The 564,404-nt window shown below is 47.9% G+C and overlaps 17 protein-coding genes, 3 long non-coding RNA genes and 2 other non-coding genes across 60 annotated transcripts; 10 read left to right on the top strand and 12 right to left on the bottom strand.

The window, feature by feature from the left end:
• Positions 1-9,299: 9,299 nt before the first annotated feature.
• Positions 9,300-19,866, bottom strand: LOC128088928 (uncharacterized). 3 transcript variants are annotated; one of them, XR_008210412.1, is made up of 4 exons: positions 16,207-19,866; positions 13,450-15,669; positions 12,993-13,137; positions 9,300-10,426 (listed from the first exon to the last, which is right to left on the bottom strand). It is a non-coding gene; the product is annotated as an uncharacterized LOC128088928 (long non-coding RNA). The 3 variants fall into 3 exon arrangements; XR_008210413.1 differs by lacking the exons at positions 9,300-10,426; positions 12,993-13,137 and having other exon boundaries at positions 13,314-15,669; positions 16,207-16,327; positions 16,900-19,866; XR_008210411.1 differs by lacking the exons at positions 9,300-10,426; positions 12,993-13,137 and having other exon boundaries at positions 13,314-15,669.
• Positions 19,867-20,721: 855 nt separating this feature from the next.
• TNFAIP8L1 (TNF alpha induced protein 8 like 1) lies at positions 20,722-26,884 on the top strand. The gene is made up of 2 exons (XM_052699844.1): positions 20,722-20,908; positions 25,470-26,884. The coding sequence occupies exons 1-2, from the start codon at positions 20,737-20,739 to the stop codon at positions 26,030-26,032; spliced, it is 735 nt and encodes a 244-aa protein (XP_052555804.1). The 5' UTR covers positions 20,722-20,736; the 3' UTR covers positions 26,033-26,884.
• A 1,760-nt stretch (positions 26,885-28,644) lies between these two features.
• On the bottom strand, positions 28,645-32,898 carry MYDGF (myeloid derived growth factor). Its single transcript, XM_052699754.1, has 6 exons — positions 32,647-32,898; positions 31,857-31,907; positions 31,018-31,079; positions 30,489-30,570; positions 29,877-29,949; positions 28,645-29,506 (listed from the first exon to the last, which is right to left on the bottom strand). The coding sequence occupies exons 1-6, from the start codon at positions 32,881-32,883 to the stop codon at positions 29,427-29,429; spliced, it is 585 nt and encodes a 194-aa protein (XP_052555714.1). The 5' UTR covers positions 32,884-32,898; the 3' UTR covers positions 28,645-29,426.
• Positions 32,899-33,495: 597 nt separating this feature from the next.
• Positions 33,496-39,651, bottom strand: LOC128088872 (procathepsin L-like). 3 transcript variants are annotated; one of them, XM_052699752.1, is made up of 9 exons: positions 38,479-39,651; positions 37,965-38,089; positions 35,473-35,598; positions 35,198-35,320; positions 34,902-35,051; positions 34,443-34,667; positions 34,189-34,357; positions 33,878-33,992; positions 33,496-33,722 (listed from the first exon to the last, which is right to left on the bottom strand). In XM_052699752.1, exons 2-9 carry the CDS (start codon positions 38,016-38,018, stop codon positions 33,623-33,625), a joined length of 1,062 nt encoding a protein of 353 aa, XP_052555712.1. In that variant the 5' UTR covers positions 38,019-38,089; positions 38,479-39,651; the 3' UTR covers positions 33,496-33,622. The 3 variants fall into 3 exon arrangements, 2 of the variants coding, with proteins under 2 accessions (XP_052555712.1, XP_052555713.1); XR_008210405.1 differs by having other exon boundaries at positions 33,612-33,722; positions 33,878-34,045; XM_052699753.1 differs by lacking the exon at positions 38,479-39,651 and having other exon boundaries at positions 37,958-38,074.
• On the bottom strand, positions 39,652-59,496 carry DPP9 (dipeptidyl peptidase 9). Of its 4 annotated transcripts, XM_052699750.1 has the most exons (22): positions 59,269-59,493; positions 57,479-57,566; positions 54,689-54,788; positions 54,538-54,592; positions 51,438-51,550; positions 50,260-50,433; positions 49,893-50,061; positions 49,619-49,732; positions 49,187-49,315; positions 48,628-48,689; positions 48,013-48,113; positions 46,566-46,743; positions 45,616-45,781; positions 45,443-45,522; positions 43,722-43,874; positions 43,129-43,264; positions 42,654-42,799; positions 42,250-42,396; positions 41,934-42,086; positions 41,213-41,355; positions 40,747-40,858; positions 39,652-40,258 (listed from the first exon to the last, which is right to left on the bottom strand). In XM_052699750.1, the coding sequence occupies exons 2-22, from the start codon at positions 57,532-57,534 to the stop codon at positions 40,166-40,168; spliced, it is 2,580 nt and encodes an 859-aa protein (XP_052555710.1). In that variant the 5' UTR covers positions 57,535-57,566; positions 59,269-59,493; the 3' UTR covers positions 39,652-40,165. The 4 variants fall into 4 exon arrangements, with proteins under 4 accessions (XP_052555710.1, XP_052555708.1, XP_052555709.1 ...); XM_052699748.1 differs by having other exon boundaries at positions 54,538-54,788; XM_052699749.1 differs by lacking the exon at positions 59,269-59,493 and adding an exon at positions 55,173-55,276 and having other exon boundaries at positions 54,538-54,788.
• Positions 59,497-59,815: 319 nt separating this feature from the next.
• TRNAG-UCC (transfer RNA glycine (anticodon UCC)) lies at positions 59,816-59,887 on the top strand. Its single transcript has one exon. It is a non-coding gene; the product is annotated as a tRNA-Gly (tRNA).
• A 410-nt stretch (positions 59,888-60,297) lies between these two features.
• Positions 60,298-60,370, bottom strand: TRNAV-CAC (transfer RNA valine (anticodon CAC)). The gene has a single exon. It is a non-coding gene; the product is annotated as a tRNA-Val (tRNA).
• Positions 60,371-94,596: 34,226 nt separating this feature from the next.
• Positions 94,597-99,006, top strand: FEM1A (fem-1 homolog A). Its single transcript, XM_052699925.1, has one exon. It carries the CDS (start codon positions 95,048-95,050, stop codon positions 97,094-97,096), a length of 2,049 nt encoding a protein of 682 aa, XP_052555885.1. The 5' UTR covers positions 94,597-95,047; the 3' UTR covers positions 97,097-99,006.
• A 2,755-nt stretch (positions 99,007-101,761) lies between these two features.
• TICAM1 (TIR domain containing adaptor molecule 1) lies at positions 101,762-105,213 on the bottom strand. 2 transcript variants are annotated; one of them, XM_052699927.1, is made up of 2 exons: positions 105,056-105,213; positions 101,762-104,092 (listed from the first exon to the last, which is right to left on the bottom strand). In XM_052699927.1, the coding sequence occupies exon 2, from the start codon at positions 103,883-103,885 to the stop codon at positions 102,035-102,037; it is 1,851 nt and encodes a 616-aa protein (XP_052555887.1). In that variant the 5' UTR covers positions 103,886-104,092; positions 105,056-105,213; the 3' UTR covers positions 101,762-102,034. The 2 variants fall into 2 exon arrangements, with proteins under 2 accessions (XP_052555887.1, XP_052555886.1); XM_052699926.1 differs by lacking the exon at positions 105,056-105,213 and adding an exon at positions 104,896-105,014.
• Positions 105,214-105,439: 226 nt separating this feature from the next.
• Positions 105,440-110,646, bottom strand: LOC128088965 (perilipin-3-like). 3 transcript variants are annotated; one of them, XM_052699922.1, is made up of 7 exons: positions 110,576-110,646; positions 109,913-110,108; positions 109,226-109,308; positions 107,988-108,918; positions 107,369-107,568; positions 107,051-107,179; positions 105,440-106,965 (listed from the first exon to the last, which is right to left on the bottom strand). In XM_052699922.1, exons 1-7 carry the CDS (start codon positions 110,630-110,632, stop codon positions 106,417-106,419), a joined length of 2,145 nt encoding a protein of 714 aa, XP_052555882.1. In that variant the 5' UTR covers positions 110,633-110,646; the 3' UTR covers positions 105,440-106,416. The 3 variants fall into 3 exon arrangements, with proteins under 3 accessions (XP_052555882.1, XP_052555883.1, XP_052555884.1); XM_052699923.1 differs by having other exon boundaries at positions 105,440-106,962; XM_052699924.1 differs by having other exon boundaries at positions 109,913-110,037; positions 110,576-110,645.
• A 9,136-nt stretch (positions 110,647-119,782) lies between these two features.
• Positions 119,783-133,167, top strand: UHRF1 (ubiquitin like with PHD and ring finger domains 1). 2 transcript variants are annotated; one of them, XM_052699920.1, is made up of 17 exons: positions 119,783-119,873; positions 120,732-120,894; positions 122,769-123,032; positions 123,728-123,891; positions 124,295-124,510; positions 125,334-125,440; positions 125,603-125,789; positions 126,775-126,898; positions 126,979-127,086; positions 127,904-128,008; positions 128,839-128,945; positions 129,489-129,651; positions 129,770-129,907; positions 130,275-130,380; positions 130,498-130,655; positions 130,936-131,034; positions 131,660-133,167. In XM_052699920.1, exons 2-17 carry the CDS (start codon positions 120,742-120,744, stop codon positions 131,804-131,806), a joined length of 2,346 nt encoding a protein of 781 aa, XP_052555880.1. In that variant the 5' UTR covers positions 119,783-119,873; positions 120,732-120,741; the 3' UTR covers positions 131,807-133,167. The 2 variants fall into 2 exon arrangements, with proteins under 2 accessions (XP_052555880.1, XP_052555881.1); XM_052699921.1 differs by lacking the exon at positions 119,783-119,873 and adding an exon at positions 122,056-122,303 and having other exon boundaries at positions 120,773-120,894.
• A 2,312-nt stretch (positions 133,168-135,479) lies between these two features.
• On the top strand, positions 135,480-217,402 carry KDM4B (lysine demethylase 4B). 4 transcript variants are annotated; one of them, XM_052699916.1, is made up of 23 exons: positions 135,480-135,621; positions 143,776-143,938; positions 145,702-145,877; positions 147,121-147,235; positions 148,628-148,821; positions 166,499-166,548; positions 169,324-169,427; positions 173,336-173,473; positions 185,815-186,011; positions 186,512-186,544; positions 190,524-190,693; positions 195,146-195,654; positions 196,763-196,880; positions 199,784-199,962; positions 201,035-201,257; positions 203,819-203,895; positions 204,057-204,112; positions 204,613-204,721; positions 209,826-210,011; positions 210,107-210,271; positions 210,919-211,038; positions 214,148-214,240; positions 215,997-217,402. In XM_052699916.1, the coding sequence occupies exons 2-23, from the start codon at positions 143,798-143,800 to the stop codon at positions 216,180-216,182; spliced, it is 3,339 nt and encodes a 1,112-aa protein (XP_052555876.1). In that variant the 5' UTR covers positions 135,480-135,621; positions 143,776-143,797; the 3' UTR covers positions 216,183-217,402. The 4 variants fall into 4 exon arrangements, with proteins under 4 accessions (XP_052555876.1, XP_052555879.1, XP_052555878.1 ...); XM_052699917.1 differs by having other exon boundaries at positions 135,481-135,621; positions 195,146-195,639; XM_052699919.1 differs by lacking the exon at positions 186,512-186,544.
• A 15,642-nt stretch (positions 217,403-233,044) lies between these two features.
• Positions 233,045-356,413, bottom strand: PTPRS (protein tyrosine phosphatase receptor type S). Of its 15 annotated transcripts, none has more exons than XM_052699901.1 (35): positions 356,372-356,413; positions 321,100-321,262; positions 306,226-306,371; positions 305,152-305,293; positions 298,607-298,795; positions 289,717-289,827; positions 277,576-277,845; positions 274,890-275,471; positions 274,216-274,349; positions 273,905-274,049; positions 267,848-268,153; positions 266,443-266,636; positions 265,986-266,012; positions 264,083-264,200; positions 260,128-260,718; positions 259,345-259,445; positions 258,594-258,847; positions 258,144-258,237; positions 257,703-257,918; positions 256,229-256,386; positions 255,552-255,563; positions 253,726-253,838; positions 251,359-251,406; positions 247,422-247,519; positions 244,941-245,064; positions 242,216-242,391; positions 241,544-241,663; positions 241,264-241,418; positions 239,296-239,581; positions 238,676-238,854; positions 238,285-238,411; positions 238,082-238,207; positions 236,809-236,963; positions 235,895-236,030; positions 233,045-235,368 (listed from the first exon to the last, which is right to left on the bottom strand). In XM_052699901.1, exons 2-35 carry the CDS (start codon positions 321,185-321,187, stop codon positions 235,300-235,302), a joined length of 5,790 nt encoding a protein of 1,929 aa, XP_052555861.1. In that variant the 5' UTR covers positions 321,188-321,262; positions 356,372-356,413; the 3' UTR covers positions 233,045-235,299. The 15 variants fall into 15 exon arrangements, with proteins under 15 accessions (XP_052555861.1, XP_052555860.1, XP_052555862.1 ...); XM_052699900.1 differs by lacking the exon at positions 356,372-356,413 and adding an exon at positions 341,702-341,815; XM_052699902.1 differs by lacking the exon at positions 356,372-356,413 and adding an exon at positions 341,702-341,815 and having other exon boundaries at positions 259,345-259,442.
• Positions 356,414-395,828: 39,415 nt separating this feature from the next.
• On the bottom strand, positions 395,829-396,827 carry LOC128088853 (E3 ubiquitin-protein ligase RNF13-like). Its single transcript, XM_052699718.1, has one exon. The coding sequence runs from the start codon at positions 396,825-396,827 to the stop codon at positions 395,829-395,831; it is 999 nt and encodes a 332-aa protein (XP_052555678.1).
• A 93,884-nt stretch (positions 396,828-490,711) lies between these two features.
• On the top strand, positions 490,712-501,990 carry LOC128088847 (uncharacterized). Its single transcript, XR_008210403.1, has 6 exons — positions 490,712-491,657; positions 494,013-494,982; positions 496,199-496,342; positions 496,428-496,561; positions 497,773-497,967; positions 501,101-501,990. It is a non-coding gene; the product is annotated as an uncharacterized LOC128088847 (long non-coding RNA).
• Positions 501,991-502,622: 632 nt separating this feature from the next.
• TINCR (TINCR ubiquitin domain containing) lies at positions 502,623-516,031 on the bottom strand. Of its 4 annotated transcripts, XM_052699709.1 has the most exons (4): positions 515,715-516,031; positions 513,619-515,459; positions 504,488-506,734; positions 502,623-503,802 (listed from the first exon to the last, which is right to left on the bottom strand). In XM_052699709.1, exons 2-3 carry the CDS (start codon positions 514,092-514,094, stop codon positions 506,731-506,733), a joined length of 480 nt encoding a protein of 159 aa, XP_052555669.1. In that variant the 5' UTR covers positions 514,095-515,459; positions 515,715-516,031; the 3' UTR covers positions 502,623-503,802; positions 504,488-506,730. The 4 variants fall into 4 exon arrangements, 1 of the variants encoding a protein (XP_052555669.1); XR_008210401.1 differs by lacking the exons at positions 513,619-515,459; positions 515,715-516,031 and having other exon boundaries at positions 504,488-504,601; positions 506,295-506,730; XR_008210399.1 differs by lacking the exons at positions 513,619-515,459; positions 515,715-516,031 and having other exon boundaries at positions 504,488-504,584; positions 506,295-506,730.
• Positions 516,032-522,649: 6,618 nt separating this feature from the next.
• On the top strand, positions 522,650-530,556 carry TPM4 (tropomyosin 4). Of its 6 annotated transcripts, none has more exons than XM_052699704.1 (10): positions 522,651-522,945; positions 525,267-525,392; positions 527,632-527,765; positions 528,085-528,202; positions 528,499-528,569; positions 528,812-528,887; positions 529,262-529,324; positions 529,400-529,469; positions 530,143-530,195; positions 530,343-530,556. In XM_052699704.1, exons 1-9 carry the CDS (start codon positions 522,832-522,834, stop codon positions 530,172-530,174), a joined length of 804 nt encoding a protein of 267 aa, XP_052555664.1. In that variant the 5' UTR covers positions 522,651-522,831; the 3' UTR covers positions 530,175-530,195; positions 530,343-530,556. The 6 variants fall into 6 exon arrangements, with proteins under 6 accessions (XP_052555663.1, XP_052555664.1, XP_052555662.1 ...); XM_052699707.1 differs by lacking the exons at positions 530,143-530,195; positions 530,343-530,556 and adding exons at positions 525,478-525,517; positions 529,913-530,134 and having other exon boundaries at positions 522,834-522,945; XM_052699703.1 differs by lacking the exon at positions 530,143-530,195 and having other exon boundaries at positions 522,650-522,945.
• Positions 523,058-525,269, bottom strand: LOC128088846 (uncharacterized). The gene is made up of 2 exons (XR_008210402.1): positions 524,886-525,269; positions 523,058-524,847 (listed from the first exon to the last, which is right to left on the bottom strand). It is a non-coding gene; the product is annotated as an uncharacterized LOC128088846 (long non-coding RNA).
• A 333-nt stretch (positions 530,557-530,889) lies between the features above and the next one.
• RAB8A (RAB8A, member RAS oncogene family) lies at positions 530,890-534,926 on the top strand. The gene is made up of 8 exons (XM_052699708.1): positions 530,890-531,044; positions 531,278-531,338; positions 531,538-531,598; positions 531,880-531,957; positions 532,350-532,439; positions 533,400-533,465; positions 533,675-533,725; positions 534,442-534,926. The coding sequence occupies exons 1-8, from the start codon at positions 530,921-530,923 to the stop codon at positions 534,532-534,534; spliced, it is 624 nt and encodes a 207-aa protein (XP_052555668.1). The 5' UTR covers positions 530,890-530,920; the 3' UTR covers positions 534,535-534,926.
• Positions 534,927-537,203: 2,277 nt separating this feature from the next.
• Positions 537,204-543,725, bottom strand: CIB3 (calcium and integrin binding family member 3). 3 transcript variants are annotated; one of them, XM_052699710.1, is made up of 7 exons: positions 543,234-543,725; positions 542,961-543,095; positions 542,625-542,659; positions 541,308-541,798; positions 540,800-540,947; positions 539,709-539,904; positions 537,204-539,220 (listed from the first exon to the last, which is right to left on the bottom strand). In XM_052699710.1, the coding sequence occupies exons 4-7, from the start codon at positions 541,320-541,322 to the stop codon at positions 539,199-539,201; spliced, it is 381 nt and encodes a 126-aa protein (XP_052555670.1). In that variant the 5' UTR covers positions 541,323-541,798; positions 542,625-542,659; positions 542,961-543,095; positions 543,234-543,725; the 3' UTR covers positions 537,204-539,198. The 3 variants fall into 3 exon arrangements, with proteins under 3 accessions (XP_052555670.1, XP_052555673.1, XP_052555672.1); XM_052699713.1 differs by having other exon boundaries at positions 541,308-541,419; XM_052699712.1 differs by having other exon boundaries at positions 542,961-543,073.
• A 59-nt stretch (positions 543,726-543,784) lies between these two features.
• Positions 543,785-544,909, top strand: FAM32A (family with sequence similarity 32 member A). Its single transcript, XM_052699821.1, has 4 exons — positions 543,785-543,925; positions 544,003-544,141; positions 544,232-544,285; positions 544,407-544,909. The coding sequence occupies exons 1-4, from the start codon at positions 543,849-543,851 to the stop codon at positions 544,473-544,475; spliced, it is 339 nt and encodes a 112-aa protein (XP_052555781.1). The 5' UTR covers positions 543,785-543,848; the 3' UTR covers positions 544,476-544,909.
• Positions 544,910-545,218: 309 nt separating this feature from the next.
• On the top strand, positions 545,219-553,295 carry AP1M1 (adaptor related protein complex 1 subunit mu 1). The gene is made up of 12 exons (XM_052699820.1): positions 545,219-545,350; positions 545,930-546,086; positions 546,317-546,384; positions 546,951-547,081; positions 547,301-547,448; positions 547,866-547,992; positions 548,339-548,481; positions 549,209-549,280; positions 549,534-549,692; positions 550,149-550,274; positions 550,790-550,865; positions 551,438-553,295. Exons 1-12 carry the CDS (start codon positions 545,309-545,311, stop codon positions 551,458-551,460), a joined length of 1,272 nt encoding a protein of 423 aa, XP_052555780.1. The 5' UTR covers positions 545,219-545,308; the 3' UTR covers positions 551,461-553,295.
• Positions 553,296-564,404: the final 11,109 nt, after the last annotated feature.

Raw genomic sequence — 564,404 nt, 5'->3', positions numbered from 1 at the left:
CTAACCCTAACCCTAACCCTAACCCTAACCCTAACCCTAACCCTAACCCTAACCCTAACCCTAACCCTAACCCTAACCCTAACCCTAACCCTAACCCTAACCCTAACCCTAACCCTAACCCTAACCCTAACCCTAACCCTAACCCTAACCCTAACCCTAACCCTAACCCTAACCCTAACCCTAACCCTAACCCTAACCCTAACCCTAACCCTAACCCTAACCCTAACCCTAACCCTAACCCTAACCCTAACCCTAACCCTAACCCTAACCCTAACCCTAACCCTAACCCTAACCCTAACCCTAACCCTAACCCTAACCCTAACCCTAACCCTAACCCTAACCCTAACCCTAACCCTAACCCTAACCCTAACCCTAACCCTAACCCTAACCCTAACCCTAACCCTAACCCTAACCCTAACCCTAACCCTAACCCTAACCCTAACCCTAACCCTAACCCTAACCCTAACCCTAACCCTAACCCTAACCCTAACCCTAACCCTAACCCTAACCCTAACCCTAACCCTAACCCTAACCCTAACCCTAACCCTAACCCTAACCCTAACCCTAACCCTAACCCTAACCCTAACCCTAACCCTAACCCTAACCCTAACCCTAACCCTAACCCTAACCCTAACCCTAACCCTAACCCTAACCCTAACCCTAACCCTAACCCTAACCCTAACCCTAACCCTAACCCTAACCCTAACCCTAACCCTAACCCTAACCCTAACCCTAACCCTAACCCTAACCCTAACCCTAACCCTAACCCTAACCCTAACCCTAACCCTAACCCTAACCCTAACCCTAACCCTAACCCTAACCCTAACCCTAACCCTAACCCTAACCCTAACCCTAACCCTAACCCTAACCCTAACCCTAACCCTAACCCTAACCCTAACCCTAACCCTAACCCTAACCCTAACCCTAACCCTAACCCTAACCCTAACCCTAACCCTAACCCTAACCCTAACCCTAACCCTAACCCTAACCCTAACCCTAACCCTAACCCTAACCCTAACCCTAACCCTAACCCTAACCCTAACCCTAACCCTAACCCTAACCCTAACCCTAACCCTAACCCTAACCCTAACCCTAACCCTAACCCTAACCCTAACCCTAACCCTAACCCTAACCCTAACCCTAACCCTAACCCTAACCCTAACCCTAACCCTAACCCTAACCCTAACCCTAACCCTAACCCTAACCCTAACCCTAACCCTAACCCTAACCCTAACCCTAACCCTAACCCTAACCCTAACCCTAACCCTAACCCTAACCCTAACCCTAACCCTAACCCTAACCCTAACCCTAACCCTAACCCTAACCCTAACCCTAACCCTAACCCTAACCCTAACCCTAACCCTAACCCTAACCCTAACCCTAACCCTAACCCTAACCCTAACCCTAACCCTAACCCTAACCCTAACCCTAACCCTAACCCTAACCCTAACCCTAACCCTAACCCTAACCCTAACCCTAACCCTAACCCTAACCCTAACCCTAACCCTAACCCTAACCCTAACCCTAACCCTAACCCTAACCCTAACCCTAACCCTAACCCTAACCCTAACCCTAACCCTAACCCTAACCCTAACCCTAACCCTAACCCTAACCCTAACCCTAACCCTAACCCTAACCCTAACCCTAACCCTAACCCTAACCCTAACCCTAACCCTAACCCTAACCCTAACCCTAACCCTAACCCTAACCCTAACCCTAACCCTAACCCTAACCCTAACCCTAACCCTAACCCTAACCCTAACCCTAACCCTAACCCTAACCCTAACCCTAACCCTAACCCTAACCCTAACCCTAACCCTAACCCTAACCCTAACCCTAACCCTAACCCTAACCCTAACCCTAACCCTAACCCTAACCCTAACCCTAACCCTAACCCTAACCCTAACCCTAACCCTAACCCTAACCCTAACCCTAACCCTAACCCTAACCCTAACCCTAACCCTAACCCTAACCCTAACCCTAACCCTAACCCTAACCCTAACCCTAACCCTAACCCTAACCCTAACCCTAACCCTAACCCTAACCCTAACCCTAACCCTAACCCTAACCCTAACCCTAACCCTAACCCTAACCCTAACCCTAACCCTAACCCTAACCCTAACCCTAACCCTAACCCTAACCCTAACCCTAACCCTAACCCTAACCCTAACCCTAACCCTAACCCTAACCCTAACCCTAACCCTAACCCTAACCCTAACCCTAACCCTAACCCTAACCCTAACCCTAACCCTAACCCTAACCCTAACCCTAACCCTAACCCTAACCCTAACCCTAACCCTAACCCTAACCCTAACCCTAACCCTAACCCTAACCCTAACCCTAACCCTAACCCTAACCCTAACCCTAACCCTAACCCTAACCCTAACCCTAACCCTAACCCTAACCCTAACCCTAACCCTAACCCTAACCCTAACCCTAACCCTAACCCTAACCCTAACCCTAACCCTAACCCTAACCCTAACCCTAACCCTAACCCTAACCCTAACCCTAACCCTAACCCTAACCCTAACCCTAACCCTAACCCTAACCCTAACCCTAACCCTAACCCTAACCCTAACCCTAACCCTAACCCTAACCCTAACCCTAACCCTAACCCTAACCCTAACCCTAACCCTAACCCTAACCCTAACCCTAACCCTAACCCTAACCCTAACCCTAACCCTAACCCTAACCCTAACCCTAACCCTAACCCTAACCCTAACCCTAACCCTAACCCTAACCCTAACCCTAACCCTAACCCTAACCCTAACCCTAACCCTAACCCTAACCCTAACCCTAACCCTAACCCTAACCCTAACCCTAACCCTAACCCTAACCCTAACCCTAACCCTAACCCTAACCCTAACCCTAACCCTAACCCTAACCCTAACCCTAACCCTAACCCTAACCCTAACCCTAACCCTAACCCTAACCCTAACCCTAACCCTAACCCTAACCCTAACCCTAACCCTAACCCTAACCCTAACCCTAACCCTAACCCTAACCCTAACCCTAACCCTAACCCTAACCCTAACCCTAACCCTAACCCTAACCCTAACCCTAACCCTAACCCTAACCCTAACCCTAACCCTAACCCTAACCCTAACCCTAACCCTAACCCTAACCCTAACCCTAACCCTAACCCTAACCCTAACCCTAACCCTAACCCTAACCCTAACCCTAACCCTAACCCTAACCCTAACCCTAACCCTAACCCTAACCCTAACCCTAACCCTAACCCTAACCCTAACCCTAACCCTAACCCTAACCCTAACCCTAACCCTAACCCTAACCCTAACCCTAACCCTAACCCTAACCCTAACCCTAACCCTAACCCTAACCCTAACCCTAACCCTAACCCTAACCCTAACCCTAACCCTAACCCTAACCCTAACCCTAACCCTAACCCTAACCCTAACCCTAACCCTAACCCTAACCCTAACCCTAACCCTAACCCTAACCCTAACCCTAACCCTAACCCTAACCCTAACCCTAACCCTAACCCTAACCCTAACCCTAACCCTAACCCTAACCCTAACCCTAACCCTAACCCTAACCCTAACCCTAACCCTAACCCTAACCCTAACCCTAACCCTAACCCTAACCCTAACCCTAACCCTAACCCTAACCCTAACCCTAACCCTAACCCTAACCCTAACCCTAACCCTAACCCTAACCCTAACCCTAACCCTAACCCTAACCCTAACCCTAACCCTAACCCTAACCCTAACCCTAACCCTAACCCTAACCCTAACCCTAACCCTAACCCTAACCCTAACCCTAACCCTAACCCTAACCCTAACCCTAACCCTAACCCTAACCCTAACCCTAACCCTAACCCTAACCCTAACCCTAACCCTAACCCTAACCCTAACCCTAACCCTAACCCTAACCCTAACCCTAACCCTAACCCTAACCCTAACCCTAACCCTAACCCTAACCCTAACCCTAACCCTAACCCTAACCCTAACCCTAACCCTAACCCTAACCCTAACCCTAACCCTAACCCTAACCCTAACCCTAACCCTAACCCTAACCCTAACCCTAACCCTAACCCTAACCCTAACCCTAACCCTAACCCTAACCCTAACCCTAACCCTAACCCTAACCCTAACCCTAACCCTAACCCTAACCCTAACCCTAACCCTAACCCTAACCCTAACCCTAACCCTAACGGCTAACGGCTAACGGCTAACGGCTAACGGCTAAAGGCTAAAGGCTAAAGGCTAAAGGCTAACGGCTAAAGGCTAAAGGCTAAAGGCTAAAGGCTAAAGGCTAAAGGCTAAAGGCTAAAGGCTAAAGGCTAAAGGCTAAAGGCTAAAGGCTAACCCTTAGTGTCTAAGTCTAAGCCTAACCCCCAGTGTCTAAGTCTAACCCTTAGTGTCTAAGTCTAAGCCTAACCCCCAGTGTCTAAGTCTAACCCTTAGTGTCTAAGTCTAAGCCTAACCCCAGTGTCTAAGTCTAACCCTTAGTGTCTAAGTCTAAGCCTAACCCCCAGTGTCTAAGTCTAACCCTTAGTGTCTAAGTCTAAGCCTAACCCCCAGTGTCTAAGTCTAACCCTTAGTGTCTAAGTCTAAGCCTAACCCCCAGTGTCTAAGTCTAACCCTTAGTGTCTAAGTCTAAGCCTAACCCCCAGTGTCTAAGTCTAACCCTTAGTGTCTAAGTCTAAGCCTAACCCCCAGTGTCTAAGTCTAACCCTTAGTGTCTAAGTCTAAGCCTAACCCCCAGTGTCTAAGTCTAACCCTTAGTGTCTAAGTCTAAGCCTAACCCCCAGTGTCTAAGTCTAACCCTTAGTGTCTAAGTCTAAGCCTAACCCCCAGTGTCTAAGTCTAACCCTTAGTGTCTAAGTCTAAGCCTAACCCCCAGTGTCTAAGTCTAACCCTTAGTGTCTAAGTCTAAGCCTAACCCCCAGTGTCTAAGTCTAACCCTTAGTGTCTAAGTCTAAGCCTAACCCCCAGTGTCTAAGTCTAACCCTTAGTGTCTAAGTCTAAGCCTAACCCCCAGTGTCTAAGTCTAACCCTTAGTGTCTAAGTCTAAGCCTAACCCCCAGTGTCTAAGTCTAACCCTTAGTGTCTAAGTCTAAGCCTAACCCCCAGTGTCTAAGTCTAACCCTTAGTGTCTAAGTCTAAGCCTAACCCCCCAGTGTCTAAGTCTAACCCTTAGTGTCTAAGTCTAAGCCTAACCCCCAGTGTCTAAGTCTAACCCTTAGTGTCTAAGTCTAAGCCTAACCCCCAGTGTCTAAGTCTAACCCTTAGTGTCTAAGTCTAAGCCTAACCCCCAGTGTCTAAGTCTAACCCTTAGTGTCTAAGTCTAAGCCTAACCCCCCCAGTGTCTAAGTCTAACCCTTAGTGTCTAAGTCTAAGCCTAACCCCCAGTGTCTAAGTCTAACCCTTAGTGTCTAAGTCTAAGCCTAACCCCCAGTGTCTAAGTCTAACCCTTAGTGTCTAAGTCTAAGCCTAACCCCCAGTGTCTAAGTCTAACCCTTAGTGTCTAAGTCTAAGCCTAACCCCCAGTGTCTAAGTCTAACCCTTAGTGTCTAAGTCTAAGCCTAACCCCCAGTGTCTAAGTCTAACCCTTAGTGTCTAAGTCTAAGCCTAACCCCCAGTGTCTAAGTCTAACCCTTAGTGTCTAAGTCTAAGCCTAACCCCCAGTGTCTAAGTCTAACCCTTAGTGTCTAAGTCTAAGCCTAACCCCCAGTGTCTAAGTCTAACCCTTAGTGTCTAAGTCTAAGCCTAACCCCCAGTGTCTAAGTCTAACCCTTAGTGTCTAAGTCTAAGCCTAACCCCCAGTGTCTAAGTCTAACCCTTAGTGTCTAAGTCTAAGCCTAACCCCCAGTGTCTAAGTCTAACCCTTAGTGTCTAAGTCTAAGCCTAACCCCCAGTGTCTAAGTCTAACCCTTAGTGTCTAAGTCTAAGCCTAACCCCCAGTGTCTAAGTCTAACCCTTAGTGTCTAAGTCTAAGCCTAACCCCCAGTGTCTAAGTCTAACCCTTAGTGTCTAAGTCTAAGCCTAACCCCCAGTGTCTAAGTCTAACCCTTAGTGTCTAAGTCTAAGCCTAACCCCCAGTGTCTAAGTCTAACCCTTAGTGTCTAAGTCTAAGCCTAACCCCCAGTGTCTAAGTCTAACCCTTAGTGTCTAAGTCTAAGCCTAACCCCCAGTGTCTAAGTCTAACCCTTAGTGTCTAAGTCTAAGCCTAACCCCCAGTGTCTAAGTCTAACCCTTAGTGTCTAAGTCTAAGCCTAACCCCCAGTGTCTAAGCCTAACCCCCAGTGTCTAAGTCTAAGCCTAACCCCCAGTGTCTAAGTCTAACCCTTAGTGTCTAAGTCTAAGTCTAACCCCCAGTGTCTAAGTCTAAGCCTAACCCCCAGTGTCTAAGTCTAACCCTTAGTGTCTAAGTCTAAGCCTAACCCCCAGTGTCTAAGCCTAACCCCCAGTGTCTAAGTCTAAGCCTAACCCCCAGTGTCTAAGTCTAACCCTTAGTGTCTAAGTCTAAGCCTAACCCCCAGTGTCTAAGTCTAACCCTTAGTGTCTAAGTCTAAGCCTAACCCCCAGTGTCTAAGTCTAACCCTTAGTGTCTAAGTCTAAGCCTAACCCCCAGTGTCTAAGTCTAACCCCCAGTGTCTAAGTCTAAGCCTAACCCCCAGTGTCTAAGTCTAACCCTTAGTGTCTAAGTCTAAGCCTAACCCCCAGTGTCTAAGTCTAACCCTTAGTGTCTAAGTCTAAGCCTAACCCCCAGTGTCTAAGTCTAACCCTTAGTGTCTAAGTCTAAGCCTAACCCCCAGTGTCTAAGTCTAACCCTTAGTGTCTAAGTCTAAGCCTAACCCCCAGTGTCTAAGTCTAACCCTTAGTGTCTAAGTCTAAGCCTAACCCCCAGTGTCTAAGTCTAACCCTTAGTGTCTAAGTCTAAGCCTAACCCCCAGTGTCTAAGTCTAACCCTTAGTGTCTAAGTCTAAGCCTAACCCCCAGTGTCTAAGTCTAACCCTTAGTGTCTAAGTCTAAGCCTAACCCCCAGTGTCTAAGTCTAACCCTTAGTGTCTAAGTCTAAGCCTAACCCCCAGTGTCTAAGTCTAAGCCTAACCCCCAGTGTCTAAGTCTAACCCTTAGTGTCTAAGTCTAAGCCTAACCCCCAGTGTCTAAGTCTAACCCTTAGTGTCTAAGTCTAACGCCCAGTGTCTAAGTCTAACCCCCAGTTTCTAAGTCTAAGTCTAATGCCCAGTGTCTAAGTCTAAGTCTAACCCCCAGTGTCTATGTCTAAGTCTAACCCCCATCTAAGTCTACCACCCTCCACACCTACCTTTGTCACCTACCTTCCAGTGTCCTTCCAGTCGTTGCCGTGACAAAGCAAGACACACAACATACATGCATTGTTTAACTGTTTGTTTATTACAGCACTGTTTCCACAAGGCATGACTCATACAATCATATACATACGCGCTATACCAGCAACTACACATTGAGAAGCAAAACATGTAATGAACATGGATCTCTGATTCCAAGACTTAGTTTATAGGCGCAGCATCCACACATTCTGTACATGGCACAACACAGTTTACAGGCGCAACTTAACACATATTGCATACATGGCACGACGCAATTTACAGGCGCAGCACACGCATACGCAGTACACTTTAAGACATGGTTCACATAGATGTCAGACCAACCAGAGAAAGGGTACAAAGCCTCCACACCCCATTAGTGACACCACACTTGTGAGAATGTTGCATACTGCAACCCACCTCAAAAGCAGTGCAGATCTCAGCCCACCCAAACACATTGCAATTCTCAGAACGGCCACAAAGGGGCGCGAGTCTCAGACTGGCCGGGAAGGAACAAAATCGCCTCCAACGGCCCTTGGTTACGGGGTTGGGTTAGCCCTGCCTAGGAGCAAACAAAGCAAGGCTAGCCCAACCCCGTAACCAAGGCAAAGCTAAAGCCAATATGGCTTACATTAATTGAATGTGAAGCTAAAGCCAATTTGGATGAAGTCAATTGAATGCAAGGCTAAACCCAATTTGGTTGAAGCCAATTGAATGCAAAACCAAAGCCAATTTGGTTCAAGTCAATTGAATGTAAAGCTAAAGCCAATTTGGTTGAAGCCAATTGAATGCACATGCTAAAGCCAATTCGGTTGAGATAAATTGAACGCACATGCTGAAATCAGAGCAACTCTCAAAATAGCCGCAATGGGGCGCGAGTCTCAGACTGGCCGGGAAGGAACAAAATCGCCTCCAACGGCCCTTGGTTACGGGGTTGGGGTAGCCCTGCCTAGGAACAAACAAAGCAAGGCTAGCCCAACCCCGTAACCAAGGCAAAGCTAAAGCCAATATGGCTTACATTAATTGAATGTGAAGCTAAAGCCAATTTGGATGAAGTCAATTGAATGCAAGGCTAAACCCAATTTGGTTGAAGCCAATTGAATGCAAAACCAAAGCCAATTTGGTTCAAGTCAATTGAATGTAAAGCTAAAGCCAATTTGGTTGAAGCCAATTGAATGCACATGCTAAAGCCAATTCGGTTGAGATAAATTGAACGCACATGCTGAAATCAGAGCAACTCTCAAAATAGCCGCAATGGGGCGCGAGTCTCAGACTGGCCGGGAAGGAACAAAATCGCCTCCGACGGCCCTTGGTTACGGGGTTGGGTTAGCCCTGCCTAGGAGCAAACAAAGCAAGGCTAGCCCAACCCCGTAACCAAGGCAAAGCTAAAGCCAATTTGGTTTACATTAATTGAATGTAAAGCTAAAGCCATTTGGTTGAAGCCAATTGAATGCAAGGCTAAAGCCAATTTGGTTGAAGTCAATTGAATGCAAGGCCAAAGCCAATTTGGTTGATGCAAAATGATTGCAAGGCTAAAGCCAATTTGGTTGAGATAAATTGAACGCAGATGCTGAAATCAGAGCAACTCTCAAAATGGCCGCAATGGGGCGCGAGTCTCAGACTGGCCGGGAGGAACAAAATCGCCTCCAACGGCCCTTGGTTACGGGGTTGGGGTAGCCCTGCCTAGGAACAAACAAAGCAAGGCTAGCCCAACCCCGTAACCAAGGCAAAGCTAAAGCCAATTTGGCTTACATTAATTGAATGTAAAGCTAAAGCCAATTTGGATGAAGTCAATCGAATGTAAAGCTAAAGCCAATTTGGTTGAAGCCAATTGAATGCAAGGCTAAAGCCAATTTGGTTGAAGTCAATTGAATGCAAAGCTAAAGTCAATTTGGTTGAAGTCAATTGAATGCAAAGCCAAAGCCAATTTGATTGAAGTCAATTGCATGTAAAGCTAAAGCCAATTTGGTTGATGCAAAATGATTGCAAGGCTAAAGCCAATTTGGTTGAGATAAATTGAACGCAGATGCTGAAATCAGCACAACTCTCAAAATGGCCGCAATGGGGCGCGAGTCTCAGACTGGCCGGGAAGGAACAAAATCGCCTCCGACGGCCCTTGGTTACGGGGTTGGGGTAGCCCTGCCTAGGAACAAACAAAGCAAGGCTAGCCCAACCCCGTAACCAAGGCAAAGCTAAAGCCAATTTGGCTTACATTAATTGAATGTAAAGCTAAAGCCAATTTGGATGAAGTCAATCGAATGTAAAGCTAAAGCCAATTTGGTTGAAGTCAATTGAATGCAAGGCTAAAGCCAATTTGGTTGAAGTCAATTGAATGCAAAGCTAAAGCCAATTTGGTTGATGCAAAATGATTGCAAGGCTAAAGCCAATTTGGTTGAGATAAATTGAACGCAGATGCTGAAATCAGCACAACTCTCAAAATGGCCGCAATGGGGCGCGAGTCTCAGACTGGCCAGGAAGGAACAAAATCGCCTCCAATGGCCCTTGGTTACGGGGTTGGGGTAGCCCTGCCTAGGAACAAACAAAGCAAGGCTAACCCAACCCCGTAACCAAGGCAAAGCTAAAGCCAATATGGCTTACATTAATTGAATGTAAAACTAAAGCCAATTTGGTTGAAGTCAATCGAATGTAAAGCTAAAGCCAATTTGGTTTACATTAATTGAATGTCAAGCTAAAGCCAATTTGGTTGAAGTCAATTGAATGCACATGCTGAAATCAGCACAACTCTCAAAATGGCCACAAAGGGGCAGGAGTCTGAAAATGGCCTGGAAGGAACGCAGATGGCATCAGAAGGAAGCGTTGATTGGCCTGGGAGCAGAAGGGCCCTCAGGAAGGGTGCGGGTGGGTTGGATCGCTGGGCTGAGGCCGATGGGATGAACTGCAATGAGACCGAGCGCCGCATCCCGCACGCTGCCTGCGATGACCTTGGTAGGGGCTTGTGGCAGAGTGACGGGAAGATCATGGAAAGGGAACGGAGCGGGGATTCGGGTAACGGTTGACCGAACCGAGCTGGCAGTGAGTGTGGGAGGCCTGGAAAGCCGATGGCGTCGCAGGGGGGAAGTCATCGACTGGAAGCGTCGAAGGCATCTTCACCTGTAATACAGAGACACGCTTTAGAAGGAGGAACGCCGAGACCCAAACGGTGCTCACCGTCAGCCCACCCCCACAAAATGTGGAAGCCAAACACCGCTCTAAGAAAAGGCTTCAGAGTAAGGTTAGGAGTATTTAACAGGAAAGGTGTTAGGGTTAGGTACATCAGGATTAGGGTTAGAGTGACCGTTAGGGAAGGCCAAGGCAAAGGCAGGAGCAAAAGGCAAGGAGAACAGCTGAGGGAACGCCAAAACAGAGGGCAAAGGGATGGGAAAGACATGGAGAACGCCAAAGGTCGCGTCAGAGGTCAGGCCCAAGAAGAAGGCCGCAGAGAACGCCAGAATGGAGACCAAAGAGATCGACGCAGAAGGCCAAAATGGAGGGCGAGGTCTGTGAGAACGCTGCAGGGAAGGCCGATGCAGAAGGTCAAGGGCAATGGCCAAAGACAATGTGGCACAAAAGGCCAAAACCAAAGGCAAAGAGAATGCTGTAGGAGAAGACAAAACAAGAGGCCAAAGGGAATGGGCAAAGAAGGCCAGGAGCAATGGCCAAAAAGAACATGGAAGGGAACGCCAAAATAGAAGCCAAAGAGAACGCCGCAGGGAACGCCAGAACAGGAGGCCAAAGGAAATGGGGCAAAGAAGGCCGAGGGCAACGGCCAAAGAGAACGCAGCCAGGAACGCCAGAACTGAAGGCCAAAATAATGCTGTAGGGAACGCCAGAACGGGAGGCAAAGTGAACGTGGCAAAGAAGGCCAAGGACAAAGGCCAAGGGAATGTGGCACAGATGGCCAAAGCCGAAGGCCAAAGAAAACACAGTGAAGGTGGCCAAGGGCAAACAGCCAAGAGAATGCCACAGGGAACGCCAAAACAGGAGGGCAAGAGAACGCAGCAGGGAAAGCCAAGGGCAAGGAGAACGCTGCAGTGAAAGGCTGGAGGCGAGGAGAACACAGAAAGAAAAGGACAGGCAGCATCCAGGGCACCGTGAAGTGCAGAAATGAGCTCTGTGAACCCTACCTTGTGCCTCGCTAAGTAATGAGTAAACACCGGTGGGTGAGCATCGCCCTTACCTGCTGGGCAGACAATTACCGGCCAGCAAAGCGGGGTTCCGGGCATCCCAGGAAATGCAGATTCCGGTTCCTTGCTGCTGCCTGAAGAGCCGCGCATCTCCGTGCTGTCCTTACAGCGCTCAGGAGCAATGCAACTCTGCTGCCACCTGTGGGACACAACGCAGTAATGAAGGCGCTGCCCCGCATGTGTGGGGCTGCACCCTGAGCACAATGCTGTAATGATGACACAAGGGTTGTAATTAATTATAATTAACGTTAGGGATAGAATTAATGGTATTGATAGGGTTGAAGTTACAGATGGTCTAACATCAGTATTCTGCACTACAATTAGGGTTATTTGACAAAACATGGGGCATTATTTTTACGGCAGCATTCAGGGTAAGAGACATTTTCAACACTGGGTTAAGGGTTTGGTCTACAGATACGCTGCAGGTTAACAAAGTTATCGTTAGAACTCCCATTCAGCTGTGGGTTTAGGTCGAGGGTAACATTAATGCTGCCTCCCAGCTCACGCTAGAGTGCTAAAGGCAAAGGGAAGCAGGACACCCAGGGCAGGCAAAGGAAAGCAGAACTCCCGTGGAAAGCCAAGGTAAATGCAAAGCAAACAGCCAAGCTAAGGCAAGGGCAAAAGCAAAGAGAGCACCGATGGAAAGCCAAGGGGAGGGCAAAGAGACCGCAGCAGGAAAGGCCAAGGGCAACGGCCAAAAGAACGCAGCACAAAATGCCAAAACAGAAGGCCGAGGGAGCACGGCATGGAATGCCCAGGCAAGGGCTAAGAAAACATGGCAGGAAGTGCCAGAACAGGAGGGCAAGAGAACGCTGCCGGGAACGCCAAAATCAAATGGTGAAGAGAATGTGGCTACAGAAAGCCAAGGGCAATGGCCAAGAGAACATAGCATGGGACACAATAACAGGGGGGCAAGGGAATGCCCAGACAAGGGCAAGGGCCAAGAGAACGTGGAAGGAAATGCCAAGGATGATGGCCAAGAGAACACGGCAAGAAACGCCAAAACAGGAGGGCAGGAGAACGCAGCAGGGAACGCCAAAACTGAATGCTGAAGTGAATATGGCAAAGAAAGCCAAGGGCAACAGCCAAGAGAAACCAGCATGGAACACAAAAACAGGAGGACAAGAGGATGCCCAACCAATGGCAACGGCTAAGAGAACATGGAAGGAAATGCCAGAACAGGAGGGCGAGAGAACGCGGCACGGAACGCCAAAACTGAATGCTGAAGTGAATGCGGCAAAGAAAGGCAAGGGCAGCGGCCAAGAGAACGTGGCATGGAACACAAAAACAGAAGGGCAAGAGAATGGAGTAGGGAACAGCAAGGGCAAAGGGAATGAAAACGCTGCAGTGAAAGGCCGGAGACAAGGAGAACACAGAAAGAAAAGGACAGGCAGCATCCAGGGCACCACGAAGTGCAATGAAGAGCTGTGGGAGCACCGTGCTGTGCCATGCTAGGGAATGGGTAAACACTGGTGGGTGTGCATTGCCCTTACCTGCTGGGCAGACAATTACCAGCCAGCAAAGCAGGGTTCCAGGCATTCCAGGAAATGCAGATTCCGGTTCCTTGCTGCTCCCATAAGAGCCACGCATCTCCATGCAGTCCTTATGGCACTCAGGAGCGCCGCAGCCTGCTGCCACCTGTGGGACACAAAGCAGTAATGAAGGCACTGCCCTGCAGATGTGCCTCTTTCACAAACCTGCACTCCTTTCTCTGATCAACGTGGCTGCGCTCTGCGCACGATTCTGCTTACCGGCAAGCACTGAGCTGGGAACAACAGACAAGGAGAAGGCTGAGGTACCCAACAACATCCATCTTCCATCTTCTCTGATAACTGCTCATTATACACAGCCCTCACCTTTGGTTTGGTAGGTGGGGATTGAGGAAGCAATGCCGGTCCCACAGACCCCTCCCTATCCTACACTGTGATGGGAGATCAGGTTCTGGAGCACCTGAGGACCCGAGCATCCAGGAGTCTTTGGGTCCTGATGAGACGAGTCCCAGAGCTCTGAGGGAATTCAGTGCTGCAGTCACCGAGCCACTCTCAGTGGTATTTGAGAAGTCGAGGCAGTCAGGTGAAGTCCCTGGTGAGCAGAAAAAAGGTGACAGCACAGCTGTTACTGCAGATATAAAGTGTGACCCTGGGAACTGCCAACATGTCAGTCTCACCTCTGTGCTGCAAAAAGTCATGGAGCAGATCCTCCTGGAAGGGACTCTGAAGCACGTTCCAGTGCGTCACCACCCTCTGTGTGAAAAGCTTCCTCCTAATAACCAACCTAAACCTCCCCTGTCTCACATTAAAACCATTCCCCTTGTCCTATCACGATCCACCCTTGTAAACAGCCATTCCCCTTCCTGCTTATACATTCCCTTCAAGTACTGTGAGGCTGCAATGAGGTCCCCCCCAAGCCTTCTCTTCTCCAGGCTGAACAAGCCCACTTCCCTCAACCTTTCCTTGTAGGAGAGCTGCTCCAACCATCTGATCATCTCAGTGCCTTTCTCTGGACCCGCTCCGTGAGCTCCACGTCCTTCCTGTGCTGGGGGCCCCAGGCCTGGATGCAGCGCTGCAGATGGGGCCTCACAAGAGCAGAGCAGATGGGGACGATCACCTCACTCTCCCTGCTGGCCGCTCCTCTTTTAATGCAGCCCAGAACACAGCTGGCCTTCCAGGCTGCAAGCCCGCTCTGCTGGCTGACGTCCAGCTTCTCATCCACCGGGATCCGCAAATCCTTCTCTGTGGGGCTGCTCTCAAGGTGTTCTTTGCTGAGTTTGCACAAACATCTGGGATTGCCCCTTCATCAGTGACATTGACAGTAGGGTGGAGTGCACCCTAATGACACCGAGCTGTGGGGTGCAGTGACATGCCAGAGGGACGGGATGCCATCCAGAGGGACCTCAACAGGCTGAGTAGTGGCACTCAGCAACGCGCCTTCCAGCCCAGAAAGCCAACCGTATGCTGGGCTCCATCCAAAGATGTGCGGTCAGCAGGCGAAGGGAGGTGGTCCTGCCCCTCTGCTCTGTGCTGGGAGGCCTCACCTGGAGGTGCTGTGTGTGGATGTGGATGCCTGCAGTGCAGGACAGACGTGGAGCTGTTAGAGCACGTCCAGAGAATGGCCACAGATATGAACCGAGGGATGGAACGCCTTTCCTATAAAGAGAGAGAGAGCTGGAGCTGTTCAGCCTGGAGAAGTGAAGGTTCCGAGGTGATCTGGGAACAGCCTTTCAATACCTAAAGGAAAGAACAAGAAAAAAATTTAGCTTAGATATAAAGAAAATCTTGTGCAGTGAGGGTGGTGACACAGTGGAACAGGTTACCCAGACACATGATTGTCACCCTGTCCCTTCCAAGGCGAGGCTAGGTCAGGCTCTGAGCAACCTGATCCAGTTGTGGATGTCCTTGTTTGTTGTGGGGGAGTCACACCAGATCACCATAAATGGCACCAAGTACTCCAGTCGGGATGCTCCACATCAGTCACAGAGCCTCTCTGTGCCAGATCCAGCATTCAGCAGACCAGGGGCCACATTTTGCCACACCGCTGGGTCCCAGAGCTGCAGAGCTGCTTAATGTGGGTCAGGGAATGGGAGGAAGAGGGGTGGGAGTTTGGGAAATTAATAGCATCCCTGACAAATGGGATGAGATATCTGGGGAAACCCTGACTGTAGTCATCCAGAAGAGGACAATCCTTTCTTTCTTATTAACACAAAGCCAGATCTGCCATTAAAACAGAAAGAGCTGTAGGACCCTGGGGTGGTCAGCCACAAGGTGCTCTGACAACGATGCCCTGGGATCCATTATCACTGACAAATCCATAAGGGAGATATTGGAGAGAACCGTAAGACAGGAACGGAACACCTGTGGTCAGTATGCTCGAGCAGTGCAGACTGTATTATACTGAGCGAGGATGAAGCAAATGGCCACTGGGGTTCAGGTCCCAGATGATGCACCTCACTCTATGAGCAGCCATGGAGCTTACAGGGATGGGAGCACAGAACCAGTGGAGCGAGTCCATTTTAAGCCTATTCCATCCCCAAGTGAGTCTCCCCACAGTCATCACAAACCTGCCTGTATACAAGCGATGCGCCAACACGGGGCTTGGGATGTTCCATTACCTGCTCTGCAGTTCTCACACCACTGATTAGAGGAGCCCTGGCAATCCTTAAACCCCATCGAGCTACAAAATAAGATCAGAAGAAACACAAAGCATAATTTAATACATGATAATTATGTACAGAACACCCTTAAACAACTCTGCATAGGTGGAATTAATACATGGCACTGTTCGCTACAGCCATGAAACAGGCTGGGATGATGTGGCAGCAAACAAACTATGTCTGGAGCCCCAGGTTGGAGATTATGTGGTGAAAATCATGACGAGGGAACAGGCTCCACCAGAAGGTAGTGGGCTTAAAGAGACTTGCAAACGCAATCTACAAAATGCAGAACCCCTTTATGGAAGTGCTCTGTCAGCCAACCAGCATTATTGGGGATGATTGAAGCATTCCAGAAATGAGAAAGCATTGAAAGAAAGAAGTGTATACCAATCCCTCCATCAGCAACTCAGAAAGGGAAAGAAACTCTTTCTCTCCCTTAGATAAGAACTGAAGGGCATTGTAAGGACACGCACAGCAGATACAGCTGCTTTATGCCATTTCAGAATCCCCTGAGAAGGTGGAGTTCACAGCCCCGCAATAAAGAAGGAATTGCTCACCCCACTCCAAGTGCTTGCTCCACATCCCAAAGGAAGCAGTCTCCAAGCACAGATGATGCCCTTACAGCTGCCAGCTCTTAAACGTGGTCAGGATCCTCTAAAAAATGGGGAGTTCATAACCCTACAACAGAGAGGAAATCAATTGCCCCATTCCAAAGATAAACACTCACCCCACACTCTAAAGGAAGCAATCTCTAGACAGAGACCCTGCCCTTACAGCTACCAGCCCTTAAACATGGTCAGGATCCCCCAAAAAACACAGAGCTCACAACCTCAAAATAACAAAGGAAATATTCACCCCACATACCCAAAGAGGCAGCCTCCAGGAAGAGAAAACATCCTTACAGCTACAAACCTTTAAATGCTGTCAGGATCCCCCAAGAAAGGAGGGATCACAGCCCTGAAATAAAAAAGGAACCACTCATCCCACTCCAAGGGCTCACCCCACACTCCAGAGGAAGCAGTCCCCAGGTAGAGCTACTACCCTTACAGCTGCCAACCCTTAAAAGTGATCAGAATACCCCAAAAAGGGGAGATAATGGCCCTACAGTAGAGAAGGAAACACATCCCACACACCAAAGTAGACAACCTCCAGATACAGATCCTGACCACATTGAAGGGCTGACGGCTATATGGGCAGGATCTAACAAAAAGAGAAGCCCACAGCCTTGAAACACAGAAGGAATCACTCACCACACTCCAAGGGCTCACCCAAGGCTCCCAAGAAGGCAGTCTCCACGAAGAGATGCTGCCTCTGTGGCTGCCAGCCCTTAAATACGATCAGGGAGGGGTGGAGCCAGGCTCAGCCCTATCTGGTCCCATAGGAGAATTGCTTCCACCTGTGCTCGCAGGGCTACACCCCTCAACAGGTGCTTAATCACTGCTTCAGGCTGTGACCTCACAGTTCCCATAAAGGTATGAAGAAAGAAAAATAAATAAATAAAAAGTAATGACTTTTTTGGTAATTGGGTCTGCCTGTCTAGCAATGGGAGGTTTATCAGTGGATGAGCTATGACAGCCCACGTATTTTGATCCCAATCTGTCCTCAGAGACAATTGGTGATGTTTCTAATAGGTAGGGGAGCACAGATTTCAAAACACAGTAAGATGTAGAGAAGCTGTGTGTGCAGCCTGGACAGCAAAGGGTTGAGATTACCGGTGTGAATGGAGCAAGTGCTGTTGACCAAACTGCCAGGGTCAGCTTATGGCTTCCCAGTGAGAAATGTGTGTCACCTGCTCACTTTGCAATTAAAGACCATCGTGAAAATATTTCAGGATTTGGTGTTGTATGGGAACTGCTGAGTCATGGCCTGAACCTCTGATTGATCACCTGAGGCGAGCCGTGAGTCAGCCAGAGGAGCACAGGTGAAGGCAATTCAATTCACCTGTGTTGCCGGAAGGGGTGGAGCCAGGCTGCACCTCTCCTAGACCTATTTAAGAGCTGGCTACGAGTAGGGAAGGGTTTGTTCTGGAGATTGCCCCTACTGGTGATTTGCAGGTGGACTCAGCATAAGGGTAAGCCTTCCAATTATTCTCTTTTGTTATAATAGTTTACTTTGTCTATCTCTCTTTTTTATTTTGTGATTATAACATCCTAATATTCTTTGATTATATGCGTGTCCTCAGTGGGTGAACCTGGTACTTGCCTCTATGTACTGTTACGTTGGGATGTAGTGCTGGAGTATCACTGGGATTGACAGCGGGGGCTGTTGCTGGGGTGACGTTATTGAGATGATGGGTGATGCCGGGGGTATCACTGAGGTGATACACATCAAGGAGTAATGCTGGAGTGATGCTCAGGGTTGATACTGTGGTGAGATTGGGATGATACTGCAGTGATGTGGTGGGGTGACGCTGTGAGGTGATGTTGGTGTGTATCAATGAGGTTAAACATCAAGGAATGATGTATGTTGACGATATATGTTGGAAATGTAATATAGCACCGAGGAAGCAGTCCAGGAGGTTTATAGACTTGTGGAAGATAGCTTCCTTACGCAACTGGTAGGCGGTGCCCTGCTGGACCTGGTCTTTGCTAACAGAGAAATACTGGTGGGAGAAGTGAAGATTAAAGACCATCTTGGGCAGAGTGACCACGGAACTGTAGAATTATCCATTCTTGAGGATGTCGAATGAGTGACCAGCAAAACCATCTTCTTGAACTTCTAGAGGGCAGACTTTGATCTGTTCAGTGTGCTTGTAGCACGGGTCCTTTGGGAGTCGCTTCTCAAGGGTAAAAAGGGCCCAGGAAGCCTGGACGCTCCTCAAGACAGAAATCTTAAAGGCACAGGAACAGGCTGTCTCTGAATGCCGTAGGAGTAGATGACTGGTGTGGATGAGCTGGGAATTACTGTTGAGACTCAAGGAGAAAAAGAGAGCCTACATCCTCTGGAAGAAGGGGCAGGCTACTTGGGGAGATTATAAAGAAGTAGTTAAGGTATGCAGGGAGGAAGTTAAGAAGGCGAAAGCCCAACTTGAACTCAGATTGGCCTCTGCAGTAAAAGACAATAAGAAAATCCTTTTATAAATATATCAACGGCAGAAGAAGAACCAAAGATAATTATCATCCTATACTTGATGCAGCAGGGAATGTGGTCACTGAGGACAAGGAGAGGGCTGAGGGCCTCAATGCCTTCTTTACATCTGCCTTTAATAGCCAGGCTAGTTATCCTCTGGGTTTTTTATGCCCCGATCTGGAAGTTTGGGACGCTGTTCAGAATATGTCCCCAGCGATTCTGGTGGAGATAGTCAGAGAGCTTCTCCTCCGTCTGGACTGTCACAAGTCCATGGGACTGGATGGGCTGCACCATCAGGTGCTGAGGGAGCTGGCGGGGGTGATTGCTGAGCCCCTCTCGGCGATCTATCAGTGCTCCTGGTTAACTGGTGATGTCCCAGAGGATTGGAGGCTTGCTGATGTGACTCCCATCTTCAAGAAGGGCCGTAAGGAGGATCCGGGGAACTATATGCCTGTTAGCCTGACCTTGGTACCAGGGAAGGTTATGGAGCACATCATCTTGGATGAGATTGCACGGCATGTGCGCAGTGTCCAGGAGATCAGGCCTAGTCAGCACGGGTTCATGAAAGGTAGGTCATGCTTGACCATCCTCATCACCTGGCCCCAAACCTGTCTCCAAATCTAGGGCCCAGATGGATCCCTGCTATGACAACAAAAAGCCCAAACGCCCCAAATTCAGACCCTGAGCAGTATGACTCATTGCACCGTGCCTCGATGTAAGCTGCGTGGACCCCCAGACTGCCCCAAAACAGCACAAAAGCCCGCACCCAAAATACAAAGCAAGTACTGTTGTTGACAAAGCAGTACGCATCCATCAGATCCGGCAAACACTACGCACGTGCCAAGTCCGACACAGCGTGCACCATTCCTGGCACGCCTCCACACCGGCCGCCAGTCGGAACACAGCCCTACGCATGCATTTGCATCGACACAACGCTACGCATGCGCCTTTCTTGGCACACCTGTACGCATGCGCTTTTCTCTTCACAGCATTACGCATGCGGTGTTTTCGGCACACCACCATGCGTGCAGTTCCGCACATTTGCCACACGGTGGCAGCAGAGACCGCGGACCACGATAAATTTTATATTTTGGGGAGAAACTGTCCTATTTTGGGGAGTAAAGTGGCCCCTTGGAGTCCCCAAGGCCCCTCAGAACATCTCAGTGCCCCCCAGCACCCCCTAGAGCCCCTCAGTGCCTCCAGTGTTCCACGGTGCCCCAATGAGCCCCCCAGTGCCCCTCAGAGCAATGCAGTGCCCCCCAGAGCCTCCCAGTTCTCTCCAGTTCTCCCCAAGTCCCCCCACTTCTTTCAGAGCCTCTCAGAACCCCCCAGTGCTTCTCAGAGTCCACCAGTGCACATCAGAGCTCCCCAGGGACCCCCAGTGCCCCTCAGAACCCCCCAAGTGCTCTCCAGTGTCCCCCAATGCCCACCAGTACCCCTAAGAGCCCCCCAAGGCACCCCAGTGTCCCCTCAGAGCCCACAATACACCCCAAAGTCCCCCAGTGCCCCCATGCCCCTCAGAGCCCATGACAGCCCCCCCAGTGCAATTCAGAGCTTCCTATTGCTCCCCAGTATCCTCCCAGAGTCACCGAGTGCCTCTCAGAGCCCCCAGGTACCCAACAGTGCCCCTTAGAGCCCTCCAGGGCCCCTCAGAGCGGGCGGTACCACGCTGAGCGCCGGCAGAGGACCCCTCCCCAACCCGACTTGGTCGGAGCACGGCCACTGCGTGTGGGATTTCCCCGCCGTCCGGGAACGGCTTTTCCCGGACAGGAGCTCAGCAGCACCGGAACGACAACAGTGGCTGGAGCTGCCCTCGGGTACCCGACTGCCGGGCTCCAGCCGGGGCGGGTCAGTCCCACAGCGCACCAGGGAAGGGTCACCCGTCCCGGACCTGGGGCCAGCACCGGTGCCGATGACCCCGGGGCGAGAGGGAAGTCCGCCCCCTCGGTACTCCCCTGTCCCCCCTCCTATTGGCAGCTTCGTAGCAAGCCCCGCGTCACCATTGGCCAGCACCGCCGATGGGCACCGCCCCCGCTGCATCCGCGCTCGGCCCCGCTTGGTCCGGAGCAGCCCGGGGACACCGGGCACGGCGGCGTACGGGGTACCGGTACAGCTGTGACCGAGCACGAAGAGGCCCCGGGAAAATAAACACCCCGTCCCACAGGAGGAGCCCCTGTGGCTCTGGTGCAGGTAAGGGCTGTAGGCGCGGGGCTCGCTGTCCCTGTTATCGTTTCGCGGGGGGCTGCATGCCCGAGATTCTACCCGAACCGCGGCTCTGTGCACTGGGGATCGCTGGGAGGTTCTGGGGTTCACCGGCGGCGGCAACGGAGGCAGCTTCCCCTGTCCGGGTGGCTCTGAAAAGCCGGGGAGGGGGGGCGTGGGAGGGGGATGGAACTATGCGCCGAGAGAACTGAGCGGCTCCGGGCTGCCCCGGGGCTATGTGCTGCATAGTGCGGGAAGAAGGGGGTCCCGGAGGTGTCCCAGGGCACGAGTGTGGGTCTGAGGGCCACGGTGAGGCACAGTTTTGTGGGACGTGTTGATGGGGCAGCTGGGTCTTGTGTGGGGCTCTGCCTCGGCTTTCCCTCTGGATAAAATATGGGACAGCGGCAAAGAGAAGAGGGGTTCACTGCAGCGGTTGAAGAAGCATACTTTGGTCTCCATCTTCCTGCATAGTGGGGGGTGTTTGGGTTTGTGCAGCTTGGGGGAGCTGAACCAGGGTCTGAAAAGGGAAGCGGAGAAGCAGCTCCGGGAAGGATGTGATATGCTGTTCCGTGCACAAACAGGGCCATGGTGCCCAACATGGCTCTCACTCCATGGCAGCCCCAACCTGCACGTGTGGGGGACTTGCGGGGCACCACAGCTCCCAGGGGCCTAGAGCCCTCCCCCCTCCCCCCCAGCACCACAGATGGACCCCTGAGGCTGGGAGGATTCCGCCCGGTGTGACATGAAACTGTCCTGACTGCTGCAGAGCACACCAAGAAGTTTTTAGGGTGCTGCAAACATTGTGTTGTGACCCGAAGACCCTCCATCGCTGGAGGAAGGCTGCAGCAGTGGTCCCATTACAGGACTGTCTCCATCAGGATAAAGTCTATCTGCAAAACTTTGCTTAGCTTTGCCCTTGCTGCAGCCTTACAGGGGCAGGAAGTGTGCACTGTGCTGTGCAGCCTCGGCACTGCTGCTTCCCCCTCTGTTTTGCACTTCCCCATCGCTCTCCTGAGCCTCTGTCTCCTCCTGGTGAGGGAGAAAGGAAGTTTCTCTCTCACAAGAGAGAGTGGTCGTTGTCTGCCTGATAAGGGAAGGAGGAAATAGAAGGCGAGATGGATGCTCCAAAATGCTCCCTTCCTCCTCCTCGTGTTGCAGCTGCTGAGCCCCTGGGTATGATGACACCACCAGATCTCCAAGCATGGCATAGAGGTGCTTTCCCCAGGGGCCCCCTCCAGGTGCCAGCAGCTGTTCCCACGCAGCGTCCATGGCCATGTCCCCAGGGAAGGGAGCACTGTGGGAGCCCTCTTCCTTCCCATGCCTGAGACTGGGGCTGGTAGTGGGAGCTCCTCACCCAGCTCCATGCGTGGCCATGTTGGAGCTGCTGGGCACACTGAAGTTCCCAGGTGCCCATTCAGATCTGGGACCAAGTCAGGTGTTTCCCAGCCCTGCAGGCTGCTCGGGGATGCTGGGCTCGTTGCAAAGGAGCTTGTTGCAATGTTCTTGGCTTCTGTCCCATTGGGTGGCAGGGGGCACCAGGATGAACAGTGATGGGTGCATGCAGGGTGCTGCAATGACTCTTCCTGTGGTCTGGCTCTCCCCTTCTCTCAGGCCTTCTGTGCTGCCTTTGGCCCCTTGTCACCAAGGTGATTGTGCCCTGTGTGCACCACTCTGCTGTGCTGCAGGAATGGGCAAGACACTTTTTCCTGCAGGGATTTCAGGTTATAAAAGCTCAAAAACCCCCAAAGGCATTTTGCCATCTTGGGTAGACTCTTCCCCTTTTTTTGCTTCTGCTGAAGATCTGGGCTTGTGCTCCTGACCCCAGCACAGCCACCAGCAGGATGGCATGGGGCTGTGAGCAGTACTGGAGCAGCTCTGAGCACTGCTGTGTTGCTGCTGCACGGCCGAGGGAAAGGGAGTCATGGCCCAGAATTCAACAATGAGTCCCAGAACAGCAGAGCAGGGCCACACAGCAACCAAGTGAGGCACTGCGTAGGGCTCAGGGTTCGTCCCCACAGTGTTCTTTGTCCCCTGCCCTCACTGTGCTCCTGTTCACTCTGTTGGGTCATAAGGTTTCCCCTGTGCTGCAGGGTGCTTCCCCTCTGGCCTCATTCTGCTCTGCACGCATGTTCCTGCAGGGCTGTGTGCACCCATGACAACACACACACAGAGCAGTGACAACCGAAGGTACTGGCTTCCTTCTATGTCACCCAGCATGTGGCTGGGAGGGCTGAGCACTGTGGGGTCAGGCTCTGGTTACACCCCAGCAGCTCTGGCCCTTCTCCTGTGATCTGGCACAGCAGTGAGGTTTAATTAATTAATGTTGGTTGGGCACTTGGTGGTTGGCAGAGGAAAGTGATAGGGGCGGCACTGGGGAGCAGAGCAGCAATGCGGCACAATGCATGCATCTCCCTGAGTGGCAGTGGGGGGGTGTAGCACACACAGCATAGAGAACCAAGGAGATGGCAACCCTGAAATGTTGACTTTTAGCATTGGCCCTAATAGGAGACAGTGGTGCTGCCCTCAGGACTGTGTTGGAGGGAATGGAAGTGTGGTGGGGTGGGCAGGAACATAGCTGGGAGGTGGAGGCGCTCCGAGCTCAAGCCCTCCTTTCTGCACACTTGCTCCACATTGCCCCATGCATTATTGAAGTGTGTTTGCATTTCTGCATCAAATATTCATCCCGCTGCCATGGGAGCTGCTGTGGGGTTGCCAGGAGTGCAGTGGGGTTGTATGGTGAAGTGCTGTGGGCACCTGGTGATTGGCACCTGGATCGACACCAGTGTGGGGTGAGTGTGGGGTGTGAGACTGGGACTCCCCTGACCCCAGTAATGGGGTTTTTGTTCCCTCTGTGGATGAGAATTTCATCCCCCAGACCAGAGGGTCTCCTCCTTCTCCACCCCACCTCTGCACCTCCTGTTCCTGTATCTCCAGGTCTCTTTCTGCTCCTGCAGCTGAGCTGCTTTCAGTGCTTAACCAAAGCCCTGAGCTGAAACAAGGACCTTGCATTTGCCCAGCCTGGCAGGAACTCATTGCAGTGCTTTGGGGTGTGTTGGAGCATCACCTTCACAGGTCCCACAGGATATCTGGATATAGAACCCAGTGCAGATGTTGCAGCCTTCAGCAGAGCCCCATGGCGTGGCCATGCCTTCAAGTCCTGCTGGAGTCTGCAAAGCTCCCAGGAAGCTCGACTTTTCTCAGTTGGGTTCAGATTCCTGGAAAAAAGTCCAAAGAAATGACAGTGGCTGTGTGCAAAGCCACCATTCATTGCCAGGGCGACGCTACACTGTGCTCTTCCAGAGCAGGGCTCAGTGTACAGTAGTGCTGCTCTTTCAGTAGCAGACCCTGGGTTTCAAGGGCGTTTTCATTAAGAAGAAGAAGGAAAAAAAAACGAGCCCAGCATAGGGCTGCAGACTTGAGTGACAGGAAGGAAATTTGGTGGTTTATTTCAGTCTGCAGACTGCTCAGTAGGGCAAAGCAGACTTTTCCGCACACTGATAGTGGTGACAGCCCCTCCACCAACAATGGGACCAGGGGTCAGTGGGACCCTTCCCAGCAGGAAAAAGCCCATAAAATCTCCCATTGGGAGCTGATTGAATCTTTGGGGTGTGGAAGCTTCCCCCGGGATCAATGCAGAAGCAAAGTCCATGATTGCAGTTGAGTGTTTTGGAGGAGTGGGAGCTTCCTATTTTTTCATGATTCCATGGGTGGAGTTTGCTTTTGCTCATTGCCTGTGGTTGCCCAACAAAGAGCTCAGGCGTGGGAATCTCTATTTATACAGGCACTGCTCCTGCTCAGCATCCTGTAGCACTGGGAGCATTCAGGGCACAAAGCCCATTGCCAATGGGGGGGCTCATGGCCTGGGATTGCGGCTGGGGCCATTTGTGAGCCCAAGACATGGGCTCAGCTCTGGCAGCACCGTGTGTATGGGGCAGTTGGCAGTTCTCCTCTCTGTATCTAATTTATTCTCACTCTGGCAGTGTCCTTTAGCTTCAATATTTCTTTTCCCTCCACGATCAAGAGAACCAATGGTGATGTATTTATAGAGCAATCCCTTCCCTGCTCTCCTTTTACCATTCTGACTGTGCTGCATGCAGATAATTGCATAAGCAACCTGCATCTCTCACTCATCCTCGCACTGGAACAGCTGTCACCACACAGAGCTGCACGTGGCTACAATGGGTGACTCAGCCCCACCTGTCTCAACCTACAGGAAATGAGTCAGGTTGTAAGGAAGCAGTAAAGTGATGGGACAGGAGCCCTTTCCTGCAGTGCAGTGCAGTGGCAATCTTGGGAAGTAGAAGAGTGAAGGTCTCATGGGAATTGTACTGCAGTTTTACCCCAGCAACTAGGGAAGAGAGTCAGGAACACCCCATAAGTCATCCCTAAACCAAAGCTGGGGTGTGAGCTCCTCTCCTCTGGCAGCCAGAGCCTCCTGAGGAAGAGCTGCTCCTTGTCTTACCTTTAGTGCGAGGTGTGCGGGGAGGAGAGGATGTAGGGGCAGTTCCAGGATGTGGGCTGAACCATGTGTGCCTCTTTTTCCCCGCAGAGATGGACACCTTCAGCACCAAGAGCTTGGCCTTACAGGCCCAGAAGAAGCTCTTGAGCAAAATGGCTTCCAAGACCATGGCCAATGTCTTCATTGACGACACAAGTAGCGAGATCTTGGACGAGCTTTATCGAGCCACGAAGGAGTACACCCACAATCGCAAAGAGGCCCAGAAGATCATCAAAAACCTCATCAAGATTGTGATGAAGCTGGGCGTGCTGTACCGCAATGGGCAGTTCAGCCCTGAGGAGCTGCTGGTGATAGAGCGCTTCCGCAAGAAGGTGCACACCTTGGCCATGACAGCGGTCAGCTTCCACCAGATAGACTTCACCTTTGACCGCAGGGTCATGTCAAGTGTGCTGACAGAGTGCCGAGACCTCCTGCACCAGGCTGTCAGCAGCCACCTGACGGCCAAGTCACACTCCCGCATCAACCATGTCTTCAACCACTTTGCAGACTACGAGTTCCTCTCAGCCCTCTACGGGCCAGCTGAGCCCTACCGCACCCACCTGAAGAGGATCTGTGAAGGTGTCAATAAGATGCTGGAGGAGGACAACATTTGAAGCCATTGGTGGCAACATGACTCAGCATCCCTTTACCTATGAGCCTGAAGACAGGACATACAGACATTTTGGTGATGACAGGGCTTTGTCTTCTTCTCTGTGATGCTAACTCTCTCATTTTCTACTCTTTATATAAAAGACCGAACCTCCTGACTTTGTCCGTTCCTTGCCCAGGATCTGCAAACCTTGCTCCTGGCTGAGTTCTTTGCAGTGCTCCAGGGCTTCTGGCTCCCTGGGCTCCTGCTATATTCTTGGTTTTCCTTTGCCCATGAAGTGCTCTTAGCTCTGAGTCCAAGGAACTGGCCACAACTGGATTCTCCACTTTGAACTTGACTGTAATCCTTCTATAGAAAACAAACCAAAGACTGGCAGTGTGCAACACCAATCCAAGCAGATGGGCAGCTGCTTGGCGAGGAGGTGTGATACCATTATCATGGCTCTATTTTGGCAAGGTCTCAGCACCTCCATGACACAGTGGGAGCAAGCCATGCTCTAGGTTTACACTGCCCAGCTTAGGAGGGTACTTCTGTGCCTTGCAGGCTGGAAGGGGTTTTGGCCTCCCAAGGGCAAGTCCTGGCAACCAGAAAGATCCCCAATTGCACGGGTGAGCAGTGGTCCCTCAGGGCTGGAAGCACACTGGTGGCCCTGTGTTCTCCTTCATCCTGGGCTCAGCTGGGATCCCCAAACAGCCTCCTGTGGATGGTATCACTGTGATCACTCAGATGCCTTCCATTGTCATTGTCCCAAGTATTTCACACATTTTACATGTCCTTGAGTGAGTTCTAATTGTTTTTTACAAAACTCTGTAGCCCTTATGAGTTATTTAAATAAACTCAACCGGTTTGGCTTGGTGCTCTGTGTGGTTCGTACAAAGCGGTGATGGTCACCAAACAAATGCGATGGGCACTAGCTTGCTAGGTTTATCCTTTGCATGAAGACTGCTCACTGTGCCTGACGCTTCTGCTTTCCCTTTCCCTGGCTTGACAACAAAGATCCTCCTCCTCAAACCGCTGCTCCCTGGCACAGCAGTGCTGCACAGCCAACGCTGAGGTGGTAGGAAAAACCATGGTGCAAAATCAGCACCAAAGGTATGGGGTCCTGCACATGCACCCACATGCTTTCCTGCATCAGTCCCTGTGCTGCACAGCAGGAATAAAAAAAGCACAACCCCAGTGACAAAAGGGAAGGGGCAGCCTTACAGTGCATTGTGCTCTCAGCATAGATGCACCAGCCTTGGCCCATTTCAAACATTGATCTTTGCTTTGAAAATAGACAAGTCACTGCGCAATATCAGCTGGCCTTATCTTGGTGACTTTCTTGTTCCTTGTGCTCTGTGGGATGTCTCCAGTGCTCACAGGTACAACCCAGCCACTCGCATCCACTGCTCCCTTCCTGCTGCCAGCTCAAGGCAGTGCTAAATTTCAGCCTTTAATAGTAACAGAAAGCCTCTACCTCCGTCATTTCATAGGCATGGCTCTAAGTATCGCGGCTAATTTAATTGTGCAAAGCAAGCTCAGGATGTGGAGTAAGGCGCATATACATGCATGAGCATAGGAGAATGCAGCCAAGAGTCACAGAGTTGTTGGCCCTTTTGAGAAGGCAGAGAAGGGTAGGCTTTGGTGTGCAACGTTTGAGAACAGATGTTCCTATCTCCATTGCGCTTTCTGCAACTGTCAGGTATATGCCTAAGAGTATAGCTGGGGCTGCTAACAGCTCTGCACCGCTTGGTGGAGTATCGGTAGATGCAGAGAACACAAAGTGGAATGGAGCTGATGGATGCTGCTGCGCTGGCAGCCAAAAATGCTTCACTGTTCCGTTCTTGATGCGCACATCAGCACCAGCTGCATCATGTTCCTTAACTGTATGAAGCATCTCTGCTCAGAGTAGTCCCTACTGAATCACAGCTGTTTTCTTTGTCCCCAAGGGTTCTTACTCTCCTGTGCGAGAGAGAGGACCAAGCTCAACTCACAAAGTGCCTGGCACCAGCTTTCCCTCACTTTCAAATCCCTAATCTGAATGTTCTTCCCTGCACCCCACAGCAAACACACACCTCATCCTCAAACCCACTTTCCCATCCTGGTGAAGCCATGGAGAGCTCACCCTCTGCTAGCAGAGCCACCTCACAACCTAGATTTCTATCCCAACACTGGCCATCTGAGTCTGGGAAATGAGTCCCTTTGATTCTGTTTTGCTGACTCCCTCCAAGCAGCTGGTTTAAGGGAAAGAGATCACTCCTCAGACCTGCAGGTTATCTGCAACTCCAGGAGCCACCCAATGGAGAAAGAAACGTCCAGGAACACTCTGGAAAACAAAGCCTGTAAAATTCCCAGTGCAAAGTACTCTCAAAGTTGAGGAAACTCCAACAAAACAGAAAAGCTAACAATGACCACAGTTGACACCAGGCACCAGCTCTGGGCAAAGCACCTATCATGACAGCACTGGGTTACAGATTCCTGTGGGCTGCTGGGATACCTCTTGGATGTGCAGAACCCCCATAAACCTGCAGCCACCTCCTGCACGACATCTCAGCAACTGCTGGCTAAGTAAGCGCTGAACTGGATTGCTAGGCATCCAGTTGGAGAACAGGAATCATAGACCAAAGCAAACCCAGGTGAGAAGATGATGCTTTATTTGTATATTTACGCAGGATAGGAATTCCACATTCCCTCGCTGTTAATATTTTAGATAAGAAAAAAAATGCTTCTGTACATAGAAAATAGTCCTGCACTGTTACTGAGACGTGAAAGTGTTGCTTGGATTGATTCCTGGGTTGTGCCAGAATAAGAAACTGCCTTCCCCATGCCAAGTTATCCCAATCTGCAATCTGCACTAGGACAGGAACAGAACATCCTCTCCAATTAAGCCAGTGATGGTTTTCCACAGTAGCACATAAGAAGTCAATTGGCTTTGACCAACCCTACCCCTTCCTTCCCCCTTCTACCCAATTTAATTTGTTTCTTCTGTAAAGCTTCCAGAGAAAGAAACCCTGTTACTACCTTCCAGAGACTCCAGGGTTAACAACTTTCATTTAGGAGTTCTTGCTTAAATCCAGCTGCTGCATTGCTCCTCCTAGCAAGGAAGATAAAGTGCTGTTTTAGAGGGCTGCTTTACCATATTCAGCAGATCACTGAAGTAGAAAGCAGGCAGCAGAATGGCTGGCTCTAGATCAGGATTTTCAGAGGATGTTTCCAGCTGCAAAGCACACTGTTACTCTGACACAAGACAGAACGCATTTTTCTCAACACCTCAACACCCCACTTGTCTTGGACCCTAGCGCACCTCAATATGGAAAACATGAAAGGTTTGGCCAACTGAAATAACTGCCAATAATAAGTAAACTCCATTGTCTGCCATGGTCTCCTGGCCGAAACACCGCCCAACAGCATCTTCAGAGTCACAGCTCATCATGGGGAGTTTTTGCTACAATCACGAGTTTCGACAGTTCAAAACGGAACTTGCCTTCCCTGTGAGACACTACAAAGAGAAAAAACAAGTACAGGATAAACAAATGGTAAGGTATAAATAAAACAGCTCTGCTGGTTCCCTTCCAGGATGATAAAAAGCCAGCAAGTTGGACACTGACGTTCTTTACATGCACAGTACAAGCACACTGTGATAAACCCATTCTTCCCTATGCCAATTAACACTTAAACAGGAAGGGGACCTGCAAAATCTTGCTGCCAACTATGGATCATGAACACTACACTGCTGACTCCATAATGTGCAGTGTCTGCCTCCATGCTGTCATCTATTGGCTTTAAGCTTAACTGCTCATCTCCTGGTAGACAACCAGGCTTGTCTCCCACACCAGGCCCTTTTTCGTGTAGTTTTCGCAGTCACAGACCTGTCGTTTCAGTGATTTCGAATTCTTCCTGTTTTAAGGGGATGTCACTCTGTGCACCCACTGCAGCTTGAGACTGAAACAGGAAGGAAAAAAAGCTTATGCAATTGAGGTCATCTAAGAAGCTAGTGCATCTAAAGCAAATAAACAACAGCACATTTTGAAAACGAACAAACTTGTATTTTAATAATGTGGAGTGAAAGAACTACACCTGCAAAGGAAACCTGAAGGAAAATTCCTGGCTAGGTTTCCATTTCCTTTTAAACCACAAACTAGCAACCTTCAGATGACTGAAAGTCGAAGAGATGGAAGAATGAATTTGCTGAGACAAATCAAGGTGCTCCTTGTCCTGTGCATCCTGGCAGGATGGTGTCTTTTGGAGCCAATGACATTGGCAAAACCAGCAGATAACCCACAGCATACAAGGAGCAGAAATTAAATAGTGCTGGAGGGTCTTTCTGCAGACACTCGGTCCTGACTGCCACCACTCTCTAATTAAGGGCATGTTGGAGTATATTTTACTGGACAGATGTCTCATGAAAGTTTTCAATGTTCAACCCATGTTTTACAGCAGCTTCCCACATGCCTATATCAGAGTCATCAGCTTGGACTTACATAAGCCATGGCGTATTCTATCTTGGCTCCTTTCACTTCTGATTTAAACTGGGTGAAGAAGAGGTAAGACTTCCCTTGGGGCCTAAAATAAGAACACAGCCTTTGGCATCTAAAGCAGGGAAAGGTTATAATGGGAGGTGAGATCATAGGGAAGGGTCAGGCACAGTAGCACTCTGATTCTTGGCTCTCTCTAGGCCACAAGCATTAGAGACCATCCTGCTCTGACTTTCCAGTGAAGGGGCAAATCAGGCAGCTTCTTCTAATCCCTGCTGTTGGTAGAGAGGGTGGAAGTGTAGAGGAGTGGCAGGATACACAGCTCCCTCCCTCCACAGCCATCTCTAGCTCTTTTGCAGCTTCAACTAGTATAGTGAAGAAATCGGGGAAGAAACATCACCTGGCTTGTGAGACCTCCCAGAGTCACAGCAACTCCCAGGAGAGGAAAGCCAGGAAGCACCATCCCTGCTGCCACAGGGAAGAACCCTGGCCAAGCCACCACCTGGCTTGTTGCTTTTCAGGTTAAACCACACACCTCCAGACAGAGCAGGAGAAGAGCAGGTTGTCTTCACTGACTCCAATGTTCATCTGCCATTGCTGCAGAGGGGAAAAGCCCCAACAGTTAATCTTGAGAAACATCTCCCATTTTCCAACTCATCCCCGCCTCCTAGGTGCAGGAGCACCACTGTGAAATTGCAAAACATAATTACAGAACAGCTGTTGATGGCCCCTTCTATTTTGTTTGCACAAAGCAGGAGCCCTGGTCACTCTTTCTCTCTTCCCCACAATTTCATCAGTGCAGTTATAGAAAAGAGTACAAGTCTCATACCATTTTACAATAAAATAAAAGGACCTGGTTCTATGCAGAGTTTCCTAAAAACTAAGGAGTTACTCCTCCAAGGCCCTTCCTACCTACAGGGGCACGAAATGATAACTCTGTTCTCCATTGAAAGCATTTGGCCCCAAGATTCATTAAAACTTACAAATGTCATGGCCTTGTGTGCCACAGCATTGTTGCAACACACAGAGGACGCTTCCATTAAAGAAGCAAACCCAACAACGCTATTTTTGCTAACATATGGTGTCGGAAACGGTGCCACCACCCTCCCTCAGCTCCTGGGCCCTGGAATCAGCTGATCACAAAGGAAACCACTTCCTTCTTGTAGAAAAAGAAGTTTCTTGTCCTGGCCACAACTAAACCTAGGGGACAAAATGATGACTGACCAACTGAGGCTTCTGGCAGAACAGCAGCCTTTTATCTCTGAGGCACATCAGTCCTTCTCAGTTACTACTGCTGTCAGCACTGATAACAACAGAATCCTGTTCTGTGCAGCCAGACTGAGCGCAAAGGAAGAATCCAAATTGCCAACTCACCTCATTCGTTCCTCCCTGAGCAGAGTACGTGAAAGTGCAGGTGTAATCTCCCTAGAGAAAGAGAAGATCAGCAGCCTGGCCATGGAGTGACAAACTGTGTGAATCTACCTGTTCAACATCAGTACTTCACCAACATGAAACATGGGAACACCTGAGAAGGCCATAAGGGGTGTGGGCACAGAGGATCCCCCACTGGTCTGACCCTAGGAAGAGCCCCAATATTGGTGGGGGCTGCAAAGCCCTCATCCAGGAGGTGCTCTGGGGGTCTCAACAGAACCCTGAGGATCTGGGCTAGGGAGTGGGCAGAAAACTGTAGTTCCCATCTCACCAGATCCCCTCAGCACACCTTTCCCTAGAGACTCCTCCTTCCCTTGGAGCCCCTCACTTTCCCTTGAAGCATCTCCTTCCACTGAACTCCCCTCTCGACCCGGCCTAGGGAGTTCTTGGTCACAGGGATCATCCCATCCTAGTGGCGACACGTTTCCTTCAGCTAGTGGCCATTCTTTGGCGCCCCAGACCCCTTTCTCTTTGGAGACCCGATCCCAGTTCCTTCCTTCCTAGAGATCTCATTCCTTTGTAGTCCACCCCCACCTGAAAGCCCCTTTCCCAGGCATCGCTCCCACAGCAACCGGCCCAGATCCCCCACCTCCCACCCCTGTCATCTACCACTCGACCCGCCCTTCCCTGCTGTCAGCCAATCCCCGTGCCAGCAGCAAGGAACGACATGCGTTCCCACCAATCAGCGAGAGACGCGTACACTCTCCTCTCCCCGTCCCTCCTCTCCCCTTACCAGGCTCCGGGAGAAGGAGTGAGCCTCTCCGCCGGGCCTCACGTCGAAATCAGCTGTGCTTGCCTCCTCCGCGGCCCGGACCGCTAAGCATAGCACGGCGGCCGGCACCACCGTGGCCCACAGCCACCGACTGCTCCGACCGCAGGGCGCCGCCATCTTGAAAAGGAAGCCCGCGCTACGGCGGGCGGAAGGGGTCAGTGCGGGCGGCGAGCGGTTAGGGGGCGCCGTGGCGGCCATCTTGTGTGTGGGCAGGGAGCCTGGGCCGGGACGTAGCGGAGTGAGGGCAGGGGCTCTTCACGACTGGGACAAAGAGCCATTAGGATATGGGACAAAGTGACGGCGTCTACGTGGACAGCGCCCCTGGAGCCATCCCGCGGGCTGGCCATTTCAGGGCTGCGTGTTCCCCTTTTTATGGCCTTGTGTTTGCTCTCAGAGAGAGCGAATCCCCACAGTATTTGATAGACACAGAAATAAGCAGCAGAAGGTGAAGGAAGTTAAGGGTTTTTTTTTCATGTGTGCTGCAGGTTTGCTTTGATAAGGAGTTACTTTATAAAGAGCTGGGCTAGGAGGGATAATGTTTGAGTTAGAGAGCTGCAGTTGTGGCCAAAAATCTCAGAGCTCTGGCATTTGAGATTCAGATGGAAGGAAAAGCACCTGAATGGGCTGTAGGCATCCCTGTTCTTTGCAGAGCGGGACAAGATGGTCTTTAGAGGTCCCTTTCAACACAAAACATTCTGTGGTTCTATGAAAGGGGCAGAGAAAGCTCCTTTCACCAACCAAGAAAAGAAAAAAAAAAAAGAACCTGCTACATTAGCCATGCCTTAGCCCCCCTTTGCAGGCACAGAGTGATTAGCTATGCCATTTTTAATTGTTTCTCACACAGACAAAAGCCCCTTCCTGAAGGAAGCATCCCTATCCTCACAGCAAGGCAGGGGAGCAACCCCAGTGAGTGCCATCTTCCTTCCAGTCCAGGATCTCACGGCAGAGGAAAGCTGGCTTGGTTGGCCACCCCACAGTGGTTGTTGGCTCCCTTCAGCAGGCGGATGTAGCCCTGCTCACCCCACACCTCTGACCAGCTGCAGGAGGAGATGGAGAATGAGCGCATCTGCACTCCCATGGCACAGGGAAACGTGTCACATGTCATGGGATGGGGATACTCCTGCTGCATCTTTGACCTCGTAGAGGAGCAGTGGACAGGCTGAAAGTGATGGCAGATCTAAGCTACCTCTACCTATTCTTTAAGATCCAGTAGCTCACATTCTTCTTGCCCTCCTGGCTGGTACCATAGCCCACAGCCAACATCCCATGGTTCACCTTCTGGCTGCAAAACATACTGCTGAAGATGCCTGGAAAGAACAGAACTGAGTTGTCCAGGCTCTGACCCCGGTCAATTCATCTCCTGGAAAAAGGAAGGTGGCTGATCTTATTCCCCTGGGCTGGGTGCCCTGTGGGCTCTGCTAGGGCTTGGCTGCCCAGCCCCATAGCAAGGCACACCTGCCTTAGTCTACCTAACCACACCTCTCCAGGTGCAGGAGTTGATACCTGATTTGTAGAAGTGAAAGAAGAAGCTGCTGGCATCCACTGCCACAGACACAGGGCCCACAGTTGCCACTGCCTGCTCCAGCGCTGTCTCACTGCCCTGGGCCACCAGCCAGACTGTGGAGCAGTTGGCCGCCCTGTCCCCAGGGTTGTATCGGCAGCTAGAGGTGTCCTGAGAGCAGGGAGAAAGCAGTGCCAGGGCTGGGACCCATAAGCACAGCTCTATCCCTGCTTGCCCCCTTCCTGCTGCCCCTTACTGTGGCCTCATAGGGGTAGACGTGTTCGGAGTTCATGCCACCATTGTCACGCACATACTGGAAGGCACGGGTCATGTAGCCACCATGGCAACCGTTGTTGCCCAGCTTCCAGGAGCAGTCGATGAGGTTCTGCTCACTGAGCACTGCCGGCTTCCCCGTCCAATTAAAGACAAGTCCCTCCAGGGCCCCTGTGGCACTGAATGCCCAGCATGATCCACAGTGCCCCTGGGTGAGAGGGAAGTGAGGGGGGGATCACAACATCACTCCAAAACGTGATGGAGGGTGACCCCATAGTGTTGCTTTCCAGCTCCTCATCTGCAAAACTACAAGAAACTGCAACAGCCAAAACTATAGGACTGCTGGGTTTCACAGAATTCCAGCCCTTTGGAGGATGCAGTCTCTAGCTTCTGCTGCTGGCACCCATCCTGTGGCCCTGGACAGAGCCCCCCACGTGCCTACCTGGTTCTTTACGGGTGTCACGTAGCCTCTCACCCTCCAGTCCACTTCTGCTGGGGTCTTCTGAGCTGCCGATGCCTGGAAAGTCAGTGCTGGCTCCTCATGCTGCACTGGGGTGAAGCCATTCAGGAGTTGGTTGAACTCCTCGTCCATCTGTAGGTGCATATGTGTGTGTGCAGGGCCACCTGCACTGCTGCTCCCCATGGGCAGGTTGCACCCCAGGGAGCACCATCACTCCAAGCAGAGTAGGCTGGGGGCACCTAGCCCTCAGATCAAGTCCTTGGAGTAGGTGCAAGTACCAGGTCCCCGTAATGGTTCATGCCCAGGCGGAACGTATGCTGCCCCTGTGACTCTTCCCAGTTGTGCTGCTCTATGCGCCGTAGGTTCTTCTCCCAGACCTCCCTGCGGATGACCTCAGCCTCCTGTCAAGGGGCAGAGCAGCCTGGGGTCAGGAACAGCCCCCAGGAGCAGAGGGGCCTTCCCAGGTATGGACCCTTCTGAAGCTGACCCCAGGCTGTCAGGCTCAAGGGGAGCTGAGCACGGCCAGGTCCTTCTGCAGCTGGTGCAGACATACCCCAGGGTACTCCTTGGCATATAGGCTCTTCCACCCTTCCCAGGCCTCCTCCAGTGCAGGGTCCAGTGCCGTGATGTAGCCCAACAGGGCCAGCAGCAGCCTCAAGGGCACAGTCATGGCTCTGAACTGAAGGGAAAAGCAAAAGGAGGGATGAGGTAGGCCTGGGTAGAGCCCCATGGTTACTCTACAGCCCCTGGATTGGGCAAGATAAATCCTTCCAAGTCTGGATTAAAGATGAGGGGAAAGCAGAGAAAGGCAAGATATACATTTGTTCCTTCAGCTGGATCAACTTTTGTATGGACATGCAGCTGTTTTGACAGGAGCTTTAGAGGGTCTTAGCTGTCTGTCCTTTTCGTGGTATTTAACTGTCCTTTTTAGGAGAGGAATGAATGGCTTCACAAGAAACTGGAGCTCCATCCTGTTCCCTGAGTGGCAGAACAAAGCAAATGCAGACAAAAAGGCAGTGAGAAAAGCAGGTACAGCCGCACCCAGTGCTGCTCCAGGGCCACACTGGACACGTTCCATCTGCCACCATGCAGCAAAAGCCCCTTTACCCACCTGCAAACCTGTCCCCTGACCACATTATAGTGTTTGTCCCCAATTGTGCCTGGTAGCAGCTCAAGCACCACGTCCCCCACCATGGAGGGACTTGCAGGCTGCAGATAGTGGAAGCCGCTGGCTGCAGACACACCATCCCCACTCCTATCTGTCAGCTTGGGTGGCTCTGGAACACCCTAGTTTGTCCACCCTTCCTGTCTTTCTATGCTCCCTACAGTCTCTCCACAATTTTTATTTTCAAAATCCCTTACTCAGGGCTGCTGCATTTCTCTGCTGTCACAGTGCCTCATGCTCCCCACCCCCTTCCTACAGCAGCAGCCACCTCATGCATTCCTTCCTGTTGACTGCACCACTAACACTGAGACTGCATGTTGGCATCTCCAGAGCAACGTTTGCCTAGCGGCCTGAGAGCTGCAGCCAGCCCTGAGAGCAGCACCAGGAACAGGGATAAAGATATCTGCAATGCTTTCTGAAAAAAAAAAAAAAAAAAAAAAAAGGGGGGGGGAAAAATGCACAGACCTTTCCCCAGGTTGTGCCTTTTGTTGGCTCTGCACAACCCTGGCTGAAGCACAGATGCATGAGGGAAGGTCAGAAGGGAAGAAAAAGGACTGGCATGAATGAGGCTGGGGGCCAGGGGGAATGCCTATGGCTCAGCCTCTGCATCCCAGTTCAGAGCAGCTTTGGGACTCGAGGCAAAACACAGAGCCCAACACAGCAAGAGCCACAGCTGCTGGGCTGGGACAATGCTGTTCTCACTTGAAAGCCAAGGGGAAGCTGCAACAGCCTCTGAGCAAGGAGCTTGAGCTAAAACCAGAGAAAATAAGTTTGTTTCTACACAAGGAGGAGGGCAGCACTGCAGTGAGGATTCCATGGGCTTTGGAGCAAAGCACTGCATCTGCCCCAGCTAAGAGGCAATGTGCTGGAAGCAGATGTGTGAATGCTTCTCCAAAAGTCCTCAGTGAGGACACGCCATGATCAGTTTACACTTTGCATTTTGCAGTCTGACTCCCCCAGTCCCCCACCACTGCAGCCATTTGTCTTCCTCACACTGCTGCTGCACAGCCCACGCCTCCTTTGATGGAATCTGATGAAACGTATTTTGTAGCAAACTCAGCCATCCCACAGGCACTGCTCTGCAGAGCAGCAACAGTGAGAGAACAGCACCCAGGACTGTGCCCTGAGCTTCCACTACTGCAGCTTTGAGAGAAAGAGCCATCACCACACCTTTATTCCTCAACACTTTAGGAACAGAGATGCTAAGAAGCTTTCCACTCGACCATCTTTCAGAGTAACAGCATCTAGCTGAGCTACAGAATTAGCTCAAGAAGCAGTTCAAAATGACTTATTTTTGAAACCAAACATCTGTTCTCCACATCCTACACCTAAAAATAAAACTCCACACATTGGAGTTTCATGGGAGAAGTGCCTCCCAACAAACTCAGGCTTAGTACTGAGGAAGAGCGCCTTCTATCCGGCCTCTCCAGCATCCATCACAATGCCCTCCACTTCCTGCAGCCGTTACCACTTGCCCTCACAGGAAGTTAAACTCTGTTCTATTGCAGCTGCAAATCCTCTATCCAAAAGAGCTACTTTGCTGCTTCATACTCCAATTCCCTGTCTCTCAGGACAGCTAGGTGGAAGCCTCCTACACCATCTGTATTTCAATCTTGTTACATATAGAAAAACTTGGGTTTGTAGTGATTTTCCAAGTTAATGCCTCTCAGGATCTCAATACCCAACAGAAGAAAACTTTATGCAGCTTCAGAAGCAAGCTTGGAGGATCAAAGCAGCTGGCAGATAAACTGTTCATCTATAAAAGTTTAAGACATTGCAGACATTTTAAGAATACTTGTTCTTTTGGCACAGGAAGAAAACACTTGAGATTAAGACATAAAATAAGCAAACCCCGCAAAATAAAGCTTCTTACCACGTACCGGCACCCACCCAGCTGTGAAGGGAGTGACTCTTCTCTCTATGAGGAAAAGCATACCCTTCTCTTAAGGAAGCTTCAGAGATGTGCAACTTCCTCCATTACCTCCCCTTCCGCTGCTCCTCAGACCTCAAAGAAACACCAGAAGGTACTAAGCAGGGTGCATGATCGAAGCTAAAGCATGACCAAGAGAGCCAGGTGAATTCCTGGGCAAGAAATATGCTCACAGCCATATTGAGAAAACAAAATCCTCCAGCTGTGAGATGCTTTGCATTTAAAATGAAAGTCTCTAGCTTACATCCTCAGGGCATTTAATAGCAATTTAATTAATGCTCAACTCTAATACAGAAAGAAAAGCAGCAAAGCCAGGTTTTGTAGGCCTTAAGTGCCACAGAAAGCAAGCACGGGCGAGTATTCAGATACTTGCAAAAAGCAGCTCTATGCCCAGCACCCACGCGTGTCCTCCCAGCGTGGGATCGGAGCTGCCAGTGCTTGAAGATGAGCCGCCAGGCTGTTACCTGTGCCACAGAGCAGCTGCAACCCCAAGAAGTCAGAGGAAGCTGGGATGCTGGGTGAGGTTCCTATCTCCACGGCTGAGGCTACTTGCAAGCACGGGAAGCCTCCCTCCAGGTCATGCAGTGCCTGAATGGCAGAGCCAAGAACAGTCCAGGATTGCCTGAATGGCAGAGCCAAGAACAGTCCAGGATTCCCAGCTCTCCACCCTGCAGCATCTTCAATTGCTGGATCGTGCTTCCTTTGAGGAACATCAAGGCTTTAACATTCTGTCCGCTGTCTGACACAGAAACCAAACAAAGCACTTTGCTTTTACCATAAAAGCAGCTTTACCCATTGTAAGCCAGATGGTGCTTCCTCCCAAGCCCTCTCCCACACTCCAAAAAAAATACAAATGCCAACCAGTGCATCTCTTTCCAATATTTTAATGAGTTGCTACATCTTACACTCATAATTATAAAAGAATAAGAATCCATAAAAATATTTTCTTTTCATAATACGCACTTAAAATACTCCAGGGCAAGTCAATGTGGTTCATTTGGGTGTTGCTTTTTTCTTCTCTTTTCATCCCTGGCAGAACCCTTGGCTTGAGGGGCGGGGGGGTACACGCTCCCCTGAGGTGCAATTACTCAATCCCCCCTCCCCAGAATTACAGTTCCTGTAGACCAGGAAAATAAAAACCAAAAGAAAGCATATGCTGAGTAGATGGGTAAGGGGAACAGTCACTGACCTGCAGAGAACTGAAGCACAGCCAATTTCAGTGCACATCTGAAAGCTCAAGGTTTCAGGGAAGGAGAAGGTAGGATCGGGAGGCAGCATAAAGAATGGAGGGAGGAAGGACTTGCATAAATATTATCCATCTTGTGTTGCAAAAAAAAAAACAAAAAAAACCAAAAAAACAAACAAACAAAAAAAACTTATCTCCAGAGAGATGATCTCTGGTTGTAGCCAGCTGCTTCAGCTGCTGTGCTACCTTTTGGCACAACTCTGGTTGTGAGCGGCCATTAGAGAAAGGCATGAGAGGGCATCGTTATCAACCCCAGCCACTTCCTCCATCTGCTCTGCGAAATAAAACTGAGAAATAGAAATGACTAGTGTTGCATGCTTCTGTAGAGCTCTTCACATCCCAGGGCTCCACACTGCTGCAGCAGGGCAAGGACACAGCACCAGCAATCAGCTGCCATTCCTGGCTTAAGGCAGCTTGCTTATTCAGCTCTTCTATTTCCAACACAGGCACCGAGTTCTTGCAGGTAAGAGTGAATGAACTGCAGATGTGCAGTGGAAGGGAAAAGGATGGGGGACAGAGAGAGATGGATGCAAACCTCAGTCTTAGGAGACAGACCACTGTCCATCAATCCCCAGGATAGTGGGAGTAGAAGGAAAAAAAAAAAACCAAACAAACAAACAAACAAAAAAAACAACCCAACACATTAACAGCCAGGCTGGAAGAGAGAAATAGGATGAGCAGCTGAGCAGAGGCAGACCTCCAGCTTGGAAAGTGAAAGAAGGTGGCACTGTCCAAAGGGAAAGTACCTTCCATCCTCCTCCCTTATTATTCAGGGCAAGACACCCCGACATGGGCACGCAGCCATTTGTGCTCTGGGTTAGATGGCTGTCAAGGGAGGTGGTAGTGGCTGGGCACAGGAGGGGTGAAGAGAGCTGTCAGCATCCAGTTTGCAGAGGCATGTGTTCTCAGAGGTATTCTTGTAGAAAGTGCAGCAGCGTGATTTCATAGTGCTCTCCTGACTCAGGGCACCGAATACTGTGTCTTTCATTGGGGTAGATCTGTGCAGAAGCAGAGATGAGACAATTAATCAGGAGTTGCTCATTCAGCATGGACAAGCCTCCCTCACTTTGTGCCCAGTCTCTATCAGGACAAAGGAATGCCAGGAGATGTGTAGAGCACCCAGCCTGCCTCTCACTTCACTGCAGTGATGTGCACTGCCACTCTGCTCAGCAAAGCAGCCACTTCTGCTGTCCACAGCCATGTGAGAAGCCACAGTTCCAGGGGAGAAGGAAAGTTCCAGACTTGAGGGCAGGAGCCCTATTTGCAAATGCTTTTAGACAGAGGCCACATCAGCTAGCAATGCAGTTACAGTGCCACCTCCCGGTCACTCGTTGAAGTCAAACAAGGCATTTACTATCAGCTGTGTTGCAACAAGAGCAACACGTGGAAGCATCCGCATCTACCTTCTCCCGCACTCGAGGCAGGAAGCATAAAACTATCTTGCTAGATTTAACTAACTTTCCCACTTCACTCTTGTTCCCCCTACCTGAAGCTGGTACGGTTTTCCAGCCCGGATTAACTGTGATACCAGGAAGTTTGTGTGAAAAAAGTGCACATTTTCATCCAAAAAACCATGGAGGATCAGCAAACGATTTGGCCTGAAGATGAGATGAGAGAGAATATGAGAATCCAAACAAAAAGCTCTGAAGTGAGTCTGAGCAAAAAGCTGCCATTCAGCAAACTAAAAACTGAACAATGACCAGAATGACCAGGCAGCAGTCAAAAATAATTTAAGGCCACAGACATGATCTTCAGCCCCTTCACCACTGGCAAAGGAGGCTGGATATATGATGCCCCAGCCTGCTGCAAAAAGCAGCAACCAGCCTCATGAGTTAAAATAAAACCACCCCAGAATTCATCCATTCTTTTGGTATTCAGCAGAGGTGCAGCTGATGGCACCACACAGCATCTGGAAGCTGGTTTTTAGCAGATTACAGCCCCGCAGTACTCACTCATTGGGAAGCTTTTCTACATGTAATGCCACAGAGCCAGCCTCATAACCTTGCTGGTTGTTTTCTGGGATATCCATGTACCGCTCAGTATACCCGGTGTCATATGCCATCCAAACTGTGACAGGAGCACCTGCTATAGCAATCTGTCAAACAAATAGGTGGCAGGAAACAACTTCCATTATCAAGTGCTAAAGAGTTCAAGTATTCTCTGCTTCCTTGATGAGGGAAAGGAAAAAAAAAATTCTGGACAATTCTATCACTCAGACCGATTCTTCCACAACAAAACCTATATAAAACCTGGATTCCAACTCATGCTGTTTCTCTTGTAACCAAAGTCAGGCAGACTCTATCCTAACAGTACCTAAAGGCTTCCCTTTTCAAGGAAAACAAGTGAAATAGAACCAGAAACATGCTGAAGACTTGGGAAGGGCTTAGGAATAGTGTATCAATCATCTTATTTGATAGTATGCCAAGTCCTCCATCAGCAGCCACTGGGATGTGACTCTATCCCAGAGACCCCATCCTCTTTATGTCTCAGAAAGTACAACCTGCAAGCAGAATGCAGGGCTGTATGCTAGAGCTACAGGCAGAAAGGACTGAGGGTCATTTTCACCTGGCTTTTTTGTCTGATGTTTCTGATGGACAACTCCAGATACCAAGAGCTACAGAGGCTGAGAAAGCTACGAGTCCCAAGATAATGCTCCACCACGTCTGGACTTACCTTGAAGACATTGGGTTTACAGATGAGACCCATGAGGGAGAGAAAACCCCCATATGACCAGCCATGTATGGCTACTCGACTCAAGTCAATAAACCCGTATTTTTCTGCTACGTAATGTAAACCTTCCACTTGGTCCTCTATCTCCACCTGACCCTAAAGAGCAATAAAATAAAAAAAAGCTGAAGTTAGTGGCTTTATAAGCCTGAAAACTTAAGAAACCAATAAGGCATAAGTAATGCTCATGCAGGCATACGTTCAGCCATTGAAAAAGTAGCCTTTGAAAAAGGAACAGAGATTAATCAAAAAAGTACATTACCATTTGGTTTTTCAGGGCTCCTTCAAATCTGAGTCCTCGTTGGCATGAACCCCTTCCATCAATCACTACCACAGCATAACCTAGGGATGCTAGCGTGTTTAGCCGTAAGTATTTGATTCCTTTAAAGGAATTATTCACCAGCTGCACCTGCAGAAGATAAAGAAGTTTCAGAACCAAGCAGCTGCCTTCCACTATCCTGCTCCGTCTGTTTCACCACACAGGATGGTGAACAGGACAGCAGCCACTAGATGAGCTACCAGAGACAGATGTATCAGTCTAAATGCTTAAAACATCATCTCAGGTTTGAGGCAGAGGTCAGAACAGAGGTTCAGTTTAAGTCCTGACACATGACTGAGCTACACAGAACTCTGCACTGCACAGCAATCAACTATCTGGACTATTACCTGAGGGCCTCCATACACAAAGAGCACTGTGGGATGCTTCTTCCCAGGCTGGACATCATGAGGTTTGTAGACCATTCCATAGAGCTCAACATCTGATTGAGTACGGAAGTGAAAGATCTCAGGTGGGATGTAATCTGGGGGACAACCTGCAGAAGCAAGTTCACACAATAGCAATGCAATAACAAAAGCAGACTCTGTCTTCTACCCAGTCTGAAAAACCTCGTCCTCTTAGCCAGGGCTCTTTAAATACCCAAAGCATAACAAGATTTATCACTGCCTTTCAGAGAAACCTCCCACTCAGATACCGGCCTACATAGATCAGTAGGCCATATATGCAGAGAATGGATCACCCATGAACACATATTCAGCTAAAAATCTTCAAATAAGGCATGCTGTGCTGTAAGTGTAAGACTTGACAGGTTGAGAACAGACATGGGTCAAATAACCTAGCAGTTACACATTGTGCAGGACTTACTGGCTGCCTCCATCATGCTAGCCCAAAACTTGGGTTGCTTATGTAGCGGATCATCATCGGAGCCACTGAGCTTGTAGACATGCACGCAAGGTGGAGTGCTCACACTGCTGTAGTGGCTGATGAACATGTCAAAATTCTACAGGTGGAAGAGGAAGAGTTAGGGGAATTGAGGTCTCATTTCCCACAACCAGCCTCCTCCACACTGTTCTTAGATTAGAGCTCCCACATCTCAAGCAACCAATACAAAAGTCCCCGGTAATCACTGCATGACTCACTACCATTCCCTGTTAGACAGGAGACAAGTGCATCTTGTGTCTAAACAGAATCACAGAATGGCCAGGGTTAGAAGGGACCTCAAGGATCATGAAACTCCAACCACCCCTGCCAAATACAAGGCTACCAACCTCCCCATTTAATACTAGACCAGGCTGCCCATGGCCCCATCCAATATGGCCTTGAACACCTCTAGGGACGAGACATCCACAACCTGCCTAGGCAGCACCTGTTCCAGCACCTCACCACTCTCTCTGTAAAAAACTTCTTTGTATCTTCTGTAAATAACTTCTTGTAAACAACATACAAGAACAACAAACCTGGCTCATAGAACAGCTGTGGGAGAAGCCTGGTATGGTAAGTCGCACAATTTCTCCAGGAGACTCATAGCTAACTACATAGAGATGGTGCTCCAATGGGGTGTCCTTCGTGCCTTGGAAATACACCAGCTTCGTAGCCTCATTGACCCAGATCTATATGAAGAAGAGAGGCCTTGTTGACAGAAGAATGACATCTACTGCTTCTTTTCTCATTCAGTCTGTCCCAAGGCTTAAAAACACTACTAGACTATGAGAGATTACTTACAGCATTAGGGACATACACAGTATCCATTTATATGACAGACTGGAATACACACACGTAGCACTTACGGAGAATCGTATTAATCCAACAAAGTAATAAAAAGAAACCAAAGTGGTGTGTTCTGTTTTTTGCTTTTTTTTTTTTTTTTTTTTTTTTTGAGAAACTCGAAGCATTTGCTTATTAAGGAGCTTAAAAAAAAAAAAAAAAACAACAAACTGAGCTCTCTTTGCTGTTTAAACTGAAAGATTCTATGCTTAACTAGAGTGCCCTCCCACATTATGACTGGCATTTTAAGGGTGTATATGCATCTTTCCCCATCAATTGTGATAATGAATTCCCATCTGTGGAAGGAACAATTTAATAGCCTTAGCAATACCAAACTTCAAGTCACACTAACATAACTTCTTAATGTCCACATACATCAGTTTCTAAAATCCACCTGGATCAGCCAGGAATATAGGCAACAGCTTTTAAATACTGCACTGATCCAGCAACAGAAACTGAACTGTTTCTACCTTACAGTTTCCAAATGCTGAAACTCAAGTGCTCTTTCTAGCTAACATAGTTTGAAGAGAACTGCAGACAGGACAGGGAAGCAATATCCAACCCAATTGGCCAGGAAAACAAGTAGAGAGAGCCCTGCGGAGCAACAAATGCATCAAAATAATTGCTACTAACACAATTTTAGACATAGCACATGCAGGGAAGAGCTGTGAGCAAAATCAACAGCATGTACAGTGAGAATCCACATGGGGAGGGACAGCGGGTTAATTGCAGATTGGAAAAAAAACAAGCAGCAGAAACCAAATGCACAAAGCTGTAGGCTTTTTTTTTTTTTTTTTTTAAAGTATGAAGTGGAAATCTAGATTAATTGGGAATGAACAAACAAGGCCTTCATTGTGACAGAAATCACCTGGGAGCATTAAAGATCAGACTCAGAGTTAATTCCTGAAGCAAAATGGAACAAGGCTCTACAAGATAAAACAGATACACAGTTCCTTCATATTCTGAATTGCTTTATATTCCCCAGCTGCCTTGTTCCTGAAAGGATCAGCTAGAGACCAAGAGTTCATTCTAAGCACCAGGACATATTCCCAGTCCATAAGTACTCATTGAGGTTAAAATGCTTCAGCAAAGACAGTAAGCCCAAGCTTATCCACAAAAATTCTTTGTTAATGTTGAACATCAGACTCACGTCCATTTCTATGGCTTCCCTCACTCATGGGATTGACTTAAAGAGCAATCTGGAGTCTGGTTAAAAACACAATCAATTTAATGTACACTGGACTTCAGCACTTCTGGGGAAAGCACAGGCAGCAATAAATTTTAAAAATAATAATAAAAACACAAAATTAAACTGAAGTAGTTCTAGTTGGTTCCAGGTGTAACAGAGGGCATAAGCCAGGACTGTGGGCAGATAAAGCAGAACTGCAACACTGCAAGAGAAAATAACCACTACCTTTGATCCATGCCTTGCCAGCACCTCCCACTCTCCACCAGTCAGGGCAACCTCCTCTTTGATAGGACACTTGAAATCATCTAGAAGACATGAAAATAAATAATCTTCCCCAAAAGATAAAACAAGCAAAGTGAGCCCACAAAGCTGATGCAATGTCAATGCACAGATCTTACCCTCGCTGTGGACATACGGCTGTACCCAGTCATAGCTGCCTTGCTTTAGGACCACTGTGACTCTGTACAGGTGACAGAAACCTGTTTTGCATTCATTGGCTCGGATAAAACACAGTTCTTCCTCTTCCCCTTCTGGTTGTATGAAAGGATAGAAGATATCATGAACCTGTCACATGAGACAAGAGATCCCTGAGTGATTTCTATTGACAGACCAATGCACAGCCAGCCAAAAGATACACTGATAAATTACTGTGCTATCAAATGAAAGGAGCTGGGCAGGGACAAATATCTCAGACAAACTGCTAGTGATAAAAAGCAATTCTATACTTTCCAATTACCACAGAAAATTTGTGCCTGTGCAGAAGAACGTGTTCTCTGAGCTCTTCATGACTATCAGCAAAGCAGTACCCACCCGTCATGCCTCTGAGCAAGACAACTCAGCTGTGTGTTCCATATGGCAGTTGCTATTCTGACACCTTGGGAATGCCACAGTTTGAACTTCAGGTCCCTTTGCTGCTTCAGCAACAAGGTGCTTATGTTATAAGCTCAAATTTATTTCCTGTCCCGTGTTCATCACTTACCTAAATATATTTAAATTTCACAGATTAGAGTTGCTTGTAACTCAAGAAGACATTTAATCTTCTAATAAATCACCCCTAAAAGAACTGCAGTGTTACATACAAAAGTGTTGGTGTTCTAAGTGCCTGCCTTCACCGAGAATGGTAGCAAGGATTAGGTAGGATTCTCTTATATTTCAGTGCTGAGTGCATGGAAGTCCTTCTCAGAACTTTATCAGACCTCCTGAACTAACACGAAACCTGGCAATACTGAGCAGCAAAGCAGTGTGCTGAAACATGGACTAAGCTGGACACACAGCCAACACAAAAATAGTTAAGTGCAGGGGAGGAAGGGACAAGCCAGTGCCCTCCTCCCAGCACCGAGCTGCTTACGTTTATCCACACATCAGTGATTTCTTCATAGATAACAAACGGTTGAACATTTTCTGGCACAATTTTGGCAAATTCAGCACGCTGCTCCTCACTTTCTGGGACTGGAATAAAGAGCGCTGGAGGCAAAAGGATAAGCTGCAGCCGCTGCTGAGGTCTGTCTAGAAACATAGCCCAAGCACTGGGGAAAGAAGTTGGAGGTAAAGGTCAGTACCACAAAATAGATGTCATTTTATAACACTCAGAACACGTGATCCATTTTCTCCCACTGGCAGAAGGGATTTAAACATCTGAATGCAAAGCTTTCCTCATAATTACTTCTCTTCTAATCTCCTGGAAGTTTTGCCAACAAATATGTTTTGTCAGACATCTCTGGTGTCCCATAGGGGTATCATTCAGACTAGATGTCTGACACACTGGGTAGAGTGTCTATCCCAAGAGACCAGGTAACACGTTTCCAGAATGCAACATTTCCTTGGTCAACCCTTCCATCAAGAAGCACTATTTTCTAGTGAGCTTCTAAGATCAAGAGAAACTAAAGTGATTCATTTGTAGCTTCTCTGTTGTACACTGCACTAGCAAGGAAAGGCACAGACCTAAGACAACAGCCAAGCACAGGGGTTGCTTCAGTCTCAGCCTTGTTCCTCTCCAAGGAGAGTCATTTGAAATGGTGCTGCACTGCAGGCCTCTCAACATGACAGAAGTCAAGCCACTGCTACACAGTATGGCTACCCCAAGGCCTGGAAGTGCATCAAGGGATGTTCCATCATTAACATAGACTTTCAAAAGAGCCAGTTACCCCCTGCACAGTGTCTGCGGATTTCATGAACTGATATATTTAGTACATTTTGACAAGCTCTGGTGCAGAACATAGGAGTCACTAACGTGATTACCTTCTGTAAAACTGTATGAGTTCAGTTTCCAAAGCAGACAGTTATTAATTACAAGTTACAGTGGTCACAGAGTAACTCTTCCCCACTGCACAACATGGAAATTGCCCACATTCCCATGACATATTTGCATTGATCACAAACAGGACCAACAGACAATAAAACTGCTTACAGTACATCCTCATTTTCAACAGGAACAATGTAGTATGGGTGCTGTACATCTTGAACCCAAAAGAATTCCCTAGGATTGCCTACTTGATTGTCATTTAACTTTGTGGTTGTAGCTCTGCATTAAAACCCATAGCTTGTCATCTGAGTCTACATCTGATTATTTCCTACCAGTAGGATGTTAAAACAATGAAGAAACCAAATAGTCTTGTGCCATCTGTGACACTCACAACTTTAAGAACTGGTGAAGACAACATTATAAACCTGGCTTCAATATAACACAATCTATTGTATAGCTACAACACCACACAGTCTTGAAGGTCTGTGAGAGTTTAGCCTGGGAAGCCCCTACCAGCATTAGTCTGGAAGAAAAAGAAAAAAAACTTACGTACTATTTGCCATCTCGAGTCCATCCAGCACGGGCAATGTACTCCACAGTCGGGAATAATGCAGCAAATGGTTGCACCAGCTCCTTGTCTTGAGCACACACGATCTGCAACAAAAGGAAGGCCCAATACCAAATCAGACTAATACCAGGCCTTCTCCTATGGAAGCTCAGAGAAACGGGAGAATAAGCAAGTTGTAACTACTGACTGACCTCATCAAGGGGAAGCAAACCTTTCTACAAAATGGCAAGAATAGAAAGGAAAAGCAAGTTTCAAAGCACCATGGTTTTGGCATCCAGCTACAGAAAGGGTACAACTGTGCAATGAAGTCCAGGATTAGATCCAGTTTTAACCCTGCAAGCTCTGCCCACTGATGTCGTGGTATGTCAGGCTAACTCTGCTTCTCACCTGCCTCCCCTCTCCCAGCTGCTTTTTGAGCAGCATAATACTCTTCAGCCTTTTAAAAGTTTTTCTTTTTCTAGCTACCTACATTCAAGAATTAGGTGCTACAAGAGGAAGAAATGCAAAGCTAATGCTATCACAGATTCTTAAATGGCCTCTTAATTCTAAGCAACTTCAGAAGCAGTCAACTCTTCAGAGCAATAATACACTCTGACTTACCTTACCCTTGCTGTCTGTTTTCAATTCTGCCAGTTTTAATGTAATCTTGGGGTTTTTGCTGCCTGCAAAGGAGTGACAGAATATCAAGATGACAAGCCTGGACACCCCCCAGGATTATACTTGCTAGAGCTTCTGGACAGGAACCAACTCTGGTCCTGCTAAAATGGCTGGAAGTCAATACACAAATAAGAAATTATGAATGCAAACAATACTGCGTTCAAATGAGGCATTTTGGGTATTGGGAAAGTTTGCTTTTGCCTTGCCTAGATAGATGCACACATTCACAGGAGGAAGTGATCACAAAATATATTCCAGAACATGCCATCAGATATATTTCATTTTCTCAGCAACCCTTTCATTTAAGGTTAACTTTAAATCCTGTTCCCTTTTGTAGAAGGGGAGTGGGCTCAGAGACTCAATTAGGCCTCAACATTTAAAACCAGCTTCTACATCCTGGTAAGAATCTACATTAATAATGAGATGCTTATAGCACAAATTCCACTGCTTCAGTTAGCAGGAGTCAAAAGTTGCATTAGCAGCCCCATGGTACTTCACTTACCTGTCCTGGGGTACCGATAGGAATCTGTTTTTCTCTCCTCCAGAGCAGGTGAAGGAACGTGAATTATCTCCACTTCTGACTCATCCACTTCCTCATACAAGATTCGCAGTGTTTTTAAATTCTCTGAACCTAGGAGAAGATAGTAGGCATGCATGCTACAGTGTTTCTAAGTGTTTCTAGCTTGCCTGGAGCACCACTGAAGTCCACACTGGTGCAAAAGTTTTGTACGTGTCCTGTATAATTGCATCTTCTAGTAACGATGAGTAAATACTCCTCTGAGCACAATTATACTCCCTCAGTGTTATGTTCCTTCTGGTGGCCTTCCCAGAAAAAGATCAAACCCGGGCCAAAGGAAAACCATGCTCAAAATATCATTCACAGCAGTGGCCAGCAGTAGTAATAGTGTCAGAATTTGATACACAGAACACTGACCTTCTGTGGAAGATGTGGGACACCACCAATAGCCTGTGAACCGATCAAATTCCTCCTGAATGACAAAGGTGGCTACACCAGCAGACTTAGGGTCATCAAGAACATTGGATAAGCCTGGAAAGGAGAAAAGAAAGAGGACACTTGCATCTTCTTGAAAACAACTGATTCAGAAGAAAAGTGCTTTTGTGAGAAATAAGCCATAAAGACATTACCCCTTTCATCCACAGTTTTTAATCAAAACCTTCTTCTAAATATGGGAAAAAGCACCAGTTACCTTTATGGCAATATGTCATTCGCTTCTCCTCTCCTGTCTCTATATTTGCTACCCACAAATCATTGTTATTAATGAATGAAAAGAAGGCAGGGTCTGCAGGGCAAATCTTGGGATCCATTCGTGGCCCTGTACACTGAGTCTTGATCTCCAGAGGCTTCATTGGAGACACCTACAGCAACAGAAATACAAACATTTGTGTACCAAATCAACAACCAGCTTCACGCTTAAAGACCTACAGCCCACAAAATGAGGGCACAGTCCTGAGAGGACACAAAAGAAACGATCATAACCAAACACATGCACATGTGCAGCTGCTACCAACCAAAACCACTTCAGATGTCATTCATAGCTCTATTAGCAAACTCACCATGAAACCATTCTTGCCTCCATCTCGGCAATGAAAGAGGCTATTGCTGGCCTGGAAAAGGAACAGGCCACTTTCACTGTGGAAATCATAAGATGTTATACCAAAGACACCAAGTCTCTTGCGCTCTCTTAAGAGTTCTTCTTCTCTAGAATACATCCCATGATGAGGGGTTGCCTAGTATTGAAATAAAAGAAAATCCAAGAAAATCTGCAAGGAGAGAAACTTCCGCAGAGCAGAAATGCTTTTGAACTGGCACCAGGTAGTCTCTAAATGCTGAAAATACAATTTACCAGCCCCAGTCAGTAGTTCTTACCATACAGGTTCTTCCACAACTACTGTATTCCAAGCTACAAGTGTGGCCCAGTAGGACTAATCTAACTGCAAGCCCAAAGTTCTCTTTACATAAGAGATGAATCTACAGTTTCTACAGTTGGCACTTCAGTATTAACTAAGGACAGCTGCACTTGTGCTGCTTATGCAAATCAGATGTAACCAATTAACTTAATGACACTTATCTACAGCCTTTCACAAACAGTTTCCATGTCAGATACTGCATACAAAACCTCTTCCAGGGATCTTGAATTACCCTGAAGGGGACTAGCAATCCAAATGGGGTCAAGACAGCTGAATTCTTTTCAAATGGGAAGCTTTCCAGAAAGGAAGACAGACCAATGCCCTGCACCCCCTTGCTCCTTAATGCTTACTGACAAAAGACACAAAGATAGAGGAAAAGGAGATTTTATCTCCCTTTCCAGTTCTCTGGCAACAGAGTAAAGGACAGAAGAAGCTGTTTAATACAGTTTTCCCAGCTTCCTTAAAAGCAGAAAAGACAGTAGGTATTACAACAAGTCTGTTAACAAGTATCTGAAGAGCCCAGACAAGGCACAGAGGAAAGGTGCGCTGTCCTGATAGCTTTTAGTTTGCAATGGATCACATGCTAGTTTACTTCTTTACTAGATCACCCATTTGCTTGCCACATCACCTGCTGTTTCATACTCACTAGCTAGAGCACATACAGGTGCCTATCTCATATTATGAAATAAAGCAATCATCAATACAACGTCCCTACCACTACCGTTCCATGCCGCACAGCATGGTAACACTCTCCATATCAACCCCATAACATCAACCAATTTTCCCAAGAATTATCAACTCAGGGTCTTCACACTTCTGCTTACCTGAAAGTGATCCAGCATCTGTTTCCATGACAAGAGTAATAAGGCCTCCTTCCGTACCTTTTTGGGAATCTCTGAGTAAAGAAGTGAATTTTCCCTGCTACCATATGGCATTCCTATTAAGACGACAAAAGCATCATTCTGTTTAAGATTATTTACTGGACAAAGATGACTCAGATCAGACTGAAACAAAGCCTTTAGTAAGATAACTTTACTGCAGCCTCCCATTACCTAAAGGGGACCTACAGGAAAGAGCAGTTGGGACTCTTTATCAGAGACTGTAGTGATAGGACAAAGGGTAGTAATTTAAAACTAAAAGACAGTATGTTTAGATTAGATACTAGGAAGAAATTCTTCTCTTTGAAGGTGGTGACGTACAGAAACATTTTCCAGAGGAAACTGTGGATGCCTCATCCCTGGAAGTATTCAAGCTCAGGCTGGATGGTTGCTTTGGGCAATCTGGTCTAGCAAAGGTGTCCCTGCTCATGGCTGAGAGGATGGACTAGATCTTCCATTGAATAGTTTCAACTGGAAGGGACCATTACTCTGCAACAGAGAGGTTAGGTGTGTTCAAGGGCTTGTACCAGCTGTCATTCCCAAGCAACTCTCAGCTCAAATACAGAATACTATCTAACTACATCAGCTGTAAACACATATTTCCCCAGGCAACATTTAACACTAACTAACCTTTTCAGAGTTGGTTACTTCAGACTTTCCTCTCTCTGGACTGTTCAACCCACAGCCTAAATCCACTCTAAAAGAGCCATGGCCTGAATGAGAGACTCAACATTATTCTCCACATTTCTCAGCCAAAAAGGACCTAGTCCAGATCAATGCATTAGCCTACAAGAGGGAAAGAAAAAACCTGGAAGCTCTAGAGAGCTTCCGTTCAAATGGAAAACATTATTCAGCCAAGACATCTTGTCATCTTACATAAGCTTTTGATATGGCCAAATCATATAAAGCTATTGGCTTTCATCCAATTTCCAAACCAACCAAGAAAACGTAGAATATCCGTGAAAATGATTTTGGCAGTTTCAGCAGAATCACAGACCATAAACTTGCCCTCTACATTTGCTTAAGTGATGCCCTGGGTCAGAATTTAACGCAGAAAACATGCCCCAATACTGTTTACTCTGTACGTGTTCAGGGAGAATAAAATTTCTAAGCTGTTAACCTAACAGGACAGTTACTTAAAAAATGAAATAGCACCAAGTGCTTAGGAAGTAAAGCAATATGTGAGCATATAATCCTCAGAAATACAGAAACGCCAGAGGGCTGAGTATGTGGTGTTTAATATAAGCAGCATCTGCCGTGAATGAACATAGAAGTATATGGGAACAGCTCAGGACTGATTTAAAATGTCCAAACAGAACAAAGTGCAGATAGGAACTAATTACTATATATAGATATCTGGCAATTATGTGACTGTGACCTGGACTTCATTTCTCTTTACTACATTAGTACTTTATACAACAGCCTCAAGACTACAGTAAAGCAGCATTTACAAGGAAGATACTGCCTTCAACCCCGAAGACATTATACTGTGCTCTCAAGTGAAGAACAGCATTCAACCCCTACATTAAAACTCTTCAAAAGTCTTCATCCAACTCCTTGGCATACAGTCACTAACAGTATCCACACAAAATTTTGGAAATGCTACTCAGCATTGAGACAGTAATAGTAGGACAATGTTAAGCGTGAACGCATAAAATGGGTTCCAAGTATTTAACGCACTGTACACAGCATGCAATTGCTTATTGCATTGCTTATTATGGCAATAAAAAGAATAATCATTTCCACTTCATAAGAAACGCATAAGAAGAGGTAACAATCTTATGTTATGAGTCAACCTGCAGTATGCCCAGCCCATTTTCACGAAACACCGAAAAGACATTGGTGCATCTTCATTACTAGTTCTGGCTCCTGTAATAGTTACAACTGTGCAGAAAACCTGCAGCCAGTAGCTGCTCTCATTGCCATATCATACAACAGAAGAAAATAAAAAATAATGCAAATTAGCCACACATAATGTTAATTCTTTAGTCATCTAAACTGTATCAAAGTCAACTTGGCTTTGAAAAACATTCAGTTTTAAATTAAGTCTCACTATTCAAACTCAACAAGAAAAGCATCTTAATTCAGGAAACTGCCATTTATAGTAGCACTTGTGTAATAAGAACGTACAAAGGACTGTAGCAAATCATCACTGACATACCGGAGCTGCTCAATCAAATCCCGCATTCTACATTGACCCAGAATCAAGTCAAGAAAAAGAAGGAACAACAACAACAAAAAAATAGCAGAGTCACTTTAGGAAAGCAGCCAGCTATATGGAGTTGCGCACTGGGAAATTTCTTCACTGGTCCAGTAAAGATCAGCTCATGCCCCAGAGTGTAACAAACCATTTATAGTCTATAAAGCTTCCCATGTTAGTAATCACAAGATTATCCAGTTACTAAAATCCAGCCACTCTGCCACTAATTACATCATAGTTCCAACTATGAGTGTCCCACTCAGCATAGTATTCTGCTGTCCTTCAATCCTACTGTACAGAAGGAGACTTCTCTACAAATATTAACAACAATTAATTCCTCTCAAAATCTTTTTCCATTCCCTATTCTTCATAGCATCCTACCTATGTGCTGCTTAATAAATCAGGGAGAAAATAAGCTGCTGTTGTGCGCGCCTCCAAAACATAGTATAACTTGTAACATATAGTTACTAATTACTAATGGTGACTTAGAAAGTCAGCCTAGTTAATCTATCAGCTAAATCCCACTTCTAGCTCCGGAAGCACAGGACAGCCCTGAGTTTGAAAAGCATCCCTTCTCTTAACCCATCCCCTGTACTGACCTGAGTTACCAAGCGAACACTGCAGTCATACCTCTTTTACTAGCCTGTGCTTGTCTGAGACTGGAGAGGTCTCTGCTCAGTTCCAGACTTTGCTGTAGATTTGAGTGTGTGTTATTCTTGAGCAGTGTTACCTAATCTCAGTTCCCCTATCTTAAAACAGAAATATTTTCCATCCTTTTCCTGGTCTGTTTAAATTGGAAGCTCTCCCATAATATTTTCACACCCAGTGTCTGGCATGTCAGCTTACCCAGGTAATAAAGACGATGAGAGTGAGGGCTGGACTCTTCAGTTTTCCGGACAAACTGGAAATCATGGGGAGCTTTGTTCACTATCATGCCCGAATACTTCCTGCTGCTGTGAATAATGTCACGCAGCCCATCCCAAGAATGCTTTTGCACCTGGAATTCGGAAGGCACATCCTCCATCTCGACCACTTCAGAGCTGTCTGATAGCGTGTCCACTGCAGTCATTGTCTCTTCCTCAGAACTAGACAAAAAACTGAGGGAAGAGTTGAGGGGGAGAATTAAGTCTTAAAATCAAGCAGCCCATCACCCATTCCATATCAAGTTCTGTAAGCAAAGATATTAAGCCCAAAGGATTTATTACCAGTACTAGTTCTAGAAGTAAGCTGTTAAACATAATCCATGTGGTGGATTCTGGCATAAAAAAAAAAAAATCAGTATGACTCAAAGGAAAACAACCCCAGGAATTTGGACAAAAAGTCATCAAAGCTATGACCTACTGGCATATAAATTTATGGCGTATGGGCATATAAACTTAAATCCTGGAACACTGCACAAGTGGAAGTCCCCTTCCTGCCCTGAAGGAAAGCTGGCACAACACTTTATGACCAACTAAGTTTAAATGCAACAGCTCACTTACCTGAATAGCTACTGCAGCCAGGAACGATGACAAAACAGGAAGAAACAGTGCAATTGACTTTGTTGACCAGAAAGAAGACAGCAGTAAGAGACCCTTGTCATATCCTGCAAAACGTGGTACATGCATTTCCAAGCTCGCAGTTATTGAATGAGAGTCTACAAAAAGCACCTTGATGAGCAACTACAGCAAACATTGATTTGAGGAGATGTGAACTAACTGACTTGCCCACAGTCAACGATGTAATCTACTACAAAGCAGGAATGTGCTTAGGACTAGGGAAACCGGTTTACATCACCTCATTAGAAAAGCTGGATTTCCCTGCACAAGGACATTTTAGTAGTTTTGGGCTGACCAGCCTACATCTGGAAGAATGTTACAGAAAATTTCAGAATAACTTTGGTTTACCAGAAAAAAAAAAAAATAAATAAAAATACTAGGGCTAGAGAATTCTACTCCATGGAAACAGAATTGCTACCTTTGGTTCGGCATCAAGATGGCAAACCAATGACTAGGGATTAAACCAGAAAAGGCCTTGTTCTCTGCAGCCCCAAGACGTACATTTTCAAATCAGGTTCTTCTCAAATACCACTTGTCACTGGGGACAGTCACCTGCATTCTGAGCAGAAAACTGCTTCTGAGATGTAGCTGTCATGTCTGTGTATTAAGCAGGAATTAAACAAATAATCTTGAAGGCCTCAGCCTCAAGATGCACAGCAATTTCTTTCTCAGTGAGTAGAACCAAGGGAAAGGAGAATAGTTATTAATATCAGCACAAGAAAACATTTACTCCTGTCCATTTTTTACCATGAGTATTTTTCAGGAGAACCTTGAGCGTTCCTAGAGAATTCTCCATCAGCTTAAACCACCACCAAGAAAAAGCTCCAGAAACATATCTGTAGGTTCTCCTACAAACAAACAACTAACACCTAAATCCACAGCTTGAACACGAATAAAGAGTATTTTCCAATAAAAGCCAGGCATAAAGCCCAAAGCTGCAAGAGAAAACGTGACGGGATGTTCTAAGATTTCAAGAGTGTCTTATGGCCTCAAGTCTATTGATTGTATTCCGGGTCTCCATTATAGCAACTAAAAATCACATCTTAAGGGGAAAGCACTGTCTATAAAAAAAAACATAACAGAAACACCATTCAGAACTGTTAGCTGAGTACAATTCTCTCAACCCAACTGTACTGCAGGTCAAGTCGGTTGATCAAAACAATCTGGCTTTGGCTCAAGATACTTGACCCCTAGGCTACTTTCTCCTAGCCAGCAACACCTTCTCACTCACTTAACTACTCACAAGGTAAAGTTGCACTTTTAAGGGCTCAAAATAGTCCACTCACTCACTACACAAATGTAATACTGATAACTGCCCCAACCTGAACAGGACTCCCTTCCAAACTACATTTCCATGAATTTAGGATTCACCAGATAAGTGAAAGGCACAACTTTCAGCTTGGTATTATAACCTTGGTGACTTTGACACTAGAACAGAGTAGAGTACTGGGATAAGAGAAGTATTCATCCTCACCCTTGATCTGTAGCCAAAATTACATGAAAGTGTTGGAAAATGACAGCTAAAATGTTATGGAGTCTCATGTAACTTAGGTTCTGACACAATACACAGTAAAAGGAAGAACCATTTGCTCTATCACTATAGTTAGAATAAAATATAACTAGAACTTGGTAGTACCACAAATGCAGTAGAACTAGTATAAGGAGTGACTTAACTAATTGAAGTCAGAAAGTTAATTTGGGGATTAAATTGTTCAAAGAGGATTTTGACCAATACATCAATTTTAACAACCTTATTATTAAACACTCACAAAGCTTCCTCATCAATAAATCTTGTATGTGCTATACAACTCACTAGAGACAGACTCTCCTTCCGAGTCCTCCACAGTCCTTAGATGACTTCACTTCCCAAAGCACTTAGCTATCCTTTGAGTGCCTCCAAGCTCACTCAGTGTGCTTACTCTGCCCAGCCTGGTTAGACACGTCAGACATATATCCACCAAGTTCTTTTTCAGATGAAACACATTAGTCTGAAGACAACAAGCAAGTATAGGAAGACAGCAAGGGACATCAGTATGGGAAAAAATTGTAAAGCTTGGAATTGGAAGCCAGTGAAATAAATCAACCTCCTGAGTCACTTCCTGACCCACAGATCCTGACACAGAGCTCCCCAAGGCAAAAAGACAGGCTTGGGATTTTTCAGAAACCTAATTCACTTGAGAACATGTTTATTGCTATGTTCCACAGAGCATGGGGTGAATAAAGACCCTGGGATTACTTGGGAAACATACCTTCTCCAACTTCCTGCAGTCTCGTTTTCCAGACGAACCCTCTTTATCTTCTGCATTAACTACTCAGCAAGCTAGGCAGGACAGGAAACTAGGAAGGAAGATGAAAATAGCGAATTTCATATAGCTGCAGTTTCCTCTGGTACCTTCCACAGGTCACATATGCAACTGAGCACAGAGGCACAACCAAAACTCTTGGTTTGTGCTTTGCAATCCAAATCTGTTCTACTAACATGCGCTGGATACTAACAACCCAGACAAAACACAGAATTCTTTTTCTCAACAGTGGAAATATATGGCCTATCTCTTCTTACAAAAATTCTTAAAATCTGAGAACCCGCAACAGAAGTTCTTTCTTTCACTCTCCTCTCTGAACCCCAAAATTCAGCATTAAGAATAGAGAAAACACAAGTCTGATCAACATACTCACAAGAGTCAAACAAAGGACACCATAAGGATCCAGACAGAGGGTCAGCAGCTCTGCTGCTGACAACACATCATGGCCCCACACAGGACATAAAAAACCAGATTTGCCTTCCAAGCCAGTGCATTTCCCTTTGCCTCAGCATCAGCCTGATGCCACAGAACAAGCCTGACTTGCCGCACAAACTCATTTTCCAGGAGCATTCAAAGGCACAGTATTCACTATTTCTCCACTGGTACCTTAAAGGACAATGATGTTTGTGTCCTCTTCTGGCTCTGAATCACAGACACACCCCAGACCTGTCACTATCTCCTGCTGAGGCCCTTGGTCTGCCCAGACAGCCATCTCTGCACCTCAACCACACTCACAGAGAATTCAGAGAAACAAAGCGTCACAGAGAAGCCTTGTGCAGGAAAGTTCCTCCTGCAAAGAACAAAGAGAGACTAAAGAGCAGCATCCAGTAACTTCAGGGCAATCTTCAATGCGAGCACAAAGGGCAACATGAGCAGTGCTCAGGAATGCTGAGTAACCTGGTCTGATCTCACAGCTGGCCTTGCTGTGAGCAGGGCTTTGACGAGGGACTTCCTAAGGTCCCTTTTAATCTCAATTATTCTGTGATTTTTATGATTCAGAGACATAGCTCATCCTCACTCCCTCCCCCAGGAACAATGACATCCTCCAATGCAAAACCCAAAGAAAAGAGACGGAACCAAACAGACATGAGGATTTAGAAAACTGAGGGGCCTGCAGGTGTCTTTGGGAAGAGCTAAAGAACCACAGCCTCTCCTTAAGCACTATAAACGCGTCCATATCACAGACGAACATAAGCTTGAGTAGCTTTTCCAAAAACAAAAGCGAGTGAGAGTGGAATAAAGCAGTGGGGACTTCCATGCAGAAGATTCAGCTTTGTTAAAGGCTGCAAGTGACCAGAGACAGGCCAGGGCAGGCAGCCCCACTACACTGCTGCCCTTATTGGAGGGGAAGGCTGCAGCGTTCCCCAGAGCCTGGGAGATCCTTGCTTTTCCCAACTCACGAGCCACCCTCAACCCTCCCGGGCACAGCACACGCTCCAGGGGGAGCCCTAACAACCAGATAACGCACCCCTCCTCCAGCTGCCCAGTCCTGGGGGGCTGCACCCCCCCACATCCCCTCAGAGAGACCTTCCCCACTTCGCCTGGGGCGGCGAGGGAAAGGGCGAGCCCTGTCCTCGGCGTGGTGGCCTCCGGAATCTGTGGGGGTGGACGAGTCACGGGAGACCTATAGAGGCCCGCCCAGCTCCCAGGCCCCTCCGCGCGCCCTGGGCACAGCCCCCCGTCCCGGGGTCGCCCCTCACCCCGTCCCCCCCCCCCCCCCCGCTCTCCTCACTCACCCCAGGACACGGCGACCTCCCCCCTCAACGGGCGGGCAAGGGGGATGGTGGAGGCTCTTCTGCAGGGCGGGGAGGGGGGGAAAACGCGGCAACTCCGTCACTCCCACTCCATGCCGTGGACACCAGGCAGCCCCGGAAGCGGGGTGGGGAGCAGGGAGGAGGAAGGAGGGAGACAGGAGGGGGCAGCGGCCTTCCCCTGCGCGGCCTTTCACCCGGCTCCGGAAGTGAGGCGCGCGCGCGTGCGAAGTGGGTTGGCGGGAGCGCGCGAGGGGCGGTACCAAGAGCGCAGTGCGGGTGGGGGAAGGAGCCGCAGCGTGGGAGGGGGAACTTGCTAGAGAGGGTACGGAGGGAACTGGTGTTAAAAACACACAAAACGAATATCTTTCTCTTCTTAACACCCGAGATAAATCCCGAATGCATCTTTAAGCGCCCTCGTGGGGCAGCGTTGCTACATACTCCATCTCGGTTTTCAACCTCTTCCAGGGAAAAGTGGTTGGGTCCTTGTGATTCTGGTTAGTAGACAAAGCGGGCGCGCATTAATTGTGGTGCGTTGGTGGTATAGTGGTTAGCATAGCTGCCTTCCAAGCAGTTGACCCGGGTTCGATTCCCGGCCAACGCAAGCGCCGTTTTTTTTTCTCTGTCACGGTTCTAAGTTTGTTTCGTTTGTGGGTTTCAGTCAAAACATCATGTAGTGTACGGGGCATTATGATTACTGAAATGCAGGTTTCTGATTTTCCTAGCGTATCTTTAGCCTCTGCTTAACCTTACATAGAGTATTCCAATGATTTTCCGCTTCGCATAGATTTTGAAGCCTCTCCAAAACGTGTGACCTAGCGCAGTTTTCCCCATTTGGGCGCTGGCGGTGGAATGTGTACGTTGCCCTGCTTTGAGAGCGCAGTTCTGTCCTTTCGGCCCCAACTCTCACCGAGAGGAGCTGCGGAGCCTCGAAGAGTTGGGGGGAGGTAAATAAAATCATACGAGGGATAAGGAAAAGAATAAAGAAATAAAAAGGAAGTGAGAAAAAAAAAATGTTTCCGCCCGGGATCGAACCGGGGACCTTTCGCGTGTGAGGCGAACGTGATAACCGCTACACTACGGAAACCCGCTGTGACATTAGTTGTTCAGCAGCGCCTGCTCTGCACAGCACGCGGGTCGGTGGTGTTGGGACATTCCTGTATTCCTTTAGGAAACCCTTTGCCAAGAACCAGCAAATTTTGCGTGGAGTTCTGAGCTATAATGAGTGACGACTGTCTCTTCATTATTGTCTCTAGAGGTCTGGTGGCTGAGGAAGAGGTGGTTTGTCCCACACCACTGCGTATGAGGGCATTCTGCTGGTGTTCCTTTCAGAAAGGTGAAGAGCCCAGCAAGGAGCAGAACGTGCATTCCTCACACAGGGCACAATGCCCACAGCACAACGAGGCCTCGTGCCCAGCTCCTCATGGCACTGCTGGAGGCTTCAGGCCTGCTGCATGCCCTCCTGGCAGCCTGCACCCCTCAGCCCATGCCCGCCCCTCAGCCCTGTGGCTCAGACCGAAGCCAGGTGTGCAGGCTGTATGCAGGCCATGAGGACAAGATGTGCTCTTGGGCCACATGTGAAGAAGTATCAGCTCCTCTCCCTGAGGCAGCTGCCACCAGATGTCGGTATAACAGTGGCAAACGGGGAGTGGGGCTCCCTGCAGTGCTGCTCAGAGTGAATCTTGCCTCAGGACAGAGGCTGGTGGATGACTGGCGGTGGGTTATCTAACATTTTGTGCTACTTCTCCCTTCCTTCCCTGCAAGTAAACTTTCCCTAATGCAAAATATGCTCACTGCCTGTGTCTCTCCAAGACAGTGTGTACTGTCTGTATAATGACACTGGCAATTGCCATGTAGTGAGTCTCTCGTCACTGAGATTTTGGGTATAGTCCCTGGTCCCAATTTTGTGTGGTTCTAGGAATACACCGTATCCTTATTATTATCTTAGAGCAGTGTTAGCAACGCATGTGCTCCTATAGCACTACTTTGTCTTTTTTTTTCATAAATCTTCAGCCCTTGGGATAAGGTGGTAATATGATAATTCATTTTTCTCATTTTATTTTGTTATTTGAAGTGTGTCTTATGCTCTGCTTGCTGCAGAGAAAAAATTAGATGAGATAAATGAACCATAAACCCATAAGAAAGAAAAGAAAAACCTAATGGTTATATTTAATTTTATGTTCTAGTGGCTAATCTCTTGATTTGGAGCCAAAAGGAATAGAGAGAAGGTTGTCACATGTCTTTAAATTCTGACTTGCTGGTGTTTTCTCTAATTTGACTGGCAGTAAGGTTTAGAATATTACATTAAAGTCTATAACAAATCTTGACCCTTGGGACTTGTTTGCTTCACACCACTGTTTAATATCATGGTGTTACACTCTTTTTGCCTGCAACTGGTGGAGCCTGCAGAAGGGGACTCTGGTAGCAACCTTTGCACGGTGTTATCACCTAAGTGTGGTGGGGGAAAATCTTATCAAGATGTAAGGGTAAAGTCCTCTCCCTAGTGCAGAAGAAATGGAATATGCAGTGAACCAAGACCATCAATGAAAAGACTCAAATGCTTCAAGTTTTTTCTTCCGCAGGTCTATCTTTCAATCAAATGATCAGTGGCAAAAGGAGATGAACAGACCAAACAGCCCCAGGGAGGAAGTTTTTGGAAGGTACCTATGAGAGGCAGAAAGCAGAAAAAAAGATATTGCGTGTCTGGTATTAACTCCCAAACCATCTCAAAAAATACTGCAGTCATCCCTCAGTCAGTCAGTGGTGGACCCTGGAACACAGTGTAGATGGGTCCTAGATTGGAATAGCTCCCAGGGATGTTGCTCACTTTGCTTACAAAGGTCAGTCGGTGATTACTGCTCAAAGTTTGCTCAGGAGGGTGAAGTGAACTGGCAACATTTCAGCCTGCCCTCCAGCCCCTGACCCATTCTCTCCTCGAGATTTACAAACCCTGTGGCACAGCTCACATATGAAAGCCACCTATGCCTCACCTCCCCTCCCCAAGGGCAATCTCTAGAGTTTGAAGAAAGACTGTCACATAAATACACAAAAAAAAAAAAAAAAAAGAAAGCAGGGGGTGGCTTGGAGGTGAAGGATGGATATTCTCTACTATTATCACCAGCACCTGCCCTTTCTGAAGAAGGAAACCCTCCCCCAGCTGACCTTTTCACCAGTGTGCTGAACGTGGCTGTACTGTGCTTTGTTTGTCCGACATGCTGCAATGACTGCAGAGTTTCTTTCTCCCCTTTTTCTCCCTCTGCTCTCAAAACAGCCTGCGTGGCTGCTAAAAGAGAGGGGAACTTGGAGCACCATCGAACAGGAGAGCTGATAGTCAGGGCTTGGAGAAAACACTGCCTGCACAATACTCCCCCAATTAGCCATTCATTTGTGCTACCTCTGAAATGGGGAGTGCAGCCCTTGTGCTGGGAGATAAAACAAGAACAGCTTCAATAGGACTGATTTAAATTAGGTCAGGCTAGCTTTTGTGTGGCAGGGACCACACAATAGTAGTCACACGACTGTAGAGGGGAGTAGCATAAAGGAAAAGAGGCCAAGTAAGTGGCACAGATGCTGGGAGTTGGTGGATACTAGGAGATGAGAGGTGGATGTAGGTGAGTGATAGCGAAGGGGGAGACACTACAACCAGCGCATCATGCTAATATATAAAGGGAACACGTAGTCAGCAGGCAAGAGAGAGGTCAAATACTGGCTCTGCAAAAAGAAAATATTAGCTATTTCTGCCACACCAAGGAGCATGTGAGCACAATCGTATGTGTCCTTTGAAAACCAGTTTTTTGTTGTAACTGGTTATAGGGCACAGTGGTGACAGTGATGTTCAGCCACAGCATCCTCCCTGAGCACCAGTGTAAGTCCTGTCCATCAAACAGAGTGTAAGGGGAACACTGGTCTTCTCCAGGGCCTTTTTTTCTAAGAGGCATACTTCTTATACCTCAGGCCCAGACATACTGCTCTTCCTCTGTCAAAAATGAAATGAGATGGTACTTTTTCTGGAGCATGCAGTAAGACAGAGGCATAGGTACAATGGAGCCTCAGAGTCCTGGGCTGCCATCTACAGCAATTTATTTCTCTTATAAGTTCATTGAATGTCCACACCCAACTGGAACACCTGATATGCTTTGAAATCCTACACTCAGTTTTTTAACTGTTGCTGGGTTTGGGGAAAAATCAGCAGCTGCTTCGAGATGATTTTTTAAACCAGGCTCTCAAAGACATCTGAGAGAGATGGTTGACCAGGAGAGTGTGAGCACTGGAGACTAGACCTAGATCTCACTCCAGTATCATTAATATTAACATTGCTGTTATTACAATAGCTATGCAGATGTTCATGTTTATTCAGCAGTGGGAGAAGATGAGGGCAGCATGCTCTCTGTAGCGATAACAGTGTCCTCAGAGCTATCAATAAAAGCCTGATCTTTTCAGGCCAGTCTGAGGAAGCTGTTGTCATGATCTAGATGAGTTTAACCATGTAGGTCCATATGCAAAAGAAGATCAGCTAAGTTTTAGAGCTATCAAGCCCTGTGAGTCTCCCAAGACAGAAACCTCACTTGCTGATTTTTCTGTTGTGACCCAGGTTAGACTAACACAGGTAACACTTCGCTATGCTTGGCCAAGGAAATGCTGATATTAGAAAATACTTGTGTGGAAAAATTGAAAAGTATAATCAGCTGTTTAATGTGGCATTCTTTGGCCTTTCTCAGTCAAAAGAAAGTATTTCTTGGCAGTTGGAAGAAAATGTTGTAAACAAAGACAAAATTTACATAAGCAAAATGTATATTGTGTAACAAAGTCATAATTTTCTTGATAGAATTGCAAGCATTTTAATTTCAACTACTGATAATGAAAAAGAGCCAAAGAACAGACTATGTCTGCCAGTCAGTGCAAAATAGGGAACTCTAGGTTAAATTTTGAATTAGCAGTTATTCCCATTGTTTATTCACCTATTAATGACTTATTTTTAAAAAACAGAGTTGTTGTGTGAGCCATCCTCTGACCCTTAATCTCTTATGCAGTTAACAGGTTGATTTAAGCATACAGCTCCCTGCATGCATACACAGACAGCAAAAGATTCCGTATCCAGAAGCTGATACTGGAAGGATACAGACTGAAAATAAGCTGTCCTTTTTCAACTTTAAGTGTAATTAAACATTGAAATAGCGCCTGTTGCAGGGAGGTGGCCCTGGGGGCATCAAGCCAAAATGAGACATGTTGCTGAAAGGTACATTCACATTCAGCCAGATGGTCAGAGCTTGATGCGTGAAGCACCAAGTGAAATTATCTATCCAGTTTATGTGGGAAGCCAGCCTGGAGCAACTAATTGCTCTCAGTACATAAATATATGGGTGCTAGTTTTCAGTTCCTTACTGCTATGCAATTTGACATATTTTTACCCTTTTGGTTATGAGTACACATCGAAGTCCCACTTTGTTTTTCATTCCGTGTTACTTTAGAAATCCTATCCACACTGAGTGAAGGTGCCCAGACAACAAAAGCAGTTTAACTGGTAGCATCAAAATCTCTTTTAGGTGACTAATTCTGCTATCTTACCCTGCCTCTTTGCTTGCTATCTCTCCATGCGCATTGTGAAATACAGATACAGAAGAGTTTCATGGAAAATTTACAGTTGTGATCCTGTGGGTTTCAAACAAGAGTCCGTAAAAATTCTATATACTCACTGTAACAGTACACACATCCCTATATAAAAATAACTCAGGTCTACACTTTTAGATATGTATAGCTAGAGACCATTATTCTCAAGCAATTGTCATGATCTATCATGTTTGTGAGTAATGATTTTATAATTCATGGCATTACTGAGATGGATTCTGTAACCTGAAATCCTCATCTGACTCATTCAACTCTCCAGAAACCCAAAAGCCACTGCAGCAACAAATATGTTTTCTCAAAGATTGGTTTATTCCCTGAGTATTTATTTGCTATTTTGGGTTGAGGTATTTTTCAAAAATGTGTTTTGTTTATTTCTTCTCCTTTTATCAGCTCCAGCTGAGACAGAAGAGGGTGGGAGGAGGGTTTTGTTTTTCTGGAGATAACAGGAGTCTGTGTCTGTGCAGCCATGGTGACGAGATCCAAGGTGCTTTCTGGCTTCCAAGCAATTTGCTCCCCAACCCTCATTCCCAAGTAAAAGTGGGGCACAGAGAGAGAGGGGAGCTTTTGTTTCTCAAGTACTTCAGCTATTGCTACTAATTAAGCAAATAGCTCTTAGCATCTTTCACCTCCCAAGCTTAAGGAGGGTCTAGCTGGGGTGAGAGAAGAGTCAAGAGTTGCAGCAGCAGCAGCATCCTGCTCTTGCTATATGGCTTTTTTCATCTTTGCTCGCCTGATTGGATGACCTATGGCCAACCCTATGACTAAGATTCCCTGGCTATGGCAGGGAAGAGATGAGAGAGACCAAGCTCAGCACTAGGCCAGATGGAAACTACCATCTTGTTGTTCAAGGTATTATTATCAGTTTAATGCAGTATGTTCCCAGCTTCTCAGACATACTGAGTAGCAGCAGATTGCTCTTTCCTTCTCCAGACTCCCCTGGATGTTATTCTCTTCTCTGTCTGAGATGCCAGCAGCTTCTCCAAGCTCTAACAGCATTACCAAAACCTTCCAAGTACTCCTCTTCATAATGCCCTCCAGTGTTGCCAGGATGTGCTGCAGGAGCCAAATGAACAGTCAAAACTGAGGTATCAAGGAAATGGCCTTTGTACGGGGTAGTGGCACTTTTTTGGACAATAAGAGCAGGATGTGTAAGGGCAGTTAGTGGCAGCTGTGAGAGCTGCAGGAAAGTTATGCAGCCTCTGCCCAGCTTCATGACAGGGAATACACTGCATAAATGTGAGGATTGCCGATATGAAAAGAGGGTGGAGATGTGGAGAGAGAAAGAAGAAGTCAGTTTGGGGAATAGGAGATATCCAATGGCTTGTAGAATTGAGGACCTAGCCATGACTTGTTTCTGCAAGATGCCCAGTCATCAAGGACTGAAGTAGGAATCAAGGTCATGGCTGCACTCTGGTGCCTCTTATCCCATTGAACTTGCTCGGGTATCTTCAGCCCAGGATCTCTCAGGGAGGAATTAAAACCCTCACTCAGTAACACGTGGTCTCCCTCTTGGGCCCCGTCTGCCAGGCAACACTTGAGCAGTTGTTCTCTGCAATGCTGAGCAGAATCTTGTTTACTTTCCTCTTGAGACAGCAAGGTGAGATGTAGAAAAACTGAGCCCAGCTGGAACTTGCACTAGACTCCAGAGTTTGGAATGATGGACCATTTGTCCACCCCAACCTAGGGCACAACAGGATCCATCCACCAAGGCTTTGAGTTGTGTCTCTTGGCAGCATTAAGCATAACAAAAATAGTAAGCGAGACCAGCTCCCCTTTCAGCAGTACCAACCAAGATTGTTGTAGCATGGCTGGTGAAGGGACTTTGCTTATTCCGATACTGAAGCCCAGTATCAAGGATGCTAAGAATGTCATGCATCCGTGCACTAGTGCGTGTTTCCCAGAGACCGTGGTCCCTGAAGTCAGGCTGGTCAGGTCCTGCTCTCTTAGATAGTCAGGTTAGGCAGTCAGTACTCTAACCATGCTAGATGAGCAGAGGGCACGGGCACCACTTTGCCCTTTCCCCTGAGGTTTCCCATCCTTAGAGGCTCCAGTGCAGGATGCTGCCTTTGTCAGCTCAGCAGTAATCAGCCCAGAGGCAGGAAGTGGAAATTTTTTGGTTGCAGTCACTTAGTTTAATTAGAAGCATCAAAAAAGAAAACAGGCCTCAAGTGGGGCAGTGAGAGGCAGATATAAGCAAAGGGTGAGGGAGAGATTTGCCCCTCTGTTTTACGTGTCAGTTAGCAGGTAAGCCTCAGGAAACATTTGGAGAAAAGAAGCAGGAAAGAGGGGCAGAGGCAGCCTCTGAATCTAGGAGTCGTTCACTAGTAACATTCAAAACGCTATCAGGAGATCATTCAGTTCTGAAAAACCTGATCTAAATGTTTGGTTTTTTTTCACAAGAACAGAAATCAGGCTGAGTAGACATTCCATCCTGCTGCCCTAAGGCTCTCCTTCCCTGCCCTACATCTACTCTACTCTGGAAGTGCACTGTTTTAATTCCCTTTCCAAAACCTTGTGAATTAGAAATGTTATCCCTTTCCTAGTGCTCTGTCCCAGTACTTGAGTATCTGCATCATAAAAAAGAATTTTTCTCAGACTAAATCTCCCTTGTTCAACACAGACATGATGCTGTTCAGTGGTAGAATATTAAGGGCTGGAGTCACTACCATAATAATGTATTGATTTCAATGAAGCAGTGCTCAGTGGAGAGGAGTTCATTCAGCCTTACTCCATCCCTCTTGTGCCCTAAGAGAACATTTTGTATTAGAATAAATGCCTCTGTAAGTACCTCTCACTACTGCACTCATTGTGAGCCATTCTGTGTAGACACAATGAAGCAGGCTGGGCAGAGGATCTGGCCTGTGGGAGTGCTTTGGATATGGGACAGCTGTGCACATCTGGTAGGCAGATTGTGGTTGCTCACTGACCAGAACCAGCAGCTACGGTCTTGAATTAGAGAAGATCTATCATTTCATTACTGCCTCTTGCAGTTATTTCTGCCCTACAACATCTACAGAGTGGAATCCTTCATCTTGCTCCCTTTCCTCTGTGGCTACCAGCATCTTTATCCTTTTTTCTAGCTGGGAAAGGAATCTCTTTGACAAGAAGAGGAGTGTAGATGTTAATGAGATGCCATGGATCATCAAGATTTGCATCACTAATTCTCACCAGCCAGACTATCTCACCTCTATGTTTTCTTTTTTTCTATAGGAAACCAGAGAAGAGTGGCTTTTTTTTCATAGACAAAGCAGTACAGAGTGAGCCAAGAAGTCTCAGAGGAACAGATCCCAGATTCCTGAATTCTCCTGCCTGAAAAAATGTTACCTCTTGTTTCTGTCTGTGCCTGTTTTGTGGACACAGATATTCTGTCGTTTTCACATGCATGAGCAACTGTTTTTAAGCAAGCTCCTATCCACAAGCCTTGCATCTTCCTGTAAGCAGGAGGCTTTGTTTGCTAGTGTTAGAGATTTGGCAGAAATAATCACGTTTGGACCACACCTTCACCATTCTCCAGTGAGCTCTGCTCGAAGCTGAGAAGTTGGACAGGGAGCTCAGTCAGCCAGGAGGTGGAGCAGCTTGTCTCCTCAGCACAGTGCTGAGAAGGGAAAGAAAGCCTGGGCCGCTAGCGGAGCTCTTTTTTATGAAAAAGTTCTTCTTTCTGTTTTATGAAGCAGTTGTTGATTTTTTATTTTTTTTATTTTTTTAATAATAAAAAATGACCACCGTGGGTTTGGGAGGAAGTGAAAAGGTCCATAGATCTTGTTTCAGGAGTGGGGCTGGGAAACTTTTCGTTGAGGGCTCTCAAGAAACATCTCACTGTATCTGATCGGAGTAAATTCTGCCAGTCCCCCTAACAGGCTGGAGTTCAGAGATGCCTTCCATTTCCTTTCTTCTGCCTGGGAAAATTGATGTTTTGGGATGGAACTGCAGCCAAGCTGCAACTCATATCACCAGCTGGGAACTGATTCTGATGCAGGTTACACTGGCTTGGATCCTCCAGGAAACAGATATTTCAAGTCTCCCTGCAGCAGCTGCTGGCTGGCAGCTTTGCTTGTTCCCCAACATACAGCCCTGTCCCCCTACTTTTCCCATCGGCAGAAAGTGCTATTCTGTGTAGGGTTACCCTGGAGCTGCTGGCACAACAATTTTGTTTCATTTTTAGCTGAGCACTCAGCATCTGTGCTCTGGTGTGGTCGATGCCTTTTATTTACTTACTTATTTGTTTGTTTGTTTGTTTGTTTGTTTGTTTTCAAGAATGAAAACAGTAGATTAATGAACTGCTTGTGGGTAATGTGCAGGGTTTCTCAGAACAAGTGCTATTAGAGCCCAGTGTCATGTAGGAGGTAAATGGCAGCACATCGTGAATAAAACAGTGGTATAATAGATTTAAGCAGTCCATTTCCCTTTGGAGTGTTACTGATAACATGCCCAAATGCATACAAGATCATTACCTTAATGAATAAGACTGCTCTCTAACAGAGCACATACTGCAGCTCGTCACAAGGGGTTTATTTTCCATCATTTTTGTCCAAAAAAAGCTTTCGGTGTTTGGGTTGGAATGATGTGGAGGGACAGTAGAATAGAGACAGAGAGGAAGGAAAGAGAAGAAGAGGATAGATGTGGATGAGAGTAGAAGAGAAAGAAGTGAAGAAGGAACGTGAAAAATAAATGCACAGCAAGCATGTTATGATTTGGAAGCACCATAAGAGGACTTTGTACATGCACGCAAAAAAGACAATGCTCAGACATTTGAGTTTGCCTATTGGAGGGGACAGGTCTTTCTCTGGAAGCATTATTGTCCTCTGCAAGAAGTGAAATACTACAAAACATAGAGACTTGATGAACCAGTACTCAGTGTTCTCTCTTAGATATGCAATAGCCAGAGATTGCCATTTGCCTCTCGTATTTGCAGTCAGCTCAAGATTAGTATAAATTTGCGATAATTCCACGTACGTTTGTGGATTTCTTAGGACTTAGCCTCTGTGGTAGCTTCTGTAACCTCTGTGGTAGCCTCTGTAGCACCATGAAATCCTAGTTCTCACTGATTGCCAGCAAATTCTGTGCTAGTTAAGAAGCCCTCGGATATTTGTAGATACTCCACAGAGACTCCACAGCATGTGAGAAGCAGAATTTGTCTCTACATCTTTCCTCACACGAGTTTACTCTTCTCCTGGAAAAAGTATGTAGAGCAGCCCTGCCTGAAAAAAATCTGTTGTAAGCACAATGACTACATTGTTTTCTGAATTTGCTTCCGGTTAATATAGTGGGATCTGACTTAGACTGTCTTGCTACATTGTAATATACACTTTTGAGCCAACTGAAGCCTAATTTTCTCTACCTTCTGGAATTTCTCTTCAAAAGAGACACCACGTTCAAATCTGTTATTAAATGATGCTGAATTAACTGTCTGGAATTTACCATACGAGGCGAGTTTCACAGAGGTGTAATTTTGTTAGAGCCTATATGGGAATAGCATGTAACCTGAAGCCGAATAAACAAGAGGAGACTCCTGAAGGACCAGGCTTCCAAAATGATTTACTATTAAGATCCCTCTGAAAGCCTAAAACAACATCTCACAACATGCTTAGGAATATAAACATGGGCTGACTGATACACAGCAGAGGTCGCCCTGTGCCAGAGAACTGGTTCTGGCAGTAACTATAGGGAGATGCATAGGACAGTGCACAAAGAAAGGGCATTTAAAGAACGGGGTTTCTCCAAGCTGCAGTTTTGTAGCTTCCAGCAATCTGTGAGGACTGCCTGGATGTTGCATCCAGATGATTAAGTTTAATCACCATTGATAGATTGAACCTCCATAAACTCACCTAAAACCTTTTGGACATATTTATCCTTTCAGTCTACACAATATCCTGTGACAAATGAGCTTCAAAATTTAATTATGTGCTGTGTAAAAAAGCACTTCTTTTTGTCTGTTTTAAACGTCCTGCCTGCTAATTTCTTTAGGGCACCAACTTCTTGTATTGTGAAAAAACAGCATCCAAAATATCTAAGAGACATAGACTTGTGCGTAGGCAACACTCCGTCTGTGTGCAGAGAGAGAGCCTGGGGAGGGAGAGGATATGGGGCTGCAAGGGAGCTCTGCAGTGCAGGCAGGTCAGCTCCATGTGCAGCTTGCTAGGGGATGGGATTTCTGTCCAGAAAGGTCTTTGTCATACAAGAGTCCTTAAACGCAATTTGGGAAAGGGGTGTTAGATGTGCTGCTGAATATCCCTCCGTTCAGGGCAGGTGCTCCCTGCTTTGGGCTGCTTCTTGCACCTTGCAACTCCCCGGTGCTGCTGGCTGGGTGTTGGGCCCTCTGGGCTGCGGCTCTCCCAAAGCAGCTCTGGCAGGAGCAGGAGTGGTTCCCTTGGAAACCTCTGGATGCCCAGCAACAAGTCTCTGTGGCTGCCATGTGACTAGGTGCATTAATCAGAGGAGTTGTACCAAGCAGGTCAGCTGGGGCCAAAGTCCAGATCGCTCCCCCTTCACTTCATTGCTAATTACAGAACCCTGAGGGCTGCTCTGAGTAGGGAGTGGAAAACAACTCAAAATAATTAAATAAAATGGTGACCTTTCTCACTGTGGCTTCTAAGTTCATCCCAGACTTTCTTTGTGAGAAAAATCTGAAATAAACATAGCGTGCAAATAAAGGAGTTACAGGGTCTCACAAGATGGAAAAGCCCACAGAGAATGAACCTCACAGACACAGTGAGCTACCAGGTCTCTTTTGAAATAAAGCCAACACTTCAAGCGCATTGTTTGAAAGAGAAGTATCTCGGACTGGAGATAGCTTGAGCCTGATTCAGTAACACCTCATGTTCACATCTCAGATCTCTTTGAAAATCAAGTTTCTGAAATCACAGTTGGGCTGAAATTGCTGCCCAAAATTACTAGTGGGGCAGAACAGTAAGGACTTCAGTCCTGTCCTATATGTCTAAAGGAAGAGGCTGTTGCTCTCAGGAAAACAGGCAGTGTCCGGACACTTCTTGGCCCCTATGGAATCACCACAGCAGCAAAAAAGCTGCTGTTCACAGATGGGCACCTGGCAGGTTTGTTCTTCATCATTCCTGGTGGCCCATTTCTTTACCCCATAGAGTCTTTCTCCGTTTTACACAGGAACAGAAGACTCAAAGGCAAAGGCTGGAGGAAAATGAAAGATGTTTTTACAGGCGCAGCTTGGGACCAGGGGATAGCAGCAGTTGGCACACTAAGACTGAACAGAGAGACTTGATGAGTCCTGGTGAGTAAAGGAGGAATTGGGAAAAATAAGGGAAGATTGAAGAGATACAGCAAGGGTAGTAACAGCCATAAGCACCAGTCTCAGTCCCTTACAATGGATTTCCTGCCCAGTAGGATCTCATAGGGCAATAAAGTAGCTATGTCTCTGTATCCTTTTGATATATCTTTTGGAATGATTTAGGCACCCCTCAGCACTGTTCATAAAATGCCATTTCCAATTTCTGCTCCCATCCTTTTCACTTTTCACCAGAATTCTGCTTACTTTGCCCATTTAAAGCCAGAGCAGAGACCTCCAGATTTGGCTCTTGAGTGATAGTCTCTCACAGATTCATGTTCAAGACTGAGCACTGTAACATCTTCTTTTGCCCGTATGCCACTCTAATTTCTTCGTTCTGTGACTAATGCATAGCAAGGTCATTGGGTACTGCTCAGTCTCCATCTGTTACTTCAAGGGGTCTGCATTCCAGTCTGCCAGATTATTTACTGATTCACTCTGAACACAGGTATATTCTGCTCAAAGCCACCTTTTACCTTAGGCAATAACAAAAATGTCAAAAGTGGCTGACCAGGTCCTCAGCTGTGGGCCGGCCAAAGGAGTTGGCCCACAGTTCACTAAAGGCTAGGAAAAAAAGGGAAAAAAAAAAGAAAAAAAGAAAAAAAAGAAAAAAAAGAAGTTGGAAACTGTGAAGTTGGCTGCATTCTAGTCATACTGTAACTTGAGTAGCAACAAATGCCATTTAAAAATGACTTCCTTTCTGTCATCTGCTTTTACATCCAGAACTTAAGACCACAGTATTTGCCCACAGGAGATTTTTTCCATCACTTCATAGCAGGCAGCAATTTCTCAACATCAGATCTGAACGTGACTCTCAAGTGTTATACAAATCAAGCCTTTATACTTGGACCATTTTGATTTCTAGCTAATAGATGTTACAATCAATTTTTTTTTCCATTGTCATAACACATTGTGATAATGTATCTTGTGCACAGGATATACCAGGAAGCAAAGCTTTACCTCAGTGTACTGGCTATTTATGACAATCCAGGGCAACCTTGAAGTCTCTGCAACCTGTGTGTTTGCAATCTAAGAAGTACAACACAAATCCATGTCAGCTGACACTCTCCAGTCAGAGTCAGAAATGTGTGCTTTTGGTATAAGGGCTAGGCAATAAATTTCTTCTCACTGCTGAGTGATTTGTCCTTTGGCACACTCAAAGGAATGACTGTCTGACTGCCTTGCAGTAGGAACACAAAAGAATCAAATGGATTCTAGATACTCAGATCTGAGTTTGCAATTGAGCTCTGCATCTCAGGGAAGAAATGGAGGACTGGTTATTAGTGTAAGCTCTGAAAACAGGATAGTAAAGGCAGACAGGCTAAGGATGAAACCTGGCTAGTCCATTGGGATGGAAAATCAGAGGCTACTTGCAACACAAGCTGAGGGACACTATGGTAAGATGGAAAGGACAGAGCTGTTTTGAGATTGGTCCTGGACAATACTGAGCAACTTACGTTCACAGCACAAAATGTATAGGTCAGATTGAAGCATGAGAGAACACTCGTTGGCTCTCCTGGCAGGTTCTGCCTGTGCATATGCAAAGCATTTATTGCACGGGGATAGCTTGTTAAGATACCTCCCTGCCACTGTCCTATTTCCAAGTGACCAGGCATCTCTACCTTACTGGGCAGACCTGTTGCTGTATGCCACCTCTCCTCTTTACACGCCCTTTACACAAGGAAGAGACTTTTACACTGAAGTGCAGGCAGCTCTCCATGATGTAATCTGCGCAATCTGTGCATTTGCAAGGAAAAGCAGCCTCCCGTTGGCCAAAGCGAAGAGTCCCCGCCTGGGCGCTCCTCCCGCTGCCCAACCCCCCCTCTTCGGTGGCTCATAAAATCCCCGAGGCAGTGGCAGGGCAGCTTTCCCAGTCCCCGAGCTCGCAAAGGTGACCCAGGGACAGGTGAGCTCTGTCAAGGGCGCGCAAAAAGGCTGGGCCGAGGGCGGAGAGGGCTGAGCTAAACCTGGGATGCTACAGGCACTGGGAGGAGACGAGGGGCACTCCGGCAACCTGTGGAGCCGGACCAATCTCTGTCAGCGAGCTGGAGAGCTCCGCCAGAGGCTGGCTCGGCACAGGGATCTTGGCTAGTGATCTGGGGACTACAGTGGGATGAGTGCTCAGGAGAAGGGCAGTCGTGGGATTGGGCTCCTCCGGTCCTTGCCCTGGGGGCAGCTGGGGAAGACTAGCGGGAGGAGCAGGGCTGGACTGCCTGGCGGAGCCGCGCATCAGCACCACGGACAGGGCCTGTGCTGAGGGCTGTGCGCTGCGGGCTCTGGGCGCTGCCCGGCTCAGCTGGTCAGGGTGCGGAGCCACTGGGGCTGGGGTGAGCGCAATCCCGCAGGGACAATAGCAAAGGGGCTCGGGAGGGACAAGCGATGCAGGCTGAGGGCGTCCCCGTCAGCACTTTCCCCCCGCGATGCCCCAGGCTGAGGACCGTGCCTGTTCCTGGACTGGGTGCCATCCGGGCACACCAATGCTCGAGGCCCACCCAAGTGCACCGAGAAGTGGCACGTGGGATGCAGGCTACGGTCTTCAAAGTTGGGATCTGGATGAGAACAGAGAGCTATATGAGAAGGATGGGAAATTGGAATGGGTCAGGACATGCTTTCCTGAGTAGCCTTTCCAGGTAAGACACATAAACAGCTTCAGGTTTGGGGTTGGGAAGGGGCTGAAATAATTCAGGAAGCTGAGAATGACCCTAAGGATATAAATGTAATCTCCATTTTACATTACAGCAGATGTTTTTCATAAAGTGTTTAACCTGCTCACCTTCCCCTCAAAGCAAAACAAAACAAAACAAAACAAAACAACTGAGGTAGAATTAGGGAAAGTTTTTGTTTTTAAATTTTGACAGAATTTAGATTACCTTTTAAACTGCTAAAATATGTAACTCTGGCTTGGTGCAGTAATTGGAACAAAGCTGAAATAAAGCATTTTTTCTTGATTAGTTTTACAAAACCACTGGTGTCATTTAGAAGGTAAAGAAGATACAAATGTTAGAAATAAGTGTGTGAGCACTTTGGAAACAAAGCATTGCATATCATTATGGTCAAACAAAGCATTTATTTTATCTCCATTTTTGGAAACGGAGGCTATTCACTAAATGAGTCCCTTCTCAAAATACTGACACTGCTTTCATAAAGAAATGTAAATATTTTGCTAAATGGTCTCAGTAAGACAAACAATCCAGGCTCAGACTGTTCCTACTCTTTACACCTGTATTTTTCATAAGTTTCTGAGAGGAAAAGCAAACAAGCTGTTCTCTATTTTATGGAAATGTCTATATACTTTTTCTGAAATGAATAGTTGGGAAAAAAGGAAAAACAGCTGAAAAGAATGCTGATAATTCAGCTAAGGCCTTGAGTACACGCATAGCCTTCAGAGATATGCATTGTATGTTTTGAGCAAACCAATGGTGTAAACGCCTATTAAAGTAGAATGGAGAAATATATTTTTCTGTTATGTCAACTTTTTAGCATCTTCTATCAGTGTTGTATCTGCAAAGTGACTCAATTTATGATCTTTCTTTGATGCAACATAATACTGAAGTTGGGTTTTTGTCATGTCCTATTTCTCTTATGGTGTCCATAGAACATCTTTTTCCTTTACAGTTCAGCTGTAAAGTAATGGCAAGAAATCATTTCCTTTCTCTCCTGCCTCAACAGAGGCATGCAAAAAAAAAAAAAAAAAAAAAAAAAACAAAACAAAAAAAAAACCTGAGTAGAAGCCAGAAAATTATATTGCATCTAATACAATTCTTGCTTTTTGAGTTTATCTCTGAAATTCTAGAAAATTGCCTAACTAGTTCTGATATTATGAAAATGTTAGGATAGATGGTATAATATCCTCAAAGTTTACAAAATTTCACACTGTGCAGTGTTTTGCTTAATCAAAGTCACAGTTCAGTTTGTTTAGGTTGCATTTTGTAACCTTTCTTTCCTAGCGATTTTCTGTAGATCTCAAAACAAGTACATTTCATAGAAGGATAAAAACCTGTGTGTTTTGGGGAGATCCTATCACACAGTGGTCATTGAAGAACAAGGAATTCAGGGTGAAATCTGAACTTCATTTTAATTTGTTAAAATATTTAGCAAAATTTGGAATGCAGAAATCAATCTGAAATGACATTATACCACTGTCTGCTAGAAAGGAAACTCTAAGTTTCGCTATAAATAAACACTGTACAGTTGCTTTCAGATTATTATACTTTTTAATTCAGTTTTGCTACAGGCAATGTCCTCCTTCCCCTTTCCTCCTTCCATCAAAAAAGACAATGTGTTCCAGTCTCTGGGATCTATATGCACTGCACAAATATTTGTCTGTGTGTCGCCTGCCACTCCAGTAATGAGCTGCTTTTTCACTGCAGTCATAGCATCTGGTAGGGTTTCAAGCTGTGTGGAGCTGGGAGACTGGGAGGCGCTTGGGAATCTCAGCAGGAAAAATAGAGTGGGTTTCAGATGCAAGATCTGCAACAGCTTTTGTGCTTGGATAAACATTTCTAGGAGCTTCTCTCTTTGTCAGAGATTTGTTCAGCCGCAGACACTTGAACTTGGCATGCAGACCTGGGCACTGTGCCTGCTCCAGACACCTGCACTTACATGCAATTTTACATTCACTCTCTTTCAACCACCTGCATTCATGTGTACTAGGTGTGTGTATGTCAGCGTGCATCATGGTCCACTACTGCATTGCAACACAAGTATGATTCTAATTAAGCTGGTGCTCTCCACTGAACAGTGCGAGACAAGAGCTTGGCTCAACCAAGCATTCAAGCAGACACTTCTCTCGAGCACCCACATCCACCCCAGTTCAGCAAACACTTCAGCAGGACTGAGGTATGCCACGGAGTCAAGACTGAATGAGAGCTTAAGGCAGAACTCTGAGCACAGGATTTTGCTTTTCTGCACACTGAAATCAACTGGGAGATTTATCTGTTAAAACATTAAATTCAGATCCTCCCAAAGCAATCCATTACTAGGGCAGCAAATGAAATACACCACCTAAGGCACTACTCTAAGATCATAATAAGAATCCAAAAGAGGTGATAAGCAAGTGATAGAATTGATGCATGTGTTTTTACAGGCAAGTCTTCCCTTGAAGACTTGTGATTGTTGTGTCTCCTTTAAGTGTGCCATTGTTTAGCTCCTCTTTAATACTGAATGCATTTACAGCTGACTGAGTCCCATTGGGATTTGTAAAATAAGTTTGGCAAAATCCTCACTTGAAAATAAGTAGGAGTGGGATTCCAAATTCATTGGGGAAGTCTAAGAAGTTCATTTGTCTATAGATACTAAAATCATTTACTAAATCTTGTCCTTTAGTAAAACAGATGCTGGGATTTTTATTTATGTAATTAAGCATGCTTTTTTTTTAAGCATGGAGACAATATAAGAATGGAGAATAGTTAATATGATGTTCAATATTGATATTTGTGTTTGAATACCCTAAGGCTTCTCTGGATATCTGGAGCCTTCAGCATTCACTGAGATTAAAAGGAGGTGCCCTCTGAGCAGCTTTGAACCTCCTGGCCACAACTCAGTGCTGACAGATCAGGACTGAGCACACATTATCTTGGTTGCTGTATGATCAGAGAGCATCCAGCCCATGGATTAAAAGAAGCTCAGTTATAGGTTTGACCTTGCAAACGGAAAAAATTCATAACAAAATTAAAAAAAAAAAACGCTACCACACTTTCCATTGACTCAGCAGAGCCTAAAGTGCTCTGGTAGTTTGTTATACTACTTTCATGAATAGGGCCATTCACATTCTACAATCATCACACACACACTGACTCCAGTAGCCCTTATTTGCAGAGGCCACATGGTTCCTGACTTTTGACTGTGAGATGTGGCCCCTTCCTGGTATACAGTGAGTACAGAGATTTTAAGTTTACCCTGTTTATACACAGCTATCTGTAGCAGCACTGAAATGAAGGGTCAATAAGAGGATTTTAGCTCCAGCCACCTCTGAACTTGGAGGGGAGGCTCAAACAAGTGTTGCCATACAAGGTTTGTTAAACTTGTTGATTAACAAGGGGAGAGGCTGTGTGGGGTTTGTTTGTGTGATTGTTTGCATAGTTGCAGCCACGTGGAATTTTGCATTTATTCAAGCCTTACAGATACATCACCATGGTGAGCTGCATGGCTCCATGAGACTGTCATCTCTTTGGGATATGAACATTTTGTTCTATGCTTTTTCTGCACATAACATTGTCTTTAATTTGTGCTTTGTGTTGCTTACAAAGTGCAAAGAATGGGAATTTTGTGGTACAGTCTGTGGCTCTGCATATGAACGTAAGAACAAGCAACACTTTGTGTGTTCCATGCAGCATCAAGCTTCAGTACAGAGGGGAGAATTTTGTCTTTTGTTTTGATTTGGAGACTGACTCAGGAATTCTCATAAAATAAACCTACAGTAACTTATATGGTATTGGGCCCCACTTCAGGAGAATTCAAACGCACTTGCAGAAACTTCAACACATAACTCCTGCAGGAAACAAATAAATGCCTAAAGTTACGTGCCTGGCTGAGCGAAGTATTCAAAGATACTCCTGTTATGTATGCAGAGATCTTTTTATTCTGTGTTACTTAGGCCTGTATAGGCTTCCCAAGTCATGTTCTAGGGAGAACAATGGCAAATCTTTTCAGTAAAACTCATGAAATTATTAATGTTGTAGTCTGCAATTCTGTCCAATCAAATCTGCTATGTCTCTGTGTTGCTGGTACAATGTATCTGGAGAAATCAATGGCACAAAGTGATAGAAAACTTTACGTAGGTGCTTCCCACTCAGTTAAGACATTACTATCTGAAAAACGAAGGGTTCCAAAAAAACCCTAATGCTCTGCAGGCTGCACTCAGATATTGCACAGAATCTAACAGAGGCAGTGCAATTTTCTCCTGAGCAAGAAAAGAAAAGGACAATTCAGATAAACCTCTGAATTCAGGGTGTGCTGTCAGCACGCTGAACGTCTAAAGAGCTTAAGAGTTGTTCATACAGGTTGTTCAGATTTGCTTGGAAATAAGAACTAATTCAATGAAAGAGAAGTTTGGCTGATTTTTGCAAAGCTAATTTTAAACTGATTTGTAAAGTAAAATACACTTCCTCCTTCATCTGTAAAATGAACATTCTGATATTCATTTCACAGGTGTACCTAAAGACCAAATTAAGAGACATCCACAAAGTTCTGGAGATCCAGGAGCAAATGGAACAAGAAAGAAAGGAAAAGGTTATTATCTTGTCAGGCTTGGCCTGAGAGGAACATTATCCATATGTCTTGCCAGACCTACTTATTGTCTTATTTTCTCCTACTTTATCTTTTATCACCTTTCTAATCTGCTCCATCTAATCCAGCCAATGTTTAATTTTAGCACAGCTCTTGCTACTGCTGATGAAGCTGTGTTTGGTAAGAGGGGTATCTGCAGCTTTTATGAAACCTGATAAAGCAGAACACAGGTAGGTAAAACAGTAGGTAACAATTAATGAATACTTAAAAATATGTATTTGCTTATGTATTTGCTTTTTTTTTTTAAAAAAAAAAAAAAAAAGAAAAAAAAAAAAAGAAAATAGATGGTATTGGTATATTCTTCTGCTTGTCTGGGAATGGGTTTGACAGAGCTCCCTTTCCTGCATTTTGACAGAATGGACTCCATTCTGCATAAAGTACATTGATGCATATAATAATACACGTGTGTTTTATTTACTGTGATGTGGATTTGACAAAAAAAAAAAAGTTATATATAAGTGGATGTAATGCATGAAATAAGTTCCTATAATGGGAAGTACTGCATCATTTCAATCATGAAGGATTCTGTGATAAATTCTAGGTGGATTGTGTTTGTCAATTATTGCTTATGATTTGGCTGTACTGACTCAAAGAAAACAATAGAGTTCAGGGGCTTCCAGTCCTTTAGAGGGTTCAACAAGCAAATCACAGCATGCTGGAAATGCTTCTGAATACCAAAGCCCTTTCATTTTCCCTTGTCATCAAACAGCACTTCTCCCCCCTTCTTGCTAATATTGCATTAGGGTATAAACTTTATAATATCCAGAGCTGTTTCCTGGAACAGATACGAGTGGAGCACTTGGTTAGGGACAGCCAGAGGCTGGGAGAGATTATTACCTTCAGGCAGTCTCAGTAGAACTTCCAGGGTTCCTATGGATGCAGCCTAATGCAGGACTTACAATGCTGAACAGACTTTCATTATGGGGCTGGTGATATTGATGTACATCTACACACAGACAGCTCCTAGTTAAAATGCACACCAGTGGCTCCAAAATACAGCAGCTCAGTTGGAGTTCATTAACAGCAAAATTATTCCAAAGGACATTGTCTCTGAGTGGAAATAATTTCATTTTTTTCAGGATTGGTTTATAGTTGCATATAGCCTGGAGATTTTGCTAAGGATGGTGTTTAAAGTGGAGTTAGAGATTGGGCCTTGGTTGTACAGCCATGTTGCAGGCTTTGGTAAGATTAACTCCAAATGTGCATGTGGCACATTTGGCATGTGGGAACCTGCTTTGGCAGGGGGGTTGGACTCGATGATCTCTGGAGGTCCCTTCCAACCCCTACAATTCTGTGATTCTGTGATTCTGTGATCTACCATGGTGAGACTCCCGTTTAAACAGGGTGTCTTAAAATGAATTTATTTTAAAGAGGTGTCTTTAAAGCATGTGTATGCTATAGGAGTCCAGAGCTGGCCATATGTCATAGACTCTGCACTGCTAATGGAGGATCTCCACCCACAACAGTGATGAGTGAGCAAGTGTGCTTTGTTCTGCTCTCAACATCCCTTTTCAGCAGGCACATAAGCAAATGCTCCAGAGCTGTATGGCTTTTAAGACAGCGAGGGGTTGCTGTGGTGGGAAATCTTAGTCCATTTCAATCAGCAGGTATTATATAAACAAAGGAATGACCATTAATAGATACGAATGGACTGCCACGCAGCTTGAGCTTCAACTTTCTCTTACGTATTTGCCAGAGACCTTGGCAAATTTTCCAGAGACCATGGAATACATGAGACAACAGTTGATGATTTAGCAATTCACTGCAAGTAAGCACCTTATTACCAGGTCTAAGAAGGAAAGGAATAAAAAACAACTAGGGAGGTTATTGGTCATCTTAGCTTTGATTTCTTATATGGAGTCTTGCATGAAACATGCTGGAACTCTCACCTTACATATATGTCACTGTTACTCAAGGATAAGTCTGGTGCCTGTTCATTGAAAGCTCAGCTCCAGTTTTAAGATCTACTCACTCTGGAAGTGAAAAACAACAACAACAAAAACACAACAAAAAATTGTACAGCAAAAGGGACAAATTGCTCCTCAACAAAGGCTCCTATCAGCAGCCTGTAAACAATGTGCCAACGGCCAGAAACTGCCTTTCAAAGAGGCTCTGCAGCCTCAGTGTGTACTTTGAAAGCAACTGAGGACATGAGCAACATGATAATTATCTCATGGGTGACATTTTCACTGGCTCTTTGGGAAAAAGGAGAGATGGGTTTGAGATGGCTGTGATCAATACTCATCCTAACATCACCTAAGTGGCATGGTAACATGTGGGAAATAGTCCTGGAAAGCAAAATGAACAAGGAAAGAAGGTAGGGAGGATAGAGATGGTGAAGACAGACGGATTTTAAATCCTCGAAGCTGAAAGAGCAAGCTACAGTGGGAAGCAAAAGGACATAACTTGAGATAATCAGAGCAAACTGGGAATTGGAACAGGCATCAGAAAGTCTGGCAGAGCTCCACGAGCCAAGAAGTGCAGGAATAGGAGTCAGAAGGACTGCAGGATACCTGATGGAGAAGAAGGTAATGGATCCCCCCGGGTGAGAAAGAATTCTATACAAAATGGTGTTCACATGTACTTGCACAGGGAAAATTCCCCAGTAAGTACATCACCATTAATTCCTCTTCCTTTTACCATCACCAACCATCAATGGGCAGCATTGTCCCAGACTTAGTCCATCGTGTCATGACTTTATTAGGTCATAGTTGCACTCAAAGCATAAGGAAGGAGGAACAAAACATTACCAGACAGAGAATAAACTGTTGACATGATGTGCAAACAATTTCAAGCAGATCTGACAGACATAAGTGTCTGCTCTGCATTCTCCAGTATTGCCTTTTAAAGGAGATCTCAATGCAGAAATAATGTTTGTGGGTTTTTTTCCTAGATAAATATTTGTAATAATTCTCTGTCATAGACAAACTGTGCTGAAGACAGAAATCATTGGGTATATTCAGTATAGAGGAATCTCCCAGGGTACCAGTAGAATGAATTAACAATGTATTTCTCCAAGTAGAAGTGATGAGAAGAGCACGGAGCAAAAAGAAGGTAAGGCAGTTAAAAACAACTTGTATTTTTAGATCCCAGGCTCCCACAGAAACCTTTGGAGATGCCGAGCTCTGTACTTGTGAAAAATAGGCCTTTTATTTGCAAACAAAAGCAATGTTTTAGAAGTCCAGCTTGGACTTCTGTTACTTAAAACTGTCTTTCTCTGGACCAATTTGCTGTCCTGATAATTAATGTAGTTAATCGCTGCTTTCTTCTCCCTTATCTGCAGGTTTGCTTGTTTGTTTGCTTTGGTGTGTGTTTGTGTGTTTTTTGTTGTTGTTGTTGTTGTTGTTTGTTGGTTTTGTTTGTTTGTTTGTTTGGTTGGTTGGTAATTTAACACAAGCAGAGACAAGCAGAGAGGAGCAGAGAGAAGAAGATGAAGAAATCTCTTGAAGGATGCTGTAACACTAGTATCTAACTAAAAAGAATTCGGCCATACACATAATCCTCAGGAAAATTCAACTCCACCCTCCCAGCAGACTCTGGTGAGAGCCCTTGAAGTGGTAATTAAAGTCTATTGAGTGGCAACTGCACCTGTTTAGAAAGGCTAGTGTGGGTAAGAGGTGCACAAAGGGAGATGAGCAGCAGAGATGGAGTGTGAGAGGAGCAGCTGGAAGTGGAGAGGGGAAGTGGAAAGAGGAGAAAATGTAATTGTTGGAGAAGTCAATCCAATAAGATGTGCATTGCCTATTCTTCCATTTATTAGCTTTATGCCTGCTCTCCTGCACCCCTTCACACATGCAGCTGAACTGCCCCACTCTCACACCCACTGATGGAAACTCCAGGGGGCTTTCCCCAGTTAGCCAGAGTGCAGGACCAGCTGCTCATCTAGTGTAAATCAACAGAGTTCCACTGAAGTCCTTGTGGATTTACAATCAGCTCATTTACACCAGCTGAAGACCTGTTCCAGTGACACTCATTAACAGTCACTGGGCTCTTCAGACTGGTGACAGCTGGGACATGCTAGTTCTTGTCTGCTGGATTGTCTTTTTCTCTAGAATAGAGCATGTCCCTTTGTGTAAGCTTTGCCACCCAAGTGTAAATCCTATAGCATCTGCAATGAATAAATCAGTGATCTTTCTAGATTCAGCAGATGTGTCTGAGAGCAAGAGTCTAGGCAGAAACTGACTGAAATGGAGGAAATTAGGACAGTGCTTACAGGAGGCCATTCTGTGTGTATTGGTAAGATTGCTATTTTTGCACATGTAGCTCCCAGATGTTCTGATCTGTTATCACACTCAGATGGTCCTAGGTACTATCTGTGAAGCCATGCAAAATGAACTTATTCTGAATACTGCTGGTAATAGTGGATTTTTACATGACCTTGCAGACTACTACTGGTCCAAGGACCACTGGTGTGGAACCACTGTTTTGTCCAGGGATTTCACAGTTCATACCACTCTTGAGGGCCAAAATCCGTGATGTGTAGTGATGTAATGTGGAAGTTCTGCTAGTTTATTGAAAGTCAGCACAGAGCAGCACTGACTTATGTCACCAAATAACTGCATATTGGCTTGCTAATGGCACAAATCAGCAGGTCAGGTAATAATACAACGGAAAAAAGATGAGCACAAAAAGTGGCAGAGAGAAATCCTCCAGTGTTTGAGTAGAAGACTAAGGAAAAGAGGTCATTCTTTAGTAGAGAAATCTGGACTGCCCTAGCAATCAAGGAGCCAAAGACTAGAGCTGCATAGTGATATAGATGCATGGTCCAAGAGATTTGCCATCCTGAAGCCTGTGGACTGATAACAAATCCTAGTTCCTTTGCCATAATCTGAACTTCATATTTGATGCCATTAAACAGGATTTCATCCTGTTTCCCCTACAGGCCATTTCAGATGCAGCTATAAAGACATAGCACATCTACTCTGTATAATTAATCAAAGACTCTGACAATAGAATTATTTCTTACACTCAACCTATGCACACACACTACTGAAGCTTACTCAAGTAATCCCTTTATCCAATCTAAGTCTTTCTGTGTTACTATGCATTTGCAAGGGGCTACATTAATATAAACTATCCCTTTTCACTGCAATTCTATATGTGCCCTAGCAATAACTGCACTAAACTAGAATTTCTGGGGTGAAAGCAACCTGTTGAGCTGAGAAAAATGATTCAGGCAGAATAATTTGACTGGTGTTTGCAAAATTTTCTCTCTTGCTGAACTTGATGGCAAATAGTCCCTTGTGAATAGAAACTTCATTCTGTTCAGGCTGGCTGGGATGGCTGAAATAAGCCACAGGACTTTCTTCCTGACCCCCAATTGCCAGAGCACATACACATCAATGCTGATGCGAAGTTGTTGCATCCGCTTCCTATTAGTGATGTCTCTGTAGCATGTTGTCGTGGTGGCTGTACCAAGAACTGCATCCTTGTGAATGAAGACAAAGAAATGTGTATTCAGCAAAAGCCAACTCCTCTGGCTGTTAAGGGTGAGATTTATAATTAAGTGGAAATATGATCGAACCAACTCACTGAAGCTCAGCTACAGTTAAGAGAGACAGACAGATACATCTGAAGAAGAAAGCAGTCTACCAAGCATAGTCTTAGGGTGGGATTAGTTTTTGCGCCGGCTACAAAGGAAACTTACATAACTCACTTAACACTGAATGGCTAACTGCTAGTTGATTACAGTTATGTGAGAAGAATCATGTGCCAAATCCCTCTCCTAAATTCTAGTCTACAAAAGCATCAGATAGGTGAATATCAAGTGATATACTGTGTTATTTCCATATTTTTGTTCCTGAATACTCGTCTCTCTCTTTTTTTCTTCCTTCCAGCCCTCCTGTTCCTCACCCTTTTTCTTTTTCTGCCTTCCCTCTCACTGCTGAGTAGCCTTTTGACTTTTCCATCAATAAGTCTAAAGAGCATTTGAACGATTCTGTTCCCCCCTTCTCTCCTCCCTCCAGTTGCAAGTCAGGCAAGCACATCGATCAGAGGAGCTCAGGAAATATCTGGTGTTTTGTTGTCAGGATGATAATAACATTGCAGTTGTGAATGGGCTGCTGCAGGTCTGATCATGGACACCTGCAGGGTTTGTTTAATTGCATTTAATGACAAATCCTATACAGAGGAGCATTGCCAGAGGGATTTATTAGCCACCAAAGAGGCAAAGCACAACAGCTCAAAATATAATTTGCACTGAGCATTTTTCCCCTGCCTCTCTTTAAACCACTGTAATAAATAACAAATCGGGTAAAGTGGGAAACACAAGTCTCAGAAAGAGGTGAGGGGCGGAGGAGAGAGACTGAAACCAAAGGAAATAACAGCAATAAGGCCACGCTGTTCTTTCTACCATCCCTGTGGTTGGGTATATAGAAAATACTGTTTGTTTAATTTACAGCCTCTAAGTGCAGCTGGGGATCTCTCTGTGATAAGCCAGGCTCTTCTCAGATAGCTGGAGGCTAAGCTCTTGACTCCCTATTCTTTCTAATCAGGCTTTTTTTCACCATGTTTGGTAGCTAAGTTTAGACCTGATCTATATAAACAATTACAAAGAAACTACAGAGGCTTCTCAGCACTATGGCTTTTACCTACCACAATTACAAGGAGGCATAAGTTTCCATAGTGTTGAAATCTCTGGGACAAACTACAAGTGGCAGGTCCCATTCTGAAAAAATATCACATTGAGAAATATGGCCCTGCAGAGATAGCTTCTCTATCAGAAGTCTAGACAAAAGTCTCACACACCTCTGAGTCTGGACAGAATTTATGTGTTCTACTAAATACTGTGCTTCTAAGCGGGAATGCATACCTGTAAAATCAACAGAGAACCTCATTCCCTTGCTCAAGCCAATTACTTCTCTTGCTTATTATGTGATTGTCTAGTGAAAACTTGTGGCCAATCCCTTTGCCAACCTGGTATATCACTGCTAGGCAGAGCGCAGTTCCAGAACAATTGTAAAGAGTTGTCACTTGAAATGGGGTAGTTGGACTAAATGACTTTTGAATGTTCCTTCCAACCAAACTATTACAGACCAGCCTATTCTACTCTACTCTAATTGCAATCTAAGTTAGCACTTTCCGAACCATTTTCTCTCACACAAGTTCATAAGCGATCTTCACGATTCTCACTCTCTCTTCCAATTACTCTTGGCAGAATACTGAATTGTCCTGGCCAATTTATTTCTAAAAATCGTCTTGCCCCACTGAAGTGTTTTTTGTTTGTTTGTTTGTTTGTTTGTTTGTTTGTTTGTTTTGGGGTATGCTCTGTAGCATGGCAGAGAAGATTTGCTGCCCTTTAGAGAAAATGCTTTACTTTAGGAAATTCAAGCACAGGCCAAAAGAGGCACATAGCAGAGTAAAATTGTAGTCAGAATAAGCAAAGGGTGCATGCTCACCAATGTTCTACTTCATATTCAGATTAAATTTTGCACTTTAAATGATGTGCACCAGGAAGTCTGTGGATAATGGCAATCTCGTTCCAAAAAATATCAGCCAGGAGTGTCCCTTCTGCAGTGTTTAGTCTCTGTTTTAATAGAGGTAGAAATTGGCAGTTGGCAGTCATTACACAAATGTGGTGTAGGGTAACACCTGGACTTCAGATTTATCTGATTTCCTGGACAATAGCAGTATCACTAATACCCTCTGTTAAATAAGACCACCTGGACATCTCCTGGTACCAGCTCAAGCTATTACAAACATGCTTACCACCTAGGCTAGCACAATGGATTGTTATCTCCTGAGCAGCACAAATCCCCAGATTGAAACAAGCCATCTGGAATCTGATTAAGGTGTCCATAGAAAGCACATATGTTTAAAATGGAGAGAGAGGGAGAGAGTGGAAGGGTTGGTCCTTGCTCAGTAGGGCACAATCTCTGTCAGAACCAGCAAATTCTTCATTTGCTGAAAATTCTTTCTCCTTCTATGCAAGAAGCCTTTCACCAAAGCAGCTCTGCAGAGGTGAGGCTGCTGGAGGATACTGTTCTTCGTTTTTCCTTTTTACAACTGCTGACAGAAGTATGTTTAAGAGTCTTAGTTTGGCAACAGGAAGGATACCATCCCTTGTCCGATTCTACTGGCTGAGAGAAGTATGCCCCAATCAGACAATGGTGGTCAAAAGGAATAAAGCAAGATCCTTTCCTTGGATGTGAGCCAGCCTTGTCCTTTCATGCATTATTCATGAAATATAGAAGGTATTAACAGCAAAAGCTGGGAAGTGGGAGCAAAACTAAACCTGGGGTGAAATGAAGATCGCTCTTCAACAAAATCAGAGAAAAGGAAACAGAAAAAAGATTTTATTTTTCTTGCTTAAATCAGTCTCTCAGTAGGATTCCAGGAAACTCAGTGCTATCATTTTCTTACCTTTTTCCTTGCTGCTTGATTCATTTTCTCTAGCATTCCCAAGTATATATTGAATTTACTTATTTTAGTCAGACTAAACTACAACAGAAAGATAGGCAGGCTGACAGAGCACTCCAGGAGAAGTTTATCATAGGTATGAAAGAAAGAGATCCTGCTGAGTTCTGATATCCCTGAAAAAAAAAAACACGACCCAAATTTTTATACGTATATACAGTCTGCTGGGTGAGAAAATGGAGCAAAAAGTCATAGATACAGTCACCAAACTGGATAGAAGATTATAGTGAGGTCTGACATGATCTCACAAAGAACACTATGGTTTTTTTGTTTGTTTGTTTTTGCACCACCTAATATGTCTGGCAGCCATCTCTGAAATGAGACACAAGTGTTGAATGAATGAGAACAAGTGAAGAAGGATAAGAGAAGAAGAAACGAAGGAGGATATCCCTGACAAGGAGGTGCTGCTCTCTGTGGTCTGGCTCTGTGTGGAAGACTAGTGATTTTGTTGTTCTGATTTATAAAAATGACAACAAATCATAGCCTGCCATACAGCACAGATCTTCATCCTTGCTGGTAGGAAGAGATTGTTGACTGGACAGGCTTAGACTCTGAGTGAAGCTACAGGAGGAGTGTCCATGAAGAACCATGCTGTGGGGCCTTGAGTATTGAGTATTTCTCTCCAAGTACAGCAATCACCTGCTTTCGGGTGATTTAAAGCAATTTCACATCAAGATCAACTAACATTATCTTCATACTGTGGATTGAGGAATCTTAAGTGTCTAATTTAATAGAATTCACAATATTTCTGTGGCAGAGTTGGGGTTTGAACCTCAGCAGCTGAGGTCTGCTGAGCACTCAGAGTTTCTGCTTGTTTTGAAGTTCCATCTTGGTGCTTCCAACAGGGTTTCAAAAATCAAAACAAGTAAACTTTCATTACCAGCCAGAGGCTCTATTCTCAGAGATGTTTAAGTGTGAAAATGGAATTCCAGAATCCTGCTGAGGCCAGAGGGGAAAGTAAGTACTGAAATGTCTCTAATAATTTGGTTGGTGGAGCTATATTTTCTTTGTCTGCTCAGCATGGCACACTTGTCGTTGTTATTACCTGAAGGGAGGGTGAGAGAGGACTGAGCCATGCCCTTTTCAGTGGTCCCAAGACAAGAGGCTGAGGGGAAAAAATGACATGCAGGAGATTCTGTCTGAAAGCATCAGGAAGCACTTCTCTGCTTTGAGGGTGACCAAGCCCTAGAGCAGGCAGCCCAGAGAAGTTGAAGAGCCCTCCTCAATTCCTGAAGATACTCAAAAGCCACTGCAAGATGAAGACAGCCACTGACCTCCAAAACAATCTGTTTTGTAGTTTACAAACATATTTTACAGTCCTTGTATCCAGATTCCTTGTGGGTCCTCATCCTTTGTGTCCAATTGATACTGAACAGCTCCTAGGTTCTTTTTCCTATATATTTGTTGATCTGCTGCAACTTTTTATTCTATTTATTTCTGCCTTATTTGTTACCTTGTAAAAGGAAATAGCAATTCTCATCTCTTAGGAAGATGGCTAAGAGTGCTCTGTCTGTCTAGAAGACTGCATGTTCCTCATGGCTTTTGTCCTACCAGGGAGCCACATGCTGCAAAGGAAAATGATAGCATGCGATTGAGGAGGGGACAACTTGTTGAGCCACTCCCAAGGAAACTGATTGTACATTAAAAGCAAATTGAACCTACTTCTTAGGTGCAAATCTGATGCTTTTCTACCTTGCCTCAAAGCTAGTTTTTTCTCCTTTAAATTTGGAAGAGAAAGGGTCCAAATCCCAAGATATTATTATTATCATCTCAGATAATCTGTAAGTAGCAGAGCAATTATTTTCCCAGGAAATTTACTGCTAAAGGAATTTAACAACTGTACAAATTGCTGCCAATTGGTGATGTATGAAAGAAAAGATCATGTTTCATAAGATGAATGACCTACTCTCCCTTTCTTCTACCCTTCTACTGATATATATTAAAGGTACAAGAAATCAGACGGCAGTAGTGCAACCACTAATGCTGAAATTGCTAGGCTGGTGTCTAATGTAAATGGAACTTTGATGATTTAGTGTTACCCAACATATCTCTCCTCCTTGCTCACTTCATGCAGTCTGATAAAAATCCTTCCTTCCAGGTAGCAATGGCCTCATGCCCTGTATAAGCACAGAAAATAATGTCATCACAAGCCTTAATGATGAAGGTAGTTACAGGACAAAGGCCCCTGCAGCAAGTTCAGTATTGGGTCATTGTTCCAGCTAATGTCATGGTGCCATTTCTCACTATTTTTAGAATTGTTCTCTTTGTACAGCAAATTTCTCTTGTAGTTACTTAAAAATACAGCAGATCTTGCCTTCTCTGGACTTAGTAGCAAAAGATTATCTTCCTCTGACTTCTGCAAATTAGACAATCCCCTAAAAGCTGCAGAGATTGATTAAAAAAACTTAAATGTAAAACCTAAATTTAAGCTTAGAAAAAATGAGGATCTCAACCCAGAGTGCTGTTAGCTCTCGGCGTAATGACAGACTAAGTACAAAGACCTTACAGAAAACTGCAGGAATGCAAGTTATCCCTTCACAGTCCTATAAAGTAACTCAGGGATTCAGTAAATCAGCACAAACCTAATTCCCAAGTTGTTTATATGTTAGCACAGATCCAAATTTCTCAACATTTTGAGGAAAGAGATGTTAAACACTGGATGAGGAACATTCCATCCTTTCATGCTAAAACTGTGTTCCATGTCATATAGCCAAGCTCTTTTATTATTATCTACTTTGTATATTATGGTTGCCACAGATATCTTATCAAGAATTGAAACTGATTTTAGTTGCCCTATAAGCACAGAAAATGCAACCTTTAAACTCGGAGTTTAAAGATTTAGAAAGCAAGACAGATAGAGAACAGTTCTCATTCCCATGTTACAGACAGGGAAATAGGACACAGGAAGGTTAAATGACTAGCCCACGGTCAGAAAAAGTTTCTAGCAAAGGTAGGGTCTCAGCCTATTTTTCCAAAGTCTCTGCCCAACATTTTAGTGATCCATTCATTTGTTTGTTTGTTTGTTTTTTGTTTTGTTTTGTTTTTTTAAGTACTGTGCCATTATTTCTGTGAAAAAAAATTATGCAACTCCTTCAGCAGCCAGTACTATATAATTCAACTTGTCTGAAAGGGAATATGAAATGGCAGTTTAAAAAAAAAAAAAAAAAAAAAAAGTAACCCTCCTGCCATACAGTCTAGCAGCCTTGTCAAAATGTCTCATGTTTTATCGTCTTTTACTCTGATTGGTATTTAAGTTCCCTCTGTAGTCTTAGAACACTGGCTGGGGCTTTATCTGCATTACCCTACAAAGTCAAAATCATGGAGTCTCCAGGGCCATGTGGAGGACATATTCTATAGATGAGGGATGTGATACCTTCCAGTCCTTCACTTCAATGCCAGGTGTTCAGAGCCACATGGCATTAGGAGCCTGTGAAGGTTTCCTGTCAGATTCTGTGACAAGGAGGAGTAGTGACTGTTACTCATGAGGATGCAGGAACCAGCCCATGCAACAGACCTGCTCACCCAGATCCTGCTCGCCCAGATCCTGCTCACCCAGATGCACACTGTGTTAGATGGGACGTTATATGCAGATCAATTCTTCAGTGTTGTATCAGTGGGAGCTGCACTTACGATGCCAGTCTGATTCAGGAGACAGTATCCATCTCTGGGTAATGTTTCCAGGCATCCTGGGAAGGACTCTGGTTTGAGATTAATTGTTTTGGTGGTGACTACTGTAAAAGAAGTCAAACAAAACAGGAGAACCAATGTCAAGGGAAATTGATCAGAATGCCTCTGGTTTCTGCCTCTCTCCCAGCCCAATCCTGCCCCAGTGCAGCACATCAGTGCAAGACAAGTTGATGTAACACAGTCACCAACATGTTCTGTGACCTCTCAAACCAGATAATCCACTCACAGCTGGGTCAGGGTGTACATGGCTCATCTATTTCATACCTATGCTTCCGATCTTTACTGAGCATTTTCTTTATTCACGGGAAACAAACAAACAAACAAACAAAAAACAAAAAACAAACCAAACCAAACAAAAAAACAAAAACAAAAACCACAGCACGTTTTAATCAGCTGTAGTTCTGTGTTGTGATGTTTCTAACAGCTCACCCAGGAACTGGAGGAAGGCTCTGATATACATTTGGGAGCTAACAAGCTTACTTATTGTTACAGTGAATTTCATATGCATTGTGAGGAGGGGAAATGAATAGGGAGCTTCAGCTAATAGATACCTCAGATAAAAGTGTGAGTGCATCTGATCACCATAGCAACACAAAGAGATTGCAGGGAGAGAAAGTGTCACACCGCCTGTGTCTGTGCCTTGACCTGCCACAAAAACAGCAGCTTTCACACACAGATGCTCGCCAGCAGGGAGGGATACAGACCTGTGTATACGTCACAGCCAAGCACATACATGTTCTGTTCACATTTTCAGCTGTTCAGTTGCACGTAGTGCAATTGAAGGGGAGGGAGTGTTGATCTGCTGGAGTGGAGAAAGGATCTACAGAGGGACATGGATAGATTGGATCAACGGCCAAGGTAAATTGTATGAGTTTCAATAGGGCCAACTGTCGGGTTCTGCAGTTTGGCCACAACCCCAGGCAACCCGACAGGCTTGGGAAGGAGTGACTGAAAGCTGCCTGGTGGAAAGGGACCTTTGTGTACTGATGGACAGACAGCTGAATACGAGCCAGCAGTGTGCTCATGTGGCCAATAAGGCCAATGGCATCCTAGCTTGTATCAGGAATAGTGTGGTGAGCAGGACCAGGGAAGTCATCCTGCCCCTGTACTCGGAACTGGTGAGGCCTCACTGTGAGTACAGTGTTCAGTTTCGGGCACATCAATCCAGAAATGACATTGAGGTGCTGGAGCAGGTCCAAAGAAGGGTACAAAGCTTGTGAAGGGCTTGGAGAATATGCCCTGGGGCTATTTAGTCTGGGGAAGAAGAGGCTGAGAGGAGATCTTATTGCTCTCTTCCATTACCTGAAAGGTAATTACAGCAAGAGCAAGGCTGGTTTCTTCTAACTGGTGACAGGTGACAAGATGAGGGGAAATGGCCTCAAGCTGCACCAGGGGAGGTTTAGGTTGGATACCAGGAAAAACTTCTTTACAGAAAGGGTTGTTAAGCACTGGAATAGGCTGTCCAGGGAGGTGATTGAGTCACCATCCCTGAATGCGTTTAAAAACCATTTGGATGTGATGCTCAAGGACATGATTTGGCAGAGGGTTGTTAGAGTTAGGGTAGTATGGTTAGGTTGCAGTTGGACTTGCTGATCTTTAAGGTCTTTTCCAACCTGAGCAATTCTATGGTTCTATGATTCTACAGTCAGCTAGTGCATGCACACACACACGAAACCCCATTAAAATGGACCACCTGTGTCCAAACTCATTGCTGACAACTATTTACATAGGCGAACACAATTTTTAGCTTGTGAACACAAGTGTGGATTTGCAGAGGGAACATTAGGATAGTCACACAGCAAATATTCCAGTGCACATAGCCACTTCTCCTGTCCTCACACAGCACTTGCACAGCATGCACATCCAAGGTGCTTGGAAAACTTGGCTTGTTTTCTTTTCAGTGTGAAGCTGCTCTGTCCCCAAGCACACTGCTCATGCAGAGGACACACGCATGCAGCCCAACTTTGTGTGGGAATTCTGTCACAGACACTGGCTTTGGCTGTCAGGAGCACTGAGCACCTGCTGCTCCCAGTGACTTTAACAGCTGCTGAAGTGAAAATTAGGCCCACGCTGTCTGTTATGCAAAAGCAGTTTCTAAGCAACAAAAATTATATTCTGTGTGAAGGCAACATGCATTAGCAGCATAATCCTAGGTAATTCCAGACAAGACCTAAACGGGTGGAAGAATGGATGGACTGAACAATAACAATGATAGACTAAGTAATGGTAATAGAAATAATGAAGCTAATCTTATTTACTGGGAAAGGAGAGGAACGCTATAAATAAAACACAACAGGAGAAACCTGGTACCAATTCCCCATATAAAGATTTGAGCAACTTAAATTTGGCTTGCACCCTAAAAATAGGCTCTAGTAACCCAAGCTTTACTAACCTCAACCAGGGTGTTTATGGCCTTAAATATTTGTGCTTCACTCCGCATCAGCATTTGGGCACAGATAAAGCTGCACGTTGTGTCCTGCGCTCTGAGAGCGCTGGTCTGACAGCGCCGTGCCGCGGGCAGACCTTGCCCGTCCACAGCACTGCCAACCCCAAGCAGTTCATAACGCACAGCCTGACGACGTGCAGCTCTAGCCTTTCAATCACTTCAAGGAACGAAACAGAAATTAAACCCCCAATGAAATTTGTACACGTAAGGTTACGGAAGGGTTTTGGATGCCAAAAGCCTATCGGCTCTACACAGAAACTGAGGCTTCAGGCCGCGCTGGGGCTCTCAGGGTATTCCGGCACAGAGCGACTCTTTTTCTTTTCCCGCCTTTTGACCAACTCAGAGCCAGGCCCACCTCTCCCCAGCCGCTCTGCTTTCCCTGTGAGAGCTGCGGCCCTCACCGCCAGACCCCGTCTAATCCACACTGTGGAAGGGAAACCGCGGCGCTCACTGCAGCCGCCCCGCAACCATCCACCCCCATCACCACCACTTCCCACCCTCCTCCTCCCCCAGAAACCCCTGCGCTGACGGGCGCGGGGTGCGCCGGGTAACGCGGCCTCGGCGCTCCTGGAATCCGCGGGGAAGGGCTGCGTTCTGTACCTTGCTCGGACTGCATTTCACACAGCACCCTGCACGGAGTCTCGGCGCAGGCTGTGGTGGCCCCTTCCCCCTTGCGTGCAGGGAGACGGAGTCCCTACGGGGCAGCCCTCGCGTTGCCTGCCGGGCGCGAGACTACATTTCCCATCATCTCCCTCCATCTCCGTCCCCCGAGCCGTCCGGGCGCCATTTTGTTTCGCGTTCCAACCTAAGATGGCGGCTGGGCGAAGAGAGTGAAGGTTGTCGCCGTCGGGTAAGGGCCGTCTCGCCGAATGTCTCCGCTCCCGTAGGGCTCCTCCTCGCCGGGGGCCGCCCTCGCCTGTTCCCCGTCCCGGGGCCGATTTGGGTCCGCAGAGGCGGAACCGGTCCATGGCCAGGAGGCTGCCGACGCGTTCATCGCGGCCCCCGTCGCCATGGACCTGCGCACGGCCGTGTACAACGCGGCCCGCGATGGGAAGCTAAAGCTGCTACAGAAGCTGCTGGGCAGCCGCAGCCGGGAGGAACTGGAAGCGCTGACAGCAGGGCCTGGTGGAGGTGATGGCTCCGGGGGTGGGAGCACTCCGCTGCTGATCGCTGCCCGCCACGGACACCTAGAGGTGGTGGAGTACCTCCTGGATCACTGTGGGGCCCGCGTGGAAGAGGGTGGATCTGTCAACTTCGATGGTGAAACCATCGAGGGGGCCCCGCCGCTGTGGGCCGCATCTGCTGCCGGGCACCTGGGGGTGGTGCGCAGTCTCTTGGATCATGGTGCCTCAGTGAACCAGACCACGCTAACCAACTCCACGCCACTGAGGGCTGCCTGCTTCGACGGGCACCTGGAGATTGTGCGCTACTTGGTTGGAGAGCGCGGGGCTGACCTGGAGGTAGCGAACCGGCATGGACACACTTGTTTGATGATTTCTTGCTACAAAGGGCACCGGGAGATTGCACGTTACTTGCTGGAGAAAGGGGCTGATGTCAACCGCAGGAGCGTGAAGGGGAACACGGCCCTGCATGACTGTGCAGAGTCAGGCAGCCTGGAGATCCTGCAGCTACTGCTCCGCTCCAAAGCCCGCATGGAGAAAGATGGCTATGGCATGACTCCTCTGCTGGCTGCCAGTGTTACTGGGCATACCAATATTGTAGAATATCTCATCCAGGGAGGGCTGCAGCAGGAGGAAGAGGATGTTGCAGGGAACCAAAACGAGACCTGTGCTTTGGGTGGGAGCCATCAGAGGTGCTGCAGCGCTGGTCGGAAAACTCCTGAGGGCTGCGACAAAGAGCAGCATGAGAGATGTTGTGCATCAGCTTCCAGTCAGGATGACCAGCAGGTTCCTAACGTGTTCTGCACTCGAGAGGCTGCTGTGGAAGCACTGGAGTTGCTAGGTGCCACATTTGTGGATAAGAAACGTGACCTTCTGGGAGCCCACAAGTATTGGCGAAGGGCAATGGAGCTTCGATACGAGGGTGGGCAGTACCTGCCTAAACCTGAACCAAGGCAGCTTGTGCTGGCATACGATTACTCACGAGAAGTAAGTTCGTTGGAGGAGCTAGAAGCCTTGATTACTGATCCAGATGAGATGCGCATGCAGGCACTGCTCATTAGAGAGCGCATCTTGGGTCCTTCGCACCCAGACACTTCCTATTATATCCGCTATCGAGGGGCTGTCTATGCTGACTCAGGCAATTTTGAGCGCTGTATTAACTTGTGGAAGTATGCTCTTGACATGCAGCAAGGCAATCTGGAGCCTCTCAGCCCTATGACAGCCAGTAGTTTCCTTTCCTTTGCTGAGCTTTTCTCTTATGTGCTTCAGGACCGCTCCAAAGGCACTTTAGCTACCCAGCTGGGCTTCTCTGATCTCATGGGAGTACTGAGCAAAGGTGTCCGGGAGGTAGAGAGAGCACTTATGCATGGCAAGGATCCTGTAGTTGACTCGGCACAGTTCACCAAGACACTGGCCATTATTCTCCACCTGGTTTTCCTGCTGGAGAAGGTGGAATGCACCCCAGAGCAGGAGCACCAGAAGCGCCAAACTATCTACCGCCTGCTGAAGTGTAGCCCTCGAGCCAAGAATGGCTTCACCCCTTTGCATATGGCTGTGGACAAAGATACCACGACAGTGGGACGCTACCCAGTGGGCAAGTTCCCATCACTTCATGTTGTTAACTTGCTTCTGGAGTGTGGGGCTGACCCAGACAGCCGTGACTATGACAACAACACCCCGCTGCATGTTGCTGCTCGCAATAACTGCCCACTGATCATGAGTGCACTGATGGAGGCTGGAGCCCATATGGATGCCACCAATGCCTTCAAGCAGACTGCTTACGAGCTGCTGGATGAGAAGCTGCTCTCCAAGAGCATGATGCAGCCCTTCAATTACATCACCCTCCAGTGCCTTGCTGCTCGTGTCCTGGACAAGCACAAGATTCCCTACAAGGGCTTCATCCCTGAGGAGCTGGAAGCCTTCATTGAACTACACTAGAGTGGGAGAGCTGAACTCCCAAGCCTTTCTTGGCACTAACTTCGCCCCCCGGAAGTAGCACAGCCTGAAACTTAAGGCTATCTTTGTCTGGGTGTCAAAGGCCGTTTTGTGTTGATGGGCTGCAAGCTTTGTCCTTACCTGTCACTGGCAAGCTGGCGAGTGCGGGGGTAGGGGAGGAGAAGGATCAAGAGCTCATGGCTATCCTTCATTGCCACCTTCAGGTACTAGTTATCTCCATAGAGCACTGTATCCAGAGAAGGCTGCAGCCCCTGCGTTTTTCCATACGAACCATCTTATCCTGAGGAGGAAGGAAAACGAAGATCCCTGGGACCTGCTGCCTTTCCCATTAGTGCAGAATTAACACAGCATTAAGCTTTGGAACAGCTACATGTCACATATGCACTCTATCCCTTTCCATCCCAAAAATTGAACAGTTAGGAATGCAAGAGGGGAATAAAGTATTTTCCATCTAGTTCTTTCCCTGCCCCCTCCTCAGACTTGATACAGTACTGGTCTGATCGCAAAGTGGCTTATTCTCTGCTGAGGTAGTTGCTTTGCATGACAGTAGGGCTGGGTATGCTGATTATTTTTTTGTTTGTTTTCTTTTTTCCTTGGTTGGCCATGTAGGAAGTGATGTTGAAGATTTCGATGATTGTGCATAAATATGGGTTATTTTTTCTCTTTTAGAGCCAGGCCCTATCTATGCTGCAAGACTACTTCAATCCAAGTAAGATATAGTAAGGTCAGTTCTGGTTACAGTTTCATCAGAAGATATTGATATGAATGGGGAAGAAAACCTGTGACCTCAGAAACAAAATGCTAATTGGAATTCAAGATTTTGCCTTGCCCATTCTGCACACATTAACTCCCTTTCCCAAACGGGGTCCTTCAGCTCCAGAGCTCAGCAGGTGATCACACTGAGCTGTACAGAATGAATATAGCCAAGTTTCAGAGCCCAGCCTATGCACTTTTAACCATCTCTGAGGATGTATTCTGGTAAACCCCTTTAGGATGGGAAGTACTTACAGTGTGAGTGTGGGTAGTGCTTAGGATTTTTTAATTGAGCCAGTGAGTGTAGCATTGTCCGTATGAAAGAAGAAAGAAATGTAAGTTAAGGGCACCTTCTGGGCTTATTGATATCAACCCAGGAGGCTCTGTTAGTATCCCATTTTGAAGACCCGCATGAAGTAGATTGTTAATATCTGTTTTTGGCTTCTGATTCTTTCTGTATATTTACTGAGGGTGGCGGTGCTGCATCAGGAATAGAATTTGAAATCTCATCTGGCTACTGTTAGGCAAGCTCATTTCTCTAATTAGAATCTGCATGCAACTTTTTTTTCCTCTTTAAATTTGTAGTCTTGGGGTAGGTATTTGCCTACATTAGCAGAACCCTTCTTGGTGTAAACACGATGCTGTTCAAGCAGTTTATCTTCTTGCAGGAGGAGGGACTTTGGCGCCCTCTGGCTCCTTTTTTGGTCTGGGCAGAATGGAAAGCACAGTTGAGGGTGAAGCAGCTGCCCCAGCTTTTGAGAAATGTCAAGATTGGGAGTACAGAACCCTGGTAAACAGCCATGTGCTATATGCTTCTGAAGCTTCTCTATGTGTATGTATAAGCCAGCATACTCATAAACCTCAATAATCCAATACTCTCTGCTCCTTAAAGATACTAGAGATCTGCCATTACATTTTTGCAGTGTTAACTATAAGATCTATTTATAAAGTAAGGAGTTCTAACTTTTACTGAGATGTAAAGTTCATATGTAGTTTTGCTGCATTTTTCCCCCCCTCATTTTGGCTGAAACTTTATCTAAAATGCAGGAATGGAATTTGTTAATTTGTGAGCTGATGAGTGCTCTTAACTTTAAATAATAAAACAAAAAAAATGGCTGCTAGGATGTAAGTGCCTTGGACTTCTTGCTGGTAAGCCTCTATTTTCAACTCCTTGTTTCGTAGCAATGGTATGTTTGTGGATATGGTAATTCTGTTTCATTTCATCTGAATTTACTCATGGGAAGAGTTAATCTACACTGCAGATGCAAACATTTCCCCTGAAAAGGGATAACACTGATACTTGAATGACATATCTTTATATACTTTGCTTTGTCTTATGTAAATGAAGTATGAAGGGATTATAATCTTTTGACTCAGATATTACCAGCCTTATACACAGTCAGGACAGGCAGGAAGAGGGATGCAATGTGGCTGTCATCAATTTGTTTTTAAGCTCCAGAGCTATCAGTGGCAGATGAAAAGCAAAACAAAATAATTAAAGTTTCTGGAGCTAGTTTCAAAACAATGATTTGGATTTCAAAAATAGCCTTCCCTGGGCAGGAAAGGAAAAGATGTATAAAATATTTGAAAGTTTTTCTCTTCACTGATCATTCCTCAAAAATAATTTGCAATAGCTTGGTCATTGTTGAGCATTTCTCAGCTTCACAGAGAAACACAGGAGAAAAATCAGAAACACAAACACGTGTGTGTTCTCTTGTGAAAACAAAGAGTGACAAGCTTCCTTTTCATGATGAGGAAGAACAAAGACAGCCCTGAAAATGTGAAGTGAGTGAACTTGTTGCTGCAGTTGAAATAGGGCTTTGCCTGTTATGTGGCAGTCACACCTTTTGAGTCACTTGGAAATCAGTGTACAATAAGCTTAAAAAAAAGCACCCTGCAGAGTATTTTACTGCCTGCTGCCGTGTCTTTCTCTGTTTCTCCACTCCAAGCAAACTTGTTGTGACTGCTTACAAACTGGAGCAGTTTCCAGCTGACCAGCTTTGCAAGGTTTATAAAATTTATAGAAAGCATAATAAATGGAGCAAAATTGATGTCTATGCTTTCTTCAGAGGATTTGGATGCTGCACAACTGCAGTGTGACAATGTTGCAGTAATACAATGCCTATTCTAACAAAGGTGATGTAGAGAAAATAGGATCATCTTTAGAAAGAATGCAACCACCACAAGAATTTCAGCAGGCTCTGTAAAGCATAAATGAGTTAATCCTTTATTATTATGTCAGTGTGAGAAACAGAAGCCAAACTGTTTCAAAGCTGGAAGCCAGCAACTGATGGCAGCTCTTAAGCAGGACAGAGGGGGCTTTGGTTTGTCCAAGTCCCTTTATCTTGCACTAGTCTTAGCCAAGGAGGCCCAGGAGGAGCTAAGCCTTCCTTGAGGTCAAGGAAGGGAGATAGAGAGACATTCTGTGAACAGACTCATGAGTTCTTCTATCACCCTTTGGGCACTCTGCTTGGATAGTACGTGACCAGGATGGCCTGTAGTAGTCCTGCTTGTTGGCTTCCAGACAAGGCTGGCTTCTCTTGATTTGAAACATATCAGGGCAAGTATTCAGAGTGACATGAGCACACAAATATCAGCAGTAATATCAGGAATGGGAGTCACCTGCTGTGTATCAGTTGCACTGGCCCTGAAGGCTGTCTTTAATGAGCACTTGGTAGCTCTCTGGCTCTTCCAAGGGTGAGGAGTAGGTAGGGTGAGCTGCCCTACAGCTTGCACGGACCCTGGAGCAGTGCCAGTAGGCTCTGGAGTTTGCTGCTGTCACTTTGAGTCTGCTTGGCAGAGGAAACAGTTTCTAGACACCTGGTGGCTTTGGTCTGACCTCTGCTGACAGAACAGGCAAATGGCCATGGCAACACCCATCAGGCTGAGCAAGCAGGTTGGCATTGTGCTTCAGATGCCATCCTTGGGCTAAAAGCCTAGTAGAGGTCTGCCTCATAGAGCCATTGCCCAGATCCTGCAGAGTATCTCCCTGTCACTGGCCTTTCTTCACTCTTGTAATGCTCTGCTCAACACTTCTGGTTTTGAGTCAAACTTTTCCCTCAAAGGTGGTAAAATAAATGGAAGGAATAATCTCAGTAGAGCATATTTCTGTGTATAACAGCCAGTCTAGCAGGGCCTAATCCCATCTGTGAACTTTTCAAAACAGATAAAGGAGAACCTACAGCTTCTGCTTTCTCAGACTTTCTCCAAATTTTCCCCCTTTGCATTCTACCTTTGGTTTTTTGGTTTTTGGGGTTTTTTTGGTTTTTTTTTTCCCAAAGTACAGCTTTACTGTAAAGTTCTTATTTAGGCTCATACCTGGTGTATAATCTTGGTCCTTTGAGTTTAACAGAGTTTTCTTAAAAATATTTTTCTTAAACCATGCCTCTAGGGGCATGTGGGAATTCTATCTCACAAACACAAAGCTTGTCTCTTTGCAGTTTCAGGGGAGAACTGAGAATAGTCATCTCCTGATGCCTCAGCCTAGAGGCCCACAGCCTCTCAGAATTTTTTGAAGCAAGTTTCATGAATTTTCCCAGCTCTGATGTGAGGCTGGGGGAAATGGTGCTGCACAGCAGCAGCAAGGGGAGCGTGCCATGTGCACAAAGTAGGCACCGATATGAACAGGCCACACTGCAACCACAAGCAAAGAGGGCAGCCAGAAGAAAATAGTGTGACCTTGCAGTGCAGAGCACCTTCACAGGAGGCCACAGTGACTCCCCAAAGAATTCTCAGAAGATTTTCCCTCAGATTACTGAGGGTCAGCAGCAGATTATGAAACATAATCCAGATGTGCTATCTCCCAGCCCCCTCCACTTAAGAGCTAGACGTACAGAGATATCCTCAGCTGTCCCTTTTCTGATTTTACAGGAAACAACTGGAGAAATGCAAACATAAATTAATTAAAATTTATTTATCAAACCTTTCAGTTAATCCTCAGAAAATCAAGAAAATTGTTTTCTCGGTTAAAGGAAAATAAGCAAATGGATAGTAATCTGAGGAAATGACAACCTCTTTGTAAAAGAAGGCACTTTTCTTCTGTGCTCCAAGAAATAGAGGCTATTAGGCCCCACTGAAATCAGAATAGTCCCTTTTCCAGCAGAATCTCTCTAGTCTAGAGTTTGAAATGAAGAGTGGGTGACTCTAGCTGACTTTTTGCATCTCCAATTAAGCATTCTCCCTGGATTCTTCCCCACTGTCCTGTGGACCTGGTGCAGCAGTTTCCACATGCATTGTGTTGTGGTTCCCAATCTGAACCATTCGAGCATGTTGAATGATGATGGGATGGGCACCTCCTGGATCTGCAGTCCTGTAGTGCTGGCCTGATGGGAGATTAAGTGGTTGGGAAGGAGAGGGACCCAGCTGAGCAGATGTGGGATGACCAGCCTGGAGAAGTGGGTGTGTGGCAGCAGAGACAGACGTTGGAGGATGGCACTGTTGGGATAACTGGAGAGGCAGGAGCTGTTCTAGCAGCTGCTCTAGGCTTGACTGATTCAGCTGCACTACTGATGGAGACATCTGGGGAAGGGAACCAAGGGTCAGAGCACCTAAGTTCTGCAGTGTTTGGCAGTGATCCTGATAAAGCTCTTGTTTCCTTTTCTGCTCTTGGACTTGCTGTATCTGGCACCACATTGCCTTCCTTTCATTGATTTTCTCGGGGGTAAAGGTGTTCTGCACTGTCCTGGCAAACACAGGAGAGTTCTCATCCAAGGCCACCAGCACACTGAGCATGCTGGGAATCTGACTCCGCTCCAATGGATTCTCCTTAGGTACAAAAGGAATGACAGAGTTGTGCTTGGAAGGTCGCTGGATGGACTCCATTAGAGCTGAGTTTGTTTGAAACATACACTGGTGGCACAGAAAGTTCTTGGTCAGCAGAAGGATGAGGAAAGCAGAGTTTTCCATAGCATCCTGAAAGCAAGTCAGGTGGTTGTGTCCTGCAATGAGGAAGTCCTCACAGAATGTGGCACCATTGGGCACCCCCATGTTCTCCAACAGGTCCTTGATGCGACATGCAATATGCTCATCTTCCCAAGCGTGTAGAACAACAAAAGTGAAGAACTTTTTCTTTTCACCACTGGGCTCTGGTGCTAATGCTGCTTTCACAGTTTTTAAAGGAGGAGGGCAAGTTGGAGAGGCGGATGTGTGGAGGGGAGTGGGAAATGGTACGTTGTAAGGAACACTCTGAAGAGGAGGGGGAATGGTTGTAGAGGAATTGGTTTGAGGAGGAAAGGAACAAACTGAAGTGGAAGCAGCTGCGGAGTTGGAAGTGCCTGCTGGAATGTAAGAGTCTTCTATGGGTATGCAAGCAGGACCAGTATTTATTGTCGTTCTTGAATAGGGAAGACTTGTAGATAATTTTTGCTTTTGGTCTCTGTTTTTTTTTGGTACCTGAGGTTCTGCTATCACTGTGCTGGAAATATCATCACTCTCAACAGGTTGGCCCACAGCACCAAGTGTGGGCAGCTGTGTTTCAACAATAGGGAGAGATGGATGACAGGAACTGACCTGCAGTGTCTTCCCCAGATGGGGGACTTGGGGATTTGTGTCCTGAGTGGAATGACTGCTGGGGCTGCCTGTTTCCTGCAGGCTGTGGCTCTGTCTCTCTCCATCAGGCTGTCCAGTATCACTGGTGATCTCTTCACACACCCGACTGGACTCACAGGAAAGAGTTGGCGTGCGAAAAATAGCTGTTGGCGATTGACTGATCAGGAGATTGGTGAAGGAATTGGAGATCCCTGAGGATTGCAAGGTCTGTGGGCCTGAAAAGTCTGAAGTGTTTCTAATCTTCATTGGGGAGCTTTTTGCCATGCTGTTTGGGCTGGTCATACGGACAAATCCTGTGCTCACATCAGATCTCAGTGTCCGAAACTCACTATCTGAATCCACAGTGCTGACAGCTGAGCCACATCTTTCCTGATCTACAACCGGGATGCTATTGAGTGCGTCCCTCTGAGCATCCCTGTTGATATTAAAAATGTCCTCAAAGCTTGGCTCGACGTCAGCACCCTGTGCCATCTCATCAGCTGGTGGCCAAGATGATGGACTGTAGCAGCGTGGATGGAAAAAGCATATTACAGCATTTGGATTCAGGGTTTATTTCCCCGCAGTGCTCTGCATTGCCCTGGTTGTACTTCCTGTACCATGCAAGCAATGCCTTTTTGCAGCTCAGTGATTCGACTCAGAAGTGAGCTATCTCTGTCCTGAAGAGCAGAGCAAATGAACCTATGAGAAGAACATGGGAGAACGTACTTAGAAACGATGGGGCAGAAAGCTCCCAGGCTCTCAGAGCTCTGTTTTTTTTCCCCCCACATTTACTGCTTACAAATATGCCAGCACATGTGACATGCTACACACATAATTCCAACTCTGTTATTAAGCAAAGAGTAAGTTCTTCACATTCTTTTCACATTACAGACAACAGTTTTAAAGTCACTGCTAAATTAATCATGTATTTGGGTAAAGCCACGCACTCATCTCCTCCAGGGCCACTCTTTGCAGTGGCAAACTAGGAAATAAAGCCCTTTCAAGTCCCAGGAAGGCCAAGAATACCCACACATCTGCTCTTGGGCTGCCTCATGTCACTGTGGACATTGGTGCGATCTCCTTCTGTATCTAATCCCTGGTCTCTTCTAAACCGCAGCACTCACCGATGCTGACTGAGCGGGGTTAGATTGAATAGCAGACCTGCAGCTCCACAAAGAGCCTGGTGAACAGCTTTCTGCATGTAAAGGAAACTGGGGTGTTTACAAATAGCTCTCAACTGGGGAAAGTCTAAAATTTAAATTTGTTTTTCTCATTCAGAAAAATTCTCTAATTGCCTAATGAATGAGTTCAAGCTGAACCTGAGGAAGTTGGTGGCACTTTAAACGAAAACCGTTTCAGTGAAACAGTCGATGGGGGGAAGGAAGGAATGAAAGGCCGGGCATCGAAAGAGCAGAGCGGGACCTTTGTAACTCGTTGATACCCTTCCGCCTTGTGACTCAGCGAAATGCCCCAAACGCCCCCAAACCTCTCGTGGTTCTCACCGTGCCTCTTCGGCCGCCGCTCTCCGCCCCGACGCGCAGCGCTTCCGCGGAGCCGCACCACAAGCACCGCTTCCCCGTCACACCCCCCGGCTGTACGGTCCTACCTGCGCTGCTCCCGCCGCCCCGGAGCCCTCGGCTCTGCCGCTAGACCGCCACGCACCCCCTTCCCGCACAAGCAGCACCCTCCAGGGCCAGGCCTGGGGTCGCGGATGAGGCCTGAAGTGAGACGCTCCGCGCTGCCCCGGGCCCGGCGTCGCTGCTGCCCGGGCGGGGCCTCCTGGCACACGAGGAAGCGGAGAAACTCGGAACACCGGGGCGGAGCAGAGCTCGGCCGCAGGGCTGGGGCGGAGCGGCCCCGTGGAGGCAGGACGGGAGCGGCGCTTGCGGAGCCGGGGCAGGAAGCCCAGCCCGAAGCAGCGCCTCCGTCCCACCCCCCCCGCCTCCCTTCCCGCTGCACTCGCCCCGGCAGAGGATGAGCCGTAACGCCTTGTGCTGTCACCCTCTGTTATAGCTCCTGGAGGTATTTAATGCAAGCTGCCAAGAGCACATGCGCTATAAGAATTACATTTTCTTACAGCGAGAGGCTTTCGGCATCGCTCCTCCGAGAGTCAGGGGCCAGAGGTACGATGGGAGAGTGACGTGTGTGCAGAGTGGGGCTGGAACACTGGGAGAGGGTTGCTCCTGGTGCAGCTCTTCCACTGAACGCATTTATTATGCAAGTGATTTGTCTAACACAAGCTTCCAACCTGCTCTAGGTAAAGGAAAAGTTTTATTTTCAAGTCTTTACCATTACTCCAACCCTAGCAGTGGTGCCATACCAATACAAAATAAGTGACACTAGGAACAGTTCCCAAGCAAACACTGCTTTGTAGAAGTGAACAGTACCTACCTCCCTGTTTTGTTTACAGCCACAAAATATTTCACTTGTAGAATTAATTTAAGCACACACAGATAATCACTGAAGTTCTTTTTACAGTCAGGAAAGACAGTCCCACTGCAGATTGACATGCTTACAAGAAAATCCCTCTACAAAAGAGCAAGTTTTTGGCTGATAAAAAGAAGTTACTTCTGAGAAACAGCCTCTCGCCCCCAGCTGAAGTCAGAAAGGAAGCAGTGTCTGTAACACAGTTTTAAAACTCCAGGAGGAAAACACGATCAAAGGTCAAGTGAATAATCCTTAAGATCTCTGCAGCTTGGATGAAGTTATTAACATAATTCAACATTAAAAATAACTCAAGACTTCTCATCCACAGCTTGTCTCAGCAAGAACCACCAGTCAGCTGTGCTGACTTAATTAAAAAGTACAGACCCTCTACCTTCCTTTTTTGGATTAACATGCTTGAAGAAAAAATACATCAAGATCTGAAATCACCCCATCTTGGTCATCAAGCCTTCTTGCAAACTACATCTTACTGTAAGCTCATTCTGGGACAGTGAGAGCAGCAGCATGACTGACTTTGGGTACATGATTAAAAGACTAAGGAACATTCTTACGGGCCTTAGCCAGATGAATTGAGCTTCTCAGGGATCTTCCTTCAGCGCATTAGTTATTATCTCCTCTGCAGCCAACACCTCTTCTGCATCTACCTTCCCTTCTAGCTTCTCTAGCATTCCACATGCTTCCCCCAGATTTGTTGTTGCTCCTTTTGGTTCTTCAGGCCTCTTAGTCACCTTTGATGAAGCAGCCTTTTCTACAGCAAGTGATTTTATATTACTTTTACCTTTTTTCCCCTTTCCGCTATCCCGTGACACTTCAGCTGTTGCCTTGAAGGGACCCACAAGCCAGTTTAGAGGGGTGTTCTGGGTTACATACTCAAACAGGACATCGAGAGACCTTTGGGCTTCAGCCACACAGTTCCGGCTCTTGGTCAGAGTTGTGCTGGAGAGATCCTGAAAAGAATTAGCACTGGCAAAAGAAGTGTGCAGCTTCCTGATATTTTGAGTTGCCTGATGCACAGCTTCTTGGATGTTCCAGGGGAGGCCATGGATGCTGACTTTCAGATTCTCATAAATAGCTTGTAACTGCTGAGTGATGATATGCAGCATAGCTAGAGTCCGTGATTCCATCTGCTGGGAAAGAAATACAGCTCAGCTGCTGTAGCAGATGAGATGCACACCATTCACAAGAGGTCCAATTACATACACCCACATATACCTCCATTCGGGAAGCTGTTTTAACTTGGTGTCCCTTGGGTTGAGTCAGACACCAGCTCACCCACAGCTGATGGAGTTTCTCTTGCCCGTCCAGAAGCTTCTGGCCAACCTCCTTTTTCACAGATTCAATCTGATAGGAAAAATGAGAGGCATAGTTGCATTCAATGTACATACAATCAGCTAAGCAAAAGTGGTTCTGTCAGCACTTCAGATAGGCAGGGACACAGCTAGGTGCAGGATGGAAAAGCACCTACAACCAACTCCTAAAGCAGAAAGGTTACAGAAGGAAAAAAAAAAAAAAAAACCAACATGTTTGTACCAGATTTATTGCCAGCTGTAGTTGTGAGAGTGCATTCTGAGTGCTTTGTTTAACATGCTGCAACTTGTTCAGGGAGAGCTGATAGGCTCGGTGACGGACTTTGCTAGAGAGGGAACCCAGTCGAACAAAGTAATTCTGCTGCTGTTTCTGCTCCTCCACAGAAGCCATACCAAATCCCTCAACAGCAGTGGCAAGTTGACCTGAAGGAAACAAGAACAGAGGTGTAGCTGTGCTAGCTGTAAGGAATGGCAGGGAGTAGTAAAATCCCATACTGGAAAAGTAGAAGACTGAAGTTGCTGTATAAGCAGTAGAGGTTTGCAGATGCTCAGGTATTAAAGGTGAGCTAGTCCCCAAACAGAGTGTTCTCTTCAGATAAACAGGCTTGACAGACAGGTTGAAGCAGGCACCCACGTTTGTCTTGAGGCTGTAGGACAAGGAGTAGCTAGCAAATTCTTGAAGTCTGTCCCACAGCAAGCAGCTAGGCAGCGTTGACAGAAAGCCATCCTGGTGATACATACAGAGCTACGTGTCTATTTAGATGACTCTTTCAGCATCAGATGCTCCCTAGCCATGTGAGAAAGGCTTTGCATTTACAACCGCCAGCTCAGCATTTTCTCACCTAGTTCCTCTTCAGTCATGGGGAGGTAATGATCCACCAGATCTTCTGATACACCCAAGACAGATTCAACACCACCTGCCACTGCTTGTCCCACTGCCTTGGCTTTGCTCGCACTGTTGAGCACCACCGAATTAGTTATCTCCACACCCTCTTGGATGGCTTCTCTGCTCTGCTCAAGGGCTGTATTTATTTTGGTAGCTATGGTGCTGTACACAGCATCCAGAGCTGTACTGACTGTTGAAGCAACCGCTGATTTGGTCTTCTCCATACCATCCTGAACAGCCACTTTTGTTAGATCTACTGCCTCTATCACCTTGTTAGCCACAAGGTTCTTGGCACCCTGGGCAACCTCCACAGCACTGACAATAGTATTTGCTACTGCAGACTTGGTCAGTTCCATGCTGTCCTCCGCAACATGCTTACTGAGATCCACAGCTTCTGTCATCTTGTTACTCACAAGGTCTTTGGTACCCTGGGCAGCTTCCACAGCACTGACAATAGTGGAAGTAACCGCAGACTTAGTCAGTCCCACGCTGTCCTCCACAATGTGTTTAGTGAGGTCTACTGCTTCAGACACCTTGTTAGTGACAAGCTCCCTGGCACCCTGAGCAGCCTCCACAGCACTGACAATCGTATTGGCAACCGCAGACTTGGTCATCCCAATACTGTCATCCACAATGTGCTTAGTGAGGCCTACTGCTTCAGTCACTTTATTAGTTACAAGGTCCTTTGCACCTTGAGCAGCCTCCACAGCGTTGTTAACGCTGTAAGTGACCATTGATCTGGTCAGCTTAACACCATCCCCAACAGCATTTTTAGTGAGATCCATAGCTTCAGTCACTTTATCAGCCACTGCTTCTTTTGCCTCACAGGCAGCATCCATAGCAGATGTCACTTTGGTGGAAACCAGCTGTTTGGTGTCTGAGAATACCTATGACAGGAAAGGAATAAAGATTATTTTTTTCCTGAAGTGGGTTTTCCCTCCCCAAAGTCGCTTTTCCATGTGGATAACTGTGTGCACTCTGCTAGTAGACCAGAGAAACACACTGTTTCACGTTTGTTTCCACATGCTGAAGGCATATCTCCAGCTTTCATCAGCTAGCTATGAGTCCTTTAGCCTATACCAGGGACTGACCTGACAGAGCACTGTTGCCAAATTTTATTTCCCCAAGTTCCTCTGTGCCCATAACAGTTCCATCAAGAGATCAAGCCATGACTCCCCCAGAAAAACCTTTTACCTTATCTGCTGGCTGTTGAAGAAAAGGCAAATTCTCCTCCAGCTGATCCAGTCTTTTACAGGCATATTCATTTGCAAGTGCAACTACACAAAAAAAAAAAAAAAGACAGTACCAGTTTAGACTTCAGTTTTCAGAGAGGTTTTGACCCTACAATGACCAACAAAGAGGGCTCACAAAAGCAAACAAAAATATTGTTTTGGGATGAGATGCATGCAATACCCCTAAGTGACTGGAAGGAGTGGAGCCAGGATCCACGTCGGCCTAGACCTCATTTAAGGCTTGACAGTAGAGGCAAAGGGATCTTGTTGGAGATTTACTGTGTACCTAAGGCCTTCCAAAGGTAAGCCAGCTTTCTTCCTTCATTTCTGTGTCCGCAGCTACTGTGTTTGGGCTTGTCCTCATTTACTGCAGCCAAAGACTTTAACACCCTGCTATTACTGCTATACTTTCCACCCCATTATAACATTACAGGGGAGTCAAGAGGCCAGACTTCACATACTCTAGTAACAATATTACGTCCAGCAAATTCAATGAAATTATTGAGCTGCTGAAAACAAACAAGCAGGGGGCTGAGTGCTACCATTAACTAGAATGTACTCTTAAAAAAAAAAAAAAAGTCACTGAATGAGTCCATGAAACTCCCCTCCCTCTCTACTCCTTCTGTATAGGAAGGGCCCCCTTGCTTACTTTGTGAATCCAGTTGGTTCAGTATGGGTTGTGCGCCACCAACCACACTGCCTACTGCAACTGCAGCCACAGTCTCAGCCACATTGCAGACACCACTGAGGCAAGGATGCATTTCCTTAGTAGAACTGTAGGCAGATGAGACCAGGTTGAATGCAGAATTAAGCAAAGGCAGGTTGGTTATCCGGTTGACAGCACTCTAAAATCATAGAGAAATGTGTGAAGTCAGAGAACCAGCCTCAACCTGGTGTGCGAATATAAGCTATTAAAGATTCTAAGGCAATTCAGTCTATCTCATCTTTTTTTTTTTTTAGGCTCAGAGTTGAAGAGACTTGCCCAAATACAAGTCTTTGTCAGTAGCAAGCCAGGAATAGAAGCTGGAGCTCCAGGCTTGTCATGACTAACTCAAACTTTGTTTCAGCACCATCAAGTTCAAATGTAGAAGTAGGAACTATAACAGCTAATGTTTCAGAATTATTTGCATTACCTGAGCCAGCCATGGAATATTTCCTGGGGCAAGCTGGCTTCTGTATGAGTTTGGACTTAGGCACAGCTTCATTTAGTCATTCTTTCTGCTACCCCCAGCCTGTTTTTGAGATGCTGGCAGAAGTTGCTAACTACTATATGTCAACAGGTAGTTTAACTGCCACATGATAAAGTACCTACCTCTTGTTGCTGTTCCTCAGCCTCCCAATCTTTTTTTGGGATCTGCTTTGATGCCATAGTGAAGTCAACTGCAGCTGAAAGGTTAAAAAAGGGCACAGACATACAATTTAAGATTCTGCCAGTTAACCATAGTCACAGTAATACTTGCGAGAAGTAGAGGGCAACAAAGTTTGGATCCAGAGCAGTCTAGGAACTTCACAGTAGCATTGCTACCAACTTCAGCAATGCTGAAGAATATGAAGATGCTCCAGAGGAGGCTGTGCTCCTGCTGTAGCATTCTGATCATCTACTTAAAAACTTGTTCTGGTCCTGCTGGAGAGCAAAATTCACCTCCTATGATACTAACTCTCAGAAGCATTCTTACTTTGTAATGGGATTTAAGAAGTTCAAGTATAAAAGTGATACAACAGCTTGAATGTGTATTGTCTCACTAGCTTGGGATCAAGGTTGACATCCAGACACACCAGAATAATGACAGATCTAAGATTGCATCTTGCCTCAGTCAGGCATAGCAGAGATTTCAGCATACTTGTTGTTCCTTGCAGTATCTGCTTCCCTGTCTTGCCAGCTAGTGTCTCTCTTCTTAGAAATCCTACAGCCTTTTTCCAGTGGGAATCCCTCAAACCAGAATTCATTACAAACAGGATTCCCAAGCCAAGAACTAGACTTCCTGGCAGACTATCCAAAATGCCTGCCGTCTGATAAGCAGCAGAGACTGCTGTCTCTTTCTTGTCAACACTGATCTGCTTAATTCTTACATTTTGCTGTGGAAACAGGAACAGAAAGTTGGGACAGAAACAGTGAAATGGTCATTCGTTTGCTCAGAACAGATGATGGACAGAGCTTGGGGAGACTTCTCAGTAATCAGTGCCACTGTGTTTGACAGTCTGGCAAGTTATGTATGGAATTAATTGGCACTGTGGTGAGAACAAGGCAGTCAGGGATGCAGAGTACATGCCTATATCAGGAGTTGTCACAAACTGGGACACTCTCCTTTTCCTCTGGAGGGCCAGCTGACATAACACCACATCAAAGGTACAGTTTAAACTTCAGCAGCCTGGGAAAGCTTCTAGAAAAATCGCTCCAAGTAAAAGCAAGGCTTGAATGCAAGTTTCATGCCCAAAGTCCACATGGTTTGCGCAGTGAGTAGTTACTCCTCTCTCAAACAAGTTTGTTTTTTTGAAGCTGAGAGGCACAGCTATTTCAACACCATTACAAACAACTCCTTTGCTGAGTTGCATCACTTCACAACAGTGAGAAACACTCATACTATAGTGCCTCAGTGGCTGGTGTCAGGGTTAGCACACAGAACAAAGTACAGCCAGAAGTAGTGCTCTAGCTGCAAGTGTAAGTCAGGAGTAATTAAATTTAAAAAAAAATACAAGGATTTAGAATCAACCTCTGAAGTACTAAGAGCTCTCCTAAATTATGGAGGCAGCAGTTAGTGACAACCCTCACAGCACAGTCATGTTAGAACATAGTTTGCTGTCCTCCAGAGGAGGAATCAGGGTGTGTTGCAACTCCAGTGCTTGTAGCATGGATGTGTCTTCGTGAGTCATGCAGACAGGGTAGTTTTGTTTTCTCTTTCTGTGCTCTCACCTCCAGAGGTGGGGAGCAGATCTTATGTGCTGCTAGATCACAGGGAAGCGCTGTACTCAGCAGCTCCACGAGTTGTTTCATACTCTCTGTTGGGAGACGTGACTCTAAACTGGGGTAGCTGCAAGCAGAAATCCCACAGTCTCCTCTATCAGCAGGCAGCCTCTCAAGGAAGAAAGCAGAAGCAGCATCACTACTTGCTCTAGTTGCACTAAGCAAACCAATTCTCCCTTAGCAGGACAGCTTTGTCTTACAGATTACTTCATATTGCTACAGCAGAGATACGAGGTCACTGCTGGAGAACATTCTCAGAATAGTTCCAGAAAAAAAACAAAACTTCTCAGTATGTCTCTCTAGTGTGGCATAGTCACATAGCTATTGGTTATTGCCAAATTTGACACAACTTGGAATTCAGCAAAACAAAGGGCTAAGGCACCAAAACCCCAGAGCTGCTGCCTGCCTGTTTTCTTCACCTCAGTCTATCACCACTCTGCAATAGGGTAGCCTGGCACAAAAGTGCTTTCTTGCTGGGGTAGGCAGCTCCCCTCATTTCTGTCTCTGACAACAATCAACATACACACATTAAAAAAAACAAACAAACAAACAAACAAACAAAAAACCCAACAATCCCCAATTTTAAGCTTGCACAGGGCTTTTCTTTTTCTCTGGAAACAAGTTCTGCCCCGGGGAAGCTGTTACATCATCCTGTGGATGGAGAGGTAGGATCTCAATTAGGAATCTTTTCCCCCCTCAGTGTTTCATCTATGGAACACTGATTGAGCCACAGCTAATATGCCTAGTTCAGTAGCTTACCTGGCAGCTCTTTAATGGACATTAACAAATGAGGCTAAATTTAACAATTTGGATATGAGCAGGGAGGACTGTCCAGGGCAGAGGTATTAATCTTTGTTTGAAGCACTTATTTGCATTTTTTTTCAGATTTATCATTAATACCTTAGTTACCATAAATGTGGTTGGCATAATGTGGTCAAGAGAATTTCTGCTGCAGGGGAAATGGCAGTGCCCTCAACCAATCATGGTGTTTGCAAACACTCAGGGTAGAGCAAGATCTGGAAATGGGATTAGAGAATTTAGGCCTTGGAACAGCAAATACAGAGTTGCTGGCAGAAGTACGTATCTGCAACCTTTCTGGAAAGGCTATCACTTTTAGGATGCCTCAAAGGCTAAAACCACTTCTGCAGTGGGAGTCGAGGATTGCTCCCTCCCAGAATCCCATGGGAAAATGAACACCATTGGTGGCCATTACTAAGTACTTCCTTGGGACAGGAAGCATACAAGCTCCTAGAATTTGGAGATAATTAAAACCATTTCTTCTATTCTAAAGAGAAATAGCTTCTGGGCTTCCCAGTATTTTCTGTTCACTGATTATAATGCAAGAACTTCCAGAGCTCTGGACTGCACCTGGAACTTGCAGAGCAAGAAACATGCTTTGCTGACTACTAAACAGGAATTTCAATCTGTCGGTTTCAATAGAACCAACTTTGGTAATGAAGTCTTTCACAGACACAATTTCAGGCAGCCACAACCATATGCAGAATCCTGTCAGTCTTGAGAAACACCACACGGGTTTGCCAAGTACTCCTTCAAGCAGCCAGGCAAGGCTACATGCACAGCTGCAGCCTCTGTCCGCCCATTAGCAAGAAGTTACCTTGTCACTAACCCCTTCGTTAACTCTATTATCATGCCTTCACCGAGTGATCATCAAGGGAAATAGCTATAGGCAGTAGTGTCAACAGGAAGGGCATGCCCACCTGAATCACAGATCAGCAGCAGGCACATCACGCACAGCCATGTACTGCAGACCCCCTGCCCTGCCTCTTCCCTCTAGAGAAAGAAGAGCTTTTGGACCTGCAGCTGCCCCAACACAGCTCAGATCCACAGGGATCTTATCAGAAGCTTCTTCCTAGCCCTAAGATCTTTTTCCTGGCATACCAGGTAAAGCACTGTCACCAAGATGCCACTCTGTCTCTCTAGTAGCCCATCCCAAGGCATCTTTTGTGCCTAGCAATGGGGAAAGTAGCAAACAACACTGGGACTGCAGCTGCCCCTAGGGAAGCTGATAGGGGAGGAACACAACCCAAGCAGGAAAAGGATTTTAGGAATTTAGCCTTAGTGCTCCCCAGAAGCAAGAATCAGCTTGAAGCCCAGCCTCTGCCTTACATCTCTGGGAGGGCTGCAAAGCAAGAGCCAGCCTCAGGAGCCTCACGGTATGGGAATAAGCCAGATGCCCAACCCACAACATCCTCCCCACCAGCCCTCCCTCACTTACCTCGCTTGTGTCCTCGGGTTCAACAACAAAAACAGGGAGCCTCGCCTCGCTTAAATACCCGCGGGCCTGATGAGCAGACCAGATAGCCAATGGACGCACGATACGCGCTGCCCAGGCCAATGGGAAGAAAGAGGCGGGAGGTGTGAGGAGGCTCCTCTGAAGGGTCAGAGCTGAGCCGCCCCCCGGAATAGAGACAAAACTGATGGGGCCTTTTAGGGGACCGCGTTGGAGGGAATCCGTCCCTGCTGTGTTCCCTGCCCGGTAAGGAGCGTTGCAGTAGGACCAGGGGCTGGAGGTGCTGCCATGGGGCCCACCCAGTGCTTGGCCCTCAGCCTGCTGGTGCTGCTCCATGGTGGAGATCACAGAATGTTTGGGATTATAAGGCATCGTCTTCCAATCAAGATGAAACATCATCTAGTCCAATCCCCCTGCTGGAGCAGGGGATCACAGAATCACAGAACTGTAGGGGCTGGACAGGACCTCTAGAGATCGTCAAGTCCAATGCCCCAGCAAAGCTGGCCCCCTACAGCAGACTACACAGGTAGAGATGGCTGAGGTACTTGCACCAAGCATGCTGTCCAGACAGAGATTGAGAGCTATTTCTGCAATCCTTCCAACAAAGAACTGCTGCAGAGCTGTCTGTGCTGTTGGGGATTCACGTCTGGGCCTTGCACACCACCCACAGTGTAGGATCATGCATCGCAGCTCACATTCAGCTGCAGTTTGGGAACAGGAGTTCAGCCCATTTCTCGGGTCACGGCTCAGCCCCTGCCAGCAGGCAGCTCATGCTTGGCTTTTGCCAAAGCTGTGTTAGCAGCCAGCAAGGTGGTTGGCAAGTGCTTGGGATGGCATGCCTTGCTGGCACTAGGCATTGCCCAGAAGTCTCAAAGGAGTAAGACAGACGGTCTGTGGTTCAGCAATTGGTGTTTCCTTTGCAGATCTCCCCTGCAGCATGAGCTGGAACTGCCGAAGATGGCAGGCACTCTTGCCCCCAACCTGCGCCTCGGCACAGCAAATACATAATGAGGAAAGGTGCTGCTTCTCCAGCTGTGATTTTCAAGGTAGAAGTTGTCTTTCATTTTCATACTTGCAGAGTCCCCAGCAATACAGGACTCTGAGCCTGGCTAGAAGAGATATGGGCTCTTTAATATACAATAAATAATGAATGTTTTAGTATTTTGTTTTTCTGTTTGTGTTGCTTCATGTTCAGATCTCAAAAGATGGTTTGAAGCTATTAATTAAACTTGCTGTTGTCTGTTTTCCAGATCTGAGGGGAGGAAACTGAGGCACAGGTAAGAATTATCTGAAGTCTTCTAATATTCAGCTGATTGAGTCACTTTGTTTTTGGCCCATGCAAGCAGGAGACCTTGGGTCTCATTTCTGTGTTGCCTATGGAAGCCATGAAGGAGATGGGGCGCATCAGTGTGTTTTGAAAGCGTGTTGTTAAGCTAACAAAAACACTGACAATTATCACTTTGCAGCTTTGAGGTTAAAAGGAATCCCCCTCCTTACCTGAGTCAGACTTATCACCATCTTATTGCCTGAAGAATTTTGGAGATCTCAATATGGTGGCTTTTATATGTTGTGATCTGCACAGGGGAAGGATGGATGTTCTTATCTGTCCTCAAAGATCTGAGGAAACGTTTTTCTTTCAGGAACCCAGGAATCAAGAAGTTAGTCCTGTGTTTTTGTAAATGTTTGGGCTATATATGGAGGTGGGCTTTGTGTTCAAGTAAGCTAGTCCAGGGGTGTGCAGGGCCTGAGCAGACTTAGGTCTGGTCATGATGGTGAAAGTCCCATAAGCAGACTAAATTGCATTGTTTAAATGGGTAAAACAGCGCTTGCAATCTGCACAACACATCTTCATGTGACTGGTAGCACAGAGGAATGTGTGTAGAAGTGAGAATTCCCATGTTCCTTTGTAAGTGGAAGGTGATTTGCATGAGTTAACACCAGAAATTATAATTAATTAGACAGTGTTTGATATCTGAAGTGTCACTTTGGTGATCCAGGACAAAAATACTAATGCTTGGAGCTGCTGCTCAGTGATAGGCCTGCCAGTACTGTCAGAACTCGGAAATTTTGGAGATTGTAATTTAAAAGCAAAGGTTTGCGTGCTCATTTCTGTGATTCTTGTTATGTATATACACCATATAACTAAAGCAAAGATAAAATCAGTTCAGAAGTTTGATGGGTGTGGGAAGGTGTGGGAGGAAGCAGAGAAACATGCTTGCGGAAAAGAGTCATGCTGGCTGGAGCAAACAAACCCTGTGGCACCAGACAGAGTTATTCTGCAGCCCCTGTGCATGTGCTACAACGTCAAGACATAGTGGAAGTGTGGAGGATTTGAAGGATCAGGCCATTATAATGCTTTCCCTGTGTTAGTCCCCATTCCTCTCCCTTCTCTGTGGTGTGCTCAGCATCATCTCTTTGGGGACCAGAAGACATGCATGACACCCCATCTGCCAGTGCACATCTGCTGCAGTGGAAACAGTCTTGTTCATCTTCACTAATGCCCTTTATTCCATAAGTAATATGCCAAGATGCTGCGGTCACCTTCCCCATGATAGACTCAGGCATGAGAAGAGATGATTCATGGGTGAGGCATGTGTTGCTTTGATTTCTGTTCCTTGCTTAAGTCAAGTAAAGCCCTCAGGCTTCCATCAAACTCCTTCACAAGCTCTGCTCTGTTTAGCTCAGGTGTCCCTCTTTTCAGAGCTGCAGCACAGAGTTGTTTGGAGCCCACTGAAGGGACAAGTCAGCCTGTGGTCTTTGCCATTTGTTTCCTTGCAAGGTCCAAAGGATGGTGTGCCCCATGTATCTCCACTGCCTGGAACCTCTGCTCTCATATTCCTGTCTTCAGGAATATTCTCCACCACTTCCCTTTGATGGGAGTGGGTCCTTTGGGTAGCAGTGCAAAAATAGTTTCAACTGGTAATGACAACTCAAAGCACTTAACCCTTCATACTGCAGCTTCCTGTCTGCTGCAACAGCAGTTGTTGCTCTTCACAGCAGCCTTGTCCAAGACCACGGTGTGAACAAGCATTGGGTATCCTTGTGCTAGTCCTGCAGTTCTGGCTGTTTGGATCTAGAGCAGAGTGATGGAGGCAGGGCTGTGGCAAGAGACTCCTGGTTGGATCTTGTCTTGTTCTACCCAGCTCTTGGTTTTTGCATGATGATCTCTAAAGGCAACGGCCATCAGAGTGCCATGGGTGAAGTACCAAAAGCTTTAGCCTAACTTTTACCTCCCAAACCTGTTCTTCCTAAACCTTCAAAGCACTTTCCTTGTCCAAGGCATGCTGCAGCTCCCTACTGCCAGTTCTGTGTTCTGCAAACCATGAAACATGCTGTTACCATGAAGCTTTTAAGCTCTTAGAGTGTTTAGATCTCTTTTGAGTTTCTTGTAGTTTTCTAGGATGAGACACCCTGCTATTTCTCCCCAAATTCCTTATGTCTTCAGATACTGAACAGAAAGTGCTGTAAAGGCACTGTAAGGCATAGATTATGGATCATAATAACTATGATGGGTAGATTGTCCTGCCCACACAAGGGCAAATCTTGGAGCTGGTATAACCAGCTATCAATTCTTCTTTATCCAACACTTTAAAAATCATGTTTATCAGCTGGTATTCCTTATGTGCATGCCTGTTCAAATATATATTCCTTGTGCATCAAGTTAATGTGACACAGTATTCAAGGAAAGGGTCAGGTCTGGATCTTAAAGTGTTCTTTTTGAACTGCTTCTTCCACTTTTATAGAGGTGTAAGGAATGCTGAAAAAACTCTGAAAGGGGGTATTAAGTGTATGTTGTTAAACTGGAAGTTGTGAGAGGTGTGTGTTCTCCACTCTTCTAAAAATGGGACTTGGATGACTACACATGCATCCAGCTAAGCTATTAAGCAACTCGACTTGAGACTTTAACCCAGAAGGCCCAAACATGAGATATTTTAGATGCGCAACCTGTCCTTATAAGAGTGAAAACTATTCTCCCAATGCACAACCTTTCTTCCTGCTCCCTGCCAGCTCTGAAATATCTAATAACCCCTTCAGATCGTGGAGTTTGCTGCTGCAGTGGGTCAAGGTTAAGACTCCAGTTCATCTCTAGGGGGGAAAATGACTTTCTCGTAAGGCAAAGCCTTTAGATCTGTGAGGAAATGAAGCCTGACTGCTGCAGGTCGTAGGTCATATCCAAGGCTTTTATGCACTGATACATGCCTAACCTTTGGTACTAACCTAATCTAAGCCAATGTCTTTCAACCTGTGATCTGTGGCTTAGCTGTGGGATCCCCAGCAGATCCTAAGGATGAGAGCAGGGGGATAAGGGAGGGATGCATACTGCTCTATTGCAGTATGCATTCACTACAGCAGTCTGCAAATCGGGGGTGTGCTGGGTGCTCCATCCCACAGATTTTGTGTTTTTTAACATGCACATGAGAGATTGGCTCTGTGCCTGCAGGTGCAGGGGGCATAGCAAGGGAAGTTCTGCTTTGCAGTGAGCTCCAGAGCACCTTGTGCTCTCCTTGTCTGGAAGGACCAGATAGTGGCTCTGCAAGGCCCAGGCAGATTGCGGAGCTGCTGAAGCTGCTTCTGTTGGAGCCACCCGCCTGCAGCGACCACACTCCAAGCTGAGCACCTCTTCCCCACCTTATCCAGTTTTCATTCTTTCCTACTTCTTTCCAAGCCGCCTCGTTTTCTCAGAAACCTCTTGGTAATCTCCAGCTTATGGTTTGCTCCACCTGACACCCAGGCTCAGCAAACTTTATCCTTTTTTATTTTGTTCCTTGTTGGAGGATAACTCCCCAGAGCAGCCCCACTCTCGGTACCCAGGCCACATTTCTGAGGGGCCCCATGCTGCAGCACTGCTGCCCACCCCCGGGGGCTCTGCTGCTCACAGCTGAGGGGCTTGGAGCTGCAGGTCCCTGGAAGCCTCTCCCCACCACGATGGTCCCTCAAGCTGCCCTGAAACGTGTGCTACATGGTGGGCACTGGGTGGTGATAGTGTGGCCTGGAGTTATGGCGACTAGAGGGGAATGAAGAGGTGAGACTTTGGCTTTGTGGACCTGTCGGCGGGACAGTCGTGCTCCCAGTTTTATATTACGGGACACTCAGTGCTGCCTGTGCCATGGAATGCTGCGGGGCTGTCTGCTGCGCGGCTCTCCCGACCCCGCGCTCTCCGACCCTTCGCCCCCCCGGCAGTGCCGGTTTCCCGCCCGGACCTCCCTGCAGCTCCGCGCTCCCGGGAGGCAATGGCGGCCCCACCCCTCCCGCTCGTTCCCGCCAGCGGCGACCAATGGGCGGGCGCCCGCCGCGCACGGGGCTTTTCCGCGCCAAACTCCAAAGCCCGGGGAGAGAGCGGGCGGCGGCCGCGGCGCGCAGCGCGGTAGCGGCCTCCAGCACCGCGGAGCTACGCTGGTGAGTCCCGCTGACCCAGGCCTGCCAATAGGGTTGCGGTCACAATGGGGAGGGGACGGCAGCGGCGGGAATTCACCCTCGCGCTATGCCCGTTGCGAGCAGCGGCTCCGTGTTGGTGACAGCTGCTGGGAACTCGCAGCGCCCATCACCGCGGGGCAGGGTGCTGGGGAGCGACTCTGCTCCCGGACGCCGTGCGTAGCGCGGAGCTCTGGGGCTGCGGCCCCTGACCTCGCCATGGGGCTGTGCAGCGGGGGAAGCGCGGGCAGCGGGCCGGGCAGAGGACCGCTGTTGGCCCTCAGAGCTGCCAGCAGCCGCGGGTTGAGGCGGTGGGGGCCGCTGAGGGCTCCGTTATTTTTTTTTTCCGGGAAAGGAACGGCAGCGGCGCCCCCCGAGGGTGGTCGTGGGAAGAACGTTTCCACTGCTGCCCGTGGGGAGCGCCGCCGTTCTTGGCAGTAGGGCCGCGGCAGCCACTTTAAGAACTTAATCCTTCGCGCCCCAACCAGTGCTCCGCTCTAATTTGCATAGTCTCGCGATGTCTAGGGGAGGCCTCCGCGAGAGCTGAGAGAGTGTTTCAATTGTGGCGCGAGATACAATTGGCGCGCGGCGCCCGCCCGCAAGGCGTAGTGAGGCCCGGGTGCGAGCTGGGCCGTTAGGCGCGGCGGGGGAGGAGGCGGGCCTAAGGCACCGGCAGCCAATCCGAGCCGGAACCGGCCGGGCCGGCGGCCAATGGCGCGGGGGCAGCGGGAGGGCGGGCCGGCCGGGGCCGGGCTGGCGGCGGGCTGAGCGCGGCCTCAGTGGTCGGGGGGCTGCCGCGCCGGGCTCCGGCGCCGTCCTGTGACGCCGCGCTGCTCCCGTAAGGGCCGGCGCCATGTGGATCCAGGTGCGCACCATGGACGGGAGGGAGACCCACCGCGTGGACTCGCTCTCCAAGCTCACCAAGGTGGAGGGGCTGCGCCTGCGGATCCATGAGGTGTTCGGCGTCGAGCCGCACCGGCAGCGCCTCTTCTACCGCGGCAAACAGGTACGGAGCGCGGGGCGGCCGCGGGGCCCTCTCGCGGGGGGCGGTAGGGCTGTGCCGCTCTAGGGGCGGTGACATGGTGACCCCGCGCGGCCCCGCGCAGCGTTCTCCGCCCCCGCGGTACGAACGGGCGCGACTCCGGGAGCGCTGCAATGTTGGGAGGGGGTAGAGCCGGGCCAGTCCCGGGCTTTGTGTGCCGCCCCTCCCCTCCTGCGTTCCCTCCGTCCCATTTGGAGTGTGAGGAACCCAGGATATCCGCGGTCGCGGGGGCGGGAACCACTGGCCGCGCCAGGGGGGCTCCCGTGGGGCTGCGGGTCACTGACAGCCGCAGTGTTGCTCGGCGATGCGCGCCGAGGCGACACCAAGCGCTTGGAGCAGGCGCGGTCTGCCACTTCGCTAAGTTTGCTGTGTGCTCCTGCATCCTCTGTTCTGCGTGCGCGTTTGGGCTTTTTGTCAGTTCGTTGCAGACAGAACCGTTTACACTGTGTGGTCCAACCTCCTTCGATCTTCCTCTGCTGTGCCCATCAGCACTTTGGCTTTGGAATCGTTAGAAATGGTTACGTTTGAAGAAGTCAGGAGAAAGCTCGTTAGTTTAAAAAAAAAGTGCACCCGTTGCTGGAGGTGCACGCGCAGCTGCTTCCACCTTCACCAGGAGTGCTTTGCACGCTGTGGTTTGGCATCCTGGTGCGGTTCTCTGCTGCTCTGCACCTGCTGCCACATGGTCTGTGAGCGCAGCGCTGTGCTGCCGCCGTGCTGTCTCTCTTTAGAAGAAGCGGCGCGCTTTTGGTTCATTCTTGTGTATCGCAGTGAGTCTTTGTCTCTCAACCAGATCCAGCCCAGAGCATTTCCTGCATGCTCCGATTTCCAGGGATTGTCCTGTAACCATTCAGTGCCATAAATCAGAATTGAGATATCATACCGATTCCTGTAAAGTGTGAATTTTTGTGGCTTTGCTCTGTTTCCCGCTAATAGAGAACAAAGCTCTTGAATTGCAGCTTCTGGTGGTTTGGGCTGAAGGGGATGATCATTTCCTGTATAATTTTTTAGTCAGACCTTTTATGCAGCGAAGCTTTTGTCTCAGCTTCTGACTGTGCTGTGGCCTCAAGTGCAGTGTTCTTATGGCAGTGAGAGTCCTACCTGCCCTCTGTGCCCCTCTTTTTCTAGGAGCGAGATATTTATTTGACTCCATACAATGCCATACTTGCAAAACAATCCTTAAAATTGTGGAGGGTGTGACACTAAGACATGCCCTGCTACGCTAAGAAGTGGATGGACAGTTCCAAGTTGAAGTGAATCCTTGACTGTGCTTCCAATGGAAAAGCTGGAAGTCTGGAAGAAAGAACGTTCCTTGGTCTGTACTTAATGCTGCATTTCAGAGCGAGGTTCTAGCAATAATCTGGAGCATGCAGAATGTAAGGACTGTTCTGTGTTAATATTTGTATGATGGGATGTGTTTGAATTAAGGAGCTTGCATCAGAGTTCCTAGGTAATGTGGAATAATCTTTAAGTTTTGATAGGAAGTAGTGAATCTGTGGTTCTTTTAAGTTCTTCTCAGAGTTGCATTTCTAAGGAGTGTAGCAGTAACTTTTCCAGAACTCATAGAACACAGCAGTTTAATGTAGGTAAAAGTCCATTGCAGTATGGAAACAGTTTTTTGGTCTGTGGAGCCTGTTGGAGAAAAAGGAATGTTTTAAAATAGAATAACAATGTGTGACTATTGTGCAACTGAAGAACTGCCAGGTCCCCAGTTGTTAGTGGTCTTTGAGAAACGTGGTTGGTTTTGATGCATGAAGACAGTTGCAGCACGATGGATGGTTTTGAATTGGAAAATCTCCATTGAATTCAATAACCAGATGATTTTGATGCTTTCCCTGCAGATGGAGGATGGTCACTCCCTTTTTGATTACAGCGTTGGACTGAATGATATTGTTCAGCTCTTGGTTAGACAAAGCCCAGCAGTGCTTCCTGCTGTGAGTAAGGAGAAGGATTCAGAGCTCTCTGACACAGACTCTGGCTGTGGCTCAGGTCAAAGTGAATCCGACAAAAGCTCTCACAATGGAGAAAGTGTCATGGACCTGGAGGGGCAGCCCAGCACGGCAGCACAGTCTGACTGGGCTGGCCCAGGATTTGGCCTCTATAAGGTGAGTCAGTGAAGAACAGGAGTTGCTTGGAGCTGTGCTTTGGGAGGGAAGGGGTTTTTCTGTGGTTGAGAACTTGGGAAAATCTTTCACGATACAATTGTTTTTTTTTGTTTATATTTTTTGAACTTTGCAACAGCAAAACAAAAAAAAATTCCAATAAACCCACAAACTAATTAAATGCAACATGTTCTGGGTTAAAATAATTATTTTTCATTTTCCCCTTTTAATTAGAATTACAGTATGTGTTTAAAAAAAAGAAAAGAAACACATTACAAGTGCTTGCATTTGTCAAGGCCGAAGCTTCCCTGAATGGACAAAAGGAAATTCTCAACCAGCTGTTCAGAATCATTTTACTTCTGTTTCAGTGTTTTTTATTACAGATCTAGTGTTCTCTTTGTCAGATTATGAGCAAGATGACTCTGAAAGCCTGTTGTAGGTTAATTAATGGTTTGTACTAGATAACAAGGCTTTTTATACGTGCTAGTATATAATGGATTTTTAGTTTGACAGGATCAATCAGAGGAGACCATAGGGGGATGCATGTTGGGAACAGGAAAGTAAAGGAGATCTTAAAGTTAATTGGTTAAAAATCTTGACAGTAGTTAGATAGAGAAGGTTAAATTTTCAAGTAGATTGGAAAATAAATGCTTACTTTGAAAATGACTTTGGTGAGCTGTATACTTTGCTTTATATAGATCAATGACTTGGTTGATGCTCGTGATATGAATATGGGAGCATGGTTTGAAGCCCAGGTTGTAAATGTAACCAGAAGAAAAGCTGCAAGTGAGAGTCGTGCAGTTGCTGATCAGCAGACAACCATTCCTGAAGAAGATGTAATATATCATGTGAAATATGAAGAGTGAGTTTTGTTGACTTCGTGGCTAATAAATTCATTTGGATTGTGATGTCAGTGGGGAATTTGATTGTATTGTAGAGATCCCTGAGGTAAAACAGAACTGGGCTAACACAGTAATTGTATGAGTTAACCACATTAACCGTAAGACAAAACACATGGACTAGAATCACGTTTTTAGAGATATGAAATGCTATTACCCAAGTTTTGAATGGGTTGCAATACTAATTAAGTTAGGCTGCTCTTTTTAGCTGTGACTGCGTAGGAGGAGTTTTTATTCTATCCAATATTCCAGTTTGTGGCTTCAGTTCTTAAATCAACTCGTCTAGGTAAAATATACTGTGAATAAAGTGTGATGATGAATCTTACTTTTTTTCCCTGACCTTCCATGTCTACCTTCTGACTCAAGTTATCCAGAGAATGGAGTTGTGGAACTGAGTTCGAATGATGTACGGTCTCGTGCACGGACTATCTTGAAATGGCATCAGCTAGAAGTAGGACAGGTGGTGATGGTCAACTACAATCCTGATGAACCAACAGAGAGAGGTTTTTGGTATGATGCCGAGATCCTGCAGAAAAGGGAAACAAAACTGATCAGGGAGATAAATGCGAAGATATTACTTGGGTAAGCAATTCAGAACAGAAATGTAGGATAAATGGAACTCTCCAGCTCTACTTAAGCTTTCATGAGGTCTGAGTGACTGCAAAACAAACAAACAAACAAACAATGCAAACGAATCCTGGAAACAAACAAACAAAACCAGCAACAGAAATGCTGAGGAGAGATGGAAAACTGAACTGTCTTTTGGGGTGATTGAGTTAAACTGGAGGAATTGAGCGCTTCAGGGAATCACAGGGCATACTGATCTGTGGATTCGCATACTGCTGGGAGAAAAAGCCCCATATTTGCTAGGAGGTGAAGAATTTTCTGTTTACTGTATTACCTAGTGGTTTAACAAAAACTTCAGGGTAATGTTTTGTGTTACATATGAAAATTTAGCATAAGCCTTCACTTTATAAGGATGATAATCTTCGATTCCTTTCTAACGCGTACATATGAAGAACTCTCAATTTATGTTTCCTATGATAAAAGTACATTTTCAGAGGGTTGCCAGAACATTCCTTCTTCCTCTCACTGTACTTATTTTGATTTTATAAAGGAGTAGAGGATTTCAGTCTGGTTGTTATCAACAAAAAAATATTTCAATGACAATTTCAACTCTACCAGTACCTAAATTTTCAGCGAAGTAAAAGGAGCACACTTCAATTACATGGAAGGATTCCATGGTGATACTGTCATACTACTGTTATAGATCACTTGATGCTACAATGGGTTTTCTTGAGATACAGGACTGATGTCAGATCAGTTTATATTACCGATGTATGTGAGCTGTGAATTCATACTGTATGATACTTTCTGAATTTTGACTTTTATCAACTTATTGTAGGGAGGCTGGTGATTCTTTGAATGACTGCAGAATTAAATTTGTGGATGACATTTATAAAATTGAAGAACCAGGCAGTGTTTGTCCAATTAGTGCCAGACCATTGAAACGTGAGTATTGTATTTTTCTCACACGTACTGTTATCTTATTTTGTGATGTTCTCTTAATAACGTCTGAGCATCAGAATTCTAAAACACGTGCAGCTGTGATTCCTCTGACCATTTGTAATGTATCTTCGCACTTCCTGGAGTGTTGTTTCTTTTTGCTAACAGGACAAAGTGGACCTGTGTGTAAAGCTTGTAAGGACAACCCAAACAAAACCTGCAGGATCTGTGCTTGCCATATCTGTGGGGGTAAACAAGATCCTGATAAACAGCTCATGTGTGATGAGTGTGATATGGCTTTCCACATCTACTGCCTCAACCCTCCCCTTAGTAGTATACCAGATGACGAGGACTGGTAAGTTCTAATAATGCTGTGTGGTATCATTGTTGCCATCTAGACTGAGTAGTGAGTAAGGACTAGGGCTCCCTCTTAGTTGGCGAGTGATTGTGTGAGGTGAAGCGTTGTGCTACTTTTTTGGGTGTTCTGAGTGTGTTGAGCTTTTTATTTTGTTTTTGTTAGGAAACTTCATAGCTTCTCTTGAAAATCAGGTCAGTGAGAGTATTTTTTTTAGGACAGTAAGCCAGTGGCTTTCAAACTTTTTTCCCCTAGTTTTGGGACATACGTTTCCTCAAAGACAAATGGAAGTAACTCATAAAGTAATGCTTCCTATTTATTTCCATGGAAACTACAACAGTTACTAAAAGCACAGCAACACTACTTGATAGAGCAAGTTCTAGGCCACAAAAAACTGTTTCACAACACAGTCACCACCACTAGATGTGCATTTTTGTTCATTTGGCAGGCACTGATAATTATCAATGGATACAGTTTTTTCTGCACAGAGAAATTCAGTTCAAACCCTTTTCTTCATTTGCACTTCCACGTCAGACACCATTTTGTCACGCTGCTCCTCTGCTGTCATCTATCGCATGGCAACAAAATGTAACGGGATATTGGTGGGAAGATTGCACCTCTACTGCCATCCCACCGACATCCACCTCTTCTGCTGTGGGCCAACGTGAAATAAGATAGGAGGTGTTACTTTGGAGCAGCTGTCATGTGGGAAAATATATGGTTTTATTTCATGTATAACATGCTGAAATGGGATGCAATAATTTTTATGACACAGATGATTTCTTGACATGTGCAGTGGTTTAGAAGATGGTGCAAGGCCACTAACACAGCTAACACAGATCCAATTTGTGTATGGGGAGTTGCTTCAGTGTCCTGTCTCTGTTCATATGGGGAAACTGTAACATTATAACTCTATTTTTGAGACTCTTCTCTTTTGAAATTTAAGCTTTGCTGCTTGTTAACTTTTTTTGGTTTATGAGTTCAGGTATTGCCCTGAATGTCGAAATGATGCAAGTGAGGTGGTTCTGGCAGGAGAGAAATTAAAAGAAAGTAAAAAGAAACAAAAGATGGCATCTGCTAATTCATCGTCGCGGAGAGACTGGGGCAAGGTCAGGTTTTATTTTTGAAGAATAGCGTTGGTGTGTGTTTCCTTGTAATTCTTGGCTAACTGGTCTCCCTTTTGAAATAGGGCATGGCATGTGTTGGTCGCACAAAGGAATGTACCATTGTACCCTCTAACCACTATGGACCAATTCCTGGTATTCCAGTTGGCACCATGTGGAAGTTCAGAGTTCAGGTATGAAGCAGAATCCTGGTCTCTTACACTATCAGAAAAGTGGGAATGATCTCACTCTTACATGTAAAACCTGAAATGGTTAATATTAGAAGTATATGTCCCTGGATATGTAAATGCAGAAAGGAAAGAATTCTGGCTTTGTATTGAGTGTTCTACAGCTAATGTTGCATTGTCCAGGCCTTTCAGGTGTGGGTCTTTTTTGATGACTTAAAATCCAGACCAAATGTATGTACTTCCAGTTTTTTGCCCTGGAGGTGTGTGGTATCTCCCCCTTCTTCTGACGTTAAGTCTCTCTCAAAAATCTGGATATATTAAACAGCTTTATTGTCCTCTTACAAACGGTCGAAAGAAAGCTGTGAGCTACTCAGACTTTTTCAAGTAGGTTGTGAATGCTGCCATTGTAAGTCTTCAAAGACTATTACCCTTATGTTGTTGTAGTACCTGTTGTTACTGCATGTTACTGTAAAATTCCTGGGGTTTTCAATAAGCAATCTAGGTTGGAAAAATCAACGTTTCTAAATTCACATAATGAAAAGTATCCTTGTGCACAATTCACTGGAATACTCCATTGCTTCATTTTTGAAAACATTTTTCTTTCTTTTATCTGAACATTTTGGGAGGGTGGTGGTGAAGACAGTTTCTCTCTGGAATATATGCAAAGCAAATGTGAAGTAATACTACTATTTTAGTTCCAAGACAAATAAGTGATCATGTTGCTTGTGGTTTGTTGATAGCAGTTGCCTATCAAACTTATGGATTGTTTTTTTTATTGTGTTTTTTTTTTTTTTTTAAACTTAATCTAATTTTCCTCTTCCAGGTGAGCGAATCTGGTGTTCACAGGCCGCATGTGGCTGGGATCCACGGCAGAAGTAATGATGGTGCTTATTCCTTAGTTCTGGCAGGAGGCTATGAAGATGATATAGTAAGTGGATCTTTATTATTTATGTCTGAGAATCAAACTGACTTGCAGCTATGGTCATAATTACATCCTACATTCTCTCAGATGTTTCTCCATTCCCACGACAGTTATTTAGAATAAAATAGGTGAAGGAAGTCTCCAATCCAGGAAAATCATCTGTATTAAGTTTAACATCTATATGTCAGCTTTTAATCCAGGAGTTCTTAGCTGTATTTTCTGGGTCTCATCAGACTCTGTATGTGCTGCAAGATCTAGAACAAAACCAGGGATAGAAGTGCTACTGCTGAATATATCTGTTTGTTCAGCTAGCCAAATGTAATCCTTATCAGGCTTTCCCAGCCTGTAATGCTCATTCTTACAGTTCATCAGTGTAGTACTACTCCCTGACTCCTTCCCCCCGAATGCCCCTTTGAACCTCTCACGAAACACCTATGAATGCAGAATATATCTCATCTACTGTTTTGAGTCCTAATTCATGCAGCAGTGTAAGTACCAACGCACAAGTTAAATGATCTTTCTTCTAGAACACGCCATGCGCTTCCACACAGGTTCTGTGCAAGTGGTGTGCTACTCTCTTGGCAGAGGCCTCTTTGCACTTTTCAGGTGTGATGACACAGCAGTTGCAACCCTGATTTCTCTTCTGCTTTTCTCAAGAGGGAACTACACTTAAATGGAGGAATTATCTTTCCTTTTTTTTTTTTTTTTTTTGTTTTTTTGTTTTTTTGTTTTTTTTTTTCTAGAATGCAATGTTATAGCTACTTGATTAAAAGACTTTTCCTTCTTGTATTGAATTACTCTTGTGAATATGTTGAAACAATCCATGTGTGTTTCAGGATCACGGGAATTCCTTCACATATACAGGGAGTGGAGGTCGTGATCTTTCTGGAAACAAACGTACAGCAGAACAGTCTTGTGATCAAAAACTCACCAATATGAACAGGTTGGCAACATTTACATTTAATTTCTAACCTAGAAGCTGGCAATCTGTCAACTTGAGTGTTTGTTTGTACTATCTGTAATCAAAAGAAACTGGCTAAGTGCAAAAACTACTTTTGTAGGCTGCAGATCAGCTGTGCAGTGGAAATGTTTTTTAGAGTGTACTGTACAGTTGGACTAGATGATCTTGCAGGTCATTTCCAACCTTGCGATTCTGTGATTCTATAAATGAAATACAATAAAAAACGATAGTCGTCTCACATTCAATATTGGCTCAAACATAAGAACAGAGCAGTAAAATAGCATAAACATGTTTTTGGTAAGCCAAGCTAAGGTTCAGCACAGTGACAGTACACTGCTACTCTTTGTAGTAATAGCACCTGAATGTGTCAGTGCAGTGTTGAGTAAAACAGTGTAGTTGAACTCTGTAGTTGAGCTCTGTAGTAATTGGGTTACATATAAGTTCTGCTTTGCTTTATCTTCCGTTTTTGATTCTGAAGAGTTCTGTCTGGTAAATATGCTAACTTGAATGGACTTTTTCTTACAGAGCTTTGGCTCTAAACTGCAGTGCTCCCATCAATGACAAAAATGGAGCTGAAGCTAAGGACTGGAGAGCTGGAAAGCCAGTCCGAGTGGTGAGGAATGTAAAAGGAGGCAAACACAGCAAATATGCTCCTGTAGAAGGGAACAGATATGATGGCATATATAAGGTAAGTAGGATTTGAATCTACTGATTTAAGAAAAGAGAATTTGCTTATGGCAAATAAGTTTTTATAATGTCTGGTGGACTTGAACGTGGCTTTTTTTTTTTTTTTTTTTTTTTTAAAGGTTGTGAAATACTGGCCTGAGACAGGGAAATCTGGATTTCTAGTGTGGCGTTACTTGCTTAGGAGAGATGATGAAGAACCTGCTCCTTGGACCAAAGAAGGAAAGGACAGGATGAAGAAGCTTGGCCTAACAATGCAGGTGTGCTTCTAGAACATCACTGTGGTTCCCTTGGAGAACTTGATGGATAGCAGGGCTTTTTCTATTATACATTGAGGATAACCTGCTCTGCATTGTGTAAGATTCTAAGAATCAAGAGAGCCCGCTTTAGACTGAGGGGGATTGAAGTGCTTTCGATCTTATGGGTTGTTTTCCTTCTTACATCAGGAGATTAAATGGACAAAACTAATTTTCTTTTAGTGAATTTTTGCATCCTAGCGCTTTGGAAGAACAGTGTTCCATTATTATGCCAGTTGCTCCAGGAATTACCTTTCCAACCTGTAATAGACAGTAAGTCTATGAATTGGCATATTTACATTGGATGCTTTTTGGTTTTGTTTTCCTACAGTATCCTGAGGGGTATTTGGAAGCCGTTGCAAACAAAGATAAAGAAAATAATGGAGATGATGAGTTTGATACTCCAGGGAAAGGAAAGAGGAAAAGAAAATCAGCAGGTTTGTGAAGTAGGCAAGTGGATATAGAAAGCCTTGTAGGTCTTTGTGCATTTTACTAATCTTGTTTGTTTGATTTTGGTTTTGTTTTTTGTTTAAAGTCATTCTGTTTTCTTTCAGGAGCGGAGGAAAAGGTCCTTAACTCTCCTTCAGGGACTCCGAAGAAATCAAAAGTTGAGCCATACAAATTGACGTCTCAGCAGAAATCTCTTATAAGAAATGATGAAGCCAATGAAAAACTGTGGAATGAAGTACTTGACGCTCTTAAAGATGGACCGGTAAATCATGCTTGTCATTCCTGAAATAAAGTGATGGTTAACTTATCCCTAGATATAAACTTCTTGGCTGTGCAAGGAAGTAGCTTCAGATTGTTAGTATTTTTTTTCATTGTGGGCATCCACAGCATAACTTTAAAGCACTGGTTCGTACTCGTATTTAAGACCAATAGGAAGGAGAGGAACTTGCTAATTTTTTTTTTTTTTGTGTGTGTTGAGCTTTGTAGAAAAATTGCTTGTATCTTTCATAATATAATAAATAGTTCAAATGTTTTCTTTACAGAAATTTCTAAATAAAGTTGAAGAGGCTTTCTTGTGTATTTGCTGCCAAGAGGTGGTGTTTCGGCCAGTCACAACTGTATGCCAACATAACGTGTGCAAGGTGAGCAGTTGGTGCAACTCTCCTGTTAAGCAGTTGAGCCAACAAACCTTGAACTGACTCGTTTAGTGATGAGATTTTGTTTTGACTCAATCTTTTAGCAGGATTCAGGTATTTATGTGAAAACTTGTGATTTGATAATAGTTCTTTGGCACATAAAAGTTGATGCTTTAAGGAAAACTCCACTGCTGTATTGCTACTATCAGATTATTTTAAAAGAGGGTAATGAGAGCTTATCTGTGGATTGAGTAATACTGCTCAGTGACACTGGAGTCAACAGTGTTACAAAGCATATGGGTTTTTAGTCTGTTTCTCCTTAGAGGTATGATGTGAACTGTTCTTATGGAAGGTAGAGTAGTCTTTAACATTTCTACCATGCCCTTAAACACTGTGTCCATGACAAATGTGCTCTGAAGAACATGGACTTATTATAATAGTGGTTGCAATGAAGGAAACTTTCTTTCCTATGACAAACCTGGCAGCACTTTGGGGCTTTCTCAGCTCTTGTCAAGTACCTAGGGGGAGTTGGATGTAGAAGGAATCTCAATTTCCAATAGGGGCTGCGTAGAATAAGCGGAACTGCAAGTCTTTCTATTCTTGACCAATTTCTTTATTCATCCTTCACCAGGATTGTTTGGATAGGTCCTTCAAAGCTGATGTGTACAGTTGTCCAGCCTGCCGCTACGACCTTGGCAAAAATTATACCATGCAAGTGAATGAAACACTGCAGACCATTCTAACTCAGCTCTTTCCTGGATATGGCAACGGGCGGTGATTCCGTAAAGCACTTCTAATTTTCTTTTATTCAAACTTATTAATGGATTTTACATGGGCTTAATTTAAGAAAACAAACAAAAAAAGTAGTTGGTGTTCTCCCAGACCCTTAAAAAACAACAACAAAAAAATACCCAACATATTTCTTTAAAAAAACAAACAAACAAACAAACAAACAAAAACCAAAAACCTGAACCTTCCATATGTCCATAGATTTTGGTTTTTTTGTTCTAAATGCTGAACTTTGTACAATTATTTGCCCCTCAAAACTGCCATCCATCAGCACAGTTTATTATATATATATTTTTTTTTAATGGGGATTTACAAAGTGCTTCTGGTAAGGCTGCTGACAATTGTGAAAGTTTTTCTGCTTTTTCTGTCCCTTCTCCCCACCTTTTTATTTTTGTTTTATTCAAAAAAAATGGCTTGGTTGCTAGAACAATCTTCAACATTTGGGATTTGGGCATAAAAGTAGATTTGTGCATCACCCTGGCAGCATTTTGGTGTGTAAGATGGTTCCTGGCTTATGACTTCTGTTTTTCTAACACAAGTGGGTATTTGTTATTTTTTCAATAACTGTTTTTATACATTTGACAAAACTTATCAAAGCCATTTCCTGCTAATTTTGTATGTTCAAACAAACTACTGGCTTATAGTCAAGTAGTTAGAGCAATATGAAGTACTACCTCAGTTGGACTTCTTATTAGGGAACTATTTGTTCAGCCAGATTCTGTTTTCTGTCCTGAAATGCCATTATGGAATATACTAAAGCCATTCTTAAGTGCCTTTTTTCTTTCTTTTTTTTGAAATACTGGGCCCAGAATCACCGTATATATGTATTATCTTTTTTCATAAGCACTGAATTGTTTAAACCTGCCAACCGGATTTTGTTCTTTGAGTAAAATATAACACTGTAGCTGTATATGATTAGCATGGATTTGCAAACTTTCAGGTTTCCTCCTAATGCTAGGTGTGTGATGGTAACGTGAATTTATATATATATATTATTTTTTTCCCACTGTGTTTCTACCTAGAAATGGAGAATAATTAATTTTGGAACTTTGGAAACATTTTGGTTATTGTATATGACACCAGTGAGGCTTGCTTTTGTGAATGGATTGTCTTTTTCTAACATAATCAAAGTTTGCAGTTTAATACCTCAGCAAGACAGAGATGTTTTTAATCACATTTGACTGCAGACAGACTGGAACAAACGTGCCTGGTTTTGTTTTTCTTTACTCTTACAAAATTATAATGTTAATATGTTAGGGGAAAAATGTTTTATAGGCTTTTTGCTGAATTTGTTAATTTTTGTACAATGTGCAAGTTGAAGTTCTCAAAATAAATATCTTTTCAGATGAAGGTGTTGGCTGTTCTCCTTTAACTCTCTGAAACAGGTTTCCAGACCTAATTGCTTGTGCAGGACTTTTGTATTCATCTTTCATTACTCTAAGCCTCTTTTAATTTTTAATACTTACTATTTTTCACTATAGAGAAATAATGGAAAAACTACTTTGATATTCTTGTACTCAAAATATTTCATAGTCAGCACTGGAGAAAAGTATATGGTATATTCAATTAAAATACAAAAAACAAGATTCTGAGCATCTCTTCAACTTTCAGGGGGTTAACTTTTTAGTTAGATTTCCACACTACTATAACCCAAATGTAAAAGATACGTTTTTTTTCCTACTCAAATGTAGCTAAAATAAATGGAAAAAAATATAGGCATTTAAGATGTTGCATAATTTCACAGCTTTGGTTTTCAAACGTTGTTTAGTTGCCCCCTTTAAGTTTATTTTAAGGTTAGTGTTAACACTTAAGCATTTCAGTTTCAGGTCTTTAGTTTCTACTGAAAACATTATTCTACTTTTTAGTCTAAGTTGTGTTGAGAAGAATTGGTGGGTGGGAACAGTTCAGGAAATACGTATATTTAAGTGGGATCTGTTGCAATTGACTCCCCTAGTATATTGTTTCTTATAATTTGGATTTTAAAAAACAGTTTGTTCTTCCATATAAATTTCAATTGTACTGTTCTGAGTTTTTGTTTATATAACATCAATTAGGATAATTCTACTGCAAATTAGATGCTTTGTAACTTCGGCTTGCAGATCTCAAAACAGAGCTCCACTAGCAAAATTACTGTGCTATAAGATGAGATAGTGCGTGGCTGTAAATGAGGTTTGCCCTGGGTTTTTTTGGTTTGGTTTGTTTGTTTTTAGTGTTAGTAGAATGGTGTTTCATTTCCTGTACAGACTTGTGTATACTGGTACTGTGTATATTGGTTATACATATTATAGAGTAAAAATCTAGTATGTGATTTGGTAAAGTAACTGTTTTACAGATAAAGAACCAGAAAGCAAAAAAAGCGGTGTTGAAAGAACAGCATAAGGATCTTTTATTTTGTGAATTCCCATCCTTTCCTAGTAAGTGTATGAAGTCTGTGGTCTGCATGACTTAACTGCATATGAATTAAAAAATGCCTGATACTTCATCGTGGTAGAGGTCTGTGATGCTGTAACTGCTGCCAGTTGGGGCAGAGTTCTGTGCTATGGTGACTGCGGGAGGCAGTCAGTGCTGGGCAGGCTGCAGGCACTCATCCCAACCTGTAGCATCTCTGCAGCAGATGGGCAAAAGTGCGGTTTGGATGGGCTCCTTCCAGTGGCTAAACTTCACTGTGTGGCACTGTGTGGGAAAGTGAAGTGTTGGTAAAGCACAAAGGTGTAAGGAATAAACTAACTGGGAAGAGGTACAGTGTGAGTAGTTACAGTTAAATGCTTTCTGAAAGTCTAGCTTATGTAGGATGGGGAACCTAAAACCTGTTATGGGCTCCTGCTGAGGAGCTGATTTCACTGTCTCCTTTGCCTTCCCCAGGTTTGAGCCCTCTGGGGTTCTGCCTTTCAGCTTAGGTGAAAGGTGTAGAGCATAGCCAGGGCTGTTTCCAAGCACCTCCGTTGTGGCCCAACAGGTGTATGCAGGTGAGTGCCCAGAGTCTTTTATGGCAACGTGGCTACCTTGAAATGCAACGTTCTGTTTTTAACCTCTACTACAGCGGTATTGCCACTGACGACTTCCTCTGACGGGCACCCCAGTGAGGAGCTTGAAAGTAGACTGCACAAGGGCCTGAGCTGGACCTCATGGTAAGACCACCCCAAGGGAACAGCGCTCAGGGCAGAGAACCCGTCACGGCCCGGTTCGCGCCTGAGACAGCGCGGCCCGCCGGGGGGAGGGGGCGGGGGGGCAGCCCCTCCCCGTCCTCCATTGGCGCAGGGCGACCGCAGCGCCCCCCCCTCCCCGCGCGCTGCTGTGCGGCTCCTCACGTACTCGCCGCCCCTCGCCCCGCCGGAGCGCAGGCCAGCGACGTACTGACCGGCAGCCCACTCCGCCTATGGACGGCCACAGTAGACGTCTTTCGCCCAATAGCAGCAGAGGGTGGGACACTGTCTTCCCGTTGCCGCTTCCTATTGGCAGGAAGCCGCTGAGCGACGGGAAAGCCACGGGCTGATCAGCCTGCTGGTGGGCGGGCCGTCCATCGGAGCTCTCCTCCAATCGCTGCTCGCGCTCCCCTTGTTGTTCGCTGCCCGGTAACTCCACGGGCCGTAGGCACCGTCGTTCACCTGCGCGTCGCCCAATCGAGCCGAAGGTGGAGCCGGCTTCACCCAATACGCGTGGCGAGGAGGCGGGCGGCAGGTGCTGGCCCAGAGCGAAGCGCTCTTTTGCCGCCCCCCTTCCGCTCTGCCTGTCGCCGGGCCGCTCGGGCGCTGCGCTGACGGCAGCTGGGGGCCGCCGCCTCCGAGGGGACCGCCCGCGGCTCAGGTACCGCCGCCCGTCGCGCGGGGTCTTCCTCCGCCGCCTTCCTCCGCCGCCTGCGGCTCCGCCTCCGGGGCCGCGGCGCTCGGAGCCCCCTGCGCCTCAGCGCTGCCCCTCGGGGCGCCGCGCTCCGGCCCTCGGCCCTTTCCCTCCGTTCCCGGTCCCTTCCCCGCGAGCGGCCCCTCCCCTGCTCGTCGCGGGCCCGGCTCTGCCTTTCGCTTCCGGACGGCGGCGTGCCGCGCCTCCTCCTCGTCGTCGTCCTCCTCCTCCTCTCGGCCCGGCCCAGCGGGATGCGGCCCTAGGCCTGGCCCACGCCTCCTGGCCCGCTGCTTTGTCCCCGCGGGGCTCAGGCCGCAACCCGGCCCGGCGCTGCCGGTGGCTGCGCGCCGCGATGGCGAGGCGGTGCGTCCGGGGCCCAGCGGGCAGCGGAGACCTGCGGCGCGACGCCCAGTGTTTTATTGTTATCTTTTCAGTAATTCATTTAACTTCTAGAGACTGCCAAATTCTGGGGCCGAAAGCAGGCTTTCCTCCCTTCTCGGTATAAATACGCCCGTGTTCATGCGCGGCCATCCCTGCCGGCATCGCTGAGCTCGGTTCCTCCTCCTTCTCGCGCAGCGACACGAAGCGGCGCGATGGGCCGCTCTGCTGCTGTCACACTGCTGACCTCCCCCGGCCTTTGGTTGCATGGCTGCCGTATGTTTAATTTTCTCTTTAAGAAATAGGTAGAACCTGAGTGAGGTTCTATACTTTTGTGATGTACGCAGTGAAAGGTGAAACCGTTCAGGAAATTATCTGAAGGTGGCAGTGAGGCTTTCCTTCTGCTCTGCCTCTGGTTCTTTAAGATGGGACGGGTGGCTGCGTTGGAGCTGGATATATTGTAGCAAAACTCCTTTAAACTAATTTGTTTTGCAGGGTTAAAGCCCCGCTCAGGTCTACTTTTATGTATGTTCTCTAACTTTTATAGTTTTTTAGGAAAGCTGCAGTAGGGAATGGGTGCTGCTCAGGGACACCAAGTGTTCTTGTGTTTCTGAGACAAAAAATAGTGGGTTTTGGAGTGTGACCAGATAGTCTTTTTGGCTGGGCAACATAAATAACCCATTGTGTTACAGCAAGTTAGACTTTTCCATAGTTACTTTCCTTTAACCAGAAGAAGTGAGTTTTCAGGAACTCTGTCCGTTGGAAACCTAACAATGTTTTCTTTTTTTCTCTTTTCGCACACAGTAAATCACTTCTTTCTTAGGGGCATCTCTATTTTTGAGGTTTATGCCTATTTCCTTGTATTTCTACTGTTCTGTTAGCAGGACTGCAATTACTAGAGCTCTTAGGATTACAGTTTAAAACTTAGTTATCTTTTGGCAATTACATAAAATGACTGCTGGAGTACATGTGGGTAATTGGTTCTGTGACAGTAAGATCCTAGTTCTCCACTTCCCCTGTAATAAATAGAGAAGATTGAGACAGGGAGACACAGAGCCTGAAAGAATCCGTTAATTCCATCTTAGAAACTGTGGGAGTTGCTCCTGTGTGCAGTGTATGTAGGTGGTGCACTTGATTCTTTGCTGCAGAGCAACTGTTTTTGGATGATACACTGAAACTTCCATTGCCAGGAGTGTCTTGTCCAATTCTCAGTAACGAGTTGTTACTTCTTTTTAGTTCCCTGAAAGGAGATAGTTCACCTAACCAGCCTAGTGAGAGCAGCATGGGCATGGTCCTGTGAGCCAGAAGTTTGTTGCAGCAGGAGATTAGAACATGCGGGTGAAGGTGAAGAGTTTTTGTGCAGATCTGCTGTTCCAAGTTTGACATATGTTTAAGTATATTAAGTAGCATGTATTTATACTTAAAGACTTCACATGTGTAAGAAGTTTAATCAGCTTTTGGTGAGAAGTTGATAACAAAAGACTGGGAAAATTGCACTTATTTGCTGTAGACAGTGCTGATTGTTGGTCTCAGGAAGACAATTATCCTAAACTACTCCTCAGTGCTTGAAACTGTTAGAGCAAAACTTACGGAAAACTACTTCCAGTGATACAATTGGCCTTGCCATTTAAAAGACAAAGCAGAAGGATTTGCTTTACAGATTTGCAGACAGTGGGCTTTGTAAATTCTCAAATGTGGGTAAGTTGGAGTCGGTTTTATGTAACAGGAATCAAGAAATTTTATATGGTTTGGGAAAACCAGTTTGTCCGGCCCCACTGGGTGAGCGTGTTGGCTGTATATTTCTTTGTGTGCTTTATCAAGTGATGTATTTTTGTTTTCTTTTGGAGTGCCCAGCTCTAATACAATAAACAGTCTGTTGTCATAGTTAAGTATAGTTAATGTTCAGAATTTACATCTCGTTTTGAAAAACAGGAAAGTTCATGCTTAGAAATAACAGCACTGACTTGCTGCAGGCTTACCTAACATCGCGTAACACATCATGAAAATCTCTTTGCAGTTAGACAAATTAAAAACTTTTATTACCTTTTAATTTCTTCCAGTCAACGTAGAGAACTACATAGTAGAGATTTCTCATTCCTTCTGACACACTTTACGGTATTTTGTGCTGTTGAAATGGATGTGGAGGGCCCGTTACTCTCCGTTCATTGTGCCATATGCAGTGTTACTTGCAATACAGCATCTGTTAACTTCAAAGATGGATGATGGCAGAATATGTCACTGCCAGCAAGGGATTTGCTTTGTGGATTTGGATGCCATCAGCATGCTCCGTGGTTGTGCACGGCGCTGCTTGAAGTGATTGTTTGTCATCTGTGTGGGAATCAAAGGTTGGTTTGTCACTGACGGCGCACTGAAACCTCTGGCTATTGCAGAATATTGGCAATAGTGTTGTCATTGTATGGAGGCTTGGCAATATTAATGTTGTGATGGTATTATCTGTATAAAGTCATTGTGGCATGAGGGTTATTTTTTCCCTTTTCCATGTTTTTCAGTAAATAGATCACTACTTAGCATGTTTTTAGCTTTCCTTTGGACCGAGTATGTCCTTGTCACAGCTTATGGGTATCGTCACTTACTACCATGGCTTAATTATTGAAGTATTTGTGTTTTCATTCAGCGAACTGTTTTGTTTCATACCTTAAGAGCTCCTCCATTGCATCCTTACTGGATGGCTGCTGACACAGGAGAATGCATTTGTGTCCCCTTGTGCTACTTGTGCGTTACTTTGTTATTTTGAATAAGATCTTTAGTCTTTATATGCGTCAACCAGGGCAGAAATGGCTTGCAGTCTTCATTTATTTTTTTTTTATGCTTAGCTTCCTTTCTGTTTCAAAAGAATTTCTTGAAATCCATGGGATTGTTCTGTTGTTTCCTAAACCATTTGGCAAAAATACTGTATTTGAAATCCAGCCTGAGAAGAGGACATTGGAAGTTGGGATGTTCAGGTGCTTTCGTGAGGAGTTCTGATGTTCCTTTACAGTTTCTGATGTGTGTTCAGAGCAGTGGGGAAGGTTTTGGTGGACCTCTGTGGTTTGCTGTTGTGGATAAGCAGTTTGTGTGAATGAAGGTTGCCACATTTATTCCCAGTTCTGTGTTGGCAAAACAAGCAGTGCTGCTTTGGCTATGGTGTGAGTTAAGGTTTGGGACTGCAGCTTTGAGAGGGGAGAACTGAGCTTGAGCTAGGACAGATTGAAGTTGTCAAACACTGCCTTAAAGTACCTTTTTTTCCTCCCAGCTCTGCTCAAATATAGGTTCTAAACTTTCACTCCTTTGAGTCACAATTTTAAAATGGATGTGAAGTGTATGCTTGGAGCCTATTTCTTGTTTTCCCTTCTCTGTGTGAAAATGACCATGTAAGTTACTTACAGTGCAGCTGAGGACGGATGTTCTTGTTGAAGTGCTGCTGCTCAGTGCTGCTTTCCTACTCTGCCTTCTGCTCCATCTCTTCCTGGAGATCAGTTCCTGGTGGTGCAGCTGCTCCTAAGCTCAGAATCTGGGTCAGTGTGTCATACCCACTCCATGCTGAACTTATTGGTACCTTGTGCCAAAAAAAAAAAAAAAGCAACCAAGTTTCCAAGTTTTTGATTTTATGTTGGCAAAATAGCAACATTAATTAGAGCAGTATTCTAAGCAGCTAATTTGTTGAAATTCTGCCTTATCCAGATAAGACATTGAGTGAGCTGCTGAGACATATATGTATGTGCGTGTTTTTTTGTTTTTTTTTTTATTCCCTCAATATCTGGAACTTTTCTTGCCTTGTTTTGGACTGTTTATCTTAGATGGTTTTCTACAAGGCTGCATAATTCCCTGCTCTTTCGTAGCATACTGAGCTGTAGAATTTAATTTCTCAGCTGCTAACAGCAGATTTACTGGTACTACAAGTGTAGCAATGTTTGTTGTCTGCACTGATTAGGTGGAGAGTCAGTAGGTTCAGCGTTCTGTAATAAAAGAGCAGTCTGGCTGCAGAGCACCAATAACCCTCGTTCGTTTTGGGGCATGTACAAACTCCAGCTTATGCAGCTGATAACAACTCTCCTGTTTGTGAATAGGGATTATGTTCTAGGAGGGGAACTTGTTATAACTGTGCCTTCTGAAAAAGTTTTATCACTTAAGTTTTTTTTCTGTAAGTGGTTCAGAGGATTGAAATGTGGTTTTTTTTGTCTCCTGGTGGGACTGTGGTTCAGTGAGGTGGCTTTGCGTTGCTGCCATAGGAGTCCTACCCTTGTAACTATGCTGCATATGCTCCCCGCTCATCACATTTTGTGGCACTGTGGCATTTGGCACAGGAGAAGAACAAACGGCCATTGATGGGGGCTTGGTAGCTATCCAGGTTGGTACTGCTGCGAAACTTCTCCCTTCTAGCCATGCCCAGCCACCTTGTTTGTTCAGTGTAATTCTGATGGTTGTGGTTCTTTTTCCTGCGGCAGACTGTGATGCTGCTGCTAGAGCATTGCCCACTGCAGCACATTTTGAGCTCTCTGTTGGCGCTGGGTTTTTTTTTTTTTTTTTTTTTTTTCCTTCTTTCTGTTCCTGACTGCGGGTAAAACTGCAAATAAACTGAAAGGCATCCATGAAGCAGATGGCATTGGCGCAGGTTCTGCTCAGGAAGGAGCTTGGGTTTCTCTCTCTGGGCCAGACACATCGGCCCGGCTGCGCCAGTGTTTGTGGCAATTCTGCTCCTGCTTTTAAAAATAGCAGAAGCATTCTCAGTGCGACTGCATTTGAGCACAGATTTGGGGATGGCATCTCTACATGTCTCCAGTGCTCACGTCCCACATCTCCAGTGCTCACTTTTCTTCTGTGTTTCCTTGTGGACAGTGCTTTCTTCAGTAACCCACACTCAATTATGGCTGCCCTGAGCTGGGTGCCAGTTGGCCCAGAGGGCTTCCATCAGGGACAGGAGGTGCTGGTTCCTATTTTTATGTTTCTGTAAAAAATTTGTGTAGTAAATTGCTTGTGCACAAATGCATTAGATGTTTCTTTTTCTAAAATATGGACCACAAAGTGTAGCAAAATCCTTTCTGTATGGCAGGATTGGGAATTTCTTCAGGCAGGGCTGCACTGAAGATGAAAGTGATTGGTAGAGGTTGCCCCTCTACTCTGTGCTGGTGAGGCCTCACTTGGAGTGCTGCATCTAGATGTGGAGTTCTTAGTACAGGAGAGATATGGAGCATGTCTGGAAGAGGGCCTCAAAAATGATCTATGGAATGGAACACCTGTCCTGTGAGGTCAGGCTGAGAGAGCTGGGGTTGTTCAGCCTGGAGAAGAGAAGGCTCTGAGGTATCTAAAGGGGAGCTACAGGAAAGAATGGGAGTGACTGTTTAGCAGGGTCTGTGGTGATAGAAGAAGGGGAAGTAGCTTCAAGCTCAAGGAGGGTAGACTTAGGTTAGATACAAGAGAAAAAAAAAATCTTGCACAGCAAGGGTGGTGAGGTGCTAGAATAGATTGCCTAGTGGTGTGGGTGATACCCCATCCCTGGAGGCTTTCAGGGTGGTGCTGGATCAGGCCCTGGGCAACTTGACTGAGCTGTGGCATCCCTGTTCATTGCAGGGGAGTTGGACTAGGTGTCCTTCAGAGGACCCTTCCAACTCTAAGGATTCTATGATTCAAGAGAACAGAGGACAGTGACTTCTGGCAGAAATGTGGTTGTTCCTGGCACTTGAGGTAAGGAGTGAAGGGTTTTGCCCAAAAAGGTTTTAGTTCCAAGCCCTACAGAACTGTAGTGGTCAGGAATCGGACTCTGGAGCCCCTCAAAAGCAGCTCCCTACAGCAGCTGCACAGAAGAGCACCCAGGGGGACCAGAACATCTCCAGGGAAGGAGACCCCAGCTCTCCGTGCCGCGCTCACAGCACAGAAGTTCTTCCTCATGTCCCTATGGAACTCCCCGGGCTCCAGTCTGTGCGCGGCGCTCCTCGTCCTGGCGCTGAGCACCACCGAGCAGAGCCCGGCCCCATCCTCCTGACCCCCGCCCTCCACATATTGATCAGCGCTGATCAGATCCCTCCCAGCCTTCCCTTCCCCACGTGAACAGCCCCAGGGCTCTCAGGCTGTCCCCATCAGGAGGTGTTCCAGGCCCCCACCATCTCTGCAGCCGTTCCCCGTCTGCCTGGAACTGGGCAGCCCAGCTCTGGGTGCCGTGCTCCAGCTGTGCTTCCCCGGAGCAGAGGGGAGGAGAACCTCCCTGCCCTCTGGCTCTGCTCTGTGCAATGTACCACAGGGAACCATTGGCTGCCTTGGCCGCAGGGCGCACTACTGGCTCGTGGTCACCCCATTGCCTGTCAAGACAAATGAGTTCATTTGCCTCTGAAAGGAAGAGTGTTTTACCCTATTAGAATTGTAAAGGAAACCTCGGTGTTTCTGGAGATCTGGGTGCTGCGACTGTGTAGTTTTTGGTAATTGCGGGATGGGCTCTGGAGAAATAGATGTGTTCCGTGCTCACTGATTAAAGCCATGATATGGCAGCCTGTCTCTCTGTTTGCTAACACAGAGAGTACTTTTAGTAGGATCTGGAATACTTCTTCATTAGGTCGAAGTCGATTTAAATTCAACCCCGCTTGTGTTGCTGGCAGCTGATGTTGAGTGTGGCCGCTCTTAGAGGGCGCCCCGCGGTGCCCTCTGCTGGCAGCACCAACGCTGCACCGGATCCACTCCGACGCGGAGCTGCTGCGACTGAACTGCCGTTGAAACTTATTGTTTGCATTCTAAGTTTCTAGGATAGCCTGATAAAAGTCTGTTTTCAAAATGGTGATTTCATCCTGAATTGCTTCGGGTTCTTTTTCCCTGCCAATTTTGAAATAATTGAACAATTTGGCTTTTCATGTTGGAAGGCACTTTGACGTTACACTTTTTTTTTTTTTTTAATGAATTGCCTGGCACTTTTCTTTGTGCAAATGCAAACAACGTGTAATGACACCACCTTTTAAAAAAGATCCTGATGTAATGTTTTATGTAATCTAGCATGGCAAAAAAAACCAAAACAAAACAAAAACAAAAAAAAACCAGAGGAAATACTGGCTAATACATTTCCCAGAGCTGGTGAGTTGTTGTTGTTGTTGTTTTTTTATTTTTGTTGAAACTAAATATAAAATCATTCAGATGGGAAGCTTTGAGGGACAGCTAGTTCCATGTGTGCTGACATATGTTGGAGGTAGGGAGGAGTTTGTTCTTCACTACCGTTCTGGTGAGGCACAGTTTCAGATGATGAATGGAAGGGGCCAATATTAAGTCTCTGAGATATATTTAGGCAGCACTTGAACTCTCAAGTGATACTGGTGTTCCTGTCATATTCCGCAGTTGTTTCCTCTGTGTAGGCTTGGTTACGCAGCTACAAATGCACTCACGTTAGTGCGGCATTCTCCTGTATGGAAGTGAGAAGTCAGCACTGTGAAGGCAGCTGTTTTAGAAATGAGTGCTGTCACATATTTCAGCTTTGAATGCCTTGACAGAAGACAGTAGTGAAATGGGAGAAAACCTTGTGGAGTTTGCTGATACTTCGCTCTTCTTAGAGCCCTGCAAACAAATAGACATTTGGATTTTTGATCAGAAATCCTTCATATCCATGTTAGAGTTTTCTGCTTTTAAATACTTCCTTGGAGAGTGGGAGGAGAGAGAAATCCCAAATATTGCTACCTTTCTATGAAATTCAATAAAGCATGTAGAAAGAAAATAATGATTAATTACTGTTTGTTTTTTTTTTTTCCTTCCTGATTTGTTTTCACTGCTTAGGTGCTGCCACCCTCCTGAAAATATGGGGTCTGAAAACCCAAGTCCACAGAATCCTGGCTGTAAGATTATGACCTTTCGTCCCACCCTTGAGGAGTTTCGGGACTTTGGGAAATACGTTGCATACATTGAATCACAAGGAGCTCACCGAGCAGGGCTTGCCAAGGTGAGTTCACCCCGTTCTGGGAGTTGAAGGCTTTCTGAAGAATGCCTTCCTGAGGCTCTTTTGCCAAAGCACCTGTGCAGTGGTATCACTCAGAAGTAGTGTTCTTTTGTGTAGTCAAGTTTTTTAAAATTTTATTTCCAATCTCTGCATTTTGATTTATCAATAAAATAGAGGCAAAGATGTTATGGTCCTTTCACAAGAGTGAAATAAGCGTGTAGTTAAACTATATGTATTTCTGATCCCCAGTGGGAAAACAAAAACATTCTCAGCCCTTACAGAGATCAGTTAAGGGTACTGCCATGTCCCAAGTCTATTGCTGAAAATAGAGACGATGGTAGCCAAGGTCCTCAAGGAGCTCTGAGGTTTTCAGCTTCCTCAGATTGTTGGGTAAAGCATCAAGTTTTTCAGGTCTGCTTAGGGTTGGATAGGGAATTGGGTCTGAAGTCACATCTATATGCATGGGTGCAGACTTCTTACTCTTAGCTTTTTTATGCCCTAAGCAACTACTTTGTGCTAACTTGAATCTGGACCTGTAAATGTGACATGCAGGTATGTGTTCCCCAAAAGCACCGGAAAACCCTGCAGCTAGCTCTGAAACCTCTTTCCAGCTTTCCTTCCCATCCATGTCTTTACATTGAAGCTGATGAAACATTATGAGAACTCTTCATGTTATACTTTAAAATCCCAGTGCATGACATGAAGCATATGACATGCCGCTTGGGAAAGAAAAACAGCTAACTGTCTAGGATTGTTTCTGTAGTAGTGTCATGTTGCTCTATAGCTGAGAGAGCATTTGTTCTGACAAAGTAGTTGTTAAACTTGGTATTTAGCAGAATCTAATAAAGCACAGCAGAGAAGTAAAGCTTTAGGGTGTGAAATAGTAATGATTTCTTTTAAAATAGGTCAATTACTGTTTTTATTGCAGTCATAAGTAGAGCAAAGTACTGATAAAAGGCTGTCTGTGAAATGTTTCCTTGTCCACTCAAGTGTACTGGCAATTATGTTTCATGGGTTGGCTGAGGTATTTTAATAAAGGTTGTTGGTGAATTGCTGATGTTATAGAGAAATGACTTCCTGTAGGACTAAATCTCAGCATTTCAAGTTATTTTTTCTGTTTAATTTATTGCAGCTACCGTTTAGAGCCGTGTTATAGCAGTAGAGCTCATCATATCCTAAAGGAACCATCGCTACAAAAATCACTAACTTCACATTCTCATAATGTTTTGGGTTCGGGTTGTTTTTTGGGTTTTCTTTTTTTTTTTTTTTTTTTTTTTTTTTTTTTTTTGTCAATTCTTCCACCAAATTAGACTGTGGATACATATATATATTATTTTTTTCATTTCACTTGCACACTGGATGTTCACAGATGTGTCCCTGTAATCCAGAAACACCCACAGGAATAATGGAACAGGATCTAATAGAAGGTATCCCTGCACGTGGCAGGCTTTGGGACTGGGTGGTCTTTAAGGTTCCCTTCCAATCCAAACCTTGCCATGATTCTGTGATACCATTTGTGATTGTGAGCCTTCCTAGTTTAAAAAACAAACAAATAAAGCAAAAACAACATCCTCCCTCTTTAATGTTTCTGATCTTCTAGATGCAGTAGTAATGTAGACCGAGGTGAAAGAATTTGGTTGGTTATTTGAGATGCTGCTGTTATCAGATAACATATAGCAGCAGGATGAAATATCTTCTGTTTAAATTTGTTTAACTCGGTAGAAATTGTTGGCCTGTTTTGAAGATTTTTGTGTTTTTATTTCCAGGTGATTCCTCCCAAGGAGTGGAAGCCCAGAAAAACCTATGATGACATAGATGATATGGTTATCCCAGCTCCCATTCAGCAGGTGGTTACTGGCCAGTCAGGATTATTTACACAGTACAATATACAGAAGAAACCCATGACTGTGGGAGAGTACCGGCGTCTGGCTAACAGTGAGAAGTATGTCAGTGTTAAGTGTGCTTCCTTTGTGAGTGGAAGAGTAGCACAGTAAATCTTTCTTTCCGACAGCAAGCTGGAAAGAAAATACAATCAGCTATATTAAATAGAAAGCATTTTGAAGCAAACAACATTTTCTTGATAATTGACCTCCAGAATTTCAAACCAGTAGATAATTTCATGGCTTTTGGTGTGCATCTTTGATCTTTTTCTCAGAGTTGGTATAGAAAGTTTCTTTGAAGTCAGCATCTGACTAAGGCTGTGCCTGAAGACAATGACTTAAGGCTCTAAGGAGAGCTCCCAGTCTGTTAATTGTTATTCTGGAAAATATGTTTCAGTGCTCAGATACAAATGCGAGTGCGCTTGAGTGTGTGAGTGTCTTCTGAAGAGCCTGGGAATGTTGCAGAACACTTCAGTTAACTGGGAGGAGCTAACCCGTACAAGCTGCGGTTGCATCATTCTTACAGAGTCATTTTCCCAGAGCTCTGGAATATTTCAAGTTTTAACTCAAGCATTACTGACAACATGCAGTCAACTTTGAAATATTGCTAACGCAGCCTATAAGGGTGCTTTACCTGTGTTCAGCAAACTGTAATAACTTCATCTCGCGCGTTGCTAGGATGAGGATTTGATGCTTCATGTAAGTGCTCATCCAGTTTGTCAGTATGCACTAAGAGGTTTTGTAGGAAGATTTAAAAGGCAGTAAATGTGATGAATTTGAATAGAATTAAAAATGTAATACATCTTCAGCAACCTCTCGAGTGTGTGTGCTTTGAATGTGAACTTATTTTTATGGGCAATAGAAGATGAAGAGAGAAGAGGTTTAAAAGCACAAGTTGCAGGACTAGAAACAAAAACACTTGTGTTTTGTGCTTTGCCGTAAACATGCATTGCAAGAACTTTAATCTGATTTACTTTTTTCTTTGCCTTTTTTCTCTTTCTTACTGATTTTTTTACACTCATATAATGTAATTTGTTATATAATAACAGATTTAGATAATTTGCTGATTATTTGTACATTGCTTTGAGATAATGAAATGGAAGATACGATAAAAGCATGTCCAATTTTACTGTGCTGTATATAATCTGCTGCCTAAACTATAGTTTTTTCTGATGCTGACTAGTAGGAGTGTTAGCAGGTGTTCACAGTGCTGAGAAATGCACTCTTCTTGTCAGCCGTTTGTCTGTCTGTAGTGAGAGTGCCGTAGGGCTTCTTGCTTCCTTGCCTCCTCTGTGTTCTTTTCAGATATTGTACGCCACGCCATCAAGATTTTGAAGACTTGGAGCGCAAGTACTGGAAGAATCTCACTTTTGTCTCACCAATTTATGGGGCTGATATCAGTGGCTCTCTGTATGACACAGTAAGTGAGGCTCCTCATTAATGTGTGTTTTTGCTGAACCCATTAGGGAACAGTGATTTAGAATTTGCTTCAAAGGCAATGAACTTAAAGCTGTGCCTGTAGTTATCTTTGGAGTAGAATGGCCTGTTGTCTGGAGTGTTGTCTAACTGCCCACAGTATAAACTCTCTTGGTATAAAAGTGTCTCTCTATTATCATTATGGTTTAGTGTGGATTTAATTGGAAGGAACTTAGATTCTGAAGTCACCACAGCCATAGACCTCAAAGTTACCCAGTATTTGGTGCTGTGATGAGTATCATGTACTTGTACAAGTTTTTGGAGAAGCAGTTTCTTCATGTACAGAATGTATATTGTTTCCTTCAGTTAACTTCAAGTTCCCCTAAACAGAAATTAAATAATTGGATTACCAATGACATCTAAAGAACATTTCCTGTTGTCTGATTACCAATACTGCTGCAAGCATTAAATTGTTGGAATAATGGAAGTCTCTCTGCACTTCTTTTCATCTCCACTTACAGCTGCTTCCTTTCTTCAGTTCTTTCTCTCCTGCCTGTTTTTTTTTGTTTGTTTGTTTGTTTTGTTTTGTTTCTAGTTTGATATAGAAAGTTTAAAGATTGAGCAGTTTGTTTCACTTTCTAGCTGTTAGTCCAGGAAGCAGTACGGAGCTGGGGTTGCTTGCATATGTATCAGCTACTTACCTGCATGTTAAGCACACCAGAGAAGGGACATGAAAGGAGGTGGTTTGCTTTTAGAGATAGTAATAGGCAAATCTGTAGGCAATTGCAAGGTTAAAGATTTTTATCAGTTTTTTTTCTATTCTTTATTGAAGTAGAGAAAACCAATAGCCAGTTTTAGAACCCTTCCTATTATTACTTTTTTTTTTTATTTCTGATAAATACTGATAATTACTAAACCAGCTTCCCTATTCTTTATCTGAAGCACTGAGCTCATGTAGAGGCCTCTGCCTCATAGGCCACATTTCAGTCTAGTTGTTCTGGTCTGCTTATACATACTCATCAGGTGAAGAACATCGGGGTGGAATGCCAATGAGAGAAGCATATTTTACCCTTAGTTTATCTCACATTTATTAGTAGATCAGTTAATGAATGGTAGAGTACCAGAGTGAACGTGCCTCTTCAGAGAACACAGTGAGAAGATAGTAATCAATCCCTTTACCAAAAGTAATAGTAATGCATCCTTTTCGTGATTATTGATGAAAGTTAATAGTAAACCTTCCGGAAAAAGGTAGAATTAAATTAATGCAAGTAAATGGACCTTCAGAATAACACTAGGATATCCACATGTTAAGGCAACAAAAGGAAGCTGTAGGCTGTTGCTGTGCTGTACCAAGTCCTGATGTGCTCTAAAGCAAAACTTTTACTTTGAATTATAGGATGTGGAAGAATGGAATATTGGCAATCTGAACACCCTGTTAGACATGGTGGAACATGAGTGTGGTATTATTATAGAAGGTGTAAACACTCCCTACCTCTACTTTGGGATGTGGAAGACAACGTTTGCTTGGCATACAGAAGACATGGATCTCTACAGTATCAACTACTTGCATTTTGGGGAGCCAAAATCCTGGTAAGTGATATCCTGATAGGTAGTAGCTACATACCATTGTCTTGTTGTACTTGGAGACCATGTGGAGTCCTTTTTTCACACCTAATTCCATCAGGCCTACATAATTTCTCACTTCCCAATTCCCCCCCCCCCCCCCCCCCTCTCTTTCTCTACACTTGAAAACAATTTTATTTTCTTTCTGGTTTGACTTGCTTGGCGACTGAACAGCAGAATTAGGAAGGCTTCTTGATATTATGATTAAAAACAGATTTTAGCATTTGGCACATTTTTGGAAGCTAGTGCACAGGAGAGCAAATGATGATAGGAGTGTGTGGATGCTTTTGAAGTAATTCAGTAGTGTTGTTTTTGCACTGTTATGTTGGTAGGGGATTTCAGTTACTTTAAAAGTTCCATTTTTTAAGTTTATAAATATACTTTCAACTCCAGAGACAAGGTAGGCTGAAGTATTCTTAGAATGGTAAGCATTTTTCAACACTGCTGATGCATAAACTAGTTGGAAATAACTTTCCACAAAAGTAGTTAATAGATAAGGATGAAATTGAGAAGCTAGCAGATTTGGAGTAAGTTAGCAAGATCCAGTATTTTTTTTTTTTTCTAAAACTTCTTATTTAAAAATATAACCAGAGAGACTTAGTTAACCCAGAAGAGCTTTGCTGAAGATCTTGATGTGACTAATAAATATTGACATTTAAGCTCTAATTTGCACACAAATGTCAGTGTGGAACTGCTGTCATTATGCCCTGGCACTGGCAGACAAGACCCTCCCAACTCTCTGTAATATGAGTCCCCAGTGTCACTGTGTATCTCCAGGCTGTTAGTGTCTGCAGGCATATAAAAGCCAACAATGAAGATCCTGTGATAAATGGATATAATATTCTTCTACAGTCTTGAAAAAGGGTGGAAAAAGGGGCTGGGCTTGAAGCATTCAGCTATCAATGTGCCCTTTAAGAATCTTTTCCAACATGTCAGAAAATTTGTTTTGCCAGCATTTGTGATTCTTTGTTCAGGCAATTAGTTGTACAAGGATTTTGCAGAATCACTTATGCTACCTCTGTTAAGCGAGTTGGATTTCAAGAAACTTGGATTTTAAATGAAATGGAGCATGCTTTCATCTTAGATTTTCAATTTTTTTTTAGTATGTCTTCAGAGGCAGTTAGATCAAAATTTGATACTCATCTCCAGTAGGTGGTGCCATGAGCACACAAGAACCACTTTTCTTTGCCCAGACAGTGCAGTGACCATCAGCATGGCGTGCCACTTTGGAGTGTCTGTTTCAGCACACGAGAGTTAACTGCTATGAGAGTTGTACAAGCAGCTGGCCTGAGGTTTGCATGATTATCGTGTCGTCATATCTGCCTCTCCTTCCATGCCTGTGTGTTATGATGTTTGCCTGGCCTGTCTTCTGCTCACTTTTTGTTCCGATCCTGCAATAGAGGGTTCTCTCTTTCAAGAAGCAGAAATAAGAACAGGTTACTTTGAAAAGAAAAGCTTGCTCCAACATGAAACTAATGCCTTTACAGCTTAGTAACAAATAAGCTCTCACACTGTGAGCAAAATTTAGAGAACAGATGCTAAATGAAATGTACACTGAGTATTTGTGGCCTTGAACTAGAACTGTATAAAACTTAGGAACTTCATGTCATAGAATTGAATTGCTCAGGTTGGAAAAGATCTTAAAGATCATCAAGTCCAACCGCAACCCTAACCACAGTACCTTAACTCTAACAACCCACTGCTAAACCATGTCCCTGAGCACTACATCCAAATGGTTTTTAAACACATTCAGGGATGGTGACTCAACCACTTAGGCAACCCTGGACAGCCTATTCCAGTGCTTAACAACCCCTTCTTCCTTTCCCTTTCTTTGTCGTTATTGTTGGTGTTGTTTGTTTGTTTTGAGTAATGTGAATAACATTTGGGCGCCAGCATATTGTGTCTATCATAAGGATGATAAACTTATTGCATGAAGCTGTTCTAAACAGTGGCTTTTCCTTATGTTCTTATATATGTTTATTTTCTTCCTTGTGGAAAATACAGATTGCATGATAGAAAAACAAAGAAACCCTTCAAAAAGGAAATCCTCAAACACCTGCGTGTAGCATGGTGTATATGAAGAGGGTAAGAATAAGAAGAACTAAAAACTGTAGATGGAAAATTGTGTCTGACAAATACCAGATCTTAAAAGTTCTCAGTAGCTTTTATTTCTGTCTAATCCTGTTAAGGAATTTGGGGACATGCTAGGGGAACACCTGATTGCTCCCCTAAGAAGAGTTTCAGTTGTTGAAGAATTCAGCTGCTAATACAAATGGAGAAGACAGATCATACAGTCTACTTGAAAGGAGCTCAGATCTTTCTGGTTAGAAGTCAAAGCAAGAATATGCTCTGGACCTGGTTTAGGAGAAGAAAAAAAAAAAAAAAAAGAAAAAGGTATTTTTACCATGCTTAAAAGGGAATGAAGGGGACCTATGCAGCTGTTCTGTAGTTGTATAGGTCTGTTCTGTAGGTCTTTTTCTGGTAACTAGCTGTGTAAACCTTATGCAGTAGGAAAGAAATGAGGATTTTGAGGTTTGACCATGTTTCCTGTTCAAGTGAGCTTCATATCTACATAACTGTGTCATGCAAAAATAGTTGTATTGTGGCAGGATGCCACTGGTGGTTTGGAAGGCCTTAATCTTGTTCCCTGAAGTGTGAGGAAAGAGTATGCCACTTGCCTAAGTAATTTCTTTCTTCTTCTTCACCCTGACTACTTCTGTTAGTAAGTTCTTAAGCTCTTCTGTGAAGAAGTGTTGGTTTCTGAGGGGTAAATCTGAATACCGCTTTGAGCAGACCTGTAACTTTGCATCCATGCAAGCAAATGCTGATTTTTCTGGATATGATTGCAGTGATCCCAAAGGTCAGGTGGGGGAGCTCTTGGACTTCAGTGACTAAATGCCAGTGGTGCAGCCTGGCTTACCTCAAGGATGGTTGAAATATTCGTTGTTTTTTTTTTTTTTTCCCTGGCACTACCTCGGTAAAAATCTTCCCAGCTTCCTTCATCCGTTTTATAGACTCTTTGATTCTAACATTGATCATCTTAGAAACACCTCAGGGAATAGCAGAAGTGTGGAGAGTTATGGAGTCTACCCGTTTGGGGTTGAGCTCTATAGTAAGAGACAGCATTACTGTTTAGCTGTCAAAGATTTTTGCATATTGGTAGTATTTTACCCCCAAATTGTCTGTTAAAAGCATAACGCTTTCTTCATGTCTCTCATAAATTATCTTAGGCTATTTTAATTTGAGCCATGTAACCAAAACCCTACTTTGCTGAATAGTGAATAGGAATGGTGAGAGGCCATCAGTGCTATTTTGTTATAAATGTAAGGTGTGAAAGGATTTGGGCCATTTGAAAGTGCTTCCCAGATCTCATTTAAGTGAGTTTGGCAAGAAATGATCATGTTTATTTTCTATGGGAGAGGTAGAAGTGACTTTTCAGAGAGGTCTGGATATGGTCAGATCACGAGGAGCCACCCCAGTGGACAAAGATAATCAGAATGAGAAATCACTCTATTTGTAGATCTGAGAAGATAGGTATTGAAGTGTTATTTTGCATGGATCTTTTATTTCTGTCTTTGGAATTCTAGATTATACCTCTTGCAAAACAGAAGCTTTTGGGACTGGAATCAGAATTAAGATAAATGTTTGTTTCAGCAATTGAAGATGGCTTCTTTGTACATTCCAAGAGGCAGCTGCATGGCCATACAATTCCTTGATTAATATCTTTCTTTCACTGCAGAGAAATCCTGCTGCCAGCACTTTCTTGCACTATTCCTTTGCCGTAAACTGAGTGGAACAGACAGTAGCAAAATGAGCTCTAGTGTTGTGTCACTAGGGATGCAGGTTAAAATACTGTTCACTGCTAAGTGAAGCGCTTGAGTAATGAAGGGTCATCCAGTGATGGGGGGAAAGCTGAGGGGGTAATGGAAGAAAGCTTTTTTCCTTCTTCCACTCTCATGAAATGATTCTGTGTTTGTAGATTGCATTGCATTTATATCTTTTGTCTCCTAACAAGAGGAACAAGCACTGTTGTCGTTAACCAGTGTAACTGCTGATGCAGAGTTACCTATCCTGCCTCTTTCTGAAGTTGATCCTCTTCTTTGTTGCACTCCTTCGAGGGTATACGCATCTGGTCTACCAGTGTAGTCACACTGCTGTTGATTTAACTGCAAAATAAGTCAGATTAGATTAAGGAGGTAACCTGGAAGTTGTGGGCAGTGTCCATCAAATGTATCACGAATTTGTTGTGTAACTTCATTTTAAGCTTCTCAGGCAGGGAGCTGCCAGGCTGAGTCTGTTGCTTGCTTGTTCCTCAAATTACAAAGAAATGTTGCTCTCGCATTAGTAGCTCAATTACAACTTTTTCATGGTCTGTTTTCTTCTGTTGTTTTTTTTTTCCACCAGAAGTTTGAATGTATCTCATTTTGCAGCCCTATATTAAACCTCTTGTGGTAGGAGTTTTTGGTGTATCAATTATACATATGATATATAATTACCTTATACATTCATATGCTGAGATCTAAAATTGAGCATATTGTCAAGAGATGCTAACAGAAGACTGATTTTTATAGTGACAGAAGCAACAAAACTGAATGCCAAGTCTTAATACTTCATGTTTATTACAGCATTTTACTGAGGAATGTATGCATCACAACTCTTGGAATTTGAAAAGCATATCTTTAAACACTGAAATACTCTGCCATCATTTCATTTCATCTCAGTAAAATAGTGAGTGTACGTACATGCTCTCTCCTGGTATAAATTATGGTCTTGCATATCATTTATGTGGGTTCTCTTCCTGTGTTATATACAGGTTATTGTTTTACACTCCTGAATTGCTGTAGCAGTAATAATCACATTTGGAGGAACAAAGTGGTCTGATACTGCCAAACCAGCAGAGTAGCTGCTAACTTTACAGAGTGGTGAACAGTGCAAGTTCCATTGCTTAGATACTTTGTGACTAATTTTGCCATATAGCAGCAATGTTAGATATATTTTTGTAAGTATTAATGCAACGTTACTCTGTATAATTTCTTAGAAACTGGGCTCAGCTTTGAAGTTGTACTGTCTTCTCTTCAAACACTCTCCTATTGAAAACAGGTCATGCCTAATCTGTTTGCTATCAGATATCAGACTTCTGCCAGATCAACAGTTTATGAAGATTTAAGGACAAATTACCAAATGAATTTTAAAATAATATGGCAAGATAAAAGCAGTGGTCACGTACAATTGCATTTTAAGGCCCACTTGAAAAGTTCTGTCTTGTAGAAGTATCAACACCATTTGCTTGAAGATCTGTAGAATTACCTAAAAACTTTATTGATTAATTAATTGGTACTTTCTTTCCTCGGGTTCTCTGGAGGACTGTCTGTATGTCCTTCATACAGAAAGGTAGGTCTTTCTGTATGAGCTGAGGAAAACAAGTACATGGGAGGACTAGCTTATAACATCTACACTGAAGTAAATGTGGATTATGTTACTGATGCCACTGTCAGTAGGGAAACATCACATTTTCTGAGAGTGATATAATGGGGAGATTTAAAGCAAAACATGTTTGTTCCCCTGAGAGTGGATAGGAGAGGGACCTTGTTTTTTTTGGCTAACGGCATATCCTAAAGCAGCTGCAAACACGCAAGTGCTGAGGATCTTACTGCTGATTTTATTTTTCATTATTGTCTTAGGAAGCGCTGCAGCTGTCTTAGTCAGAAATCTTGTCGTATCCTCCCCCTGGCATAAAAAAAAAAAAGTTGATCCCTGGAAAACTGTCTTGGGGAAATAAAATGACCCAATACAGTCACAGAGATTAACTCTTCAGGTTTTATCATTCCTCATTTTCAGTTCAGGATACTAGGTCCTTGTCCCCATTTTCCCTGTGTGGTATTCTGCACCATCTCTCTGCTTTAACAGACTCTCACATATGTTGCAGTTTGTTGTGAACTCAGTGTAATCTCATATAGAGCAGCTGGATTGATACTGAGATGTATAGCAGCGGGGGGGAAGGGCATTTGTCCCTTGCATCATTTATTGCCTTCTCACTGTCACATTCCCCCAGGGAGCCATTGCACAAGGCAGCTGCATCACTGAATTGGTAAGATGTGATTAGAAATCTTGATTATTAGGATCTCAGTAACCCTTGCACCCTGGAGATCCTTGAGTTTCTTAAAGGTTGATTAGCTGGAATCACATAGGGACTTTGCCCTTGAGGGAACTCAGGACTCTGAATTTGTTATGCTATGACTTTTCATTTTGCTCCATGCAGAGGATGGATGTATCTCTCTCTATATATAGATATCTGATTTTTATTTTTTTCAAATTTTTTGCAGCGTTCTCCCCCACCCCCTTGATCCCCAAGTTCTGCATCAGCTTTCCATGGGAAGTGTATGAGGCTGCCTTCTTCTGAAGCGTGTGCACATTTCCTGTTTGTGTGTTCCACTCTTGACAGTAGAGATTAATGGGCTTGTTGGGGTGGAGTAGAGGAGAAAGGAAAGGCAGGGGAAGGCCATTTGGCAGTGATGGGTTCCTTGCAGCTCACAAATTTCCTTCCAGCTTCTGCTATCCCATGTAATCTCTTTTACAGCTTTGCAGTTTTGGAGTGAAAAAGAGTAGAATTTATGGCGATGGTTGATTTATAGATTAACAACAACACCATTTACTCTCAGGCAGACTTGGCAATGCGAGACGCTTTTCTACTGGAAAAAAAAAAAAAAAAAAAAAGGATAGAGGAAAGAACAGTGATATTCATTAAAAGAAATAAAATGAAAGTGAGATAAAGTATGACTAGGCAGAGCAGCTTTTCACTCTATCTGTTCTACAATCATGAGGTGGAAGCTGCTTTGGAACTGGATTTCTAGACTGAGAATCCGTGTGCATGTTGATTTGCTCTGAGATTTGTGAAAGGAATGATATATTGAGATGAAGAGTTACATTCCCCTGTGATTCACTGATAAATGAGAGCAGTGCCGTGGCAAGTTATTAATACAGCCTTTCAAGCTTCATATACTGCAGTCATTAGTTAATCAATACAAGCCACACTCTGCTAGTGATTCTTGAACAAGACTTCCTCTGGGCCCGAGAGTACTGTTTGTCCTCCAGGTGGAGCTGTGGCTGAAGGATGATGTAACTCTCATTAAAGCAGGAGTGGTGCATGTTGATAATCTGCTATAAAATTCCAGGAGATTGGTGTGTTGTAGGGATTGGATTGGTTTTAATGTAGTTAAGTCATCAAACCAAACTATATGAAGAATCATGAGCTCTGGCTTGTATTAAGGGGATTATCCTCCAAATCAGATGCTTGCAGTTGGAGTAGTGGAAATTTTTCTTTTTAATAGACTTGGATTTTTGTTGTGTTGTAGATTATTAAAAGGTAATTTTTCCTGATGCAAAGGAGGCACGCTATTCTGGGGTGGTTGGACTTGCATGTTGCCTGTCTTCACCCACTGTTATCTAACTTTGAGGAAAAAATGCCACGAAGGTCAGGCCAGACTATTGGATCAATGGGATCAGTGGTGGAAATTGTCTGAAGAGGGACTGTTGCCCTGTAAGAATGAGTGCACTGACCTCAGCCTCGGGCTGTTTGTATGCATCTGGTACTCCTCCTTTCTCTCAGCTCTGCTATGTTTGTGCTTTTTTTTTTTTTTCCTTCTCCCTCCAACTGAAGTCCTTTGCTCTTTCCATTTGTCATCCTTATTCCTGCCTAAATCTACTGCAGAAGACACATGTTAGTATGTACACTGCCATTTTATTTTTCAATCTGTGCATTTTGTATCTATTTCCGTTGTGTATGTGTTCAATATGCTTGTTGAAATTAAACTCTTAGAGATTGGGGCGGCCCATCTGCCAGTGGTTGTAGTGAAAGTAGCGAAGTAGAGATTCCTCTGATCTGTAATTCGTCTTTATACCCTTTCATAATGATCTTGAAAGGTGACAATACAGATCTGTGATCTCATTCCTATCTTTGCAACAGTGTCTTCAAGTGGGCTCCTGCTCCTCTGATGCAGTGTTCAATGTGTGTGGCTGGTTTCACCAGCACTAATAATTCATTGCAGCTCAGTAGACCCACTCTGCATTGAGAGAAACATGCCTTTGATCCAAGAAGGCATCCACTTTCGCTGAAAGTCATTCTTGTGTTTTGAAAGAGTCTGCTCAAAGCTGAGGCCTGATTTGAAATGAAGATCTGTGGAAGTCTGACAGGATCACAGATTGGTTTTAATAACTGAGCTGTTTGAACAGTGCACTCTGCTGCTGAGACTAGATGGGAGGGATATGTGCTTCCATGCTTCGTGTAACTCTTTCAGCCTGATCTGACTTGAGCTCTGTGGGAGACTGAACTTGCAAATTTTGGCTTGGCACGGCCCTGAAAGTGAGTTGGTTGGGTGAGGAGGAACCAACCATGATGCTGCTTGTCTTTATTCATGTTTTGTTAACACATTGGCGGACATCACCAGGGATTTTTTTCCTTTGCACAGCAGAGAAAACTGATGATGGGTGATGCCACATACAGTACAGGTATAGTTTAAAAGAACAGAAGCCTATAGCAATGACAGCACTTAAATAGTACTCTGCATTTTTGAGGTGCTGTGTGGCTGGTAACTGGTTAATATTCTGAGTAATCTCTGCTGGGGTTCTGGACACTTCTTCTCAAAGAGGACAATCAACGTAGCATGGGGGATCTGGGAGAAGAAATAAAGGAAATTTTATGAAGCGCCACTGATTTTTATCAGACCTTAACTGTAGCACTTCCATTTTGATGCTGGCTAGTGCAAAGGCACTTGCTTCAGCGTGGATGTTGCTGGAGCCTGTGACGGTGTAGTTCGATGAACGAGATGATTTTATCTTTGGAACATTTTTTCCCTCAGAAAGGAAAGTGTGTATGGAGGCATTGCATCTCTGGCACAAGGGGTTTCCCCATCCAAAGATACCTGTTTCTATAGAGCAGATTCTGTTTAGGCTGCTGTAGGAAGTTCCCCATATCCTTTTCCAAAAGCAGTGAACAGCAGCAGGCAGTGCTCAGGAAGGAGGAGGGAGTTCGCAGAGGCTGCTTGGTGCAAGATGAGAACATCTGTGATGTCTCTAGTTACCGTATTTTGTTGTTGTTGTTGTTCCTTGAATTGTGTTGATTCTTTTTATAATGTAAAGTCTTTGAAGAGCATTTTTTGCTTTTCCTTTAGTATTGGATACTGTAGCAATATAAAGAACCAGTAATTAATAATGTGATTACCAGTTTTGAGAAAGAAATCTGATGTGAACAGGTTTTTCAGAACAAAGAACAAAGAATGGCAAGAGGATGCATATATTACAGTCATTCATTACTGTTGAGTTGTACACTAATTATCTTAGCCAAAAGCAATATAAATAAAAGATTTTATCATGTTGTTTCCTAAACACTTTTTCTTAGTAAAACAAGCGCTTCCCACTACCTATTCACCGCATATGGTGGAAAACTATGGGTGTATTTTGTATGTGTGTCACTCCATTGTGATTTGTAAATGTCTGCTCTGGGCCTGCATTTGTTGCAGGAAGACCAGATGGTTGTTCATATGTAAACTCCTCTTTTAAAGTAGTATTTAAGAATTGCATTTTAGTTGTGGAAAAAAACTCTTACAGTTATTGAAATCTAAGTGAGAAAAGTGATATTAGTTAATTGCCTAATGGAAAAAATTCTGTAGCTCAAGTGCCACTCATAACAATTTGTACTGCTTTAAAATCAGAATTTTAAAAATCTACTGCCCAGTGTGTGTTTCTTGAAAATCAGTCTCTAGCCCATGGTGGCCTATATGATTGACACAATTTAGCTTTGACTGTTCCAACAGTTGATCCATAAGGGTTCAGTATGAAGCCCAGACTGACTAGAAATATTCTGCCAAATGCTATTGGACAATAAATTTTAGAGTAATTACACAAATATCAATTTCTTAAGGGAAGGAAGAGGTTTCTCATCTTGCATACTGTTCTGTTAGGAGCAAACCTACTTGTCTTTTTTCTGTATTGTGGTTGACAGCAGAGTTGATAATTAAACAGCAATACTGATGGAGAAGGGATCATATCATGGGAAATATGCTACACAGACCCTTTCTGAGCAGGTTTTGTCCTGATTTTCTTCCTGTGTTGGCTTCCAAAGGGTTGCATTTGAGCAGCTGTCTGCAGAGCTCATTTCTCTCTGAGCTTTAGAAGATGGGCTGATTTGGTGTGCTTGTAATCTTGTTCTGTCATTACCTACTTACTCCTTATTATGGCTTTTCCAGGAGATACTCAGAAGCCTCTGTGTGTTTCTTTCTATGTGTATTTCAATAAAAATGTCATTATTTGGAATCGTTGACACTGCCAGTTAAAGGTACTGAATTCTAGCATCTATTCTCTTGTAAAATGATCCATTAAAGATAAAACTGCAGACACTCAATAAAGGTTTTTTCCTAGGAACAAGAAGCTCTCTGATCAGTACGAGATCTTATCTCTACAACACATGTTTACATTCTTGATGTGAAGGAATCACAAGAGAAGGGGATGGATGAGGGAGCCCAGAGATTTTTTTCTTTCTGAATGGGATTGCAGGAAGTGAAACTGCATGCTTAAAGCAGATTCTCTGCTGGATAACCTCAGATACTGATGAGAAGAAGAAAGGGAGTTGATTGCTGTCTTTTAACAAACTGAGAGGGAGAAAGGGATGACCAGAGGGGGTAGGGAGCTGACAGTGCTGTCTTCCAAAAAACAAGATCACAGAATCAGAAAGGTTGGAAAAGACCTTCAAGATCATCCAGTCCAACCATCCACCCTTCACCAATAGTACTCACTAAACCATGTCCTTCAACACAAACTCCAAACATTCCTTGAACACCTCCAGGGTCGGTGACTCCACTGCCTCCCTGGGCAGACCATTCCGGTGCTTGGACCACTCTTTCAGAAAAGCAGTATTTTGTAACGTCCAGCCTAAATCTCCCCTGGCGCAGCTTGAAGCCGTTCCCTCTGGTTCTATCACCAGTTACACGAGAGAAGAGGCCGACCCCCAGCTCACCACAACCTCCCTTCAGGTAGAGAGCAATAAGGTTTCCTCCGAGCCTCCTCTTCTCCAGGCTGAACAATCCCAGCTCCTTCAGCTGCTCCTTATCAGGCCTGTGCTCCAGACCTCTCATCAGCTTTGTTGCCCTTCTTTGAACCCCTCCAGGGCCTCAATGTCTTTCTTGCAGTGAGAGGCCCAAAACTGGACGCAGTACTCGAGATGCGGCCTCACTAGAGCTGAGTACAGGGGGACAATCACTGCCCTGCTCCTGCTGGCAACACCATTCCCGATGCAAGCCAGGATGCCATTGGCCTTGGACACCCGGGCACACTGCTGGTTCATATTCAGCCGAGCATCAATCAATACCCCCAGGTCCATTTCCTCTATGCAGTGTTCCAACCACACCGCCCCAAGCCTGTAGCGTTGCCTGGGGTTGTTGTGGCCAAAGTGCAGGACCCAGCATTTGGCCTTGTTGAAACTCAACCCAATGGCTTCAGCCCAGCTCTCCAGCCTGTCCAGATCCTTCTCTAAGGCCTTAGTACCCCTAGGCAGATCCACAAGTCCAGCCTTGGCGTCATCAGCAAACTTACTGAGGGTGCGAACGATCCATTCTTGGTGTTAAAAGCCCTATTTTGAGACAGGTTTCAAAACCAACTTAAAGAATAGAGCAGAACAACTTCTAGAGCTTTAGTTTTATACTATTAGGAGATGTTACATTGTAATTGTTGAAACCTTAGGTCTCAGAACTAGTGTTTGGACTGCAAACGAGGGGCTCCCCTGCGTGTAGTAGTGGCTGTTAGTGGCTTCTATTGGGCGATAAGTGTACCTGACAGAGAAAGGGATTTTTAATTTATTCATTGGCTTTGATAGCACTGTTGCAGTTATGGGAGCTAAAGATTTTGAGGACTACAGCTCAGATTATGCATTTATAGACAACTTTCTCTTACAGAGATTGGAATAATAGCTCATCACCACTGGGAGTAGGTTGGCATTTGTATCTTCAAAGGGTCAATATTTTTGGCACAGCTAAATCTGCTTTGAAGACAGATAACTAACTCCATGTGACACACGTTCTTAGGTATTTTAAACATCCTGTTCAGTTTTTCTTTCTTTTCCTTATTTCAGTAATTATTGCATGGTTAAACTGTATGGGCCCTGTTTGGCCAGACCTTGTGCAGACACTGTGAAATTAACTTTCATACCTTCTAATGTGAATCAGAGTGAAATGACATTTTTGAAGCCTTGCAGCTGAATCTCCTGTCCATAGTGCCCAAGTTCTACTAGAAATTAGATGCATGAGGCTTAGTAATCTAGTAGTTGCTTAATTGTTCTGTTTTGGTGGAGGAGGTGCTGGGTATGGAGTGCAAGGTGGGGAAGGAAGGCATTGTAACTAACAAAATCCATGTGTGTGTCACAACTGTAGCAGGTAAAGGTCTCAGAAGCCTTGAGAGACTCTTGACCTAAGGGATGGGATGCTCTGATGCTCTGCCAAAGCTAATGACAGCTCCAGATGAGAACAGTGCCTCCTAAACCTGGGGGGGAGGGTGTGAGTGGGCTGAGGGTTGCCCGAGGCAGAATTTTTAATAGCTTTGAAGACAAAATTGAACATACCCTCCTGCTTGGATGAAGCAGCCTTGAGGTTGGAATCTGAGCTAGTCTGGAAGGTCCCTGAAGATCTGATGCTGTAAATGGTGTCATTGCAGTAGTGAATTCCTCACTGTGTCATCTTTTAATGGCTTCTAAACTTGCATCCTTGCGTCCTGGGATGGTCAGTGTACTCTCTGTATTTACTGACACATTCATGTAATTCTTAACTCGCAAGACATTTGCTTATTTATTTTCACTGTTCCTGGTAATAATTCTAAGCCATTAGAGGGGAAAATTGTATTCAGAAATGCTGTTTCACACTTTATTTGTTTGATGATGTACAGCGATAGAAAATAGCACATTTGCTGGCTTTTATAGTCTGATAATTATCAACATCCATCAAACCATTCCAGGGGAATAAACAAAACACCAAGAAAATTACACTATTAATGACATCCTTTATGGGAAATGGAAAAGATCCTTTGCATTAAGGGTGAAAAGGGGACTGCTCAGTTAAACTTGCTACTTGTTAACAAAAGCAAACTACTGCTGTTTGTAAATCATAGAAACACAAAATGGTTTAGTTTGGAAGGAACCTTTAAGATCATCTATGATTATCTTACACATTTGTACTTTGGGGCATGCACCTTCTAGACTTGTGATCTCAATGTGTGGTAACTACAAGCAGAAGGAGGTTTGAGGGATCCTCAAGAACCCAGAATATTATGTGGAAGTAGAGGTCAGTTTTGCTAGAATTTAAGTTTTGTGAAACAAGTTTGGAAGTTGAGAATTTTTCACGTAGAGCAGCAAAGTTCCATTTTTGAAGAAGTGATATTTAATCTATTTCAGGGGCCTGCTCTTGTTTTAGCAGAAAGTGTAGGAAAAGGTAATTTAGAAGAATCACTGTATTACTTTCAGATTGTTGACTTCAGGGAAGATGATATTTGAGTCACACAGCTATAACAATTTTTTATCTTGAGGCTTTTTTCTGTTCTGTAAATCTTGTGTTCCCTGGCAAAGCAGTAAGACGTTATTCATGTTGTAATCCCACAGACTATAGCATGGCAGTTTTCAGGTAGTTTGGCCCTTTCTTGGTTTGTTTGTGTATGGGAACTGCGGAGTCACGGCCTGAACCTCTGATCACCTGAGGCGAGCCATGAGTCAGCCAGAGGAGCACAGGTGAAGGCAATTCAATTCACCTGTGCTGCCGGAAGGGGTGGAGCCAGGCTGCACCTCTCCTAGACCTATTGAAGAGCTGGCTGCCAGTGGGGAAGGATCTCATCTGGAGATCCCTCCTTCTGGTGTTTTGTGGGGAGCTCAGCATAAGGGTAAGCCTTCCATTTATTCTCTCTTGTTATCATAGTCTACTTCGCCTAACTCTCTTGTTTATTTTGTGATTGTAACATCTTGATATCCATTGATTATGCAGTTTGCAAGCTCAGTTTCTTACAAGTTTGATATGCCTTAAGACAATGGCTGCTTTAGCACTGCTTACGTAGACATAGCTTTACTGGGAGACCTTGCTGAACCAGAAGGGACAGATGCTACGTTTGAAACACTGGCTGAAGGTCAGCATTTTAGGCACAGTTGTGTATTTTGTTGGCAGTTGTTGATGTTTTCTCTGAAGCAGAAGAAGTAGTCTATAAAAAGAGAGTTACTAATAAAAGCTTTTTAAATATTTATGCTGCCACTATCAATTCTCTTTAATTTTATGACTCTTTGGGATGACAGAAAATTCTTGCTTCATCTTTGCTGTGGTTATAAAGATGTGTCTACTGTAGGCTGAAGAAAAGGTAGGTCTGCAGCGTTCTTCGTTCAGTTCCACCTGGGCAGATGGATGTCAGAAAACTGCTTCTGTCAACTGTGATGAAGCATCGGGTAGTTGTCAGTCTGATATTGTCAAGTTGAGATTTTTACAGGATATTACAGTCTATTTTTGGCCTACTGATGCGGGACTCAAAGTGGCATTTTTCTTGTATTTATGTACTTTTCCTACCCTTTCCATGACTTTGTGGAGTGCCTTTATACTACAGCCTTAATGGGGCAGAGAAGGGAAGCAGTTTTACTTGTGATTTTTCTTTTTCCTTCAAGTTTTTGATGGGGTAGCTTTTGGTTTTGGTGTTTATCCAGAGGTAACTTCTCTTAGTATGGGTCTGGGGTACTGAAGGAAAAAGAACACTCCTACTTGCTGAAAAAATCTTGAAGTTTCCTGAATTATGCCTGTAGAAAACGAAGTCATTGGATATAGTGAAGCATAGTCCTCCCAGCTCTCTCTGGAATTAAAATCCTTTACTGATCTAAGCCCCAGCCTGTGGGTGCAGGAAGGTCAGTAACAAAAGGTATTGAATGTCATTGCTTCATCAGTTCCTTCTGTGGAGTACTTTGTCCCTAATAAGTGTCTGGCCACATTTTGTAGTAAGAACACAAGATGCTGCCATGAGAGACAAGAGCCACCCGTTCATGTGTGCTTGCATGCTCAATTACAGTGCTCCTTTGATTGCAGCAGTTTATGATCTTTCCATGTCACCTCCATTGTTATTCCTCCTTGTAATCAGTCACTTTATGTCTTTATCACATAAAGCTCGCTTGCTCGACCTGTGCAGAGCTTGCAGAAGGCTTCTGTTTCTATTCCTGGTTTTAAGTAGCAGTCCGAATTCTCTCTCTATTGCTTATCTTTATGTAAATCAGTCGGATCCGTGAGTGTAACTTAAAATAGAATTTTACTTACTCCTAATTAATTCACTTCTGCATTTAACTTTGTGAATTCCTACAAATAAATTTACAAGAAAGTGTAGACCCTGCTTCCTAAAAGACTTGGTCCAAACAAAAAAAAAGTTAATTTATAAATGTGGAGTCAGCTATTCCCAAGAGGCTGTTCTGTGGTAGGGTGTTCTGATCTGCATATTATTACATATACTCCATTTTTAAAAGCTGGAAATTCCTCCTCTCTCACTGGTTCCTATCTAAGCAAGTCTTTTTTCTCTGACTCTCCATGGACTATTCTCCAAAGCTCAGCTTGGCTTTTTGCAGTCTGCAGTTGCAGATAACACAGTAACCATGTTCCAATATATTAGACTTTTAACATCCTCAAGATTCAATTAATCTTATCTTTACAACTCCCAATTACAGACACTAATTAAGTGAAGGTTGCATTGTAGACGGGGGATATTACATTAATCAGCAGCAGCCTTGTAGCCATAAATTAGTTCTTTCCCAATCCTTCAGCGTTTTTCCCACAAGGACTGGAATGTCTCATTTCCCTGTTTTAAGGGACATTAATTCCACAAAGGAGCTTTGGATCAGGATTAGTTTTATCACGTTTATGTAAGTGATAAATTGTCTTTGTAAAATGAAAGCTCCTAGCTTTGTCCCAGACAAATGAAATTGAATTGTTTGATTATTATACAATTTAAGGCACTGTCAGACTTTGGTCAGAGTATGCTGGGAGCCTGCTGTTGTGTTTATTATTTTATAAGATTAGGTACTACATAGTATTTTCCCTTAGATTTTTTTTAAGCCATCAGTTTAAATCGGCTTAATGTCTAAATCTTAGGGCATCCTATGTAGAATTTCTTTCCATTGTTATCCTTTCTAACCTGCAAGGATCAGATAAGGTAAATTTTGTTAATGTGAAAAAGCAATTTGGGATATGACTTCTATCTGTTTTTCGTTATGTTGTAGATAAACTTTTGACTAAAAAATTGAGAAGCTGAATGAGAAGACTGGCAGCAAGTCCTCTAAACCCATTGTTTTTTCAGAGATCCTATTGGAAGAACAACAATACTCTTTATGTGTTGTTGAGATCAGGCAGTTACCTGCTTACGCTGGCCCATTTTGTGACAATTTTGACAATTTTATTGAAGATAACAAAAATAATTCATTTTTTTATTATTCACATTGTACAAAAGTTATAGTTGGTAATAAATACATCTTTTTCAAAACTCTTGTTATGAAAAAAGGTATGACAGCCACATTTAATTATGTGTAATGTATGTATGTAAACAACAATTTTAAAAATTCTATTGGCATTATTATTTGTGCAGTCTGTTTAAAGATGTTTGGGTGTATATGGTGTTCAGTCACGTCGTGACCTGAGTGAAGCGTAAAATCTTAAGCAGTTGATTTTTCCTTCTGTGAATACCTAGGCAACGTAACTTCAAAGAGTAAAGTAACTAAGATCTTCTGGGGGGAGATCTCAGGAGAATATCTCAATTAGTAATGTGTGACTTTAGGCAGTTGATTGTTTTTCCTGGATTGTATTCAGTACTTTGCACCAGCACAAAACAAACAGAGGAACCTCGTCTCAGTGACATTCTTTTGTGCACTTTTTACTCCTGAACACAGAAAACTGTCTTTTAAAAATGTAGAAACGGTTCCCTGCATTCTTTCATGTATTGTTCCTTTGAAGACCCCACTTCTTCCATTCACCTCTTCTAGAAAATTACCTAACAGTTTAATTCTGTTTGTTTCAAATCAGTCAACACAATCCTGCCAATGCAAAGATCAGCTGCTTTGACTGTTATGGAAAGTATTTACTTTTTGAAGAAAGCCAAAAAAGATTTGCACACTTGTCTTTGAAAAAATATTTATCCTCACTCCCTGTAAATGTCAGTGCACACAGATCCTCCCTCACACTTTTTCAGTCCATCTGAAATTCTTGTCTTTGTCTTTAGCACAGCCTTGTGAATTTCTTTTGCACGCGTCCTTCCTGCAGAAAACAAGACTGCTGTTCCCTATGCTGACTGATTCCTGTTGCGCTGTCAGTTTGTCACCTCTGCTCTGCTTACACCTTATGAAGCTTGAGATGGTGCTTTTTAAAAAGTAGCAGGAAAGCCTCACGCGTTGTGTAACACATTTAAGGGCTTTTCTGAGATACTGACTTTCAGCCTCCTTTTGTACTGACCGATGCCTTCCAGACTTCTAAATTTTTGCTTATGTTTGGAGACATTATTGTAAGAGTGTTGTGCTAAAAGTTATTACTACCTTTGTTTTTAGTTTTTTTTCACTGCTTTTACATTGTGGTGTGATTATTTTTTTTTTTCTTCTCTGTTAACTTTGTCCTAGGTATGCCATACCTCCAGAACATGGCAAGAGATTGGAACGCTTGGCGAAAGGTAAGCTTGGCTTCTTCCTGTGTTAATGCTGTTTGGATAAATACATAGGTATGTGCTTAGTGAAAACCAAACATTCCAGAAGAGAGTCCAACTCTTAATTTTAAAATGGATTTGTAAAGAATTTTAAGATTTATAAAGAATTTATTTTGAACTGACTGCTGTAACTTACTCTTGAAAGAGCTGTTTGATGAACCTACGTTGGTATAATAAACTCTTGAGTCAGAAACCTTGTCACGTCAGAAGTGCTGTGCCCAATTCTTCATAGTGCAACTGTTTTCTCAAAATCTGTCTTCTGACACACCATGGCCCTAACCAAAACTGGTGGCAAAAGCTTGATTTTTCAAAGCATTGAGACCATGCATGGGAAATAGAGTTCATCATGCATCTCTGCAGGAGGTTTGTGGCAGTGTGGTGAGAGCTCTGTTGCTCCAGTTTTGTGGTGTGCAGTCTGTGAAGTATTGGTGATGATTCCATCCCACACCCCCACTGCTGGGAAAAGGTGTGCTAAAAACCATTATGTCTTCCTGTGTTATAAATGTTATTTATGTAGTACTGGTAGATTACTTCAAATCTTATTCAAGCAAATTCAACAGCACTAATGGAGAACAGCTAGTGGAGTTCTTGCCTCCCTCTATGACGACATACAGTGTTGTTGGTGGCATTCCTTTCCAGTGCCATCCTCCATCATCATTTCAACACAATAAAGTCCAACTCAAACAGCAGGGCTAGCTTGGGCTGTTGTAATTTTTGACCTTGCAAGTGCCAGCCTCAGCTGCCCAAAGCCATATGTGCACTTCTTGCCTAAGTACCTGCCAAGGACATTCTGCAAGCAGCAAGCATGGACATCAGCATTCTGTCTTTGTCGCTTCTGGTTTCCAATTGGTAATGATGGCATGGTGGCAACTTCAGGAAAGATGACTGACTGTAGAAATATATATGTATTTATTTGTTGATGTTTTATTTGTGCTTTGTTGTTGTTTTTGTATATTTGCAAATGTTCTAAGCGCTGCCCAGCCAAACAAAAAAAAGTCAGTGTTTTGGGATAATTAAGTCAAAATCTACGTATTCCATCCTCAGTGAGGTGTATTCTGAATGATTTAAATCTGTTGTTGAAGTTAATGCGACAAAAGCAGTGCTGTGGTATGAGAGGCAGGGAGATCTGGAAGGCTGTATTCTGATGCAAAGGAGTAATAATAAAAAGTAGGTTTTCTTAGTGTTGGCATTTCTTGCTAACAGCCTGACGTTCTGGTGATTGTTTTATACTTGTGGAAAAAAGAATAAAATTTTGAAGCACAGCAGTAGTTGGCAGTGTGTAAACCAGACATGTTATTCATGATCTCATCTTTATTTTGAGCTGCTTGTTTTATTTTGCTTAGTACCTTTTGGAAGTTCGGATGAATAATGTCTAAAAACTATGATGAAGCAGCGTTACTGCTTGGGCATCCTCCTCGTCCTATGCATCAGCAGACTGTACTATGAAGATGTTCTCTCTGGAAAGATGAGCATGCAATTAATATAGAAAATGAATAGCTGAGCTGTAAATGGGCTCGCTGAGAGAGTTGTGGAGTCCACGGAGAGAATGTTAATGTGTTGCCGTGTTATTGGTGCTAATCACTTAAAATGTGCTTATTTATTAGTAGCTTTAATGAGAGCCACATAAACTGTGCATTAAAAAAAGGAACTGCAGAGAAGGACAACAAACCAGGCAGCAGACAGTCATCACTTTAATGTAAATGCTTTTAGTGCAAAAATATAGGAAAACCTGGAATCTGGCAATTCTTTTCACTTTCTGAAACCCCTTCCATTATGTCCCATCGATTAGTTTTGTATCCTGAGCTTGCTTGCTTTTTAAATTCTTTCTTTCTCAAAATGACATTGGTTCTTAATCCCATAAACACCATTTGTTAATTGAATCACCTGCTTGGAGTGTAACACATGGTAGCAAACACTGTGTTCTTACAGTCTAGCTGATGCTTTTGGGAAGGAAGTGTTGACATCAGGAGGTTTGGTTTTTACCCCAATGTTAATGTTTTTAATTATTTGTGGTTTGTTTTGACTCGGTGCGAATCTTGTAGCTATAGTCAAACTTGCACTTTGTACTGCTGAGATGCTGAATTAAATCACAGTGTCTCTATATCTGACCTCTGTGGCCAATGAATGAGCATCCCTTCTACTTCACTGTAGTGGTTATGTTTTGTTTTGTTTCTTTCTTTTTGACTCAATATTAACATCTGCATGCTTATTTCTTTCTTTTCTTTAGGCTGGTATGTAGGGCAGATCGTTCTGGAATCGTATGATAACAGTTGTGTTACTTTCCCAGGAATAATATAGCTGCCCTTCAGAGAAGGTATAAAAAGGACTATGGAGTAGATGGTGCATGCTTGTCAATTTTTCCTTGTCTATATTAAGAAAAAGGTTTGTTCAGACTCTAGCCAAAACTGGAGACAGCTAGGTTCAGTTTCTTAATTTGCTAGGGATTTACTGAGATTTTGGCCGAGTTGCGTATTCTCAGATACAACAGATTAGATGCTGACTCTCATTGTGAATGGAATTAACACTTATGTGCCTCAACATTCAAGTCTTTTTCACAAAATTTGTGTGGCGTTTGAAACAAGGAGGCATGTGCGAATTACTGACATCTTTAGCAGTATGCCTTTTGCTATGATCTACGTAAAATATTTAGGCAGGTTTTCATTTTGTCACCTTGTCACTGATTAAATAATGACTTGATATAATATTCCTGAAGTGATAGTCCTCTTTGTAATGTCTCTACAGGATTTTTTCCTGGAAGCTCTCAGGGATGTGATGCTTTCCTCCGTCACAAGATGACCCTCATTTCACCCTCAATCTTGAAGAAGTACGGCATTCCTTTTGACCGGGTATGTACAAAAGAGGCTTTGAGGAAAGTAAAGTTGTGAAGTAAAGCTGGCAAGTTGCTGTGATGCACAAACTATGACACCCCTCTTCTAAGGCAGCAGTTCTCTGCAGCTGGTCAGGAGCTGTTTGATGCATGTCCTATGGCTTGTCAATAGGCAGCATAACTCTCAGGTAGTTGTTCAACACAGTCTTAAGTTTTTTTTTTTCTGGATCTCTTGTGAACCAAAAACTGGAGTTACACATGCAGGTTCTCTGTTGTGAAAGCATTCTATCTACACAGAGCCAGTAAGGATCTGTCCGTCTCTTAAGTCCTCTTATTTGAAATGAGGGGCCATGTTTATTTGGTATGATCATTTTAATGTGCTTATCCTCAAAGGCTTTGGGCAAGAAGTAAATCTCCTCAGTCAAGCATGGATTTTATGCAGATTCAATCAAGCGGTTACTGCTTCTGTATGTTGCCAGCATACAAAGCCCATTGTCCTGCCAGAATGGTTAAGGACACTGTTTGTGGGCATGATACTGTCAGGGTGCAGAAAAAGGAATTGAGTTGGGGGCACTGCAGCTCTAACTCCAGTGGAAGTGTCAAAGAGTACTTGATTTAAACTGATTTCATCCTTCCTCATTTCTCTGGCATCATCAGCTCAAGATTGTGGCCTTTTTTTTTTTTTTCCCCTAAGTAAGAACTCTTAAGCAAGGTTTTGCTAGAGTTAGTCCACCGGTGACAAAGTATACTGCCTATTTGATGGTCCTAGTGATTCTTTGAGAAGTACAAGTTCTGCATTCTTTTATAGCATAAAAACTATGAATTCATTCTATTTACTGCTCCAGAGATTGTTTCATTTTTCCTAGTGGAAGGTTGTGATGAATGAAATTTGAAGTGTGACTGTCTGGTTTGTTGGATGAGCTCACTGTGCAGCAGAGACTTGCAAAAAGCCATGTGTGGTGCTTTGTAGTTCAATATTAGTGGCCACATTTTGCCTGGTTTGCACATGATAGTTGATATCAACTTGTTCTTAGGGATCAACAAACCATTTTTTCTTGTAATTCTATCTGTTAAACCTGAAGTCCAAATGTGAAAACATGGTTATCTGCTACACGTGGTTGAAAATAATCTGACTTTGGGAACTGATTTTTTTTTTTTTTGGTAGGAATTTTAACTTTACAAATTTGAGGAAAGTAGATGAGTAGATTGGAATATGGGTAGCATACATGGGTGCTCCTGTGGAAAGGACTTGATAGAGGAGGCTGGGCATAACCTACAAAGGGATCGCTGCTTGCTTACATATAGATCACTGCTTATTTAAAGATGCTGAAAATAATAATAAAAAATCCCAATCTAGCTCACTAGATATTGTAAGTGAAGTTTGTTGTGCAGCCCCTTATTGGTATCCCATCCTTCTATGAAATGGAAAAGTATAGGAAATGGAAATTAATTTCTGCCTCTTCAGTGCCCAAACATGCTGCTTGAATGGTTGTGGGAAGTCAGAATGTGAAGGAAATTCTTGTGAGTGTTTGAATGCTGTAGGTGGGCATATTTTTCTCTGATGAGAAGACTTATGTTTGCTTTTCCATGTACCTGGAAAGTGGCACTGATTAGTAATTACATATACTGAGTAATTTCTGATCAAAACCAAGCAAGAGGAGCAAAAGAGGTTGTAATAGAGGAAAGCTTTTCTATCGAGCTTATCCCAAGTCAGCTTTACTGAGCTGTTTGGTGATGGGCATGGGATATGAAGTACTTTGATATGGAAGGACTTTCTAATTTGTTGCCTGGTAAAAAGTCTTTTCCCAGTTAGGTAGGCTTCCCACTGTGAATCTTGTGATTTGGGGAGGGAAGGTGTGTAGGTTCATCTCTGGTGCCTCCTTCATACTGAGTATTAAAATGTGTGCTACCTTAATGATAAGGAACTTACTTTGTGTATACAGTTTTTGTTTGTTTCCTTTGTATGTGTTTGGCTTCTGTGATTTTTGTTGGGATGATTTTTTTTTTTTCACCCAAAAAAATGGAGGCCAGTGCATGCGAAGAAAAACAATATTGCTGTCAAAACCGAACTTTTTTAAACAAGGGGTATTGTTAACATCTCACGTAAAGAAATATAATTCCTAATCCTGTTTTACAGAATGTGGGGCACAAATGTGTTTTTTTTTGTATATGTGTTTACATATTCTCTATTTTCTATGGCACTCACTGGAAGGACGTTTTTAAATGTGAAGAGGAGGAGGAGATCTCTTTAGTCAGAGCAATCCATGTCTGAATAACTCCTATCCTGAAAAGTAGGTTTTGAAGGAGGATTGCCATTGTTCAGGAACAGGGAATGTGTGCCACTTTTCTGTAGAAATAGAGATAGGATCCCTTCATCTACATTTCTGGCAGGTTTCAATGAAGTGAATAAGTGCGCATTTATAATCTCTATAATGGTATTTACTTCTCGAAATAAAAAAGCAGATCAATACTGGGGCTTTTTAATAATTAAAAATGTGTATTTCTATAATCTCCTATTGATTTCTCCACTTATTCTGCAAGAGCTTGCATAAGTCAGTAAATTTAGGCCTTTCTCCATGAGTGGCAGTTTGTGCTGGCTTTTCTTCAATAGTTATTACTTTTCTGCATGGCCTATCCATCATCTCGAGTGCTTTCTAATTTATTGTAGGGATAATGTTGACAGCAGTGACATGGAGGACATATGCTGTGGGCTTGAAATGAAGACACCAGGATGTAGATGTTGTGACAGAAACATAATCTTTCCGTTTTCTGAAGTTAGCAATCTACTGCTGTGCAGTGATGTATGGAGGGATGGGAGGGGATGCGCTGCAGGCAGTGCTTCAGCACCCCTCATCTGGAAGCTTTTGTGCTATCAAATCTTGCATTTGTTTTCTCATTTTGTTCTCTGCTGATGTTCGTAGTATGAACAAGGTTGGGCTCAGTCTAGTGGGCCAGTGGTTTAATTCCTGATAACATTTTCTGCTTGGTTCTATTCCTGTGTTTATATGTGAAAGTTCTTTGAAGGCTCAGTAGGCTCCAGACTGGTGAGTTGTGGTTAGTGTCAGTGGGAAATAACCCAGATGTGTTACAAAAGCTTTGTCAGCACTTCCGGTTTAGAAAGACAGGCAAAGGTCAAATTTTGCCATATTTCTGATCTGTTAAAGGGAGGAGATGGTACCCTATGCTTCGGGAAGCTAGCAGGTTAAGCTGGTTACGCTGTTACCAGTTGTTCTTGTGTTGCTTAACAGGGACATTCTTTTCACGTTTTCTCTTTGTAGGTTTTTAAAAGGTGATTTTCTAGAAGTACGGGGAATTGTTCAGCCTCTGATTACAGCTGTAATCTGCAGTTTTCAATCCTTTTTACTTACTTTCATCTTAATTTTACTCAGGAGGACAAATAGCAGGCTAAGATTTTTTAGGTTGTTTGACTTACAAGTGAACAAATGAGAATGATAACCATATAAGTGAGGAAATAAATACAGGAAAAGTAATCATGTATTTCAGTAGGACACTGCAGCACAGAGCACATGTGTAGGTGGGAAATGCAGTCTGTTTGGCCCCACTAGCATGGTGTGGGAGAGTAGGTATGAACAAGGGATGAAGTGGCAGCAAGCAAAAGATTTGTGCATTTTTGGAATGCTGCAGCTTGGGACCCTTTTCATAACTGGGGCCTTTATCTCAAGAGTTAAGATCTTATAGCAGCTTCTGTCCTTTGTACTGTTTTCTTTTGTCCTTTGTCTGTTTTCACTAGTAGAACTACTTCAGTATTTGTACAGTTAAGAAGAAATCGCTATAGGTATAGCCGAGAACTGGCCGTGACTGTTCTGCCTTCTTGCTAAGAGAGATTTAACAAGGAGGATATAGGTGTCTTGAAAGTGCTTTTTCTGCTCATCTGATGTAGGCTGTCCTTTTATTTCTGTTTTTCAGATCACCCAGGAAGCTGGAGAGTTTATGATTACATTTCCTTATGGTTACCATGCTGGCTTCAATCATGGCTTCAACTGTGCTGAGTCAACCAACTTTGCCACATTGCGTTGGATTGACTACGGAAAAATGGCAACCCAAGTAGGTATCTGTTTGGTTGGGGGGTTACTTAAAACCACGAGCTCATAAACTAATGATTGGGTGGGGAACTTCTCCCTTTGAACAAACTGAAAATGTCCTTGTTTTGAAAATGTACTTTCATTGATCCATGTTATTGTTTTATTCCTGTTGATAATTCATGTCATTTTGAGGGCAAACATGTCTTTCTTGAATGCCTTTCTTGAATGCTCAATGTACATAGGCCTTGTGTAGAGGTGGTTTTGAAGCTAGAAGGTTTGGATTGGTTTTCTGAAGCATTAAAACTGCATTTCAGGGTGGATAAGGTAACTGATGTAACTGAATACCGTTCCTAGGGTATACACCTTGCAGGAGAAAGGATAAATTAGAGGCATCTTAAACTTTCATAGGAGTATACTAATAACCATTTTTAAATGGTTATTTAAAAACCATTTAACATTTTTAAATTTCCCTAAAAAAATGCACAGTACAAAAGGTCTCAATGATGTCTGAAGAGGAGAATCATGGTGGAATGACTCCATGTGGCTATTTCATCAGGGCAAATTTCTTGTTTGAATTACTTTTGACAGTTCTGAAGGCAGTGACAGTTTTCCATGACAGCATGCCTACGATGTTCTCTATTTTTTTTTACTAGTAGTGATGGGCCTATATTTCAAACAGATTAATGTGGTTGGCTTTTTATTTTTATTCATTTATTTATTTTTAAGTCTGCTTTAAAGGGGTTTGTTTTGCTGTATTGATGTTTTTGGTACATTAGATGTGGTGCAGTGAGGTATGACTGCTTCATGAGTTTTTAAATTGGGGATCAGTTTTGAGAATCTTCAGGAAATTATAACCTTGGGTAGGAACTTAAAATCACCACAGACGCTCCTTTCCAGAAAGGCAGTCTTAGTTTTCATTCTACAATAACATTTATATCATCTTCTGCACTTATTTTTCTTCCATCAACTCAGCTTGACTCCACAACTTTTATAATACATCTTTTGTTCTGGGCAAATACAACTTTGCTGAAGATGCACTGCAAGTACCTCGGTGCCTCATCCTGTGAAACAATGTAATGCTGCCCTGTTTTCCTTTACTAGGGTTTATATTCTAGAAACAGTAGATGATTACTGAATGTAGTCTTTGCTTTGGGATCCTACGGTTGTTGACTGTGCTTTCTTGATACCTCCATCTTCTTGCTGTAATGTCTTCAGCCACAATTGACCTAAGCTGAAGCTATCTGTGCAGAATTATATTTAGAATGCTGCGTGTTAATCACTGTGAGTGGTTGCTTTGTGACTAATGCCATGCACTGCTTTTTGCTTCTAGATGCTAGTGCTGTTTCTGGCACTGCAGACAGTAAGGAATCTGCTAGAATTGTGGGAGGAAAAAAACCAGTGCTGTTTCCCTAGTTTTCCTTTTTTGTAAGTAAGCATAATTAACCCAGCTAGGAAAGGAAGATGGTTGTTATGCCCATAGGAGCCTTTTTTTTTTTTTTTTTTTTTTAAGCTTTCCCCTTTTTATATTTATGTCCTGCCTCAGCAACTGCCGACAGGCAGTCCTTGACTATAAAATGTCACAGCACTTAGTGTCTGAGAAGCTCATCATACAGAAAGTAACTTCAGCCCTTTTGGTGACTGAAAGGTGAAGTGTCTGTCTTTGTTCTTTTTAGTAATATTCAGCCCATAGTTTCATGGAGTCCACTGTTAACAAAGAAATGCGGCATCTGAACTCCCTCCTTTTCTAAAATAAACACGTAGATTTTATTTCATTTCTGAAACTACGGTAGTTTAAAAGTGTTTTCTGTTATGCATGCTATTGTTAGTGCTGTGAAGTATAAAATACGCATAATCACTGTGCCAGGCAGGTAAAACCTCTGAATTGCTAGCAATGGCAGCCAAAACGATTCTCATAACAGAAAAATCCTCATTCTGAAAAGTCATGCATTTATCTTCTCTGTCCTTTACATGTGTTCAGGTATCTGAATCCATAGTTGGTGTTTGTAATCTTTCCATCAAGGTGTTAGACTGGGCCATGTGGAGTAGCTGTAGACTCTAAGGCCATGTAGAGCGTGAAGAGGGAATCATACATTTGAATTTGTTATGGAGCTACAGTGTTGGTAAGAAAAAACTAGACCTGTAAGAGGCCTCAAATCTGGTTTGGGAAGAAAAAAAAAGAAATAATTTTGCTGTGGCCTTGAATCCCAGGTTTGTCTGTAGCAAATGGTCATGGTTATACACCCCTGAAAATGGGGTTTATCATGGAAATTCGACAGACCTTTAACTACAATAGTGCCAGGAGGCACCACTCTTAATATCGAAAGCAATTTTGGGTTCAGCCATGTGTTTGCAAACAAGTGACATTTGGGAAGTGCAGTTTTAGATTGAGCCTCCATGCTTACATTGTTAAGCAGCGTAGCGTGAAATTACTGAACAAGCAGCATAGAGAGCTCTGAGCAAATCTAGAGAGAGAAAGTTGAAGTGTGGAAGGAGATGCCCAATTTATTTCCATTGCACTTGCTGACACTTGTCTATTCATACATTTCCATTTCATATTACCTAAACCACACACTGCATATGTGTTAATTAACCCTTTGATACTTTACTGTCGGGCTGCAGATGAGGTATGAATGCTTTTGCACTGAAAGGGCTAAAGGTTTATTTAAATCCCATTTTAAGTTAAACAGAGACTTTAATGAAACATCAACTAATTCTGTACACCTGATCTGCCTGCACATTTAAGGAAAAAAAATTGTGAAGAGAGACATCCTGGAGTGTGAGATGTTTGTTTAACTAGTGCAGGTTTCCTAAATCTTGAAAATGACTGTATTGATGTCTGTGTTGTCAGGCTCAATTAGATTACGTTTGCCTACATCCAAACAGATGTTTCTCATCTGCTTATTTTTAAAGTTCTTGGAAACTCTTGACTGGGCAGTACTCTATCTGTAGTGTTACTGCACTGAAACCAGTTGGGTGTAAAATGATTCTTCTTTTTCCCTTGTCCTGCCAGAGCTCGTGAGATTGGTGACAAGGTAAGGTTCAAAATTAGCCAATTGTAATGTTCTCCTGGACTTTATCCTTGGTATTAAATTTGAATTGTTGTTCTCAGAGTTATGAGTAGAATGATATATGTCAGTGGCATAGAGCAAGAGAAAACTCATGTAGGAAAGTAATGGCTTACCTTTGAGAAACATAGGTAGAACCATGCTAATTGCCTGCCAGATTGTTGAAATGTTCTGCTAACTATAGTGGAACCTGGCTTGGCTGTAAAAAATATATGACAATTAGTGAAGTTTAAAGATCATATCCCATTTATTGCTAATGTAAATGTCTCCCATTAGTCCTTAAGGAGCCGTGTGTTGCAGCTTTCCAGTTGAGGTGACCTTAAGACCAGCCAGTTTACCTATTTTATTTAATCTGTGGCTGAATAGCACATCTGTCAGCTGCTTGTCTATGGGTGGGAGAGAGATCTTCAATTAATCTTGTGGTTCCCGTAGGTCATTCTGGAGTGTAGTCACTGGATCTTTGCAAGTATTTAATGGTAATTCATTTCAGAATTCTTTGCTATGTTAAATGGGAAGATCAAACTCTGGCAGGAAACGCTCTTTAGTAGCTAAATATCAGGAGTTGGCTCTAATTTGCATGCTCTGTACTAGACCTTAACATTACTGATTAAATAATACAGCTGAATAGGGATGGTTTTGTATGCTGTATGTTAATGTTTACCTGCATAAGCAGAGACTTAAAAAGTTACTGAGAAATGCTTTCCTTTGTACTCCATAGTTGGAGCTCTTCAGTCATTTGTTCTTCATTGATTTTTGTCATGATTTTTCCTGTTCGATTGTTGAGAAAAGCCTCATTAATGAACGCATGTGAATGATAGTTTCTGTTTCCTGATGTCAGGTTATTTTATTTTTGCTTTACTACATGAGCCTGCAGTTGCTTTCTGCATTGCTGTTTTGGTTCACTTTGTTTCTCTTGGAAACTCTTGGATGCAACCATCAATAGACCAGGAGGGTGGTCTTAGCTGTGTACTGACTGAACAGGCCTTTCAGTGCTGAGTTGTTCAGTAAAGTGTCTTTCTTGAAGTTGAGGTGATCTTGATATTCAAAAAGACCAATGTAAAATTTCAGGATGTAAAATTTTAGAAGAAATTCAAGTGTACCTCACAGGTCAATTTTTCTGTTTCTTTTGCAAACTGGACTAAAAGTAAATGGATGAGAAGGGAACCATTTATTGCACTCTCCTTTATATTAACAGCAGACACTCCTGGGTGATAGCAACAGTGTTACTATGAGTTGACATTTTCATACCTTCATTTTATACTTCAGAGATAGTGCCAGAATTATCTCTCTCAATATAAAATGGGATCATCGTTTTTTGTTAATGAAGCAAGAATGCCATCAGAAAAAAAAAAAAAAAAACCCTTGCAGGTGGTCAGTATCCCAGTCCCCAGGAAGGATGTCTGCTCCACTTTCTGCCTCATCTGGGTGCACTGCCATGGAAATAGTGCGTGTGAGCCACTGTGGTACTTGATTCGGGAGGTAATGATGAACTCTTCAGGACCTGATTGACAACGAAGGGAGTATTTTATACTTTGTGCCAGTAGATGAGTGCAGAAAGGACTTCAGGCAGGTTGGCAGTTCTCTACTCAATGTTTGTCCTCACCCTTATGGAGGTGCTGTCATGGATTTGCTGTAAAAAACAAAAAACAAAAAAAAAACCAAAAAAAACAAAACAAAACAAAAAAAAACAAACAAAAAAACAACAAAAAAAAACAAACCTAAGCCTATTTGTGCTACTCAGCCTGATTTACACTTAGCTTAATTACTGTACAGTATCGAGCACGCTGCTCTTGACTTTTTGAATGCTGCTTGGTAATAACTTTTCTGGCTCATGGTGACTCCAGGACTCTGTGGTGGAAGCTGCCCTGAACCCGTGGGTACTGATACTGCTGGGTTGACACAAGTTCCCGTCCTCTCTGCCTCACTAACCCTGTGATTTATAGTGCAGAGGTGTTTGCGTGCTTTGTGGCTGCGAGTAAACGACTCTGTAAAGAATGTGCATCCTGCAGCTCATTTGCTCAGCTTCCCTGCTGCATGGGAGGCCCTGTTAAAGTCTACAAGCCCCAGTCATTCATGTGTCAGAGCTGGGCTTTTGGGGTCATCTGGCTCTGGGGATAATAGTATTGCAAGGTCATCAGAAATGCCTTTTAAAAGCTGCCTTAGCATTGTGCTTTCCTGTGTGGCTTGTGTTACTCCACAGGAATTGCTTCAAGAGGGCCAAAGAGGGGCTTATATAGGAACAGTTTTATGTTCCACCTAAGAATAAATAACTAGATAGCATATTCCATTTAAGAATTGCAGAAACTATGATATTAGAGATTTGAAAGCAGTGTGAAAGTGTGAAGTAGCTGTGAGTTCACATCACATGTACTCATCAGGTACCTCTTCGTTGTCCTCCTCAGTAATTTCTTTGCTGTACTGAAAGGCAGATGTGGTTAACATTCTTGTCTCTTTGTTCTGAACAGGAAAAACATTTAAAAATGAAACCCCACTTCTTATTATCACGTGCTTAGAGCTGTGAATGGTCTCTCTCTCTCTCTCTTTTTTTTTAAACTCCATTTTGCTCAATTATTTGTCTTTCCTGATAGCTGTGCTGCTCCTCATTTTCTTGCAGCTTGGTTTCCTGCTGGCAGTCAGCAGGTTCTGCTGCTGGGTTGGCTCATAGCTGGGTGTGTTCTAATCTCAGTCATCAGGATTCAGATCTTGCATCTGTTCTCTATCTCACCACTCTCCAACTGCTTTGGAAACACTTACAGGTGGATCTGGATTATTACTGGAAAGAGATAAAAGCGTTTCATTTGGTGTGTGGTTTTCAGAGAGGTCTTAATTGCTGTTTCTTTTAGGATAGATAGACAGCCTCTCTCCTCCTTTATTTATGAACCAACCCTCCCTTGATTCTAATTTGTGTTATTTGAAGATGCAACAAATAAATTCCAGCTTCCTATCCTTTTGAAAAATCTTACAGAAAAAGACTTGTCATTACAAGGGAAAATAATTTCAGTGTGCTGGAAGCAGATTGGGGGTTGTCACGTGAAATAACACTTCATATTCCACCAAGCAAAATTATTCATGTTTTTGTAAACTGCCTAGAAATTTTCCTAGTCATCGTGTACAAAATGGTGGATTTTACTGCTTCATCTGTTGGTTTACAGGCATGTGCTGTATCACAGCATTGGGCTTTCTTTATAAAGGAAGTGACTGGAAAAGCAGTGGTGAAGCGAGAAGATAAAAGGATAACTGTACTCACTTAGCAAGAGTTATCTAGTACATCTGTCACTTCAGAGCTGTAGAACTTTGCTCAGCCATGTCAGCTCATGGTTGCTGCTTCCTTAATGCATGAATAGAGTGCTGACTTGATGAAATGTCATTGCTTTCTGCCAGTGAAAGCCAGTCAGTTGTGGACTTCTTTCACCAACTGCAAGACTTACGATGTGGAAGAAATAATAGCTTGAGATAACCTTAAAATGATATTCACTGTAGACTTTCACCCAGTGGTTATGATTTAGTCTTTGTTTATCCCTTGTACTGAAATGAGTGTCAAAACAGAGGGGAGCTGGTATTTCACTGAATCCTTCTTTTTTAGCATTACTGAGAGCACTGAACCTTTCAGCCTTATCTGTATGACACATCTATTTCTTGAACTAGAATCCTCTTTATTTTGAGTATTTTAGTGGAGTAGGGTAAATCTGGCTCCCTGGCTAATGTCACTTGCCATTCACTCAACTCTTTTGCCCACAACATCTGCATGGAACAAACGTTCTGGCAGTGAATTAAGGAGGCAAACAAGGAAAAAGCATGCCTTGCAGCCAGGGACCAGGGGGAGTCCTTGGAAATCTTTGCCTAATTGTTTTGTTTATGAAACTCTGTGGAAGATTTCCAGTGGGTTTCCTAATGAACTGGTTTGTTGTTGAGACTTAAAGCTATGCTTGTAATTACAGTAGAAGCGGGGGGTCAGGGCTTGTCTTCCTTCCCACAAGCTCTCAACTTCCAACTAGTAAGCACACAAACTGTGAATTTTAAGTTTTTCTACTTCTCAAAGTTTAACTCCTTACTGACTCATGGAATGCCTGTCACCCGTCTTGCAGTTACTAACCTGCAATTATGTGTTCCTTCATTGCTTCTGAAAAGATGGGCATCCATGAGAGCATTGCTGTACAAGGTGTATAATCAATGGATATCAAGATATTATAATCACAAAATAAACAAGACAGGTGAAGTAGACTATGACAGCAAAAGAGGATAAATGGAAGGCTTACCCTTATGCTAGGCTCACCCACAAAACACCAGCAGAGCAGATCTCCAGATGAGATCCTTCCCCCCTGGCAGCCAGCTCTTCAATAGGTCTAGGAGAGGTGCAGCCTGGCTCCACCCCTTCCGGCAGCACAGGTGAATTGAATTGCCTTCACCTGTGCTCCTCTGGCTGACTCACGGCTCGCCTCAGGTGATCAATCAGAGGTTCAGGCCGTGACTCAGCAGTTCCCGTACAGTAAGGTGTGAGTGGAAATGTGAGTTTGGATTGAATGAAAGGAAAGTAAACTGGAGCCCAGACTAGTTTTGTGATGTACTGGGTGAGCGTTAATTAGACATCAGGAAACACATTTGTAATCGGATAGTGAATTGGATAGCTGTTTTAGAGTGTTATACTGGGAGGATTTTGTGTTTTTTCCCAAAGGCTGTAGCTTTATATCTTGTCCTGGCAGTTTATAGAGAGAAGTTCAGAAGTGTTCTCTGTATGTATTTCTGTAGTACACTGTAAGAATTTTCCTAGCTACCTTTTGGATATAACTATCTTTTTTTTTTCTTTTTTTTTTTTTTTTTTTTCCCCAGTAACTTGCTTTTAGACTTCATTGTTATGGAGAAACAGATACTAAAACTTAAAAGCAAGTCTAAAATATTTAACGATGGCATAATAGCTGAAGGAACTTTGGATGTATTGGGTTTTCTTCTGCTTAAATTTCCATTTAGGCAAAGTGGGAGGCTAGTTGGATCTTCAACAACCGCACTGGCAACTAAGTTAATTTGAATGTGAGGTGTTTCTTTTTTCCCATGTGAACCAGATGTGCTGATTTAATTAGATTGTTTTTGTGACTTTCTATGTAAGGAGAAAAGTGTTATTTTACATTAACTCTTTGTATGTCATGGAACAGGTGGGATTCAATTTAGTGTTAATAACTGGGAAGTGAGGGAAGGAATCCTTACAAAAATGCAATTGAAGATTGAGGTTGAATGAAGTTACATTTTCCATAGATCATTTCATTTTATTACTTTAATGAGACAGTTTTTTTATTTGACTGTTACCTTATAGGGATTTATAAGTATTTTTATTTAATTAAAAAAAAAAAGCCTAAAACCAGGTAAGATCATGGTTATGCATTGTGGAGTCACAAATTTCCTACCATCGCTGTGAATTATGTTTGATATCACAAAGTTCTCGGGGAGGTCAGATGTATCACCAGCCTCCAATTTTGAGTAACATAATAAAATAATAAACAGGAGAAGAATGTTGTTTGTCTGCTTTTGAAAAGAGTTTCACGCTTCCATTTCCTGAGAATATTTTTGTACGCTCTTTTTATTTGCAAGTTGCCTTTGTATATTCTTTTCCCATATGGGCAGCAAAATCATTAACTTACAGGAAGAGAGAGCTGGGGCTAGCAAAAGTCTTCAGAAGATGGAACAAATAGGTTCCTGTAAATGTGGGGAATATGGCAACTCCTCTGGTCTTCTTGCTCTCTTGGGTCTTGGACACCCTGCAACTGAAGACAGAGAACTAAACATAAACCTGTGTTGGTGTGTAAGTGAACTCTGTTGTTAGTCTGTCCCTCTGAGAGCCATGGCAATCTGGCTGCCAGGTGGAGAAAGGCAGAGGAGAAATGCAGAGGTTTTTGATTAGATCTCCGAGTTCCTTAAATTTCTCACCTGACAGCTGGGCAGGACAAGCCTTCATATTGCCATTCAGTCACGGTCTGTGCTTTGGGCGACCGTATCACTCCTAAATCTTTCACAGGTCTAAAGCTAGTTGTATTCTGCTGACAAAGGAAGGAAGGAAAGCCTTGGTAGGAATTTCTGGAGAGCCTGAATCGGGGCTTTGTGGTTCAGTTTTTGCTCACAATAAGAAAATGAGATTTCTTTTCTCTCCTTAGAAGTTGTGTAAGTGTGGTTATGTTCATTTTATGTTGTTGCTTCTACAAACGGTAATAATACTGGATATTAAGGTGTTGGAATTTGAGGGTGAAAAATGGAATAGGGAAGATACATTCTGCAGAAAAACAGATAGGGAGAGAGAGAGTGTGGGGAGGAGTTGTGGGTATTGCATATCCTAGGAAACATGCATGGTTGTGGCCACAATTGCATAATCAGAATATTTGAAAGAAATATGACTGCATATATAAGGAAAGAAGGACAGTATGTGGAGATGGCTATCACTGACAGGGAAATACAAGCTTGCTCTTTTTGCCTTGTTCTGTTAGAATAGAGCAGGTAATTAATGGCAGAGCAGTCTTCTTGCTCCTCTCTCCCCATAGTCTCCTTCTTTATCGTCTCCCTGTCCCACCTCTAGCATATGTGTGCACATTCCTTTTTGCAGTTCATTTGCAAGTGTCTGCTGTATTAGCAGGATCTTATTGTGTCTGAAGGGTATAAAAAACATGCCGATCATTCTGGGAATATGAATGTGGACAGAAGTGCAGCAGCTGAGGAAATATAACTGCACTGCCCAAAAGAAGCCCCAGAAGAAAGAGGCTTTCTAAATTATACATGGTTGCTACTGTAAAAGCAATAAAATTAAATTAAATTGAAATGTAAATATATGTCATCTTAGATTTGTGTATGAAGAAAGGAATTTGGCTACAGCAAGCTTCTGGTGTTGCGGTGCACTGAAGATTGCTCCCGCAGCGTCATTTCTCTGGACAGTTCCATGAGTAGCATCTAAATAGTTCTACATGTGGTGCCTGGATAATCTGCATATACTTTACATTGTGCTGAGACTCTTAACTAGTGGTTCTGTGGTGTTGGAGCTGTTCCTGAGACTTTTAGATCGTCGGGATTTGCTCCACTTGATTTGAAGGAGTTGGCATCTGTGTGCTGCAGCATCTTGCTTCCACTGTGGAACCAGAAAGTGGTCTGTTCCTCTTTTGAGTCATTTTTCATACTTAGTAAAGGCAGAAGAGGTTGATTACTGTGCCTCACTGATGCTCTGTGCTGTTGGGTGGTCTTTGTATTCCTCTTTTTAGCAGTACAGAAGTGCTTTTAAAGCATCTTAAGGAAAAGTGATTGAAAATGCGCTCAATACAAATCTCTTAAGCCCACATTGATGGAGGTGCTGGTGAGAAGCTTCTGCTGGGGCAGGAATTTGGAAGATGGGTGCCATCTGTGTTCCTGCCACTCTTTGGCCAAATTGCATTTCCAGCCTTTTTCTCTTACGCTGTTTTTCATTAAATGAATTGAGTTTTCCTTGAAGTGTCTGCCCATAAATAGTCCTTCCTACACAATGCACTCAGGTTGTTATTGCTCTTCAAGTCATAGCAAAGCAGACGGGAACCAAAATGAAAAGTAGGAGCTGGGAGGGGAGTGGGATAGCTGAGACTACAGAAGGAATCTTTCTTCTCTCTCCGTGGTTTCTCAGCTGCAGCCATAAGTCTCTTATTAATGGAAGTGTGAAGAGAAAGAAGAGAGAGAAGTGAGTTTAATTTTATGCCTTTCTGCTAAGAAAAAAGACAATAGTTCTGAAAAGATGTGGAGGAAAAGTGAAACAGCTTTAAGGAAAAAAAAAAAAGTCCTATGAAGTCAGCATAGTTACCTCATTCTCAACTCAAAGTCGAAAGGTAGTTTAGTGCAAGTGCAATGCTTTGAACCTTAGTGCAGAACTAAAAAGGGATCTGACTCTCTTCCCATACAGCAGCAAAGCAGTAGCTGTGGCACCCAAGCAGCCACTGATGTATTGCTGCATCCTTGTCGATCCTGTGCCTTCTTTGCAGTTAGAAGTTTGTAAAGAGCAGATGCTCAGTCAGTCTGGCATTGTGTACTGGGTAAGAATCTCCTTGGATGAAGGACTCGGTTTGTTTATTCTGCACTTCTTCATAGGAAACAGATATCCAAGTAGAAGTGCTTGTGTCTAGTCTCTGTATAGATACGCAATGATGAGAGCATAATTCTAGTGGCTGAATTTAATGAACGTATGTATGCTAGTTGAAATGGAAGTTGCACATTTTCTTTGGCTTAGGTGTATTCAGACTAGATGCAGAATGTTATTTTAGCCTTTTTTATTTCTTACTTACAAATCAACACAGTTTCTCTTACCATTTGTAAAAGCGTGCTCAGTGTGCAAGTAGCTTTCCTTAGTTGCAGAGTTAGAAAGGCAGTGATGGAGAGCAGCCACGGTTCCACTGCAGTGTGGCTGCCTGCTTGCTTTCCATGCTGCACATCTGCATTTTTATTCTTCATTTTGTGTGGGTTCAGTTTCCCAACTAGCAATATTGCCAAGCAATTCTTGGCAGTTTCCTGCATCCAGTGACATTTTTCTTCTGATTCTTTTCCCAATGTCCACCACTCCTCTCTCCTCCCCCCCTTCCTTTTTATTTTTTTTTTTTAAAATGTAGTTTGCTAAGTAGCCAGGTAACTTTTGGTAGCTGGACACACACAGCTTGACCTCGTCCTTATGATCAGACAGTCTTGCATTGTATTCAGCAAAAAGTTTTGTAATAAAATAATTTTTGTTTTTGTAATTTACAGTCCTGTGAAGGATTTATCTGCCACATCTTGGTGTACAGTTATGAAGTTTAACTGTCTTGGACATTAGGTTAGGCTTTAGCTCCCTAAAGGCTTTTACAGTGATGCAGTTGTACTACTAATCTCTTTTCAGCCTGAGAAACTTGAGGTGAGAGACAGGCAAAGAGGGGAATGTAGGCCTGAGATCAAACAGACCTCTGGTCTGTATCAACCACAGTTATTACTTCCTTATGATTGTAACGCTGTAGATGAGTAATACGCTGCGTATCAGGTACCAGAAAGTTCTAACTTGGTTGCTGGTCTTAGAGAAGAAAATTTTGGAGAACTGAATCTTCAGCTGCCCTTGGGACAGTACAGTATCTTGTGCTGTCCCTTTCTGCCAGGGGCAGATGGAGGCAATTTGTGTCATTGAGTCAAAATACCCACTTAGACCGTGATGCAATTCCCAGTTAACCTACTGTAGGCCTTATGACAAAATCTGCTGTCAGTTGACCTCTGGAAAAAGGCAAACTCAGCTGATTAGAAAAATTTCCTCTGGTCTCACATGGTGTTGATGTCTGGAAATCTCTTGCAGTGTACGTGCCGCAAAGACATGGTGAAGATTTCCATGGATGTCTTTGTGAGGGTTCTGCAGCCAGAACGTTACGATTTATGGAAACAAGGAAAAGACATTGCTGTCCTGGACCACATGAAACCCACAGCTCTGACTAGCCCAGAACTAGATGCCTGGAATGAGACGAAGGCAGACTTGAAGGCCAAATTGCTTCGCAGGTAAAAACAAACAAAAAAAATCCTACACAACAAAAAACAGTGACAAAAAAAGTTGTCTGGATACTATGTTTTAGTTGCTAACCCTTTAAACTCTGTAATTCTCAGTTTGGTGGAATAGTTCATACTCATCTCTTTATACTTGCTCTTGTATCTTTTCTTGGATGATGCAGTCCCTCATTGTTCTGTTTCTTCTGAATATTACGGAACCCCTTTATTTTTATTATTATTATTGTTTGAAAGTAGGACACTGTGCCTTGTCAGATCCCATCTTTTATCCTGGAATACAAAAAAATCTATAGTAAGCATTTATAGCTGCACTTATTAGAAAGCAAGAAGAAAAAGCTGTCAATTGCAAAAGGGATTTTATGCATGCCTTTTTCTGCTCCCTTTGATCTTTGTATTAATTTTCTGCAAGTTCATCATGTTTTTCATGTATTACAGCATGCTTGAATTGAAAATTTGGCATGCTAACCTTTTACTGTTGGAATCTTGCTTTATAGGATAGGAGATGAGGAAGAGGACAACAAGCACCGGTATGTTACTTCCCTCATCAACTTCAGTGATTACAGTTTTCTTCCTATCGAGTTTCTTAAAACAGTAACTCCTAAAGTATTTTTCTGGTTCAATTAGTTGTTTCATGTCTGCTTCCTTGAAAGGGCACAGAAGATCTTGGGGTATCAAAATAATCTTCATCTTGTGCTTGTGTAGATTTCTGAGATCTCAATCTCTTTTGTCCTATTGGAGAATCTCAGCTGCCTGTTCTCGTGTTCCATTCTTGAGTCCTGGAAGCAGCTGATGTCCTGAATAAACCAAAGCTAGTGATGTGATATTTTTACCATGATTAACTGATTATAGATAAAGCTGACTGGTCACCAAAGTAAGTAGTTATTAAAAAGTTGCTGCTGCCTTGGAAAGTGGAATTAGACTTGAGTGTGTTAGGAATGAGCTTCCAGTGGGAGAAATTCCTTGTCGTGCTTCCTTGAAGAGTGCTATTTTACAGGGAACTGAATTATCAGAGGGCTTTAATGTACTCAGATGTAAAGTGGGTGCTCCTCCATATGCTCCTTTACACTTTTTTTTTTAAACACCATTCTGTCTGTTACTCAAAATACTTCCTTTGTAATTCTGCTCACATCTACTGTTTTATTGAATTTCTGATGTCAGAGTTGGAAATTTCTGGAAATTTAACTGCTTCATCTAAAAATAATATTCTGCTCATAACTTTCATTCAGTTATAATTTCCTTGAAATTCAGAAATGAAAGCTTTAATTAGTTGTTAGATTTTGGGGGTCATGTCTGATAAGGACTTTGAGTGACATTGAGTTTTAAAATTACAGACCTAATCAATTCAATTATATTGAATGCATTTGAGTTTCATGTTTTTAAAAAAAAAAAAAAAAAAAGGATACAGCAGTAAGAGCGTTCCTCTTTCTCTAGCATTGGTCTTTGTTGTCCTCTGGTTTTGTCTTGCATGGTGATCTGTGCCTTGCCTTTTCTACGTTAAAGAATTGGTCCCTGATTTCATGAATGCTGAAAAGGAAAAGCATGTTGTCCTTTAAAGACATGCTCATAAAATAAAGTAGATATTTTGGCAGATAACTGACCTCAGCAATAGTGCTTCACTTCAGAGGTTATTTTCCTGAAATGTTTTCATTTCTTTTTTCTGTCATGAGTTTCAGGAAAAGCAGGGTGATCTGAGACTCAGCAGGTGTGATGTATGCTCTTTGGGCTATGACTCTCTGAACTCCAGTGTGCCCCTTAATCTTTTTCTTCCACGTCTGTAAATTTGGAGTCTATGGAAATACTTCCTATGGATTTTCAGGGTAGTTTAGAATTATTTACTGTTTGCACACATAACACCCATGTTTATTTTCCCTTTTGAAAACTGTTGCTTAGCAGAGAAGCTCCTCTATTTCAGCCTGAGCTACTGTAAAACATCCAGCCACTTTTTTTAATCTACTCATTGTCCGTAGATTTTTTTCAGTATTATCCTGGAGCAGGTTTCAAGCTGTTGAATCCTGCTTAGTAGAAGTTTCTCTCCTATGCTTACGTCTTGGAAGGACACTTGACTTGAAGACTGACTTTTCTCAGAAGGATGGACTTTGCTGGAAGAATGGGATCCACCTTATCCCAAACATCTTCACAGTTGTACCTACTTAAAATAAGTCACTCTGTGGTCTGTACTTCAAAGAGTACATATGCTGCTTTTTTCTCTCTCTCCTGGAAACTCAAATCTTTTAAACTCTACAAAGAGATATGCTATTTTTATTCTAAGGTCATTCATACCTTGAAAATCTCTACTGTGTTTATTTTATGGCTTCAGCAAGAGAGTGTTTTAGTCTGGCCCACAAAAAGCCCATTTCTGGTATGCAAATTATTTCAGTTACAGAATATCTTCACTGGAAATGCACAGCCTTTAGCTGGTAGTCCTGGAAGCAGTTTCTTTAAATGGCTGTGTTCTTTCTTTCTTTGTTCATTTTTACACAACTACAGAGCCAGAAGAGCACTTTAAAAACATCCTTTTTATCTACTGAGTATGTAAAGGACTGTAACTCAAATTTTGCCTCACGTTCCAACACAATGGCAGTAAAGCCATACACATTTACTTGAAAGAACATTTGATGCTGGATACTACTCCAGTGCTTTTTTTTTTTACCAACTGTGGAAAGTTCCAGCTGTTAAGGTAAAGTTGTACAGGTCTGTCTTCTCTTGCCTTGACTTTCCTCCTCTGTAAAAGGTGCTGTGTACTTTGAATGTCAGTGTAGAGAAAAGCTGATCCTTCTGGGTTCAGTTGTGTGTTCTTGCTGATGAATGTCTTGCAGGTGCGAAGTTAACATCTATACTTGGAGTGCTACCATATGGCTAGAGCCTAGCAATTATAAATTACTGTGCATATGGATCAACTTTCTTTTTTATTAATCGTTCATTTCAGGTTGAATTTTTTCTTCTTTCTTTATGGTTGCCTGATTAAGGACTGTTAACTTTGCAGCACTCCAAATCTAATTAGCAGCTGAGTTTGTGGGGATGTGAAACTAAATTTCAGCTTTTCTAGATATTTAAGCTGATGGATAAGAATGGAGCATGAGGGTGTTTTAATTTGTTACATGGTAATAGATGCAGAGGCCTAGGAACGAGGAAGCCATTTGGAAGATACAGTTTTAAGAAACAAAAAACAACTCTGCTAAGAATGCTGCAAAATTGTAGGTTTCTGAATTAGTCTCTTGAAAAAGAAAGCTTGGTAGGTTTGCGCTCTACTCCGAAGGAGCTATTTGGTGGATATTTTTAAAAGTGTGTACTGACTGACATGGAGTTAACGCTCATGCGAGGCTGTGATTTTGGTACTGTAGCGAAAAAGTGCTGATAATACTGATGTTTTGGTTGCTGCTGAGCAACATTAGCACAGTGTCTGGGCCTTTTCGCTCTGTATCTCTGGCCAGTGAGCAGGCTGGAGTGGGCAAGAGGCTGAGACTGGGACAACGGCCTGCGCAGGCTGGAGGGATGTTCCATGCCGCCTTATGTCATGCTCGGCAGTAAAGGCTGGGGAGGAGGAGCAGCCCGTGGGTTGGGTTTCTAAGGTGGTGTTACTCAGAGGCTGGCTGGGCGCCAATCTGCTAGTGGGAAGCAGTAAGTGATTTCCTTTTCTTTGCTTTCCTCTTCACTTTTTTATTTTTTCATCTTTCTTTCATCCATTAAACTGACTTTGTCTGGACTTGAAAGTTTTCGCTTTTGTTGTGCCTATTTTGTCCTTTTGTCCTCTGTCCTTCTGGACAGGTGCTTGGCTTCTGACATGGCTCCTAAGCAAAATATATTATCCTGACTTCTGACTTTGCATTTTTCTTTGCATTGTGACTATTGCAATCTTTTTGTTTTAGTGACACTGATTGGGCCCTGTTACAATTAGTTTGTTAGTATTAATCTGATCGTGTTATTATGCTTTTTTTTTTTTTTTTTTTTTTTGTCTTCTTCGTAGACCTTGAACCCTGAGAATTATACTGCTGAAAAGTCTCAGTCTATTGATTATTCTACAAGAACTCATTAGATGGTGTTTTGGGAAAGTGTCAGTGGGGGGGTAGTGCTTCACACCTGGAAGATGCTCGTGGGCTTCCAGCGGTTTGCCAAAATGTAGCAAGTAGAGAATGAAAAGAGATGACAGAATGGAGACAGAAAGAAAGATTTGTAACAAGTTCTCATCTATGCTTCAAAGTACCAGCAAAATAGATTTAAAACGAAAACCATTTTAACTACAGCTCGCAAGCTTATATTATCAATGGCGGAAAAAGGTCTTTAAGAAACCAGAACCATTAATGGCTGCTGTGAATGGATCTTAAATGTGTTATGCAAGGTTCATCTGTTTCTTTTCAGATATGTTTTGTCCTGCAGCTATTGTTAGCTACCTTGTGTTTTCTTTCCAAAGAAGATCTTTTTGTTTTGTATTCAGTTTTTTCAGTTGCTGATCATTTTCTATATTGAAGGCTGTTTTTTTTATGTCATGTTGCTCTTCTCTACTTCTAGGTCTCACAGAAAAAGGAGTCAACCCAGAAGACATAAAACAGAGGATCAGAAGTCTCTGGGGGATGTCATGGCTATTGAAACTGCCTTGGAAGATGTGAAAGTGAAAGAGGAACTGAAAAGAGGGCCAGACCTAGAGGAAGAAGACAGAAGCAAAGTGGTTGAGGGAGAAGGTAAGGACTCTGCTCAGCGATGGCAGATTCTCAGTGAAGAACTACTGGGAGCATGCTATTTCTCTAAAACATGTTTGTAAATACCTTGTCAACTGTTGTTTATTTCTGTTGAAATTTCAGTGAAGTCTTACCCAGAATTAAGTCTGTGCTCACTGAAATATGCTATCACTTACAGCAGCAATTGATTTTTCCCTCTCTTTAAGGATTGAAACCAAATAGATTTCTTGGCAGGGATGGCTTAGAAGTCCTGCCAAAACTATTACATTTTTGCAAAAATATGTTTTAGGGATGGAATATTTTAAAGTATTTTATGAAATAGCAAATAAATGCATTTTGTGGCCCCCTCTGGAAAGTAAAATTTTGTTTATTCCCTTCTGCAATTAATTTTTTTTGCCATTTCCACCCTTTTTCCCACTTCTTACAGACTGAGGGTAAGGTGAGCCTTAGGTTGTATGGGATCCACAGCTGCTGCATGCTACGTCTTAGAGCCATCCATGACATCTCCCAGTCCTTTTTGACTTCTTGCATGTAAAATCACAGGTTTCAAGCTGTTGGGGAGAAGGCAAAAAGAAATAGGAGCTGTTGCAGTGGCAGGGCTGTTTTCCATGAATCCATGGCCACATTTGTATGCAACCTTTGGTAAGGCTGCGTTAGTCTTTCCCTGTACATTCAGGTATCTGTAGTGCGCACATATTTCTTATATTGCAGTCCTCCTTTAGGAAACAGAGTCTCTAAGATTCTTTGAGGCTATTTGTTAGAATACACCATGACTTCTGTCACTTGGGGGAAAGTATGACTGAAGGCTTGTTGCAAAAGCAGAGAATTATCTTGCGTGTAACATGTTCCTTGTGTGTGTTTAGTACAAAAGTCTGTCCTTGGAGGCTCTTTTTGATATGTATATTTTCTTCAATGCATGTGGGTAAGTGATTGGTATTTATATGTTGCACTCTCTCGTTGAGGCTTTCAAGCATTTCATAAACATTAATGAATTCGTTTTCATGTGTTGTACATCCATTATTTATTTTGCATTTGAAGAAAACTGATGCCACGCTGCTTGCTGAATCTTGATAATTTTAAAGGATCAGTGGAATTTACTCACAGTGAAAGCTGTGAGTAAAGAATTGGGATGATCTTTCAGTTCTGTGGTCTCTTAGCTAGACAGTGTAGATCTAGGAGGTAAGGAGTTTGAAAATCATTCTCTTGCACAGCAAATGTAGCATAGTGTGAATTGTTAATTTGTGGTACTCCAGCTTGGAAGTGGCAGCAGTGTGTTAAATTGTATGCCCTTAGCTCTTATGCAGGTTTAATAGTTAATGTTTGTAATAAATGACCTGAAAATGCTGATATCCCTTGAGAGATGAGATAAGTGACAAGGACAGATCTGAGATCCGTAGAGTAACAGAGAAACAATAAAAACTCTGTTCTAGTTGAATAGGTTCTAAATCATTCATTTAGGCTACATGTTAACATCTCCTTAACTGTTAGCAAAGGAAGGACAAATTTATTTTCATGACCATTGGAGAAAGCATTGCTGTAAGTAGACTTTATAGCACAATTTCTGAGGAGCAGAGTGTTTGATGTGGCTGTTAGCAAATATACACGTTTCTTAATGCAATATAGCAATTAAATACCACTGAATTCTCTAATTTTCTACATCCTACAGTCTGCATGATATCTCACAGTTTTGTATGGAGAGGAGAATCTTTTTTGATGGCTCTACTCTTCGCAGTTTAGCTTTCTGCTCTCCATCGCTTCCTTCTTCTTATGCTCTGCCATGAAATTGGTTTGATTTCCCACTTATATCAGAAGAGATGGCCTTAAGAAGGAAGAAAAATGAGATTTAGAAGTAGATCTTAATACTTTATGTTTGTTATTTGGACTTGCTGAGTATTAATAAATTTCAAGATTTCTCACCCTGATACATTAACGTGTTTTTTGTCTTTATGACTCAGCTTTATATTCATAATTTATTACAGAGCTATTAGTGCGTTTAGAATTCTTAACAGGTTGTCTTGGGACTTGAAATTAAAAAGGAGAGTTTTTGAGCTCTGCTTATCTCTGTGTGTGCAGTATGAATACAGTCTATGAGTCAGCAGGTGTTATCAGCTGTGCTGTATGCATTAATAGTCCTGCAGATTTGGGCTACAAACCCATATATCTTAAGAGGACATCTTTCTTCCAAATTCACTTGAAAAGAAACAATGAGATGCTACCTGTAAAATAGCTGTGCGTTATTTTCTGGCCTGTTTCATTAAATGACATTTCCATTCTAATGCTTTATAGACTCATTGCACAAAGGTATGGTGTAACCTCTGTAGTAAGCAGTTTGGTTTCCCCATCAACTATCCTTTCCCTCAAAGATATTGGATATCTGAAGCTTCAGTGAAATCAGTGTAGTTATTTCAAGCTATCTACAGACAAGCAAGTTTTTCCACCATATGAAAATCTCATCCTGCTCTTTTTTTCCACATGTATTAGCTCTGCTATTTGCATTTTTCTCCTTCAGTGGAAGACCAGCTGACAGGGACTCTTCTCCTACTGATTCTCCATATTGATTTGTCTGAAGAGATCACTTTACTTTCTTGGAGTATTCATGATAGCCAGAAAGTGCCTTTGAATTTTGTTTCACTTTGTTGTTCTGCTGATTTTATAGATTCACTTGCAAATTAGTTTGTTCATCTTAGTGCAAAAACTTTTAAACAAAGTTCTGCATGACAGCTGCTGTGCAATTACTCATTTAGAAGTCAATAAAGCTGGTGAATGGCATTTGTTCTGTTGTTGGGTAGAGAGTTTGCTGAGTGTATAGGGAGTAAATATGATCTGGTTTTGTACAACTGGGGAAAAATCCAATTTGACTTTCATTGAATGTTGTTGTTTCTCTAAGGAAATTCAATATTCCTTTTATCTGTGATGGAACAAACCAGTTTATCTGAGAGACTGCCAGCACAAGTACTACAATAGCTATTTGGGCTGGACTTGTTTATCTTTTTTCTTTTTTTTTCAGCTGTAAAAATTAGTATAAATAAAGTTGTCAGACCAGATTCTGGGAAATATCCAAGTTCTGGTGCCCACTGGCAGATTTCAGCCAGGAATTTGGCACTTCATCTTACTGTGGAATTATTCACCTTCCACTTTCAAATCCTTCTTCTTGCAAATATCACATTATTGTGTGATGGCTCATCTGTTTACAAGGTTTGGTTGGTTGGCTTTGCTTTATTCCCTAATGGAGGAGACTGAGTAGGTTTGGGCTGGTAAAGCTTTGTTATCAGGATGAATAGGCTTTCTCTGTCTTTTGTTGTCATCAGACCTCATCGTATTAGTGGGGAAATGACCTTTTGCAGTAGAGTTGTCTAGTCATAACATCTGCAATCTCTTATGAAACAAATTGAGCACTTGCATTTGTCTGTGGAGCAGCTATTTGCTCTCCTTTCAATGAATGATAACATTTATTTGTGAAGTGAGGAAGGAGTTGGGTAAAGGGAACATACATCATTGTAAAGGGATGAAGGCAAGCTATGAAGGCATCTCCAGTCCTAACCTAGAAGCACTTACTCAAGAGCCGCTAGGAATTTTAATTACCTCTGTAAAGTTAGGCTGTGTGGATCAGAATTCAACTGTAAAGTAAAACTGTTGAGAGTTTTGTATGTTGAAAAAGGGGATTTATTTTCACAGCCACGTGGGTTCTCATCTGTGGAGACCTTCAGAAGTCTCCTGGTCACGGGCCTGGGTATCCTGCTCTGGGCAGTCCTTGAATGTCCAGTCTTAGACATCTATTACTGCACAAATATGTATATTATAAACCATACATTAAAGTGGAAATGAAAAAAAAAAATGGTGAAAAAAGAAAAATAAGTACTGTTTTAAATGTAGGTTTTATTTTATTTATGGTACCAAAAGTAATTTTTTCCTGTACACCAATGAAAGGTTTTGCATACCTCATTTGGGGATCACCGATACTGAAATACCAAAATAAAAAGGGCTAATATATTATACTGTATGTTTTTTAGCACTCTGTCCAGTTTCTGGGGGCCTAGATGCTTTCCCTTCAGGCAAGTCAAAATGACACGAGTCCTTTATTTCTAAAGTGGGCTTCTTCAAATCAGTGATGTGGTAAGACTGAATGGACCTTCAGTCTGCCTGCTGGAAGGAAAGAATGGTGTTGTAATCACAGAATCACAGAATGGCCAGGGTTGGAAGGGACCTCAAGGATCATGAATCTCCAACCCCCCTGCCACATGCAGGGCCACCAACCTCCCTGTATAATGCTATACCGGGCTGCCCATGGCCCCATCCAATCTGGCCTTGAACACCTCCAGGGATGGGGCATCCACAACCTCTCTGGGCAACCTGTTCTTTAATGTTATATATTAGACCACTTTGAAAGGGGAAAAAACATTAAATGCCCGAACATCTTGATGTATGAAGCTAAATGTTGCCTATTTCTTAAAACAGGTGAAAGCAAAGTAAAGGCTCGTCCTCCGAAAGTAAAAGGTGAGAGGAAGAAGAAGCATCTTTTTCATCAGCACCAGCACCACCTGCAAACATCTCAGCCTCTGCAGCAGCAGCAACAGCTGCCACTGCCACCAGCAGTGCAGCAGCAGGCAGAGGAGGAGGCAGCAGCAGCACGGCCGCCAGTACCCACAGCAGCACCTGCAGCATCCGCAGCAGACAAGAGCTTGCTGACCACCCCTCTCAACGTTGTTCAGCCCTCAGAGGCACCAGTTGAGGAAGATGACTTTAAGCCTCGTCCTATCATTCCCATGCTTTATGTGGTTCCACGGACCAAAAAAGTGGTGTTTGACAAAGAGCACATGTCCTGCCAGCAGGCATTTGAGCAGTTTGCTACTCAGAAGAGTCCTGGTTGGCGGGAGCAGACAGTCTCTTTGGAAATCCCTGTAAAAGAGGAGGAGAGTGCAGAAGCAGAAAATACAGAGATTGCTACAGAGGTCAGTGATTTACAGGTATATGTGACCAAGGAGGTGACTGGATTTGCTGGTTTCAAGCAATTAGATGAGAACCAGACTTGGAGTGACAAGAATCCCAAATTCCACCTGAGCAGAATAGTGCTGTGAATTACACGATCCATGACCTATAATCTATTACAGGCATCTCTTTCCCCTGACAATTTCTTAGCTGGAAACAATTTTCAAAAGAGGAGAAAGGAAAATATTTGCAATTAGCATCAGGTCAGATGAATATTGCAAAGCTCTCCTTTCCTGCATGATGGTGCTGAGAGAGCCAAAGAAATGGCAAAGCACTATTAGAAATTGGGTGGGGAGAGAGAACAAGGGGAAGAAATAAGCCTTTCTGATGTGACAACACACAATGAGAATTCCTTACATATAAGTGTTTCTAAGACATAATGGGTGCAGACTAGAGAGGAAAAGCATTGTCTGAGGTGCTGTGCCTGTGATGGGCTGCCATACCTTCATCTCCGTTCTCCCCAGTGTGGCATAAAATGTACTTGGATTTCATTTTTAATCCTTTAGCACTGCTGCTTGTCTTCATGTGGGTGAAAAAGGAAACAACCAAGAAACACGTGGCACTATTTCTGATACAAAGTAGCTTACATGCCGTGTGTTTGGTGCCTTTCACTGAAGAGGACTGTGAGCTGCTGTGATCAGTATACATGCAGTATTTACAGTGTTTGATGGTGCATAGAACACTGGATACAGTACAATATGAATACATTTGTCATAAAATGCACTGTAATGTTATAATAAAATGTTTCTGGTCATATATGCCCTGTGCATAATTTTCTTAATAGATTTTCCAGCTGCTTTTGGGAGTGACAGACTGCTCATGCGTGGCAAATTTGAAGCTGTTCTGAGCTGATTTTAAGAAAATGCTGAAGTTTCTATTTACCTGACATCTTAAAAAATAACATTGGCTTTACTTACTGCAGTAATTGGCTTGGAAAGCTCTGTTGATTCTAGCCAAAAGGCAATGAAAAGTTGACTGTAAATTCCACATCTCTTTATGACAGTAATTCTGCCTGTTGTCCTCAGCTAACCTTTGCTTGCCAAGATATTCTGGGGCTCCCATCTAACGTGTTCTGGTTTGTTACAGACTGCTGCTTTTTCAAAAATGAAGATGGAGATAAAGAAAAGTCGTCGTCACCCATTAGGCAAACCACCAACCCGCTCCCCCCTGTCAGTGGTTAAACAGGAGACCTCGAGTGACGAGGGTGAGTGCAAAGGCATGAAGAATGCTTGTTTGTCTTGTCTAATATGAAAAACTGCTGCAGTCAGTAAACAAAACTGGACGACCAGAAAATTTTTGTGTTATACTGAATTGGTAGAAAATACAGCATGTTCCCATTTTGATAACCCAGCTAGAGACAAAATACATCTTTGGGAGGTGTCCCTTCTCACCTCCCACCCTTCATTCTGTCAAGAAATATATTTTCCTGGATACAAAATGAAGTATCATTTTGGAAAAAAGGAAATAAGTGTTCACAGAAAATAACCACATAAAAGCTGCCTCTTTGGTACTGCATTACAGTGAGTTCTCTGCATCTCAGGTGGAGATGGAGATCGAGATCAGACGTGCTGTGTATAGGGAAGGTTAATTCTAACTTTTTGGTGGGCTTTTTGAGTTATATGAACGTTGGGATCCAACTTTTTGTACTCTTGCTTCCGTTGTAGCATGTAATTTGTCACTTCTGGATCCCGGCTACATTATAAAGTACTCAGAATATAGAAAACTCCATGGTAAACTTTTTCACACTGGACAGGTACGTGAAGGTGTAGCTGCCAGACCCAGCTTTCAAGGAAATTAAAACTTTATATTCAAAAGGAAATAACAGAATATATTTCACTGAATCACAGAATATGTTTCCTGTTCACTTCCTGTTTTGGAGAGCATACCTGTTGTTTTTAGAGGAGCTTTCTGTTTGGCAATGGTAGGGATTGCACGTGCATCCATCCATGCCCTTTGTAGGGATGATGCATCTGACAGCCTGCATGTGTATAATGTCAAGTGAAATGAAAAAACATTTGAGACTAATTACCTTGTTTTGGTGTGAAGACCTTGCAACAAACTTTTGTGCTGAAGGATTCTCATTAGATGGATTCTTTTCACTGTTTTCACTTGTTGGATGGTGTACGGGGACTTTCCTGGCTGACTCAGGAGCAGCTTTCTTTGAAAGCTGGCATTTCTTGGAGACTGATTTACAGTACTACTGGGCAAAAGAGGATCAAACAGATTCTTCTCTTCCCTGACAGGAAGTAGCAGCAGCGCTCTGCGCTCCTTGCATTTTCTGGACTAAGGTATAAGGGTGATCAGGAGGCTGCAGTGAGGGAAAGTGAGCATATAAATCTAAGGAACACAGTATTCTGCTCTAAGATTCATTTGAGACAAACTGTTAGCTTTTTCTTTCTCTGCGTAACTTGCTTTTGAGACATAGGAGGCATCCTGAATTCTGAGTCTCACCTAGACTCAGTCCTGGGATGAGCAAAGGCGATGATCACATACAACAGTAATGACTGTTCTTTTTTCTCTTGCTCTGTCAGTATGGAATATGATGTTGGTTTCCAGTCAAATTTTATTGATTTAACTGGTACCATAAATCCTTTCTTGTCTCCTTATGTGCTTTGATTAAAATTTGGAGAAACATATGCTTTGCTCGTGTCTCAAAAATTCCTTGAAGGAGCTTGATTTTTTTAAAAAGGTGAGTGTTGAGCTGTGCTTTAAAAGTAAGACATTGAGAGTATCAGTCTGCATACTCAGAGACACTGATCTTTTTAAATCCAGCTGCACCCTACGCAAGATGTAGACTCCTAAGTGTGTTTAGCTGAAGTTACCACTGTATAAACATATCCTTGTTTGTCTTTGAGGTCCAACACAGAAATAAAATGTTGCAAGAAAGCAAGGATGTTTTAGAAAATGATCTTCATTTAAGTGTAACAAAGATAAAACTGTTCATAATTTCAGAGTTGGATTGATTGAGCACAATCCCACATTGTCTGACAACTTTCAGGTTTGTTAGAGGGGGCATTCAAAACAGGCTGTGAACATGACTGTGTTTTCCTGAATGTTCTTCTTTTCCAGTTGGGTAAAAGTTTGAAAATGTTGTAAGGGATGTAGGAGCGGAGAGGAGAGCATTAACTGCCTCTTTCCAGTAAATAATGGTGAAGCAGTGGAGAATGTGGTTTCAGGCACTGAGCTCTGAGGATAAAGCTCCACTGAGATGTTTTTGAGTCCTTCTGATCAAAGATCATCTTTGGGTGCTTTGCAGATTGTTGATGTTTTGAGCAGTTTACATTTAGTCTTGCATTGAACGTTTCTTAAATGCTTATCGTGACTCAGAACTCCTTAGTAATGAGTGGTAAGAAACTTGGATCCTCAAACTGGCACGAATGGATTATGTGGTGGTTTAATTCTAAAATACCAAGGGTTTTGTAAAAACAAAGAATTAGCAAAACTAATTAGCGTGAGCAGTGCCTATCGGAGCTCTCGCAGAAGAAAATGTGGTGATGAATGTAAATTGAAGGCTCAGTGACGTGCACTTGTTGGAATTAGCTGTCAAGTAGTTGCAGAGAGGTAAAATGAATATTTGAACTGTGTGCATCTCGTGGCCAGCATTTGTTTGTAGGAATAGGTATGGGATGCACTTTGTTGAAGGTTGAAACAGACTTGCTGCTGACAGCTGGGAATTGGGAGTTAGCCTAACCAAGCAAGCATGCGTTGCATGCACAGCTGTCTGAACACAGCTCCTAAGTGTAGAAAGTAAAGGGAGATTTCCTTGCACTTGCATCATGTATTTTGAATTTGGCTTCATTAAAGGATGCTGTTGGTTTCCAGGGCTAGAACAGTAGAGAGTGTTCCAGAGGCAATAGATATTGAGAGTTTCTTCTTCCTCATGGATGATTTTATCAGGTCATCAGTCTCTCTGCTCTGTCTGTCCAAACCATAAAGTGAAAATTATATCCATTTAAGGAAGAATCTAAGACGTGTGAAAAAGCAAGAATGAGTTAAATATTCCCATTCAACTTCTTGTGTTGTTGAAATATTAACTCTTTAACTCTACCATGCTATGTTTTGCCTCTACTAAAGACTGTCCATTATTTTGGAATTTCTTCTTTCTAGAAACATTTCCATTTTCTGGGGAGGAAGATATGAGTGACCCAGAGGCTTTGAAATCTTTACTTTCCCTCCAGTGGAAGAATAAAGCACCTAATTTCCCAGCTGAAAGAAAATTCAATGCAGCTGCTGCCCTGAGTGAGCCATATTGTGCTGTCTGTACCCTCTTTTACCCATATAACCAGGTAATTCCTGAAACTGCTCTGCTGGATGGGTTGGTGGTGAGTGCTGAATGGTGGCTGTGAAAGAGTGCAGATCTTCAAAAGAAAGAGGCAAGTCTCTTACAAGTGTGTGCCTCAAAGAAGTGTTTGGATTTGGCTGAGGCAGTGGGTCAGGCCTTCCCCACTATCTCTTCTGGATGCTCTGGCTTTCTCAGCTTTCATTATTTAAATGGCACATACAGAGCTTTGCATTGCAAACCCTGTTTCATGCAGAGAAGCAGTGTCATATTGGGCCTATGAGTGCTCCTGTTTAGATGCGTGCCTGGATTTTTGAATATATGCAAACAAGCAGCAAAACGAAGATTTATTCAGTAAGCATATGGATCATTTTTTTGAAACTACCAATATGCTTTGAGATGTATTATGGCAGAATTTGTCAGGTGAATTAGTTATTTGCCCAGTTGTGCATTGATTTGTTCTTGTGTGCTAATGGAGCCAAAAGGAGTGTGTGTGTGCATTTTGGAGGCCTTTTCTGAGAAAAGCAGGACCCTCCTCAGCCTACAATTGAATATTGAGAATAGAGTATCTATTCAGAATTCCCAAATGTTTTTGTATAAAGGTTGTAAGGAAAGCAGATATAGCTAGAATGTTTTAATCTGTTGTTTTTAACTCTGGTTTGCTGCCAGAAAGCTTGAAGTGTTCTTCTAGGGAAAATCTTGCAGAAAGAAAAGGGAAGAAAAATGCCAAAAGGATGGAGGGTATCATGGGGAGTGGTGGGAGGTCTTGTTTTTACTAATTTCGTTTTCTCCGTAGTGTGTCCAGCTGCAGTTTATGACCTTAGATTTTTACTGAAGGAGAAGGAAGGCTTCTCATTATTCTAATGTTTCTTTGAGTTTTTAAATAAATTGCAAATCCCGGTAGAGGTCTGAAGAAGAGAGAGGAGCAAAATGTGGCGGGTGGAAGAGTGCATGAGAAGATACAGCTTCAGGTTCCTTATCAGTGCTGTGTGGTGTCAGGTGCTTTTTGTAATGGTATTGCTTTGACTTTAAGGTTAAAACTGTGACTAGAGAAGAGTGATGTGATCTTTCTCTTCAAGTCCTTACAGATGGATAAAGAAGCTGTCCCAGTCTCTGTAGGGGAGACCACCTCTTTTGTCCACCTTTCTAAGTGCGGACAGAAGACGAAGCCTCTGATCCCAGAGATGTGCTTTACCTCAAGTGGAGAAAACACAGAGCCCCTTCCTTCAAATTCGTATATTGGGGAAGATGGAACCAGTTCCTTGATATCCTGTGCCAAATGCTGCCTGCAGGTTCATGCTAGTAAGTGTTTCCTTTGCCACCAAAGTGTTTTGGGTACTCTCAAATTTCTTTTTATGCTGTCTGTATTTGTAATCCTTAATGTAGACATGCTTGCTGTTCCTATCACTTCTACTTCTTCATTTTCTTGTACTAGTATTAGTGTATATTTGAGTCCTTCTTGGCAATAAATATTCATAAAATGTAAACAAATAGCTGATTCTTTTATGCTTCACATAAAAAAGCCTTCATTTTGTTATATTTTATTTTTTTACAATAAAGCCAAAATCACACAGCTTATTGTACTGTTTTTGTTTGTTCAAGTAGCAGCCTAAGGTAAGAAAAGGTTGGTTTGGTTGTGTTGATTTGGCTGCATTGTACAGAGGAGTTTCTGAGATATATTTTTATTAGTGTCTTAGTTACTATTTGTAGGAATGACACTTGATTACAAAAAGGAACATATGTCTGTTTGTTTCTCTGCGTTCTGTCTAAAAGAAGAACTGATTAATCCTCGTTGAGTGTACCTTTGCTGTAGATTGTATGACATCCAGTTAACATTTGCACTTGTACTGGATGTGACAATTACTGTTCAGCTGTTTGATCTTGACAGATGGGAAATCCTATTTGCCTTGCATAGTTGGAATTACTTTTGTTGTTCCAACTTAATAGTCCACAGGTCACCACGCAGCTCAGTATGGCTGTCTCTTCTGGAGAACTAAAGCACAGCTGTTGTTTCCATACTGCTGCTGTGATTATGGTCACTCACTTGTGGTTAATAAGAGCAAATGATAAAGAGAGAGTGTGACTGTTTTCTTTTTTCCCCATACAAACTGTGGTCTCTAGTGATCAGACCAGAGATGCTGGATCTTGTGCATCCTATGTCTTCACTAGACTAGTCTATCAAAATGGTTTCTGTGGTCAAACCCTGATTTAGTTAGAGAGTCATGTGGTCAAAGTGATGTTAATCTGCAGTCTCGGACACTGTGTAGAGAAACTGAGCTTTCTGTTTTATCTGTGCCTTGCCCTTGGGAATAGGGCTTAACTTCTGTGCTCTAATCTGATGTGGTTTCAAGTGTCTACTTTGTTTCCATGTCACTGTTTGTACCACCAAACTGTGATATACCTTTGACTGCTGCAGAGAGTCCATCCCATTTGCTTTTATTACAGGATTGCAGTGTTCAGTTGCTGTTAGGTTCATCTGACAGCATGCTGTGAAACTTGGCAGTCTGCTTGCTATTGAGAAGTGCCCTTACCCAACCCAAGCGATAGGTTATGACAACAGCAAGGACACAGAGAAGAAAGCTTTTGCAGAGGTCTTTAGGCTTTTAAGGTGTTGGCAAATCCATGAAAAGGGCACATGTTCTTGTACCTTTGCCATCATTGTTAAGGGAGAATCTGGGATTCAGTAAGCCCTGACTGTTTCTCCCCTCGGATCCTATAGCCCAGCTCTCTGTGGACTTGAAGCAAGAAATAGTGCTATTCTACATCCTGTTGAGCTCCAGCAATATTTCAGTCAAGGGTGTCAGTTTCTCTTGCAGTTCAGTTTCCAGGTTAGTTTTTAAAGATTCATCATCCCTGTCTGTTTTCCAGGATTGAGTTGAATGTGCTTTCTTGGTTTGCCATGTGATAAAGAGAGACTTAATGTAGGGGAGACAGCTGTGGATCTATATTATTGACTTTTTTGACAAACAGTTTGTCTGGTTAAGTGGATAATTTTTATAAATCCAGTTATGGTGGCAGTCTCAGTGCTTTCTGAATAACTTCTTTTAGGTTTTATTCAGTAATTTGAGACTGTCCAGCTGATCTTTTATGTTCATTTCTGTTAGGAGAGCATGAAGATCATGCGTTGAGCTTTGTGTTAGGTAGGATGCTGACCAGCAATTTATAAATATGTTTGGTTTTCTGCTACAGAATAGCATTTCTTTGCAAGATGGTAGAATCATAGATACACTTAAAAAAAAAAAAAAAAAAAAAAAAAAAGTTTGTGTCTTCTGTCGTTATTCAGTAGCAAGCCTCAGCACCTGTTACAGAGTTTTAAGGGCTTTAGAGTCTTTCTTCACTGTGTTTGTTACAATCATTATGGGACTTTCCTGTTTTGGTGCTGCTGAGAAGTACACTGGTGCTTACATAGCACAGTAATAGATGCCCTGTAAAATCAGTTGCTTCTAGTATTTTGTATAACCAGAAATTAGAGGTAGTTTAAATGCTGTTAAATGTGAAATGCACTTGTTTAATTTTGTTGTGGTATTGCTGCTTCTTCTTGCTTAGAAAACCTTTAGCAGAAATGATGTTCTGAATTCAGTGATCTTAACTATTTTGATGTGCAAGTGAAGCCCAGCAGTAGTAATTTTATTGTAATTCCAGTCCTTGCTTAAAGGGTCAAAGTACTCAGGGTTTTCCCCGTGTATTTTTTTTAGCTTAGTGTTTTGTTCTCAGACCTATTGGTCCAAATTCTGTCCGCTCCCTGAGAGTGACTTTCAAATGCTGCTCCCAGTTTCAAATATGTTTGTGAACTGAACAGGCAACAAATTAGTACTACAGAAATAGTAGCAGAACTCTGATGTGTGCAACTCCATTTCTTTCAGGCTGTTATGGAATACGTCCAGATTTGGTGAATGAGAGCTGGTCTTGCTCACGATGCTCAGCCAATGCATGGGCAGCGGTAAGCATCTACTCTTCTGGAGACAGAGTTGATGAGATACTTCCACAGCGATGGGTGGTGGGAGGGTACTTTTTGCCTTTGCATCCCAGGCATAGTTGTTTTTTTCTGAAAGATCTGGCAGACCTTTCCAGTCCTGCTCTGAAGTAGTTTTGTTACTACAGGAATGCTGCCTGTGTAATCTCAGGGGAGGAGCTCTTCAGATGACCACTGATGGGCGGTAAGTAATGTTTTTAAATGGTTTTGTTCTTCCCTTTTTCATCTCATATTTGATACTGTGAGTTTGGGCTTGATGCTCAGTGTATCAGCAAGTTTTGGCATTTGTGGAAGTAACTGCTACTCACTAAATTGGCAGGGTGAACTTTGGTAACTGCTGTCTTACAGGTGGGACCAGATTTTTCAGTAGCAGGGTTATGTGGCCCTGAACACTCTTAAATTTGGTTCCTTCTCAGTGAAAGGTTTGTTTTTTTTTTTTTTTCAGAAAGCAGTTAGTATCATTCACCATCAAACGCCTAAGAAGATTGAGCCCTATTGTTCCAGAGACCTTTACCTTGGCAACAGTGATTAACAGATTAGTTAGTAATATTGCCAAGGCTGCAACCACCATCATAAACATTCCTTGATACTGTAGGTGAAGGAGTCAGAGAAATGTTAACTGCCCCCTGGAGTGTTTACTTCAAATAGTGGTGTACTCTGTTTCCTCTTTACCTCTTTTTCCAGGTGGGTCCATATAATTTGTGCTATTGCTGTCCCTGAGGCCCGTTTTCTCAATGTAATAGAGCGTCATCCTGTGGATATCACTGCTATTCCAGAACAAAGATGGAAACTGGTAGGTGTCTTCTGGTGTTGGTGTTCTCACTCTTTTCCCCAGAAATCATAGAATCATAGAATGGTTTGGGTTGGAAGAGACCTTTAAGATCATCTAGTTCCAATGTCACTGCTATGGGCAGGGACACCTCCCTCTAGACCAGGTTGCTCTAAGTGCCACCCAGCATGGTTTTGAATCCTTCCAGGGAAGGGGCATCCGCAACCTCACTGAGAAGCCTGTTCCAGTGTCTCCCCACCCTCACACTAAAGAATTTCTTCCTGATATCTACTCTAAATCTACCCTCTTCCTGTTTAAAGCTATTTCCCTTATCGCTGCATGCCCTTATAAAAATGCACTAGGGAGCTGTATTATTTGGATGTGTTCTTGAGATGCTAAGTGTCTGATATATAAGCAACCAGTGTGCCTTTAGTCTCTAGGAATGTTCTCTTTACCCTAGATGGAGCCTGGGATATTTACTCACCTCACAGTGGGGGTTAAACAAAGTACTGCATGGCCGGGAGTGGGCTGGGAGATGGTAACTGGAAAGAAGCTGATGTATGCTGACTAGTTCACCTTTAATTTGTTTTAACTTTACTTAAAGTATATCTCTTTGTTCATCAAGAAATGTGTTGTAGAAATCAACAAACGTTTGTGTGTGACCATGACTGTGAGACACCGCAAAGATCTTAGTAGAAGTCCAGCTACAGTTTCTTATCTAGCTGCACATAGTTTCATATGAGGGATTAGTAATGGATGATTCATTAGCTCAGTGCAATTAATCTTTATGTTAGTTAATGCTCCATCTCTATACTGTGTTATTGCAAAATAAATCATGCTTTTGCTGCTTATTTTGTACAGAATTCAGTTGGATAATAGCTGAGTGTGGTATGGGGGAAGGTGATGTTAGCAGTGATACATTGGTTAGCACTGATGTATTTGTTCACTGTGCAGCTATTTAGTGCAGGCAGCCCAGACAGGCCTGGGTGAGAGATTAGGAGGAATCTATCTGCTTCTAGAGTTATTTCTGTTGTGCAAATGGTTTCTGTACACAAATGTGAATGTAAAAAGCATTCATTATTAAAGTAGAGCGATGGAGCAGCATGGTGTGAGAGTGATAAATCTTACAGCACTGGGTCTTTATGGATCATCTGACATTTCCAGCATGCATCCTCTTCATTACCACACTTGTAATGATGAACCAAAAATCCTTTTGCACAAGACTTACTTGTACTGCTTAATGGAGCCTCACAAGAAAATATTGTCTTAATTCTTTAATTCTCCTGTGGCTATCCTACAATCCTACAGAGCCTGGCTCCTATTAGCACAAGTAAAACTTTGCTGCTTCATTCTGCACTGATGGCTGTTCCACCCAAAGCCTCACTGACATGTCTTTATGTCTGAATTAAAGCTTTGTAGTTCTGTTAATTTATTTGGTGTTGTATTCCTTTTACGCTGTAGGTGTTATGATGTAAGAAGGAGACTTTTAACCTAATTACTGATGACGAAAATAATTCTGCTCTGTTGGTCATACTTATGAACGGTATTATGGAATGGATGCGTGCTCTGTCAGTGTCTGTTGAAAATAGGCTATTGGTGTTGCCACCACATTTAATGTGACATTCATAGTTGGATTGGAGCGGACCTCAAAGATCATCAAGTTCCTTTGAGCGTCATTTGCTTTGGAAAAGAAAGCAAATATTCTTGAGCTAAAACTTGAAATCAGTTTAGTGTTATGAAGTAGGTAAAGATTAATAATAATTGAGATGTAAGGGTGGTGGGACTTCTGCCAGCAGTTTATCTAGGAAGCCATACTGAAGCTTGCTGAAAGGCAGTGGTGTTAGATCTGGTCTTGTTGTTAAAGTTGATGTAGTCCTAGATAAAATTAGAGTTGACTTTTCTTGCTGAAAAAGATGGAAGAATATAGAAGAAGTAACATGAAGATTAGTTGAAATGAGTAGATAAGACTTCTATCTGTGATTATTACTATTATTTATTGTTGTTGTTTTCAATACATTAAGATACTGTGAGAGGGCTGATGTGTCAAGGAGTTGCAATGACCTGTTTGAGGAGTATCTCCTGTTGTACAGACTTACACCAGGCCTCCCTTTTGCAGCACAGACTTACCAGTTCATTGATGGGTATTGCATCATTTGAAGAATGCAGTTTGCTTGCTTCCTGATTAATGGTGTATTACAAGCCTGTGTGCATAAATTATTTCTGATGTGGAAATATAGAATAATTAGCTGTCATTCCTCAGTGGAGTAAATGAATTGCAGTGTTCATCAAGCGGGAAACAGCCCATTCCTCACCTCCAGCTATGACCCAGCTCTCTGATGTGCATTCATTCTGAAGATTTTTGTTCTGGGCTTTAGACCTTCTCACATCTTCCCTCCCTCAGAAAACATCTTTAATCTTGCACGTGCTGCTTCCCTGCAGTACTTAGCACTTGTGCTTTTAAGCATCCCATCTCCCACGCTTCCAGATGTTCAACGCTCTTACTCCCTCCACGTCTCCTGCATTTCAGTCTCACTGTAGCTCTCATTTTCCTTTATCCTTTGATCGTATTTGCTCTTGATATTCCATTTGTGAATCTCTCTTCTGTCATGAGAAATTTGTTTGCCGCTCGGGTGTCATTAAAAGCGTGCTAATCCTCTTGTCTTGGAAGAGTCCTGTTTGCATCAATAAGGGGAGGTTCCTGATGCTTGAGGGTTAATACTCCCTGGAGAAGCAGTATTGAGCGCACTGTATATCAGCAGTTGTCCCTGCTGGTGAGAGAATTAGGTATTGACGGTTTAATAATGAGATCTCATTGCTATTGACTTGCTTTCAGTGCTGTGTTCCTGCTGTGCACTTTGCTGTAGTGCTTATCTGGCTTTTGAACATGGTTTACAGAATGATAAAGGCATAGCTTATTAAATAAAACAGAAAAAAAAACAACCCACATTCTGGCAGCAGTAAGGCCCTGACTTTGAATTTCCTGGCTTTTGTTAATGCTAGTAAAGAAGTCCAAATTAATCTTTGTTGTAAACATACTGACTTAATTTAACTCACAGGAAGTGAATTTGACTTCAGATCCTTGTGGGATGGGTCATGGCTGGGGAGCGGCTGGCTGACAAGAAATAAGGAAGAAGGCATCTCCCTTTCTTTTGTGTGTTTTGCTTTGAAGGAAGAAAGAAATATTCTTTGGAGAAGGAATGGCTTTTATTTGCCTTGGCAAAGCTTTGTAGCTCTTACCTGGGTCCCATGTACTATGAGAACGCAAATATAACTCTGAAATTTGGCAGTTCTTTGTTTGCATTTATTATGTAATTTATAGTGCTTTATGGCTCGTCATATTTTGAGGATACGCTCTTCAGTTATCTCAGATCTGGAAGCAGAGTGAATTTGTACGTCTGGGAGCTGTATAGACTGACTGTGTGAGCTCAGGCAGCTTATATTGCATTGCTAATCCTATGGGATGCAGTCATTCATGCGGATCTTACAGCTCAGGTCATGAGTTCCGTGATGATGTGTGCTTTGAACAGTGCATTAACAGGACTGAAGTAAATGAGAGACCATGAAGATGTAACGAGGAAAAGAAAGACCATCAGACACGTCAGTTTAACATCAGACACCGCAGAGAGAGAGAGACTGTGATGCATTGCATCATGTGTGATTATGGGACACTTATATTCCAGTGGATGGATGGTTTAGGATGGAGACAGTCAATCAGACAGTGGGGCAGTGGCTGAGACGAGCCCATGTAGTGTGTTTGGAGATGGTCACCTAGAAATAGGCACTAAAAATTATCACATTACTCTGCTCCTTCTTGTATATGGGAATAGTTTCTCTAATAACTAAATTACTGGGATGTATAGTCAGATTCATGGGTATATGATGTCTCTCAGGATTTTATTTATTTGAAGTACCACAATTCATTCTAACAAGTAAAATGCATGTTTATCTCAGGCGTGGTAATTTCCCTGATTTGCCTCATCTGAGAAGCCTCAGCCAAGGTGAAGAAGCTGTCATCAGTCAGTGACAGCCTCTCTGCTTAAGATCTTAAAAGCTTAAGAGTGGCATTTCCAAATAGTTGCATGGAAATATTACCATCCAAGGGTCTGGGACAACCAAAATCTCATCCGTATTTCTGAGGGAAACAATTTGGTGTTCCTAGGGGGATGAATGAGGAGGTTCATCTTGTTTCCTATTGACATCTAATACTGGCTTTTGGCCCCCAAAAAGCTTTTAAAGCAGTCATGTCTTAAATTGCTTAGCCATTCCCCTTAGGTTCTGTCTTGTTAGATGAGCTTAATGAATAGATCTGCTTTGCAGAAGATATTTTAAAAATACCGAAAGATCTCATACTACTTTCCCTTGCAATTCTGATGTTTGGTACTAGATTTTTATTTTTTCTGTTGTTTGCCATATCTAATTTAACACAACTCCAATAAAACATTTTCAGTTGATATGTTTTTATCAAAACATAGGAACAAAACAAAGCAAAAAAAAAAACAAAAAAAAAAAACCCCGGATAATGTTTTGTTCCATTACAAGAAATGATATTCTGTTAGATCCAGTAGAAGTAACATTCCACTGAATAGAATAGAACAAAGTATTACATAGTTATCCTGTGTTCCATTCTTTCTGAAAACGAAAGCATCACTTTATTGCAGTGTAGCTCTGAAGATTTAGTGCTGCTTGAAATAACTGCTGTTGTGTATATTAAGGGAGATGAGTATTACATTGCAGCCATTCTTAGGTAATACTGATGTGTGTTTGTCTGCCGTGTCCTCCTTTTCAGTCTCAAATTGGGTTTAAGACTCCTCACTGTTAGTATGGTGCTGGAGGACTGAATTAGTGGTAGATGTCATCACATTTGTGGGAACGACGTCAGTTCGTGCTGTAGTTCCTTGGCTTGTAAGTGATTCTAGGCAGGTAGTTGGATGGGCAGCCTCTGGTAGTATCAGACTTGATCCCCCAGCATGAAACATCCCAAGTTTTGGTTGTGGCTTCTTTGTGCATACACTAATGGTGTATACATTTGTGCTATATAACAAATTCTGACCCTGTTGGTCATCAGGGTGGCAGTATGTCGCCTTAAAGCTATTGTTACTGCATGATGCTGATTTGTTGTTCTTCTCAGAAATGCGTGTACTGTCGAAAGCGGATGAAGAAGGTGTCTGGTGCCTGCATCCAGTGCTCCTACGAGCACTGCTCCACTTCCTTCCACGTGACCTGTGCGCATGCTGCTGGCGTGCCCATGGAGCCCGATGACTGGCCCTACGTCGTGTCCATCACTTGCTTCAAACACAAAGCAGCCAACCAGAATGTGAGTTTGCTGGTTGCTTGTTTTTGTTTTCCTGCACCTGTATTTTTAGCACAGCTTTTCCAATTGCATATTTCTTCCTTTCCTCTGCCATACAGATTCAGTTTCGAAGGGAAGTGACTCTTGGACAGACCGTGATCACAAAAAACCGGAATGGACTCTACTACAGGTGTAAAGTGATCGGCATGACGACACAGACTTTCTATGAAGTAAACTTTGATGATGGGTCATACAGTGACAACGTTTACCCAGAAAGCATTATTGTAAGCAGCTAACTATGAAGGCTATTAAGTTATAAATGAATGTACCCTCATGCTGTTCTTCATCTTTGTCCTTCCTCTTCATTTCATTATTCTGTTCCTTTACAAAGATGTGGTTTTTCTGTATGTGTAGGACTTAACAGAAAGCAGTGCTTGTTTTGAGTTGCATACTGTTTGTTTTGTGGTTGAATAATCTCTGGTTTTTCAACTGACAACTGTGATTCATGGGGGAAGCAGATTGTCTGTAAGCGCTTCTGGTTGAAAATAGGAAATATGCTTAATAGAAGGAATGTATAAAAAAGGCTGACTTGTCATCTCATGCTTTTTCTTCCTGATTGAGCCATTGATTCACCACATGAAACATAGCAAGTCAACCCACATGTTTTTGTTGACATTGGCAATTTCATGGTTTGGGATCTGTAATGAGAAATTTTCTAGAACTGAGTACTGTCACCAGAAGGTGCAAGTGTTTTATTTCTCTTTTTTCACAGTTTATTGGTTTGTTTGAGATTAGTTAATCACAAATCTAGTAGCTTTCTCCTGCTTAATTGTAGTATTATGTGGCAACTTCCCTGAGTAGTGACCTCTTCTACTAGTTGTTGAGCTTTGTCTGTTCTGACTGTCTGACCTCTTTGTCTCTATGTCTTCAGAGCAGAGACTGCATTCAACTGGGGCCCCCTCCAGAGGGTGAGATGGTTCAACTGCAGTGGACGGATGGAATCATCTATAAGGCCAAGTTTATTGCAGCCCAGATCAGTCATATTTATCAGGTATGCACAGAGGAGTACTTACATGCTTCATGTCAGTATGTCTGACGGTTGCCCTAATTGCTCCCTAGGTACTTGGATGCTTACTCTGAAGAGAGGTGTTTACTCACGAAGAGGGAATTTGCTTTCTGGAGTTAATACTATTCGTAGTCTAAAGAGACATGTAGTGTTACAGTAAGATCATGATAAAGGTTTTCTGTGACAGAATATGGATGTATGAATAGAAGTATGTCTAGACTGTGCTTTTAAAACATAAGCTTTTCTTACAGTGAGAAAAACACGCAGCTTTTTGTTTAGAGTTGTGCAGGTCTTTCACTCGGATCTAAGAATAAAAAGAGAGTAAGTAAAACAAAAGGATTTGTTAAAGTCAATACAAGATTGTTTGGCATGAAGTAGCTTTCCTCTTGAAAGTAAATGTCTTTGCTCTTTACATGGACAAAGAGGCAACAGGTTGGTCTCCAGAAGGTGCTCCTTTCCTGTGACCCGTAGTAATTGTTTCCTGTCTGAGCTTTCACCATTATCAAGAAGCTTCTACACAGGAACGTGCCCACACCAGAGAGCCTGTGAAGGAAAAGCCATTCACCTCCATTGTGGGGAAAAGAGTTTAACAGCTGGTGGCTCAGCTTTGTTAGTGATAAAACAACTCAGGTCAAAGTGATCTGCTCTCAGTATTCTCTGATGGCTGTCCAATGAGTTGTGCTAATGTAGCTCATGACCTAGAGTTTCCCATGAGTCAGTATTTAAATAATTAAAACTTTGCTTGAGAATTCAAGAAAGAGTAAGAGAAATGATTTATCAGGAGACTATTTGTAGTCATGGGAAGGGACTTTGCAGAGGAGTTGCAGCGTGTAAGAATAATAACCTCATATACTCTCACCACCTCCATTTTTAAGATGAGAAGAATAGCAGGCAGTTTTTGGTCTTTGAGTCTGTTGCACAGACAGAATCTTTGTTTCTAGAAGGTTGTGATAGTGAATAAAAGAAGATTTAACCTGGTACACAGTGTTAGTATTTCAGCAGAAGGTTTTATAAGATGCAGTATGTTCATATGACTGAATCTATTTTAAATGGTACCAAGAAGTTGAAAATAACAGTGATTTGTAAAGGAAGGTGTACTTCCTGCACATTCTTTTGGAAAATACATTCTGGAATTTGCAAAGAATTGTTATTTTAAAGAGGTTGGTGCCCCTGGAGAATTGTAAAAGGCAAAGGAAGTCCCAAATCTTGCATTTGTTTGAAATTGAGTTGGGATTTCTATCCTTTCTGCACAGAGTGTTTCATATCTGTGTGCCAGGAGCACAATAGCCCACCTTGTTAGTTAACAGTCTTTTTTGTGTGCGTAATGGAAGGCAGCTGCTTCAGAGAAGATGTGATCCAGGTGACCCAGGTTATGAATAAGTACAATACGTTGTTCTATGAAGATCTATTTTTATGCATGCTTTCCAGTTTAATCACACTATAGGAAATTGTCATTGATTTCTTGAAAGTAAAATAATTTGAAATAGGCTATTCCACTTTGAGTGCCAGATGACAGAAAAATATGCATGAGGAGCCTGTGTTTTTCAAATCACACAGTTACCTATAAGTAAAGCTCCTCTCTATGGGGAAAACAGCCTGAATAGCTTTCTACATTGGTTTCCTGTGTGCGTATTTTTTTCAACAGTTGCTGTGAATCTCTATTGTCTGTCTTGGAATAGGACTGTATTTAATAACACAGTGACAGTTCTGTCGTGAAATTAGTGTGTTCAGATTAAGACAGCATGGATTAGCTTCGGATTTTAAACTTGTCCTGTCCTATTTTGCAGTGGCTTTGCAATTCGCATCTCTAAGTTTGCATTTTGTGTGCTAAAATTAGATCTGTATATATATATATATATATATATATATATATATATATATGTCTGTTAGTTCAAACAACTTTTAACATACTCTAATGTGTATTCTTAAGAGCATCTTGAGCCATATCAGTAGTTTGGAACTGTAATAAACAAAATGCAGCCATTGTGTGATAGCTGAAGATGTCATTGCCCTGTGCTGCCAGTCCTCCCTTGCTGCTGAAGTTGAGCACGTGCAGTGGAAATGGCAAACAGGAGTCTGCTTGTAGCTAGTTCACTTGTTCCCTAGTGATCTGTAAAACCTGAGAGTAAATGCGAGCGGTAGCATCTTAAACCAGCTCGGCAGAGCTCATCTTTCAAAGATTGTTCTCCTACCTGCTTAGTTATTACTGTTGGGGTGCATTGCTCAGCTAAGGCACCTCAGAAGGCATCACAGATCTAGGGTAGCTAATCAGTTGTAAGATCTGGACAGCGCAGGAGGAGCTCGGAGTGCAGGTGCTCACTTCTTGCTGAACATGCCCAGTCTGAACCTGATGTCCCACATTAACTGCTGTGTGTCTTTCTGCATTATGTAGAGAAGTATAAGCCCTAAGCAAAGAAAGTGAGCATCTCTTAAAAACTTCTAATAATTTTAACAATTTTTTATGCATGTTTCCATGAATAAACGTTGCTGTAACAACTGATTCAAAATTCATGACACAATCAGTGCTTAGTGCATAAGATTTAACATGAGGACTTACCACCACTTCTTGTACCTGACTGATTATTTCTGCTTAATGGAAATGTATTTGAGTAGCTGCCATTGTTTCCTTATGACGTGTAAAAATGCTTTGTTTAAGATGAAAGAAATTCTTATTACCGTATTGGTCTGAATACAGGGCTGCTTTTTATTATAAGTGAAAAGCTGTTCTTTTTTCAGGATTTGAATTTTTAAAAAAATCAGTGGAAATTTCTAGCCCTCGGACTGGGAGGGGATAGCAGGCATGCTGTAGCACAACCATTCTAATCTGCAGGAGCACTGAATGAAACTGCTTGGGCCAGATAAAACGGATGCCTGAGCAGCACTAAAACCTGGATCCTGGGTTCAGACTTATTAAAGCTCATTCTACAGCAAAGCTAGAGAGATGCAGAGCCAAGAACAGTGAATCATCCATGGAGCTGGCTTGCTGATACTTCCCACAAAGGGACCATGCTTGGCATTATCTGGGAGTGAACTGATCATGTATTGTGAATCTAGAAGCCAAACGTTCTTATTTCATTTTCTTTCTACTGTGCAGGTTGAGTTTGAAGATGGCTCCCAACTAATGGTAAAGCGTGGTGATATTTATACCTTGGAGGAGGAGCTTCCAAAGAGAGTGAAGTCTCGCTTGGTGGGTATTGAAGTAAAAGAAACAATGAAGTGGCTGTGGCTTGAAGTATTTGCTCACTTTTTCTTAACATATTGTTTAGACATTAGGTGAACGCATTTTCTGTGGCTGTAAAATTCCCAGTCACTCAAAAAATGTGTAGAGTCACTGAGATCTTTGGTGTGTAAATGCTTGAGAGCATGTGTATGTTTTTATTTCCTTATATGTTCAGACTTGATTCTTGTATTCTCTGGTTAAAAGATTATTTCCTACTATTTTACGTCATGAATTTAGTTATATGGACTGCCGCTTTATCTCAGTGCTGCCTTTCAGCTTGAATTAGATGGATTGGCCTACAGCTAAGTACTTTCTGGGGAATTGACTTAATGACATTGGAGCAAAGCCATTTCTTACCAAACAGGAGAGTTAAAACATGATCATTACAGAGCTCTTGTCTAAAAGATCACCCTGCCTTTAAATGCATGCAACTGAAATATTCGGCCTAGAAAATTTAGGGTTTATTGCTGGATGTTTTCAGATCTCATCCTTCGACCATTATTCAAACAAACACTGAGACCAGATTCGATGCCAATGAAGATATAGCTTTCCTCTTCATTCTAAATGTCTGTCATACTAGCTACTGCATGGCAGGGACAGATCTACAGAGTTAATCTGTGATATGTTTGTGGCCTTCAGTCTCTTAACAAACAAAATGATGGTCCAACCATTGCTTAAGAACACACGAACCACTATACCAAGTTGAACCAGTGATTCTCTGAACCACTAGCAGAAGCACAAACTCACTGTCCAAAAATATCTAGTAACAGTTGTTTATGTGGAAAAAACTCACATTTTATCATGTTTTCCTCAAGTTTGGAGGAAAACTTTGCTTACTCTCAGAAGGGTTTTATCCAAGTAACATTTGTAGAACGCTGTCTGAAGCATCTGTAGGGCTTCTCCATCTTCTTAGAGGCACTTCATCTCCACAAGAGGCCTCATGGCATAAATTTTACAGTTAAGTAATAATTTACCTTGTTACCCTCAGAAGATTTTTGGTGACAAAGACGCATCCTAGAATTGTTTTTCAGGATACAGGATTTGGGAAACAGCATATTCTCTGCAGTGGAGACTATTGGGCTTTATATCAGTCCCAGGGAGAGGAATGTAGGCTCTAAAGTGAACAAAATGTTTCAAGCCTGGCTGAAAGCTCAGATTCTTCTCCTACGCGTTCTGCTCCCAAAGACTTTAGATGAAACTCCTCAGAAGCAATGCTCGTGGTGCTTTTATAGAGAACAGCAGAACAGAGGAACAAAGCAATAGGAGAAACACATCTCTTTTGAGAGCATAAGAGGAGGATGAACAGAAGCAATCATACAGTCATCTTAGCCCCAAGGGCTTTCTTTGGGTCTTTCCTTTCTTTAACAGACATCAGGGAAGCCCGTTTCCTGTGTGCATTCTAGGAGTGAACAATGTGAAGAGACAGAGGAGAATAAGAGCGAACAGCAAACTGTCAAGGCAGGAATCGAAGTAAAAGATACTCTGATAAAGAAGGAAGGCAACTCAAGTGCTTCTCCTTCCAGTTTGGCTTCAGAAGCCCAGCAGTTTTTCTTTCAGCTTTGTGTGTTTTGGAATTCGGTTTTTCTTCAGAAATTCATTGTATCACTCTTTGCTGCCATGTTATGCCTGCTGCCTGGTTAAGCGGGCGCATTCAACAGTTTGTGCATGTCTACCTGTGTTTTCCTCCTGTGCTTCTAATACTGTACTCTCATGTCTCCTGCAGTCCCTCAGCACTGGGGCCCCTCAGGAAGATGTATTTTTGGGAGATGAAATGAGAGCAGCCAAGCGTCCCCGGCTGGGGAATGCAAGGAATCCTGAAGAGTACGGACAAAACCCAGATTACTTGGCCTTTATGGAGAGCCTGTTGCAGACACAGTACCAACCTGGCACTCAGAGCAACATGTTTTAACCAGGATTAATTAAATATGAAGTTAACCCTTTTCAAGCCTGTAGAAAAATAACCAGGAAACTCCGGAATATAAGACCAGCGTTGTGCAATACCCTGCTGTGAACTCCTTTCATCATCTTCTGGTTTGGACTGCAAGAAAATCCTGTCTGGCTGCACGCTACCTCTACTTTGCCAGACCAACAGAACTGGGAGCCTGAGAAACCTTCAGACAGCATTTCACCTGGAGACTTTCCAGCATTTGTACTGATGGAGCTTTGTGATTAGCTCCTTTTTATAAGGCTTGGAAAGAGTTAAGATTTGACTAAGTGACTTTTTAAAATACGTCAAACTCTTTTGTCTTTAAAGGTGCTATTACATTGACTACTGAAGCAGCCTTTGGAATTGTGTTTTCTGTACATAGAAGTCAACTTTGTGAAGTTTTCTATAAATAAGCACTATTAAAAAAAAAAAAAAAAAGCAAACGAAAATAGGAAAACAAAAGTTTCCACAAAACATTTTTTCTAGATTATGGCTTTAAAACAGAAATAAAATCCTCCCCTCTCTCATCCCTCAATGAAATGTGACTAATATTACACTGGGGAGAGAGAAAGCAAGAACAGATGTCCTGGAAAGTTCTGGGTTCCTTTTTGTAAAGAAATACTATCTCATTTGTAATCTGGGGAAGATGGGGAAAGAAATGTTTCATAGCTGGGATGTTTCTTACTGTTAATTCTCTTGAAGAAGTGATAGATGTGAGCATTTCTGCCACGTCAACAGGAAGGGACGTAGTGAAGCAATGACCAGGTTCTGGTCATTCTTGTCATCTTCCTTTCCCATCCTTGCCATCTAAGTTGCTTTCTAGTTTAAAACAAAACAAAACAAAAAAAACAAAACAAAACAAAAAGACAAAAAAAAAAAAATACAAAACATAAAACAAAACCAACAAAGAGCATGGCTTTCAGTTATAATATGCCACTCGGTTTTGGCAAGTGTTCTGTTGCTGCTTCTTGTGTTAGTTCCTCTAAGAGCCATCCCCTTCCCCGCTGCAGACTAGAGCACAAAGGGATTGTTCTAGCTCTCTGGTAGGCATGTCTCCCATAGGAACCTTTTTTCTTTTCTTTGACTCCATTTTTATTTTTCTGAGTTGTGCTCCTTACAGTTGTGAGAATCATTCCATGACAGAAGCCCGGGAGGTGTTTGTATGTTTTTCTTTTATCCTATTAAAGAAGAAATTCCCCAAATGTCTTTGATTGTTGTGACATCCTTTACTTAAGTGAAGACTGAGCCTTTAAGATACTCCTGGGAAGAGGAATGCAAGCCCTTCATTTAATTGGACTCAGTTCACCGAGAATTGAATGCGCATTAAAGGCAAAAACAAATCCTCAGATATTGAGTAGGCAGCTCCCACTTGGACACTTGGAAATCACCTCCAATCGAAGAGCTGTTATGGAACAGTGTTTTGTAAGAGCCTGAACCAAAACCCTGCTGGAGTCACTGGAAAGTCCTCCACTTTCTTTGGAGGAGCTCTATCAGAAGGAAGGATGAATGCAGCCCTGGTGCAAAGCGGGGAAGGGGATGTGGCTTCCAGAATATCTGGGTGAGGGGGGCAGGGGTGCATCGCTGCTCACCTGGATGTCCTGGCCTGGCAGAAGCTGTCCTGAATGCTGCATGGCAGCCTTTTCCACTTAATTTCCTGAAATCACTTGGACAGAAAGAGACTATTCCAATATTCTTTTTCTTTTTTTGTTCTTTTAAGCCCCTTTGCAAGGTGGTCGTTGTTCTGTGGAATGGTTTTTAAGCAGTGCTATAGTTGGATCTTTGAGGGAATAAGTGGGAAGGATTTGTGGACTAGCAGATAGTAGCTGAGCATCTTACAAGACTTGATAGGTATTAAACTGCTCTACTGAAGAGTGGAGACAGTAATTTTTTTTTGGTTTTCTTTTTGGCTTTTTGTTCTCTCTTGAGAGAATTGCAGTTCCCTTTATTTCTTACTGCCTCTGCTGTGGGTTACTTTCTTTGCGTGCACACGTGCGTATTTGTAAGAAGTTTGAAATAGGGTTTTTTATTTTTGAGGTTTCGGTGTTTTCAATGGAAGTCTGGGAATCAAACAGAGACTAATAGAAGTTTTCAACATTGGCAGGATTCTTAAAAGCCTCAGTTGTTACTCCTACGTAGCTGTCTCCTGTCAGTTAGAGCATTGTTTAATAGAAAGCTTGCTTGTATAAAAGAAAAGGAATGTTGCCAGGCCTTGGAGAAATATTTAAAGCAGCTGAGAGAATTTGAACAGCAGAGGAGTTTTTTTAGGAGGGGGAGGGAAAGGGTGGGATGAGATGAGATGAGTGGTTGTGAGTGACAGGGAATTTCCTCTGCATGTAAAGTCCTGACTGAAATAGCATCATTAAACTGTGTTCATATGTAGTACTCTTTTAAATACTATTTATACTGTACAAAACAAATTGTGTTTCCTCACCCCATTCTCAGATGATGAGTTATGTTTAAACGTGAACCTGGATCTGTGGAATGCCCTTCCTCGTTGCAGGGGTTCTTCCTTTTTGTTCATTTTTAAATCTCTTTTTGGTTTAGGAATGACTTGTGCAGATTATCTATAATGACTGTGTTGATGGCCTGTGTGCATCAAACTATTGACAAGGAAATAGAAAACGCACAGTCCTACCCTCTCCTTCCTTCAGTGAAATATATTTGTGTCTACTGATGTGCTATAAAAATGCTGACTTTTTTCTAGATTAAGGATGTGATGTATTTTTCTTTTCTTTTTTTTTTTTTTTTAACCCTCTGCCTCTAGGTTCATAATGAATTAAAGGCTGTTGAGCACTTCAGAATTACAATTGTTGGAGGGTTGAAGTCTCTTCATTTCTAAGTTTAAAGTAGCTTGTACTGCAGGGTAAGAAAGCTCTGCATCTGATTGGGTACCTGAGCCCAGACATGCTAAGACTGTTAAGCAGGAACTTGGTTGTTTTTTTTTTTTTTTTTTCTTCTTTTTTTCCACTTCTGCTCTGTTAATCAGGCAGAAAAACAGGTTTGCACCTCTTCCCAAAATTAGGAACCAAGCTTGCAATGTATTTTTCATTCAAGGTCCAGGATTTGCTCTAGATTGATGTGTCATAAGGACAGTGGTTGCGAAATAGCCAAAAGTTATCCTAATATCCTTTATCTTATATGTCACCAGTTTGCTACTTCGCTTTGGGAGTGTTTCTCATAGCATTCCAGTAGCCTTCCCTTTAGCCCTTAGAAGTCATGCTGACATTGAACCACTTAAAATATGATCCTTCCTTTGAAGAAATTATTTTCCTTTCTGAACCCTAATACTTTTCTCCAAATTCCTCTCAAACTGTTGCAGATGCTGCAGATTACATGAAAGAAAAAGAATCTCCAGTGTTTAATCCTTCATGAGTTAATAGTTTTTTTCTTGAGAAAAATCAGAGCAGTCACGAGTGGGCAGAGGCTGCTGATACAAGTCCATTATAATTTACGTCTGCGCAAAGTTTACCTGTTGAGTTTAAGGTCTTCTATAGTGATGTAATAAGAACAAATACAATTTTAAACATGTCTTCAGTACTTCCAAGTGACTACCTGGATCAGACATCAGAAGACAATGTTCAGAACTTATATCACAGCCTCACAGAGTAGAATAGACACTTCTGTGCAAACATCCCTGAAGTCAATATAGGTTTCTGTTACTAGCTCATACTACTGTACTAAACTATAGATGATGTGGGGTTTTAAGCAGCTGTGCTATGCTCAGAGAGTCTTCAGGAAGATGATGTGAGTGCGACAACTGCAGTAGTGCAGAGCACTGCTTCCTATACTTTCCTCTGTCTATTATTAAATACTGTTTGGGGCTAGGTGGAAAGACTGTAAATGAGCTCAACTCATTGGCCTTTTCTTCTAAACTCTGCAACTTTCCTATCCGTGGAGAAAGGGAGTTTGTATGTATCTTAAACAGCTGAGCTACCTCTCTTACCAAGGCAAGTTTCAGTCCCCCTTTTGCTTTTCCAGTTGTTCCATCTGTGCCAACTCCATCCCTGGGAGGTGCTGCTGTCCTCTCGTCCTGCCCCTGCACAGGATGTTCTACGTTACTGGGTGCTGCACAGTTCCCTCCTGCTTGCCTGTGATTCTGCCCTGCAGAACCATTTCCGAGGACTCAGCTGTTAGCAGACCTGGGTTGTCAAGGTGGGACAAGATGCTGGTATGTGATGCTTTGTCGCACACAAAAGACCGCAACTTTTTCTTACTGCTTTGAGCAAGTCCAGCTTCTTTTGGGCTGCCTAACAGCAGTGTTTCCTCACAATAAATGTGTTCTGAGATATGTAGCATAGGAGCTGATAAAACTCCAGGTCAGTATCACCAACTGTCATGTGCACAGTAAAGTAATTTTGTGATAATTGCTGGCAGCAATAAAAAGGCTGGGATCAACACACTACTGCTTCCTGCTCTGAGGCCGGCAGGGACTTTTGTCATATGGCTGGAGACTGGAAAAGTGGGTGGAGAAGCCATTCGTTTACTTCTTGTCTGGAGGATGAAAGATGATTAGCTTGGTAAGAAAAAATATATATTTTTTTTCTTTCTTGGTAAAGGAGAAGATTAGAAGACTGTAGAAACAGCAAAGTTGATTGTGCTGAGACTGTTATCTTCTGGCTGCTGCTGAGACTGAGGGGACAGCCCTGACTTCCAAAACTGAAGGATTCCATCTGTAACATGATGGAAAGCACAACAATAACAGCAGAGCAGCAAGATCCCAGGCTGCAGCAAATGAGGATTCACTCAAATGCAACAGCAGTGGGCACAGAAATAAGGGAAAGAAGCTGCTTACCTTCGGAAGGCCTCAGGTATGCAAGGACCCCCAGAGAGATCCACTTGCCTCTACTGCCAACCCTTGATTGAGGTCTAGGAAGGGGTGAATCCTGGCTCCATCCCTTCCAGTCACTCAGGGTCACTGCATGCACCTGAGCTCCCCTGGGTTGGCCTTGCCTTCCCACCAGGTGCTCCATCACTGTTTCAAGCCATGACTTAGCAGTTGCACTACACCATCTTTACCACTTCGTCCTTTGCTGTCTCATTGTACAGTCTAGAGTATTTCTTTTAGTTCTGTTGAAGCAATTCTTGCAGACATGTTATTCCCAATCTCCAGTATGGCTTTCCCATTCCTGGCCTTGCTGTTAGTCCATGTGTGGATACTGGGGCTTGCAGGCATTCCCTCTTTGGTGTACTCACTACTTTCTTTTCTGCTTGGCTTTTGTGACCATTTATTTTAGGAAAAGAGCAGATGATGGAAAAACATTGTCGCATGCTACAGACATCTGTGCTTTGGCCAGTTCAGTGGAACTTCTATTTCTTAAGGTTAGTCTGCAGGGATTTTTCTCTGTTTCTCTTCCCTCGCTGTTCATATTAGTTCTTCATCAGTAGTTCTCCTTCAGCTTGAACAAATTGCACCAGTTTAATAAAACTGCTCATTAAACAGGTGCAATTTTCTTCTGGAAGAATGCCCTTATTTCCCTTGTTTTGGTCAGTGTGCTTTATTTGAGTAGTTTTAATGTAAGGTAATCAGGAGCTTTGAATCTGGGAATGCTATTTTAGTTTAAAAACGGTTTGAATTAAACTAACAGAACTTATGTGGTAGCAGGCATCTTCCAACTGAGGGCTGAAAGGAGGGAGATGACAGATCAGCACATTGCTAATGTCTTTTCTCTGGCTTGAGTTTTTTTCAAAGCAAAAGTGAAGACTTTCTTGCAGATCCTTTTGTTGTACTGCAGGAGAAAAATTCTTGTTACTTGTCTCATTTGAGCTTCTTTTCCCTACATCTTATCTAGCTAAGGTGCTCTAATGAGCTTCTAACGCTGTTTTTAAAATAATTTGAACAATTGTATTGTCAGAAGATGTCTTTCAGACCAAACTGCGGTCGGAGGGAGTTGGAAAGTGCAGGTTTGTAGCAGATGAAGTTTTCTTGGGACATGATTATGCTTTGAGGAGAAACTGCATGCAACCTGGCAACTGTCGCTTCCCAGGCAGCTTGCCTTTGTGTCTGTCTCTCTGTGGGGCATGTGCAGAGCTATGGGACCAGTAACACCTGTGACCCGTTATGTCCTTTTCCATTAGCTTAATGTTTCCTGGGTTAGAAGGATAGTGTGTCCCTTGATCTTATCACAGATTAACAAAAAAAACCCTGTACCTGAGTTTAACTCTGTGAAGTTTAAATCACTTCTGCTTCAAAGTGCCTACTAGAGGAGATACCTGCTGGTGCTCCTTTGGGCATTAGTGCCTATGTTGCCAACAAGAAGTTCATGTGAGAAAAGATTGAACAAGCTTCTTGAGACACTAGCAGAAATGCTCAAAATGTGTTCTTGCGGATACCTGAATTCTATCCCCACGTTCAGGTCATCTCTCTGGATTCTCTTCCTATTGAAAACAGTGCTGGCATACACACACACACACCAAAAAAAAAGCCAAAACCAAAAAAAAAAACCTTTGGCAGAGGGCCAAGACTGAAATGAGTTGAAGATGTTGAGCTGGAATTATTTGGCAGCTTTGACAGTAAAAAAAGATAACAACTTGGTTTATATGCACACCAATAGGAAATTATTGGGAGTTATTTATTCTGCAGTAGAAGAGCAAAACAATTAAATGTTTTGTTTCCAAGAGGAGAAACGTAAAGGTCACTCTGCAAATATTGTTTGGAATTATTTAGTAACCACAGCTTAGCCACTTTTCCTGTGATATAAATAAGAATTTGGCTGTGTTTCAGCACAGTTGACTTTGGCTTACCTCTATTTCCTAGTCGTGCCATTTCAGATGCCAGCTGCTAATATCCTCCAGCAAATGAGCTCGTAGTCAAACTGTCTCTGAAAGAGGAGTGATACCCTCCCCTGTGCCCCAGATCATGGTTTAAAAATAAATAAATGGACAGACCCACTGCTCATCTGCTTCATTTAATGGAGCCATCTCCTGAAAACACAGCAAATTTTCTTTGATTAGGATTGAATGGTCAGTAACCCATGATGCAAGCCAAGATGCTGCTGCCATTTAGAATAGCAGAGATTCATTTGCCTGACTAGAAAGATCAAATCTAACTTGATTGTAGGTACAGAAGGGCAGTGGACAATTTTCTACATGGAGAAGCAGCGGGGTGGAGGAAAAAGGCTGTTGTGCCAGTCTGATTTCCTTGTGTCTCCACTTAGAGCTGAGAGGTTTTTTTTCTTTTTGTTATCTTAATAGCTTGGAGCCACAGGAGAATATCTGAGGAAGTGGTGCATCTGATTAATCTGGGATTCTGCTATAATATGGAATTAGTGCTGCAGTCCTGCAGCTGTGTGCCCTGCATTGGGTGATCAGTGTGAGCTTTTTGTCAGTGGGTAGTGAGAAATCTGCTCGAGAACAGCTGTTTCTGTGAGATCCCCCTGCTCAGAGATGGTTCTGTTTTACAGAAACGATTCATCGCAAGATTTTTTTTGACTCCTTATGAGTGTAGAAAATTGGCTGCTTATGAACTGCTGTTATTAATCTCATTTCTGTAACATTCTGAAAAATCAGGAACAGGGTCTGTTTTGTCCAAATCAATTTCTCTGCGATTTTCCTTAGTTACGAGAGATATCCTCATTTTTTTTTTCTGTCTGTTCATGCCCCAAGTGCCTCACAGTACAAATGTACCCTCTGGCCCTTCCTGTAAGTACCTCCAGATGACCTAACATGGTCTTCACAGTGCTCTGCAATGAGCAGTGTCACACTGACCTGCTGCAGTGGCTAAATTTAAGCTCCTTTCTTTTCTTTTTTTTTTTTTTTTTTTAAATTGCCATATGTGTTCCCAATACTTGTGTGATGCTGGGAAGGGAACCCCAATGCCAGTCTTCCCTTGCACTCGGAGGAGCCTGTCTTGATTTTGTATGCTCTTTTTACACTTTTAAAAGATCTATTCTCTGAGCACAAAGACCAAACTTCACATCTGCTTATAGCACTGACAGAACCATGGCAATATTTCACTCTCAGCAGGCAGTTGACTGGAAAAAAAAAAAACCATGCCTCTGACACACTGCTTTTATTCTTATGCTATTTCCATGTGTTCTGTCTGCTGCCTCTGGCCTTGGTCTGAGGAGCATTTTTAACCCTTCTGCTCCTTGCCAAAAGCTCAATGAGAGGGAACGTCCCCTTGGGTTCCTTTAGTTGAGACCACAGTATGCCTGGGCTCCTGCAGCCCCAGTGCAGCACAACTGCAGCCTGTCAGCATCCCCTCACCCCCCCCAATGTGCTTCTATTTACTGCCATAATCAGCGCCTCTGAAAGGCAAGGCTGAACAACTGCTGTTAAATATAATTGTCCCTGTGACAGGTCCACTGTGGTGAGAAAATTCGTGCCTTTCAGAGCTGATGACTCTGCTAAAGAGCAGTGGTAAAACCAGAGCTGAGTTTCTGGCCCAGATGGCCGTGGGTCTGAGGAGTGAAGGCTGCTCCCTGTATCCCATGTGCATTGAGGAGTGTTCGGCGTTAACCCTTCTCTCCATTGCACAGGTGAGGCCTTGGAGGTCGATGGTTCTGCATCGCACAGAGCAGAGCCAGCAGGCAAGGGAGGTCCTCCTTCCCTTTGCTCTGCTCAGAGCTAGGCTGCCCAGTTCCAGGCAGACAGGGAATGGCTGCAGAGATGGTGGGGGCCTGGAGCACCTCCTGATGGGGACAGCCTGAGAGCCCTGGGGCTGTTCACGTGGGGAAGGGAAGGCTGGGAGGGATCTGATCAGCGCTGATCAATATGTGGAGGGCGGGGGTCAGGAGGATGGGGCCGGGCTCTGCTCTGTGGTGCTCAGCGCCAGGACGAGGAGCGCCGCGCACAGACTGGAGCCCGGGGAGTTCCATAGGGACATGAGGAAGAACTTCTGTGCTGTGAGCGCGGCACGGAGAGCTGGGGTCTCCTTCCCTGGAGATGTTCTGGTCCCCCTGGGTGCTCTTCTGTGCAGCTGCTGTAGGGAGCTGCTTCGTGGGGGAGGTGGTTGGACTGAGTCCAGAGGTCCAATCCTGACCCATATGGATTTATGATTCTGAGAACTTCCACAAAGTCCTGATCCTGCCTCAGAGGAACGTCTTTGGCTGTGGCTGGTTTGTTTGCATTGAAGTATTCACTGAGAAACAGTGGGATGTGTCCTCCTCTGTGGACTTTGGCGGAGACTCTTCCCTTGAGCACAGGTATGTGATCCCAAACAACAGTACCAGAGCTAATGGCAAATTGTCAGTAGTGCTAATGCTGCCAGAGCACTAATTATGGCTGAGAAGACACTTTCCTTATAAACCTCTCCTTTGAGCTCCTTATTGCTACCTCAGAAGAGTAGTATGGAATTGTCTTGTGTGATCATGGGTATCAGGTTTATGTAGAAGAGAAACCTGAATGACATTCAGTTTGTTTGCTGTTCTCCTCTTCCAGTTTTTGCCTGGATACAGTTGAGCATAAAAATCCCCTCAGCTGAGAAAGCTTTATAGTTGCACCAAGTTCTCTAAAGCCATTTCTCCTAAAATATTCAGCCTTAGTCACCAGTGAGAGCGCACAGCGTAGCTCTAAGGTTTGTGCAGCTACAAGTGTGCAAAAAGCCTACAGCACAGCACCTGGCACCTGAAGGCTGCCAGTGCAGGGAGCAGTGAACATGGAATGAGCTCCTTGGATGCATAGAGAGCTCTGTGGCAGCAGGGCTGCCTGCTGGGAGATGCTGTATCCTGCTGGAGTTTCCCAGCAGTGGTGGTGGTCCTGCTGCTGCCTCATGGCTCTTCACTCGTCTGAGTCTCGGTTTCTAGATCTGTATGGTAGTGGTTATCATCCTTCCCTTCTGCCATTCATTTTTTAATGTCAGTTCTCAGTAGGGAAAGTTTCTTCATTTTAACAGCATTGCTTTCAATTTAACAGCTCTCTGCTTTCCTGTAGAAAATTGCAAATAGGTTCTCCCAGCTGCTTTCTTCCTACACTGGGTTAATTTCTTTCCATGGGACTTGACTGCAGTGTGTTGAGTGGGGAGAAGGATGCCTGCCATCAGCAGCTTTTGATGCTGGGAGGCACTTTGTTGGGTCTCCAAGCTCCTGGCGATTTCCCTTAGGGCTTCCTCTGATCCAGAGCAAGGAAAAAAATGTAAACCAAGGTGTTGGAATCCAACACAGTATTTTACCTGGTAGTGTTTTTGTGATTTATTAACTCCAGAGTAAATCAGGGAAATGTATGGCATTACATTTTTGTGTTACAGCAGCATCCTGCATGCGAGATTGGCTTAGAGGCTCTCTGATATGGGAACAATAAAACACAGCTACGAAAGGCGTGTGCCCTGGGAGTAGTTTGCAGTCTCTGCCAGGGAGATGCTAGGACACAGTGGAAAAGTATGACGGGTGAAAATAATGTGAACATCTGCTTTCCTGTGTGTATGACAAAGCGCATAATTAGGAGCCTCCTGTATATTTTATTTTAGGCAATGCAAAAGACAAAGAAATAATAAAGCATCCATGAAAACTTGAGGCAGTTTGCTGGTGTTAGTGCGGTGGAGTTCTTAGAGAAGGACTTGAAGTTTCAGGATAAATTTGGGGCAGGAAAGAAAGGTATTACATGGCGTTTCTTCTACTCTTTGCAGCTGCCTCCTTGCAGAGATGTGCACTTGGCAATGGGGTGGAATGAGATTAAGAATGGGTAAACTTATGTGGAATGCTTGCTTTATTTAACATGATTATTTGCTTCCAAATCATATCTACTGTGTTCTGAATGCACTTGGTGCTTCCAGAGTGATGGTTAAGCTCAGACGAAGACAAAACAAAACAGTGAATTTTTTTGGCATCTTAAATATTCTGTGAGTTGGATGCTGTCTCAGATGTTAGGAGCTGAGTTGTGAAACCAGCTTTGGTCCAGATCCAGCATCTCCCCCAAGGAAACATAGATAGAAAAGCACGTGAGTTACCATCGCGGCTGCGTCCTGCTTGCACTGAGATTCTCTGAGAGAGAAATCATTTTAGAAGGGTTAGAAAACCCACAGTAATAGTGAAAGCCATGAACACCCACAGTCCTGCAGGACTCTCCTGAGGCTACAGGGGACGTGGGGAGCTGCTGCCTTCTCCCGTAAGAGAGGGAGTGGAGCAGACAAAAGCCGCCAAGATCTGATAATAAAATCTGTTTGGAACAGCTGTCCGCTGACAAGTATAATAAACTGTATTAATGGTGTCATTATTATTCCCTAATTAAAAGCTAATAACTAAGAGTTAATTGCCTTTAAAAGATGAAGCAGTGCTAAGGCAGGGATTTATCTCTGTTTTTCTTTGCTTGCCTGGCTGTGCTGATATTTTCAAGCTAATTAATTGAATGAAATCTTACTGAAAACTAATAATCTCTCAGTGTCGACTCAACCAATTGAATTAAAAGGTGTTTGCTGTGTGCTGGGCTTAAAGAAACACGTGTGTGCTCTTTCCAGCTCCACACTGTGGGTGATGGCAGCCAGCAGTGCTGAGCGCAGCATGCAGTACTGCTTGATGGGAAATTCTTCCCCAGCTGTGAGGAGGGAAGAGGAGCATTGCAGGGCTGCTCCAGGACTTCGGGTTTTAGAGCCTTTTGCAGCTCCAACAACACCCTGCTGTATGGAACTGCTGAACCACGGCCTGAACCTCTGATTGACCACCTGAGCCCTGAGTTGGCCTGGGAGCACAGGTGAAGGCAATTCACTGTGCTGCCGGAAGGGTGGAGCCTGGCTGCAGCTCCCCAGACCCATTTAAGAGCTGACTGCCGGGGGGGAAGGGTCTCTTCTGGAGATGTGCTCTGCTGGAGTTTCACAAGCTAGCCCAGGATACGGGTAAGCGTCCTATCTTTTCAGCTTTGGTGTAATAACTGCGTAGCCAAGCTCTCTGATATCCCTCATAGCTGTAACAGCTGTACGTTCATTGATTGTACGCCCTGCCCTCATTCCAAAAGGTGCTGCTTCAGCATCCCCTTCCCGACTCCTGGCAGTTACGTGATGCTAATTGAAAAGAACCAAATGTTCTCATTGGAAGTTTCCTGCATCAGTGTTAATCTTCTATGTGGAGTAATTTTATTAAAATTCCCCAAAGAGCAAATTGTAAATTCATTAGAGCCTGTTTTGGTCTGCACTCTCCCTCATTTTGGGTGGGGAAAAGAAAAAAAAAAAAAGAAAAAAAATTAGAAGTCATCTGGTCTTCGTGATAATTAAAAAGAAGATGCTCAAACATAGTTCTTAATTAAACTGTAATGAGATAAGAACTCCATAGACTGCTTTTAGTCTGTTGGAAAGATTCAGAGGTTCCCATTGTAATTATGTGATTTATGATCTTCCACACAGAGCTGTAATTAGGTTTCTTCCCCCCTTTTAAAACTTAAACATTGTTTAGATAAAAAATGATGCAGCATTTTGAATCTGCTTTTCCTGGTGGTATTGTAATTCATTTTGAAATCATTTTAGGATTCAACCTAAAAAGAGTCCTAGGTAATTGTCAGGCAGCCAAGAGGCAGATCGTAAAACACAGCCCTGGAGATTGTGGGATGCAGTGGGGTGACAGCAGGAGGTGGGTCAGACACCTGAGGTCAACACAAAAACATTTCCCATTGCATCCTGAGAAGTGTTAGTGTTTGCAGGCAACACTATGGAGTGACACCAGTCTGCAATGCTGCTGAGACCCATAGTTGGTTTGTTTCTGCCTGGTCTTCTGAGGAAACAAAGCAAGTGCTCAGTGTGCTTCTGCATGAGAGGCTTCACCTGTGCAACAAACATCCAGGGAGATGAATGAGACCTGTAGACCTTTGCTGTTCCCTAAAAGTAATGCTAAACTATCCTTATTAGCTGGAAAAAAAAAGATTAAAATGTTAGACCTGGGGGGCTGTAAGAAAGAAAGGAACGGACTCTTCAGCAAGGTCTGTTGGGATAAGGCAAGGGGAAATGGTTTCAAACTAAGAGAGGAGATTTAGGATGGATATGAGGACTAAGGGTGATGAAACATTGGTACAAGTTGTCCAGAGATGTGAGTCTCCTGCCCCGGGTCAGGCTGGGCAGGACCCCGAGGACCTGATGGAGCTGTGCGTGCCCCTGTTCATTGCAGGGAGTTGGACCAGATGGCCTTTATGGGTCCCTTGCAACTGAAACAAGTCTATATTCAGACCCTGCTTTGTATGGCTGCCACCAAAACTTTGCTTGAGTGTCAGTGCAGGGCTTGGGGCAGGTGCTCTGCTTTCTGTGTGGAAACATGGAGAGTGGAACTCTGCTAGAGGTCTTTCTCTGGTACAAGGAATTTCTCATCGATTGCCTAACACCATGAATCACACTCCAGACAGAGGCTTGATAATGTTAGAGGTCTTTTCTAACTGTAATGATTCTCTGATGCAGAAGCACAGGGGTGTTTTGAGAACCTGGCTTTGCTGAGGCACGTTGGTATAATTGTACCATTGTAAATGGAGTTTGAAAACCATAGTCAAGTTTTGTTCAGAAAGCTCCCTTTGTAGATTGGCAGAAATGAATTAGGTTGCTGTAAGGATCTGAATTAAAAACAAAATCCACATTTCCACTGGGTTGCTTTGTCTGTCCCTCATCGTTGTATTATGGGTTTGGCCAAGGAAAATGGAGGATGTGGTTCTAGGCTGGGTCTGGTGCTGCTGTGAGGGAGAAGCAGCTGAATCCAAACCAGGAGTTCACTGACAGCATTCTGAGTCTGATTGAGGAAATCCTCAGAGAACTTCTCACAGCTCCCCTCTGCCCACCCCCCCACTTTGGAAGTGGTGAACCCTGGAAATGTAGAACCTCAGCACAGAGCCAATGGTGGTTCTGCTGGGGTGTCCTTGGTTTTTCCAGTCAGAAAGAGATGAGAGGAGGGTCTGGCAGAAATGGTCTGAGTCAGTAATGTTCAGCAATTTCCTGAGCAACACCTTACATGCAGCTCAGACAGAATGCTGTGTGTTTGAAGACATTTTTCTAATCATTTGTGTACATTTTTTTTAGAGGGTTTATTATCCTCAGTAAGCCTGGGATAAAATCCTTGTGTAACCTATTAATCTAGGATTGCCATCTGCAAGTACATGTGTGCTTGTGTGTCTGCATCACTGTGTGTGCACACAGATGGATGGAGCGCCCAGCTCTGTTAATCAGGAATCTGTCTCTTTAATGACTGGAAGGGAATCATATGTGTCTGACTTTTAAGAGATAAAGGCGTGATGAGATAGCAACACTAGGGTTTGATCTTTGTACAAATTGCAAAGGGATCCAGAGTTACGGCTCTAGTGTAGAGGTGGATGGGCAGATCAGTAGACAGAATAGAAAAATAGGCAAATTAAACATGGACTGGGATGAATACATTAAATGGCTGTAGAAGGAGCACTGTTGTTAAATGGAAATGCTTCACTCTTGTTCAAACTTCAGCTATCTTCCTGGTTTTGAAACAATTTAATTATCTGCTTTTGCTGCAAACAGTGAATGAGAGTGCAAACATCAGACACAGCTGTGTGTGTGGGGGAGGTTCAAAGCAGGTGCCTTGTTTCAAGTACGTGTGGCCAGTCTGGTGCACCTGGCTGTGCAATCAGTCTTTTGAAGAAGGACTTGTTGCTACTGAGCACAGCCCGGTGCCATCCCCTCTGCCCACCCTGGGGAACATTGAGGACGCCTCCTGCTCTGAGGGATCACAGAGTTGGGAAGGACCCACAAGGGTCTTCGAATCCAACCTCTGCCTCCACACAGCACCACCCAAACCCTATGTCTGAGAGCAACGTCCCTGTGCCCACTGCCTCGGGGAGCATGTTCCATGCTCAGAACCTTCACATCTCAGTGACGGCCTTTGGAGTCCCCTGAGGTCAGGGTGCCAGGTTTGTGCTGATGGCATGCTGGTGGCAGCAGGATGGCTGCAGGTCCTACAGGTGGTGGATTTGCACAGAGCTGCCTCTTCACTGGAGAGCAATGGACTCTGCAGGCTGAGGGGCTGCTCTGCTTTATGAGAGAGTTCTGTGCAGCTGTGGAGGCAGGGAGGGGCAGCGCGTGTCTGTTTGGATGCTGGCTGTGTCACTGAAATAAAAGTGATTGAATTTGTTCTGGTTTCCTTATCAGGAGATTCGGGAACTCTCCCCATATCCCTTTCCCAGTGGATGAGCTAGTTGAGATGATAAGACAATTTTCACAGCGCCTGCTTGGGTATTTACTTTTTCCATTTCAATTCTACATCTGCTCAGTTACCGACTTGAAATTTGCAACCATCTTATTTAGGAGAAGGAATTGATTTCTCATTCTGTTACTGCTTCTCTTGGTATAATTAAAGTGTATTGCAAAATGAAGAATTTCTCCTGGCCTGGGAACTGGTTTGCCTCTTGGGTAATTCTGTAAACCAAGAAAGGCTTTTCGTTTTCCTCTGGAATGTAAATTATGGTTACATCTACTTTAAAGTCTTTGTTGTGCTGCAGGAGACCAAGGGGGCTCTTGGTTTAGGGTTGTGCAGAGGCAGAGGGGCTTTTGCAAATCAGTCCTGTGGTGATCTGCCAGCCAGGCCCATGCAGATGAAGCTTGATGCGATACATGAGGTGGTATTGCCTGGTGAGGAGCAAATGAGAACTTTGGGGGGGGGGTGGGGGTGGGAAAGGATGCCCTTTGCAGCAGTAACAGTGCAGACTTAGAGCCTTGCTGACAGTCCTTTTCTGTAAAAATACAACCTCCGATGATTTATTTCTTCCAGCATGTACCAGCACAACTAATAAACGTGCTGTCAAAGCCACGTGTCAGCTCTTATGTTAAAGTAAAGGAAGAGGGAGACTTTTAAAAAAGGATCTGAGAATCAATAAGAAACAAGGAACTGCCTGGCTGAAAACGGGCGTTCGTGTGCTGTCACGTAGGCTTTAATTAAGCCAACTGACTGCATGCCAGGTCTCAGACTGGCACTGCCTGAATGCAGAGAGCCCTGTGAGGACAAGAGGCCCCACTCCATGTGCTCCTCACAGCATGGCTGGGTGCTGTGGAGCTGTGCTGTGGTGTCCTGCAACCTGTGATGATTTATGCTTAATCACACCATGAGTTTCTCTGCTGCATTTTAAGTTTTGCAAGGCCTCATGTAATGGAAATCAGAAGGCAAAGACCTTAATGGAATTCTTTTCTTCTTTCTAGTGAAATAACGCTCGTGTCTTGATCTGCCAGAAGAGGAGCTGCTGAAGGACTGTGGGCTGTCACCCCTGCTGCAGTCAGCGTTACTGGACTGCTGCAGCTTCTGTGAGCCTGACTCTTGCAAGTCTCATTCTGAGATTTTACATTGGATTTGCTTCTCTATCTGCCCTCCTACTGTATTTATTTTTTTCATTTTGGGGGAGGGAGGAGATTTACTTACTTAGTTCTCAGCTGCTGTTCCAATTCTTTGTCGCTCATTCCCTACGCTCCATGTGGCATTTAGTTCTGTTCAGTGAGGGGTTTGCAACTCAACATGGGGGGTAGTGGCACAGCTCAAAGAAAGGGCAGTAATGAGGGAAACCTCCACCTGTCTCATCCATGCTTCCACTGTGACCTTCAGCTTTGAGAAAGTGAGTGTGATTCTTCCCTGAAAAATACCATCCTGGTCTGGTGGGAGGTGTCCCTGCCCACAGCAGGGGCTGGAAGTGGGCATCCTAAAGGTCCCTTCCCCTCCAAACCGCTCTATGATGATACCCAAACTAATGGTACGCATACGCCTGTGTCACTGCAGCTATTTTGCTAAATGCTTACCAAATGAGGTTGTTTCTTTGCAACAGCACGTTTGACTTGTAACAGTGGTCTGTTTTTAGAAAGAACTCAAGGACAGCAGAAGAAGAGCAACCTGGTACCTGTTTGCATATGCCAACAAAGAAGGATTTTGCAGCTGCTGCATTACACAGAGCAACTGCTTCATTCATTGCCTGCTCCTAATAACAAACAGGTGCAGTCAGCATTTCAGACAATCTTCCTTTAATACAAAGTCAATATATCTACATACACTGTGGTATGAAAACCACTTCATGTTTCAGTTTGAAATAACAGTGTGAAAGCAACAGCACTTTGCTCTCATACAAAGAAAAAAAAAAACCTTCCCCCACCCCACCCCAACTCTTCCAGTAAGATTTTGCTGCAACATACTTAGAAATTTGGGCAACTTTTACACAAATAAGAAGTAAAATCTTGAAGAAGCTTCTTGTTGGTTTTTTTTTTTTTTCTTCAGTTAAAGGCAGGAAATGGACTGTTGTGGGGTTTTCTGGGTAGCACTGGATGGCAATAATTACCCCTTCTAGGAAAAAAAAGCCACAGGCAAGCAGTGTCCTGGGCAGTGCATCTTTTCCAACATGCTGTCCTCTGTGCACTTCTGCAAGGGAATTCCTTGTACCCCTGTTAGATGTATCGTATCTTCACACCAGTGCATGGACAGTTAGGCTCTTACCTCCGTTACACTGCTGATGTTTGAAAGCTGTGTGCTTGCCCATGAGTGCTGCGCCTCTGAAGCTGCTGTATTTTTGTCTTCAGTCCTAAGACACCGGCTTTTTTTTTAATCTCCCAGTTCACCCCTGGCCCTGGTAGGAAGGAGCAGCACGGCCACAGCTGAGGGGGAGGAGGTTGGCACTGCCACCAGGTCTGGGCCTGCCTGCTGATCTCACACACTTCTGAAGACACGTGATATGTCTGAGATTTTAAACAAAACAAACAAAATAATCCAGAAAGGACATTTTGTTCTTACATGAGCAAGTTAAACCTTTTAAATGGTAGAAAAGCAATATGTAGAAGTAGCAATTTGCACTGCATTTTTATATATCACAGCCATTACACGTAACATTTCTACAGTGAAAAAATAGACTGTCTTTGAACATAATATGAACAAATAAGCAATTTTTTTCTTTTAAATTCATTGACTGATATTCTTTGTCTTTAAAAAAAAAAAAAAAGGAAAAAATACACTATTTAAAAAAAAGGTAATGTCACTTGTTACAGTTACATCGATACTTTAAAGAAAGCCACTCACAGTTATGCCATTGAATGCATCTTACTTGATCTTTCCCAGTTATTTCTACAGCTAGGGCTGGTTCGTTGCTGTGCCCATGGGCTTGGTGTGAAGTGGTACGGAGGCAGTCCTGAGGCAATCTCTGCGTTGCTCCCGGAGAGCCACTGCATCCGCAGGTGAAGGTTTGGCAGCAAGAAGCAGTTGGCTATATGAGCTAAGTGTCCTAAGGGTGCTTCTCTGGCTCCTTTCAGAGAGATGCTTTTGGCCTTCTGTGGCAGGAACTGGTGGGGAGGCACAGCTGCTTGCAGCAGAAGTGGGGTTGTGTGCATGTGCAAAGAGAATGGGAAAGGGGCTGCCTTTCTGCCTCGGGTGTCCCACCACTGCCTGCTCAGTGCCTCCCTGGAGCTGGATGTGCTGAAAAGGGAAGCGAATGCAGCCCAGCAGAGCTGCCACCTCTGCCTGTATGCCTGTGGCAAGGGGACGGGGCCGTGCGACGGCCAGGTCTGGGTTTTCCTCTCTCTCTTTCTCTCTAATTTTAAATATCCTAAAAATAAATTTTGGAATTAGAAGAAATGAGGAATGTTCTAAGTAAGTGTTCAAAGTGTGAGCTATAAAACCTCTCGCGTGGCAGGGGCACACAGTGAATGCTGTTTGCAAGGTGCCTGTAAGCCCAGAATCCTCCCACTGTTGATACTGAGGTTATTAAGACTCCAGCTGAAAGAACTCCTGACCCTACATTTGCCTAAGTGTTGAGATATAGTTCCTGAACATTTACAGAACACCTTCAATTCTGCAAGTGACTTCCTTTAAAGACTGCCAACTATATTAGTAAATAAACTGAACTCTAATGATGTAACCGAAGTCGGTTTCCTTCCCTTCTCCAGCGGTAACGTTTTGCAAGGTGTGTTTTAGCTTTTGGATCTCTTTGATGATGTCCATACATCCTCCACAGCGAACACCACTTGAGGTAACAAGAGCAGTTCACCACTTAAAGTAGTCCATCAGCAACCTCCTGAGCTGCCTCTTCACGGTCCAGGCTACAACATGGAGTTCCTGAAGGGGTGTTCCTTTCAATCCTTCCCCCTGCTCCCCAACGCATTGTCTGGATGAAAAGGTACTTCTTCTGATTCAGTTTGTAAGTTCAAGCGCTCCTCCTGGGTCAAAAGAGGCCTTCCAGGACTTAAGTGGTTGACAGAGTCTGCACAACAGATGGCTTTTTATGTTGCATAGTGATCGAAACTTCCCAGATATTCCAAAGCTGCCTGGTAACAGAACTGGTATTCATCCTACAAATGAAAAATAGCAGCAGTGCTTCAGCTTCAGAGGTTACAAGAATTCAGGATACCCACCCTGCTTAGCAGCTGGCATATACCTGGGCAGCAACCACACACAGATGTGTTTATTCTCTGAACTACAGTGAAGGGAAATCCCTTTATTGCTTGTGCATCTTACACATAGCAGCCCTCCTGTCACCAGCCGTCCTGTCCCTGCAGCCAAAGTGGGCTGTGATTAGGGGCAGGTGAGCGTCCCTTAATTCAGAGGTAGGATGAGATGAGAATCAAAGCTGGCAGACTGGGATGAAATCTTCAGGAAATTTTATAAAATAAAGCCTATTGTTGTTTTTTTTTTTTAATTCGATTTTTTTTAAACAGTATAAGTAAAGCCAGGAGTACAGCCTGGGCTTGCTTAGTTAGGGCTCTTCAGTTAAATGTTTGCATGTGATTAGAAAGACAAAAAGCCTCCTCCCCTCAGCTGAGGGATTGCTCTGCAAAGGTCCGCTAAGCTGAGACAGAGGAAGGGTTTCCACCTTACCTCTGTTTGCACCATAGCAGGTCGTTGTGTTCGCAGCATCTTCACTGTCTGGAAAATATCTACAACACCCTCATAACGCATTCTTTCCAGGACGATACTGAGTGTGATGAACACTCCAGTCCTGCCCACCCCAGCACTGAGAGGAAAAAAACAAAACGATATGTTACAGTCACGGTGCAACATATTGACATGTTCCTGTGTCACTGAATGGCTTGGGTTGGAAGGAACCTTAAAGACCACCTGGTTTCAAGCCCCTGTTTGGGCAGGATTGCGAATGCTGAGGTTATGATAGGGTATATAAGGGTGGTAAGGCTGTGTCTTATGAACACAAACATATTAGAAGTGGAAAGCTCAGTCAGTCCTCCAAGAGGACAGCATCGAAGTGTTTGAGAGAGTGACAGAAATAAAACAAGAGCATCAGCTTTGGGTAGCTGTAAACAGCATTCAGTATGAAAATTATAATTAATTATATAAATATATTATTAATATATTTATATTAATATATTATTAATTATATAAATATATATTATTAATATGTAACATTATGCTTTTGGTATTAAATAATTTTCTTTTGCCCGTGGGGAAGAAATTGTAATTCTTGCTATCAGTAAGCCAGACTAGCATTGTTAGATATGGGCTAATACTGGAAATAAAATACTTAAAATTTTTCTGCAATGAAATACTGATTCCCCTGTCCTGCAGAGCATCAGCATTTCATACCTCTCATCTGGTTAGAAAACCCTTGTGAGCGCTGCCCAGCTCTGAAGGGTTGGCAAAAGTGAAATCCTTCACCACCCCAAAAATCTGCCTGCAAAGATGGAGTGGGAAAGGAGGGAGAAATCTGCAGCATTTTAGTTCCTTCTGCTCTTTTGCATCCTCAGATTAATTACATGTTTCTATTCATACATGCCTACCTGCAGTGTACAGAGATGGGGCCATCCTGGCCAAACTGTTCCTTGGTCTTGTGTACCTGTCCAATGAAATCAATAAAACCTTCCCCTGATTTTGGCACTCCTTGTTCTGGCCAGTCAGTGAACTGGAACTGACGAACAGTTCTTGACTGACCGTCCTGGGGAAAAAAACAACAGCAAGTAAAACATGCTGTATTTGTGTTACGAAATACAAAAGGCAACCTTCCCCCCATGCGTCTTACATGTTTTGCTGGTAGTTCATTAGGGGACACAAAAAGTCAAACCAACTTAGTGTTGAAATTAATATATAATGATGAAGCTGCTCATCTTGCACTTGACATTTTTGGAGTTCGCTTGTCAGTGCAGATCTATACTCCTGGCAGGTGTCCTGAAAGCTCCAACCACTGCAAAGACTGCACAGATGGAGTCTTCAGCAAAGGAACATTCAAGGTGAGGTGATGGCCTCTCTATCAATCTTCAGGAAGAGTTGCCATAGTGTCAGAATTACAGCTGACAGGAAGATAAATCTTGTTCTGCCATGACTGACAAAGCATCCTCCTTCTCAACCTTGCAAATAGAATTATCAGGTTCTACAATTCTGACAACCTCAATAGCAGAGGAAGCTGCTTTGAGAGCGAGGGTTACGTTTGCTAAACAAGTCTCAGAAGGCTCTGAAATGTTCCCTCGGAAGAGAAATATGACATTGAATATAAAATTGAGTGAATGTGCCCTCTGAATGTTGTAATGGTAGCTCCTCTTGAAACCAGGAGAGAAGCATACATTTTCTGTAGGACAGAGAATATCCTTCGCAAGCTGTGTTGTTATTAGCTGTTTGAGGAGACAGTATTTTCTGCTTTTGTTTCAAATAAGCTGAAAGCGAAAACACAAACCTGATGTATTTCTGACAGTGACTGACTACTGTGATTAGTGAGCAGAGGTCAGAAAACTACATTCAGTTTTTTAAGTACAATTTATCTGTGGTTGGGTGTTGTGTTTCTCATCACAACTTATCTCTCCTCCACTGATGATAAGCCCAGAAGCATTTACACCTCAGTCTTGTAGGGGCCAAAGCAAACTGCTTTGCTTTCTGTAAGCCATACAGAATCACGGAATTGCTCGGGTTAGAAAAGACCTTCAAGATCTTCAAGTCCAACCTCAACCTAACCATACTATCCCTAACTCCAGTCTCCGCCCGCGTATGTTTGAACCACTCCAGCCTACTCCTTTTCTTACTGTTACCCTTGCAAGCGCAGACTGCACATTGTACAGCACTTACCCTGGCATCGGTGACCTTGAATTCTCGTAGGATGTACTGAGGCATGTTGTATTCAGCCATGGGATCTACTACAAAGTACTGGTACCGAGCAGAGCGCTCTGCTGGCCAGTACTGATGGCACTTTTCCTGTCGGGGAAAAGAAATATCTCTGTTAGCCCTAGTGCTGCACGCTTCTCTTACTTTCTCCTTTAGAGAACACTCACCCGCCCCATCTCGCGAAGCTTAGTCAACATCACAACAATGGTGGAGTTGTTCTCCCATAGCATCCGCCAGAAGTCTTCAGTGGTCTCTGCCAGGGGCCCTTGAGTAGCAATGTATGCCTTCTGTTGTCTGAAATAGAGCACAAACCTGAGTAATGGATCAAGACTTGAACAAAACTTTCGCAGCACACATACAAAGGCTGAAAAACAGGAAAACAGAAGTGCTAGGGCAAGCTGTAGGCTTATAATAAATAATAAATGACAGAATAACAGACCACCAGTGATATGACCTTGTCCATCCCTTAGTCCTTCTGCATCCTCAGAACCACACAGAAAAATCAGACTGCTAAGTTCACACCCTGATAGTGATGGGAGGCAGCAAGGTGCTGTTTACCTGTAGCCATCGATAAAGCTGGCATTGATGTAGTCTGACCCCTCCACTCCTCGGATGGGCTGAAGGCAGACCCGCGTTGTCTCATATGGCATGATGTTGACAAGACGATTCTTGAATTTGTTGCATGGGAGATTGGCACTGATGAACCTGGAGGTGTGGGCTTTGGAGTTGGCGAGGCGCTGAAGGCAAAAGCAGAGTCACAACCATTTACTCAATTCCTGACTGCCCCACATTTGCCTGGGCTGCACGGCAGCCTGTTTACCTTGTCCTCCACATTCCATCATCCTGTTCTACCTTGCAAGCCCTCCATTTCTGGAGGATGGAATGCAACACATTTCTCCCAACAAAACATTTAAAAACCCAGTCTAAGGAGGGAGTAAATTCAGTGTAGGTTCCAAATGACAAGACAAGCCTCCTGCAGCAACAGCTAATTCTCTCTGGGAATTGCAGAGGCAGAAGTCAAAGGCGTAATTACTTCTCTAACATGGAACTGAAGAGTTTCTGTCAACCTTGTAAAAGTTCCCTGCCTGCTGCATGAGTGCCAAGGGGACAAGAGCTCCCATGAGGAGTGTAGAACTTTCCCCAGTCACTGCTGCCCTCATTCAAGCGTCTGCCTTTACCTTAAACTCCAGCTCCATGCCTGTCACGTGCTCTCCAACTTCAATCTGCGCCAGCTTCTGGATGTATGTGTAGAGATTCCTAGCTGGGACTTCTGTGTTGCCGCACGCAACGGCCTCAAGCAAGGCATCGTGTATAAAGCTGTACTGGTCTTCTGTCTGTACCATGTAGTTCCGCTGTGACCGCATGAGGGTAACGTGCCCATAAATGTCCACTGTCTTCTCGTGTTTTATCCTCTCTAGCATGGCATCAATCACAATGAAGCAGCCGGTCCGTCCAACCCCCGCACTGAAAGTAAAGGGAACAAAACTGAGTGATGGAGAATTCTCCCACTGAAGAGAGATTCCGAAAAGAGACCCATGAGTGAGGAGTCTTCCTCTCATACAAACCACAGTAATCATGGGGTAGAAATGGATACAAGGCAGACAGTGAACAGCACACACTCAGTGAATGGGAAGGAACTGAAACCTTGTAAACGCAGCTATTGAAGAACTGAGGCAAAGGAATTCTTAGGAACCAGAACATACCTAAATGTTTTGTCCATCTGTTCTCTGTGGACTCTTGTGTTAAGGGAACCTGCCTAATCAAACTGGCCTTGCTGGTTCTAACACATCCCAATTTACTGTGTTCAGTTAAAAAAACAACAAACTGTTGTGAGGATTTGGGACAGTGCAGGCTAGTAATAATGATACTGAAGTTACAGCTCCTCCAAGACCGTGCAAATACAGAGCTGAACAGGGGCTGTAAAGCTGCACCTTATTACCTTTCCATGCCAACCTGCCCTGCTTCTAATGCCTCTTCATCTGTAACATCTTCATGATGAGCTCTCCTGGCAGTCATAACTATGACTGTGCTAGGAAGGGGGCTTGAACAAAGGGCTAGCACAACCTAAGGGCTTAAAAAGCACATTTAAGCACTAAAATCTTTCAGCAGCTGAGAAACAACTGATGTTGTAATGAGTAACATGCGTCACCTCAATTTCTAAATGTTTTTGTGCACTGAGGTAACATCGAACTTGCATGTAATGGCATTTGTGAATCAGCAGGGCTCTGAGGGTCTACGCACTTCCACTGCTAATAAAGGGTTTTCTTTTACTGTTCGGTGCACTCCTTTTTTCCACAAAGCCCCCTTGATCTCCATTAATTAGACTGCCTAACCTGAACCAAGCAGGTGACAGGAGCTTTGGCAAGAATTTAGCAGCCGATGTCGGAGCTGCTTCCTGCACACTGGGAGCTGACAGCTCTCTATTCATTTTCTGAGAGGTGCACTATAATTGCCATCTGCAAGGTTAGTGATAAGTTGCCCACTTACAAGGACTGTTTAAATAGCGTTCTCTAGGAGAGGCAGGATTAGCTTCCCCAACAGTCTGCACAATTCAGATGTCTTTCCTCAGTGCTGAGTAACCTGCAGGCTTCTCCGCAACCTCCCAAGGAATGCAGGGATTTATCTAAGCTGAGACTGCAAGTGTTCCTCTTTGGCTTGTAAATTGAATTAGGGAACGCTACCTGCCCAGGGGGGCCATCAGTTTGTCATTACCAGAATGGCTGCAGCACTTGAGAAAAAAAAAAGAAAAAGAAAAAGAAAAGGTCTTTCAATCACTGTCAGCCATCCCTCCGACAGCTCAGGCACCTCTGCCTCTCAATTGCCAGTTCAGCAACGCAGAGCAGCTTCTGAGGTTGCACTCGAACTTCTTCATTCCCTGCTGTAACAAGAAACAACCCCTACACACAAAAGCAGTCAGTTCAGCACAAGGTGCTCCTGTTGCTGACAAGATCTGAGTGATACAGTGAAAATTCTTCACCGCATGAAAGGCCAAGTATAGTTGTCAGATGCTGGCTGGGAGCCCTCTTTACAGGACAGCTCTTACCTGCTGGGTACTATACACGTCTCCCAGGCACAAATCAACATCCTGAAATTTCACTTCCCTTTCAGAGAGCCTCAAGCAAGAGTTAAGTGTGGGAAATCAGTACCTGCAGTGCACCACAATTGGACCAGCATCAGGGGGGTTGCAGGTTTTCACTCGTCTCAGGAAGGCCAGGAATGGGGTGGGGTACTCAGGTACACCGTGGTCTGGCCATGCTGTGAACTGGAACTGGCGGACCTCCCGCTTCTCACTGGAGCCGTTCTGCAAAGATAAAGTCCACCAAAAGTCATGAGCAGTAGCAGCACAATGTTGTATCTTGCCCATGCTGGGTAAGGAGGAGAATGTACCCACCTCTTGGAAAGAAACAGGAGCAGGAGAAAGCTCACCTTATGCAGGGAGAATGTTCGAACGCAGAATGTGGCCAATTCAATGGTATCGAGTAATGTCACTTGAATCATCCCATAGGTGTCTGTACCTCGACCTGGCCAGTATTGGTCACACTTTATCTGGAAGACAGAAAGTACTGCTGAATGCTGGAACAGAGTAACTCATTCCAAAGGTGAGTAATATTACAATGAAGCTGGCAAGGTCAGACAGGAGGGAAGGCTCAAGAAAAATCCCCTTCCAGAGTACCACAACAGGGAGACACGTGGCATGAAAAGCTCCTACTGACTAAGCAGAAGCTTCTGACACACCACATCAGTCATGTGGACAATGGACTGGAATGATCCTGAAGATTGGAGTGAACTTACTCGGGCTCATTAAACAAGAGAAGTGAATTTGAAACGTGCCACAAGATTAACTCCAAGGCAGACCTACAAAGTGATGGGACCGAGTTTCCCCTTCTTTTGCAGCTGAAAAGGCTGCAGCTTTCCAGGGTGAAATTCCTTTTACTTTTAAGGAGAGAACCACTGAACTTTCAGTGTGCTGGCAAAGAAGGTAGAGATCCCCCACTAACATCAATGTGGGCTGCAGATCAAGGAGACCTACCCTTCTCCAGCCCAACTGTCCAGCCCCCCAGGATTATGATAACCAGTCATCCCTCTCGTGCATCTTACCCGTGATTTCTCCTCCAGCTTAGTCATCATAACAATAGTAGCTGAACGCTGCTCCCACACCATCCTCCAAAAGTCCCCAAACGTCTCTGGCAGAGGCCCCTGGGTGGCAATGTAGGCATTCTGCTTCCGGTAGCCATCAATATAGTTGGCATTGATGTAATCGCTACCCACAATTCCTGTATTAAATAACCAAAAGCGAGTCAGTGGGTTCTGCAGGACAAGACTGAAAGCACAAGGTGGTCTTCGCAGGTATAATGTCTGAGGGGCTTCCCCTGGAAAAATACCAGAGCCTTCATAGCTGCTGGGACCTCTCTGCAAGTTCTTCCCATCTGGAGTTGGAGATCTGCATTACTTGAAGACAAAACTTCTAGCAGAAGTTGATAAGGAGACCAAAGATCAAACTTCAAAACTATATTCTTCTTATTGGTGTTACTAACAGCAGCAAAAGCACTGGCTTACAGCTCTTGTTGCACTGGTCTCAAACAAGACAAGAGAAGCCCATGTTCTAGAATGCCCAGAGTCCGGGTAGCGAATGCAGCTGGCTGATGCACTGTGCAGTCCATAGTCTATTTCCAGCTACAGCTGGATAAAGTAACGAATAAAACCAGGCTGGATTCAGCCAGTAAAGGCTTTGAAATTACAGGCTTTGACTTGCTTTAAATTGCTTGCTGTCATTTTTATTTTTTCTATTTGCATGAGTTACAGGCTATTGAGTTACAGCTGCCCGCTTGCGTCCTTGTTTGATGGCTCTGCTATGAGTGGCAGAAGGCAGTGCCAGAGTGAAGAGGGTGATTGGGATGTGGCAGGAGAAAGCTGCTCTGAAGTTAAAATGGACACCGGCACACACTCAGGTTCAGCTATAGAGAGCCTCCAAGACTGGCACGGACAATTTGGACTGTTTGGAAAATTGGCCCATTCCTAATTACAGCTGAGCAGTTGGCCGGGCTGGCAGGTTTCTGCCAACCTAAGATTAACTCGGCATAGAATGCTTAACTCGTGTCCCGAGGGGGAGCTCAGGGTGGGAAGCTGTACCAATATGAAATTGGGTTGCTAGTCCTCATCCCTCTGTAGCAATAGGCGCTGCTTCTTCTATTGGCTAGGTATGATCCACTCTGAATTGCCTGCCAGTCCTCAAGGGTACTCAGTAATTTCAGCTGCTGGTGAAAATGGCTTTTGATTAAATTTCTGGAGGGTTCCCCTCCCCCATTACTTCCCAATCTGAAATTTCAGAGGGGAAGATGGCTGTGCAGCAGCAGCAGGAACACGATCAAGGCTGAGCTTTTGGAATTAATCTCCTCTCCAGCCCTCTTGGGTCCACTCTGTAATTTAAAATGGTGGCCATGAGCTTCTGCACTGTTTTGCTGCATGACAGGGTCCAGTTACAGAGAAGTCACTGAATTAAAGCCACTACTTCTCCCTGACCAAGCAGACGGTGACGATCTGCAGCCCTGACAAATCCAGATTTAAAACAAAGGGAAAGCAACAACTAACTCCTCCAACCCCTTTCATCTTCTAGTGCTCAGTATAAGACACAGCCAAGACAAGCCAGAACCTCTCAGGTATTTGGACATTAACACACTGGACACACGCTGCTGTTGGTCCCCACGATGCCTGCAGCCATCCCTGCTCTCTGCTCCCTTGAGGGCAGAGCTCATCCCAGTGTCCTTCAGTTCTACACTCGTGCTCTTCTTTTCAATGACAGGGCAATGTTTTAAAGACTTGGCTTGCCTTGGCTCATGCAATATTAATCTCAGATAAAAAACAAGCTAGCAAAACACAGCCAGCTCCACAATGAGAAATGTTTAACATCTGTAACGGCAGACAAGAACAATCCAGACTGGTTCATTTGATGGCAAATCATGATCTTTTGTAACCTCAAAACCAGCTGAGTCTCCCTGAGATATTCTGGCAGAGGGAGATTATTCTAGGCAATTCCCTTGCCAGGAGGGCTTCTGAATGAACCCCCCCCCATTCACCACAGGGCTGTTTGTACATCTTCTCTGCTCAGATGCTCAGCTCTTGGCAAAGCAGTGGCTGCACACAACAGCACACCCATCTGCATAGCCACACGTGCCCTGAGAAAGATGAATATTATCTCAGCAGCAGTAACCAAAGCAGATCCCCTGCGAAACCCCATCTCCTCTCCACCGAAATCTCCTCTTATCATAGAGTGCATTTGGTCAAGAGCGATATTTAATGTAACTTTTCTAAGTATACCACCACTCACAGAAGATATGGGAAACAACTGATGGCCGACCAGGCTAATACCACATCCTTACTTTCAGTCCTCTGAGGCACTGCAGCAGGAGCTGTGTAACACGTAAGCTCTACATTTCTACAACTCAGCAGCCGCATCTTTGCTGTGCTGCTGACACACACATCTGTGCAATTAGCCCTGTGCCTACTTCCCATTCATCTGCTGTACAGATGCATTCCACATCCACCACCACCCACTGCCCTGCTCTCCATAAAGCACTGTGTGGTCTGTATTCTTCCTGTTAGTCAGAAGCATATCACAGGGATCTCTAAGTAAAGTGAAGGCAGTTTCTTGATAAAGCAGCCTTTGAAATGAGAGACTGCAGCTACAGGGAATATGTCAGTATCAGAACGTAACAAATGTGTGGTGAACACACGCGCCTCCTGCCTGCTGAACTCCGGGGGAGATGCTAAGAGAGCGGAGCCACCAGCCAGGTGGAGCTGCGGAGGAGCAGAGGTCGCTCCCTACCTTCGATGGGCAGCAGGATGACGCGCGAGTGGTCGTAGGCGATCACGTTGGCGTAGCGGTTTTTGGGCTTGTTCACTTCCAGGTTGGAGTGCTCCCAGGTGAACTGCTGGCCAGGGTCAATGGACTGCAGAAATTGGGAAGGAAAACACAGGAGTGAAAGGGGGGAAAGGGAACAAATCATGCTCCGAGTACCTTGCTCCACGTAGGACAGATCGTGGCTCTGTAGATCTAGCTGAGGAATGCAGCATTCACCATTTTCTTCCGTCTAGAGCAGAGCCTTGCTGTGGAACAGCCCCAGCACAGCACACTCCATGCCATGACCCTTTGCCCTGAGCACACGGAGCAGCACCAGAGGAAATTCCTACCCTGGCACAATGCAGCAGTGGCAAAAGCATCGGCACAATTTCAGGTTGCAAAACAGATGCCCTGAATCATAGTTGTGTTCACAGAGTGGTGGCTGCGCTGCATTACTTACAGCCCTGAGCTACTGCTGCTGATAAACGGTGGGCAATTGGGAGAGAACAACAGGGACAATCACAGCAGGATGTATTTATGAAATGATGAAGAAGCTAAATCTGTGTGTGGTTAAACTAAACAGCCATTAAGGGGGCATAAATATACCACTGTCTTAATACCTGGGGAGGAAGACATGCAAGCAAGGATGAGGTTTATAACCATGTATGCAAGTAGGATGTGAAGCACTGGGGAAAAGGCAGCAGGGAATAGCAGCTGCTCCGTGAGAGTGCTACTCCACGAGAGGGCTCAGCGCGTCCCTCAGGGGCTGAAAGCACCAGGAAAGGGGCTGTGAGGGAGCATCACCCCAGGCAGATGGGTAGGAGCTGGGCCTACAGGCCTGAACCAACATAATGTTTCCTAGAGGGGATAAAGGAGTAAACAATGAAACGTGCAGGAGAGAAAAATCCTTTGCCTGTCTGGGTGATTTATGCCAGGTTTTAAGGTGGTGGGTTTTTTTTTGTGTGTTTTTTTTTTTTTTTTTTTTTTAAGGTCCAGCTGTCCCAGATATGGAAATTAGGTTAATTACGTTTACCTCTAAATCCTCAGCCAGAGAATTAAATAAAACAAGGGCTTAATTCCTTCATCATTTTGCAGAGCCCTAGGGGTTTGCTTCAACTGGAGGCTTGGCAGGAGCAGGTTGAACTCTGCTCCCAGCTCTTCATTCCCCCTCTCCCTGCCTGCGCAGGCCCTGCGTGCACCACCTGCACCATCCTGCTCCCAACCCTTTGAGCACAATGAGCTCGGCCTTCACTGTGCCAACTCCCCAGCTCAGCTCCAGAAGCCACAGCAACAGCATGGTACAAAGCCACTCGAGGACAGCATCCCTTCTCACACTGAGCATTTCCAACTAATGGGTATTTATACTCTTGTAATGTGTCTGTTTGCTTTCTATTCCTCTAATCTCGCCTCACATTCATTTCATTAGTGATGTTTGTTTAGCTCTGGCTCTACCACTAGAGGAGGTTGTGCTGGAACAAAGCCAGGGCACTTGGGATATAGCAGGATGCAAATTAGTCTTTGAAGTCTGGATGGAGCCCGTTAACGAGCTGCTCCCCCTGCAGTGGGGTGAAAGACCCCAGCAGAGCTCCTGCACTGCACGGCCCCTCCTGGGTGCAGAGCTGTGACTGTGGGGCTGCTTCGCCCCTACTGCTCTACTGCTGTTTGCAAGGCAGACAGGGCAGAAACATCCCAGAGAAACATCGCAGGAACTTTGTTCAGAACACATCCCCTCACTTGCTGCCTGCACACAGAACCAGGCAGTCTAGACTTGTTATTAGCCTAAAAATAGCCAGGCATTTTGTCTCTTAACAACAACAGGAACCAGTCACACGTTCGATCTACAATGAAAGCAGCTTGCACAGTGCTCACCCAGAAGCACTGGACACTCACATGGGGATTAAGCAGTGCTAATGCAGCCAGAGCAGTGCCAGGAGATGGAAGCACAGAGCTCAGTCCATGCCCCTGGCAACCACTTGAGCTGCATGTCTGGCAGCCACGGCTCTGCTCAGCTGCAGGAGCCCATTTGAGTATCCAAATATTAGCAAGGAGAAAAAAGAGCTCATTGGCTTCACTGGCTGCTGACAATGTCAGCTGTGGAGGAGCCACTGCCTGTCTCCCTAGCTTCTAGAGCCAGGTATCTCATCCCTCTGCTTCATCCTCTGCACATCCAGCAACGTGACAAAGCCATTCTCAAGGACAGCACCCCATCCCACCTGTCTAAAACTTTGGGAAGCACAACATGGCAAGATCTTCCCTCCACGCAAAGGAAAGTCTCGTGGATCAGAAGTCTTCTACCATCTGGAACTGAAACTAGGAAGTGCTTAATTTTAAAAATATAAATAGCTTTTTTATTTCAAGTGACCAGATCCTTAAAGTGAAGCTGGGTATGTTTGAATGATGGCCTCTCTGAATTGCCTGATTTCCTGGCTCTGCAAACCCATGCACAGCACTCACTTTTGCTCATACCTCATACTCTTGGGATAATTTCAGGTTATCATTAGCTTTGAGATGCTCTGTGTGTTCAGCCAGCTCGGAAACAGGGATTGGTGGGTGGCTGAGCATACCTAAAAGACAAGACAGCAGGAAAAGAATCTCATTTAATAGTAACTAAAATTCACAACTGTCACACATTTTATAAGAAAGAAGAAACAAGGAAAGAAAATAAATTACAATGTAAGATCTGCAATGAAAGTAGGGAGGTTAGAAGAGAAGAATTCAGGGCTCGAAATTGTGTCCTTGGAAGTAAAAACAATAAAAAATAAAAATCACGGAAATAATTAAAAAAACAACAGTAAAATGAGTGTTTTCACAATGGCCCCTTTTTCAAATGCGTAAATCAGAGCAAAACAAAAAGTAAAATCTGAAGAGCAGATGTGCGTTAGTGATTCCAATAGTGGACTTAAAATGAGCAAATGCTGCCAGAGGAACCTACGCAGCAAATGGTACAGCACCCGCCATGACTGTAAACAAACTCCAACACAAAAGAAGGGAAGGGGCACAGATCCAGCCAACTGTGACCATGTGGGGCAGGGAAGGGGATGCAGATGGGGGAAGCAAAGGAGGCTTTTCAGGAATTGTCTGTAGCACACCAATGGCTCTGTGGGCTTCTCAGTGAGCTCATGGATGTGGTGGTCTTAACCCTCACTACCGCAAGAACGCAGCCAGCTACGGAAATGCTGAGTGCTGGCTCCTCTTCCTTCTCGTGCACTGCAGAAGACCTTCCAGAGGTCCGTCTGAAGGGTCGGCTGTACAAGCCCCATCAGCAAACTCTGCTGTGAGTTCATTACCTTCTGTGTCAGACAGGCAGAAGATCTTTGTAACCCTCCTTAGTCTGGGGAATGGGAAACAATTCACTGGGGAGACCAATGCTTCACAACCCTAGTTCACCAGCTTCCCTGACAACAGCAGCTGTGCTCATATCGAGACAGAGAACAGAGCTTGTGTCCCTCAAGACCTCCTGGCACTGAGGGCCACACTGCAGCAGGCTGAAGGCAACCAGCCAGGAATGGGGCTGAGCAGCAAAGGCAGAGCTGTGCCTATGGTGCTCCTAGAAGGGCAGCTGGAGCTCTGGAAGGAGCAGGGACCCTTCTCATCTCATGATCTTGAAGAACTATACTACGAATCATGGTGGAAAAGCTCTCCATGCTTTGCTCATCTGCATTGGATCATGTTTTTCCAAAGCCTTCCTGTGCTGCCTGCCGGCTGATCCTGCTACAAATGCAGCCAGTGAGGGCAGCAGCACGCGGAAAGGCCTTGGGCAGTGCCCCTGTGGGAAGGAGTGGAGAAGAGATGGAAGCCAGGGAGAATTTCGAGCCCCGTGGGTGTTGGGTGTGTGACAAAGCAGCGGCAGTGGCAGCAGCATGGTCAGATACTCCAAAATCTCAGCACAGAGATGGCAAAGCAAGCATGACATCCTCAGTTTTACAGTGAGCCCTGGAAGGACGCTGCCTCCCCCAGACCTGGGGGCAGGACACGTCTGCCAGAGTGAGGGTCACAGCCACCACTCCAGCGCTCTTTTCTAAGCTATCTAGATGTCTCTTTTCGGCACAAGGAAGTTTACCCAAAAATGGAAGGGCTGTGTGGGGAGAACAGATCAAAAAACCCACTAGAAAATAACTCCCAAGTCTAGATTGGCTCCATGCTGTTCCACTGGCTAGCAGGCAGAACACACCTCCACCTCACAGAGGATGGGCTCCCAGCACCTCCTGCCCCTTTCACCCAAAGGATTCCCCCTTTGCTTCCCACTAGAGCTGCCACCTGCTCCCCACCAGGTGCAGACTGGAGCCATTCAGAGGAATCCTAGAATGGCTGGGTTGGAAGGGACCTGGTAGAACATCCAGTTCCAACCCATGCTCATTCTGCCCTGTCCTTCTGCATCTGAATGGAAGGGCTGAAGAGGACAGCAAACACACCCAGAGCTGCAGCATTACAGCAAAGCCGAGCCCTGCTCAGAACAACTCACGGCAACTCAGCTGCTGTCTCAGGTCTCTAGTCCAGCCATCAGCACCCAACTGCTTACAAACCCAGGGGCTGCTTGCTGAGGTGTGGTTAGAAACACAGCAGTGTGGATGAAATTCCAAAAAACGGACACTTAACATTAAAAGGAAAAAAAAAGAAGAGCAACCAGAAAGCCTGGTAGAAACATGCAAGCAAGAAAAAAATCCATCAGATGCTCTTTGGCTCTGAAATCACAGAGCTGTAAGCATCATTCCCTCCGAGCACGGGGTCTGCCTGGGAAAGGCCCACTGCACCCATGTGCAGAGAGAAGTCATGTCTCCTCCGAAGGCACTGCACAAGTTTCCTTAAACAACCTTCATGAGATACGGTCAGTGTGCCCAGTGCCTGAAAATCAGCTCTGTCTCTTTGCCAGGGACCGCTGTGTGTCCACCTCCCACCACTGCAACAGCTCTGGCTGAGAGCATGTGGGAGCTTATCTGGTTTTGCTGCTGTTAAGGACAGGAATCTCCTGGTAGGATTGATTTCTGGGGCTCTTAATAATAAAACAAAACTGGAAACCTTTGCAGTAATAAGCACTTCCCTGGCCAGAACACCAAGCACACTGGAATTCCCACAAAGGCTGAGGTGGAGTTTGATATTCAATGAGCCAGGAGCAGCACTTTCCAGCAGTACCAGCCGGTCTCAGCTGAAACTCCTTTGCCTGCTTTAATTAACAACTCCCCTTAGTCAAGAAGGATGTGGCTCCAGGTTTCCCAGCTCAGTGACCCCTGGCAATGGGGGCGGCAGAAGGAGCCCTGGTGTGGGCTGAAAGAACACACAAAGCCTTCATGTGTTCCAGTGAAGGGGCTGAGAGGAGGTGGCAGGTGCACTGAGACAGTACTGGCGGGAGGATTCAAAAGCAACCACAGTGGTGTTTGGATTAAGCTATTCTGAGGACTGTCCCAGCAGACCACCAGCAGCATCTGCAATTCTTCACATTTGCAAGATAAAACCTCCCATCTATCCATTATTTCCCTGCCCAGCTCAAAAAAAAAAAAAAAAAGCCCCTATCACTCAGCAAAGCCAGGATCTTTGCTTCTAATGGGGATGAAGTCTTTCAGAGCTGCTCTCATCTAACATTTCAATCACTTGAATCTCTCTAATCTTATCACAAAAGACTTGATTCTCTGTGCACCAGCCAACTCACCAGCAACGTCACCCTAACATCTGTTCCATGGGTCAGAGCCCGTCTCTTCCCGCACAGCGACTGAGGCTGGATGGCACCGCATGAACCCACGGGCTGCGGAGGGCCCTGGAGAAGCCTCTGGTCTTTGTGCTGCTGGAACAAGTCGCTGCCAAGGAACAGGCACCTGCCACAGATGGGCAAAGGCCCCTTCCCCATCTACACAGAAAGATGCCCACGTGGCTCTTCCCAAAGAGAGGGCATCGTTAGCTGCATCTCATTTCCTCCTTCCCCACGTTATGAAGCAATGAACACAAAACCACAGGCACACACACATACAGGGCTCACATGCTGGTGCACAAAATATCACTTTCTGTCCAGGAATAAGTACGAGGGACACATAGCCAAGCTTCAGAAACGGAACATCATTGACAACGGGGAGAAAAGAGAGCCCTGAAAGACACATTCTTATCCTCAGAGAGACACGGAAGATGGACAGTGTCCCATACTGCTGCTGAGGGCTCTATCCTTTACGCTGCTGCTACTGCCCATGTTGTGCAAAAGGCCTGATATTTGGTACTGTAAAACTGGAAGCGCTGTTCAGACAAACAGATGGCACAGAAAAGGGATGAGATGGGCAGACACTGCAGGAATACAGAGAATTCAGCAAAAATAAAAAGTAACAGGAACGAAACAGAACTGGAAAGGAAAGCGATAGAAGAGGAAAAAATAATTATGGGGAAAAAATGAAACCAACAGGAACGAAAACACACAGGAACTAACTTTCAAAGTCAAACTCAGGGTCACTGAGAGGGCTGCTCAGACCAGAATCTGCAGAAAACAGTAAAAAAAATAAAAATAAATAAAATATACACTTTCTGAAAAATTTCATGCTAAAGCAAAAAAACAAAACAAAACAACATAAATCTAAAGAGGAAAAGAAAGTTATTTTTTGTGCTGATAAGGCAAGGACAGGCTCTTTAAGATTTGTGCTGCTCTGTCCTCTGTCTGAGCTGCTTGTGCCCGCTCCCATCCCCACATCCCCCCTCTGCTACCCCTCTGGGGACAAGATAGAGACCCCTCAACATGGAAACCTGCTGGAGAAGAGCCCACAGCCACCTATAAACCACAACAGACTTCACTCAGATGGCTTTAATTCCAACAGCCCCTACAGAGCCTTCCACCTGAAAACCGCACCACAATCTGCCCATCATCCCCAGCACACTGAGATCAGAATTTCTGTCTGTTCCCTTTTTGCCCAATGGCTATCAGTGTGGGAGGCAGGTGATTACCTCTCCCAGACCCTTTCAAACATTCCATGGCCTTACAAACAGCAGCAGAGGAAATCAGCCAGCTATCTCGAGCTGGACAGCGTTACAAAGAAAAGTTGGCAGTATCCTTTTAAGGCTAGATAGGAGAAAACCTGGCAGCCTTTTTGAGATCTACGGACTTCTAGCTGAGTCCTAACAGCAGCCTTGCATGTCTCTGCTGCCTTTTACAAGCCTCTCAGATCAAGAATTCAGAGGTAAGCATGATCTAACTAGCAAAAGACCCATCCATCTGTTGAGCACATTAACTGAAGCTAGGAAGCGCCTCTTCCTCAGCTGACTGCAGTCCTGCAAGGACAGGGAGAAATATTCAGTAAGGCAAACACAAAAAGCAGCACTCCCACTTGCCTCTTAGCATCCAGGTTAAGCTGGATCTTCTATCTTTGCACTTATCCTAGCATCAGTTTCTACGAGCGCAGCTCTTTCCTCAGTCTCCAATCACCACTTGGAGCACTCACAGGCCAACCTCTTGTCTGCACCCAGCATAAACCACAGAGGCCAGACAAACAGAAACTGCTGCTGAGCTGCAGCTGGAGACTCTCATAAGAAGTGGCTTATACAAACTTACTGTTGTTTATGCAAAGGGCAGCTGGGACAGCAGGATTCTGAAGTTTTCCAAGTTCTCCTGCTGCAGATCCCAAATACCTTCAGACTCTCCTGCAAGAGCACCACTGAGTAAGAGCTGATTTAGGGGTCCAGCTGCAGTTGAACTGCTCTTCATTCAGTCCCTGCATGCTGGATTAAACCTGCTTCCATCCTCTAGCTGAGATTCAATCTTTCCTACACTTGGATAGATACTGACATGCTGCTCCTAACTTTTTAATACAAACGCCTCAGTCCAGCACTGTCCTTGCAGCTCCCTGAGGACCCCTGCTTTCTGAATACCTATTGGCTTGTCAGCCTTGCCCTAAGCAAACTCAGACAATGCTAAGGACAGGACTGGGATGGGGAAACAAAAGCTGCAGAAACATTACTAACAAGCACAAAACAGCAAAACAATACAAACAAACTGAAAACAATAGCCAGCCCCCCCCAAAAGCACAATTCCCTTTCCAAATCCTCAAGCACCAGAAGCAGAGGTCCATACCAGTGCACAGGCACTGCTCGGCATCGCCACACGTGTGTGTACGAGGATGTGCCCGTGCTGGCCTGTGTCAGTGGTGGATTGCAGAAGTGCCATGCAGGCAGCTTAGACATGCATGTGCATGGGGATGTGGGTGCACAGAAAGGAGGGTGCACTGGCCTCTCTGATGGGACATAGCGTAGTCACATGCCAGCTTAGCAGCTGTACACTGAGGAGATGTTGCCTCTCCTGCGCGAAGCAACCAGCTGCCTTTCTCTGTCCTCACAACCCGTGGGGCAGGCCCGGCTCCTAATGGAACCCTTTTGGTGTGTACAAAGCAAGGAACAGTTACAGATCTGGCTGAAGCACACGGCCCTGCCATGCTTCACCTCTGCCACCCCAGGGTTTCCCAGCGCAAGGCTGCATAGCAGTGCTGGTGGGCAGGCAAGCTTGGCATAGCTACACTTGCAGCTGTGTACTTCACCCAGAATGCACCGATTCCTTTAGCTAGGTTGCCATGAAAGCTCTTCTTCCTGCCTCGCGATTGCTAGGTGGAGTCTGCAAGGCTTTCATGGTTTCCCAGAAAAGGTTAATTTCATCAGTCTTGCTTAGCGTAGGCAAGTCTTGAGGCTCCCTGGCTGCATGCTAAGTTAGCACTAGGTCTCAAAGGCAGCACCACTGCAGCATGGCAGGAAGGGGCTGGGGAAAGGGCTCTGCTTCTGCCCTCCCAGTGAGAGAAGTCAGTTTGCAGCTGGTTACCTGGAGTCTGGAAGTTGATGCGCCTCATTTCCACAGGGTCCTTGGGGTGGTGAGGGGTGATTTCAGCATTGTTCAGGAGGCATTTTGTCCGCGGCTCTGAATCTTTCCGTTTGCTTAAAAAAAATAAATTAAAAAGACAAAGCAGCTTAGCTTAGAGGCCTCTTGGTCTTTTCACCTCCCCCAGAAATCAGGGTCAGCTACAGCCATGCCCTGAACAAGGATATAAGTTACACAGAATGCATCAGAAAAGGGGTAAGGTTCGGAATATTTTATCATTGTAGCATTTGATTGGTTTTACAACAGCTCAGCAGTTTACATGCAAGTCTGGAAGTTCCCCCTTCATGCAGCAGAAGTACAAAAAGGCAACAAGGAGCAGCTGAGGTACTGTGAACCCATACCACAGCTCCCCTGCACAGACAAACCTCCACTCAACACTGCAGAGCTCTGCAAGTGGAAACGTTCCAATTCTGGCCAAGCCACTCTCAGCCTGAGAGAACCAGAGCCAACAGAATCATTTGGAAAAGTACAGAATCTCCTGACCATGACCTTGGACATAAAGTACTGCTATTTCTCCGTTGGCTTGTTTAGGAGTTCTTACTGCCTCGCAGACAGAAAAGTCAAGGCAGTGGTTTTCAACCTTTTTTTGATCTACAGAACCCTAAAAATCTGGGTTCAGAACCAGCACAGACACATCCTCTCCCATCACAGCTGTGCCTGCTGAGATCTGTCTCACCTCCTTGCCAGAAGCTGAAGCCCGCTCTGACGTGCCAGCTGAGCTGCACATGAAAGTGCTTCAAAATCTATTCTGCTTAAAACACGCTAGGTTAGCTGAGGCAGTTTAAAAGTCCTTGCTGACCTGGCTCATTCTCCTTGAAAAGAATTTGGAAGCAAAGCCCAGCGCTGATCTGAAGAGTCGATAACCTCTGGCAAGGGAACAGTGACACGCAGCTGGAAGCAGAACTTCTTGAATGAGCAGAGAACATGTACCCACACCTCAGGGCTTGCAAATATTGTCCTAGTCCCTCTCACGAGATGGCTGTAAAGCTCCTCACCTCTCCTGCCCAGGTTGCACAGATGCCTCCCATAATAAGCCCGCAGCAATAATGGTAATTGCTTAGGCAGAGAGGAGCTTGCTCAGTGCACTGTTAGCTGTCTCTTAACATCATTAATAGCTAGAAGAAGTGGCATGAGTCCTGCCAGCACTTAATGGGGCAGCATTTTGGAATTACACCACTTTGTAGTTTAGGAGTAGTTTATTTTTGCTGCAGTTCTGAAACTGCTGTAAAGTAGTTCATTGGCTAAACTCATCCGTTACTTCAATGAAAGCTCTCCCAGCCTTGAAAATGGTTTGAAATAGCCTCATTCTGCAGCTGTAAGCAAACTGTTAGAAGTCCCTGGGTGATGGGACAAGAACTGCTTTTACAAGAGGGTGAGAACAGCTCAGCTGGTGAGATTCTGTTTCTAGTATGCCAGTGGCTCAGAGAAGCCTATATGGACACTCAGACATAAAGAAAACCCACTGACTACAACACAAATGCATGTTTCCCTGCTCCATTAACCCATGGTTTTATGAGTTGCTTACTGTCACTGCTGCTTTGCTTGAGAAAGGCCATTATATTTAGGACCAATAGGCAGAAGAAAGCTGGCATTTCTTTCCCTTTTCTGCCCCAGTTCAAACACGGTCTTTGGTGGGTGTCCTTTAGGAAAGATCTAGCAGTAGAAACAGTACCAACACAGCCCCATCACCAGAGACAGTAAATACTGCCTAACACACAGCCAGCCCACAGAAAAAGAACCTTAGTAAATGGCAAATCTGGTGCTCTTACCTGTCTGGTTTGCTGTCCACGAAAGCAGTGAGTGGAGAAAAGACAAGACAAATGTCCAGATTAGAAAGGAACTGTAGAAGAATTGGGAAACATTCGCTCAGCTCTACCCCTGGTAACACAGGTGGAAGGTGGGACCAGCACTCCCCAGCGCTAATGAACACTAACGAGGCAGTCCCTGCTCCCTGCAGTACTTTGCTGTCTAGCAGCTTCACATAGTCTGGGACATAAAAGATACTCGCATGTGCATAAGCAAATGCACCTCTGCAGATGAAAGGTGGAGCAGGGTTAATTGAGATCTCTCCATAATGGGTAACGTCCCCATGGACACAGCTGTACTGGCTAGAGCTGCCATCCTGCCTCTTTTCTTGATTTATTTTGCTCAGCTTCTGTTTCCTTTCCTGTCCTCTTTTACTGCATGATGTGACCTGTCCTCAAGAGGCTTCTACTCCTGTCTGTGCACGATGAGCTACTCCAAAATCCAAGGAAAAGAGACTTCCAGAGGCTGTTCACTATTTCAGCATTTTTGCCTTAAGAATCCTCCCTGGCGCTGGTGGGAGGATTTGCTCTCCAACTAACAATTTTAGGACCAAGTAGGAAACTGCCTTTAGACTCCAGTCTCCAGTTATTCCTGGAGACATTCAGAATTGTCACAGATCTGGGCAAGAAGCATAACTTACTTTTTGTAGAGCAGAATGGCAATGACAATGCAGATGATGAACACCACGGCCAGGACGGGCCCAATGACCCAGATCAGCCCTTCCTCTCCGTCAATGATTGGCTGTGGGTCAGGGTTGTCCAGCTGGACAGGGTCGGAGAACGGACTAGCAGCAAAAGTCTGGAAGATATGAAAGATTGTGGAACAGAGTTCAGAGAAGGAACAGGGACTGAAAATGACGGGCAAACGTGCAATGTTATAGAAGAGATAACAGAAATAGAGGGAAGGAATTAAAAGGCCACCTCTGCTTCATCTGCATGGAGCTGTGCTCTAGAGAAAATAAGAAGCATGTTCAAGCCCACCAGAGTCCTAGCTAAGGAGCACTGCCTGCTACAACCTTCCCACCCCAAGAAAGATGTGCTCCCATCTTACACAGAAACTACAAAAACCAAAGTGCATAGAGTTGAACTGGCAGGCCTTGGTCTGAGTGAAAAGTCTGGCATAGGACAAGAACAGAAGATTTGGGCTCTGGGTTTTCAAAAACTCTATCAGCTCTCAGCAAGACTACAATTTTGCTTCATATGAGGCAGCTGGTGTGATTGCAGGCTGTTGTGAGTGAGCGTGCAGTACCTCGTTCTAAAGCAGAAACTACCACAAGCTGCAGTAATCCGATTGAGAAATGCATTCACAAGCGTGTCAGCCTAATCCTTTAATATCGAACACACAACTAAATATTTATTTTGAAAAATCCCTCTGAAAACCCTTAATTTCAAATAGCTCCCTGCTACAATTCCATAGGGGGATTTAAAAACAACAAAGTATTCAACTGCTTCCTATTGTGCATGAGGGAGGAGGGCAGGTAAATATTAAAACAGTTATTTTCGTAAAGCCAAACACAACACCACTGAAATCGGCTGCGGTGATGAAGTGATGAAGAGAGCAGATCTAGTTTTCCATTAAAAAAATGCTCCCCTCTCTGTTTGGTGGGGAGCTTAGCAATAACCAGGACATGTGGCATGCTGGTCTCAAAGCAGGACATCTGGGGTCACTGCTCTAAGGAATACAGGGGCAATCGTTAAAAGAAATTATGTTTTGTAAAGCGGTTTGGCCCAGGGATCCCTGAACCGAAGTGTACTGCTGATAGTTCAGTACCCTCCACTCTGACCTCATACCTGGAGCCACAAGTGTAGCAAGTCCTGCCTAAGCAGACTGACAAAATGCAGATGCAGCACACAAGATGCTTGTGTCGTCAGCCTGTCTCCAAGGAACAGCACATTTGCTGGGTGCAGACACAAGCACAAACAGCTCCAATAGTCCACAGCTGGACTGGAAGGCTTTTGCTAAGAAAAAAACCCTCAAGCTCTAACATCTGGTGGAAGTGAGTTACAGAGAATGCCAGGGGGGGAGCTGGCAGCTCACAAGAGCTGCTGCTGTCTCTGGTTGATAATGGGGACAGCATGGCCACAAGCATCTAAAGAGAGCAAGGCAGCACTTACTGCCTCAGGTTCCTGGAGCACTGCCAGGATGAAGATGACGTATCTCTGCCCCGGCTCCAGGGCTCTGTTCTCAAAGTTGTCGTAGTGTTTCATATCGCCCAGGACAAAGTGGTTGGGGAGGGAACGAAAACGGGCAGCAATGTAGGGCTTGGGGAAGTCCAGCTGACGGGAGTGACGCAGGCTGCGGCGTCGGAGCCTGGCAATGTCCTGAACCAGCTGCAGGAAGCAAAGAACACTGTGAGTACTGATGCCTTCAGCACCTTCAGGAAACGGGAAGGGGGGAGCACCAAACCATGGCACTCCAACTCGTCTCATTTTAGCTACTGGGAACACAGGTCACACACCCCAAACCCACTCTTCCAAGGATCTCCAGTCACCGTAACATCCGTTACACTCTTTGCTCTTTCCCTTACGGCTGGCTGCAGTCTCTGCCACACTCACCTCCTCCAGGTCCATCTCTTCAGGGCTGCCCAAGGGGTTCAGGAACTGTCCTCCACGGGACTTCCTCAGAGGCACCACCACAATGTAGTAAGCTCTAAGAGTTGGGAATAATCAGAAGAAATAGGCCTGAATCTCACTCTGGGAGTGACAGGAGAGTGCACACACTGACAGAGGAAAGCCAGGTCTGCCCACTCCTGGTGGCTCAACCCAGTAAACCTCTTATCTTTAATTTATCAAACTTATTTATTGCTGTTTCTGGATTCAGCGACAGCCCCACATAACATGCCTCCCTTTGCATTAGCCCTGGGAAGTGTCTCCATGAGAAAAGATTAAGGCAACGTTTGAACACACAGGGAACACTCCCTCTGTTGCAGTCCTTGTGGGTTTGTGCTATGGACTCCCTGCGACATGAACTGAATACACCAAGTCTGCAGTTTACCAGAAACCTACTGGACAGCCACAGAGCTCTTCACATCAGGGAGAATCACCACCACGTTGCCATCAGCATCAGGTTTGTGGGTCACCTCTGGCTTCCTAGATAACATGTTAGCAGCGGTCCAGGCAGCCACATTCTGCTGCAGGCCACCCATGCTGTTGCCGCGGTTCATGAGAACGAAGTTGTAAAATGTATGGGGCTTCAGGTTGGTGATGAGTTTCTTGGTGGTGCGGCCATCCACATCAACATTCAGCCCATTGTACTGGATCTGCGCAGGGAGAAGAGGCAGCAAAGATGTACCATGAGCAAGGCTGATATTGCCTAGACAACCAGACTCCTTTCCTTTGGTTTGCAGAGAACATGGGCCGCTTGACTGTGCCCTGTTCCAACCAGAGCAACCTGTGCAAACACAGGTACAGCAGCCATTGAGTGGGAAGCTGTCTGTCTCAAGGGCTGTAGTGTCCCTAGGCACAAGGCAGACAGAGCACAAGGCCTTATAACTTCTCTGCGAAGAGACCTTCTTCTCTGAAAATGGGAAGAGTGTGGTAACATGCCTAGAGACAAAGGTTTTGTAACAGAGGTAAGAGTGCAACCCCACAGGCTGATTATCAGCACACCTGCTTGATCTGGAGATTAACCATTATTTGCTCATATCTGAGAACCAGATCCAGAATTTCTGGCTCTTATGATCTGTTCTTCAAATGAACAGACAAGACTGCAGGAAATTGAGAAGGAACACAGTTCTGACTCTTGCTTTTTACTTGCCTTGTATGGAGTGGGAGAGTTGTAATTCTCAGGAAACTCCCAGCTCAAAAGGACAGACGTCTTCGTCACCATCTTCACCTTGAAGTTTTTGGGTAAAACTGCTGAGAGAAAAGTGAGGAAGAAGGGGACAAAGAAGAAAAGGCAGCAGAGGAAAGGAAGAGCAAGAAACAGAAGGAAGACAATGTCAGACACTGGCAAAAGAGTCTGCCAGTCAGGTTCTGGCTGCTGCAGCAGAAATGGAACGGCTTGCTCCCTCCTTCACACTTTGCTTGAGTTTTGCCAAGGTTCACTACCTAATGTTCCCTGACCTCATGCCTAATCCCGGAGAGGGTGAGGGAGGATGCATGGCCCTGCCCCTCACCCTGTCCGTGCTCAGGGCACACTATGGGACCAGGTGGCTGCTGCAGGAACAAGGTGCTGGCTTTCTGAGCATGCTCAGGTGAGGAAACCCATCCCAGGTAACATTTGAGGTTTTCTGATTTTTGTTTTCTTTCGGCTGCTTGCAAAAGCTGAAGAAAATGCTCTTCCCACCTGTATAGCGACTGGCCCCATACTTCAGGTGCCAGTGAAAGAAGGGTGTCCGGACTTAACTTAGAAAAAAGTGGTAAAAGAGACTTACCTGGCACAAGACAGAGAGGAGCTGAGGGACAGAGCATGAAACCAGAGTGCTCTGCATTTACTCGCGAGCCTGGCTGAGCCTAGCTTTACCTCTCCAGCTCTCTGCCTCCTGGCACCAGCCCCGGTTACAAGGAGAGAGAGGGAGGAGAAACCGGTAAGTCCTACCTTGATCCAGCTGGAATGTTCGATACTGGACGGTCGGGCTGTACGGCCCGGGGCCTTTACTGGTGTGAGCACGGATTTTAACATCATAGGCAGTGTTGGGTTTGAGGCCGTTGAGGGTGTACGAGTTCTCTGGGGAGGGGGGCAGGTCTTTTTCCAGTGGGTTGCCGGGAGAACCGGCTTCCCGGTAGGCCACGGTGTATTTGACGATGGCTCCATTCCTCTCGGCCAGCACGGGGGGGAGCCAGCCGAACTGGATCGACATGGAAGTGATGTTGCTCGCCTCGAGGATTTGGGGGTAACCTTTGGGGATATCTTCAGGGGTGGTGAGTTCCTGCACAGCTTCCTCCCCAAAGCCAGCCCGGCTTTTCACGGCCAGCTTGAAAACGTATGTGGCGCCTTTGTGGATGCTGGGAGCGGTGTACTTATCCTCCAGGGCAGAGAACTCCAAAGTAGCCAGCGGGTCGACATCCTTGCGGCCAAACTGGAGCCGGTAGCCCATCACCTGGCCTTCTGCATCCAATGGAGGCTCCCATTTCACCAGAAGAGTATTCTCCTCTGTCTGGTGCACAGACAGGATGGGCTTGCCTGGGACTGGGAGAGAACAGAAACAGCTTAAGCCATGTGTGGGACAGGGTGGCTGGTGAGGTGATGCAGAGACTCTTGAGCTGTAGCACAGGTTCCTCAAATTGATGGCAAGTTCTCACCTTGACCTTGTGTACCTCACTACCCCAGGCTGCTGCTACCCACCCACTTTACAGGTGAATGGTCTCCAGCAAGTTTAGGAGAGGTGATGCGCTGCTGCTGTGATGTTCTTACACATTTCTGGATTTTTGTTCCTTGTCCTTGGGAAGGAAAGGTGAGCCCTGCTGCCCTCTTATCACTGGACCACTTTACCATAGCTGGGAAGAACAAACTCAGGAGTCCTCTTGTCCACAACACCCGAGCAGATTGCATCACAGCACAGGGACAAATGAGTGCAGGAATCCCTTAAACTCCTGTTCTCTCTCTCTTTCTCTCTCTCTCTCTATTAAGCAACACAACTCATGCAGAAAGAGACTGGAACAGATTGGCTCAGGCTGGGAAGGCCAGAGCAGCTGCGGGTGAAGTAATGGAGGATGGGGAAGGAAAGTCTGGGCAGCCTGAGGTCCTGAGCAGCAGGCACGAGGCCAGCTGAAGAAAGTCTGGCAGGCATCTGATCAAACCAGTTGGGTACAGAGAGGCACACAGAGAGTCAAAATATGAGCCCAAAATCTGTGCAAGGTGCAGGGCAGGAAGAGATGCTGCAATTTCTCTCCTCTGGGTGAAGGGAAAAGACATCTGAGCGTTGGTGTTTCTCAGCTAGCTCCCTCCTCACCCTGTCAGTTAGTTTCTCCACGTTTGGGGACTACTGCAGAAACTCAGCAGTGCCTCTGACTAATGAGCCCTGGCTCAGCCTGACAGCAGAGCAAGCCCATCGCCACCGTTAAATGACATGTGTAGGCCCAGAGGTTTCTGAAGCTGGAGAGATCAGAGCATTAATTCCAGCAGCTCACACATCATTTACATTCACTCCACTATTAGAGCTAATTTCCTTCCTCTATGCCTTGGTGTTTCTTCTGATTGAGCAGGAAGGAGAGAGAGAATGGAATATAGGAGTGACCCCGGCCCACTCTGGCAGCACGTGTCTGACTGAGAGTTGGCAGGGTGGAAAGCTGCAGTGCAGCTAACAAAGCGAGCAGTAGGGAGCTGGCAGGGAAGGATGCTGCATGTGGCAGGGATGCTGGCAGTCATTCCAGAGAAACCACTCTGTTGAGTGTACAACTGACATGTGAACAGAGGGATGAGGCGCTGCCTCTGAAACCAATGCTTCGTTCACTTTGAACTGCCACCGGGTGCCTGGGAGCAGCGCTGGGAGACCCTCTGTTGGAAATACCGAAGAAACACATTACAGAGAAAATGCTGCCGTTACTTTTATGCTTCTGTTTTTATCACAAATGTTGCTACAATCATCTGAGCTTGAAAATATTACATTTGAACAGCAAATATTGTTTTGGAGAAAGGTGAGAAGAAAGCAGGGGGAAGTGTTTTATTTTGCAATTGGTTTGGACAGTAAAGGAGAAAATTGGATGTAATACTGTATTTAAATTCAGCCCCTAGCCCTGAATGATAAAAAAGATCTCTCAGAAGCTGCAAAGAAGATAAGAATGTTACAGAATCACTTGGAAGTTTTTTTTTTAATAGCTATTTCAAGTTGGGGGAAATTGAGTTTTGGGTAATAGCTGCTGTGCTGGAGAAAACATCCCTCTGCAACTGATCACCTGCACTACAAACCCTAATGGGGAGACATGGGAGAGGTTGACAAGAGAGTGACAGGAGAGGAAGGGAGGGAGAAAAAAGGCTCCAGAGAGAAAAATGAAGAAGGCAGAGAGCCCAGGAAGAAAGACAAGAGAGAAGAGAACCAGAGAGCGAGAAGACACACGAGCAAAACTGGAGGGGGAAGAAGACAAGAGAAGGAAAAAGCTTCTGGCAGAACACTGATACTACAGAGCATGAGGACAAGAGTCTGGATGCTGGCATCCAAATGTACCCTACTATTTCCTCCCATGTCCTGGAAACCAAGCTTGTTCTCCATCTCTTAGCTGTGCAGGAGAGGCAAGAAGGGAGAGAAAGGCTGAATTCTCATTTTGTCTGAAGACGGAAATATAGCATGGGATCAGCTTGGGACCGAGAAAAAAACAGCACAGAGGGCAGCTGCTGCTCCAGTTTTGCACATTTCAGGCTCCTGAGCCCCTTCTGTCCTGTGCCCTCTGCTGAGGTCTGTGCTGCCCCCAGAGCCTCAGCAGAAGTCTCTAGGTTAATTATGCTGCACTGACCAAAGGCCTTTGACCACTGCAAAAGCAGAGCTCTTCCAGAAATAAGAGATGATGTCAGTTATGAAGCTGCTGGAAGCAGGGTGAAAATAACTGCCCCACAACTAAGAAGAAAATGAACAGGCAGCCAGGGATGAGACTAGACAACGAAAAGAAATGACAAGGGCAGAAAGCCATTACCTGACAGCCCGAGCAAGGGCAAGATGGGGTGACATAAGGTAAGCACAGTCCAACAACCAGGTCAGGCATAACAGTCTTACTCCATTACACAAAACCTTCCCCATGCTGCATAGCAGAGCTCTGTCTGGGAGAGCACCAACCACAGGAAGGCAGACGCTGAGAAGACAGGTGGAACGCATGCCTCTGCTTTCTGCCTGCAGCACAACCGCGTGGAGGAACAAGGAGTACTCTGGTGACCTTTGTCACTCCTTTCAGGCCCTACTGTCATAGCTTTACATTGCATCCTCTGCACTGAAGCTGACAGACTTTGCCATGAAGTATAGGGCAAAGGGGGGAATGAATCTGGGTGGTATGTGCGGAGCGAGCCCAGGTTGCAGAACTGTTTGCAAGAAAAGGTCAATACTGTCATTATTTTCCTCCCTACTGATCACTAGTCACAGGCAACGAGGGCAGGTATGTTCAGGCACGATGCTAAAAGAAGAGAAAGCTGGGCAGCATCTCTGCTGCTTTTCAGCTCTTTGCAAGTAAGCACCGTGACAGCAGGCCTCTGGGTCTCCTGTTCCCCACGGTACGTGTGTGTGCCCACCATCAAAGCTGCAGGGTCTCTCCTGTGTCACCACACAGGTCAGTTCAGGCAAAGATCCTCTTAATTCTGGTGCACTGAAATTTACAGTGCACAAGATTACAAGCAAAGAATTTGTCCACTGTTGTATTTCTGGATGTGGGAACTTCCTGCAGCACTGAAGAGAAAATTCTTTCATTTACTGAGGACTACCTCTGAGGAATGAAGGATTTTCTCACTAGAAATAATTTTTTCTCCAGAGGCAGCATGACATTTGTTGTGAGGAGAGTGAGATGAAAGAAATTTCCTTGCTCCAGGACATTGTGAAACTGGGGCACTGCAATGGATCAAAAAAAAGTCTTACCTGCACCCTTAGTGGTGACCACTTTTGGTTTGCTGCGAGCACCATCTCCCTTCATGGTGTAGGCGGCTACGGTAATGGAATATGCAGTCTCAGGCTGGAGCCCAGCAATGACCATCTCCTGTTTGCAGGATTCCAAAGGAAAATGGTGTAAATATTTATGGACATACACACAGGTAGATCTCTCCTGCTTGTGGGAATCTCAGGTCTTTTCTAACATGCAGAAACATTCCCTGAATCTGAAACCACCAGGCACTCAGGGTTAACCTAGGCAGATGTAGGAACTGCAGGAGGATGAGGGCCACGTTCCTCTGGGGAGCAGCATGCACATCCCAGCTGCAAACAGCCCCTCTGTAAACACAGCATGTTTCTGCAGGCCCTGATTCAATCTGTTCCCTTCCACATCTACCTCTCCCACAACCAGTATCTCAACACAAACTGCTTCAGCCATCAAAACACTGCTGTGCTCTTCAAAGCATTCCTCTTCGCTATGCTGTCTCAGAGGAGGTTTCAGTGGTTTCAAGGAGATTATGTGTTTTTATCCTTCATCCCCTCCCTTCTCTGCTCAGAGATATTCTTATAATGCCTTCATAATATTAAAAGGATTGCTTTAACACAAAGTGCAAGACGACGTTTTTTGCTTGCAGGTTAAGAACTCTACCAAATCCCCAATGCCCTCCTTCCTCCCTCCACTATCAGCCTCACCACACCTGATTCCCAAAAGCTTTTGTTGGAAGATGGGCCTCAAGAACAGCCCTTCCCCATAAAGCACTCAGCTCCTCCAAGGGCTGTGCTGTAACAGAACATCCATGCTAAACCAAACAGGATGGGGGCACTGCAGCAGAGTTTTCTCCATGGCTCTGAGAAGAAGGGAGATGTGAATTCTGTGCATGTTTTGTGACCTTCTTCTCCCTCACCCCTACTGTACCTCAGTGCTTTAAAAATGAAATTATAGGGCAGCACTCGGAAAATTTCTGGTGCTGAAAATATCTGTGTTGCCCTCACAGCTGAGCACGAGGTGGAAAAGCAGCACTTCAAAATAGCAGGACTTCAATCAAGTTTGGAAGCCATTAGCTAGGGAGACAGGTCTGCCTTCTGGGAGTCAAAAAACCCGTCCTGCCTTCACACACATCACTGAGTTCTATTAACATTTTAGGCAAGCAACACAGCCTCTCCATGTGTAATGAGCGCCTTGCTTTTGTAGGGTGCCCAGCAATCTCTGGGAGATACACATATATTCACTGTAGCAGTGTATTATCCTGGGACCCCACTCCTGCAAGGAAATGCTTTTTCCTGCTGCTTTGTAGCAGTTAAGATCACTGAAAACCATTTAGCACTTCAGCAGAAGCAGCAAATGCCAAACAGCCCATATGACTTTATGGTCTACTTGAAAGGCAAAAGAGCCAACAGCAATTCAGGGCTTTGTGTAAACAAGTATTCTATGAATTTTGGCCTTTCCAGGGCACAAAGCATTTGCTGATAACTTGGAAGTTATAGGGCTTTGAATATCCAATGCTTTTCAATCTAACTTTGTTTTTCAGACACAAGGCTGGGTGGTGGCACAGCAGCTCATCTTTAGCGTATGTTTAAGGTCCTCCCAGCCTGTGTCCCACCTGCTTCCCTGTGGAGGAGCAGCAGACTTGTCTTTCCTTCAGAGCTGAAGGGAAAACCCTGCAGTACCACCGCGTGCTGACAAACTACACAATCACACAGGGTTGCAGAGCAGAGCAAACGGGGCGGGCACAATGCACGGGAACACCAACAACAGGCTTTAAAACAGGCACACTGGCACTGCAAAAACAAAGAAAAAAACCAAACAAACAAAAAAAAGAAAAACACCACAACAGGAAGTGGGAGAAGGGGAGGGACAGAACCAGTACAGGAGGATTGTTTTGTTTTTACTTACATATTCGGCAGTGTCATCTGTTTCCCACTGAGCAGAGAACAAGAAAGGTTTTGCATATGAGAATACAAGAGGGGAAAGAAGGGAAAGACAGAGACACAGCATGAGGAAGAAATCCCTGAGCAAGCAGCCACACAAGGTCAGAAGTTACCAGGCCAGCATGAAGAAAGAAGTAGAGTGGGAGAAATTAGTAGATTCCACCGTGGCCTTTGTCTATCTTAAGAAACTTTGCAGACACAGGAGGATGGACGATATTTAGTTCAATGCTGGGAGAGCAGCTCATGCTCTTCCACAACAGCTGTTTTCTGGGACCGCAAATGAATTGCAGGAAGATAACATCTACCTTTGTCACAGAGACGTTTCTTCAGTAATACCCTGCTTGGAATGAGACAAGGTGGCACCCATCCCCTCAGAGCTTCCACAAGAGAAAAAGAGGTTGGAGCAGGATGTGAGCCTTTACCTGGGCATCAGCCAGCATGATATCCTTGATCTGGGGCAGCCCCCGGGCCTCTCCATTCTCCATGCGCACATAGTGGACCTGGTAGCCGCGAATCTGGCCATGCTGGCGGTTCTGGACTGGAGAGCGCCAGAACACCTGGATTGCAGTGGAGTTCAGGACCTCCACCTCCACTTTCCGAGGCGGCGCGCTGGGCACTGCGAGGAAGGGACGGAAGGAACAAGAGTCACTCGAGGATTTCTGCCTGGAGCCCGTAACCTCCATTACGGCGTGCTCCATCTACAGCTCTGAAAGAAGGGGGAGATCTAACATCAACCTGGCTACTCCACTGCCTGCATTTGGCCTTTACTCAGTGAGATGGGGAAGCACTCTAGGGGATCTAATCTGCGCCATCTCAGCCCAGCTATTCCTCCTTTTTCCTCAGTTTGCTCAGCCATATAGCTCCAGGTCAAATTCTGAGGGCAAAGCTAATAATCCAAGGAGCCAGAAAAGCTCTGGCCATGTGACAAGGGATGTTAGGGTGAAGAGGCTGTGGAGGGAGACTTGCCCTTGGAGTTCCCAGTCCTCCCGGGCAGGGCAGGCAGGTCGGTGGTGACAGAAGCTGCGTTGTCTCGGGTCAGGAAACAAAAGATGTCATAGATGGAACATAGGGTCAATTTTTGGAAAAGATAAAACTAAAAAAGAGCAGTGTCTAAGAGCTTGATATGCAAAAAGCCCACAATTTCTAAGTAACACATCCATCCATTTGGATGTGGGCAGATGGTAAAGGAAACAGGACCAACACTGGGGACAAACTTTACTTGATCTTTTCCAGTCCTTTTTCTTTGGGATGGAGAAAGAAAACCTGAGTTTAGATCTGACTATTGCGATTTACTGGGTATTATTACTGATGGGTTTACCTCACTGTCAGAGTTTTCTGCTCTCCCTCCATGCACACATTCACATTTTTCCCAGTTTTATTTTGCTGTATAAATAACAGGGAAGCTCAAATCTTGTCACCTTTTGTGTTTGTGTCAGAAGTCTCCACAGTGGACCACTGAACTGGAATGTAAACTGCCCATCATTAACAGTTTTCTGCAAATTTAATGAAGAGACCCTTCCAGAAAGCCTGAGGAGCAGGTAACAAGGAATGCGTGGGGAAGTCTCACTATTTAAAGTCTCCTCCTTTTCTCTGGCGTCAGTTTCTTACTGCTCGCTTGGAGCACACGGCACGGACGGTGGGGGCCCACAGCCCCGCTTCCCAGAGGGGCAAAGGGGGACAGCCCCCAAAAAGGGGGACAGCACTCCGCTCCTCCAGCCCTCGGGGGGGGAGCAGCGCGGGGCCCACGCAGGCCCTGCTCTCGCATCAGCCACGAGAAGGGATCTGACGCGTGGGAAAGCCGGGACAGAACCAGAGAAGCGCAATTACCGTCTTCATCTGTCCGGACGATAACCGGCGAGCTCTCCGGGCCCGGCCCCACCTCCGTATGAGCCACGACAGTGATGCGATACTCTGTCCACTTCTCCAGGGACTCCAGCAGGATCTGACTGGTGGTTGGGGGGATATCATTCACCTCCTTAAGCTCCGTGTCCTCAGAGTCCAGCGCTCGATAGTAGACGCTGTAGCCGGCCAGGACGCCATTTTGGCTTTCGGCCGGAGGCGGCCGCCAACTTACCAGAATGGCGGTGGATCTGGTGCTGACGCACTTTATGTCTTGAGGGGGGGCAGACGGTTCTACGAGGGGGGAAAATTCAGGAGGGAAAGGGAAGAAGGGGGAAAAAAACAAAAGATGGGAAAGATAAAAAAGAAAAAAAAAAGAAAATGACAACAAAAAAATCTAAAATAAAACGTACAAAAATTTGGTTCAGGAAGACAAAATTAAAAAAGAAGAGAGCTTTTTCTTGTTGTCTTTTTTTTTTTTTTTTTTAATGAAAAGAGAAAAAAAAAAAAGCCAACAGAAGTGAAATGGGGCATCAAAACTGAAATGTGATAAAGCAAAGCACTGAAACAGAAGCGGGCCGGCCACGAGGGTCCTGCTGCTTTGGGTCTGCCACCAAGCCTGCAGGGCCTCGCCCTACACAAGAGCCTTCCTTCCAGCTCCTGCCTTACAGCGGTCTGGCAAATCCTGCCCTGGCTGCCAATCGAAGCCCTTGTTGCCAATTTGCGGTCTCTGAGACCTCAAATTTCCTTGCAGGGATCTGTGAAAAGTAACTAAGAAAAGCAAATCTTTGGCCAGAAGGTGTATGTTTAAGAGACCGTTCATCCAGATGTAAGTTATTAGTTGTGCACAGACTGAAGAAGGAGAAAAGACAGAGTGGTGACGGTCAGGTGCCAAGCAAAGAGCCTGCAGTGTTGGGTGAGGGCAAGTGCTCAGACAGGAGAGCTTAGAAAAAAGTCCTGCAAAGGAGTCTGTCCGGGTATTTAGGTGCCAGCGGGATTTTCAGAAGCAGCAGCATGCCTGGCTCTCATTTCACTCACTGTCCAAATTACTGCAGGACATTTGGGAAGGTCCCAAGAGAACAGCTTTGGAGAGCAAAGTCCCTCACTGCAGCGTTTGCTGAGCTGCCCTATCTGACGGCAGCAAGAGCTGCTCAGCACGCTGCGGGACGCTGCAAGCCCAGGCTGCCACAGCCATGTCCTTAGAGACCAGACTGCAAGCAGGACGGGTTTGTCGGGGCTGCCATGGGCCTGGAGCCTTCTGGACAGAGAAAGTCTGGTATTTCTGTACCCCGGTGCTAACCTGGTCACTCTGGGCTATCTCAGACCAGACTTCTTTCAATCACTAATTGCAATCAATCAGCCCTGGTAAGCAGAATGATCAGTTATGATGGTAAGTCTGCAACTCTCACCTCACTCAGACAATCTGCAACAAATAGGTTTTAATACTCTGCAGATCCTGCTGGAAATGAGGGCGTCCTTATGAGCCCCAGAGCATCACACGAGAGCAGCAGGGGAGTACACAAACGCTGTGTTCTTTCTCATTTCTCTTTTTCAATCAACAGAAAGCTCTTTCACTAAGAAAGTATTTTTTTTCTTTTTTCCAAACATCTCAATCCTGTCCCTGAGTCACCAGCAGATGTTTAGGCCCAGCTTGCTTTAAGGACTCGGCTAAACCAGGTCCCACTTTTCTCACTCTGTGCTGTGAAATCTGCATGCTTTTGCCTCCACTAAACAGAAATAAGAGCTTTGTAAAATGGTAGAGATAGTTCCTTCCACTGCAGCACTGAGCACCTTGGCCGGTAGGATGTTTTGAGTGCTCTTCTCCTACTTTCATGCTTTATTACTATTCTTTGGCAGCATTTAAGTGGAGTGAATGAAGCCCTTGCCTTTAGAAATCACAGCAGATTTTGGGTGGCAGTCCCTGGTAATGGCTAGCCACGCAAAGCAACACAGAACATGTGAAATAAACAAAACTCAAAGTAACAAACTTGAAAATAAAACATAAATCAAGCCAATAATTTAAAACATACAAACAAACAAAAAAAACATCAGAAAGGAAATAATAATAATAAAATAATACTGGTACAAAAGTGACTCTTTCCAGAACATTCCCAGTCTGTTTACCTACCTTCCATGCTTCAACTGCTAACTTATAAGACTTTCTTACGAGAGAACGAGAGAAACTGAGCTACGAGGTCAGACCAAGCTCCTGGTGGGTTTCTGCACATGACTGGCTTTTAGATGCCTCCCGGCCCCACTGCTGGCTGCCTGGCTGAGTTACACTCCCCCTGCCAGCAGAATCCCAGCGATCTGGGTCTCCAATCTGCTCTCTTTTGGTAAGCTACCTGTACAGGAGGCAGAGAGCAGGGTGGCAGATTCCCACTGATGGTTCTCCTTCCCCATTTAGCTCCCTCTGATCTGATGGATGCAGCACCAGCATCTCTAGAATGGAGTTGTACTTCTCTTTCCCACACCCCAGAAACAACTGCAGTCCTTTTAAGGGTATGGAGGAGAAAGACTCAATCATCCAGTGCTGTTTGCTCCTTTTGTATTCCTCATTGGGGGCTGGTGCTTTAAAAGCCACCTTTCCTACTTAGCAGTTGAGACAAAGCCACCACAGCTGAGAAACCCACTGCAGAGAGGGTCTGACCTGACCTACCCTTTCCATCCTGAAACTCATTATGAAAGTCCCAGTAAGCAGAGCTGGAGCTCCAGCTGGTACTTGGGTTCACTGTTTGCACTGCAGCAGCTGCGCATGGCCACGCTTGCTCACTCACCCTGTATGCTCCAGCATGGGGATCTACTGGGAGGCCCAGAAGGGAGAGGCCTCCTTTTGGGGTCGTTTGCTCTTTTTCAGGTGAAGAAGGCAGAGTGGTGGGTGGGGGATGGGGGAGAAGGCCCAGATCCCACCTGGACCTCCTCCCCATCACTCTCATTAACTACAGCACCTGGATGAAAACAGCCACCAAGTGCTGGCTGCCCATACTGGAGACGCATCAGGGGAGTTCATGGCACTGAGTTTCCTTCACAATCCAGACCAACCTGTGTGACCCTGGACACATGCATGCATGCGTGGGGACAGAATTAGTAAAGTGGGAGCAGTGCGCAGGAGGGACAGTACTGCAGCTCAGACTGGAGGCTGCGAGTCCCCCTCTGCAACAAACCCCTTCACTGGAAGGGAGCTGCAGCCCAGGCAGGTATCAGCTCTGTCTGTTGGCTCGTTTTTACCACACAGACAGCTCTTCGGGAACCCTTCCCTGCCCTCCCCAGGGCTCCAGGACGAGGGGCAGTGTGTGCAGATCCACACATGTGTGTGAGCCTGCGGCAACAGGGTGGACTGTATTTGTGAATCCGCTTGAGACCAGCCAGTACTCACCTGCACTGCATCTTTTACATGCTTTAAAGTTGACTGTCCAAGCCACAAGAATGACCCTTACTGACCTTATACAATACAATGTTTTTTAACCCTTTAGGTACCACAGACTTTGTATGCTTTTCTTTTTTCACTTCACATACTGGGAGGAAGGGGAAAGGGAAGGAGAGCAGAGCTAATGGGTAGGGGAAACATCCTTTCTTAGGAAGGAACGGAGGGTAAGAAATCCTCCTTGTTCCTCTACACCTACACATGCAGCGTCACAGCACCCACCCTGCCACCCATATGATGACACGTGCTTTGCACACTGAAATTTATGAGTATGAGCCCTGGACAGTCATGGCTAGGTAGAAGGGGCAAAACTGCTTCCTCCAATCATGAAATTCTGTCATTTTTTTTTTTTTTACAATCTATGTCTCTGGTACTTGAAGAGTTAAAACCCAGCTACTTCAAGAAGAAAAATATACTTTACCTTTAGTTTAATGGATTTTACTTTGGTTATGATGCTCAGGAGGAGCCACCCTGACAGGGAGGTGGAGGGTGTTGTGCAGAAAGGTGTGCAATGCAGGGAGGGCTGCGGCATGCAGGCACGTGCTTGCCAGCTGAGCTAGGAGGGGAAGAGCACTGAAAGCACTGGCAGGCTGCAGGAGAATGAGGGAGGCTTTGCTGCTGCAGAGACAAGATGCCATCGTGGTGTGAAACCTCCCAGCAAGAGACAGGCAGACAGAGAGCGGGGAGCTGGTTTCACTGGGCTGAGAGAGCATGCAGGCAGGCAGGCAGATAGCAGAAGAGAGAAGAGAGAGAAGAGCCATTGAGCGGGCCAAGGAGGAGCTGAACAGAAAAGGAGCTGCAGAGGGAAGACACAAAAGCCTGTCTTGAGCCAGACGGTCTGTGAGCCGAAGGATGTCGCCTGGACCAGGGAGAATTGACTTGTTCCTCCAACAGCCAGCCAGGAAAAAATGTTTCATCGTGTTACAGGACACTGACAGCTCCCAGCTGATGTTCTTAAGAGCGTTAAACTAATGAGACTATCCCTCTGAAAGCTGAGCTACAGAGAAATAAACCAGGCCTCACTCTGGGTAGGTGCCAGGTTAGAAAAAGACCCAAAGCCTTCCTCTTTCCCGGACTCCCTTCCCTTCACCCTTTAGGGAAAAATATTCGGTGTCACTAAGCCCTGCTGACATTGGCACCCCCAGCCCTCCTTCCAGCAGAAAGCACAAATCCAAGACTCTCTTTTCTTCCCATCCCCATGGATCTCAAGCAGGGAAACCCCTTGCAAAACAGAAGCAGAGTGTGGGTAAGGTTGACAATTATTTTCCAGGTTCTTTCAGTTCATTTTCCCCCACCCCATAGCAATGGCCCATTTGGCAGTACCATTCTGAGAACAGAACCACTGAATCTGCAGCCAAGTCAGGAAAGGATTTTCTTTGGATATGTGCAGAGAATACAAAAAAAAAAAAAAAAAAAAAAAAAAAGAAAGAAAAAAGGGAAAAAAGGGGAAGAACATCTGAAGGAAACAAGAAAACAAAATATGTTTGAATGAACTGAGAGAACCCCGTAAGGAATTCTGTCTATGCAGAAAGAGACTCCTCTTTCATCCCACTCCTGGGGGGAGAGAAGGAGAAGGAGAGAGATGGGAAAAAGAAAGAGAGAGACAGCGGGGAGTGACAACTGCAATGGGGAGACAGAGCAGGCGCCCACCAGCAGCCCACTGCTCCCCTTGTTAAGGGTTGAGGGATGGGAGCAGACACTCTCTCCTCACACTGGTGACCAGAGTAATTTCTGAGTTAGTTCTGCTCCCGGCTACTCCAAACTGCAGCGGAGTGATTTAGTAGAAATGAGAGGAGACAGAAAACACAAAGAACAGCTGCCACAGCCACTCATGCAGTGAAAAAACACCTCATTTAAAAGCAAAGATCTGTGAAAAGCCCAGGTTGAAATATTGCCATCCAGGGTTATTGTCCCCAGGGCAACAGCGAAGGGAGACAATCCATTAAACTAAAACCAGCACATTTTGGTTGCATACGCTCTATCCTGATGTCATTAATATCCCCCACAGCCTCCGCACGACTCCTCTCTCCCCTCTGCTGGAGCTCAGCTAGGCTCATTCCCTGCTCCTTAGGACAGCAGGTCTTCCTCCCAGCATCTGCAAGGCTGCTCACAGAGAACAGCATGAAGACTGCTTGCCCAAAAGTTGGTAAAAAAAATTGGACTTTTGATTCATCACCTTCCTTCCTCCTCTTCCTCCTGAGTCCCCCACCGTCTCCCTGCTCCATTGCTTGTGCCCGCCTTCCTGAGGCTGCTGGGTCGTGTCAGGTGGGCAGCCAAGCTGCTGCCCGATGGTGGGCTGCTGTCCTCCCTGAGCATGCTCAGCACCAGGGCCAGCTGAGCCCATCCACAAGATCAAACTACCCTCCACCCATCGCATGGACGCTGCTAACTCACTTCACACTGCCTGCCACGCAGAGCGTGCCCCAGCCCCGTGTGCCGAGCACATCTCTGTGTCTACAAAGTACTGGGTCCCGAAGATGTCCACCGCCCGCCATGGGAACCCCGGGTGGGTGGAAAGCCGTTGCACTGCGAACATCCTCCCCACAGCTCCATACCCCACCATCTCTGGCTCCCTGACTGTCTTCCCCTCAGAGAAGGGTGCGAAAAGGAGAGACACCTACTAGACTGCAAGGTGCGCTCTCTGACCTCCGGGGTGAAGGCCCCCAGGCCCAGAGCCGAGCGGGCAGCCAGTCGGAAGACATACTCAGTGTTGGGCTTCAGGCCTTCCACGGTGAAGGAGGTCGTTGGCTCGAAGTTCCTCGGCACCTGAGATGGGCGAGGGGGGAAGAAAAAAATAAAAACAAACAAAAAAGAGCAGAGGCGAGCCCTGCCCAGACACCTGCCCTGCTCCCCTTTCTCAGCCACCTCGAGGAACGGAGGGCCGGGATGCTCCTCAGGGCCCCAACCCGTAGTGCTGCTCCTCCACACTCACCTCTCTGCCGTGGTCTCCTTCCTTAAAGAGGAGCTCATACTTCACTATGATCTCCTGTCGAGGTGGGCTCCATGACAACATGATGCTTGTCTCTGTCTTGGCTTCTGCTCGGAAGTTCATCGGCTGCCCAGGAACTGGCACAGAGAAGGGCAGCCATGGGGTGGGAAGGGGCAGAGGAGGCAAAATGAGAGACAGGAGGAAGAACGTTAACTTGGCAAACTGGAAGAATTCTTCAAAGCCTGCGTATGAAGAGCATGTCAACAGTAAAATGCCACCTCCATTCAGCTCTGAGAAGGCGGTTTCTTTAACGAATTCAGCTTCACTATTCCCTGGGCAGCAAGAGTTTTCACATGTATTAAAGACATTTATAAAGTGGAAACTTAAGATATCTCACTCTGGAGAATGGATCAGCAAAAATTCTCCCCTGCATAACTGCTTGCCCTTCCCAGTTAAGCAACAGCCTTTCCGAGCAAAGACAGAACAAAAATCACTGCTAGCCCCTTGGGCTACAGTTGCTGGACCAAACCTCCTCCTAGAAAGTTACTCCTGTTTTAACCAAACTGAATTAGTAAATAAAAAGATGCTCTGGTGACACAGCAGTCACAGCTGGATAATGCTATGAACCAACACCTCGCCCTCCTGCATCCCAGAAGGTCAGTTATGCAGGTACTCACCTCCCTGCTGCGTCTTAACCTGGATGGGGTCAGAAAGAGGCCCATCTCCCACAGAGGTGAAGGCCAGGACCCGAACCGTGTAGGTTTCATCCTCAAGGAGGCTGCCCACCGTGGTGAGGAGGCTGTCATCCACATTGTGCTTCTGCCAGTTGCTGACAGGTTGGTCAGGCTCCATAGTGTAATACACACGATAGCCACGGATCTGCCCATTGGGCTCCACTGGTTCCTCCCACTGGATAATCATAGTGGTGCTGCTCAGCATTCGTCCCTGCACATTACGGGGGGCACTGGCAGGAGCTTGTTCCCCAGTGCGAGTGACCACTGACTCACTGGGAGGCCCCTGCCCAATGCTGTTGACTGCAGAGACCCAGATCTCATACTCAGAGTTGGGGCTGAGCCCCCCAATGCTGTAGCGCGTGGTGGTGATGTCCTCTTTGATCTGATATGGTCCATCCTGGCTTTTAGACTTGTATTCAATGACATAGTAGGACACGGGGTCTGGATTTCCAGAGTCCCAGGTGATGGTAATGCTCGTTGCTGTCGTCTCTGTCACCACTGGTGTCCCAGGAGCCTTGGGCAGCGCTGAGAATCAGGAAGAACAGACATTAAAAAAACCCCACAAAAAAGTATGCTGAAATGGTGCCTAATTGGGCTGGTTAGGGCTTAGGAGCCAGAGGCACAGCACCAATCACAGTGCGTCAGTTCAGCCAAGTGCTGCTGAAATATTACGAACCTAGTTATACACTCCATTATTCTTCTTAAGCTGCTACATCAGAAGAGATGTGCTCAGCTAAACATCTGGAATCATTAGTGCAGACTTCAGCTGAACATCCTTCAGCTCACGGGGCAGTAAGGAAAAGCAGTTTTGCATGAGCTCCTTCAGAGCACATAATCAGATCCTCTGAAGCAGCACTAGCTGCCCAGCTCTAGCACTGCTGAATTTCTCCACGTCTAGCATGCTGGTAGCGGGACAGCGAGGACTGCAATATCCAGAACCAGAAAGCTATCAGTATGTGCAGTACTTAATTGCCATCCACAAATGTCTCAATTAGTAAATGTCTGTCTACCTTGTCTCTCAAATAAAGACTAACATGCTGGAGACTGTATGCTAAATACGGGAAACCTTTACCAGCAAGCTTGATGTGTTTTCCTCACTGCATGCTTTAGACCCCTTCCGATCATATCTTCTCTAAACTTGAGGTTCTAAAGCTTTAATTTCTCAGTTCGTCTTCTGACTGGCAAATATTGCAGATGCTTACACACAGGAATGTAAGGGGAACAAAAGGGGTACCAAAATAAAACAACAAAGGGCACAATGTACCAGCATGGCACGATTCCATAGAGGACAGCTAGAAGCAGAAGCAAGGCCTTTTAAATTAACAGCATAAGAGGGAAGTGAAGGAAAATACTCAGGAGAATAAGGAGCACTTTAGTCCAGCCACAAGCATCCTTTAACCAACACGTGAGCTCATAGCACGAGCGTCACGGCAAGACTCACTGGTCCCTACTCACTTCTACGGTGAGCCCTTCCTTAGCCAGATGCAGTGACACAATCAGGACGGTTTCTTGTTAGCCTTCCCATTCTCCAAGTTACTTCTCTTCCTCTCCCCCTCCTCTCCAATTCCTCTCCCACCCCACCACCCCCAGATCCCTGTCAGGCAATGCCATCACTCAGAGCAAACACCAGCTCATACAAGAGCTCTACACTCACCCAACCACGGGGGCATCCCGCTTGGGTTTAAATACTCCCCTGCTGAGGACAGAATAGATTGAAGATTGCACCTGTGCTCCTCCTGGGAATTGCTAGCTGGAAGCTGGGGTTATGTAACCTCTTGCTGAGGCAATAACAACCACTAAGATGCTGGATCTAGGCTCGAGGGCATACGTGTCAGAGAGCCTCAGGGCCTCGGTTGCATCTCTAACCTTGGAAAGGGATGGCATGCAGGCTTCAAGCCACCCACGGCTCCTTGCAATCTGCCCTGCCAGCCCCATACCCAAGCAAGCAGGGTTTTAAACCAATTATCTTCATAACAGACAGCCCAGTGGTCCAAAAGCAAGGAAAGATTTCAAGCCAGCAGCGTCCCATTCACTGGGAATTGGTGCGTGGGATCCCCAAAGATGCATGCACAGATCCCAGCACGTGGCACTCGTGATGCGCAAGTTTATCTTCCTGCTCATGCTCACGTTGACATGTACATACAGGCCTGTACCAAAAAGGACTCACATACATGCAGTCAGGCACCTGCATGCCCATACAGCCACTTTGCTCTGACTCACATGCACACACATTCATGCACAACCACCTTTTTTTCATGCACGATCACGTCCCACATCCATTACGAGCAGATCAGTCACGGGCTCACCTCGTGCAGGCACACAAAGACGCGAGCAGGCACAGCTCCTCTCACATCCCAACGCAGTGCCACGGTGACACAGGCGCCCATGCTCTGGCGAAGGCTCACAGGCACAACACGGATCTACTGGTGCTCACATGCACGACCACGACGCATGCCCACGCTGGCTGTGCACGCATGCCCAGACTCCCCCGAACGACCACGCACCCAGCAGTGCCTCGCACACGGACACACGGACGCAGCAGCTCACTCATTGTGTTCGCGCTCCTGCAGACATGCACAGTCGGGGGACCCACGCACTCGCTCACGCAGGCGTGCTCACACTCCCTTACATTTCACCGTGATCTGAGCAACGGCTTCTATGACTCCCAGACTGGACATGGCCACACACGTGTAGTTGGCGGAATCCTTGACATCCGTGAGCTCCAGGACGTTGCGGCCCACGGGCATGTCGTCTTCGGGCGTCAGGTCCTCCGCTCCTTGCATCCACTTGACGTAGGGCATGGGCGAGCCCACCGCCACGCAGGTGATGTTGACGTTGCCCCCGGGCATGATTTCGTGGCTGACGGGGAGGATGGAGAAGCGAGGGGCCACACGCCGAACTGCGGACGAGACGCACAGAGGTAACAAAAAAACAAAACGAAACGAAACGAAAACCAAAACAAAGGAAAAAAACAAAAAAGAAGAAGAAAGAAAGAAAAAAAGAAGAAAAGGGAGAAAAAGAAAAAAGAGCAAAAGATAATTTAAATATAGACGGTGTTTGTCACTATTCATTTTCTTCCTTCATTTAAAAAAAACAGAAATCAAATAAACTAGAAATCAAAAACCAAAAACCAATAAAATTAAACTTCAAATAAATGTTTACTTCACAAACAATATATAGAATATAGACATAAAAGCGGTATTTCATAGCAACAGGGTTCCATTGATCAAGATTAGACCCATCACAGCACAGATAAATACACAAAAATTTATTAGCAATTTCTCATCTTTACAGGCACAGAGCTGGCGTGGCGAGACGCGGAAATCTCCTCCGCTGGGGACCCCAGCTCCCCGCTCCCCCCGCCGCGGGGTCGGCTCGGCCCCATTGCAGGAGCTCCCCCGCCACCACGGCCCCAGGATGTCCCCAGCCCAGGGGTGGTGGCGGGGAGGGCGGGCGCGGAGGTGGGAACTTCTCAGGATTTCGCCTGGCTCGAAAGGCCAAGTCTTGCAGAGAGCCATGGGATGTAACCGAGACGTGGCACAGCCCCAAATGGGTAAAACGTTTAGCTGGTGGTTGAGTGTGAGAGCCGTCCCCCTGGGGAGAGAACGAGCGTGGAAAAGATGAGAAACTCTAATGAAATTTTTGTGGTTTTCGGGTATAGAAACCCTAACAAAGCCTCTTTAAGATCTGACACGGTTCCATTGATAGATGCAGCTCTCAGAGTCACAAACATCATGCAAAATAGGTAAAAAAGAGACAGAGAAAAAAAGAGAGAAAGAGATAGAAAGAGGAAAATGCAGAGAAATCGAATTTATGGGCGCTAGCAAATGCCCACATGGATACAGGATAGGAAGAGAGCGATAGAGGAAGAAGAAGACAAGGAGGAGAACAGGAGGGGAGGGAGAGAAGAGAGAAAGAGGGAGGGGAGGGGGAAACCCACTTTAATGCTGCATACTTTTCTAGCTGATGTGACCCAATGTGGTGGCTCACATTGTCACATCTCAGCCCTGGCGGAATAATAAATAGAATAGAATTAATAAGAAAAACAAGGTAATGAAAATTTAACGTTGAGAAAACAGTGACATGTTCTGTGCATCTCCTTAGCAGAGAAGTGGATGCAGCTTCCAGACCTGACACGGTAAGAACATGGACGCAGGGGACGGTATGGTTTCCTTGGCTCCATTTTCTGAACTAAGGGCAGCCGAGGCAGTGCTGCTCCTTCGGGGGAAGCAGGAGAAAGGACAAAGTGGTGAAGGAGGTGGGTCAGAGGGGCCCTGGCAGGGAGCCGAGCACAGAGTCCCCATCCCACAAGCAGAGGGAGAAGGGCCCAGATCCCGAGAAGCGGCAGCAGCCCAGGGAGAAAAGGAGCAGGAATGCTTCCAGTTCAGGAGAGAGCCATGCAATGAACAGCCCTCGGGAAGGGGCAGAGAGGGGCAGGAGGAGTGCTGGGGCCTGCAAAATACTGCTATGAAGTTCTGCTCCTCTGAGCAACCTCTCTAAAGTCAGAAACAGCTGCATCCATGCAATAGCAATGCAGAGGACTCAAAGCTAAGCCTGCAATCTCTCTTCCCGAGTTCCAGTGCGTTCAGATGCCCCTGGCTTTTCCAGTATCTACTTCTCAGCCTACTCCCCCCGGCTGCCACTCAGCACTGGAACCCTTTCAGGCAGGAAGGGTGCTGCCAGGTGGGACAGCGGCTGTTTTCCATTTAGTGCAGTTTTGTTAAATGAAAGCCAAATACGGCTCCACGTCCTCCCACAAAAAGACAAGGAGATGTCTTCATAGGAAGGTGTGCTCTCTCCATCATGCCACTGGATTCTTTTCTGCAGTTACTGCTACCCAAGCACCAGAGAGGGGAGGAAGAGAAGACTTCCAGCTTTCAGGCATTAGGAACTTGGATATGTCAGAGGGGAATTCCTGCATGCACGCATTTGCAAAGGGGATGGACAGCATGCCTTCACCTGCAGTGCGGCTGGGGAAGGGATGCGAATGCAGAGAGAGGGACTGAAAACTCACCTGGCACTACCACTAGCAGAAGTCTTTCTGCTTACAGAAAGCTGTAAGGAGAGCACCATGGCGCTGCACAAGCGCAGGCACCAGGACAGGCTCGCAAGAGCAGGCAACGTGCTTCTTGCTCCCCCCTGTCATCCCTACGTGAAAGATTTGTAGCCTTTGACCTGAGGGTACATCCCTGCTACCTGCTCCATCCTTCCTTCCACTGTCTGTTACGGGAGGTATCACATTTCAGAAAATGGAGCCATGTGAAGACCACACCGGTCACAGTCTGAGACAAGATGGAGAGAACTCAAAGAGAAACAAGTGGGGTCAACATGCAGACAGATCTAGGTGGGGATGGCTCTTCTGAGTAAGGGCTGACATGTAACCTTCTGGAGAGGGGAGGCGGGTGGGGAGAGGTGAGGAGAAATGGGGAGACATCCGCCGGACAAGATCCAGCCAGCAAACAGCATCAACAGCAACAAACAACGGCAGGTGGGATGCAAACACCGAGTTGTCATGGAAACAGAACAAGACAATTAATTCAAACCGAGGCTAATCACAAAGAAATAAAACCAAACTAAAAGAGGAAAGGGGGAAAAAAAAAGCAAAACAAAACAAAACAAAAACCAGAATTTAATAACTGAAAATCATCATTTGATGTATGGCAGAGTGTTGAGAATCGGAGTCTGAAAGGGGGCACGCTGCTGTCTGTGTGTTTTTGGCAGGGAAAGGAAGAGCCACTCACAGAACACAAGCTCAGGAGCCCAGCCATGAGCCCACCTCCTCTGCACGTCCACGTGGGAAGTGATTCTCACCACCCTCGCAGCACCCAGGGCTTCAGGTCAGCTCTGTGGGCTTTGGGACAGCCTCACTGCTCGGCTGCTTTAACAGCATTTGTCACACTTAACTAATGGGAAGCAGCCAGGACATCTGGTGCCAGCTGAAGACACCGCACGTTCTGTGAAAAGGCAGAATTTGGATTAGGGTTATTGGCAGACGAATGCAAGAGCAAAAGAGGCAGTAGCATTCCCTGGTTCCAAAAAATCTACACGCTCCTGCGTGTGCACAACTGTACAAACATCCACACATCAGCCTGGGATGTGAAAACAACTCCAGCGCTAGCTGAGGCTGGAGATCTCAGCGAGTCCCTAGGTGCATCCCTGCCAGGGCTCAGGGCTGTGACAACAGCATTTACTCTAACAGGAAATACTTGTAGGGCTTGTCTCTGGACACCAGGAACCATGTTTACTGTTTGATTTAATTGCCATACCACTCTGATGTGACTGCTGACATGAGACTTCTCAAGCTGAGAATCTCTGGGTCAGCGTTTGGGTCAGAGCTTAGGAGGAGAGTGGTGATGGGAAGAAAGCTTGAAGAGCAGTGAGAGACTCAATCGAGAGCAATTTCAGCTCTGGCTCCAGCTGGGTTTCATGCATAGCAGCTGAAAAAGTGATTTATTTTCCATCTAAAAATGCAGAAAAATGAATCTTTCTGCTTTGTCATCCAACAAACTCGAAGGACTGGAAAGCTAAGAGGAAGAGCTGCCCTCTCTGGAATGGAGAAGAAGTGATGGGGCACTCAAGGCTCCACTTTATAGACCACTTCTCTCACACTCCACCAATTTATCACACATCTCATCGCCCTTCCTTTCTAGGGCTGGGCTCCCTCGGTGTCTCTCAGACAGGAACATCCCATTTCTGGAGCACAAAGCAGACTTCTAACCTGGAGACAACAGCATTTCTGAAGGCAGTCTCTGCTACTGTGCAGATAAAAATATCCCAAGTGCCAGTGCAAGGATGGCAGAAGTCACCACCACCACGAGCTTTTCGTCTCTCCCATCAGATGCTGAGGGTGCAGCCAGGCCAAGGCCTACAACTCCTGCTGCTCCCAAGAAGCCCCTCAGCCCTGAGTCTCAGGGATGTTTGGTTTCCATGACAGCTTTGTCAAACCTATTTTACAAAGCCAACATGCAGACACCCGTGCATGCTCCATGTGCATGTGCAGCATCTCCTGATAGACACACACAAGCAGGCACTGACAAACAGACATTTTCAACAGCCAAAAAACTCTCAGGTGCTTTTTTTAAACAAGGATACAGCTCACTGCTGATAGAACCAGACATCACAACTGGAGCTGGACACTTGTGATGCAATTCAAACAGTGCAGGGAAGCGATTTATGAGGCATTGAAAGATTTCTTAACTCCAATTTGTTTTGGTATGGGTATTTGCTGGGTATTTCACACAGGCAAACGTGCCCCCCAAGTCCTGGTTAGTTTTCAGTAGAAACTGAACAGATCCACTGCTTTTCACAGCCTTTAAAGCCAATTGGTTTTGTTGCTGCTCATCGATACAGAGAGGTTAACTCGGGTTGTGTTCTGTGAGTGGCATTTTTGGTGCATTACTCTTTCCCACAAAAAGGTACCAATCAACATCACTTAGGTTCCCTCCCACCATTCCATTAAAAATTGCTGGGGTCCCCAGGTGGGAGATGTTTTGGAAAGGACAGGTTTACAGACCTGGTCGGAAGAGACACTGGGAGATCCAGGGCTGACTTTTGCAACACCAGAAACCATCCTTACAATGCGTTCCCAGGACGCTGCTAGTGAGAGAAACCTGAGGGACACCCACTGGTTCCACTTGTTAAGCCCTTTCCAGATCAGCTCAAGGAGAAAAATGTTGGAGGAGGAGTGAGGTGGGGAAAGGAGAACATCTACACCAGATCCCACCGCTTCAAACCCCGATTCACGTTAAAAAGCAACCAAAAGATAAACACACTTTATATCTTAAAGGAGAAATTAATTGAAAAAAGGAAAGAACAGAAAGTGAAGTGAGTGGTTGAAAGCACCAAACAAAACCAAATGGTATTAAACATTTTGACACTCAGCAAGCTGCTGCTCCAAATGAGGTGAGAAGGCGGACATTATTGGCCATTTTGGTGAGACAGGAGTCATTCCGTCTTGCTCCAAAATGAGGAGGGGCAGGGGAAAGGGTGCCAAAATAATGTGCAGCCTCTACATTATTAGTGAAGCTTAGATTACACCTGTCCTCCCCTCCCAAAAGGTGGTGCATCCCTGCCCCAGGCTGCGCGGCAGCCGCCCTTCCTCTCCCGTTCCAATTCCAAAATCACCGCACGGTGAGACGCTGCGGGGGTTTGGGTTTCTGACCTCCGTCCCTCCAGAGGAAGAGATACTTCCCCGTGCGCCCACCTCCGTCCTGATTTCCTTCATGGTAAATAAAAATGAATAAGTAAACAGGTAGATAAATAAAGAATGAGACCAAGGCTTGGAATTGGTCTGGAGGAAATCCATTACCTTCCCAATCGTTGTTACTTTTCCACTTAAAAACACACATGATTTGAGTGACAGGCTGGCTGAGTATCTCTCGTCTTTTGCAATTCTTTTTTTTTTTCTTTTTTTTTTTTCTGGTGGTTTTTACAGGATTGAATATGAAACAATCAGAACCCAATTGTTTTTCAAGCAGATCCGTAAAACTAAACAGAGGCTTTGCTATGTTATTTTTGTTAATTTGACAAGGTGTAATCTAATTTTTTCCCCTAAAACAAAGAGAACAGCGATGCAAAAGGTGTAAGAGACACAGGCAGGCAGAGATTTCGAGATCAGTACAGCACAGTGTTCCTGCAAAGTGCCCTCTATAGAGATATACATAGATATACATAGATATACATATATATATAGTTTTGATTTGCTTTTTTGGGTGGTGGCTTTTTGTATCTGTTTCCTAATACCCTTGAGAAATCCTTCTGCAGAAACACAGCAGATTTGTCGGTTTGGTTTGGAACTACAGTTTCAGAGCTGAGGACACCCCAAGAAGAGGCAGGGCGCTCCCCCACCCGTGGAAGTGCCAACGAGGCCCAAATCGTCACCAAACAACCCCTCTCTGAACTCCAGAGCCTGGAAACCAGCACTGCAGGGGCAGCTGTTCGCATGGTGGTTCTGCCTCCCTCTTTCCCGTTAAGGAACTAGCTAATGCAAAGCTAGGAAGGGAATCCCATCCCTGTGTTTTAAGACATCAACGACTGTATTGACCTCGTGGACGTCTGTGAAATCCACAGTGCAACTGAAATTATTTCCTTCTGATCTCTAAAAGATACTGAGAGTTAAACAGCTTGGCAGCTGTTCCACTTGTTTATGGAGGGATGGACTGAGGAACCAGCAGCTCTGTTTTAATGGTCAAATTATATGACCTGAACTTAATCCAGGAGAGGACTAAGGGCTACTTTACTCCTTACATTTGTCACATTTTAATAAATTTTGAAGCCGTATTTCCTGAGGTCCTATGCATGCTATTTCTGCATTTTCCATGGCTTTTGTGTTAACTGAATGGAACTAGTTTTGCTCTGATGTGTTTACCCCTGGCCTGGTTTCACCTTCAGCCTCCAAATGAGTTGAGGTTTTCCAGAGGGCCTTGAAAAATACTGGAAATGTTCTCAGAAGGAACTTGGCTGCAAAACTGCTTCTGGGTGCACAAGCCCCATGCTCGACTCCAGCAGCAGCAGAGGCACAGCCCAAGCATTGTGCTGCTTTAAATGCCTGTTGAGCCATTTAAAAACCTCTGTGCAGCGACCAGAATCTCGACAGAGAGGAAAAGGGCCCATCCTTCCAGCACCACAACTGCTGCCTTTTGTAACTCCCGACAGGTCGCTGCTGTGTGAAACAGGGCAACGTTTTGAGTTCTGGTAAATTCAACCACGGCCATTTGCCCGGAACCAGCAGCAGCTCTGCAGAGGTTGCTGAAGCGCAGCCCACAGCGCGGTGCTGTGTTCCTTCCTCCTTCCATCTGTAGTAAGGGAGAGCAGGCAGGGACAGTCCTCGCACGCTGAGCCAAGCAGCTGGCTATTGAAATCAAAGCAGCACAGACGTAAGAGCTTAAAGCTCTCAGTTAGACAGGAGCTACAAACTGTTCCATTTCAAGGGAGCAAAACAGCTGTGGCCATAGACCTTAGACAAGCACTATGGGATCTCTGTGGGGCATGGCCTGGGAGATTCACTGATGCCTGCAGAAAGGCACTGCTGGGTTTCAAGCCTGGTTCCACCCATCAGAGAGCAGTGAGCGCCTCAGCTCTTCTGGACAAGACTCGAAGCCTGTTAAAGTGCCAAAAAGGCTTCCTTGTGCCCCAGCTGAAAGAAGGCCACTGAGCTCTGCCAGCCCTATGGCTGTGCAGGGAGAGAGGGAGAGGCAGCAGGCTCCAAACCCCACCAGCAAGAAAGACACTCGTTACACAGGACTTCCCAATGGGCCGAGCTGCAGGCACAACTCCTCTCCCCCACTTCTGATCTGCTTCTGCAGCTCTCCACGAAGATGCTTCTGCATTTTGAGCTTGGAAATTCCCTGCTAGCAGACTTATTTTGGACTGTGACGCGATCTGATCCGCAATGACACACAGTGAAACCACAGGCCAATACGTTCAAGACCATGCCCCTAAATCCCATCACACCAGGTAACTGCCTGGAGTGGGTTTCGAGTCTCTGCTTCCTTGCCCAGTGCCATTCAAGCCTACAGTGACTGCATTCAATTTAGCTTTAGTTTACTGTTCTTGATGCTATTATTGTTTCTATTCACTCTTAAGGAAGAATTTATCTTAAGACCTTCTCAGACCACAAGTGATTCTAGCAGCAGCAATGCAGTTAGGGCACGTTAGAGATATTTCATAAAAGATAAAATAAACAAATACAAAAATAAATGGTGTATAAATCCCTTTTTCATTGCATCTAAATCCTAAAACTCAAACTCCTATTCATGAAGGAAAATCCTGTGATTAGTGGTGACTAACACCTTTTAGTCCCAGGCAGGAGGGAGGTGGGATGGGAACACCTTATTTCAAACTCTATTCCTTCTCTCTTGCTCTTTTTAAATAGAGCATGTCTTTTTTTCTTTTTCTTTAAATAGAATGCTGGGGCTGGGAGATGTCTTTTGGTTGTTGTTGGCATTAGGCAAAGTTAGAAGAGCCACAGCTGGCTGCTCTAAAAGACATGATCAACAGTGCAGCATTTCGGAGAGGTACCGTGGTACCTATGGGGGAAGGGGAGAGACTTGAAGGGGGGGGGAATACCAGTACTGAGGGTCCGAGCACTGAAATCTCAGTATTTTAAGAAAAAGAGAGAGAAAGACAGAAAGAAAGAGAGAGACAGAGAAAGAGAGAGACAGATACTGTGTCAATACTGCACTGGATTTCTCAAAAATCACACAGCTTTAATACCTGTACACTAGGAAAGCCACTCCTTTGGTAGATTATTGAGTAGTGAGGACTGATGGGTGGAGGGAAATGCATAAACAGGGACAGAAGGGCATTCAATTCTGCACAGGGCAAAAGCACCAAGCACCAGAGGTACAACTAACACACTGCAAAAACCCACCTGTTTACTATCCCATGTGGCTGCCCGCTCAGGATGCACACATGGGAGGCAACAGAAGCTTAATGGGGATAAACAGGGAGATGAGAAGAGGGAAAAGAGGCATTTTCAGCTCGAATGTCACTCGTCAGATTTCTTATTGCTGTTTACAATGTGGAATGCAGCTGCCAGATGTGCCCCTGCAGCATCTTTCGCGTCTACTGCTGCTGCATTTCTCTTTCCACACTCCTCTCCAAAGGAGGGCTCTGCCTTGTCTGGCAGCAGCACTTCGGAGCTCGCTGCGCCGGCTGCTTTTCGAGGTGCCCCAATGCCAGGGGACGAGGAGGGCCAGCGGGGAGGCAGAGCCGTGAGATGCGGGCTGTGAGGGGCAGACGCCTGCGTGCGGTGGGGCACGGAGGGAGCTCCGTCCTCCCGCGGCAGAGCAGCGCCTGCGTGCGGTGCCTTGGCTCTGCACAGCGCGGCTGGGCCGTCCTGCGTCCTCTGCGTGCAGGAACTGGGGGGCAGCCGCCCCCAGCCGAGGCACGCGGCCCGGCCCTGCCCTCGCTCTGCCCTCCGACCATCTTTTCCACTTCCCAGGTCCCTCCCTCCCCTCACGACAAAGGCTCGTCCCCAACAGCAGTGCTTCCACGGACAGGCGTTAGAGCTGTGTGACCCCTTCCTGCTGAGGACTGGGGGTTCGGTTACCACTGGGGGGGCAGGAACACTGGCTTCTCACAATGCGTTTGGAATCAACTACAGCACAGCATAACCAACCAGAACTGAAACGGGAAACCAAGAGAAAGCAAAAAACCCAACGGAACGAACCACTTAGAAAGTAATTGTAAATCCACTTCAAATCAATCAGAATTGTAGAAAAGGAAAAAAAAAAAAAAGACAAACCAAACAAAAAAAACTATACATACTTATATACAGAAAAAAATAATTGGTAATTAATTTAAAAAGTGCATGCAAAGAAGATTGTTACATTCTCCTATCATGCATCAGGCCCAATGTCCAAACGGCAAGGTAACCATGACGACAGAAAGTGCAAGAACTCAGCAACATTACCAAAGGATGCATAGAGGCCCACAATGCAACTCAACTCATCTCCGCAAGACCCGGGAACAGCGGGTCTCGCTCATCTTAAAGATTTCTTGCTTTTTCTCTTTTTTTTTAATTATTTTTTTTAATTTTCATTTTTTTATTTTCTCTTAAGAATGTAAAAATGTGGGTAAAGAAAGTAAAAAAGAAAAAAACCACACCAACCTTCTCGTAGCTCTGAGGGATGTTAAGGGGGTTTGATGCGGAACACAATGACATGAGGAGAAGAGAAAAATAGGGGAAACACAGAGAGAGTAAAAAAAGGCCTTCTCAAGGCTGTCAGCTGCAAATTGATTGTTGTTTTTTTTTCTTTTTTTTTTTTTCTCTTAATCAAAACAAAAGGAAAGGAAAAAAAATGAAGATAGTAACGACCCTCCTTCCTCGCCTTCCTGCCTTCCCCCTCCCATCCAGCCAGGCCACAGCAGGCGAGCTCTGCAGGGCCGGCCCGCCAGCCGTCCTGGCCCAGAAGCGTCCGGGCCGAGGGGCGCCGACCTGCGGAGCCGCCGGGGGGCGGCGGGGGCCGCGGCGGGTCCCTGCAGAGCACTCGGCCCCGGCACAGCCCTGCTGCCCGCGCTCCCCCCGCCCCAACCCGGCTCTGAGTGAGGAAAAGGAAATCGTTAGAAGGAGAAAAGGAAACCCAAAGCGAAACATTTCCTCGCAGTGTTCACTTACAACTCCTATCCCGGGTGCTCTACAGACAAGCGAGCTACGGGAGAAACAAGGCATTGGGAACGCGGGAGTGTTGGAGCCTCTCTTAGAACAAAAATCGGGAAGAAAAAGGCGCGTGAACGTTCCCTCCCACCAACGCATAATCCACTGCGGAAACCTGTTACCTTTCCACGATAATAACAGACAAGAAACAAGAATTAAACAGCATGAGAAGCGCCCGCTGAGCCGCCTGCACCCCGCAGGGAAGGCCTGGCTGCGGCCACGTCTGCGGGAGGGCTCCGAGTGGCCAGAAAGGTGGAGATTTGGGAAGAAACAAATAGCAGAAAATCACCACCTTTTTTGCTTGTTTGTTTTTTGTTACTGTTTGTTTTAGAGAAAGAGCCCCAGCTGTCTGCCCTGGATGAGCATCAGATCCAGCCTGCCCCAGAGTAGGATCAGGAACTGCCCTGAATGAGTATCGGTCCGGATTTGCATCCCAAAAAGCAGCATTTCGGGGCCTGACTGACAGGGCAAATTTCAAAATGCAATTTTCCAGCTGGCCACAAAAGGCTATTTAAAAATGTAGCTTGGAAACGTTAAATTATTAAAAGCCTTCTCTCCATGCGCATGTGATTTAGTGAGCGTGAGACACGAGTGAGAGCGAGACAGAGAGCGAGAAAGGAGCGCCGGAGCACAGCTCTGTGCGGGGCTGCAGAGGGAACGGGGGTGGGGTGGGCGGCGCTTCCTCTGCCATGGGATGGAAATGGGAACAGTTTGCTGGGATGGAATTTTGCTTTTTTTTCCTCCCGATGCTATTTTTCTTTTTTTTTTTTTTTTTAAAGTGAGAAGGACCGGTCCTGCTCTCTCATTATCAAAAGTTTTGCTCTGGAAAGATATTAAACCAAAGCCACACACAAATGTTACAGATGAGAGAGACAAAAATAGAACAAAGAAAGCAGAAAGGCAACAGCCCCTGGGTGGGAGTAGATCGAGGGGGCACTCAGCAGGAGCCGGTCCCATCATCTGTTCCGTGTGACACGGGCAAAGGGATTTGTCACTGATGGCAGAGATGTCTGCTGGCCACTCCAAGCTCTGCAGCTCTGCCTGCGGCAGCGCTCACACCCAAGGCATCAGTGACAAAGTGCTGCTGGTAAAGGGAAAACCTGGAACACAAGCAGGGAGTTGGGGATGTCCCCTCCTGCTGCAACCTGGGAAGGTCCTGGGTGAAAGGGTCTGGCAGGGGAGGGCTGAGGAGGCCCTCCCCTCCTCTCACACCCCTACCAGCAAAACTGAGACCTTCCCGCTTCCAGCCAGCAGAGATTCTTAGTGAGGAAAGGGGATTATGGCCTCTGCAGCCAAAGCTAGGTGCTCCTCTCTGGGCTGATGCTGGCAGATTCTTGGACTGGTCTGGATTGCACTCAGCTTCACAAGGGTGACACAGCCTTGTACCGCTGCTCTGCAGCTCTCGGGTGCCGGCCGGAGCCCCAGCAGCAGGGAGGAACTCAGGGTACACCAGGACAGCCCTGCGAGCTCAGGAGTGCACTGCAGGGATCCGAGCAGAAGCACCAGAGCCTTCCCCGTGCTCAGCACAGGAGCAAATGAGAGCGCTGGGGACAAAGGACGGCCACGGGGAGGGCAATATCTGCCAGCGCTGCGTGCCGACACGCTCCCTACCTCTCACGTAAAGGTTTGCAGGTGAGGAGTAGCGCACTCCCGCGCTGTTGCTGGCGACGCATTCGTACTTCCCCTGGTCCGTCTCCTCGCTGCTTTCGATCTGCAGGCCACCTGGCAGGAGAGAGGGAGACCGCAGCACAGACAGTCATCACCACTTTGTTTTCAGAGGAAGCAGGAGCATCAGTGTTGCTTTCTCCTCCCCTCAGGCAAACGCGCGCCGGAACGCTGCTAGGGGTCTTGGGATGGGAAAGGAAGAGCCCTGCCAGGATCAGCTCCTGCCTGTACTCTGAGCTACAGCTGGACGTGGCCAGCAGGAAGGGAAGCCTCACACCCGCCTCTGGATGAAGTGTCACTCTGTACTGAACTAATTAGCAGAAATACCGACTGTTGTGACTTCTGCAATGCAGACATTCTGCACCAGAACTCATGAAATCAGCTTCAGTAATCCGTATTACTGCGATCGTCAGAAATCTGTCTGAAGACAGTCAGCTTCCCCCTGCTCCATCTGAAGCAGCGACCGCAGGGATGGCGGGATTGTCACCCAACGTCCAGCATCCCTGGAGCACTCTTACCAGTGTTCTGTGCCTCAGTTTGTGACTGAGGAATCTCACAGGAGATAAAGCGTGAAAATCACATTACTGCTAATGAATATTTTCAAATTGCGTGTTAGGCCTATGCTGACTGGACCAAAAGGATTACATTACTTTCTTAAACCTGTAAATTATTGGAGCTGACAAGAACATACCGGGAGCCCAAACTAAATACCCCCGTAAGCAGACATGCATGTATATGCAGCATGTAACTACATGGAAGAAAACTGCCTCATTTACCTCAAAGGGCTTCACTCCTGCAAAACTTCAGTTAGAATACATACAACATAAATAATTCACCGGGCTATCAAATGTTTTATGTATTAGGAGTACATGATTATACTACAGAAATGGGCAGAGCTCACATGAGCCGAGACTCCTAACTCCCATCCCTGGAAAAAGCAATAATAGTAAGAACAATTCCAGATCTAATATTAATGATAGCATCTTCAGTCGGGTGCAGATGCAGCCCCTTCAGAGCGATGTGTCTGCATGGGGAGGACATGGAGCTTGTGCTGTGTGTGCAGGGTGCAGCAGGATGCTGTGCGGGAAGCCGTGAGGCTGCAAGTGCTTCTGACAGCAACGGGATGTGAAAGTGCAGCTCCCACCCAGACCCACTGCGTCTGGTAGATCCCAAAGGCAGGACAGAGAGAATGAAAAAAAACCACAACAGCGCTAAATCGAACTGAAGTCATTTCAAAAGAACCTGAGGGTATTTCAGTGTGAGAGGAGTGAGAAACCAAATGCTGAAGCTGCACACTGAAACATCAGCTGAGCATTTTTCACACTGAACTGAGGCTCGAGTATCATCTGCCTTCTGAAACTTCCACAGAGGCGGAAAGCTGCTCGGGAAGCCTTCCCAGAAACTTCTGTTTGTCTGGACAAATCTGTGATAACTTCAGCTGGTTCCAGGCAAACCTGGCACTCACGAGTGCTGCTCATCGGAGCGTGCGATGGGGTGAACGCAGCGCAGAGCAGGAGCAGCACCGAACTGCAGCACACAGCTGTACTGCAGGGATGAGGACCCAATCCCTCATCCTGACCATCCCAGCTTTGCTGGTGAATGCAGTGTGGAAGTCACCCTGCAGTCAGCTGCCAGGAGCCAACGGAGATGACGTGTGAAAAAATAATTATCTCACACACAGCACCTGATGCTGCTTTTTACCAACAGAGATTTACAGTCTTTTAAACTTGTCAGTGCTAAAGCAAGGTTCCAAAGGTGTGTGCACACTCTTCCTGCTGACTTTCATCGACAGCCGGAGCTCTTTTGGGCCTCCATTAATGACACGGTGCAGAAGCTACTTACCATGGGTATCTCTTCCAGAAAAACCTAAGGGTGAGAGAGTGGAGAGGAGAGGGGAAGACGGCCCTGAAGACAAGGAGATGGGAGCCTGAGCAAAGGACTGGAAAACTTCCACTACAATCAGTGGCTCAGGATCACTTTGCAACAGTTAAGAGAGACTCTAACTATTTACCAAGCTTTGATAACATTTACTGCCCAAGACAATCTTCTGTCCTTTGCAGTCCTGGAGAGATCAGCTCTTAAAACTCTGCCATAAATCTGAGGCAGTACAGCCTGAGACGTTATTAGAATAACAGTACCGGTATTACCGAGTGCACCCAGCAAACAGAAACAGACATCATAACCATATATAAAATAAAGACAGGTATAAAAAAGAAATAAATATCCAGAGGTGAAGCAGGACAAGAGAACGTAACACAACAACAAGAATCTGGATTGAGTACAGGTCAATGAAACAGGAACTGAGTGGAGAGAAGTGTTTGGAGAGTGGGTGAGTGAGTGGTGGGGGGTGTCTTACCTCGGATCGGTGTACCTTCTGCAAAGAAAACAAAGAAAAGAAGTGAAAAGACTGCAAAAGCCCCAACACCTGGATTGCCTGTGGGAAAAGGACCTGAGTCAAGGAAGACAGTTCCCAGTAGGAAACTTCCTGTGCTATCTCAAATTAGAGGGACAGACTGAAGAGGGTTCGGGTACTCAAGGTGGGATGCCCTTTATAAAGCAGTCCAATTCAGCTGGCTGTTTACAGAGCCTCCGTGGCACTTATCTTGGAAGCTCTTTGAGACTGGCTCCATTTTGCTGGTAAGAATGGATAGAAAGTCTTCAAGCTCTCAGCTAACATTACTGTTTGTTATTTGCAGAACGTGTGATGAACCTGCACATCTTCATCACCCTGGGGGAAAGGAGACAGCATTATGTTGGTGTCAGCCAAGTCACAGAAAGGACATCCAGGTACCCTGCATCACATTTAGAGTTGCAGGTCTGATCCCAGCTCTGCCAGCGAATTCCCAGTTCCAAACTTAAGCTTTTGGCACGGATGTGTGAGGAATTCAATGCGTGTCCTTAACAGGACCTTCAGTTATCCTTCAGTGGCTCAGCACAGAGATTGAAGCCAGATGCTCCGCATTAAATAAAGTTGTGCTATTGCTCAGGTGCAGGGGGTGCTCGTGCCACCGTTCTACAATCATCCCAAACCCCAGTGCAGGAGAGGGTATTTTTGGAGAGAAGAGCCCTGCTCTGCTTGTTGTGGTTTTTATTCAAACCCCCTCCAGTTGTCTCCAGTGCCTGACATGAGCGTTCTGTCTGGGCAGGTCTCACAGATGAGAGGAGGTGACTTCATCATGGCTGTGAACCACACCACAGCCCAGGTGGCAGCAAAATCACTGTGCCCCCGTTTGACCTCTGGAGCTCGAAACCATCTTCCTTTGAAAACACGGCAGGTCCTTTTGCTCACAGCGGCATTCAAACTCGTTACACAGCTTATTAAAAAAGGGAGGTTGATTGCTTTGCTTTTTTACCCCAATCCTGAGAACAGAGCAGATTCCGCAATTCCAAATATTGCCTCTTACTTGGGAAAAGCACAAGAGTTTCTCCGTAACGGTAACAACTGCTGTCACTCTGCAGCCAGGGCTCGTACTGAGCACTACTGGACAAATAGCAGCCTGCACACTCTCCTCTCCCCCGGCGAGAATTACGTTCCCCTCTCTAAAGATGGGGAAACCGAGGTTGAGGTGAAGCAATGCGCCCGCGGTGGCAGGGAGCGCTGCGGCAGAGGAGCCCAGGCCTCCCGCGTGTCGGCTGCCTGAGCCACAGCCTCCCTTCAGCGCTCAGCCCTGCTCACCCTTCTTGTGCTGCGGCTCAGTCCTCCGTTTTCAGGATAGAAGGTAAAAATATACAGATACTGATTACAGTTTGTCTTTATTTTTCAAAGGAGATGAGGGGAGAGAGGTATTATAGTGTTAGGATATTAGATTCTAGGTGTACTCAGCTTCTAGTTAAGAGGTTAGGTTATTTGCTAGAGAAAAGTTAGCGTCTAGTTAGGGTTAGGAACTAGCTAAGGTTAATAAAGCAGGCCGGTTAGCTATCAAAGGGACAAAGGTTGGAGAGACAGCGCTTGAAAGAGGTGGGGGAGCAAGAATTTGGGCAGATCTCCACACAGGAGACGGCAGGAAGGTCTGGAAAAGCGAGAGACAAAGCAGCAAAGGGTTATAGATCAACTCAGTGGAAATAAAAACAGCCTCCAATCCTTCTGTCTCAAAACTGGAGTGAAAATCTGCCATCTGTGGCACAAATCTGGAACGAGGCTAATGGGAAGCGGGTTGAGAGGGGAGGAGACCCCAGCAGCACCCACTGCTGTAATGTTTTGTTGGCCTTGCCAGGCTTTGCAACTTCTTGCAAAGGTGCACCACAACGGGCAGGAGAAACGTGATGGAAGTTTGAGCTGTGTCACATCGGAGAGACAGTGGCAGAACCGCCCCGTGTTACCGTAGGCTGGTTGTTCCCTGTTCCACCTAAACATCAGAGCTGTCCCTGGAAACAGGCTGCTGGCAGCTCTTGGGGAGCCAAGCAATGCTGCTTCGATGCTTCCAATTCTGACTCTGGCATTTGGGACACAGAGGTGAGGAGCAAAACACGGTTATGTGTATTAAGATGGCCCACAGCTGGGACAGAGATGACAGAATTTGAACCAAAACGAGATCAGATAACTATCAAGGGAAGAACGGTAGTTCGAATGGTGGCAGGGACACAGATGGTAGATTTTCACTACTGGAGTTTCACATCTAACCAGCTTCATTTTCAATTTAGGGGAGCGGGATGAGGCTAGAAGGGGATCGGGGTAGAATAATAGCACCAGCTTTGGAGGAAAACAAAAGGAGGAAGAGTTCCCATGGATGCAGACCTCCCAGGTGGAAAGTAGGTTATGCAAAATATTCATTTTGCCTTCTGCATCCCCCTAGGAACAGAAAATCTGTTCGTTCAGGAAAAACATTGAGGCTGCACAAGCCCAGACGGCCAGCATAGCATTCAGCAGCAGAGGCAAAAGGCACCCGGCCCTGGGACCAAGATGGTGCCAGGCAGAACTCCATGCGCAGGCGTCTCCCTGGGCAGAGAAGAGGGGATCTGCTCTTCCACCATCCCTTTCTCTAACTCTTCCCACACAGCAAGCTGCCCACGATTCTCTAAGCCTTCAACACAGGGAGAGGAGGAAAGTCACCATTGCCATGGTAATGACAGAAAACACATCCCCACCTTCTGTCAGACCACGTGTGAGAACACGTGTGTGCTGCGCTCCCCTCCCGAGGGCTGGAGAGAGCTTTCTATTCTAAACAAGCAAGCAATCATCAAGGGTCTCCTGCAATTTTAAAACGCCGGATCCTGGGTGACAGCTGCAATTGCTGCATCTCTGATCACAAAAGGGGACGTGGCACAGGAGCTCTGCAGGGCTTCTCAGGGGACAGAGCTGACGTGGACGGGGTGCTTTTCCAACCGCCGGTGACGAACAGCCTCAATTTGGAAATGCTGCATCCTCACCTCTCCCTTCCAAAAAGTCCAATAACTCTGTTAGATGTGAAACTCCAGGACCTCCTGCAGGTGTGAACACAATTATCACAGGTCCAGGGTACAAGCTACTGTGTATTTGGGGAATTCCAGGACAACTGTTGCTAAGTTACAAAAAAGTCTATCCAATGTTAGGAGGTTCATATTTAGCTGTTATCTCTTCATACAGATTTATTAATTAGGATTATTATTATTCTTTTTGTAGCCTGCAATACCCCTGCAGAAATTATTAAGAGGGCAGAAGATCCCTACTGAAAGAGTTAGTAGAAGAAATGCATGGCATGCCTCTCAGAAAGCTGTTACAAAGGAATTAGTTTAAAGGTGAGGGCTACAAATCTCCACATTAGCAGGTTTGGGGATTTCATTTAGCTTTGGTTTTTTGGTTCGTTTTTTGTTTTTTTTTTTTTAATTGAACAAACTTACCAAAGGTCTCTGAATGTAAAAAATAGTGAAAAAAAGACAAAAAAGAAAAAAATTAAGTTTGTTAGAGCCACTTATTTAGAAAGCAGAAGACAACACACAAGACACAAAAGGTTTTAGGGTTCCTCTGATGAAAGAAGCCAACTGCTGAGCGCCTCCCGCTGTCCCCCATAGGTGGCACGGCTGAGCAGAGGACACTGCCTGCTGCTCCTGTGCGCAGGGAGAAACGTCCATTCGTCGTCCACCACCGAGGCCACTTACACTCACAGGCAGCCTGGGTTGCTAAGGTTGAGATCTTGGTGTAAGACTGAGGGAAACAGGCGGCCAGACAGAGCTTTCTCCCATTTTCCTCTGGCGGACAATACAGCCTTTCACTCTGTCTAAACGATCAAACATGAAGACTCCCACTTGCTCGGAAGGAATGTCTGGAGACGGAGGGAGGGCCGATGGCTGGAGGAAAGCTGCGTGGCTAACAGCACCACTACCTGTTCCTCACTTACACTGAACTCAACACAAACGGCACCACGGGACGATGTGAACTGAACGGCTGCAGCCTCGGAGGACCATCTGCATTGACAGTGAAGTACCTGGCTGTTTTAATATAAACAAGAACTAAATCTGGACACGGCTGCCCAATTTTGCAGAGCTCTGTGAGTGACATTTCATCTCTACCTTTTAATGAGCTAATTTGCATGTTTGCCACTAAATCCTGTACCAATACAAATTCAGGCCTTAACGCCCTCCCTAGTTCTTAACACCCTCTGTAATAAAGCGCCACGGATGCCACCCTCTGCAAGGCAGAACCTTCGTGGCTGTCCTGTCCCGTCTTGTCCTGCTGCATGTCCCTGTGCCCATCTCCATCAGGGAGCACTGCACAGCCAAGTCTTCAGAGACAGCACAGCCGCTGGCTTGCGTGCTAAGTCTGTCAGAGATAGAGCTCCCACTCCTCCTCCCTGCGCTCCCTCTCACAGAGGGTTTGTCCAACACCCGTTAGTTGGCTGTAATCGTAATTTCCCAGAGGTTGGATTACAGTGACACTGCTGGCCTGTGTGTGGAAGACACTGAAGCTCATTAGCAGTGTCCTGAAGCATCCAGTGCCCTAACGTGTGCTAGTGCTACACTCTGGGCAGCAAAGCTTGTTTTCTGCAAAGGTAAATGTATTAAATTAAGTCCTGACATCAGCAGCACTCGCATCATCAGCGCTCTGACAGGCAAGACCATGCACATCGCACACTGGTTACAAATGCACACTTGAAATCTCCTTTGCCTTGGTCTGGATGACCCTGATGTTAACGTTCTCCACTTTCACAGGCCTTTGCATTGCAGAACATGTGAGTTTTGGAAAGCCCTACAAGTAGATGAAATAGGACAATAAAGCAGAACCTCGACTTTCAGTCCTCCCGTGTGAACAGCCACCTGCACTCCTTCCACAGAAGCAACAGGTTTCTGCCCCAGAGGACAGCAGGGATGCATCACCAGCTTACTAATTCAAAGAAGCTGTAAATGAGATTAATTTTTCAGCAGGCATCTTCAGATTTACCAGAAAGGTCAAGGGTTCCCTCAGAGGCAAACCAATTCGCTGAAAAAAAAATGCAGCATTCAGGTGGCTTTAAGGAAAGCATCAGATCAAACCCAGTTCAGGAGTATAAAGGCATTCTAGCAAGATGATAAATGTATTAAAAATAATCTGCCTGTGCATTACTCACACTTCAGCTCATGGTCACAGAGCATGATATAATTCTAGTTTACCTCTCATTATTTATGCTGAGTGATTTTTTTTATTTGCATTTGACTCAGCTGTTACAATAAAACAGAGAGGTCAATCTCATCTGGGTTTGTGGGATTCACCAATCCATTCTAATTCTAACAAAGCAGCTTAAATATCTGCTTGTTAGTTTGCTTCACTGAATAAGGAAGCACTGATGCAGGTGTACAAAAGCTACACCGAACTGGAACTACACCGAGCCAAACCGGTGGCTGTGGAATAATGAATTTTTGTGTTTGATTCCTGCTAGGTCCAACAACAAAGAATGTTTTCTCCAGGTGGGGTGAGAGCAGTCGGTCCAAGCAGCACCTGAAGAGGACCACTTCTGTGGGTAGTTTTTGTCAAGAAGTAAAACTTGCACCGCTTGTTTCATAATTGCAGTTATCAGCAAGAAAGCAGGGAGGGTTTTGTGTGGATCTTCTTTTAAACTAAGGAATTACTTTATCAGAAGCATTCATTAATAAATCCACCTGTGCCCTCCTTGCATGTGTGCACATACACACTCACACTGTGAACCAGGATATTTAACAACTACACAAACAGCTCCTGAAACATGGATATTGGGAGATGTCACGTTGACACATAAAAACAACAAACGTAAACAAAAGAAGCAGATGGACAAGCAGATGGGGAAAGACAGAGAACTGACAAGAGCCACGGAGCTGGGGTACATCTGTTCGCAGAGATCCACTCCACTGCACTGCCACTGAGCACTGCTCACTGCTCACAACTGCTCTCCAGCAATGACTGCAGGGATGTGATGCCAGAGAGATCCCGCAAGAGCTGCTCTTCATACCAGCTCTGACAAGCTCCATTTACACCCACAGGATCCTGCTTCCACAGCTGCAGACCTTACACCAGGTGTGCGTGGCCTAGCGTGCTGTCTTGTCCCAGTCATTCTTTCCCCAGCTCTTGCTCTGAGGAGGAAACCCACAGCCCCTATCCAATTTCCCAAACTGCAGTAACATCATTACTGAGGCAAGCAGACTGGTTACAGCATCTCCTGCAGGAGAACCAGCTTCCCTTTCTGCTTTCCCTTGTAACAGGGAAGGGAAGGAAAATGGGGTTGCAGGGGAAAGCGCCCCAATCATTTCCTGGATAAGAATGTGAATCCCAAAAGCGAAGGAAAGCAAATGACCCAACGCACACCTGCAAGGCTGCGTTTATAGGCCCCCTCCTCTGTTTCAGAAACCTCTGGGCATTCCTTTAACAACTGTATCTATATCTTGATTCTCTGACCTCACACAGAGACCTCACCTGATCTCAGCTGCTTTATTCTCCCGTTGCTCGTGCTTGGGTCGACAGGCAGGAAATCTTTAAACCAGGTGATCTCTGGGTCTGGGTTCCCACTGGCTGCACAGAGCATTGTGGCCGTTCGTGTCCGCTCCACCACTTTCAGCTGGGGCCCCATGTCAATGTTTGGGAAGCCGGGAGGCAACTGGTCCTCTGGTGGGAGAGAAAAAGCACAGCGGTTACACACACAGCTGGGACCAGGGCAGCTGGAGGGGCTGTTCAATAGAACACACCAAAAAACGCAGTCAGGCAGAACTGCTGCCCAGTTCTCTGAGCAGTGAGATTCAAGGAAAGGCTACTGCAAATCATCCATGGACGGCCTGCGAAAACATGTCAAGCAGTGAAGTCTACCCTCGTGCACGTTATGTGCGACCATCCTAATGCCCCACAAGAAAAGTTTTACAGTTAAATACAAAATCTGAGTCTAAAAAGCTTTGGGGCATCTCAAAGTCTCTCCAGATCTTGCAGTGCATCCCTCTCCCAGGAAAGCAACTCGCACATACTTGCTCCTACAGCAGAAGCTCTGCATACATATGGCACAGATCCCTGTCTGCAGAGTACAGCACAGACAGCCACATCTGAAAGGAGTAATTCTTCCTTCCCCCCCAATCCCACAATGCAAAACAAACTGCGCAAGAGCAATAATGAAAGCGACTACATGAAAAGGAATGTCAAAAACGCAGTGAAAACGAGGAGGGAAAGGAGAGGAAAATATCATCCAGCTGTAGTTACCAGAGGGGACACACAGAGCAACAGTGAGCCAAGTGCTGTCAGACAAGGTGTGATGTTCAGCTCTATCGGAGTGCTGCTGCCATGCAAGAGGGATGCAGCACCAGGACCGCGCAGCCGGGCTCAGCAGAGCTCCCTGCAGCCTCTCAGCCCTGCCCTCACCTTCACTAATGAGGGGGAGGAGAGCAATCCTAACCAGCGTTGGCTAATTTGTGATAACTAATGTAAAACGTTAGTGCTTCCCCCATAATCTTTGTCACATCTTCGCATGTTTAAAAATGGGCACTGTTTCCTTCTCTGATCATTACTGGAGCGTTATACGCCATCCAGTGTGACTCAGTGCAGAGGGAAATATCTTCTCATAAATCAAAGGAACCTGACCACAAACAAAAACACGTACCACCTCATGACTGCAAAAGTAATACAGGTTTCAAAGCATGGACTGATTTCAGCTGTATAAAGGAGCAGCTATTTCAGTGCATCTGAAATGCCTCAAAACCACGTACTACCTTCAAAACAGAGACGCAAACGCCCTTAACCGGGGACTGATCCAAACCTTTGAGGTCTCATTTCACCGGGCTGTTCTCAGGCTCTGCAACACCCTCCAAACAGCATTTGGTTTTGCAGATCACGTGTGCTGCAAAGGCCCAGCCCCCCCCAGGAGGGAGCTGAGGGCTGGAGAGCTCAGGGAATTGCTTTGCCTTCGCACAGCTTTCAGCCAGGCTTTTAACGTCTTCTCTTCCCTTCTCCCATTTAACCAGGCGGTGGTGTGTTGTTAAGGAGCTGCAGAGCTGCTGCCGCATTGGCTGCAGATGACATCATTATTGATTACTGCTTTTATCCTGCTCCCTGGCGATGCTACTCCACCTGGCTCAGACCCACGCCCGTTAATTTCATGAACCAATTAATACGTGTGCATGTGTGCTGGGGGAGGCCTGGTACAACTACTACTGCCGAGTGTTTCTAATTAAACAAAATGTTAATCTTGCAGCACATTGTGCAGAATTCCTCTGAGTTTAATTAAAACAACTGCGACTAGAGGCGTGATCAGATTTGAGGATCAGATCGACAGAGGAAGCACCACCGAACATCACACACTGCACTGATCCAAGAGCTCAGATTTCCTTCCTGCCAGGAAAGTGAAACTGGCTTCATCCCCTAACAATTGGATTCCCTTTAATAATGCAATTACAGTCTCAACTCAATCCCCACAAGACATGCACACGCACGCCCTGCCACCTCCTCCTCAATCCCCAAACACCAGCCCGGACCTGTTACCAAGTAAATAAACAAGGGATGGTTTGGATTGTGAATTCTCTTTCTAAAAGCAGCCCAGACAACTGCAAGAACAAAAGAGGGAAGATGCAAGCTTGGAGGGCACACCTGGCCTGCTGCTGAATCCCAGGCTAGCTCATGCAGGTGAGTGTTGTCACGCGCTGCACTTGCCATTCTAACAGAGCTCATCCTGCTCTTAGACTGAGAAGTGTAAAGGTTTCTCTTGAGAAAAAGCTGGTGAGTTATCTCAAGGCCGCTGAACAAAGTAGGGTGAGAAGCAGCAGGCGAGGAAAAACTGAGGGAGGCAGGGAGAGGAGAGCACTTCAGCATTCATTTGTATGAAATCCTACTGGAGGCTGTGCTGTGCCGGGAGCCGCGCATGCACTGATGCACACACGGTCCTACAGACAGAGCAAAGGGCACCAACTGCAGCAAAGGAGACACTCGCTGCCTCTCATCCCTCGAGAAGGTGGCAGCTTTGTGTCTAGCTAATCAGTCGTGCTAGAAATGAGGATGATGAAGGAAGATAAAGCGGGTGCTGCTGCTGCTCTTTTTCCCGCAGGGCGCGCAGTTATTTAATAATTTAGAAGAGGAGGAGGGTGTGAGCACGTACAGATGAGCTACGTATTGAATGCAGAAAGCTACAATGAGGGTGTTGTTGAAGAAAAGAGGAATTTCTTGCTTTTCTCTGGAGATACACAGCCCTGCTCACGGATACCGGCTGGTCTCTCATCAGCCCGCCATCCTCACTCCAACGGTGAAGAGCCAAGAGCAGCTCAAATGACACTAATCTTAAGCAGAACCAGGATCAGAATCCAGAACTTGTGAAGCTTAGTCCTGTCTTCTTCATCAACTTTATGAGTATGTTACAAGCATCCCTGTCCCCACCACGCATCCCTGCAGGATGCACCTTGTAAAGTGACGCCCAGTTCCTCCCATCAGGATATACACTGCTGTATACCCTCAGCTAACCACGACCACGCAGCCAAAGACAGATTTGATACATGCCAGGAGTCTCAGCAACGTGCTCTGCTTGTTGATTCCATGCATTCTGATCTGAGAGTTCTGCTATGAAGATAACTAAGTGGGCTCACAGACACTCAGATACGTGAGCTGGCCCCACAACAGTGCAGGTAATACCCGGCCCTCCCTGCCACCAGCGTGCTCCTATGCGCTCCGCTGAATTAAAACTGGCCTGACGTTTTTCATAAGCTACAGAACTAATCTGCTTTCTACTTGGCCCAATCTTCAGGTCGTTACAGGAACAGCCAAGCAAGACCAGTTTGAAGCACATCTGCCAAGACCTTCTTGAGTGGCCAGGTAACACCTCCGAGGCAGCTCTGCCTCAGCACGCGCTCCCGTGGGGCTCAATGCTTTCTGCTGAGCATCCAGAACTCATTTGTGTTTTGTTGACCTAAAGCCAACGATTACAAAAGCCAACCAAACAGCAGAAGTCTTGCTAGAACACTCTACATGCCCACACCAGATGTCCTCTTTGAGTAGGAAATGTGTGACGGAAATTTCAGGGCAGGACTGCTAGAGAAATGAACGCTTCATAAGAAAACAACAGGGAATCTCTAAAAAAAAGGCTGAATGTCCGAACCCAGCAGCCTGACCCACACACCGGTAGTAACTGCCACAGACCTCGCGTGTCTAACAGCCAGCCTCCTCGATTTTCCAGAGTGCAGAAATCCTCGGGAAAGGACAGCATCAGCCAGCACACAGCGAGCTGTCAGGGCGCAGCAGACCTTGCTCCATTGCATTCAACTGGACCGAGCGCTGCTTTTTATGGGATCAATGTACAATTCATGTTGCATTTACTAACGACTCACAAAGGGGAGCCCCCATGGAACTCTATCAGCTTCAATAAAGCAAAGAACCAATCTCTGCCTGCCCCTGCTCCAAATGCAGCTCGCTGCCTCCGCACAGCAGAGGCAATGCAGGCAGAAGGCTGCAGCCCGGTCTCCTGCAGGCAGGGTGAGGCAGGGAGAGAACCTCCATGGCACAAGAATCGCTGCCATGGGCTGCTACAGAAGTGGAGGGAAGATAAAACCTGTGTATAGGAAGCAGTAACAGTAATAATAAAAGTTAAATTATGCACATCTTTCCTGGAGTGAGGAGCTTACAGAAACAATACCAACTGAGAGCTGGGGTGCCTGTGTCAACTAGCTTCCCTTCTGCCTAAGTTATTATGAAAAATGACAGCAGCTGGAGTCAACAATAACTGGAAAATGCTTCCCAAGACCACTTTCCTTCCTTTTCTTTGGGCTCTGCAGGAATCAGGTTTGCAGGCACTACTTCCAGCCTGCTGTGGAAAGAACAGCAAGTTCCAGACTATAGAAACGCAGATCCGAGAAACAAAACAGGAAGGACAAATGAGGCAGCAGAGCTGGAGTGAAGATGTTCTGTGAGCTGAGTGGTGTCCATCACAAGCTTTGCTTCTCAGAGTTCCCAGAGGTTTCCTCTCCTGCAGCTTCCTGCTATTAAGTGAATGCATATGGACTTCTATCATGGTCTGATCCAAGAACAGTCATGTGGATAACCAAAGAAGGGTTTATTCCCCATTCCTTCAATAGCCACATCTAGGAGGGAAGAATGCTTTTTTCCTTTCTGTTTGTGAAACTGTCTGCTCTGGCACTAAGGAAATCCCCTAACTGTTCATACACGTGTATTCCATGAAGTTACACAAATGTATTTCAAGCTGATTACAACAGCACAGCCAACAGGCTGCAGAATGAGTCCAAACCCCATCCTGCAGAGTTTGTAACAGCTGGGGCCCAGGTTTCCATACTCCACAGCATGCCAAGATAACAGCTTCTGCAAATGACAGCTCACATTCATCTCCAAGCTGTGGATCTGCCCCCATCTTTCTGCCAAGCATTCGTTCTGAAAGTGAGAGAAGAGAGGCAGAAAGGAGGAGGTGGCACTGCAAGGAAAGACAGAGAAAAGACAAACAGGAGAGTGGGTGAACGTAGAAGGAGACTGAGAAAAGAGAGGAATAGATGCCAGCATGCTGACTTTGTCATTGTGGAGATTAGTGGATTTGTGCTTGGTCCTTTTAACCTCCCCATCACTTACAAATGAAGACAAAGAGGAGACAATCTGTGCTACGTGAAAGGTAGGGAAAGATGAGGGATGGAATAACTCCAGCAGTGCAGGGAAGGGGAGGGTGTGCTGCAAAAACTGCCTCCCCAGTGCTCTTCAGCAACCTGCAGGTCATTACTGCTCCCCCCTGTTTCCTGGACTGGTACCCTACCTGCTTTTGTAGCCAGTTAACTAAGCTAATGAACAAAGTCCCATTAGGCAAGCGGAACAGCGGTTCCTGTGAAAGCACCACAGCACTGGAGCAAAGCACCGTAATGTTCTGGTGGGATCAGCAAAGTGCATAATTAGGCAGGCAGGGAGATGAGCTCCTGTTCTGTCATCTGCCTCTCTAGCTGACATGTGTATGATGCTGATACCGGAAGGAAGAGCTGCAAAAAGACATGTACGAAGCAGTGCTGTCCCTGGGGGCCATCACTGAGCTCAAGGCATCACTTCCCATACACTGCAGCTTTCTTATGAGTGCTGAAAAACGCAGTGAGAATTCAGAAGATTTGCGAGAGCAGGACTTGGAGGACAACATTGTCTCTCGCCACTGATCACATTACATTCAAGGGGTAGAAATTTTGGTTACGATCACAAGGGCACCTCTCCCAAACCGTCACCACTCCATCTATGAGGAAGTGTGAAGAACAGAGCTTCCAGCTCCCAGCCAGACCGCAGCTAACCACGCTCTGCCATAAAGCACTGTTGCAGCCTCCCCACCACGTACTGCCAGCAGAAGGTTAAATGCCACGCCAGGCAGAGGAGCAACACAAAGATTTCAGTGCACCTACACAAATCTGTCAGGCTTGCCTGGACCACAGGCTTGCATCCTCAAAGGAAGCCAGCAGCTTGCCAACGCAGAGCTTGCCAGGTGAGCAGCAGAAGGGATATTCCTGCTACAAAAGGCTTTGCCATGTGCCCTTTATATCTGATCTTTGTTTATTGCTCTGTGCTTGGATTCTGCACACAAATTTAGCTCCACATTGCCAGGGATGTGCTCACTCTCTGTTCAAACAAAGGGACATCAGATGCTGTTGAAAATACTAAAGTTGCTGAAGAAGAGGCGTTATCTGGTGCTACTCATAAACCTGGGGAGGGAATATTTATTGCAGGGAAGATCATGGAGACGTAGGATAATTCATGTTGCAAGGACCCTCAACACACCTTCCTGACAGAGCTCGTACGTGGTCTGGTAATAGCAAGCACTCTGCTTTTGCTTCTTACATAGCCATTTTATGTAATAAAAATTTAAGTAATAAAAGTAAAAACAGATCTGATAGGTCAAAACAAACCAAAAAAGGACTCTGCGCTCTGGCCAGGCATTTTGTGGCAGTCTTCCCACCCATGAGAAGCAAGAGAGAGTCTGACGGGTACCTTCTCCCGTGACACTGACACAGGCAGGCAGAAATGTTCTTTACCTCGGAGGACAGTGAGCTTGGCATGGACAGTGACTTCCCCATGAGGGTTTTGAGCAACACACTCATAAATGTTCTCATCCCGGGGAGTCCGGAGCGGCTGGATCCTCAGAACAGCACCTGCACTTTCATCAAATTCAATTGTCTGGGGAATAAAAGGAAAGAAACATATACACATAGTAAGCGTCCTTGGCTTGCAAGCAGAAGGTTAAATTCTGCTTCTCAAGGAGGCACCGACACATTTACAAACACATACACCTGGAAACACACATCAGCTGTCCCTCGGTGCCCAGCATACAGCCAGCACGGCCAGCTTCTCTCTGCTGACCTGAAGGAGCCAGGGAACTGCCACACCAAACCCATCCCTGACTTCTGGCACACCAAAACTGCTGTGTGTATCTCAGATGCTCTCACCAGGTGATGGTGTGTGGGGTGGGTTCAGAACACAACTGTGATGAAGCAGGGGGAAATGCGCTGAGAGAAACAGAAAAAGAAAAAAGAATCTTTGCCTCATTCTTCCATCTGCGTAGGCAGCTAACCCCACAAAGCTCTTCTGAGCACACAGCTGCCTGGCAGGACAGGGTCCCACAGCACATTCCATAGGATGACCTCCAAGTTCTTGTTACTCCGGTCATTTCTATCCAAATTATTTCCATCTAAGCAGTGCCAGCAACTGTATTGTTTACTTCAGGCTGTTCCAGAGTTAAAATAATGAGTCATGGATGAAAATGAAAGGTGCATTTGTGGAGCCCAAGAAGTACCAGCTTGTAGCTGGAGTTTCTTAGGGCAGGGAGAAAGCAGCTTCATGTTATATCTGAGGAGGGAAAAACTAAACAACCAACCAACAAAGCAAAAGAAAAAACACCAATAACAAAAAACCCCACAAATTCTGTTGCTTCGGAACAATCTCAGTTGTTAACATGGCCAAGAGCTTGTACTTCATTCTTACTGCTGTTAAAACTCCTCCTCTTCCAAATCTCCCTTTATTATCAGGCCTCAGAACAACCACAGAGGAGCACTAGCTGCTTTCTGTCAGTCCCTGTCTACATACACATTGACTGGAAGGACGTCTCTTACCTCAAACCTCTGGGAGTTCACTTTCTTCCCTTTCTTGTTCCAGGTGACTCGTGGCTTCGGGTCTCCAGTTGCTTGGCATACAAAAGACGCCACCCCTCCCGACACACCAATTTGGTCCACAGGTTTTTTAATGAACACAGGGGGACCTTTTGAAACAAATAAAAACAAGAAGAAAATTCGTAATTGGCGCAAGGACAGACAAACTCCAATAAAGAATGTCTGTAATTAACAGCAGCATTATCGCTGCTGTTCTTGTATGATCCCAGATGAAATCCATCCTCTGGGCCTTCTGGGAAGGAGCAGTACTTCCTTCCATTTTGCCTATGAAGAACCTACATCACAAACCAATTAATGGCCTGATCCTACAACGAGATTTCAGTGGGATGAGTTGCAAAGCCTCTCTTACTTCTGAAGAGCGGACGTTTAAGCCATGTTGCACAAGTGAAGCTGATGCGTGAAGTCCATCTAAGGATCATCAGAAGAAGCTGAGCTGAAAACAGCTTCTACAAACAATGACAGCCAAAAGCTCCTTAACGACCCCTCATAACCAGCTGCCCAGAGGTGCAGCAAGGCCTGAGCCCACACGCTCCGTGCCTGGGGCTGCATTTCAGCCAGCCTGGGCCAAGGGAGGAGCGCCGCTCGTGCTTGCAGCAGCTCTCCCTCTCCCCCACCACTGAGTCCCACCACATCCAACAGTCTGCAGCAGCACTTCTGCAAGGAGGGGGAAGGATGCTGGGACAGGCCTTCCGACCCAGGAAGGTGTCTGGGACCTTCTGATGGGAAGAATACGAGGCCAGAAGTATCTGTGCAGAGCCCGTATTGCCCCTGTCTGTGGGAGATCCCCCTTCCGTACTCTAACCTGTTTCCTGGCACAGCTTTCTCTCATCTAGTTAGTTTAAAATTTATTGAAATATTTCAATCACGAGGCCGCAGCTGTGTTCAAATAAAATCACTCAGATCATAAAGTTGCCGTCTGTTATTCTTGAGAAAAGCAGACCATGTGACTGTGAAATCTGTGTGTTTATATGTAGATACTCAGGGTTCATAAAACAAGATGTAAATGGCCGACTGAGGAACTTACAAAGAGGGCAAAGAGAGCGGCCTGCAGGGCCTTCCAGGGGTTGAAAGACAAAAGGAAGCATTCCCCCTTCCCTGCCTGGTGTGGCCAGGAGTATATAAATAAAAGCCCCCGAGCGAGCTCATGTGATGCAATCAAGCATTTGTTTCCATGCTGGAGATAAATACAGTTTGCTGGAGCTGTTTATGTCCCATCGAATGTACGCAGTGCTGTGCACAAAGCACTGGATGTATAAATACCCAGATCTATATTTAGAGGTCAGAATATATTTGCAATGCTACTGCTAAAGGTTATCAAGCAAATCCCACCGGAGGCACCGGGCATTTGGGAGTTTGTCTTCCACCCAAGAATGGCAAAACCAAACTCTGCTTCAGGCTCCATCTGCCTGAACCCAACTTCCTCCCTCCATTCTATGTTCAGAATCTGATGAGTTTGCAGAGGTCAGATCTGAAGGCACAGCCAAAGTCATCCAGGGCTTAAGAGCACTTTATTGACATAAGCTCACTTCCTAAAACGAAAGCCCCTAACAATCTTTAATGTTACGTATACACTGATATGGGTGCAAGCAGTACGATAAGAGCACAAATAAGGACAAATAAAGTTCTATTTTCATCCTGAAGAAGGTGGAAGTGCTCCAAATGGAGAATGAAGTGGAGCCATAGCTCAGCATTCCTTGTTAGGAGCTCAGTTGACTCCCGGGGTGCTAAAGGTAAGCTGACCTGCTCTTCTGAGACCGCTGCGATGCTGCGCTGCCTATGATAAGCTCGCTCAGAGAGAGTGAGAAACAAAGGAAAAGAAACCAAACACAAATCCCTACCAAAGCATCCATTCGATTTTGCTACTCACTTGGAAAATCAGTGAAAATCGAAGCTAAGTTATTGTTTTTTAAACTGCCCAAATCTCTGAGCTCCAGACTTTGATTCTCGCCTCTCCCCCTGACAGATCAACCGCAGTGCTCTCCACCTATGCATCTCATCACTGCACCACTTGTCACTGCAGCCCACGCCAACCGCAGAACAGCCCTCTCCTCTCTGGAAAAGAGAAAGCCAGGCTACCACAGGCAAGGTGGTGATGATATAAAGCTGAAACAGATTCCTATGTGCTGCGTAGGACTGCTACAGCTCTGCCATTCCAGGTCCGGCCTGCAGTGAAACATGTAGTTAGAATTCCTGCTTCTGCTCTGCAAGCAGCTCTGACAGCCTCCCAAAGCAGGAACAGGGCGTCCCTGCATCCCTGAGCGCTGCCCAAGGCACCGCCACGCAGACAGCTGATGAGACCACCAGCTCACCCTCATGGCAGATGACCTCTGGTTGGCTTTGCTTTCCAAAGCGCAGTCCTGCAGACACAGCGGGTCTCAGAAGGGACATGACACACATCTGGGGACGGGATTTCGTGAATTCTCACGCAGAGTTTGAGGAGAAGCTATGAGATGCTAAAGGTGGGGTCTCTTGTCATCCCTGAGGAGTGCACACAGTGGAATGTGGCACGGCATCAGGCCGCGTGCCTCGCACACCAGGGCAGCTCTCCTCACAGGAGAGGAATCTGCTGCCTCACCTCTCCTTCCTTCATGCCTTCGTTCCACCACCGCAGAACATGTTCTTCAAATGCAGTCATGTAAAAGGAAAACATCTCCTGCTAATGATACACAGACGCCAAAACAGTCTGAGGAACTCTACAGCAAGGAGGGGACATCTCGCCCTTTAAACCTAAACGTCCCTTGGGAACTGCTGCCATGGTGAATTTCAGGTGGTGGATGAGCAGGGGGACAGTCCAGCCAACATACACCCACCTGAAACACCAAGACGGCAAAGGCAGAGGAAGGGAAGGGGAACCTGGAGGTGCTCTGAGCGCTGGGAAAGAGGAAGAAACACAAAGAGGTTGAACATAACTGAGCCAACTACTGCGGGGGAGAAAAAATGGTGCAGTTTGAACCTGCTGACCCTTCTCCCTGCTGGCCTCCAGGCAGGCCTGGCTGCTCCTCCCGTTGCTGGGCTATGGAGGGACAAGGAGGCTGGGGATGCCTTTAGCCCCAGGGACTACGCTATGGGGTGAGAGCAGCTTTCTCCTGGTCCTCCAGTACACTCCAATTAGGAGTCACTGCCTGGAGGGCTGAAGGGAGAACTCACAGCAGCGTGGCTGATGGAACAAAGCGCCGGCAGCAGAGAGGGCTGTGTAAAACCAGCACAGCCACCACCAGCCCTGCAGGAATGCCAGCCCTCAGCCTCCCCAAAAGCAGGACAGCAGGAGACAGGGCACAGTGGGGAAATATTGACTTCCCTGGGTTTTTCTGTGACAAAATTGATTCTCAAAGCACTTCACGTCAGCTTTCCAGATCAATACTCAAACATCCTCCCAACCATCCTGAGCTCAAATGCCTCTGGCGCTGGCTCAGGGAATCTGGGCTGATGTGAGACAGCAAAACTCACCTCAGTGCTCATCACCCCACTGCCACAGCCCCCCACACAGCTTCTGGGAAAGCACCTCAACATCGGATGGCAAATAAAGACAAACCACTCATTCTTTTGTCTGGCCCCAACACACAGAACAGCAGGAGCCTGGCTGAAAGGGTCCCTCGCGCGCAGCAGCAGCAGCAATCCATGGAGAAAAAAGAAAGCCAGTTACAAAACACATATTTTAGACGGTTTTGCTTCCAATTTCAGTGCCCCTGGTGCAGCACTGGTGGACACCCACACACCAGTCCCAATGACCCAAGGCTGTACCCGAGACTGCCAAGGAAAGAAGGCAAAAGCAAAAGCAAAGCCAGTAAACCATTTTCTTTTCGCTACCTGGCTTACCACAGCCCTCCCCAATACACAAGGCCGTGCCATTCTGCCCGCCATTCCCAGTCAATCTGCAGCAACGTGGTGCTGAGCTGCTCGCTGTGAGCATGCCTGCACCACCAAAGATCTGGGGTACATTAGGCAGTGTCATCCTTTATCCCAGCTCAATAATACTCAACAGATCAGAAAACATCATTTCTTTGTGCACGTACGTATACAACATCATACACACACACAAACATCTGTACTTCTGCCTTTTACAAGGGTAAAAGATGAGGTCGTTAGGCCTCTTACAGTCAGTGTCATTTAGCCATTAGCGCCAGCACACCCCGACCTGCTCTCCCAGGCTCCAGATGATTCCCACAGTCAGGATCCAGATCTCCTGCTCTGACGCACATTCGCTGACCTTGGGCTCCCACCCCTCTGGCACCTCCATCTACCACCCGCCGTGCAGTGACAGCCCTCATTCCTCACACCTGCCTGCCTGCGTCCAGACACGGTGAGCAATGTGGAGTGAAGGAGGGTCTCAGCACAGATCTGCTCAGCACTCAGCACCACAGATGGGCCTGCATGCAGCTATAGCCTCTATATACCATAACACAAACAAAATAGCCAGGAAAATTCACTTGCAGCAGAACCCGGAGATCTTCTCCCACGTGCATTTCTTGGTGGGATAAATAAAAAGCAAAAACCAGACAAAAGCTTTGCAACCTCTGAACAACCAGATGACGTCAGCCGACAGGAGGACATCTCACCTTTCTGACTTCAGAGTAGCCAAACCAGCCTCCGGTTCTCAGAAGGAACTCCACGGGGCTTTCTCTGGCACGCAGAGAGTTAAGTTCTCTTCTCCCCCCACCTCTCCTCTGGTTTTGGGGCTGAAACTTTCTGCTGATCTAGTGAAACTCCATCTCCATTCCACAGAACTGCTGACAGGCTCACAATCCGAGCAGGAGGACGAGGAGCTGCCCCACCTGCAGCGCCGGACGGCCCGCTTTCATCTCCCCATCGAACAACCTCTCGGGCCACACGTGAGGTGGGCACAGCTCTGCACCGAGCGGCTGCTCGCTGCTTCAGGAAATGTTGACACACGTGTGCTGCTGCGGTCTGCCTGCATGCGGCAGATGCATGCCCTGCGCCCCAGGGATCAGCATGGGAGCGCTGAGCAGCTGCGGACAGCCGGGGGGACTGAGGAGCAGAGGAACTGTTTGTCACAATGGAGCAAATGAGGAGAGCAGGAGGGAGAAGCAAAGCCACAGACACGTTTGTGGGGGAAAGGAGAGAAGAGATCAACGGGCAGAATGCAAGAGGAATGGCGCAATATGGAGAGAAGGGAGGTGCTCAAAGCAAGGAAGTGAGGATTAGACAGAGGAGACAAACCATGGAGCAGATGAAAACAGGAGAGAGCAGCCAAATTTCAGACAGATGGAGAGTGGGGAGCAAGAATGCGATGTTTGGAAAGGGTACACATTTCACAGCAACAGCATCAGAGCGCGGGGGAGCTTGTGAGAGGGGCAGGGAAGAGAAAGATGGCTCCAGGATTTGCATCTGTCATCACGAGAAGAGCGAGAGCTGCAAATGGGAGCAGGACAGGAGCAGGCCGTGGCGAGGGTCTCTATGGGGAGACTGAGGGAGACTGAAAGCAGGTCCTGGGGAGGTCCTGCAGAGACTCTGGTCCCCTTGAAACCTGAGGTTTTTACTGACAGGTTCTGCTGCTTTTTTCTTTCTTCCCTCAGGGCCATTTCTCAGTGCCTCACAAATAAAATTAAAATTAAGGTTTTCTGACAGAACAAACAAACAGGGAGTGAATTATACTCCATTTCCCTGTCAATAACTTCTCCCCAACCCAGTCGCCTTATCATCATAAAAAGTCCATTAAGCAGTAATTGGGAAGGCAGTAGAATGCGGGGCTGGTCCATGACACAGAAGCATGCTCGCTCCCCAACTGGCCTTTTCTGGGAAGGCAGACAGGATAATTATAGGCTTCAGACAGAGACTTCCTCTTACTGTCAGCAGCTCCTGGCTCCCTTCAGGGAGATGGGACTGGCAAGGTTGGGGAATGGAGGGTAAAAAAAGATAGAGGATGTTTTTTTGGAAGTGAAATACTTCCACCTTGCTACTCCCCTGGTGCTGATCCATCAGAGTCCTTCCCTGACTCAGAAAGTCTGGGCTGCACACAAGGCTTTCCCACTGCCAGAAAAGTGGGAATGTCACTTGAAAAGTTTCCCCTTTCCCTACCCTGAATGCCCACAGAGCAAGGAGGACAGCAGAGAAAGACAGAAACCTGGATGGGATTTAAGAGAAGCAGAAAATAGGTGAAAAAGAGCAAGAACTCATTTCATGCACAACTACATGGGCTGGCCAACACCCAGTGCCCTCCTCTCCACTCCTACCCATGCTGCCAGCTCCCTCCTCTCCCTGCATCCAGGATGAGGCTGCAGACCCCTCACAGCTCCGACCATGCCACGCTGCTCTTGCCAGAAGCCTTACCATTTTGGGGGATTGGTACATCCATACGGCTCCTATTTGCAATGCATTCAGATACAGACCTTTCAGAAGAGGAGGTACAAGCCTGCAGCAGAGGAGGCAGGATGAGTCGGAGGCTACCAAAATCTATTCCTAGTTCTGACACCCAAGGTGAGAAAAAACACATCATCCTGCTGGCTAGAGGAAGGCAGAATCCTTCCTTCTGGTCTATTTAAAATGCTCGTTTTCAAGAATGGGACTGTGCCTTATCGCCTAGGAACAGCAGCTAGTACCAAGTCACCCCATTTCAGCAGGACTTCTTCACACCACATCCACGTGCATGGAAAGGATTCTCTACCTGCTTCCTGCCTGCACTCAGCACAGAGCTGCTTCACTCTCCCTCCCTGGGAGGGCCAAAGAAGCAAGTGGGTGGCAGTGCAGATGGATCTTTGTAGCATCTCTATCCAAGGCTCTTACTCACCCACTGGCACTACAACGCAATGCCAAGAAGAAGGAAGCTTCTCTCAATCAGCAAGAGCAGTGCTGTCATAGGGGATGGCAGCCCTGGGATCACTGCTGAGGGACCAGCAAGCATAGGGGCACACGCAGCCTCAGCAACGTGGCAGGCCTGGGCCCTGGAGGTATGCAAGTGCTTTCAAATCAACTGCAACAACATCACATCCCATATTTGTCCACAGGTCCTATAACAAGGCATAATAACCCAGAGCAGAACAAGAAACCCAAGAAGCTATCCTGGCAACTTAATGAGCGCCCCTTGTCCATCACCATCACGACAGCAATCCCAGACTGTCTGCAATCAGAAGCTTAAGGTGGAGAGCTCTCCCTTGCCCTGCAATGCTGCTAGGACAGCTTCTCCAGCTGTGTCACCGGCATCAGCATCTCGGAAAGCTCGACTCACCCTCACCTCCAGGAGGCAGCCAGGAAGGCCTTGGCTGTCACACAGCTTCTGCTGCTCCGCTTGAATTACCAGAAGAGCCGGAGATATGGGGGATACCAGAACATGACAAACCACCTCCCATAGCACATGCCTGAAAGAAGAGAAAGCTAAATACACAAGGATCCCAAGTCCTTGGGGATCGTGCCAGCTTAATTTAGCCCAGCAGAGGTCCTGATCTGCTGAAAAGTGACAGCAAAATCAGCAGCAATGGGGAAAACACACTGCTGCAAGCTGCTGCATCTCACGGCCTTTCAGGGGAAGTGCAGTGCCAGAAGCCCCAAGGATATGAGCAGAGAGGTCAATTCTGATCCCTGGTTTAGTGATATGACAAAGACTTCTGCAAAACATAAACACAAGGAGAGGCCCCTGGCCTTGCACAGCTTGCCCAGGAGGGCTGAATAATGGTGCCCATCATGATCTGCTGGCTAATACAAGCACCGGGGGATGAAGGCACACCAGATAAATGCAACATTGTCTGATAAAACTCTTCCTCGTGTAAATAAAAGCTATCTCGCTTCCACTTCCTTTCCATAAGCAGTTTATAGTTCCAACATATTAGCTGTCGTTTTGGTAGTATTTTGAAGCATGTATTCCCCAGAAATGTAAGCAGTGTTTCTTTCTTTCAGGCAAGAGAGGAAGTCTCCTCACCTGCAGGAAAAGGACAAAGCGCAATTCCTGGAGCACAGGATTTGGGATGTTTTCAAAAGCTTGTTATCTCATTCCCACCCAGCCTCTGGTAACAGACTTCAGCCCATATTTTCTAAGAAACTTAAAGAAATTATGGACACACAAGCTTGAAACACCTTATTCCACATCTTAACAGCACACTGTGAGCTTGAATCGCTCATCAGTATTGAGCCTGGGATGTGAAGGGAGCTCAAGAATGGGAGATTCTGAAAACAAAACCCAATAAAGCCATGACTAATGGCTGAAACATGTAAGAATCACAAACTTTGGCTCCTACCATGAGTTATTACAATTTCTGTTTCAACCACAAAATAACCCTTCAGATTTGTACACGTCAACACACAGGAAGAAAAAAGGGAGACTCCAACAACAGCGCTGAGAAACAACAACAGCACGGAGCTGATGGATTCCAGGACAGGTCAGCCAGAAAAAAGTGAAAGAGAGAGATGGAAACATGGAAAAGCTGCAACAAGGAACCCTTAAAGTCCTCCGTCAATGACAGTGGTTGAGGAAGGGGAGCTTGTTTCCAGCAGGACACCTCTCTGTCCACATCTGATTCCTGCCAGGAGATGCAAGGAACGGCACCAGGCAGAAAACGCTCAGGGGAAGGCCGTGATTGGAATTACCCACCATTAGCAGCTCACTCACAGAAAGAGGAGCATCACAGCCTTCGCAACGAAGGAAGGACACAGACAGCTCTCAAACCAAGCAGGCTGCATCCTGCAGACAGGAAAAGCAGCCGGAAGGGTGGCGATGTGAGAGGGATCTCCAACAGCAGGATGGCAAAATCCCACACCGGGCCTTTTAGAAACTCACTGCACAAATCCAAAGCAGGTTAAGGATTCCAAAGGATACCCTGCCTAATTTATGAATAAATCCACAAATTCTGTCGGAGGTGAGAGAGGAAGAGGACGCAGTCAAACTAATTTGACTTTATTAATTAAAAAAACCACCAAGTTTCATCACCCCGACACTCTTCAGAGGTCGTATGAGCGTGGAGGGGAGTTATGCTCATTAATTATGTAGAAAATGCAAAACTATCATCCTCTGAATGAGTTTAAAATAAGGAGAAACCCTTTCAGGATGGGGAGAAATTACTCCCCAAGGCAGCTGAAATTTCTCTTGCAACTTCAAAGGCCAATAAATTATTCAAATTGCTCGCGCCACTCCACGCGCTCTCTCTCTCTCTCTCTCCTTCTCAATTTTATGCTCCTGACTCAATTAAGGTTTGGAGGACTTCGGAGAAACTTTGTGGAATGCTGAACCCGTTGCAACTCCTATTTCTTTCTTTCTTTTTTAAAGCTTTACTTTTCCTCTCGGCCTCAAAAGGAAACAGGCATTATTTTATGCGTTCCAGATGAAACAAGCGTGGCGTTGGTTTAAACCCAGCTTATAAGAAAGTGCCAATGCTTTGTGCCTGCAGTAAGTGTGAAGGGACATGCTGAAAATCCTCTGCACAATGGCACTATGAAAACAAGGAGGTCAGTCCATATTCCTTCATGTCAACTGCTTGAATCACTGAGATGTCACCTTTCAGAGTCTTAGCAGTGGATGTTCCAGCATGTTTTTATAATGCCCTTTCCCAGCACGTCTGGGTTAGCAGAGATCTCCTCCCAGCTGCTCCGCTGTGCCCTCGGATGGGGCAGGCGGTGGTTCTGCAACCATTCAGCACTGCTGAACCACAAACCAACGCCGAAACTGAGGACACCAGACAAAACCACGGCAACGGAAGTTCCTGCTCAAGAATACCCAGATGTGCAAAAAGAGGGACGGAGGGTTGAGGAGGTGCAGCCACCGACAGGATGCTCCTGACTGCTTCAGCTCCTCCATGTGCAGCAGATGGCATAAAATCTGACTGCTTTCATGAACCTCAACATCCTCCAGAATTCAAGGCAGCTGCACTGCAGGAGCACCGTAGCTGCCTCAGGTGGGCACTGGGACCAACTGCGCTGCAAAAGAACATCTCTGACTGGGGGGGAGTGCCACGAAGTAAATAAAACTGTTCTTTGGAGACTGTCTTGCAGGCCAATTTGAGCCCAGATTCCATCCCACGCACACCAAAGAACGACATTCCTCTCATTGGGTGTCCTTGAAAAGCGCTCTGCTTTGCCTTCTAAGAATAACACTGAGCTTGCCAGGCCACAGAAAGCTGGGAATACCCTCACAGATTCCCTTCAGTGACCCAGAAGACTCGCATCTAGATGGTCTTGAACAGACATGAGCACACAGACAGCTCCAAACAGCCGATGTGACCCAGTGAGACAGCAAAGCTGCCATCCTTCCTGGCAGCACATGTGAGAAGCGCCTGGGTGAAAAGCACACCCAGAGGGCAAGGCCAGAGAGAAACAGGCACTACCTTCCTGGAGAGGTCTGGTGCAGATGAAAAGCCCTGGCTTTGGCACGCTGGTATGGTGAAGATAGACATTTTCTCCATCACAAACACCTTGCAGATGAGATTTTCACACAACAAACAGATGCTCTTTTCCCCTGCCTGAGCCATCCAATGAAGCTGAGCAGCAAGAACCTCTAGCAGGGAAAGCTCCTTCACCAGGAGACACCCATGGCTGCATCCCAAACAGCCTTGGCTGCTCTGTCCCCAGGTGCACCTTGGCTGAGATTAATGTAATCAGTGTCTGCAGAATGGGGCACAGCTGGGACCCAGGAGGTGACATCCCCCTGCCCCCAAGGAAGCTCTTTCAAAAGATGATTTACTTCCTCTCCTGGTCCTGTAGGAACAAAAACTTCCCAATTTAAGTTACCTAAAAAAAAAAAAAGAATGAAAATGACATCACTCTATCCAGGCAGGCAAGGTTTAATTTAATCAGGCACTTAAACAAGGTGACACAGAAGCTCAATTCGGTGTCCTTGAGTGGGATGACAACTAGTCCAGAACCCTGAGCAACCGCAGGCTGGATCGCAGCTGGCAGACGGAGAAGGCAGCAAAGGAAAGGACACAAGGAGTCCCCTCAGCTACAAAGGAACACAAGCAGCAAGTGGGGCAGGAGAGGGAAGTGGGGTCACTGCATCCCAGGAGGGCACAGCTCAGAGCCCTCTTCCGCAGGAGCAATGCTCAGAGTCCTGCCTGCACCCCTGAGGTGAAAGGGCCATTCTGCAGCAACTGCCCAGCTCCACAGCGGGGCTACAGCGTCACGAATGCAAACACTGCCACAAGTGCTTGCGGGGCAGCTCAGCTTCACCACACTGCGCCACCTTCCATCTCCACGGACAGCACTGCTGCTTCGCCATCAGTCAGGCTTAGGCTGAGATGGAGCAGCTCTCACACAAAGCAGAGGAACATTACCTTCCTGCTGTCGTCATCTCAACGTGCCCATCAAGCCCTAAGACAGAACCTCCTCGATTTTTACAGCCATCTGACATCGACAGCTGCTGTTCTGGACAACAGCAGACAAAGCCATGACTTCCAGAACCCAGGAGATACAACACAGAGGAAAGGAATCACTCCTGTGAGGAAGGGAAGCTGAACACTGAGCACAGCTCTGCACCTCTGCTTGTTGTTCCCAACACAAAGCACAGCCCAAACTGGGCCGTGTGGGCTCCTCTCCATCCCTCTGCACGTGTTCTCTGTCCTCGTGTTCTCTGTCCTCGTGTTCTCTGTCCCCACTACAGCCCCATGTGCAGAGCAGCCCCTGCTGCCATCTGCTGCCAGCTGCACATTGCAGCCCCCACGCACGCGCCCGGCGTGAATTACTGCGCTCTCCAAATTAACGATGGAACAAGGGCAATTAAAAGGGAAGAAAGTCAGGGGAATGCACCATAAAAGAGGCTTTATTCTTTTATTTTGTCAATTGCAATTTAGCTTTAATTATTTATGGTAATACTAGCTTGCTAGTAAGTGTTCTATAACATGATTTATAAAAGGAAGGAAACCTAAGTAATAAGTAACATTTGCTGCTGCATCTGCTATTAAATCTTTGCTGGGGCGGAGAGCACACACACCAGCCCTGTGTATGCAAAGTACCAATTAGCAAAGCACTACTGTAAAACGCAAAGCTTTAATCAATGGGAAAAATCCACTTGAAAACAGCGAGCATGCTGATTTCAGTTATAAAAATTACCACGTTTCTATACAGTAAGTGGCTTTTTATCTGCAATGGAGGAGCACTTACAGGGAGCGCTCGTTCCTGCGGGTGGCACGGGGGTACCTGACTGCCGCCTGGCCGAAGCAGGAGAGCAGCTTGTCCTGCTGCAGCCAGCAAGGCTGGGCTGGCTCTGCCTCCACAGCGCTGCACAGTGCTCACTGCTCACCGCAGAGATCTGAGGACCAGGCAGGGTGCGTGGCCGGGACACAGACACTCCGGTTCTGCTTGTGAGCCAGGAACTGCTCTCCAGCCTGGACCCACAGCCTGACCTCAGCTGTTTGGTTTTCTCTAAGCCTTCCAATGCACAGCCACATCAATCTGTAGCAAAATGGTGACATTGCTCCGTCCAGGCAGGGCCCCCAGAGACAGCAACTCCCAGCTCTACAGCTGCCCTTGGCTGTATGGGAGAAACAATGGAAGCTTCTCAAGTAAGAACAGCATGCAAAAAGCAGTGTGGTTTGGTTTTTTAATTTAAATAGCAGTTTCCTTTAAATAGAACGTTCCAGCCATAGAAAGGTTTCAATCACTGACTGAGATCAATTAGCCCAGGAAGCAAGGGAAATATTTTAATGGCCCTTTGATTGCAGAGGCCACAGCTTCTCCGATGCTGTGCTGAACAGCAGGCAAGTTCAAGCCCCCAGCTTTCCAGCAGGGTGCTGACGGGTACCGTAGGGAGCTATGGGGTGTTGTAGTAGAGTGTTGTGGTGTGCTACAGATGCTACAGTGAGTTATAGGGTGCTGTGGGGTGCTGCAAGCTACTGGGGACTTCCCACTTGCAACAGGAACTTCTACCTCAGTGGGAACACAGCTGGCATCTCCTAGCACTGCCCCAGGGGCTGTGTGACCCCAGCAGCCCCTCAGGATGAACTGGAGCAGGAAATGGGGTCAGCATCGTGGCAAGCGCGACCGAATGGATGCTGGCCAAGAGATTAAGCAAGAGGCAGCGTGACAGAGCCCAGGGCCATCTGATGGGAGAGGCCATTGTCAGAACAGTGACAGCTCCTCATGCAGTCTCTGCAGTTGTGACAGACAAAGCTGTTTGCTGTTTATATTCCTCAGCAGGGAGCAGGGCAGACGAACTGGGATGCTGCCGCCCAGCCTGGCACAGAAGTCAACAGCCCCTCTAAACATCATTGCTCAGAATCCAACGACACTGCAGAACTACAGAGAGAAGCCTGGCTGCTAGCAGCAGGGCCACACAACTGGTGCTGGACCAGCATCAGTCCCTCCTGGGGGTGCATTTCCACCAAAGATGCCCAAAGCAGCCAGACAGCAAACCTCACCCTGCAGGGGATCGGGGCAGAAGATGTTGATTCCTTCCTGGGAAAACCCAGACACCAAGGGCGCACAGCAATGGTTTGGAGAAGCCCTGACTCTGCAGAGTGCCCACTTCCAGCACTGGGAACATAGGGCTTGGAGCACATTTAGGAAGGAAATGCCCAGTTCTCACAAGACAGCACAACAGATGAATCAGAGCTGTGCTCATATCAAGAGGCACTTGCTCACACATGAACTCTCCATCTGCGCCCACATAGCTGCATTGCTTGCTTGGAAAACAGAGGACAAAGCCACGTGCCCAGGAATGTCACAGCAAACAGAGCAGGACTGGGACCTCACAGCCCTGACACGGAGTGTTCACAAAGAGCCTCAACACCCAGCTGGGATCTGGACAAATGCTGCCACCCTCAGCAGGATCCCCACAGCGCGCTGCTCCCAGTGCTGAGGGCAGGCAGCTCCAGATAAAGTCCTGTGGACAGATTAGGAACGGCAGCAGCGCCGTCTCAGGTGCAGAATGACAAAGCTACACACCAGCAAAGTGGCCCTATATCAAACTTACCTGAGTCTGGCTCACCTCCCAGGCATATAAAACGATCAGCACAAAAGGAAATATTATCTTTTTGCACATGTACATTTCTCTGCAAACGAAATGCCTGACTAAAGTAATGGCAAGCACATCTCTGCTCGCCTACTGCAAGAAGAAGAAAGCACTGCTCACCAAAATTTTCCAGCAACAAAAGGTCGAGGATCCCACTCAATCCCCAGTGACCGTGCCCTCTTCACAAACCCTGATAACCAAGTGATTACGGTAAAAGCTGTCAAGGGCTCTGCTGACCAGAGCAGCCCTCTCACCAGCTTCAAGCAGCTTTGCTGGGGAAGAAAAAAAAGTCATAATTCAATCAGCTTGGAAGAGTCTATTCCCCACTGATCCTGAGCGATCAGCCTTCATGTCGACATTACATTGAGTTGCTGAAGATTTTCTTTTTTTTTTCTTCCCCTTTTCGTTTTATCAAGCAAGAATTGAAAGGCAGCAAAGCTAAAAACTGTGTTAGAAGGGAACTGGTTCACTCGGGAGGAGAAACATAATGCTCTTTCTACAGATGCAATTTTGAATCCAGCCCTGGCTGGTAATGTGACAACGGTCACTGGTGTCTGAAGGATGCCTGGAAGGGAAGAGTCAGGGAGGACCATGGGGTGCACTGGGTGGGGATGGGGTTGGAGGAAGGCTCCAGACAGAGCTGCAGGCCGTTCCCTCCCTTTCTCCCTGGCTGTTGGGCAGTCCCAGCATCTGCCCCATACTCAAAGCAGGTGCCAGGGCCTGGCTGCCCTATGGGGTCTCAGGAACAACGGTGCAAAGCTAAAGATGCTGGAAAATTCGCAGGCATTGTCAAGTCCTAAGCAATTCCACGATGCTGAAATGCTGGGGCGATGTTTGCTGGCTCCAAGCCCTACAACCAGCTCTGCTGCCATCCACCATGGGAGGTGAACTACTGGTGAAGGAAAGGGGTGAGGTCATGGCAGAGCACTTACTTTCAGCTACGCAACCGATCAGCAGCACGGACAGGAGGCTCACGAGGGAGAGCAGCGCAGGCATCCCAGGGCTGGGAAGGATCCTCATCCTCTGTGTCGGCCTTCAGCCCCCCCCACGGCTCCGCTCACAGCACTCACAGCGCCCGCCCAGCGGCGTCAGCACCTGCAGGGGAGGAAGAGGAGAGCGTTGAGGAAGAGGAGCAGGGAGAGGAGCGGGGAGGAGCGCGGGGAGGCTGAGGGACCTGCAAGGAGGCACCATCGCCATCGCTGTGCCGGCACGGCCTGCGCTGGTCTTCCTGCCTCAGAGACGACAGCCAATTTCATAGAATCATTCAGGCTGGAAAAGACCCCTCTGGTCCCCAACCCACCCCCATGTCCCCTGATCACAGTGCCCCCCGTCCCTCAGTGCCACATCTCCATGGGCAGCTGTGCAGTGCGTTACACGCTTTGGGAGAATAAATTCTTCCTAACACTGAAACTGACCCCACAACCTCCCTAGGGAGCGATGAGGTCTCCCCCAAAAAGGTTTTGTGCAGGATGAACGCGTGCTGGGGCTCTGCAGGGCTCCCGGCTCAGCCACTGCCCTGCTCCATGCCTCACTCCTCCAGCAGAGCAGTGACACAGTCTGGAGCCGGGCGTCCCACTGATGCTGATGGAGCAAAAGGCACAGAAGCAAATGGCCTCTGAAGACACACAGGAGATGCCATGCTGCCCAATTCTGCTCTGGACGGGATGCAGCCCGGCTGCAGCAGCTCTGGCAGTGGCTCACGCAGAAGGCTCACTGCCGTGGAGGCAGCTCCAGCTTGTCCTGATCCCTTCACAAAGCTGGAATGGCATTAAGGAGGCGGCCCTTAGTGATGCTCCCTGTCCAGTCTGCCAACCCTTCGTGCTTTGCCCCAGAAGGGCTGAAAATACGAGGTGGGAGCCAATGAAAGCTACAGCCACAGCCTCCCGGTGCTCTGCAGCCACTCTGCAGTCAGTACAGAGCTCAGCGAAGGGCCGCGCTCCCACATCTGTACCAAACCCTTCTGGCTCTCCATTACCCCGATTAAAAGTCAAACCCAGGGTTTGTCCACTTTTGGAGCAAAGCCAGGTAGGAGAGATTGTACAGTGATGAAATGCCTTGAAAGGACTAAGGGGACAGCAAGGCTGCTGAAGCTTCCTGATGCACATCAGGGCATGAAACCATCAGGACAGGCAGCATGAAGGGGCATTTTAATCTTTTTCGGTCCCATTAACTCTTCAAGGCTGAACTGTAAAGAACTATAGGAGAAGTGAGGATAAACAAGAAGTTCCCATATGTACCCAGCCCTAAAGAGCAGCTTTGCAGAGAGCAGCTTTGGGTTTGCCCTTTGAGGATTACAAAGCTCTGCTGTGCACTCTGTGCTAGTCTGAGCCATCGTGCTTCAGTGCTGCCTTGTGAAAACAGCAGAAACACTCATACTCTACAAAATAGAAAAATCTGGATTAGACCACTGGGAACCTCTTCACATTTTTGTCTCAGAGGTGATCTGAGAAACAAGCAGAGGCTGCAGCCAGAATTAAGAGGGGCTCACAGGGTCCCAGAGTGCAGAATGATGTGCTGGGGTTCCTTTTGTGGCTGTCAGAGGCAAGCACAGACCAGGGACATTACAAATAGGTGTGACAGCCACTGCTAATTAAATTGGGGATGCAGTATCAATGCCAGCACAACAAGCAGAGCAAACTGCTGTCTGCCTGTTGGCTCTCCCTGCTCCCTGCTCAGTCACACAGCTCCCAGCTCCCATCAGTGAGGCTGCAGAGGGCAGCAATGGGAGCGCACGCCTCCTCCCAGCCCTCAGAGTTCTCTCTATTTCAAAAACACCAGGCCAGCCCAGTCAGCACTGCAGAAATTGTGTTCTTTACCAAAGCAAAGCCCAGCGCATCCCTCCCTGCCCACTGCATCCCACACATGCCACCAAACATCTCCCTGACCCCATCCACTCTCTGCATGTGGCATCAGCGACGCTCACAGCTCAGAGCAGACGCAGTGCTGCACTGCCCCAAGCTGAGTGCCCCAACCACCAGCGATGGAGCTGAACGCCAGCACATCATGCAGACGTCTCTTGAGCCCAGCAGCTCCCCTTCCTGCATTCTGCATGGCTTTTCCTGCCACATAATGGGCTCCGATAGAAAAGGTCTGGTTAAAGGGACATGGCAACAGCTCCAAGATTAGAGAAGGAGATGCCAGAGGGTGACACTTCCGCTCTGGTGCTAATGTGCTTTCCGAGCCCTTGATGGAGACAGAAAGTGCTGGCAGAGATATTAGGACACGTCAACCTCAATCCAGCAACTCATCCTTCAGAGAAGGTACAGCACCGGCTGTCCCCTCAGCCGTGGGATTTTCGGGACGGGGGATGAGTGTCCACCCAGCTGCCCTGCAGGGATTGAGGGGCTGGAACGCTCTTGCTTTCTTTGCAGCACCCCGACAATAGGGAGGATGAAAACAGACTCATTCACTGCACGATTCCCCTACAACGCAGAACACGCAACGTTCAGGTGCCAGCCGCCATGCAACAGGCCTCTGCTGCCCTCCAGACGGGGCTGAGTTTGAGCAGGAATTACTTTGATGAACGCTCACATCACCACGGTTTCATGAACCATCCTCTCCCCTCCTCAGCCTGTGCTCAGCTCAGCTCACCTGAGGTCTGAAGGTTGGACTGCTGCCCCGGCCATTCAGTGCTCCACACTGCGAAGCACAGCAGCATTCTGCTGCCCATTCCTGCCCATGAATTGCAGACTTGCACAGAATTCTCTGGTACAGGATCTCCCACAACAGGAGCGAGTCACCTAACAGACCTCAATCCCCACTAAAGAATGTAATTAAGTGAAGTCATGGCCCCCAGTGGGGTCAGATTCATGTTAGATACGGTCACATTTCAGGGATAAGATTAATTCTTCTGTAACGAGCTCCTGTAAGACATCCATTCTCGCTCACTGCCTGAGCTCCAGCTTTGAGCATGCTAACGTGTGCACACTGTGAGCACTGTGCATGGCCTTGAAGAATACTGCTAAAATAACCAAACGGAGACGTGTTTGCAGGAAGCATCCTCCCTTGAGGCTCCTCCAGCCAGTCCAAAGCATCCAAGGACCCAAGGGTGCGAAGCACAAAGGGGAAAATGCTCAGAAGCACCTATGGCTCTTAAGAGCTTAAGTTCCACTGAGAGTCAAAGGGACTTAAACTAAGCTGCTAAGATGCTTTTGAAGATTTTCCTCCCAGCAACTCCCATTTCAGGGGTGCTGGACACGAGCGTCCTTAAGCTAGTTGGGGGATCCAAGGGGATGGAGGAGGCTTCACTTCTGGAGCAGTGCTGCCTGGGACAGAGCCTATGGGAAACACTGCTTCATCTGTGGGCACGGCTTGCCGTTACGAAGCACTTCCCCACATTACTTCTCCTCAGCCCACATCGAAGCAGCGACTGAAATGTTTGCTGTGCATTTGAAGGCAGTCCAGCAGGGAGGGAGGGCTGTGCCCTCATTGCAGGCTCATAGAATAAAGCGACTTGAAAACACAAGAATGCATTTGGGATTCTTTTGCTTCTGTTTCGCCTGCGTGCAAAAAGGAGAAGTGCCATTTTAAATACATTCTCTGCAAAAACTTCCATGCAGATCCAGCAGATGATGAAACATCTTCATCAGCCATTTCAGTGGCTGCTGTGGGAGAATTACTCCCATTAACCACATCAATCGAGCAAACACCTCGCAGGCACAGGGCTGCGCTCAGGTCTCTGCCTTCCAGCAGCACCGCTTCGTTTGTGCTGAGCATTAACACAGGTCAGTGGGTCACTGCATTTCCTCCTAGCAACCTCTTGAAAGAAAGAAGAAAGACAGAGGAACACTGAGCCCAGCTGCTGGCTGTCACCTCCCTCGAAGAGAGGAGAGAAACCCCCACTCCTCTGTTGCTCCCCAGGAGAGCCCAGCCCTGCAGGGACAGGGATGGTGGAGGCTGGAGCAGCTGGGACCAGCCTGGGACACGCTGTGCTCCGGGTGCTGGCAGCAAGGAGCTGCCCCCCGGCACCGCGTCCCCACGGCCCCACAGTTCTGGCCAGTGCCAGCCTCGCCTCCTGGGGAAATAGAGCGTGAGGGCTTGGCTTCCTCGCAGAGCTTCTGCCACACATCTCCCCTGCAGCCAGCAGTGCTGGCCGGTGCAATCCTATCAAACAGAGAGAGACTGTGGCCCTCGTCGCTCCCCAGCAGCCATGTGGGACGGAGGTGCTGCAGCTCTGCACCTTGCTCAGCCCCGTCAGGGAAGCTGACCCGGGGGCAGATCTCAATAGGGAAATCCTAATGCTTTGCAGCCCCAGCAGCCTGTGAACCATGCTCCTCAGCCCCAAACCGGCTCTGCTCCCAGGGCTCCCTCTGTGTGCTCAGAACAAATCCCCAGCCTGCTTCAAAACAAAGGCCACAGCCTTGGCACACGCAATTAGAGCAGCCAGAGCAGAGCCTTCATGGCTAAGCATGACTGTTTATCATCGTGGAGCTGCTCAGATCTTAAAAACAATATTTACAAGAAAGAAGCAGAGTATTATCTTCCATGGGGAAACAAACACAGATGGAGAAAAAAGAGCTTTGATCGGGACTGTCTCAGTCCTCTGCACTGCTTTTCATCCACAGATCTCCCAGTGCTTTAATATGACAGCATTATCCCTCTTTACGATATGGGAAACCAGAAGAAACTGCACACAAAGACAGCGCTGGGAGCGTGAAGCCACAGTGCCTCTCAGTGCATGCACACACACAAACACACACACACACATGTGCAGACACACACACACGTGTGCAGACACACACACACATGTGCAGACACACACACACGTGTGCAGACACACACACACATGTGCAGACACACACACACATGTGCAGACACACGCACGTGCTCCTCCTTCCTCCTGGCAGCATTTCTGCTCTGTCTGTGCATGCAGATGCCCGGCGCCATCCCAAGCAATGGGCACAAGGTGTTCTGGGGGTCAGCAGTGTGGGTGCCACAGATTTGCTGCTACCTGCCTGCAGGCACAGCGAGAGCGGAGCTGTGGGCATTGCAGGAGGAACAGGAAAACAGACAAGAACTCAACAAAGAGTCCAACAGCAGCCAGTAAGAGCAGGACTGCAACAGCTGCTCTCATGTCTGAGACCAAGTGGGCAAGGGGCACTTTTCCACCCCAGGTCAGGTGGGTTGAGGCTCCACCTCCCCGGGATAGAGATAGAAAAGAGGTGAAAACACAGAAGGAAAGAAAAAACAAAAGCAGATTAATTAGGGACACGGGGTACATTATCAGCACCGGCTGAGGGCGCTGGTGCGGAGCAGGCTGTCGGCAGCACTCACAAGAGCTCGATCTCCGCATCAGAGCCAGCGCCGATCCATCGCCTCCTTTTGTGCTCCCTGCCGCCACTGGCGCCCGGCCCTGGGGATGCACAGGGAAAGTGTGAGGACCCAGGTGCTGCTCCCTGGGCTGCCAGCCCACCTCTCCAGCATTGCTCCTGCACCACCTCCACACTCCAGCCCTGCACCAGCCTACACAGGGGCTCAACTCCATAAAGAGGATTTGCTTTTGAGCCTGCAAGACAGAGGATGAGCAAATCCCATCCCCTGCTCGAACAGGAAACCTGGATCTCAGATCCACCAGTCAAGGGAGATTAAGGAAGGAGAGAAAGAAAAAAGCCATCCATTGCTTGCTGCCGTGATCTCACCTGAATTTAGGAGCTGAGCCCCGCAGCTTGGCCACAGCCTCAAGGTCAGCAGCGGAGCTTCCATGCCCATGCCTGATTTCCCCCTGATGTAATTCTGTCTATCTATCGAGGAGAGCCTTTGACTCTTGTCACATCCCTGCAGAGGGCCTGGCTCCAGTAGGTGCCTGCGGGAGTCCCCTCAATGCTCTGCAGAGCACTGCTAGGCAAGCAGAGCTCCGCTGCAATCCTCATCCCGCACGAGATGCAAAATTAAGAGGCTGCTAAACAAGCAGAAACTGGGAGCAGCAGCAGCAGCATCCTCGGCGTTCTCCAACTCCCACCTACCAGCCCGGTCTCACGCCGCTGGGTTACCTCTATTAAAAGGGATTTTCCTCCCTTTCTTGCCCGCAGCCATCCCACCCGCGGCAGCTGCGTGTCATTGGCCAGGATAAAGCATCCCATCCGCAGCCCGTCTGCACCAGGGATGCATCAGAGGCTGCTTAAAACATTTATAAGCATTCGTAGCCTGGTAGCATCCCTCCTGCAGCAAGCAGTGGGAGCAGAGCTCGCGAGAGGATGCTGGGAATCCCACTGCCACAGCCCAGAGCCTCCAGCCGGCAGCACAGAGCCCGCGTTTCCTTCTCAGTCACCGCAGGGTTTTGTGAGATCTCCTGGGGCTCGTTGTTATCAGTCCATTGCCAGAGATAGCATAAGGGGGATCTGGGAGCTGCGCATCCACACGGACAGCTTCGTAACGCCGAGCCCAGGAGAAGTGGGCATGAATTAAACATGCGATACCATTTACACACGGACGGATGGCCGGCCGGCTGAGCAGGCTTTATAGCAGGCTGGGCACCATTCTGCCCCCAACGGCTTCCAAACGCACGGCTCCAAACCCCCCCACCTCCACTTTCTGTGGTCTCAATCCTCCCTGCACGGCTCATTGATGCTCAGCAGATCTCCGCATCCACTGGGCAGCGGGGCAGCACTGCGCTACGAGCACAGGGAGGAACACGCAGGGCAGAGGGGCTGCAAGGAGCACTGCAGCATCTCCTGCTGCTGTGAGCGCTGAAGTGAGGTGACCCCGGGGTGCCCGCAGGGTTTGGTGTCCCCAGCGATGTGGGCACCAATTAAAGCTTTTAATTATGGAGCTCTCGGACCCTGCTAAGCCCTGTGTGCCTCTCCCTGTGCTCTGCCTGCCAACTCGGCCCGGCCACAGCCTGCTGCTCGGCCTCCCCCACCCCTTCCCACTGCAGCTTCAGCTCGGGCTCTCTCGTTAATCTAATTGTTCTCCTAATGAAGATCTGCAATTCCTCAAACATTAATTACCAACGGCAGCGGCGGCAGCAGCAGCAGCTGTGGAACAAGAGCTCCCTGTTCCTAATAATACACCTCACACTTTTGCCTGCCACAGCTCAATTTAGCCGTGCGTGATTTGGCCGAGGGCAGACAAAGAAGGGCCCGGCAATGGGCTGCATGCTGCCCGCTGAGCACGGGGCTGAGCGCTGCCCCACCGTGCTGCAAATGGGTGAAGGAACCACGGGGAACCCAGCATGGAGCTCTGCCCCCCGTGCAGAAGGGGTTCGGGGCTGCAGGAAGCAGCCGGAGCCAACACTCTGCACAGCCAAAAATACACACAGAGAACAAAACAGAGAGAAAAATACCACTACCACCACGAGAGCTTTCAGTGACAAAAGCAAACAAATAGATTTTGTGAATAAATATTGATTTGACAGGAAGGCAGACAATCGCTCCCAAAGCTCACGCTGGCACTGGGCTCCTTTTGCCCGCAGCCTCCCATCTGAGCAGCACTGCGTGGGGCTGGGGGGGCTGCACCCCAACCACCCCCTCCAAATCGCTGCACATCGGGGACAGAGAGATGAGCACGGGAGCTCTGAGGCTTCGTGCACCCCGACGGGGCTGCGGATGTCCCCATGCGTTGCTGGGGCAGCTCCAACAGCCATGGAATCATGGAATGGCTTGGGTTGGAGGGGACTCTAAAGGCCATGTGCTCCAACCCCCCTGCAACAAGCGGGGCGAAGCACAGCTCTGTCAGGAGCTCAGAGCCCGACCAGGGACGGGGCACCCACCAACCCGTGCCACTGCTTCACCACCTCTGAAGTAAAGAACTTCTCCCCTTTTTCCTTATATCCAGCCCAAGGCTGCATTGGCCCCACGCTCCCCAGGCGGCTCTCTGTGCGTTCCCTCCCAGCCCACGCGCACTGGGAGGGCGGCTGACGCCGATCGCAGCTTTCCTGCTCATTTCTTTTTCAATGAGTGAATTAGCAGGCAGCCAGCCGACTTGAACATCCCCTTATCTCTGCACCAAGCTCGCTGCCGAGGATTTGCATAATTTTAATCTTTCCCACCAATGAGCATGAAAAAATTAGTTTTCCACTATTTTATCTTCTATTTGTGTTCAATAAACAGAGCGGCTTTGCTCCATGTATTTATACTGGGAGCTGGGAGGCAGAAGGGGAGAAAGAAATCCCACACGTCCAGCCCTCGGCCGGGCAGAGAGGGTTAAAGCCAGGGCACAGGCTGGGATGGCTCCAGGACTGCATGCAGGTTGGAGACCGAAGCCCGAAATTCCTCCCACACCCGCAGCTGCGCTCCCAGGAGTCCCTTCCCATCTCCCAGCACAATTAACCAGGCTTCTTCCCCTGATCCAGACCTCTCATTTTCCAGAATCTGCCAGACTCCCCACCATGTAGGCTCTGTATCCCAAGGGCACTGGGAATGAGACGGGGCTGGCGGTGCAGACAGTGAGGTCCCACCTGGACAAAGGTCGTCCTGCCCAGAGCCACGGCACCCACAGAAGGCTTTGGTTCCGCGCTGCTGCGGGGCTCCCAGCACGCAGCCCTCAGCCCCACTGCTCGATTGCACCAAAGGCAAAGACAGGGAAAATGCAGAAAATCACTGCTGTTGAAGCGGAGCTTTGGGTGCTTTTCTGGGATGCATCAAAATCAAACTTGTCCGTATTTAAAATAAAAAGCACTTAGAAGAGAAAGCTGCTGCTCCTGCCCTCTCTTCTGTAGAACCAGAGCAGCTCCTACAGCAGTGTGCAGTGACGGACGGCGGCACACAAAGCCCCAGCTGCGACCTGCTGGGTTACCCACCTGAAATCGGGGCTGCTCTGGAGAGAGGCAACGCAGAGGAAATCTGAGGCTCTCGTGCCCCACGTACCCTCCTGAGCAGGGCAGGGGCACAACGCCACGTTTTGCTTTTCCCTATGGAGCCACACACAGCTCGGTCTCCAGGGGTGCACAAGGAAACCCAGCGATGCAATTACCTTCCCTCCTGTCCTCTACTTATGCTCTAGGAGCCATATAATTTTCCAGACCAGAAACATAATTAAAGAGACGGAGCTGCCTGCAATGAGGCCCTCTCTCCTGCCACCTCTCTTATCTTCTCTAAAAATACCCGGGAGCAGCAGCCCTGTGCCAAGGCCTGGCCCTGCGGGGATGGAACGCACCCCAAGGTGTCGGCAACCCTGCTCAGTGCAGCTGGGGCTGCTGGTGCAAGGGAGGGTTCATTCAGATCTAACTTTCAATGCAGTTTATCTAAGCAATTTTTAAGGCCTTGGGCAAGCTGACTGGCTGAGAATTAGAGGGACTTTGATGATCACCGCTCTTCCAGCAGAACCGTTGTGAGGCAGGATCCAGCTTATTCCAGAGTAAATCCAGCTTTCCAGGAGATGTAAAGACACACAGAGGAGCATCACAGCCCCAAGCTGCTGCCTTTCCCCCAGACAGAAAAAAAAAAAGGGCGCCAGGGTGCAAAGCTCAGCGCTCAGGGCAAAGGAAACCAGGAGCAGCAAAGGGACTGAAGGCTCACATCCCTGCTGTCCATCAAAGGAAAGGCTTCTTCTCCAGCCCACGAAAGCGAGCAGCATCACAGCGGGAGCCCAGATGTGGGCACTGCCCTGCCTACAGCTGCTGCCCCCTGGCACTGTGCTGGGAGCAGCGTGGGGAGAAAGGAGATGGAGCAGCAGCTCAGGAGCAGCCGCAGGGGCCGCTACCAGCCCCGACTGGCTGCAGTTCCACCTCCCAGTACAAAGCTCCTGGCACGGCCCTCTCCCAGAACTGGCAGAAGGAAGGTGAAAAACATTTCTTTTTTAAAATATCCTGAAGGCTCAAAACAGCCTTTTAACTCATCAACTAACAAGTTCAAACAGGACAGCACGCACTGCTTTCCATAGCTTCCAGGGACAGACATTCAGAACAATCATCCTAACAGCCTGAAAAACAGAGGTAAAGGTGCTGGCTCTGTGCCCCGAACCACAGCCCAGCAGCACGGCCAGGCACTGGGCTCCAGCACAGCGCACCGCAGCGCCCTGGGTGGGATTTCACAGAATCACAGCACGGTTCAGTGGGAAGGGATCCCACAGCCCCCCAACCCCACAGCCCAGGCTGCCCGGGGCCCCTCTGTGGGCACCTCCAGGGATGGAGAACCCGCAGCTCTGGGCAGCAGTGCCAGCACGAGTGTGAGCATGTCAGAGCACTGCCCGGAGCCACAGCCTGCACAGCACTGCAAGGAGCTGCTGGGGGAACAAGAAGCCCACGAACCCCACAAGTTTTGCCTTCACTTGCTAACTGTATGAAAATTTGTCTGCTTAGATACAGAGTGCCCTGGCTGCACCTGACTATACACAGCCAGGTAGTGAAAGGAGAATGGGGAATTTAGGCTTTAAACTCAAAGGGGAGACAGACCAGATGTGAGGTGGAAATTCTTCACTCAGTGGGTGCTGAGATCCCGGCACTGCCCAGAGCTGCGGTGCCCCATCCCTGGAGGTGCCCTTGGAGGGATCCTCGGCAGCCTGAGCTGTAGGACATGCAGCCCACAGCAGGGGTGAGGCTGGGGGGTTGTAAGGTCCCTTCCAACCCAACCATTCCATGATTCTAAGACTTCATCATCACTCAGCCCAAGCACAGTCCCCACGTAACCAGGAAGCCACACGGAGATCAACCGCAGCATCCAGAGAGCCTTCAGCAACAACTTCACCAAACACGGCGCTCCCTCAGCTCGGTGAGACAGCTCTGCACATCTCCCCAGTGCTGTTACTGAACCCAGCAGCTGAAAAGCTTCTGGAAGCTCCCCGTTGCTGCTCGATGTGCAGGAGCAATGCTCACTGCAGAGATGCCCTGATGGTGGGAAGCTCCAGTGCAGGATGGAGGGAAGCTCCTCTTCCTTCCTCTTCCGACTCAAATGATTCTATGATCCAGCTTCAGGACTGCTTCAGATGGCCTTCGACACTCCTGGTCAGGATGGACGGGTCCCCTCGAGGGCTCACACCTCATTTCAGCAGCACAGAGCTGTGTGGGAGTCACCACAGGGGCTTCATTGCAGGTCTAGGTGATGGATGGCCCTACAGGGCTGCCCCAGCGCACGGCGCGGTGCGGGGACACAGCAGGGCTCATCCACAGCAATCCGAAGCGAGGAGGGCTCTGATTTCCGTGTTTGTATTTCTGAGTCTGGCCTCCAACAATACAGACGAAGGAAAAAAGGTGTCTGAAGAAGCAGCCTGAAAACGCGTGCGTTTTTGTAAATCCTCCCACTTCCAAGATTGTATCAACAAACCAAAGAGGGAGGAGGAATGAAAAACATGAATAGGAGTTTCACATCGACAAGGTCCCTTTGAACAGCTTTCAAAGAGCTCCACTACCACTTCTCCTATTTGATTTTGCTGTTTTTTTCAGAACATCTACAGCATGTTGCTCCACGTGCCACGGGGCTCCGCCAGCTCAGCTCCCTCCTGAGCTCTGTAAGGCAGAGCCCTGGGCCAGCGCAGGGCTGGGGTCTGAGCCGGGTTTGTTCCAAGGGGCTGCAGGGACGTGGGGCTGTGGGCTGCATGAGGACGCCGACACCCACAGCAGCTCCTGGCTGCTCCCCTTAGGGCACAAGTTGGCTGCCACCAAGGAACCCCAGCACAGAAAGGAGCTGAGCCTTCATTTTGGAAGGCTGCTATAAAGCACAAAGAAAATCTCGAGCGTACGCCAAGTTTTGGCAGCCCTTTGCTGGATGCCATTATGTCCTTCAATCCACATTTGCAGGTACTGACCTGCTCCACGCAGTGCTGCTACGTGTGGGTGAAGCGAGAGCCCCAAACCCCTTGCAGACACAGCACTGCTCCTTGCAACGTGCATCACCAAAGCTAGGAAGTTCTTCATTTATCGACCCAAAACTCAAACCAAGAATTGAATACAACCCCTGCAGCACTGAGGAAACCTCCTGCATGAGGGGGACCCGAGCTCGGTGCAGTAACACACATCTTCCTCTCCATGCTCAGAACTAAAGCCAAGCTCCAGGGGAGGCAGCTGGGGACCCACACCCCACTGCTGGCAATGGTGCCTGCAGTGCCCAGAGGACAGCCGAGTTTCAGATTACGATGGGGAAGAAGAACGGCTTATACATGCACATAAACTGTAAATAAAGGGGAAATAAATCCCGTGGAAATGGTGACAGCAGCCCCCAGACAGATCTTTACAAATTGCCTTTTACAAATAAATAACATTATACCGGGGTTTATGGGCTTCCCTGAGACGGGTGCGGGCAGAGCTGTAAACAGCGCAGCGGCAGCGGCTCGGCGCAGGCAGAACATCAAGGACTGCAGGGCAGCAGCATGGGGGGGAGGGCAGCACGGCCCCCCAAGAGGCTGCAGGGCTGCGATGGCTCACATCAATCCCTGCACCAAAGGTGGGGGCAGCCCCACGGGTCGGACCGGCAAAGCGCCCTGCCCTGCCTGCCCAGTGCCACGCGACAGCAAGGAGGGCAGGGGGCACCAACGCCAGGAGCTCCTGATCCACTGGGAATGGTTAAGAGATTTCTGAAGGAGCTGCTATAGGAAAGGTATTAATTTAAACATCTCGTGGCAGAGAACATAATGCCAGGCAGATTTTCCTCCACTCTTTTGTAATAGCTTAATAGTGCTTGAAACAGTTCCATTGTTAATGCACTTGTTGTGTACTTTTATTAGGGCTTCTTAGACTGCAAAGGGAGGTAAATGCCCCACGCTTCCCTTGCGCCCACCGAAGCACTTCTCAGGAACCATCCCTGCTCCTCCTGATCCCCCCGAGCCGCCCAGCAACACGTCCTGCTGGGACAGCATGGAGACACAGCCGGGCCTCACGCATCTCTCTACGAAACTTCAGTGGCTCCCAAAGGCTGTGCAGCCCAAAGATGCTCCGTCAGCCCCCTGCTCTGCAGTTTGCCCTTGCCCACAGAGCATCCCTGAGGCACTGGAGGAGGAGGAGGCTCGGGCGAAGGCTCTGTGACACACTGCGATCTGATCCTCCTTCTGGGAGGTGTTTCAGCTGCTTGTGTTCACAGTTCAGGGCGGTGGGATCTCCTGTCACAGATCTGCAGAAATGCAGAGCATCGTGAGCACAGCGGTAGCGACGCTGAACTGGGGATGCTGCGCTCATAGGTAAATCCCTGCCTGGGAGGAGAGGAGGAGATAAAAGAAGGAACCGGCTTTGCTGCGCATTGATGGGGTAAAGAGAGGGGAAAAAAAGAAAAAGAAAAAAAAAAGCCAAATCTTGTTTGGGTTAAACTGAAAAGCAGCCTCACCCCAAGAAAACATTAAGAAAAATGTAAAACCAACCCAAGTTACTGATGGAGGGGTTGTTATGCCAAGTTAACTGGCAGTAACAGCCAGTTACTGAAGTTTTGCTACATAAATCTTTAACTATTCATTTTCTGAGAGGAGAGATTGATGCACCTCCTTCCCCACCAGCTCACAGCCACACGACATCCCCCCTCTTGCCTCCTGCTTCATTGCCGGTCACACATGGAACGCAGGGCCACGTTTCTAACGACGCCGTCTATTCTCAGGGAAATGTGTTATTTATCAGCTCCCTGAGCTTCCCTCTCATTCACTCTTTGCTCTGGTCCCAGCAGCCCAGGGGTTCTCGATGGGGAAATTTATGGGGCTTTCTCTGCACTCCCTCTCCCCATCTACCACCGCCTCTCCCTCCTCGCCCGTCAGCATTACAGGCAATCTCATCACTTTTAATTCAATAACTTGCAGTATAATTACTCCGTAATAACACTATTATCTTAACATTTGCTCAGCAGCTGTGATCCCCTTCCAGCGAGGCGAGGAGGGAGAGGGGGATTCTCCAGGGAGTGTGACAGGAGCAGCCGCAGAGCGGGAGCAGGATCCCCACCACCCACCCCAAACGGAGCCCATCTGGAGCAGCGCCACTTCCCTGCCTTCCTCAGCTCTGTCCCACAGGAGAGCAGGGGATGCTGCGCTGGCAGCTCTGCGGACCACTGGACAGGACCCCCTCCTTTGGGGACACAAACAGAACAGAGGGCAGCAGCGCAAGATCCACTGAAATACGTTCTGATGCAGCGCCGGCTGCAAGAGCCGCCCATCACAACCAGAGTACGAGCCAGACGTGCAGGGCGCACGCATTACCCCAGCTACTGCTCACTGCAAAGGGCAGTGTGAATTTCCAATCCAGGAACCCGTCAGAAAGAGGGCATCCTCGATTCCCAAAGCACACTCAGTGATCGAGGAGGAAACTCCTCCAGCCCCACAGCCCAGCACCAAAACAACTCCTGCGGCACACGAGGCCGGAGCAGCCCATCGAGCCCAGCCCCGCGCCGTTCCCAGCAGCTCCAGCTGTGGGCTTTCCGTGCTGTTCAGCCCGCTGCACACACAGGCAGAAGCTCCCACACCAGCGCACGGCACCGAGTCACCAGCTCCAGGCTGATGCTGCGAGGGCAGCTCGTGCCCACCAGGCACTGCAGCACCACTGAGCCAGGACCCACCGCCGCCGAGGGGAAACGCCGCTTGTGTTTGATTCCCCATGGCGTCACACGGAGCTGTAATTCCATCACAGCGACTCAGCAATTAAATAAATCACGGGAGGAACGTGAGGAAGGTTGGTCGTTAGGAGAGCAAAATGGAATTTCCTTCTATTGTATCCTTGCACATTGGTGTGGTTTTTAATACTGCACGGGGAGATCACTCCAGTTCCAAACCTGCTGACATGCCTCCCCTGCCCCATCTCCACACCCCGCGATGACAGACTGCTCCCACGCCAGTGGGTTTTATGGCACTCTATGGGAAGCCTGCACAGCAAACGCAGAGGGACCGGCAGGCACCAGGACCACGCAGCTGCCATCCCACCCTGAGCACCGCCATCACCGATAGCGGCGCACGAACCCCAGTGCTGAACAGGTCTCACAGCATTATGTGCACAGCATTATGTTATTGTAATTACATCTACAATAAAAAAACAAGACAGCTTACGATGCCTCTTTATCCAGCCTCTGTTAACAGCTTTTTACACCTGTTTTGTTGAAATTTAGCAGAAATGACAAACCCACACCCTGTGATGCTCCCAGCGGAGGTGGCTGTGCCACCCAGCAGGCAGTGGCCATGGCTGGGATGTGGCACTGACTGCTGGCTGCTGTAAACCACTGCACACGAAGGAAGTTTGTTAAATGCCCCATAAACTTTAACGCATTACAGAAACACTTTGAACCGGGAATTTTATTTGGCAATCCACAAAACCACTTCTTGACAGGTAAGGAGCAGCAACTGGGCAGCTCCCTCTAGAAATAACAGGCATGCTTTAATTTCTATAGCCCAAAACGGTGGAGTTAGTAAAGGTGGGGTAACGAATTCCTCAAAGCAAGAGCACCCATGTCAAGATCCACACTGGGAGAAGCCGAGACCCAGCAGTGATGGGGGCTTTGGGCTTCAGCCCCTGCTTTGCACCCTGGAGTGATTGAGTCTGGATATCTGCCTTCGCTCCCTGGTTTTGCTGATTTCCCCCCAAAGCAGGAGGGGAAAAATCACCTCCCCAGGGAACTGATATGAGATCCAAGCCACCCACAGCCCACACAGCCCCCATCTGCCCTCTGTCAGAGCTGCACTCCGGATCTGTGACTCTTTCCAAAAGAATCTTTTGTCCAACGAAACTTGCTGAGAAACCTAAAATCTACCAGCTGGCTTAAGCATCATTGGCTTTGCATAAAACCTAAAGCCACTTTTAGCATGTCACTCATCTTCCCTATTAAGCGTAATGGAAGCTGTGTGCTCTGTGCTGAGGGCTAGATTGGCAAATCCTGATGGGGGACAGAGGATGGGGACGGGGGATGGGGACAGGGATGGGGACAGGGATGGGGACAGCCCCACGCACTGCTGCAATTTCCTCCTGTTTTATAGCACACAGTTACTTCAGTGCCGGCACAAGGGAGGAGAAGGGATAGAAATTCATTTTGAATCACAGCTCTACCTGGGGCTAAATCATTCGGATGGCGCGATTTACACATTCCCACCTCTCAGGGCAGTGCATAAAGCACAGCGCAGGCCCATCACTCACTGCAGGATATTGCTCTGGAACATGCTGTCGAGCAGTTTGATGGCACACAAGCAAGGCTCACCGTGAGGAACCGGCTGCACTCAGCAAGCAGCGCTCGCCCCTGTGTGACACCCACCTCCAGCAAGAGAAATGGGCTCCTGGAAATGGACTGCAACCCCGTCCCTTCCAGGAAGGCAGCACTGCTGCCAGCCTACATGGCAGCCATTCATCTCAGCAGCACCCCAACGCTGCTGCCCAGCTCTGAGCCCCAGGCACGGCTCACAGCGATGGCACCGGTGTCGTGCAGCACCCACAGCACCAAACCCACTGACGGTGGAGAAACCGAACCTTCTGAAACCCAAATTGCAAAGGCAGATCCACAGCCAACACTACGGCTACAGGGACACGCAGCAGGATAACGGATCTCCCTAGGCAAACCTTTCCCCTTTCATGTTGAAATAAACTGCCCTTGGGAGGCTCTCAGAATCTGGGATTTTCCCCTCCTGCTCAGGGAGCACAGGGGCAGAGCTTTGCGTCCCCAGCTCCTGCAGGCCATCTGGTGACGGGGGAAGGACAGACGGACGGGGACACACAGCTTCTGCCACGGAGCGCAGGGAGAGGCTGCTGCTTCCTTAAGTAAAGGATAATGCTTTAATTTAAGCTGATCTCTGGGGAGAGGAGAAGGTCACTGGATCCACAGGAAGCAGCAGGGAGCAAACCCACCGACCCCAGCCAGGCAGAGAGGATTCCCAAGGGTCAGGACGTCGGGCACAGAAGATCAGAGCAGATTTGCTGTGGATTTTTCTCATCCCCTGCCCTAAACGCACGGCCCTGCGCTTCCTTACAGCGCAAACCAGTGATATTTCCGAGGGGAAAATGGAGAAACTGCTTTCTTCCAAGCCCTCCCCCTCTCTCAACCTTCTCTTCGCAGCTTCCAGAAACACACCCCTAATCCCCCAGCTCTCCCTCTACCTGCAGCAGGCGCTGAAATCCTACCCGCGCCCTCCCCCAGCCCTAATCCCCCCGCCCCCAGCCCACCCCCAGCCGTCCTGGCACCAGATGGCCATCAAAGAGCCATCAGAAACCAAGGGCCGCGGGCCCTGCAGTCCCCTGGGCAAACGGGGACAAACCCTGAGCTGCACCCCATCCTGCCGGAGGGCTCCAGACCCCCGCTAGGAGCCAGGGACTTAAACCAGGGCTCACCGCGGAAAAAATGGAAGGGATTTTATTTGAAACAAATAAGTCAGAAGCCGAGAAGACATCTGTGCGCCGCCCGCACCACGGCTGGAGCGGCATTAGCGCCGACTTTGCTCGAACACAGCCGCCACAAAGCGCTGCCCGGCGTCCTTCGTGCGCCCGCGGCTCTGATCCCCCCGCCGCCCCGCCAGACCGGCCGGCTGGATCGGCAGCACCGCTAAAGCGAGCCGGCCGCCCTCACACGGCGCCCACCTGCGTGGCTGCGTTCACAGAAGGCGCAGCGCGGAGCCGATCCCCACCCGCACCCCCGCACCTCCTCCAGCGCACCGATTTCCTCCCGTTCTCTTCCGGCTGGCACTTGGGACCACGCTGCCGACGCCACGCCCGTCGGGTCCCGCTGGGTACCTTACAGCTTCAAGCTCCATCCTCCCATCACAGAATCATAGAATCGCAAATCGTAACGCACTTCTGAGCCTTTCCTGAGGGTGAGGGGCAGGCCGGGGCCAGCCGACAGGAGCCCCACCGAAAACCCATCCACCCTGCGCCTGCAGAGCCAGCGTCCTGCAGGAGCACAGCAGCAGCCTGCAGCATCTCAGCGGGGTTCTCCATCAGCTCCTGGCTCCGTGGGCTGAGCACCAAGAGCCCGAGCTCTGAGCTCTGCCCCCGTCTGCTCCCCCCGCCCAGGGGGCTGAGGTCTGGGGGGTCCCACCCATGGCTGCCAGTGTAACACCAGGCGTAGTGCTGCTGTCACTGCATCCCTTTATTTACAGATTTACCTCTGTCATCATAACGGATCCCACACAAATTCCACATACTGATTCTGCAACAATACTGGCTGCTATTACAATAATGATCCCATCTGAATGGCACAGGTACCATTATCAGAAAATCTGTTTGTAACGGAAAATCAACTGCAAAAAGAAGCATTACGCCCAAATGAACTATTTAAGAATTACTGTAAATGGGGGGGAGGGGCGGCCTCCATTCCCGGAGCTGTGATGGGCTGAGCGCTGCTCACGGCAAACAGGGACTGAGCCAAATCCCAGGGTGCCGTCCTGCAGCCTGTGAGCTGGTGCTGAAACCGGGCAGAGCCACCACCTCTGTGCGGGCCTCAGTACGGCTTCACAGCACACGGACAGCAAAGGCCATCATTCAGCACAGGGAGAGACCAAAGCACACGAACCTGTGATGTAAGATGTGTGCAACAATGAAGGTGCTGCACGGTGCAGCTGGCAGAGGTCTGTCCCAGCAGATGTCCAGCCCCGCTCACTCACAGCCGTGACTCCCCCAGGTGCCTCTAACTGAGCCTTCCTACAGCTGACAGCTGATTGCTCCCAGGAACGGTGCTGGAAGGGCCCTCCTCTTTCCAAGAGAGCTTCCAACAGATATTCTCCCACCATCAGCATTTAAACAAAGGACGCCCCACACTTTCCACAGTCCTTACTTTTACCATTTCAGTCTTGGCACCATTAAAGCAGCTCAAACATCACAAGCTGACACTTCATCGTGCCACGGGACGCGCTGTGGTCCCTGTTGGCTCCAAAAGCAAAACCCTGCTGAGAATCCAGCACAGCCGGGGTGCCCAGTCCCTGTAAGAGGGCAGAGCACAGCTGGGGCAGCACCAGGGGATGCAGCACCACCCACCTGCTTAAATCCAAGTCGTTACAACTGCACAGAAGTCAGCACCAAACGAGTCGTGGCTTCACTGCAGCTGCTGGCAGAGCGATGGCAGGCAGCTCCTCGCTGCTGGGCCCTGCAGGACGCACAGCAGGGGTCTGCCCACACCCCTCTGCTGCCAACTCAGCCCTCCTTGGCTGAGAGCTCCCAACCAGCGCTGCTTCAGTGCCTTTGGCTGCCCTGAGACACTTCACAGAAAGGAGTTACGCATGGCTATCCCCATTTTACAGACAAGGAAGCTCTCAGATTGCCGTTTCCCCAAGGCTGTTTTTCTGGCACGCTCCTTAGAGATTAAATCTAGTGAAATAGCTGCGCCGGGAAGAATCTGTACCTACAGGCCAGACTCAGCAGTGAGGGTAAGGAGGGCGTTTGAAGGCTCTGTGATCAAGGCGACGAAACACAATAAAATGCCAGGCCCTGCTTCTGCAGCTCTCGGGGCAATGAAGGATCTCCTCACACCCTCACTGTGACGCTCACTCCGCTGCCGCACAGTGCCGCACACTATAGGTCTGCCCCACGCTCCCACACCTCGGCTCACTGCGGTGCCTCCACTCCCCAGGAGCAGGCAGCTCTCCCAAGCCAAAGGCATCATTGGGTCTCCTCTGCTTCCAACACTTCTGCACCAACACCGCCTGTTTGGCTGTGGGGTTCCATGGATTTTACTCTGAGGGCGGAAGCAAAAGCGGGGCGGTGGTCTGGAGCCATTCCAGCCCCAGAGCCCAGTGCGGGGGACCGCACCGCTGCAGCTACGCACCGGAGAGCGCAAACAAATCGTTGGAGCAGCACACATTTCTCACTTCCTCCTTTCTGGGGTGGAAAAATAAACCAACCACCCAACCTGATAGCATCTGTCTGTCAGTAAACATCAGCATCGTTCGGCACCGGGGCACTGCGGCCTCAAACGCAGAGGGACCCAAACACAGACCCACACGGAGGAACCCGCACGGCCATCTGGGCGCTGAGGGGGCCCACGAGCCCTCTATGAGGGCGGTTCGCAGCTGCCTCCTCCCAGCACAGCAGCCCTGGGCCGGGACCGCTCCGCTGAGCGCTGCTTTTGGGGGCGGGGAGGGAGGGAGCACAGAGACCAGGAATCACAACATTAATGTTTGAAACCGCTCTCCATACTGAGCAGCCATCAGCTTCATCTTCACATTTTTTTCTTTAACTGCGGGAGGGTTTTCCGCCAACGAATAAAATACGCTTCGATTTCATTTCAAACGTTCCCTTTATCGGCTCTGAGTCAGCGCAGCTGCTGCGAACTCCGAGTCGGAGCCCCGACGTCAGCGTTACCTGCGACACAAAACCGCTCTGCCTTCCCCGCAGCGCGGGGTGAAACACGGCCATTTCTCACCGCGCTCCACCCGCACCGCTCCGGCACAAAATGGAGCAGATTTCCCCCGTCTCACGTTTCTGCGGTCGCATTTATGAGTCCGAAGCCGTAAGAAAGGGGCACTGCTCAGCACCAGGCAGAGCCGCTGCTGCGTCACGGAATAACGGCGACTGCAGCGTGGGAAACAAACGCACACGGACACACAGACAAAGATGGAGCGCAGAGGAAGGGGTCCCTGCAGGGCCGCGCACACCGCCACGCTTCGCCCCTCGTTTGGCAGAGCGGAGGAGCCGAGAACGGAGCCGCACGGCGCGCAGCCCGGAGGGACGGAGCGCCTTTCCAAAAAGGCGCCGCAAACCAAAGAATCCCTCCGGGCCTGAACGGGCGCACTTACCGGAGCGGCCGCCGTCCCTCGACGCCTTCGGAGCCATCGGGCGCCGCGACCCCGCGAGCAGCGCGGGCGGAGGGACGGGGAGGAGCCGGGGCGGGGCCGGGGAGCGGAGCGGAGCGGGGCGGGAGGCCCCGGGCGGGGGGACCGCGGGCAGGGGAGCCTTCGGGGGCGGCGGTGCCGGCGGGCCTCGCGGTGCCCCCACCCGCTCGGCGGTTCCGCCCCGCAGCCGTTCTGCGCAGCCCGCGGGGTTCGGGCGGTGCGCGGCTCTGAGCTCCCGGCGCTTTGAGAGGAGCAAAAATTAAAACGGACCCGCCGCGAGTCGCGAGCGCCCGCATCTGTTCTCGTTGGGCTCGGCCGTCTGCAGACAGAAGGGATTCCCGGCCCGGGACGCTGCGGTTCCCATCGGAGGTCGCGCGGCAGCGCTCGGTCCGGTCCGGCCGCGCCGCTCCCATCGCACAGCGCCGTTCTGCGCGCATGGACAAAATGCTCTGTTTGTTTCTTTCTCCAATCATCCCAAAGAGTTGGAACCGAACAAAACCCCCAAACACGAAACTCACAACAACAACAACATTCCTTTCCTTCCCTCCCTCTTTCTTTTTTTTTCTTTCCTCCCCAACCCCCAAACGCTGGTTTGTTGTTTTTTTTTTTTCGTAACGCTGAGATATTCTGATGTTTTTCGACCGCTCGGAGTTGGAAAGCAGCGGTCGTTGGGGAATTCTGGGCTGAGCTGCGGGTTGGGGCACCGCCTGGAGGAGGGGTCGGGGGGCACTGAAGGCCACGTGCATTTGTAGAAGAGGGAAAAAAAAAAAGCCTCAGCGGGGCCCCAGCCGGGCGCACACAGCGCGGGGAGGAGGAACGCGCAGTGCATGGAAGTGAGGATCCAGATTGAAAACAGATGGGATTTCTCTCGCCAACCCGACATCCGAGGCCGCGGGAGGAGGGGTGAAACTTCCCCTCCGGGGCCGGCAGCCAAACGATACGGCCGGGAGGGGCCGAAAAATCCCCGCTCGGTTCAGAATCCCTCCTCGCTGCGTCTGCTGGGGCTCCCTGCACGGCAGCGGGCAGCTCGCAGAGCCGGGTTGTTTTTAATGCTCTGCGAGGTTTGATTTCACCATTCTGCATCTGATTCATCTGTTCCCGCTCGCTGGAGCCCAGCCCAGCCTGGCACTCATTCCCTGCTCCAGGAGAAGTTTTGGGGGCATTCTGTGCCCACGCAGGTCCCTCCGCATACGCACACGAGGGAAACCTGTGTACGTGCCCGTGCCCAGAACCAACCCACAGCAGCACAGCGCCCAAAACTGCGCGAGGAACAGAAGAGAGGCACAGAAATTCCCCGCGCAGCTGCTCAGCGCCCCGAGCCGCCCGGCCTTGAAGGAGCCGCACACAAGCGATGCAACGGCCTCGCAGGGCTCGGCGGTGATTCACCCCGCCTTCGTTTGCGGTCGGTTCGGGCAGCGGCCAGCTGCAGCCCCCCAGAGCCGCCCTGCGAGCAGCGGAGCTGGCAGCAGTGACCCCGCTGACCGGGGGCCGCGTCCACGAGCACACGGTGGGACGGCAAAAGCCTCGAGGTGCGCGGGGCATTGAGCGCAGCCCGGCAGGGACGCGGGGTACAACTCCCCCCTCCCCCCCGGCAAATTTCACAGCTACTTTACAAACCAGAAACAAAAAGTTAATGGCACGGGCTTGACCGCATATTTTCCAGCGGCTCTGGGAGACCAGCTCTCCGCAAGCCGGCTAACACACACTCTTTTCATTCAGAGCTTTAAATACCCAATTGTGTCTGTTTTCAGCACACTCATTTTTAGCATTTTAATGATACGGTCTCCAGCTCTCGCCCTCCTTGGATTGGCCACAGACAAGAGGTTTTGTTTTTGGTTTTTTTTTTTTTCATTTTTTCCTCCCCTCTTTTTAACATCTCACAGAGCGAGAGGAGAAGTGGAAAGGGGTGAGCAAGAGGTCGCACATTTCTCCTAAGCCGTGTTTCTGCAGCAGGCAGGGGGTCCCGCTGGGGACGAAGCCCGAGCAGCCCCCCCTGCCCTCACTGCTGGGCGAGCTGCACAGCCTGGCACGGCACCCACAGCCAGCAGTGCCTGCGGCACAGCGAAGCCTCCCTCACCGCCTCACCCTGCTGGGAGGGTTTGGGGTTTCCCATCGCTTTCTCCTTTTCCCTGTAATCAGAGCTTCCCCGGACACACCCCCCATCCGTGCCCTTGGCTTGCTGCAGCAGTTCAGTTTTTTCCACTGGAAAGCTGCTAATGGGCTGCGACTGCGTCAGAAGCCCAAAGATTCCCTTGGGAACTGCAGGGAGCACGGAGGCACCGCGGGGCCCCAAGGCCCCACGCATCACCACGCACCGCCCTCCATTGGGTGCTCCAAACGCAGCAGCTCAGCAGATTTTTTGGTCTCCTTTCCACCGAGTAATATCGAAATGATATTTATTAAATTTGCTCTCTAAGTCCCTCAATCTGCTCCGTAATACAGTGAATCTGCGAGGTGGTTTCACTGATCCCGCCTCAATGAGACCAGATTAACGCAGATGATCCCGGCTTTGCGGCTCCTCGTCCCGGGGAGGGTCAGAGGTGCTGCAGAAAGGCAGAACCCGCTGGCAGCTGAGCCGAGGAAACACGCGGGCTCCGACGGCGATTTCCGAGGTGAATTCCAGGTGGGGAGGCGGAACTCAGAGCAGCTTCCAAACCAAAAACCCTTCTGGCCGTTCAGGTCCGCTTCTCTCGCTGCGCTCTCCCTCCTAAAAGCTCTGATTGCACCTTCCCCCACCCCGCTCCCCAGCAAGGAGCCCATTAAATCTAAAGTTAGCTCCATAAAGGTTCATCAGATCCATTATCTCTGCATTCAGCCAAATTATGAAAATCATTAAGATAAGGAGGCACGGAGCCTATTAGCTTCCTGGAGAGGACGCTTTACAATTTTTTTCCTTCTGCTTTCACATTTAATTACCTTAAGTTTCACAGTATTTAATTCCATTTATGAAACCTTTAATATGGAAAAACAAAACAACAACAGAACGGGATCGGCTCCCGTTACGCTGGGCACAGAGCAGGGGAATGGAGCAGCCCCACCTCCCCCTGCACGGCGCTCATGGGATGCTCCATGGGTACCAATGCAAGGTCAGCGTGGAGCATTAGCATCTATCCACGTGCATCTGGCCTTCCCAGAGATGCCATTTAGCAATCTTGGCTCCTAATAGAGCAGCACCTGAACCTCCTTATCCTGCAATGGCAAAGAAGCGGAGCGATCTCAGAGCCTGAATCCAACCATCTATAAAAGAAGAGAGCACAGAGCAGAGGCACAGAGCAGGAGGGCTCACTGTGTGCCACCCGTGGAAGGGATGGTGGTCCCAAACCTGCAGTGTGAGGGCTGCAGAGCTGCGCTCCCACACAGAGCAGCTCCAAACCTTCCTGCAGGAGGCTTTGGGGTTTTTGCACTTTGCAGACCTGGGTAAGCAGCATGCAGAACCTTTCCTGCAGCGCCCACAGGGCACAGCATGTGGCTGCTGCTGCCTTCAAAGTGTCACCGTGCATCCAAACGTGGCCCAAGGCTCAACGTCCCACCGCCACCTTCCACAGGAACGAGCCTCAGACTTGGCCTGCGTTTGGCATTTGGTTTTTAAATCAGGAATTGCTCTGGAAAAGTAGCACTAGGAAGAAAAAAACAACTTGCTGAAGAGCTCCGCAGCAGCCTATCCACATCCTTTAATGTAAAAAAGCTGCTGCTAATTTAAAAAACAAACGTTTAAGCATTTGAGCATGTTTATTTAATTTGTCCTTTCTGTGCCAGAAAAGGCCCCGATCCGCCCGCGCTCCCCATCAGCACAGGACCAGCTCAGAGCTGCGGTGCAGCCATCCTTGGGGTGGGGGGGGCAGCTTCTCCCACTCCCCAAAATGAGTGAAGGCCCCTGGGGACAGCTCAGCCCTGAAGCTGACGCCTTAAGATGGACATCTGGAGTCAAAGACACAGCTTGGAATCCAACCTGCTGCTCGCGTGTGGCACAAAGCAGCTCTCCCTGTTCCTCCCTGAGCGATGAGGTTTCAGCTCAGCAGATGCTCTTTCACAGCTCCGCTCACAAAGATGGTGCATGGATGGACAGGGGAACCCCGAGCCCCCCACAAACCCACCTGGAAGGGGCTGCTGCTGCCTCATCACAGCAAGATGCCCGTGGCCAACCTTCCACCCCACACAATTTGACACCAGTGGCTTAAGAATACGGCTGTCCCTCAATTTAAATGCCCGGAACGCCCATCAGTTCTTGGTTTAAGTTTCTCAGTATCGGCCCCACAGCCCCTCCCAGCTGCCTCCCGCCCGACCCCTCACACCCACCCCATCCCCACTCACACCGCCTGCACTCCTCCACCACACTGAGCTCTGGAGGGACTTTCCCTACATTCCTCCTCAGCCCTGCCAGCAGCAAGCTAAATGCAGATCTGCTTTCACACCCACCCACCAGCCGGGCACCCAGCAAAGGTTTGTCAGCAGGAGGAGCTGCGCTCCCCACGTGGGCACGCAAGCGGCCCCATGCACTGTATTTTGCTGGGGAGGAGAAAATTCACCATCTGCAAAAAAACCAACTAACCCAAAACACAGCACAGCAGCTACCACCTCCGTCCTCCCTGATGCTGAACAGGCCCAAGGATGAAGCCAAACACCTCCTGGTTAACCTCTGGAGGGCAAACCCAGAGCAGCCGACAGCCCAGCAGCTGCTCACCCAGGGACAGCGTGCTCTCCTTAGGTTCTCTGATGCCTTCTGAGAAGCTCTTGGACTTAATGTGGGCTTAGTGCTGAGCTCCTAAGGAAGGACGGCTTCATGTGTTCCCGTTTTACACATGAGAAAATCCAAGATGTGATGGAAAACCATGACTGCTACGGCAGGCAGCCCGGCAGGACCCCGTCTTGTTCCCAACTCCAACAGCCATCACCACACGGGGCAGCTCCACCAGCAGCACTTCTGCAAAGCCCTGGAAGCTTCCAAAGGAGCAGTGACACAGGACGGCGGTCCCACAGACAGTGCAGATTTTCAGATCCCCAGACACCCACAGGATCCCAACTCCTGGGGCACAGGGAGGTGCCATGGAGGCTGCAGGCACAGCCCAGCTCACTGCCTGCTTCCCCCAGGGCCAGCAGGAATGGCGATGCTTGCAGCAGGAGCACAGGAGCATGAGCAAACCCGTCATGAGCAAGAACTCAATTCTGCCCATCGTTATCATTGGCTTTAACAAACAGCTTCTGGGGATGGCAGGTACTTTATTAATTTTTCCCCTGTGCAGCATGCAGGATGATTGAAGAAATCACCGGCCTGTTGATTTGTTTGCCTCCCCAGCCCAAAATAACTAGCTATTTATTTTTAAATAGCAGGATGCATCAAATCTTTAAATCAAGGCGACGGATCCAGGAGGACGTGCCACACACACACAAACCATGGCCCCAGAGCCTGGGCAGAAGGCTCAAGCCTTTCCCCCGAGCTGGTGACGAGCCGTGCCCAAGGCTCCCACATGCATTCAGACATAGGAAGCACAAAAGGCATTTCCCCTTTGCCACTGGGGCCCTTCATGGCAGCTGGTGGCCCTGCTGGGCTTGCTGTGGCTGTGGCCAAGCTCTGCTTTGCTTCCAGCTCAGAGAGGGACATTGGTCTCAAAGAAAACATCCAGCTTTAGGCTTTGCAGAACATCCCCAATGTTTGGGGCAGTGAGGATCCACTCCTGTCCATTCTGGTATGCAGGAAGATTCAGGATCCCCATTTTGCCTTCCCACAGGGTTGTTCCAGCAGTGAAAATAAGCTCAGAGCAGCAGATGCATGAGGACCCAGAGCTCATTGGCTGGAACAGTGCTGGTGCTTTCTGCTGCTGTGAGGACAGTGCTGGCCGTGTCCCCTGGGGATGGTTGGGGACATCCAGTCCAGTGACACACAGAATGTCCCCAGTACAGCTCTGCTGAGCAACAACGTCCTGGGGATTCAGGGAAAGAACTTCTCAAGTCACACAACCCCAGAAGAAACCACACAAAGAGCTTTGGTGTCCTCATCCTGTAGGTCCCACAGATGACCTTCCGCCCCAGGGCCCATCCACAGCCACGGGCAGATCCAGGGATGGGGCACCCACAGCTCTGGGCAGTGTTGGGGCCTCACTGCCCTCCGAGTGCAGAATTCTGACCTCAGTCTCCGCTCCAGCCCAGCACCACCCTCACAGAGACCCCAGGAAAGCAGGGAGCAGGCTCTCCCCATGCTTGCTCAGGGAGCCTCTTTGTTTGTTTTTTTCCTTTTATCTTAATTTAGAAATAAAGGAAAAAGGCGGAGAAAGCAACTTTGCCATTCCCCAAGGACCCAGGGCTCTCCATGCCAATCCCCAGAGCAGGGTTAAACAGCATTAAGTCAAACCAGAGCTCTGCAGCAGAAGCACGAAAGCAGAGGAAATAATCTCCTCCTGAACACACAGTGCTTCCCACTCCCCAGAGACGGCAGGAAGGAGCCGGGGGTGCACATCTCCTACCTGTCACGTGCAGTGTAGACACTGCTGGGCGATGCAGAAGCAGGCACTGTGCAGCCCCATGCGCTGGACAGCCCCACTCCCACCCACATCCCCTCACCTTCCAGTGCCATCCGTCAGCTGCCTGCACGGAAGGGTCCCCTGAGCTGAAAGCTGAAGCTCCAGGTTAACAAATCCATTTTGTCGGACACAAAAGCCAATGTGTTTCATTTGTGTTGGCTTTATCTTTATGAGATTACTCAGACATTCAAGACGTGAAATGCCACCGTGTCACTTGGCGACAGCTGAGGGCATGGAGCTGGAAAGGTCAGGAGAAGCTCTCCAGGAGCCACCCCGGCTCTGCACAAAGGGACCCGCTGGGCACAAGGAGGCTGTCAGCCCATGCCCCAGCATCTGCAAGCCCAACTCCAAAGAAACCCTTCAGATCATCCCCACCTCTTTGCTTTTCCATGCAGCCCACCGCTCTGTTCAGGCCAGCGCACCAGAGAGTCGAGCTGCCAGAGGGTGCTGCAGCCCACAGGACGTGCCACAGTCACCCACAGATGTCACCTCCTCCAGGAGGAGATGCAGAGGGACACCTGTGGCCCCACACCTCTTGGCCACACCGCCGCCCTGCGGGGTACAGGAATCAGAATGGAATGCAGCCGTCACTGTGCTGCACCCAGCTCTGCTCCATCCCACCTGGGAGCACAGCAGCAGGGTCATCCTCAGCCACTGAGGGTGCCAAGCTGTGCTTTGGCATTCTGGAAGAAATCAGTTGTCTTGTCAGCACCACACAACAAACCCTTCAGTTGCACGGAGGAAGGAAACTCTGCTGCTGCTCAGCTGCCCTCAGCCCAGCTGTGTGCTGAGCTCCCACAAGGCAGTCAGGGTGCAGAGCTGCAGATGAGCGGTGCCCAAACACCACGCAGATCCCAGCAGTCCAAAGTCATGGAGTCGTTCCTCCCACTGACACGTTTTGCAGCAGGACAGAAACACGCTGCACGTGTGAGGACGTGGACAACAGAGAGCAACAGAGGTGACAGGAAATCCCGAAGCAGAGGATTCAGCTTGTTCTGGGTCAAATGCAGATGAGGAAACGGAGGTGTAGGGAGAGGAAAAGCCCTTCTTTGCAGAAAAAGCAGCACAAGGAGTAAAGTTTGTAGCGAGGGCTGCTGGGGACATGCAGGGCACTGGTTCTGATGCTGCAGGTCAGGAAGGCAGAGCTGCCAGAACCGCTCCAGAACGGGCTCCTTCCCAGCAGCACTCAGAGGCCGACCGGCCAACGGCTCTCCCTGTGGAAGCGGAGCAGCACATCCAGGACCACCACTGCACAGGTGAACGAAATCCATCTCTGGCACTGCAGGGTTCCCCTCGCTTCGGGGAGCAGGCGTGGGGATGGCAGACATCGAGCTCCTCCACCCAACAGCAGCCTTTCCTCAGCGCACAGCCAGTGGGAAGGAAGGAGGCGAGCAGCACTTTGAACGACGCTCCACGGCGGCTGGTGACGCAGCGGCCATCATGCTGTGAGAGGTGCTGGGAGGGGGAGAGAAGCCGCAGCCTCTCTTGGGCACCACACAGTGCTGTCGGCTCCTGCCTGCTGCCTCCTTTGCTCTGCACTCCATGGGAAGGAGGGTAAAAGGCTCCATCTGAGCAGCACGAGCCCTGCTGTGCGTGTGGACATCGCTGTGCCTTTTGCTGCAGATGGGACCAGGAGCAAGCCTGCGAGTGGAGGCAGCCCAGCAGGGCGCAGCCCATCGACGCTGTGCCCAAACGCAGCACGAAGAGCTGTGTTTGAGGGGCCCTCCAGAAATCCCACAGCAGAAAACTCTGCCATGTACCAACAGGACACCAGGTTACATCCCAGTCACTGCTGTGTCGGAGCCCTGCACAGAAACAGCTCCGTGCAACCACCACTGACAGCCCCAGGAAAAGCACATTTGCTTCTTGCCTCATTTATCAGCCAGGCAAGCGATTCTCCATGCACAGACAAGGCAGGAGAGCAGGAACACAGCCCCGAGACACCTTCTCCTAGCTCTAAAAATGTATTCATTATCCTCAGGCGGCTTCTGGCAGGGCGGGGAGATCACTCTCCGATTAGAGATGTTTATCAGTTAGCTATAATGAAGGTGGGACACTGACACTGTGATGAATATTATATTTCGGCAAAATTTAAATGAAAAGATCCATCACTCCGAGCAGAAGATCAGCACTGAGCGGAGCAGCTCCACGACCGAAGCTGTACTGCAGATCTGCATTGCCTTAATTTCTGCGCTGGAAGAGGAGCAGCGGATGAAGAGAAGCGCTCCGTATGTCCGACGCGGGCAGCAAAGCAGCACTGAGGGCGACGCGCGGGCGCTGCGAGCAGCAGCACTGCTGAGCCGTCACTGGAGCGGGGCTGGATGCTGACAGCTGATGCTCAGCACCAATGCCCTCGGAAGCAGGACGCCATTCAGGCTCTTGTGCACAGCACCGCAGGATGTGGAGGGGAAGGGTTACGGAGCGGCTTTTCCCTTAAGCGAAATATTGCTGCTGGCTCAATGGAAGCAGGAGGTTCCTCTCTCCTGGGAGGAAGCTATCAGAAACCACTCTCCCTCCCAGAGCGGCAAGCCCGCCTCTTGCTACCTGTTGCACTTTGCAATCAGGTAAAAGAGCTCAAGAAGACACTAAAAAGCGAGGGAGGATGCAGCAGCGCACAGAACACCAGAAACACTGCGAGCTGCTGCAATCCAGGCACGAAGGCATTACACATCCCCCTGAATCTTAAATACCGAGCATTATGACTGGCATCCTCACAACTGCCACAGCAACCTCAGCACTACAGCTTTTATGGTAATTCGCAGGGAGTTACCCACAAGGCACTGCAGAGATTTTCTTGGCAGCCATCCTAAACTAATTTTTATAGGTTAGTGTACGGTTATACATAAACGTTTAAGAAAAATAAAATGGCGACTCGCGGGGAAGGAGGCGACCGGGGGCTGCAGCACCAGGACAGCAGTGCGGACACTGGGGGAACAGCGCTGTGCCGGCCCGGGAAGGGACCAGGGGACACAAACCCAAGCTAAACACGGCCAAAACCGGGATGCCCGGCCCTCCGCATCGCCTCGCGCCTTCGTCTGAGCACTCTGCACCAGCGCTGCCCTGCATGAGGCTCTGGGTGTGGGGTTGAGGCATCTGGTCCCCATCTTCCCCTGTTCCCAGGCTGACGGACGGAACACGGAGGGGACAGGAGTCCTCCCAGGGGACGACGGTTTGTTGATGGAACCCGCGCCCACCCAGCGGGCCGCCAGAAAACGCCTCTCGTGTGCTTTGCACCAAACGCTCCCCACTGCCGTCCCCGGGAAAAGCTCCCGTGCCACGGGCCCACAAACGGCCACCATTCAGCCCAGGCAGCTCCTGCGGTGGGGACAAAGGACGGCACGGCCCTCCTGTGCGCCCAGGGAAGCGACCGCCTCTCCTGCATGGTGCTCAGAACCGCGTGGCGGCTGCAAAGCCCTGCTCAGCCCCTGCTGCTGTGTGGGTGGAGGCAGAGCCCGGCGGCCGGCAGCGCTGCAAACAAAGGAAAGCAGCGGGAGGGACACCGCGCTCAGGGCCGGGCAGAGGCAGCACCCATCCGCGCTTCATGGAAACGGAGCAAATGCTCGATCATGTCAGAGCTGAAGACCAGTTGGAAAAGAGCCGTTTCCTGTGGGTTTTGCGTTGATGCACACACGTGTTTGCAGGTAGTCAGTCTCTGCTCTCTTCACAAAAGCAAAATGGAGGGAAACACGATCTCCAGGGAGCGATAAATCGAGACTCTGGAGAAGAGAACCTTTCGGGCTTAGAGCATCTGCGGAATTATTAACAACGCTGATTTCAGTATAGGGATGCCATGAAGACAAAAAACAATTGTCAGCTCAAAGGGAGAGATGCTAAGATACGACCAAAGCAGCACAAAGAGACGACGACCTGAATTTTACACAAGGCTGCTGTTTTTCCTGAGACAGATCATCGCGTTGTGCAAGGCATGCTCACACCGGCACACTGTTCTCTGCCAGCTATGTGCGATCCCTGACGGGTGCTCGCAGCGAGCACAGCAGTGGAAGCTGCGGGAGCATTTTGCCTCCAGCTCTGTAGCTGCCGCCCCCCGCAGGGCTGCCCCACCTCACCGCAGCGCACCGGCGCTCGCTGCCTGCAAACAGCACTGGAGCATGCCTGGAGTTGGGACCCAGCATATCTCAACTCATCGCTCAGACAGGATGTGAAAAGCATCACCCTGCAGGAACAGGGCAGCAAGCATTTCAGGGAGCCGATTATTCCCAGAGCATGAGCAGACCAGCTTGCCTGCTGTCCTCTTAAACTGGCACACCGGATAAAACTCGCAGCCCAGAAGTGGGGCACCAGCCATGTTCCTGCACTGGAGCCCGGCAGGCTGCACCACGGCTGTCCCAGCTGCGAAGCAGACGGACGGCAGCACCGCCACCGCCAGGCTCTGTGCTCCATGCAAACACCGATGGGCTCTGAGAGCCACACGGACACAGGGCAGCAGAGCCCCTGAGCCAGGCAGTGCAATCAGAGCCTGCTGCCCGCAGCCACCGCGTCCCTCCTGCGCTGCACATCCCCACCTTTGGGCTCTGCCATCCCGGCTGCTCACACTGCAGCCCACCGGTCTGATGTAAGCCAGCGCCACGTAAAGCAAGAACCTAAAAAACAAGGCTATAAACAAGTGATTCAGCTGCTGCTTCGCAGAACCAGCCCTGCCGGAGCCCCCAGGAGCTGGGCAGGAATGGCCACAGGCTTCCGAACCCAAACCATCCTGCCTGACCGCAGCCCGACCTCCTGTGATTTACGCAGCTGTTAAAGCAATTGAGGTGTTCACATTGTATCGGTCGCCTGGCCCGCTTTAATTTGATCGGTTTTTAAACCTGTTTAGACAAACAATCTGCTTTCTAATCTAGAGCAGCTCTTAATTGTGCAAGTGTTGCCAGGGAACCCGAGCAGGAACATGGACGCTTATTTCTGTGAAGATGTTCCAAGTGCCACAGCCAGAGGGGTAATGATGTTAGGAAGAAGGCAATGCTGAAAACCACATCTCAGGGCAGGGGCTGCAGATGCTCACCATGCCCATACAGCTCCAAAACCTCAAAATGCTGCACACAGCTCATCTCCAAAGCTTTCCCAACCCCAGTGCAGGAGCACAGCGAGTCCCAAACAGCCTAGGGCAGCAGCAGGAAGTCCACGTGGGAGATTGGAGCCAAGAGATCTCCTGGATTAAAAGAGTTTAAAAGAAAACTGTTACATCAGGAGGGCAATGTTCCTTTTCCAGATGCTGGGGCTTTGCTGGACATGGCCATCTGCAAAGAGCTCTGTGTGTAGGACATGCAGCTCCACAAGGGTTTGTGCAGATGGGCAGCAAATAATCTGACAGTGCAGGCTGCAAGTGCAAACCACCAAGCTCAATTAATTACAAAGCCAGGCCAGTGGCAGCCAAGCTGGAAGAAAAGTTCAAGAGAATTATGCTAGAGCAGACCCAGCAGTCATGGGCTTATGAGGTGAAGGACAGGAGAAAAGAAGGAAAAAAAAAAGACAAAAATCAGTCAAGTTACAAAGCAAACCATCAGAAGGAGAGGACAAGAGCAGAAAGGGTCTAAGGAAGACAGCCCTAAAGTGGTCCCAGCTCACTGCACAACGAGCTCTGTGGGATGGAGCTCTGCCACTGCAGGGCTCCCAGTTTTAACCCAGCAGCTGTGAGCAGCGCAGTCGCCAGCAGCAGCGCAGCCCATCCGCACAGCCGCTCCCATGGAAGCTGCAGAGCCCTCAGCTGAGCATCACCTGCAGCACAGAGTTGGGAACATCTGCTCTGTTTGGGCAACCATAGCCAACTTCACTCATTTAGACTGTCCTTTTTTTGGGAGAGTCATGAATAACGCGCATGTTCTCAACAACTGCATAAGAAGAATTTAAAGCTCAAAGTTCAGCAACTGTGGATTAAACTTCTTAGCAGCTTCTTAGCAGCACTCTGTAATGCAGCAGAGTATTTCCACTCATTACCATTAGCTCAGACCCGCCTGCAGTTCATCCCCTCTGCCTACACTCAGAACTTTGTCATCTCTGCAGCACAAGAGGAAGAACTTCCAGCAGGGAGCAGGGAAAGGAGCGCTTTCATTTGGGAGCACAGAGGGTTCTGATGAGTCCCAGCGGCACAGACATGTGGAAAGGGGACAAACACTGCATGCCCACTGCCTCGGGCTGCAGCTCTTCCACGCTGCCGTAATGGTCATTAAGACTTCCTTCATCATCACCTGTTTAATTGGGAACGCCTCGCAGGGCGGCGCTGCGCTGAGCCCTGCAGCCCGGCACCTCAACCCCACCACGGCCCCAGCACTGCAGCAGCACCAAAGGCCTCACGGCAAAGCAGCACATCTCCCCGCTGGCAGGATCCACCCGGCGCAGGCCGCCCTCGAGCTTTTGGGCAGCTGGCAGAGCCTTCCTGCAGGCAGGGTGTGAGGGAGGACAGCCATTGGGGAACCCACCCACAGCACTCTGTGTAGCAGGGTGGGCACCGCCGGGAAGGCGAGCACAGGGTGAAGGCATGGCAGACCCGTACACATCTCCTGGTGGCAACGCCAACACCAGATGATGAGGCAGGGAAGACTGGAGGCCATACTGCCCTCAGCCACAGCCCATCGCCTCCCAGCATCCCCTCCCCACCCTCGGGCACACAGAGCTCCCCGCTGCCCCCACCACGCAGCACCACTTCAGCTGGAAGCTTCTCCTTCTGCATTACTCAAAGTATTTATGACTTTTCCCATTTGAAATATGGGCCCTTACCACCACGCACAGGAAGGAGGAGGAGAGTGCCAGCAAACTCATTAATGGAGAAGTCGGTCTGGCAGGGAGCAATTAACGGCTTCCAATCGCCAGCTCTGCAGGAGGAGGGTGTTTCACAGCTCAGCGCACGGCTCACGCACACAGGGATGAGCGGTGAGGAGGGGAACAGACCCCCATCGCCCCCAAAAAGCACCGGCCAGCCCCACTGCCACGGGGCACCGCCATCAGGCAAGGCGACAACGGGAGCAAAATTGGGAGCAAATCCCAACGGTCGTGCTGCTGCGGACACACAACGCCCAGAGCGGGGCAGGACCCCTTTGTGCTGCCCGGGCTGCCCCGCTGTGCTGCGCACGTTGACCCGCACGCGGCCGGGCAGCACGGCAGCGCGCACAGCAGGCACCGAGCGTGCAATGAAGCCCTGCGAACTGAGCAGAAGTTTTCGTCCCGGAGGGACCACGGAGGCTCTCGTCGTGCTCCCCATCACCCCATGGGGTTCTCCAGCTAGAAAAATCCCAACCGAAAAATGCTTTTCCTCTCACTCTCAGCAAACGCTTCCGCAAACGCTGCCCGGGGAGCGGCCGAGTCCCCCCACCTCCCACACACCGCCCCTCCACCAGCACCGATCCCCGTTATCCCACGATCGCTCCCTCAGCACCACAGCGGATCCTCCCCGCCAGGCGCCCCGCACCGGCCGTTCCCGGAGCGGATTTCAGCGCAACGCCGCTGGGCGGGTGGGAAACGGCCCCGGGCACGGCGCCCGGACCCCCCCGAGCCACGTCCGCGAGGTCCGCCCGCGGCGATCGCATTTCGCGGAAGGGGAAAAGCAGCGGATAACGGCAAAAATAACCAAATGCGACGGCACAGCCGCCCCCGCCGCAGGGGAAGGGACCCACGAGCCGCGGCATCGCCCCGCCGGCACCGCCAGCCCTGAGCTGCGGGCGGTGGGACGCGGCACAGAGGGGAGGCGAGGACAATGGACACCATCAGGGGCGGCGGAGGAACGGAGCTCCGTCCGAAAGGCGGAGGGAGCGCAGAGAGGGGGCGGAGAAGCGGCATGGAGGGGAGCGGAACGCAGCGCCAGGACCGGCGACGGACCCCGCCGGGGAGCGGACGCGCCCCAGGAACCCCCCGCGGTGCCGCCGATCGCTCCCCGCCCGCGGAGCTCCCATCCTACCCACGGTCCCGGGGCTCCGGCGCGCCCCCTCCCATCCCCGTCCCCCACCGCAGCCCCCCCGCCTCTCGGTGCCACCGCCCCCGTCCCCACAACGAGCCCCCGGGGAGCCGCCCGCCCCTCGTCCCCCGTTACGGCACCGCAACGCCCCCCCCCCCCCCGCACGGCACCGCACCGCACCGCACCGCACCGCACCGCATCCCGCGCCGCTCCCCGTACCTGGCGGCGCGGCCGCCCGCTGCCATGCCGGCCGGCGGAGGGGCGCCGAGGGCCGCGGCCGCGCTCCTCCCGCTCGCTCGCCTCCGCCCTCCGCCCGGCGGCTGCGCTGGGGCCGCGGCGCGGGGACACTGCGGCGCGAGCTCCCGCCCGCCGCCGGCCACTCGCACAGGTGATGTCATTCCCCGAGCCGCCGCCGCCTGACGTCACCGCGGGGCGGGGCCCCTCCGGGGGCGCGGGGGGCGACGTCACCGCGGGGGCGAGGCGCGCCGCCGGGGGCGGGGCCGCGCCTTTAAGGGGGCCGCGCGCGCGCGCCGAGCACGTGGTGGTGCGGCCGCGAGGACCGCGCGCGGCGGGGCGGGCCGGAGGGCGGCCCTGCGCACGTGCGGTGACGTCACGGTGGGTCCTGGCCGGGGGCAGCGGCGCGCTGCGGGTCCTGGCTGCGGAACGCGGCTCCCGTCGTGGCGTTTCTCCTCTTTCACGTGTTTCCTTTATTCGGTACGGCGGTGGCGTTCGTTGCGTTTTCCACGTTCAACGCGTTGCTGTTGTTACGCGCCTTATTCGATGCGTTTCTCCTGTTGTATCTGAACCTATTCCCCGGGTTAAATACATTTTATTCAGTATATTTCTTCTATTTTATGTATTTGCCATATTGAATCTGTTTCCAGTATTCAATATTACCCATTTCTGACATCTTGTATTTTCGATACATCCTCCCCTGTAATCCAATTCTCATATTTTGTTTCTCCTGCTTAATACTGCTCCTCTGCTCCTGTTCTTTATGTTTCTCATTTTCGAATGCAAAAAAAAATTACAAAAAAAAAGGGGGGGGGGAGTAAAAAATAGAGCATGTGAGAGCAGCACAGAGGGCAGAGTGGGGGAGCACTGAGCCTGGTGGTGCTGGGGGAAGTGGAAAGGTGCTCTGAGGATGGGAAAATGGGCATAAAGGGGGGGAATAAATAATTAAAAGACGTCAAGAAAAGAAAAGAGGTGGGGGGGGATTAAATAGAGAAGGAAAAAAGGAGGGGAAGGGAAGGAAGCTCCCTTTCTCCCCCCACCCACCCCTATCTGCCCCATCTGTGCTCCTAATGGCTGTTACACGTGTCGCAGTAATTCCCCATTTGTCACGCGATCGCATCCTTTGATCAGGCGTGGGGAGAAATGTGGATATCAATTATTCACCATCCCGTGCTGGTCTTGCTTGGCGGGACGTTGTTAATTTTTATTTATTTAATTATTTTTTAAGGAAGGAATTGATTAATTTGCAATTCAACTCTCAAACATACTTTTAATTAGGATGCTCACGTTTCTGGGTAGGCTGCGTGTTGGAAACGGGAGATATTTGATCACAATCAATGCCTCCGTGTGTACTTTATGACTGAGAGCGGTGTCTGAGCCACCAGCAGGCCGTGCTGCCATTCAGTGGCACCTGGACACTGAGAGGAACCTGATGAGGTTCAACAAGAGAGCGCAGAGCCCTGCGCCTGGGGAGGAACAGCAGCACATCAGGACAGGCTGAGGGCCGATCAAGGAAAGCAGCTCTGCAGAGAAGGACCTGGGATCCCGGTTGCCAGCAGGGTGACCGTGAGCCAGCAGTTTGCCACCGTGACCCAGAAAGCCGACGTCTCGGTTGACCAAGAGCTGTGCCATGGCTGACCAGCAGTTGGCTGAGCCAGCAGGGTGCCCTATGGCCACGAGGGCCAGTGGTTCCTTGGAGCACGCTGCGCAGTGGGCCAGAGAGCGAGGAAGGCGCTCCTCCCTGGGGAGGCACAGCTGGAGCACGGCACCCAGAGCTGGGCTGCCCAGTTCCAGGCAGACAGGGAACGGCTGCAGAGATGGTGGGGGCCTGGAGCACCTCCTGATGGGGACAGCCTGAGAGCCCTGGGGCTGTTCACGTGGGGAAGGGAAGGCTGGGAGGGATCTGATCAGCGCTGATCAATATGTGGAGGGCGGGGGTCAGGAGGATGGGGCCGGGCTCTGCTCTGTGGTGCTCAGCGCCAGGACGAGGGCTTCTCCCCCTTGGTGTTTGAATTCAGTTCTTAAATTGACTCTGGTAAAACAAAACATTAAAGAGCAATGTGACTGTGGCCAGGAGAGACAGCTGCCACATGTTGCTGCCAACAAATACCAATGCTGGGGGGGGGGGGGGACTGAGTCTGCAGCCCTGTGGGGGTGGGCTGGGATGTGCCAGGATAGAAGAGATGAGCAGGGATACACAAGGATGCGCAGGGATGTGACAGTCCTCCAGCAAAACCTCTCCTGTTCACCGGTATGAGGGGCTGCAGGCTGGGACCCCCAGATCCGCATGTCCTACAGAAAGCTGCCAGGGCAGAGGGAGCTGCCTGGGGGCACAGTGGGGGTCGGTGCCCCGCAGGTCAGACCCATCAGCCCCGGAGCCACGCAGGATGCAGCGGACATCGGCTCCTGAAGGGGAACTGATGCTGCCTGGGGACCTCGGCGTGGGCACACACTGAGCACACGAGACTCGCACCGCCTGCTCCTGCAGAACAAGACTTACCTTCGTGTTAGTTCAGTTACAGATCAAATAATCTGAAAAATTCACAAGTGGCTGCGGATACAAATTAACTTAACAAAACATTCTGAAAACATCGCGGTTCGGGGGAGAATACCAATGTGTGCACACTGGTGGGAGAGGAGAGCTGTGTCTGCACGGCGGCCTCACATCAACATTTTCCCCGCGTCGGATTGCACAGAAACAGCGAAAGCTGGATGAAATATAACAACAGTGCGGTCCAAGATGGAGCGATGCCATATGGAAGCCCAGGGAAGCTTTCACTGCTCTTTGCTCCTCTGATGTTTTTCAGCTGTGTCACTGGTACTTTGTTATCAAGAACATTACGGGCTGAATTCTGTCTTTGCAATGAAAAATTACGGGCTGGAACTGGCTTTCGATTGCACCAAAGTCATTGGTGTTGCAGGAAGGTAAAGGACAGAAGCATTTGGCTTGTGGTCGCCATTTCTGCAGAGCAGAAGCTATAAAATGTTGATGAATCCTGTTCACTTCCAAGCTTAAAAATGGCTCTGAGTGCCTCAGCCCGGCTCCGGCTCACACTGTGTGCGAGTGCACCGCTTTGCTTGGGCAGTGCATCCTCCTGTCTGCTGCAGGAGCAACTGTGACACACAGCATGTGGGGGGAAGGCTGCAGCCCTCCTCCTCACCTTGAGTCCAGGAGAGAATTTTTTTTTTTGCTCAGCTGCTCATCCATGCTGGAGTTCACGCTCTGCTCTGTGGGGCCAAACCTGGGTGTTCTGGTGGTTGCTGTCCCCTGTGCTCCCTGTGGTGCAGCGGAGCCCATCCCTGTGTTCTCCCACCCACACTGGAGCTGGGGCCTCCTTATGGAAAAGTCTTTCCAAAGGAAACTGAAAGTGGTGGCAATTCTGCAACCCAAGATATGTCAACGTTGCTGTGTGTCCCATAGGACCTGGCAAGGAAGTGAGCCCTCCAGCACTCAGTGTGTGACCAGGAGCTGCTGTGCTTGGGGCAGGGAGAGCAGCTTTTGTTTGGACTGCATTAAATCATCCAGACTATAAAGTGAGAAACAGTCTACTAAGGCTGAATGAAATGTGCCGTATGGGACTCCAGTGCTCTCAGTGCTGAACAAATGAGGTTTTAATGCTCTGCCTGCCCTCAAGGTGGGAGATCAAAATCCCTTCCTTTCCCTTCCCTTCCCTTCCCTTCCCTTCCCTTCCCTTCCCTTCCCTTCCCTTCCCTTCCCTTCCCTTCCCTTCCCTTCCCTTCCCTTCCCTTCCCTTCCCTTCCCTTCCCTTCCCTTCCCTTCCCTTCCCTTCCCTTCCCTTCCCTTCCCTTCCCTGCAGGGAAGCAGGAGCTTATCTCCCAGACCCCACATCCCTGCAGGCACAGAAGAGGTGAGAGCCCCTTTGCCCACATCTTCTTTCTCACTGAATTTCTCACTCACAGCACCACAGATCCCTCCTAATCTTCACTCCTGCACGGTGGAATGGTGTTTAAATGGGAATTTCTGTCTTTCCTTTGCCTGCCAGAGTGGGTGGGTGGGTGTGCGAGGCGATGGAAGGGTGTTTTCCTTTTGCTTTGCAGCCTCATTGGGCAGCTATATTTAGCCCACTTTCTAATTTTCTGAGCTTAATTAATGAGCTGAAATTTTCACTCCAGCAGCTCGGGAAGCTCAGCCTGGCTGCTGAGCAGGCAGAAGCGGGCGCTGACCTGCGCACAACCTGCAGCAGAGGTGCGTGGCACCCACATCCCCAGCCAGTGCGCATCATCCCGGCTGACGTTGGCACCGACTGCGACGCGGTGCTGTTGGGGTGCGTGACATCACAGCCCATATGCACCCGTTCAGATTTCACTCTGCTTTATCTCTCCCAAACCTTCTCCTGCTGCAGGTACCCCGTGCTGGGTACACGTAGTCCCAGTTCACCACAACACACAGCCCACAGTCCTCTCTCTAATCACATAAAAAGGTTTCAGAGGCTGTAAATCCATCAGGTTTTAAGCCCCTTTTCAGCCCCGGTTGCCACCTGGCCGCTGGCCAAATGGCTTGGCTGATTTTCCTTTGGATGTGCCAGACGCGCTTGGAGCAGCTCAGAATGCACGCTGGCCACTCATCCGCAGTGCACGGGTGACTCTTTAATGTCTAATGAGATGCTCCCCAACTGCAATTGCCCACTGCCCAAAATCCCATGCCCATTGCGGTGTAAGTGCGGATCCTAGCTCGTCGCTGGGGTTGGGACTGGGGCAGGGACATGGAGCAGCTGCTGCGGCTGAAGGCACAGCCCCCCCGCTCCCCCCTGCTCGTGCCCTGGGATTCATTGCTTCTCTTCCAGCTGCGCTTTCCGTGCCACCTCCGGCACCCACAGGGCTGGTGCTGTGCAGCCCAGACCTGCCTGATGAGCTCTGGCAGATGTGTGCCCAGCTGTCCAGATGTGTTAGTGCCAAGCGGGTGCACATCTGCCAGATGTGTCCCCACAGCTCCCAGCTCTGACACCACATTTTGAGCTTGGTCTCCTCCAGGCCCTAACCAGGACTTCAGTCCTCCCCAGTGCCTACATGTTCCTTTACACCGGTGTAAAATAAGCACGGAGGGCTGCTGGGGGCTGAGGGTGGTTGACACAGGACCTGGTGCTTTGGGCTGATGAGGAGCCCCACAGCTGCTGGAGGCAGATTGGCACAGGATGGGGAGGGGGGATTGGGATGGAGGTGGGAGAGGAGCAGTGGGGCTGCGCGGGGAGCAGTGGGTAACGGCACAGGTTTCCCCAGGTCTCTGCATGAGCACTGTGCTCCTCTTACAGACTGCCACCATCTGACAACAGACCCAGCTTCAGATAACATCTCGCTTAAAGCCAGGCAGGTGTGTGGGTTGTCTTCAATGCCAAAGAGGTTTTTGTTTCTGGTGAGAACCTGTTCAACTCCAAACGAGGAGAGGGAGGAAACGGCACCGGAGCAACAACACCGCGCAGCAGGGACGCTCCCAGCTCCCACCGCCCCATTTCCAACCTGTCTGCGATGCTGCACAGTGCTGGGATGGATGGCAGTGGGGGACACCGCACCCCAAACCCCAGTGCTGGGTGGTCCCACTGCCCCACACTGGGATTTGGGCAGCGGCTGAGGCTGCCCGGCTCTGCCATCACACATTTGATGGGCACTGAGGGCACTGCAGGTGCTATAGCAACGGGCGACGGAGATGGGAAGAGGGAGAATAAATAAAATAACAGCATCGGTGGAAAGCGGAGGGATGATACGAGAGGATCCAGCAGTGCTGGAGCCCCAGGAGGATTCTGTGTGTGTGTGTCAAATTTTAAATCTAATTCCCAAAGGGCAGCGATGGGAGAAGCAGCGGCACTCAGACCAGCGCCGTGCATCCCGGGGCCCTCCCTTCCCCTCCCTTCCCCTCCCTTCCCCTCCCTTCCCCTCCCTTCCCCTCCCTTCCCCTCCCTTCCCCTCCCTTCTCTTCCCCTCCCTTCCCCTCCCTTCTCTTCCCCTCCCTCCCCCTCACTTCCCTCTCCTCCCCTCCCTGCCCCTCCCCTCCGCAGCGCTGGGACACGCGGGCGCGGGTTTGGCGCCCTTCATCCCAACGTTTGATTTGGAAATGAAGCTGAGGTCGTTTCTCGCCACTGCTTTGGGATTTGCAGCGCTGTGGGCACGAGGAGAGGAATCCCTGCGACATGCACAGAGGAGGAGAATGGGGTCCCGAAGTGGAGCTGCAGTCCCGAGCTGCAGGACGGACCTTCGCTGGAGGAACGACCTTTGTGTTGGAGCTGCCCACGCGCTGCATCTGATTCTCTGCCTCCCTCCCCGCTCCGCAGCCCTTTCCTCACTGCCACATTTTGGCAGGATTAATTTGAGATAAAGCTACCCTGAGTGACGGCCTTTGCTTTTGTGTTCTCCTTGTCTATTTTCCGCCTCGCTAAACCTAGAAAAACTCCAGAGAAATTCTCAGCTCGCGGCCCTGCTGGGGGCCCGGCTCAGCCGACACTCATCTGCCGCTCCGCGCTCGGCCGCGGGAGGAAAACCTTCTGACAAGGGTTATTTTTATTTCTAATGAAAAGCGAAGCCCGTTGCGCGCAGGTGCAGGGGGACGGATGGTGTCAGAATGATTGAGGGCTGCGGCTCCCAAAAGGAGGTTTGGTTTTTTTCAGGGGGGCTGAGACCCCGAGCCCTGGGCAGGAGTTGTTCACTATTCAGCAGCTTTGCAGGTGATACAGAAGGCAGCAAACCGGAGAATGGATTGGGATGGTTGGGTGGGAAGGAGCGTTAGTGATCATCCGGCTCCAAAATTCTGTGTTTTGCTCCAATTCAGCCTTCAGGCTTTGTTGACCCACCTGCAATGGGCATAAACAGGGGAGAGGGGTGCAACACAGAGCCAGAGAGTGTCCTTAGAATCAAAGTATCTTAGGGTGGTCGGATAGGAAGGGATCTCAAAGGTCACCTGGTTCACAAAATCTTAGAGTCATTATAGCCATGGAATTATAGAATGGTTTGGGTTGGAAGGGTCCTCCAAGATCCTCCAGTTCCAACCTCTGTTCCAACCCTGAGCTGCAGCTCGGGCTGCCCAGGGCCCCATCCACGGCCTTGAGCACCTCCAGGGACGGAGCACCACAGCTCCCTGGTGGCACGGAGCACAGCGTCACCTTGCCGTCCCCGTGACCAGAACCAGCACCAAGATGAGAGCTCAGGTCGTTCACTGAGATCAGTGTGGGGTGGGGGTGGCAGTCGAGGCGGTGCTCCACGGAGCTCAGCCCGGTGCCGGTGGGTTTTGCACCACGCTGGGAGCGGCGCCGTGCATCCAGCACTCAGCCGGCTGCGCCATGCAGCTCCAGCAGCGCCCGTTCCATCTTGCTCTGATCATCAGCCGAGAGCATTCCGCTCCAGAGCTCCGCTGTAATGAAAGGCACCGAACGTGGGGATCTCAATTAACTGCAGCAAACGCTCTAGATCCTGGGAAAATACTTTGCTCAAATTATACTGCAATAATAATATGTACGTCCATTTACTCCTCTGGAGCGGAGCGGGCATGCGCCATGTATCTCAATTTTGCTCCTCTCTCATGTCATTAGCTTGATACGTACATCTCTTTCCTGCCCAATGCACAGAGTCATTCCTAATTCCTGGGCTCCTCGCAGAACAAAATTGAACCCTAATGCTGCGTGGCACTCTGCTCTGTCTGATAAATAAATTACAGCTCTTAATGAATGATACCGCGTCATTATAATTAATAAACAGACAGGGGCACCCAGTCCTTTGGCTGCTAACTCCATATTGCAGCCCCCAGCCCCCTCAGCCCACAGCCCAGGGCTCACAGAGGCACCCGGCTCGGTTTTGCCCATTCCCAACGCACGGCATGGGAGTGCGCCCACGTGGGATGCGCGCAGTTCCGTCCCCCAGCTGAGCACCGCTGCCTTCCCAATCTCTCTCAGCCTGCAGGAGCCTAATAAAACAAGTCCACACGTTACAAAATCAATTTCCTCTCTATTAATTTTGGTCTCTTAAGATTTATCATTGTCTTTCATCACCAGATCAAAAGCAATTGGCAAAGTCTCAAATAACCTTTTAATTCCAAGCTGGGAGCCAAGAGTCAGGATGGGGAGCGACGTCCTATGGGGCAGCGCTGGGGCAGGGTGGGGGAAACCCGAGACCACCATCCCCTCCTGCCCGCCCCGCAGCGCCGCGCTCTGCACTGGAGTTAATTACACTTCTTCCTCTGCCTTCAATCGGAGCCCACACTTTGATATTTATGCTCCCAGTTGTGGACGGCGGCCTTGATTCATTAAGATTTGCATAGTAATTGTTTTCTTCTAATGATCTAGGAGGATGGAACCGTGGGGAGGAGGCGTCCGCATGGTGAGAGGGAGCCCGGTGCTGAGAACATTGCCATGCTGCAGCATCACACAACAGGGCTGAAGTGGGCTGAAACACAACATGGGCTGAGATGGGCAGAAATGGAGCTGACGTGGGCAGCACTGAGACTGAAACTGGGCTCAAATGGGGCCAAAATAGAGCTGCGTTCCCATCTCCCTGCCCCATCCAGGACAGTGGGCAGGTCCGTCCGTCCGTGTCGCTGAGGGAGCTCAGAGTGGTGTCTTCCCTCTGCTTTTCCAGTTAGGTATTTTTCATATTTCATGTTAGGTATTTTTTGTAGGTATTTTTCATGTTTGAGCTGAAATTTTCCATTGGACACACCTGGTTGCAACATATTTCCTGAACTTCACACAAAACTAAGCCTGAAATAATCAAAACTTCCTTTCTGGTGTTTAGCAAGCAAAGTTCCCTGGTTCCTGTGCCTCGAGTTGAGGAAAAAATGACTGTGCAAAGCAACATAAAAGGCAGGAATCATTGCAAAATCACAGCAACGGCTGATAGACTGCAACCCTCGCCCAGCACTGCCCTGTCCCACCTCCTTGGCTGCACAATGCCCACTCACCCTGCCCACAACCTCCTGCTCTTGGTCCTGTCCCATCCCCACTGCAGCACTAATTGGTTTTCCCCCATTAGGAAATCGCTGAGCACATCTCCATCACTGATGTGGGAGAGGAAATACGGAGACAAAAGTAAACCCATCTTTATTATTACCATTGCCATCACCATCACTGTGTCTCCTCTGCACCCCAGCCCTTCTCACATCCCCTCTGGCAGTCAGAGCACAAACCCTTCGAGCTGCTGCCGTCCACACAATTACTTCCCTTCAATCGTAGAAGTGCACAAATAAACATCTATCATCCCCACATAACCTCTCAGGCTGTCAGCTGAAGCACTGCTGCTGTCCCTGCTCTGCTTTACGGCCTGGCCCAGCCCAGCCCCATCCCCACTCTCTGCAGCTCTCGGGGCTGTCACTCAGCCTCAATTTCCCACTCTGGACCTGCGAGAAGGAGACGCTGCACACTGTCAGGATATCATTAACCTTTGCTTTGGATTTCAGTGCTCTGTTCTTGTCAGCTCGGAGCTGTGCAGCCATTTGCTCCCAGGCTGCTCCAGGCTCAGTGCTCACACATCCACAGACCCCGCTGCCGGCTCCCCGCAGCCATGGGAAGGTGGGTTCAGCCCCAGCTGGGGCTGCTCCCCTTGCGGGCAGCACCAGGAGCTCCCTTCAGTCACAGACGACGTGTGATGGAGGCTGGATTCGGCTTCCCGAGGACCCGCAGCCGCTCAGTGGGCAGCAGCCCTTCCCATCCCCTTCCTGTTGTCTCCGCTCCCGCCCTCAGCAGAGCCTCACACCGCGTGCTTTGCAGCATCTGAAGCGATTCCCAGCCGATGTCCTGAGGGACCAAGCAGGGCTGCCTCTGTTTTGAAGGACCCACACCAAAGCCCATCTCCGCTTTGAACCCGCAGTGCGTCATCGCCCGGAATAATTCACCTTGCACATTTGCTTGGGGCAGCGTGGCAGAGCCCCGGGATCGCAGTGCCTGTGGGCTGGGGCCGGTTTGGGATGGGTGCTCAGTGGGGTGCACTGCAGCAGGACACAGCCGGCACGGGGCCGGAGCCGCTGCTGGAGCCAATGTGAGCTTTGCTTCGTGGGTGCACGGATTGATGATCACAGAAATTGATGCTTAACAACTTGGGGGCAAATTTAGAGGGAAAACAACACTATGGCTTTAAGCAAACACCTCACCCATGCTTTGTGCTCCTGGGGAGCAAAGGAGCACGTCATTTCTCCTCCTTCCGTGTCTTCAGAAAGAAAAGCAAACAGGCAGCAGAGCAATGGGAGCTAGCGCACGATGTAGAGACACAGCAGTCCCACCCCACAGGGAAGTAGCAGAGAGCTGGAGATGGGAAAGCAGGGGTGCAGGATGGGCGTTTGTTGATGCAGGAATCCCATCCCACATCAACATTTCCAAACTGCTCAGCTGAGAGACCAAAGAGATGCGGGGTGGGGAGAAGTGCCCGGCCCCCAGCAGGTCTGTGCCCAAAGGCTCGAGGCGAGGACACAGGAGCTCAGAGCCCAGCATGAGGGATGAGCAAACTCACCACGTGGTCAAACCACCGCTTTGGTGGATAAAAGCGCAGCCCCAAAGCTGCACTGAGCGCCTTCTGCCTGCCACTGGGGCCGGGGGAAGAAATAAAAGAGCAACAGAAGCAGAGGAAGAAGAATTCAATATTTCTATTTGTTCTTATCCAAATAAATTGAGATGTATTTGTGGAAGTGTCAGAGAAGCCCGCAGGAATGAAACTATAAAATAACACAGCTGCTTCATGAGTCTATGACAGACAGCACAGATTAATGTACCGGCGTTTTTATGGTCTGTTAACAACTGATATGGGTTTTAAATATATTATCTCCCATTGTATTGTCTGTCATTTTAAAAACTGCTCATGTCTATTGTGTTTGCTTTTAAGAGGTGCTTATGGAACAATCAGGCAGCCGCTTCCCGCTCCCTCCTCTCTTTTCCTTCCGAGATACATCACTGTCTCTCTGTTTCTTTCTCTTCCTGGGATGGATTTTCCCCAGCACTTTCATGGGCCGTTTATCCCAAACCCACCGGAGCCCCCCCGCGTTCCTTCCTCCCAGGAGCTCCCACAGCTCTGCCCCTTCACGCCTGGGATGGGGGCACAGCAGCGGGGCTGCGCTGGGGCCACGGAGGGTTGAGGTTTGGTGGCAGCCCCACGTGTGGTGGCTGAACGACATCTGGGGCTTCTGGCTGAGGGAAGGCAGCAGCGTCCCAGCAAGGGGATGAGGAGCTGAACCCGGGGGGGTGAGGGGTGGTAATGGCTGTGTTTGCGTATGTAATTTTCTCGAAAGGCTCGAATTGCTGTATTCAAAATCACGTTAGATTGCAAGAACAAAGATGCCCCTTTGATGCTCTGTAGCAGCACTGAAGATAATGAAAGGAGAGGAATCTCGATAAGGATGAAAGATCGCTTCCTCCAGCTTCCCCATGCTGGTGAGTGCTTAAAGATGAAGAGAACATGGAAAAAAACAGCACCACAAAAGTAAAACAAAGTAAACACGGACCAGCAGTGCTCTAACAAGATAAAATGACACTGCGGTGAGGAAACCAACAGGACAAAAGGGGGAAGAACTCGGGGTAATGGGGAGAGGAGCAGCGTAGGGATGAGGTGGGACCAGACACATTGGGAGCACCACGAGGACAGAAAACGTGGGGAAGGGGCACAGCCTGCAGCCTCCCAGCCCCTCTGATCCAAGGGGAACTCAGGAACAGAGCGGTGCTGGGACGAAGCCTTTTGGGGGCTGCTCAGCCAGGTGGGAAGGGCGAGGTGCTTGTTGTCTGCAGCTGCCGCCACGATTGCATTTAAACGTGGTGCAGCTGCTGGTGGGGACCAGGGGTAGCTGGGTTCTGTGGGAGCCCTGCCTGGGAGCTGCTGCAGGGCTGATGTGTGCCCACTGCTGGCCTTGGAGCCCCGTGTCCACGGGCTGCAGCCCTGCGCAGGGGCTGGGTGTCTCAGTGTCGCCTCTTTCCCCTGAAGTCCCTGACGCGTGGGGCCTCGCGCTCACCGCGTGCTGAGCTCTGGACCCCCTTTTTGGGCCCAGCTGCACTCAAGCCCTCCTCCCAGCACTGAGCTCCCACGGCTCCGAAGGACGCAGCGTGCAGTCCGCTCTGCAGCTGCCATGGCAACGGTGGGATGCAAAACCTCTGCTTAAAACCCCAAACAAGCAAACCCTCCCTTCCACCAGACCCAGAGCACTCTTCTCAGCCTGCTTTCCCCATTTTTGTCTTCTGGGGCCAGATGAAGACATATTGGGATTTATTTTCCACGCTGGGTGATGGTAGAACCCAGAACAGTTTGGGTTGCAAGGAACCTCAAAGATCAGCCAGTTCTGACCCTGCAGAGCTGGGGCCTGGGGTGAAACATAAAATTTCCCCCTCTTGGGAGGTGGACCCCTGTTGGGAACCACCTGCAAGAGATGACAGAAACCTAGGAGATGCTCATAGAGATTCATAGGGATGAAAAGCACAGAGTGTCCATAGAAATGACACAGTGGGGCACCTCAGCCCATTTCCTATAGGAAACGCATCGGCAGAAATGCCGGAGGATCTGTAAGATTTAATTAAGTGTATCTGAGTACCTTGAAACCTCAGTCAGTGAAGTCAACGCAGAGTTTGCATTTAATGGAAGTGAAAGTAACACAGCACCAAAGAAGCTCTGGGGCCACAGCACTGTGATGAGGGGCAGCTTCACCCATAAGGGATTGCTGCAAAGAACCATCCCAGGCATGGCATGGAATCACAGAATCACTGAAGCTGGAAAAGACCTCTGAGGTCACGAAGTCACCCATTGCCATGAAACGACACGGCCCGGACCCTGCAGCGATGCTCCAGACCCGTCTGCTCTGAAGCCCCCTGTGCTGGAGAGTACACAGAGCCTGGGAGGGAACCAACAGCAGAAAGTGCCTGAACAAGCCCAAACAGATTGGGGACTCAAATCTTGAAAACTGTATGCAGCTTCACGCTTCAAATCACCTTAAGTATTTGCAGCGCACACTCGGATCGCCTTTCTATCATAATTAAATATGTCTGTCCCCGAGCAAAGGGAGGAGAGCTTCGGGGAGTTGTCACCATCCTTAATCTCGGCTGCCATTCCTCAGCGGCGCTGTCAGAGCAGCGGCGAAATGGCTTTTTGGGGAAAGAAGTGCCCGGCGCTGCGGCGTTCTGCTCTGTGCTTAAAGCAAGGGGGGGGGGGGGAAGGGGGGTTGGGAGCGGGGGGGGCGTTTTGTGAGATGGGGGTCCAACAGGCTGAGCGAGCTCATGGGGCGTGAAGGAAGAGGGGAGGGGGCAGGGATGGGGGAAGGAAGGAGCGGCTCTCGCCCCCCGGGGCTCTGGGGCGCTCGGCCCGAAGCACGGGGCCGCACAGCGCTGCCCGGAGCAGAATCCTGCGGTTCATTGATAAAAGCGGGGCCGGCGTTGCGCCGCGTGTTCCACAATGGGAAATCGATGGCAGCCCGACGTTAATTAACAGCGCCTGCAGCCGAGGCACCGCCGCCGTGCCGCTGAGCGGAGCTCCGCAGCGCACAACCGGGACGGGGCGGACCTGCGGACCTCCGGCCCTTTTCCCCCTCCGGCCCTTTTCCCCCTCCGGCCCTTTTCCCCCGCTCCCCTCGCAGCTCCCGTCCCCCCCCCGCCCCGCACTGCGGCTCCGCCCCGCGCTGCTGAAGGTCAGAGCGGCTGCTGCCTTCCGACGGGGCGGCCTCCGGAGAGTAAACAATAATTAACCTTAAATTAAAACTGGTTGTAATCTTTGATTACCCGCCTGGCTGTGCGATGTGCCAAAGCCCATTTTGTTTCTGGTTTCCTTGGAGATACCTCCTGGGCTCCCCACCCCCTCCCAGCTCCGGCTTTTTTAAAGCAGGTTTAAAAACAGCTATTAAGAGAGTTTGTTAATCACCATACCAGGCTGCTAATAGCACTCCGGCCAGCGTTAATCACGGAGAGCTGCGGAGATGCTGCAAATGCTTTCAGTGGATGTCATTCCCCACTCCATCCCCCTCTCCTTTTTAGCAGCAGTTCCTTTTCCACCTGAGGTGGGAGACCCGGGCCTGTGGTGCTGCTTCGCTTTTTGCTTTCCAGGTGCTCCTCTGGTGGTGATACCTCCACAAGGACAGGGATGGGGACAGGCAGCATGGCAGCAGTGTCCCACGTTGGGTTGGGGGCACTGGGGACCCGGGATGAGGCATCCCCAGGGCCGTTGGCGACAGGTGATGGCTGCAGCATCCCATCTCAGTGCTTGCCATATCCAGGGGTGCTGCCAGCTGCATGCACAGCAGCCTTCTCCCCAAAAAAATAAGCAGACGGAAGTGAGGATGGGGATAATGCATTCCAGGGCCGGCTTCATCCCTGGGGCATCCTCTTCCTCCCTGGAGCTCCTCCAGCTCCGTGCTGCTGCAGGTGGGCCAGGTTTGGCCTCCAAGGCTCCAGGCTGTAAATCACCTCAGGGAAGCCACTGCTCAAGCGCTTTGCTGCACAGGGCTGGAGGTCGAGGTGCTGCCGTAGTGCAGAGCTCTGTGGGTCGGGGGTTGTGAGCCAGCAGTGGGGTGGGGGGTTCAGCCCCAGAGCCTCCAGCCTGCCCTGTGCCAACCCTGTTGAGTGGCACTGGCAGAGGGTGGCCGTGTGCTGCTCCTGCTGAAATGACACATAGGGGACAATTCCACCGGTTGGCAATAATTGTTGTCCTAATTACAGCAATGACATTTACTGGAAAGCCACTGCAATCCCATTACCTTCTTATGCTAAATTCTGCGACTTTAAAACTGCCTTCCCTGCCTTCCTCCCCCGGCAGGAGCCCTCTGGATACAGCCTTCTCTACATCCATGACCACACAGCACAGCAGATCATCCTGCAGTGCCCTGCGAGAGCTCCCCCGTTGGCCATGGGGTTTTTCTGGGGGTGTCCCGCTGGGTTTTGCAGATCTCATCCCCTGGTGATGCTGGTGCTGGGACAACCACCAACGCCCTCCAGCCACGTTCCTCTTCTTGCACTGCAAGGAGCCCATTGGGGCACACGCGTCCTCATCCTCCCCCCATAAACAAGGCTCCCATGAATAATTAATTTTTTAGACCCTTAATATTTTATAAATCGCTGTAACGAGGTGACGTTCTGTCTTGCTTCGCTCTGCGTGTGCTGTTAAAGTCAGGAGGCTGTGAACAAGAAACTAATTTAATACGTTGTCCTCTGAAATCTCTTTTAATAAATAAAGCACTGTGATTCCTCCCTGGAGAGCCCTTGGCAAAGGCACTGGGATCAGTGCAGCCCCATTGCCCTCCGCCTGGGTGCAGTTATCCCATTCCATCACCCCGTGCTCCCGCCCGGCGCCCACCGAGGGCTGGAATTCCATCAGGAAATGCTGCAGAGCGGCCCGGCCCTCCCTGCCATGCGGAGAAGTCGAAGACGTTGGCCAACCTCCAGGGGCGAGGAGCAGAAGTGCTGCCTTGAGTTACAGCTCTCCCTTGAAAAAAAAAAGGCCGAAAAAAAATCCTCTCTCTCTCTCCAGGACAACTGCTGGGAGGTGATCATTTTTCTTTGAGAAACTGAGGCTCCCTTGTAAAACTCACGGAGAAATAAGGTCGTTTGTCAGTTCGGATCATCCTCGTCCATACATAAAAACATGGCGAGTGCAGCTTTTGTGAAATCTAAATGGAAAGTAAATAGCAAGCAGGAAGTTCTTGGTGATAAAACCTCCCATTCTGTAGATTTCTGGTACAATATTTATTTTATCCTCTTTATAACTACAAGGGCTGTCTCCGTGTGTTATTAAAGTAATGCATTTGCTTAACCTGCACTTAAATTCCCTCCCAACCTTCCCTGATTGTACATCTCACTGCAACATGTTCCCAGCCTGCTGGTCTCAGCTGGACAATTATATTAACTGCTTCTATTTGCAATTACTATGAATCATAAAGCAAGTCTGAATGGATTGTTTTTCCTTATTGAAAATGTTTAAACTTAATGCATCGCAAATGTCACGGCCGTGGGGCGGCTGCCCCGCGCCATCCGTGCCGGCAGCGGAGCGACGCCATGGAGGTGGGCCCTTCCTCCCCTCTGCCCATCTCCTCCCCTTGAAGAGAAAATGGAGATAAAGAAGGGAGATTTGGGTCGGATCCTTCACCCAGGGGGCGCTGAGGTCCCTGCACTGCCCGCAGCTGTGGGTGCCCCGTCCCAGAGATGCCCACGGCCACGGATGGGACCTGGGCAGGCTGAGCGGGGGGGAGCCGGCTCACAGCAGGGGCTGGAACTGGGTGATCCTTACGTCCCTTCCAACCCAACCGGGGTGGGATCTGTGGTGCTTTCCCCAGGCTTCCCCGTGCTGGTAGGGCACAGCCTTGGAGGTCTCTGAAGCTTTTGGCTGCCTTCGCTCTCTCTTGGCGCAGAGGAGCGCAGTGAGGGGATGATGGATTCTGTTCAGCAGGAGCTGGATTATGTCCCACAAAGCACTCTCATTCCCGCAACTCATCTTGCAGCCTTCAGCTGTACTTCTTTTTGTCAGCCCTGCCAGGACAAAGTCTCCTTGCGCTGTGGCTCTGGTTTGGCCGATGCCCCTGCATTGCTGTGCTCTGACCGACACCAAAACCACCTGAAACCACGGGAAACTGGGAGGAAAAGGGCATTTGTGGTTATGGTGGGCAGCCTTGATGAGGACCGTGCCTGCAGCCAGGCGGGGTTTGCCACTGCCTGTGAGTGACAAGGACTGTGCTGGGATAAGAGGCTCAATTAGAGGAATGCATTTTGACTTGTTAATCGGTGGGTTTAAAATGTTACTGGGGTGGTTTGTGCCGTTCAGCTGAGAGAGCCGACGGGACGCGTGCGGACGGGGCTGACCCACCCAGAAGGACTGGGTTTGGCTTTGCACAGAGCCCGTGTCACCACGTCTGACCTGCGGAGCCCAGCGCACGAGGCGATGAGCCATGCACGGCAAAGCACCGTGCTGCATGAGGGCTGCGCGGGGACTCGGGTGGGACGTGGCCTCGGGTGCCCTCATCTCATGGAGCAGCGCATGGGGAGCCCTGGTTTGGGTGCAGATCTTTGCAAACCCTCTGCAGCTCCATGGTTTGCTTTTCTGCATCGAGGATCTGCATTTGTGACACCGTGAGCCCGAGGTGGAGCCGCGCCAGCACTGAGCGCTGGTGGGCAGAGCGCGGCTGATCTCACTCTGATGCCACAAACTGGGAGGAACTCCAAGGACGTGGGAGAGGTTGGACAGTGGCTCAGGATGAAGCGGGGCTGAATGAAAGCCAAAGCAAATCCAATTTTCCTTCCACCCCTGAGACAGAAACTTGCAGAGTGGAGTTCAGATCCGGCTCTGTGCTGGGGCTCAGCTCTCGCTGCTCCTCATTGTGGTATCATCAAAGTCTCCTTAATGAGATTTGTATCTCCGACACATTCATTTTCAACATGTTGTTAATGCATCCAAAATGGCAACGTTCTACATCCCATAATAGTTGCATTTTTGAAGAATTATATGTGGTTTTTTTTGTTGTTTTTAAATGACTTTTCAAGTTCAGGCAGAACCAGATAACAGTACAGACGGAATCAATAGCACGCAGAACTGATAGAAAATTACCCAGGCTTAATAAACTTCACGCATGGCTTCCTATTGCAGCTGTATATCAAGAAGAAAAACAAATAGAGATGCCGTTTTGGAGAGACAGTGAGGAGAAGTCAGCACTGTTTGAAATAAGATGGTTATTAAAAGGGTTACAGATGATGCAGCTTTTATCTTTTCCGGGTGATTTTGTTTCCCCCACAGCTCTCACGACGCTCCCAATGGTTGCATTTTGGATCTCCATCTCTTCTTTCCCCAGGAAGCCCCAAAAGGGGAGAGGACCGTGCCCACACGGCACAGACTGTGCCCACACGGCTCGGCCCTTCCCCAGATCTGTGGAGGCATCAACGCAGCGCAGTAATTAACAACTAATAATCACAGACCAGTGGCAGAGGAAGAGGCATAAAAAGTGGGACTAATTTTATGACAAGAAACGAGGCTGTAAAACAGGAGCAATTAGACCACAAAGGCAATTAGAGCGTTTTTGAAAGGCTCCGTGACATTTATTTACTTCTTTTCTTTTCTTTTTTCCATGGGAGCTTTTGGGGAGCAGGGGTTTTCCCTCGGGCAGAAGTTGGTTGTTCCCTTCCTTGCAGGCATTGCAGCAGCGCTGTGATGGAGAAATGGGGCTGCGTGGGGGAAACCCCCATGAAGTCCGGTCATTCCGTGGCCTGATTTTTGGCTGCTCCTCTGTGGGGTTGGCCTCGATGATCCCAACTCGGGATATTCTCTGATCCAAAAGCCCTTTGGTGCTGCCTGGGGAGCAGCCCGGCTGTGGGTGCAGAGATGGCAACCAAAGGCTGCAGCAGCCCAGTGCAGGAGCTGCAGTGCTGATGAGGCAGCAGCCGAGGGGCTCGCAGGGCTCACCCTGGGAAGGGCTCACGTGCAGCAGTGCTGAGCTGCACTCCTCTCTCACTAAATACGAGTCTATATATATCTCCATATTCACTTAAAGGATGCGGTTGGAGCCAGCTGACGTGAATATTTATGGCTGCATTCCACGTGCTGTGTGCTAACAGAGCCCCGGGGTGCAGCAGCGTGGTGTCGCTGCCCTTTGGGGGGCCATGAGCCCCTCACCCGGCCTTGGCTGACCTCTGGGGGTTCAGCCGTTTTGTTTGGCCCCGCTTCCCCTCTTCAGCTGCAGCCCAGTGCTGTGCCTCATTCGGCAGCTGCCCGCTCTGCCTGCAGCATCCAGGATGGATGGACTCCGAGGTCCCTCCCAGCCCAACGCACTCGTGGCTCTGGGAAGGAGGGCTCTCCTATTCCACATTCCTCGTTGGAAAATACCAAAAATACCAAAAAGAGCTGAGCAGGGGGGGAGGAAACTGCTCCCCTCCAGTGCCCGAAACAAATGGGTCTGAATCTGTCCTGATTTCTCTGGAAGATTTCCTGGTTCACAACCAGAGGGAGATGAGGGTCTGAAGAGCCCATAACTAGGGCTTATGCTGTTCCCCTTCCCTTTGAATTAGGAACCATCAATAATCACAGTGTATCACCAGGTATTTCTTTTTGTGTCCCGTCCCGCCACCCCCCCCCCCCCCTCCCCCCCCCCCCGTGCCAATTTCTGGCAGTGTGAATCAATTGCCTGCACTCCAAACCCACTCCGTGCTGAGGGCGCCCCACAGCTCCCTGCTGCCTCCCCTGATGGCGGTGGGCGCAGCGGCAGAGGTTTCCCCCTCCCCGTTCCCAACTGAAGGCTCTGGGATCCCACACTGCGCTCTGCTGCTCAGCCGCTCGCTTTGGGCCTCGCTGATAAACTGGGATGCACTGCGTGTAAATATCGTGTTATCCACACTGACGAAGTGAGACAGAGTATCTACAGTGTTACATGGAAATATATGGTGCAAATATATGCTGCTACTTATATATTTACATGTGCTTATATTTGAAGTATCCAGGGTGATGCATGAAAATGTATGTTATTACTTCTGTTTACACATATATATATATGAAGTAATACACCAGGTCTGCAAAGTGATATTGCAGGAAATAAATCCTGGTCTATTCATTTACAAAGGAGAAGGAGCAGCAGACATTGGCTCCGTGCTGAGCAGTTCCCTCCTGCTCTGGGGCAGCACGTGAGGCTCAGCCCTGCGGTGCAGCCCGGCTCCCTTTGGGCGCCGCTTCCCTTCGTCTGTTTTGTCCTCTCTCTTTCTCCAGAAGAAGGGAGAGATGGAAGGAGGGCTTGGAGAGGGGAGCAGAGGGGTGCGGGGTGGATGTGACCCATTTCTGTGCTCACCAAGGCGATGCGCAGCGCTGGGGGCCCGATTGCCTCCTGGATTTGAGGAGAGCTGAACAGGACCCAGATAGCTGACCTGCTTTCCGGCGCCGTGCGGATCTGAACACAAACAGAGGAGTCCCTCTGGGTTTGAGAAACTTCGGCTGAAGTTTTACTACTTGCAGCAAACGTGAGCCTCACCAGGTAGCTTCATTTGGTTCCCTTAATGAAGGCTGCGCAGCGGGGTTAATTCTGCTTTCTGTGTAAAAAGATTAAGTAGTAGTTGGGTAAAACACTTCATCACTGGAGTGATTTTCAGGATGTACTCACTGTGAAGGCACAGATGTAATACCTGCTTTTAAATTCAATTAGCTCTGACTCAGTTGTGTTGCCTGAATACATTACCACAGCTTGAGACACTCGCTGTTATTCTTTAAAGCCAGAAAAAAAAAAAAAGAAAAGAAAAAGCCACAATTTGGAGGTTTCCCTAAGTGTGCCTTCATGCCCTCAATGTGCCACGTGCCGACCGCAGCCGGGGCTTCCCTGCAGCCATTGGGTGCAGCGCCCACATTTCATCGCCTTCCTCCTCTTTTGGGCCCCCTCTCTCTTTGACACCTCAACTTTCCAGGCTTTCCCTCCACTCCATCCACCTCTTTATTGAATTTTTATACGACATCAGAGGGAAAGGCTATTTGAAAACTAAATTAATTAACACTTGTAAAACACTTTGAGATCCGACGATGAAAGGCACAATGGAAATGCAATTTATGTTATAATTATTGAGACAGCCCTGCAAGACAACAAGGCTCCATTTGGTGCAGGACAGTTTATTTTAATTAAACCTGGGGGCACGGCTGCACATTTCCAGGCTGCTCCGCTGGGGACCTCCTGAAAGTGATGTGAAGTGAATAGATCAGCACTGGGCTTGGGGCTGCTGAACTGGCAGAACTGGGCCATGGACATGCAGAGGTTTGCGCTGGAGGTCTCAGCCCTTTTCTCCACCTGACAAGGTGGGGACAGCATTGAACCCTCCTCTTCTTGGGGTGGGAATGGGCAGAGCCATCACAACCTCCCACACTGCAAGGAGTGGAGAAAAAGATCAATTCAGAGCAACTTATGAACTGGGGAGGGAAAAAAAGAGCATTTTTGAGGTCATTCCGACAACCCTGAATGTCTTTTGTCGGCTGCTCCTCGCTGCATCCAGTCGCTGTTTGCCCGTTCCTCTCAGCTGCAGACATCTGTTCGAGTTTTGATGCCGATGGAAGTGCTGTGGTTGCAGCGTTGGCTCAGCCAGGGCAGAAGGGAAGAGAACTGAGAACACACTTTATAGCTGGAAATGTGGAGCACGCAGAAATGACGTGAGCAACCCAAGATCATAGAGAAAACCTTTGGCAGAGGCAGGAGCTGCCGTCAGATCTCCCCTCTTCATCTCAGTGCATTCCTACAGGCTGGTTTGCTCCTCCTGGGCCCAAACCCCACGGGAAGCTCCAGGTTCGTCCCGCGGAGCGGAGATGCTGCCACGCTTTTTGAAATCAGTTCCATCACCGCGTGATCCCCATGCGCTCCTTTCTGCCCAAGGCAGTGGGATCTCTGTCTGTTGAGCCTTGGCTTGAGGAATTCTGATTAAAACTATTTTAATAGCGTGTTATTTTTGAAAGCTGTATGGGCTCTGCACGCTGCATAGCAGATCAGAGCAGGGCAGGGCTCCCCACGGTGAGACAGGGGGCTGCGGGAGGTGAGTAAATCCAGCCAGAAGTGCTGCAGCTCCTAATGAGTCTCCCCGGGTTCTCTGGCTCTGAGAATCCTCCCGCACTAATGACAGAGCGAGAGGCCCCGGTTGCCTTGCTTATCTTAGCAGCAGGCACGTTGGCTCATTGATTTAATGCAGCTTTGCTCCATAGATTCTTTATTTGTAGCCGGGAAGGGTCAACTGGGGCTGCAAAGCCGCCCCTGTGGGAGTGGGGCACAGCCACGTGCAGGGCTGCGGGGTGCGAGGGGCTGCAGGGGGCGGGAGGAGCTGTGAGGGGGTCTGCTCACAACCCGCCCTTCTCTTTGCCTGGGGCTCAGCTTTGGCTCAGGGTTTGATCCCCATCACCTCGGTTGTTCTGTGCTCTCCTTTCCCCCCATCGCTGCCCCCACCATTGCGTTTCCCAGGGCTGGGAGCTCACAGATCACCTCCCCAGCGTAACCTCCAACGTGGATTTGGGGATGTGAGGCCAAACCGCTCTGCGGTCACCCAGGGACAGCCCCATCCCACTGCTGTGACTGGGGGGAGCTGCTGCTGGGGCCATGTGCTGGGAAGCAGCAGCTTTCTCCGCTGTGGAGAATCCAATTAAGCTCTTATTAAATTCATTTGCGTTTTTCTTCCCATCCCTAACATGCTTTTAGAGCCCCAGGCTGAAATTTTCCTACAGGAGCCTCTAATGGGGGTCACTTTAGACCTGGCAGGATGCCCCTTCAAGCAGTCCCTGGGACAGGAGATGTGTCCCCATGGGGATCTGTGTCCCTGTGGGCGTCCATGTGTGAGTGCTAAAGCTGGGGGTCTGTGAGCCCCCCCAGCACACAGACCGCTCCACCCCCACCTCACCGGGGGCTGCACCTGGGAGGGGGTTTGGGTGCAAGCCCAGCCCCAGGGGCAGGGTGTCCAAAGCACCACTAATGGCAGCGTTCGAAGCACGGCTGGAGTTTTGTGGGGAGAAATGTTTGATTTATGGTAGGAATCAATTATGCATAAAAAGTCTGAGCTGGTGGGGCCAAGGCTGTTCCCGTAATGGTTTGTTGCCTGGGGGGGCAGGCAGGGATGGGCCTGGTGACCTCCACGGACTGTGCGGGGATGGTTCAGTGCGCATGGCAAGGCCTAGGAGAGAGATCCTGTGTACGTGTGTATGTAGAATACATTTATATATGCACATAAAATACATCAGCAGTGACAGTGCAGAACACAGCAGCACAAGCCTTGGATTTTCCCACTCAGTTCTGCATGTGGACGTCCATCACTGGACGTGGACCCATCGCTGCCGACATGCGGTGTGGGAGCCCAGGCCAGGTACCTGCGGGTGCCATTTAATCTCAATTTTAAAAATCTAATGATTTTGCATCAGTCTCGTGATTCCTGAGTCCTGCGTAATGATTTCTTTTCTGCTGGGAATCCTCAGCCCTGCACTGGACCTGTCAGCTTCTCAGGTGTATAAAGATTTCTTCCTTAAATGACGAGGAACACATTTCCCTCAATATTTATATTAATTCCACGCCACTATTTCTTTATTTCTGGGCTCCAGAAGCACGAAGGTTTGTGTTTTGCTATCCATGCAAGAAGACTGAGTTGATATATTGGGTGCAAATGAAGAGAAGCACGTGTGGCTGTTCCCTGGGAGGTTTAATTTTACCCATCTGGCTCCATCGTGGCAGCGGATTAAGAAAAAAATTTCAGTGGAGTCGCACTGACATAATTTGACTTTTTGTCCATTTCTTTCTTTACTTTTTTCCCTTAGTTACTGATATTCCCCCAGGTGGGGGGAGGCCTTTCATTCTGTGCTTTTGTGCCTTTTCTATTTTCTGCAGACCCGTGGGCCCAGCTGGGCACCGCTGGCAGCTGAACTCATAGATTTGCTTACAACAAACCCTGCACCGAAATCAAGCTTTGAACCCAAACCCTCAGATCTGCACAGCTGGGACTCACTCCAGCACCGTCCCACGGGAGAAGCACCATGGCTCAGGCACAGCCCTGCACCAGTTTATTTCCTTACTGGGGGTGGCAGGAGGTTTATTTTTTAATTCCACCTTCCTTTCCTGTTTTTTTTTGTTTTTTTTTTTTTTTTTTCTGAAAGCACAAAAGCTCACCATGATTTACCTCTGGTGCATCAGAGCAACGCCTGCAGGCAGCTGCACATCAGCAGTGGGATGAGGGACTGCCTGGAGTGCAGCCACGGAATGGGGCTGCAGTGGGGCTGGGAGTGAGGAGATGGTGGGTGATGGGATGGCAGGCGATGGGTGGTGGGTGACGGGGTGGCGTTGTGATGAGGTGGTGGGGTAACGGGTGATGGAGCGACGGTGCGACGGGGCGCTGGGGTTGGGGTCACTCAGCCCTGTGTTCTTCCCCAGCTCCAGCACCCAGCCAGCACATTTCTAACCAGGTGAAAACCTTCCTTGGAGAAAGTGGGAGGCGTTTCCACATGTCAGGAGCCCCAGGTGGGACCAGATCTGCAACTGCCAGCATCTAATTAACCTTATAATTAACCTTAGAGAGCGGCGATGGAGTTGTTAACGTCCATCCCCCCCTGGGACGTGAATCAGACCTGCAGAGAGGGGCAGAGCTGGGCCTGCTGTTTCCTACTCAGCCCTGTCCGAGCCCAATGGCTTCCTTCACTCATAGAATCATGGCGTTGTTGGGTTGGATCATTTTGGGGCCGTTTTGGGGTCGTTTTGGTGCTCAGGGCCACGTTTTGCTGCCCTCACCCCGCTGTGCGATCAGCCCAGTGCTGGGAGCCTGCCTGAGCCTCCAGCCTGCCATTTAATGTGCATTACGAAATGTTTGTTATAATTAATTATGATAACTCTGAAAACTCTTCACATAAATAGACGGGCCCTTTTCTTCCTAATCTCATTCAATTTAGCTGTCGTTCCATAAATTTCACAGTCATTTTGCAAAACGCTGCAGAGTTTTCCAGTAGGCTTTTTATTCTTGTTATTTATTTATTAATCACCGAATTTTCATTTTTTTCTCTTTAAAAACAAAGCAGTGAACTGAATGGATTCTCAGAACAAAAAGGAATCCTTCCGAGTGACGCTGTGACACTTTGGGACGCGGTCAGAGCTGCTGATCAGTGATCTGCATGCTCTCTTCCAACCTTGGTGGCTCTGTGATGACAAAACCCAGCTGAAGTCACACACCGACCCCCGGCGCATCCCTGCGCTCTGCCCTCTTGCACAGCACTGCTGCTGAGCGCTGAGCGCTGCTGTGCTTCCGAGCAGCTCGAGCCAGAATGGAGACATCTTTCCTCTTTAAGAACCAAGACATAAAATAAATACAACCCAACGTCCTCTGCTTTTTCACCCAGCAAGTGCTGTGCTCCTTCACAGGGCCGTTTGGAGCAGCCCTGGGCCGGCTGGAGCGCTGATGCTCCTCATCCCTCGCCCCGCTGTCCTCGTGCCTCACTGCTCACCATAAATCACCTGCAGTGCAGGAAAGTGGGGGTTAACAAGGCATGACTCTGCCCTCCATCTCCCTGTCCCAGGGCCCAGAAAGTGAGGGATGGCTGCAATTTGGCTGCAGAAGGAAGAAAAAAGGGGGAAAATGGGATGTGGGCGGCAGCTGGGAGGTCGTGGAATCTCAAACCAGGGCTGCTGCATCTCAGCGCAAGCGGAGGGGAGGGGGGAGGGATGTGGCCATGGATGGGTATGTGGCAGGAGGCTGAGCCAAAGTGGGGCAGTCATGGCAGGAAATGGGGCATGGTCTTCCTCGTGTAGTTTCAGTCACTTAGAAAAGCCCTCCTGGCCTGATAGACAAATCTTTTTCAAGCCGCCTAGACACAGAGATCAGATATATGTTCCTACTGCCTTTATTATCAAACGAGCCAGAATTAGTTCAGATTTTACTTGGAATTCAAGAAGAAAATGTTTCCTTCCCGACAATTTTATGTATTTATCCCTTTGGCTAAAGCCTTTGATTCTGAAAAGTGCAATTAGCAGTGGCGGCTGTGCAGTTTGACTTCTAACCACAGAAACTCCCCGTGCAAATGAAAAGCAGAGCTGCAATGAAACGCAACGTTTCCTTTTGCTGTCTGTAATTTATTCCGACCGGCCGACACCTGAGCCAGCATGCGGGCAACGCGCTCAGAACATAACAGTAATGGTGTCCTTGTCATCCGCAGCCCTCCGAGCACCAACAGAAAGCAAGAGCAAGTAGCGCAGAGCGGGGACTCCTGCAATTGCAGCCCTGTTTAAGGAGATGTTTCCTGCACCCCAGAGCTGCAGGTGGGCAGGCTGCTACCTGCTCTGTGTTGCTCCATTTACCGGAGTCCTCATCCTGCCCACTGCTGGGCTGCACAGCAGTTGGAGTGAATGCATGGAGAGGGAAGTGCGTGCACACTGGGAAAGCGATGGGAAAGGTCAGCCAGCGTGATTGAATGCTCCCTCCTGGCCTTACCTCCAGGAATTTATTGAACAACTTCGGAGCCTGCAGCTGTGGTGGGATCTCCCTGCAGGGAATGTCCTCAGGTTGTTCTCTGTCAGTGCTGTCAGCTTTATTTGCAATGTCTACAAATAGGCTGGGGCCGCATCGCAGCCCCTCGTGGTTCTCAGCCAGCGCTGACCCCTCACACCTGCGCTGTGTGCAGCGCTCCCCACACCGAGCTCCCTGTGCTGTCAGCAGCCCCCAGCAGGAGCTGTGGGCGGTGACACAGCACAGCCGGAGGGGGAAACGTGCGCCAATCTGCCGTCTGCACCCGCTGTGCTCACAGCCCGTCCTTGCCCACCTCCTCTCTGCTGCTAACCCAACTCCGACCTTTACCCAGGCACTGCACACCGCAGGCTTGTACATGCACGTGTGCACACATGCTCTCACCCATGCACACACATGAGCACATGCACAGCTCCAGGTGTTGCTGCACCCCGCTGCTCCTCCAGCCCTGCAGCCTGCAGGCAAAGCTGTGCTCCCAGCGGCTGCTAGAGCAGGGAACCCGGATCCTGCTGCTGTAGAAATGGAACGGCGCACGAGGAGACAGAGATAAAAGGAAGGTGGCAAGGAGGGAAACCTGTTGTTCCTTAATTGCACAGGGGGAGGTGGGGGAAGGCAGCTGACACTGCCTGCAGCGCGGTGCACTGAGGCTGGGACTGATCCCTGCCTCCCTCTGCTCCAGCAGTGTCTGGGAGCTGCTTTCAGGCAGTGTCCTTTGGCAGGGAGAAGGAGCAGAAAAATCAGAGCCCTGCATGCATGCGTGGTGCTCTCCTGTGCACGCTGGAGAAAAGGCCTGTAGGCAGAGAAGTCACTGTTAAAAACTGTGCATCCCTTTAGGCTGATGAAAGAGCTAAGGTTGGGTCTGCTGCTTGGGCTGGGGTTTTCCTGCTGCCAGGCTGAGAAACAGAAAACGGGCAAACATTTCGGGTCAAGTTCACATCAGCACCCATCCTCAGTCTTGTCATCTCTACTCAGTAAATACGCAGATCGATCCCCTTTGGTGGGGAACCCCAGGTGCTGTTGAACTATGGATATTTTGTGCTGCTTTGGAAATAAAAAGCACTCGTGAGGTATAAGCTAGCAGTGCCAGTGTTGCTTTGTATGATGCTGCTGTAGGTTAGGTGGGAATAAAGGAGCTGAATTGTTTGCCTTCAGGATGGGAGAGCTTGCAGCAGCAGCGGCTCAGAAGAGGATTTAGGGGTCACGGGTGTATAACTCCCTCATCATGAGCTCCCAGCACAGAGCACTGGGGAAAAGAGAAGTTGATGTGATTCTTGATTGAGCTCAGAAAAAAAGGGAAAAAAGGAAGGGAAATTGAAGCTGAGAAGTGCTCTTGAGGCTGCACAGGGCACAGCAGGACACCATCGCACCAACCCATCCCTACTCCCATGGCAGCCTGAGGGACAGGAGTTGCTCTGAAGGTGGGAGGGGAGCAGAGGGCGCAGGCTTGGGGAGCTCGAGAAGAGGATGGGGAGGTTGGTGTGGGGGAGCCCAGCTGGAAATGGAGCCTCTCCAGCCACCAGGCAGAGCACTGGGAAGATACTTGCTGGGAGCTAAAGGCAACCTTGGAGGAGGACACGCTGCAGGGCAGCAGAGAGCGAGAGACCAGGGATTTACTGGTGCTCAGAGTCTCCAAAATGAGATTTGGTATTGCTACAAACCCAGGGCTCTAATTCAGCTGCTGGAGGAGAAAAATAGCCTCAGAATGAGAGTCTGGGAGGAGCAGAGAGAGAGCTGCAGCAGCCCTCGCTGACCTTAACCCGTAAATCCCCGCTCCTGCCCGCAGGGAGAGGGCTGTCCTGCTCTGCCCTCAAGATGTCCGTAGCCCTCGGAGCGCTGCAGCAAGGCCAGGGCTGTAGCTTAGCCTCAGCCTCACGCCTTCATCCGCAGTCAGGGAGAAGTGTGTGCTCGGAGCACATCTGGCCAGCTGTGGGGCGGCAGTGGGGGCTGCGCCTCCTTCCCAGCCCTGCTCACTGCCAACCCTCCCGCAAATACTTGATCTCATCAGCAGATTTGGGACCAGGAAGGAATTTTCCATATGTCAGTCTGGCAGGAACCACAGAGATTTTTGCTTTCCTCTGTATCATGGAGTGGAAAACATCTGGGCATATCAATTACCCGTGACTGCATGAGGCGTGAGCACTGCGAGTGCCTCGGGCTGCCTGGGAGCTCATGGGGATGTGCAGCCCCACAGGGCTCAGGCGCTCTCACCTGATCCCAGACCGGGGTGCATGAAGCACAACACTTGGACATGGCTGCAGGTGGCTCTCAAGGCCAGAAAGTGGGGAAATGAACCTAAGGACTAAAGGCATTAAGGCCACCTGGGGCTACTGAGCTCTTCCTTAAAACCGTCGTTGACTTCCTATGTCCCACCTGCATTAATCATCTCTGAATACCCTCACCTTGCACCCACACAGCCAGCAGTGCTGTTCAAAGCCCACGATGGGCTGTGCTCCCCTCCAGCATCATTTCTTCCCTGGGCCCTTTGTCTGTAGCCCATCCAGGCCCCAGAGTTTCTTCTGGAGATGCTGTCGCCGTGCTCAGGTGAGCCAGGCTGAATCTTGTGTGCAAACAGGGATGGGTTTGAAGATCTCTGCCAGTCACTGTTGCTATATCTGATGATAAGACATTTGCTGTTACCCCAGCTTGACTCTTAGCCAGTGCTTCTGCTGAATTAGCTGCACTGATCGCCATCCCTCAGCCCAGGGGCCCTTCTCCTCCTGCTCAAACTGCTCTGCGTTGGTCCCAGCGCCGCTCCGTGGGACCAACAAATACACAAAACATGAACTAAAATTTCCAAGTCATCTCTCTGAATCAAATGCAACTGGTTGGAAAATATCAACATGGCTGTTTTGACAGACTGCTCTCTTCTAAGCAGAAGACTTGTCAAAACCAGCCAAATCCCTGCAAACACGTCTTGTTTTCCACTTTTCCAGCAGCTCCCCGTCCAGCTTTCCCCCCATCCTGCCAAGGTCTTCATGCATCTGCTTGAGCGTCATGCTCAAACTTTTCTCCTTCCGTCATCCAAAACGATCCGAAACTTCAGCCTTAAACTTGGACTCATTGGGAGGAACCTCAAAGGGGATCAAAGCCCAGCAGAGCCCCAGGGTCCCTAGCTGAGGGTGGGGATCCCAGCTGCTCCTGGCCGGTGCCTTTCATCCCATGGCTGTGCCCTCCCCTCCGCCTGCCCCTTCCATGCATCCTCCTGCTTTTAATTACGTTGTAGAAAAGTCTCACAACTCAGCGATTCAAGGTGGCATTTGAGAGAAATGATTCCCTTTAGCATAGCTGACAGCTAATTTGTGTAAAGTTTAATTACAGCTAGCATTAATTAACTGGCAGTGTGTTGCGATACTAAAGCACGACCATCTGTTCTTTAAAACGCCTCCCCCGAATTTCAGCCCTAATGGTTTCAGTGCCAGCCAGGTTGCTCCCTTGGACCCGGCGTGACCGCAGCCTTGCAGGAGGGCTGGGAGAAGGGCTGCAAGCCGCTGTTTGCTGCAGCGTGGCAGGGGCACTTGCAGTGATGTTCTGTGCCAGCACAGCCAAACTGCACTGCTGCCCTCCCTTTTGTAAGAGCAAAGCTGGGGACTTTTCCCTGAAGGTGTCACAAACAAGTGCACGTGGTTGTATCCCATCAGGTGGGTTTGCAGCTGCCCCTGGTTTCAGTCTGTTCCTCCCTGTGCAGAGATGTGAATGCCAAAGGGGCAGCCTCAGCATGTAGCCAACAAAAGTCTCTCTGAGTGCACTCTGGGCCATCCTGAGAGCTTGTTTTGGTGCACTCTGCCAGGGCTGCTGTCTGGAGGCACGTTTAGAGCCAGAGCTGAGGGATGCAGAGCTCTGGGCATGCACAGGTTGCAGTGAGCTCCATTGGATGCTCCTGGCTGCAGCAGCACAAAGCCCCTCGGTGAGGCAGGGATGGGGTAAAATGGTGCAGCCAAATGCCCCTGGGTAAATCCTGCGCAAGCCCTGTGCAGCTTTGATCTCCTCATATAAATCCAGATGAAAACAAATACAGACCCAGTGAGAGGCAAGCTCATCCTCCAGGCTTTCAGCCAAGCCTACGGCGTGAGGGCTTTGAACAGAGCTCGGCAGCTGCTGGTGGGAGGAATTCCTTCGGTCATGCTGCAGCTCCCAGCTTGCCTCAGCTGTTGGCTTCAGGGCTGGATGGAGCCTTCCCTCCCAGCGCCCCACAGGGGGAGGTGGTTCAGTCCCTGATCTCAGCACCGTGGCTGGGGTCTGGCCTTCTTTGGACTGTGGGTGCCCCATCCCTGGAGGCACCTTAATCATGGCTGGGCCCTGCACAGCCTGAGCTGGTGGGGACAGCCCATGGCAGGGGTTGGGGCTTGTGGGGCCTTGAGGTCCCTTGCAACCCAACCATGCTGTGGTTCTGCTTTGATGCAGGCTCACGGAGCCTCTCCATTGCCCCTCACAGCATGGCTCAGAGCTGAGGGGCTGCAGGAGGGAGGTGGGCTGGGGGTTCAGTAGGAGCCTGGGGTGTGGGTGGTGGGCTCTCACCGTGTTCTGATGCACACTGCCTGTCTGAGCCTGCTTGAAAGGAACCCATCGGGTGCTCGGGCCAAGGTCGTGCTGCCAACCTCAGTGCAATCCCGGTTTCTTTTCTTCTGCTGCTCCTACCCGGCTCCTTGCACAGTTTGCTGTCAATGACAGCAGCCATGCAGCACGCAGCGCTGACAGACGTGGCCAGACGCAGCGGCCACCCATGTCACAAGCAGACGTGAGGAGGGATGAGCCAACCCAGGTACTGTGCAAAGCCCCGATTGCTACAGGTGGGAATCCTCCACAGGCTCCCAAGTGGGTGTGGGAGTGAGATTCCAGCTCCCAGGAGCTGCCTGCAGCTTCCAATGCTCCACACCACCCTCCTGCATCAGGAGCCCAAATCTCAGTCATCAGGGTTGCCTGCATGCTTTCTGCTCGCTGTGGGAGCAGAGTGACATACTGCCTTCACCTCCCACAGCAGTCACTGCACTCATCCATCTCACTGTGCGATTGCACTGCTGATTCCTGCAGCTGGTGAGAGGCAGCGCAGAGTTCTGCTTTCCCCAAAAAGTCCCTTTCCCAGCTCTACAGACGAGGCCCAGACCTCGCTTTGCATTTCGCATTGGTGCTGGTCGCAGGTGTCCCCTTGGGTGCTTCTCACTTGCAAGGCAGCTGCACCAGCTTGTGCTACTGGGGCTTCGCAGGCACCAGAGACGCCTCCTGGGGGCTGCCCTGCTTGGATCGAGGCTCTGGGTTGAGGTGGGGAATGTCTCCCTCCTCCACCTGCAAAGCGATGAAGGTTGTGGACAGACCTCTGGCAAACAAGGGTGTTAATTAAACAAATGTTTGCTAGTGCATAAGGTGTCTTTATGCAAAACAGCCTGGCAGAAGGTAGTGGTTCTACATGGAGCGCAGCTCGTTATTGCTGTAATGCGCTGCAGGTGGGCAGGCAGCGGCTGGCTCGGTGCAGGGCCAGGCCAGGGCCCTGGCAGCTTTGGGTTCTGCACCACAGAATGGGGCAGCTGGGAGCACCCAGAGCTCAAACGTGTCGGGTTTGCGGTCCTGTGTGTGCCACCGTCTCCAGGGAGGCCTTGAGCTGCTGTGTGTCCTGGTGAAGCACGGAGGCGATGCACCCAGCCCTGTGGGCAGCAATCCTCACCTTGGCCTCTCACAATTAGTTTAATGAAGCAATTTGTGTGATATTGTTGCCCTCTATTGGACCCAGCCTGAACGTCTCAGTGGGTGCTGCCGGGCCCAGGATGCAAGGGGAAGGGCTGGAGGCTTCTCCCCTGCTCTGGGGGGGGTGGAGGGGTGATGCTTCCCTGGGTAATCACACCAGGGCTGCTTGGGGACGGAGCTCCTGCTCAGACCTAACGTGAGCAAAGAGCCAGAGCTAATGCCAGACGGAGGTAATGAGCCTCACCGTGGGCTTCAGTGGAATTTGGATCAGACCATTTGCGTTCTCTGGGGATAAGTCAGCTCTGAGCCATTGCAGCAATGGGCTGGAAATATACCTGGGTTATTCACAGAGAGGTTTTGCAGTGCAAGGAGCTTTGTCTTAACCCCTGGCTGCTATTGCTGTCCTCCCCAGAATAGGATTGGAGCTGGGATGGGGCCGGTGCTGGGAACCAAGGGCTGTGGTGCAAGGGGCTGGGCGCAGCAGCTGCTGGGTGCTGGGGGGTCCCTGGGCTGGTCAAGGCTCGGATGCAGGTATTTTCTGAAGCCTGAAGCAGCCTGCTGCATTGAGGTGCCGGGGGTTGGCCCTGTGGGAATGCCAGCCCAATAGAGGTAAAAGCCCTTTTAGCAGATTGATTTGATATTGTTTTTGAACTCTTTCCCAGTGCGGGGAAGCGATGGCTCACCGCTCGATGACAGCACAGCAGGGATGGCGAGAGGAGGCAGAGCTGGGGCCCGGAGCAGCCCCTCGTCCCCATCCCTTCCTTCTCTGTGTGCACTGTGCTGTGGGGACACGGCCCTGCCAGGGGACGCTGAGGGCTGCGGCACAGCTCAGCAGCCAAAGGAAAGCCCTGTGGAGTTGGGAGAGCTGCGCGAGCCCGAGAGCAAAGGCACCAAAATAAACAGCATCTCCTTGAACACTAAATATACAGAGCTAGAAATGGCTTGCTTTTCTTTCTTTCTTTTAACTGAGAACAAGCAGGGAGAGCTGGAATAGCTGGGAGTGTTATAAATGATGACACGCCTTTGAACTAGCAGCTGGGTGAATGTCTCATCCCACGCTGTCTCCGTTCATGCTCCCCTGTCATCTGCTCGCGAGGGCTAATAGAGATAAAACAATCCGAGGATGGATTTCCAGGCGGAACAGTTCTGCCAGGTGGCTCCTGGAGAGGAGGAAAAGAGAGCAGCCTTCGTGCCAAAACCTGCCTGGTGAAGTCAAGGGAGTGAACTGAGGCCTTGGGAAGGAGGAAATGGTTGGCTTGTGGCTGCAAAGCCATGGGATCCCATCCCAGAGAGGCATGGAAAACCCCAACAAGGACTCTGACAGATTGCTGTGTGGGGCTGCTGTCTGCAGGCTGCCAGGGCTGGGCCACGGCTGCGGAGATGCCGTTTGCTTTGTCTGTCACAAAGGCCTTGTTAAAGTCTTGAATAAATGTTTGCACAGTGATGTTCCTTGGGCACCATGCACCTGCTCTAATTAGACATAATTTATTTTGTGCAGCTCTTATTCCTGCAGTGGAAATCCCAACTACGGTGTGAACTTGGGACTCCTCCCGGAGAGTCTGGGCTTGGATCTGTGCTCCCAGGACAGTGCCCTAAACCACCCTTCGGGTCATGCAGGGAGGCCTTGGGGAGGCTCAGCGAGAAGCTTTGGCTGTAAACCCCTGACCTGCAGAGTCAGGGCTGAATGAAGAGCTTGCTGCTGTTACCTCCCCGGCTGAAGAATTACCAGGACATGGAGGGCTGGGTCTGAGGCCGTGTCCTGACATCCTGCTCACCAGAGCTGAGGTTTTACCCATGTTTAAGCTGCTGCTCATCCAAGCTTTGCTGCGGTGACAGTTACACCAGCTCTGCGCTCAGGGTGGTCTGCATTGATGCACCACTCTCCTGCTTATCTAGGTGAATGCTGTGCTGATGAATGAGGCCAGAGCTACTTATCAAAATCAATCAGGACTCCGGTTAATTAGGGCAGTCAGGGCCGGGTCAGTGTTCTCCCTCTTTCCTCCTGCCTTGTGGCAGAGGGGCACGAGGGTCAGGAGAAAAAAACTTGGCTGAGATCCCAATCCTTAGACTGCTACAGTGGTTTGCACTTAGTCAATAAGCAGGAGTAATAAGGAGATGCTTTGTGGAATGGGTAAACAGGAGTTCTGGATGTGCCCAATTTCTCCAAGCACTTCGGTTCCCTGCCTAGAAAATGAGGGTTTCTTGCACACACTGTGTCTGCTTTGCACTTTTTCGCTCAGATTTCTGAGTTCAATTCATACACACCAGGCTGTGCCACCCACACTTCTCTAAGTCCCTGCTCTCTTCCTTCTGCCTGCGTGAGCTCAGTACTGACAGGACAGCCTCTCCTGTGGGTGCTCTCCTGTGGATGGGGCATGGGCAGCAGATATGCAGCACAGCCTTCCGGGAGCTATTGCTGCACTTCTCCTCTGTGGAGCTGCTGAAGCCTCTCTGGCGCTTTCTCAGTTCCTCCCTTCAGACTCTCAGCCTTCTCTGCAGAGCCATTCCCACCCCCTGATTTCTGGGAGACAAAAAGGCATTTGCCTGAGTCAGCACAGGCAACTTTTTCCTTCCCTTTAGGATCACTGTAACATTCTGCTTTTGGCACTTCCGTGGGAGATGTCTCTGCGCAGGATGCTCCCCAGCCCCTCCAGTGCCCTCTCCTTCCCAGCACTGCTGTGCCTGGTGGGATCTGGCACTGTGGGGACTTCTTACCCCACTGATCTATCATTGCTCAAATTTCTGGAGTAGTGTCTCTGCTGATTTACAGCAGGGAAGAGATTTGTGGAGAAATAATGTTTTTTGGGTCAGGGAAGGAGTCTTGTGCGAGATCACGCCTCATCTCTTTACGGGAGGTGTGGAATCAATCTTTGTGATTAAGCAGGAGCACAGGTAGCTTGAAGCCTCGGAGACTTTGCAGTCTACTCAGGTCTTGGTGCAGATGCAATGGGAAGTGCTGGATCTCTATTTTCCAAGTATGCTTGAAAGCGAAAAAGTACCAAAAAAGCAGAATTGTTCTACTGCAAAATCAGACATGGACCGAAGGTATGATCCCTGCTGGGAACAAGAAAGGAATGGAAGCAGCGCAGCAGAGCTGCATCTTGCTCCTTGTTGGTGCAGCTCAGGGCTGGCATGCGTTTCCCTGAGGATAAGGAGTGTTCCCTGCATGGGTTTGACCTCTGCCCATCCAGACCCAGCAATGTCAGCTGTAAGCATCCATGCTGCAGCATTGCCGTGTGCAAACAGTGATGCGTGAGCTCAGAGCTGCTATAGCAGAAGCGGATTTAGTGAGTCAAGCTACTTTTTTTCCCAAGCGCTGATCCCATTTCCTTGTATTCTTAAGTAGCTTCAATCCATCTTACTGCATCACAGAAACTGTGTTGATTGTTCTACTGTAGTGACTAATAACCAGCCGTACTCTGCAGATTACTCCCGAGAACTGGATTCCTGGCTTAGCTGTACCAGGCTGCTGTGTGCAGAGGCACCTCGGGGTAACCTCACTTGGTACGGCACGTAGGGAACCTTCTGCCAGCAGGAGAGGGGAACACCATGGGGTGTGAGAGAGGCAGAAGGGATGAGATAAGCACAAGAGGAAAGCAGTGAAAGGGTTGGTGAAAGGGAGAAGTGGGCTTTAGAACCTGGGGGTGGGAAAACTTCACTTGGAAAAGCAAGAGGAGTAGAACTGGAGATTGGATGAAAAAGGGAAGGACTGAGTCTGTCTTAGGTCCTGAGAGCTACGAAGAGCCAGCAGCACATCCCTGTATGCTCAGGATGTTTGGGGAAGGGCAACAGAGGAACCTCCTGGGCCCTTAGAGTAGGATGGAGCACGGCTGCTGGAGCCAGCCCCATCCCTGCTGCGGGATGCTGGTGTGCTGGTGGGGCTGTGAGATGGCCCTGTGGTGAAAACGTGGCACATGGAGCTGTGCTGACCTCATAGAAAATGGGTTCTGCAACGCAATGGTGTGGGAAATACAGCCCTAGGAGGGAAGGAAGGCTTCATGCTGCTGCTTTTGGGTAGCAGAGGCTCCTGGCCCATGGGCAAGCGCGTTCTGTCCTTCATGTCCAACTCAGCTGGATTATGGAGATCAAAGGTGAGGCTCTCTGATGCTGCAACACTATTGATGTCAACTGGGTTGTGCAGGGGGGAAGTTGGTGCTCTCTTTTTAATTACAGTAGGTATTAAACTTGAGTGCTCAAGGTTGAAATTCCTACCTTTGGCCTGCACAGGAGCTACGGATCACTCAAATCTCACTTAAACCCTCAAAGTAGTTCTTTAAATGCTGTCAAGGCTTAGTGCTGGCTCTCAGCACGAGGAAAATGTCTACACTGGATGGCTGCGCATGGGGGAGTCAGCCCCCCTAATTGCTCCTGGTAATCTATAGCATCGACGTTCTGCTGGTTAAGTCAATAGTTCCCAGCGCTGGGTCGTCAGCTGCTTCCCTCTGGGTCACAGTCTGGTGACTCTCCCAGCAATATACTGAGCCATGTTTGTGCACGAAAAAGGCCAGCAATAAAACGTGAGGGAAACTGCAAAGACCCCCCTGACAGATGAGATCAGTAAGTCATTCTTTGCGGCTGTGCCGGAACCTGGTTATTGCTTAACAGAGTGTGTGCAGCAGCGCTCGGTTCGTGGGGCTGGGAGCTCCCTGAGAGCAGGAGGGCTCCTGGCAGCTCCTTCAAGCACAGCGTTTGGGTGCTCTCACATGGGTCTCCCATAGGTGCTTCTGCAGAGCAGATATCAGCTCCCCTCCTCCTCGGGCTCCCTGAGGGTCCTTGATGTCTTTGGCTGCTGCCAAGCTGCTCCTGGCTGGATCCAGGAGGCTGCATTCCCCTTCCCCCTCACTCCTCCTCCTTCTGTACTGGATTTGTCTGAACGCCTCCTGCAGGACATGCCTCCCAGCATGGCCATCTTCAAAGCTCATCCCCCCATGTTTTCCCTCTCCTCACTCACAGCCTCATCCACATCCGCACGGTCAACTCAGCCCCAGCAGGACCCAGACCCCTCCTCCTCCTTTTCCCTGTGGTGCTCTCCGTTGTAGTTTATTTTAAACACAGGGATAGTGCTTCCCCTGGAGAAGTTAATAATCCTCATTGAGGCTCCAAGGTCTGCGTGTCCCACCCCGGCAATGAGCTAACCTCACCGTGTTAGCACTGCCATTAATGCTGATGGAGGGCACTGGATCTGACGGCTGTAGGGCTGGAGGTCACGTTTACTGTGGCACACACTTCAGATTTTCAGTGTGATAGGCTTTGATAACATTAAATAGAGTGAACCACTGCTCTCTTACCCAGATCCTGTTCCTTTTTTTCTCTCCTTTTCAAATGAAGGCAATGCAGCATTGCATTGTGAGAAGGATCTATTTTTCTACTGACCCATTTCAGTAAAATTCAACCCATTTAGAACATGTGCCACTTTGAAGATGGAAAAAAATTCATAGATATTAAGGCACTACAATCATCTCATCTCTGCTCATGAATAATCCATCCCAAGAATTCCCCCTCGAGATTCTCTGCAGCCCAGCACACTGCAGCTGGATGGCACCGTGGCTTTGTGAGATCATCCAGAACCGCCTGGCTCAGGGCTGTCATTCCACCTCTCCTCAACCCTGGGATGGGTGCTGGGGGACACAGCAGCCCGGTTTGGCTCTTCTGTGGCCCCAGACAGCTGCACATAGAGGCTCTTCAGCCTGCTCCCTGCCTGCTTGTAGCATCCGTGCTTCTTCAGACCTCGGCTGAGGGAGAAGGAGGGCAGTGAGCGTGCTGAGATGGGAGTGCTGCTGACACCGTTGCTTTTACTCCTTGCCTTTGTGGACATGAGGTCACTGATCTCAGCAGGGTCTATAGGCTCAGGAGAGCATTTGGGTCAGCTTCAGGTGTTTGCCAGTGGATGAAGGCATTTGTGCAGACCAGCAAAGTCATTTCCATCTCTTTAAGAGCTTCTGACAGGAGAGCTACTTCCAGAAGGCAATTCAAAGCACTTAAATGAACTTCCTGTGCTAATCACCCTCTGAAGGAGCACCTCCTTCCCGGATGGACGCAGCTGCCTTTGCTTTCCCAGGCACCTCTGGGGCCTGGTTCAGCTCCCAGGCAGCTGCACACCTTGCACTAGAGGGGACTTGTCTTACGAACTGACTTAAAAATCATTTTTCCCCATTTGTTCCACAAATGAAATGAAGCAGCTCAGTTGGAAGACTTGCAGAAAGTCTTGTTTCCATCAAGTCCTTGGAAACGCTGTCATGTTTCATTCCAGGAGAAATTGATTTGAAGCTTTTTCATTGCAGAAGGAATTCTGAAAGTGTGGTTTTCTCTCCGCTCCCACCTGAAGCTGCCCTGGTTTCCCCAGGCAGGAGCAGTAGATCCAGCTCCAGCTTATCTGTGCAAGTCACCTTTATTCATGGATTTTCCCCAGCCCATACACAGTACGTATAACTTAAAGGAACTCAAGTAATCCAGGGGCTGTTATTTTCCAAAATCACCATGATTTCCATGCAGACATTGTGCTGCTCGGTTCCACAGCATGATTCTTTCCCAACGGTCTTTTAAAAATGTTTTGAGTCTCACTGTGGCCACTGAAAAGGAAAATACTTCAAGGCTGCAGTTATTTGCTGCCCACAGTGGTCGTCCTGGTCACGGTCCTGATAGAGCGATCTGATAACAGACCGCTTCCTGGGCACTGCCATGGCTGCTTTATAGTTGGAGGAGAGGCTTTGATTTGGGTGTTTGGTATTTACACAGCTGTGAAGGTTTGGTGCCTCGGTCACAGTATCTCAGAGCTGTTAACTTCCTTAATTTTAGGCATTTCTTTGAGGGGTTTATTGCCTTCTCTTACATGAGATTAAATGCTAACAGTGGTTGTGTGAGCGTTCCCAGCTCTGCACCCCCCGTGCAGCCTGTGTGCCCACCTGCAGAGGGTCTCAGAGCCACCCAGGGTGCCCCAGGAGCGACTGCTGCTTTCTGCCTCCACGTAGAGCAGAGCTGGAAACCCAGAGCCCATCCAAGAACTACTGCTGTGCCTGGTGTATCTCCAGAGGAGATGATCTCTTTGCATCGTGTTCCTACTTAAATCCAGCAGCCCTTCAGACACCGGGGAACATTTGGATGATGTCTTGGAACAACCTGGCTGGGTTACCTGTACTGTCATGTCAGCCTCTGTGCCAGCAGGCACAAGCGGCCAATTGCACTCAGAAGCATTTCATCCTTTTTCCACCTCTCCAGCTCCACAGAGCACATCCTGTGTGGACACCTCAGCCTCCATTGGCATCACCCCGTCTGAGGAGATGGAGCTCCAAGTGCCCTCAGTATTTCCCATGTGGTTTCTCTGCTGTTGCAGCTCAAGGCTGTGCTCCCCTTTGCAGGGCTGTACTGAGCCACCCAGTGTGTGTGTGTGTGTGTGCTGGGTGATGGGAGGTGCTGGGCTTTGGGACGGGAAGCCACTTCACCTTTACATTTTAGCATCCCGCATTATCATTTCCTCTCTGTACTGTGGTTTGTCAGGCTGGGAAATGGTTCCTGCTGGCTGCAAAACACAAGGGACAGATCTCACCCAGGGTGTTTGGGCAGCACCAAAAAGCAGGATTCGGTGTGTGGTTGTGTATCCATGCACAGATATTTTCTAGAAATTTTCTAGAAATTTCCTAGAAGATGTTAACAAGCCCCCATACCAAAGGTACTTACATCCCAGCTTCTTCCCTGCTGCCCTGGCTTAAGGAGGTTCTGATATTTCCAGCTGTGAATTCATACCTTTTTTGTTGTCGGGACCAGAGGAGGGGAATCAAAACTGCAGTGTTAATTGCTTCCCAATAAAAGCCTGGAGCAAGAGCTTAGGGAAAGCACAAGAAAAGCTTTGCTTGGTTTAATGATAATTTATCCCACTCACAGCTCAGGTGGTGATGTCATACAGTGAATCAAAGCCTTCTCATTCCATTTATGCTTTCATTATCTCCCTCCTCTTCTACACACTCATCTTCATAATCATCTCTGAATGTGTCATCATCATGACCCTGCTCCTCCTCAATTTCTTCAGCCCCATTCTCACTCCTCTGATGCTGCAGGAGCTCTGCTTGCCTGCAGAGGTTCACCTGCTGCTTGCAGAAGGGACAGGTCTTCTTCCTGCTCTGGGTGTCAAACCAGGTGTCAATGCAGAGGTGGTGGTAGGTGTGGGAACAGGGCAGGATCTTCAGGAGATCGCCCTCCTTGAACTCAGACATGCAGATCACGCAGATCTCGTATTGGTCACCCTGCCTGTATGTGTACAGCCTGATCTTGTGAGCATTCCTCCACCAACTTATGCCAACCATAGCTGAGATCGTGGCGACAATGATGTAGAGCAGGTCTCTGAGCTTCGACAAGATGTGAGCGCTCTGCAGCATTTTCTCACCGCTTTGGTGGAGACATAGATTGTATTTGGGTGGTATAAGTCTGACGTACGGCCCTTTCTCACATTGTGAAATCTTTTGTAAGTGAAGGGAGACAGACTCTCCAGTGAAGAGTGAAGGTATTTCAATCTGCTGCTGGATTTCTCTGTCATCAGACATCATGGACATCAGCTCCTCTGAATCCACGTTGTACACAACTGCAGCCTGGTACCCGGCCTGCTGGGCACGAAGGACCTTCTCAGCATAAGGGCAGTCACACCCCTGGATGAGCACAATGTATGCCTCAGAGACCTTCCTTGGTGCTGGTGGATTCAGCGTCGTATGGCAGGCGTTGGCTGGTACTGCCCTTATCAAATGTCCCTCCAGCCCTTCTGCTGGCAGCTGCGGCCCAAAGCACGCGGGCAGGGCTTTATACACGACGCATTCGGAGCTGTCGTTGTAAGCCACGAGCCCAAAGGCTTCTGTAATGGCAACCTCATAGATGAAGGTGGCGACCACAAGGCAAAGAAGTTGGAGACAAAGACTCATGCTGAATGTAGCCGAGCAGCTCTGAACGCAGATTTCCAGGCTGGTGCCAAAGAAGAAATGCAAGGGACAGCCACCGAGGAATTATCCCACCTGGGTGTTACCACTGTGCCGTGACTCAGAGCCACAGTAGGACGGAGATCAGTTTCTGTCCTGGAGGTTTCTGTTGGTTTTCCTTAGGTTTGGAGGTTCCCAGGACACAACTTGCCCCTGTTCTGTTGTCTGCAGCTGCTAAGCAACACTTTCCATCATCCCTGCAGGTCTGTGACATCACCTGGTGACTGTTTGCTATGGCAGGGTCACGTAACATTACTGTCACCCCCTGAAACCAATGTTCCCCTTCTTTTTTTCGTCTTCTTCAATCACGTGGCTTCTTCATCTCCCTCTGGGTACTGATATGGTGCTGGTTTCTCTTTTTGTTGACGAATGGGACTTCCCACGTGCAACGTGCCCACTGCAGACAGAAAGGAGGGCGCCGTGCTGGTGGCCAAAGCAGTTCCTGGGAAACCACCCAGATTGGTCTGGGCTGGAATGAAACGGATGGAGCTTCTAGCCATAAACACATTTAGAATTCTGCTTATGGTGAAAAAGCAGAAAAAGGAATGGAAAGCATGAGGAACGAGTGTTGTTCCTCCTGCAAAGCTCTCATCTTTCAGGCAATTCCCACCTTCAACAGCAACTGCACAGTACCCAGAAGAGCACCAAGCAATAGCTCTCCTGGTTGTCGAAGAAAACTAGGTCTGAATATGCAGTGAACCCAGGTCAGTTCTGAATCACAGGTCCCTAAAAACCTCTACCTTTTAACAAACAACCCTTTTTGTTTAACGATCCACTTGGGAGTAGCCCTGTGGTTCCCGGTGCAGTTGTGCTGGACCTGTAGTTAAAAAATCACTCCACTACTAGGCAACTGATTTGTTACTTGCCCCCTTGGGCTCTGCTTGAGACAGATTTCACTGGGAAAAGAGCTACAGAAAATGTCAGCAGACAGTGTGTGTGTGTGCCAGAGACTCCCAGCAGCTGTGATTTTAAATCGATTTTATTTTCCCCTCATCCAAAGAGTTTTACATTCACAGGAAGACATTTTGTTGCATTTAAAAACAAAACAAAGGTTTGGGGAGGAGGGGAGGAGGGTGAAGCCAAGTGCTTCCCAGCACAGTGAGATGAAGAAGAAAATGGAGGAACGCTAGGAAATCTTTTGTGGGTCCATTTTTGGCTTTTGCTGGACCAGAACAGGAGGCACGTGCTGGTGCTCCGACACTTGTGGGACCAGGGAAGGGTCGCCTTTGCATGCTGTGCAGATGATACGCTGTATTTTCTCCAGCTCTGGCTGCGTGCTGTGATCCTCTGGAGGCTGCACCACCATCTCTAGGTGCTGCATCTCTACAGCCAGCAAGGCGTGAGCTGTGTCCCTCAGCAGACCCCTGGAAAACAAGTGTTGGTTTCTCAGTAACTCAAAGCAGCACCCCAAAGGGACATGTGTGTAAAAGGACAGATCCTCCTGCCAGATCCACCCTGCTGGGGAGCAGGATGCCCATATTCCACCCACAGAGCCAGATAAGAAGCAACGTCCCATTTTGCAGAAGGAAGGAGAGGAGGGCCGTAGAAGAGCTGCTGTCAAGGTGGCCTTCAGTGAAGGGGCTGAGGTGGGGATGCCTTGTCCTCCCTGGTTCCCTCCGTGCTGCCCATTCACACTGATGCTGCCTGCCTCCCTTGTCAGGGCCCTGAAGGCTGTGGCTTTTGCTGGCTGAGCTGCGCTTCCCACCCCTGCGTGGGGCTGTGCCAGGCTGTCCCGAAGGCCTTTCCGATCGCATTTGTTACAGCCAGCACTGAACTCTCCATATCCTGTGCTACCCCTATTATATTCATCTGTTAAAGACATTGCAGATGCTCCTGGACATATTCTTGACCCATTTTCTCTGGAGTTCCAGCAATCTACTTTGTCGGAATAATTGCAATTTATTTAAATGTCAACAAGCCACACATGGGAGACAGCAGTTGTGTGCAAGAGCAGAGCAATTACGGGAACAGGGTCCCATTTTACCAATTGAACAAAGATCCAAGCTAGAAGAAAGGAAAAGCTCATTTACCTCTATTAACTCATCGTTCACCCCACCACACCCAAAGTCCCGTTAGATTCCTTCTTTGGGGCTTTCACTTTGTGCAGGAGCAGGGATAACAAACACGGCTCCTTGCCCAGAAAAAAAAGCCTTCTGACTCCAGAGGACTTTGGTGTTGATTTAGAGCCCACATAACTGCCGACAGGATCCACCCCTGTTCCTGCCCAAATATCTCGTGCTGTAGCAGAGATGCCAAAGAGGACAACTGATGTGGACAGACATAATTACAACTCCTAACAAAACATGTAGAACAGGCACCTGGACTGGCATTGGTTTAACTTGGGGAATAAGTCTAAATGCTTTTTATCCTCTGAGGTTTTTTCAGCACGAAAAGAGCAGCCTGGCAGTGTTACGATGTGAATTTGCACATAATCAGACTTCTTGTCCTTTATCTGTATTAGGTGGCGTCTGAGGTCCGCAGGCAGTGGCATTATACCAACAAACAGCAGCAGACTCTCCCTGCCCTGACCAGCCAAAGGCCGGGAGCAGAAAAGGCTGTGGTGGGGTTTAAAGCTTTGCTCAAGATATCTTGGCAAGTATCTCTGGTTCGAGCTCAGTGCCCTTCTTATCAGGGCATGCTGCTTCTTTGGGGTCACGCTGAAGGATTAGAGAGGACCAGGCTCCCGAAGCAAAATACCAGCGATTTGCTGTGAGGGAAGATCTGGGGCCATCTAGTGACCTTCCAGTGAAAACCTCTGTGCTACCAGTGCTCCCAGTTGCTCCTGTCAGGAGGAAATGTGGGACGCGCTCCCTCCCTCGTGCTGACTGAGCAAGTCCCAGCTCTGCAGTGAGTGCTCGAAGGCAGACCTGCGTCCCGTTGCAAAGGATTTTCTTTTTTTTTTTTTTTTTTTTTTTGCTAGGAGCTGATTTAGAAACTGGTGCATGTAACCACCTCCTTTCATCTAGGATCAAAGGAAAGAATGACCCACGTCTTTACAGAATAGGTAGCTGAAGCTGCCAGAGAAACCACCCGAACTGTTGTTAGGTAGATGAGAAACGGAGCAGTGTGTGTGCAGAGGTTTTGTGCCTTGCTCTGTGGGGAATGAGATGGGAGAGGAATGGAGAGCAGGTGTGCGCAGCTCTGCAGGCCTCACCGGTGTGCAGCGCTCCCTGCACGTGTTGGCCACCGTGCGAACCCATGCTCCACCAGGTGTCTCTTCTGGATTTCCCAGGGGTCTGGGCAATCTCTCCTGTGTTATTACCTAGTACAAGCATGATAATCTGGGCCCTAATGCGAACAGAAGATTATAAAGCAGTGATTTGTGGACCTGCTACAAGAATACCCATAATCGGCTAATGCACACAATTAAAAAAGGCAGCTGAGCAAATCTAGGCCATTGCAACTTGTACCCATGTCTGGAAATAGATTCCAGTTCCAGCTGTTTGCTTTGCAATGGAGGGAGACATCTCTATTAGATACTGGTGCTGGCAGTAATGTCTTACCTTCCCTACGTTTGGCAAAATGCCCTGAAAATCTTGGACATAAAGCAAAAACATCCTCTCCATTTAGCAGCTTTTTGTTCTTTTTGAACTATATGCAAACCAGAAGAAAAAAAAAAAAGAAAAAGAGAAAAAAAAAGAGGGGGAATGTAGAGAAGAATGCTTATTCCATCAACCTAAACTTTTTGCTTAAAGTTACCTGATAACTGCAGTAATTGACCCTATGTTGGAATAAATCTGTCTGCAAGCTTTGGATGGAGAGCTTGAGAAGCAGAGGGGAAAAAGGAACCTCAAGTGGAGCAGTCCGGGGCTCTGGCACGTGCTGCTGCGGCTGTTCTGCGGCTGTGGACCGACCTCACAAATCTTCTAGATCCAGAATGGGCAGAGCCAAGGATATGTACTCAATATTTCACTTGTCCTCTCAGTCTCTATTCCTTTATTCCTCCATTTCCAAATTTTTTTAATCCGGCGCTGTGCTCATGTTTCCTGAGAGGCACTGGCTGGAGCCTGAGCTATGGGGAGGGTGGGAAACGGATCTGGTAGGAGCGTGCATGGGGGGCTCGGTGTTCCAGGGGGGAGGCCGGGCAAGCCTTCTTGGGCTAATTCTGCTCCGTGTTGTGTGAGTGGAGGGGGATCAGCGCCACAGCAGTCACTCTGCGCCGGCAGAGCGGGCAGGTCTTACTCCTGGGCTGGGTGCAGTGCCACAGGTCAATGCACTTGCTGTGGTACGCATGGGAGCAGGAGAGCAGCTTCAGTGCCTCGTGGGGCTCGTAGGCCTGCAGGCAGATGGCACATGGGGGGAGCTCGGCGGCCCCCTGGACCCTGCCGGGGGGAGGCACCAGCTGCCCTTCCTTGCTCTGCTCTTTGCTCCGCACCCAGCTCCAGTACTGCCCCACACATCCTGCGAGCAGCTGGGTGCCCGCTAAGATGGCGACCAGGAAGCCGGTGGCCTTGAAGGCGGGCAGGATCAGGCTGTGGTACAGGAGGTCTAGAGAGCAGCGCCTGCAGGTATGGCAGTCGGGGCTGCCCTGCAGCACAGCGGTCCTTTGCTTGGGCTGCCCAGCCTGCCTCTGAGGCCCGGCACCTGCCTCCACAGCGAAGGGCACCTCAGGCCACCCCTCACCCTTCTCATCACCTCGTGCCACGTCCCTGCAGCCCTGTGAGTCTGTGCCGGCCATGTGCCCGCATTGCCCGGCGCGACGAGAGGCCTCAGCCCTGCAGCCATGAGGGCTGTGCGCTGAGGAAGCCGCCCAGGCCCAGCCGGCAGTGGGGCTGCCCGCCATGTTGGCCTCGGCCAGGGACGGCCCAGGACATGTGGTGGGAGCCGGTCCTTCTGGTCCGGAGCTGTTGGCACGGCTGCCCCTGGCCTGCTGGAGGCACAGGAACACAGCAGCCACACAGAGAGGGGGCAGGAATGGGTGCTGCATGTGGGAGGCGCTCAGTGGCGGCGCAGAGCAGTTCTGAGTTCTGGAAGGTTCTCCTCCCGCCCCGCCGTCCCCTCACGGCTCTCTCATTGCAGTGCTGCACTGACGCAGCCGCTCACAGCGGCTCTCTCCATGCTGCTCTCCTTGCAAAGCCACACGATACTGCTGAGGATGCGCACTCTTCCAGCTGCTCCTAATCTCTTTTCTCTTCTGTCCCAGTTTTCTTCACTCACCCCCTCAAAACCTTTTCCCCATGCCACGATGGGACCCGCAGTGCCCACAGAACCTTGAACTCCTCGCGTCCACCCGCCACGTTTTTTTTTGCCCCTCCACGTCTTCCCAGCCGGCATTTCTGTGCAGCCATTCCTGTCACCCCGTCTCTCTGTGCTCTGGGTGCTGCAGGCAGCTGTGCGCCCGCCCCATGGAGCCGGAGCTCCCCGGGGTAATCTGCAAAGTGCGAGTTGTTATTACTCACTACAGCAGAACAATCGGCGCGGGCTCTGTAATGCGGTAAGATGGATTGGAGCTGCTTAAGACCAGAGGAAAATGGAATCGCTGTCTTACAAAAAGAAGTTTAGCTCCTGCAATCCACCGCTGATGAGCGATGAGACCTGAGCAAGAGCCCAGATTTGAAAATGGCTGGATTTGGGGAGTGAGGCAGAATTGTGCAGCAGGAGCCAGAATCAGCCCTGGATCACAGCGTGCCACAGCCACAAGCCAGATCCATCTTGTAAAGGTAACTCTCTCCAAGTACAGCTCTTTTCTTTGTAGCTGTGGTATTGTGCTGCACGTGGAGGCCTTCACCACCTCTACAGCTGTGTGCCAGCCTACAGCCAGCACATCCCCACGTCAGGATTTAGCAGCTGAATTACACAGAGCTCCTTTTGCAAGATCTGTGTGGGTCAGTGCTGCTCAAGTTGCTTTGCTCATCCTTGCTGCTTTGTTATGGAAGAGGAATTGGAAAACCGACATCAGTTGTAAAAGCAGTAAAACAGCTCATTCAGTCTCCAAGAGCCAGCAGAAATGCTGTAGGTATCACAGCTTTTTGTATCACAAAATGGGCTGGGATTTCCTCTCCTGCTGAGATGAGAATGGCCTAAAGAGATCTCTTACTGCAGCAGAGAACTAACTGCTTCAGAAAAGAGATGGGATTTGAAATGAGAAGGTTGGAAAGGAGGAAACAGAGCTGAGGTACAAAGAACGAGGGTGCTAAGAGAGGGGAGGAGCAGGGCCGTGCTTGGCAGCAGTACTTGGGGAGGGATCTGCACTGATTTTCCCTCCTAGAAGCAATCAGCAAGGAAGAATTTCCCCACATCCCTCTTGGCACTGCCAGTGCTGGTGTCAGTGTGCTCTGCTGACACGGGGAATTGCGAATCCTCTGGGAGCAACACGGGTGCTCAGCTGAAGGGGCTCTTCTGTCACTTTTGATTCAATGTTTGCTGAGCCTGGTGTGTTGACAGAGATAAGTTGCTCAGAAATAGAGAACTGTAGCTTTCCTTGTTAGTGGGGGAACAGGAGGATTAGACCTGTGCTGCCTTTATTTCAAATGGAGGAGCTGATCCTTCATGTGGGCTTCGCGTTTCAGTTCCCAGTGTGGGCCCTTCCAGATAGAGAGGGAGATTGTGAGTGGAAAAAGCCATGAACTCCCACCAGTTTTATGGCCATGAAGACCCTGAATTCTTCTCATGTGCTTCTAGGGAATTTCAGCTGTGCAGTAATAAGATCTAGGTTATTACATGTTCCTTATTTCTTCCAATCTCAGTGCAACTCTAGCTTTCCCTCTGCTTTGCCTAAGATGAATAGCAGATCCTCTACTGTTACATTAAGGTGACTTTAAAAATGTAATATACAAGCAATACAAACCTTTGTAGTCTAGGGCATAAAACAGGCTCTAACTGCTTGGGATGAAGGAGACAGTTGACTTAAATCAGCCAGTTACATTAAATACTTTTCTCTGGTAGCTGTCAGGACTGTATGCTTAAGAACATCTGGCAGGGAGGGAGCGAGGCATCTTGGGGCAGTGATCTCTTCCACTGGCACATCTGCATGTGGAAGGAAACATCTGTTTGACCTGGAGGTGTGATGACAAGCCATGACAGTTCTGCCTATTGGCATGCACCTGTCAAAGGAAACTTCTCCCCTGTCCATTCAGCCTGAGATTATGAGCAAGTGCGCACACCATTGTGAAGCAGCTTATACCTCTCAGCCTTTGACTGGGTGCAAGGTATTTTCACTCATTTTAAATTTGAGCAGCTCCTCATTTCTTCTCAGGCTTGCATAGGACTGCATATGATGGGTGCTCTTCCCTAGCTGGGCTGCTTGCAGGGTGCTTGGGACCTGCACCAAGCTGTGAAAACTGTGACACCTCACAAATCACATTGTCCTCACTTTGGTTTTGGATCTGTGAGCAGCTGTTGCATCCTCTTGCAGTAAAGTAGCTCTGACCCAGTGATAGCACGTGATTTCACATACCCTGATTGCCTGTTACCACACCAGGGGATTTGTGTTAGGCTTCAGCTCCCTGTTTGTGGCTGGAGGTGAGGAGGAACTGCAGCCTGAGAGGCTCTGTGGTATCTCAGAGAGTTTCTAGGTTTGCTAAGAGAACATATGCTGACTGCTTTGCTCTTCAGGGTGAGAGGAAAACAAGATTTAGCAAGCTTAGAGAGGAGCAAACAGCCAGGTGTGTTTATGAAGGTGTTATTTTTTTCCTTTTTTTAAGATTCTCTTCAATGCTAAATTATCAAACTTCACAGCAAGTTAATTTTGCTGGTCGTAAGCTCCCAGCAGGACACACTGTGAGCAACTGCACTCCAGATGGGCCCATAGGGTCAAGGCAGAGGTTTTTAGGAGGGAAAACTACCCAGCTCTGCAGAGATGTTGCCAAGGTGAGGCTGGAGGGGGATCTGCCTGCAGCTGGGAAGCAAAGGGGAAGGCTTCTGCTATTGTAGTTTCCCACGTCGTCACTCTCTCATTCAAAGATCCAAGGTGAAGCAAGAGGCAGGCAGGCTTAAACTGACGCCAAAGCATCTGCACAGAGGTGTGCAGAGATTTAACTGTCTTGGTATTCAACTGATTTAGCTGCTGCAGCTTCAGACCATTAATGAGCCCCAGGAGAGGCCACGGTTGCAGCCCTAATGCGGCCACGATGGCTGAGCTCTCACCCGCTGCAACAGGCAGGGGCAAAGCTGAGCTGTGCCCCACTCAGCCCCCTGCTTCTCTTTCTGCTTGTGCTTACAGTGACACCTTTATGCTGGGAGGAGCAGGGCTTCCTAGGAGCTGGTGTGGTTGCAGGCACTGTGTGCTCCTCCTGTCTCCGTTGCTGACCCTGTGTTCCCTCCTCGCGTGCTGCGAGCCAGCATTTGCAATCTGAAAGCATCGCCTTCATTAGCAGAGGTCCATCTCCTCCCCTTTACCATTTCACCCGCTGCTGTTGATTAAGTTTCTCTTTGCAGCTCTTCCAGGAAGCCAGGGGCCTGTTGTTTTGGAGATAGCCTTAATTTGTTTACTTGTGCATATGTTCCATCTTGTACAATGATGCTTCGCAGCTGGTCTCCAGCAGCCTACGGCACTGGAGAAGCAGCAGGTTAAGTTTAAACCAAAGGAAGTCGCTGAATGCTGGCCTGACATGTTAATCCAAGTGCAGGCATCCTGAGATTGATGTGGTAAAGCATGTTGCCATATTGCTTTAGATAGCATCTTTACTTTTATTGCTGGTTTCCAGCACAATACGGGCACAATAACAGTTGGCTTATGCAGAATATCAGTTAAACACAAAGATTTAAAGATTAAAAAATCCCTGCCCTTGGTTTTACTATGCAAATGCTCTCAGGCGGTGAGTCAGGTGTTAGGCTAGAGAGGTTCCTGCTGGATGGGTTTTTCAGTTGTGCTCTCCAGAGCCAGACACCTGCAAAAGCGCCTTGTTTCTAACATGCTGTCTGTCCAAGGTACTCAGGAGCTCACAATCCCGTGAAGCTTGCCCCCTGTGAAAGCATCCCTGGGGTTCCTCTTGTCCGCAGGGCTCCTGTCCTGCGCCTCTTAGAATCATGGTGTGCTCCTGACTCAACAGGGGGACATCAGAATAATGGTACAACAAAGGGATTCAGCCCCTACTTTGGGTTTTGGGAGATGGAGAATGGCAGATCCTTCCTGGCCTACAACATGCAGAATGCGGCCCTATCAGGGAAAGAAGTCATTTGGATATTTTACTGCTACTGTAAAGCTGTTGCTTCTTTCCCCTGCCTGCCTTCTAGAAAAAAATATGGAAACCTGGTTTAATTTGCCAGCTTGCAAATGGCTCCTGAATAACACAGTTGTCTTTGGCTCAGCCGATCAAAGGGCTCTGCCCATGAGAACGACACTTTGCAGCCTCAGATTAGTTTTGTTTTGGAAGTATTGGATGTGCTTTTGTTGGTTTTAAATGATTCTCCTTCCAGATTGAGGCTGAGCCAGACAAGCGAATGCATACAGTCAATATTTTGCAGAACTGATAGAAAATTAGCCAGGTTTAATAAATGTCATGCATGGCTTCCTATTGTAGCTGTATATCAAAGGAAAATAAATATATTGACTGGATTTGCTTACAATAGCATCTATAAGTCACTGTGTGCAATAAGGCAATTGCTCAAGTGCTTGTGTGAGGCCACGCTGATTAGGATAGAGGGATCATGTTCAGGACACACGGGTCCTGTTCTTGCTGCTTTGCTGCATGACCTTGAAACTGGGGTCAAATTTCCAGGTGTGCCACTGACGTTCTTTTGCCTCCTTCCTTCTGCAGCTTTATTTGAAACGCTGGGGGTTAATTCCTTCACAGCTCCACGTTCTGCTCACCTCCCCTCGTACCTGGTGAAGCTGGTGGGACCTGTTGGTACTTTGTTCCACTGACACAGCTCGTAATGGTATCCTTAGGTTTACTGTTTCATGGTGGCTTTATTTCTTGGTGGGCTCCCTTGCAGTCTGGGGATGCTGCTGCTCATCTCCCTTCTAGGGCTGCTAGAGATTATGGCTGATAAGTGCTCTGAGACCCACGGCAGCAATGCAGCAGAGAGGTAGGAGTATCAGGATTCAAATCCCAGGTGAACTGTTTTCATCTGGAGCTGACCATTAATTTTAGAAATTGCAACTGTTTGTCCCTTGCAAATTTTCTCTTGTGATATTTCCTGTAATATTTGCCTCCCTGCAGTAAATGAACTGAAGGCATACGGAGCATCCAAATTCACTTTCATCCATCTTCATTTGGCTGTAATGGACAGTGGCCACACAACTGTCCTTTGGAAATTGCTAATGCGAGACCGTGGCTGCTGCTCCCTTGCTGCTCCACCTATTGGCAGAGGAGAAACAGTCGTACATAACTGGGCACGGTTTGAGGACGTCGCGCTTGGTCCTGCACGCAGCTGCCTGTACGGGCGTCCGGCACACGGGGCTGGCGGCAGAGCACAGCAGGCAGCGCTGCTGGCAGAGCCAGGCGGCATCGCGGCACCGAGGGGCGCAGCAGCCCGCAGGGCATTGCTCTGCGACTGCTCGGCCCCGCAGCTCTGCCGCCGTCCCTTTGGGTCTGTGCCTTCTGCCCGAGAGCAGTACAGATTTTCCTAATGGTTTGCACAGTGCCCTGCTGAGAGCAGACCCATGGCTGGTGCGAGGCAGCACAGCCTCAAGCTCTGGTGGAGCAAAAAGAGATGTGCTGGAGGATCCTGCTGCCGCTACTTCACGTATTGAGCTGTAGCTGTTTCTGCAGCTCGTTGAATGGAAATGGCCCTTCCTTCCTGGTAATGAGGTGAAAGCTGGAACAGTTTTCTAGCCATGTATCTGCAAAAGGAAAATAAGTGGGGAGGATGAGCAAGTCGTGAGTGGGTGTTACTGATGGGGATGTTCAGCGTATAACATAATTTATTGCTTAAGTAACCTTGAAACAGCATTCGTGGCAATGGAGCTGCTACATTGGCACTGCGGTGGGCAGAGAAGGAAAGCAGCTCTGCTAGTGGGATGCAGCTAAGCGTGCACCTGCCATCATTCATCATCCAGTTAACCCTGCGGCCAGACTTCACTTCAAAATCCGTATTTCCTTCCCCCTTCCCTCCCTCTCCACACCTGCGTGCCACCACCAGCCATCAGTGTCCCTGCTCTGCAGGGAAGGAGCTGCTGAGTGCCTGCAATGTTCTCGCGAGCGGCTGCCGCTGCTGATGTGTGCACAGAGAGCGTGGTCAGGCAGGGGAGTGCATGGAGCAGAAAGTTCCCCTGCTGACAGACACGAGGGGAGAGCGCTGTAGCTGGTATAAGAAATGCGTGAACCACAGATGTGTACATATGTGTGAGCGATGGCAGGCAGAGCACCATCAGAGCCGACGGGAGCGTGGGTACATGGGTGTGCATCAGGGACAGTGCGCCATCCACGTGTGTGAGAGTTGGGCAGAGCCAACAGGGAGGGTCGTGCCTGGATGAGTGCAGCCTGCCGCAGGGTAGCTTTGACGTGGGAGGGCAGTGCATCAGACCCCTGGGAGCCATGGGCAGGTGAGCAGTGAGGGCAAGGGACACGGCTGCTGCTGCAAAAAGAGCTGCTTGCAGATCCGCGTCTTACTCTGCAGGAACGAGTGTGGGTTTTGATTTTTCTTTTTCCTTTTCCGTTGTTTTGTTTTTGGTTTTTTTTAATTTCTTTTCTGACTCTGCAATTCCCAGCTGCAGGAATGCTGATGGGCAGATGAAAGGTTTGCTGCTGGGGATTCTCCAGCTCAGCTTCACAGACCCAACGCGTGTCTGAGCTGCTGTGCCCTGTCTGCAAAACTCATCCCCTGTCTTGTCTTGCTAGATGTTTTCTCCAGTTGCTGCTGTAGTATTCAAGATCATAACAAAGCCTCTGTTACATTGGAATTTCCCTTCTCTCTTTAATAAAGATCAAGGGGAAAGTTATGTCCCTGCATGTAGGATAATAAGCATCAAAAATTTACTGTATGTCTGAACAGAGTGTGAAAGTCAGCCATTGTCTTTCTTTTTCTACAAGACATGTGCAAACCAATTGTGCCAAAAGAAGGGCATTTATCTGGGAGGAAAAGGGGTGATGCAGTCTGCAGGAGCTCTGCTTGGCAGTTCCTCATTTGTGCTCCAGGAGAAAATGCCAGATTTAACTCTATTGATAAGACAGAGTTTTCTTGTTGTTTTCTGCAGTTTTCCATTGAAATCCCTTCCATTTGGGGAAATAGTTTTGTTGCCACCTGGACAATAGAGAGTGTCCTTTTCGGTGGCATTGTGTTTTATTTTAGCTAATTAGACAGCAAACCCTTTTGTTGTACACATTACAAAACACTGAGATCTGTTTAACACCACTGGAGCTTTTATTACTTTTTGAAATCCCCATGGAAGAGGAAAGATCGGTTCCACGCAGCTCAACTGTGAGCGGTCACAGCGCCGTGCGCGCCAGGAAGCACGCACAGATCGAATCTGCGTGTGGTTGTCAGGAAACAAAACATGCTCAATATCTGTTTCAGACACAATTTTGACTTTTAGCAAAGCTTTGCAGAAAACTTTGCAGCAAGGAAATAAAAATGACTCCTGCAATTTAGCAACAGGTAGGCAGAATGTATAAAAACCCATGGAAATACCCTACAGGCATCTCGAGGGACCGTCCCACAGAACCAGGAACCACGGAGGTTGGAGGGACCTGTGGAGATCCTCCAGTCAACTGCCACTAAAGCAGATCCCCAGGTCTCACAGGAAGGCGTCCAGGCAGATTTCTCTGATGCAAGTTCATCTCTAGTGAAGGGAGGAACGGGATGCGATCCCACAGTCTGAGATCCCAAGGGCTGCTGATGTCATCTGCAGGCAGATCAGTGGGGCTCAGCGTGGTGTCTGACTGCTGTGGGCACAGCCGGAGCTGCAGGCAGCAGCTCAAGCGAGCAGCTTTCATCTCCTGGGTGGTCCTCGCCCGCAGCCCTGCGCTCCTCCTTTTCACCTTTTCTCAAACTCATCTTTTGCTGATGCCATTGTTTAATCCAGGCGGGGATCTGCTCCATTTTCCATGCTCCAAGGTAATTTTGGCAAGGCTGCTCTGTTCTCGCATGCCAGTTAAAAACAGTTGCAGGCAGGTTTTTTTCCATGGGGTATTTGCAATCCTCTGAGGTTTGTGTGCAGTAAATCCCCACGCCTGTCTTTTTTTTTTCTGGATGAGACCAGCGGTGTAAAATCTCTGCCCTTCCTCAGCGTGGAAGCAGCTGACAAACAGCTCCAGTGCTAATTCCCTCCAGATGGGACCAAGACAGCTCTTTCCTCATGCAGAGCTCTGCAATTGCAGTGGGCCCATCTCTGGCTCTCTGGCCCTAGCAGAGATCCTCTCACTGGGATATTTCTGGCTGCACAGACGCTCCCAGGCTCAGCAGCCCACAGCAAGTACTGCTGCCATGAAGGTGTGTCCACATCACATCACTGTGCTGCAGCGAGGCAATCCTGGACATGTCCAGAGCAACAAACCTGGTATCTTCTCATGGTCTCCACTTCTCCTCTCTTTGTAGAGCCCATCATCAGAGTCACACGTCCCCACTTTGCCCCTTTTTGACTCTCTGCCTTTGGCCAGAGGCAGAAATTGCCATGGGCAGAGTGCAGCTCTGCCAGAGTGAGGAGCACTCCCGGCCAGCCCTGTCCTCTGCAGCAGTGAAGGAGAGCGTGTGCAGTGCAGAGGCGCTGACAGAGGGATGCTGCAATGGGAACGTCACACCAGCTTAGGACAGAATACCCTGCCTTGTGGCTGTGACAGAACTGGCATGTAAGGCAGGACATGGCTGTGCTAATGTATAGAAAAGGGAATTATTTACTGAGGCTTCAGGACACAAACAGATGCTGCTGTTTGATGATGTGGGACAGAAGGGACTGAGTCACCGAACACAGCCCCTGCAGCCATGGGGTTTCGGCCTTACAATCCTCTTTCAAAAACAGTGCTCTGTTCTACACCACTTTGGCTTTTGGTCCCATTTATTGTTATGGGGATCCTGGTGCAGACCCTTAGGCACTCAGGCTGCTCTCTGAGGCAGGGATGTGCCCTATGTTTATTCCTATTTTCACCACCCTCAGCTCCCTCACCGATAGAAGTGAACAGGGGTAGCTGCTCTGAACCCAACCTTCACATCCCTGGGCTGCATGAACCTTTCAGGATATGCTTTTCAGGATCCCCTCAGCATCCTGAGCTGGGGCTGATCAGCCTGGGGAAGAGAAGGCTCCAGGAAGACCATGATTCTGTGCCCCTGCATCCAAAAATCCCTGCCCTGCATCACAGGTGCCCAGAGCAACAAGTGCCACCTGGCCTCAGAGCCTTTCAGGCTGTCCCTGAGCATCTGGTCTCCTTGCTCTCACTTCTGTGCCATGGAAAACCTCTTCTTCAAAGAGAGGAGAACAAGGATGCAGCCAGCAGCTGGCAAACCCCCAAAATATGCTGGTACATTAAACCTGCCCAGCTGCGCGCGTTCCCCAGCTGTTTTGTTTGCCCGAAGACATCACAGCGCAGGGTCGAGCCGCCTGCTGTGGGTGGACTGGAAGGAGGATCCAGCAGGCAGAGAAAAACAGCATCAGAATCAGAGCCTGAAGAATTCTTTTTTTCTCCCCCACCTCCCGGGCACCGCGGGCTGCTGCCCCTCCTCTCTGTGCAGCTGAGTTGTGCCAGCTGAATTCAGCTGCCATGGGACTGTCAGCACGAGTTGGGTCTCTGCTTGTGTGGGTCTTTTCAGGTTGTGAGAAAAGCAGGTCAGCATGTGAGCCTTTCAGGCAAGCTGTTCTGCGCAGTTCTCTAGCAAAGAGATTTCCCTTTATTAGAGGAAGTTACTGAAGTGTCCAGAACTACAAAGCGTGGATTTAAAAGCATCTGTGAGTTTTGGAATTGAGATTAAGTCCTTCTGCTTTAGGGCACACGCTAAACTCTAAAGGAAAGGACAAGATAGAAATTTTACTTTGAGTGGATTAGACTGTAACTTCCAGAAAGGCTTTTGATTTGATAGGTGGGTCTTTGCATCTTTGCCTGCAGCAGCAGTTACTGAGGACTAAATGAGATGGACTGACCAGGGACGTCTCCAGCATCCACCCTCTGCTGCTCACATGAGAAGTGTGTTGGGAGGAAAGGGCTTGTGTTGGTTTGTTTATTGGTGATGCTGTGTAGGATCCAGTTATGGACGCAGGACGCAGTGGGGATCTTTTTGAGGTCCATTTTCATGAGGTGTGGACCCCCTCTCCCTCCTCCCTCTCTCCTGCTGCTTGGCTGCAGGTACCCAGGGCAGATCTCAGAGCAGCCTGCCTGCCTCTGCCAGCGTGACGGAGAAAACCTGGTGCTGCATTGCCACAGCACGAGGTGCCTGGGCATCAGGGAGGACCAGTGTGCAGAGCTGTAGTCAGTGTGGGAGACTCTCCCTGCTCCGAGTTCAGCTGCTCCTGCAGCCCTGTGCTGCAGAAGGACAGAACATGGCATGATCTCAAGGCACTTCAGCAATTCTCATTATCCTGGTGCGAGGCCCATGGGCCGGCTTTCAGAGCAGCATTTGGCTCACTTTCAGGCCAAAAATTCAGTCTTCTGTTGATGCTTTCTTTCAGCTGAAGGAAGAAGGAGGTTGAGTTTTGCTTGGTTTGTCCCTGGCAAAAAGAGAAAGCACCCACGCACTCCATGTGCTTTGCAGGCTGATCCAAAGCCCAGCGGATACGTTCCCTTTGACTTCAGTGCAGCTTGAATTTCAGCCTGCAGTACAAATGATATCACCATTAAACCAGATAGTTTGCGCTGCTGCCGGCTCAGAGCTGCCATGACCACACGGTACTGGTGGTTTCTGTGATCTAACCGCTTCCGTCCCCAGAAGATGCTGTGTTTGGTGAGCTGTGCCTTCTGCCCAGACATGGGAGAAGAGGCGCACACAGACTCAGCCTTCGGGCTCCTCCCGGGCTGCTGAAATGCGTCCTGGATGCAGAGCAACGCAGAGGCACCCGCGCAAACTTGCCCCTTGCACTATGCAGTTGTCCTCAGGCAGTGCGGAAGGTGAATTTTTCTCTACCAACAATTGTTGGAGATGTTTCCTCTCCCTTCAAACCTGAGTTGCAAGTTGGTCGCACCAGTGAATGACAAAACGAAGCAGATCAGTTGTGGGCAAGGAACCCACTTCTTGCAACGGTGCTCCAGACGGGCCGATGGCGTTAAGTAACGTAGGAAGGATTTTCTGAAAGGCAGCAGGAAGGACAGCAGCTGCTTTGGCGTTCTTGGCTTTGCAGCTCAGTTTTCTGCAGGTTTGTTGTTGCAGTTTGTCCCAGCAGTTCCCCAGGCGCGCTGAATTCCTGCAGGCTGGATCCTCCTGCAGTGAAGCAGTGTTATTTTGGCAGCGCCATTTGCTGGGAGCTGAGCTGCAGCTGGCAGACGGTCGGTGTGTGCCGCCCGTGCAGCACTCAGCGGAGCCGAGTGGAGCCGAGGGGCTCCGTGCTGGTTTCCATTCCTGGCAGTGGGCGTTTGCTGCTGATCCCTGCCTCCAGCCACTCTGTTGCTCACTTTCAGCAGAGACGTTCTGGATCTGCGCTGCTTGCCGTGCTGCCGTGGCACCTGCCTGCATGGGCTGCAAAGACGGGCCTTCTTTAACGAGCTTTCTTTAACGAGGCTTCCCTGCCTTGTGCTGGCCCATCACTGTCCAAGAGGCTGTAATGCCTCATCAGTTTCCTCCTGCCTCAGTTTCCCCTCCCTTGGGCTAATTAGATAAAAGCTACTCAAATAAAGCCCTCCTATTGACTTTGCCAGGGTGCTTTGAGAATTAATTAACAGTCAGTGGAATGTACTGAGATCATCGGATGAAAGCGGCTATAGATATGCAAAGCAGCGTCATTATGCAAAGATAAAATTTAGAACCTTTGCACAAATAAGTGTTAAAATGAATGTATGGCAGTGTGTGCCTGGCTGTGCTCAGCTGCCAGGCCTGAGTGTTCCTTCACCTGATGATCCCCAGAGAAAGGGAGAAAATGAGATTTATGGGAGAAGTGTGAAAACACAGAGGAGAGGTCTTAAAATCAGATTAAGAATAAAAAAAAAAAGAGAAGCTCTGAAAGCAAGAACTTTTCCCTCTTATCTCTTGGAGGTCTTTAAAGTCCTGTGTGCACACTGAGCTGCAGTGCAAGGAAACGCCAGAATCCAGTTCCAAACACTGTTTATTTATTTGCTTCATTGCAGGAAAAAAAAGGATCATGAAAAAAAAGTTGATTCCAGGTATAATTTAAAAAAGAAAAATGTCTGAGAAGGGACACACTCCATCAACTAATTAAAGATGTAACAGACGTGCAATATTCCCAATTAACTACAAAAGTGTGCTTCCACTTCTAATTGCTGACAGTTTCTTTTGGTGCCTCTGTGCAGATTAATTGTCTTCAATGGGTAGCTGGTTAGCTTGATAATGTAATGTCTGAAGTGGAGGTGGTAATTACTTTGATTATGGTTTTTTTTTCCAAATGGCAGCTGGAGGTTCGGCCTGGGGTGCGCAGAATCAAGGGCAGCTGAAAAAGGGAGCGAGAGAGGAAAGAAGGGAAATTTCTTTCAGGGTTTGAATCCTAAGGTGTCAGAGCCCCCCGGCAGGGTCCCCAGCCCGGGAGGAAGCGGGGAGCCGCCGTGGGCACCGGCTGGGAACGGCGGGGGCTCCGAAGGTTTGGACCGCCGGCCCCGCAGCCCCCGCAGCGCCAAACGGCTCCGCACCACTGCCACGTTCCGCTGTGCTGAGGAGCAGCGGGAAGTGCGGGCAGCGAGGGGTGACTGCGGGACCCCCCGCAGAAGGGGGCGTCCTGGGGACCGACGGGAGGACGGTGTCCAGGGGAGGGCGGCCGGCTGCCAGGCGGAGCTGCAGGAGCAGCGCTCGCCGTGCTGCCACGCAGCCCTGTGTGATGGATGGCGCGGCTCAGCGGCTGCAGATGTTCGCTCTTCCTCGTCCCGGAGCCCCGCAGGCCGCTGGCAGCCGCTGAGCAGCGGGGCGGTGGGGCCGTCGCAGCCGTTTCCCTCCCGGCGTCGCTCCTGTCGGCTGTGCCACTCTTCAGATTTTTTCTCTGGCGTGGGAAAGACCCAGGGCTGGAGGCTGAGCCTGCAATTCAAACCCCAGCTTCCATCTCCTTCTCTGTTCTTGGCAGCTGAGAGCTCTGCTCAGTGGAGCCGAGGGATTCCCAAGCTTTTATCCTCTGCTATCTGTCAGCTCTTTGGAATGAGATGAAGTCACCTCCTTCCTCCTCCTGCCCGGTGCTGCCATTCTCAACAACCCACTGCAGCCACCCTCCCTGGGCTCATCCTGCCAGAAAGCGTTCCCTGACCTTCCCTCCCTGCTGTTCTCTGCCCCCTCCTCTTTGCTTTCTCTTTTCTTCCCAGCATGTATGTGAGGAGCTGAGCTGTTTCCAGGAGTAGCATGTGTAGAACTGGATAAGGAACAGGATCCACTGGCCCGCAACAGAGCTTGGCTGAAGCCTGTGCCAAGGCTGTCGTGGTTAGAGAGATGCTCGGGGGGCAGTGGGGCAGAACTTGGGCTGGTCCTCAAGGCACCGCGGAGCTGCCAGCCCTCCCGCTCCATCCCCACGCACTCCCTCATTCCTGCTCTACCTCTGCTTCCCCTCTGCCTCTCCTGTCTCTGCTCCCTGCTTCACCCTTGGCCAGACCTACAGGCCTGCCAAGGTGCCATCCTGCAGGTTGGAGGACAGTGAGAACATGAAGGTCTCCCAGCACAAGGTGGAGGCAGGGATGAGAGGTTCATTTGCTGCAGAAAAATATGGGCAGCAGCGGAAGGGAGTTGGCTTATCCTGAGGTGTGGAAGCTTGGGAGCAATGGCAGCAGGGCCAGCAGGGATGGAGGCACTGCAGTGCTGAGCCCCTCTGGAAGAGACCTGCAGAGGTTTACGCCTCCTGGCAGAGCACTTCTGTCTGCTGCTTTTTAGATAAAGCAATTGGGGAAACTGAGATAAAGCTCTTCTTGCACAGCATTTGGTTTCTCTAGGGCATGTTTTCCTCTGAATTTCCCCTTCTTCCCCCTGTTCTGAGTATTGGGCAGGAAGAGATCCCATCAGGGGCTTGCAGGGATGCTTCTCCCCGGTGCCACATCCCTGCCCTCCCCCCGGGCCCCTCTCATCTCATTGCACTTCTGAACACAGGTTTGGGCTGTGACTTCTGCAGCACTTCGCACCACAGGTCCCAGTGTGAGCACACCCTAATAAGGAGGAGAATGTTTTATGAAGCAAACACTAATGAAATCCTCTATTTCAGCTATGCATCATCACACGGCCCTTTTAATGTCACACTTAGGGGAGATGATTAGATTCTGTGTTTGTTGGTGGTGCTCCTGTATTTTTCGACTCCCTCTGCCTGAAGTGAGTTTCCGTGGTTACCGTGTCTGGGTCTCTGAGCGGTAGAAAAATTAGAATCATTAAAAAAGAAAAAGGAAGAGAAAGCCTATTCAAAATGATCTGAAAGAACTCATTTTGTGAATCGGGCGCTCACAACTTTAGGGTCCAGATCTTCACAGAACGTCTTGCTGGGTGACATCCCTGCTCACCTCGGGGTTGTTTTGCCCAGCACCAAAGCTGTGATGATGCTGCCAGCTCCGGCGAGCGTTTGTGATGCTGGGGCCCTGAACAAAGGTGCTTTTCAATCTCTTTTTTCTTCTTCCTTTCTGCTTAATTGATCTACTTCTTAAGGGAAAGCTATTTCAGAGGAAATTTTGCAAAACTGAAACAAAAATGCAGGAAAACGTGTTTGGAGCACTTCCAGCCTGTCCAGCTGAGCGGGGAGGGCAACGCTCTGCTTCCCTGGCACTGTGGGTTCATCCAGCCCGCTCACTCCCAGCTGCTTCCCTTCCTGCTGCCTCTTCTGTTGCTTTAACCCTTCCAAACTCAGCTGTTCTTGCTCGGAGCCCCGCACAAAACCCCCAGGTTCTGGGGTGAGGTTTGGACCCCGCAGAATGGCTGAAGCCATCCCTGGGATGAAGGGGCTGGGCACAGGGGAAGCTGCCGGCCTGTTTGCCTCCAGATATCATCCCCTGTCCGGGCAGCCCTGGAAGGAGCCGGGAGGAGCTGTGGGCAGTGGGTGCCACTAACCTGGCCCTGCTCACCATGGGAGGGATGGGGTGGGATGGGGTGGGATGGGGTGGGACGCAGCCCCGGGCAGCGGAGGAAGCGCAGCTCCTCCCTTCAGGAGCCCTCGGGGTATTTTCCCCCCATTCTGTTATGTAGCAGAAAATTTTTAAAAAGGCTTTTCTTGAATTATTTTCCACGACATCTGCAGTCGTGAATTGGGCCTATAAAACATTGTGTAGGAGACTGTTCCTCCTTCACTTGATCTCCTTTCATTCCCAAGAACATTTTTCTCATCAAAGCTTGCAGATTTCAGACACGCCATAAGATATTTTTAATCATCTTCTGTCACGAAGTTTCCATGTTAAAGGAGCCTGTGCCATGCAGAGAAAAATCTATTTATTCTCCCTTGTTTAAAATACCCTGGCAGTCATTTTAATTACAATACCTTTTCTCTACCCCTCCTGGGACGTGCAAATGTATTTACACAATTTACAGTGGAAGTGGTTTCCTTCCCCCGTTCCCTCACGCCTTCCCCGTCACCTCCCTCCTTCCCCAATCTGCGTAGCGTGCACAATTTCAAATATCACAACTTGGCAAATAAATATTACAAGATTCAATAAGGCAGAGCTGCATTTACAAGTCTGAGGCTAATTTAATAAATGATGGCAGGAGCTTTAAAACATGTCTCCTATTTAAAGAGCACAACACCGATCTCTGGAAGGAACTGCAAAGTGGGCTAAATCTTTTAAAGGCTTTAAATGAATCCTTTTCGTCTAAAGCTCAGAAAATTAAAATCCTCCGGAGCTCATTTTTGTTCGGCTTCGTCAGAGCCGACGTAAGCCAGGCCCTGTGTGCACCGCCAGCGCCGGGCAGCGCGGGGCCGTGGGCAGCTGCTCTGCAGGAGACGAGGGAGAAGGAAGGAAAATCGGGGTGAAGAAAACGGAAAGCCCGTTTATTCTTAGAGCAGAGAGAGGCTGAAGGTCGCCTTGCTGCTCACGTGGAGCCTGGGTTGGAGGAGCTGCCCTGTGGCTGTGCTCCGGCCGCCGTGGCTTTGGTCCCGGTTTGTGCTGTGAACTGAGCGCAGTCTGAGGGAAGCACAGTGATGTGTGGTCGGTCTGCGTCTTCCATCTCCTCAGTGGCATTTCCAAACCCCGCAAATCTCCATTCCCACCCTTACCTTACCTTCCATCCCTGCAAACTCCCTGCATCCCTCACAGCCCAGAGGACTTGCAGTCCCCCCTCCCTCCCACCCCGCCGTGCAGAAACACAGCTTGAGAAGATTATAGCGGGCCTTCCTGGCTTTAAACTCCATTAAATCTATGCGTCTGGGAGATGGCTTTAGCAGATTGGATTGGATTGGATTACGTCTCTTTGGATCCTTTGCCTGTGGGATATTTCAAAGATCACCTTTAACCACAGCTTGCTCCTCTAGAAGTCTGAATGGTCTGGTTAGGGTCTCAATTTTGGTTGAATCAGAGGCAGCTAGATGTCAGCAGCAGAGAAATAAGTACAGACATCTAACAGACTCTGCAGATGGGGAAATGGAGGCACAAAGCGGCACGACAACCTGGGAGGCGTCCCTTGGGTTGGTGGCAGAGCAAGGAGGGCGGCGCGGGGTCTGCCAGCATGGTGTGGGCGCTCGAGCTCGAGACGCAGCCATGGGAGCCGCTTCTGCTGGGTGCCACCAGATGCTGCAGCACGGGGCTGGGGGAGATGAAGCTGTCCCTGTAGAAATCCCTGCTGGGGAGCCGCTGGCTGCGGGCTGGAGGTGGTTTGTCTGATTATTGCCAACTGCTGTGCAGGCAGGACCTTCCCTGGCAGCCTTACACCAGAGAATGTCATCTTACTGAGCAGATTCATGCAGAGGAGGAGACGGGAGAAGGGACAGCACCACCACCAGCTCAGCTTTGACAATGAATCCTTCTGTGCCTGTGGGAGGGATCATCTGTGTGCCTCAGTTCCCCCATCTCAGTTCCACGTGGCCACGAGGCTGAGGAAAACCTGGAATGGTTCAGCTGCGTGCCTCGAGCCCTACCGTGCCTCTGGGGGGACTGAGGCACGGCGAGGCCTCATCCCGTTCATGCACTGAGTGACCTGAACTGCCACACGGGAAGCTTCAGCTGGAGTTGGGTTTCTAGACACATGCATTAGGAGGAAGTGGAGGACTTCAAATACTCAGCCCAAAGCCCATTTGGGTGATTCTTCAGAAAGTCTTGTGCGTTTTTACAGCTCTTGACCATGTTAGTGTGCCCAAGTACTGACAGCCACAGCTTTTCCCCCTCTTCCTCCTTCAAAGTTGGATTGTCTCCCCTTCCTTTACTGCCAGCAAAGCCCCAAACCACGTCCCTCCGTGCCTGATTTCTAAACCAGCCTCTTTACTCAGCAGGGTGTAATTAAGTCAGAGCTCCAGTTTGAGAGGTTGGAGCTTGGAGGAGGTAGTAGAGTGAAGAAGGACAGAAAATACACATAAATCCTTCCTCTGTGTGCTCTTATCCACAGTGACAGCTACAAAAAAGCCCTTTATGGCTTCAGTCACATCACATCTCAGCATGATGTGTGCCACCATGGGGAGACCCACCAGGCAATAGCTGCAAACGGCAGCTCCTAGGAAATCTGCAGGGTGAGGAGCAAAAAGAAAGGTAGAAAAGCTCCCAAAGACTGTGTGTGTGGCAGATGTGATTCCCTCGAAGAGAGAGGGGAGCAGAGAGAATGCAGCAGCTCCTCCTGGATGCTGTCCTATGGAAATCAGGAGCAAACCCACTGCTGTGTGCCATCCCCATGAACCGAATTTCAGATCTGGAGGGAAATCCCCACCAAACCCCCCAGCTTCCCCCGCAGGGCGCACGCTGTGAGACCACAGTGAGATGGCCCTGCAAGAGCACAGAGCCCGGTTACGGGGCCCCTGAGTTCCTGCTGCTGACCAACAGCTGCTGCTCTGGGGCTGCACCCTCTGCAGCAGTTGAGGGAAGTTTGCAGATGCAGGTGAGTGGCTGTTTGCTGGGCAGCCCCTGGCCAGAGGCGAGGATTGAGCCGTTCGTTTACTCCCCGCTGCATCCGAGCCCATGCTGCTATCACATTCTCGCTCCTCCGCCCGCTGCCCCTGCTGCTGCGGCTCTCTCGCATCTCTAATCTGATTTAGATAAGAGCCCCGCTCAGTGGAATCGGCGCAGGCCACCGCTGTGCCTCGTGAGCTGCTTCACCTGCAGATCCGCTCAGCGATGCATGAGGAGCGCATGGAAGGGCCGGATTCTCCTCTCCTGTGTGCAGGGAGGCAGGTGAGGGAGGCGGGAGCGAGCAGCCCCTACCAGCATTGGAGCTGAGTGCTGGTCCTGGGGACCCCGAGCAGAGAGATTAAAGCCCAGTCAGCCCCTTCTCATCTCCCCGATAGCCACAGCGACCCAGCTGGGCAGCACCACATCTCCCGACCCTCTCCTCTCCACTTCTCCCATGCTCTGTGTGGGCTGTGGATATGTATTTATTGATCTCACATATGTAAAGCTCATCCCTGCCATTCACTCCTGAGTAATAACCAGGGCTTTTTGTTCCCCTGCACAACAGACAGCGCCTCGGCAGCCCCAGGGAGCTGGGGAGATGCTTTAAAAGGTTAATGTCTCTGTTAGATTACAAATCGCTCCAATGCGGTCTGCTGTCACACATGGGAGGTCTGAAATAATCACCTGGATCCTCTATTAACTGATCCTGAACAAGGCACTCTTCCAGCAGTGGGAGATGCCATGGCTGTGCTGCTGCCTCTGGCAGGGAACCAGCGTCCTCCTCACCCAAGCATCTCGGTTGCCCATTTTCCATCACCCAATTAACAGTGCCTGTTTCCCAGTGCTCTTCCCTTTGCTTTCAGACTGGACATTGAGATTTGAGGGGATGTGAGGGCTCTGCCCACATGCTGCCATCACACAGGGACGGGAAACCATGTCAGGCATGCCCACCCCGTGCTGTGCTGTGCTGTGTCTGCTGCCTGCATCCCCAGTGCTGCTGTGTGCCCCGGCCATGACTGTAGGTGGGGAAGTGGGGAAGGGGCTTCTCTCCTGCCTGCCCACTGACTTGCCCCGGGAGCAGGGTGGAAGCTGGGGAATGAAGGCCGAAGGTGAGAGGAGGAGATGGAGATCCCAGCTACAAGCCTCAAAAAATATCACTGGAAGAATTTGAAAGAAAAGAAGCTCAAACTGGACGCAGCTTGTGATTTTGGCTCATCTGGGGGGAGCCGCAGGTCTGTGCTGTACCTCCATGCAGGGGCAGATGCCCTGCTTTGCCACCCCACAGCTCTCCCCGACCCCCCAGCCTGCAGTCACAGAGTGATGGGAGTGGGTTCGTTAACGTTCTGTGTGGTCACATCTTGTGCACTGCGCTCTTGGATGAGTTGAATCCTAATTCATCTGTCTTCAGGGGACAGTGGACAGCTGCTTTAATGAGTTAACAGTAGGGTTTAAAATAATCAGCATCTGTTCTTTGTGCAAGCAGGGGCTCTCCCACCACAGCCCTGCCTTCCAAAAGCAGCCCTGCAGGGGAGGTGCAGCTCAGGGCTGTACGGCGCTGCCTCTGCTCCAGTGCTGCCTCAGCCCTCGTGGGGCGGCCGCTGGGATGCAGTGGGTTTCCCTTGGCAGCTCCTTCCACAGCATCACCTGGAGAAATCCCAGGCCGAGGGCTCTTGCGAGGAGTGGGAATTGTCCTGCAGCGGTGCAGCTTTGGTCTCCCTGAGAGCACCTTACTGGAGATGCACACTGTGGCTTGTTTTCCACTCACATTTCTGACCCTGTGGGCCTCCAAAAACCCACAGGAGACCTCTTCTATTTCCCCAGGCCTGCTCTGCATGTCGTCCTGTTTGAGGGCACAGCGCAGAGCCGCAGTGATTGCAGAGTGGATTTCTCCCTGCACCACAACCACCTCTGCTCTGCATGGATCCCAGCTCTGTCCCATGGCCACACTGCATCCCAGGGACCTTCTTTGAGCCCAGCCCAGCGCTGCCCAGCAGCTGCTTGCACCCAGCTCCTGCCGTCCAACCATTGGTCTTCAAGCAGTTTTCTCAGCCGGCAGCAGCATCCCACGCCACTCATAGCAACACCCCGAGGTGAGAGGAACCCATGGAGATCGCCGAGTCCAACTCCTGGCTGCATACAGGAATGCTCAAACCCTCCCTCTGAGAATGATGTCCAAACGCTTCTTGGACTCCGGCAGCTTGGGGCCATGACCGCTGCCCTGGGAATCCTGCTCCAGGATCTCTGCAGAAGAACTTTGTCCTCTCACCCAGCTGGAATGCCAGGAGCAGCCTGGAGGTGACCACCACGTGCACCTGGGATCCATTCGCTTGGAGCTGAAAGCAAACAAGAGCCAGAGCGAACGGAGCTGGGTCTGGTGCTGCAGGGCGTGGGCTGAGTCCTGGGATGGGGGGTCTGGATGCTGATCCTCACAGCCCGCTGCCTGCCTCGCTCTCTCCCTTATTTATGGGGGTTTTTCCCAGATGCACCCAGCGCTGCGGTCTCTGCACGACACCAAATTAATTAATGTTGGGCAGGCGGAATGCAATTAACTACCCTGGAACACAGCCAAGGAGTGTGTGGGGGGGAAGCATTTCTCACTCTTGTAAGAATCAAACCGGCAGCTTTCCTGGGCAGGACCTCACTGTCCACCTCACTGCAGCTTTGGGGCGGGGGCTCCGACTCGGGCATCCCTCACAAAACACGTCCTCCAGCCGCTTCTGCCGCTCTGTGCTGTTGGCATCCCGTCCCCACGCGTCCCCATTGCTCTGCTTCCTGCATCCCCACACCGGGGAGGAGTGGGAAGGGGGAGGCAGCGCTGGCAGGAGATTGCGCCGCGGTTGGCAAAATCCTGGGCAGAAGTAATCAAGCGAGAGGCCGCGGGAGCATTTCAAGGACCGACTGGCTGCATTTTATTTATTGCTGCCACTCACTGAGAAAATGGACTCGGGAGGAGATTCCTGGGCCGCGGCTGCTGCGCGAGACGGGCAGCTTCTGTTAAATAGAGCATCGCCTGACAGAGCCGTGATTTAGCAGTGGCTATTTAAAGGGGTTTGGAGCAGCCAACACAGAGCATCTGCAGCCGAAATGGGCGGCTTTGGCAGATCGGCTCCTCTGAAAGTCAACTAAAGGAAGGGAAAAAGCCAACACAAATGCTCGTGCAGAAGTGTGCGGGAGCTGGGGAAGTGCAGGGGAGGAACTGCAGGGATAACAGCTGGGGGCCCAACATGGGCTGAACTGCACACAGCCCACGCGGAAAGCTGTCCCATCCCGCTGGTTCTGGCCTTGTCACACACTGCTGGGGCCGCTTCACCCGGGCAGAACCTGCACCCTCCTGCTCCCTTCAGGGGAAGCTCAAAGCCCCAATGGCTTTGAATGATGAATAGGAACATAAATCTGCACAGAGCTGCAGCTCAGCCCTCGTGTTCCCGTCGCAGCAGAGGGGGACCCCCGAGCACCCAAGGCCCCCAGGGCTCGGCCACATCGTGGCTTCACCCGGGGAGCTGAGCTCGGCCTGCCGCCAGAGTGCTTCTTTACGAGCTGTTCTCTCCCTAACACGACACAAGATTAATTACAGCCATAAAAGCATTAGGAGCTTTCTAAATATTTTATGTGAATAAGCACACACAATATGCGGATTTTACTTGTTACATTTTTTGCAAAGGACATTTTGTTTGTAATAACTGGGAAACCTGACGGGTGGATTTATTTTTAGTGCTCCTGTCCGCTCCGAAGGACTCGGAACACAAGGAGGAGACAAGGGCACGAGAACTGCATGGAGAACCAGGAGCAGATAGAGCACCAATGTGGAGGAGATGGAGAAACGCTGATCCCCATCCACGTGGAAGCCCTGCGCAGAGCAGAGCTGAGCAGCGCTCCGTGCCCCACGCGCCGCGCAGCGCAGCACTTGCTGTGGGACCCGTGGTAGGGCTGTGCCAGAGGCGGGTGTTGGGTCAGCGCTCATCTTGTACGAGTTCAGCACAGGTCAGTGCTTTTATTTATTGTAGCACCCAGACACTGCTGGGAACTGGAATCGGAGAATCAGCAAATGGTGAGAGCTGGAAGGGACCTCCAGAGCCATCACTTCCCACTCCCTGCCCTGAAGCAGGGCACCCACAGCTCCATCAGTCTCAGCTCCCATCCCCTGAGCTCGGCTGCCTGCAGGGATGGGCACCACCACCTCTCTGGGCACTCTGCAGTGCCATAAAAATCTGCTTCCTTACACCCGCTCTGTATCTCCCCTCTTCTAGACTGAAGCCACTTCCCCTTGTCCTATCACATGGAGCCTGCTGAAGTCCATCCCCTTCTTTCTTACAGACTCTTCAGGCCCTGGGAGGCCGCTCTCAGCTTGCCTGGAGCCTTTTCTCCTCCATGCCGCACAGCTCCAGCTCTCGGTCCATCCTCATACAGAGGTGTTCCATCCCTCAGATCCCTTTTGCTCACTGTTCCCCTCAGAGATAAGACTGTTAGTGCTTATTTGCTGCCCGCATCTTTCTCTGTGCCCATTCCTGGCTGCAATTCGGGCATCCAGCAATCACAGCAGGCAGTGCTGCTTCTCTCACCCTTCCCCACTCTCTGCAGCGATCACAGCAAGCCATCCAATTTCCCCGTCATCCTGTGGCAGTGCAAGGCTAGAAGCCATTAGCGACTGGGTCTCGATGTACTTCATTCTCGGTTTAAATATTGAAAAGGCTTCAAAACACCTTTTCATTCTCGTGGTTGACCTGAAATGGTATCTGTTGCGCCACGCCGCTGTTATTTTTTGGTGAGCTGTCATGGTTTCTGATTGCGGAGCATGGAGATGCAGCACTCCTGAGCCCTGACACGCAGCAGGACTCGGAGTTTGTGCTGAATATTTCATGCAGACACATGCAGACAGAGGCACCAGTCTGTTTTCAATTCTGATTTTCTCTGCTCCTCTAGGTGCATAAATGATGCATCTTGTTTAAGCTTCCCAGTTTTGGAGGGGGGAAGAGCGCGGCCGGTCGCGTGAGGTTTGTGTGAAGCAGACCTCGTGTTTGCAGCTCTAAGAGCAGCGCGTGGGGGCTGAGGGTGGCAGCAGGCACCCAGTGCAGCACAGCACAGCACAGCACACAGCACAGCACAGCACAGCACACAGCACAGCACACAGCACAGCACACAGCACACAGCACACAGCACACAGCACAGCACACAGCACACAACTCACAGCACACAGCACAGCACACAGCACAGCACACAGCACAGCACAGCACAGCACAGCACAGCACAGCACACAGCACACAGCACACAGCACAGCACACAGCACAGCACAGCACAGCACACAGCACACAACTCACAGCACACAGCTCACAGCAGTGGGGTTTGCTCTGCTCAGGCTGGCTCTGACAAGCATCTGTGACCTCCGAGTAATGAGGTGCCTGTTGCAGCCTCTCAAAGGCTTTATCAGATCGAAGCCAGTGCTGTTTTCATGGTGATTAATCCTCACTGAGCATCTCTGAGGGGAACTCCAATCTCTGCTGGTGCTCACAATGCTGCTGCTCGAGGTGCAGCACTCAGCCCTGCAGCACTGAGCTGCCCTGGGCGGAGGCAGACATGGGGGCTGTGGGGCTCCTCGTCCCGACGTGACCCTGAGCAGCTGAGCGCCGCAGTGAGAGAGGCTGTGCACGTGAATGGGGGATGGACCTGGAACCTTTTTCTTTTCATAATTTCAGTGCTAAAAGCCCTCATTAAGCTTTAATCCCCAACACCAAATCTCGGCCGCTGGACCTGAGTGACCCTGGGCCAGGCTTTGAACTGCTGTCACGAGTGAATTCCAGATGAAACTTGTGTTCTCAGATGGGGAACATTCGGTATTGGAAGCGCCGAGGAACGATTTTGACTCATGAAATAACTCTTTGAATATTAAGATTACTTTGTAAGCAGCCTCGAGCCCAGTTCACAACTGTAGGATGTGTGCTTTCGAGTCAATCGAATCAAAGAGAAATCCGGGCAGGGATGGTTAGAGAATAAACAACAGGTGAGGTGAGGAGGGGAAGGGAAAATAACTGGCTGGCTTTATCCAAAATCCCGAGCAATCGATGCGGCGTCTCCGCGGGCTGCAGGCCACGGCCTGGTGAGATGGAGGAGATAAATCGGACAGAGGATCAATCGAGGGCAAAAGGAAGGAGGACAGACATCACAAATCCAATATTTTTTTAAAAAGAACAACGCACAGTTAAAAGCTTTGGCTTGATGGATTTGGCATTACAATATCAAAGCTTTTGTCAGCACTGGGAAATATTTCACCTCGAGTTGATGCTCTTTGGCAGAAATAGGGGGGAAAAAAAGAAAAAAATCAGCATTTTCTCCCCTTTTGCAGAGAGAAGAAAGCCTGCTCGGGAAGACTGCTTGCATCACAAGGCCAGGCAGCACTCGGCCGGTCCTGGGGGAGCACAGCACGGCCAGAGAGCTGAGCAGAGCGGCAGATAAACGCGCAGCGTCGATGGAACCGGGCGTGAGCGAAGCCCAGGCGCGGAACGGGGGAGGAGCGCTGGATGGCACCGGGCGGCAGAGTAAGAAGGGCAGAACGCCGTGCCGCTCCGCGCCCATCAGCCCACAGCCGCGCGGTTGCCGTGGGGCTGCGGGAGCTCCCGGCTCCCCCGCGCTGTTTTCGGCCTCCGGCTCGCAGGTTTTCCCTCTCGCTGCGAGCGGAGCGGCGCCGCTTTCTGCCGCCCGAGGGGCTGCGCTGCGCTGCCTTCGTTCGCACCTCCGCGCGACGGAGCGGTGCGGCGGCTCAGCCCTGCGTGTAAACAGCGCGCGCCAGCAGGAATCGCTTTTAGACGGGGGGAGGGAAGCGGATTCTCTTCTGAGAACGCATTTGCCAGCGCCTGTCATCCCCGATCAGTGTGCAGGGGGATGGGGATGGGGATGGGACCCCCAGCCCCTGCCGTCGGACCTGTGAGATGACAGAGGCGACCGCAGGAGGACGCGGCGCCGCGGCTGCAGCGGAGCACGCCGTGCTTTTCTGCCGGCTCCCGGCTTGCGGCAGCTTCCCAGAATGCCTTTAAAAGCACAAAAAGTCAAACGCGCTGTTAGCAGCTCGGCTGCTTCAAATAGCACAGAAGGAGATAGGGGAAGAAAATAAACAGACCCAGAGTTTAACAAATATCTTCTGCTCCGAGCCCATCCTGCGTCTGTCGGCAAGGTGAGGACACTTAACAAAAAGGCTTTTAGTTGGCTGGGTGGTAAATTCCAGCCCTGCTCTGGCACAGAATGTGGGAATGGGGCAATAACGCCCCCATCCTGCTCTGTGTGAGCCCCATCATGAGCCCAGAGCCAGACATTAAAATTACAATACAGCTCTCGACTTTTGGTAATTAAAAGCATTTTGAGATGACTCGCTTGATTAAAACGAGATCATCCATTTAAAATGAGAATTCAGAATGAAAATTGCTTTTGTTGCACCGATTATTCTATTTTAAAACTCCTCGCTGTTATCACCCTAATAAAAAGCTGTCACTTCTTCTGTCAAGTAATTCACAACATGAGGCATTTGCATTTCTCCCCGACTGGTGTTTATTTTGGTAATTGCAAATGGATTCTTCTCCCACCCCCCCTCCCGTCCCCTCGGCCCACACAGGGAAGGGCTTTGCAGGGGCAGTGAGCGCTGCCTGCGGCTCCCATGGGCCACGGGGTGCTGCCCTGCCCTGCTGCACTGCCACTCTCTGGGTTCAGAGCAGCTCTCAGCAGAACAGTGGTTCTCTGCCATTCACTGAAGTGCTGGCTGCATGGATTCACACGTGACAAAAAAAGTCGCTTTTGCTGTGAGATGGTGGGCACAGATGTGGCTGCACTGCAGCAAGCGACCCGGGCATGAGGAAGGTGGGATGTAGTTGGATTTCTGCTGTTGGCCTCTGGCTGCTGGGATCAGCTCTCTAAGCAGAGATGGAGCCTTCCCCTTCCCCTTCCCCTTTCCCTTCTCCTTTCCCCTCAGAGCACCGCTCCCCTCCCCCCCATTGCCCCCACCCTCTGCTGAGGGCTGTAAGAGGACTCAAAGACTATGGCTCTCTAAATGGGAAAGGGGGGAAGCAGAGGTAATTGAACAGGAGGATTAATTAGGTGCCAATTAACGGGGGTCAGCATGGCCCAACCTCACCTGGCGTGAGGGCAGGAAGCGGAGCCGTGGCTCCGTGTGTGTCTGTGCGTCTCTCTGTGTCTGTACACCCATGTCTCTGCATTTACTATGTGCAGAGCAGTACGTGTGGGTGCATCATATATAAATAAATACATATGCTGTGTAGCTTTGTGTTTCCCCATTTGAAGACTGTCTCCTGCTCACAGCTCAGGACGGAGCAGCAGCCCCATCTCTGCTGTTTATCTTTCTCCATAGGCAGCTGCTCCCTCTCCAAGCTGACAGCGCCGCTGCACCAGGCTGCATTCCAGGGCTGAGGGCTTTCAATTATCTGCACAAAGCACTTCTGCTCCATCTGGGAGCACAGGGCTGTGAGCAGGCGGACTCACTGCTCTCCCTGCTCTGCTTTTGTGGCGCTTTGTGTTGTGGGTTTTTCTTATTTTTTTCCCTTCTTCCTTTTGGGTAAACTGAAGCCAAGATCTTCAAGGAAATAGACAAACAGCACTGTATTGGAGGGCAGCGAGCCGTTGTCATTCCTTCCCTCTTTTTTGGGGGGCTGGGAATATTACAGCATAACCTTCTTCCTTCTGCTCACCTTTCCCTGTGTCAGAAGCATCCTGCAAAGCTCTTCTCTGAGAAAAGGCCAACATAACGCAGAGCATGAGGCAGCCACCTGCAGCTCCTGAAAGGAGGTTGGGTGAGGGGAGCTCGGCCTCTGCTCCAGGTTAAACGGTTGGACTGGAGGTGATGGCCTGATGGTGTAGCAGGGCATGGGAAAGAGGAGCACATGTTACCCGATGTGCTTTCTTTCATAGAACAAAATCAAGACGTAAGGAGCCAGCGATGGGGATGAAGGTGCACTTAGCAGGCTATGATTAATCTGCAACCTGCTTAATCTGCCCCAGGATAACTGAGAGTTGTCTCTGGATAATTGAGATCAATGGAGTTTCATTAGGGACTGCTTTAATGAGCACCGGGCTTCCAATGCGGAGCGAAGCAGGGGAGGAGCCAGGAGGTGAGGGCAGAGCCGGGAGCAGAGGAAGGATGCTGAGCACCCTTTGGTCTGTGCCCATCAGGCTTTGGGTTCCCTTTATCTAACCTGTGTGAAAAGAGAAAACGCTTCTGGGTTTTGTCCCTGTGTGCCAATGAGGTCAGGGAAAGAAGGTTGTTAATTCCAGAGTTTATTGGAAGAAGCTTTTAGCCATTGGTTTCTGTCCAAAGCCTGGCACCAGAACCAAATATCCAGAATAAGAGACCCCAGAAAGAGAGAAAAGTGTCATTTCACATCAGGGAAACGCCGGGCACTGCTGGGGACCAACAAAGGCCATTTGGCAGCCAAGCAGATTTGCTCTCTCTTCTTGTCCCCAGCAGCCATGGGAACACTGCAGTCTGCCTCCTGGATGGGGCACCTCACACCACCGCCAGCCCAGCCCCCTGCCCACCAGCCTCCCAGTAGTGCTGACCCAAGGGTTCATATCTGAATTCAGGGTCACTCATCCTTGCTGAGCCCAGAAGCCCTTTGCAGGCTGGTTTTCCCAATCTCATCAGGAAAGAACTTTTTTAGTGAAAATTCCCTCACTCCAGAAGATCTGGATTGAAGAAGGAATAACAGATACTGGAGGACATGAGCTGCCAGGCTCAGCGATGGGTGTGGGAACTCCCAGGTTCACAGATTCAATACCAGAGATGCTGTCGTGGCTGCAGGGCGGCCGTGGAGGAGCGCAGGGCTGGCAGCAGGAATTGCTGCCATCAGCAAAGCGGGGAGCAGCCCTGGTTCTGCCCTGTGCCTCGCAGAGGGTGAGAGGCACCTGCAGAAGCCCTTGCTGCAAAGGAAGTCGTTTTTCAGATCTTTGGAGCGGTTTGCAAAGGTTAATGAATAAGGAATCAATTAATGGGTTCCTAGCCTTGCACTTTCTCTTTTCATTTAAAGGGTTCCCTTTTTGAAGATTAGTTTAATGTTAAGAATAATCTGGTTTTGCTGAGAGCTAATTAAATGTAGCACCCTTTCTCCTTGCCCTGCTCTTGCTCCTTCCATCAGCCTGTGCTCGCAGCAGGAGCCGTGCAGGCATTGCCACGGCTGGGATGGGGGCTGGTCCAGCAGACGCGGCTCACCTGGCAGCGACTGCACCACAGACCGCGTCCCACCGCCCCTGAATGCCGGCGCTGCTCTCCCAGTGCCTCCCACATTGCAAGGAATTCCGCTGCGTCCCCCTGGTCAGACCTGCCCTGCTGGCTGCCAGCAGAGCCCGCTGAGCTCACTGGGTTCTTCCACCACCCGCCCACCCGCAGCGCCGGCCTCGACGTCCAACACGGCTCGTGTCAGCACTGTGAGCAACACCGGCCCCGAAGACTCAGAGTTCAACCTGCTGGTAGCATTTAATTGAGGAAATGCTTTTCTCTCCCTCGCCGCACTGGGAGCCCGCGGCACCTGGTCAGTGCGTGCTCCTCATCTGAGATTCCTCTGATTTGTTAAAGCGGCTTCCCCTCGTACCGCAGCCGTGGAACTGAAACACCCGTCAGAGGTTTAAGAGCCTAAACGGGTGTTAATTAGCCCAGCAGGGAAGGCAGGGTTTCAATGAGGTTTATCTTTAAACTACTATTAACTTTGACAATGTAAAGAGATAAATTTGGTACTTAATTCAAGCCTCTCCTAATCAAATAGATTCTGGTTGCTACCCGTATCTAACATGTAAATCATCTGCAACTTCGGGGCGCTCGGCACTGCAGTGATCCTGGTGACCCAGCCCTGCTGCTGCGAAGGGGATCAGAGGGGTGCGAGTGGGGAAGGCAGCGCCCAGCAGCGGGGCTGTGGGAGGGATCCCAACCTGTGTGAGGCGCAGGGAGCTTTCGCTGAGCGTTGTGTTGATCCTAAGGTTGAAAACACGGGGCTCGGCTCTGACAGCGTCCACACAGGTGGGCAGCGGCGCCCGGCCTCTGGGGCAGCGGGCTGGGAGTTTTTAAGGAGAAAAAAACATTTTAAAGTTTCATAGAAAAGAAAAAGAGAAGGAAAAGCAGCTGCCGGACAAACCTTTTCAAAGCCTCCCTTTCTATCCCAAAAATCTGCATAAAGGCCACATCCTTGTCTGGCCAGCAAGAAAATTCTCAGCTTGAGCACTGCAACGGAGGACGAGCCACGTTGCTGAAGCTTATTTCTCTTCTTTTCTTTTTTCTTCTCTTTCCCCACGTGTGTTAATCTAATCGCTTTGCCCAGGAAAGGAGAAAAATAGGCAGATGGGATTTTACATGCAGCAGGGTTTTTTTTCTGGGACTTTCAGATATTTACAGTACCTCATGGAATAATGCAGAACCATGCAGATTATGGACTTAGAAAGCAGTCTGAGCGTGCTGTGCGCACATGGGCGCTGAGGTAGAGCCACTCACACTGAAAAATAGCACACAACAAATTTATCTTTACAACTCTTAAATTATCTTTCAGTTGACACTTATTAACCTCCTGCCAAACTCATTATCTACAGGAATAAAAGCTGAGCTATCAGACAGCAATGGCTCGGAGGGCTGCTGCCCATGCTCAGGGAAATGGAACTGCGGATGGGCAAGCTGAAACAAGGCTTTTTTATCATTTTATCCCCCTCTAAAAAGCCAAATTCGGGGCTTTTCTGAAAGGAGTTCAGGAGCACACAGGTATGACCGGCCGTTCCCATACAGGAGCTGTGAAGTGCAGGCAGAGGGACCGTGCTCTGCTGTGGCTCAGGGTTTGTGCCGGGGATGAGCAGTGCTTCTCCCCCTTCCTGGCTGCTTTGCTTTTGCATTTCCCAGGGCTGCTGTGCGACATCCAGAGATCAGAGCAGAGGGGAGTTTGCTTGCTAACAAGCAGGACGCTTTGGGGCCGGGATTTGCAGCTTTCGGGATGAGGGAATATCTGTTACTGTCTAAATATCTGTTCATCTACCAGTGGCAATGAGCACTTTGGCCAAATCGCAGAGCCTCGAGGACTCAACTCCTGGGCCCGGACCAGCGCTCTCCATCCCGCTCTGACACCTTCCCAGAGACTTTGGGGAAAAAACATCGCCGCTGTTTCAATTCAGCCCCCACTGCGGGCACAGCGAGCATTAATGCCTCTAAAGCCAGAGAGCTGGAGCTATCTGAAGGCAGAAGGGGGTCTGCACACCTCATCCTCTGCAGAGGAAGCATCCCCCGCCCAGCAGCTGCTTGTTGAGCGCTGGCATTTGATGGCTCCAAATTAATCGAATAAACAAGGCACCTCCGTGCGAGGAGCAATTAGAGGCACCGAGCCCTGCTCCTTCCCAGCTGTCTGTGACAGGTTAAAAACCCTTCCCAGCACCAGCACGTCCCCGGCAGCTTTTGGAGGCTGCTCAGTTCGGCTCAGGGCTGACAGCCGGGCCGAGATTTCCCCCGGTAAGGCAGCGGCCAATTAACCTGATGAAAAGGAGGGAGACAGCTGACAGGGCTCCTGCAGGAGCAGGCAGGGCTCCTCAGTGAGGGAGAGGAACGGGCAGAGAGAAGTGGAGAATCTGAAGATCCTGAAAGCCCTGCTTTGTTCAACTTGTCTGCAGGCTCCTTCTCCCCTGATATCCCCACGCAGAGCAGTAAGTGGCACTGCGGCCCTCGGGGTTCTTATCCTCAGTACCCACACAGTGTGTATCCGAGCCGTGAATTCCAGCCCAGCGATCCCATGGTTGTTTGATCCACAGAAAGCATCCCACGGATGTGGGGTCGATTTGCACCAGCGCTGCGCTCACATTTCACCACCATGGACGTGCCTTCAGCAGCGCTGCGGGTGGCGCAGAGCAGAGCGGGCTCAGGCTGTCTGCAGGCAGCAGTGGGAGGAGAGGGGCTGGAGTGGGAGCGTGGGCCAAGGATGGAGGAATGTGCTCTGCTGCATGCAGGGCTGAGAGCTGTGAGCTCCCTGCAGCCCCTCCATGTGCAGGCTGCATTCGGAGCCAACACACAGGACTGCCTGTGTCCCCACGTGCCATCTGGCGTGTGCATGTGAGAGCCGTGCAGCAAATGTGGTTTAGCTGCGAATTGTGAATGTTGTGCATTTTGCATGAGGTCTTTTGACGAGGCGATGTTAGAGGTGGAAGGAAAGAGCCATCCTGCTGCCTCTTCCCTACCTTTTTTCCTTTGTGAGCTAGGAAAACTTGCTGGGAACATCTGCAAAGCCAGAGGAAAATCAAACCCCTCCTCAAGCAGCTCTCAGCTGAGCGGAGCTTTGTGGATTTCCCCTCATTAGGCTCTAAATTACTTCCTTCCTTTTCGCTATTGCTCCTGGATTTGTCTCAAGCCTTGGGGCTGCAGGCAGGCACAGGGCAAATCCTTCAGAGCTCTGCTGGGTTTCAGAGTCCGTGCCAGGCTCTGGTGCTGGCTGAGGAACCACCATCCATTGCAGTCACTGCATGCAGCTCATCGCCTGCCACCTCTCTGGGAGGGGCTTCACCCCTCCTCGGTGCCAACCAGGAGCTGGGAAGCGCCCGGCCCCATCAGCACTGCTCAGGGAGCCCAGCGCCGCTGGGTGGGTGGCACAGGAGGGGTCTCCTTAGGAACGCTTCTGGTCAGGCTGCTGCTCCCTGCTCCGCCTTCCTGGGGAAGAGCCCCTGCACTCAAGCAAGGAAAAGAGCGATCTGCCCTGAGCTGAACTCCCTGCTGGAGACAGAAGAGAGATTGCCGCGTGTTTAATTCATGGTCTCAGGATTCTATTTCTGGTAGCTCCAGCCTCGCTGTACCAGGGGTGCACCTCTCAGGCACCATTTCCCTTCTCCTTTGCGTGCATCTCTGCCTGCAGCGTGTGCCAAGCTGGGGCTGCTGGGCGGCCTCAAGGGGATGCGTGGGGCAGCAGAGGGGCTGCTGGGCCCCCCAGAGACCTGCCAGAATGCTGAGCACCTCTGCGTGTTCACCTCACTGCTGCTCACTGCAGGGCTCTGATTCTCATCCTGAAAGCAGGGAGCTGAGACACAGAGGTATGGAGGTCACACGGGAGCTACATTTAGCTCAGTTCCCCTGAATGTGAGATAAGGCTGGGGATGAGCTTTGGGTCAGGTCCAATCCTGTTTCCAGCCTGAGCCTGAACTCACGTGGGGCTCAGTGTCCCCAAGAAGAAGACACAGCCATCACTGCAACCATTCTGTCCCCATCTGTTCCTCCCCTTTCTGTGCCCACCAGTTCATTCTCTGGACAGAGCGACCTGCTCACAGCCCACAGTTCCAGTAGGCTTTTGCATCACCCATCTCTGACACCACCATCTCTCTGCCTTTTGGTTTCCAAAGAGATTTCCCTTTGGAAAGGGACTTGGGCCAAGGCAAACTGTAAGATATATATTTATATACTTTTTATTTTTTCCTCTCTCTCTCCTGCAAGCTGCTTGAGAGCAAAGTCATTGGCATAGCATAAATAGGGAGCACGCTGGGCGTCTGCCGGCTAAGCTGAATCCCCCTCGCCCCCTGCTGTTTCCAATTTGTAGCCCATATTTTAATTCCCTGTCCCACTGTTCCCTTCCTGCCCTCGTAAAACAGACCATCCTGCCCGAGCAGTGGCTGGCAAAGCAGCTGCCATTTGCAGCTAGATAATGATGAAGATACTTCGGTTCTCATTGGGGTTCCAACCACAGGAGCCTGGTGCTGCTGGCACCAAAGGACAAAGTTGCTTCCCCTGCTTTTATCCTTTTTTTTTTTTTCTTTTCCCCTCTCCTTTAACTGCAGGATTGTTTTTGTTTCTTTATTTCTGTGTGAACCTCAAATGCTGACCTCTTGGGGATGGAAGAAGGGAAGGACTTGCAATGAAGTGGTCCAGAAAGGCTCCTAAAGCATCCCTGCCACACGATAGAGGAGTTGCGGCCAGAGGTGATCCTCATCTCTTTCAATTCCCCAGTGCTCAGTGCATTGGCTTTTATGGATGGAAAGAAATGAAAAGCCAAGGGATCTGGCCAGACGGTTGAACACACAGCAGCAGACAACAGATGAAGACTTTCATAGAATCATAGAATGGCTCGGCTTGGAAGGGACCGTAAAACATCATTTTAATTCCAAGCCCGCTGCCACAGCTGGGCTGCCAGCCTCCAGCTCAAGGAGCTCACGATCCCATCCCACCAGGCCTCGAGAGCCCGCAGGGATGGGGCACCCACAGCTCCCTGGGCAGCAGTGCCAGCGCCTCACCATCCTCGGACTAAAAAACTTCCTAACATCCAACTACATCTCCCTTCTTTTAGCTTAAAGGCATTCCCCTTGTCCTATCACTATCAGACCGTCCCAACAGTCTGCCTCCATTCTGTACGTAACTCCACCTTCTGCAAGGCTGCAATCGGGTCTCTCTGGAGCCTTCTCATGCTGTGCACCCTCAGCTCCCTCCACCTTCCTTCACAGCAGAGGAGCTTTGGGCCTTTGCTCATCCTTGTGGCTCTTCTCTGGAGCCACTCCAAGTGCCCCACATCCTCCTGCACGGGACCCCAGGCTCAGACACAGGACGCACCATTTTCCTGGTTCCTCTCAGCTCCCCAAGGCTGTCCTTCCCACGGACAGACGGACAGGCAGCCATGGAAACTCCCTCATTCTCTTTCTTCATTTGTTGTTCATGAGCTCAAATTCAATAAAGCGGTGGGAGATTTGTTAGGATTAAGGTCAAATAAAAAGTGAAAAGGTGATTGGATTTGTGTTATGATTGATTATAGAAAGTGCAGATATTTATAAACAGCCAACAGGATAACTGTCAAAATGATTCTGTATCAACAAAAAAGTAGAAGATGAGTCAAATGTTTTCAGCGTAGTGGGAACAAGATTAAACCAAATACAATTGATGCAGCAAATAAAGATGCCAATGTTAACAACTGCTATATAATTTCAACTGGTCAATCTCATCTGAATTTATTTATATATATAAAAAGTGCACGTGTAACTCTTTGTTTTAGGATTCTCTGCCAGTTGTAAGCAATGTGAGGGCCGTGGATTAGGCATGCAGTCATCTTGTCTGCCTGTGCAGATCTGATGCACATCACAGAGCCGGAGCAACAAGGAGGCCACGGTGCCACGATGCCGTGGGGACCAGGGAGACCTCCTGCCCTGGGGGCTGCCGTGCTGCACTGGCCCTAGGGATTGCCTGCCCCTCGAGCCACTTCTGTCAAAATGCCTTTGCTTTTAAACGGTTCGTGAAAGTTGCTGGGTAAAGCAGCACTGGGAAAGCCCAGGAAGCACTGAGTCACGCTGCCTCCCGCAGCAACAAGGGGCTGTCCCCAGCCACTGCCACCATGGAGCAATTCTTCCTCTGCCAGCCCCAGAAAATCCCACCCGTGGTGGCAGAGGAGTGGCTGCACAGCATGTGAGCCCGCAGCTCCCAGCACCACCCTGCCTCCCTCCTCCTGGCGGCTCTGATTCTCCTCCATCCATCTGCAGGTGGCTTTCTGTTAGTACAGAGCCGTTAAAATTCAAGGTCAGATTTGATTCTTTATTGATCATTGCCAGGCAAATTAAAGACATCTTTCTTCTCTTCTTGTGTTACAGTGCCAAGAGGCATCCCACTGTTTGCTTTTACGGGCGGCTGCTGCTGCTGCCCCAGAGTCTCCTTGGATGAGAGCTGCTCCAGCCACAGAGGCTTCATGTTTCCTGTTATAGAGAGACGCTCCAGGTTTTACAAATTTTTAAAGAGGTGATTGCAGCTTGGAAGGCTGCTGGTTAAGAGAAGGTCTGAGGCATAGCTGAAGTCCAGACTGACTGCATGCATCCCTACCAGAAAGGGTCGGGGCTGGGTCCACTGCACTACAGCTCCGTCTGGAAAGAGGGTTTTCCTTTCCCAAAGCACCGGGCTTCAGCTGAAGACCTCATCTCTGAGAGTTCTGCGTCCCCTCCGCACGCCCTCGCTGCCCGTCACTGCATCACAGACTCCTGATGCCAAAGTGAGATCAGAAGATAAAGCCTCTGACAAGTCCTTTTCTAAAGCGTCAGGACAGCATCTTCCAAATTGTTTCTGTTTATACTTTGCCAGTGACTCATACGTTGATATTCTGTCCTGTAGGTTACTTTAAAAACAGGAATAATTGCACAGCTAATTATCATTTGAATTATTCATTTTGTCCTCCTCTTCCTTTCTCCTGGAAGAGGGAGATGCATTGTCAGTTGTGGCTGTCTTTGTGCGACGTGATTAGATGCTCTGTGCGCAGTGATGGGAGAGACCTCATCAAAATCTGCTTCCAAAAACAGAAGCAAGATGAGGAATCTCTCAGGTTTCAACAACTTAAAACCTGTCCCCTTCAGACACATAAATGTGCACCTACATATGCACATGAATGCACACAGCTGGATGCTCACACGCACGCAAACACCTTCACTGAGCACAACGCCATCCATCCCCGCCATAAAAATAAACCCTGCTTCTCAGCCGAAGAAGAAAGCAGCCCCTAATGAGACTGTGAGCGTGTGGCACATGTGTTTGTGTGTGTTTTCCTAATTATCTCTTTTCAAATAAGATTAAATATCCTTCAAAGCCGGACATCTTTCCAATAGGTGAATGTTTGAACTCCAGGGCTGACGGTAATATGAAAAATTCTCCCTGTCACAGGCAGACAAACAAATTGCAGAGCTGTTGCTGTCCTTTTCTCGGGAAAAACACTGCAGTGAACATCACCTAATTTTGCCAGAAACCTGGGTGAGGGGAGCCCAGCTCTCTTCTCACTCAAGCTCAGGCAAATTCATGAAAAAGATGCGCGTGGCATGAAGGAGAAGTGAAGGAGATTGCTTGAGGTGACTGGTGTGCGATTCTGCTTGTCTCAGTCTCAAGGTCAGGGCTCTGCTGGATGGCCTCCATAGCGTGGGCTAAGGGCAGAGCTGGTCAGTGGGATGCTCTGCAGAACCTGTGGCTCCAGAGCTGCTCTGACCTCCTCTGCTCTTATCCTGGAGAAGGCAGCGCTGCTGTGAACCACGATGTGTTTGTGCAGGGAACAAAGATCCCCCGTTCACTTCACACCTCCTTTCAAAACGTCACCTGATGATATCCATTAACGTGAACAGGCTTGTTCCTTTATCAAGGATTCCTCAAAAAGATCTCAGCTGCCTGGAAAGCTGTGCGTGCACTTCAGACAAAATGTCTGCACTTCACAGTTTTATTTGTTTAACAGGTCTGATAACAGCTCTGCCTATTGCACCAAGAGCCGCCCCACTCAGGCAACAGTTTGTTCCTTTATCGCGCATCAATCTAAACTGATTCCACTCCAGAGACTCAAGAAGGAGGGTGCACAGTCATGTTATTCTTTTAACCACTTTATGGTGATATCACATCGTCGTTTCACTGTATTTAAATCACCAAAAAAAAGAAAAAAGAAAAAAACAGACAATCTCTGTCTATACCATTATCCTTTGCTGAGACAAAGTCATGAATGTGTCAGGGAAAGCATTTGTCAAAGCCAACAATCCCACAGTTTTATTTCCTTCTTGTCAGAAGGGAACTGGGCCCTTGTTCAGCTCTCTTACAGGAGCCCTGGATGTGCCAGCCTGGATCAAACCATCCCGCCTGCAGCACTGCCGGCTTCCACCGCAGCACACAGCAGCGCTGCGGTACAGCCAGGCCGGGCCCCCGCCCGCCCCGGGGGGACACCAGGACGTTCCTGTAGGCCGACCCCCCCTCGCCCTCCCCGCATTCGGAGCTGCTGCAGCCTTGGAGCTCACGGCCTCCTCGCAGCCCTGCCAGGACACGGCGCTGCGGACGGGGCCTCGCAGGGCAGAGCAGAGCAGAACGGACCGTCCCCACCCCGAGCCCCCGCCACGCGGCCCCGGGCCCCGCCGGCCTCCCAGACCCGAGCGCCGCCCGGCCCCGCACGCAGCTCCTCTGTGGGCGCGGAGGGGTGCCGGGGGTCCCGGGCCGGGCAGCGGGGATGGAGCTGCGACTGGGGAGGGCCCCGTGCGAGGCGGCTGAGAGGGAAACGGGGCGCGGGGACAGCGGGGCGGTGCGAGCGGTGAGCGGACGGCCGAGAGGCGGAAGACAAGAGGAGAGGGACGGGCGGCGTCAGGAGTTCACCGCGCTTGTTCGCGGTTAAACAAGACCTTCCTGTTGCCTCCATTGGCGTTTTGGCATTATGCGCTCGGCAGAATCGTCTCAGCGGGCTCTGCCGGGAGCAGCGCAGACGCTCCGCAGCATCGCCGCCTCCACGGCCCGCAGAGCCGGGACTGACCGAGCCGCGCCTGGGCCGAGGAGGACCGAGGCGCGAAGCCGAAGCAGCCGCAGCACCGCTCAGCCAATCAGCTGCCGCCACCTGTTCACACCCACCAATCCCGTCCCGCCTTACCTCACGGCGGGGTTATAAATCCCAGCGGTGTGAGGCGGTGCTGCTGGGTGGCGGTTTGGGCGGGCTTGGAAGGGTCCTCGAGGGTCGTGAAAGTCCAGCCCCGCCGCCACAGGCAGCGCCACCAACCTCCATTTCTAGTACCAGACCATCCAACCTGGCTTTGAACACTTCCAGGGATGCGCCTGCGCTCCCTCCTGAGCCGGCCGAAGCTGGGGCTGCCGGCTCCCCCAGGCCTCAGCGTTGCCGTCTGTGTGGAGACGCGGAACGGCGCCGAGCCGAGCTTCCATCCCGCGGCCCAGCTGCGCGCCTGTCGGCCCCGCTTTGTCCCGCAGCGCGGGGCTCTCGCTCTCAGATGCACGTTCCGGCTTCTTTGGAGTCTTGCGCAATGTGTGACGCCTGGTGACTTTGACGTATCTTTAGCTGCTGGTGCCTCGGACTGGTTCTAGGAGGAATAATAAAGGTAATCATTAATGTTTGTCAGGTCTAACCCAGCCTCGCGTCCTGTGGGATCTCAGAGCTGTGAGCAGGGCTAATTCTCCTCATTGCCACCACCTGCGTCCCACTCCTGGAGGCAGGGGTTTAAATGTGCCGTGTAAGCCTGCAGATCTTTGGGTAAAAATAGTAAGAAACCTTGAGCTCCTGTGGTGTTTTCCACAGCAAGTGGGAAACTGCTGTCCTAAATAGGTGGCTTGCCTCTAGGCGCATCAGTGGTAAGATGCAGGGTTATGGGTTTCATTCTGCATCCTGTAAAGCGTGGAATCATAGAATGGTTGGAGGGGACTCCCAAGATTATCTAGTTCCAACCCCCTGCAGTGAGCAGGGGCACCTCCCTCTGCACCAGGGTGCTCCAAGTCCCACCAGCTTCGTGCCCGTAAACAAAGACAAACCGTACTGTCTCCTGAAACTACATAGCAGCCACTCAAAAGAAGACACAGCACCTCTCATCATTTCATTTCTTTGTAGACAACGTTTAAAAGCAGAGCACTCACTGCAGGGTGCAGCTGTGGTTGTGCAGCGCTGTGCTGGGGAGGCAGAGGAGGAAGCAGTGCTGTGGGGAGGGAGGGTGGGCGTCCCAAAGTGAAGCCGATGCACAACTTCTGTGTGTTGGTTGGTTTCTCTTTGCCTTGCAGAAAGTCAAAACTACCTTATTTAAAAACATATTTTGAAGTAATTATTTCATTTCTGGGTGACTGAAAGCCTCTCCAGTTTTCTCTTGCCCTGATTTTTATCGTAATTATGAAACTGTCCCATTATCGTATTGTGATGCGGAGCCTTTCAAGTAATGAGGAATTCAAGTGAAGTCTTGATTACCTCCCCTGAGAAGAAAATGTGATGGGGAGGACAGAGGAAGCAGAGGGGGTTAGATACTGACAAGTTTTATAATAATAAAATAGAGGAAAAAAATTAATCGTGGATCCATTAGTGTTAATACAAATGCTTTATGACTCACCTCAATCACTTTACATTATTTAATAACAGAAAGTCATTATTTCCCAGGAAAATTAGGATAAAGCCCATTGAGGAGTTCTGTGTGGTTTTTGTTTTTCAAATGAAAAGTAACTCATTTGAGCTGTGTGGGAGACATTTTAACCCGTCGGTCCCCAGTGTTGTGCTCTGCAGGTGCTGGGAGGGATGAACCTGCTGGGCTGTGGAGGTGGTTGCCCGCTTCAGGTGATGGAGGGCAGGGAGTGGTGGTACTGTGGGGGAGCATCTGGAAATGCTCCCTGGGAGGTCTTGCAGCAGCTACACCCAGCACTTGGCTTTGGTTGTCCCTTGGGTGGGAAGAAGGAGGAGGAGGCTCCGTTGCTGTTACATGCCCTGTTGTGGCTGCCAGATGGTCAGTGTGAGCCGAGGGAGAGCTGGGGGCAAGGAGGGGCAGAGGCTGGCTCTGCAGTCCAGACACCCAGGCACCTCTGCCAGACATGGGCTTCTGCCTCTGAAATTACTCTGCTGTCTTTGAGCTGACATCACATCTGTCTCCTGTACTTCAGTCTTTCTTGCCTTCTCTCTATTTCCTGAGAGTGCTGTACTTGTTAATGTTCCTTCAGAAGTGGCTTTTGATTCTTGCAGTCTGCTTCCAGGCCAGCCTTAGGAAAGGACTGTCTTGTCCTGGAAAGGTGTCCCCAGAAGAAAGCAGGGTGCTTTATTCCTGACCAGGCAAACCACTTCCAACTGTACCACTAAAGGAGTACGAGGAGGCCTTCATCTGAGGCTGACCAGGGGATCCTCTGTTAATTTCCCTGGCGCAGTGTAAGCCAGCATCATTGCTCTGGGAAAACAGAAGGAAACATGCAGGGCCATAAGCAGGGTGTTACTTGCACCCAGGCTGCTTTCCCTCAGCCTGCAGCCCATCTGTACCTCTGGCTGTGTGGTGACACAGTGCAGCTGTGACAAGGCTGAGCCCTGTGGCCTGTTGGTTTCTCCATGGGGGGTGAGTCAGCTCCTGCAAGCAGTCTGCAGAATGTAGAGTGTGAGTTGCAAAGGACTGGAGGTGTCTCCTGACATGAGAAGCAGAGCAGAACAAGGATGCTCTCTACTGATGGAGCTTTCCAGGCTGTGGGAGTTTGTCTGCTCTTAAACTGCTGACTGATGGGAATGTGCTCATGCTTGCTGGAAGGCAGAGCAGATTTTAAACCAGAAGGTTACATGCTACCTGCATGTGACCCCATGCGTTGCAAGGTAAAGGGATTACACGCAGCTTAATCTGGATGTCTGGCTCTGTGAGCAACGAAAAACCAGTGATTCAACAGCTATGAAAGTTCATGCTGAAAGCGTTGCGTTCCTGCTCGTGTTACAGTTCTGCCTTTTGTCAGTGAAAAGGAATGTGGGTGCAGCAGAAGCCAGCCGCAGTGGCGTTGTGCTGCTTGGGAGGACATCCGAGCCACCTTCTGCAAAGGTGCATCTGAAGATGCATCCCTGCTGAAGGGAGCTGGGTGGGTCCCTGGGAGAAGGACTGCTCCAGGGTTCTTGGATAACCCCCTCCTGAGTCTTGGAGGGGGAACTCAGCTGGGTGATGGCAGGGTGAGGTGCTGAGCTGGTGCAGCTGGCAGATGTGATCCAGCACTCCGCTCTTCTGTGCCTCAGTTGTGAGACAAATGTCCTCTTAAGTAGAATGCCATAGGGTATTGAAAAGCACTGCTTCTTGTAAACAGATCCTCTATTTAAACCTGCCTTTCAAATACATTTTATGAAAAGAAAAAAAAAAAAGCCGAAACAGTGTTTGTCTCATATGTAATTATGTGAATGGTGACTTAACAATCCAAACTGACCTTGAATCTGAAGCATTTGTGATGGGTGTCTCTCTGTGCCCTCAGGTGCTGCTGTCATGAGGCACTTCTCGGGACAAAACCCAGAGTTTTCCCCGAAATGGGCAGCATTCTGGACAGCAGGTGAGGGAGGAGCTGCTATTTGCACCTCATTGTGAGGAGCTGAAGGACAGAGGTGGTTTCTGGGGGAGCCCAATTCTGAACCAGGGCTGGGGAAAGTGCTGACTTCTGTTGTGACTCTACCAGTATTTTGAAGGGGAAAAAAGCCAACCCCTTTCTGTCTAGGAAGAGACCAATTGCTTAATCCAGCCCTGGGAAACACTGTGTAACTGTATCAGCAAGGGCTGGGGAAGCGGGGAAAGCTCCTGCCGGATCGAGGGCATCCCGAGGACGCCTTCACTGCTGTTTGTTTACCCGCCTGCTGTAATTGCTTGAGCTATTTGCTACATGAGAAGCAGAGAAAGTGTCAGAGGCAAACAGGACACCCAATTTTCTGCAGAAAGTTAACTTTTCCAATTGCAATTGAGAGCTTGGTTCTTTTGACCTAATTTCCCATTCCAAGGGTTAACTGCTCTCTGTGGTACGGCGGGCCCTCCAGTGAGTGCAGCCAGACAGTGCCATTTAAGTGAATGTTCCTAGCCTACAGAAGTCCTGGAGATAGCTCCATCTTGCTCACAGTAGGTGTTACATTAGCTGCTCAAACCATATTCCAGTAAATTAGAGCTGGGCTGATTTAGACAATCACTGGGTCATTCTTTCCTTCAATTCCCAGTCTCACACAGAGATAACAGCAGCCAGGGGAAAGCAGGGAGGTGGACGAATAGCAGTTTGCTTGCTTATTAGGGGTTAGATGCAGTCTTGAGTCTGTGATTTGCAGAACACAACTGATACCAGCAACAAAAGCCTCAAAGTTAAATGATGCAGTATTTGTTTCAGGTCTAATAAAGACACTTAAACAAACGCCAGGCACTCTCGTCCTCAGGGGCAAGTCGCTGCATTAAAATGCCTTTATAAGCCAGTATGAAAGCTGTGGTGAGTAGGAATTTTGAGGTGAAAGCTGGTCACCACACAGCTGGTCTGTCATACAGAGCCCTGGGCAGGGCGTCAGGCCGCCCAAGCCGTGATGTGGGCTGGATGCCTCAAGACACTTGAGTGTGCGTTCGTATCCTTTATCATAAACCTTTTGGAGCGTGTTTGTACATCGCCTAATGGGAGAGGAATTTTAGATCAGCCTGTGAATGCAGCAGTAAAATACCCTTATTGCAGTAATGGCCTGACCTGATGGCTGGTGAGAGAGCCCTTCTGAGGTCCTTTTGTGTGGTTTGGTGTTCTCTTCAGTCAGAAGCATGTACTATCTGTGTTATTTTGTTCAGGAACTGGGTAAATGGATATCAGGCGTTGTAGCAAGGAGTTGTGCAAGTGTTTGGAGTTCTTTTTTTGGCCCAGTTCAAGCAACCAGTCCAGCAAAATGTTAAGCAAGTGCATAAATAAAATAATCTGCCTCAGTGTCTTTGAGCCAACTGCTTGGAGCTGAGGTGCTACAGTGCAGAATATGGAAGGGGGCTGGTGCTGCTCCCAAGGGCAGCCAGGCTGTGACCTCTCTTTTTCCTCACATTATGCTGTCCTTGGCAATATAGAATGCAGCACAAAGCAGTGAAAAGCAGTGACTGCAGATGTGCAGCATCTTCAAGGGAGTAAGGAGCAGGAGGAAGCAGCAGAAGACAGGAGTCAAAGTGATGTGTCTGTAGTTTAAGGGGGAAAAGTTTGTTTAGCTCCAGAGGATCAGTTGGTGCTTACCTCAATATTTGCAGCTCTGGTGAGAAATACTGTATTTCTGGAGGAGCTTTCTAAGCTTCAGTGTACAGATAGAAAGGGCACCGCACAGGAAGGACTATTTCTCTATGTATTCCCATTGCTCTCTTTTAAAATTCACTATAATGATGTTGCTATGACCCAGGCCCCTCTATCATGTGCTCCAGGTAAGGCAGATTGATGTGTAAGTACCTGAGTTTATTACAGTTGAAAGACCTTTTGAAAACTCAGGGGGAGGGAGAAATTGTGGGATCTAATCTACTGTCCCTGGGGGAGAAAATTAGCCCACAGAGAGTGCTAAATGATACAGTGGCATTTGGATACAGAAGGAAGAGTGCGTCATTTATGAAGTGGGTCAGCTCCATGTGGGGAGAGGACTGAGGCTGAGTGGAATTGGGCAGCAAAGACCCAGTTCTCAGCATGCCACCCTCTCAGGATGGTAGGGAATCTCCTTAAGTCCTGTTGTATTTGTGTAGTCCTGGGCTGCAGCATGCAGTCATCTCTGCTCTGATGCTGGGAGGTACGACCAACCCGAGCACAGGTCTTTGGGACCAGGTGGGAGAAGGGCAATGCGGAGTGTGCGTCAGCAGTCACAGAACCAGATCAGGGATTTGCTGGGAATTATGTGAAAACCCCTCACCTCCCCACAGCCTGCTCCCCGTGTGTTTTCAGGTCTTCAGTGCAAAGACTGAAGACTTCTCCCACTCCGTTACACCAAAAGCATTTGATAGAGGGAGTGTGACCCTCCTCTGCCGCCTGTTCTGGCAGTCAGGAGCAGGTGAACCTAACAGGTCAGCGCGCTGCAGTTCCTAATTACAGCGGTGAAGATGTTTTGCTACAAGGTAGTTGTGAAGTTACAAAGGAGTTGATTCTCGAGTGGTGTTTAAAACTGACCAAGGTGGCTGCGTGGTGTGACTTTGTGCACCAGCAGTTAGCCAGGGCCCAGGCACCAGCCGGGTCATCGCTCCTTTCCCCTTACTGTCCTTGCATGGCAGCTCACGTGCCTGTGAGCTCCTGCTGTTTGAGCTGGTAGCTGTTCCAGTCCAGGGCATCAATGATGAGCTCTGCTTGCATTGCTCCTATGAAATCTAGACCTCCAGCGTGTGTCTGGCCACTGCAGCAATGGCATTTCCCCTGCAGGCAGCATTTCCATGCAGTGACGCTGAGCTCTGCCAGCCCCAGGGAAGCACTGCTAATGGAGGCAGGGACTTCCAGGGGCTGGTGTGGCCACGTGGGGATTCTTGGTGGCACGGCTGCTTTGATCAGGGACCGGACCTTTTAACAGAAGTTGGAAGCACAGATGTAGCCCGAACTGCATAAACTGATAAAAATAGAAGAGCTTCTTAAAATATGGTGTAATTACTGCGAAACTGATTGCCGCAGGAAGCCACTGACAACAGGCACTTAATAAAAGTCACCAAAGGAGTGGACACTTCTACAAATGGCAAAAATATGTAAAAATGTGTTAGCTAATGATGACAAAATTTGCTGCAGGCTTATTAAGCCGTGCCTTTAAGCCAGTCTTTTTCTGGTACAGTCCATAATGGTGCTTAATTTCAGGAGGGAGTGGAGCAGGCAGACAGCGCAACCGGTGCAGTCGGCAGCCACTCCAAGGGCAGCGTCTGAGGGCCTGGTCATTGAGCCATTAGCTGCCTCAGTGTACAGCCCTGCTACCGAGCCTCCCCCCTCTCTAGCACAGAAATCTGTGCACTTTGTGATCAATAAAAGTGGGAGCACAGAGGTGAAACCACAGTTTTCTTCCCCCTTAAGAGGAATACATTTCCCAGATCATTACATTTTTGGTTCATGCACTGAGGGTTTCTCTCCCTGGGAAGTTTTTACAGTAGATTGAATCTGATCATTGAAAAACTCATCTGGAAAACAGGTTAGATGTGAGTCTGAAATGCTTCCCCCCTCCCTCCCTTCCCCTTGCTTCTTCTTCTTTCTTCCCCTTCTTTCTTCTCTGTACCCCCAGGATGCTGAGGCTGATGATAGATTTAGCAGGTTTTAATTATCATTTACTGGCTAGACGTAGTCTCAAGCCTCTCTTTCTGGATTAATCTCCTAAAGATCTAAATCAGGATGTTGGGGAATGAGAAGCTAGCAGTAGCTGAAGAGGAGATGGTGGCAGGCTGAAATCCTACTGTGGCCTTCTCAGTGGAATTTAGGGCCAGCAGCACTATGGGCATCAGCAGAGCAGTCCTGGCAGGAGCAAACCTCTCTTTGCTTGGATTGAGCATGCTGAGCAGCGTTCCTAGCAGCTGTGCACCTCTGCAGGGGTCTGTGCTGAGTTCTGTGCAGGCATGGAGGAGACCATCCTTGCCTAAAAGATGCAATGGAACAAAGGTGAGGCTTTCATGGCCAGGAGCTCGGGACAAAGTGAAGTCTGGCACATCAGCAGGCTGCTGAAAGCTGCTTGCACACAAAGGCATGCCCAGCCAGTACCAGAATGCTCTGAGAGCTCTGGAGGTTAGTTAGAGTTAACAAGTGAAAGCTGCCCTGTCAGTGCCTGCTTTTATTCCCTGCACAGCAAATACTTGTTCTGGTTATAAACGGATCTGTGAAGAATTTATTTCTTCTGCTGTTTCTGGGTTCTGTATTCCCCTGTCTACATTTTTGAGCACAGAGGGGTATCATTCTTGCTTTGTGTTTTGCTGTCCATCTCCTTCCTGTGCTCTTTTTCTTTCCCTCCTACAGCAGAGCCATTTAGGCATCCATAAAACTCCAATAAAATTTTCTCTCCCACATACTTTCACAAGAGCAGAAAAATGTCTGCTTCGCTTCACAGGCATCTTGGTGTGGGGGGATGGACTTTACATTCCAAAAAAAGTGAACAGCAAGTAAAATAAGCACAGGGAGAAAGGGCAGCTTTTGTGGAGTTGATGCACTCCCACCAGCTCACCTTCAGAGCAATTATGCCATGTAAATCTCCTTTTTACAGAAAGATCCAAAGAGAGCCAAAAAAGGGCTGGGCATTTTGTCCCATGTCCTGAACAGTGAAACAGCCTGGCTGCAGACCAGATGCTTGAGCATGGAAACATATTTAAACCACTGAATAAGCAGGGTATAAACAAGGATTTTCAAACTTTGGTGCTTTTAGCAACTCCAGGCAATGAGAATTAGAGTCTACAGTTATTAGGTTCCCATCTGGTGGCTTCTTTATGAAGGAATGATATTTGCATGCTTCCAGCAGAGAAAAGCTGTTTTTAGCTCAGATAAAATGGAACATTTTGTGATGGTATGGGAAATAACAGATGATGCTGATTTTAGCAACTGGGGTTGTAGGTTTCACCAGCTGCCCTTTAAAAAAAAATTAGTTATCTTTAAGTAACAGGAACCAATGTTTTTCCTAGTACTCTTAACACCGTTGGCGTGGAAGACTTCAGTCAGAGGAAATGAAGGCATCTCATGGGCAAAGAAAATAATCCACAGGCAGATTGTCAGGTTCTCTTTTTTGGATACGTTGCACTTTTTTTTTCCTTTTAATTTCAGTAAGATGCAGAGCTGGTGTAGCCATAGGTAACCAAAGTGCAGAAGGACCTCATAATTTTCTTTCTTGTAAGAGCAGTTAGCAGGAAGGATTCGCAGCCACTGCATTGCTGCTGCAGCATTGTTAATATTCCAAAACACACAAGGCAGGAGCAGTGTGGATTAACCTAGGAGGAAGCCGGTGCCTGGCTTGTTTTGAAACATAATTTCCCAACACTGCAAACTGAATGTGATTCGGGAACCAGACACAGCTTTTTAAACCACCCTGTTCTGCTGCTGCCAGCTTAGAGCCTTAAGAACCATAAATACAGCTTGGGCAACAACTGAACCACACCGCTGCTCAGGCACAAATGCTCTCCCACCCAAACAGCTGCTCTGCTGTCGCAGCCAGAGGAAGAGGAAAGCAACGCCCAGCAGAGCTGCAGCAGGAGGCAATGCCCAGGCTGGAACAGCTCTAACATTGCACTGCTCACAACCATCTCAGCTCAGCAACCACAGTGTAATTAAGAATGGGAGGTATGGTGTTTTGCTAAGAGGCAATGAGGAGTATAGCTGTGTTTTAATTTCAGCAACAGACACATCTATCTGAAAGTGTGTGCAGACATCCCATCTGAAGCGCAGCAGCTTTGGTATTGCACTGCACAACTCTGTGAGGGTGGCATTTTCTATAGAAACATGAGCTATTTGCTGCCCTCTGATAGCTGAGTGCTTTAGAAAAAGGTACATCTGTTATTCCCAGAAGTAATAGCTGGTCTGCCTCTGAGTCTCATCAGATAAGATCCCTGGGGTGTTGCTAGGTTCAACTAGGGATGCTGTAATGGCATTTGGGGGAAGGTTTGCCTTTGCCCTACTCTGTGAGAAAGGAATGTGCAGCTCATGGCAGGGTTGAGACTTTTGCTGGTGGCTGTGTTGCCCAAGTGAGCCCATGATTGGGAACTCCCATAGTAGAGCTTTTCTCTTGCTCGTGTCCTTGTGGTAGAACAGCTTTTGCAACAGCGAAGTCCAACTCCTTGCTTGTACCTACATAAGACTATGCCTGTAGGCTGCCAAGATGAGACAGCCCTGACCCTCTTCTCTGCAGCACCTCTGACTTGCTGGCCAAGGTTGCTAAGGGAGAGCTTGGGACTATGGGGCTGCCACTGTCAGGGAGAGGGCCCTACATTCTCTGAGTGCCTGCAGGAGCAGCAGGCCCTGTCCTCCACGCTGCTCCTGTCTCCTCATCTCCCTACCCCGGATCAAACCCTTCTGCCAAGCACTCTAGCCTTGGGCTGGCTCTTTGCTGTAGAACCTGCCTTCTTTCAGGACCCTCCTGGGTAGTGAAGTGCTGTTAGCTTTGCTGGTGGTACCTGGTACCTTGATGGTTGGACTGGATGATCTTGTAGGTCTTTTCCAACCTTGGTGATTCTGTGGTACTGGAAACAAAGTGAGGCTGCAGCACAAGGCTGTGAAAACCCAGCTGCAGCCTGGTAGGGCAGAGTCAGTTCTCTGCAGCATAATATTGAGGGTGGTTTGGTTAAACTCCTTTTCCTGCCTCCTCTAGGATTTCCTGTTTGTGGATAAACACGAGAAGCAACAAGGCTGTTGTTCTGAATGGCCTAGAATTGCTCTTCCCAGAGATAGGAAAACCTTGACAGCGTTCAAGAGCTCAGATGAGTATGTGTGATCTGGACCCTGCGGGTTGCCTCCTTCCAATTCTTGTCAATGGAGAGTCCTGAGACACTGAGCTTATTTCATCTCTATCCACAGCCCAGCAGATCCCACACTTTGCTTGGGGCTGGCTGGGCTGCTCTGCAGATGATCTTGCGATGTTCTGACAGTACAGAGAGCGGTTATTCCAAGTGCTTGCCAATCACCAGACTGCTGCCAGTCTGTGTCAAATGAAGCATCCCAGGCCCTGTCACATTAAATCCAGCAGCTCTTTCATTTGGAGCAGAACAGTGTGTTTATTTGTGTTCCCTCCTCTCCTTTTGGGATGCCACACTCAATCATCTCAGGGGTTTGGTCTGCCTGCAAGCACAGCAAATCTCAGCACCCCTTAAAGGGCCCCTCATCTTGTGGCAAGCAATGCTGCTGAGTTCTTCGCTTGGTGTTAATTTGCAAAGAGTTGGGTATAAATGAGGTGGAAAGCATGAAATATTGTTATTATAGAGAGCATCCTTTCAGATGAGTCCAGTGACCGCTGCTGACATTCACACCAGTTCAAGGGCAAGATGTCTCAGACTGATGAATCACACAGCTGCTGTACCCTGTTCTAAATAGATGCAGGGTAAGTGGCACTTCTGCTTGCACAGCCAAGGCTGTGTAGCACCTCCATTTCCATGCCTTCAAAATGGGAGGGACGAGGGGAAGGGCAGTCTCTGCGAAAGGAAGATGAAGCCAGGTGTCCTGCTGGGACCATATGGAGGGATGGAAATGAGAATGCTGGGTCGTGTGGCTTTGGATGACGACACAGAGTCTGCTTGCTTTGTCCACAAGCATGAGGGCACCGAGCTGAAATTTTCTGAGGCAGTATTGTGTGCTCCCACTGTTTCTCCGAAGCAATCAATGCTCCTGTTTCCTGCAACACCTGTGCAACACCACCAACCAGGAGAGCGTGGCAGCAGTCACCTGGAAAGGCTGTGGTCGTTTGGATCGTGGCTTTTCTGGCTGTGTTCATACTTGGGCAGCGGTGACCTCATGGCTCCAACTGACAATTCATACAGAGGCTGCAGGTGGAAGGCGCAGAGAAAAGTTGGGCAAGAATGGGGAAAAGAAGGGAAAAAGATGATGATCTGTCTGGAAACATGAGTGCAGTAAGAAACTGAGATTCTTCTTTCATCAGTTCAGATTCCCTCTCTCTGCAGGAAAGCTGCGTGAATCAAATCCCTGTGTGAAGACTGGTCAGCTTCTGTTGCCTTCATAGCTTGGGAGAAAAGAGTGTTTATTCATTTATAACGCAGCTACATAAGAGGTGATTCATTTTTGTCATTACTCGGTGTTTAATTTGCCTTCTGCAGGATATGAATTCAGATGTTATGATGGTTTTGCTCCTTTACAAGAATTAAAAGCTCTTCCAATCATTTGACAGAATGAAGTCTGCGAGCCAAATTAACTGAGTTTCCTCATTGCTGTTGTCACTTTGCATGCTGGCTGAGAGCTCTTGAATTCAGCCCTGTTCCTTTACAAAAAACATATTCCTTACCTTTCTTGCAAGGAGCCCCGAGGCTGATTAAAAGTGAGAGAGGTTTTAGCTGTGAACTTTCTTCCACTTGAAGAGTGGCTGTTATCTGCAGCTGCTTCACGAGATAGTTTCTAGTTATTTCATGGTTGTTCTGCAAATTCTTGGGAAGAGTTTTCCAACGGACGCGTGGACGTTCCTTTAAGGAAGAAGTATCCCTACTGTCTTTAAGGACAGCCTTTCAACAGAACCTTACACCAATCCCCATCTGAGACATCACCTCCATACCAGTGTCTCTTTAAGAAATCCTAGTGATAAATCTAGCTTCATTATCCAGCGTAACCAACAGTCAGCCCAGTGACTTCCTTTGCTTTCATTATACGAACAGAGATTGACTCACTGGGTGACTCTGCTTTCAGTTGAAACCACATACAGTAACTGGGAACCCAGGGAGACTCTGCAGTCTCCATGGAGACAGCACACTTACAACTTAATGTGATCAACAGATGCTGCAATAATCTTGAAAGATGGAGAAAATGTTTCAAACCGAGTGTTGTTTATGGTGGTACAGTGGATGTTCAAATTTGCTCTGTTGTGACTGGGCTCTGTATAAACGCACAGCCTTTTGAAAACACACAGATGTGTATTGAGGGAGAAATCTCCCATGGGGATAAAGCAGCTAGTAACTAGGCCACTGCTCTGCTGTTCCAGCACCTGCCCCTGTGGGAAGCCACCTTCACTTCTGTTCCAGCTCATCTGGAAATTGGGGCAGTGCTAGTCATCCAGTTAATAGCCGCAGTATCTTTCATGCTCTGGGGTGGATGGCTGTAATGAGGTGAAACTAGTAGGATTCTGATGAATTCGCCTATAATCTCAGTGAACGGAACAGGAATCTCCCTGTGTGCTGTGTGACCTCATGTGGCTGACGTCAGTACGTCCGCAGCTCATTTGTATTTGTTTAATTCTCCTACAAAACTTCAGACGAGCGATCATTTCCCACTGGGCTTTATAAGCCATTGTAAAGAAACGGCCTGTTTTCCTCCTGCCCCTCTCTGAGACATCAGTGTAGCTCCTGCCACTGTCACACCTGGATCCCTCGCAGCTCCTCCATGGCAGGAGGAAAGGCACACAGGCTGGTCCCGCATCAGAGACACACTTGAAGCGTAGCTGTCAGAAAGGATGGTCTGTTCAGTGCAGCCTAAGTCAGTGGGGTTCCATCCAGCAGTTGGTTTCCAGCTCACTGTACACAAACATGCCAAGAATCAAAACCATGCAGCGCAGCTGTAAGTATCAGCAAGGATTTATTGATCAGGGCCCGTCTCCAAATAATGCCCCTCAAAAAGGGCAGGATATCTGATTCCGTGAAAGGAATTCCTCGATGAAGCCTCACGTGGCCTGGGAGATCAGCCTGGTTGTTTTTTGAAGCCTTGGTTCTCCAAGTAAGACTGAAATTGAATTAGCTGAGAGAGGCAGCCCTGGCCAATCACTCAGGGAAGCTGAAGGGCGGCTTATTGATTTTCATGTTTCAAAAAAAAATTAAATGATATCCCTTTTTGTTATTTAAAATGCTGCTTAAGCAATTTAGTAATGTGATGTTGGAGGCCCGGTTCCAGGCTCCGAATCGGAAGAAGGAGGGGGAGGTATTTCCCTTGACAAGAGAGGTAGGAGGAAGGAAGATTTAGTGTAATTGCCTTCCCTTCCAAATAATTGATGATGCCAGAAGAACGGCTGTATTTTGCCAGCTTCCTCTCCTGCATACCATTTATTAAAGATATAATAATTAATTATGTAAATAGCTAATTTATAATCAACAACACTGGTAGCTAATTGATTTTTTGGATGTGTGAATTTATGATGGAAAAATATCCATGAGGTGATCACGCTGTCCTGCAAGGCTGCAGCAGCCCTGAGCAGTGGGAGAAGTCTGGGCAGTCTGGATTTGTGGTCATTTCATTGGGAAATTTAGCTGTTCTCCAACCCTGGAGTGAAACCAGCGTTTGAGGGATCCCATCTTTCTTTTCCAGAACAACAGTCCTGACTTCAGAGCCAAGAAAGCACCTTCTGGGCACTGCTGTGTCTTCTGGCTGGAAACGAGCTCTGCTCAACTACTGCAGCAGGGGCTGGGGGAGTGCAGGCAGTTCCCAGGCTCTGCAGGGCTCCCTGGATGCTGCGAGATTCCTGTCCCTCGCTGCCCCTCCCCTTCCCTTCGCATTGTTTCAGGCAAATCTTTCAGAAACGGCTCTTAATCAAATGAATGTGCAGCTATAAATAAAATACCTCCTCCTCCCCCTTCTCCCCTCAGAGTTCAAATCTTGAACCTTTGCCCAAACAGGAGAATGGGAAATGCTGTAATGCCAATGGTGGGTGGCTCCTGTTGTGCCCTCATTTCCCAGGACTCCACCCTGTATGGGAAGTGTTTTAAGGGCATCTGGGTGATCTTAGACCTCCATCATGGAGAGAGGTTGGGTGCGAGCTGAGTCTCCTTAAGCTTGTCTAAATGCCCCTGCGGCTGTTTTCACCTTCAGTCCTGCTGGTGTATGCTTTTGCTTGTGGAGGGCAGAACTGCCCTTCCATCCCATTATGGCATGGGGAAAGAGGGCTTTATCCCTGCAGCACTGGAGGGTTTTAGGTTTGGGATCAGTCACACTGAGGTCTCCCGAAGCCACCACTCCCCTTGCTGGCAGGAGGCTCACGCGTCAGGCCCGGCTTCTCTCCTGTGTGCTGCAGGTGATTTGGGAACCTCAGTGGTGTAAATCTGCCCCGCGCTGCCTGAATTTCCCTGACCTTCAACTAAGACCTGATCTTCTCTGTGATGAGTCGACGCTATTAATTGGAAATCCAATTCTGGACAGTTGCCAGCCTAATGCTGAGCCAGCATTGCTTGGCTCTGCAGGCAGGATATAGGACATGCCTTGGTCTATCTATAGCTGGGGAAAGTCAGCTTATTCTACCACCTCATTGCAGGGGAAAAGTGGGGTAAATGTGTCGCAGTTTTACCTCATCTGTTGTGTACCTCAGTCAGTTTTACTTTTTCCTATTACTAGTTTTTTACAAGATGAACCATGTAACTGAACTGCCAAGCAAATGCCATTCTTCACCCAATCCCTGTCACTACACGGGGCATAGTGGCATCAGTCCTGTGCAAGCAAACCATCTCATAAGGTCCCTCCAGAGGTAATGGAGAGCAATCAGTGAGTGCCCTTCCACCCTAAAGACTGGTCTGGCAAAGTTTATTTGCCCCCAGAGGGCAGGCCCCGATGGTTGGTCCTGGGCTGAGGCGCAGTGCAGCTGATCAGCACTGAGATGTGAGAGTGGCTGACAAGGCTGTGCTAAACCAGAGCTGATCAACTCCAATATGATTAATAGTAACTGTTTATGAACTGTGTCAGACCCAAATGTGTATCCAATATTAATTAATCCTCCGAACTGCCCTGGGAAGTAGGGAGGAAAGGAAACATTGTGTCTATTCCTAAAGAAAGGAAGCTGTTGGGAGTAATTAGGCTGTGCTTGGAGCTTGTAGGTTATTTCTGTTTCTCTGTTTGTCTTGGATGCCTGTAGGGAGCTTTGGCGGGCAGAACACAGCTTCCAAGGCTGTGCAGTCCTGAAACCTAGGGAGAGGGCTGCAGGCTTGGGCTGAGCTCTGAGGAGAGACTTGGTTCACAGTGAGACCCTGTTGAATTGTTAAGGAATTCCCTGCTGCTGGGTCTGCCCTCAGGGTGGGGAGATGTCCCTGGTGGGACGTTAGCTGACCCCAGCAGGTGCCCTGTGCCAGCCAGCAACTACAGCAGGACACTGGGTGCATTCAGGGCCATGCAGAAGCAAGAAGGCTGCTCGTATAGGACCAAGCTCTCTGCAAGGCCTAGGCACCTAAGGACAAGAGCTGGGGCTATAGCTTCAGACACTGAAGGCAAGCACAACAGCTGAATGATGGGGGAATCCAGTTCAGTCTGCTCTGTGCCCTGGGGAGCCTGACATGCTATCAGCACAGCCCCAGCAGACCCTCTGCCTCTAAATGCTGTTGCCTTGTGTACAGCCTCTCTGCTTCATTCCAGGTATTGTATTCTCTCCCATTTGCATCGCATCACTGGAAAAGCAGATGAAATTGCAAAATCTGAGCCTTCGTTTTAATTTTAATTAGGCTTTTGATTGCTGCAGTAAAGCCAGTGGAAACCTCTGGTGCAGACATAGCTCTGCACCCTGCGTGCAGGAAGGACATCACATTGTGCACCCTGCCAGCTTCAAGAGTTCCTGGCAAAGACCTTCTGGTCCCTGCAGGTGGGAGCAATAAACTTTTGAGCTGCTTTGGCTAAATATGAACAAGTTCCAGAGCCCCCATTTGTCACTATGTGTAGCCACAGTACATTGATGTGGATGGAAATTGATGTCAAAACAGCAGCACCTTAAACAGCCCAGCTGGATCCGCAGGAATCCCTCCAGGGTCTGGCCCACACTCTGGGCTTTGGGCAGACCCTGTGCTGACTGCAGCAGCGCTGCAATGAATAAACAGAGTGCTTTCCTCTCCATGCCTAGAAATTCAGGGCCTTTCACAAGCACTAAATTTGCATAAAACACTTAAAACTTACATAAATAAGCCCAGGCAGCCAGATCTTGCAGCAGCCGAGTGAAATCATAAAGCTCTGGTTTTAATTAGTCTCTCACCCTTGCTATATCAAACGATCATCGTTGCTCATGTCAAACCAGCACTTATTATGGGATATTTAAAAAAAAGTCTGACTCTCCTGACAGGGCTGAGAACTGTGGAGTCACAGCGGGGCTGGGCTGTAAGGATGCTGCAGCCCCTCCCAAACCCTGCCGTGGGCCTGGTGTCGCCATCAGGTCAGGCTGCCCAGGACCCCATCCATGGCCTTGGGCACCTCAGGGATGGGGCACCAGGGAGTGGTGCCGGGGCCTCACTGCCCTCACACAGAGGTGGAGGGGGGAGATGTGGAGCCTTATGGGCCTGAATGGTTCCTGTGCTGTGCTTTCCCTGGCACAGAGTTTGCCTGGGGCTTTCTAGCACAGCTGGACTGACGCCTCTATTCCTGGACATGAGCTGTGCAGCAGGTCCCGAGCTGGGCCCAGCACGAGGCGCTGCCATGTTCCCCCAGGGGCTGGCAGCCACACAGCATCCACAGGAGGAAGCCTTGGGTTTGTTTCCCTTCGTGCTGCCAGCCGTGCAAGCACAGGTGCTAGATGCAGAGCTGTTGCTAAGGGTTATTAAAGATAAAATTGTTTTGGTGTTTTTTTTTTCTCTCCCTTTGATGGATGCCTTAATGGATCCCTCCAGATGTGATACGGTCAAATTTAAATTTAATCAGTTTTTTTCATCATTGTTTTTTAATTCCTGGGTGATGCATAGCACACTGGTGCTGGGCAGATGCAGGCAGTGCCTGCAATGAGTTTTGCCCTCTGCTTCTGCCCAAATCATTTAAATGATGGGCTGCTGCGCGGTTCTAAAGTTTTCCAGATGAAATTTTGGACATGGAAACTTTTTAGATCGAAGAAACGCCTATAAATCAGTAGAAAATTCATAGAAGGTGCTGGAAAATTTCATTCGGGAAAATCTGCTTGAGCTCATAGACCCAGGAATCCCTAGAAAGCACCAGAAAATTCATACAAATCTTTCGTAGCACAACATCAGAATTTGCTCTAAAACAGGTCAATATCACCAGGCTTTGTGCACCCTGCTGTCAGCTCTGCAGCTGCACTGTGCTCTTCTCTGCTGGGAGGCAAACGGAGCTGCGTCAAGCAGGACCTTCCAGGAATGCAGGTGCCTGGTGTCAGTGACCCCTTTTAAAAGGATTAGCCCTGATTTCTGCTTGCCTCAGTTCTGCTGGATAAAGAGAAGGATGATGTGCTTCTCTTTTTGAGCGATTTCCAGAGGCGTATCGATAATTTAAACAAACAAGTAATTGTTAAAACACTCGTTCTCTGTGCCTTAATGCAAACAGCACCATGAGAGCAACAGCTTATGAGCCCCGCTGGTGGCAGGGACGTGGCGGCGGTTGGCTGCCGTGTGTCACACTGCTGGAGCCGCAATGTCTCCGGAGCTCAGGGGACGTGGGAAGCCACCTGCCTGTGTGCAGTGCGGGGTGGGCAGTGCTGGCACAGTGTTGCACTGGTAGCACGCTCCCTGGCCTCATTGCAGCTCATCCTAATAGAACTTTCAGAGGTGGCACATGAGTGGGATACAGGGATTCATCCCAGGGGCTCTGGCTGGGGTGAGGGCTTCTCGGGAGAAAGAGGGTGAGTTCTGCTATGTGGAAACTCGCCAAGCTGTGCCGTTTTCCCTCACGGAATGTTCTTTGGCCTGTTTCATTTAAATTGCTGTATGAATAGGTGCTGTGGGGAGCAGCTGCCAAGCAGAGGCCAACCCTGGGCGATAGGCTGCTGCGACCCAAGGCCAATCCACTGCGGTGAACCTGACTGCTTCTCACCTCCCTGCAGCCTAGCGGTGGTGCAGAGGCGGGATGAGCAGAGCAGGACTGGATTTGAGTGCAGACTTGGCTCCTACTTGGCTGTCAGTGCAGACACATCCTTAGTGCTTAGGGGAAACAAACCCTTTGGTGTGCGCTCGCCTTCGCGGATCCAGCTGTCTCTGCTTTCTCTCCGCTCGCGAGCAGATGGTGGAGTGAGAGAGGAGATGCCTCAGGTGAGTCGGGCTGGGAGACAAAGTGTGAAGAGACACATCGTTGCGTTGTCAAAATATTGGGATGTCTAGTTAAGCCAGAACAGAAGGGATCACAAAAGCCACCAGCTCCCCTGGTAACAGCACACAGGCCGTGCGTGGGCCGAGAGCTGGGGAGTTCATGAAGGAGGGGTTGGTGAGCGCTGCGGGGATTCTGCACGCCCAAAGGCACCCAGCACTGCACCACCACCACCAGCAGGAGCACTAAATGCCAAAAAGTTCATTTCTCAGGAGATGGCTTGCTCTGAAAGTGGTTGTTGTGTGTGGTTCCTTTGATGGGTGGCAGCAGATAGCACCAATTATAAAATTATTAACAAACGAATGAGTTTCTTTGCTCCAATTAAATGATAACAGCCAAAGCAAAGGGGCAGATTTTTATCATTATCAGATTACAGGCCCGCATTGTGCTGGTAATAAAGCACGCGCTTCCTAATACCTCCACTATGACTCCTCATATTGCTTGGCTATAGAAGAAACAGGGAGACTTTTACAAAAGCAATAGCAATGTTGGAGGTGTCTTTATCACAGGCCGTTCCAGGGAGTGTAACAAAGGGGTGCAGAGTGACTCAGGCTGATGACAGTGAGGATAATAAGACCATCAGCAGCAGGGAGGAGCTCCTGCAGCAGAGCACTGGGCCAGAACATCTCGAGTCTGTTAAAGAGATAAAGCCTTAAGAAGGAGTTTGCTTCCTACAATCAGAGAGGCGGTGTTCTGCAGCCTCTGAAAAGGTGAAAAGAGCCACGAGAGGAGAAAACAGGGAATAGTGAAAGCTCTCTTGGGGGTGAGAGGCGTGTTTCCATCCTGTTCTCTTCCCCCCTTCAACAAAATTTGAGCTGTGGTTACAAACGCGTGGTTCCTTTTTCATGGGCTAAAATCTGACGTTTCAGAGGTGATCGCGTGCCATCAGGTGGCACAGTGCTAACTGAGCTGTCGTGTGATGCACGGAAGGTGGATAATAGCAACCGCATGGGTGGGGAGACAGAACAGGTTTCCTCATCCTGACTCTGAAGCAGTCGTATCGCCGTCAGTTTGGAAGGGGCCTTACAGCCCTCCAGCCTCAGCCCTGCTGTGGGCTGCGTGCCCCACAGCTCACGCTGCCCAGGGCCCCTCCATGGGCGTCTCCAGGGATGGGGCACCCGCAGCTCTGGGTTCCCACATTGCTGGGGCCTCAGCACCCTCTGAGTGAAGAATTTCCTGCTAACATCTCATCTAAAGCCCCCCTCTTTTAGTTTAAAACCGTTCCTCCTTTTCCTAGAAGCCTGAGAGCTGATTTTATTTTCCTCTCTGCAGGGGAGAGACAGCAGTTGAAGGAAGAGTCCTACTCAGTGTTTGACTCTGTGCCTTGCTATGTGCTTGGTTGTTAGGTTGGTAAAATATGTAGAGGATGTGGTTCCCTTCCCGTACCAGCATAAATCAGAAGTCATTCTAGCTGTGTTGATTTACACGAGCTGAAGGTTTGGCTTAACAAAATTATAACAGCATAAAGCTGGTGAGGAGAAAAGGTCAAGCCCACCGTATCTGTCTCAAAGCATAGTGATACCAGCCATGAAATTGTGATCATGACTGATCAGGGAACCTTGTCATTAAGTGATTAATTATTATTTATTACTGTAGCACCAGGGAGCCCTTGCCGCGTTTATGTTAAGCTCTCTTGAACCTGGATCCACTCCAAATTTTCTGAAGTCCCTGAGTTGCAAAGCAGAGCAGCTGATTTCGTGGGAGCGGCTCCCAGGAAAAGCTGCGATGTGTGCAGTGCTCAGTGTGGGTCCTGAGAGGAGCCCAGCAAAGCAAAGCTGGGAAATGACAGTGCTGTGGCAATGGTGAGCTGACCTGAGACGTCTGCTGAACTCAGGGATTGTTCTGCGAGTGTGTGTGTGGCTGCAGGCTTAAGTGCTTCTAATTACCCATCCCTAGTGATCAGATCAAATTATCTCAGAGGGCTAATTTCAATGAATTTTGCTCTCGTTTTCACTGATGTAAATCATAACCCCTCTCCCGTCGGTGGAGCTGAGCTGGATTTACACCCAGCGTAACGGGCTGGAGAGCATCTGCACTGAATTGCTGCCAGTTCTTTTCCAAGTCTGCCTGCGGAGACTCCAGAACCGAGTGACATTGGCTTTCCTAGGCATCAAAGGGCCACTTGAAAGGCTAATTAACGTTATCTCTGTGCCAGATCGGGAAGTAAACGACTGCTGCCTTGTCCTGATGCAGCACCAACATGTGCAGTTTTTACAGCCCCAGCCTGTTGGCTGCTGATTCGGCTTTCATTCGCTGTTATTTACAACCCTGCACACAAAAAGGTCTATTTTATTTATTTGTATGTTTTGCTTCCCAGGAAGATTTTCAGCTGTGAGCTGAGTCAGCAGGATGTCTAGTCAAACTGTGAGCCTCTTTCCCTGTGAGACAGTGAAACCCCAAGATGTTGAGCCTGACGGGAGAGAACTTTGCTTTCAATGTGCCACATCGCTCTGCTTCACCTCCCATCTTCTCCTGCAAGCAGGAAGCAGCCCTCTTGAATGTAATTTCTATTGAAAGCAAATGGTGTCTATGTCTGATTAGTTCTGGCTTGAGGCTGTATCAACAAGCACACTGTTGGTCCTGCATTTGCAGCCTGGAATATTTTAGGGCACTTGAGTCTGACAGATTCATGTTTATTACATTAAACCGTTTTATCATTGACTCGCCAAGGTGTTACTCTCCCAGCTGGAAAGAGGCAGTAAAAAAAAAAAGGCATCTCCACCACTGTCCGAAGCACTGCTGAAAAGGCCAAATCCTGCAGCTCGCACCTGGAGCCTCAGAAGACCTAGTTTTTCTCTTGGTTAAGAGTCTCATTCTGCCTCTGCTGTAGAGAGTGACAAAGCTGTGCAGGAGAAAGGCCAGGCTGTTGTGCTCTGAAATCAGTGGAGTTAGATGGAGATATGAGTGGACAAGTGCAAACCAAACCAGCAGGGCCAGAGGTTCTGCACAGGGCCTCACCCTCAGCTTGTCCTGTAGCTTGTAATGCAGACCGGAGCCCTTCTCCCCCTCTGGGAGCCAGAGCCATTTCACAGCAAAGCCCCTGTCAGCAAATAAGACTCACAAGACAAAGAGAGAGCTGGGAGGCAAAGTGCTTTTGCTGATATTTTTTTCTTTTGCTAAGCCATTTCTCTAACTGCAACTGTGCAAACACAGTAAGTCACCTCTTTCCCCCCAGAAGTCCAGGGCCTCGAGGATTCTGTTCTCATTTCCTCCCTGGGGACCGGGTTTCCATTACACCCAGGCCTTCCAGTTCGCTCTGGCAGCCTACAAAGGTCTTGAAAGGACTGGAAAGCGTCCCCTGCCAGCTCCCCTTGCTCAGGTTGCTGAGTCCTTGGGGAGTCCCGAGGGAATGAGCTGTGGTCTCTTTCAAAACAAAGATATACATTTCAAAACATCCTGTGGAAAGGAAAGTACCATCAGCAACCAGAAAAAGGTTCTGAAGCAATCAGACTGTTCCATTTAAAACCACCCAGAGTCTGGCGGCCTCCTCTGCTATTTTTTTTTTTTTTTTTGTTAGCATCTGAAAGTCTCCAAGGAATTTCCTGATACATTTGCTCTGCTTCACTGCAGGTCTCTGCAGAGTGGCTCTGTGACATGCAGTGTATGGCTTGACTTTGTTATCCTGCCCATCCTGTCACTCTCACAGAATAATCGGAATAATTCTTCACGTTTCCCAGCAGCAGCTTCTGCCTGGGACTCCTGCAGTGTTTCGCGAGCGTAAGGCAGCTGTGCACCATCCCAGCAGGGCGGGGGGTGGAGGAAGGGCAGGAGCTGAAGGTGATCAGAAGTGAGCTTCTGGCCAGGCTTTCCTTGTCAGCAAAGGTGAGAGAAACAAAGTCCCAGAGCAGAGATGCGTCGTGGGGGCGAACGCTGGTATGGGGACGAGAGAGCAAGAGGTCACCTGCAGCTGGGAAGGGCAAACGCTGATGCCTCTTAGAGCAGCTCCGAACGGGGTCCCTGGGAGCTGGGAGGGAGGCTGTCCTCACGTCACAGCTGGAGAGGTGCAGCCAGCAGGCTGGGGAGCACCACGGCTCCTTGCACAGCCCTCCTTGCTGCCTGCAGATTGACTTTCAGTCCAAGGCGCTGCTCACAGTCCAAGTCATTTGCAAATTTAAAGAAGACACAATAAAACAGATGAAAGCCAATCAGGAGCAAACCACCCACCATCAAGATCACTCTCAGTAACCCTTCATTTAGCTAACCTGTTCTTTGAAGAAATTGGCTGCACATCCAAAATGTGTTTGCTCTGTGAACAGATAAGTCTGGTCTCTTCGTGCCTCCTAATCTTTAAGTGTTACACAGAAGACTGAGGAAAGAGGCGATTTCTTAGAGGAGGGGGAAAAGAGAGGAAGGGACTTTTTTTAGCCGCGCTGTGAGGAGAGCCAGTTCCCATCTGTGGGTTTGTTGCATTGTTTCATAAGTAACAGCGCTGGCTTTGCACGGGAGCAGCTCTCAGAAACCATAACGTTTAATGCAGAATGAAATGTGTTCTAGGAGAAAGGTTTTCTTTGCAATTTTTGCGGTCAGTGAAGCAGGACGCATCTCAGAAAGACTTTCTCTCTAATGCCCTCTGATTCTCCAGCAAAGGCATGGTCTGCTTCGTGGTCCATGCACTGAATTCAGGTCTCTACACTATAGACCATTTCTGGGGTATTTTTGTCTTCAAAACCTTTGCTGTTGTGGAATGTAAGCCAGAAAACATAAATTATGTTGTTCTGGGTAAGAGATGTTATTTTTGTTCTTCCTTCTTTGGCATATTTTCTTTTGAAAACAAAACTGATCTGTGCTAATGGAACGTGCTGTTTGTGCACTGCAGGTATTAGAGACTGGAGGTGTTGCTGGGATCCTCTGATTATGCTGATGCGGTGCAACAAGCACGAAGGATATTTGGCATCGTCAGCCCCCTGGTAAAAAGGGAGATGGAAAAGCCACCTCTATTTTCCTCTGCTCTACAAGGTGCTGGGAGACGTTCTGCTGGCCCCTGCAGGGTCGCCTCAGGCCACGGGCTTCTTTGAGGCTCCCTCCCCTGGGCTGCTGGCAGCCCTTCTCACTGAGTTGCAGCCACCCTCATGGACGTGCACATTCCCAGCTGTTCCCTCTAATCCGCCTCTCCTCCCAGCTGTGTCTCAGGGCTCCCTGTGGCAAATACATCTTTAGAGTTGACGTTATGGTGTACAGTGGAAGCTGTGGACGCCCCATCGCTGAGGCCCTGGGCAGCCTGATCTGGTGGGTGGCAACCAACGCATGACAGGGGTTGGGACTGGGTGGTTCAACCCTGCCAGGCCAGGCAATTCTATGATTCTATGATGTCCAATCTCCAGTACAGCAGGAGCACCCATCATAACACTGATTGGTATCTCTGGAATTGCAAATGGGTTCAAATTTCCTCTGCTTTTTGGTGTCACAGCACAAGGGAGGTTTTGGAGAGGTGCTGGCTGCCAGACCCCACGGCTGGGGTGGGCTCTTCTTCTTGGAGCGGGGATTTACATCCCGTGAGGCCCTGTCTGTGCTACTGAGTTTCCATTTCATTATCTGCTTGTAATTGTTTTGTCTTCCCTGATCTTTTGTTCACCTGTGATGAACGTACAATCAGTTTTGCTCTCCTCTGACATGAGTTACATGCCTTTTGAGCCCTGAGTGATTAAACTCTCTTCCTTCTTCGAGTAAATTGGTTCCCATAGAGCTGTCCACCATTGTGACTCCGTTCAGTGTCTGAATTACATCTTCCCAGCTGACAGATGGATTGCTCAAGGGTGCTGTGGTCATTGTGCTGCCCTCAGAAGTTTGTGGATGACTGTAAGCCCAACATAGTCGGCTAGATTTTCTTGTTTTCCAGGACTTCTCTTTTTCTGCTGTAAATATCAGTGACTGATGCCTGGTCTGACTGTTCTCCCACCACTGTAAGGAAATCGGCTGCCTTATCTTAGATTAGTGAGTGGCACATGTGGGCTCCTTCCAGCTGACACTGCTCAGTGCCATCACCGACCTCTCTGCGCTGCAGTCTTCCCAACAGGAGGTGAAGCCAGCTGGACCGTGTTGCACTGCGTGGCAGTTTTATTTTGTACATAAATGCACACAGATTGGTGCAAAACAAAGCCATTGAAGGATGGTGTTTGAGAGATACTGCTGAAAGGAGGAAGACAATGTCTGTAGATGAGGACAGTGCAGTCTCTATCCCAAGTCCCGGGCAGCCTGGCTTTCCCAGCCTTGTAGGTTGACCTCTGCTTCATTGCCCTTTCCTGGATAGTGAAAGCATTTTGGAAGTTGGCTGGTAAATATATTAATTGGCTGCTGTGATAGTTATTGGATGAGAAATCAATAGAAATAACTATTAGTTTGAAATTGAATAATGAAGCAGTGGTAGAAGTAGTGACCCATTTTTAGCAGAAAGAAATATTTTTTTCATTACTTAAAACAAGCTTAAATTAACAACTGTAGATAATGATTCCCTAGAGCTAGATAAGGGTTAAGGATCGTTGCTCTCAGTGATGACAGGCTACTCACTAAATTTGGTGAGTTATGTTTCCAGGCTGAGGTTTATGGCTCAGAAATATTGTCCCCAAGAAAGGGAAACTTGGTTGACTGGCAAGGCAAATGCCTCCAAGCAGACCTGAGGAGTGGCATCCCCACTGCCGCTCTGCTGCGCAAGCGATGTTTGGAAACTTGTGTTACCAGCTGTAAGATCCATCTTGTTTGAAGGAGAAGTGGAAAAGATGAGTGTAAGCTGGAGCTACAGAATCCTGTGACCTCACATTGTGGCACAGGAGCCGAGCTGCTGATGCCAATTAATGGCTTCTGCCCCTCGTTGCAGCTTTGGGAAGAGATGGGGACACACACCTGTGGGTCAGCACAGCGAGGGGTGGCACGAGAACACAAGGGGATGGCTGCAGTGCAGGCAGCTGCAATTGCCCAGACAATTTCATGTAGGGAAACCTCAGCTCAGTTCTTGCATTGCCTTCAGCCCGATGGAACGCGCCTCAGATCAGAGCTCTGCTGCCCGCTGGTTTCCAGTAGGTTTGCTGTTAATGGATCAGACATACACTTAGATTGGAAGTTGGGTTTTGATGGCGTTCTGCCTCACCAGCAGCTTTGCAAGGCCAGATGAGAGTCCGTCTGCAACCAAAGCGTAAAAGCATCCAACAGCTCTGGCAAGGCAGCGGCAGCGCGCTGTCACAAACGACGCCGAGCCCTTCAAGGAGACACTGACTGCAGGCAGTGCCGGGCCGGGTGCCGGAGCCCAGGGCAGGGCGCCTGAAAATCAGTCACGTTTTCATCCAGGTGTCACGGAGGGGAAACTTCTTTCATGTTTCTGCCATATCTGGTGGTGTCTGAGCTTAAAATAAACCTACTAACAGCGCAGCTTCACCTTGGATTGCAGCTCCTCTGTAATCATTTACGCTGCTGAAAGTGGTGTAATTCACATTTCATTTATGCCTATGACACGGTACATGCAGCAGCAGGGGAACGTGGCCTCTTTTCGCTGGAACCTTTAAGGTTTCCAACTCCAAGTGTAATTGGACACTATTACAGTGTTTTATGAACCTTATTTGCCTGCGCTAAGAACAAAAAGTAGTTCTTCAGAGTATTGAAAACCAAGCAATTTGGGTCGTATAAGTTAAACTCGTAGCACGAATTGAAGCACTGATGGTGTGGGGCGCAGGCCGGCTGGCTCCCACCATGGGACTGCTGTGTTTGGATGTTCCTGTGCTTTGCTTGGATGTTCTGTAAGGGAGCCCTGATCCCTGCTGATATTTATCGGGGTCTGTCTAACTGTAAACATATCCACACAGAAGCTGTTAGATATAAACCAAGTCAGGTAAATCCAGTGCAGAGGAGGATATACTGGAGAAACATAGACTAAAGCCTGTCAGATTTATTTTTATTCATGTCTATTTCTACAAACATAAAGCTGTTCTGCCAGACTTTGAAGGAGTCAGAGAAGATTCATGCTGTATTCCCCATACCCTCAGGAGCTGCATGCGAAGCTACACACTGGGTTTTGACAGCAAGGATTGAGCCACGGCCTCAGGTTAAAGCTAAATTATTTGAGCAAGAGAAACAATCCACAGACTGCGGAAAACAGCTTAAAGCCACCCATATCTGAAATATATGAAGCTGGGGCAGGGCGTACTGAGGCCGGTGGTGAGCCTGCCTGCTGCGGCTGCCAGGAGGCCACCAGCTCCATCCTGTGCTGGGATCCGGGAAGAGGAGCTGATCTGGCTGCGTGTCGGAGCAGAGCTCTCCCTTACATCTCAAGGAAACAAGCTGTGCTTGTCCTCCCTGCTTCAGTACATGAACGAGATGTGAATGTTCCAACAGCACACGTTTCCACTCCGTTCTTGGTGTGCGCAGGCAGTTCTGTTTCAGTGGAAGACTGCTGAAGTTGTCCTCTGTCTGTCAGTCTGATGGTGTGGATTTGTTGGTGAGAGATGGAACAACTTCCATCTTAGCAGCATGAAGCAAAACAGTCAGGAGGGGCATCTCCTGACAGCCTGGCTCCTCTCTGTACCTGTGGGACCCGTCTGCAGGCGGTGCTGCTCCGGTTGCAGACATTTGAATGCTGGAGCAGGAATAACAGATCCGCATCGAAGGTCATCCTGCATTACCTGCATCCCCTCTGGCTCCAGGTGCCGCCCTCAGTCCCCATTCCTTCCCCACGTCAGCTGTTGGTAGGGACAGCCCTGAGATGGCTGCAGCAGAGGAGGCACACGTGGTGCTGCGCTGCTCACCGGCCCTTTGTCAACTCCCCCTCGGATCCTTTGGCTAATGCTTTCTTAATTTGCTCATCTGTAAAGTACTTAACATCCATCCACCGAATTATGGTTTAATTGCACGAGCTTTCCTGATAATGCTGTTCACTGACATGAGGCTTAGTGCAAAATGTCGATGTCTTGGTTGCTGGTAATTGCGGTGCTGCTGCTCTGCAGTGGCAGGACGTTGGCGGTGCTGCTGGGCAGGAGGGTTGCAGCAGGGAGCAGTTGGTGTCTGAAATCTGAGCAAACCCAGCAGGGTGCGGTGCTGCTTTGGAGATGGAGAGCCTGAGGCAGGGGACAGCTAAAGCCAATGGCAGGTACTGAGGACACGGACTGTTTGGGATGAGGGCTCAATCCCCAGAGCCCCACATTCTGGTGTTTTGTCTCCCTGATGCTGAGGGGAGGCATCGCTCCGTGGGGAAAGTGCCACTAAGGAAAGCCTGGGGTAGAGATCTGTAGCAAAAACTCGTAATTCAGAGCACTTGTCTGCACCTCTTCCAGGTCAGGCATCTGCAGACACTCAGGAAACCTGCGTCTGTGTCTGTGAGTCTGAACTGGCGTTGTCATGTCTGACACTAATGGAGAGGACGTGTTTCTCCATTAGAAGTTTATTTTTACTGATAGTGATTTCTGCTCTGCTGTCGGCTCCAGCTCCCCCGTGGCTGAGGGAGCACTGGGAGGTTGAAGGCTGTCAGGCCTGGATCAAGGTCAGCAAACCTGCATTTGATTCTAAAGATTTTAATTAACTTTGCACCATGTAGAACCTGGGCACGCTTGAAAAGAAATATAGATAAATTTTACATTTAAATGTTTGAATAGTGCCTATATCTTATGGTGGCTGAAAAAAGCTCTGTTCAAGTGGGCTGTAGGAAGAGGGGAGATTTGCATAGCAGAATAATTGGTTTTGCAAATAAATCTGGTTCTTGAAATTTGTAGATTAGCAATAATATGTCTCCAGATGAGAAGGAAAGGTCGTGGATGAATAAAGCAACAATTAAACTTTCAGGAGATTATTAAACTAAACACAAACCTGGCTAAATGCATATGAGAGAATGTCAATAAAGGACAGGAGTGGCCTGTCAGGACTCGTGAGCCTCCAGGATATTAATGTTACTTGAGATCTTTTCTTCCAACGCAGCTGCTCTTCTTGAAGTAACAGCCTTTGCAGATTCCTGCCTAATCTGGACAACCCATTAAATAACCCAGTTAATTTAAGCCATTTAAATCCAATAAGGCTGGTATGTAATGCTATAAAACTCCAAACAAAATCCTTGCAGTATTACCACGTTAACTGTTGCATCGCAGCCCCCTCCTCCCCACGCCCCTTGCTCCCTCAGCACAGCCCACACTGAGCAGAGGAGACAGGGAGGGTTTGGAAACGTGGGCTTTGGTTTGAATCTGACGGCAGAAAAAGAAATACTGCTTTCCAAATGGGCCGTGAAATAGATCTTTTATGACAGGGAGAATGAGGGCTGGGGGAAATTCGCAGTTCAAGTACTGAAAAGTTGGGTCCAGAGCATTCAACTTTTCGGGGGCTTTCAAAAAGATCCTAAAATCAAATGTTCCTGAAATGAAAAACTTCTCCTTCTGCAGTGCTTTTTGCAGAAGCGCTTTTGGAAAATAAAAGAAAAAAATTGACTTTTTTGGAAAATCAATGTAAAAGTCCCAGCCGGGTTCTGAGGAAGAAGTCCTGCATCCCCTCATCCCGCGCTGCGCTCTCAGCACGGCTCTCCATCCCGGCTCCTCAGCAGTGCTGGCCCTGCAGGCTGCGCTGCGTGGTGGTCGGATGCACCCAGCTCTCCTGCCTCGTTCCCTCGCAGCTCCTGCTGCCTGCCGTGCGCCCGCTTTGTGACCAGCAGGACCCGCCTGCACTCAGGTGAAGCCTTCAGCGCAAGGCAGTTTCCCATCTCGCCCCACCTGCCCACGTCTCGCACTGGACCGAGGGCAGCACTGCCGCTCCACCTTTGGACAGGCAGGGCCTGGGCTGGCTGCAGGGACATCTCCCATTGCCAAGGAAGGTGTGAAAACGTAAGATGGAAATAAGAGTCCAGGGGGATTTCAGGCGAAGGAAGCCCAGCCCTAACCCAGCTTTCCCTAGCTGAGCACCTCTGGGGTCAGTGAAGGCCTGTTTTGCCTTTGAATGCCACCTCTGAATGCCCCCCCCCCAAGAATGGCTGCTGTTGCCTGGTTTCCAAGCAGCTTACCACCCTCGCTTCTCTTGCATAGGTGCAGAGTGCTGGAGCTGGCTAAAAAAAGCAGTGCAGGGAGACCTGGGTCCAGAAGCAGAGCCCAGACATGAAATTCTGCCAAAACACAGCATGCTGCCACGTATCTGATTTTCCCTTTGGGGATCATAGACGAGTCGCACATGACAAACACAAGTCAGAGCGCTTTGTGCAGGTCTAGAAGATGCTGAGAGATTACCTTGAGGAGGGCAGGGGAAGGAGCCAGGTGGAGCAATAACGCCGTGGTGCAGTGCTGCTCTTTGCTGCCTCTGAAGGCATTTTACAGAGGAAGGCAGCCATCAGTATTCTTGTTTTAAAAGGGGCTCTGAGAGGAGGCAGTAATTCTCTAGGGCCGCACTGCCCTGGCTGTGTCCTCACTGCCTGAACCAAGGCTGCAGAAAGCCACAGGCTCAGCCTGCCAGAAGAGTGATTCCTCTCCTTTAATTACACGCCGCCCATCAGCAGGGAATACCTGCTGCTGCTCCTTAGGACAGGAGTATGGCCACGTACGGGCTTGTTCAGGGCTTTTCATGCCTTGAAATGATTCATTTGTATGTAAAATCATATTAGCTTTTATTGGCTCTCTCTACAGACCCTCCCAGCACAGACAGATCTAAACCCTGAAGTGCCATTAATCTTTGGTGTGCTCTGCCAGTTCTTTCACATGGTATTTTGTGGCTGGTGACCTTCAGGCAGAGGATTTTTGTTGTACTCTTTCCCCAGGAGCCCTGGCAACACCTGCAGCAGCTGGTGCGAGTCTTCTTGGAGCAGGAAGGAAGCAGGGGGGTCAGGGCTCTTACACGTGTATTGACAGCTGAGCACCACGCTGCTTTGCCCATTGCAGGAGACAATTGCTGAGGAAAGGCCATGTCAGGGGGGTCAGGCAAATTTCTGCCGAGGCTTCGGTCCAAGCTGGTGGTGAGAAGTTGGGGCAGCCCGCTAAGGCTGTGCCTGCACAGCGCCCAGCGGCAGGGGGGCTGCCTCTGCTGCGACTCAGAGGCACTGCAGAGGGATGAAGAGGTGATGAGAGGGTGAGGCTGAGGCCTGGCATGGGAGGAGCCCCACCTGCACTGTAGAGCTCTCAGGTATCGGTGCAAGTCCTGCCAAATTCAGGTCCGTCATTAATTGGCACGTTTGTCTCATGCGCCACCCATTCTACCATGTCATGTACCCAGGTCAGGAATACCATTCATGAGGCTGGTAAGGACTTAATGGATTGCCAGCAAGCTCAAAATTATGGGGCAGAGGAAAAAGGGAAGGGACACAGGGGTACATGTGAGTATGCACACGCACCGATCATGTAAACCTGGTTGGGTAGGAGCCCGAGCTAAAAATAAAAATACCGGGCAATCTGATGGCTGAACTGAAGTAGGCGGCGAGTTGGAAAGTTGCTTTTGGAAGGAGGAAAGTTTTATTCCTGCTGCTCATGTCAAATCACATCACATCTGTCCCTCCTCGCATTGACACAGAGAGCAACACTGGGCCTGTGCTGTGCGCCAGCCGTGTCCTGCCTCCCAATTCCTGCCCCCACTGATTGTGTCGTGTGGGCTTGACTCAAGTTTACTGCGTCACATTGAACCTTTGCAGATGCCAGAGCCCTGGCACTGTTTGCAGAGGAGCATGCTGTCTGCTTGAATTAAATTCAAGCTATTGCAGCTCTCCATTTTACTCAGGCAGGATTGATCTTTTGTAGGGGGTACCATGGGAAGCAGAAATAGATGCTTCAGTCTCTTATCATTTGCACCTGAGGAAAGCACAAGTCACACTCAGACACTGATGATGCTACCCAGGCTTATATTACCATAGCCAGGAACTGTAGCTGGCCTCTATATTAAAGACACTTAAGGATTCTCTGCAGTCCTCCAGAGAGGTGAAGTTGCACAGAATTATTCAGCACAAGGGGAAAACGGTTCCCTTAATAATTCACTTCCTGAGCTCTTGCAGTGGGATGCAGAGGCAGGAACCTCCATCCTGTGTGAAGAGCTCCTTCCAGGAGCCACCCTGGCAATCAAAGTTGCCCATTTTCATTCCCCCTTTTTTAAATTTTAACCTCTTCAGAAGCTAAAGAGAGAATGGGATTTTTTCCCCTCAGCCCCTGGGTGAGAGCCTTCAGAAGGTGAATGAGGCAGCGCTGGTGGCACGGCCTGCTTGGGGGGGAGCAGGCAGCTCACAGAGGCGTTGTGTCCCCAAAGCCCACGGGGGGTTCTTCAAAGGAGGCCTCACACAGGCCCAGAAATCAGAGCCTGCTTTGGGAAATGTTCTGCGTGCAAATGGCTACACTCGCATCAGCTGGGAAGCCATAAGGAGGTTTTCATAACCATCGTTAGGAATTTGCTTTAGGAAAAATATATTGAGAATTACTGTGCCTTGTTAGATAGCCAGACTGTGAGACAGCTGGGCTGAGGGCAGCGCTGAAATTGCTCTTCTGGCTAAGGACTGAAGCTGAGTGAGAGATGCCTGATTTGTTTCATGGCTTTAACTGGAGGAAACTGGGGAGCAGAGTGAGGGAAGGCCACCTGAAACGAAGTTCTTCCATTATCCTTTGCTGAAGCAGAAGTTTAAGTAACTGCTCTCAAAGACTTGTATTTGTTCCACACCAAAGCGAAACTTCCTGTTGCTTTCTTAGATACATTTATTCAGTATATAATCAATAAATATACAGATGTTATAATTAAGAAATAATTAAGAAATATCCAGGAAAGTTCAGCTAAGTAAAATTATTACAACAGGAGACCAATAAATGGAAAATACTTCAGCACTGAGGCTTGCAATGTTCTCCCCAAGGAACGACCTCCAGAAGAGACCCTTCCCCCTGGCAGTCAGCTCTTAAATGGGTCTGGGGAGCTGCAGCCAGGCTCCACCCTGCCGGCAGCGCAGTGAATCGCCTTCACCTGTGCTCCCAGGCCGACTCAGTGCTCAGCTGGTCGATCAGAGGCTCAGGCCGAGGTTCAGAAGTTCCCATCCACTCTGTTATTGCAGTTCTAAACAAAATGCCTTTTTTAAAATTTTTATTTTATTTTATTTTATTTTTTTCCAAATGAAGCATTGAGAAGATTTTGTTCTGGCTTCCCCAGAAGAGGATTTTTCCCATAGCGCCAGTTTGACCCAAACTGCATTTTGCAGCAAAATGTAGGAAAAAAGAATACCCGGTCTATAAGGGATTAAAAGCTTGGCCAGGACAGAGCAGTTGTTCTATTGCAGTGCTGAGTGAGAGATGCTGTCAGAGGTCTTCCCGTTCTTTCTTTGGATTGTCTTTCCTTGCCCTGTATCCTGTTTTCTCTGTTCCACCTGGTATGAAAGCAGTGCTGAAGCAGTATCAGGGCGTTTCTTGCAGAGGGCACAGACTAACCATGTCCCTTCTGCCTCTCCCTGCTCTGTGTATGACTTTCCCTGGAAGCTCCTGGGGCTCCCAAAAACCCTGCAAACTCAGACAGCTTTTTCCAAAGCTGCAGGGCATGTGCTGCAACTGGGGAGATGCTCCTGGGTGGTTTCAGCCAATTGGTTGAGCTCTGGAGCAACGTCTCCTTTCCATGGCTAGTGGAATCCACCGCTGCTCGTCACTGCACTCCTTACTTTTCTGCTTTTTTGCTTTCACAAAAAAAAACCACAGCAGAAGCCTGGAGCTGTGACCCGGCGTGTTCTGCCTGATGTCGGTGACGGCAGGTGTGACAGCAGAAGGGCTGGAGGAGCACACGCTGCTTCTGCTTGAACTAGCAGAGTGGGAGCGGGTGAAGCGGCCTTGAGGAGCACGGCAGCCTGCCAGGGAAATGGGTGCTGGGGGTCCGCATCGCTGCCGCTCACAGGCGCTTCGCTCCTCATTGCACAGCAGCAGGGACGGGTGATGTGCGGCCAAGCCCAGGAGCCCAGCGTGCTGCACTGCAAGGAGAGCTCCAAGTCAGGAATCATCATCTAATTAGCCCATGCAACGCTTAGAAGGTTATTTTTATCTCTTTCAGAACATACATAATCGTTCCACCTTAATTCTTTCAAAACTTGGTCTCTATGGAAACTCTGATATAAACGACTGCTCCTTTCATTTCTGTACATCCGAGCTGTGCTGCAGGCTCCCTCTGTGCTGTGCCCATTCATACACGTGTGTACACACACAGAGCGCCACCGGCCTGATCTGTATTCTCTGCTGCTGATCTTTTTCTCTGCCTTTCAGATCATAGCACTTGGGTTTTATTTCTTCCAAGCTCTGTGTGTTGAGCTCTGCAAGCCTCCAAGGAGTCTTTGTCTGAACTGGAGAGGGGTTGGGCTAGAAGGGAGCCAGAGCCCTCTGCAGTGCTCGTATGGATGTGCAGTCCATGCCCACAGGGGTTGGGGCAAGTGCCTGCAGGGTGCTGCTTGGCTCTCCAAGCCTTGCCAATGGAGCTTAGGGTATAGAAAAGCCACTTATCGAATAACCCTCTCAAATTCGAGAGCATCTGTTACTGGCTTCTCCAGGTTTTGTTTATGAACACAAGAGGGCCACGTGTGGTGGGAAAATGGGCAGAAAGCGGCTCTGCAGAGGGAAGTGGGGACGAGGGTGTGGGAGGCAGGCGGGTGGCTGCCATCGGGTTGAGTTGTGTGCAGCCCCAAGCCTGGCAGGCTGTGTGGATGCAGCGCCCTGCTGGCCAGCTGCTCCTCAGCCACAGAATCACCGTAGGGATTGGAAGGGACCTCCAGAAATCCTCCAGTCCAGCTGCCCCCAGAGCAATTCTCTATGGCAGGTTCACAGAAACACATCAAGGTAGGTGTGAATATTTCCAGAGAAGGAGACCCCAGCTCTCCGTGCCGCGCTCACAGCACAGAAGTTCTTCCTCATGTCCCTATGGAACTCCCCGGGCTCCAGTCTGTGCGCGGCGCTCCTCGTCCTGGCGCTGAGCACCACAGAGCAGAGCCCGGCCCCATCCTCCTGACCCCCGCCCTCCACATATTGATCAGCGCTGATCAGATCCCTCCCAGCCTTCTCTTCTCCATCACATCAGCATTAGTTCCTGCTTCCCTTCTGCTATTCTACCTATTAGCCCCGCTGTTCCGTCGCTGTGGGTTTAACATACTTATCCTCCCAGCACTAAGGGCTGTCATTTCCTTTCTCTGCAGTGGGAAACTGAAGCACAGGCAGCTTGTGGATTTGATCCTTTATAGGATATAGTGCTTCAAAGTTAGCCTCAGCACTTCACAATAGGAATGAAGTGCCTCAGCTCTCAGGTTCAAGGCATGGCAGGATTTTAGTGTCTGTTCCAGGAACATCCCTGCTTCTTGTAGTACCTGCCTGGTCCCTGAAATTGGAACGCCAAAGACACTGCGGTTGTGGCTGACTCATACTGGGGGCATCCACCTTCTGCAGGTCGCCATGCACCTCCTCACCCTGTAACGAGGCACCTGCAGTGCATGGGGAGCACACTGTGCTGGGAGATCAGCCCCGCTCTGCTCTGCTCTGTTACTGCCTGCCTGCTGCTGCCAGGAGGAAGCTCACTGGTGAGCTGCCGCGTTTGTTCATCTGCTCTCCTGTGCTTTCTGGAGCACTCCTTACTTCCCTGTATGTGCTAACATGAAGGGAATGTCACAGGGGAGCAGAGCTTCACCGTACACCCACTCGCCTGTTAACACTTGTGTTAGCATAAGACGTGTCACTGTGCTGGGAAGTCAGTGGGGCTGGGCATGGAAGAAAGCCCGCAGAGAATAAAGCAGATCCAAATGCCTTTGAGCAGCAGTGAGGGTTGTTGTCCTCCAAGGATTGCTGTCTTTCTTCTAGGCTTTCCTTTTCTAAGCGCTTAGCCAACTCCCTGCTTCTCCCCTGCCTTTCCACCTGTGTTGAAGGACCTGCTGCCTCGCCGTGACCCTCTTTGTTGCAGTCTTCACTTTGAAAAGGATTCAGAGTTCCTCCAGCAGTTTCAGCTCAGCCCTGGTTTCAGTGTCCCATTTGCTGTCAAGTCCATAAGGACCCGGCTGCCACCGCCCCCAGAAGGATGACGGTGAGGACAGCCCACGCCTGCAGTCGGAGGAGGCTCATTTGCACACTCAGTATAAAAGGCAATTTCATTAGTTTGCAGCCCTGGCTGGGAACCAGCGCTGGCACCAGAGATTGTTTTTATGAATAACACCCTGGCAGAATAGAACTGGTAGCAGCTTGGGTGGGATTTATATTTAATTCGTCCCCTTTCATTCTCAGATTGGCACGCCGGCAGGCTGCGGACTGCCTGTGCTCTCACAGTGTGACTGAGTGCCACCAGCACTCGGGGCACCCAGCACATGTCCAGGGCCGCAGCCCTGTGCACCATCACAGGTGACATGGGGACAGGCTCAGGCCTTTCACACCACGTGTGTCGTGGGCTCCTGGCACACCAGGCACTGCTGACCAGGGTGCAGTGTGACAGACAGCAAATTGTCAGGAAACAGCGCTGGGTGAGCTGCAGGTTGCCTCTCCTTGGTCCCCTGGGCTGTAAGGTGTTGGTTCTTCCTGCAGAGTCCTACGGAGCTCGTCGCTTTTTGTGGACAGACAGAATTTGGTCATCTACACAGCTAACGAGAAACTGGAATAATAATGGCTAATGCTCTGAGGAGAGCCAGAATCTCAGTGCAAATTGTCAGGCTGTGTTAAGAACCCTTATTTTGCACCTGGTGCATCACTGTCTCGAGGGTATCTGAGCAACATCCAGACATTGCTGCTTGTAACTCATTTTCTGCTGTGAGCGCTCACTGCTCTCTGCTGTACAGAAGCATGGCAGAGGCTAAACTTCCTTGGTTGAGCAAACAGCCTGTTCCTCAGCTTCTCTTGCTACTGCAGGTGTCATTTCTCAGGCAGAATCAACTTTTCAAAGCTGCCAAAGTGACTTAGGTGCTCACAGGGTGCAATAGAGTGCACAAGGTTGTGTATTATCTCCTTTGTGCTGTAAGACAAGGTAAGTTCGCTGAGGCTCAAAGTTACCCAGGCAGCCTCCAGAGCTGCTGAACTGGGGCAAAGGCTCATCACTGGCCCACAAAGGGAAGGGAAGGACACAAAAAAAGGGAGACCCAGTGTGACCTTTGTTCAGGTGCATAAATGTGCTCTAATTCCACAAAAGTCCCATCAGCCACAGCAGGATTTGTCACACTGCTCTGCGGTGAAATGGGGCTCTCACTAAATCTGACTGCAAGGTTTTGCTTTCGAGAATCTTACTCTGGGTGAGGAAAATGCTGTGCACTGTTCTCTGTGGTCGTAAAGACAAGATTTCTTAATTTAAGCTTAACTAAGAAGAGGAGAAATTAAAGCATGCGATGGGGAGAGCATCCTGCAAATGAGAAGATGAGTGTACTGGCCAGGTTCAACAGAGGGGTTGGACGCAGCTCAGCCCTGGTTCCTGGGAGTCTGTTCCCTCCCAGGCTTTATGGAGTGAGAATTTTTCCTGGAAGACTTTGCAAGGTGACTTTATCACCTTGACCTGGAAACAGTGTGCCTCGCTGCTCCACTGGAGAAGCACATAAAGACCAGTGGCCCTTCCCTCAACTGCTGAGATGGTATCAACTGCTGAGATGGTATCAACTGCTGAGATGGTATCGCTCGCCGAGAACAGCATCCAATTTCCTGATCCTTTGTTTGAACAACAAACAAATAAGATACGAGCACTGCAGATACAGGCACATCTTCTTCATAAATATCAAGAGGCACGAGGCTCTGGCTCTAAACACCAAACTCTAAATAACGCCTCAAGCCAGAGCTGTTACCGCTGCCTTGAATACAGCCCCACTCCATCAGCAGCTTAGAATAATAACAAATAAAACACGGAATTATAGCTGTGCAATACTTGAAAATGAGCCTGTCACTTTGTGTCTGGGTTGGAAATCCATCACCAAGTCTTCGAATCAGGTTCTGCTATTAAGGGCTGGAAGTGGGAAAGATTAAAGACATGTCCACGAAAGTCTCTCTCTGCAGGTATGTCGATCTTCTGGAATTTTAAATGGATCTTTTTTTCCTTCCTTAGCTGTGGTTGCTGTCAAGAGTGTCTTCCAAATTGGTGTCCTTTGTGGCAATTATTAACTACTGCTTATTAGAAGGATCTGCTTCATAGCTGGGCAGGGAGGAGGAGATTGTTTCGGCTATGTGTAGATGGTGAGGCCTCTGTGGCAGCAAGCTGGAGGAGCTGACAACAGAACTCAAGGTTTGTAGCATCCTCACTATGGAGTGCAGCTCTGTTATCTGCATCTTTGCCATTGTCCTCTCTTGGGCTCAGAGCTGGATCTACCAGAGATTTTCCCAGAGAGCTGGAAGCACAGCCAGAGTCAGGGTACAGCAGTGCTGGCGCCCATGTTCCACAGCAGCTTTTGTGCATTCCCTGGGAAAAGATTCCATGGCACAGGAATCAATCCCATGGGAAAGGGCGAAATACCACTGGCACATGCACTGCACCCACAGGATCAAGGCCTCGTTGGCAGCAGTTCATCACGGTCCTGTTTGGCACCATCTCTTCTTTCTTCTTCTGTCTGCTTAACGGTGGCTTTGCCTCCATTCTGCAGCAGCTGTGGCAGAAGAAGGGGCACTTTGGAGCAGCTGGGCAAAGGGCCCCATCCCCTGAATGCTGGTAACTCTGCTCGTCGCACAGGGAAACCGAGGCAGGGCTGTGCATGCCTCCCTGGATTTCTCCCTTTAAGTGTCTTTTATGCTTTGAGAGTACAGTGCTTCCTGCCTTTACCTATTCCCCCCACTCCCTTTCCCCATCTGGGCGCTTTCAAGGAGTTTTGTTTCAGCTAAAGAGCATTTTACATTTCATGCAGAACCATCATGTCTCGCGCGTTTGTTTTCCCTCCGCCGTGACAGGCTCTGACACTATTTTGATGAGAAGATTTCTCAGCATTTTGAAACGATGCTCACTCTTCCCTTGCTTGGGGTTACTTTTTAACCCTCGGCAGTTTGCAGCTGCCTGGGGAATCTGCCAAAATCTGGGGAGCTCCCAGGGGAAAATCCCCTTTTCCTCTTCACTTACAGCCCCGCAAACTGCCGGTGAGGTTTTGCCCACGTGGTTACATTGGATGGGTTATTCTGCTGCAGATATGCTGGATTAGCAGCCTGTGGAGTTGAATTTAGTTTGGAATAAGAGTAAATCTCTGCCATACAGGCAAATCCTCCCAGAGACACAGCGCCTGTCTGCAGAAGATAGGAAGACAACTCCTTTGACAAATAAAAGCAAAATGTTTACTCTCTTGGCAAAAGGATCCAATATAAATTGCTTCTTCATGGCAGGGGCAGAGGTGCGTGAGGGGCAGCCGGGCCTCTGGGCTGTGCGTGCTGGAGGAGCAGCGCGTGCTCTGATTAATGGAAAGATGCCAGCAACATCAGCTTGAGAGTGTCAGAGCAGGGACTGGGTTTGGAGCAGGTTTGCAGCCTAATTTCACACCCAGATGCCTTCTCCCTTAACATTCCCTCTGCAGCAGTGCAGTGTTCCCCAGTGGCTGAAGTTGCCTGGCAGACCTGGGGGCATAGAGGTTGGTTCCTGGCACAGAACTGATGCCCAGGTCTTGGTGCCCCTTTCTGCTCACGCCAAACTTGTGCCGCTCCGCAGTCCGGTGGGTCCTGATTTGTGCCAGGATGCTGTTTGGGTCTTGAAATCGATTCAAATCCCAGTCATGGGTTTTTCAACTCCACTGGACTCTCCTCTGTCCCACAGCCCTGCCTGCGGTGTCTCGCTGCCTGCTGCCCTGCCACGAGCTGCTGGTGGGCAGCATCCTCCCAGCACATCCTGCTGCTGGAAACCCAGCCCCCAGGCCTTGATTGAGCTCAGTAATTTAATTGTCTTCCTTTGGGGTGGGAAAGAAGTAGGGGAGGAAGACAAGGAAGGTGCTTAGAGATCAGTAGCAGTGTTTTATGCTGGAAATTGGAAGCTTTTCAAAGCCTTCCAAAGGAGCTTAGAGGAGTCCGCAGGTAGGATGTGCTTTTAAATTTCCTGGCATCACTTAATCATTAGCTGCATCCAGAGGGAATTAAATAACGTCAATCAACATAAATTATTCTTCATGGGAGCATCAGCAGTGTGGGCAGTTTTTATTGTAACTTAAGCAGGAAATTGAAATATCAGCAACAGAGTGTGAAATACGCCATTGCAGTGAACTGTTCTTCATAAAGCTAGAGGAGAAATGTAAAGAAGATTACACACTATTAGTCCCACTAGAATTTTGCTCTTAATCTGCCTCAAATTGAAAAATTGTTTGGAAGTCTTCATAGTTTTCTCACGCTGCAAAACGGGGTGTGAGAGGCACGTGGGACTCAAAGGGACCTGGGGACGTCAGCACGGAGCAGGGCTGTGCTCTGGCTGTGAGCAGGGCAGCCCAGCCCCACGCTGCCCAGCAGAGCAGGGAGCAGCTCCTCGCTGCGGAGGGGCTCTGCCACGCACGGCCATTCACACGCAGCAGGAAGGCAGTCCTGCAGTCCCATCCGCACCAACCATGGGTTCAACTGGAGACACCTGAATGCTCAACTGAATTCCTAATGCGTTCGAGGTCGGGAGGGGCCGTCCTGGCAGAGCAAGGGAGTGACATTTGGGAAATACCCAGGGAAAGAAAACTTCAGGAAAACATCCTGCTGGCTCTGGGGATTGCTTTGTTCCGATTGCACATCATCATTTCACCCGGTAACGTTGAAGGATTTCATTTGGGCTTTTGATTGTATTAAAATATTAAACACGGAGTATAAAATTATAATAATACATTAGCATTAATATTTTAATACAATCCAGAGGTTGAAACAAAACATTGAAACTGCAGGGGAAACGTAGGGTGGAGAAGACAGCTTATAGACAGGGGGGATTTGTGCTCATCATCAGCGTCTGCCTCCTCTGCACTGCAATGTCTGCACCGTCACAGGCGGCGTGCTGCTGTGTGCTCCTGTTCTGAGAAAATCCCCATTTCTTTGCACATCGAAAGAGGCTCCGGCAAAAAGGAGGAAACGTGTCCTCACAGTTTTTGTAAATGAATGGCTCTTGATCGCTAGGTTCACACCAAAGAGACAGATACACACAGAGGCCATGTGCTCCAGGGCACCGCAAAGAATGTCACTGAGCTTGGAACTCACAGACGAAGAAATCTCCTTGCAGGGGAAAGTTTACGTCGACAGTATGTCAAGAGGAAAACGAAAGAGAAGGGAAAGGCTCTGGGGGGCAATTTTTATAACGTGCGTTGAGAGAGGAGACAAACCTTGAAAGCTCCCATCACCTGATGATCTGTTGTTGCCGCACAATTCCTATTACCTTTCTGCTTGGCAGAATATGGATGGTTTCAGAGCAAACGCAGGCATTATGTTATTTACCAGGCTCGGCCTTATTAGGGACATCCATTCTCTTGCTCATAACCTGCCCTTTTATTTTGCGGGGAGCCGACACTTGTATGTGTGAGAGATGTGCTGTGCTGCAGGTGTTGTCAGCGCCCTGCAGGCGCTGCAGCTCTGCTCTGGGAGCAGCAGTGGTGCTCCCACACCAGGACAGGTGTGTGTGCTGCTGGGCTGGTGGCGTCCCATGGTGCCGGCGTCCCGTGGTGCCACCAGGAGGTCTCATTTCATAGGAGTTGGGACTGTGGGAGCCAGGATTGTGCAGGGGGTGGAAAAGGAGCTTTTTGTTGTAGGCGTGTCCTTTAACCATTAATAAGTGCCTTTGTGATGGGCATTAATGAAATACCACTGAAGCTCAAGACTGCTTGGGCTCCTGGAACCGGTGAGCCTCCAGCCTTCCCTTTGTGTGCCCAGTGCTAGCAGCACTACGTCTGACATCACTGGGTAGATCAGTGGCCTGTTACACACGGCAGTTACCCTCAGCAAATCCTGGGATGGCAGCTGGGATCACACAGCCTTTGTGACTTCGAGACCTCTGTTAGGGCTGCATCTCACGGTGCTTCTGGTAGCAGCACTGCGTCCCCACCTGACTCATTGCACGTGCACTCAGTCGGTCTGTGCAGCAGCAATGCAGCACCTTTGTCTCTATGCAGCGTCTCAGGACCTCAGGAGGATCAGATCAGCTGCAGATAACTGGGATCTCCAGCCTTTTTGTGCCCCAGTGCCAGAAATCTGCCAGCTTATAATTAGCTGCCATGAATTATTCATCAGCAGTGCTGCGTCCGTCAGATCTGACAGCTGTAATCGTTCTGCCAGCAAAATATGGGGTTTGTCTTATTTGTGAAAGTGATTCAGGCAGCATTTTTTATAACAGAAAAGGGAGGGCTCTGTGTCTATGCCTGCATATAAATATATAGATTCTATATACAAATCTATAAAAACACACGTAAACCCCCTCTCACATACAGATCTGCTTTGCGTGCTCTCTCTGTACTAAAAGCTATGTTTGTACTGCGTGCATCAAGCCTATCAGTGATGTAACTGATTAAACCAATTGGATTACAGCAGGAATGAAGACATATTTATATCTGCTCTCTTTTACAATCTAAAAATACCCCGTAATTCTGAATGGATGTGTTTTTAGGCAGCTGCTTTCAGAAATACCTCCAGATCCCCATTTTGTTATTGGGTTGGGGAAGGAGGCAAGGTCAGAGCCCAGGGCTCCTCCAGGAGCTCTCCTGTCTCTTTAAGGCTCCGTCACGCTCCCCTTCTGCTTTCGTTCTTAAATATGGGATGTGTCCAGGCTCTATTAATTTATAACAAAAGCTGATGGTGCTGGGGGATGAATGGGGCTGTGAAGTATCTGACATGGCAATTAGGGCTGCTATCGCAGCAAGGCCTGGTTTTTGCTGGAAGGGAAGTTGCAGTAAACTAAAGCTAATTAATTGCTTTTCAAAAAAATAAGAGAAGTACAACGCGCAGCAATCTGTGCCACAATTCGTGGTCAGGCAGATCCTCCGACGTCTGCATGGTCACTTTGTGAAGGACGGGGCTGCAGCAGGTCTGCAGGGCAGGGCAGCCCAGCAGGCCTCAGAAATCAGCCTCTGCTTCTCATCACTGTGTCTGGACAGGCGCTGAGTGCAGGAGGTGCTGAGGGCCGCGCGCCGCACGGAGAGGCAGCATTTGAGCTCCACAGACCCATCATAAAGCGCTGAGCCCTGGGCCCTGCTTGCTTGTCCCCTCTTAGCCAGCACTTAAATGCCAACACAGTAACAAACGCAGCGTGCTGTTCAAAAGCCACTGTGCTCAACCCTACAAGGAGCTTTTCAATCGCTTGAATGTCAAGGAGAAAGATGTTGCTGTTTGGCTGATGGCTTAACCTCTCCATCTGCAGTGTGACCGAGCTGGAGACAAGGAGCTGCTGAGGTGTGCACACAAGGTTACGAGTATGAAACCAGCACGGCCACCCACATGGAGCAACCACAGAGCTGCTGAGAGAGCCCAGAAGGGAACACGGCCAGGTGCCAGGTCCTGCATTGTGGTCACAGCAGTCCTGCGCAATGCTATGGGCTTGGGGCAGAGCAGCGGAAGGCTGCACAGCAGAAAAGGATCTGGGAGTGTTTGTGACACTCCACTGACCAGGAGCCAGCTCTTCGTCTGCCACCCGGGCTGTCCTGTTCACGCTCCCAGCCAAAACCTAGCAATGCCAAGAGCCAAAACACACCTCCTCAGGGCTTCAGTATCAGTCAGCATTTGAATTTGTTCAGAACTCTGCCTCGATCTCCTTGCCTATATGAGATGCACAAAGAAAGGAGAGGAACAAAAGGTGAGTGCTGGCAGTGAGCAAGGACTGTGGCCCAACGCCTTTCCTGGTGCTGTGCTGCAGTGGGCACAACGTGCTGCAATTGGCAACTGCTCCCAGAGCCCTCAGCTGCAGTTCTCTGGAGCTGAGAAAGGGGAAGAGCCTATATGGACAAAGTCCCTGAGAGTGTGGTCTGATTTATTGCTCTGTTCCACACCAGCACCCATTGGGGTTGACCCTTCAGGTATGCTGCTTACTGTTGTAGGAGGTTTTGAATGTGCGCTTTTCTGGAAGCAATAATTCCAATGGATGGTAATGCAGTTAAAGCTCCTTAAAGCAATTAACTCATTTGCTTTGGTCCACGCTGCTGGATATTATTATTGTTAATGGGAAAACATTGTCTGCTTGTTTATATTTAAGAGGAAAAGCGAGAGATTTGTGAAGTGGAGGCTGTGATGAGATTGGTTGGTCACAACGGCCGTAAACTGTTCATCTAAGAGGAATGAGTGGAGCGCGTGCAGACTCCATGTGTAAACCCTGTAATCCCCTTGTTAACACACTTTCCAGCAGTAACTTCCCTTCCTCCTGCCTGCTCAGGAATATTCATGTGCTCATGCATCATTTTAATGAACTTATCAATGCATACATAAGCTATTAATTAAACATTTATTAGTAATTATGCTTTGGGATCACCTCATGTGTAACTCTTGATGTTATAAACACAACATCTCACACCGATGTTGCAGCAGCCCAGTGCTCAGGGTGAGAAGGAACAGCTCGGGTTCACCCTGCCCAGCAGAACCGTGTGTGGTGGGGCAGCAGCAGGCACAGCTGTGGCAGATCCTTGCTGCAAATATTACAGGGATTTCCAGATGACAATTAATGGACTTTCCTTGGCTAGCGTCAAAGAAAACGTTCTACGTGCTGTTGTTTATTATTTCTGTTACAGTCACTCTGCTTGCTTATTGCTTCCATCTGTTGGCATCACACTACTGGCTCTGGTCTCATCTCTGGGATGTGAACCCTTGGCAGCAGGGAGCGTGGTTTGGTGAGAGGCAGAGCAGCAGAGCCTGAGCAGTGTGGGTGCTTGCAGGCTGCGATGCCTTACAGTCCGCTTCAGAGAGGAACCCCAGGACTTCATTCCCAGAGGTTGAATTCAGGAAGAAATACGTTTGATGGCCTGAAGTATTAAAGGTTATCTTTTAAGTTTTGCAAAGCCATTTGCTCCAGACCTTCCTATCTCCAGTTGTTGCCTCAGGAGATCACTAGCTTTGTTGTACGGGGCTCTCAAGAAGCCAGTCAACCCAGACTTTTAAGTATTAAAGAATACTTAAATCCTTATGCAGGCATAAGTTGCTCTACTTACTCTTCCTTGCTTCCTCCCCTCTTCAACAGCTGCCAGATCAGATCAGACAGGATCAACCAGGCCAGCTGGGACATCGCAAACCATCATTACAGCAAAGCCACTCTGCCCCTGTTCCCCAGGCCACGGCCGGATCCACTCTCGCTGCCAGGCAGAGCAATTTAGGATGGACGGAGCCACGGGAGTGCTGGTGGCCAACAGCTCCACAAACAAAGTCCCCAGTGCCAACGGGGACCTGCGCCATAATGCCATGCAGGTGGCCCCAGCTGCACTCTGTGCGCCGTGATTCGGATGGATTGGCAGGAGCAGGAGATGCTGCACTGGGTCGTGTGCTGTTTTATAAATTTTAATCCTCGCTTTAAATTTTCCAGCAGAATGGGTTTGCTCTACCTCTGGGCTGGAGGAAACTTCTTTTCGTTACCCTGGAAACATGGAGATGGCAGATCCGTTGCTCATTGGCAAGTGGGAGAGGATGAGAGAGAAGCAGATGACAGAGGAGCATGTGGAAACAAGAGAGTACAAGTGGTACCCTGGGGTGCCTTGCAGCAGATGAGGGAGGTGCTCCTCCACTCTGCTGTGCCCTGGGGAGGCACAGCTGGAGCACAGCACCCAGAGCTGGGCTGCCCAGTTCCAGGCAGACGGGGAACGGCTGCAGAGATGGTGGGGGCCTGGAGCACCTCCTGATGGGGACAGCCTGAGAGCCCTGGGGCTGTTCACGTGGGGAAGGGAAGGCTGGGAGGGATCTGATCAGCGCTGATCAATATGTGGAGGGCGGGGGTCAGGAGGATGGGGCCGGGCTCTGCTCGGTGGTGCTCAGCGCCAGGACGAGGAGCGCCGCGCACAGACTGGAGCCCGGGGAGTTCCATAGGGACATGAGGAAGAACTTCTGTGCTGTGAGCGCGGCACGGAGAGCTGGGGTCTCCTTCCCTGGAGATGTTCTGGTCCCCCTGGGTGCTCTTCTGTGCAGCTGCTGTAGGGAGCTGCTTTTGAGGGGGGTTGGTTGAAGTCTAGAGGTCCCTTCTGACCCCTGTGTTCTCTGTTCTGTGAAAAGGGCCCATCCAGAAGTCTCCACCTGCTGCAGCAGGGGCGGGCATGGGAAGCACTTCTTTGGCTCCCACATAGCATCAGACCTACTGGGGTCCTCTTACCTTTGGCTCTAAAGCCAGGTGCCTGATGTCACTTTGCATCCTGGAAAGCGCAGGAATACAGATTGCCGCAGATTCCCATTTTTCCCCTGTGAACTGAGCTCTGGAGAAGACCAACCACACTGGAGTGTCCTGCTGAGCTTCAGTTAAGGGGAAATGAACACAGATGTCTGCCTATTCACTGAATGTGCTGTAGTTAGACTCGGGAATTTTTATTTTTTTCTGCTGGAAACGTGAGCGAGGAGCAGGTGAGAGAAGATGACGCAATGTAACACACAGCTGCTTCAAATCAGGGGGATCCGTACTTCCCTGCAGTCACCTCCTGTTCCCATGCCTTGATGATTTAAGTCCCTCTCCTGCACTTCGTCTCCCTGCTGCCCTCCCAGGCAGCAGCTCATATTAATCCTCTCTCTGCTTGCTGAGTTGCAAAGTTCTTAAAGGCCAGGGCTCCATTTTCCTGCCCTTATTAAGTCCCCTGTGCACTCCTGGCCCCATGCAAATAAATACACGGAGAGAAGCAGCAGCCTCTCACCTGCAGCGCCCCGAGGGCGCAGGGAGTCCAACGGGAGCCCCAGGGATGAGGCTGCGGCTGCAGGCTGGATGCGTGCCGCCCCGCGCCCCTTCCCGGCGCCTCCCTGCACCTCTCGGTGCTGCAGCGCTGTTCGGCGCTCGGCTCCACAGCCAGCGTGGGGAGGGAGGGAAAGCAGGAAGGTAAGATTTTCCTTTCAGCGAGGCAAGCAGCCGAGGCCTGGTAAAAGTTGTTGGTTTTGTCAGTCTTGAAGGAGCTCGATCTGCCGAGACGTGTGGGCTGCCATCCGAGGGGAGCGGAGCTGGCTGCATTGTAACTTGCCACTGCCATCTGCGGGCTGCTGCTGCTCTTAGCGAAGCCGGGCGCTCTCAGGACACTGAGCTGTGTGGCGTTTTCTCGTCTAACCCCGAGGAAACTTGCGGTCCCTTTCCCCTCCCTCACTCTGCTGCTGCAGTAGTGTCAGCAGAGCTGCCAGTTAACGAGAGGCGAGCGTAGCAAACGCTATCTGACAGTGTGTTTTGAATGCGTTTCAGGTGAAAACACACACCAAGAAAAAAACACCAAGCACGTTTGATCCTAGCTGTATCTGCCTTCCATATTCATGTTTGTGTGCCTCCACGTCATTATGGGATCAAAGCACTATTAAGTGCACAACCAAAGTCTTTGATAACCCTCTGCCCCATGTGCCTCCTTGCCTTTGTTTATTGCATTTCTCCAATCCCATCCTTTCTTTTCCCTTTTCTCTCTCCTTTTTTTTTTAATTATTATTATTTATTTAATCCAGACTTCTATGCCCATTCTCTCCCTGATGGCTTCAAAGATGCTCTGGAATAATAATGTACAAATGTACAACGTGGTTGTGAGGACTGTTCTGACTGTATTCTGACCCTCCTTTACACCCACGTGCATCAGCACAGCAACAGGCAGCAGCATCAGGCAGCCCCAGCCAGGTCCTTGGTGTTGGTCTTGCTTGAACCTGGGAGCAGCTTCAGGTTTACTCCAAGGTAAGCAGTGATTGGTATCGGGTGTTCAGCAGCCACTTTGCAACCTCGTTACTGAGAGCTGTGGAGCTTCAAGCCACAGCTGTAGAATGCTGGTAGTATTTTTAATAAGGGTGCTGAGACCAATCTACTCCTGTATGGCAAACGTGACAGCAATTCAGATTGAAAGCCTCTGTTTTCCAGACAGACACTCACCCAGTTAGTGCAAACAAAAAGGCACTTGTAACTCCAGTCCTTTAATCTTCCTCTTTGCTTCATGGTAGATAAGGCGTCTTGACATCAAGTTGCATTAATGTGGTCCTCTGCAGATTAGTGCTGTGGACAATGCGTGCTGCCTGGCGCTCCCCGATATGTTTTCTGAGAGGAGCGAGGTCTGGTGGTCAAAGCAGGAATGCTGGAATGGAAAACAGGCTGCTCTCCTGCAATCCCTGCTGCTGCCTTCCTGTCTGCTGGTGGCTGACCTTGCCTCTTGGTTTTTGCAGTTGTAAAATGGGCATATTGGTACTAATTGCCTTGAGGGGAGCTCGTTGGGGGATGGCTAATGATTATTGGCTTGAAAATTACAGAGGAGAGAGGGGAAGAAACAGAAGGAAGGTTTTGCAATGTGTGTGAGAAGCAGGAGGTGCTTCTCTAGAGAACTCAAAGCCTTTTCCTGCAGATGGTCTCATTCCTTTCGTTTAACAAAGGGGCAGAAAAGGCAAGGGCGAGTGCTTTGCCCAAGGTTATAGGAGAGGTGTGGGAACGCTGCAGTGCTGCATGCGGTGCTATGCGGTGCTGCCTGCTCACAGCCATCCTGAGAGGCTGCCAAACCCCACAGGGCGGATCACCGGCAGCCTCTCACCAAAGTGTTTGAAGGAGGTGATGCCAGGCAACAACCCAACACGTGCTGCAGGCCCCTGTGCTACCGGTTATATAGCAGTTTGTTCTACAGGTCTGCAACTGAAGGCAGTCATGGAATCATAGAATGGAATCATACAATGGTTTGGGTTGGAAGAGACCTTTGAGATCATCTAGTTCCAGCCCCCCTGCTATAGGCAGGGACTTCTCCCTGTGGACCTGGACGATCTGAAGCTGGGAGGATTGGCCGACCATCAGAAGGTCATGCTGCCATTGCATCCCTCATGCTGGATGAGCTGAGAGCTGGGCGGAGTGAACCTGGTGAGGTTCAACAAGTGCAAGTGTAGAGCTCTACATGTGAAGAGGAATAACCACGTGCATCAGCACAGGCTGGGGGCTGAGCTGCTGGAAAGGAGCCCTGCAGAGAAGGACCTGGGCGTTCTGGTGGCCAACAGGGTGGCAAGGAGCCAGCAGCGTGCCCTGCAGCACTCTGAGGTGCGTTGCAGAGAGCGGCCCAGCAGGGTGAGGGAGGTGCTCCTCCCCTCTGCCCTGGGGAGGGCACATCTGGAATGCAGGGTCCAGGCTGCTCTGCTGTTGAGGTGAGAAGTGTCAGAGCTGAGTCAGCCCAGCAGCAAGATCAGACTGCAGAAGGCTGGATAAAACAGTCAGGGGAAAAGAAAAAGGAGGAAGGTGCCTTGAGTCAATTACACCGAGAAAAACTCTGTGTGAGGTGAAGGAACTTCACAGCTGAGCCAAAGCAAAACAAGCTGCTGAAGTTGGGAAGCAGGTGGGAGCCATGTGGGCAGGAATAGCAGCAGCTCTGCGTGAGCAGCCGCACACTGAGGGCTGCAGGGCAGTGTGGGGCCAGGCCCTATTCCTGCTGCTGGCCCCAGGCAGAGCAGCCCCACTGCTGCACCCACGGCACACAGATCCAGGATATGGCACCGAAGGGTTCCTGCGCTAGAAAGAGCCTTTTGTTGGTCGTGGTTCAAAGGCTTTGAACTTATGTTTCATTCTTCCATGTTCTGACATGACAAAGGACTACTTTAATAGCTGGGTATTAAACCTATTCAGGGCAGAAAATGAAGGACTGCATTAGCCTGCAGCACTCAGGAGCTGTGTGTTATCAGCAGCCCGTTCTACCAGCATGCAGCAGGAGCCTCAGCCTCATCAGGGTCAGCGTGCAGCATTCCCCTCCCCAGCAGCGTTCCTTGCATGCCCTGTTCAGCCCCAGAGGGGTGTGAGCAATGCCCTCCTGCCTCCATCACTCCCTGCTGCTGCGCCCAGGCGCTCCTGGAGACCCACAGCTTAGGACACTTCCACCTTTTATTCTGAGGCCAACTTAGGTGCAGCTGCCCAGATCCTGGCAAGCGGGCACCTCATGGCAGGCTGTGAGGAATGGGCTGAGGACACCGAGCAGAGTTGCACTTCTGCAGCACTTCCCCTGCCTGCAGCACAGCTCTGTGCCCCATTGCCCGAGGCAGCAGTGCAGGGCACAGGGAGCGACCTGAAAGCTGACAGCTCAGAGTCGAGGTTTGGCCACAGAGAGGAATGAGGCTCATCAGATTGAGCCTGGGAAGGCTTCCAAAACCTTGTCTTCGCGAGGCAGCAGTGCACAGGTTTGCATAAATATCTATGAAATTCATAAAACAGCCCAAACGAAATACACCAAGGAAGGAACTTCTGCTGCATTTAAATCTGCACAGTCGCTCCCCTGTCTTTGAAATCCAGCGATGCTTGCCCCTCCAGCAGCCTGGGAGCAAGGTACCTTCCAGATGGTTCCCCCTTCCTAAAAAACTGTGCTGCACAGCCGATTAAATCCTGCTTGTTGTAATTAAGCCCGACACAATTAGCTGTCAAGCAGGGCACTCATCTGTTTTATGTTGCAATCTCTTCAACAGGCAAGGCTGCTAGACAAGATTGTCACTTTTCGAAAAGATTTTCATTAGTTACCCTGGGCTCTGTGTCAGACTATGAAATATAAAAATGTGCTCTGTAGCCAAGTCAGGGAAATTCTCATTTAATGTTCCACACAGTATTATGAAAGTAATGTACTTTGAAAATGAATGCATTTTGGAACATTTCGGAAGAAATGTAATTTGTCTGCTAAGTAATAACTGCATGTTCATGAATTTACTGATTTTTTTTTTTTTCCTATATGCCTTTTGTAAAGTTGGGAAGACTTTTTCTGACCTAAAACGAAAGGAAGAGGAACTGTTGGTTTTAATGCTACTCCTTCCTTCTCTGCCTCCTTTCTTTCATTCTTTCTTTTCCATCACTTCTGTGCGCTCTGTCAAAACCAGGCCCTGTCCCACGGAAGCAGAAGCTTGGCAGAAAAAGAGCGAGCAGCTCGAGATGGGAAAACCAGAAGTAACTCAGGGCAGAGAGGAACAAAGGAGCTCCGTCTCTCTGTGCCTTTAAGAACAGAGCGCACAAAATCCCCTGTTGCTCCTCAGAGTTCAACAACCAGCATCTGTCAGTGGAGATGCAATTACGATTTCCCTGTTTTTTGGTGGGACTGTGAATTTTCTGCATTGCTAATGTCACAGGCTAAGTGGGGTCAAACATAGCGAGCAGTAGTGCTTTCTCACCACCGAAAGTCGGATTCACAGTCAGAGCAAATAACAAAGGATTCAGGCTGGCAGAGCCTTCTATCTGCCTTATCAGTGGGGGCAGGACTGCAGATGGAGAGCAGCCGTGCCCACAGCCCCAGCACTGGGCTCAGATCTCACTGGGATCCATCGATGTGCCCAGGGAAGGACGGGGGGCAGAGCCGGGCACCCCAAAGTGCTGCAGCCTAAGAGCAGAGCTGTGGGTCGGGCTGGGCAGGGGGTTGGTTGGGGGCTGTGGGGAAAATGAGATTGGGACAAAAGGTGGCGGTGGGGGGAGGCAGACGGCTGGACTGAATGATTGTAGAGGCCTTTTCCAACCTTAATGATGCTATGATTCTGTCCTCGTGTGCTGTGCAAACTTGGGTTGTCGGTTTATACGTGGAAATATAGTTTTCAGATCACGAGAAGTTAAGTGCTGAAGTTTGAACCCCGCTGTGATGAGCGGTACCTGGCTTTGTTTGCCACCTGTTACTGCCCATTAGCACCCCAGCAAACTCTCTTAGTCAGAACTCAAGTGGCTCTAATCAGGCTTCGTTTACCCTCCTTGGGAAAGAATAAAGTTCATTCAAATTAATACCACTTTCTCTCCAAATAGAAGCACCCCCCACCTGAGGTTCGGTGCATTTTAAAGATTTATCTTCTATGGCACACCTTTTCCTCACTCATTTTTGCTTTGCTGAGTCCTTTTCTCAGGAAAGAAAGCTCCCATTGTCCCAGGAGCAGGTCTGGAAGTCGTCTCGTTCGTGCCCTGGGTGCGTGCCTGGCACTGGGAGCTCAGTGCTGGAGCAGAGCCTGATCCATGAGCATTCAGCTGCAGAAGAATAGGGGGGAAAGCTGCACAGCAGCATGAGACAGAGCGCATAAAAGCAGAGCGGGTGAACAGGAAAACATTGTCTCTTAATTGAGCTGGTGGAGAAGGAGGAGTAGTGGTGATTACAAGGCCTGCAGATCTTTGTTTACAAGAGCTGCCTTCCTGCGATCCGTCTCCGTCGGACAGGAGCATCCAAGCCGAAGCAGAGCTCTGTCTGCAGAGCGCGCGGGGGCACGGCTGCGTGTGCATCGCTCCGCTGCCATCCCAGCTGCTGCAACTTCCCCTGCTCCAGCCAGGGATGGAATGGCTGTGAAGCAGCACAGAGCAAGGCAGGCCTTGCCGGCGTGGCGGCCAGCAGCAGGAGGTGCTGCCCTGTCCCTCTCCCATGGGCTGCGGGGCTGAGCGCTGCAGGTGGCTGACACGCAGTGGGGATGTGCCAGCAGGGCCTTTGGCGTGGTGTGACTTGCTGCTTTATTGCAAATAGCTTTGGCCGTTGCTGATGTGATAGCAATAAAAACCAAACCCCCCAAATCCCTTCCTGCTCTATCCTTTGGCTGGATCTGCTGCTGGCACAGGCTTTGCCAGCGCCAGGTGCAAGGGGCTGCTCAGGGGATGCAATGAAACCCAGCTCTGATTTTTGTGTGTATTTAACCCCTTCCTCCTCCATTTGCTCCAATGGAACTCCCTCCCTTTCCAGGTTGTCAAAATGAGTGCTTTTTCCCCTATTGTGAGTGTTTTAATGTTGGAACATGAGTCAGGAAGGCAACACTAAAAGTAAAAGACCTCCAGGTGCTGGAAAAAACTCCAACTGCCTCCCTGCTCCCACAGCATGGCTGCTAGCAATGGGATGGGCTACATGGCAACCCCACTGAGCTCCTGGTTTAGGACGTCACCTAAGCAGAGGCCTCTGCGTTTGCCCTGTCCTTGAACTGGCACCCAAGCTTCAGGAGAGCCACAGCCCCCTGGCTGCCTCCTCAGCATCGCCCTGATGATGGTCAGACCCTCCTGGTTATTTGGGTTGGACCACCATCCTCTGCCCAGCACGTCTCAGCGCTGCTCGCCGCTTCCTCATTCCGTCCCAGATTTCACCAAAGCCCCGTCACCGGTGAAGGTCTGACTGCAGCGACCTCCTGCACAGCTCACACCACCAAATCTCAGTCCTCCGAGAACCCGAGGGCAGGTGAGACGTTCATTCAGCTCTCTGCTGTCTTTCAGGTAAGCAAATTTAAACATGTCTGGCAGTTCCAATTATTATTCTTTTAACTGCGCAACAAGAGAGGAAGGAAAAAAAAAAAAAGGAGATTTATCACAAAAGATTATTTTGGGGGAAGGAGGAGGAGGACGGGGGAACTCTAGAATGTTTTATTTATGGGAATACTGCAAATTACCTTAATAAATTCCTTTACTAAGCTGTGTCAGCTACTAAAACATTGTTCTTTGTGGGTGAATAACTTTTAATTTGAGCGTTCTAGTATTCAGCAGAGTGAGGTAATGGATTAGCAATTGCCTGTATTGTAAATGTCATCTTGGCATAATTAGGGTGATTATTGTTAACCAGTGGAGTTCAGTATTTATCTGTCACTGGGTGAGAGGATATAACAAAGCCCCAATTAGTTATAAATGGTATATAAATTAGTTATAAATGGTGGTGGGTGGTGGGAACGGAACGCAGCCCCTGAAACGCTGCTTTTGTTTTAAATTTGCTTCAGTGTTTATTTGGTTTTAACATCCGCATTACCACGATTCCCCTGGCAAGAGGGGCCGGGTGCCAGGCCTGGATGCAGCGATGGCGCGAGCAGCGCCGCGTCCCTGAGCAGCGCCTGGGTTCCTGCACGTATGGGGAACCGTCCTCCACTGTGCCAGCTGTGAGCACACGCAGTCCCTGAGTCTGTCCAGCACTGCAGGCCCACAGAAGCAGAATTTCAGTCGTAGATTGGTCGGATTGGGGGGGACCTTACAGACTTCCAGCCGCATCCCTGCCATGGGCTGCAGGCCCTAAGGCTCAGGCTGCCCAGGGCCCCTTCCTGATCCGCTCTCCCATTTAGGCTCCTTATTGCCCATTCATTTCTAACAGTGCTGTTTCTAATGGTCAGATGGAAACTGTAAGAGGAAGTGGTCTGAGTTCAGCTCTGCAAAGGAAGAGATAGAAAACCATATTATGGGCAGGTATAGAGCAGTGTCCCCTTTGGGAACGTCATCTCCTTTTTCCCCAGGGCAGCAAATCTAGCTCAAGGCACCAGGGTTAATGTCCTTTGCAAATACTTATCCGGCCTAATAGATCTGGGGATATTGCTACCACTCACAGATATTTCAAAATCTCTCCTCTTAATCCTGACAAGCTCTTGCCCTTAATAACTTCAGTGGGACTCTTGCCAGAGCAAAGACTGTCAAGTCAGATTCTCAAATGAAACAAAAAAGAAAAGCAGGAAGGGAAGTTCAAGGTGAGGGGTTTTTTTGCTTGGTGCTTTTTATGGATGTTCGTAGATGGAAACTGTTGGGATTCTTTCCTTCTGATAACTTAAATGATGGATGAGGCAAATGTCCTGAGAAAGCCTTCCAGACCCAGCCACAAATGGCATAGGATGGAGAGAGCAAAGCCATCAGGGGCTGAGGACAGACATAGGAAGAAGAATGAGAGTGGCATGGTAGGGAAATAGCAGCTTCAGCGGGAAGAAAGAGATTTCAGAGGGAAGCGGGGATCATGTAATTTGTGGAGCTTATACATAGAAATAGTTCATACATTTTTGGTTAGTGAATATTTAAGTTTGTTGCAATTATCAGTTGTTGTGAGTTATCCCAGAGAACTGTTGCTCGTGGCCGCAGTGTGTGCAGTGCTACCTCCTCACCTGCTTTGGAAACCTTTTGCAGTGCTCAGCTTCTTGTGACGCAGATTTTCTCAGCTTTCATTAAAAATGAGGGGAACATTTCCATATTCTCTCTGTCCCAGAAAACCTAGAAAACTGGATTTACTTTCCACAGGACTGCACAGGTTCTGCTTCATTCTAACCTTGAAGCTAGTAAATGCTCAGAAAAGCTAACTTAGATTCTGTTTGTTGTTCTGAAACAAGCCATAAATCCTTTGGAGTTTGGAGGGGATTTTTTTCTCTCTCTTTTTACATGCTGCCAAAATTCTGCTATTACTTATTGAGACGCATTTGTAAGCTTACAAATTTGCAATGATTTTCAGCACAAATATTTTTCAAAGAAATGTTTCCCCTCTCCCCTGTAAAAATTCTGCCTCTGGCCTCTGTGGGGAAAAAAAGAAGATGTTTTGGCCAAAGTAGGAAAAAATAAAAATCTATAAACATTTCATAGTACTCATCAAATGCAATTTTGGTTTACTTTTACTGAGAAGCAGAACTTTCTTTTTTTCTTCAGCATCTATGGGAGTGTCAGAATTACTTTACGGAGCGCTCAGCAGCAGGGTTTTTACACAGATGTGTTCACTTTCCATGGAAAGTCAATAGATGGACTCAGAGCAATTCCTGAACAGAATAGCAGGGTTAAAAGGGGACTTTTGAAAGGTCGAACTCACTTGTATGAACTAAAGCGGTGTTTCTTTCCTTGAAGGCTTGATCCGGCTCCCACTGAGAGATATGAAATTGCTTCAACAGAAACAGGACCTGACCTTAACCGAGAGACGAGCCAGGACCTGGAGCAGCCCCAGCGCGTGACACAGGCACAGACGTGCCAGCACCACCTCCTCACCCTGCCCCGCTTTGTGCTGCATCAGTCCCGGGAGAAAATAGAAATCCTTCACAATGAGCAGAGCAGAGGCTTGGCTCAGTAGCGTCATTTAATGCCTGATAATCCCTCATCCCAATTTGCTTGAATTTATTAGGTGTCCCTGGAAACAGGTGTGATGGAAATACCATGGAAACGTGAGACAAGTGGAGCCATCAGTTCACAGCCTCTCCGGCAGCAGTTTCATCAGGGAGAGCAGAGCTGACATCACGTGGGCACCTCCCTCTCCTCTCTCCATCTTCGTGTCGAGAGCCCAAAGACAGCCCCGCACCGAGCCTGGGGGGCACTTTTCATCAGGACTGGAGTGGGAATTGTGTCCACAACTGTCGGTGCCAACAGTCATCCCAAAGTAACCCCAGTGTGGGCAGAAAGGGGCAGATTAAACTGCCTGAGATAAGCTGCTTGCATCTGGAGACACCCAGTGGGGTGTTGCTTCCCTCTCCCCAGCCCTCACGCTTCAGCAGTGCCACTTGGCTCAGATAATTTACTTTTAATAGTCTGGTTACAAATGAGATTGCAAAGGAAGCACGTGATTCTGAACTGGGATTTCTGAGTCACATTCTCATTTCCCCCTCGTGCCTCCTAGGCCTCTAATAAACTACAAAGAGACATTAAGAAAACAATAAGAACTCTTTATCTATTGAGACTGGGGAACAGGAGCAGTGAGCCAGCAGTAATGGATTCTGTGTATCTGCAGTACGTCCCTGCAGCAGCGACCGAACGAGGGGAACGGGAAGTTCGAGTGCTCAGGACATGGAGAGCCCGGATCAGCTGGCCAGCAGTGGGTAGAAAGCAGGTGAGCAGTGCCTGAGGCCGGCTGAACCCCTTGCCAGGCTGTCTGCAGGAGGCATTTGGCCACGTCCATGCTGCACTCCATTGCAAACTCAGGGGGAATTAGGCAGCTGCCGTGTGTGCTGTGATCTTCTGCATCACCACCAGCGTGCACTGCATCGCTTGGGCCAGGATAAACCACGGGTGTTTGCAGCAGCACCTAAATGGGAAAAGAAAAGGGGTCACATCCTGCCACGGCCTGCAGCATCTCTGATGGTGACAGTGGTTCTGCAGTCAACTGCAGGTAATGGGAAATCAGGCCTGGGGAATCAACAGACAAAGGTGTTCCCCAAGGCAAGGAAATCGATGCAAAATAAAGTGCAGGTTAAAAACACATAGGCAGAACTAATTACAGAAAGAGAACTGAGCCCGGGGTAGATGAGAGCCCTTGATAAAAGAAATGGCTCCACCAGGTAAACGGAGCAGTTGGCCTCGATGGCTTGGGTTATTTATTTTATTTTTTCTCTTTCTTCATGTAGGTCAGATGTTTTCCCAAGGGGGATCCTCTTAAACTCCTTCTTAGGATCTCAATTACAAACTCAACACAAATTAACAGATAATAGAACAATTAGAGCAAAAGAAACCTGAGAGAAGAACACAGTACACAGAACGTAGAGCAAAGGGTTCATGGAAAAGGAAAATCAGTGTGACAGATATTTATTACTATCTTTATGAGGGGAGATGGGACTCAACCAGAGCCCATTTTGAGTTCTGTTCTGCTGGGGTTTTGCCATAAACGAAAGTGAGGAGTCTATCCTTACACTTTTGTGCCCAGCACATTTTAATTAGGGTTAAGAAAACAGAAGGAGGAAATAAAAACAAGGAAAAATAAAGAGAAAAAAGAGGTAAGAAAAATCTCAAGCTGATTCATAATTTAGTATCTGTTCTGCTCAGGCTTCTGTTGGATCTTCCAAAAGCAACATCCCCTTTCATTCAGACTGGGTAGCTCCTGTTCAAACGTCCTTTTGATGCCACACATGAAGAGAAAACAAACAACCATGAGCAGAGAGAGGAAGAGCAAAAAGAAGGCAAACAATGCAATATGTATAGAATCTAACACAGCACAGCATCCCACACTGGGAGGCAGAGCCCGGCACTGGTGACTGTAATCCAGCACGAGTGGGAACACACCAGAAAAAGAAAGGACAGCATTACAAGTAACCAAATCCTTGCTTTCACAGCTTGCTTCCAGCACACACGCTGAGCAAGGTGTGCAGACACGCTCAGAGCCACGCAGCAGGAGCCACAGGAATGCCCATTTGCAGACAGCATAGGGACATAACCACGATCTCCACGGGGCGCAGGAGCCAGTGCCATGCTGGCAGGTGGGAAGCAGTTTCTCACTCCCTCTGCCCAGTGCTAGCTTGAATCTAAACAGAGGCCCCAATACTTGTGCATCTTTGTGTACAGGTTTCTGCAGCGACCCACGAAACGTGTTTCCCTGCTTGACCCATCCCACCGCGTTTCTGACTGCGCTTGGACGTGGTGGAGGTTGGTAGCATTGAGCTCAGATTCCAGTCAAGAAATTTGAAATTGGATTTGAGGTGAGTCTTGCTCCAAGGATAGCTCAGAATCGAATTATTTTAGTTATAGCAGGGAGGGGGAAGAGAAACAGAGTAGGTGAAATAATAGCAACTGTCTAGCTAAGATAAGCCAGACAAGACAAAATATTAATTCTGATTATGTTAGCACACCAAACAGAGAGAACTGCAATTCCGTCCACCTGCTGAAATCAGGGAAAATTACTGTCACCAATGGTGCATAATTTAGAAGTGTTAAATCATTAAACCTGGGTAGAAATGGTAACATGCCATTATTTGATGCCATTGATACTAAGCCTGTCTGTGAAAGGGAGACCTGCCGAGTCGGTGGCTCACGTTCCCTTGCAAATGGAGGCACTGCAAGCTCTCTGAAGGTTCATGAGCCTCACTGATAATGGAGAATACTTTCAACCTAAGCTGCTCACAGCTGTTCCCATTTGCTCTGGAGGGTGGTTGGGGTGGCTGCAGACCTGGAGCAGGCAAAGTTGTGCCATGCTGTGCTCTGTTTGCCCCCAGCTCTGCCAGTGATTTTCTGTGTCATTTTGAGCAATCACTATGACTAGACACGTTCCCTCCCATATCAGACAGCTCATACAGGTGTCCTCATTAACCTCATTAACTAATGAGCCAAACAGATCACACAGTTCTGCTGATGAGACTCACTTTGACTCTCAGAGCGCAAGTTTCTCCCATTAGCCCATGGTAATCAGTCCAACGTGATCAAAGGCCTCTTTCCAGTATTTGCCAGCATAGCAGAATACAAGGAGATATTGAACTGGACTCTGCTTGGAAACAGAGGTGAAACACAAAGAGATGAAATGAGGATTGTGAGACTGTTCCCTGCTCTTCGAAATCAGTGCATTTCTGAAAGAGGGCACAGCCAGTTTATGGAGCATCCTTGGCTTCTCGTTTTCCCCACTGCTCCGATCACTTTGGGCTACCATGCAATCATCAAAAGGCACAAAACAAACACAGGAAAAAAATGCCCTGGTTTAGGGAAGCAGGGAAACCTGTGGCTCAGGTTCTCTCTCTCTGCAGGATCTGGGGAAAGCTACAGTTTTCTGCAGCCACCTGGAGCTTAATTGCCACTTAAAGGAATTATCTTCAGACTTTTTCCCCAAGAAAAACAACTTTGTACAGAGCAGAGAGACAGATAGGAAAACAGGTTGGAAATTGCCTTGTAGATCACTTTTCCATCCCTTCCATGTTCACAGGAAAAGAAAATAAAAACAAAATGCAATCAACAGGGACAGGGAAGAAAAGAGTTGCTGCAGTCTGAGCCTCCAGAAGCTGGAATAGGAAAGAATGGAACCATTCAAGCATCCCCTGGTGGGGTGGTCCTTCCTCAGGTCCCTGCAATTGGTCCAGTCCTGCGTCTCACCAAGCACACCCTTGTGCTATCTCTCAGGGTAGGTTCTTCTGCTTTTGGTGTTATCATAATTAATGGTTTTAGGGAGTTCTACCAGCATTTGATAATCTTGACTAGGATTCTGCCAGGAAGACAATTTCTTCTCTCCTTTAAAGAAAAAAGGAAGCTCTTTTCTCTTTCATATATACCAGAATAACTCCTGACTGAAATGAGCTACTTGCAGTTGGAGAAAGGCACTGCACTGACAGGCTGGAAAACCAACAACTTACGATGAAGATACAAAAAAAGTCACCTCCCCACTGATGGTGGAGGCTTAGCAGCAGGAGTCTCTTCTCTTCCAGAATCCTTTTGCTGCTCAAAAACCTTCAGAGGAAGTTGTCAGAAGCCAGTAATAGCAGGCCTGGCCTAGTGTGCCCAGAGATTAAACTAGCCCTAGCTCAAACCTCAAGTTGTTTTCATACTCTCTTCCTTGTCCTCAGTCATACTAAATGGCACCATGTTCAGACTCCTTCTGAACATCTCCCTGAGTGAGGGATCCAGGCCTCCTTCCAATGGACCTCACTGCAGTGCTATGGATGGATGCCCTTCAGTAAGAGTGGTTTTCAGTGCTTAGGGCTATAAAACAAGGCTCCAGTTCCTCCTCCTTTCTATTTTTCTCCACTTATTCCTAATGCTGGTATCTCGTCAGTCTATGAGTGGCACTCCTACGTTCCTGTTTCTCCCTCTGTACCCAACAGTCTCTGTACACGTTGATCCATGCACATTATCAGTTCAGTTCTCAGCATATGGTTTTCAAGCACTTGCTTTCAGAAGAACTAAAATCACATAAAATATTCCAGACTGTTCCCTGTAAGCACTCTTCGATTCACAATCAAGAGCTGTCACCAAAGGCTTTGTATTTAAGAAACACACTGTGACTTCTTTCACAATTAAATATTTTAATTCAAACCTTGAAAATGACCTTGGAAGTAAACAGAGAGTAGGAAAGTCCTCAAACTATCGCCATGAAAAGGGATTGTTTCAAGAATGGCACAGGTCACTGAGATGTGCATCCGAGGCGTTCGTCTCCCAGATGGGTGAGATTGCCATTTTGGAAGTGTCCACTTATTGGGAAATAACTCATTCTGAGCAGGAACCACCCCAGGTCCAGAGGCTTTGTACCTCATACTGTCTTGCTTTCGTTTTCCTGGCCTTCATCCTTAGCTCCTGTCTATTGGTATCTCTTAACAGAAGTCAGCTGAGATACTTCTCTGAGGCCCATTTACTTCTCACTTCTGCTTTCTTTCTGTTTCCAAGCAGACATGGATAAAATAAGCCTTTGGTACACAGCAAACAGAGTTATAGAGACTGTGAGCAACAAGTTAACTGGAGCTTTTTTGTGTGTATCAACAACTGTCAGGGCTTTTATTCCAGGTGATTCTGTGAAGAACAGAAATGAGATAGCAAGACTTTACATGCCACAGAAAATCTGCAGTGCCAGCAGTGAGAAAGCTCTTATAAATTAAGTATAGCTGACCCGCAGGAGTAAGCCTAAGGAAGAATAAGCCATAAAATAATCACAGCTCTTTTAAAGCCTCTGTTTCGTTAGAGAGTCTTGTACAGCTTTATAAAATCAGGCAAGTATTTATTATAACAACTTACAGAAGGGAACATAAAGGCCCTGAGAGGTCGTAGCTGGCACATTCAGATGCTGGTTGAGATCCACGTGTGCTTTGTTGCTAATGACCCAGAAAAGCACGATTGCTCGTCTCATGTGGAACACAGGGAAGCAGTCGTACACAGGGACCATTTGTGAAAACCTTGCCAATTAACTTCCTCGGTATCCCACAGAAAAACAGTAAGAGAGAAGTAGAAACAAGCCTTGTTGACAGCACTGCTGCCCAACCTCTGCTGCCCACGAGAGGGTTGCAGATGAGCAGCAGAGTCCTTGAAGAAGGAAGTCCAAGCAAATGGCTACCTAACTTCCACTGAACTCTTCACCTTTGAAACATTCTCCATATCTGTTATTACTGTTTTGGGTGGTTACCAGCAGGATTTCTATTTGAATAATGGCTTTGTCCCTCCCTGAGTCACATCAAATTAGGCTTCAGTTTGTTTGTGTGTCTTCTTGTCTTAGTTAAGGTACACTTTTCTGATTATCCAAAGGGAAACACAACGCATATTAAAACGTGAATTATGTAAGGAGCTGGGGTAACTGATATTCTAGAGAAGGGGCTGCCATGGCTGCGTGTCACTCAGACACTGTCCTTTTCCAGTGACTTTCATCCAGGAAGTCTATTTTGCAGCTCAGACATTAATTAGTGCTCTCATTTTCCCCATGAGCAACAGGCTCCCATTGCCAGCTGCACAGAAGCACAGAGAGGAGCAGAAATTTGTGGGGACAGAGAGAGGCACGATTTCCTGTTCAGATCCATTTGGAAGAGTTACAGCTCCGTTCTGACCATCTGAATGCAGCCAGAGCAGAAGTATGGCCATACTTTGCTTATCTGCAAAAAGCCTCCCGTGTACCCACAGAAAGAGCTGGCTCTGACCACTGCTGGTGGGAAGACAAATTTAGGATGCGCTAAGGAAAGTGGAATAGCAGTGCTTTTCTTGTACCTGAGCTCAATCTGCTGCACTGTTCTGTGAACACAGAGGAACAGGAGCAAGTTTAAGTGACTCCAAATCCAAGCGTGATACTTGAGACTCATCATTTATATTCTGAAAGTGCTAGCAAGAGCAGGGCTTATTTGTTGATGTTTGTTTGCAGAGGTTTATTTGTTTGAAAAGGCTAATCAGCTATCAGGATGCAGAGGCAATTGCTTAAATGTAAAGGAAAAGGAAGGGATTGTTCAAAGCTATTCAGATGAGGTAGCATGGTTTGCGTTTTGATGTCGGTGTGCAACCAACTGACAAATGCTGAGCCAAGTCTGGTGTAAATCCAGATGAATTCCATTAGATTCAACAGACTCGCTTCCAATTTATTCTGATGTAAGAGAGAGCATGATATTTCCATTTAGATTTACATTAGATTTGTTTCCTGTTTTCCATAATTCAGTCAGTTTCCATTGTGTACAAAAACAGCCTGCGCCAGATTTTGATCTCATTTGCATTGGATGAAAACAGTTGTTTCAAATGGAACTACACTGGATTTATAATTGCATAAATGAGAGCAGAATCTGATCTATTCTCAGTGAGAATTTCCCAGGGCGTTGCCATGTGAGAACACCCCTGCTGTGGTGGAGTGATCAGGTGCTTTGTCATCAATTTCCATGGAGAATTTTCATCTCAATCCTGGACTGGAGCCCTGAGTGTCACATATCAGCTGCTGTGCTGCAGACCGAGGTACAGAAGCCCCTCTCCTTCAGAAGATGAGCTCGCAAGCCAGCACTGCCACCATCCCTTCACCAGGAGTGAACACTGTGCGTTGGCTTAGAAGATAAAAACAGAAAGAGCTCAGTCTTGCCTGGCACAGCTCTTCTTCAAACGATGTGTTGGCTCTGATATATTTCATTTGTCACACACGTTATTTTTAAGCCAAGTTCTCTGTGTTGTCTTTTGCTTCCTCCCCTGAGGCCTTTCTGACTCCCCTTGTTCAGCTGCAATTAGAAACGTTAGGAGCAACACAATGATTCTCTGGCAGATAAGGCTATCTCTGTTCTGATGGCTACACTGCTAGCAATAGATTGGGTTATTACTAATAACTAATAAGATGGTTATTCCCAGCAACATGGGCCATCAGATGGATTTACTTCTCCCCACTGAAGCTGCTTATTTCACTGCTACTGGGAAAATAAGGCCATTTAGAGTCATTAATGGCAGTTGCAAAGGCTTTTCTGAGTAGATATACGAGCTGTGTTGCCATAGCTTCTCGGATTACTTTGATCCCAGCCCGTCCATCTGGCTTCATGGCCTCACTCTTATTCCTTGCTCTCTTGTAGGAGTCACTGTTTCAGTGGGACAAGAAAGGTCATTACAGTCACTCTGGATCTTACAGGTACTGGACAGGCTTAGCTGACCCTTAATTTGCCTTCTGTCTATCAGCCATCAACGTGCGAAGCATGGATAGTCCTCCTTCGAGTGCTGAGAGATGAGTCTTGCTATGAAAACATGTACCTCAACTCTTTGTTACCCAGGGCCTGGGGAAATGCAAAGCTGATGTGCAGTAAAAGCAGCTACACCAGCAGCATACCACTATTATATCAGTAAGGCTTGGCATTTTAAATGAAGTCATACCTCTTCCATGTGCATTTGCAGGACTGCTGTGCGATTAATTCCAAAGAAACTATAGTTTCCTTTATAAATTTAAATATTTCTCTTAACTTATAATGCTTCGCATCAGATGTAGGAAAGACAACAGTGACAAGAACTACAGCAACACCACCAATGTCAACAACATGCTTACAAGGACATCAGTATTAGGAGCACATTATGTGGCAGATTGAAATTTCAGCATCTCCACACTTCTCTCACCACGTCATCTCAGCCCTGTGCAGAGACTGGAAATTACCCCATGGGTTTGGCCTGCAGTATAGAAAACAGAGCTGTGGAAAAAACAAGGCAATCATCAAATTTCCAGTGTGGGCGGCAATCTGTCTGTTAGGTTTGCACACACACACATTATCGGGGCCCGCGAGTGCCTACAGGCAGTCTTACACAGAGCAGCTCGTGCCCATAAAACACAAAGGCACACCGGGTTCTCTTCTGTCTGATGCTTCGCAGCGAGCAGCAACTGAGCAGGACCCATCACGCAGTAACAAAGGCTGACATAAATACTTATTTGTGATTTGGTTCCCCATGGTTTTTATTCCACTGTGCAATTTGCATTACAACTGGATCCTAATTGTCCATTTTAGCAAGCAAAGAGCAATCTGATACAGATTATAATACATGAGGTGAAGCAGACACGTCACAAAATAAGTGCTGCCACCCAAGGGCAGCCTTCTCTCCTTCTCTCCCAGTTGGAGACTCCGGCTGATTAAGCAACTGGGCAGCACTGCCTGGAATTAACATGAGCCCAAGGAAAAAAAAAAAAAGAAACAGGACAATGGGAGCCTGCTCACAAAGCAGAAATGCCCCGGCCCCTTTCTGCAGTGTTTCCTGACACTCCCGAGAATCTGAGGCAAACAGCTCTGAGGTGATGTAATGCTGCTGTCCCGGTGAAGGACCACCAGTGGCCTCATGGAGGAGATGCAGCCACTACATGTGTGCGGTGCTTCAGGGGTACAGAAAGCCTCAAAGGAGATGGGACACAGCGTGCTGGAGACCCTGAGATCCACCACATTGAGGTCTCCTGTATGTGAGAAAACCTCTGTATTCCCAGGGCTGCCAGTGCAGACTCATTGATTAGAAGGCAGGGCAGGAAATTAAATGAGGCAGGTGAATTAAAGCCAGACTTCACAGGCTGCATCTGTTCCTCCATTCCCTCTGGGTACAACACTGATGTAACTTCAAAAAGTAAATTTAGTGTTGAGGAAAGCTGCCAGACTGATGGCCCTGTAAACAGAAGCGCTCGATGCATCCGCGACGGGTAGAGGGGAGGAGCAGAACTGCAGCGTGCCTCAGCCTGGCTGCCCTGCTGGAGCACAGCAGCTGCTGCAGATGGCCCTGCCTGGGCTTGTCTTCTGTCCTGCAGCTCAGGAAAAGCAGCTGGTTGGGAAGGCCTGGCTGCAGCTGTGAGTAGAGGTGAACGCAGCAGCAAAGAGCAAACAATAACGCTCTCGGTGATGCCCCAACAATAGGAGGATCCCGAAGATAAGCGCTGCTGACAAGAAGAAAGCCCATCCGTGGTGCTGCACATGAAGCTGCAGATGTCTCCACCTTGCAGTACGCCCAGGCTGGCACGCAGATGGGAGCTTGCACACCTTTCAGCTTTAGTCCTCAGTCTTGTCCACACCTGTGTTAACAGAGAAAAAGAGAGTCCTCTATTTCAGAGCAGTTCTTACTATCAGCATCTTTCCTGGTACTTGCACATACAGCAGCAGCCCTGCCCTCTGCAGCCCAAAGAGCCTGGCTGTATTTTTTGTGGACCTAGATGAGCAAAGAGAGTCAGGACATCTCACTTGAGACCTATTTCACCACCTGAGTGGTGCTCAGAAGATTTGAAGCATGTCTTTGGCCCTTTGGAGACCCAATCTGCTTCTTGACCAGAGTCAGGTAAACCCCAAAGGTCTAAATTATGTTGTAAAATGTGTAAAAAGAGCTCATCTCTTCTGTGAGCTGCTGAGTGGTGTGATCACAGCATTGAGCAATCACTGGGGATGCCTGAAATTGAGGAGTAAGAGGCAATGTGGGGGGGATGGGCAGTCAAAGAAGCAGAGGGGACAAGTGAGTAAGAGACAGGACTGCCTTTCTGGTCCTCCCTGGTCCTCCCATCCCTGAGAAGTGGCACAGTCCTATCTGTAAAGCATTAAAAATCTCCTGAAGGAAAGAACAATAGTCAAAGAAAAAGAACAGTCAGCTCTTGTTCCTCAGAGCGCAGCCTCTTTTCTTTTATATCTTGCACTGGATTATTCCATAGAGGGAAAAAACAGAAACACCTCAAATAGATCCGGTTAGTTTTACCTCTTTTCATGCTATACCTGTGGCTGTTTGCAGGTGGTTTGCTTTTTTTCTTCTTTTTCCCATGTGATAAGATCCATCATTTGAAGGACAGCAACCAAACCAGCTTTTCTTGCTCTGAAGAAAGGCAGCAACTGCACTTAGAATAAAAGATTGTCAGGCAGATCTGAAGTGTCAATCAAAGCCTATCTCTGCAAAAAACATTATTCCAAGCAGCTCCTTACACCACCGCAGTTAATTTATTCTTTCCAGATATTCTCCTGAGCTGCAGAAAGACTTCCAGCACTGACCAAAGCCGCCAGCTGCAGGCACGAGATGTCAGAGCAGAGACTGGGCAGAATTCTGCTCAGGCCACTTTGCCTTCTGCAGAGCACAAAGCTGCGATTATCAGGGCCAGCAGTGATCTCCCAGACTTCGGGAGACAAACCGTACGTTCTACCAGAAGACAGACATTGGTTCAGGATTCTGAGTGCTGCTGAATGTGTCCCATCTTCAGTGGCATGCCTCCACTTTAATGTTATTGTTAAGTTTAAATTACTACTTATGGCTGCACTGGGCTGCGCGAGGCACTTTTCAGGCTCTCAGAAAAGCGCTGGCTGTGCTCCAAGTCTCATTACTGCAGGACAGACAGACAGGAGAGGCGCCGCGTGGTGAAGAGGCAGCAATGCTGACCCACCAGCACTGCGTTGGGTGACCTTGGAGAGGCAAATCCCTCCCTTTGTCCATCTCTGCTGCTTGGACTGGAAGCTCCTCAGCCGTGGCTGTGCTCACCTCTGTCTATCCCAGAATCTCGTTCTGTGCAAAGTCCAAGGAAGTGTGTGGGGAAATACTGGAAAAAGGGGGAAAGAAAGGCCTGGAAAATGAGAAGCTCCATTTTCTATGGTGTTTCTTCAAATTGAACATTTTCTTGTCACCAAAACAATCTGGAAAGGCACGTTCTTCAGTTGAGCAACAGAAAATGCAGGTTCAGAGGTTCGGTACATGGTTGTTAATCAGCAAAACTTTCTGGGGAATGTACTGTAGTGCTTAAAGAAACGTTCATTCTGTCCTGAACATAAGTTTGAACCTAAATGTGAGTTGTTCTGTCAGCAGGGGGACTGGTGAAACCCACTCATCTGATTTATGTATTACAGCTGCTTTTTATTTTTACTCCCCTTCTTGGTGCTCCCAGTATCCCCAGGGTTCCTCATCCCCTCCCCAGCAAAGCCTGCAGCTCTCCCAGCAGCCTCCTGCCCTGCAGCACTGATCGAGCAGCCGCCCTCTAAATGCCAGCTGACCCGGCTGCACCTCAAACCAGATAGGAGCAGAGATGCAATTACCAATCCTGCAATAGGATATTAACTGAAATATCTGCCTTCTATCCAGCTGCTGCTTCTTCACGAAAATTGCAGGAATCTTGGATCTGTGAGACCTTTCTGTCAAACTGGGTACAGTCAGGTCAGCTGGTTCAGGAGTTGGGGCACTGGCACAGAGATGGGAGAACAGCACAAGAAGGTTTGCTGCTCTATAAGCCCCATCTCAAAACAGGGTCATCTTGGTATAACAGTGTGGCCTTAACGTCAGGCAAGGCAGCCCCATAGCAGCGACAAGCCAGCCTCTGTCCTTGGGATATATAAAGGCTGTCAGGCACCAGGACTGTTCTGAGTGCACTTAACACTTGTTTGCTGGACAGAGCTTCCAGCCTGGAATGCAGGGCCACGTAGGAACTGCTCAGAAGCACAAACAGTCCCTGCCCTGAGCCACTTACAATTCGGTGGACGAAGAGTAGGAGAAAAGGGACAACAAATTATCTCAGACTTGCACATAGGAAAACAAAGGCCAACTTACTGAGGAGTCCTGTGAGGGGTTGGAAGGAGGCTCGGATGTCAACCATTCCCATCAGAGGCCCTCAGCAAAGCTCACCTCAGCTCCTTCTTGCTTCTCCACCCAGGCAGGATTTACCTTTTCACGGGCATTTCACTCTGATTCATTGCCCCCAGGAGCTGAGTCAGCCTAACCCACGCTTCTCCTTGGGCAGCTCGGACCACAAGGCTTGCTGATGAGGAAATGTTACTTGTAGTTGTTTGGGGGTTAATTATTCATAGGCACTGTGCTTAAAACATGCAGAGCTGCTTTTGAACAGTCCTGGAGCTGGCGTGCAGGGAAGGACTTACCAGCGCCCGTGGCCACGCTGCCGTTCCATGGCCAGGCTCCCTTCCATCTGCTTCCTTTCAGCCCTTGTCACGCTCCCCATCTCCCATGGCTTTTGCTGTGCTCTTTGGCATTATCTGCATAAGAAAGACGCAAATACTTGGAGCATTGTAGACATGCAATCAAAAATGGCATTTGCCCAAGGAGGCGCTGACCCAGGCAGGGATAGCATACCAACCTGATCCTCTGATGCATTTGTTTTTCCAGTCAATCTAAGCCACTTCCAGGGTTTCACACCTGCTTTTCCTTCTGCAGAAGTTGCCCTCACCCCTGCTTGTGACCAACTGCAGCTGCCTGGGAGCTTTTTTACCCAGAAGCAAAGCTCCTGGAAATCCATTTTTCATCTCAGAACAGAGCAGCCCACAGCTTCAGGAGCACTTCAAGGATGTTTACAGTGAGACAGCTTGAGTTTCTCAAGGCTCACTCACCAGTGTGCATTAGCACTAAACAGTGGTTTTCAGCCTTTCTGGGTTGCAGTTCCATAAACATTTTCTGACAGGGGTACAGACCCCGCATGGAATAAGTAAGCTTAGCAAAAGTAGGATTACTTCCTAAGTTGCTGTTCTGAGGATCCTTAGGAATCATCTGGGACAAACCCCCGGCGTCTCCAGAACACGGGCTGAAGCTCTTGAAAATTTCTAGGGGTACCCTTCAGGACCAGCATTTGCTTAGAGAGCTCATTATCCTGGCTTGGAATACAACCAAAATACCTGGGGCCCATAGGCAGCAGCTCTGCCAGGCACCAGCCTGCCCTGCTGAGCCAGTAAGTGCAGGGCTGAGTCTCCTGATCCCTGTGAATTGTTCTTTCCAATTATGCAGGTAAGAAACTGAGTTTGTGCTGCAAACACTTGATGAGAACTTTGAGAAGCTCAAAGTTTATGAGGGGGTTTTCATTGGGTCCCAGCACAGGACACAGCCTCGCTGATAATAACTGCTGTCTGGGTTTTCTGCAAGAACACCAAAACAACATTCATACTGCAGCACTTGTTATTCAGTTGACATTTCAGCAGACTGTGGGACAGAGGAGAGAGCATTTATCCCAACTGGGTGAAATCCCCTGCTGAGACGAATCAGCACAGCTACAAAGAAGTCCAGGAGGCTGTGCCATATTACACCAGAAAAGAACCTGGTTTGGAACATGCTTTCAAATCATTCATTTTTTTGCCTAGAGCCAAGACAGGCATCTCTTGCCACCAGGGGACACCTATTAGCTCAGTTTCGTCTACTGAAATCCCATGCAACTGCACAGGAAAGGAATTCAGACTCTCTGGACTACGTTCTCTGTGATGCAGCCCTCTGCTTTCATTAAATGAACTTCATGGGCTCACCAGTAGGCAACTCAGCTGAATACTGGTGCTGTTTTCTGGCCTGCGCTGTGCTGGAGGTCAGCAGAGACAACTGCAGAGCTCCTTTCAGAACTTAAAAATCTTTTAACTGATTTCAGGAGTTTACACCAGCAGAGAGCTTGGCCATGAGTAATACACGTAAATATTACTTTTAGCCACAGAGATGGAGAAGTCAGTCTCCCACCTGGCTGTTGCCTCAGTAACGTATCTCTAGGAGGATGTTTTTTAAGCCAGTGTTATTTATCCAGTAGATGGAAGCAGACCTGCTAAGGCCATACCAGGTCAACATATGTTTCAGCATGTGCTGAGGAACTTAATTAGTTCTCCCTGAGAAGAGAGACTCCCAGTGCTATTTAAAGGATCGTTATCCTGATGTGAGATGCCTTGGAGCCTGCTGCCAAGTCTCAGCGTAAGATGGCAGGTCTGCAGTTGTCTGGGAGTGGGACATCTCCCCTCCACACGGAGGAGCAAGAGCTGAGCAACCCCAGGTGCTGCAAGGTCAGTGCAAGGAGCAGGCATCACAAAATCACTCTGAAATCCAGCACTAAGGGATTTAATTCATGCCTGGGCTGTAATGCTGGCTTTCTGAATGAGGTCAGACTGTGTAGACCCCATTATTTTTCTGATTTCCCTTTGGAGACCAGCAGTATCTGCAGCAGCCTGTGATTCCAGAGAGTGTGAGCAGAGGTGACAGGACAATGGAGAGCTGCAAGCCTGGAGCGAGCTATTGCTGAGTGTCTGTGCAGAACATTGGTCCTTATGCCACTGGGGGAGTCACATGTAGGCAGCAGTTTCTTAGCATCAGCTAAACTGGACATTATGCAGGTGGCTCGGTCATAGCTTTCATGCCAAGTTATAATTTATGAGGCCAAAAATCACAAACTGTAAACTGAATGGCAATATGGGAATCAGATGGGTTCCCCACAGATGGATGGTTCTGCTGTTCTGCCAGGAGGTGACTCCTTTGGACCTTTGGAAAGCTGGCTGAGCAGCGCTGAGAGCTAAAGCAGAGTCCCAAGCAAATGAAGGCTCACATAAGCAGTGCTGCTCACCAGGGACAATGGGGCTGCATTGCAGAAGAGGGGGAATCCTGGATGTGCTTATCTTGACCTAAGAGTGGCTTACAGAGCCCGTGGCACCTCGCTGTGCTCTGGGAACTCTCAGGAGCCGTTCCGAGATGAGTTGTTATGGTAACTGAGCTAATGCCCCGAGATGGATGTTTTCAGGTGGCTTCGGGCCAGAAATTCAACACCAAGAGATTCCAGATAATAGACTTGTGCTAAATTCAGTGATGGCATCTACTTTATTTAACCTATTCACCAATGACTTACTGAACTCCATTCTCTGGGCAAACCACGAATGATGAAAATAGCTGCTTGGCCTCAATGAACTTTGTCTTTCAAAAGACTGAGGGGTTCCTATGAGCTTCAGCTGAGTCTGTGCCAGTAAAATAAGTGTGCCTGGGACTGAATGGCTGCTGTTTTCATAGCAAATTCCTACCCTCCAAACCTGCATGTTCACATCCAGACAGAACACGTGGAGTGGGATAAAATACTCCAGCAGTGTAACAGAGAGCAGCCCTGGCACTGGCTGATTCCTTGACTGAAAGCAGCCACACGCAAGAAAGGAGCAAAGCGCGAAGGCTCTGTCGGTGTGCTTGTGCCTGTCCCATGTCCAGAGCCAGCTGGAGCCCTGCATCCTCAGGGACAGTCAGCAGCAGGAGCTCGGCGTGCCTGGGATTCACTTGGATCGCCCATTGCTGTCCTCTATTAGAAACAACTCCAGAGGTCACGAAGCTAAAAGCCTCCATGGCTTACGAGGTGGATTTGGGGCAGTACCCCTCACCTCACATCTAGCATCCAAATGCAATCACGGAGCTTACCAACAAGGAGCAGGCAGTGCCTTACAGCCCAGGGAGCCCTGGTGGGTTGGTGCCGGAGCAGCAGGGCAGCTCTCTGCACAGCTCAGGAGGAGCCGCGCCAGTTTCAGGAACTCCCACATCCCCACGGACCCGCCGAGCAGCTGCCTGGCGCTGGGGCCTCGCGCCGCTTCCGCAGCGAGACAAACTGGTTCTGCCCTGGCGTGGTGCACAGTGCCAGCACTGATCGTGCCTCGGGCAGCTGGGACAGCCTGTGCCTGCCCTCGTGATGCTGCGGCGTTTGTGCTGCATGGCTGCTCTTCGCATGTTGGGGCTCCCAGGTGGTGTCCCCACGTGGACACCGATGGCTCCAACACCTCAAAGCCACCGAGATGGAGGGATTTTACCTCTGCAAAGTTCATTCACATTTCAGGTCTTGCCTTGCTTGTTTTGCCCGCTTGCAAGCTGTGTTACTCTAATATGTAGCTCTCTAGGGTGGAAGCTGTTTTTCTGCGTGTTCTTTGCTAGGCTTCTCCTGCAACAGGATTGCAATCTTAATCAGTGCAGCATAATATGATTAACAAGCTTCTGCACAAGTGGGAATTGCATCCCTAGTGGATGTGATTTGCCCAGTTCTGGCCTGTCCATGTGTTTTCTTGGGCTGAGAGGTCGTGTTGACTGAACTCCAGAACAGTCCACTCAGACTTTTGAGCATTAAGATCCAAATGAATTTCCAGCATGAGCTGCTATGCTGATCCCTTTCCTGCCAAGCTGAATCCTTAAGTGAATTTTTATGGCTAAGTTATAAACCCTAGAAAACATGAGCAAGAAGTAGAAATGCTGAGCTGGCCTTTGCTAAATGCCAATTATCTACAAAGGCATTAAGGGTGGAGGGATGAAAAATAGGGTCATTTTCATGTTTTCTCAAGTTTAAGTAAACTGTCTCATGAACCCCTTATAGGAACACACAGCAAACAGAGTGACCATCTATATTTATAGGCACAACACTGAGCTGCAGACCTTGGCAATCAGAGCAACTCCACTTTGGAGAGGAATACAGCTCTGCTTGGCTGGCCTCCCAGTGCAAAACATAAGGTAGGGACACCAAGATTTTCAGGGAGAACTTAAGAACAGATGCTGACCTTTGATGGAGTGGGTCCACACTTACTGAGTTGGTGTAACACTAAAACCAGCTCTAAAATCCTTGGGTTGCTGGGTTCTCTGCTCCTGTGGCCCTTATTCCCCGCGGTTTCCCACCCTTGATTAAGAGTAGTGCATCCCACAGACGGTACTGGAGTGACACAGAATGGGATCACGGAACAGTTTGGGTTGGAAGGGACCTTACAGACCATCCAGCCCCCACCCCTTGCCATGGGCAGTGACAGCTCCCTGTAGACCAGGCTGCCAAAGACACAAGCAGCTGGGATGGGCACCTCCAGAGATGGGCGCCTCCAGCTCTTCTGGGCAGCCTGTGCCAGGGCCTCACCACTCTCCAAGTGAAGAATTTCTTCCTTATACGTAATCTAAATCTCCTCTTTTAGTTTAAATCCATTCCCCCTCGTCCTCTCACTACAGGCCATAGTAAAAAGTCTCCCCCCATCTTTTTCACGAGCCCCCTTTAAGTATCGAAAGGCTGCACTAAGGACTCTCTGGAGCCTTCCCTTCTGGAGGCTAAACAGCCAGCATGGTTTTATAATACCTAAAGATCTGGTCCAATAATCTTAAGGCTTGAAATGGTGCTGTAATCTCAGCTGCAATGCAGCACCTGCCTTCTCCCGCCCTGTATTTCCTAATGCCCAGCTTAATTGACAGAGAGCACCCTCAGAACCAGCCCTGTGTGCTGAGGATCTGGCAGGGCGCTGAGTCACGGAGCTGCGCTCAGCCCAGGGCCAGGCACCAAGCAGGGTGCGGGCTGCTGCCAAACCACACAGCACATCCCAGAGACAGCAAGAGGAGGTCGTGTGCTGTGAGTATCTCAGGCACTCCCTGAGCCAGTGGAGAAAGGTGTCCCCAGCACCTGGGCACTTGGCAGTCGTGCCACACAAAATAATCTGGAAGTGGCCGAGGTCGTCATGGCCCAGGAATCCTTCGTGTGCAATAACATGAGGAAAGATGTGAGTTAAGGGAGAGACTGTCTGCCCACCACAGTGCTCCCAGCCCTGGGAAAAGGAATAAGAGAATACACAGAGGTGCTTGCTTAAGAGCTGGGAACGTTTTTATGAAATTAAAGACAAAAAAAAACAAAACAACCACAACAACCTTATAAATCCTGCTCCTTCCTTCTCATACAAAAACTGAGCCCAAATGCTGAGCAAGAGGCTTTAAATTTTCAAAAGTGAGCAAACTTTCAGAGATACCCTGAACTCAGCACACTGGGGTCGGGACCTCCTGGTGAGTTTTGCAATGCTGCATTTAAACATTGTTTTTTTGAAGACTGTGGAAAGGTCCACAGCACTTTATGAAGCATAAGCATGTGTGGTCCATCAGCTGAGTCCCTCTGAATCCTGTCCTACAACAACAAATATATGTTGTTGCTAATGGCTCCTGCCATTAAAAACAAGGTAAAAAGGAGGAGCTGTGCAAAGTTAATCAGAGAGCTGAAATCACAGAATCATGAAATCACAGGGTTGGAAGGGACCTCAAGGATCACGAATCTCCAACCCCCTGCCACAGGCAGAGCTACGAAATGAGATGTTGCAGAAAGGGGCTGTGGGTGACGGGGGGTTTGCAGTCAGCTGAGCATTGTGAAATCTCTTGTATCTGCCTGAGCTCTGAAAGGAAATGCTTTATTAAATCTGCTTTGTGTGAGATTTCAAGCTGCCTCTGAACTGGAAAATAGGACCATTCCGTGTGGCATCTAATCAGAACTGAAGTCTTTAGTGCAGGATTTTCTGCAGAGCAGACTGATCAGCATAGACAAGTAACTCAGAGGTCTCAGCATTCAGAAAGCTGAATTAGACACAGTACGTCTGTGCTCTGCCGTGCACCTCTCCTACACACAGTGTCCACCAAAATGCTTCACGGAAGGAACCGTGCAACAAGCCAGGCATTGGGAAGGCATCACAACTGGACATAAATGCACCCCACTGAATCCTAACCAGCCAACAGGTCTCAGCACCATTATCTCCATTTGCATTCCCACTGACACGTAGGAGTTGCCATGACTGAAAAGATTCACTGAGTTTCCTTTTCACTGCCTGTCCTGGAAGCCATTGATGTCTCTGCTTCGTGCTGAGATCTCACTGTGTTTTGGGAAGCTGCAGCCTCTGACCGTCTGTGTCCAGCACCCACTGGGCTTTGCTGTAAGCAGATGGGCAGCTCACGGCTCTGCAGGACAGCAGCACCACAAACACCTGCAGAAAGTAAACGCTAAAAAGAAATGGCAAGAGCCAGGCACCACAGAGTTGAGGACAAGGGAGAGGCTCCCGGAGCACACCCTGAGTCACACAAGTTCCCTTTTGCACGTCTTCTGCCTCCCTCTGTGCTTGGCCGTGTTTTCAGGAAAGTGAGACCTCATCAGAGACAGGAGAGGAAATATCAACCGGACTGCCTCCTCCTCAGCCTCCCCTACTTCACACGTCAGCCTATCTGGAGCTGAGGAGGCTTAAATCTCACTCTGCCTGCTGGAAATCTCAGGATTTCAGCTCCTGATCTGCTTTCTGCAAACTCCAGTGGGAAAGCGTCCCGTGGGCTGAGATGCACAGAGCATTCCCCCTTCCCTCGCACCGCCCCCGCTGCAGATGAGCTCTGTGCCTACCTTTTGTTGCTGACAAGAAGCAGGACTGAGCCATTCTGGATATTGGCTTCTTTCAAAGTCTCATGCTCTTCAAGCTGCCTGGAGTTGTAATAAAATGTCTTCTTCCAGGAAGTGACGCCCTCCCGCACCAGGTAAGCCCGTAGGTCCATCACTGTGTCTCTGGGTTTGACGGTCAGCGGCATCATCAGGTCCTCATCAGCCAAGTGCACCTTAATGTGGTACCTCTTCCAGCGGGAAAGGCTCCTTCGCAGCGTGTCCATCCTCTCCGGCTCTCCAGGGACGGTGTGGCAGAGAGGAGCATCCAGCTGGGAGGCAGGCAGAGCAGGGATGTGGCTCCGAAGAGGCTGTCTGCCTGCACAGCTTAAAATGTCCTGCCAAACCTGTTCCTCCCAGTTGCTGCACTGCATGCTTCTCATTCCAGGGAAGAGCTCACCTGGCTCCAAGAGTACTGGCTGGGAAATGCCTCCGTGAATCATTGCCACGCACCTCTAAATCCCATAATAATTACTGCGTCTTCACAAAGTGCCCTTCATTCCAATGGGTCTCAGAGGACTTTAAAGATGGACCTCTGTAGCCATTAGAAATGTGGGTGCATTTGAGAAATGAATGGGTTTAGTAACCTCATGTCTGCTGTTCTCAAAAGCTGCCAACTGTGGCATAGCTCAGTTCAAAAAGTAGACATTGAGGAACCTCTCAGCTATTTAACATAATCATTTTAATTGAGAAAAATACTCTGCATAGTGAAAACTTCCTCATGGGGGGGAGCCACAGCATTTGGAAGGACATTCAGAGCCCAGCTGGTGTGAACTGCAGTGCTGGTTTGCCCTAGGAGATGTGTGTTGTAGGAGAATGGGCTGGGACCCTCCAAGAGGGGTAGGATTCATTGCTGCTCATAGCATCACATGTCTGGTGCTCACTCACACATGCTCCTTGGTGGTTCATCGGCTTGATTTCCTGTCCCTCACAGATCTCTGCCTAATTGAAGTATTGGCTGTATCCTGCTCTGACACGTGAGCTGAGAGAGCACCTCGGGGCTGCAGGCTCACCACGCAAAAGGGACAGCAGAGGCCTCGGGAGCAAGCACTGCTCTGGTAGATGCAGTGATAGCTCCAAAGGGAAGGAAGCGATGCCCGCCGCAGGAGCTGGCTGTAATTGAACGATCCCGCAAGGCAGACTCAGGCGCTCACAAGATGATACTTCAGAGCAAACATCATCAAGATAAGGAAGTCTCTTTTTTTTTCTTTTTCTCAAAAAGATCAAGTCACCCTTATCTTGTAGGTAATTTCCTGCAGCTCATATTACAGGAATTAATTCCCTTGTCCATTCTTCTCAACACAGACTGGTATTTTCAGACCAAAGTACTGCAAGGTAGTTGTCCTAAGACACTGTTCTTCACTAAAAAGGGCATTTTCTTGCCTATTAGATAATGAAACAAATTGACAGATTTTCAGATATGGCAGCAGTCAGCTCCCACTGAGCACGAGAGATGCGTCCCCTTTCCCACTGAGAAACAAGAAGATTTCTGCCCGGTTTTCTCACCTCCTTTCTCTTTTCTCTCCCCAGTGCACTGTATCTTGACCAAGAACAGCAGCAAATGTCTTCAGCTATTCTACAGGCAATGGCGATTTCCCTGTGCACCTGATAGGAAATGAAGCTTCTGCTCGCAAGTGTTCCTTTCCAGATTCAGTCATTGTAAAGGTATGATTGTTTTGGTGGGGACTGGCATTCTTGGGTCCTCACTCTGCCACTGAGTTGCTGCAAAGGCTTGAGATGAGTCATGCTGTGCCTTCATGCTCATCGTCTCATTGCTGCGTGGTGTTAACATGTGTCCTTTAAGCACCCTGTGGGAAATAGGAACAGCTTTTAGCACAGTCACACCCTCCTGCATGGCAGCAGTTATGAACAGAATGGATCTGCAGATATATCAATAATTTTCTTGAAGACAGGACATCACCACCGTTATTAGAGAGGAGAATGTGAGGCACAGAGCAGTACAAAGCTGTTAAAAAAAAAAGTCAAAAGTTGGGCTCTTGTTCCCATGTCTAGGAATCTCAGTGAAAAGCTGCATTTCCAGAGAACTACAGAAGCCTGCAAACCTGGAGATGTTGCATCTTTCTCCATCGGGGTGACATTCACTCGGGGAGCCAGAATTTATCCCTGTTGTAACGCCAGAGTCTCGGGGGTAAAGAGGAGGTCTGATCCAATTCCCATTGCCATCCAAGGGCAGACTCTCATTGACGGCAGTCGGACCTGGATCACACCCCAGACACGCTGAGGTCTAATGGCTCCAGCCAACAGAATTTGCCCGGTGAGTGCCAAGGGAAGCATAAGGCATTCTTATTTCGGCAGAGCCCGTCTGGTGTCAGCGAGTCCATCAGCTCCATCCTTCTCGCATCCATGACAGCCTGACAGCTGCCAGATACCTCCCTCAGACACCTTTCAGACGGCTCCTGTTTATTTTTAGGACAGCTCTTTCCAGATAAGGCTCAGATGTGTATAATTACAAAGAAAGGGAGATGGTCACAAAAAGGAAAACGCAATGGCAATCAGTTTTATTGTTTCTTTGCCTGCGGTGTGATTGCAGACTTCCTCTCGTACCCCCACCCCGTGCTGGGAGCACTCCTTTCAGAAGAAGGGGTGATGTTTGAGCCTCTGAAAGCCAGGAGAAGGCGAGGCGTAGCGGTGAAGTCAGCTTATGAAATATTGAAGCAGTGAAACCCTCACTGGAACACGTGAATGGCTAATGCCAGTTCCAATTAATTTTGAATTTTTCATTAAACCATTATTAAAAGCAAGAGGACAGAAGAAATAAGGGAAATTGACTTGGGCAGTATATTAAGTACCTTCGTTTTGCTGGAGGATGTTTTATTATCTGTCCAAAGCAATTATTTCACAAGCTCCTGACGGTTTGTGGGCTAAACAGAAGTGCAGGATGAAGTTCTAGATGGTCTTTTCTTAAAGTTATTTTAATCCTCATCCTCTGCCCTGCCCTAATTGGGCGATATCTCTGGCGTGTCATATCTGGAGGACAAGACATGGAGTCAGAGTTCTGAGAACCTGCAATAATGTGTCGCCCTGGCATTATTTATAAATCAAATAAAAACCTATTGACTTAAGCATTTCCTCATATTGAGGGCAAACAGAAAATGTGCAAACACTTGAGAAACATTCATTAGGAAAGCCTCAAAAGCCATTTAAAACCTAGGTGGGCTATGATTTTTTTTTAAGAACTAAAGCAACAGCATTTAATAAAACATCTCCTCCTCTGCTCTCTCCTCCTCTATACTCCATTGACTACAGCAAAAGAGAAACACCTGCTTAAATTAGGTGCTTCATTAACATGTCTCTTGTTGGTTGAGGTAATCCTAGGCCTTATAATATCTTCTTATGCTACCAGAATAGAGACACATATTTCTTAGCCTTTTTTTGGCAATGACTGTGTTTTGCTACCTGCTGTGCTGCTGTCCTTGCAGAGGAGGACAGAAAAGTGGGATGTTTCTCAATGAGAATAGAAAGGTTTCTCCATTTCTTGGTAGCAGTTGTAGGGAAATTGCAGCACCTGGGAAAAATACAGCCCTGATTCCCCTGCTTGTAAGTCTTTGGGGAAAGCAGCCTGTCAGCCCTGCCCTTTCAGGTCAGGGAGATCCTTTGCTGATTCTTGACGCCGTCTGATCCCAGCAGTCAGTAAAGCTGAAAAGTTTACTCTTTTTCCTCTGTTTGCCTAGGATGAGTTGCGGTTAGAAAGACAGAAAACAAGGGATGAAGCATTAGAGGTGACTGGTGAGGTTTACCATGTGCTTGCAGCTGTGTGTCACCAGGTACCAAAGGAGAGTTTTGTGTTAAATTTCCCTATGTCCATGATCCTGTGGGAGAGCACAGTCTCCATGCTACGACTGGAGCTCTCCTGCTCCATCACTCAGCAGTGCAGAGGGAGGTGCAGTGGTGTGAGCTCTGGGGCTGCCGGGGAGCACGGGGCTGGAAGGGTTCACTCGCTGGCAGCGAATCCCGAGGTTTGACAGCGATAACCTACAGCTAGAAATCTCCAAAATGCAGCCTGCCACTTAATTCATCCAGTGCTCCTGATATCTTAGGCAATGGGGCAGCTTAAGGTGCTGGTATTTATATTCCTGAAATACCCAGAGGCCCCAACTGGAGCTGTACCACCATGTGCCAAGTGCTTTGCAGATAAGAAGGATGAGTAAGGCCTTTTCTGTCACCCAGCGCTTGGTTATAAAATGACTGGGCTCACTTTAGATGCTGAGATACATCTACAGCAAATGAACAAAGAGCTAATAAATGATTAATAAATGCTTTGAAAAATGGCTAATTAAATGCAACAGCATTTTAGAGTGCAATGGAAAAGCACAAAACATGTAAGCTCAAGTGATAACGTTTCTTCTGATATGACTTATCTACAGCATGCTGCTCACATCTGCAAGAGTGCTTAGAAATATTATTAACATCTTGCATACCAGGAATAAAGAGAGCCTTTCTGTGAAGGAAGAGCAATTCTCTCCTCAGGATAAGGGCAAATTCCTCATTGTTTAGGCCATTTGAAATCCAGAAAAACTAGAAGGCGCCTATAGTAACACACACTGGGAGATGTGAGTGATGAGAGCAAGCTGACAGTGTTTGCATTGAGCCTGCCCTGTTATCTGCCTGTCACGTCACAGGGCCCTGTGCTCCCAGGCCAGACATCCTCTCTGTTCCATTGGATTCTCATCCACCATCTCCCATTCTTGGCTGGCAAGGGGAAAATGCCTTTTCATCCTGCCCTGCTCCAGACAACAGTCAGGCTCTCTCCATCTGCTTCAGCAGCATAACAGATTTTTTTTTAAATGTCACAAAAAGGGGGGGCGATTCTGGTTGCATCCTCGTTGGTACAAACAAGGATTTCTACCACTAACACTTCTAACGTTACCAAGCCACACAGATCCTGATGCCGTGTCTGTATTTGACTCCAAAAGGCCCCACAGCTTCCCTTGCTTGCTGCCCTGCATCAATATTGCATTGGTGGCGGCATCTGGACTCTGGGATGGGAGTTAAAATGAGTGTCAGAAAAAGCTGTGTATCTTCAGCTTTGAAGGAACAAACTTGCCTGGGTTTGGAACTGTGAGTTTTCTAAGTTGGATGAGAGCTGGTAACATTTTCTGGTGGAAAAGGGAAATGTGAAGGAAAATAATAAAAAACAGTAACGCAGATGTTAAATGAACCAGTCAGCTGCGAACAATGGAAAGCTGAAAAATGGATATGGGGAAAAGCATTTTGCGGCGCAGTTATTTCTTGCTGCAGTTCTTTATAACGTCCCAGATGGGAGATTCATGACCCTAGGAAGCAGTCTGTACGCTCCAGGGTTTGGCCTGCAGCAGCCCATGACTCACTCGCCTGCCAGGTTTGGCAGTAAGCTGAGAAACAAGCAAGATAGCAAAATGTCTTGTGGAAACAGCAAAACAAGAGATGAATTAACTGCTGGAAGAGTGAAAAAACAAACCTCTGTGCACAAAGGGGGGCCCTCAATGCAGAGAGCGAGCACTCATGCCACTGGGGACTCCAGAGGAGCCGGCCTCCCAGGCAGCCAGGCCCATTTGTTTGTAGGCAAAGCAATCCAGGATGCTTCAGTCTTATATGGTGAAGTGGGCGGAAACAGAAGATTTGAGTTTCTACCCACGGCAGCAAGATGGTTTTCCATGGGCTCAAGGAAGGAAGATTTGTGGATCTACATTGCCATCTAATGGCAAGGAACAGCTTACAGCTTTCAGTGCTGCACAGAAACTGGCTATAACAGCAGTAACCGAGGGTGGCATGATCTGCGGCGATTATTATCCTTTGGTCCAAAGCAAATCCTTCTCTGCAACAGAATGGTGGTCCCCAGTGAAGGCAATACAGCTAGCCCAGAAAAGGGAAGGGTACCAAAGCCTTGGGATTGAGGCTGCTGATTCTTCCTCTTCTGGCATCCACTCCAGTTTCTTTGCCATGAACACAAACATGTGGTGGGATTTCTTTCCCCTGGTGTACCACATACTGCACATGGACAAGCTTCCCAAGCAGGTGCACGTTCTGGGTTCTGAGTGAATCCTGCCATCCTATTCAAAACACTTCACTCAGCATCTCAGGTCTTCAGGACCCTGTTGACAAATACAGATAACCAGAGTTACATTTAAAAAGTGATATATTCTTGGATATAGGCTCATGAAGGATAGATCTGTCCTTTTGGTCACACCTAGCCCAGCATTATGTCTGCACCAGTGCTGAGTAATGGATATGTAATGAGAAAGTATCAGAAATACGATAGTACAGATTGATACTACCCTGCCTTATCCTTCATGCTGAGAGACAGCCCTGCAGGGAAATCCTGCAAAGAAAATTCAGTGAGATGTGAGATTTTATGGATTCTGTCATTTCTAACTGAACATTTAAACAGAGATGACAGGAAGAGACAAGTTTGATGTTCATTCTAGTGCTACTGTAGTTACAGCACTCTACTAATGATGCACCATATATGTAGTTCCTAGAACAGAAACTTTACATACAAGAGAGAGTTGTCTATTAGGAGATAATTACATTAAGAAACCAAAGGAAACTTGAGAAAGGGTTGTCAGCAGCCAGTTCCTTTGACTTTGACACATTTCTAGTCTTGACACACGTACATATGAACAGGAGTTGGAACTCACTGCAAGAGAGGAAGGTGATATTCAATGTCCAGGAGTTTCAAATAGAGCAGGAGCCTGGGGAGAGACTGAGGATATAAAGTGTCTGTTCCTTCTACATGGGCAGTTGGTCATGGTGTTCATTCCAACTAAATTCTGGGAAAAAAATAAATCGGAGTAGGGATTGAGAGTACTGAAAAAATTGACTTTAGTCCACAGGACCAAAAGAACCACCCCTGTCTGTTACAATGCCTGCTGTAACATGCTTCCCACACAGCGTGCTGCCAAAGAAATGAGCACACTGTCGAAGCATCCAGCTTCATTTCCTCCTGGTACCCTCTCCTCTTTACACATGGTCTTGCCAAGCCTTGCTAGGCTCAAACAATCCTGCTGAAAGAAGAAGGATAAACAAGGGATCTCTACCTACTGAACACGCTCCCACCTGCTCAATAAATGCATGGTTAGGAGGGCTTTTTCCTTTCTTGGTTGCTTGCCACTTCACAAGTTAAAGAAAGCCAAAGGCTGAGGGACCAGAGAGGATGTTTCAGGTATTTCTCTCCAGTAGGGAGGGAAAGGGGATGAACCCAGTTGATGGACTGCACAGGATGATTTGTTCCTAGATGTTCCTTTCTAAAATGGCTCTGAGTCATGCCACAGCGCTGATCAGAAAAACATTCTTCCTGTAATAGAAACACAACAGCAAAAAAGCCCTGTTGAGTGTTCAGTTCTGAGTGCTCGGCCCTGACTCTGAGCCTGCAGCGGGAGAAGGGTAGGAGGGCTGGCTGGAAAGCCTCCTCCGCTCCCTCAGCAGTTGGAAACAATGCAGAGGCTGCAAGAGCCATTGCAGAAGCAGGCTGAAGCCTGCTGAAGGCTACATGCAGCTGCAGACCCGGGGAAAGACATGCGTGGTCTTGCAGCTGCCTCCATGGAATGCGTTCCCACAGGTGCTGGGTCAGGTGGGGTGAGCACCGTCCTCCCGCTTTCTCCTCCACTCATTTCCAAAGCTGCACCCCAAAACCTGCCTCTTCAGAAAGGAACTACAAACAAAGCCTGCAGCACAGCCACCTGAGTGGAGCCTGAAGGAGGCACAGAGCATGGCCGACCTCCAGAGCCTGTGAGCTGCAGCAATGGAAGAAAAGCTACTGAAGATACACATTGCTCCAAAGAGAGTGAGAAGAGATTGCTGCGGCCATTGGCCAAAGAACAGGGACACTGCGTTGTGGCTGCCAGCGTGCTGTACATCCTCAGCACTGCAGCGCAGGCCTGGGGCTGCACAGCCCACTGCCCTCCTGGCTGTCCATGCTTACCAGCACCTTTCTTACTGAGGGAGTCGGGCTTGTCCAGCTCAGAGAGGGACCTCGGTGTGGCCTTCAGTGCTGTAAGGGAACTTGTGAGCTGGAAGTGGAGAGACCGCACACTGTCTGATAGCGACAGGACACGGGGAAATGAAATCTCGCACTCTGGGGGCGGCGAGGCGCCGGCATTGCCCAGAGCTGCGGGTGCCCCGTGGCCATGGATGAACCCCGGGCAGCGTCAGCTGGGCGGGCAGCCGGCGCAGCGTTGGACCTAAATCTCTGAGCTCCCTGCTGACATGAACCGTCCTATGACTCGGGTGAGCAGCGCTGCCCTGGGTTCCCGACACCGATCCCGCAGGCTCAGCTCACCGGCCGACGGGCAGCACCGCCCCGGGTCGCCCCGCTGCTTGGTGGAGCGGCGCGCACGGCGCTCCGGGAGCTGTAGTCCCACCGCCCCCATCCGCCATCTTGGCGCCGCCAGAACTCCGCCCCGCGGCGCTGCCCGGCCGCCATCTTGGGTCGGGGGCGAAGCCGCCCTCGTGAGGCGGCGGCGGGGATCGGCGGGGCGGAGGGTTTGCTTCTTGTAGCAGTGAAAGCCTTGCTTTTATTTGGAATCGGGAAAGCGGAGAATCCCTCACAAAAAGCAAGCTGAGCGGCGTGGTGGTGCCCGTGAGGTGCTGGCTTCTGTGGGTGTTGTGAGGCGTTTGCCTGGCGTCTGTTCTGTATGGAGCTTAGATTAATAAAGGCTTTGGTCGTTGTTAGGCCCCCCGCCCCTGAGGGCCGTTCCGTGCTTTGTTTTGTAACGTGTGGATTTCTGTTGCAGGAATCCAAAGAGGTGCTTTTAGGCCCTGTTGTGCTGCGCAGCCAGGCCGTGCGCACAGCGCAGGGCTGCTGCCTGCAAGCGGCCGCGCTGAGCGGCTTTCTTTCGAGCACACGCTCACATGTCAACACTTCTGCTTTGTCAGAAGCTTAAAAATGGAAACAGTGCTCTCTTTAAGAAAGGGCCCAAATAAGGAGATGATGGAGTGGCGAGGATTCCTCCAGTGAGTGTTCTGGCTCATTCCTTACAAAGGCTGCGTGTGAAAGATAGAGGCCCAAGGATCTGGGTTTTGTCCAGGGGTCTCCAGGTTTAAAGCTCCCTGCAGCCGCTTCAGCTCAGTTTCCCTGTGACTCGGCTGGGCACGACTTCTTTCTCTGCCCCAAAAACATAAAGCTTTACTCTTCAGAACTCTTTTGGCTGTGTGAGAAACTCAGCCTGTCCTTCAGCAAAAATGGAAGCTATCAAGAAAAAGATGCAGATGTTGAAGCTGGACAAGGAGAATGCAATTGATAGAGCAGAGCAGGCTGAAACGGATAAGAAGGCAGCTGAGGACAAATGCAAGCAGGCAAGTAGAAATAAAATCACAGATTGTGCATGTGGTGTGGAAATCAGTCTGGTGAAGTGCTGTGCTGCACTCGGATTCCGAGAACAAAATTTGAGCTTCAGTTCTCCGTTAATTTGTTTTGAATTTTTTGCCTTTTTATTATGTTAAACTTGTACGGCCATTGTTGGGTATTAATGATCGTTTCTTCTGTCTTTGCAAAGCTAGCACTAGCTACGGATTTTTAAGACTATTTTGTCTCAGTTTTCTTAAATCATACATAATTGCTTTAATTTTCGTTTGCTCGTGATTCCATTGAAAAGACATGAAAAACTTCAAGTCAAAGCTGTAGATTGAACACCTGTAGGAACAGAGTTAATGCTGTCTGAAGTCAGCCGATGTTAATTGAGCCTCTCCTTGAAGTGAATTAATGAAGTTCTGCTGACTTGTCTGTGGTCCCGCAGTGCCTTTGGAGGTGCCTGCTGCGACTCGCCAGTAGGTGTGCTGTGTTATGATTTGTCAGCAATGATCAGAAATATCTTAATTTGCAAGGCCTAATTTTAATTGAATTATACTGATAGCATTTGCATATTCTATTGCTTTTTGTTGTTCTTTATTTTGGGTGCGTGCCTACCTCAGTTCTGAGCTGTAATACTTTCAGAATGATCTTTAAATGTTTTGCTCTCCATGTTCCAATTTGTTACTGAGCTTCTATAAAAGAATGCTCGTATCTTTTTATATTCTCTAAATGTGTTTCTTTCTGCTGCTTCTTCCAGATTGCCGTGTGCGTAATTATTTGGCCAAGTGTTTCTTCTGTCCAATCTGAGATCTTTGGGTGATGTAATTACATTTTTAATTGGCCATCCGTGTAGCTAAAGCGCCTCAAAAAACAGTTTCCAAAAAGGCGAACTGCTGCCGCCTTCCTGCTCCACCCCAGCTCACGGAAAGCGCTTCATCTCTTTGTTGCTCTCGGAGGCTCCAGGCTCCAGGCAGCACCGCGTGAATGCGGTCGCTGTATCTTCCACAGCCTGAGAGCTGCAGCTCAGATGTGGTTCTGCCGGGCAACGCCGGCCCCCTTCCTGAGCTCAGTGGCATAGCAGCCCCAGCAGATGGTATTCAGTGTTAGTGGTGATGCGATGCTGAGCCGCGCTTTGCACTCAGCAAAGGTGACTTCCTACAGACTGAACGGCGCGTCTCTGGGAACTGTTAAGTATGAGGGTAATCTGCAATGAAAGGTGAAATAGAGGAAATAAGGCTTTGATCTGCCTTCTCTTCTCTGAATTGTACCCAGTTTTCCACCTCTTTTATTACTGTTTTTTTAACACAGGCGCACACAGGGATTTTAATGTCATACATGAAGGAAGCATCACTTCCTCCTGCTTGCTGTTCCCTGCTGAAGCACCCAGGGGAGCGTGTTCAGTGCTCTCACACTGAGGTTATCCTAAACGAAAGTACAGCGATGTCGCTGTGTTGAAGAACAGCTCGCTGCCAGGAATGCTGGTAAAGCTGTCCTGGATGCTAGAATGAAGAAGATACACGTACTGAAACATGAACTGTTTAGAGTGAACTGTTTGACACTCTAAATTTAGGTGAAAGCAGAGTCAAATGGTTAAATCAGTTTTCTCTACGGACTGAACTGCTTTGTATTGCAAATGGCAGGCGGGAGCAGATGGACTGCAGGCGCACCCTTATCAGCAGCAGCTCCTGATAATGCAAATTCCTCGGGAGTGTGAGGCGGTTCGTCACTAACCGCTCTCCCTGCAGGGTATAAATAGTTCTGTGTAGTGCACAGTATGGATTTATATGGTGTGGGATGGAGAGCACCTTGATGGCCAGGTTGGACCTGGGATGGTGGAGGTTGGGGCTGTCTGGGGCCCTCTGACCACCCCTCTGATGTGCAGAGCTGCAGCAGGGAATGGCTTAGACCTTAGAACTGTCCTTAGACCTTAGAACTGTTCTTAGACCTTAGAACTGTTCTTAGAGCTTAGAACTGTTCTTAGAAGTGTACCACAGTCAAAGAGTTTCCTAACAGTCCTGAGTTATTCTGTCACAACGAGCACAAGGACATAATTTTAAAACATTGTAAAATGCGCTGTAGAACTGCAGGATATTGTGGAGTCCAAAACACAAATGAGGTGTAAAGGGGACGATGCCAAGTTCTGCACTGAGCCACATCCTGTGCTGCTAGAGGACAGCGTGCTTTAATCGTCTTCCCTGGGATCCGCTGCCAGGCAGACGCTGCCGGCCCTGGGTCTTCTGGGACTCCATGATATGAAAACTAAGGGAGAAGTTGTAGCCACGTCTCTGTGGTAATCCGTCCAAATTCCTTTTTTTTCTCTTGAAAGGTCGAAGACGAGCTGGTAGCTCTGCAGAAAAAATTGAAAGGAACCGAAGATGAGCTGGATAAATACTCCGAGGCTCTGAAAGATGCCCAGGAAAAGCTGGAGCAGGCTGAAAAGAAGGCCACGGATGTACGTACCCACAGCCGGCTGCGCCCGGCTTTGCTGTGTGTGGGGGACGGGGCCGGTGCGAATCACCGGGCGTTGTTTGTTGCAGTACCTCGGTCAGGGGACGGGAAAGCGGCTCTACGTTTCAGGTACGTCCGGCTGCCGCCCGCCGCGCTGCCCGCTCCCCACCCCGCGCTGCCGCAGCGGCACACGGCACTGCACGGGGCACCGGGCGGGAGGGACGGAGCCGCTCGGCAGCCGGGGGGCGTCCGCTATACGCGAGCCGCGTTCCCGGGGCCCCGCTTGGCGCACGGCTCCGCTCGGCGCACGGCTGCACCGCGCCGCCCCGCCCCGCCCGGAGCTGCCGGGCCCGGTTCCGCTCCTCCCGCGCCACCACGGGCCCAGACGCGGCCGGCGTCGCTTCGGCGTCCTCGGGGCGCGGCCGTGCCGGGGCTCCCGCGCGCCGCTCCTCTGCTGACGTCACCACCCCACCTCCCGCCGCGTGACGTCATCGGCCCATTGAAAGGCGCGGGGCCGCGCGCCGCCACGTGCAGCACCGCGCGCCCTGCCCGCCGCGCCCATGGCCGCGCCGAGCTCCCTGGAAGCGGTGAAGAGGAAGATCCAATGCCTGCAGCAGCAGGCGGACGAGGCGGAGGATCGCGCCCAGGTCCTGCAGCGGGAGCTGGACCTGGAACGGGACCTGCGGGAGAAAGTGAGACCGCCGGCTGCCCGCTCGCCTCTCTCGGTCGCTCTCTCCGGGCTGCCCGCTCCTTCCTTCCTGTCTCTGGCTCTCTCTCTGGCTGCGCCCGGTGCGCCCCGCACCTCCCCGCGCTCCGCTCTCCACCGCGGGCACCGCGCCGGGCTCGGGCTGCGGGCTGCGGGCGGGGCGGCCGCTCGCTGGGAAAAAGCGCTGCATGACAACGGGCGGGGAGGTCCCGCCCCGGCGCCGCGCCGCCGGCTCAGGCACAGCTGGGAAATGTCCGAACTGCTGGAAAATAACTTTTCCCTCCCGGTTTTCCCTGAGAAATGGGAGCTCTCCAGCAGCGTGCCGCTCTCCCGGGGCCGGACAGCTGGTTTCACTTAGGTCTGTGTGCGATCAGCCCGCACGGCATCTTCCTGCTGTTTTATCGCATGTCGGCGAGTTAGTTTTACCGTATATGGAGCGCGGGCTGCGGCAGAGGTGGGGCCGGGCGGCTCCCGAGGGTCCGCGCCGCGGCTCCGGGATCGCGGTCGGTGGGAGCGGCCCGGCCGGAGCGAGAAGCGGCGGTGCTCGGACCGGATGCCAGAGTGCTGTGTGAACCCAGTAAGTTAAACACGGAGCGAACCAGAGCCCGGGCGGCTCGGGACCGGAGTCGGGCGTCGGCTGCCAGCCGGGTCGGCCGCTGAGCTCCTCCCAACGTCCTTACGAGGAGAAACCGCGTCCTCGGGCTGAGGAGCGGCTGGAGGCGGCGGGGAGCTGCTCCGCCACGGGAATCTGCGCGGCCGTAACGAGGAGCGCTGTGCCCGCAGCCCCCAGCGCTGCTTTGTGGGAAGGGTGGCACGACAGGGTTAGGGACACACGACACTGATTAGCTGAGCGATCCCGGCCTTACCAAAGTATGGCTTTTCTCTTCAAAGATGAAGCGATTAAAGGAGCCGTGTCTTAATAAACACGATGTTTTATGAACGCTCATCTGTTTGCATCGTGCATAGGCAGGCATCTCCGTTTGTTGTGTAGTGATTTTGGAATGAGCAGTTAACTGCTGCTTGGCTTTCTGAATGACACCGACCTCATTCCGAACTGTTTGCTGCACAGCTCCTTAAGTACCACAGGAAGTGATGGAAAAGGAAAGGATTTATTTTCAGAACGTATTTAATTTTGCCCTATTTCTGTTACAAAGCAGAGCACCTCGCGCTGCAGCCGGCCCTGCCCCGCTGAGCAGAAGGGCTGCATTTGCTGCTCATTGTGCAGGGCCGGTAGCATCAGTCTGTGATGGAACCAAGAGTTTACAACCAGACATGAAGGCTTTGGAACAAGGCATTACGTTTGAGTTTGAGGTCTGCAGGTAGATCTGTCCGTTTTTATCAGTGCTGGGTCCTTTGTTGTGTGCCAGGAATGAGGAGTACCAGCAAAAAAAGGAAGGGGGAAGCAGTGCTGTGTACCTTGACATTCCTGAGATGCCATTGCTTAAACAAACAAAAAGCGGGGAGAGAGGAAAAGGGTTTGAGAGCCGCTGTGCTGCAGCGGTGCGGCGCGGGGCTCAGCTCCCTGCTGTGTCTGCAGGCGGAAGGCGAGGTGGCGGCGCTCAACAGACGCATCCAGCTGGTGGAAGAGGAGCTGGACCGGGCCCAGGAGCGCCTGGCCACAGCCCTGCAGAAACTGGAGGAGGCCGAAAAAGCGGCGGATGAGAGCGAGAGGTAACCTTCCCTTTGGGCTTCCCTCGCTTTCTCTCTTTCCTTCTTTTCTTTCATTTTGTGTAAAGGATAAAATCAGATACACACAGAACGTTCCAGCATCTGCGTGTGCTAACGTGCTCTGCAGACGCTGAACTTCAGGTGCCTTTTTTTTCTCTTTTAAAACTACTTTAAGTGAGTAATTCTATCAGCTTGGAAGAACCTGAGGGTTGGTTGTAATGGGGCCCTTTTTGGTTACAAATATTGAATTCCACTTGGGGGCTTTTGATACAAAATTGCTAAAGTGTTTCTACGGTCAGCATAATTGCTTTGGCTTCTGCAGAGGAATGAAAGTTATTGAGAACAGAGCAATGAAAGATGAAGAAAAAATGGAAATTCAGGAAATGCAGCTGAAGGAGGCCAAGCATATTGCTGAGGAGGCCGACCGCAAATATGAAGAGGTGAGGAATGTGTAGAAGGGGAACTGATAGAATTATGGGAGACCCAAGAACAACACTGGTGTTCTTCGCTTTGATTGGTTTTTGTACGTTTCTCACACTGTGATGGTGCACCTTTAGAATACTCCCAAAAAGGAGTAATTTTAATTGTGACTTTTGCAGCATTGTAGGTATTTGATTCTATAAAAACTGCAGAGTCTGACTTTGGGAAAAATGCACAAACGTTGTGCTGCGCTGTCGCTGCTCAGAAGGGAAGCAGGGGCAGATCAGCGCCGTGTGAACGCTGTGCTCTTTCTCAGGTTGCCCGCAAGCTGGTGATTCTGGAGGGGGAGTTGGAAAGAGCTGAAGAGCGCGCAGAGGTGTCTGAAGTGTGAGTAGTTTACACAGCTGCAGGTGTAGAATGGAGGCTAAAACATCTCGAGGGAAAAATCTACTTGTGGGGGAGCACGCAGTGCTTGGAAATGGCTTTGTGCCCCGTGTGCCCAACTTCCTGCTTTCAAACTTAACTATTTTTTTTTTAACATATATTTTTAGACTCCTTCTAAGTAAAATCAAACCGCAGCAGAGTGGTGACCCCTGCTTTCTTTTCTTTTCTTTTTTTTTGGCCTGTAGTAAATGTAGTGACCTTGAAGAGGAGTTGAAGAATGTTACAAACAACCTGAAGTCTTTGGAAGCTCAATCTGAAAAGGTTGGTTCTTTCAGTAACCTACGGGATGGGGACACGGTCAAAACCTGTAATTAAAATGCACAGAAATACAAAGAAATGAAGAGGGGTTACCTGCCTTCCTGTTCCAAGAGGCCATCAATAATGCTGCATCATCTCTCTGCGCATTCAGCTGTTTTGTGCTGCACGAGAAAATAAAGTCTAAATTGATGCATGAAGTGGTTTGGACATCATCAGGCTCACGGTGATGGTACAGAAATCAGAGTCTGAGGTGTCTCAGAAGTGCGCAGAGTGCATGCAGCTGTTGTGAAAAGGAAAGCAGTTGTAAATAGATCACGTTTCCATGAACATCTGTTGCTGCTGCAACTGCCCTTCAGGAGTGTGTATTGCTTCCACAGTACTCGGAAAAGGAAGATAAGTATGAAGAGGAAATCAAGATTCTCTCTGACAAGCTCAAAGAGGTGAGTCCAGCCCTCCCCAGGCGGCTTTGGCAGCGTTTTTTAGCAGCGCTCAGTTATTCTATTTAATATTCCTAGGCTGAAACTCGTGCCGAGTTTGCTGAGAGAACAGTTGCCAAACTGGAGAAGTCCATTGATGATCTGGAAGGTATGGAATTACGCACTGCTTTTAAAATGGGTGTTGTATGTTACTGGGAAGGGACAGAAGCATCCCCCTGCTGTCCCACTGTGCTGCGCAGGCTGTGCTGCCTCGTGGCTCTGAAGAGATTCTCATTCAAAACCTTGTGAACAAAACTTTTTGGCCAACTCACACACATAGAATCTTAAGAATCATTTCAATTAGTAACAAAATCATAACGCTAGTTAGCCTGATGACTGAAAAATGACTGTGAGATTTATTTAAAAAAGCACAGATGAAATGCCTGGCCTGGCAGCTTATTTCTACGTATTCCTACTTTCGCACTGCTGCTCAATCACAGATCTGTTTTCATCTTTTGTTTTCCCCTCCAACTGCTTTGCTTGCTGCCTTCTCCTGTCCTCGTGCCCTCTGCTGTCCGCCTTTCCCTCTGGCTGCTCTCCACTGCCCGGCAGACGAGCTGTACGCTCAGAAGCTGAAGTACAAAGCAATCAGCGAGGAGCTGGACCACGCGCTCAATGACATGACCTCGCTGTAGTTTGCTCCTCTCGGCGGTGCCACCTGCTGCATCTCTTATGCTCTTCTTGCCTGTAATTCCTGCCGTTCTGTGCAGTCCTAAAGCGATCCTTCGGTCTGATCCTTCTCTGTAAGAACTCAATAAAAATCAGATCCCTCTACCTTTCAGCTTTGGGGCTTTCTTTCCTTATAACCCGCTGAAAATACAGCAGTGATGACGCTGTAAGTAAATACAGCAGCACCTCATTGTGAGAGCGACGGCAAAAGAAAAGCCGCGTTGTTTCCCGTGAATCTCACGGTACGTTTTTAATTCGAGGAGCAAAGCCGCATCGTCCGTTTTAAGTCCATTTTTTTCTCCCTTCTCACCAGACAAACTCGCTCAAGCAAAGGAGGAGAACCTGGGGCTGCACCAGACGCTGGACCAGACGTTAAACGAACTGAACTGTATATGAAGCCGAGCGGAACCCCGCGGCCCGAACGCGCCGCCCGCCCTCAGCGCGTCCCCGCCGCCCCCAGCGCTCCGACACACCGGAGCCCAGCGCGGTTCCGCGGGGCGCCGCGCGCATTAAACGCTTTTCTCGCAGCCCCGCCGCTCCGCTCCTTGCGCCGCGCCGCCCCTCGGGTGACGTCACGAGCCGGCACGCCACGTGACGCTGCCCGCGCGCCCCGGCCCCTCCCTCCGGCTTGAACTCGCGCGGCCATCCGCCCGGGGCGGGAAGTGACGTCGCGCCGGGCGCGCGCGGCGGGGAGCGCGACCAATCGCGCGGCCGCTTACGCCGCGAGCGGAGTCCAATGGAGCGGCTGCTCGGGGCTCCGCCCCCCAGGTTCGGCGGCGACGCGGCGCTCCGCTCGACCAATCGGCGCGCTGCGGGCGGTGACGGGCGGCGGGTGCGGCCCGTGAGGCGGCGCGGGGGGCGGGCGGTGCCGCAGGGGCGGCGCCCGGGAACATGGCGAAGACGTACGACTATCTGTTCAAGCTGCTGCTCATCGGCGACTCGGGCGTGGGGAAGACGTGCGCGCTCTTCCGCTTCTCCGAGGATGCCTTCAACGCCACCTTCATCTCCACCATCGGTGCGCGGGGCCGAATGGTGCCGCAGCCCCCGCGGGCGGCGCTGCCGAGCTGTGCGGTGCGGGCCGCCTCGCTCCCTGCGGCGCTGAGCCGCGGCCCGAAGCCCGGCTCCCCGGGCGGCCTCCGCTCGCTTTCCTCGTGGGAAGGCGGCGAAGCCGGAGCGGGGGAACCAGAGGGAAAACCTTGTTTGGTTCTCTGTAGAAAGTAAAAGTAATTCAGTTGTTTCTCGTTCCAGGCATTGATTTTAAGATTAGAACTATAGAGCTAGATGGCAAGAGAATCAAGCTGCAGATATGGTAAGGCTCGTTTATGAGCTCCACGCGTTGACAGCCGGTGTCGGTGCTGCGGCGTAGCGCCGTTACTTTTGCGTGCGGTTTTGCTCTTCGGCAGCTGGTTGTCGTCAAAACAAAAGCAGTTTTAGTGCACGTGAACGCCGCCGCGCGATGCGAGCACTGAGGCGGGAGGTGAGCGAGCCCCCGTTCTGTCTGTTTGCAGGGATACCGCCGGGCAGGAGCGATTCCGCACCATCACAACGGCGTACTACAGAGGAGCCATGGTAGGAGCGCGGCGCGGGCGGTTCGGCTCCAGCAGAGAGCGCGGCCTGCGGGCGGAACCGCCCTGCAGTTGGCCGAGTGCCGGCGCGGTGCCGGGCGCTGGGCGGCCGCCGTGACTCAGTGCGAGCTCACGCCCCGTCGCCGCGTCGCACAGCGCGCGCTGACGTTCCGGGTTGTGCTGAAACAGCTCTTCTTTATCTGTCCCTTCTGATACGGACGGGTCTTTTAACTGTTGCTTAGACTGATGGTCGCTGAAAGAGGTATCTGTCTCCTTGTTCCTTAGGGCATTATGTTAGTCTATGACATCACCAATGAAAAGTCTTTCGAAAACATTCGGAACTGGGTCAGGAACATCGAAGAGGTAATTCCTCTGTTTACTTGATGTTAAAGGTGCTGTTTCTCCTTCCAAAAGCAGTTAGAAACTAAATACTTCAGAAATGTTGCTTTCAAACTCAAAGTAGAAAAGAAAGTCAGGAATAACTGCCGGAATGCATTGGCTAACAGTAATTTGTTGTGCGTGCGTACAGAGCGTGCTTTTGATTTTGTTTTCCTGGCACAAGTGAGCTCAGAGCTGAGCATGGAGCAGTCGGTGCCTGCAGTGCAGTGCTGGGGTCAGATGCTGTGCAGCTCAGACACCTGCAGAGAGTGCTTAGCACCAGCGTGTCCATTTTTAGTTCCTGATGGACACCTCATCTTTGACAGTACTTGTAAGACATAAGCAGAAGTCCTTTCTTTCATCTGTTTCTATCTCAGCATGCCTCTCCAGACGTCGAAAAAATGATCCTTGGGAACAAATGTGATGCAAATGACAAAAGACAAGTTTCCAGAGAGCAAGGGGAGAAGGTAAGTGCCACAGGCTGCGCCCCGTCGTGCTGCGCCCGGGTGCTGAGGGTGAAGGCAGCGTGCGAAGGCGGTGCTCCGGGGTGTCTGTAAAGCCTGCTGAGTTCCTTCCTGCCAGCACTGATGCAGTTGCTGCCTGAGCAGAAGCAGTCTGTGCTGCAGCCTCAGGAGAACCTGGTCTGAAGTGATGCAGTTCTTCTCAGAGAACTGAGGCATGGTGATGTTCCCTCTTGGATTCGGTCTTCATGCATTTTCTCCTGAGCTGAGCAATGAAGTCCTCTTTATGAGCATTAAAATACCTTTTATTCAATAATTTCCCACTTCTGAAGCAGTCATTGCTATCATTCCCTGGTCTGTGCAGTGAATGCACCTCCTGCCCCGCAGTGTCCCCACTTTAAGGTGTGCTGACAGAGCTGTCAGAGTGTAAGAGCAGCATTCATTACTGTGTGTGTGCTTCCTCAGTGGCTCACTGGTAATTCTGAGTGCAGCTCCTGAATGCTTCCCAAGCTGCAGTTGCAAAATATTTTCCCAGTCCAACAAAAAGATGAGTCTGTGTAGAATGCTGATGGATTGTCTGCTTGAGACGTGTTAGATGCCAAGTAACTGGCTGAATTCTCAGCCAAAGAAAGAAAAGCATTTAGGAATGGCCCTTTTTGTGAAACAAAGGTAGACAGGGTTGTTTTTTCTGGCATTGGATGTTAGTCAAAGTAGAGAAAGTACTTCTGTGTACCGCAGATGTTACAGAACTGGCAAGGTGTCTGTTAAAAATCTACGTGGATATTTAAAGACAAAGGAGCAGATGAAAATGTGCATGAAGTATGAAGCAGAGGAGCAAAGCCCAGTAAGAACAGATGCCAGCAGCAATGCAGTTCAGCTCCTGATTTGTGGAGATCCCGCGCTGTTCATTGCATTTATGGCCATTCCTGCAGCCACCCAACTAACACCAAACCTGCTTTTGTTCAGCTTGCAGCGAGTTTTGGAATTAAATTCATGGAGACCAGCGCAAAAGCAAATATAAACATAGAGAATGTAAGTACTGCAACTTTTCTCTTGTATTTATTATCTTATAAAGTGTGCAGATCAGCAGTAAGAGCAGTTGCCCCTCTTGACTGGGTGCGAAACTCAACTGCAGATACTTCACATGGGCTACTGAAGTCAGGAGGGCAGATTATTATTAAAGAAAACAGCTAAGAGCGTGTTTTATTAACTGCATTCCTTCAACTGTTTTCCTTATGCAGGCATTTTTCACTCTTGCCAGAGATATCAAAGCAAAAATGGACAAGAAGTTGGTAAGTGACTTCTACTTAGGCTAAACTGTGTTTAAATGGAGAGGAAAAAACGTAAGAATTAACACCAAGAACTGCATCACAGCAAATGGCCTCTCGTGGCCTCTGACCAGAATGCACAAAGGTCACAGAGGTTGTCTTCAGTTTCAGTGAGCTGTGCTCTGCCCATGGCTTATAAACCATTGTGTCTGCATTTCATGAATCAGCTGCAGTGGTTGATGTTCTCTGAACAAAATCTTTCAGTGTGTTTTTTAGAAAGCCACATGAGTGGTAGAGGAGAGCTGCTAACGGTATTTCTTGCTCCTGCAGTCAGGAAAAGTGAATGGTGTAAGGTTAGAGTATGGAAGGTCTGCTTCACACTTTGTTAGCTTCATTTCATGAAGAAAATCCCATCACTTCTACCTGTACCGACAGCCTGACGTACTGAGCACAAACCAAACACGTCCTGTAACTTTTGTGGTCTCTGCTGTCTTTGGCTTGATGGAAAGGAGAGCAGGCTCTGTGCTTGTTGGTCAAAGCCAAAAGTAGGATGTGCAGCTCTGACTTTTCACAGAGGCTGATGCAACCGAAGGGTCAAATAAGTGAGTGAAAGCTCCTGCCGATTTCTAGTAATGTTTTTTGTATAATTACAGATTTGATTCATCAAAACGTAGAGATGAAATATAGGCAGTAGAAGCTGTTAAGTATAAATAAGTAACTGAAATTCTTTGCATCTTCAGGAAGGCAATAGCCCACAGGGCAGCAACCAGGGAGTCAAAATCACACCAGACCAGCAAAAGAAAAGCAGCTTTTTCCGATGTGTTCTTCTGTGAGGGACACAGCCTTAATCTGAGCGCCTGCTCAGCCCAACTGGACTGTGCCTGCTCTGAGTGAGACTTCTCTGTCTGTGGACTGTAGCGTTTCCAGCAAACCTTGTCACTCTGTGACCATCTGAATAAGAAATTGTTTATTTTAGTAATTGTCTGACTCTTCAATTTTGGAGATGAAACAAGTTTATTTTTGTCAGATTGCCACGGGGCAGGCATTGTGTGGCAGAGGAGCACAGATCGAACGTGACCTGTAAGAGCACCTCTGCTGACAGGCTTCAATCTCACTGTTTGTATCTCTAGCGTATCCAAATTAGAAAGATGAAGTTATAATCAAAATCAGAAACTGAAATGCCAATATCAATAAAGTACAGGTGCATGTACTTGGTACATCTGCAGATCTGTGTCTGGATGCATATAAAGCAACAATGAATGCACTCACGTAGGCAGTCCGGGCTGCGCCTTCCCAGAGGCTATAAGGAAGCTTTGTGCACAACTCCTTCTTGCTACTAGGGAGACAATTCCTCGAGCTGCTGTTCTGACTCAGCTGTGTTGTAGACAATCCATGAGTACAAGTGGAGTTTAAAGGAAATTGAAAGGAATCTCTGTTTTTTAGGGAAAGCAAAGTGTGCTGTAGGGGTGCTGGTTCCGCACTGCCAGGAGTTCCTTTAGCCGGGTTACAGATGACCAGACGTAATTAAGCGGGCTGCACATCCAGCAGGAGAGCTGCAGATGTTCTGCACTCAGTTTTTGGGGAAACAGCCCCCGGGGACACGTATCCCACCTGGACACCCCAGGGAGCAGCTCTTCCTTCTCTAGTTGAAAACAGCCCCCGATCTGTCCTGATGTAGAAGCTAGTTATAAATTGTGACCGGAAAATGTCTTGCACTGCTTCCAGCTGTGTGATCTGATGCACACTCGCTCACATATGCAAATAAATGTTGCACATATGAACACTTTCTGAAAACAAACTTTTAAAGCTGAGATTTGCCTTGCTGCCATGTATTGATCATTGCAGATTTCAAGCAGCAGCAACCTGTTAATAGCATGCATCAATGCAAATGATGTTTAGTCCTCAGTGGAAATATTTATTCTTACCAACACGTCGATTACATTCCATTGTATAAAATGTAACAGCCTAGTAAAGCACCTGGGTAACTAATTGCTCTCATTTGAGAGGCTGTAAGCCTGACTAATTAGATTAATACAAGGAGCCAGTAAGAGCAATCTGCTTAGAAGTCTGCTGTCAGTAATTGGAGTTATGGTATATTTAACCCAAGTGAACGTATCAGCTGTGTCCTGCAACTCACTGGAACTGTTCGTGTGCTGCTTTGTTTACATTGAAAACTGCACTTAAGGATAAAATTAAAGCTCACTTTAAAGTTAATGATTTAATAATGATTACTTACCAGCTTTGTTTTCTTCAGTTTTCTGGTAATCTGTCTCGGCCTCAGAGGAGCACTCCTAAGTGTTACTGGAGTTAATTATAAATCTGATAGATTTTTAAACTTATCTGCAGCATGCAGCTGAGCTCACCAGGAATACTGCCTGCTTTCTAAAAGGAAGAAGGAAATTGTACTGTGTGAGTTACTGGCTTAAAAATGCATTTTAAATGCCACCAACTTGTTTTTAATAGCAGATTACAATGAGCTCTGTTCATTATTAAATTTATATGTGAAACCTTCCTCCAAGCAGAACCTTGTAATGTTTGTTTTGTTTGCTTGTGGCTTTTTAGCGTGAGGACTTGGTGACAGTGCAGCACAGTCAGTGGGACACAGATGTTCTGGTAGGATAAAATCACATAAAGGCACTGAAGAACCTTCTGGTGCTTCAAAGGACAGTTCCTACAGAGGGACAGCCTGGACAAGCACTGCTGCTACCCTGAGATAAGAATGTTTGGGGTTTTTTTTAAGAAAAAAAGACTGCAAGGACTTACGGTGCCGAGTTGAGGTGCTTAAATCAGATCTGCCTCATGTTTTGTTTCTGGCTTAGTGGTACCCGTGGATTGTCTCACATCCAGCCACCTCTTTTAATGTAGCCAGATGTTGCAGCCAGAGTTACTTCAGGAAGTGACTGGGAAAATCAGTGCTCAGTCTGCCCTGCTGTCAGCAGGCTGTGCACCACGACAGCAGGCCTTGCCACGACAGCATCTCAGTTGTTTGCCTTGAGATAGGAAAGAAGTACTGCATTAACTTACAAACCACGTCGTTTGTCAGCCTCCATTTGCTAAATCTTATGTCACCCTTTTGCATTAAAAGCTCTTTGTCTGTGAACACCTTTGGTCAAACTTACGCTGGCTGTTGCCGTGTCGATATAATACAACTTACAGCATGATTTCCTTTTCTGATCCGATGGGTTTTGCTCAGTGAACAGCTGTGTTACTGCCCAATCTCAGGAATTTGTGCAGTCACTGCGACCTGCAGCCATCGCTGTGCTCCTGCGGTCTGCAGACTCCATGCAGAAATGGAATCAGTGCAAACAATATGAAACCTAGAATGCAAGGATGGGGCAGGGAGAGCTTAAAGACGCCGCAGTGGCATTTCTGCTGGGCTGCGTGTTGCCAAATGCTGACATCAAATCTGGCATAAATACAACATGCAGTTGACGTTTCCATCACGTAATTTAATTACTGTGTTTTCTTAAGCACGAATATTACAAAAACACAATGTTCAAAAAGGTTCTGTGTCACCGAATGCAGGAATGCATTTATATGTAAGCTTTTGTTAACTAAGAACAAATCTGAAATTGGATACAGAATCTATAAAACAGGAATTTAAGTAGATCTGAAAAGCTGAGAATGTGCTTGCCACACATTTTCTACATCTAAATACCACTAAAATGCCAGGTAATCAGTTAACACTTGGTTTGTAGAGAAACAAACCCATTTTTGAGCATGTTCTCAAATTCCTTTACTTCGATGAGGATCGTAGCATTCTGTGGTTGACCTTACTTTTGAGGCTGGTTGCAGCATGCTGGATAGATTTCACCCTTTGGGTGCAGACCTGTCAGCTGATTTGCAGTGCATGCTGGAACTGCTGCTTAGTGCTGACTCTGCCTGTCCAGTTCCTGTGCTGATTGCACATCTCATGTCCCACGACATCAGAGCCTCGTGCTGCCATCAGGCTTTCAGCCTCAGATTTATAAATCCTATGGATTATTGTAAGTCTCATTGCTGCTGCTGGGAATTATTTGGTCTCCTTTCGTGTGGGATAGTAATCATCTTACTGACAACTGTAAGGGGTTTTATTGCTGTGGTGGTGGTTTGGCTGATGCTCATGCTCAAAAGCTGCCGGGATTTCTTGTTTTCTTGGACGTGAAATGGATGGAGGTTATGCTGGAGGGGAAATGGACAAATGACCGCTGAAAGAACGGTCTCCATTTCTGCTACAAGTTCACAGGGGTTGGGAAAGAATGGTGACTGAGGTGTGTCTTCATTTATAGATGAAATAAAGCTCTGTTCGATGGAACATTAATGGTAATCACAGTCTGATTATTTCAGGCTGCTTTATTCTTTGACCCATTTCTTTCACTGATGCTTGGAGATTTTGTCTTCTGAAGCTGATCGAAGTGCAGCAGGCTGCTCTCCAGCCCCTGCAGGAACTGAGCTCTGAGCTGAGCGTGAGCTGGGACTCATGACTTCGTTCTGAGGGGAGTTGAACACTCGCAATATTTTCATAAGCAACTGTAAACTGCACTTAGAAGGCCCACTCTTGGCTGCCACCTTTCCCACGTTACCACTGCTTTCTTAAACACTTCTCATTGATTTTGATGTTTGTATGAAAGACAGAACTGTTGTTTATTACAGTATGTATGTTTTTACTCTGTACAGGACCCTGAGCACTGCATAAATAAACTTCTTATGAAAAGAGAACTTAAAAAAATCAGTTTATCAGTCTGGTTCATCATTAAAACACAGATCCTTTTGTGGAAAACTATTGCCAAAAACAGGGAAGAGTGCCAAGAACACAGGATAGGATCTGGTTTTGTTGGTTTTTTTTGTTGTTTAAGTTGTAAATTGTAAATTCTGAATAAATCTTCCCTTTATCCATCTTAGAACCTGCATCAGGCGTCAGTGACACGCTAGGAGAATAGTTGGGCCAGTTGATTGACTGAATCATTTGTTAAGGCTGTTAAAGGACATCAGAGGAGCTGGTTACACAGTTTAGATTAACCATCCTGTTTTTGAATCTATTTTTGAATAGGTGGCATTCTCTGAACCTCAGAACTTGAGCTGAGCACCTTCTCAGTCTGTGTTCTCTGAGGAAAACCAAGTTCTGGAGGTTTTCCTAAACCTAGAGCTGGCTTTGTCTCAGGGGAAAAGGAGAAGTTCAGTAGGAACAGTACAGAGATTCCTGCATGCAGCATGAGTCCATAACGTGGGGTTTTCAATGGATATAGGGGTATTTTCATAGGGCCTTTGTTTAAGAAGCTGTAATTTCATACAGCCCCATACCTGGTGGTTCCCCAGCTTAAAAAAACACATTTTTTTTCCACATCACTGCTTTGGTGAGGGAAGGAGGTGGGAACAGGTAATTTCATAGAAACACTGTTGTGTAGTGACAGGGAAAATTCAATGAAGATGAACTTTTCCTTTTAAGGTGAGTTCTGTGACCGGTTCCACTTCCAAACTGTTCAAGAAGCAGCGCTCTCATCTTTATGTTTTGCTACGTTCAGATTCGAATGTGAAATGTGCTGTTAAAAAAGGAAGCAAAATCACTTACGAATCACTTTACTCCATTCAAAGGGATTCGTTGTCATTACTCCTAAAACTGTAGTTTAAGTTGGAAACTATTTTTCAAATCACTTGCAAAGAATTGTTCCATTAAATAAATGCAAGATTTGGAATGCTGTTTTGTATATCAGAAAGCATGCTTGGGCCACATTGCACATTGAATGAGCTTTTCTCAGCTATTCATCAATGGAGCCTGCATGCTAATATTTACTTTCTCAGTTAGTAGGAGATTCTATCATGTAAAAAGGACACAAGAGGTTCGAAAAGCAACAGTGAAATACAAATGCAAGGCTTCATGCTTTCTCACGCGTGTTTTCCCAGTCTTTGTGGTGGGCAACTCTACCAAAACTGCTGGGGAAGAGCAGGGATCTGAAACCACTCAGCAGCCGAAGCGTTTCACAGCTTCCAGTAGAGCAGTTGGGTGTTACAAACTGAAATCCAATATTACCTGAGGAAATCCGGAGCTCGAATTATCATATGCTGAAAGTCTTCCAAAGAAAGCTTTCCGTCGTTGTCCAGATCAGCTTCATAAATCACCTTCTCGCATGCAAGGCTGACTTCTTCTGGGGTGAGTTCATTGCGGGTTAATTTGTTCACAGTTTTCTCCAAGTCTGATTTGCATATGTAATCATCATTGTTAAAATCTGTCAGAAGAAACAAAAAGAATTCAGAGTGAGAAAAACAGCACTCCACATGGCTGGCTGCCAAGAGCCAATAGGAAGGGTTTGGTTTCCAGGCAAGTAAGGATTCGTTTTAGAGCGGTCAAAAGAGAAGGGAAGTGATGTGTGTTGGTATAAACATGTAGCAACAAAATAACAATCTTGTGTCTCCCTGTCGTACCAAAGGTAACAATCGTAAATAGCGCAGTAGTTAATTATACTCAAGCCATAATTAAGCTATTCTAGCAAATGAGCACTACTGAACTAGAGGCACGAAAGAGCAGAAGGGAAGATAATGGCTCAGTTCTGGCGGGGTTCACTTAAAGGCTGTGCTCAATCGTGTACTACTTAATGTAAGAAAAAAAAGTTGTTTTGTGGGTTTTGTTCCGATTGGTTGTGGGGTTTTTTGTCTGTTGTTTGGCTGTGGCTGATCCTGGGGAAAGTAACAACAAATGAACTCGCCCTTAGAGAAATTGCTGGAGGCGTGATCTCCCCCTCACAGCCAAACCCAGCCCAAACCCCACCGCTTCCTGGGCAGCCAAATCCCTTCCCTTTCACTTTTCAAAGCAGCTTCTCAGACAGAACTGTTTCTTAAATGTTTTATCAGTTCTTGAAAGCTGAAGATACTTTCAGGTTGCAAATTTTTTAGTAAATCCTAATCCCAAATAAATAAGAGACAATAGGATGATAGGGTCCAGAAGTTTCTAGGAGAAAGAGTGGGCATTCAAATGTAAGCAGAGAGAAATGCTGTATGAAGACATACCTAACTAGAAACCATTACAGTCACAAAATGGATCATTTTGCATTCCTGTGCGCAGCTGCAGCTTTTCCTCAACGTTCCCTTTTTTTGGTTTTGGTTCTGTTTGCCTGGGTCACTCACCATAAATTTTAAAAGCATAATAAGCTTTCAGGTCTCTGGGAGCCATCTCACTCAGCACAGAAAACATGTCCAAAAAGTCATCTAAAGTCATATTGCCATCTCCGCTCTCTGAGAAAACCTCTGCGATCCGCTGGCGGAACGGATTGTCCTGGGAAACAGAACACAGCACTGAGGGAAGGTCGTCCCTATGACATTTATTTCAGTGCAGATAAGAAAACTGCTGCCCAGTAATTTTTCTGGTAACCCCTTTTCGTCAGGCAAATACTCCTTTTTTCTGCTATTATGTTTTTGTCTAATCTGTTAGGCACAGCTGCTGCCTTCTTTAACCTCTGTGCACTTTCAGGGTGTTTTCAGGAAATCATTAGAAGGTTCCAGAACGGCTTGACTTTAGTAAGCAAAATTTATTTGTATTTCATCCCCTTAGTAATTAGAACTGGATGAATTATTAAAAATGGTTGATTGAACTGAATTGTGTCACTTGATTCCAGCTGTGCTCCTTGCTGCGTACCTTCAGCTCCGGCATGCTGCCAATGAGCTGGTAGGGAAGTGTCACCGTGGGCCTGCTGGTGTAGTCGAGGGGGACGAGCTGCGGGGCCAGATCTCGGTATCTGTGGAACAGCCTGAAAGAGAGAGAAAGGCTGGCTGAGGGAACAAGCTGTCAGACCTCTGAGAACGACTGTCTGCCTTACCTGCTCTTCACACTCTGCATCCTTTGCCAGGATGGAACCAGTCCCTAAATAACATTTATTGTACTCTGTAGTTGACGTCAGTGGAAGAGACAACGTTAAAAAAGCAGCATAGTGAAACTGGTGATAAACACAAAGCCCTCGGGCTTTCAGAACAGCTTAACAGGTTTTCATTCACCACAGGTATCTCTATTTTTTCCACAGCGGTCAGGTTCGGGAGACAGAATGTATGCACAGTCATCTGAATGTATCAGCACTTTGTCAGCTTGCTATTTTCCTCATCCCTTTGTGTGTGTGAAGATCCCATTCATAGCTGTTATCAACAAAACAATAGGTTAGAATTTTAAAAGGGGTTCTTATCAATAATAAATGTCTTATTCATTACACACTTATGGCTCTGGCATCTACTTACTACAAGGAAAGGCAGATTTAAATTTCAGTTATTACAGAATCTTTTGTATTTTATTCAATATTTAATTCATACACAGACATCAAAGTTCTAAAGGGGGATATTCTGTACAAAATTGGCATTCATACCCCATGCTTCAGAGAAATTAGCAAGCAATGCCTGATGACTGCTTGAGAGGTGCAGAAACCAAAGAGTTGTTTTCAGTGAAAAGTCTTAGTCGTATAGGAACAGAACACCAGATCCTTTGGCCAGGGGTTGAACGCAGCACTTGATGAAGTTCACAAAGGCTTTGAGAAAAAAGCGCCTCCGAGTAACTGCTGCAGATTATTTACATGAAGGAAATGTGAATAAAATTTGATACAATCATTCATGATTTCTTAAAACAGGCAACATGTCCCGAGGTACAACAGGACGCTTTGAAGCACTTGTCCTAAAACGAAGTGAGGGGCACATGGGTGTCAGCAGCAAAATATACACTAGAATACACCTTGTTATAGTTATGGTATGGAGATGTTACCTTCACAGAAAATTTAAAACTCTGGATTCATTTATGATAGACTGCATAGGTAGTTTTTGTACATTAAAAAAAAAGAAAAAAGCTCACATTGTCCAATGTATGACTTCAATTTTGTATAAATGCATTAAAAATACTTTTAAATGTACTTCATCTTTTATATAATCTGTTTTGTAGCAATCTTTGTATTTTACACACAGAACACACAAGACTCACCTCAGAATTTCTTTCCTTGTAAAGAATGTGCAGTCCTGTGAAATAAGGCATCATATTAATGGCACTTTTTAGCACTCATTGGCCCTGACTCTTCCACTACAGTGACTCAAACAGAATGATAACGTGGCCGACCATCAATACTCTTTCTTTTTGTACATAAGTAGGAATACTTTATAACCTTTCTTGATGTAAGAATCTTACCAAAGTATCTTACCAAAATCTTCACTGTAATTCAATGCTCTTAGTTACTAATTTTTAAAGAGGTTGTTTAAAAAAAACAGCAGCAACACCATTATTCAGTGTTCTGTCTAAAGACTCACTTGGTTCGTTTTGTACCTGATATGCATCCAGCTGCTCTGGAGTGAAAATGGTTTGCTTGTTGCCCATGTCCAGCTCTGAACGCTGATTCTTGTCCCATCATTCTTTCCTCAGTCACTTTTATAGGAGGCCTGGATATCCAGATATTAAAAGCTGCAACAATGAGGTTCGGGTAAAGCAGAGGATCAAATAACCAGCTTCCCTATTCCACGGGTCGCAAACAGCCGTCATAGGAGCACTTCATCACATCTCCAGTCTGGCTACTCACGGCTCTTATCCAGCATCACTCACCTGCCTGTGTGCACAGAGCCTCATGTTACAGCACTGAGCCGTGCTGATGCTTCTGGTGGGCAGCACATCTCCGTGCCTTCGGACGGCAGACTGCCCGACAACTGGCAATGCCTCTCCTTGCACCGAGCGCTCGGAGCTGCTCGCAGTGTTGCCAGCGCTGCCTCTCCTGTCTCGTTTTTCTCCACATCATGCACTGATGTCAGCTGTACTTGGGGCAACATCTGTACAATCCTCTTGGCCCCCTGTTCCTCCATTAGCACTCATTATCTCTAGTAAATGGCCATTACGGTGACAAGCTGACATATATACAGGCCCGTATATGGCTTTGCACTGAAAATATGAGAGAACGCATCGTTCATACTTAAGAACAGAACTGTGAGTTAAATGTGAAACGCGAGGGCAGAACTGGCAGCAGCACTACAGCTCACCCCGGCGCCTTACGACAAGCGGCAGCGACTGGCTTTCAGTCGGTTCGGAGCGGAACGGGGCGGGCCGGGCAGCTCGGAGCGCGCGGTCGGGCGGTAGCGTTTTTTTACCTCAGCGCCGTGGCTGCATCGCTCTCGCGCGCTGCCCGCTCTGCCGCCAGAGGGCGCTGCTCAGCGCGGCCGCCGAGAAATGGCGGAATACGAGGCGGTGCAGCGCGGGCCGCTACGGCTGAAGGGCGGCGGCGCGGGGCCGGGGGCCGGGAAGCGGTGAGCGGCGGGGCGGGGGGGGAACCGGGAGCTGGGCCGGGGCCCGGGGCCGGGCGCTGAGCGGCGTCTGCCCGCAGGAAGAAGAAAAAAGCGAAGGACAAGGCCCAGATCCTGGAGCAGATCGTGAGCGGCAAGAAGCAGGAAGAGGAGAAGAAGCGCGGCCTGGACAAGCGGACCCCGGCACAAGTGGCCTACGAGAAGATGCAGGAGAAGCGGGTAGGGCGGCCTGCCGAGCCCGGCCCACACGGGATGTGGGGCGGGCTCGGAACCCCGCGCCGATAACGGTGCTGTCGTGTCTCCTAACAGCAAATGGAGAGGATCCTGAAGAAGGCCTCGAAAACCCACAAGCAGAGAGTTGAGGTGAGTGGAACCAGCCGGGGTTCAGCGGGTGGAGCCGCAGGGGAAACGCGGCGCTGTGAGGAGGGCTGAGCGTCGGTGAATGCTCCGATCCTGAGTGCTTTGTGCCTCCTCTGTCCCGCAGGACTTCAACAGGCACTTGGACACCCTGACCGAGCACTACGACATTCCCAAAGTCAGCTGGACCAAGTGAATGGCGGCGTTTGGATGGGGAGTTCTGCTTACGTCAAACTGGGCTGCCGTGTAAACCTCTGTGTTCTTGGTACTGAATATTCAGTGCATCTTCGGAACATTTATCACCTTGTACTGTTGTATTTCAGTTTCAGAATACTCAACAAAGTCTCTTCTTGTCCGCTGACTTATGTAGGTGCAGAGGGGTGTTTTTCAGTGCTCAAAGCCACACTAAGGCCAAACCCAACTGCTGTGAGACAACAGGCAATGTTCCTCTATTTGTCCTATGCCAGCAGGTCTCATTAGGAGCAGGATTCTCTGTGGCAGCTGCTCTCATAAATTGCAGAACTGTGTAATTCCTATCCGAAATCGCTCAGAGTTGGGGGGAGTGGTTTCTGCTGTATTCTAAAACCCTCGTATCTTTGATGTAACTTATTAAAACGCTGCTTTCAGCCATTGTTTTGGTGCTCCTTTGCCCGCACAGCAGGGGCAGTGCTCTGCATGCAGTCCGTGTGCGCTGACACTCACAGCCCTCCCTCAGAAGTGATGTGAATCACATCACAAATCCTCACGCACTTTTTCAGCCCAAGCGTTTTCCCTCCGCTACCGCTGATCCCCCCGGGGCTCCTCAGCCTTCCCAACTCTCCTCCGCGGACCGCAGCCGGCCGCGGACTATTTAACAGCAGGGCACGGCCGATAAAGCGCTCTTCCTCTGTCGGCGGATCACCGCGCGTATCCTTCCGCGCTGCCGGGCTTCGGCAGCTGCGCCTCGCGCAGCCGCTTCCCGCCGGAAGTGCTGGCCGGAAGCGGAAGTCGCCGTGGCCGTGATCGGGCGCGGGGGCCCCGGGCGGCGCGATGTCGGCCAGCGCCGTTTACGTGCTGGACCTGAAGGGGAAGGTGAGGCCGCGCTGCAGCTGCGGGCTGCACGAGAGCCGAGCTGCTGAGAGCGTCGGGCGCGCGCTGGGTTCCGAGGGCCCGGCATGGCGGGGCTCCCCAGCCTCGCTGCCCTGCGGCCGCCGCTTCCCCTTCCCGCCCGCTGTTTGCTGCCGGCGCTGCGCACCCAGCTGTGAGGCGGGCCCGCCGTGTCCGCTCCTCGCGGTTCCGGGTGCTGAAGGAGGAGTCGGGGAGCGGCCCTGCCTGCGGGGCTCCCGAGCATCCCGCCTGGGGTAATTAATCTCCGCCCTAATGGGACGCGGTCTGTCCCAGGAGAGTGACCTGTTTTTCCGTCTTAAACGGGGTGTCTGCAGCCGTATGTGAGAGGTAACGCTAGGAGATACGACTGCAAACGTGGGGATTTGCATTCGAATCATAACGTGTGTTGGTTCTTTGTTTTGTGTTTGTAGGATGCGTAGACCTGACTGAAGCTTGGTGTTGGGGTTTTTCAGCTAAAGAGGCTCTTTAAGTATCTCATGTGCTGGTCTTGCATGGTGACTTCATGTCTCGAAGGAGAAGTGTAAGGAATTGTTCTTCCCGTAGGTTCTCATCTGTCGGAATTACCGTGGGGATGTGGACATGTCGGAGGTGGAGCATTTTATGCCAATCCTTATGGAAAAGGAAGAAGAGGGAACGCTTTCTCCTATTCTGGCGCATGGAGGAGTTCGTTTCATGTGGATTAAACATAACAACCTCTATCGTATCCTTTGTGCTGCAGACAGATCATTGAGTGAATCACAGGACAGCTTGGGTCAAAGGGACCTCAAAGATCATCCAGTCCCAACCCTGCTGCCTCAGCCAGGGCTGTGCACCACTAAATCAGGCAGCAGATCAGGCTGCCCCTTTCACAATGCTTTTAAAAACACATTCAGTAAATTTTTTTCATCCCACGATGACTTTGAATGCGTGTTCCTGAACATCCTTCATTAGTTGTTGCAACTTCTAAGAAGAATGCTTGTGTATCACTGGTGTTTTCATTTTTATATAAAGTAGTTCAGGTGAGTAGGAAGTTGCAGATGTAACTCCCATCTGTTTGTTAGTGGGATCTAATAAAATTGTATAGAGCTTTCACCTTATTAAAAAGAATCTGTAGTAATAGTATTTTTCCTTTATATTTGACTATTTTATAGAAAAGTTTTCCTAACTGCTAATGATGGAATTGCTATTTTATAACTGAGTAGCAAGGATGTGACACGGTGCTGTGAGAAGCTGCACAAGACCTGAAAATGTGGAGGAAAACGTTGATGCATGAGTCGTGCCATCTGTAGATTCTGTGTTTGGTTAATTTGGACTTGGCATCACAAGCGTTTTCCCCAATGTTAATATGCTTTGTAATCACCAGAGTTATTCTGAGGGCTCTGTAACTCTCTCCTAATTGAGGTGGGTTTCCTGCTGCTTATCTGAACAAAAAGGTTTTTAGGAATTATAGGTTTTGTTTTGGTGATTTTCTTATTTTTTATTTTTTTCCCCAAAACTCTTCTTAGGTATAGGAATACATTCAGAATGTGCTGTAGTTCCTCAGCTGATGTCCTTTTTTCTCCTCCCTCTGTTTTTGGTGTTTCAGGTTTTTTCTGAATATTTCAAGGAGTTGGAAGAAGAGAGCATTAGAGATAATTTTGTTATTATTTATGAGTTGTTAGATGAGCTTATGGATTTTGGATACCCACAAACCACTGATAGCAAAATTTTACAAGAGTAAGTATCTGTCTGTACTGCTTACACTTGTAAGTCCTTGGGAAAGTCTTATGTATTCTATATGCAAACAAATGCTTTGGCTTCCTCCTCTAGTTATCAAAATATTTAATACTTGGTAAAGTGTAGCTTTGTAAATCCAATTGATTTATTGATGATGTGAATCTGATACAAAAGGTGCTGCAAACATTTCTTTTTTGTTCTAATTATGTGTTTATAAAGGTACATCACTCAGGAGGGTCACAAACTTGAAACTGGAGCTCCACGTCCACCTGCCACTGTTACAAATGCTGTTTCATGGAGATCAGAAGGGATAAAATATAGGAAGAATGAAGTGTTCCTGGATGTTATAGAGTCTGTTAACCTTTTGGTGGGTACCTTTTACTTGAACTTTTAATGAGAATTATTAGTAGAAGTCTTGAGGAGAACTTACTGGCTGAAAACCTAAAGGATATAATAAAAAATCAGCCTAACCATGATGAGTGCCCTGGATGCTGTCTGTGCTTAGGACTGACAATCTATAATGACATCCATAGGTAAATAAGTGATGCTTTACTGGAATTTGTGCTCTGTGCTCAGCAGCCCCAAAGCTGAGTTTCTGGCACATCCTTCCTGCCTCCTTCAGTCTAATCCTGCCTTGTCCTTGGTCTGACTGTACTGTGCTGGGTTGTTGCTCGGGAGAAAGGCACCCATGGAGGCCTGGGGGCTGAGGACGGAGTGTGGTTGCAGTTTGATCTCACATCATATCGTGTCAGCAACCTTTATCTTCTATTTCATTGCCCTTCAGGTCAGTGCCAATGGAAACGTATTACGGAGTGAAATAGTTGGGTCCATTAAGATGAGAGTCTTTCTCTCAGGAATGCCAGAGCTTCGCCTTGGTTTAAATGACAAAGTTCTCTTTGATAACACAGGCCGTGAGTATTTCAGCAATACCTTCAGAATTGTGATGGGTGTTCTCGGCAAACTTAGGTGGGGTTCAAGTGAAAGGATTGATTCTGTGATGAAAAGACTTGTGTTGTCTATGCAGGAAAGCATGTTAGGTCTTGTGTGCCAATACCAAGAGAAGATGGAATACCACAGTGGGTGTGGAAGCCATCTGGGCTTCATTGCCTCATCTGCTGGGACTTTGGGAGAGATAGAAAAACTACTGGGCTGAACCAGGAGGATATCAGCAGGGATCTGCTCTGCTGCGTGACGCTGCGATGTGACCTCATGCAATGGGAGCAGCGATCTGCAGTGTTGATGTGTGTTTTCTGCTAGGTGGCAAAAGTAAATCAGTGGAGCTGGAAGATGTGAAGTTCCATCAGTGCGTTCGTCTCTCTCGCTTTGAGAACGACAGGACCATTTCTTTCATTCCACCTGATGGGGAGTTTGAGCTCATGTCCTATCGTCTCAATACCCACGTAAGTCTGGGTGTTTGGGTCTGAACTGCAGCAGTTTTTTACAGAATCATGTAGTCTGTAGATTTGCTAATGGCTTTCCCTTAATGTGTTCTGTTTTTTCTCTAAGTGTGGGCAGCACAGTAGTTGTGAAGTCAGCCATTAATAGCAGAGCTTTGTGCTCACTCTTTTTGGAGCAAGTAAGAATGAGTTTAGGAATGACTTGGCAGTAAGTCTTTATCTTTTCAACTACTACTGAAACTGTTTTCAAAACACTGATCAGTTCATTTTTAAGCTAATCACCCAATACAATTAGTGTGGCAATTTGTTGTGCTTGACAATGTTAATTTGTCCTCTAAATATTTCTTGGAGTATGTCAGCATTCTGCATTGTGGTTCCTCAAGGTAACAGCTACTGTGCACACTGCCATTTCCTTAGAAAAGGAAATACTTAGTGCAGAGGACATCTGTGATTGTCAGCTGTGATAGGAGGCCAGCAGCAGTTAAAGAAAACAAACCAGAAAAGCCTGCACATACGTGGAGAAATGTTTGACAACTGAAGGTGTTAGGAACTAATCTGAGAAATACTTTAGTTTTTTTTCCCCTAACGCCTGCCAGTTTTTGCTGCTTTTTGCTTGTGTGTCAGTTCTTGCTTATGGAATTCGTGTATTCAGTGCATTTTTATGAGGAAATGACAGCTTTGTGACCATGGCAAAGTAAAGTCTGTAGCTGTAAAATATCTTTCCCATCAGGTGAAGCCACTGATCTGGATTGAGTCCGTGATTGAAAAACATTCCCACAGCCGCATCGAGTACATGATCAAGGTCAGAAGTTCTAAAATAATTATGGCTGGTTTGTCTTCTCTTTTGATTGTTTTCAGTGCTTCACCAGCAGCACCTTCTTACACAACCACCTCTTGTTTCCCTGGGACTTTTCTCTTTAGAAAAGTTGATTTGTACGTTCTGCGTTGTGCTGCCTCTCAGTAGACTGTGGTAGAGGGAAATTGTCTGGCAGCTCTCTGAATTTACATGCATAGTGTTCATGCTTAGAGATGTGATTTTTCTCACTTTTCTTTAGGCAAAAAGTCAGTTTAAGCGTAGATCAACGGCCAACAATGTGGAGATTCACATTCCAGTTCCAAATGATGCAGACTCACCAAAGTTTAAAACCACTGTTGGAAGTGTCAAATGGGTTCCAGAGAACAGTGAAATTGTCTGGTCCATTAAATCTTTTCCAGTAAGTGCTGTTGTTAGTCTTCTCACCCAGTATTACAATAATTACTTAGAGTTCATGGTTTATGACTCAGCCTAAAGCAAATTCTAACAGCATTGGATGTTCCATGGTGATAGTACAGCTATCGTGTTGTGTGACAAAAGTGATCAGAAAGAAAACCAAGCTTCTGCTGTTCTCCTTGAGGATAAGACTGGAAGAAGATGAGACCTGTTTGATGCATAATTCAAGTTGATCTGCATTTAAAAAAAAAAAAACAAAAAACCCCAACACAAACAAAGAACAAGCACTAATACTTTGAAATTAAAAAAAGTTTTTCCTCTTAAGCCCTAGAAAAGATTTGAAATGATTAATGTAATTCAGCAATTTGATATTCTGCATAGAAAATAACTCGTATTGTTGGAAGCTTTTCTTGTTTCAAGAAAAAATCTTTTTTTTTTTTTTTTTTTTTTTTTTTGTAAGGGTGGAAAAGAATACCTGATGAGAGCTCACTTTGGACTTCCAAGTGTTGAAGCTGAAGACAAGGAAGGGAAGCCTCCCATTAGTGTCAAATTTGAGATTCCGTATTTCACCACTTCAGGAATCCAGGTGGGTAGCTGAAAACAGAAATACAGGAGTGCCAGGCTGCTGGCACACCAACTGATGCAGCCCAGCTCTGTAGCCTTGTCTGCCTTGCCTCCTTTGTTCCATGGTTTGGTGTCTTTTTGCTTTTGTTTCTGTCCTGCTTGTCCTGGCTGTCGCTGTCTCATTCTCATACACCTGCCTGCCCTCACTTTGAAGTACCACAAGTGTTTGCTCATTACTGAGGCAAGTCTGATTTTTCCTGCTTTAAGGGAATCTCGTAAAGAGAACGATGGGACTGGCTGTGTGATTTCAGATGAAAGGCATGCTGGTCATGCAAGTGACAGGGATTTATATTTACATCTGAAAGTTTTGCACATCTAGATAATTGCTGTTCTTGTTACCCATAAATACGCTTCTGATCACCACTACCCACCCACCAGCCCTGATTTTATTTTGTTTTGGTTTTTGTTTTTGTTTTTTTTGCTAAGCAATGCTTGGTTGACACAGGAGACTCATGTGTAACCTCTCCTTCTTCCCAGGTTCGATACTTAAAGATAATTGAGAAGAGTGGCTATCAAGCTCTCCCATGGGTTCGTTACATTACCCAGAATGGAGGTAAATTGGAAGCAATGAACTGTAAAGATAATCTGTCTTAATGTATCTTATTTCTCCGGCATACACTGACAAATTGAAGATATATTTACTGCAGAGTTTAATACTGAAGCACAGGAGCAGTTTGCTCATACGTGACATTAATGCTTGCTGCTTTTTCTAGTCCTTTTTTTTTTTTTTTTTTTTTTTTTACTGAATCATCCCTTTAGACAGCAGAGTTGTTCACTGAATCTGGCGTTCATTATGGAATACTTAAATCTGGGGGGAATATGAACTAAAAAAGAACCAATTCATACATATCATTTTGCTGCCTTTGGGCTGGCTAAGAGCTACCAGATCTGTTAAAGGAAAAAAAACAAAACACTTTTGCTGCTTTTCATTGTTACTCGTTTTGCTGTTTCCGGCTTGGAAGCTTTTAATTATCTTAATTGCTTTAAAGCCCATGTTCTTGGTTATTCTACGTGAAGATCTGATCATCTCTGATGTATGTTACCTCATCCCAGTTTGCTGGTCTGCTTTACTCTGGTTACTGAAGGACAGTGTCCTAAAGCTGCTGTTGTTTCTGTCCTTCACAGACTACCAGCTCCGCACACAGTAAGGCGCCCTGCAGGCACCACAGATGACAACGCTTCAGGCCTAGGATTTGTTTGCAGAAGCTTCTGTGGTACTGAGAGCTGTGAATGTTGTTGCCAAGGTCTTGTCTCTGCAAACTCGGATTGGGCAAGAGAAAGATGGGAAATGTACCATTTTCAATGATGTGTTTGAACCATTAGTATTGATTGTGTGAATATTTATTTCATTCTTAGAACATGCTGATCTTGCTGCTAAGTGCTGATTACATTAGTAGTAGCCGTTACCTTGAGCCAGGAATACAGAACGAACCTTGAGAATGTCTGTCGATGCCTTGTCCATTGTACTCACAAAGTTTTTGGTGTTCATGTTTTAGGGTCTGTGAGGATGTTGGTAGCATTACCCGACAAAATAGGGAGACAGCTGTGCAATCACATGACTGCTTCACAGTGAGTTGTATTTAGCCCAAGGTATTTATTATTTTTGTTCTGGGCATATGGGTGCCTTAACTCATTCTCTGTTAACTTATGAAATTCTACAAAATCTGAGCTAAAATTATCGGGGTCCAAAAATATTCTTTGTTCTTCTTTGCATGGGGTCAAACCAACTCATCTGAGAGAACAAGCTGTGGGCTTATGTATAAATAAGTGTTGGAGGCCAGGGTGTCTGAGAACAAGAGACTGTGGGAAGTGTCTGCAGGAACATCTCTGTGGAAGCATGATGGTGATTGCTAGTTCCCACGAGCTGAGGTGCACACTGAAGAGTTTCAACCCTGTTATCCCCTTGGGTGTGAAAACCCTTCGCCAATCAACTAGCATTTGCTTTTTCTTTGTTTCTATGTGTAATACAAATATAAAACTATAAAGTGCAAGTCTTTATTAAAAAAAAAAAAAAGACCGACTTTGGCAGCCATAAAATCTGGTGGGAAGACTTTATAATTCTCCTTATTATTATTCCCCTTCCTAGATAAGTGATATAATCCTGCCTGTTCTTGACAGTTGATTGTTGTTTACAGAGAAGCTGATGGAAATATCATCACTGTTCTTCAGGCTTGCCTTCTTGTTCATCAAGGGCAAATCTCCTTTTTTTGTTTTTTTGCTGTAACTTGCTAGCGTTGCTTAACTGTATTTGCCCTGGAGAGGTTGCTGTCTTAGTCTCCTCCATTTGTAAGCAATTCTTATGAGAACTTTCTGGCAGAATGGACAGCAGGTGAGGACGTTATACATAAAGGTATTACTATTATTTTTTTTTACATGCTGTTTCATTTTTCTGAGAAGCTGAGGTTCATTTGGGTGAACATACTTTGATTTCAGAAAAAGAAATTAACAGCTATCAGTATTTTCTTTAAACAGTTTTTGGAATGGTTTGGTTTGAATTTAGTACATGAGACAGATGCTAAATTTAAGCCATTCAGAGCTAAAGATGTGATGCATATCCTGTGTGCAAGGTTCTCCACACTGCTTTCTTGACGATTCTTGACTCCCCCACAAGGTTGAAAAGATATTGTCCCCACTAAAACCTTGTAGACATGTATCTACCTTTGTATGCAGTATGTATGACTAGTAAAATAAATGAATCACCCGAGTTCCCCTGAGATGCAGCTGCTGTAAGGTTGCAGCTCAGTGGCAGAAGCGACTGACAGCTGGAGGTTCTGTGCAGCAGCAAGGCAGTGAGTGGCTGGGTTTGTTGGCGTGGAGGTGTTTTTGGGGGTAAGATGGCTGTGTTTGTCACCCCAACAAGCTTGATGTCAAAACAAATCATCTTGTTTGAGGTTTTGGTTCCACTGCTCATTTTCATTTGAACCATTGAGCTTATGACTGGACTAAACATTTTATATTAAAACTGTAACTGGTTGACAAATCACTTTACCTGGTGGCTCCATTCTTCACAATGTTTATTTTCATTATTTGCCTGTGAAATGTGACTCTCTAGAGCTCCATTTCTTTTCCTGTTGAAGGATGCATCTTGCAGACCAGTGTTTTTCTTATATTCTGCAGCAGTTTGAGTTGGCTTTGATGGTGAGCTATCAGCCCTACTTGTCCAAGAAGTAATAAAGGACAAAAAAGCTCTTTGAGTCAATTGCACATCACTCCCTTTTTCTTTTCCACTTTGATCTACAGTAACGTGCAACCTCTAATCCTGGTGTGCCTCCAGTCAGTCTAACATGAGCCTTGGATGAGTGGAACTGAGCTTCATAGAAGCTCCTGATTTGTTTACTAAATACAGAGAAATCTTGCTGTGCTTTCGTTCTCTGCAGAATTGTGTACCATAAAACCAGTGCTCATGAGCAGCAATATTGCAGGAAGGGGGGAGGGGAACAAAAAGAACAACAAAAAGTAAAAAACAACTTTGTTATGAAGATGTGGTGTCCCAGCATGCATAGAAAGGCAGAAATAGAGGCATGGTATTACTGGTGTGAGTCGGTCAAGGAGTTTAAATTCTATTCCGTAAATAAGTTTCGTTCTTAGAGCAGCTGCTAACCTGGTTATTGTGGCGGCTTCTGCTCTCTACCTGCTGTGGGGAAGATGTAAATTTGATGGTCTGCCAACGTTACACACAGCTGCCTGATGCAGAATGCTTTCTGAAGGCGATTTGCATAATTCTGAAGCTGTGAGGCACCGCCTCGCATCTGCAGCTCGGGCTGATTTTGTCGCTGCCTTACCTGGAAGGCTGAACTTCTTCAGTGGCTCTGAAAACACATCTGTTCGTAATACAAAGCCAGCAGTGCTGAGATGTTCTCTGCAGTCTTGGCTTTGCACTTAATGGCTATTTTTTCTCAGTAAGATGAAATGTGTTTTCTGTCCTCAGCACGGGACAACTCACAGCACTTCAGGAGTGCGAAGCCTTTTCCCCCTGCAAGGCACCCAAAGCTGCAGCTTCATCTGCCCGTTATTTAACCGATAAACGATTATTGAACAGTGCATCGAGGTACGTCAGCAGCACTTCCCCCCTGGACTCGATAGGCGTTGGACTTCCGTAGCACCGAGTTTGTGTATCGAACGTCTCAGGACAGCAGCGGCTTGCTGCGCTCCGCTGGTTTGTTCTTAAACGCCGGTGCTGCCAGTAGGTGGCATTCTGAGCTGCGTGTTCTGGGCTTTCGTTTGCCTTTAGTGATCAGAAATGGACCCGCCGAAGCAATACGTACTCGTACGTACGTTTTGGGTTGCAAGGTATAGCTGTGCGGTGGGGTTGCTCGGGGTGTTTTTTGGGTTTCTGTTATTTTTGTTTTGTTTTCTGAAGTTCAGTAACTTCAGTGTCCTCTTAGCGTTGTCGCTTCTCGTTGCTCCCACGCGCCCAATGCCGGCACCCAGCACGGAGGTGCTGCAGAGGCGCCGCCCGGCGCTGCGTGCCGCTGTCGGACCGCAGCAGAGGAGCGCCGTGCTGCGAGGTGCCGCCGCCTGCGCTCACGGCTTCGGGTCCCAGCAGCCGCTCTGAGCGCCCCGCTGTGAGGTGCGAAGCAGCGTCTCCTATTCACTTGGTTACCCCCAGAGAAAAGTGAGTTCTGTTGGAGTGAAAGAAGCCGCAACCTTCCTCCCTGACAAAAAGATCAGCACTGCTAGAAAAGCTTTGTTCCCCCTCAGTATTTTAGTGGGGTTCTTGTTACTGTTTTTATCTTGCATGTTTCTCCTCCTCCCGTGCTGCAGTCCCTTTTTGCCTCTCTGCTCGTCCCTTTATGTGCTTTCTGCCCCTAATCTGAGCTGGCTTTGTTGGTAAAACCTGATGCGTAAAGACACAGTGGCTTTACCCACGGTGAGTTTGCTCAGGCTGAGGGATGGCACCTGCTTATTTCTGACTTCAGAGTCTGTGATGAGAGATGGGCTAAACCTTGGCACCTCTGTTTCTCCCATGTGCCAAACACAGTGTGTCGCAATCTGTTTGCTGCTGTTCTCTCTGTGGTTGACACCCACTGCTGTTTGTCACTGCAGCAGCTGTGGCATGACGAGGGGTGATGGCCTCAGTGCTGAGGGACAGCAAGGGTGATTTTAATTGCAGCGGTAATTAATTACACAGCAGCTTTGTTTATGCTACAGGATGGATGGCTGTAACACTTTTTCCAACGAATTTTGTGTAATGCGGAGTCTTACGCAGGTCAGGCACAGATAAACCTGTTTCTCCTGTGCCTGGGGTGTGTTGCCATGACTCGGGGGTTGTGGAAGCACAGTTTGCGTCAGCCACGCTCCTGCTTGCACCTGGGAGGCTCCCTGCTGCAGTCACCTCACTGTTATCAGTCCGAAGGGTAAAGTCTTTGTGCACCAGCGTGTTTCTGCTCTCCCTGGGTCTGCGTGTGGCTGTGGGCCTTTCCCCAAGGGCAGCCTTTGGGCCGCAGTGTCCTGCACTCCCTGCACGTGGCTTCTAAACACAACAACGAGCTGATGGGTTCTTAAAGACAGGCCTTGTAACTGAGCGTGCCTTCCCCACTGCAGCTCTGTGGCTGCTGGCAGGCTGACTGGACCCGAAGCCTTTGGTGATGTGCTCAGTGCCTCCAGGCCCATTTCTTTCCCTGGCAGTTGGTAACGTTGCACTGATGCACTTCACTGTCCAAAATTTCGTGGAAGTCTGCACAGCCCATTGCAGCTCAAACAGCTGAGCGGCCGCGCAGGAGCACAGCTCCCAGAGCAGAGTGCTGGGCTGCAGCCTGCTCTGCAGAACGTTGTGCAAGCTTACTTCACATCTTGGCTGTGGATTTGTACCTTGGATCAAAGTTTTCTTGCAGGCCCTTCTCCAATATAAAGCAAGGAAACATAAAACAACAAATATCTGGTGAAATCCAAACACAATCTGCTCTATGTTATGCTACAAAAATGAATGAACTCTGCCTCCCACCCTCTCCCACTGTGACTTGCTGTGAATAAGCGCTGCTCAAAGGAAACCATGGTGGGGGTTCTGCCTCCTTCCAGCAGAAACAGCCGAGAGAAGCCCAGCAATGCTCCTCCAGGTGGGACTGCGGGTTACTGGGAGCACTGGCAGCACAGAGCTAAGTCCAGATACTCAATTACAAGGTCTTTAAAGTAATTAGCTGTAAGGCTTTTTTTTTTTTTTTTTTTAATTCTATCTTTTGTAAGGACACGCTGTCCTTTGTAAAGCCAGAAGGTACATTCTGTGCAGCTCGTGTGTTCAGCTCTCCTTCATGTGAGACAGCTTTCTCAGGTTGTCTCCAGTAGGGTGGGTGTTTCACCTGATATTTGCACCCAAATATTTGGGCAAATCAGACAGACCAGGCTAAATTCGGCAATTAGGGATAATGAATCTTCAAGCCATTGAGCTACAAATCAATGTGTCTATCAGAGCTGCTTAGATTGGAATTGCTTGGACTGCTTTTTAATCCTCAAACATTAAAATAAAAAGAGTCTAAAATAGAAGGGGAGTACATTTAGAACTGATGGAAAAGAGAAATCAGTGTAAAATTGCTCCTTCTCCCAGTGTTGCTTTAGGAAGGGGCGCAGCGCTGCCTGGGGCAGCAGTTTGCCCTTGGACAGAGCTGCACCTTCCAGCCCCCAACCAACCCCGACCACCAGCAAGTGCCCAGCCTCAAGAGCTGTGTTTATTTTCCTTCTTGCTTATTTATTAAAATAAAAGCACAAGACAGAGAGCTTCTACGTGTTGTGTGCTCTGCAATTGTTAGAGTTTCCGAGAGGTCACAGGGGTCCCAGATAACATTAGCAGCTCGGCGCAATGTTGTCCTTTTGCGTTATCAACAGGAAACATCTTTACCAGCACAGGAACTACAGCTTTGCAATTGGCCTGGTGCGAGAACATGACAGCGTTTTCTCATCCTATCAGGACTCGGATATTTTGGGAGCTGGTATATAAGGCACACGGCACACAGTGTCTCTTGGACATTAGGAACAGGTTCATGTAAGAAATCAGTGTGCTTTGCTATTTTAGTAGTTGCTATAGTTGCAGCATGAATGATTTTTTTCTGGCCCGGCATGGTTCAGGGCGACGTTTCCTTACGGTTCAGACGTATATTTTTATTATTTGAGCGCAGATGGACGTGCTTAAAGTAATTAACATGGTGAAACAAGTCTTGTAAAGAAGCCTTTAGCAAATAAACAGCAAAGCCCTAAATCATACAAATGGGGGCCTTGGTGAGCTTTCGTTAAACACTCACAGACTTCTATGGTGCGGGACTGAGCTCCGTCCAAGCCTATTTCTGATTTCTCCAGATGATTAAGTGCTCTGTTTGGTCTCTGAAATAAGAAGCGCTCATTGCACTGAACGATCTGTGTTGAAAGGAATGGCTCTCGTGGCAGAGCCCAATAACTCTCCAACGAGGGTGAGATCCGAGTCAGCAGCGCTTAATGGAGCTGCGAAGAGCTGAGCTGGAAGGTGGCCAATAGTGCAATTAATATTCTGTACAGAATTACACCACTCTGATGAAAGCAAACCTCATTTGGACCACATGACAAAGCTGCAGTGTTTTTTCCATAGCTGCCATCACTGTTTGGATCCAAAGTAACCATAACCACTGAAAAAGAGGAACGACAGCAAACCCAACACCAGCAACCACAGCCCGAAGTGCGTCCTGGGAAGCATATAATGGCAGGTTCTGATAACGAGAGGTTCTTTTTAATTCTCCACAGTGACCACTTTCAACTTCATTGAAATCAAAGTGAAACAGGTCAGATTTTTGAATGCTTGCCAGAAGTTTCCTTCGATATCTCTTGAGTTCAGAAATAGTGTTATTTCTATACAGCAAACGCTTTGGTAGGGATGGGTGAAGGAATCACTTTGTTCTTGAAAAGACCAACGGAGTGTGAGGAAAGTAAGTTGGCATTCTGCTTTCATTCTTCAGCACAAAACCCTTTGCTGCTTTCAGCTCTGCAGCTCTCAGTCGCACCGCCTCCATGGGCACCAGCAGTGCCCCGTGCTCTCCTCCTCCCATCATGGGGAACTGCTGTGCTCCAATGGCTCAAAACTTCTATCCCCAGACTTATCTCCATGTGTGACATCAGAACCCAAAAATATCAAGGCCTGATGACAACAGGAGTTATTTCAGCAGGACTGACACACTGTGGGGACAGACGGTGCAAGAGCTCTGTTTTCCTGTCTTGCTCACTTTTGCAACACGCTGGCAGAAGTGAATGGGAATGTTTTTGCCCTTTCTGAAGTAACTGAGCTCTGTTGTGATGAAGCAGCTCTCTTTTTTCCAAGAACTGCTTTGTGACAGTATGGCCAGGGGGCTCCAGATTAATAAAGTGGATTTTCTTTGCATCAAACATACGATCTTTTTTCTTTTTTGGATGGAGGGAAGGAACACAAACGTAGCAGCAAAAAGCAGCAGCTGCAATGGTTGGAAGATAGAGCCAGCCAAAATCAAGCTAGAAAAGAAGAGTTTGTTTCCAGCACAGTGTGTGTGTCCACATGCACGTGCTGCTGCCGGCAGAGCTGATGTGGAGGAGCTCAGAGCTCCCTGCATGTAGCTGGGGCATCTCCAGGAGATGCAGCCCTGGAGCTCTGCCGCAGCACAAAGGCAGCTCCGAGCAGTGAGTTGTGAGCAACGTTTCGCTACAAACACCCCGTGCCTCCTAAACTTCAGAGTAATCCTTCCTAGAAGGTTTTTCCCTCGCTGAGCTCATCAAAGCTCTGCCCTCGCAAGAACCGCACACCTCCACGCTCAGCAGGGCTTCCTGCAGCACCCTGGGACGTCCCCAGGCTGCCAACGTGGGCAGGAGCACAGCGGGGGAACTCTCACCCGTGTTTCCTGTGCTGATCCTGGTGAGAGTGGCGGCTGTATGAGGACGAGGAGGCTCAGGAGATGCCCCATCCCACCCCGCTGGGCATCTGGTACCAGAAATGTGCTGCTTCCTCCTGCTCAATCCACATAAATACATCACTGTTGGGAATTCCAGCTCTGTTTTGGGCTGAGTTCCAGCTATCTTCCCCTTTTCCCCTCCAGAACAGTGGTTACCTCCCCTTGGCCACATGGGACAGAAGCTGTTGGCTTTGTGTTGCATGGGGCATGCTGGTCTGCTGGCTCCTGACCATTTCTTCTCCCCATTCTACCAGTATTACAGTTTCTCTTCCCCGCATCCATCGTGCATTTCTATGGTCCAACATCTCATCAGCCACATAGTGACAGCCTCCAGTCCAAAGCCATTAAAAGCTTCCTCAGCAGAAGAAAGGTTCTGAGCCCAGTGTTGTGGCTCTGGGGCCCACTCAGGAATCAGCAGGAGTCGTTCACAACAGACATCCACCATGACATGGAGGACACCGTGATGATGTGAGCTTATTTGCAGAGCTGGTTTCTGCATCACACGCAGCCCTACAAAGCAGAGCCTGAAGGACTCAGGACAAACCCCACAGAGACTGTGGAATGGGGCATGGCCAAGCAAAGGGCAGCTTTTGGTGGAACATGGCAAACCTGGCTGCAGTAATGCAGGGACTGGTTGGTGTCAGTGCTTCCTACAAAGGCAGCATGCAGACCATGGCTGTGCTGTGCTCACAGGGAAGGCGAGGTGTCCTATTTAGGGTGAGCAATCCAAGCCTTCTGCTGGGCTCTGGGAGGCTGCAGAGCGCCATGTATGAAGCACCTGCAGGGATGAGTCTGGGGCTGTGATTCTTCACCTCTTTTTCTTGGGGGGGCATGGGGGCACAGCTCCATCATTGCTTTTACATTGGTCTACAGCAAGGGAAGACCACTTGTAGCTAATTCTCAGGGCCTGCAGAGCATCAGGGCAATACACTGGAAAAGCTCCAAAGAGAAATGATGACCACTTGTGTGGCTGAAAGTGAAAAGGATGAAGAAGCCTTTGGCGCACATTGGGAGGGAATCGTCTTGTTTTTTCTGATACTCTTGAAAAGAAACAAGCAGCTGCTTTTGATTTGCTCCATCAGCCAGCACCAGGGCTTCAGCAGGGCTCGGCCATTGGGCTGCATGAAGCTGAAGAGTCCTGTGTCCCTGTGCCATCAGTGGCACCACACAGACACAGCAGTGGGACAAAAACCCCCACAAACAGAGAGAGCAGCTGGGACACAGTGATGAGGAAATGCCCTGAGTGTTAATTAGCAACAATGATAATACAGAACCTGCCCATTTTAAAGCTGGATTACCTTATTTAGATCAACAGCAACCGGGTGTCTATTGATTCCTAGGGCATTTATCCTCCATGTGCACTGGCCCGAGGCTGAGCACAGCATTAAGAACAAATTGACCTATTATTCTGTAGAAATCTGCAGCTTACAGTTCTCGTAGAAACACCTTTGGGCAAACCAGATTATTTTGACTTTGGACAACATCATTCATGAAACTCTGCACCACAAACTTGGTCTGAAGGAAACCACACATGATTTGACTCCTTTATCTTGTATCAGTGGCGGAGAGCTCAGCGCGGTTACAGTTCTCCTCATTTCTGAGAAGAGAGGATCATATTTAATCATTGTGTCAGTTGGCAGAAACACCATGTTTGTAGTGAAATGCTAAAAAACAGCACATTTATCTTTCCCTTGATCAAGATTCATACGATAGGAGCTCTTAACGTTTAAACTCATCAGTCATGAAACTCTGTAGGGCTCAGCTATCCCTCTTGTTTACTGTAACTTATTCTAAAGAATGAGCTGACCTCTCTTGCCTAATATAACAAATACAATATCAGTAATATCCACCCAAGGGTATTAGTTCCCTGGCAGACTCCTGCTTTGGCTCTAAGATATTATTCCTGGACCTTTTTTTTTTTTTTCTTTTTTTTTTTTCTTTTTTTTTTGCAGTGGGACGTCAGCTATTTTGCTTCACTGAGCAGCATATTTCAAAACATGAAGAGCCTGCAGGGGTTGCCTCATAGCATGTCCTTATCAGCTGCAGAAATGGAGGAGCCAAGAGAAACATGGAGGCAGAGAGATGCTGAACTCAAGGAGTGCTGAGGTTCCTCCTCAGACCCACATGAGGAGCCTGAAAGATTTCAGCCACTGCTTTCTGCAGCAATCCCATCGCGTCTGCTTGCAGCATGGAAATCTCAGAGAGCTGCTGTTTCTTACAGCACCCACCTCTCAAACAGCCCTCATACTGACCTGCTCTGGATCCATGTTATTTTATGGGCACTGGCTTGTGCTGTGGTATCCAGAAGTCCAGAAACTTCCCCCATGCATCAAAGCGAACGAACACCACAGAGAAACGGCAGCCCTTGCCCTAAAGAGCTCACTTCTCACTCACCTCTAAACCTATCTGGGCTTTCAGCTCTTTTTTCCATCAATTTCTGTACAACACCCTCCATGCTCAGACATGGCAGTGGCAGCAAGGGCTGAAGGAGGCAGTACATAATGACCACCGGTGAGATGTGGCGTGCTCGGTGCATTCTCGGACAGCAGCTTTAAATGTGACGACGTCTGAGAATGGCAGTGCTGCAGAAAAGGCTCCCTGTGCTCTCAAGGACCACCAGGAGGAGATGGCAGCACCCAATCCCGCTGCCTGACACAGCATCGAAAATGAGCACTGCCACAACCTCTCGGTTGGTGCTGTGTCAGCTCAGACCCCGCACTGGGTGCTGCATGGCAGCCCACGGCTCATGGGAGCGTTGCTTTCGTGGAGGTTGGAGTTTCAGTGGTTTCTAACGACTGTTCGGTTGACAGCGAAGTGTGGAGGAGTTGAGAAGTCAGCTGTGAGCTTGGCAAACCCCAACCAAACAGGCCGAGGAAGCGCCGGTACACAGAGCAGAGCACAGCCCACATCGTGGCCCTAGAATGACTCTTCACACCCCTGTTGCTAAGTTTGGGTCTGGGAGTGTATTTTTTTTTTTTCCTCCTTAAAGTCATAGAATCACAGAATGGTTGGGTTGTAAAGGATCTCACAGACCATCCTGCTCCAACCTCCTGCCATGGGCAGGGACACCTCCCTTTAGACCAGGCTGCCCAAAGCCCCATCCATGGCCTTGAGCCCCTCGGGGCACCCACAGCTCTCTGGGAAGCCTGTGCCAGTGCAATGAAATAATGAAAATACAATAAAACGTTTAATTCCAAGAGATGTCTTTGCACAGACATCTCCATCTATAGAGTCAAGAGCCCAACTGAAGATTTCTACCAATGCATCTCAAATAAAACCTCCATTTTTATCTATACATTTCTCTGTCTCCAGAGGCTGCCCTCTCTCCCATCCTGGTTTACCTAAGAAGTGAATTGAACGTCCAGTTAGAACAGATGGAGCACTAATGCTCAATTGATTTAATACTTTGGTACTAACCTTGATTGGATCCAGCTACAAACTCTAAAGACATCATGAAGCGTTAGCAGTGCTTTATTTCATCAGTTACCCCGTACTGAAGTATTTTGAGCATCTCAGGAAGGCATCCTTGGGCATGATATGATGGGCAAATAAGATCTACAAAGATCTGCTCTACATCTGCTCCATGAAATGCCATTTCTATGCCATGGTCCCCAGGCTGGGAACCCAGAAGAAGGGCAGATCGAGGATATATCTGTGGAAAAGAAAGAAACAAAGAAACAAAGAAAACAAAAACAAGAATTAGGGCGAGAGAGGTGGGGATCTTCATCTCTTGAAGATTTTTCTGCAGGTGGCTTCAGTTTCAAAATCACTGATGTCCTTTACTACCAAGAATGTGGCTGTCCACAGCCCCTTGAGGTTTACTGATGAACTGTTAAGCTGCTGAAGCTAAAAGCAGCACTTTGTAGAGATGCATCACCTGCAGAGCAGCCTGGGGGACTCGGTGATGGCTTTGAAACAAGCAAACAGAGCAACAACAAAGAACAGGAGCTGCAGTCTCTGAAACGCTGCTCAGAGCACGAAGGCAGTGAAAAATAATGCTTTGTTAACTTCTTGTTTAGGAAAAAAGCAGAACACTTCCCCTAATGACACATTCACTGACAGTGGAGCTTTGATGACTCCTTCACACTGGTGAATCATGGATGGAAGTGCAGGGACAAACTGTTCCTGTCCAAAGGCCGCCAGCCCGGTGCTTCCCTGTCACCCAACAGAAGGTGCTGCTCCTCCTCCTGCTTCCTAACACACCACGGCCATCAGAAATTCAGCTGGGCCAACATTTGCAGCTCCGCTCAGCCCAGGGTCACCACAGCGCTGAGCTGCCCCAGGAGCTCGCCAGGCTTCCTTCCACAGCGCTCCCGCTAACGCAGCTCATACAGCTGCACATTTCCCTTTGCGGTTCTTTCCAAATTCCTTACATTTTAGATTATATATCCTCGATTTTGATCTTTTGCTTTAAAAATGCATTCATTTGAAGCTTAATAGCGAAGGCTCAGTGCATCTGCCAGAGTTCCTGGCACAGCTAGTGTCCTGCAGGAGCCATTACTTTCCAGTGAGTCTCTAGAATTGCTTATTTACTTTCATTCGTATGCCAAAAATACTTTAAAATCAGGACAGTTTTTTCCAGTTACACAATCACCAGAAATATCTTGAATCCATACGCTTCCACTGTGGTTCAATAGTTAATCTGAAAGCAGTCAAAACAATTTATGAAGTATGCAAAAAGCGCTCTGTCCTGGGATGGAGGCTTCAGAAGCACAGCCCTGTGTGCTCACATCAATGAAGGCCACAAAGCCAAATCAGTTCCCACCCCATTATAGCAACACGGGGAAAAGCAACTGCAAAGCACCTTCCTGAGCAGCACCATCGCAGCCACTCACTTCCACAGAGCCCTTCTTGCCCATCCATGCTGACTTTATTTACTGTTCTTGACAAAACAATGTAACATTTGACTTCTGACGAGCCGTGAGATTTAGGATACTGTTCCATGGGAGCTTTTCAATAAATTTTAGTTAATTAAGAACATTAGTGAGCAACAACGGCTGCTCCTACGCCTTTTGATTCACCAAAAGCGCCAACAAAACACAGTTTTTGGCTCTCCTGGTTTAAAAATCAGAGCCTCTCCCCTCCCCGTCCCGGGGGCACAGGTGAGGAAGTGCACAACACCCGCAGCACCATCTTCTGAAGCATCTCCTCAAAGAACTTTTTGGCGCCATTTGTTCTCCTTACTCATGCATATTTTAAATTCCCTTTTAAGTTTC

This window comes from Tympanuchus pallidicinctus, unplaced genomic scaffold (genome assembly GCF_026119805.1).
Source record: "Tympanuchus pallidicinctus isolate F22 unplaced genomic scaffold, pur_lepc_1.0 scaffold38, whole genome shotgun sequence".
Taxonomy (NCBI): domain Eukaryota; kingdom Metazoa; phylum Chordata; class Aves; order Galliformes; family Phasianidae; genus Tympanuchus; species Tympanuchus pallidicinctus.
Note: the sequence above shows the minus strand (reverse complement) of the source record. Positions and strands in the feature narration are given on the sequence as shown.

What these genes read in the sequence shown, in the direction of transcription:
- TNFAIP8L1 (XM_052699844.1), top strand. Translation starts at nt 20,737, where the DNA reads ATGGGCACCGCCCCCGCTGCATCCGCGCTCGGCCCCGCTTGGTCCGGA. An exon ending in CCCCTGTGGCTCTGGTGCAG is followed by an intron (nt 20,909 to 25,469) that starts GTAAGGGCTGTA and finishes TTTTCCCCGCAG; the next exon opens with AGATGGACACCTTCAGCACC.
- MYDGF (XM_052699754.1), bottom strand. Translation starts at nt 32,883, where the DNA reads ATGGCCGCCACGGCGCCCCCTAACCGCTCGCCGCCCGCACTGACCCCT. An exon ending in TAGAATACGCCATGGCTTAT is followed by an intron (nt 29,950 to 30,488) that starts GTAAGTCCAAGC and finishes TTCCTGTTTCAG; the next exon opens with TCTCAAGCTGCAGTGGGTGC. An exon ending in CGAAATCACTGAAACGACAG is followed by an intron (nt 29,507 to 29,876) that starts GTCTGTGACTGC and finishes TTCTCTTTGTAG; the next exon opens with TGTCTCACAGGGAAGGCAAG.
- LOC128088872 (XM_052699752.1), bottom strand. Translation starts at nt 38,018, where the DNA reads ATGCTTTTCCTCATAGAGAGAAGAGTCACTCCCTTCACAGCTGGGTGG. An exon ending in ATGCCAAGGAGTACCCTGGG is followed by an intron (nt 35,321 to 35,472) that starts GTATGTCTGCAC and finishes GCCCCTTGACAG; the next exon opens with GAGGCTGAGGTCATCCGCAG. An exon ending in TGACACCCGTAAAGAACCAG is followed by an intron (nt 34,668 to 34,901) that starts GTAGGCACGTGG and finishes CCTCTCACCCAG; the next exon opens with GGGCACTGTGGATCATGCTG.
- DPP9 (XM_052699748.1), bottom strand. Translation starts at nt 57,534, where the DNA reads ATGCAGAAGATAAAGAGGGTTCGTCTGGAAAACGAGACTGCAGGAAGT. An exon ending in TCCCACATCTTCCACAGAAG is followed by an intron (nt 49,316 to 49,618) that starts GTCAGTGTTCTG and finishes ATCTTCTCCTAG; the next exon opens with GTTCAGAGAATTTAAAAACA. An exon ending in GAAAACCGTACCAGCTTCAG is followed by an intron (nt 40,259 to 40,746) that starts GTAGGGGGAACA and finishes GCTTCTGCACAG; the next exon opens with ATCTACCCCAATGAAAGACA.
- FEM1A (XM_052699925.1), top strand. Translation starts at nt 95,048, where the DNA reads ATGGACCTGCGCACGGCCGTGTACAACGCGGCCCGCGATGGGAAGCTA.
- TICAM1 (XM_052699927.1), bottom strand. Translation starts at nt 103,885, where the DNA reads ATGGCACAGGGTGCTGACGTCGAGCCAAGCTTTGAGGACATTTTTAAT.
- LOC128088965 (XM_052699922.1), bottom strand. Translation starts at nt 110,632, where the DNA reads ATGGCATCAAAGCAGATCCCAAAAAAAGATTGGGAGGCTGAGGAACAG. An exon ending in GAACCAACTGGATTCACAAA is followed by an intron (nt 109,309 to 109,912) that starts GTAAGCAAGGGG and finishes TTTTTTGTGTAG; the next exon opens with TTGCACTTGCAAATGAATAT. An exon ending in CATGACTGAAGAGGAACTAG is followed by an intron (nt 107,569 to 107,987) that starts GTGAGAAAATGC and finishes TGTTTCCTTCAG; the next exon opens with GTCAACTTGCCACTGCTGTT.
- UHRF1 (XM_052699920.1), top strand. Translation starts at nt 120,742, where the DNA reads ATGTGGATCCAGGTGCGCACCATGGACGGGAGGGAGACCCACCGCGTG. An exon ending in TATCATGTGAAATATGAAGA is followed by an intron (nt 123,892 to 124,294) that starts GTGAGTTTTGTT and finishes TTCTGACTCAAG; the next exon opens with TTATCCAGAGAATGGAGTTG. An exon ending in AATGCGAAGATATTACTTGG is followed by an intron (nt 124,511 to 125,333) that starts GTAAGCAATTCA and finishes AACTTATTGTAG; the next exon opens with GGAGGCTGGTGATTCTTTGA.
- KDM4B (XM_052699916.1), top strand. Translation starts at nt 143,798, where the DNA reads ATGGGGTCTGAAAACCCAAGTCCACAGAATCCTGGCTGTAAGATTATG. An exon ending in ACAAAGCAGCCAACCAGAAT is followed by an intron (nt 210,012 to 210,106) that starts GTGAGTTTGCTG and finishes TCTGCCATACAG; the next exon opens with ATTCAGTTTCGAAGGGAAGT. An exon ending in TTTACCCAGAAAGCATTATT is followed by an intron (nt 210,272 to 210,918) that starts GTAAGCAGCTAA and finishes CTATGTCTTCAG; the next exon opens with AGCAGAGACTGCATTCAACT.
- PTPRS (XM_052699901.1), bottom strand. Translation starts at nt 321,187, where the DNA reads ATGAGGATCCTTCCCAGCCCTGGGATGCCTGCGCTGCTCTCCCTCGTG. An exon ending in ACTCTCCCACTCCATACAAG is followed by an intron (nt 258,848 to 259,344) that starts GCAAGTAAAAAG and finishes CTCCCTGCGCAG; the next exon opens with ATCCAGTACAATGGGCTGAA. An exon ending in AGCTGGAGGAGAAATCACGG is followed by an intron (nt 241,664 to 242,215) that starts GTAAGATGCACG and finishes TCTGTCTTCCAG; the next exon opens with ATAAAGTGTGACCAATACTG.
- LOC128088853 (XM_052699718.1), bottom strand. Translation starts at nt 396,827, where the DNA reads ATGAGTCTTTGTCTCCAACTTCTTTGCCTTGTGGTCGCCACCTTCATC.
- TINCR (XM_052699709.1), bottom strand. Translation starts at nt 514,094, where the DNA reads ATGATTCACGGAGGCATTTCCCAGCCAGTACTCTTGGAGCCAGGTGAG.
- TPM4 (XM_052699703.1), top strand. Translation starts at nt 522,832, where the DNA reads ATGGAAGCTATCAAGAAAAAGATGCAGATGTTGAAGCTGGACAAGGAG. An exon ending in CTGAGGACAAATGCAAGCAG is followed by an intron (nt 522,946 to 525,266) that starts GCAAGTAGAAAT and finishes TTCTCTTGAAAG; the next exon opens with GTCGAAGACGAGCTGGTAGC. An exon ending in TGGAAGCTCAATCTGAAAAG is followed by an intron (nt 528,888 to 529,261) that starts GTTGGTTCTTTC and finishes TTGCTTCCACAG; the next exon opens with TACTCGGAAAAGGAAGATAA.
- RAB8A (XM_052699708.1), top strand. Translation starts at nt 530,921, where the DNA reads ATGGCGAAGACGTACGACTATCTGTTCAAGCTGCTGCTCATCGGCGAC. An exon ending in CGTACTACAGAGGAGCCATG is followed by an intron (nt 531,599 to 531,879) that starts GTAGGAGCGCGG and finishes CTTGTTCCTTAG; the next exon opens with GGCATTATGTTAGTCTATGA. An exon ending in CAAAAATGGACAAGAAGTTG is followed by an intron (nt 533,726 to 534,441) that starts GTAAGTGACTTC and finishes TTGCATCTTCAG; the next exon opens with GAAGGCAATAGCCCACAGGG.
- CIB3 (XM_052699713.1), bottom strand. Translation starts at nt 543,011, where the DNA reads ATGGGCAACAAGCAAACCATTTTCACTCCAGAGCAGCTGGATGCATAT. An exon ending in AGCAGCTGGATGCATATCAG is followed by an intron (nt 542,660 to 542,960) that starts GTACAAAACGAA and finishes CTTATTTCACAG; the next exon opens with GACTGCACATTCTTTACAAG. An exon ending in CGAGCTCCGGATTTCCTCAG is followed by an intron (nt 539,221 to 539,708) that starts GTAATATTGGAT and finishes CTTTTTTAACAG; the next exon opens with CACATTTCACATTCGAATCT.
- FAM32A (XM_052699821.1), top strand. Translation starts at nt 543,849, where the DNA reads ATGGCGGAATACGAGGCGGTGCAGCGCGGGCCGCTACGGCTGAAGGGC. An exon ending in AGAAGATGCAGGAGAAGCGG is followed by an intron (nt 544,142 to 544,231) that starts GTAGGGCGGCCT and finishes GTCTCCTAACAG; the next exon opens with CAAATGGAGAGGATCCTGAA. An exon ending in CCCACAAGCAGAGAGTTGAG is followed by an intron (nt 544,286 to 544,406) that starts GTGAGTGGAACC and finishes TCTGTCCCGCAG; the next exon opens with GACTTCAACAGGCACTTGGA.
- AP1M1 (XM_052699820.1), top strand. Translation starts at nt 545,309, where the DNA reads ATGTCGGCCAGCGCCGTTTACGTGCTGGACCTGAAGGGGAAG. An exon ending in TCACCACTTCAGGAATCCAG is followed by an intron (nt 550,275 to 550,789) that starts GTGGGTAGCTGA and finishes CCTTCTTCCCAG; the next exon opens with GTTCGATACTTAAAGATAAT. An exon ending in TTACATTACCCAGAATGGAG is followed by an intron (nt 550,866 to 551,437) that starts GTAAATTGGAAG and finishes TGTCCTTCACAG; the next exon opens with ACTACCAGCTCCGCACACAG.